The 576,716-nt window shown below is 43.7% G+C and overlaps 1 protein-coding gene and 2 long non-coding RNA genes across 8 annotated transcripts; 1 reads left to right on the top strand and 2 right to left on the bottom strand.

Moving 5' to 3' along the window:
- Window positions 1-144,968: 144,968 nt before the first annotated feature.
- LOC121289312 lies at window positions 144,969-186,933 on the bottom strand. 2 transcript variants are annotated; one of them, XR_005945535.1, is made up of 2 exons: window positions 186,684-186,933; window positions 144,969-145,222 (listed from the first exon to the last, which is right to left on the bottom strand). It is a non-coding gene; the product is annotated as an uncharacterized LOC121289312 (long non-coding RNA). The 2 variants fall into 2 exon arrangements; XR_005945534.1 differs by lacking the exon at window positions 186,684-186,933 and adding an exon at window positions 161,985-162,061.
- Window positions 186,934-194,618: 7,685 nt separating this feature from the next.
- On the bottom strand, window positions 194,619-208,545 carry LOC121289447. 2 transcript variants are annotated; one of them, XR_005945564.1, is made up of 3 exons: window positions 208,386-208,545; window positions 200,984-201,080; window positions 194,619-194,678 (listed from the first exon to the last, which is right to left on the bottom strand). It is a non-coding gene; the product is annotated as an uncharacterized LOC121289447 (long non-coding RNA). The 2 variants fall into 2 exon arrangements; XR_005945565.1 differs by lacking the exon at window positions 208,386-208,545 and adding an exon at window positions 207,451-207,564.
- Window positions 207,986-534,150, top strand: lhx4 (LIM homeobox 4). Of its 4 annotated transcripts, XM_041208942.1 has the most exons (16): window positions 207,986-208,304; window positions 237,139-237,239; window positions 241,454-241,508; window positions 246,850-246,955; window positions 257,382-257,472; window positions 267,311-267,456; window positions 277,998-278,129; window positions 279,173-279,302; window positions 288,022-288,144; window positions 294,738-294,877; window positions 315,735-315,748; window positions 452,548-452,719; window positions 512,427-512,629; window positions 526,954-527,111; window positions 530,376-530,547; window positions 533,759-534,150. In XM_041208942.1, the coding sequence occupies exons 1-16, from the start codon at window positions 208,058-208,060 to the stop codon at window positions 534,148-534,150; spliced, it is 2,382 nt and encodes a 793-aa protein (XP_041064876.1). In that variant the 5' UTR covers window positions 207,986-208,057. The 4 variants fall into 4 exon arrangements, with proteins under 4 accessions (XP_041064876.1, XP_041064875.1, XP_041064877.1 ...); XM_041208941.1 differs by lacking the exons at window positions 315,735-315,748; window positions 452,548-452,719; window positions 512,427-512,629; ... (1 more) ...; window positions 530,376-530,547; window positions 533,759-534,150 and adding exons at window positions 307,077-307,265; window positions 319,323-321,265 and having other exon boundaries at window positions 207,992-208,304; window positions 294,738-294,894; XM_041208943.1 differs by lacking the exons at window positions 315,735-315,748; window positions 452,548-452,719; window positions 512,427-512,629; ... (1 more) ...; window positions 530,376-530,547; window positions 533,759-534,150 and adding exons at window positions 307,077-307,265; window positions 319,323-321,265 and having other exon boundaries at window positions 208,171-208,304; window positions 237,106-237,239; window positions 294,738-294,894.
- The last annotated feature ends 42,566 nt before the right edge of the window (window positions 534,151-576,716 follow it).

Here is a 576,716-nt window from a genome sequence, read left to right as displayed (position 1 = left end):
TGGGGAGATCATCAAATCCTCTGCCCTCCCTTTGAGAATGCAGCAACACTGCCAAATCCAGCAACTCCCCACCACACCACCACTGCAACTCCCCACCACACCACCACTGCAACTCCCCACCACACCACCACTGCATCTCCCCACCACACCATCACTGCAATTACACTTCACAGTACTTCCAGAAACTTTACAATAAACTTTGTCCAAAACACCTTACCTATAGGATGGATGCCTGGCCCTATAAATAATGATGGTGGTGGGTCATTCCTACAGCTGTGCAAATGTTCTTTGGTGAGTGACAAATAAACACATTGAATGAACTTGTAATGTCCAATATGGAAATTGTTTGTCAAATCATCAGAACACATTGAAGGAAATAGGAGCAGGAGTAGGCCATTCAGCCCCTTAAGCCTGCTCCGCCATTTAATAAGATCATGGCTGATCTGATTAGTAGCCCCAATTCTATTTTCCTGCTTGCCCTCCATAACCCTTGACTCTCTTGTAGGTCAAAAGTCTGTCTAACTCAGCCTTGAATATATTCAATGAGCCAGCCTCCACTGCTCGCTGGGGAAGAGAATTCCATAGACCAACAACCTTCTGAGAGAAGAAATTGCTCCTCATCTTTTTCTAATATGGTTATATGGGAGAACCCTTATTCTGAAACTGTGCATGCTAGCCCAGTTTCCTCCAGGCATCTACCCTATCAAGCTCCATCAGAATTTTATATGTTTCAATAAGATCACCTCTCATTCTTCTAAATTCCAATGAGTATAGGTTCAACCTTACCTCATAAGACAACCCGGTCATCCCAGATATCAACTTAGTGAATCTTCTCGGAACTGCATCCGATGCAAGTAAATCCACCCTTAAATAAGGAGGCTAAAACTGTACACAATACTTAATGACCTGTAGAGTTGTAGCAAGATTTCCCTATTTTATACCTCATCCCTCCTGCAATAAAGAATAATATTCTAATTATCTTCCTAATTATTTGCTGTACCTACATGCTGACGTTTTGTGATTGATGAATGAGGTACCACAGTATTCTGCGGTCACTGCCCTTTAAATAATATTCTGCTTTTCTATCTTTCCTTCAAGAGTGGATAACTTCATATTTTCCTAAATTGTACTCCATTGGCCAAATTTTTGCCTGCTTAACCAATCTGTATCCCTTTGCAGACTATGTCCTGAATTTTAACCTTGACGGGCACATGCAATCAGCGGGCCCGGGACCATTTGGGAACAGGTCCCCGACCACGACCAGCCCACGACTGCAATTTCACGCTGGCTGGCTATTTAAGGCCCACCCAGCGTGAAACACATCTTCCCAATGGTTGGGAAGGGAAGGGTGGGGCCGGGGGCCTGTTGAGCTGAGCTCGGCAAGAGTGGGTACCATGTTGGCATGGATCAGTGTGATGAAGTGTTAAGGGCTGGCCGTCCGCCCCATGTAGCTCAGGGGTGTTAGAGTCTGAGTGCCAACTGCCAATGACACCAGAGATGGCCAAAGAAGTGAGCCCTGCTGCTTGGACTGAGTGCCTTGCAGCTCAAGGGCCACAACTCGGATGTGCCCGGCAAGGTGTTCCTCAGGTGGGGTGGGCCAGGTTGCAATGGCGCTGCAGGTAGGGGGTGGACTAATCAATGTTTCTCTGTCCTTTCAGGAGAAGTTGAGCCAAAACAACATTGAGAGATCACAGACAGGCGGAGGCCCCCCAAACCTCCTAACATTGACCAGATTTGAGCAGGATGCCTTGAAGCTGGAGAGGCGCCACACACCTCGATCAATTAGCTATGGAGAGGCTAGGCCATGGAAGATAAGAGTGCAGTGCACAGAGGTGAGAGTTTCAGATGGTGCAAAAATTCTTGAGTAGTCTCTTAATTGATAGGAGCCTCAAAACTGGATAATCCCCATTGATCATTGAAAGACAATGGCACCATGATGCAGATCTCCACTGATTCACCAGGGTGCCTGGCATGCACAGTGACAGTCTGATGCCTTAAACTAATGCCATGTTGTTATTCTCCCTTAGATTCACCAGCAGGCACTCATGCAAGGGACCCCGAAAATCCACCCCTGATGCCAGAGGACTGCCAGGCTTCAGCTGCACCTGCATCATACCCGGTCTCTGAGCCAGGCACCCGCACAGATACCAGTGCCTTGGTGAACGTTAGATCTTCGGCTAGAATGTTGGAGCACAGCGGTGATGCAGATGGAGCCAGAGAGTGTCCAGGGAGCCGGCAATCAGAGGACTGATGCTGAGTCGAAGGCAGATGATGAGCCTCTGGAGTCGTCCAGTAGGCGGCTGGATGTCCAATGGGGTGTACAAGAGAATCTAGTGCAGATCCATGAGGGTCCATGTGCCACAGTCTCTGTTGTGGAGGTGTCCATGTGGAGCATGAGCACTGTGTTGACCCTCATGGCCGAGGGCACAGCCTGCTCATTTGAGAAATTGGCGACTCTCATGGAGAGGCAGCTCCAGGGACAGAATCAAGGGTTCCTGGGGTTGCGCTCAGAGCTGCAAGCCCTCACACAGGTACTAACCTCAGGTGGCCAATGTCAGTGTTGGAGATGGATGAGGCACCCAGTATCCCAGCTAGGAGCCCTTCCATCAATGGCAAGTAGGGAGGTCCAGTGCAACCTAATGGTTGATGCTTGAGCTGCCTGTCATCTCTGTGGGCTCCTCTCAGGGTGCTCTGGATGACGCAGCAGCTCCTCTGCCCCTTCGCCCGTGACCATGGCATCTGTTGAGTCTGCGATGACTGGGGAGATGCCAGTGTGGCACTGGCTGCTTCCTCCCAGGTGGGGCCAGCACTGGCTCCACCGACCAGAGAATGACCGCCAAGGTCATCAAGGCCAACAAGACAGCAGGGTCTGCAGGCTATCTCCAATGCTGATGCCAGTGAGGGGGGAGCACCTAGACGTAGCACTTGTAAACGTAAGTTTAAGGCACCATGAGCACAAGGGGAGGGCTGGTTGCGGGTGATGATCTGTCCTGTAATGTTTACTAGTGTGGAAATGAACACCAGAGATGGTAATGTTAATTTGTTTTGATGGTGAAAATTATATAAATCTTGTTTTTGCCGTAATGGCCTGAGTATGCTCCACCTTTGTATTTTATGTTGCAGAGTACGCCATTATCTAATGCAAGACATGAGTGGCTCTAATCTTTATTGTACAGGCACCAAGTGAACTTTGGGTTCAACTGAAAGGGTCATTTCAGACATCCAGATGGAGGTGGCAGCCCTGGCATGAGGAGGAAGCAGGTCTTTGGCAGCCTAGCTGAAGGAGCGTTGGGTCAAGGCATCCTTGGTGGCCCTGCTTCCCTGAAGGATACAGAGGTCTGCCTCCTCGCCCTCAGCATTCTCCTCACCATGCTCCTCTTCTGACTCACTACTGGGTTCATCCTCTATGGTCTGTGGAGCTGTGTCAAGATCCTCTTCCTCCAGTGGGGCCCCCCCTTTGCCAGTGCCAGATTGTGGAGAGCACAGCATGCAACCACGATCAGTGACACCCACTCTGGGGGGTATTGTAGTGCTCCCCCTGAACGGTCCAGGCATCGGAAGTGAATCTTCAGAAGACCTATGGTCCTCTCTATCACTGCCCTTGTGGAGGCATGACTTCATTTCTCAGACCCTGTTCTTGGGTGATGGAGAGCCATCATGAGCCACCTTTTCAATGGATAGCCCTTGTCACCCAACAGCCATCTATCCATTCGGAAAATTCCAGCCAAACAGGGAGAAGTTAGAGTTTTTAGAGAAAATGAGCAAGAAATATAAGAGCAGGCAGTAAAAGCTTCTACCAGTATATCAAAAGGAAAAGAGTAGCTAAAGTGAGCATCACTGGTTGAGGATAAGACTGGGCAATTCATAATAGCCTGAAAGGAGCAAGCCGCTCCCGCTAGCGGGTTCTTCTCATCTCACTGATGTCAATGGAGATTTGAATGGCTCACCACATCTGCCACAGCAGGACCCACCATGCTGGAGCCAGGAAATCCCGGCCTTTATTTCTTTAGGTCATCCTTCGCTGGTTCCTAAAATTTTCCTCAACTTCTGGCATATCATTAATCTTTGCAGCATTGTACACTTTTTCTTTCAGTTTGATACCACCCTTGATTTCCTCAGTTCCAATAGCTGCGTGGCATCGCAATGTGACCGTTCCGGAACCTTCCAGGGCAGGCCCCCCCCCCCACCACCCGCCGCCGAGAGCCCTTCTGAGCAGGGAAGTGACCTCGTGGCTTCCATAGTGTCAGCTCCAACAATGTTACAAATCAAATTTCTGGGCCTAAATGTTTCCAAAGCTTATACAATCTCATCCTCATGAGGTAACATGCTTTCTCTGAAGCACCAGGCTGATTGTTCCATCAGGGAATTTGCAGGCCATGCTGAAACAAGCTGTTGGTGCATCTCGTCCCTCCAATGGAACATTACCAAGAACAGAAACCCCAAAGGAAGCCATCAAAAACATCAAGAGTTCGGAGCTGTTTTATTTAGAACAAGGTGAAGCATGAATTCCTCCTGAGGTGACATTGAAATAAAAAGCCTATATACTATTCATGAAGCTCTCCTGGCAACAGCCTTAGCAAGTACATTAAGAAAGCCAGGCAGAGCTGAGGTAGGAAACCAGGAAGAGTTGGGCACAAATAAATCTGAGAGGGACTTTATTGTTTTTGATGCATTGTAAATACTTCTGCCACCTGCCTGCCTTTTATTTACATCCATGTCAGAACTCAGAAGCAACCACTCTTCATAAAATACCGGAACAAATTCAGGGAAGATTGCACCGTTATTCAAGTTTAGAGGGAAGCTCGGAATAAAAGTCATGAACTCTGATATTTAATTTGTTAACTTTTGATACACCTTTGCAGAAATATTTGGCAACTATGAGAAAAATGCCAATTAATTTTATCGTTCACTAATTTTACACACTGGTTTCATTTTCTACAAAAACTCAAACTTTCAGCAGATGGGCAATAAAGCTAAATAGTTGCCACATACGAAAGGGTTGAGGTTGCTTTATATGTGCAAATGTGATATTTGAAAGAAAAGTTTTATTTATCCACTGAAAATGGGACTCTATGGATATCTCTTTCAGAGTTCTTTCCAAATAATGGAGATGTGCACTCATTCCTCAATCCCACGCATCCTAGTGCTCTACCTAGAGCCACAGCAGCATTGTAACCTCAACAGTCACTGGAAAAAGTGTCACTGATGATCTGTAGCTGGATCATTGATGTTTTCTAGGAATACTGATCCTTCCACTTATGGATCAGACAGTCTGGTCTTTGGTTGGCACATCTAGAAATTTCCAATGTGCCAAAAATATTGAAGGGAGATTGTGGAGGGGTGGGGTGGGGTGGATGAGTTTTAACCTTTACCTGCCGGGTGACAATGCAGCAAGCATACCAGTGAGATGAAATGGTTGTATTTGACGCTATGATCCCATCATACTCCGATTTCAAACCATTGCTTTTGGATGAGGACTTTGAACCTTCAGATGGGAGTCTCAAGCATGGATGATAATCACAATCTGAGGACTTCAATGGGACCCTGGTGCCATTTGAACTGGGACTGTGGTGAGCAATTGACTGAGGGCCCCCCCCAGCCCCCCCACCATGTCAGGATGGTGCAAGGCTGCAGCTGGTCGGACAGAACAACTGGTCCTTTGAGGTGCCTAGGAAGAGCAGGAGCGCTCCTCCATGAAATTGCCATCTTCACCTGGCACTGAATTCACACACCTTCCCACACCCTCCCACCCCTCTGCCCCCACCCCTACTTCCTTCCTGCAAGACTCTCCGGAACCATTATCTGGAAGTGGGTGGGAATGGCCAAAGGTCGCCTTACCTCCCACAACCTAGAGATGCTCTGCATCACTTCCAGATGGGGAATAGACCAAATGAGTCCCAGGTGTTAAAAATCCCGAGACCTGAAACTTTGGCCAACAAATGCCCTTCGAACTCACCCTTGTTAGCCAAAACCTCCCGGGATGATTATTTTATTTTAAATAGATTTCATTCTTCCCTTTCAGAACTGCCCCCACGCCCAACACCCTTGCCTCATGTGTTTTCAGTCATTTTTATCAATGGGAAAGTAAATAGAGAAAAATGAAAGACTTGCCTTTTTATAGCACTTTTAAAAACCAGTGGACATCTTAAAGTGCTTTACAGCCAATGAAGTATGTTTTGAAGTGTAGTCACTGTTGTAATATAGGAAAGGGAGCAGCCAGTTTGCACACAGCAAACTCCCACAAACAACAATGTGATAATGAACAGATAAGCTGTGTTTTTTGGTGATATTGATTGAATGATATTTATTTGCCAGGACACCAAGGATAATTCCTCAGCTTTTCTTCAAGATATGTGCCACAGGCTCTTTTACATCCACCTGAGTAGACAGCTGGGGCCTCAGTTTAACATCTTGTCTCCAACAAGAGAGAATCTAACCATAACCCCTTGACATTCAATGGCATTACCATCACTGAAACACCCATTTTCAACATCCTGGGAGTTACCATTGAATTGAACTGGACTAGTCATATAAATACTGTGGCTGCAAGAGTAGGTCAGAGGCTAAGAATCCTAGGACGAGTAACACATCTGACTCCCCAAAGCCTGCCCACCATCTAAAAGGTACAAGTCAGGAGTGTGATGGAATACTCCCCACTTGCCTGAATGAATGCAGCTGCAATAACACTCAAGAAGCTTGGAGCCATCCAGGACAAAACAGCCCATTTGATTGGCACCCCTTCCACAAACATTCATTTCCTCCACCACCAAGGCGCAGTAGCAGCAATGTGCACCATCTATAATATGCACTGCACAAACTCACCAAGGCTCCTTAGACAGCACCTTCCAAACCCACGACCACTATTATCTAGAAGGACAAGGGCAGCAGATAGATGGGAACACCACCACCTGGAAGTTCCCCTCCAAGCCACTCACAATCCTGTATTGGAAATATATCACCATCCTGTCACTGTCACTGGGTCAAAATCCTAGATCTCCCTCCCTAACAGCACTGTGGGTGTACCTACACCACATGGGCTGCAACAATTCAAGAAGGCAGCTCACCACCACCTTCTCAAGGGCAATTAGGGATGGGCAATAAATGCTGGTCTAGCCAGCAACTCCCACATCCCATGATAGAATTTTAAAAAACCTCATTTGAAAGTCAGCACTTCCAACAGTATAGCACTCTCTCAGCACTACACTGAAATTGTCAGCTTTGACTTTTGTATTTAAGCCCAACAGCAAGATTTGAGCCCAGAACTTTGTGACTCTGGGATAGCAGTGCTACCCACTGAGCCACAGCTGCCGGCTATGAGCTCCTTCAATGTCACCCCTGCCTCTATCTTGGAGCTGGCAAAAGCAGTGAACTCAAATTGCAATTCAAAGGGCAGGAGTGTTCTCACTGACCCCGAGCAGCGGAATAATTATCCAATTTACTGAGGTAGCAGAAAATCTCACCAATCTTCAGGAATGATTAATCAGGCTCTCAAACATGCAACAGTAACACAGCATTCCCCTTGCAAAGGCAATTGAAATCAGCAAAGTAAAGAAAATTATTATAAATTCCATTTTATCTTGTCGCACATATTAAAAAAAATTCCAGCACAGGTTCCCAAATGTAGGACTGAGCTGAAGGCAAAATGTATCATTTCTGCTTAACATATGGATGTACTTCCTAACACCTTTAATATGTGATGTTCGTAAAGCTCTGTTCAACATTCAAGAATTGAGCACGATTCAACATAACAGTTGAAACATGTATGTGAAGAATCATAGAATGGTTACAGTACAGAAGGAGGCCATTCTGCCTGTTGTGTCCATGCCAGCCCTCTGTAAGACCAACTCACCTAGTTCCACTACCCCATCTTTTCATGTAGCCTTGCAAATATTTTATCTTCAGATAATTATCCAATTCTATTCTAAAGACCTAGAAATGTCCTTTTATGTATTTGTAATCAAGGAGTTTTTTTTCCAAAATCTCAGAACAAGGATAATATATTTTAGGCTGCATATGGTCATGGCCAGAATGGAGAAAATAGGTTAAATCCCCCTTCAATTAGACCTGCAGACTGCCGTATATGACTAGAATTGATTTTATATCCACAATTTCGGGAGGTGATGGCGAAGTGGTGTTGTCACGGGATTAGTAATCTAGAGACCTCAGGTAATGCTCTGGGGGCCTGAGTAAAATCCCACCACAACTGGTGGTGGATTTTGAATTCAATAAAAATCAGAACTCAAAGTGTAATGATGCCCATGAATTGATTGTTGCCAAAAACCATCTGGTTCACTCTCTACTAGTCTGGCCTATGTGTGACTCCAAACCCACAGCTGGTAAACAGCCCAACTTGTCTGATCTATCCATGTAACTAAAGTTCCTCATGGCTCTTAAATTCCCCTTCCCATTGGGCAATGAGGGATGAGTAATAAATGCTGCCCTGGCCAGTGATGCCCGCATCCCATTAGCAAATAAAAAAAATGGTACTATGTAACTCTCCCCCACTGAGAAGAAGGAGGCCCTATCATAACTGAACTGGCTCTCTCTGAATAAGCAATTCACCTAGTGCCATTCCTTGCCTTCTACCCGAAGCCTTGTACATTTTATGTTTTCAGATAATAATACAATTCCCTCTTTAATGCCTTGATTGAACTTGCCTCTGCCACAGTCTCAGATGTACATTCCAAATCTTAACCACTCATTGTGTGAAAAAGTTTCCTCCTGTCTTCATTCCCTCTATTGCCAATTACCTTAAATCAATGCCCTCTGGTATCTTGATCCTTCCACCAATGCAAACAGTTTCTTCCTATCTACTCTATCCAGACCCCTCATGATTTTGAATACCTTTATCAAATGTCCACGCACCCTCCTCTTCTCCAACAGCTCAACTTGTCCGATCTATCCACATAACTGAAGTTCCTCATCCCTGGAATCATTTTGTAAATCTTTTCTATATCCTTTCTAATGCCTTCATATCCTTCCATCCTAATTTGTGGTGCTCAGAACTGGATGCAAAAGTCTAGTTGAAACCAAACTAGTATTGTATGCAAGTTTAACATAACCTCCTTGCTTTAGTATTATGTCCCTATTAATAAAGGCCTGGGTGCTGTATGCTTTATTAACCATGCTCTCAACCTGTTCTGCAACCTTCAATGATTTATCCGCATATAAATCCAGGTCCTCTGCTCCTGCACCCCCTTTAGAATTGTATCCTTCATTTTATATTGTCTCTCAGTGTTCGTTCTACCAAAATTAATCGTTTCACGTTTCTTTGCTTTAAATTTTATTGACCACTTGTCCACCCATTCCAACACCCTGTCTGTGTTCTTTTGGATTTCTGCACTATCCTCCTCACAGTTCACAACGCTTCCAAGTGTTGTATTGTCTGCAAATTTTGAAAATATGCCCTGACCACCAAGATCTAAGTCAGGAAGAGCAGGGGTCCTAACAATGACCCCTGGGAAACCCCACTACCTCTTAATCCCTACCTAATCTCTACTTCTTTTGTCATCCAGGGAGCTCTGGGTTTGTTTGCCCTATCTTGCCCCTTCACAGAAATATACCAACACTGTGCCTGAACCATGTCTAACTAAAGGGCAATTATGTGGGTATGAAAGCTGAGCTAGCTGAAATTAAAATTAACTGGGATACTAGGCTAGGGAATAGATCAATAGAGGAGCAGTAGCAGACATTTAAGGGGATATTTCAGAATACTCAAAATAAGTATATTCCTACTATAAAGAAACATTCTAAAGGGAGGATCCACCATCCGTGGTTAACTAAAGAAGCTAAGGAAAGCATCAAACTTGAGGAAAAAGCATATAACTGCACAAAGCTGAGTGGCAGGTCAGATGATTGGTCAGAATATAAAGAACAGCAGAGAATGACTATAAGGTTAATCAGAAGAAAGAAATTAGAGTATGAGAGAAAGCTAGCTAGAAATGCAAAAACGGATAGCAAGAGTTTCTACAGGTATTTAAACAGGAAGAGAGTAGGTAAAGTGAGTGTCGGTCCTCTAGAAGGTGAGAATTGGGAATTAATAGTAGATAATTAGGAAATGGCGGATGAAATGAACAAATATTTTGCTTCTGTCTTCGCAGTAGGGGTTACAAAAAACATTCCAGTAATAGCTGCAAATCAGGAGATGTAATGGAAAGGGGAACTTGGTGAAGTTACAATCACCAGGGAAGCAGTACTGAGCAAGCTGATGGAGCTGCTGGCTGATGAGTCTCCGGATCCTGGTGGACTTCATCCTGGAGTCTTAAAAGAGGTGTCTAATCAAGTAGTAGATGCGCTGGTGATAACTTTGCAAAATTTCCTAGATTCTGGAAAGATTCCATCAGACTGGAAAGTAACAAATATAATCCCTCTATTCAAGAAGGGAAGGGGGGGCAAAAAACAGGAAACTACAGGCCAGTTAGCTTGACATCTGTTGTGGAGAAGGTGTTAGGGTTGAGTGTTAAAGAGGTTATAGCTAAGCACTTAGAGAAACTCAAGGTAATTGGGAGGGTTCAGCATGGTTTTGTGAAAGGGAAATCGTGTTTGATCAATTTATTGGAGCTTTTTGAAGGAGTAACATGCGCTGTGCATAAAGGGGAACCTGTAGGCATGCTGTACTTAGACTTCCAGGAAGCATTTGATAAGGTGCCATCAAAGGCTATTGTAGAAAGCAAAAGCTCATGGTATAGGGGATAACATATTAGCATGGATAAAAGATTGGCTGGCTGGCAGAAAACAGAGAATACACATAAATGGGTCTTTGCCTGATTGGCAGGGTGTGATGAGTGGAATCTCGCATTTTATATCAGTGACTTAGATGAGGGGTGGGTGAAGGCATGGTAGCTAAATTTGCAGATGACACAGAGATAGGTAGAAAAGTATGATGTGAAGAGGACATAAGGAGGTTGCAGATGGATATAGATAGGTTGAGTGAGTGGGTAAAAATCTGGTAGATGGAGTATATTGTAGGAAAATGTGAAGTTGTTCACTTTGGCAAGAAGAATATAAATGTAGAGCACTACTTAAATGGAGAACGGCTGCAGAATTCTGAGGTTCAGAGGGATCTAGGTGTTCTAGTGTATGAGTCACAAAAAGTTAATATGCAGGTACAGCAAGAAATTAGGAAGGCTAATGGAATTATATCCTTTATTATGAGAGGAATTGAACTTAAAAGTCAGGATGTTATGCTTCAGGGCATTGGTGAAACCACACCTTGAATATCGTGTAAAATTTTGGTCTCCTTATTTAAGGAAGGATATAAATGCATGGGTGACTTGATTGAAGTATATAAGATCTGCATGGTATTGACAATGTGGACGGGAAAAGGATGTTTCCTCTTGCAGGGTGAGTCCGAATTTAGGGGGCACTGTTTTAAAATTAAAATTTAAAATTAGGGGTTGCCCTTATCAGACAGAGGTGAGGAGAATATTTTGCTCTCAGAGGGTTTTGCGAATTTGGAACTCTCTGCCACTGAAGGAGGTGGAGGTGGGGTCATTGAATATTTTTAAGGCAGAGGTAGATAGATTCTTGTCAGGCAAGGGAATAAAATGTTATCAGAAGTAGATCGGAAAGTAGAATTCGAAGCACAAACAGTTTCAGCTATGATCTTATTGAATGACGGAGCAGACTCAAGGGGCCGAATGGCCTACTTCTGCTCCTATTTTGTATGCTTGTATGTAAAGGCAGCCCATTGTTCAGTTACATTTTTGCTACCAAGTCTGATTCCAAGTTATCTGGCTCAGACCCATTCTTAGCCCATTGAAGTTGGCTTTTCCAAAATTAATTATTCTTACTCTGTATTAATCCTTGCCCTTTCCCATAGTCAACCTAAACCTTATGATACAAGGATCAGTGTCCCCTAAATGTTCCCCTATTGATAAGTGATCCACTTAGCCCACCTCATTCTCAAGAACCAGGTTTAGCAATGCTTCCTTTCTCATTGGACTGGAAACATACCACTGCAGAACATTTTCCTGAACACACTCTAAGAACTTTGCCCCTCTCTACCCTTTGCACTACTGCTATTCCAGTCTATATTAAGATAATTATAGCCCCCATATAATTCTTGCACTTCTCTGTAATTTGCCTTGAAAATTTGTTCCTGTATATCTTTCCCACTAGTTGATGGCCTATAAACTATGCTGAGAACTCCCACGTCCCATGAAAGAAATAAAAAAAATCGCACCTTTTTTGTTCCTTAGCTCTAGCCAAATAGATTCTGTCCTTGACCCTTCTGAGACATCCTCTCTCTCCAGCACTGCAATGTTCTCCTTAATCTATACTGCCACCCTTCCCCCTTTCCTTCCTCCCTTATCTTTCTTGTTCATGTTTTCACCAAGACTGTAATGAGTTCTGGAGCTGAGTGGTCTTTCTCCCTTTGTGGGGACGTGCTTCACCTTCTACATCCAAAAAAACCCAATAACACTCATTGTTACAGCTCATACACTTTAAGTTTGGTCAGTTGGGTGAAGGTTTTGAAACCTATAGAACCAAACCATTCATGAATTCACACCTTTAGAGTGGAGGGAGAGAAGGGGCAAACACTACGCTATAGAAATTTGACCCCTGGACTTCCACTGAGCTTAAACAAAATAGAAGTTATCCCACCAGCCATATTGACCCATCAGAAGCTACCACAAATTCTTGGTAACCCAAGCTAATGTTCCCTGATAAGGAGCCTATTCAGATGTACCTGTTCTACAGCGGTGCTGTCAGCCCTACTGTGCATTTGCAGCATTTTTTTTAATTCTTTCCTGGGATGTGGGTGTGGATGTCGTTGGCAAAGCCAGCATTTGTTGCCCGTCCCTAAATTGCCCTTCAACTTAGTGGCTTGCTAGGCCATTTCAGAGGCAGTTAAGAGTCAACCACATTGCTGTGAGTCTGGAGCCAAATGTAGGCCAGACTAGGCGCTGAATTTTTAGCTCGGTGGGTGGGCACACACCCAACTCGACCACGTGTAAAGTGATGTGCGATGAAGTCAGGCGAGCGTCCCAATGTCATCGCGCACTCGTGCGATATTTCAGTCAGCAGCACGCCCGCCGACAATTATAAGGCCTATTAAGGCCTTTAAAAAGGTAATTAGAAGACATTTTTCGCTGACCATACAACCTTACAGTTGGCGGGCAGGCGAAAAGGGCAAGCTGCCCTTGCATTTCTTTGGAAACCTGGTCCACGGGCAGGGTGAGGTTTCCAAAATCAAACAAAAATAAAACTAAAATTTTAAAATTCATTCAATAACATGTCTCTGCTCATGTGACAGAGTCACATGAGAGGACATGTTTTATAACATTTTTAACATCTTTGTTTTTTATTTTGAAAACTGTTCATTTCCGTGAGGCAGCTCTATGCCTCAGGGAGATTTTCAAGTTCACGCCTGCGCGCAAGCACAAAGTTTGCGCTAGCCTTCCTCCCCCTCCCCACAACAGGCAGCGCTGAAGCTCGCGTTTCACGCTGGGCGGGCCTTAATTGGCACAGCCCAGCCCCGATCATGGGCGGCTTCTAACTTCCCGGTTGCCCCGCCAAGCCCGCCCAACCAGGGCAAAATTCTGCCCTAGGTAGGGGTGGCAGATTTCCTTTCCTAAAGGAGGTTAGTGAACAAGGTGGGTTTTTAACAACAACCGATGGGAGTGTCATCATCACCATTGCTGAGATTATCTTTATATCCCAGACTTATTAGTTGAATTTAAATTCCACCAGATGCCGTGGTGGGATTTGAACCCAGTACCCCCAGAGCTTTAGCCTGGGCCTCTGGATTACTAGTCCAGTAACAGTAGCATTGTCACCCCCATTTTCCATTTGTATTTCAGACTTTAATATTTGTAGCTTTTATTTCTTGCTAAAAATAATGGGAATGGTTTTTGTTTGAGTTATATATTCCATCAGGAGTATGTGTCCGAAAAATCGCTGCGCCCTTTATTAGATTATAGCCTGGAGATTGTCCATCAAAGCCTGTTACTAGTTTTATCTTGCAATGAGGCTATTTCTTGGAACATTTCCCTCAGGGAGATTTTCAAGTGCACGCCTGCGCGCATGCACAAAGTTTGCGCTAGTCTTCCTCCCCCTCCCCACAACAGGCAGCGTTGAAGCTCGCGTTTCACGCTGGGCGGGCCTTAATTGGCAAAGTCCAGCCCCGATCATGGGCGGCTTCCGACTTCCCAGCTGCCCCACCAAGCCCGCCCGACAAGGGCAAAATTCTGCCCTAGGTAGGGGTGGCAGAATGTGGTTGACTCTTAACTGCCCTCTGAAATGGCCCAGCAAGCCACTAAGTTGAAGGGCAATTTAGGGAAGGGCAACAAATGCTGGCTTTGCCAGCGACATCCACACCCACATCCCATGAAAGAATTAAAAAAAATAGAACACTGTGTGCTTTATTAACCGCTCTCTCAACCTGTCCTGCCAACTTCAATGACTTATGCACATATACACCCATGTCCCTGTGCTCCTGCACCCCCTTTAGAATTATTGGAACATTTGTGATGCTGAGGAATCCAACTGTGGCTCATTAGCGTCATCCAACCAAAGAAGAGGGTCAGAGGGCATCAAAATAATTGTTGGCTTCTGAAGAGCTGAACTAAGGAGTACATTTTACTGGCTTTGTGCCCTCCCCTGAGTGCAGTGCAGTACAGCTTTACTACTGTGTGACTTACATAAGGTCTATATAAAGAGGGAGCTTGGCCTTTCTCTATGCCTGTTTAGTGATCATTCATCAACCAAGGTGCTCTCCTTGTACGGTAAGCAGAGGGCCCAGCCTTTTCTAAACTAGCACCTGTGTCTGCAGAAAAGACTTAAAGGGAATCAGTTGTACCCAGCAGGTTTTTTAGTGGGGTTTGGGGCAGGGGAGAGCTGTGGGGGAAGCAAATGCTCTGTCCTGATCAGCTTTTGTATTATAATAGAGCAGTAGATTATAAACACGTGGCTCTTTTACTACAACAATACTCTGCCCTCGATCATTCTCACCATTCCCTGGTTCCCCGCCCACCCTCAGTTCACTCCCCAGGGACAGTCATGGACACATCAAAGGCCTCGCTTGCACATTCACCTGCACATCCCCCCAACTCCAGACTCCTTCCCTGCCCGGACCTCTTCCCCTCTTGGAACCTCTTTCCACCTTGGAACCCCTTCCCCCCTTGAAACCCCTTCGCCCCACCCCAGACTCATCACCTCCCTTAGTCCTTACCTCCGGACCCCCTCCCCTCTCCACACTCCTTCTCCCCTCCAAAATCTTTCCCTTAAACCCACCTCCCCAGTTGTCATTTTCACACCCTACCCCCTCTCCCCGCTGTATTCCCGCCCCCACCCCTCCCAACTACACCGCCCCAGACACCTTCATTCCCCACCTACCAACCTCGACAGTACCTGACACCTTTGTCCCCCCCAACCTCACCTCCCCCGACAACTTTGTTCCACCTCTCCCTCACCTCCCTAACACCTTCATTCCCCCCTTCTCAACCTCAGCCCCCCCCAACATCTCTTCCTCTCCTAGTCGATCCTAGAACTTCCGCTCCCAAGCACACCCCCCCCCACCGCAGTACATCTTCCTCTCCCAAATACAGTTGGTCCTTCCTCTCCACCCCTTCAACCATCATCCATTGTGAGCATCAACGGTGACTTTTCAACTTGCGTGAGCTGCTTCGCAGCAGAGCCATGTCCGTGAGAGTCCACCCAGCATGCCATGGATGTTCCTGCACTTTGTCCCCCTCGGGTGTCCGCGATGTGAGCAAGGCCCTGGCGGTAAGTCCCAACTTCTGCACATCACATTTGTCAAGACATCTTCTGTACCAGCATATTTTCCCACTGACGTAGGCAGACCATCCAGCATGGATCGTGGGGTGGGGGGGTGGGGTGGGGGGGGTGGGAATGAGTCTGGCAGGCTAGCAATATAATGATATGCTTTTGTATTACAATGTGGTTCCCAACGTCCGATGGTGGGAAGTGTGGCCCGCTATTGACAGGGTGAGCGGACGATCGCAAACTGGTTTCACGATGTCGTGAAACTGATTTTTGGCCTTTTCGCTATATTGTCTGCTCATGGCCCTGATGCCAGCGAGCATGGAAAATTCTGCCCTGTGTCTTATACAAGTTCAACATAACCTCCTTGCCCTTGTACCCTATGCTATTATTAATAAAGCCTAGGATACTATGTGCTTTATTAACTGCTCTCTCAACCTGTCCTGCCAACTTCAATGACTTATGCACATATACACCCATGTCCCTGTGCTCCTGCACCCCCTTTAGAATTATGCCCTTTATTTAATATTGTCGCTCCACATTCTTCTTACCAAAATGAATCACTTCACATTTCTCCACATTAAATTTTATCTGACACCTAGGCACTCATGCTCCCAATTGTCTATGTCCTTTTGAAGTTTTACACTAACCTCCTCACAGTTCACAATGCTTCCAAGTTTCATATCATCTGTAAATTTTGAAATTGTACGCTGTACACCAAGATCTAGGTCATTAATATATATCAGGAAGAGCTAAGGATCCCAACACTGACCATGGGGAACTCCAATACAAACCTTACTCCAGCATGGAAATCAACCATTATCGATTACTCTGTTTCCTGTCACTCAGCCAATTCCATATCCATTTTTCTACTGTCCCTTTTATTCAATGAGCTATAACTTTGCTCAAAGTCTGTTGTGTGGCATGTATCAAACGCCTTTTGGGAAAATTATAAAATAAAATTTGAAATTGGCCACATAAGGAGATATTAAGCCAGATGGCCAAATGCCTGGTCAAAGAGTTAAGGATCCTCTGAATGGAAGAAAGAGGAAGCGAGAAGGAGAGGTTTAGAGAGGAAATTCCAGAGCCTAGGGCCTGGGTAGCTGAAGGCAATTCCATGTGGTCAAATGATGAAATAAATGAAATCTGAGTCCCTTCAAAGTCTAGAATTGCGAGTGCAGATAGCTCAGAGGGTTGTCGAGATGGGGGAGACTGCAGAGATAGGGAGGGGCAAAGCAATGGAGAGATTTGGAAACAAGGGTGAGAATTTTAAAATCTAGGCCAATGTGGGTCAGCAAATATAGGTGTGAAGGATGAACGGGATTTGGTGAGGGTTAGGACACAGGCACCAGACTTTTGGAAGACCTCAACTTTACGAAGGTTAGAATGTAGGAGGCCAGCCAGGAGTGCATTGGGGCTGTCATGTCTAAAGGCAACATAGGCATGATGAGAGTTTCAGCAGTAGATGAGATGAAGTGGGGAAAAGTCACTGTTACAGAGGTGGAATTAAGCACTCTTACAGATGGCACGGATATGTGGTTGGAAGCTCAGCTCAGGGTCAAACAATAGATCAATGTTGTAAATGGTCTGGTTTAGCAAACAGGTTGCCAGGGAGAAGGATGGAGTTGGTTGCTAGGGAACTGGGTTTGTGGTGGGGACTGAAGACAAGGGCTTCAGTCTTCCAAACATTTAGTTGGAGGGAATTTCTGCTCATCCCAGATTGGTTATTGGATAAGCAGTCTGCTATTTTAGCAACAGTGGAATTGTTGAGAGAGGAGATGGTGAGGTAAACTGAACGTCATCACTATACATGTGAAAATGATCACTGTTTTCACATGATGTCACCAAGGGGGAGCATGACAATTTGAATAGGAGGGGCCAAGGAGAGGTCTTTGAGGGACCAGAGGAGGAGAAGCTATTTCAAGTGATACTCTGGCTACGATTAGATAGATAAGAGTGGAGCCAGATGAGACAACAGTGGAAAGATATTGGAAGAGGGCATTGTGGTCAATCATGTCAAAGGTTGCAGACAAGTTGAAAAGAATGAGGAGAGAAAGTTTACATTTGTAACAGTAACATAGGATGTAATTTGTGACTTTGATAAAAGCCATTTCAACACTTTGGTGGGGCAGAAACCTGACTGGGAGGATTCAAACATGGAGCTCTAGGATAGATGGATGGGAGAGGTGACAACATGTTCAAGAACTCTGGAGAGGAAAGGGAAGTTAGAAATGGGATGGCGGTTTGCAAGGACGGTGGAGTTGAGTAGAGAGGTGATGCCAGCAGTTTTGAAGGGAAGGGTGACAGCACCTGAAGAGAGAGAAGAGTTAATAATATCAGCAAATAGTCTCTTGATAATGCAGATCTTGAGTATTGCTGAAAAAAGAGATATGTTGTCGAAGCTTTTCATCTTACACTGATCAGGACAGATGCAAGAATGCCAAATTTCACAGGGAGTAACAATTTATGTTGCATGAGAAAAGGGTGATGATTGGTTGGCAATTGGACTCTGATTGGTTGATGTGTTGCCATGGAGAATGCACCAGGGAAGTTATCCCCCAAGCTTTTGTTTAAATACAAAAAAGGCAAGTCAACTGATACATTAAATAAATGGAGGGCTACCTTTGCATGCCAGTTTGATCCTGGAATAGTGAGCAGTTTTAGCAGACAAAAGCAGGGCCCAACAGTGCCTTATTGGTCCAACCAGATCTAGCAGTGGATGGCTAAACAAGTTGTCCATCATTCAAGCCAGTGTCCTTTGGAATTAAATGAGCAGAGATAAGGCCCATACCAGGGGGGTTGACCAGGGTGAGTGGTAGTAATGATTTTATTGCGGCCAAGGGCATCAAAGTGAAGGTGAGGTTGTGGTTGAGTACGTTAGTAAATGCAAAAATGTTGTGGAGAACAGAGTGCCAAAGGTTAGGCAGTTGGGAATTTGAAGCGCAAGTGTAAGTGAATTGGGAATAGCTTTTTCCAGGGGCAAACTCAGAAGAATGTAAGGTTCAGATGTGGAAGAGGGGTGTGAGTGAAGAATAATACAAGGAAGTGGTTGGAGATTAGCTGTGATTGTTACAATGGAATTAATGAGGCCACATGAGATGGCAAGGTCAAAGGGTTTTAGCAATGTACGAATGTAGGTTGGGGAGGAGATTGGCGAGGTTAGCCACCAATAGGCACACTGGGTGGAAGTTTGGCAAGAGAGTAGGATGGTCCAACTGGGATTGCTACACCTAGTGGATCATCGAAGAATGGCTTTTTGAGCCCTTTGGAAGATGCCAAGAGAGCACAAAAAAAAGTTGTATCTAAAAGGGAGCCAAGCCTGGGATGATAGTCAGAAAGCTGAAAGATCAAGGAGTAGTGAAGGGTGGCGGTAATAATTTGGAAAGGCAGTGAGAGGGGAGAAGTGAAAGGAGATATGATGATAGGTGAGGGGTCTAGGAAGGGTAAAGAAAAAAAATTAAAAAGGTAGCAAAATGTGGAAATAGATTGGTTTAGGTCCAGAGTGTCAGCCAAACTGTGCTTGCAAATGGATACAGAGAAAACACAAGTTACATAAATCTGGTTCCATATCTATTATTAGCATACATTCAAAAACTGATAGCAAATGGAAAATAACTAGGAGCCAATTGCAGGGACATTTAAATGACTGATTGACCTTCTTTTGGCAGAATCGGAGACTGAAAGCTCTTGTGAATTGCCACTGGTTTTCCTGGCCCTGCTTCTGATTAACAGACTGGTAAACAGGGAAAATGCTCCCTTCAAACCTTGAGCAGCAACGTAAAAGCACCTTTACTTTGGAGCCATAGCGTGTAAAGCTTATATGGATTTCCAACTCACCACTCTCTCAGGTTGCTCGGGCCATTTTGCTTCTAAAAACTGAATGAATTGCTCAAGAACACAATGCAAGAGCAACCTAAGAATAGAAAAATGCTGAATCTTTAATTGTTTGCTCTTGGGAGCAATCCATTGCAAATATACTTAAAGGCATAGCCTCAAAATACCACCAATTCCATTTCACAACACTGCACGCATCGTATGCGACCAAGCAGGACATAGAACATAGAAATGCATTTAAATTTGTTCTATGGGGATTAATCATTGGGCTACCAACCTCATTGGCATAAGGTCTAAGCTGGATTTCAATGTCCTGACAATGTACGCCAAGTAGCCAGACAAACTGTTAACTGACATTTACTTCAGTGGAGAGAGTGGTTCCTGGAGGGGCTCACTGAATGATCATTAGTCTAATCAGGATCAGATTGAAGTTTAGTTCAACCCTTGGTGAAGGTGCCTACAAGTGACTAGTGAATTAGTTAGTTTTATGTTGCCCCCTCAGCAAGGATGATGTCAGACAATGATGTGAGGGTATTGGTTACAAACCCAGAATTTAAAATTAAATTTGGTTACGTGAACATTTTATAGATTATGGTTAATTAGTATAATGAGTAATAGGTTATATGTGATCTAGATTGTAACTCATTAATGGGTAGAATTATTGAACAAAATAACTAACTGTGGTTATTCAGGCAATTCAATACATTACTTTAAATTAGCATTAATGGACACTGATTATTAATTATAGCAGTGATATGAATCTGAGATTATTACTGTTGGTGAGGTTATTTTAGAAATTAGTCCCAAGTGGCTGATAAGTTATCAACAAATTGTATTTATGTAGCACCTTTAATGTAGAACATCCCAAGGTTGATAGCCAAGTCATTGGATAGATTATCCTGGTATTGGTGATTAGCAATGTTCAGAGCTTACACAATTTCATGAGCAATGTGGTTGAGTCAGTCTCCTTCCTTTCCTAAGATCCAGGCATAAAATTCTGGAGCATCAAGTCAATGAACCTCCTTGCAGCAGCAGAGTTATCTGTTCCCTTGGATCTTCAGTTGTGGGTGAATTCTTCCTCGAAATGAGTAACAATTTCTAAGTTGGCTTCACTCCTACCTTTCTCAGATCTCAGTTAGAAAGTCCAGTGACACCGTTCTCTACCTGCAATTGTCTGGTACAGCCTCACTAGCTGGATCAGTGTTTTCCTCCCTATCCTAATACACTGGACCTGTAAATGAATCTTTCTGAGTCTGTGAAGCAAACACTTTCACAGAACAAAGACGAAGTGACAGAGACACTGCTGCTACTACAAAAGCAAAGAACAAGCCTTGCTTTCTCTACCACTGAAGTAGTTCTGAAGATGATTGCTGCAGACCGGCTGCTCCTGTTGATTGTCATATATTGGAGGGGATAGCAGCTAATGGGAATTGTGTCCCAACCCCCCAGCACAACCACACATTTACCTAACCGATATGTGTCATCATCTTCTTTCAATCAAATCCGATAAATGTGGAGTCACATGGCCCTCATTGAGCCACAGAGACATGACACCTGGAGCAGGACAGGCATCGTTTCTCTGGTTTATGGTCTTTTCTCCAGCTTGCATTTCACAAGGACTTTTTTCATACAGATGGAAAGGTGTGACACATTTATTCACCCTTGGTGCTATTTTAAATGGTAAAACGCAAAAAAAATTATTACAGTAAGTAATGTCTCTTATATATACCGGCGTTTCTGAAGTCAATATTTGGGAACTATTTTAACCGGCACATGTGCTCCTCAGCTAAGCTCTGAGCAAAGCATATGTATAATAAAGATTGCCGCTTTCTTTTGGATTTCTGGCGAGTTTTTGTCTGCTGGTTCAGGCCCTCCTGGATGAGATATGTCTGTGGCATTCCTCTACAGATTCTGAGGAAAGGTTTGGTCTTCCTTCTGTAGCATGTATCTTGCCCCCACCCTATCATTCGCCGTGGACAGTTCAGCTTCACCAGCAGTCTCCTTGCCCTCCAGTGTCTCACCACAGCCTTCTGAAATGGCGATGGGTTTCTGGGAAAATGGAGAGGATTCAGGTTTGTGATAACTCTCCTGCAGAGGCAAAAAGGGCATGATGCAAAATCTGATCCCTGGGCATAAATTTGCAGAAACCCCATGTACAGCAAATATTGATACAATATTACTGGCTGTCTACCTGCAATCCCAATTCATACACAGTTATTGATTTACTGTATAGGGGGGTTTCTGCACATGTACAAGTGATTTTACCCAAAGCTATTGGTGTCTGCTTATAAAGGTTCTGTTCATACACACACGGCTTTCGACACCACCTCTTTACTTTTCAGGGCAATTGCATGGAATGAGAACCTTCACATTAAATGTGCCAGGTATCTGGGTCTGGCCTTTGAGATTTCTCCACTGGAGATTAATTTGAAGACCTCTGGTCAAGTTAATGTTATTTTTAGTGGGACTGAGCCTTGACAATGTGAACTTGACCTTCAAGTGTTTTTCTTGTCACTGCTGTTCCAGGCTGTTCATTTGTTTTCTGTAACCCTGGGCTATCCAGAAAAGTTTTTGCTGTTTTTTTGACTTTGTTTATGTGGCTCTCTCTTTATGTTGCCGCTGTGATGCAGCATCCATGACTAGACAAATGAAAGCTTGCCAAACCTGCAGAGCTGTTTAACAAAAATAAGTAATTTAGCTTCAGAAGAACACAGCTGTCTCCAGAGGCGAATTTCCAAGAGGGTTCTTCCCCTGGTCTCCCCCAACTTTAGCAGCAAGTTATTGCCATCACAAATGCACGGTCAGAAAGGGTGGTGGAAGCAGATTCAGTCATAACTTTGTTAAAAGAATTGGATAAATACTTGAAAAGGAAAACTTGCAGGGCTGTGAGGAAAAGCAGAGGTAAGGGGCAAACTGAGTGGCTCTTTCAAAGACATGCACAGGCATGTGGGCTGAATGGCCTCCCTCTGTCCTGTTTGATTTTATGATTCTACGTATCAGTTGGAGGTGGCTGGTGAAGGTTGACCTCCTGGCTAAGCTAACAGTGGAGCTGGTGAGAAACAACTCCTCCAGCTGAAAGCTGAAAATAAAGATGTGACTCAGCATCTTGGTCCCAAGGATAAATTTGGCCTGTACACAAACCCGAATGCCACAGCCAAACTTTTGCCAGACAGCTTTGTTATTCACACACATCTAAGATATTTTACCAATGTTAATGTACGCTCATGATTGTGATGTCTCATTTTACTGGTAGCAAATTTCCAAAAGGGAACCCAGATGGGGTGACTTCACAAAAAAATCTAAAACATGACCATTTGCTCCATCAGGTCAGTTTCAATCAGTCCTGCTATAACTAAGCAATATGACTCCCCTACATTTAAAAGAAACCTCTTCACCTCCTCTCTGTTCTTAATTAACACAGCATAAACAACACTATACCAAGCCTAAACAAAAACAGAATTACCTGGAAAAACTCAGCAGGTCTGGCAGCATCGGCGGAGAAGAAAACAGTTGACGTTTCGAGTCCTCGTGACCCTTCAAATCCCACACTATACCAAGCCTGTCCTTTACAATGAGCACTGTGGAGAAACTGGAGCTTTTACTCTGTGTCAAATTCTTGATTCCCTTTATCTGACTAATTTACACATACAGGGTAATGCGTTTCTGAAATAACTGGAATTAAGATGGGTGCTATCCCTTCTTAATAAACTACAAGGTGGAGGATAGAACTCTGTGCAAACCCATGTTGGCTCTCTAATCCACAGATTGGCTATATGTGGTCAAAGCATTAATAGATATGTGAAATGTGAAGTGCGTCTCGTCAAGTGATTCTATGCAAAGGATGCACCATTGAGCTTCTGAACTGGATTCATTGACAGGTATTGGGTTGAAGGCCTAACTGAACTGGGAATGCATTTTGCAGTTTTTTGTAAATATCTCTGATACATTTTCAGAACTCCATCCAGTGGGCAAGAATGATATTTCACCCTCGCGCAAGCACCACATAAGAAGGGTTTTAACTCCTGGCCTAGACGTTCTGCTGACAGATCAGGAGGCCTGATCCATTTTAAAGGTTAAGCCTCCTTGAGAAGCAGGAACCATGATACCCATCCACAAAAGGGCATCTGGAGGCAATCCATCAGCTTCTGGCTGCTGCATATGACCCCACAGCCAGGGTAAGTCATCAGGGAGGTGGATCAGGAGGGTACTTGGATAAAGGAAAAGAACAAGCCTGGTGTGTCATCGGCCCGAAAGGTCATCTCTGACTCCACAGAACTAAGTTTTGAACTTATCGTCGTTTCTTCTACTGGTTGATAAGCAGCTTCTACGGGGTTAATCGTGTGTGTAGCACTGTTAAAACGGCTTCAGGGTCTGGCTTAAGACTCTGCTTAAGACAAATCCATGAGGCTTTGGGAAGATACCTTAAAGCCTGTTTTATTGTAGTAACATGATGGAATCAGAGCAGGGTGTGTCGCACTTGGATGTTGAATATTCTGCCTGATTTCCACTAGGCACAGAAATTTAAAATCCCTTTACATTTGGTGATGCGCACAATAGACTCTTCTCCTCTAAAATGTTGCAGATTATTGGGCCTTGCAAATAATAAATTCTGAAGAAGATGTTTCAAAGCTCTGTGGACTGATTCAATCTTTATTGTTTTCTAAGCATTAGAGTCATTGGTATCTGACTGTGCCTTTTTGTGCTTCTGTATAATCTTCTCATTTCAACTTGGAGGCAACAATCTGGCAGTGTGGAATTTACTCCATTTTCAAGTAGCCCAATCGAGTAATCAGCAGCCGCTATGGTTAAGACACATTATTTTATAATCGAAGAGTTAATCGTTAGTGCTGTGATACAGTCTCCCATTGACAGAACACATGGGCAATTCTGCTTCATGGAGGCTCAATCTGCTTATGGAACCTGCCTCTTCTCTATGAGCATGAACCAACAATGTTCGCATAAAGTCCAATTGGTAATGCCTTTCCACACTCGGCCACAGGGGAAAGAAGAGGGGCCTGCGGTGGTGGGGATGAGGAGAGTTGCTAGGGATGCCAACCCTCCAGGATTGTCCTTCCTCAGAATAAAAGTCCAATCTTCAGGGCAAGGTTGTGAGCGACTCAGGAGAAAAATCACAGAGCATTAAAAAATAAAATTGTGTTTTTAACAAAACTGCCTCTGAACAATTTTGTTTATTAGTTTGAAAAATATCAGACATGGGAAAATACCTGTTCAACTGACAGTCCAAAATCACCCAACTGAGCGATAAAAAGTCTATTCATTTGCTGATTGGCTGTGGGGGTGGGGTGATGCATTGGGCGACCTACAACAGGAGTGTGGGGGCAGGGTCACTGGAATCAGGAGGTCATGTGATGTGACTCCTCCAGGACTTCGTCCAACTAGAGTCAGAAACCCTAGCTTTCCTTTACCATGCACGCTCTCTCCTTCAAAACCTGCTCCCTTTCCCTTACGCTAGTGAGGTTTCATGTGGAGAATAGCAAGCAGTCCCTGAGTCCTCAGACTGAAACCTGAGCTCATAAATAAATGTAAGTAGGCCCTTTCGCCACTCGAAACGCTTAGCCTGGAGCTGTTTTAATGAAATCCTGAAAGCTTCCTCATAAAATTCCACGAGCAGCTGATCAATTTTCAATTATGAAATTACCTCTGTTAGTCAAGGCAGAGAAAACCCCTAAACGATGACAAGGGTTACATTCCACGGTGGTGCTTTAATAAAGAGGTGCTGTTGTGATTTTGGAGCTGCACGCAGAAATAATTAATTGTAAATTAAAGGGCAATGGTTATTGCCAGAAGGTGTTCCAGTTCATGTACAAATACATTAATCAGTCGCTGGGGCTCCTGCATTTTCTCCTGAAAAATCCACAGCTCTACCTGGAATCCATGTGCTTTGCAAAGTTCATCCATTTTCCCCTTGTCACCATTAACTGTGTGATCCCCTTTGCAACGTATGTAAGAGGACTCTACTGGTTATAACATTGAGAAAACTAACTCCACCTGGCATGCTTTTCAACTGCAGCAAGAGAAACCAGTTAAATGCATTCCATATTACTGCTAATTCCTCTGCCACTTCCACCAGATAGCACTTATTATTATGTTTACGTGACAGAGTTTAAATGGCATCCATTTTACATGGTATAATAGAATTAAATTCTGAATGAAAGGCTATGTAAAAGCTGGTGAGGCTTCTTTGTACTGCTACAGCAGCTGAGACCATCTAGCTCAGGAATATTTGTGCCCTTAGTAAGACAATGTATCTGTCCTTCTTTGACGCTGCTGTCCCGCTCCTTTATCCCCAAATTTTGGACACTGTCCACTACCTTTTGGAATAATACTGTCTTCATGACTATCTTGCTCTTCTGAAGGTCAATCCATTCATGTGAGCGTAACTGTTCAGTGCCTCAGCTATTCTTTAGCTGAAAAACTAAACAAGTATGTGAGCAGGATGCTCAGTGGTGTCCGGCGTAAGGAGAGAAAGAAAGCGAGAGAATGGGGTTCAGGAGGACAGGGGATGGGGTATGAAGGGGGAAGGGTGGGTGAGGAGGATTAGGAGATGTGACGATTGAATGATACAATTGTGAAAGGGTGGAGAAGCTTTTGAAAGAGGAGGTGTAATTCATGGGATATCCACTTTCCTCAGTAACAAAGTGAAAGGGAGAAGGCTTATCCAATCTTCTGTGAACCATGGATACCAGCAGCACATCCAAGAGAAGAACCCTACATCTTGAGAATCTAGCCATAATCTTCTGACAACTCCTCATAAAGCTGGTCTCCTGAATACTTCTCAAAGGCCCTGACAAGATCAACATCACCCCTCACTGCTTCTCCCCTATAAGAAACCTTTGACTGAGGGTCTCAGGTGATGGGTCAAAGTCCATGGGCTGAACTTTACAGCTCCACCCCCCCCCCCCAGCCAGGATGTCAAGTGGGAGGGGAAGAGTAAAATTGAGCACCATGGCAGCAGCGCAGTGCCCATCGTCTGACCACCCCATGGGTATTTTGCCCAAGGCAGAGGAGGCGGCAGGCAACCACTCACCCATAGGCCAATTAAGGCCCTCAAGAGACCAATTCATGGGCACTTAAGGGCCTCCTCCTGCCAGCACTGGGGTTTTTCCCACAGTGGGGTAAGCCCTTGCCCAGGCCACCAGAAGAAACCTGGCAACCTTGTGGCCGTGTCAGAGGTGGGCTGTCTCCCTGTGTCCTGGAGGCACCCCCCCCAACCCCCAACCTTACTCAAACTTCCCCCCGCCACCTTTTCCCTATCCCCATGCCCTGTCCCCCTCTCCACCCGCTACCTAGGAGTTGCAGCCTGGCCGCGGGGACGCTTTGGGCTCACCTTGTTTCGGGCTCCATGAGCGTCTCATCCTCAGGATTGGCTGCAGTCCCAAGAGTAACATCCCTTCGCAGTGGTGGTGGCACTTTAACTGGAGTGGGTACAAGTCCCACTCTAGGCTTGAGCACCAAATCTAAGCTGACAACCCAATGCAGTACTGAGGGAATGCTGCACTGTCAGAGGTGCTGTCCTTTGCATGAAATATGAAACCAAGGTGTCCTCTGTTCTCTATAGGTGGGTGTAAAAGATCACATGGCAATATTCAAGTATGAGCTGGTGGCTTAGACATTGTCTATCCCTCAATCAGCATCAATAAAAAACTGATTATCTGATCAATACCACATTGCTGTTTGTGGGAGCTTGCTGTGCACTGATTGGCTGTCATGTTTCCTACATTACAACAGTGAATATGCTTCAAAAGTCCTTAATTGGCTGTAAAACACTTTGGAACATTGTGAGGTCATGAACGGCACTGTAAAAATGCAAATTCTTGCTTTCTCATACCTATGCTTAATATATGCTGCTGAACCCTGCCATAAATATAATCTGATCTGCATTTAATTTGCCCTGAGGATCACTGTGAGGAGGGGTTTTACAGAGCAGGTGCAGGGAGGAAAGTAGAAAGCAACATTTGGCCTTCGGCCTTCCAGAGTAATGAAAAGGCTGGTGCGGTTGAAGGAGGCAAGTCTGATTACCACACCAAGGAACATATAGATGAGCACATGGAAAGTGATGGAAGGTATCGTCGACAGTGCTATCAAGTGGCAATAACCTGCTCACTCATGTTCAGTTTGGGTTCCAGTAGGGCCACTCAGCTCCTAACCGCATTACAGCCTTGGTCCAAACATGGACAAAAAAGTTGAACTCCAGAGGTGAGGAGAGAGTAACTGCCCTTGGCATCAAGGAGCCATTTGACTGTGTGTGGCATCAAGGAGCAAAATGGAAGTCAACAGTCTCCGCTGTTTGGAGTCTCACCTAGCACAAAGGAAGATGGTTGTGGTTTTTGGAGGCCAATCACTCTCAGTTCCAGGACATCACTGCAGGAGTTCCTCAGGGTAGTACCCTAGGCCCAGCCATCTTCAGCTGCTTCATTAATGACCTGCTTTCTATCATAAGGTCAGAAGTGCGGATGTTCACTGATGATTGCACAATGTTCAGCGTCATTCGCAACTCTCGTGGGGGTGGGGTGAAATAAGACTAACAGGGCATAAAAGGTATAGATTTAAAAATAATGGAAATAGGTGGGAAAATAAATATCACCACCTTCAACATCTCTTTGTTCTTTTGTCTGTGACATCTTTTAATTATCTGCTCCTATCACTGCTTGCTTGTCCCTACAACCACCCCCCCCACTTCTCTCCCCCCACACCACACCACCACCCCCCCACCCCCCGCCTCCCACCTTAAACCAGCTTATATTTCACCCCTCTCCTATTTTTATTCAGTTCTGTTGAAGGATCATGAGGACTCGAAACGTCAACTCTTTTCTTCTCCGCCGATGCTGCCAGACCTGCTGAGTTTTTCCAGGTAATTCTGATTTTGTTTAGGGCTTGAAATAAGTTAGGATATGGGCAAAAGAGTTTTAGAACTCGAGATTACAGAGTGTGCAAGGTAAGTGGCTGGCCAGGAATGTATTTTATTAGTCAGCAGGAAGGTCTCCTATTGACAGGATTCAGGACTAAGGCAGCAGGTCTCTCTGAGATCCAAAACTCACGCTCCTTCATGTTAGCGATAGGACTGTAGGAAATTGCTGCTCAAGACTTTGAGGTTAATAGCCGTAGGCCCTGAATAGCATTCAGGCTGAAATGATGACTCAATGAGGCCTATGGGCCTCCATTTTAGTTTCTTTCTTAAAAGAATAATCAAACAACACAGTCTCATGCAGGGAGATAGATGTGGCTGGGATTTATGCCTATAAAATGAGTCTCCGTGCAATTGTTGCATCCTTTTATTACAAGACTTGGCAAAGTTACATACATTTACCTACAAGGTGTCCTTCACAGCTGTCAACCACCTGCTTCCTGAGTGAGCTATCAGTATTTTGGCACTCAAGTTTACAATGCTCACATGGCAGTTCCCATGCTCACAGTCTTGAGCATTTTAAAGTACATCCACTGCACTTTCTAAGCTACTGCTTCTGAGCAATAGGGGGCCAATGAGGTGGCTGCTTTGTCCTGGATAGTGTCGAACTTCTTGAGTGTTGTGGGAGCTGCACTCATCTAGGTAAGTGGAGAGTATTCCATCACACTCCTGACTTGTGCCTTGTAGGTGGTGGACAGGCTTTGGGGAGTCAGGAGGTGAATTACTCACTGAAGAAATCCTAGCCTCTGACCAACTCTTGCAGTCACAGTATTTATACGGTTGGCCAACAGTAACCACCAAGATGTTGATAGTGGGGGATTCAGCGATGGTAATGCCATTGAACGTCAAGGAGAGATGGTTAGATTCTCTCTTGTTGGAGATGGTCATTGCCTGGCACTTCTGTGGCGTGGATGTTACTTGCCACTTGTCAGCCCAGGCCTGGATATTGTCCCGGTCTTGCTGCATTTGGACATGGACTGCTTAAATTTGAGGAGTCATGAATGGTGCTGAACATTGTGCAATCATCAGCAAATATCCCCCCTTCTGACCTTATGATGGAAGGAAGTTCATTGATGAAGCAGCTGAAGATGGCTGGGCCTAGGGTACTACCCTGAGGAACTCCTGCAGTGATGTCCTGGAACTGAGAGTGATTGGCCTCCAAAAACCACAACCATCTTCCTTTGTGCTAGGTGAGACTCCAAACAGCGGAGACTGTTGACTTCCATTTTGCTCCTTGATGCCACACACAGTCAAATGGCTCCTTGATGCCAAGAGCAGTCACTCTCTCCTCACCTCTGAAGTTCAACTTTTTTGTCCATGTTTGGACCAAGGCTGTAATGCGGTTAGGAGCTGAGTGGCCCTACTGGAACCCAAACTGAACATGAGTGAGCAGGTTATTGCCACTTGATAGCACTGTCGACGATACCTTCCATCACTTTCCATGTGCTCATCTATATGTTCCTCAGTGTGGTAACCAGACTTGCCTCCTTCAACCGCACCAGCCTTTTCATTACTCTGGAAGGCCGAAGGCCAAATGTTGCTTTCTACTTTCCTCCCTGCACCTGCTCTGTAAAACCCCTCCTCACAGTGATCCTCAGGGCAAATTAAGTGCAGAGCAGATTGTACTTATAGCAGGGTTCAGCAGCATATATTAAGCATGGGTATGAGAAAGCAAGAATTTGCATTTTTATAGTGCCGTTCATGACCTCACAATGTTCCAAAGTGTTTTACAGCCAATTAAGGACTTTTGAAGCATATTCACTGTTGTAATGTAGGAAACATGACAGCCAATTAGTGCACAGCAAGCTCCCACAAACAGCAATGTGGTATTGATCAGATAATCAGTTTTTTAATGATGCTGATTGAGGGATAGATAATGTCTAAGCCACCAGCTCATACTTGAATATTGCCATGTGATCTTTTACACCCACCTATAGAGAACAGAGGACACCTTGGTTTCATATTTCATGCAAAGGACAGCACCTCTGACAGTGCAGCATTCCTTCAGTACTGCATTGGGTTGTCAGCTTAGATTTGGTGCTCAAGCCTAGTGTGGGACTTGTACCCACTCCAGTTAAAGGGCCACCACCTGGTATAATCAGAACCCAAACTCTGTCCTTCTCAGTGGGCGAGTTACATTGTTCTGAGCCAAGCTGGCAGTTAGGGACTCTCATGGCTCAATCGACTTTAATTGAGAATTAATTTATTGGACATTTGTCTCCACTTAGCTAAGTGTTCTTGGAGGGGGGTGGGGGGTAATTTTAAATCCTGCAGATGGTGTAAAGTAGGTGTTATCAGGTCGACTACGAGTTAGACACCGCTCCTGATTTCGCTGTCCAAGGAAGCCAATAATAAGTGGGTGGGATGTTGCAAGGGATGGACAATCCAGTATTGCTCATGTTACATCGTCACTCAAAATTAAACTAACCTCTTAATTCCAACTAGCTGATGTCAGGAGTTGATCAGGTTTACCTGCTCACTTTGCATTTCACTGAAACACTTCAATGTGTATAATCTGTCAAATCCCCAAATATTCACAAATCTCGCAAGTTAAAAGAACAGGCCACAGACAATGACAGCTTGGCAAACCAGAGCAAAGTAATACCAGGTTGTTCTGTATGAATCTAATTACTGCTTATCTCACAAGGCTTGTAATATCCTAAACTTCTGTGAATAATTCACCCTGCAGGACTTTAGGTTGCATAAAGTTATGAAATTACTTGCTGAGAACTTTGTAACAAATTCTAACAAATAAAAATGCCAAGTTCCACAGGCAGAAATGGGCACATTTTTTTGCTTCACTCTCGTAGTTCATGCAACTGCAGAGAGTGCAAAGGGAGCCATTCAGTTAACAGTTTCTGTGCTGGCTCTTTGAAAGGGCTACCAAGTTAGTCCATTTGTCCAATTAAAAACCCATCACATATCTACCTTCCTTCAGTTCCAGAGGAGAGTCATACTGGACTCGGAACGTTAGCTCTGCTCCTCATGCCACAGGTACTGTCACTTCCAGCTTTTATTTCAGAGTCCCAGCATCCGCTTAGTGTTCTGTTTATTTCCCCATGTCTCTGTAATTTATTCTCTTTTAAGTATTTCTCCAATTTCCTTTTGAAAGTTGTTATTTAAACTGTTTCTAACACCCTTTCAGGCAGTGCATTCCAAATCCAAACAACTCACTGCTTTAAAAAAAAGCTCCCCTTTTTTTTGCCTCATTATTTGCTGTTTTGTCAATTACCTTAATTCTGTGTCCTCTGGTTACTGAACCTCCTGCCACTGGAAACAGCTTCTCCCTTATTTACTCTATCAAAACCCTTCATGATTTTGAACACCTCTATTAAATCTCCCCTTTGCTTTCTAAGGTGAACCATTCCACTTCTACCAGTCGCTCCACATACCAGCCAAGTATATCTGCCCTGCCCCCTTACCAAGGCCTTGAGGCTTTTGATGCAGCCTCCTTGATATGTTATGAATTTGTACAGGTATCATTGACTACAAAACATGATTTGTATCATCCACTCGCGTGCTGTGAAAGGTGAGCATCAAAAGACAAAAATCCTTCTATTTATACAGTGTCTTTCATGACCCCACAACAGTCCAAGGCACTTGTCAGCCAATGAAGTATTTTTGCAATGTAGTCACTACTGCCATTCAGAGTCACTGCGTATCAACCTATCTTCTGAATCTTTTGCAGGGGTTGGGGTTTGGGGTTGGGGTTGGGGGTTGGGGTTGGGGGTTGGGGGTTGGGGGTTGGGGGTTGGGCTTGGGGTTGGGTGTTGGGTGTTGGGGTTGGGGGTTGAGGGTTGGGGATTGGGGTTGGGGTTGGGGGTTGAGGGTTGGGGGTTAGGGGTTGGGGTTGGGGTTTGGGTTTGGGGTTGGGGGTTGAGGGTTGAGTGTTGGGGTTGGGGTTGGGGTTGGGAGTTGGGGGTTGAGGGTTGGGGGTTGGGGGTTGGGGTTGGGGTTGGGGGTTGAGGGTTGGGGGTTGGGGGTTGGGGTTGAGGGTTGGGGGTTGGGGGTTGGGGGTTGGGCTTGGGGTTGGGTGTTGGGTGTTGGGGTTGGGGGTTGAGGGTTGGGGATTGGGGTTGGGGTTGAGGGTTGGGGGTTGAGGGTTGGGGTTGGGGGTTAGGGGTTGGGGTTGGGGTTTGGGATTGGGGTTGGGGGTTGAGGGTTGAGTGTTGGGGTTGGGGTTGGGAGTTGGGGGTTGAGTGTTGGGGGTTGGGGGTTGGGGTTGGGGGTTGAGGGTTGGGGGTTGGGGGTTGGGGTTGAGGGTTGGGGGTTGGGGTTGGGGGTTGGAGGTTGGGATTGGGGATTAGGATTGGGGATTGGGGTTGGGGTTGGGGGTTAGGGTTGAGGGTTGGGGGTTGGGGGTTGGGGTTGGGGTTGGGGGTTGGGGTTGGGGGGTGGGGGTTTGGGGTTGGGGTTGGGGGTTGCGGTTGGGGTTGGAGGTTGGGATTGGGGATTGGGGTTGGGGTTGGGGTTGGGGCTGGTGCTGGGGTGGGAAGAGGCCGTGGTGATGGTGTAGTGGTATTGTCACTGGTGAAGTAATCCAGAGACCCAGGGTAATGCCCCGGGGCCCTGGGTTTGAATCCTGTCATGGCAGATGGTGAAATTCGAATTTAATAAAAAATCTGGAATTAAAAATGTCTAATGATGACCACGAAACCATTGCCAATTTGTTGTTAAAAATCCATCTGGTTTGCTAATGCCCTTTAGTGAAGGAAATCTGCTGTCCTTACCTGGTCTGGCCTACATATGGCTCCAGACCCACAGCAATGTGACTCTGAAATGGCCTAGCAAGGTTCTCAAGGACAAATAGCGATGGGCAATAAATGCTGACTTAACCAACGATGCCCCCATCCCATGAATGAATAAAAAAAACACCTCCAGTTTTCTGGGAGTGGGTCCTGATTAGCTTAGATGGCTAATGTGGTTCAGAATAACACCAACAGCACAGGTGCAGCTCCCATTCTGGCTGAGGTGGACCTAGCTACCTCCTCACATGTCCCACCCTCAATATAGTGTGCTGCTCCTCAAACTACATAACCAGTTGATAAATAAAGGAAGATGCCTACAGTTCTTCATCGGACCCTGCCCAACCGGTTCCTGCAAATTGGCTAGGTATCATTTCGTGCCTTGCAATGGGTAATTAGGATACCACTCACTCCCACCGGCAGTCTTTTTAGCCTGTTTTGATGTAAAGTTACTGACCGTAGCAAATCTGTGATTTTAGAAATCTTTTAAAATTCAGAGGGAGTTTATTCTAATCCCTTGTGCTGTACTTTAGACGAAATGTTCTTTAGCATTACTAACAAAGGCATTGTTCAAAATCCAGCTGTGCAAATCCTGTCCCCTGGGACTTTCCTTGGTCTCTTCAGAATCTATTTGTAATTTTACTGCAGGGTAATTATTTGATTGAATCAGCATTAACGGGTTGTGTAAGGAGTTTACAAAGCCAAACATAGGCAAGATAGCTTTTGGCCATTTTAGATCCATTCGTCACTGTGAAAAACACAAATGCTGATGTGGAATATGGATCTTCACCCTGTCCTCACACGGAGACAGATTGTGAACTCCCAGGATGGTTTAGTGGGTCAGTGCACCAGCTGATGTGGTGTTGAGTCACACAAGCCAGAACGGTTGAGATTATATGCCTGTTGAGCTAATTGATCTCAGCCCCCCTGCACTGGTGGGGCTACTGTTCGACAAGGAAAGGGATCAGAATGAATCACTTCTAATTGTCCTCCAACCGCAGCCGCGGGCATCAGAGGACAGGGCCTGACTCAGTTGTGATGCCCTTCACAGTTGAATAGCCTGTCAACACTTAAGATCCGGGATCGCACATAAAGGATAACCATAAGAGAGAGGTAATGGAATTGCTTGTTGTACATCATTCCAGCAAGGAATTAGTATATTTAGGAAAAAGCAGAGAAAAATACATCACAATTGTCCTGGCCGTAGATCACACAGACAGCAGCACCCCCTGCTGTTTAATGACCATACATTAACATCTCACCTGCAATGCATTGTTCAGACTATAGCACCCCCTGCTGTTTAAAGATAATACTTCAACAATGCATCCCTCTGTTTGAAGGCAGCTTGTTTATATAACACAAAAGCAAAGTACCAAGATGCTGGAAATCTGAAGTAAATACAGAAAATGCTGGAAATATTCAGCAGGCCTGACAGCATCTGTGGCGAGAGAAACGGAGTTAACGTTTCGGGTTGATCACCTTTCATCGGAGCAGGGAGAAGTTAGAAATGTAATAGATTTTGAGCACGTGAACGTGGGGGGGGGGCGGGGGGATGAGAGGATGAACAAAAGGAAAGCTGTGTGATAGGCTAGAAGGCAGAAGAGGTTAAATGACAAAAGGTTGCATAGCGCAAGGTCAATGGGAGTGGTTACGGCACTGGTGAAAAACCAAAACCAAAAGATTTGCCTAAAAGATGAACCAGCAGAAATACACAAAGTCAATGGGGACAGAAGGTATGATCCAAAGTTGTTGAACTCAGTGTTGAGTCCAAAGGGCTGGAAAGTGCCAAGTTGGAATATGAGGCACTGTTCCTTTAAGTTGCATTGAGCTTCATTGGAATATTGCAGCAGGCCAAGGACTGAGAGGTCAGAATGGGAGCAAGGTGGAGAACTAAAAGGACTGGTGGCAGGAATCCCAGAGGTCAAGCTTGCGGACTGGACAGGCATGTTCCGCAAAGCGGTCACCCAGTCTGCTTTTGACCTTCCCGATGTAGAGGAGGCCACATCGTGAACAGCCAAGCACAGTCGACTATATTGAAAGAAGTACAATTAAATCACTGCTTCACTTGGCAGGGGTGTTTGGGCCTTGGATGGTGAGAGCGGATGAGGAGCCAGAGGCAGGAATCACCACCTGGTTGTCACTACCCAGAGAGGTACAGCACGGGCCAACAGGGAGATTGCAAGGCTGCCACTGCTCTTTATGAATCCTAGGGAGAGAGATCCTGTGGGAAGGAGAAAGAGGACAGTAGGAGTATATGTGTCTGTATGTCCTAGGCAGAGCCTGGTCTCCAGTCATCTCGGACTCCCTTGCTACTGAACCAAGGCCTTGATCTGTGAAGCCCGTGTGGGAGCTGGTGTGCAATGGCCACTCCAGGTTAAAATAACTCACGCGCAGGTATCTTCCACCCCCTTAAAATGAAGTTCAGGTTCAGAAATGCCTTGCGGCTTATCAGCTCCTGGTCGTTCTCATCAAACCAGACTTGGTGTTTCCTGTGCGAGTGAGTGAGCGCCTCTTCCCAGGTGCTGATGATGGAGACCTTGAGAGCAGACCAGGCGCTGTGCCTGGATTGAGGACGTTGCCATGAGACTTGGTACTTGTCTCTCTGATGGAACAAGGTGTTGGTTATGACGGGGCCTGGGACGTAAGGACCCTCTTGGACAACTCCAACAGTGACAGGCCGGAATGGTGTACTGCTATCATTGCCCGGGAGCTCAGAGGTTTCGACATTGACATTGCTACCCTAAGTGAGACCCGATGGGCAGGGGGAGGCCAGCTCAAGGAACAAGGTGGTGGTTACCCTTCTTCCGGAAAGATAAGCCAGTGGAAGATCGCCACCTCCATGGGGTTGGCCTTGCCATTAAAAACAAACTAGTTGGCCATTTCAAAGACACCGCTTGTGGGATAAAGGAGCGCCTCATGACTTATCGGCGCACCCTAGCCTAGAACCAACACGCTACTGTCTTCAGCACCTAGGTCCCAACATTGGATGCTACAGACAAGCCCAAAGAGGAATTTTAAACCAGCCTCGAACAATCCCTGGCCCGAGTCCCAGCAGACAATAAGCTGATCCTCCTTGGCAACATCAGCGCCAGAGGTGGGAAGGATACAGGCCTCTGGGTGGGTGTAATTGGCAGAGAGGGGTTAGGGAAATCCATCACCAACAGTACCCTGCTCCTGACAAAATGCCTAGAACACAGCCCCGTCATAACCAACACCTTGTTCCATCAGAGAGACAAGTACCAAGTCTCATGGCAACGTCCTCAATCCAAGCACAGCGCCTGGTCTGCTCTCAAGGTCTCCATCATCAGCACCTGGGAAGAGGCGCTCACTCACTCGAACAGGAAACACCAAGACTGGTTTGATGAGAACGACCAGGAGCTGATAAGCCGCAAGGCATTTCTGAACCTGAAACAGCATCCCAACTCAAGAGCGAGTAAGCAACTCTACAGACAGCTGAAGGCTGAAGTCCAGCAAAAACCCATGACCTAATGAACAGATGGTGGGTGGGGAAAGAGCAGGAAATCCAACAGTTAGCCGACAACCATGATGTGCAAGGTTTCTTTAGCGCAGTCAAGACTACCTGCCACCCAAGCACCCAAGGCCTCACTCCACTGCTGGTCAAGAATGGAGAGGTGCTCATCAAGGACAGAGAGGCAGTCAGCGTCTGCTGGAAGGAGCACTTCGAAGATCTTCTTCACAGAGACTCTGACTTCAACGGGAGTGTCCTCACTCCATCCCGCAGCATGCAACCCACCACCATCTCAGCACAACCCTAACCCGGCACGAGGTAGAACAGGCCATTCAACAGCTAAAGAGCAGCAAGGCATTAAGGGTAGATGGAATCCCGGCCGACGCACTAAACATGGTGGAGAAGCACTATTGGTGTGAATATATGGCCTCATCTCCCTTATCTGGAAAGAAGAGAGCATGCCAGCAGATCATCTTCAAGAAAGGTGACAAGTCTGAATGTGGAAACTATAGAGGAATCTCCCAGCTGTTGGCCACAGGGAAGGTCATCGCAAGAATCCTCCTCAATCACCTTCTCCCTGTGGCTGACGAGCTCCTCCCAGAGTCGCAATGTGGATCCCGCCCACTAAGTGGCACAATGGACATGATCTTCACTGTGCAGCAACTGCAAGAGAAATGCAGGGAACAGCACCAACCCTTGTACATGGCCTTATTTAACCTCACAAAAGCCCACGACACTGTCAACCATGAAGGATTATGGTGCATCCTCCTCCATTTCAGCTGTCCCAAAGCTTGTCACCACCCTCCGCCTGCACCATGATGACATACAAACCATGATCCTGAGCCACCGATCCACCACAGACACAATCCACATTCAGACCGGGATCAAGAAAGACTATGTCATCACAACGACACTCTTCACTTGGCACAATGCTCCATCCCACTCTCAGCAAGCTCCCCACTGGAACTAAACTACAGGACAAATAGGAACCTGTTCAACCTTCCCATCCTCTGTCATTAAACTACAGCATGCAGACAATCCTTACATCTGTGCACACTCTGAGTCTGAGCTCCAAGCCATCGTCAACACCTTCACCGAGGCGTATGAGAGCATGGGCCTTGCACTAAACATCCATAAGACAAAGGTCCTCTTCAACCTGCCCCCTCTACAGCCCACAGCCCCCCAGTTATCAAAATCCACAGTGAGGCCTTGGACAACGTGGACCGCTTTCCATACCTTGGAAGCCTACTGTCAACAAGGGGAGACATCGACGACGAGGTTCAACATCGCCTTCAGTGTGGCAGCGCAGCCTTCGGCTGCCTGATGAAGAGAGAGTTTGAGGACCAAGACCTCAAACCCAGCACCAAGCTCACGGTCTACAGAGCAGTAGTGATACCCACCCTCCTTAATGGCTCACAGATAAGGACTATATATAGCAGGCACCTCAAAACTCTGGAGAAGTATCACCAGTGCTGCCTCTGCAAGATCCTGCAAATCCATTTTTTTAATTCATTCACAGGATGTGGGCTTTGCTGGCTGGGCCAGCATTTATTGCCCATCACAAGTTGCCCTTGAGAAGGTGGTGGTGAGCTGCCTTCTTGAACCGCTGCAGTCCATGTGGTGTAGGTACACCCACAGTGCTGTTAGGGAGGGAGTTCCAGGATTTTGACCCAGTGAAGGAATAGCAATATAGTTCCAAGTCAGGATGGTGAGTGACTTGGATGGGAACTTCCAGGTGGTGGTGTTCCCATCTATCTGCTGCCTTTATCCTTCTAGGTGGTAGTGGTCGTGGGTTTGGAAGGTGCTGTCTAAGGAGCCTTGGTGAATTCCTGCAGTGCATCTTATAGATGGTACACACTGCTGCTATTGTGTGTCGGTGGTGGAGGGAGTAAATATTCATGCATGGAGTGCCAGTCAAGCAGACTGCTTTGTCCTGGATGGTGTCCAGCTTCTTCAGTGTTGCAGGAGCTGCACTCATCCAGGCAAGTGGGGAGAATTCCATCACATTCCTGCCTTGTGCCTTGTAGATGGTGGGCAGCCTTTGGGGAGTCAAGAGGTGAGTTACTCATCGCACAATGCCTAGCCTCTGACCTGCTCTTGGAGCCACAGTAATTATATGGCTAGTCCAGTTCAGTTTCTGGTCAATGGTAACCCCCCAGGATGTTGATAGTGGGGGATTCAGTGATGGTAATGCCATTGAATTTCAAGGGGTGATGGTTGGGTTCTCTCTTATTGGAGATGGTCATTGCCTGACACTTGTGTAGCGTGCATATTATTTGCTACTTATCAGCCCAAACCTGGATATTGTCCAGGTCTTGCTGCATTAGAGCATGGGTCGCTTCAGTATCTGAGGAATCACAAATGGTGCTGAACATTGTGCAATCTTCAGCAAACATCCCCACTTCTGACCTTATGACAGAAGGAAGATCATTGATGAAGCAGCTGAAGATGTTTTGGTCTAGGACACTACCCTGAGGAACTCCTGCAGTGAAGTCCTGGAACTGAGATGACTGACCTCCAACAACCACAACCATCTTCCTTTGTACTAGGTATGACTCCAACCAGGGGAATGTTTTCCCCCTGATTCCCATTGACTCCAGTTTTGCTAGTGCTCCTTGATGCCACACTCAGTCAAATGCTGCCTTGATGTCAAGGGCAGTCACTCTCACCTCACCTTGGGAGTTCAGCTCTTTTGTCCATGTTTGAACCAAGGCTGTAACGAGGTCAGGAGCTGAGTGGCCCTGGCAGAACCCAAACTGGGCATCAGTGAGCAGGTTATTGCTAAGCAAGTGCTGCTTGATAGCACTGTTGATGACCCCTTCCATTACTTGACTTATGATGGAGAGTAGACTGATAGGGCGGTATTGGCTGGGTTGGATTTGTCCTGCTTTTTGTGTACAGGACATACCTAGGCAATTTTCCACAAAGCCGGGTAGATGCCAGTGTTGTAGCTGTACTGGAACAGCTTGGCTAGGGGCGTGGCAAGTTCTGGAGCACAAGTCTTCAGTACTATTGCCGAAGTATTGTCAGGGTCCATAGCCTTTGCAGTATCCAGTGCTTTCAGCCGTTTCTTAATATCACATGGAGCGGATTGAGTTGGCTGAAGACTGGCATCTGTGCTGCTGGGGACCTCGAGAGGAGGCTGAGATAAATTTGGCAGGATGGGAACACCAATGTCAGTGGTCTCCCTCATGCCAACGTGCCCAGCATCGAAGCAATGGCCACGCTCGATCAGCTCCGCTGGGTGGGCCACATTATCCACATGCCTGACACGAAACACCTGAAACAAGCGCTCTACTCGGACCTTCGACACGGCAAGCAAGCCCCAGGAGGGCAGAGGAAACACTTCAAGGACACTCTCAAAGTCTCATTGAAAAAGTGCAACATCCCTACCCACATCTGGGAATCCCTGGCCCAAGACCGCCTGAAGTAGAGGGAAAGCATCCGGGAAGGAGCTGAACTCCTCGAGTCTCATCGCCAAGGGCAAGCTGTAGCCAAGTATTGACAGCGACAGGAGTGAGTGGAAACCCAGGCACCCACCCACCCATTCCCCCACCACTGTCTGCCCCACCTGTGACAGAGACTGTAGGTCGCTCATTGGACTCTTCAGTCACCTGAGAACTCATTTATAATGTGGAAGCAGGTCATCCTCAACCCCCAAGGGACAGCCTAAGAAGAAGAGAGAGATGAGAAGGGAGGAGGTAAAAGGACAATTGTTGCATTTTCTGCAGTTGCATGGAAAGGGAATGATTTGGGAGTGGCTCAGGAATATCAATGAGATTACTTAAGATACCAAAATAGTGCAGATGTTGGAAATCTGAAGTAAACAAACAGCAAATGCTGGAAACACTCAACAGGTCTAGCAGCATCTGTGGAGAGAAAAACAGAGTTAAAATTTCAAATCAATGGTTCTTCATGAGAATGTCTGATGAAGGGGTATTAACCTGAAGCCTTATCTCTGCTTCTCTCTCCACAGATTCTGCCTGATCTGCTGACTATTTCCAGAAATATTGTACTTGCTGGAAATCTCACAGAGAACAACACACGTATAGTTTAAAGACAACCTTTATTATTGTACCTGCAATAAATAATACAGGGCAAAGTACCTCCTACTGTACAAGGACAATGCACTAACATTATACTCACTGCAAATATTACAGGGCACAATGTGCAATGCTGTGTACTGACAATATATTAAAGTCAACCTATTAACAGGATTTACATCTCTAACCTTTGAACATCACTGAAGATGCACATACTAAAGATTCAAATGGTCTGGTGTGCTGTGATGCAAGTTCAAATCAAAATTTAGAATCTCTGCACTCACTAAAACTCCTACCCGTGAACCAGGGGAAGTTCAAATCCATAAGCTTTGTGATTTTATGCAAATTGTGACCTTGCAATTTGCTTATTAGTCCCTAGCTACCTTAAATGTTGCAGAGTGCATTCTCCTGTTGGAAAATTGGCTGTGCTAGAAATGGCCTTTCTTTTTAGCCTTGTGTTATAAAAGCAGGCCTTACAGTATAATTTATAGTATTTACTTTGAAAATCTCCACAAATTCATTAAAAGCACTTAGCTCTCAGTGTATGCTGTAAAAAAAAGTGAAATCTAAGTGGATATGCTTAGCATAGCCAATATTTGAGTGAAATTATTTCACACCCTTACCTTCTGTAAAGTAGCTATTCACTGCCACAGTTGTAGCTTGCAACTGTGTGTTGAACTTCATGTCAAAGGTGCTCTGAAAATAAACTTCAAATGCATCATGAAAGTACAGTTCAGTAGGTGATTACCCTCTAAAGAGAGGAATCAATCTGTCAGCTGCACCAAAGGCTGCAAAGTGTTCAATTCCCTTTGTTCAGAGTTACTGTGGAATTTAGTCCAGCAGTGTGGAACATATGGGACACAGCACTCCTGATTGGTGCAAAACTCTGTGTGAACACTAAACCTGTGGACATCAAGGTGTGATCTTCTGGTAAAACATACACCGACACTGGATGCATCGTGAATACCAATGGGATCAGTTATAGCGACATTCACTTCAATCCAGGGTTTGTACTGATCCAGAATTCTAACCCGTCCTCTGATCATCCTTTGAAGTAAAGAATTTTCAGGGACCAATCCTAAATTTTCTTTTTCGTTGTTTGAATTTTGCCCGTTGTCACATTGTCATAATTTAATTTAATGTAATATGTAGATTTGCATTTTCTTTTCTATTTACTGTCTTAGTTACCTCTATAAATTCACCTTCTTTCAAGGCCGGAAATCCCAAATATCCACTTTCTTCGTGTCTCAGTCCTCTCACAATCTGCTCTCAACTCTTCTCTGCGCATAAATTTGAGATTAGATGGTATCCTTGGGTCTGAGTTAGCAATGTGCTCACTGATTTCCATCCTTTAGTTGCTAAAATTTTGTACTAATTAGTTACTACCAAATACAAATAAATGACAACAGCAAAAAAATCTTGACAATTCCAAAGCATTCCCTAGTTGGTCTCCTACAATCTACCCTCCACAAATTTCAGATCATGCCCCTGTCTTAACTCACAGCGCCTGTTCCCCTATCACCCCTGTGCACTGTGACCTATATTGGCTCCTGGTCAAGCAACGTCTTGATTGTGACATTCTCATCCTTGTTTTCAAATCCCTCCACACAGCATTGCTCTTCTGTATCTCTGTATTCTCCTCCAGCTCCACAACCCGCCAAGATACCTGTGCTCCTCTAATTCTGGGCCTTTTTAGCAGCCCCGATTTCAATCGCTCCGCCATTGGAGGCCGTGCCTTTCGTTACTGAAGGTCCAAGTTCTGGAAATCCCTCCCTACACCTCTCTGTCTCTCTTCCTCTCTTTCCTCCTTTAAGACACTCCTTAAAACCTACCTCTTTGGCCAAGCTTTTCTTCTGACCTAGTAGCTCCTTATGTGATTCAGTGCCATATTTTGCTTTGTAATGCTTCAGTGAAACACCTTGAGACAAATTACCTTAAAAGCGCTATATAGAATATAAGTTGATGGCACAACATTTACATTCATTATAAAGACACATTCTACTTGCCCAAGCCCAGAGGGGCTTTGGCAGACACACTGTGTTGAAGATGATCCACACAGCGAAAACACACAGCTTCCCAACTAATAAATTTCCCATCGCTTGCCTGACCAGGAATACTCTGCCCTTTCAGGCACTTGCTTGTCAAGTTTTTTTGGAACTGGTTGGAAAGAATGCCAATTGCCAGTGGCATGCCAATCCCTCCAGGTTATGTTAGCCATCCCGGTGAGCTGGTCAATCATCACCAAGAACAACAGCTTGTATTTTTATAGCACTGTTAATGCAGTAAAATATCTTAAGACAGTTCAATTTGACACCAAACCACAGAAGACGATCTTAGGGGAGATGACCAAAAGCTTGGATAAAAAGGTCTTAAGGAGTGTCTTAAAAGGAAAGATAGATAGAAAGGAAGAAAGGTTTAGGGAGGGAATTCTGGAGCTTAGAGCCTTGGTAGCTGAAGGCATGGCCACTAGTAGTGGAGCAACTAAAATCAGGAATGCTCAAGAGGCTGCAAGTAGATGAGTACAGAGATCTCAGAGAGCTATGGACCTTGAGGAGATTACAGATGTGGAGGTGGATGAGGCCTCAATGGTACCCTGGAGTACAGGATTTAGGTAGCCATTCTGTCACACTAAGTTGTACTGGTTCAGAATGTTCATCAACAGGCAGCCGTTTAGTTCTATCTTAAACCCAAAAGCTGCCCTCCTCACCCCTTTACCTGCCTTCGCCCTCCTCCCACAAGGTGTGTAGTTCCTGGTCTAGACAACCGAGAGGCAGGAGATTGGACCCTCCCAAGGCAGATATCAGCTGTCTGGAAATCATAGGGACATGGTGAACTGTGCAACTCAATATCAAAGTGTGAGTGCATTGTCACCAGCATCTTGAACCACTTCCCAGACACACACTGTAGCCTATTGAGCAATGCTTCCACTAGCTAGAGATAAAAGTCTTCTCTGTACCACTCTTTAAACCCAACATTGGCTATCTAGGCACATGAAAGGGTGCTCCCACTCCCAACCCCAATCTTCAAGTCACCTCATCAGCTGCCTGACAGATAGTTGCCTCAGTATGACATGAAGGCTTCCAGTAGCTCACCATCAGAATTCTAGACACCCTGTTGCTCTAAATGCTCAGGTTCTCCCTTGAGCAGCAGATGGCCTGTTATCGGGGGAAAGTATGATCAAAGCCAAATAGGAGATTCAAAGCCAACATTGAGCCTTGCTGTCAATGTTGTGGCGACCCAATTTTAAACAGTGTCCTGTCCTCCCATACACTGTTCCCACCATCACCTTTTCACCTGACCTGTCGTGGAGGGTGGGAGGGATCTTCTGGGAATTATTTTGTATGAAAAGTTATGCTTTCTGGTTGACTTTTATGCTTCACAACTGATAGATTATAAATCTAAAATGAAATTAATATAAGTGCCTGAAGTTTAGGCTTTCAACCCCTCCTCCAGGTGCACAGGGGTGTGTGAAACCCTGACTGCTCCCATTCTAAGTTAACATTCCTCTCTTTCTCACCCCTTTGCTCATTTCAGCACATCCCCAGTTTTCTTTTCAGGATTCCACCCCAAGGCATGAAGCAATGTTCAATTGTGCCAGCAGCAGCTACAGAACATCACTAAGAGGCCGAGGACACTGAGAGGGGGGACACTAAGAGGGGAGACACTGAGAGGAGGGACACTGAGAGGGGGACACATGAGTAGGAGGTGAAGGGTGACACTCGGAGGGGGACACACGTGTAAGAGGTCAAGAGAGACATTGAGAGGGAGACACGTGTAGGAAGTCAGGAGGGACACTGAGAGGGGGGACAAATCAGGAACTGTGCGGCACAGGACAAGCCCATTCCATACTAATCTTCATTTGTGTGAGACATGTGGACCAGGCCCCGGAGAGCTTGCAATGCATACCCAAGGAAAGAGAATTAGTGGACACACATGTTTTACACCACAGGCTTTATCTGTCAGGGGCTTTTCAATCATTGCCCTTTGCCACTTCTCTGAGTGACTCCAAAGGACTGTATCCAGACTGATGCTCATATCAACCAAGGCCCCTTGTACCTATGTGATCACCAATCCAGATAGATAACCCAGCTAACTTTCAGTCCATATTTTCAGGACCCTCTTTCTCTCTATCATGCTGGTACAAAGCCACAACAAGGAAAATTAAAATGCAGGCTTTGTAGCTATGAGCCCTATGAAGCAATCCCAGCATCTCCTTCATGGATTGTAAATTAAATGTATTCCTCCCAGAATACGGAACAGAGAGGCAGGATTTCCGAATGCTGCATAAACTTGGCAATGGTAACTTCTAGCCTAAAGGCATCTGGCCTGGCAGACTGATACAGTAGCTTGGGTCATATGTACACAATCAGGTCATACCTCAAAATGTTCACCTCCTTCAAAATCTTTCAGACATGCTCCACAGAAGGAAGCTAACTATTGAATATCTTGAAGCTCGTCAAAGAGCTGTTGCAGATATTGCTGCTATCCCCATCTGCTGTTAGCCAAATATCTCCAGTTATTGTTAGTGAGATATCTCAAGTAAGAGGTTTAACAGCGCACAAGCTAAGAGAAAACTAGGGCAAATCAGCGTCAAATTATTTGGGAACTTTTTAATATAAATGTACAGGATAGCCAACTATTACACGAAAGTCACAGCCATTTGCTGCTGCTCAGCACCACAGACAGTGACCCTTGCATGAGTGGAGGCAGTTGTGGAGCCAGCAGTGTAACTCAGATCTGGCAATTTTCATTGTATCACTCATGGTTCTTTTTCTCTTTGCCAGGATCAAAACAGGACCTGCAGTATTGTTGCAGCTTTAATATATGTGTAAGAATCTATGAGCTGAGTGCAAAGAAATCAGAACATCACTGAGAAGATGTTACTTCTGCATCCAAACTGCTGCTATATTTCTCGTTAGCATTTTCTGCTTTTTAAACAATATCCCATTTTGGACACAAGAGGGAGCTTAGACAATGCACTGAGGTCGTGTTCACAAACCAGCACAGATAAATTTACCTTCCAATCTCCCCATGAAACAAGTACTTGTTTTAAAGTGATAAAAGAAAGCACAACCCATAGGTTTCTGGTCCAAAGGTTGATCTGACCTCCCTCACGCTCTCCTTCCAGTGACAAACCATTGCTCTCTCAAATTCCTCAAAATATCTTGTTCTACATATCCTTCCTACTCGCTGCGCTGTCACTCTGTGAAATCCAGATTCGTCACAGTGGGCTGGGTTGGGAAACTAGGAGTCGAGGATCAATCGCCTGATTTTCCTTCCAAATTAACTCAAGGTAAAAGACAAGGGTTACATAATGGGTGGCAAATCCACTACCAGCAGTTTTGCAAACCCACAAAAGCAGACAATTCCCACCACTGCTTCCCCATCAGATCATTATAGCAATCAGAAAGGCTAAAGGGGTATCAAGATTTCTCTAACAGGGACTGTAATATGGTCAGGTCTGGGCACCGCACCTCAGGATGGACTGCAGCATAGATTTAACAGGATGAAACCAGCGTTTAGAGGGTTAAGCATAGGTTGCATAGACTTGGCTTGAATTTCCTTCAGTTGAGAAGGCTGAGGTGTGGTCTAGACTGGTGTTTAAAAAGGTAATTGTATCGGGTCAAAATGATTTCCTCTGATCCAGAACAAAGAGGCACAATTGTAAAATTAGAGCTAAGCTATTCAGGATTGCAAGCAGGAAGCACAAAGTGCCATGGAAACCTGGAGCTCACTCAAACCAAAGGTTGTGGGGTCTTGGGTTAATTGAAGGTTTCAAGACTGAGAAGGTTTCTGAAGAAGGAGTCATACTGGACTAGAAATATTAACTCTGTTTCCCTCTTCACAGATGCTGCCAGACCTGCTGAGTTTTTCCAGCATTTTCTGTTTTCATATCAGAAGGTTTTTGTTGGCTGAGGATATAAATGGTTCTGGACAATATGTGAGTAAATGAAGCTGAGGTGCAGACTAGCTATGATCCAACTGAATGGCAGAAGAGACTCAAGGGGGCTCAATGGCCTACTCCAAGTCCTATATTCCTTTGCCAGGGCCTCAGAACTGTGGAAATCCTGATCATGCTCAGTGTCCCCCTGCCTTGCACTTTACAATTAACAAGATTGATGTCCACTAACCATATCTACATGATGTTCCTCATTCTCTCTACCCACTGCTTCTAACCTGGAGGCAACAAACTCTCTGAGACTTAATGCTTCACATCAACTTTTCAACTGAAAAAAAAATGATGTCCCTTTTTTTGACCTTCATATGGAGAAAATGCCAAATCTGAAATATAAACAGAAAATGCTGGAAATACTCAGAAGTTAATGTTTCAACTCTGTGCCCTTTCAATACAACTGGAATATGTTACAGGAGTAATGGTTTTAAACAAGTACAGAAGGCAGAATCAGGGAAAGGGCTGGAAAGAAAAGGGGGGAGCTCTGTGTTTCTTTACTTGGCCAATCACCAGTTCCTTTTACCTTGCCGCTTCATTACTTAAGTTATTTTACCTCTCCTGCTTTCCACCCTATCACCCTTCCCCATTGTTCTTCCCCAACTACCCCTCTGGTTCTAAATCCGCTTAAAAACTACTGCATCTCTAACTTTTTCCAGTTCTAGTAAAAGGTCATTGAACTGAAATGTTAACTTTGTTTCGGCCCCACAGATGCTGCCTGACCTGCTGAGTATTTCGATATTTTCGGTTTTTGTTCATTTATGAACACGAATATGATTGCATACTCAAATGTTAAAAATGTTTAAAATGAGATTGACCCCAATTAAAAATCTTACCCAGTTTCTGTCACTGAAATTTTTTTAACATCTTCTTGTGAGTTATAAAATTTCACTGTTTGTTGTGATGAGACACATGTTTTGTTTTTGTCTATAGCTTGGGGCTCTCCTTGTTTTAGTTACTGAAATGCTGAATTCCACATGACCATGGTTAGGTCTGGCTGGACCCTGAAACCTCACGCTGCGTGCAAATGTTTGCCTTTTCTCTGCAGCCTTCAGCTGTAAGTTCTTCTGCACCACGCACTGCTGGAAGTGAAAGCTGATAATGGCACGATGCGGATAATGGGGCATCTGGAACCTCAGTCAACAATGAGACCAACGGTTGTCCCCCTTGATCAATGAGATTTAAGGACTGAGAAATAAACAGAAGAATAACAGAGAAGTCAGACAAATTACCTTGACAAAGGTGCAGAAAGAGAAGTAGGATGGAAAGAATAGATTAGGGGAAAGAGAGAAAGGGGTCAGAAAGGAATTATAAGAGAAAAAAGGAGAACAAATAATATTTGACATTTTTTAAATCCCCACCTGCAAGAATGAGATTGAACACCAAATTGTTCCCGTTCGGGGATTATTGCATTAAGAATTATCATGTCGTTAAAAGGATACTTACGCTGTTAATTGCCAGACCTAACTTGCAAGTGGCGAGGTAAGCAAACCAATTAATGTGTGAATCCAGAAAGTTCTTAAAAATAACGGGGAGGCTTAAACACAGATTCTGTTTGTGTAAAGCCATGATTATTGACCCATAAGTTCTGGAGATGCACAACTTCTCCCGTATCTGTTAATTGTCTAAATTAGTTTCTGATTGTCACATTAATAACATTGTGCGTCGTTAACATGCCTTTATTATTCCAGCTAGATCAGGCCCAATATTCCTGGTCAATATGTAGGTGGACTTTGAGTCTAAACACTGACGCAAACAGTCATTGAACAATGTGAAGGCTGATGTTGTAACTTCAGCCTTCAAATGCCATGTGTGCTGCTGTGTGGTTTCTGTGCTGTGGAAATCAGCCTAGACCCCATGAGACAGCAGCTCTGGGAGTCGTGCTGGCTGCTGCAACTTCCTTTTCAGCAGAGGGAGCTAAGTTCATACCGTGCGTAGTTCAATCACAGCATTGTTTCTCCCCTCACATCGGGTTCTTACACAGTTTTCACTGTCAGAAAGGTGGGACAGCCAGGGGTGGATTTACAATGAGACACACCGCGCCATGGCACGGGGCCCCCAAATGACAGGGGAGCCCCAAAATGATGAATGAGTGGCAGGTGTCGATATTCTGCACGGACTTCAAGTCTACCCATATGTTGATGGAAAATCTGAGGATTTTCCTCATGCTGATACAATAACAATTTTTCCATCACGAACTTTGGCCATGACCCGCTAAGTTCACTACCGCTGCCTTGGCCTGCAGCTCTGGTGGCCGTGGTCTGACGTTGTGTGTATTTACTGCCAATGGCTCACTTTGCGGAGGCTCGGGAAGGCCTGGGGCTGGCAATGCTCGGGGTCAGACGTCTCTTGGACACCTCCCGACAAGGCCATCCTGACCCAAAATTGGTCAAACTGGCCAAAGTCTTCAGACACTTCATTTACCCCCATCAAATCATGCAAAAGAATTCCCTTGACCGTGGTGGAAATTGATGAATTGGGAAGGAAGAAGGGCCCGCTAGAGAACAGGTGCTCAAATACTTTATTCCATTCTCTTAAACAAAGAGAAGTCCTTTATTTTCCAATCTCCGCTTCAAAATTTTCAGTTAAGAATTGTATTTTGAAATTTCAAGTGACCATCTTGCTAAGTTTGCCCTCATACTTATTTCCACAAGGGTTAGTTGATTGCTTTCTACAAACATAACATAATTTTCCTTTCTGCCGACAACGGCCATATTTTAACACCGTCATGAACAGAGCAAGTCGCAGCTTTAGCAGCGCTTTGTTAAATAATAATAGTCGTTAGATATTTCATAAGGATTTATTCACCCGCTAGCGTATTAGTTACAACGTGTTATACACATGCCAGGGAAACATTTGAACACAAATACCAGTTTTAATAAAAGTAATTTGGAAGACTTTTGATTTGGAACAAAAGTCTTAGTTTTCGAACTTGACCAAAAATTAATCCTATGAGCAGTGTTTCACTCATTTGATCATGCTACTCTTGTTCCAAGTTACTTTGTGTGAGGCTTCACTGAGGGTGACTGCTAATATGGCCTATTCACCATCACTATTGTACTGAATAATATCCTTCACTCCAGTTACTAACCCTAGACTGAAAATGCCCCACATTAATATACCAAGTCAGGGCCTGTGCTCTCCCATGCATGCGCGCATGCATAGAGGTCCCTCGGAGAGATTAGTTTCAGTTTTAAACATCTAAATAAAGAAATTAAAAACTTTTAAAACATGTCCCCTTGTGTGACAGTGTCATGTTGAGAAAACAGTGTCACATGAGCTGGGACATGTCAATGAGTTTTTTTAAAACATTTATATTGAATTTTTAAACACTTCATGAAACCTCATCCCGCCCGTGGATGAGGTTCCATGAAAAAAGTGAAGGCCGCCTGGGCTCTTCGCCTGCCCACCCGCCAACCGTAAGGTTGGACGGGCAGCTCATTTTATTAGTTCAATTAGTTTTCAACAGGCCGTAACAGGTCTTTGACAGTTCGGCTGTGCGCCCGCCAAGCTGAAAGTCTAAATGATGCGCGATGATGTCGGGACGCCCACCTGATGTCACCGCACATCATTTTACACATCGGCGCATGGGCCCTTCCCCCGTTCACCGACCCAAAAATTCATCCCCAAGTATAGGCGAGTCCTGTCTGGCCTTCACAAAAGTGAAAGGAACATATATGGTGGAGAATCTATCTACATCAAATGAGCCTTCCACCGAAGCACAGTTCTAAATGAGTTTGATTCACATTATGAAGTAAAGGGTAAGGTTGTCCCTGGTGGCGGGTTTACAGTTATTGGAGCCCTGTGCTCAGCTTCATTTCTCCCCCCTCCCCCGACCCCTGGGATGCCCCTACCACCCCCCGGAAGGCTATAAAGTGCCTAGTCGGAAGATGAGGTGCTGTTCCTCCAGTTTGCGTTGGGCTTCACTGGAACAATGCAGCAAGCCAAGGACAGACATGTGGACTCTCCTCACCGTCCAAGGACCCAAACACTCCTTTCAAGTGAAGCAGCATTTCACTTGCATTTCCCCCAACTTAGTCTACTGCATTCGTTGCTCCCAATGCGGTCTCCTCTACATTGGAGAGACCAAACGTAAACTGGGCGACCGCTTTGCAGAACACCTGCGGTCTGTCCACAAGAATGACCCAAACCTCCCTGTCGCCTGCCATTTTAACACTCCACCCTGCTCTCTTGCCCACATGTCTGTCCTTGGCTTGCTGCATTGTTCCAGTGAAGCTCAATGCAAACTGGAGGAACAGCACCTCATATTCTGACTTGGCACTTTACAGCCTTCCGGACTGAATATTGAATTCAACAACTTTAGATCTTGAACTCCTTCCTCCATCCCCATCCCTTTTCCGTTTCTTCCCCCTTCCTTTTGTTTTTTTCCAATAATTTATATAGATTTTTCTTTTCCCACCTATTTCCATTATTTTTAAATCTTTTATGCCCCTCCACCCCCACTAGAGCTGTACTTTGTGTGCCCTACCATCCATTCTTAATTAGCACATTCGTTTAGATAATATCACCAACTTCAACACCTCTGTGTTCTTTTATCTGTGACATCTTTTGATTATCTGCTCCTATCACTGCTTGCTTGTCCCTACAACCACACCCCCACCCCCCCACTTCTCTCCCCCCACCCAAACGCACCACCACCCCCACCCCCCCCCCCCCCCCCGCCCCCCCCCCCCCGCCCCTGCCACCTTAAACCAGCTTATATTTCACCCCTCTCCTTGGATTCACCCAGTTCTGTTGAAGGGTCATGAGGACTCGAAACGTCAACTCTTTTCTTCTCCACTGATGCTGCCAGACCTGCTGAGCTTTTCCAGGTAATTCTGTTTTTATTAAAGTCTGTGGTTAAGCTCAATCTTATAAAACGGTTCATTTACACCCAAGTTCACCTCACAACTTATTTACTGCTTTTTAAAACATGTCAATATATGAAGTAGGCAATAGAATTCTCGAAGTGCATTAGGCAGCGTGGGCAGGAGTGGAGGGTGGTCATCATGTAATTTACAGACTAGCAGTCTCCAGGTTAATTTAACCTGTGACTCTCTTCAATCTTTCTCCCTATCTTTACGCTGGAGCTTTTAAAAGAAATACTGAAATGTAATAACACTTTGAGACACCCAGTGGTGATAAACAATGACAATACAGCCAATAAAGTACTGTTGAGCTGCAGTCACTGTTGCACACAGGAAGCTCCCACAAACAACACGTGACCTTTACCAGATAACCTGCTTTGGTGACGCTGGTTGATGGATAGCAGGACTGCAGGGAATGTTCCCCTGCTCTTCCAGAAAACAGTACCAAAATGCCAAATCAGCATTTTTACAAAATAACATAAACAGATTTGTAACTTTGATGATTATGATTCTTAAAAAAAATTACGTAATATACCTTTAACTTGCTAAATATTTTAGAAAATATTGTATCCAAGATAATCTGAAAATCATAACTTTTATTTAGCTTCATTGAGGGAGCTACAAGTTGCGTTTTAGGAAATAAAATAGATTTTGAATGGATAGTACTTTTGAGTTGGACGCTAGAACAAAACAGTTAGCATTCATACTGTACAGCCCGCAGGTGAAATTTTCAGCGATCGGATAATGCACTGATTAACTAAATTGTTACCTTGCATGTCTTGTCTTGTTTGCTTTGATATATTGCTGCAGATTCCACAGGTCATAAAATACTTAATTGACTGTTAAATGCTTTGAGATGTTCAGTGATCGAGAAAAGTACAATGTAGGTGCAAGTCTTTCTTTTTTTCAGTCACTACTACCCTGCTCCTTTCACAAAGTTGCTACACCTCTCCCTTCATTCAAAAGCCTCTTTGACATTGGTATATTTAATACGTATGCTTCCTTCATCTTTACTAAGTCCCTGCTTGCATATTGCGTGTCTATGTGCTTGTTCAACATTGTGAACCTATTCACCAATGTATCATTCAAGGAAGCCACAGACGTTTGCACCACGTCACCAAATCATGGCGATCTAGACATGCCGCCATTGTCTGAAACTTATGAACTCAGCAATTTGTGCAACTAAGTCAGTTTTAATGGCACTATTTATGCCCAAATAGATGGTGTTACTATGGGATCCCCTCTAGGCCCAGCTCTCACAAACATCTTTGCTGGTTTCCACAAGAAATGTGTCTTTGATGGAATGATGCCTAACCTCTTATCCCATGCATATTTCCGACATGCAGATGATATGTTTGCAATATTTGAGTCCGAAGCTGCATGTGAGAATTTCCTTGCATCTTTGAAATGGAGCAGTCAAATTAATTCCCCTTCCTCGATGTGCTAGTTGAGAAATCTGCCAATGGCTTCTTTACTGCAGTCTGCTGCAAGCTTACCTTCTCTGATCAATACACACGTAGGGATTCCTACAGTTTCACACGCTGTAAGTTTTGCCTTATTGGCAACCTTGTAAATAGGGCCCAAGCCATTTGCTCATTGTGCAAGCTAGCTGCTGGAGTCAAGCGTACCAAAGGCACCCTGCAGAATAAAAGCTATCCTGATCCGTTCACTGCTTGCTGTATATTGCGCAAAGTCAAGAACGGGCCTAAGACCACCACTTTCAGACCTGAAAAGTGCCCAGCCTACCTCGGATTATCCTGGAAGGGTAAGATGTCGCAAAAATTTGAGCAACCAATGAAGCTAGCCATTTCACGCTGCTAACAGGATGCCACTAACAGGATGCTGCCATCAAGCCAAAAAAAACATCCTGCCTATCACACAGTTGAGTAATGTGGTATATGAATTTCAGCGTCGGTGTGATGTCAGGTATATGGGCCATACGCCCCAAAGATTGCCAGGCCATGTCAAACAGCGCGCCCCTACAGCTGTTAGTAGCAGGCAAAGTACTGACTGTACCCAACCAGCCCGCACTTGTAAAACTCAAAACATAGTTCATAATTTTATGGGCCCTCCCACCGCTGGGATCTTCTATTCCTGCAAAAATCAATGGATTTATAAATGGCTCACCACATTTTAAGGCCCTGCCCCTGCCATGGTGGGGTGGTAAAATTCCACCATAGCGTCCAACATTAGATGAGATTCCGTGATTGGACAGTACTTACTAAACAGTCCTGATTGTGCTAAGAATTACACTAACAACCAATTTAAGATTATCAGTCAGGCTCGCAGTGTGGTTCACTTACCTGCTAGAAGCTACATATGTTCACACATGGGACCCTGTCCCTTGCTGACAGAAGGAGCATGTCCATGCATTGAGCCTTTTTCAACTGTACAATAGCTTAGAATACAGCCATTCACCCCAGCGGAATGCCTTGACCAATCAGATTCAACCTGCCCGGTTTGAATTTAGACAAAAGCTTGACAGTTAAATAATCGCTGGTGCATTCTCCATGACATTGCCTCTACCAATAAGAGTCCACTTGCCAACCAATCAGCACTCTCTTCTCATGCAGTATAAATTGTTGTTCTCTTTACTATTGGTATTCTAGTGAATCTGTCCTGATGAATGCAAGAAGAAAAGATTCAACAGCCTATCTCATTTATCAGCAATAAAGCCCTTTTATTTTTCTTAAGATTGTTTTGCATTTGTAACTAAAGTCGGTTGAGTGTTGAACAAAACATGCATAAGGCTGTAGACGGAGGGAGAGAGAGAGAGAGAGATAAGGCAGATTTTACAATTTAGAGCTATTTTCAGCAAGAGTGAATGTCAGACATTCACTCCCACCACTTAAATTACTATGCCAGAAGGATTTAATCATTAAATTGCTTACATATACATGTGGTCTATATATGTTATTGGAGATCACCGTCCCACAAAGTAAGAGCAGCAAAAAGTTTAAGTTACCTTACGTTAGAAGAATCAATCCCCTTCCCCAGAATTTGTTGCAGATTAGCCGATCAGTATTTCCAGTGAACCGGATCATCTCTTTGCGTGCTATTAGAAGCATATTTTATTAACAGGTGAGGCTTCCCAATTAACCTCTCATGCCCACACAGGCCCATCAACATCACTAAGAAAGGCTTGGGCATCGCCATATGTTTCTCAAGAGTGGCCGAATACCAGTTGGACAAGACAACCTGACAAACAGCAGACTAGGTATGCTCTCGTTGTCGCAGGCATGTGGGTTACATTTACTGATCTCAGCCAGGCATATCCCTGCCAATGCTTGGCTCTGTGAGAGGGTTGAGTCAAGTCCTGTGACACTAGACACACAAAGCAGGCATTGATTCTCATTTTTGACCAATCAAAGAGAAATGGTGCTGAACACATTTAACATTTGAGTAAACTGAAAAACTCTGGTGTGGATCTTTTCACTTCTACCCCCTTGTTTAACCTCTGTACATTTGAGCTGTCAACACAAAATACTTAAAGACTGATCAGGAAAAATATCAGTGAAATGACTAAGCTGGAGAACAATTCTCTACTTGAGTGTATTGTGTTTGAGAGGCACAATCCGATTTTTGGTTTAGGTTCTCTTGGGTTTGTTAGGATCCATCTAACCTGCAGGCTTCAGATGCCATGCAACTATTTGCCCTGAATTTTCAGAGCCAATCTATATTGTCCTCAATTTTTTACAGAACCCATCACTCCAAGTCTGATTCAGGTTGACCCTGGCACATACGATGCTCCATGTATCTCTTCAATGCTGAGTATTTTGTACAGAGGTAGCAGCAGGAATTACTGAGTAGAATGAGGATTTGGAAGCCAGAATTTCGGGTGCTCTAGAAGGGGTGCTCCTACCAAGCAGCTCCCTTACTTACTCTGAAAAGTCCAATAGATCAGTTAGGCCAGACCAGAAAAGCTACCTTCTCAAAACCACTAGCCCAAATCAACTTGTAAGGGATAAAATTACCATTGTCATCTGCGGCATGGTATCCTTGGCATGATTGCTGCCAGCTCACTTTGAGTTGTTTACGGCCATAATGAATTAATGCACCATGACTGAAGAAAGCTAGCTATTAAAGGGTAACTTGACTCAATCAACCAATTGTTTTCCACTTTCAGGTCTTTTACTTTACATGCGCTGTAAGTAAACTGAAATTCCCAATGGACCTTGACACCTTGGACCACATTGTTGAGTTTAGTGATAGCGCGGCAACTTTGTTCTCTGGCCTGTGATGATCTTAAAGAAAGTGATCAGGGCATTACAATTAGTCCCTACTTACACTAGAGGGAAAGTGGGTACAAACTAGTCACGCTCCTTCCTTCCTTCTAATTGGTATTCTTTGAAACTCTGGAAAGTACTTATCGGTAAATATGTAAGCTTGAATCTGGTATGCTCACTGCAAAGCCACCTGCCCGTGTTCACCTTTAAGGCTCACACTAAGCTTATTAAAATAATGAAGAGTGCCTGTGCCTATGAAACTGTTATCCTAGTATGAGAAGGGAAGAAAAGGGAAGAAAAGATGGACATTTCTTTAAATAATTGAGTAAATACTCTGTTTCCATCCCTAATGATTTACAGCAGCCAATGGAAAACAGAGGAAAATTCACATAAGTTTTAAATGATACTTTCTGGAGAGCTGGAACCTGGCGTTAATGGAGCAAAATTGTCAGGTCTGTTTCCACCTGAGCAAAGATAAAGCACATAGCAGGGTCATTCAGCCTTTCGAGTTTGTGCCTGCTCCCCGAGAGCTGCCAATGAAAGCCTACTCTTCCCAATGGCACAGCAACTTTTCCTTTTTAAGTATTTATCCAATTCACCATTGAATCTGCATTGACCACCCTTTCAGTTTGTGCATTCCAGGTCATAAAAAAAATCACAGTGTAAAATACATTTAGCCTCATTTGCCTTTGGGTCTTTTGCTAAATGTCTTCAATTTTTGTCCTTTAGTTATCAACTCTGCTGCCAGTTTTTCTTTATAGGCTGAATGGCCTACTCCTGATTGAAACTTCTTATCTATTCTATTCAGCCCATTCTAAACTTGAACACCTCTATTAAATTGCCCTTAACCTTTCTAGCTTTAAGAAGCACAATGTCAGTCTCTCCAATCATTGATCCCTGATATCTGTGCAAGGCCCTGACATCCTTTCTAACAGGCAGTACCCAGAATTGGAGACAAAACTCTAGCTGAGGTCTTAAGAGTTCACATAGCTGCCTAGCTTTTGTATTCTAATGGCCTGAATTTAACTCTGTGTAAGTAGGTGGGTTTTGAATGGGTTAAAATCACACCCCTCTATCTCTATTCCTAAAGGTCTTTAGGAGCTTTCCATCTTGTGAAATGATAGTTTGCAGCCAATTCTATATTAAGCATTGCCTCAGGAGGTCTATTCTGAAATGGCACTCTCTGCCACACTGCAGAGGAAGACATTAGGTTGAGAAGGGACAGGATTCAGTGGTCTTTATTTTCTCTTGGCCCTCTTCTCAGCCAACTGAGATTTCAGTTTCTCCTCACCTCTTCCAATTTTTCCCTTCCAAACTGTCAGCCTCCAGAGATCACGGCCGTCAGCAACTGTTTCCCCGTTGTAAGTGGCAATGTCCACCATCTTCGTAACTTGCTTGCAGCTGTCCATGTAGAGCGGTATGGGCACCCAGCAGGTCATAATACAGTGGCCAGTTCAGAAGCTCGTTGGCTATACAGCCGCCATGCATTTGATGAACATGGCTGAGCCAGTGCAGACATTGCTGTCTTGGTAATAAGTATATACTGATAGAATTGTCATGCTCCAGGGCCTCTGAGATGGTGACCTCGTCTTACCAAAAGATGTTGAGGATATGTCTGCTGAGACAGCGAAGATGGAAATTGTTCAGCCTTTTCTCCTGCTTAGTATATGTTGTTCAGGTCTCACTAATGAAGAGGAGCATGCTCAGGCGTAGGCGTGGTAAACTCGCAGTATGGGATTTTCCAGTCCTGCCCACCACAGCCCCAGAAATTCCCATCCAAAGTCAACAGACCTTTTGCTGGCCTGTCAAATTTTCTGTCTTACCCGCAACAATACCCGCAAAGGCAGGACCAGAAAATCCTGCCTGCAGTTTGCTGCTTTTGGTCAGGTTGCTGTTGTTCCACAGTCTCAAACTCAAAGTTATAAAGTCAAGAATTCCAAATATTGCTGAAAAAAGACATTTTGTCATCTTGCACTCATCAGGCAATCGCAAGAATATCAATGCCAGGGGAAGCAACAACTTTATACTGTATAGGAAGAGAGTGCTGATTGGTTGGCAAGTGGAGTCTGAGTGGTAGAGGCATTGTCATGGAGAATGCACCAGCTGATGATGACTGACAGTTAACTGCCAATTATTGTTTGAAATTTAAACCAGGCAGCTTGACCCTGATTGAGGAATGAACCAACAAATAGCAATCACTTATTTTCAAGCAATGTTTGGTAGTTAACTATCAGACACCATTAGTTGGTGCATTTTCCATGGCAACGCCTCTACCAATCAGTGTCCACTTTCCACCCAATCAGCACTCTCCTCTCATATAGTATAAATTGTTGTTTCCCCTGACATTGGTATTCTTACAATTGTCCTGATGAGTGCAAGACGAAAAGCTTTGACAAAATGTCTTTGTTCAGCAATACTCAAGTTCTGCATTACCATATGACTATTCCATCTGTGTTTAAATAATGATCCAGAATTATCCCCATTAATTGCATTGTGTGTAATTGTGGATACTACAGAAGCAATAAATTTCTGCACTATCTTCCAATTGGGAAGTGCTTCTGTTGGCAGCTCAAAGTTCATCTCCATCCAGTTGTGCTAAAATGAGGGTTTCCCCAGTTGGTCAATTTCCCCAGAATTAGGAGGCTGTAAATATCCATGGAGTGATACTTATAAGGATCATGGAAAAGATTCCAGAGGTACTGGGTATTATGGAGTGTATGCAATCGATACACTCATACACCTCACTTTGGCATGTAGTTATTCAAAATGAGGTTTTCTTTTGCAAAGGCACAGTGACCCGACACTTCTTTTCAACCCTTTTATTGTTAACTCTCCATTTTGAGCCAATTCACTTTGGGTCAATCTATATACTTTGGTTGGAAATCACAGATTCATTGGTTGATTTAGGGGTAAGCAGTAAGTGTTGCTTGAAATCTTGATTCATAGCACCACTTCATTGCCGTACTGTGGACCATATATCGGGCTTGAGTGGAGCATGGACACCAGCATGGACTGGTTGGCCTGAATGGCCTGTTGCTGTGCCATATACCCTATGTAACCCATACTGAGGGAGTGCCATCATTCAAATGAAATGTTAAATCAAGACGCCGTCTATCATCTCAGGCTGACATGCCTCCACCCTCTCAGAGACAAGCAGTGGAGTTCTGCCCAGTGTCCTGGACATTATTTATCCCTTAACCAACACCTCTTCAAACAAGTTAACTAACCATTATCACATTGCTCTTTGTGGGGCCTCATTGTGTGTAATTGGTTGTCATTACATTATAATAATGACCATACTTCAAAAGTACTTCATCGGCTGTAAAGTGCTTTGGAATGGACTGGTGATGCAAAAGTAATGAATGCAGGTCATCTCCCTTTATTTCTAGGCTGCATACTCTTGCAGTGTGTGTGTGCTTGTAAACCAAACCACATGTCTAACCACACAACCAGTTTCTGAAATGCTGAGCCTAAGACTCCAAGGTTTACACAGCCCCAACCACAAACAGCTCTGTCAGGTCTTCAACACATGGTGTATGCTCCACAACCTAGCAGTTCAGCAGCAAAGGATGGGTGGCCTGACTAGGCAGGGAGAAGAAGCTTAACAGCTTGACATGGTGCTGAGAGAAGCCGTCGAGAAACTTAATCCAGGGGCATTTTAATTGAAACATACATAGAAACATACATAGAAAATAGGAGCAGGAGTAGGCCATTCAGCCCTTCGAGACTGCTCTGCCATTCATTATGATCATGGCTGATCATCCAACTCAATAGCCTGCTCCCACTTTCTCCTCACATCCTTTGATCCCTGTAGCCCCAAGAGCTATTGAAGATTTGGGGCAGAATTTTCCAGCCCCATTGCAGCAGGGGCAGGGCAAGCTATTCAAAAGCCTTTGGCGGGACCAGAAAATCCCGCCAGCAGGAGGGGCCATAAAATTCCGCCCTTGGAAATACCAATGATTTTAAAGCCAGAAAGTGGCATAACAACCTGATGGGATAAAACCACCTTGGACACTATAGCAACAAATTTTCTTCCTTAATGGGATCATTCCCATAGGAACCATATCCTGGTTTCCAAAGCCTCGTGACCACTGATTACACATCACAACTGTTGTTTCTGCAAATATAATTTAAGTGAGTTGAACCCAGTACACACCAAGTAGTATAACAGTAAACAACACGTCATCACCGTGGTGACCCTGCTCAGTGGTTTGTGTTCCTAGTTTGTGAGGTACACTTACTGCTCCCCAGGGAGAACACACTTCATTGGGTTTATGCCTCTTACAATTTTCCAGAGGTTGGGCTGCCAATGATGCCAGTGCATAGCAGACACTGCTAACCCATTATATGAAATAAAATTAAAATAGAAAATGCTGAAAAACTTCAGAGCTCTGAAGAAGAGTCATGTGGACTTAAAGCCTTAACTTTCCTTCCCTTTCCGCAGAGGCTGCCAGACCTGCTGACTTTTTCCAGCATTTTCTGCTTTTATTTCAGATTTCCAGCATCCACAGTATTTTGCTTTTATTTGACCGCTAAGCCCTTCCCTGCTCTCTTCGCAAACCTCTCCTATCCAATTTAGAAGGGCTCATGTCGCTTCATTGGTTGAGGGCAACCATTTCCTGAATTGGGCATGTTGCCAAAATTTGCACGGTAATGTGCCAGAGGAACACCTTTATTTGCCAGACAAACCAGAATATCCTAATTCCCTGCATCTTAACCAAACACGGCTGTCAGAGTTTCTTATGTAGTGGTGCCGGGCAGCACTATCCTGCCAATTTCTGAGCTGCGAGGTGTATGTTAGGGTGCCCAGAAGCAGCAGGTAGTTAGTTCAGCTCAGTAGCAGCAGGTAGTTAGTTCAGCTCAGTAAAGGCCTATTAGAGGCCAAATGGAATTTCCCCTTCCATGCAAGTGGTATTTTCCATTAACTGGGTGGTACAGTCAGTCCAAAAAGATGTTTGCCAACCATACCGCTCAGCAGTGCTGTGTTTAAATTTCAGTGCTGGTGTAATGACAGGTACATAAGCTGGACATCCCAGTGATTGGCTGGTCAAATCAAACAGCATGTTTCTTCAGTTGTGCATAATAGGCAAAGTATGGACCATACAACCAGCCCATGCTTGCAAACCCAAAACAAAATATCTACCATTTAATTTGATTCCACAATTGGACAGCACTAGTTGAACATCCCTAAGTGTGCTAATAGCTACACTAAAGCTTGTAACCTGGCTCATTTACACTTGTTAGAAATGACATGCCTCCCTATGCAAATACCCAATCTTGCCAAGCAAAAGGAATATGCTCAAGCCTTGCACGCATTTTGAATTAACCAGGAGCTTGGGGAGCCTATAGTTCCTTGTTGCTTATGCTACCTCAGCCAATCAGAGTCGACTTGCCAACCAATCAGCACCCTTTTCTGATGCTTTGACATTTGGTATTCTTGTATTTATCCTGATGAGTGCAAGATGGAAGGCTTCGGCAACATGCCTTTCTTGTCATCAATAAGGGATTTTCTGAACTTAGTACAAATATTAACACTTCTTGTCTGTAGAGTTTCAAGCTTTGTGACATGGAAGGTGTTATCATACTGAGAACATAAGATCATTCTCATCAAGCAGTTGCAATGCTTCTTTGCAGAAAGGTGTATTCCTATGTTTTTGTAAATCTCTCTGCCTCTCTATCTCTCTCCCCTCCTTTAAAGTGCTCCTTCAAACCTTCCACTTTGACTAAGCTTTGAAGTAATCTGTCATAATAGCTCCTTCTTTGGCTTGGTGTCAACATTTTGTTCTAATTACGCTCATGCAAAGCACCTTGGAATGTTTTACACTGTTATGCAAGTTATTATTTGACCCTGCAGATAAACCTGGGAAATAGAGCAATGCAAAAGGAGCTGCCTGGTGCTCCACTGAACTCCCTCTCCCTGTTGGTTAAATTGATTGCTCTCCTCATTCCCTGACCCCACCTCTCCCCCAACCCCCCATCAACTCCATGACACCTGGAATTGCCAACTCTTGCTGTGGCATAGTTGAGACAGATTAAATAAAACAGATCTGAATATGAATTCCAGGTACACCCATTGACACCATAGGACTCAGGAAGCAAACCTCCTTTTGTGATGTGCCTTCAATTATTTAATGCATTCAGGAAAAGAGAGGTAGAGGAAATTTAGGAGGAAAAGAGGTTTGAAAATTTGACAACTTTCGCTGCATAACTACCAGGCAGGGAAATTCCAGTGGCCTTAACAAAACTTCTGCAATAACTTCCTGTTGCTTTTTGAATCTACAGTGAGCTTCCTCGTTCTGGTAATTTTCAGAAATTGAGTTCATCTCACTACAAGGCCCCATTTCCTGTTTTGTACTCAAGCTAGCTTTTTTGAGTAGAATTAAAAGAGAAATTCCTTCACCCTCCCCAGGCTCAGTTTCATCAAAAATACAGCCATCTGGCTTTATTTGCTTTCAATAACTCATACAGCAGTTCAAACAATTTTATCAAACTAAATTAATGTGCACAGCTGTACTTGATAGCAATTTTCCAATAATTGATTGAAAGAATTTAATAAAGTAGAAACATCCTGTGCCAAAAATAACTCTTCTGCTTTAAGAAAATCAGATTTTACTGGTGTTTTGCTTTCATGAATCCAAGAATAATAGCAAAAATTCAGAGTAAAAAGGCGCAGAAAAAGCTGACTCTCACTACCTCATTTAGTTGACCTGATTATTTTCTTACTAACATTGGAGTCAGTGCTGGGTTTTAAGTTTCCAGTACCCGGAATTTTCTTATGGGCTGATGAGAATGGTTATTGGCAGGCAGTAAATTTACCTCGTAACAGCACCTGTGTGTTACCTCGCACTGCCTTTGATTACCAGGGAGTAGCGTCTAAGAGCAGAAACATCCCAGATTTGCACTAAGTGCAGTAGTGGGCAGATAAAACGATGTCTTACCCACCCGCCGCAATGGCAGCTTCTCACGCCGCATCGACCCAAATCCGCCATTACGCTTTCCCGGGAAACACCTCATTTCCATGGCGCGTGGTCTCTCGTTCACCCATCGCGCCATCATCTCGCCGCTTTAGCATGCTGTGCGCCATATTTAAAGTGCAGCCGCATGTACACCTCTCAGTGCTTCCAGCCCTCGAGTGCTACAAAGAAGACATGGCCCCAAAAGGCAAAAAGACTGCAGCTCCCAGGTTCAATGATGCATCCCTCGAGCATCTTTTGGATACAGTGGAGGCTCTCCGTGATGTCCCCTACCCCTGATCTGGCCGCAGGATGGGCAGCAAACTCACTAATCTGGTTTGGGAGGGCGTGGCAGCTGTTGTCAGCGCCAACGCCCTTCAAAAGAGGGCAGCCATCCAATACCGCAAGAGCGCAAGAGGATGAATGATCTCCTCCATTCCATGAGGGTAAGTCACTCTTCTCATCACTCTCAATTCACATACAAACCCATCACACATCCACAGGGCCCTCACTCACTGCCAGTTCAAGGGATATCACCATTCACTCTCTCACACACATCTTCACTGTCCTCATCCCATCCATGGGATCAATCACCACCCACACATGCCAGGCATACTTATCATCTGGCCTGGCAGGCATCCTGCTTACACTCTCTCTATCTCTATTCATGCAGGACAAGCTGGCACACAACAAGAAGGAGTGGTCACAGACCGGCAGAGGAATGCCTGAAATCAAGGTCCTCATGGACTTTGAAAACAGAACCATACAGCTGGCCAGTGATAGTCTGGGCCGTTTCTGTGCTAACGGTGAGGTTGGTGGTGCTCTACCAAGTGAGGGTCCAGCAGTGCAACATCCATCAGACAACCACGCGTGAGTGATGTGTCCTCTTTCACAGGCCACTGCCGTGCACTGATTATCTCCCTCTGCTTCCACAGGCACATCTGGGAAGTAGCCAACGGAGCCCATGACCCCAGGTCTCCATCCAATCACCGAAGAAACCTCTGAAGAGGAAGCTGGAGATATCCTTTTTGAAATTCCATCTCACAGCTCACCCACACCCTTCACCAATGCAGAGACACACACCTCGGTGGGACCTAGCTTTACAGTATCCTCAGGATCACAAACTGGTGAGCACATCTCACTGTCTGATCTACATCAGTCGGAGGCAAGGATTTCCCAGGCGTCCGGCACTTAGAGGACAGCTGGAGGCCAGAAATTTGCTCAGTCCAAGTCAGGTGATGAACTTCTGGGCTCACTCGTGTCACAGTTGCTGGAGCTGCAAAGGCAAGCTCAGGAACATCAGGAAGGGATGTCCGCTGCACCCCTCAGATTGCAAGGCACGATGCAAGAGTCAGTACACCTTCAAGATGAGGTGGTAGTGCCAGCATGCCAACGCACTGAGGTCAACACTGGTAGGATGTTGGCCGCCATGGAGACCTTGGTCCAGGATGTTGCTCCTACACTGCTGCGTGGGCTGAACGCCATCACTGATGTCGTAGTTGGCCTCCAACAAAGGCAACGCGAGAGGGGTGCAGGGCAGATCGATCTCACTCTAGCTACCCTTTCTCTTCAAGGAGTCAGCCAGAGGCCCTTGGGCACCCATAGGGAGGAGGATCAGCAGGTGTGCTCCCGGGATCATTCATCCAGGTCACTCCAGGAGTGTTCGGCCCACCAGAATCCCGTCTTCCTCTGACCCCAGCTACTCCAACTCCACAGGCCGAGGACATTGCCATTAACACACATCAGGACCTCTGAAAGCAGGCTAAGGGCCTCAATGTCTCAGCCCTCCAGAGGATGCCCACCAAGGTCATCACAGACAAGGTGTTGCAGTCAGCAGGCTACCTCCACCTCCACTGTAGATGTCCGGGGGGCAGCAAGATGTAGTGGCAGGGTTAGGATAGTTAAGAAGATGTAATTACACAGCCTGGGATGGGTGTTGTTCACTTGTACATAATGTTCACTCTTGTCAATAAATTCCCAAGAATGTCTCTTTTATTCCTTGTTCTGATGAGCAGTGTTCATGTCACTCAGATGAGAAACTTTTCTACACAAGATAAAGGCAGGTGTCCCAGTCCAGGGCCTCTTCCCTGTGCTCTGTGCAGCCTTCAAACTAAAGTGATGGTGCAGCCTCACACTCACTGGAAACATTACTGATGCCTGCACCTTGACGGTGCTTGTTATTGCTGCCAGAATGTTGTTGGCAGGCGTCACAGAGTTCCATCATTCTCTCTGTGTGCTCTCAGCACCTTTAAGGTGGGGCTGGCCCCATCTCTTCAGCACCTGTGGCCAGTGCCGTTGTGCTCCTGAAGGGGTCAGGTGCTGAAGGCAGACGAAGGATCAGATGCTTTTCAAGTTTCATGGCTGCATCTCTGTGATTATGACCCTGATCACAGCACGCAAGTGAGCTGCCCTCAACCAGACAGTAGTCAGACAGTCACACATGCAATGTGAGGATCTATAGTGCCACCTCACTGCATGTCATCATCATCCTCCACAAATCTGGCAGCTATGAGGGGCTCCCGAGCACACCTGCCTCATCTGGCCAGTGCGAGGGCCTCATCCCCGTCATCGTTGTCTTCAAGGACTTCCTCACCCTCATCCCTGTCGGCGTCCTCCTCAATGGAGGAGACCTTCAGCTCCTCCATCTCCTCCTCAGCCAGCTATTCTCCCCCCGTTGCAGCGCCAGGTTGTAAAGGGCTCAGCAGACGATGACGATGCATGATGCCCTCTGCGGGCTATATTGCAGGGTCCCACCGGACAGGTCCAGGCACCGGAGCCTTATTTTCATGCTCTGCTCCACCATGTTGCGAGTTGCAGCATGAGCCTCATTATAACTTTGCTCTGCTGCAGTCTGAGGCCACCACACGGGTGTCATCAGCCACGGCCCCTGCAGGTAGCCCTTGTCCCCAAGGAGCCAACCCTGCAGCTTCAGTGGACCCTGGAAGACTTCAGGGATCTTTGACCGAATGAGATCATAGGAGTTATACACGGTCCTTGGAAACCATGCAGAGACCTGGAGTCAGCTGCGGACCCACCGAACTGTCAAAGGCCTATTAAAGCCATTTTAATATCAATTAAAATAATTAACTGAGCTGCCCGTCCAACCTTAAGGTTGACGGGCAGGCGAAGAGCCCAGGCGTCTTCGCATTTCTCATGAAACCTCATCCACGGGCAGGATGAGGTTTCATGAAGGTTTTTAAAGTTTAATAAAAATGTTTAATACAATTCATTGACATGTCCCAGCTCATGTAACACTATCACTGACACACATACAGGCACTGTCACATGAGGGGACATGTCTTAAAATGTATTTTTTCTTTATTAAAATTGTTAAAAATCACACTAACCTCCCTGAGGCAGCTCTGTGTCTCAGGGAGATTTCTGCGCTCTTTTGCGTGCATGTGCGAAAGAGCGCAGGCCCAACTCAGCCTACACACCCCCCCCACCCCACCCGCACAGGGAGTGCTTAGCGCTTCCGGGTGCACATCCCGCTGGGCAGGCCTTAATTGGCCCACCCACGTAAAACAGTGATGTGCAGCCAATCGCAGGCAGCAATTGGCTGTGTGCCCACTACCGTCCAACACCTCCCCCCACCCCCAAACGGACAGTGAGAAAATTCTCCCCAGTGTGTAGCTGACTGCCTTTGACTAACTCATCCAACTGGCTGTTTTACATATGTGTGCCTTGGTGATGAATGTTGTCAAAGGTGGGGAAGATCACTTTCATTATTCTCCCTCTCCAAACACACACACACACATGCACAGACACACAGACACACACATGCAACATGCAGGCACACAAACATATGCACACACACACACACATGCACACACACACACACACGCAGGCACACACACACACACACACACATATGCAGGTGCACACACACACACACACACACACACACACACAGAGGCAGGCACACACACACACACACACGCATGCACATGCAGGTGCACACACACACACACACACACACACACACCTGCACATGCAGGTGCACACACACACACATGCAAGCACACACAGACACACACAGACACACAGACACACACACACACACACACACACATACATATGCAGGTGCACACACAGACACACACACACACACACACACACACCTGCACATGCAGGTGCACACACACACACATGCAAGCACACACACACACGCACACGCACAGGCAGGTGCACACACAGACACACAGACACACACGCACACACACACACACACACACATACAACCACACAAGCACACATATATACACGCACACAATACTTGTTTGACTTCTTATTTTGGTGCCTAACCACAATGTAAGGCATTCAGACCAAGGCACAATACATGGAGTGATTGTGAGAACTTGGTGTTCACCCAACTATAACCTACCTTCTCACTGAGATATTTTCATCCTCCACTTTCTTTCCTCTATCTCTGCACCGAGCAACTTCTCATCCTCAGTAATTTCAACCTCCATCACAAATCTTCTTGCTCTCACTCTCTCCTCTGAGTTTCCTTTCCTCCCTAAATCTCCGCATCCATATAAACTCCCCTATCCACAGTCACAGCTATTGCTTCAACCTTGATTTCTTACACGTTTTTGTTACTCCCATGCAATTGTCACTGATAAGGCAATCTCTAGTGTTTTCCCTGTCTATCCCCATGCCTACCTCATTTGCCTTGCCCACCATTGAAAAAACTTTCCCTCAAGTCTCATAACATTGCGCTTTCAAATTCTAATGTTAGGCCTACAATTCATCATGAATAACAGATACTGATTTGATAAATCACACCCTCTTCACCATTTTTGCTTTTGTTCCCACAAAAACCATTGCAGTCTCCCATCCTAGTCGTTCCCTCTGATATACGCTCCATCAAACCGTTTTGTCATAGCTCCTTATGTAGCCCAATGTCGAATTTTATTTGATAACACTCCTGTAAAGAACCTTGGGTTGCTTTATAATTTTAAAGGTGCCATACAGATGTAAGTTAACGTATGGTTCAATACCACACCAGGCACAGCAGCTCCTTGTGGTATTCTAGCATTGTCTGCTGCTACAGTTCAGGCTCTATCCCAAACTTTCTGTTTCCCACAAATTTGAAATTTTCCATAAGTGGAATGAGTTTTCTATGAACTGAAGCAATAGCTGTGTGTATGCCATGAATGAGGCTGACAGCTTCCCTTTTAGTTTCCATTAGACAGTATGTGAGATGCATATCTGGCTATTTGTCTAAAAGGTAGTAAATATCACACTGTTAAGCTGTTATGTTAATGGCTAAAGATAATAGCCGGATTTCTTTGCAAGTTAATTACATGGATGCAGAAAACTTATGGAACACACCGATGAGAGAATGGCGTGGAAAACCATAAAGATTCAATCAACACACAACAATTGAAAAATTATGTTCACCAAAACTTATTTCCTGCACAGTATGATCATTTGCCAGCCTCTTGGAGAAGAGTATTTTGTAGGTCTGACCATACCCCCGTGGAGCTCAGGGGTGTTAGAGTCTGAGTGTCAACTGTCAGTGACACCGGAGTTGGCCAAGGGGGTGAGACGTTTCTGCTTGGACTGAGTACCTTGCAGCTCAAGGACTATGACTCGGATGTGCCCTGAAAGGTCCTCCTCAGGTGGGGTTGGCCAGGCTGCAATGGCGCTGCAGGTAGAGGGTGGACTAATCAATGCTCCTCTATCCTTTCAGGAGAAGACGGCCTATAGCAACATTGGTGGAGACTGGTGGAAGATCCCAAATCCTCCTAATTGCCATGAGGCACGAGCAGGATGCCTTGAAGATGGAGAGCCAGCACACACTTGGGTCAACCTGCCGCGGAGAGGCTAGGGTGTCAGACGAACTTAAGAGTTCAGAGCACAGAGCTGAGAGTTTTGGATGGTGCAAACATTCTTGTGCGGTCTCATTGACGGGAATCTCGGCTCCCTATTGATCATTGAAAGATATTGGCACCATGATGCAGATCCCCATTGTCTCACTAGGATGTCTGGCATGCATAGTGACAGTGTGATGGCTTGAACGAATGACATTTCGTTATTCTCCCTTAGATTTGCCACCATGCACCCAATCACAGGACCCCAAAGAGCCAACCCTGATGCCAAAGGACCACAAGGTTTAAGAAGCACCTGTGTCACACCTATTCTCTGAATCAGGCACCAGCGCAGATACCAACACCTCGGTGAGTGTTAGATCAGCGGCTAGAATGTTGGTGCACAGCAGTGAGAGCACATCACACTCGTTTGAGGTGCAGGTGGAGGCAGAGAGTGCTCAGAGGACTGCTGGAGACCAGGATGATGCTGAGTCGAAGGCAGATGATGAGTCTCTGGAGTCATCCATTAGGCAGCAGATACTGGATGTCCAGCAAGATGTGCGGGAGGATCTAACGGAGATCCATGAGGGTATGCGTGCTATGGTCTCCGTTATGGAGGAATCCATGCAGAACATCAGCACTGCGTTGACCCTCATGGCCAAGTGCACTGCCTCCTCCATTGAGAGAGTGGCGACTCTGATGGAGAGGCAGCTCTAGAGACAGAATCAGGGGTTCCTGGGGTTGCACTCAGACCTGCAAGCCCTCACACAGGCACTGATATCATGTGGTCAGTGCCAGCGTGGGAGATGGATGAGGCACCCATTATCCCAGCCAGGTGCCCGTCCATCAATGGCAAGCAGGGAGGTCCAGAGCGACCTCACGTTGGCACACGAGCTGCCTGTCGTCTCTGTGGGCTCCTCTCAGGATATTCTGGATGATGGCAGCAGCTTCGCCACCCCTCATCCAGTGACCATGGCATCTGATGAAGCTGCGATGACTGGGGAGATGCCAGCCATGGCATTGGTCGCTCCCTCCCAGACGGGGCCAGCACTGGCTCCACAGGCTGGAGGACGACCACCAAAGTCATCAAGGCCAAAAAGACAGCAGAGTCAGCAGGCTCTCTCCAATACCACTGTCAGCGAGAGGGGAGCACCTGGACGTTGCACTCACAAACATGAGTTTAAGGCACCATGAACACAATAGTGACTAGTCATGGGTGATCTTCTGTTGTGCATGTTTTGTTTATGTCTACTGGTGTGGGAATGAAGACCAGAGAAAGTTCTGTTAATTTGTTTGGGCTGTCAAAATAAGTTTTCTTTTGTCATAATGGCCTGAGTATGCTTTATCTTTTTTATTTAATGTGGTGCAGGGTATGCCAGTATGTAATGCTGGATGTGGGTAGCTCTAAATTTTATTGCACAGGAAATGAGTGGGCTTTGACATCAAAGGAAAGGGTCATTTCAGACATCTGGGATGGAGGCGACAGTCCTGGCATGAGGTGGTCGGGCTTATTTGGCAGCCTAGTTGAATGGGTGTTGAAGTAAGGCATCCCTGGGGTTCCTACCTCTCTGGGGGTTGCAGAAGTCTGCCTCCTCCTCACTGTACTCCTCTTCTGACTCACTACTGGATTAATCCTCTGTGGCCTGTGGAGCTGTGGAAGCATCCTCTTCCTCCAGTGGGTCCCCCCTTGCCAGTGTCAGATTGTGGAGATCGCAGCATGTAACCATTATCAGTGGCACCTGCTCTGAGGATATTGTAGTGCTCCCCCTGAATGGTCCAGGCATTGGAAGAGAATCTTCAGAAGACCTACGGTCCTAGGTATCACCATCCTTGTGGAGGCATGACTCCTGTTATAACGCTGCTCTGCCTCTGTTCTTAGGTGGCAGAGAGGTGTCATAAGCCACCTTTTCAATGGATAGCTCTTGTCATCCAGCAGCCATCCGTCAAGCCAGGCTGGAGCACTGAAGAGCCTCAGTACCTGGGAGTGCCTGAGGATGTCGGTGTCATGGGAGCTGCCTGGGTCCCTTGCACAGACTTACAGAATCTGCATCCTGTGATCACACACTATCTGCATATTCATGAAGTCGAATCCCTTCCTGTTGATGAAGGCACCCGGCTGACCCGCTGGCGCCTTGATGTGTGAAGTTTATAGCACCCTGGACACGGGGGAACCCAGTAATCTCTGAAAATCCTCTGGCTTGCTCAGCCTCACTGGCCTCGTCCATACGGAAATGAATGAAAGTCAATACCCGCCTGAGCAGAGCTTCTGTCACCAGCTTGATGCAACTGTGGACAGCTGATTGGGAGGCTCCACAAAGATGACCCCTGGAGGTATAGAAGTTGAGGTCCACTGTGACCTTCAGAGCCAGTGGCATGACATGTCTACCCACACAGTTGGAGCTGATCTCAGTCCCGATCATCTGGCAAATGGAGGTCACAGTCTCCCTGGAGAGGCGGAGCCTCCTTCAGCATTGCACCTCAGACATGTTGAGGTAGCTGCATCACCGCCTGTAAACCCTGGCAGCAGGATAGTGGCGTCTTCTGCAGCCCTTTACACCTGGACTACCTGCTGGTCCTGCGCCCCTTGTGTCTGCATCTCTCCTCCCACAGGTCCCTCACCTGGCAGCTGCATTAGGCCTCCTCTCCCTTCTGCCCCCCTCTTCCTCCTCAGAGGAGGTACCTCCAGCGGAGACCACAATCCCCATTACTGGGGCAACAGAAGGCTGTCTGATACCTGGAAGGGTTCACATGGCCTGAATCCTCCGGGGTCCTTGGAGACACCAAGAAAACCTGAAATGAAGCCTGGAAATACTAAGAATGAAGCCCTGATAAGAAATGAAGCTGCCAAGTACCAGTAACTCAACAGCAGCAAACTACCTACCAAATCCCTCACTATCACAATGGCAATGCTGTTGACCATTTTTATCCTGCCCTTGGATGAGGCTTTACAAATAGTCGGCTGACTGCCTGCCCTTTTTGCCTGTGTGATGAGCGCAAAATCGCACGGGAAACATAAAATCGGTGTCAATTGCCTTTTTAATGGCTTTAACTGGCCTCTTAATTAATGGCGTGTGCAGTTCCGGCACCCACGCGCACACGCCCACTGAAATATCACACATGCACGGGATTTTGTCAGGACGCTCGCTCGACATCACCTTCCCTATCCACTCTATCTAGGACCCTGATAAATTTTGTACACCTCAAATCAAATCGCCCCTCAGCCTCTTCTGTTCTAAAGAAAACAACCCTAACCTACCTAATCTTTCCTCACAGCTGCAATTTTCCAGCCCTGGCCTAACCAGGGTTTTATACAGTTCCAGCATCACATACCTTACGCAATAAAGGAAAGAATTCCACATGGCTTCTTTATCACCTGATCTACCTGCCCCAGCACCATCAGGGACCTGTGGACATGCATTTTAAGGTCTCTCACTTCCTCTACCCCTCTTAATATCCTCCTGTTTATTGAATATTTCATCGCTTTGTCCTCTCAAAATGCATTACCTCACACTTCTCCATTTGCCACTTTTCCGCCCAGTCAATCTGACCATTGGTATCATTCTGGAGTCCACATGATTGTTTTTTTGTGTTGAGGCCCCAGCACTGATCCCTGTGGCACACCACTCATTACATCTCGCTAAACAGAAAAAGACCCATTTATGGCCACCCTCTGTTTCCTGTTAGCTAGTTGATCATCTATCTGTGCCAGTATGTCACCCCCTATACCATGTGCTTTTATTTTCTGCAATAACTTTTGATGTGACACCTTATCAAATGCCTTCTGGGAATCTAAGTGCTGTGCATCTACTGGTTCCCAATTATCTGCAGCACATGTGACTCCTTCAAAGAGCCCCAATAAATCGGTTAAACATGATTTCCCTTTTACAAAACCATGTTGACTCTCCCAATTGTCTTGAATTTTTCTAAGTGCCCTGCTATAACACCTATAATAATAGCTTCCAACATTTTCCCTATGACGGATGTTAAGCTAACTGGTCTGTAGTTTCCTGCTTTCTGTCTCCCTAGCTTTCTGAATAAAGGAGCTACATTTGCTATTTTTAAATCTAATTGCACCTTCCTCGAATCCAGGAAATTTTGTAAAAGTAATATCAATGCATTAATATTCAAAGTACAGCCACATACAAACCTCTCAGTGCTTCCAGCCCAGGACTGCTGCAAATAAGACATGATCCCAAACACAAGAAGACTGCAGCCCCCAGGTTGAGTGGCACATCCCTTGAGCACCTTTTGGATGCCATGGAGGCTCGCCCTGATGTCCTCTATCACATTCTGACTGCAGGAGAGGCCACTCCAGCTTGGTAGGCGATGACAGTGGTGATCAGTGACAATGCAGCACAGAAGAGATTGGTTCTCCAATGCAGATAGAGGATGAATGTTCTCATCCATGCAACCAGGGTATGGCAACAAACTCATCGCTCTAAACTCACACACTCAAGCCCATCACACATTCACTGGCATCTCACTCACTGCCAGCTCAAGGGAGATCACCACTCACTCTCTCACACACACCGTCACATCTCCATCTGGCCTCATCTGTTCTGGAGGCAGCTTTCTCAGACCTCACCCTCTTAAGGCCACTTGCACAGATCAACCTGTGCCCCCACACACACTCTGGGATACCCAACTCCCCCAGTACAGCCCTCACCCTGCAGCCTCTTCCCTTGCCTGAGGCCACTTCTCCCCTTTCCCCAAAAAAGCCCTAGCCCTGCAGCTGTACCAAGCCACCACTATCTTATGGCTGATCTGGTAGGTAGAGATCTGGCGGTGAGACCCCCTAAAGTTGCTGTGGTGCTGTCTGTGAAGCCTGGCACTGATGACTGTGAGCACTGCCTGAAGCAAGGTCAGCAAACAAACTTCAGAGCCCCGAGCAAAGTGCAGCTCACCGGATGCATGTCGCTTATTTGTTGTTGTGAAACAGATTGGCATACGATCCAGCATTTGGGAATAAATCTAGTGGGCTAGCCTTATAATGATATGCGGATGTATCACAATGAGGTTCCCAATGTCCAATGGCAGGAAACACAGCCCACTCTTGACTGGCTGAGCAGATCGCAAATTGGTTTCACCATGCCATGAAATGGATTTTTGGCCTTCTCACCATGTTGTCCACTTACGCCACCAAACAAGCCCAATGCCAGCGGGAACGGAAAATTCCGCCCTCATTTTCTATTGGACCAAGACTCACTTTATTAACTCTTATTTAAATATCTAATCAAAGTCTTATCCTCCGTCTTTAGCTTCTAGTTAGTTTTCACTCCTACTCTAGTATTTCCCTCATTAATATTTTTGTCATTCTTCGCTGTTCCTTATATCATGTCAAATCTTCTGACCTGACACCTGGCTGTGTGCATTTATATGCTTTTTCTTTAAGTTTGATGTTATCTTTAATTATTTTAGTTAATCACGGATGGTGGGTCCTCCTCTTGGAATTTTTCTTATTTGTTGTAATGTATCTATTCTGCATATTCTGAAATATCCTTTTAAATGTCTGCCACTGCATCTCAATTGACCTATCCCTTATCCTCATTTCCCAGCTCACTTTAGCTAGCTCTGCTTTCATTCCCTCATAATTGCCCTTATTTAAGTTTAAAATGTTAGTTTGGACCCACTCTTCTCTCCCTCAAACTGAATGTAAAATTCAATCATCCGTTGATCATTACCTTTTGTTTCCTGTCACTGAACCAATTTTGGATCCAACATGCCACCTTCCCCTGTGTTCCATGGGCTTTTATTTTTCTGACCAGTCTGTCATGTGGAACCATGTCAAATGCTTTCGTGAAATCTATGTAGACCACATCCTCTGCACTACCCTCATGAATTATCCTTGTTACTTCCTCAAAAAATTCAATTAAGTTAGTAAGACACGACTTTCCTTTAATAAAACTAAGCTGACTATCCCTAATTAATCCAAGCTTTCTAAGTGGAAGTTTTCCTTGGCTCTCAGAATTGATTCTAATAACTTTCCCATCACCTAAGTCAGACTGGCCAGCTAATAATTTCTGGGCTATCCCCCACACCCTACTTAAACAATGGTACTACGTTTGTAGACCTCCAATCCTCTGGTACCTCAACCATATCTAGTGAGGGTTGAAAATGATCTTCAGGGCATCCGCTATTTCCTTCCTGGCTTCCTTTAACAGCCTGGTGTACAATCCATCTGGCCCTGGTGATATACCTACCTTCAAGATATCAGTCCCTCCAGTACTTTCTCTCTGCTTATTGTATCCAATATGTCACACTCCTCCTCATTAACTAGAATGTCTGCATCATCTCCCTCCTTTGTGAAGACAGATCCAAAATATTCATTAAGAACTCTGTCCACATCTTCTGCATCCACGTATAAGTTATCTTGTACATCCCTGATAGACCCTATCCTTTCCTTAGTTATCCTCTTGCTCTTAATGTACTGATGAAACATCCTTGGGTTTTCCTTAATTCTACCTACCAATCGGAGATGACTTGCCAACCACTAGGCAGCTTTTTCTCCTGTAGTACAAATTGTTGTGATCATTTGAAATTTGACATTCCTGGATTTGTCCTAATGAATGCAAGATGAAAAGCTTCAGCAACATGTCTCTTTTTTCAGCAACATTCGAGATCTGTACTGACAAGGAACAAGTTTCTTTTGATTCTATCCTTGCCACTATCACGAAGTGTTGCTGAGATATGGGAGCAATCCTGAGACTGGGCTCTGGTTACATGGACTTCTGGCTCCCTTGACCTCTGGATCATGAAGCACTGAGTTGAATAGGCAATGTAAAGCCTAATGGTTTCTATGGAGGAAGAGACACAAGGAGATGTAGAAGCTGAATTAGTGTAACAGTTGATGATTTATATCATTGTCGGTTATTATTTAATACACGCTAATTTGTGCATTTCACCATGTTTGGAGTTTGAATTGAGCTGCATATCCTGTTTTTTTAATTTGTTCATGGGATGTGGGGGGGGGAAGGGAAGGGTAAAACTCCAAGAAGTATGACTAATGGGAAACAAAGCAGCAGGTTAGCGTGTCGGGGGGTGGATTCAACTTCATGGAAAATCATGAAAAAACTGAAAAGAAAGGAAAGCCCAGGAGAGGCTATTAAAGTCTCCAGAACACAAAATATGACAGAGTGTTTGGAAAGGGCTAGGAATCTAACTTCAAGCACATCAGATAAAGAGTTGACAATGAGAAAGGAGACAGGAAATACAGGACTGAATGTGTTGTATCTGAAAGCACGCAATAAAAGAAATAAGGTAAATGAGCTTGTGGCGCAGATTGAAATTGGCAGGTATGATGTGGTGGGCATCACGGAGACATGGCTGCAAGGGGATCAGGACTGGGAGCGAAATATCCAAGGATATACGTCCTATCGAAAAGATAGGCAGGTTGGCAGAAGGGGTGGGGTTGCTTTGTTAGTAAGAAATGAAATTAAATCAAGAGCAAGAAATGATGTAGGGCCAGATGATGTAGAATCTTTGTGGGTAGAGTTGAGGAACCGCAAAGGTAAAAAAACAGTAATGGGAGTTATGTACAGGCCTCCGAACAGTAGTCAGGATGTGGGGCGCAAGATACACCAGGAGATAGAAAAGGTGTGTAAGAAAGGCAAGTTTACAGTGATCATGGAGGATTTCAATATGCAGGTAGACTGGGAAAATCAGGTTGGTAGTGGATCCCAAGAAAAGGAATTTGTGGAATGTCTACGAGATGGCTTTTTGGAGCAGCTTGTGGTGGAGCCCACTAGGGAACAGGCAATTCTAGATTAAGTGATGTGTAATGAGGCAGATTTGATAAGGGAGCTTAAGGTGAAAGAACCCTTAGGAAGAAGTGACCATAATATGATAGAATTTACCCTGCAATTTGAGAGGAAAAAGCTGGAATCAGATGTAACGGTAATACAGTTGAATAAAGGCACCTACAGAGGCATGAGGGAGGAGCTGGCCAAAATTGACTGGGAGATGAGCCTAGCTGGAAAGACAGTGCAACAGCAATGGCAGGAGTTTCTGGGAATAATTTGGGAGACACAGCAAAAATTCATCCCGAGGAAGAAGAAGCATACTAAAGGGAGAACGAGGCAACCATGACTGACAAGGGAAGTCAGGTACAGCATAAAAGCTAAAGAGAAAGCATACAATGTGGTGAAGAGCAGTGGGAAACCAGGGAATTGGGAAGCCTACAAAGACCAACAGAGGACAACTAAAAAAGAAATAAGGAGGGAGAAGATTAAATATGAGGGTAAACTAGCCAGTAATATAAAAGAAGATTACAAGAGTTTTTTTAGATATATGAAGGGTAAGAGTGTGGCAAAAGTGGATATTTGGCACATGGAAATTGACGCTGGAGAAGTAGTAGTGGGGAACAAAGAAATGGCAGAGGAACTAAATAGGTACTTTGCGTCAGTCTTCACGGTGGAAGACACAAGTAACATCCCCAAAGTTCAACAGAGTCGGGAGGCAGAGGTGAGTATGGTGGCCATTACCAAGGAGAAGGTGCTAGGAAAACTGAAAGGTCTGAAGGTGGATAAATCACCTGGACCAGATGGATTACACCCCAGAGTTCTGAAGGAGATAGCTGAAGAGATAATGGAGGCATTAGTGGTGATCTTTCAGGAATCACTGGAGTCAGGGAGAGTCCCAGAGGACTAGAAATTGCTAATGTAACCCCCCTGTTTAAGAAGGGAGTGAGGCAAAAGATTGGATATTACAGGCCGATTAGCCTGACCTCGATTGTTGGTAAGATTTTAGAGTCCATTATTAAGGATGAGATTTCAGTATAGTTGGAAGCGCATGGTAAAATAGGGCAAAGTCAGCATGGTTTCATCAAGGGGAGGTCATGTCTGACAAATCTGTTAGAATTCTTTGAGGAGATAACGAGTAGGTTAGACAAAGGAGAGCCAATGGATGTTATCTACTTGGACTTCCAGAAGGCCTTTGACAAAATGCCACACAGGAGGCTGCTCAGTAAGATAAGAGCCCATGGTGTTAGAGGCAAGGTATTAGCATGGATAGAAAATTGTCTGGCAGGAGGCAGAGTGGGGATAAGGGGGTCCTTCTCAGGATAGCGGCCGGTGTCTAGTGGAGTTCCACAGGGGTCAGTCTTGGGACCACAACTTTTCACTTTATACATTAATGATCTAGAAGAACAAACTGATGGCATTCTGGCTAAGTTTGCAGATTATACAAAGATAGGTGGAGGGGCAGGTAGTATTAAGGAGGCTGGGAGGCTGCTGGAGGATTTGGACAGGTTAGGAGAAAGGGCAAAGAAGTGGCAGATGGAATGCAATGTGGGGAAGTGTGAGGTCATGCACTTTGGTAGGAAGAATAGAAGCATAGACTATTTTCTAAATGGGGAGAGAATTCAGAAATCTGGAGTGCAAAGGGACTTGGGAGTCTTAGTCCAGGATTCTCTTAAGGTTAACTTGCAGGTTGAGCTGGTAGTTAGGAAGGCAAATGCAATGTTGGCATTTATTTCGAGAGGACTAGAATATAAAAGCAGGGATGTGCTGTTGAGGCTTTATAAGGCTCTGGTCAGACCACATTTAGAATATTGCGAGCAATTTTGGGCCCCGTATCTCAGGAAGGATGTGCTGGCCCTGGAGAGGGTCCAGAGGAGGTTCACGAGAATGATCCCAGGAATGAAAGGCTTAACATATGAGGAACGTTTGAGGACTCTGGGTCTACATCGATGGAGTTTAGAAGGATGAGGGGGGATCTGATTAAAACTTACAGAATACTGAAAGTCCTGGATAGAGTGGATGTGGGGAAGATGTTTCCATTAGTAGGAGAGACTAGGACCTGAGGGCACAGCCTCAGAGTAAAGGGAAGACCTTTTAGAACAGAGATGAGAAGAAACTTGTTTAGCCAGAGAGTGGTGAATTTATGGAATTCATTGCCACAGAAGGCTGTGGAGGCCAGGTCATTGAGTGTATTTAAGACTGAGATAGATAGGTTCTTGATTGGTAAGGGGATCAAAGGTTATGGGGAGAAGATGGGAGAATGGGGTTGAGAAACTTATCAGCCATGATTGAATGGGGGAGCAGACTCGATGGGCCAAATGGCCTAATTTCTGCTCCTATGTCTTATGGTCTTATGTAAGTGTCAATGGCAAGGTCAGTAATTATGACCCATCCCTAATTGCCATTGAGAAGATAATGGTGATCCGCCATTTTAAAAATACAATCCTTGTGATGAAGATACACTCATGGTGCTGTTCTGGGGGGAGTTCCAGGATTTTAACCCAGCAATAGTGTTGGAACAGTGATACAGTTCCAGGTCAGGATGGTGTGTGACTTGGAAAGCAACTTGCGGAATTATAAGCCTAATGATGACCATGAAACTATTGTCAATTATCATGAAAACCCATCTGGTTCACTAATGTCCTCGAGGGAAAGAAATCTGCCATCCTTGCCTGGTCTGGCCAACATGTGACTTCAGACTCACAGCAATGTGGTTGACTCTGAAATGCCCTCTGAACAAGAGCATTTAGGGATCAGCAATAAATGTTGGGCTAGCCAGTGATGCCCACATCCCATGAATGAATTTTAAAAAAGAAGACGGAGTTCCCAAAGTTCTCTGCCCTTGTTGTGCAAGTGCCACATCCAATGCCAGGAGCTTTGTCTGGTTTTATCCTAATAGTTTCTTGTAGCAGTTTGAGTCAACTGAATGGCATGTTAAGGCATTTCAGAGGACAGTTAAGAATCTGTGGGCTTAGAGTGACAGAATGGGTGAGGATGGTAGATCTCTTTCCCTAAAGGACTCTAGTGAACCAGATGGATTTTTCTGACCATCTAACAGATTCATGGGTACCATTTTTGAGACTAGCTTCTTAATCCCAGTTTTTATTTAATTAATTAAATTGCAATTCTGTCAGCTGCCATGGCTAGATTTGAACTCATGTCTCTGGATTATTAGCCTAGGCCTTTAGATTACAAATCCAGTAACATAACCAGTGTGATATCGTATCTGTCAGTGCTTTTGTGTGTTTTCACACAACACTGAATAGACAGCTCACTGTTGAGTTCTTACAGTGCTTTCTAAATACAAAATAATGATATGGTGAGAATAATAAGAATAGTTTTCCTTATTAATATCATCGAAGCATACCGCACAGGTTGCACATATATTGGTTCTCCCCAGTGCTACTCCCCAGAGGAATGAACTTCAGTTGACACAGTGGGTGCTCGAAGCAACACTACATGAACGAATTTCTCCGCCAAAAGAATCTTACAGCACAGAAGGAAGCCATTCAGCCCATCCTGCTTGTGGTCATTCCTCTTTGAAAGAGTTAACCAATTAGTACCATTTTGCTGCTCTTTCCCCATGGCCCTGCAACTTTTTCCTTTTCAAACATTTATTCAGTTTCCTTTTGTCAGATACAATTAACTTTGCTTCAATCACCCGTTCAGATGTTGCATGCCAGATCACGACGATTTACCATGTTAAAAACATTTCTTCACACCACCCCCCTGGCTCTTTTGTCAGTTAACTTCCATCTTTGCCCTCTGATTATCAACCTTCATGCCAATGGAAATTGTTTTTCCCTATCTGGGCTGAATGGCCTACTCTTGTTCCTATCTTCATATCTACTCTATCAAACCCTTTATAATTTTGAACACCTCTATTAAATCTCCTCTGTTCTGAGGAGAAAAACCCCAGCTTCTCCAGGCTTGTTACAAAACTGAAGTCCCTCACCCCGATGCCATTCTAGTAATGTCCACTGCATCCTCATAAAGGCCTCGCTGACATCAATGACCTTCAGTGGTGATTGAAGTCCCAACGCACCCTAGAACAGCAGTTTTTAAATAACTTGCGTAAGCAACATTTTCAAAGACAGAGTTGATTTGGTGACATCCTACTGTATAATATATGCAGCTGAGAAGGAGGAGAATGTTTAGAACAATTAGAAACAATGCTTAGATGACTCCCACAAAAGGGGCACAAGAGCTAATTGTGCCTTTGGCATGGCTCTTTTTGCTATGGTTTACTGAGCTGTTGTTATGCTGTATTATAAGCACCACCCCAGTGAAAACTAGGAAATAACAATACTGATGTGAACTGGTCTCGTATACCTTAAAATGGAACACCAGTAAACACTGGGAAATAAGAGTACTGGCCTGAACTGTTTTTTTCCCCTTCTGGGCAATTAGCACTTAAACCACAGAAAATATTTTATTCATTGTCCATTGGTCCTCGTCAAGATCCAGTGGTTCTTTTCAAGTTGACAACATTGAAAATGTAATTTAAATGTATCCACTGTATTTCCTCAAGGTTGCGACATAATTAACGCGTTTTTTTTAAGAGGAACATTGATGCCCATAGTAAACATCAGGGACATTTTGTGATTATTTAGGATGGGAGGTGTCATGTTGTAATCATTGCTGCAACATCCATTGAGCATAGCGATCCATAATATCATCGAAACACACAGCTGGAGCCTTGGAAACAATGGGCTACCATTTAGCTGTATGGGAAAATAAATGGGACCTTCAAAAATAGCAACAATTTGCGTTTATATAGCACTTTTCACATAACAAAACAACTTCACAGGAGTGTTGATAACGAAAATTTGACACCCAGCCACATAAGGGAATATTAGCATAGATGACCAAAGTTTTGTCAAGCAGGCAAGTGTTAAGAAACATCTCAAAGGTGGAGAGGTAGAGAGTTGGAGAGGCTGAAGGAGATAGTACCAAAACTTAGGGCCTTGGTAGCTCAAAGCCAATGGTGGAGTGATTAAAACTGGAGAAGTGAAAGTGGTCAGAATTGGAGGGGCACAGAGATTTTTGAGGGTTGCAGGGCTGGAGGAGTTTAGTGTTGAGGCCATTGGCGAGATTTGAAAACTTGGGTAGAAATTTTATAATCAAGACTTTGTGGGAGCGGCAGCAAATGTAGGTCATGGAACACCAGGTGCCAATGAAATAGGGTTTGGTTCAAGTTAGAAAATGGGCAGTAGAGATTCGGGTGATCTCAAGTTTACAAAGGGAGAAAGAAAGGAAGTTGGCTCAAAGAGTGGTGTGGGAAGAAGGGGTTTTGATTCATGGGCACCAGTGCTCAGGAAGGAGAGAGCTGTTCCATTGGAATGGGCTCCACCTCAGCCAGGCTGGGACCAGTGTCCTGGCGAATCATATAACAAAGCCTGTGAATAGGCCTTTAAGCTAAAGGTGGAGGACAGGGCGAGGGGTAAAGTTTGGGTGAGGGGAGATTTAAAAGCTGAGAGAGAAAAGCTGGCAACAGAACAGTGAAGGAATGCAGGTAAGGAGGAGGAGAGTGAGACAAGAAGGGACAGAGAGTTTAACACTAATTGTGCACCAGCAAGTAAGGTCCATGCAGGAAATTGTAGCAAAAATGAAACTAAAGGCTCTTTATCTGAATCTGCGAAGCATCCACAATAAGATGGATGAACTAGTGGCACAATTAGAGATAAATGGCTAGATCTAATCACCATTACAGAGATGTGGGTACATGGGCCAGGATTTTTCCTATGGCAGGCTGGGCAGGAGCGGGCGGGGGTGGAGGTGGAGCCGATAGGCTGCGCGCTGCCATTTTACGCAGGCAGGCCAATTAAGGCACGTACACAAAATAGCTCAGCAATCCCCCTGAGGCACGGAGTGGCCTCTGGGAGATTGAATAGATAATAAAACAGTTTAATAAATGATGTAAAAATGTATTTAAACATGTCCCCTCATGTGACACATGAGTCACATGAGACAGGGTCACATGAGTTGGGACATGTTTGTAAGGGTGGGAATTTTTAAAATTTATTTTATATAAGCTTCAGGAAGCCTCATCCCGCCTGTGGATGAGGGTTCCTGAAAAACACAAAGGCCGCTGGATCTTTTCGCCTGTCCGCCAGCCTTAAGGTAGGACGAGCAGATTTCTTACCTACTTTAATTAATCTCTCAATGGCCTTAATAGGCTGTTGATATTTTGGCGGGTGCACAGCCGACTCTGGTGCACCCGCCGAATGAAATGTTGCGAAGCCGTGTGATGACGTCGGGAAGCACGCCCGATGTCATCATGTGTCATTTTGTTGTTATAATGATATAAAGGCACAAATCACTCATAAAATATTGTGTAAACACGCTGTGGGTTCATTTATTTAAACTAGGCACATGCAAACATTTATAAATAGGTAGAAACTTTTAGGCACCGCAGCAGAGCTGTGTATGTGTTCTGCTCAAAAGCAAAAGTGAAGCTAAGAGTGGGTCACATGACACACTTTCCTTCTGATGATGTCATGCTGCTATCCCTTAAAGGCATATTACAACATCCCCCTTTCTTTTCAATGATACTTTCCCCTCCTTCCAAAGAAGTATAACTATTTATAACACATGTTCCTGTTTAGTTACCATTACATAATTGTATAGAACTGATGAATTGATTAGTCTCTAAAGCATAGAGGCAACCTGCTAGTACATTCAGATCTTGTATTGATAATGTTGCCTGGAGGTTTCTTTGATTACTCGCAGTGACCTGTGGGGTTGTCATTCTTGGGTGTTGTTCCTGGTTGCATTTGGAGTCTTATCCTCAATGCGTTAGGACTGTTTGGTGGTTGAGGAGTCGGAATGAAGCTGATTTGTCTTCAGTCACACTTCACCGGTGCATCTTTGTGTGTAATGACTTCATAGGACCTTGGTTCTGAACAAATCCTCATCACCTCAGCCACGTACCTTCTGCAGGATCTTGGGTGCAAATTTGTTGTCCCAACCATAAACTTGGCAATTCTGCACCTGCATTTTTATCATGCACATTGTTCTCTCCTCTTGCAGTTTTAACAGTTGCTCTCCAGTTTCTGACAGAGTAGAATGGGTAAGAGTTGGTAAATTGGTACGCACTGGTCTGCCAAACATGAGCTCTGCCAGTGATGAAACAGTTGCACTTAAAGGTCGTGGTCTCAGATGTAACATTGCAATGTGTAGATCTTGCTTGGTCTGTCTACATTTGAGAATTAGGGATTTCACTGTGCAAATAACTTGTTCAACTAAGCCATTAGATCTAAGCTCCTGCTCCTACCTCTTGTGTTTTTGTGAGTCAGACAATGTTAAGGAAGTGGCAGTGCCACCTTGATGAATGATAGATATATGGTCAGAAGCTGATCTCAGGGTCAAATACAACGCCGACCTTGTGGACAGTCTGTTTCTGAATCAGAGAGCTACCAGCGAGAGGGATGGAGTCGATGACTAGGGAACAGTATTTGTAGCAGGACTGAATACAATGGAATTGAACTTCCCCAATATTTATTGGATAAAATTTCTGCTCATACAGGACTGGATATCAGACTAGCAGTGTAACAAATCAGAGATAGTGGGAGCATCGAGAGAAATGTAATGCAGAAGAGCTGGGTGTCATCAGTGTACATGTGAAACTTGGTGTTAGGGTTTCAGATGATGTTGCCCAGGGGCAGTGTGTAAATAAGACATAACAGACATCCAAGGATAGATCCTTGAGGGGGGACAGAGGTAACTGCAGGAATAGGAAGAGAACCCATTGAAGATAATTCTCTGGCTACAACTAGATAGGTAAGAAAGGAACCAGGCGAATGCCGTCCCACCCAGCTGAAGTCCAGTGGGAAGGCATTGGAGAAGATCAGCTATGTGATAGGCTGCAGACAGGTCAAGAAGAATGAGGAGAGGAAGTTTCCCTTTGTCACAATCACACAGGATGTCATTTGTGGCTTTGATGGGAGCTGTTTCACAACTGAGGAGGAGGTGGAAATCTGATTGGAGAGATTCAAACATCAGAGTTCTGGGAAAGATAGGCACAGATTTAGGCACAGATTTGGGAGGTGACAACACATTCAAGGATGTTGGAGAGGAAAGGGAGATTGAAGATGAGACAGTGATTTTCAAGGGCAGAGTGATGAAGGGTGGGTTTTTGAGGAGAGGGATGATGATGACATATTTAAAGGGGAGGCTGACAATACCTGAGGAAAAGAAAACCTTCAGAAGATCAGCTAACAGGGGGTCAGGAAGGGGAGCTAGGTGCTCAATTGTTTTGTGAAAATAGGTTCAAGGGACGAGGAAGTGGGTCGGATGGACAACTTGAGTTCAAAGAGGGTGTGAGAGGAGATTGGGGAGAATGTAGAGAAAGATGTGAACTCAAAGCTAGGCCAAAGGGAAATATCAGGGGAAATTGGCCTAGTGAACTAGGAGAAGGGAAGGAAGTGACAGAGGCAGCTGATCAGGAGGTGTTAATTTTAGTGACCAAAAAAATTCAGTAGCCTGAATTTTTCGTTCGCCGGGCACGCGCAATCGGCGAGCATGGGAGCAGGTGGGTAACGGGCCCCCGACCACAATCGGCCCCCGATCGCGATTTCACGCCAATTAACAGCCAGCCAGCCAGCATGAAATGCGTGCTCAGAAAGGCTCAGCACTGGTGGCGGGGACAGGAAGAGGGCAGGCGCTGGCATTACCACAGGTGCTGGTGAGCATTCCCGGTGAGTTCCCCAAAGGCAGACAGCTGCCTCAGGGAGCTGCAGACCTCCACAGAATAAATGAAACAACGAAAATGCTGCAAAATATGTCCATGCAGCACCATGGAGCACCTGAAAGCCTAACTCATAAAAAACTGTCCCCAGATATCTCTTTTTATTTTATTTCCCCACGGAGATTTCATCCCACCCTGGGTGGAGATTTGAGCAAAAATGGAAAGACCGCCTGGCCGATTGGCCCACTTGCCAACCATAAAAGAGGAAGGTGCCATGAAAAATCGCTTTCACTTGCCTTCTTAATGGGCTTAATGGCCTACTTAATTGTCGGTGGGTGCGCACAGCAGTTGGAAATGTGCCTGCCAAGCAAGGCATCGCAGTGATGTCAGGACGTTCACCCATCATCTTGTCCATTGGTCATCTTGACCATTTCACGGCCAGATGGGTTGGGTGCGCGCCCAACCGCGGGACATAAAATTCTGGCCCATGAGCCCCTCCCACTTGTATTTTGGAGTGAGGATAGAGAAGACAGAAGAAAGATTTAAGAAGACAGTGAAAGTGGAGAAGAGAATTCAGGGGTTATCTTTACATTCCCAGATGACCCTGGAATAGTGAGAAGTTTTGGTTGATGAGAGCAATATTATGTGGTCCAGCCAGTTGTTCTAGTCTGTATTTCTAAGACTGAAGGAAGCAGAGATCAGGACCATTTGTGGAGATGGGCAAGTATGAGAGGGAGTAATGGTTTTAGTGGGGACAAGTGCATCAAAGGTGGAGCTGAGGGTATGATTGAGCAGATCAGCAGCTGCAGAAATGTTGTGGTGAATGGAAGGTCAAAGGTTGGACTGTTTGAATTTTGAACGTGCAGTGACTTGAGGGAGAGTTTTTTTTTTCCCCGGGGTGTGCACAGTGGGAAGCAGAGTTAGGGGAGGATTGTGGATGTGTATGGAGGGCAATATAAGGAATTGATCAGAAATGGCCCAATCTGTGATTGGCTCTTTAGGAATGGAACATCTCCAATTTACCTCATCACTGCCATTGAAGGAAATGGACAATCACACTTCCTGTTGTGTGAAGAAATGCTTCCTGATATCACTTCTGGTTAGCCTCGCTCTAATTTTAAGGCTATGTCCCCTTGTTCTAAAATCCTCCAATAGGGGAAATAATTTCTCTCTCTCTACCCTTTAATCTTCTTAAACAACTCGACTACAGCATCCCTTGATCTTTTGCACTCAAGGAAACAGTCTATGCATCCTGTCCTGAGCAGACACACAGTACCATCCAATAGTGCCGGGGTGGGGGACCTTCGGCCCCTGGGCCGGATCTGACCTGTTGCTCAATTTCACCCGGCCTGCAGCAAGATTTTTAAAATTTAAATTAGCTCAGATGTTTTGTCTCGACTCTGAATTCAGTACTAGATCTCTCTGTTGCGAAAAATGACTTTGTTTTTTTTTTGCCTCAGGCGCTATTTTTAGTGAGACCTGTACAAAACTTCAAGACAATAAGGCTGCTCATTTGTCTCTGTAACTGACCACGAAGGTGCATGAAAACAATTAAGTCCCAGATGAACTTTAGGACAGTATTAGACTTTTGGGCTGGGAAAAGTGCCATCTACTTTCAACAAAAGACTGACACCAGGAATGCTGAGGAACATTATTTTTGACTATGGTTGCTGTTCTGTGGGAAGAACTCAAATCAGCAGATCACAAGCTGACAATGCAGTTTTATCTACTAAAGCTCCACCCACAGTGTTGATTTATATGTCCGCAGCTAATTCCGTCAGTGTAAATAGGCCATGTTAAGAAAACGATTCCCCACCCCTGCATGTTTCCACTCATGAAGTACTACGGTTTGCTCAATTCACTTTGAACTAGAGGCAAAAATGCTACCAACTGGTCCCCAGAAAATGACATATCGTGCCTGTCATTTGCCTCAATTTGTTCTCTTTGTTTCTTATGCATTTGTCATTTATTTCAATGCTGGTTTGGGGCTTGAGTTGGTTCCCAGCTGACTGTTTCACAAGCCTTATCGCAGTTGCATTTTCCAGTTTAGCTGCTGCCACCCCACCCTATCTCCCCTATACCTGCACCCAACCCCCCCCACCCCCATTGCTACCTATTCCCCACCATTGAGATCAAAATCCCCTCTCTGACTTAGCTTGCTGCTGGCCAAGTCTTTCCTGGTCTCATCCCTGTCACCATGAGCGGGCAGGCTCATTAGTTGTTTTTATTGAAATCTTGATCAACCATATTATTGAAGTCCTGTTTATCAATCTGCCCTCCAGTTAAACTACAAGAGAAGCACGTTGCTCTCAGAGGCTGGCAAGGTGCAATTAATACAACAGCAGAATACTGAGAATGCTGGAAATCTGAAATAAAAGTAGAAAATGCTGGATATGCTCAGCAGATCTTGCAGCACCTGTTGAGAGAGAAAAACAGGTAAGGTTTCAGGCCTGTTACTTTTCATCAGTGTGGTTAATAAATGGCTGGGCTGGATCCCCAGTGAACGCCTGTACAGTAATGTGGGGCTGGATTTATGGGGAGCTGTGATCCCTGCCACCCCCACACCCCCCAGTGCCTGCCCAAGGGAAGAATCATAACCAATGGCCATGGAGGAGGGAATTCCACCCCTCAGGGGCAGGGAGTCCTGCATCAGGGAGCTGCCAATCAGAGGCTGGCACCTCCCGATGTATCGGTACCCCACTAGGAGAGCGGTGGCCATTGCTGGTACTGCACTCAGCCAATGAGGCAGCGAGCTGTAATGGATCAGAACTTTGTAGGTGTTATAGCGTTGTTGAGGGGTGGGGTCAGCAAGGAGGGGGGCATTAGCAAGGAGGCATGTCAACAAGGAGGTTCAGCAAGGGGGGAGCGGTCAGCAAGGGGGGGGTCAGCAAGTAGGTGGTCAACAAGGGGGGGTCAGAAAAGGAGGGGTCAGCAAGGGGGGAACAACAAGGGGGGGGCAGCAAGTAAGGGGTCAGGAAGGGGGGTGTTCACCAAGCATGGGATGCAGTGTTTGAGAGGCTTTTGGGGGGACAATCTGAGGGAAGGTTACACCTTGGGGGAGCCTCTGATGGTTCTAGGAGGCCAGTTAAGAAAGGTGTAACCCACCCACCACCAGCAAACCTTGTTTCTTGGCATTGGCTTCTCCCAGTGTCACTTAAATGCTGGTGGTGGCAGGATTAGTCTCTTAAGTGGCCTCTCCGGCACTGGTATAATTTCAGTGAGGGCGAGAGCATGCACTTACGTGGTAGGTGTGGAGGCGGTGGGCAGGATGTATTTTATGCTTCCTGGCCTTCAAACCCGCCAGCGGGGGACTGTAAAATCCAACCCATGATGTGTGTTTACACCAGTGGTTTCACCCAGCCAGTCAGTTCAAGCAAGAGAGCATCAAGAGAATGTTGAGTGCTTCTCTACACAAGTTCAGCAGGAGAACACAAGGGCAGGTCACCTCGTCCTGCTTTCTGAGATGAAGTATTTGTTTTCAGGGCAGTTTTGCTGGAGTGTGGAGGGTCGCACTCAAAATGTTCACTTGGTTTCTGGTGACCGAACTGTGGCAGAACTCTAGCATTTTCTGTTTTACTCTGAATTGCGCCATTGACTGTCCTCCATAGCAGGAGCAGCAACAGTGCTATTGGGGGGTGGAGGGAGAGCTGTGAGCTTGATCCACACAATGGACTAGTAGCTTATTGGCCCCATTTCAGCAATATTCAGCCAGATGTAAACAGCCTCATATTTCTTGCTCCTCTTTATACATCTGCACTAGTGGTCCAACTTGTAGGTCACACTGTCTGGGTTTAAATAATAAAGTGTGCTGAAATATCACTTTGTATAACCGTTTCTATTAAAACATCCTGTGTTGGTCCAGTAAAAGGGATCATAAAGCTCTCTTTGTCTATTCATACAAAGTCTAAGCCTTGTATAATTTTATTAGAATCTGACAGTTTGGTAGCTCTAGTGTGTTGGCCTCAAATAAAGTGCCATAAATTGGCGAAAAGTACTCTCATGTTTACACATACATTCACTCACGTGCACGCTCACTTGGATGTACACAGTCACTCGTACACACAGGCACACTAACACACACAGTCACACAAACACAGTCACACATACACACAGAACCATACAAACACACACACATACACACACAGTATCACACAAACACAAGCTCACACAATGGAAGATGAATTAAAACATCAATCATGCTAGACTCTGTACAGTTCTTAGAAGATGGTTCATTGTCACAGTGTGCCCTAGCAACAGACCAATCATCTTTGTCAAATATTGTAGCTTGCCATGGGAGGACTTAAAAGGAGATGGTGGATGCTAAAATAATATTTTTTCTTACGCAATCTGAAGAAAAAAATAAATTCAGTGCATTCCAAACCATAAATTGTCCTCAAACTAGCAAAGAATATCTTTAACGCTACATAACTGTGAGTTTGGGATTCTGGAATTTTAGTCTGTAATGCTCCCACTCACTTGGGCATTAGCTGACAACATACTCAGTATTGTGTTGATATTTAAATGAACAAATCTTCAGAAGATTGACTGTAGCATCAATACCCACACTCAGCTTGATTGAAACATAATTGTGACAATGTGTTTAGATGTGCCTTATTAATCATTATATATAAGATATTGAGTGGAACTTTATCAGCCGTGCTGAGGCAGGTTTGGAGGTAGGAAGGCAGGGAATTTTGGAAAGTTGTATGTACCTGGTGTAATCTTGCCGAAGACGGGGTCTGACAGATTCTGGCTACCCACCTGGCAGTGATGGGTAGTTCACTCACATCAATTAAATTCCCTCTTGGAGGCAGGTTGGTGATGCCAATGGGATGTTACCAGCAATAGAGAGCCCCCCCACCCCACCCCCTCACACAACCGCACTAAGGCTAAAGCCCAGTTGCAGGCTAGAGGGGTGGCAGTGAAACCGCTTTTAAATATCCCCCCATAACCTGGGAGCCACATTAACCAGAGGACAATTTGATCAATGACAGAGGCAAACATCCTCTGTGCATACAGGACCCAAAGAATGAAGGTGCAAATTGCTTGTTCAAAAATTCAAGATGTTTAGAACAGAGCACACAGTTATCTTGCAACACGGCCTCATCAATGTTTGCCAGTGCTAAGGGAAAAGGATCTGGGTGCAGAAGTGGTGATTGTTTTAGCTGACAAGTTATGAATGAAAACAAAAAAACTGCGGATGCTGGAAAAATGGCATTTCCTTGCACTCAATCAGCGGGAGGGAGTGTTTGGTGTGGTTGCCACCACATGAAGACTGGCATTAGGCAGACTGATAGAGGCTACATTTAATAACTGCTGGGTTGTGATCCTTTCTCTTATGAACCAATGGCTCGGAGCCAAAATTACAACTTTGCCAGGCGACAATCCCAAACCACTGCTCACAGCAAAATATTTTGTGGCATAGCAATGACTGCTAAACAGCTGTGGGAGTACAAGCAATAGGCACCTAAGAAGCTCCAGGCGTGCTCTCCCATTATGATTTTCATTTTAAAGTTTCATTTTGGTCTGATCTACTCCAAACTTGAGTTTGCTTTTTCTGTGTGACTCTGTGTGCATGTGGCATTATAATGCACAGTTTGTGAACTCAGACGAGTGAAACACAATCTCCCAGGCATAATCAGAATGTCCCAATAAACCACTGATGTAGAATCAATTCAGGTAGTTCTATGGGTGTTAGTCATGACTCCGTTGAGAGCTGTCTATGGCACATAATCTAGGTTGTCACTTTTGTATCGTAGTAAGGGTGTACAGCACTGTCTAAGGTACTGTCTTTGGTATAAGACATTAAGCCAAGCCCCTGTCTACCCTTTCACTATTCCAAATGGAACAAGGGCGTTCTCCCCACTGTCATGGCTTATATATAATACGTTTTTCTTTCTAATTTAATCAATATCCTCAAGCAAATTACAGAATTAGTGTTGCCGGCTTTTTTATATGTCTTCCGTATCTCAAAAGCACTATTGTATATGAAACAATCTGCATCACCCATTAGAGACTAAACACTGGCAGCTTTAGACTGAGATTTAATCCTAAATATTTTAAGGCACAGTCCATGTATTTGCAAATCCTTTTACAGCCAACTCCAGGCAGACCTAATCCAAGCACAAATTGCAACTAGCCACACCACATGCCTTTTGCCTTCACTGTTTAGAATTCTTCATCCAAGTTTAACATCCCAATGCCAACTGTTCCAGGCAGCAGGGCCTGAACCTTACCCTTGGTGGGCATGCGCGATCAGCGGGCATGTGGCTGGTCGGGATACGGGCCACCACCCGCAATCGGCCCCCGACCACAATTTCTCATTGGCTGACTAATTAAGGCCCACCCAATGGTCAGGAAGAACCGGGCAACAATGGGGACCCAGCAGCCAGTTTAAAAATCGCACAGGCAGCTCCTTAAAGGCTTCCAGGGAAGAACATATTTGAAGTATTCTGAAGACTGAAGTTATGGCCTCAAGCACGGCAGGAGATGCCAGGCAGGAGAGCAGGTCAGGTGGGCACTTGGCTCCCCGGTTTTCAGACGGGTGCCTTGCAGTGCTCCTGGAGGAGGTGGCTGCCAGGAGGGACATCCTCGTCCCCAGAGATGGAAGGCGGAGGCCACCGCACCTAACAAGTAGAGCTTGGGAGGAGGTGGCAGTCCTGGAAAGCAGCCACGATGGTATGCGGCGCACATGGGAGCAGTGCCACATAAGGTTTAATGATCTGCTGCGCTCCAGAAGAATGAGTGCCATGTTGGCATGGATCAGTGCGTTGAAGTTTAAGGTCTGGCCATCTCCCATGGAGCTCAGGAGTGTTAGAGCCTGAGTGCCAACTGTCACTGACACTGGCGCTGGTCAAGGGGGTCAGCCCTGGCTGCTTGGGCTGAGTGTCTTGCAGCTTGTGGGCCATGACTCAGATGTGCCCTGCGAGGTGTTCCTCAGGTGGGGTTGGCCAGGCTGCAATGGCGCTGCAGGTAGAGAGTGGACTATTCCATGTTCCTCTGTCCTTTCTGGAGAAGATGACATATAACAACATTGAAAGGCCAAGGACAGGCAGAGGCCCCCCAAACCTCCTAATCCTATCTAGATTCAAGTAGAATGCCTTGGAGTTGGAGAGGCACCATGCACCTCGGTCAACCGGCCGCAGAGGGTCTGGGTTGTCAGATGAAGGTAAGAGTGCAGCGCACAGAAGTGAGAATTTTGGATGGTGCAAACATTCTTATGTAGTCTCATCATTGATGGGAACCTAAAAACTGGATTCACATTGATCATTGAAAGATGATGGCACCATGATGCAGATCTCCATTTTCTCACCAGGGTGCCTGGCATGCACAGTGACAGTCTGATGGCTTAAACTAATGATATGTTGTTGTTCTCCCTTAGATTCACCAGAGCGCACTCAATCGCCGGACCCTGAAGAACCACCCCGATGCCAGAGGATCGCCTTACTTCACATGCACCTGCATCACAACCACTCTCTGAACCAGGCCTTAGATCTTTGGCAAGATTGTTGGAGCACAGCGGTGAGGACACTTCACATTCACTTGAGGAACAGGCAGAGGCAGAGAGTGCCCAGGGATCCGGCAGTAAGGGGACTGCTGGAGGCCCAGATGATGCTGAGTGGAAAGCAGGTGATGAGCCTCTGGAGTCATCCATTAGGCGGCAGATGCTGGATATCCAGCGGGATGTGCAGGAGGATCTCACAGAGATCCATGAGAGCATGTGTGCCATGGTCTCTGTTGTGGAGGAATCCATGCAGATCATGAGAACTGCATTGACACTCATTGCCGAGGGCACTGCCTCCTCCATTGAGAGAGTGGCGACTCTCATGGAGAGGCAGCACCAGGGACAAAATCAGGGGTCCTGGCGTTGCACTCGGACCAGCAAGCCCTCACACAGGCAATGATCTCAGATGTTCAGTGTTAGTGTGGGAGATGGATGAGGCACCTAGTACCCCAGCTAGGTGCCCGTCCATCAATGGTGAGCAGGGAAGTCCAGAGTGACCTCACATTGGCACACAAGCTGCTTGTCATCTCTGCAGGCTCCTCTCAGGGCGCACTGGATGATGCCAGCAGTTCCTCCGAACCCCTGCCAGTGACCGTGGCATCTGATAAGGCTGCAATGACTGGGGAAATGCCAGTCATAGCACTGGATGCTCCCTCCCAGGTGTGTCCAGCACAGGCTCCACTGGCCAGAGGACCGCCAAGGTCCTCAAGGCCAACAAGACAGCAGGGTCAGCAGGCTGTCTCCAATGCCACTGCCAATGAGAGGGTGAGGTGGGGGGGAGGGAGTGGGGAATCCAAGACATAGCACTTGCAAACGTAAGTTAAAGGCACCATAAGCACAAGACGGATTGTTCACGGGTGACCTTCTTTGTTTATGTTCACTGGACTGGGAATAAGGACCGGAGAAGGTTATGTTAATTGCTTTGGATTATCAAAAGGAGATAAATTTTGTTTTTGTCATAATGGCCTGAGTATGCTTTTTATCTGGTACAGGGTACGCCAGTATGTAATGCCGGACATGAGTGGCTCTAAACTTTATTGCGCGGGCCCTCAGTGGACTTTGGGTTCAAACAAAAGGGTCATTTCAGACGTCCGGGATGGAGGTGGCAGCCCTGGTGTGAGATGGAAGCAGATCTTTGGCAGCCTAGCTGAAGGAGCGTTGGATCAAGGCGTCCCTGGTGTCCCTGCCTCCCTGAAGGATACAGAGATCTGTCTGCACGCCTTCAGCATTATCCTCACTGTGCTCCTCTTCTGACTCACTGCTAGATTCATCCTCTGTAGCCTATGGAGCTGTGTCAAGATCCTCTTCCTCCAGTGGGTCCCTCCCTTGCCAGTGCCAGATTGTGGAGAGTGCAGCATGAAAACATGATCAGTGACACTACTCTGGAGGGTATTGTTGGCTCCCCTTGAACGGTCCAGGCGTCAGAAGCACATCTTCAGAAGACCTATGGTCCTCTCTATCACCACCCTTGTGGAGGCATGACTCCTAACGCTGCTCTGCCTCTGTTCTTGGGTGGCAGAGAGGTGTCAAAAGCCACATCTTCAACAATAGCCCTTGTCACCCAGCAGCCATCCATCCAGTTGGGCCATTGCACTGAATAGCCTCGGTACCTGGGAGTGTCTCAGGATATAAGTGTCATGGGAGCTGCCAGGGTACCTTGCACAGACTTGTAGAATCTGCATCCTGTGGTCACAAACTATCTGCACGTTCATCAAGTGAAACCCCTTCCTGTTGATGAAAGCACCCGCTGACCTGTAGATGCCTTGGTAACCACATGTGTGTAATCGATGGCACCCTGGACGCAGGGGAACCCAGCAATCGCTGCAAACCCTCTAGCGGGCTCAGCCTGGCTGGCCTTGTCTATACAGAAATGAATAAATGTCAATATCCACCTGAACAGAGCTTCTGTCACCAGCTTAACACAACTGTGGACAGCTGACTGGGAGACTCCACAAAGAACACCCAGTGACCCCTGGAAAGAGCCAGAGGCATAGAAGTTGAGGGCCACTGTGACCATCAGAGCCAATGGCATGAGATGTCCATCCACACAGTTGGAGCTGATCTCAGGTCCAATCATTTGACAAATGGAGGTCACTGTCTCCTTGGAGAGGTGGAGCCTTCTTTGGCATTGCTCCTCGGACATATTGAGGTAGCTGCATCACTGCCTGTAAACCCTGGCAGCAGGATAGTGACTTCTTCTGTGGCCCCCCTTCTGCCTTGAACTACCTGCTGGCCCTTGTGCCTGCTCCTCCTCTCCCACAGCTCGCTCCCCTGGAAGCTGCATTGGGACACCTAGCCTCCTCCCCCTTCTGCCCTTCTCTTCCTCCTCAGAGGAGGTGCCTCCAACGGAGAGCACAATCCCCATTACCAGGGTAAGGGAAGGCTGTTTGATACCTGGAGGGGTCCACATGGTCAAAATCTTCTGGGGGCTTTGGAGACACCAGTGAGTCCTGAAGTGCAGCTAGAAATGCTAAGAATGAAGCCCTGAGCAGAAATAAAGTTGCCATTTTCAAATAAGCACCCTGCAGCAACTATCTCCCAAACTCCTCACTACTCACAATGGCAACGCTGCTGATCCTTTTTATCCTGCCCTTGGATGAGGTTTTGCAAAATGTGGGCTGCCCGCCTGCCCGTTTTGCCTATGCGACGAGCACAAAATCGCACAGGCAAAGTAAAATCGGGGTCACGGGTTTTCTAATGGCCTTAAGTGGCCTCTTAATTGATGGCGGGGCAGGGTTCAGACATCCACACGCTCCCGGTGATCTGAAGATTGTGTGTGTGCGGGATGATGTCGGGACACTCGCCCGACCTCTTCTCGTGCTATTTTACGCCCGAACGGGTCAGGCACGCAACCACCCGCGAGGCGTAAAATTCTGCCCCAGGTCGTTCTTACTATTACATTTTTGATATTCAGCATATTAAATACAGATATATATCACTCAACAGGATGTAAAACTGATTATCTGGTGAGTATCTGTTGCTTTGACTGTGCACAAATTGACTACATTACAACAGTGACCATAATTCAAAAATGAAGCAATTCATTGGCTGGAAATTCTTTGAAACTCATGCTGTGTTCATGAAAGGTGCTATATAAATGCAATTCCCTCTGTCTTTCTTAAAGGGGATATTTACCTGGGAGCTAAAATAGATTGATATAGGTATGCTAAAAGTGCAGAGAATTGGGAATAAAAAGGAAGGGAGATTAGAAAACAGTGTTGAAAGTGGAAATTTGTTAGCCTGTGGAATGCTTTTCCACAGAGAGTAGTCAATGTTAAACCATTGCGCCTGTTAAAGGAAACATAAATAAACACCTCACGTAGAAGATTACAGTATGTAATGCAATGGGAAAAGAGCCGAGCAGTTACATTAGCTTTAGATTGCTCCAGCGAAGAACCAGAGCCAATATGATAGGAGGACAGCTGCTGACTAATTGGACTGAATGAGCTACTTTCACATCGTAACATCTACGTTTTTCTACGTAACCAGTACCCCTCTGAAACTAGCGAACCCTCCCCCAACCCGCGCTTCCACCCGCCCCCCCACCAGCCAAAAGAAGAGAATTCAAGCAAATGTTTCTTTAATGAAAGCACTCTCTATGAAAATGATTGACTACTTGCGCTGGGGATGCAATAATGCCAGAAACACAATTATAACTTACCAAAGAGATTATACTTCCTATGGGAGCCACGACAGTGAGTGTCAATGCATTACCTGGCTGTGGGAGGTGGAGGGCCATCAGAGATCAGCCGGGCCTAACATCGTCCAATATCCATGCATGCTTGCACACGCACACATGCACACACATGCACGTTACCACATATATGCATGTATACATACAGACACATACACATGCATACATGCACACATACGCAGGCACATACAAGCAGACAGATTTCAAAAAGTGGAGTATGGAGAGCAGCTGGCAGTTACCTTGGTTGATTTTTCGTCCCCTAATCCAAAAGCTAGGTGGTATCTATTAAATATGATTTGACAGCCTGAGGTTAATAGGCTGAATATCAAAAATGTAACAGTAAGAAAGACCTGCTGCTTCGAACAGTTGGCATTGGGATGTTAGACTTGGATGAAGAATTCTAAACAGTGAAGGCAAAAGGCATGTGGTGAGGTCAGTTGGAATTCGTGTTTGGATTAGGTCTGCCTGGAGTTGGCTGTAAAAGGGTTTGAAAATACATGGACTGTGCGTTAAAATACTCAGGATTAAATCTCAGTCTAAAGCTGCCAGTGTTTAGTATCTAACGGGTGAGGCAGATTGTTTCATATACAAAAGTGCTTTTGAGATACAGAGGACATATAAAAAAGCTGGCAGCACTAATTCTGTAATTTGCTTGAGGATATTGATTAAATTCGAAAGTAAAAAAACTATTATATGTTTTACATATGAAGCCTTATTACATTAAAACATCACAAGGTGCTGCAAAATATGGGCTTTGTACATGAAAGCAATTTTTCTTTCATTTGTATTATGATATTGCTACAGGGTTATGTGCAGTTTACAAAGGATTAATTCACAACAACAAAACATTTTGTTGGTTTTATCTGTAGATTCAAAGTTAATTAGGAATAATGGGAAATCAATTAATACATTCCAAGGCACCTAGTGCTAGAATGATTTTGATTCAATGGTCCCTGTAGGGAATGGAAGCTTAACAAATTAAAGGTAAATGTGCTTTTGTTTCCACTGTTAATTAACACTCCTTAAAGTTGTTGTCTCTTGTGAGGAATTAAAGTACTGAGGAAGCAAAACTGGATAGATCCCAAATTCGGGCGCAAGGATAGCAATAGGTGATTTTTTTCCACTTCCAAATGAAGTGATGCATGCAGCATGAAAATTTGGTGGGGCCTGTTAATTCCCATGATCGTGGTGTGCAGCTGCTGAGTGGTTGCTCACCTCTATAGGGGTGCAAGTTAGTGTGAGGTTAGCACAACTTAAATATAGCTTCCATAACTTAAATGTATTGTTCCATTCACCAGCACCAGCCAACTAACAAACTACATTAACCATGACTCAAACCTCACCTTCATGTTTCACCTCATTTTCACACATTTAGCATAGCTAGAAGCTGCACATCCACATGTCACAGCGTCCATATGCTGCCAGCTCTTCAACTGTGGCAGGCATATGATGCAAACACTTTGGAAAATACCCATTGACACACTTTCTTCTCTTGTACAGTGTAAGGAGGTCCATAATAAATAGTAGATTATAAGGCCATAAGAAATTCTTCCTCATCTCCATCTTAAATGGGACATCCCTTACATTAAACTGTGCCCCCTAGTTCTAGATTTCCCACAAGAGGAACCATTCTCCCAGCATCTACCCTTATATGTTTCAGTAAGGTCATGTCTCATCTTCGAATTTCTAATGAGTATAGGCCCAACCTACTCAAACTTTCTCATAAGGAAAGAGGAAAGACTCCTTCATCCCAGGAGTTAGCCTAGTGAACCTTCTTTGAATTGCTTCCAATGCAAGCATATCCCTCTGTAAGGAGATCAAAACTGTACATAGTACTCCAGGTGTGGTTTCACCAATGCCCTGTATAGTAGTAGCAAGACTCCCCTACTTATATATTCCATCCCCTTGCAATAAAAGCCAACATTCCATTTTCCTTCCTCATTACTTGCTATGCTAACTTTTGGAGATTATTTTCATTCTTTCACAGGATCTGGGCATCACTGGCTAGGTCAGCATTTATTGCCCTTCCCTAATTGCCATTGGGAAGGGGTGCTGAGCCACCTTCTTCAACCGCTGCAGAGCAGGTGGTGTAGGTACACCCACAGTGCTGTTAGAAAGGGAGTTCCAGGATTTTGATCCAGTGACAGTGAAGGAATGCCAATATAGTTCCAAGTCAGGATGATAGGTAGCTTGGAGGGGAACTTGCAGGTGGGGGTGGTGTTCCCCATGCACTTGCTGCCCTTATCTGTTTTGGTGGTAGGGGTCGCGGTTTGGAAGGTGCTGTTGAAGGAGCCTTGGTGCTTTGTTGCAGTGCATCTTGTAGATGTTACACACTGCTGCCACTGCGCATTGGTTGTGGAGGGAATGAATGTTGAAGGTGTTGGAAAGGATGCCATTTGTGGGCTGCTTTGCCCTGGATGGTGTCAAGCTTCTTGAGTGTTGTGGGAGCTGCACTCATCAAGGCAAGTGGAGTGCACTTCATCACACTCCTAACTTGTGCCTTGTGGCTTTGCAGTGTCAGGAGGTGGGTCACTCGCCACAAAATTCCCAGCCCCTGACCTGCTCTTGTAGCCACAGTTTTTAATTGGCTAATCCAGTTCAGTTTCTGGTCAATGGTAACCCCCAGGGTGTTGAAAGTGGGGGATTCAGCAACAGGAATGCCTTTGAATGTCAAGGGAAGATGGTTGAATTCTCTCTTGTTGCAGATAGTCATTGTTTGGTACTTCTGTGGCATGAATGTAATTTGCCACTTATTAGCATAAGCCTGGATATTGTCCAGGTCTTGCTATATTTGTACATGAACTGCTTCAGTATCTGAGGAGTCACAAATGTTGCTGAATATTGTACAATTATCAGCAAACATCCCCACTTCTGACCTTATGATGGAAGGAAGATCATTGATGAAGCAGCTGAAGACAGTTGGGCCTAGGACACTACTTTGAGGAACTCCTGCAGTGATGTCCTAGAACTGAGATGATTGACCTCCAACAGCCACAACCATCTCCCTTTGTGTTAGGTATGACTCCAACCATTGGAGGATTATCCCCTTGATTCCCATTGACTCCAGTTTTGCTAGGGCTCCTTGATGCCACACTCGGACAAATGCTGCCTTGATGTCAACGGCAGTCACTTTCTCCTCACCTCTTGAGTTCAGCTCTTCTGACCATGCTTGGACCAAGACTGTAATGAGGTCAGGAGCTGAGTGGCCCTGGTGGAACCTCAACTAAGCTCAGTGCCAATTTGACGATGTATTTATGATTTATGATTTCTGCATAAGTGCTGCTTGATAGGACACTTTGACATCCTTTTCCATCACTTTGTTGATGAGCAAGAGCAGACTGACATGTGGTAATTGGCTGGTTTGGATTTGTCCTGCTTTTTGCGTACAGGATATGCCTGAGCAACATTCCATATTGTCTGGTCAGTGCCAGTGTTGTAGCTGTACTGGAACAGCATGGCTAGGGGTGTGGCTAGTTCTGGATCACAAGCATTTAGTACAATTGCTGGAATGTTTTTGGGGCCCATAGCCTTTGCAATATCCAGTGCCCTCAGCTGTTTTGCATGGAATTGATCAAACTGGTGAAGATTGGCATCTGTGATGCTCAGGACATGTACGAGGACACCAAGATCTCTCTGTACTACAGTATCTTGCATCTCTCTCCATTTAAATAATATTCTGCTTTTCTATTATCCTTGCTAAAGCTGTCAACCTTACATTTTCTCACATTATACTCCATCTGCCAAATTTTTGCCCACTCATTTAAACTAACTATATCCCTTTGCAGGCTCTTTGTGTCCTCCTTCCAACTTGCTTCCCTACCTATCTTTGTATCATCAATAAATTTGGCTACAATACAGTCCGTCCCTCATTAATATAGATCATAAATAGTTGAGGTCCCAGGACTTATGCCTACTGCACTCCACTGGTTATAGTTTGAAAATGCCCCATTTATCCCAACTCTCTTTTTTGTTAGTTAGCCAATCCTCTATCCATGCTAATGTATCACCCCCAACACCATGAGCTCTTATTTTGAGCAAGAACATTTTATGTGGCACCTTATTGAATACCTTTTGGAAATCAAAACACTCATGCTACTTGAAAGGTTTCCTTCCTTAGTCTTCCACTAGGAAGTTTTCACAGATGATGCACAATGAGCGCAGTTGAAGGTCGCATTGATTAAAAAGGTTCAACAAATTTTTATTAAATGAATCCTTAGAGAGCACGGAGGTTAATCTTTGGGGGAGGTTGCTCCAGTCCTTAATTGTTCTACATCTGCTGGTTCCCTGTTTGTTGCAAAGAACTCTGAAAAATTTGTCAAACTTGATTTCCCTTTCACAAAACCATGTCAACCCTACATCATTGTATTGTGATTTTCTAAATGTCCTGCTACTACCTCCTTATAATGCACCTGAGCTTTTTCTCAATTACAGGTGTTAGACTCACTGACCTTGAGCTTCCAACTTTCTGTCTCTTTCCTTTCTTGATTAGTGGTATTACATTTGCAGATTTTGAATCGAGGGTATTTTGGAAGGTTACAGCCACTGCATCCATTATCTCTGCTGCCCCTTCCTTTGAAACTCTAAGATGCAGGCCATCAGGTCCAGGGGACTTGTCAGCTTTAAGTTCCATTAATTTTCTGAATACCTTTTCTCTAGTGATTGTGATTGTTTTAAGCTCCTCTCTCCCTTTTGCCTCTTGATTTTCTACTATCCTTGGGATGCGTTTAGTTTCTTCTGCTGTGAAGATAGATACAAAATACTTGCTCAAGGTGTCTGCCATTTCCTTGTTTCCCATTACTAATTCCCTAGTCTCAACCTCAAAAGGACCTATGCTTATTTTAGCTACTCATTTCCTTTTTGTATACTTGTAGAAGTTTTTACTGTTTTTATATTTCTTGCTAGTTTTCTCTCATATGCCATTTCCTCTCTCTCTATTTTTTAGTCATCCTTTGCTGCTTTCTCAAGTTTTCCCTACCTTCTGGTCTACCATGAACCTTTGTAGCATCGTACATCTTTTCTTTCAATTTGATACCATCTTTAACTTTCTGAGTTAGTCACGGATGGTGCATCCTTCTCCTAACATTTTTCTTTCTCAATAGGATACACCTTTGTTGGAAATTATGAAATATCTCCTTATATGTCTGTCACTGCTTCACTGCTGTCTTATCTTTTAACCTATTTTGCCCTTCCATTTTACCCAACATTGTCTTTACACCCTTGTACTTGCCATTATTTAAGTTTAAGATACTAGATTCAAACGCAAACTTCTCTTCCTCAAACTGAATGTGAAATTTGGTCATGTTTTAATCACTCTTACTTAGAGGGTCCTTTACTATGAAGTTATAAATTTATCCGGTTTCATTACACAGTATCAAGTGTAAAATAATCTGTTCCCTGCTTGGGTCCAGAAAGTTTTGTTCTAACAAATTGTCCTGGGTACATTCTATGAACTTATCCTTCAGGCTATTTTGCCAACGTGATTTGTTCAATCTATATGAAAATTAAAATCTCCTATGATTATTGCAGTAACTTTCTTAGAAGCTCCCTCTTATTTCTTTCTGTATATTCGGTCCTACAGTGTAGCCTTTGTCAGTGCCAATAAGCCACTCCTGAGTTGGTTCCAGGATGTATTGTTCTCAGAAAATGTCCCAAATGCACTATATAAACTCATGCTCCCAGCTGCTTCTGTCAGTTTGATTCATCCAATCTTTCTGGTTCTATATTCATCAAACCTTGCAGTACCTTTCTTAGAAACCCCCATTACTTCTTGATTTAAACTCTGTCCTATAGTGTAGCTGCTAACAAAGGGGGCTATAAACCATTCTCACCAGATACTTCCTTCCTCTGCTGTTTCTTCTCTCCACCCAAACTGAATCTACATTTTGATCCTCCAAATCATTTCTCACTACTGTACTGATCTCATCCTTTGTTATCAAAGCCAAAGCTCCATTTCATTTTTCCTGTCCTTCTGAAATGTCATATATCCTTGAATATTCAGACTCCATGCAAGATTGCTTTAGGCCATGGGTGGAATCTTGTGGAGGTCACTGGCATCATCAGCCATTGGTTGAAGAGCTGGAAAGAGTCCAGCACCACCTCTTTTTGCATCTTCTGCTTTCACACAAGCATTTGACAGGCCAGCGGTGGACTTTCCCCAGGATCAAGGACCCTCCCGGCGGAAGTCCTGCCTACGAGGAGCTGCCAGCCAATCAGAGGCCCGGAGCTGTAATGAATGGTAGTGCCACTGGGGAGGCGATAGCAGCTTCTGTTATGACATCTAGAATCATCAGCGGATTCTAGGCTAGAGTTGCGTGATGGCAGGAGGGGGTTTTACAGGAGAGGGGGGTAGGGGGGTCAGCTGTAAGGTCAGGGAGGTGGCTCTCAGTGGGCCCTCTCTTTACCAACTCGGGGCCTCTTGATCATGTACTGAGTCCCTTATTTCAATCAGACCTCATCATCCTCGGTGCTTCCACAGTCAGGCAACTAATGGCTCATGCAGGATACTGGGAATGTGTTTTCTCAAACTGGGATCCCTGGAACCCTGGGGTATGTAGAGATTTTCCAGTGGGGTCCTTAGCAAAATATGAAAGTGTTTACCAAACAAGGCCAGTCCTACTTGTTGACAATGTGTGCTACGTGTGCAATCACCAAGGGTGCTGTGGTCAAGAATAACTGAATGAGCAGCAGTTGGAAATGAGTTTGATGTGAGTTGAGAGGCAGGAGTAGAGTACAGCCACCACATGGCATCAAACCAAACATGGGGAAGAAAACCTCCTTCTGATTACCACTTAGCGCACCCCTGCAAGCCTCAGCTGATGAACCAGTACTCCTGCATGTTGAACACAACTTGGAAGAAGAACTGAGGGTGGTAAGGGCGCAGAGTATACTCTGGGAGGGGAATTCAATGTCCATCACCGAGTGGCTGGATAACAGCACTACTGACTGAGCTGGCTGAGTTCTAAAGGACATAGCTGCTAGACTGGGCAAGTGGCGGGTGGTGAGAGAACCAACAAGAGGGAGAAAACTATTTGATCTAGTCCTGACCAATCTACCTGTCACAGATGCAACTGCCCATGGTAGTGTTGGTAGGAATACCCACCGTACTGTCCTTTTGGAGACAATGTTCTGCCTTCACATTGAGGGTACTCTCCACCATGTTGTGTGGCACTACCACCTTACTAAGTGGGATGGATTTCAAACAGATCTAGCAATTCAAAACTGGACACCCATTAGGCGCTGTGGGCCATCAGCAGCAGCAGAACTGTACTCAAACAGAATCTGTAAATTCATGGTCTGGCATATCCCCCACTCTACCATTACCATCAAGCTGGGGGATCAACCCTGGTTCAATGAAGAGTGCAGGAGTGCATAACTAAAAATGAGGTGTCAACCTGGTGAAATTACAACACAGGAATGCTTGCACGCCAAACAGGCAAAGCTTCAGTGATCCTACAATCAATGGATCAGATCTAAGCTCTACAGTCCTGCCACATCCAGTCATGAATGGTGGTGAACAATCAAGCAACTAACTGGAGGAGGAGGATCCACAAATATCCCTATCCTCAATGATGGGGGAGCCCAGCATACCAGTGCAAAAGACAAGGCTGAAGCATTTGCAACCATCCTCAGTGAGAAATGCTGAGTGGATGATCCTCTGGAGGTCCCCTCATTACAGATGCCAATCTTCAGCCAATTCAATTCATTCCACGTGATGTCAAGAAATGGCTGAAGGCAGTGGATACTGCAAAGGCTATGGGCCCTGACAACATTCCGGTAATAATAGTGAAGACTTATGCCCCAAGCTGCACCCCTAGCCAAGCTACTTCAGTACAGCTACAACACCTGGCTATATGGAAAATTGCCTAGGTATGTCCTGTCCACAAAAAACTGGTCAAACACAATCTGGCCAATTACATCCCCATCAGTCTACTCTCCATCATCAGTAAAGTGATTGAAGGAGTCATCAACGTACTAACAAGCAGCACTGACTCACCAATAACCTGCTCACTAACAATCTGTTTGGTATCCACTGGGTCCACTGAACTCCTGACCTCGTTACAGCCTTGATCCAAACATGGACAAAATAGCTGAACTCCTGAGGTGAGATGCGAGTGACTGGCATCAAGGCAGAACTTGACCAAATGTGGCATCAAGGAGCCCTAGCAAAACTGGAGTCAATGGGAATCGGGGGAAAACTCTCCACTGGTTGGAGTCGTGCCTATCATTAAGCAAAATGGTTGTGGTTGTTGAGGTTAATCATTTCAGTTCCAGGACATCGCTGCAGAAGTTCCTCAGGATAGTGTCCTAGGTCCAACCAACTTCAGCTGCTTCATCAATGACCTTCCCACCATCATAAAATCAAAAAGGGGGATGTTAGTTGATAATTGCACAATGTTCAGCACCATTCATAACTCCTCAGATTCTGAAGCAGTCCATGCCCATATGCAGCAAGACCTGGACAATATTCAGCTTGGGTTGATAAGTGGCAAGTCACACTTGCAGCATAGAAGTGCCAGGCATCTCCAACAAGAGAGAATCTAACCATCACCCCTTGACATGCAATGGCATTACCATCGCTGAATCCCCCACTATCCACATCCTGGGTATTACCATTGAACAGAAACTGAACTGGACCAGCCATATAAATAATGTGGCTACAAGAGCAGGTCAGAATCTGGGAATTTTGGAGAGAGTAACTCACCTTTTGACTCCCCAAAGCCTGTCGATCATCTACAAGGCACAAGTCAGGAGTGTGATGGAATACTCTCCACTTGCAGATCCAACAACAATCAAGAAGCTCAACACCAGCCGAGACAAAGTAGCCTGTTTTATTGGCACTCCATCCATGTACATTCACTCCTTCCATTACTGATGTGCAGAGGCAGTGGTGTGCACCAGCTACAGGGTGCACTGCAACAACTCACCAAGGCTCCTTCGACAGCACCTTCCAAACTCATGATCTCTATCACCGAGAAGGACATGACAGGAGCAGCAGATGCATGGGAACACCACACCTGGAAGTTCCCCTCCAAGGCACACACCATCCTGACTTCACTGTTGTAGGGTCAAAATCCTGGAACTCCCTTCCTAACAACACTGTGGGTGTACTTACACCATAGGCACTGCAACGATTCAAGAATGCGGCTCACCACCATCTTCTCAAGGGCAATTAGGGATGGGCAATTAATGGTGGCCTAGCTAGTGACTCCCACACCCCATGAACAAATAAAGAAACATGTGCAGCATATAGGGCAGGATTATCCCCCCAATAGGGGCAAAGTTGAAGTGCGGGCCATTTTACACGAGCAGGCCAATTAAGGCCTACCCAGTATGATATCCACACGGAAGCGCTGAAACCTGAGAGTGCACTTTTCCGCGCATGCGCACAGAATAGCGCACTCACCTCCCTGAGACAAAGTGCTCCCTCAGGAAGTTCGCCTCTACTAGCAAAATTATTAAAATTAGAGAAAAAAAAAATCCCTGCTATGTCCCCTCATGTGACACTGTCACATGAGTTGGGACATGTTCATCATTTTTTTTAAAAAACTTTAATTAAATGTTTTAAAACCTACATGAAACCTCAATCCCGCCCGTGGATGAGGTTTCATGCTTATTCTAATTCCCGCCGAGGCTCCTGGCCTGGCCGCCAACATTAAGGTTGGACGGGCAGGTCCATTAATTAAGTTTAATGACTCTATCAATGGCTTCAATTGGCCATTGACAGGTGATTCTGCTGCACCCCCGCCTACCGGAAAATTTAAATGGGGCGCGGTGACGTCGGGAGTTCTGCCTGACATCACCGTGCATCATTTTACGCATCAGCAAGTGGGCCCCGCTCCCCCACTCGCCCCCCCACCCGCCGACGGGAAAATCCTACCCGTAGGCTGTGGCATCTTTTGATTCATAATACATAACACACTTCAAGAGCATTAGGAACAGGAGTAGGTTATTCAGCCCATCAGACCTGCTGTGTCCGGATTGTACAACAACTGACTGATAGAAAGGGTTCATCTATGTGCTGCATCACACTTCTTCACTGACAAGTTCTGCACGCTATTAAATATCAAAATTCATTGCACTGACCCTTCACCTTGGTTTGAGATATCTCTATTAGTATAGCCATTCAGAATTTGCTGTGTTACTCCTCTTATCTTTTGTTTTATCTATTCATTGGCATTGCATGACACACCCTGCGTGCGTGTGTTCATGGAACCCCAGCACATAATATTCATAGGAATGCGTTAAGTCCAAAGTTCATAAAAGTTACCAGAGAGTATCATATGTACAGCTGGATATTAAAGAAAAACAATCTGCACATAACAAATCATAAGGAGAAAAATAGTATTCAGGATCCGGGACAACACAGCTGGGTCAGGCAACCAAGATGGAATGACCCACACGCCCAAAGTGTCAACACATAATTCACGATATTTATAACCTTAAATAAACAAAACCTGACAGACTTTCCAATCGTTCTGATAAATTACATCAGCCCTGACCTTATCCATCCCCATGGTTGTTAAATTTTATTCCCTACGTGTTCAGCTGCTCATATATTCTTTCATAGTAATTTTCATTATCCCTAAATTAACTTACTGCCTGTTAAGTAGACTAGTTCACATACTATTAAAAACATACCTCATTATATTATAAACATAATCTAATCAAGGCTGACATTCCAATGCGGCACAAAGTGAGTGCCGCACTGTTGAAGGTGCCCTCTTTCAGATGAGCTGTTAAACTGAGGCCCCGCATGACCTCTCAGGTGAATGTGAAAGGATCCCAGGGCACTATTTTGAAGAAGAACAGTATAGTTCTCCCCAGTGTTCTACACAATATTTATCCCTCGACTGACACCAATAAAATAGATTATTTGGTCATTATCACATTGCTGTTGGTGGGATCTTGCTGTGTGCAAATTGGCTGCCTGCATCGGTTTCCTATATTACAACAGCGATTACACTTCCGAAGGTACTTCATTGGCTGTAAAGTCCTTTGGGACATCTTGAGGCTACGGAAGGTATGATAAAACTGCAAGATATTCAATTTTTTATATGTTTTTCTATTGTTCATTCCTGAATAAGCCCACATTGTGATTGACCATAAACTGTTTCATCTACATTCACTTCTGCTTACCCTCACTCTAACTATCTGGTTTGCTAAAGGATGTTCCCTCTCCTATCAGCACGTATATTTGCATTGCTGCATGACTGAGGGTACACAAACTAGCCCATCACCCTTTGTGAGACACTTAAGTTATCACAAGGTCTAACCCAACAAAAAAAAAGACTGAGAAAAATGGTGTTAAATATAGAGTATAAGACATTAGGCATAGAAAATATCAAACAGTGCTCTACAAAACTTGATGGAAATTATGATTAGGCAAATTGTGACCTGCTAGCTGTTACTTCCTTGACAATAAGTAGGCACGAAAATGATTTCCAGGTATAATTTTGCTTCCATATTTCTACAAATGCTGCATTCCACACATTAAGTGACATTACTCACTAGTTTCAAGTATTATAATTTTTAAAAATTTATTCTCGGGATATGGGCTTCGCTGGCTGGGCCAGCGTTTATTGCCCATCCCTAGCTGTCCTTGGTGGTGAGCTGCCTTCTTGAACTACTGCAGTCCATGTGACGTAGATACACCCACAGTGCTGTTAGTGGGGGAGTTCCAGGATTTTGACCCAGCAACAGTGAAGGAACGGCGATATATTCCCAAGTCAGGATGGTGAGTGACTTGGAGGGGAACGTGCATCTATCTGCTGCCCTTGTCCTTCTAGGTGGTAGTGTTTGTGGGTTTGGAAGGTGCTGTCGAAGAAGCCTTGGTGAATCCCTGCATTCCAAAGAATTCTGCACTTTTTCAGTTGGGAAACCAGGGCAAGTATTATAAATAGGATTTTGTCACATGAAGACAAAAATAGCTAACAGGAGCAGTAGTCTTTATGAACATTAATACATGTATAGATGAGTATTAAATCATTTGCTTTGGACTGCAGTCAAACTGAAGCCCTGTGGTGGATTCATTCCTCTCAATCCCATCAGTTAAGTTAAATCCAAGCAGAGGGCCCTAGTTATAATGCAAACTTTTCAGTATATTATCCTCCCTTTGTTAATGTAAAGCAGGAAGGCTTATTTGTCCACAAATTGACATTTTTGCTAACATTTGCAAGGGGAAGTCCATATATCACATTTTGACGATTCAATATGTCTGAGTTGCAATGCCGAAGGATGCATTGCCTCTCAAGGGAGACCGTGACTTCCATTTGTCAGACGATCAGGCCTGATATCAACTCTGACTATATGGGCGAACACCCCATGCCAGTGGTTCTGAAGGTCACAGTGGACCTCAACTTTCCAGGGCTCAGTGGGGGATCTGTGTGGAGTGTCCCAACTAGCCGTCCACAGATGCTTCAAGCTGGTGTCAGAAGCTCTGTTCAGGCAGGTAATGACATTTATTCTTTACTGTATGGATGAGGCCAGCCAAGCTGAGTGAGCCAGAGGCTTTGCTGCAATTACTGGGGTCCCCCACATCCAGGGTGCCATCGGCTGCACACATGGGGCCATCAAGGTGCCAGTGAGTCAACTGGGTGCCGAGGCTCTTCAGTGCTCCAGCCCAACTGGATGGAAGGCTGCTGGGTGACAAGGGCTATCTGCTGAAAAGGCGGCTTATGATGCCTCTCCAAAACCCAGGAACAGAGGCAGAGCAGAGCTACAATAGGAGTCATTCCTCCACAAGGGTGGTGGTAAAGAGGACATAGGTCTTCTCAAGATGCCCTTCGGGGAGACCACGACAATATCCCCCAGGGCAGGTGTCACTGATAATAGTTGCAAGCTGCATTCTCCACAATCTGGCACTGGCAAGGGAGGGCTCAGTGGAGGAAGAAGATCTTAACGCAACTGCACAGACCACAGATGATGAATCCAGTACTGAGTCCGAGGACAAGTACGGTGAGGAGAATGCTGAGGGTGTGGAGGCAGACCTCAGTAACCTCCAGGGAGGCAGGGATACCAGGGACACCTTTATCCAACACGCATTCAACTAGGCTGCCAAAGGTCTGCTTCCACCTCATGCCAGGGCTGCCATCCCCATACCAGATGTCTGAAATGATCTTTTCAATTGCACCCAAAGTCCACCCAATGCCTTTGCAATAAAGTATCAAGTCACCCACATCCAGCATTACATACTGGTGTACCATGCACCAGAAAGAAAAAGGGTGAGTCATACTCAGGCAGTCAGATTCAAAGCAAATTTAATGTTATTGTCACCTTGAAAGCATAATGACATTACAATTACTAGTGTTGATGTCCAAACCAGCAGACATATGAACCAAACATAAATGAACAGAAAATCACACATGAACCACCCCTCTTGTGCTCATGGTGCATTTAACTTACATTTGCGAATGTTAGGTCCTGATGCCCACCCCATCCTACAACCCCCCCCCCCCCCGCCCCGCCACTACGCCACTAATCCCACCTTGCTGGCACCAGCAATGGAGGCAACCTGCTGACTCTGCTGTCTTGTTGACCTTGACAGTCGTGCTCTGGCCAGTGGAGCCTGAGCTGGCATCACCTGGGAGGGAGCGGCCCATGCCACATCTGACATCTCCTCAGTCATCACAGCCTCATCAGATGCCAAGGTCATTGGCTGAGGGGCGGAGGAGCTGCTGCTATCATCCAGAGCGCCCTGAGAGGAGCCCGCAGAGATGACAAACAACTCATGCGCCAACGTGAGGTCGCTGTGGAACTCCCTGCACACCATTGATGGACAGGCACCAAACTGGGATACTGGGCACCTCATTCACCTCCCACACTGGCACTGACCACTTGAAGTCATTGCCTGTGTGAGGGCTTGCAGGTCCGAGCATAATGCCAGGAACCCCTGATTCTGCCCCTGGAACTGCCTCTCCAGGAGAGTCGCCATTCTCTCAATGGAGGAGGCAGTGAACTCAACCATGAGGGTCAATGCAGTGCTCCTGCTCCGCATGAACTCCTCCACAACGGAGACCTTGGCACGCAGACCCTCATGGATCTCTGCCAGATCCTCCTGCACAACCTGCTGGACATCCAGCATCTGCCACCCAAAAACAACTCCAGAGGTCATTATCTGCCTTCGACTGAGCAACGTCCTGACCCCCAGCAGCCCTCTGACTGCCGGCTCCCTGGGCACTCACTGCGTCTGCCTGCACCCCAAGCAAGTGTAAAGTGCCCTCACCAATGTGCACCGAGTTCCTGGCCATTGATGGAATGTCCACCAAGGTGCTGGTATCTGCGCTGGTACCTGGTTCAGAGAGCGGGTACGACGCAGGTGCAAATGAATTCTGGTTGTCCTCCGACGTCAGGGGTGGCCCTTTGGGGTCCAGAGAGTGAGTGCCTCGCTGGCGAATCTAAGGGGAACAAGGGCATGTCATTAAATAAAGTCATCACACTGTGCATGCCAGGCACCCCGGTGAGACAATGGAGATCTGCATCACGATGCCATTGTCTTTCAATGGTCAATGGGGACTCCAGGTTTGAGGCTCCCATCAATGATAAGACTACACTAGAATAGGTGCACAATCCAAAACTCTCACCTCTGTGCACTGCTCTCTTACCTTCGTCCGGCACCCCAACCTCTCTACGCTGTTGCACGTGAAGCAGGCCAGCTCTCTAGCTCTAGGGCGTCCCACTCGAATCTGGTGAGCAGCAGCAGGTTGGGTTGGTCTCTACCTGCATATGACCTCTATGATTAATTATGGCTTATCCTCTGAAAGGACAGGGGAGCATTGATGAGTCGCTCTCTACCCGCAGCGCCATTGCAGGCTGGCCAACTCCGCCTGAGGAACACCTCTCAGGGCACATCCGAGTCGAGGCCCTTGAGCCACAAGGCACTCAGTTTAAGCAGCCAGGGCTCACCCCCTTGGCCAGCTCCAGCATCAGTGACAGTTGGCACTCAGACTCTAGTGCCCCTGAGGCCCATGGTGGGGGTGGCCACATCTTAACACTTCTGCACACTGACAATGCCAACAGGGTACTCACCATTCCTGAGCACAGCTAGTCACTGAAGCGCTCCTGGCACTGCACCCAGGTGCACCGCACCACTTCATGGCTGCTAACCAGCGCAGCATCCTACTCCCATGCCCTCTTTGTGAGATGCCATGGCCGCTTCCTCCCATCTCTGGGGATAAGGGTGTCCCTCCCGGCAGCCACCTCTTCCAGGAGGATGGCAAGGCACTCATCCAAAAAGCGGGTAGCCAAGTGCCCACCTGAACTGCCCTCCTGCCTGCCATGTCCAGCCACACTCGACTCCATAACTTGAATATTGGAAACGCAGAGGAGACGTTCTTCTGTGGAAGCCTTCGAGGGGCTGCCTGTGCTGTTTTTAAATCAGCCACCGGGTCAACAGGCACCTGCCCCCACTCACCCCTTCCCGACTATTGAGGCGCCGCATTTCATGCAGGGCAGGCCTTATTTGGCCCCGCCAGCGTGAAATTGGGGCCCTGGGCCGATGGTGGGCAGTGGCCCATTTCCCGGCTGACCCTGAGCCTGCTGATCACGCCCACTCACCAACCTGAAAATTCTGCCCTGTGTTTCCAACATCTGCTTTGCACCACAACCTGATCACAAGATTTCAATACCTCAAAAAATTCATAAAAAGTACCAAGGTAGGGTGGGATAATAGGTAAGTAGACAAAAGGACAAGATTGAAGTCAATGGAAAAGACTCTTGAGAATCATGTGCAGTATAAAACGGGTTACTGAATCACTATGGGCCCATTAAGCACTCCTGTCCCCACCAAGCCCGCTCACAGTAAATTCTCATTAGAACAAACTAAACAGAGCTCCAGCCATGGTTCCATCCTCTATATCATCTAGCCTAGTTCATCACATGCATCCCAGAAGGACATGCGAACATACATATTAGGAACAGGAGTAGGCCTTTCGACTCCTCGAGCCTGCTTCGCCATTTGACAACATTGCCTACATTGTACCAGTGACTACAACTCGAAAGTACTTAACATGCTGTAAAGCAATTTGGGATATCATGAATGGTGCTGTATAAATGTAGTATTTGTCTTTCTTTCATTACACCAGCATGCAGTCGGCAGAGTGACTGTAACAATGGTGAAATTGGAGGCCCAATGCTGATTCTCTAAGGGTAATTAATCACTGATGTTAGCAAAGTGGCTACAAAGAAATCACTAGATTTATGAAACAATACAACTCTGCAGCTAACCTCCACTCGATGCCCCCCTTTAACCTCTCCTCTAACCCTCCAACACCCCCGCCAATCTTCCCCACAACTCCCCCTCCAACCTTCCCCAACGCTCCCCAATCTTCCTCCACCCCTCTCCAACATCCCCCCCAACCCACCTCCAACCTAGCCCCACCCCCCCTGCAACTTTCCCACTAACTCTCCAGCTAATCTTCCCTCAAACCCCCTCCAACCTTCCTTCAACCCCCCTCAAATCTGTCCCCCAACCCCTCTCCAACCTCCCCCCAACACCCCCCAAACTTTCCCCAAGCTTCCTCCAACTTCCCCAGCCCCACTCTAACCTTCCACTCACCATGCATTCTAAGCTTGCCCCCAACGCTCGCCCCAACCCCTCCAAACTTCCCCTCAACGTACCCTCCAAGCTTGCCCCAACTCTGCTGCAATCTTCCCCAACTCCCTCCAACCTTCTCCCAACCCCTCCTCCAAAGTTCCCCACACCCCCCTCAAAACATCTCCCCAGAACCCCTTCCAACCTTGCCCCCAATCCCCCTCCAAACTTCCCCCACCCCTCTCCATCCTTCCCTCCATAATCCCCTCCAACCTTTCCCGACCTCCCTCCAACCTTCCAAACAACCCCCTCCAGCCTTCCGCCAAACTCCCTCCAACCTTCTCCCAACTCTCCCAACCTTCTCCCCGACACCCTCCGACCTTCCCCATACCCCCCCCAACGTTCCAACCAACCCTCTCCAACCTTCCCCCAAACTCCCTCCAACCTTCCCTCTACTCCCTCCAAACTACCCCCAAATCCCCTCCAAACATCCCCCAACCTTCCATCTAACCGTCCCAACATCCCTCCAAACTTCCCCTCAGTGCACCCTCCAAGCTTGCCCCAATCCCACTGCAACCTTCCTCCAACCTTCCCCCAACTCCCCTTCCAATGTTCTCCCTACCCCCCCACAGTTCCCCAAAATCCCCTCCAACCTTCCCCCAAATCCCCCTCCAACCTTCCCCCACCTCCATTCAACCCTCCTCCAAATCCACTCTAACCTTCCCCAACCGCACCTCCAAACTTCTCACCAAATCCCCAATAACCTTCCCCAACTCACTCCCTTAAATGCCCCCCTCCAACCTTTTCTCCAATTGCCATACCCACCTCCCAACATCTCCCCCCCGCCCCCACACAGCATCCAATTGGTTTTAAAATTACAGCGATTTGACTGATCATTTTTCAATAGGAACACTCTCAGTTGCTGCTGTTGCTTCTCACTTTCAGATGGGTTCATGGCTTCCTGCCGGGTCTTTAAAAAAAATCGGAATCACAAAGCTGCCCAAAGGCCGGAAGCAGCAGCAATAACTAACGAAGTTGACCTGACATTGATAGACCAGCTTAAAAAATATCAAAACTCGCAGACTGGCTTTTTTTGAAAGCGGCCTTACAGGTCTGCAGCTCTGACTGCTCAGCATTGATGACGAAAAGCAGTTTGAAACACTGAGCCTGGGCCCTCACAGACCTTGGGCCCTGGGGTTTGGTACTGCATGTATCCCCCTCTCCCAGGCCCTGCATAGATCCCTTCATTACATGTACTGGGTACAACAATCTTGAACACGGTCTCATGTGTCTCTGTCCTTCTGGAAGACTGACAAAAAACCAAAAAAGCAGTTTATTTTACATGGGAAACATGAATAAACAAAGTTAATTTTCAAGTGAGATACATCTATTTTCTACTAAACCTCACAGCAAAAACTAACAAATCAAAATGAACACTGAGGAGTGATCTCTTTGCAAGTGTTAAGATTGTGAAAAGGGTTGATTGGTAAATGTGGATGTAGACACCGTGTTTTTATTTGTATAGGAGACCAGAACTCAATCAGGGCCAAAAATATAAGACAATCCATCAGGAAATTCAGGAGAAACTTCTTTACCCAGAGAGTAGCTAGAATGAGGAGCTCACTGTCGCAAGGAGTAGATGGCCTTGAGGATGACCTCGAGAAGCTCTGATCCTTGAGGACTCAACCTCGGACTGCAGCATCTCAGCATGGGCTACAACAGTCTGAGCTGGCTGGCTTATAGGCAACAGCAAGGGCAATGGCAGAGGGCATGAGTGCTGTCATCCTGAGAGAGAGCAGCAGATTGGTGCTCCATGGAGTCACTGCCACTCACTCGGGGTGTGCCTCAACAACACTAGTAATCCATTAGAGTTCAGATTGCAGCACTGCCATAAGAGCCTGCAAGCCCCATTTGAGCACTGACATCCAGAGCATGATATCAGCAGTCTAAGCATAGATGGCACCAAGCTGGGTTTGCACAGCAACAGGCATGGGTTTCCTGCCCTCACTCTGAGCTTCCACTGCAGCCATGAGCTGTTGTGTGGTTTCTGGCAGCGCTGCAGTGGAGACAGAGACACCAGCCCTCAAACGTCACAGCATGGTCCAATTCTTACATGTTCTCATGGAGTTGGCATCACTGCCACGCTGGAAAGGATGGGATCCAAGCTCTGCGTGAAGCCCTGTACCAAGCTGGAGCTGACCCTGCCACCCCACCCCCCTCCCAGGGTCCTTGATAGTGGCAGCAGTCTTTCTGGCAGCCCTGACAACCAGCCATCTCAGTGTGCATTCCCATCAGCATTCTCCTGTACGTCACCCCATCAAATTCTTCATCTGAGTCTTCTGCAACAAGACTCATCTGTGATCCCATCCTCCAGGGAGCAGACACACATGTTATCCTTTCCCCATGGCCTGGTTGAACACATTTATGCCTGGTGTCTCACAATGTGCAGATCCTAACTCTATACTGCCCTTTAAGATATGCCTAGTGGCAGCATCTGAGCTGGTGGCTGTGACTGTCAGATAAAGCAATAGTGCTTCTTCCTCGGAGGTCTGCTCTTCACCTGAGCCTTCGACCTCAGGCACCACCGGCCAGCCAGATGAAAGTCCTTGGGTCTCTGAAAGCAGAAATGCACAAGGGAGGGTTGCAGTGAGGGAAGGTGGAGTGGACACAAAGCAACGGTGCATGGTATGGGTAAAAAACAAGATATCCATGGTATGGTTACACCATCTGCAACTTGTACATCATATCAAATTGCAGACTGAGGATTAAAGTGTGATTTGAAATGGTGCATTAGGCAGGAACAGAATGTCAGCCTAGACGTTGTTATGACTGATGCAGTTGGTGAAGCAGAGTTACTTAAAAGCCCCAGGGGGAAACTTTAAACAACTTTCATAACCTATGATTTTAAGTGTGATGTTTGAGATGCGACCTCAAATTCAGGATTCAGACCATCAGTTCTCGAGGCATTACATTAAACTAATTAAAACATTTTATTAATTTACACAGGTTAAAATATATACACATGGCTACAAATTAATACTGTCATCACTTTTAACAAATTCCCAAACTAATCTCCATTAAGGCAACAGCAACCCATAGACTTAACCAAACACCAGGCAAAGTATTTTCACCTTATGAATTCAAAATGAGGTTCTTTTCTCTGTGGAGCCAGTTGGAGGCTTGCAGCTGCCTTTTGCTCTTATATTGCCTCTGTCTGCACACCCAAAAACTACTAAAGTTATGCCTACCAGCCCAACTGAAGGTTAATTCTCATTGTATCAACAACCTCTTTTAACTTCACCTTTTGACAATGAAACCCCTTTCATAGTATCAATTTTATTAGTAATATAAACATATTGCTTGGTAGCTGTTAGAAAGGCCTCAAGTTTTCACCCGCTTCTTGAATGATCTATTCAAAAAAATGCAGATGCACGCTATCTCTCTTCCATATCAAAACTAGTACCCATCAGAGCACCCAGACCATCTGGCTTTAATCCAAATAAGACATATCCACATAAACCTCTGATTTAAAAGAGAAATATTTTCCAAAATATTATATACATTAATAGCTTCATGACAATGGCTTCAGCAACACTGCTGGTCACAGCCTCAGTGATGGCTACTCCAATCAGGGGAGGTGATAGTCTAGTGGTATTGTTGCTGGACTGATAATCCAGAGTGTAAAGCTCTAGAGACCTGGGTTCAAATCCTGCGACAGCAATTGGTGGAACTTGTATTCAATAAAAATCTGGAATTAGAATTCTACTGATGATTGTGAAACCATTGTCAATTGTTGTAAAAACCCATCTGGTTTACTAATGTCCTTTAAGAAAGGAAATCTGCCTATATGTGACTACAAAACCACAGCAATATGGTTGACTCTTAAATACCCCCTGAACAAGGGCAATAAATGCTGGTCAACCAGTGATGCCCATGCCATCAAGGAATAATAAAAAATTGGCATTTTGAAAGAAAAGGATGAGGTCAGTACCAGTAGTGAGAAATCATCTTGGCTCAGAGCACTAAAATGTAGAATCAGTTTGGGTAAAGATAAGAAATAGCAAAGGAAAGAAGTCACTTCTTGGGAGTAGCTTATAGGACGCCTGACAGTAGCCATACAGTAGGACTGAGTATACAGGAAGAAATAATGGGGGCTTGTAAGAAAGGTACTGCAATAATCAGGGTGATTTTAATTTACATATGGATTGGACAAATCAAATTGGCAAAAGTAGCCTGGAGGATAAGTTCATAGAATGTATCCAGGTTAGTTTGTTAGAACGAAACGTTCTGGACCCAACCAGGGAACAGGCTATTTTAAATTTGGTAATGTGTAATGAGACAGAATTAATTAATGACCTTATAGTAAAGGATCCTCTAGGCAAGGGTGATCATTACATGATATAATTTCAGATTCAGTTTGAAGGTGAGAAGTTTGGGTTCCAATCTAGTGACTTAAACTTTAGTAAAGGCAATTGCCAGGGTATGAAGACAATTTAGTTAAAATGGATTGGGAAAATAGGTTAAAAGCTAAGACAGATAATAAAAGATAAGATAGATAAAAGATAAGATGGCATACAAATAAGGGGCTGAATTTTACTTCCCGCAGGCGGGCACACGCCCATCCTGATCAGGTGTAAAATTGTGCAAGAAGATGTCTGGCGGGCATCCTGACATCACCACATAGTTACGCAATATTTCACTCGGCGGACGCGCACAGAAGACAGAAGCACGCCCGCCGACAATTAGGAGAGCAATTAAGCCTATTAACAGCGCAATTGTCTCAGAGTTTTCATCCGTCCAACCTTACAGTTGGCTGACAGGCAAATCAGCCAGTCAGCCTTTGCATTTTCCATAAAACTTCATCCAAGGACAGGATGAAATTTCCGTTATGAAATAAAATAAAAATAAATGTCTGTGGACAGCATTTTTATCAGCTATGTTTTCAGGTGATTGATTGTGATGCATTGACATTTTTTTTACAGATTTTTAAACCTTTAGTTTAGCATTTTCAGGTCTACAGCTCCCTGAGGCAGCTGTCTGCCCCCTTCCCACCCCCCAACCCAGCAGCGCTGAGCATTTCACGCTGGCTGCCCATTAATTGGCCAGCCGGTGTGAAATCGCGGCTGAGTGCCAATCGTGGTTGGGGGCCTGTTACCCGACCACTCCCGGGCCTGCCAATCATGTGTGCTCACCAAAGGTAAAATTCAGGCCAAGGAGATGTTTCATAACTTTCAAAATAGATATATTCCATTGAGAAAGAAAGATGTTACAAGAAGGATGCACCATCCTGGTTAACTAAAAAAATTAAGGATGGTATTAAATTGAAAGAAAGGATGTACAATGCTGCAAAGATTAGTGGTAGCCCAGAAGATTGGGAAAATTTTAGAAACCAGCAAATGATGACTGAAAAAAATCATAGTGAGGGATCAATTAGAGTGTGAGAGAAAACTAGCAAGGAATATAAAAACTGGCAATAAAATCTTCTACAAGTATATAAAAAAAGAGTAGCTAAAATCAGTGCTGGTCCGTTAGAGGGCGGAAGACACTTTGAACAAGTATTTTGTCTCTGTCTTCACAGTAGAAGACACAAAAAGTATCCCAAGAATAGTAGAAAATCAAGAGGCAAAAGGGAGAAAGGAACTTAAAACAATCACAATCACTGGAGAAAACGTATTGGAAAAACTAATGGAACTAAAGGCTGACAAGTGTCCTGGACCTGGTGGCCTACATCCTAGGGTCTTAAAGGAAGTGGATGCAGAGATCAAGGATGCATCGATTGTAATTTTTCCAAAATTCTCAGGATTATGGAAATGTCCCAGAGGGTTTTGAAAACCGCAAATGTAACACTATTATTCAAGAAGGCAGGAGATAGAAAGCTGGAAACTATAAGCAAGTTAGTCTAACATCTATCATTGGGAAGAAGTTTGAATCAATTATTAAGGAGGTAGTAGCAGGACATTTAGAAAATCAGGAAGAGTCAAAATGGTTTTGTGAAAGGGAAATCAAGCTTGAAAAATGTATTAGAGTTCTTTGAGAATAAGCAGGATGCATGATGGAAACCAGTGGATGTGGTGTATTTGGATCTCCAAAAGGCATTTGATAAGGTGCCACTTTAAAGGTTACTGCACAAGATAAAAGCTCATGGTGTAAGGGGTAATATATTAGCATGGATAGAGGATTGGCTAACTAACAGGACACAGTGGCTGGGATTTTCCAGCCCCATCGTGGTTGGGACCCTCCGCAGGTAAGGCGGTGCCCCAGCAAGAAGTCCACTGACTTGCGGCAGGATTGGGAGATCCCGGCAGCGGGCGGATGCAGAAAATCCTGCCCAGGGAGTCGGGACAAATGGATAATTTTCAGATTGGCAAACTGTAACTAGTGGAGTGGCACAGGGATCAGTGCTGGGGCCTCAAATATTTATGATCTATGTTGATGGCTATGTTGAAGGGACAGATTGTAGCCAAATTTGCAATGATACAAAGATAGGTAGGAAAGCAAGTTGTGAGGAGGTTCAAAGAATCTGTAAAGGGACATAGATAGGTTCAGTGAATGGGCAATAATTTGGCAGATGGAGTATAATGTGGCAAAAGCTTGAGGTTGTCCGCTTTGGCAGGAAGAATAGAAATGTGGAATACTATTTAAATGGAGAGAAACTACAGAATGCTGCAGTATAGAGGGATCTGATTGTCTTTGTACATAAATCACAAAACATCAGCGTGCAGATACAGCAAGTAATGAGGAAGGCAAATTGAATTTTGGCTTTTAGGGCAAGGGGGTGGAGTATCAAAGTAGAGAAGACTTGCTACAGCTTGTGCAGGGCATTGCTGTGACCACACTTGGATTGCTGGTACAGTTGTACTGTGTACTTGAAGGGATATAATCGCATTGGAAGAAGTTCACAAGAGGTTCACTAGGCTGATTCCTGGGATAAAGAACTTGCCTTATGAGGTTGAGCAGGTTGGGCTTATACTCATTAGTGTCTAGAAGAATGAGAGGTGATCTTTTTGAAACATATAACATTCTGAGGGGGCTTGATGGGACACATGCTGAGAGAGTGTTTCCTCTCATGGGGAAATCTAGAACTAGGGGGCACATTCTATGATAAGGGCTCTCCTGTTTAGGATGGCGATGAGGAGGAACGTCTTTGCTCAGAGGGTCATTAGTCTTTGGAATTCTATTCCAGAGAGAGAGTGGAGACTTGGCCATTGAATATATTTACAGCTGAGTTCAATTTTTGATCTATAAGGGAGTCAAGGGTTATGGGGGGGCAGGCAGGGAAGTGGAGTTAAGGCCAATTCAGATCAGCCACGATCTTATTGAATGGTGGAAGAGGCTTGAGGGGCTGAATGACCTAGTCCTGTTCCTATTTTTTATTTCATATGAAGTGAAACTGTGGCTAACAAAAGGCTTTAAAAAGACTGGAATTTAATGTAGGGACACCACAGCAATGCCTAAAATGTCAACAACATGTAACAAGCAAGTATATATCAAAATAGAGACAGCGCAGCACATGGTATAACAGGCGACATCATGCAGCTGTGATGAAGCGCTCATAACTGAGTTTATTTGAGAATCATACCCACACCTAAGTGAAATATTTTGCCTTGCTTTGGGGAGGCCCACTGTTGTGCCTACTTGTGCAGATCTCTTTAAAGGAAAAGATAAGGAATGCTTATATTTATATCGTAACATTCGTGGCCACAGGAAATCCTAAAGTGTTTTAGCCAATGAGATAAAGGTGCATTAGAAGCAGTTCAGAGAAGGTTTGCCAGATTATTAGCTGGAATGGGTGGGTTATTTTATGAGGAAAGGTTGGACAGACTAGGCTTGTATCCATTGGAGTTTAGAAGACTGATGGACAACTTGGTTGAAACATATAAGATCCTAAGGTGGATGTGGAAAGGGTATTTCCTCTTGTGGGGGAATCTAGAACTTGGGGTCACTGTTTCAAAATAATGGGCTGCCCATTTAGGACCAAGATGAGGAAATTGTTTTTCTCTCAGAGGGTTGTGAGAATACAGAATAAGGGGACTCTCATTTAAAACTGAGACGTGAAGGAATTTCTTCTCTCAGAGGATAGTGAGTGTCTGGAATTCTCTACCTCAGAGAATTGTGGAGGTTAGATCACTAAAAGTATTTAAAGAGGAGGTAGATAGATTTTTAAAATATCAGGGGGTTGAGGGCTATGAGGAGCTGACACTAAAGGGGAGTTGATGCCTGGGGCAGATCAGCCATGATCACATTGAATGGCGGTGCAACCTTGAGGGGCCGAGTTGCCTAGTCCTGCTCCTAATTCATACGTTCATATATATTTTTGAAGTGGCCCTGCCAATGTACTGTAGGAGACATAGCAGCCAATTTGCACACAGCAAAGTCCAACAAACAGCAATGAGATAATCTGATGTTAGTATTGTTGGTTGAGGGGCAAATTTTGATCAGTATACCAGGGAGTACCTCACTGAATAGTGTCACAGGGCATTTTACCTTCACCTGTGAGGGTAGACGGAGCCTCAGTTTAACGTCCCATCTCTGACAGTGTTTCTGACAGTGCAGCAATCCCGTGGAATTGCACTGGAGGGTGTGTGAGCATTGATTTTGTAGTCAGCTATCTCAACTGGGCTTTAAACCTCAATCTTGTGATTCACCATAATGCCACGGCTGACACATATCTTTATTGCTACACAGCTGCCTCTTTCATTTGCAGCATTTTGATGCTGCATAACCACAGGGGCATTGTCAGGAAATCACTTGTACCGATTTGGCAGTTATGACACGAAGGATTAATGATCTGACCGGGTTAGGCCTGTGCTGTAAAATTGCTTGAGGCACAGAGGAGAACAAATCTCTTTCACTTCTTTGTACACTTTTGACTATGTTGTCATCTTTAAAGCACGTTAACCCACATCCTGTCAATTCCAGACATGGGTCATTACTGAGGGGGGATACAACATAGTGTTATTTTTCTCATGTTATGTAATGCCTCACTTCCATTCCATGTAAAATGATGGAACTGATTCTCAGGAGTAAATCTGAGGATCACCTGTACAACAGTAACCTTGTTAACAGCACCATAATAGTTTCAGAAGGGAAGATGCTCCCTGACCAATCTCTTCAGCCGGAGGACAAGTAAGCCCAATGCTTTAATGCATTTTTTTCTCCCAAAAGGCTTTTGGTGACTTTCCCCATGAAAGTCTATTAATCTTACTCAAAAATTTTGGAATTCAGAGTAAACTTTAGAAACTGATTGAGAGATAGACAATAACATTTGCTTAACAAAAACAGAATTACCTGGAAAAACTCAGCAGGTCTGGCAGCATCGGCGGAGAAGAAAAGAGTTGACGTTTCAAGTCCTCATGACCCTTCAACAGAACTTGAGTTCGAGTCCAGGAAAGAGCTGAAATATAAGCTGGTTTAAGGTGTGTGTGTGGGGGCGGAGAGATAGAGAGACAGAGAGGTGGAGGGGGGGCGGGTGTGGTTGTAGGGACAAACAAGCAGTGATAGAAGCAGATCATCAAAAGATGTCAACGACAATAGTACAATAGAACACATAGGTGTTAAAGTTAAAGTTGGTGATATTATCTAAACGAATGTGCTAATTAAGAATGGATGGTAGGGCACTCAAGGTATAGCTCTAGTGGGGTTTTTTTATAATGGAAATAGGTGGGAAAAGGAAAATCTTTATAATTTATTGGAAAAAAAAGGAAGGGGGAAACAGAAAGGGGGTGGGGATGGGGGAGGGAGCTCACGACCTAAAGTTGTTGAATTCAATATTCAGTCCGGAAGGCTGTAAAGTCCCTAGTCGGAAGATGAGGTGTTGTTCCTCCAGTTTGCGTTGGGCTTCACTGGAACAATGCAGCAAGCCAAGGACAGACACGTGGGCAAGAGAGCAGGGTGGAGTGTTAAAATGGCAAGCGACAGGGAGGTTTGGGTCATTCTTGCGGACAGACCGCAGGTGTTCTGCAAAGCGGTCGCCCAGTTTACGTTTGGTCTCTCCAATGTAGAGGAGACCACATTGGGAGCAACGAATGCAGTAGACTAAGTTGGGGGAAATGCAAGTGAAATGCTGCTTCACTTGAAAGGAGTGTTTGGGTCCTTGGACGGTGAAGAGAGAGGAAGTGAAGGGGCAGGTGTTGCATCTTTTGCGTGGGCATGGGGTTGTGCCATAGGAGGGGGTTGAGGAGTAGGGGGTGATGGAGGAGTGGACCAGGGTGTCCCGGAGGGAGCGATCCCTACGGAATGCCGATAAGGGGGGTGAAGGGAAGATGTGTTTGGTGGTGGCATCATGCTGGAGTTGGCGGAAATGGCGGAGGATGATCCTTTGAATGCGGAGGCTGGTGGGGTGATAAGTGAGGACAAGGGGGACCCTATCATGTTTCTGGGAGGGAGGAGAAGGCATGAGGGCGGATGCGCGGGAGATGGGCCGGACACGGTTGAGGGCCCTGTCAACCCCGAGCCCTCCTCACACCCCGCTTCCTGTAAGAACTCCATCCCATTCTCTCAGTTCCTTCGCCTCCGTTGCATCTGTTCCGATGATGCTACATTCAAAAACAGTTCCTCTGACATGTCCTCCTTCTTCCTTAACCGAGGTTTTCCACCCACGGTCGTTGACAGGGCCCTCAACCGTGTCCGGCCCATCTCCCGCGCATCCGCCCTCACGCCTTCTCCTCCCTCCCAGAAACATGATAGGGTCCCCCTTGTCCTCACTTATCACCCCACCAGCCTCCGCATTCAAAGGATCATCCTCCGCCATTTCCGCCAACTCCAGCATGATGCCACCACCAAACACATCTTCCCTTCACCCCCCTTATCGGCATTCCGTAGGGATCGCTCCCTCCGGGACACCCTGGTCCACTCCTCCATCACCGCCTACTCCTCAACCCCCTCCTATGGCACAACCCCATGCCCACGCAAAAGATGCAACACCTGCCCCTTCACTTCCTCTCTCCTCACCGTCCAAGGACCCAAACACTCCTTTCAAGTGAAGCAGCATTTCACTTGCATTTCCCCCAACTTAGTCTACTGCATTCGTTGCTCCCAATGTGGTCTCCTCTACATTGGAGAGACCAAACGTAAACTGGGCGACCGCTTCGCAGAACACCTGCGGTCTGTCCGCAAGAATGACCCAAACCTCCCTGTCGCTTGCCATTTTAACACTCCACCCTGCTCTCTTGCCCACATGTCTGTCCTTGGCTTGCTGCATTGTTCCAGTGAAGCCCAACGCAAACTGGAGGAACAACACCTCATCTTCCGACTAGGGACTTTACAGCCTTCCGGACTGAATATTGAATTCAACAACTTTAGGTCATGAGCTCCCTCCCCCATCCCCACCCCCTTTCTGTTTCCCCCTTCCTTTTTTTTCCAATAAATTATAAAGATTTTCCTTTTCCCACCTATTTCCATTATAAAAAAACCCCACTAGAGCTATACCTTGAGTGCCCTACCATCCATTCTTAATTAGCACATTCGTTTAGATAATATCACCAACTTTAACTTTAACACCTATGTGTTCTATTGTACTATTGTCATTGACATCTTTTGATGATCTGCTTCTATCACTGCTTGTTTGTCCCTACAACCACACCCCACCCCCCCCTCCACCTCTCTGTCTCTCTATCTCTCCGCCCCCCACACACACACCTTAAACCAGCTTATATTTCAGCTCTTTCCTGGACTCGAACTCAAGTTCTGTCGAAGGGTCATGAGGACTCGAAACGTCAACTCTTTTCTTCTCCGCCGATGCTGCCAGACCTGCTGAGTTTTTCCAGGTAATTCTGTTTTTGTTTTGGATTTCCAGCATCCGCAGTTTTTTTGTTTTTAATAACATTTGCTTAATGGGAATATTCATTGGGAAGGTAGGGCTGAGAAAGTCATGCTCAATTGCTGATTCCATGGAAGTAATGTAACGCATTCTCAAGACTGCACTATTTGAGCGTGCTCTCCTCATTAACCCATTAAAAAATGATGATTAGTCCCACAACCTGGAACTCATGCTGCAGTGGGTAGCATCCCTTCCTCTGAACTAGAAGTCCCACAACCGGGCCTGATGGCCATGGAAAGTGCATTTATAATGTGGACAAACAGGTGATTATCAGCCTGTAGAGCCTTCCAATACCATTGATGGCAGGTGGTGAGAGCAGGAGAGTCTCCTGGTCAGCCAGAGTGCAGAAGGCAATGGCAAACCACTGCAGTACTTTGCCAAGCATAATCATGAACCAACATAAAACAAAAATAGAAGTCCATGGTTGCCAACAGCCTCTTACAGCATGGCACTGGAGGAGACAGAGAGTCCCTCAGTGAAATCCCACAGGATTTTGCAGTATTGCTCCTCAGTCATTGAGCACCTAAACAGTAAAAAGTCTTGGAAGGGCTTCAGGTTCACATAAGGAAATAGTCCAGTCTGGAACCTGTGCATTCCATTCAACCCATTTAAGTGTTCCTAAAGACAAAATGGCTACAATGAGATCAACAATTAATGTGTGGTAAAGCTGCAGAGGCACCTCCTGATAGTTGTTGACTTTACATTGCAAATTATCCAGTTAGATGGAGGGAGTTTGAATTCGGATGCTAAATGGGTTTGTGTCTGGCATTGGTTTTAAGAGATACGCTGTACTTAAATGAAGCTTGCCTGCTTGAATACAGCATTGGTAATTGTTGACAAGTCTTGGTTTAAATTTACCAGCTGTGAACATTTCCTGCAAGTCTGAGGTTTAATTAACAGAAACCTTTTTTAAATTATGAAAGTGTACAATTTCCTGAACTACACACACCCAATCCCACCCTCCCACCTCCCCCCACCTCAATATAAGTTTTAACTCTTCTTCAAAAGCCAAGAATAGTCAAACAAGTGAGAGGTAGTTTCATCTCATCCCTGATACTTGAAATTACAGCAGGAAAGATAGATGTATGACAAAGGCAATATCTGATGTTCTTGTGTCCTGTTTCATCTCATAGATGAGATGGTATCTGTAGAAGTTCAATTTTAGCACTTTGTTTTAACCTCATCAGTGAATTCCTGTGAAGAATGCAATTGAAATGCTTTTTATTCATTTCTTCAAGAAAAATGATGAAATGGCAGTGACTTTAGATGCAGCCAGTTGTAGATGTTACCAATTCAGGTTGAAATTTGGTAAAGTGTCCGGGCATTCTGGGGAGAATTTTACAAATAGGAATTAGATTTAGGTAAAGATTTCCTACATTAATGGATAGCAAGAATTGTGGGGTTTTTTTTTTGTTACAGGTTGTTCTTCTACAGTTTAATTACCATGTAATCATTGGAGACCTTGAATCTTTCACATGGTGACTTAATGAGCTAGCTCACTGGTATCACCTGGGCCAGAATCTTCAGGTCGGGGTGCCGGGGGAGGCCTCGCTCGCCAATGCATAAAATGACGCACAGTGATTTCGGGCACATGTCCTGACATCACCACACGTCATTCCAATTTTCAGTTCAGCAGGCCAGAGTCAGCTGCATGCCTGCCAAACTGTCAAAGGCCTATTAAGGGTATTTAAATATCATTAAAATACTTACCGGAGCTGCCCGTCCAACCTTAAGGTTGTTGGGCAGGCGAAGAGCCCAGGCGGCTTTTGCATTTATCATGAAACCTCATCCACAGGAGGGATGAGGTTTCACCAAGTGTTTATAAATTGAATAAAACTTTTTATTAAAGTTCATTGACATGTCCCAGCTCTTGTCACCCTGTCACATGAGGGGACATGTCTTTAATTTTATTTTCTTTGTTAACATTTTTGACATTCAATCTAATCTCCCTGAGGCAGCTCTGTGCCTCAGGGAGATTTCTGCACTCTTTCATGCGCATGCACAAAAGAGCACAGGCCACAACTCAGCCTACTCACTCCCCACCCCTGCCGCCCGCCCGCACAGGAAGAGCACAGCGCAGGGGAAAACTCTCCCCCTGAGGTTTTCATATGAATATCCAGCTTTTGAATGGATGTCCACTGCATGGGGACATCTCCTCGCACTGTTTTAAACTGTGAAAATCACGGCTCTCCTCACACCATTTTAAACTGTAAAACTTTCGGCTCTCCTCTCACTGTTTTAAATTGTAAAACCCCCTCAGTCACCAATCTGCAACTGAAGATCTCCACTGCAGCCCAAAAACATCACTCCAGTGTAGACAAAGTGTTAACATGTTAACTAGAACTGAAAAGTCTTTTACAGTGAAATACAATTGACAAAGTTCAATTTCTGCAGTGTTGCAAAACAGCAAATTGAACTATAGCACATCAACAGAAGCACCAGTCAAGCAGAGAAACTCCCATAAGAGCACCTGATGTCCCTGAATGTTTGCAAGTTTTCCAAAGAAGACAGCTGTAGGGATGAAAGCAAAATATCAGGGATGCTGGAAACCTGAAATAAAAACAGAAAGTGCTGGAAAAACTCAGCAGGTCTGGCAGCACCTGTGGAGAGAGAAACAGAGTTAATGTTTTGAGTCCGTATGACTCTTTTTCTGACAGCTATAGTTATTCTCTTATAAACAAGGACAGGAGTGAGTTGTTCAACAATGCTGATCATATGAGGGACACCGTCCAAGATTCATCGGTTTGGCAGAAGCATAGCCCATTCCTACTTCATTTCTGGATTCTTGATCAGATGCCAGCCTCTCTGTTCTTTTTATATTTGTACTGTTATCTTTTTCTTGTGCCAGGACAGTTTGAAGTACCTTCCCAGAGTAAATTGCGAACATCATTGTTAACAAGTTTTTGAGGCAGGCTAAGGTTTTCCTAAGCTTTGGAATTCTTCAGAAATCTCTAGACAGCAGACTGGAGCCAAGGTATATTGGAAGGGTGCTATGTAACTTGGTGTAGTCAGTGCTACATTTCATTTCATGAAGGGCACAGATAGCAAGAGTGAACTGTTACGCTCTTAAAATAATTGACTTAGGGTCAAAGAGAGCGGTAATGGGACAAGTGAGGAAACAAAAGATGTGCCTAGAGGAGGTGTGAATGGCAGGATGATTAACAGCTGCTGTTGTAAGCAAAAACAAGAGAAAGAAACATTAAAGTTGAAACCTGCAAAGAAAAAGGAAATAAAATGGAGACAAATCTGAAATTGTTGAACTCAATGTTGGGCCCAGAAATCTGTGAAGTGATTAATGGAAAGATGATGTGCTGCTCCTCAGACCTACGCTGAGCTTGATTGGAGCACAGCAGGAGACCAAGGACTGGAAGATCAGCGTGAGAGCAAGGTGGAGAATAAAAATGACAGGTGACTGCAAGCTTGGGGTCATGCTTGAGAACTGAACGAAGTAACTTTGAGTGATTTGGTAAGTATTTAATTGAAGATGTGGCTATCTGTCAGTATGACTTCCACATGATGCTAAAACCACCATCAACACAATTTGTGAAGCTAGAATAGAGTAAGCATGTGTCACCTGCCCTTCAATATTCCTCTCATTTCAACCACTCGCATTCATGTGAGACTAATCCCGCAAAGTGGCTCTAAACAACCTCCTTGTATTAACATGAAAGCAAAATACTGAGGTTACTGGAAATCTGAAACAAAAACAAAAATTGCCAGAAATTGACAGCATCTGTGGAGAGGAAGACAGAGTTAACGTTTCGAGTCCGTATGACTCTTCATCACAACCGCCTTGTACTAACCCCTCGTTCGCAACATAGAAAATCCCCAGAGTGATAGCGAACTCCAGAGCAATTGGACGACTGGGCAAGCTTCAGGTGCGTGTTAGAATTGTGATGCTGGCAGGTTCACAGAAGAGAAGCCACAGGCCCCCCTCAAATAAATTAATTTCCTGACTAACATTTATCCTCATGTTTATTCCAAAGAGTGTAGTATTAGGGTGCAGTGAATGAGGATCCCCACGCCTGGGCAGAAAATAGCACCATCCAAGTGCCTGGCCAAAGCAATGTCATAGCAGTAAAGGGTGAGGGTGGAGGGGGCGGGGGTGGCATGGGACTGGTGTGGGATGCACCTTGAAATGCACTCTGTGATGGCCAGCATTTCAGGGGCTTATAGTTGATGACACTGGAAAAAAAGCCCTTGAACCCACATTCACTGATGAGTCATTGACAGAAAGAGGACCGCTAGAGATTAATGCTGACTCTTGTTGCAAAGAGGAGACCATCAGGAAGATGGAGCCTGGATTTGTTGCTGCTGCATAATCACATACAGGCAGGAGAGAGGAAGGAGAAGATTGCGATGGAGGCTCCTGGCTCACCAAAGTGGGGAGCAAAACACTCAAGACCAAGGGGCAGCAGAGCCCCTTCTGGATGCAGAGGATGAGGCTCACAGAGACGCAAGACTGAGGGTGTACAGAACTCGCATGTCTTATCTGCAGCTGAGCGAGAGACAGTGTCGCTGACACCTCCACATGTCCAGGGATCTGGTGACTCACATTTGTCACATGCTCCAGGAATTGGTGCCACGGGCACTGGGAGGGAATCCATTGCCAGTGGCTCTGGAAGTTACATCTGCACCCAACTTCTACACCAGTGGCTCCTTCCAGGGCTCCACTGGGGACGTCTGTGGGATCTCTCAGGTGTCCACACATAATTACATACATGAGATCATACACACCCTTTTTGCCAAGGCCCACAACTACATCAACTTTGACAGAGATTAAACAAGCCAGGACGCCAGAGCACTGGGCTTTACAGTGATCTCCAGACTCCCATAGGTGCAGGGTGTCATTGACTACACTCATGTGGCTACAAAAGCTCCCTGGCAACACGGACTGCAATACTTAAACAGGAGAGGCTACCACTCACTCAGTGCACAGCTGGTCTGTGACCATAAGAAACTGATCATGCAAGTTTATGCCAGATACCCAGGGACCGTCGACGACTCATACATCTTGAGTAGATCGCACATTGCAGATATCTTCAACCACACAGAATCCAGGGCTGGATCCTCGGTGACAAATGGGTACCTGCAAAGGATGTGGCCTATGCAGCGACCACAAAATCCTGCAGAGAGAAGGTACAAAGAAGCTCATGCCGCTATCCGAACATTGGGAGCACAACATAGGCATCTTAAAGATGCAATTCCGATGCCTGGACAGATCTGGTGCAGCACTCCAGTACATTCCCCAGAGGGTCACATGGATCATTGTGGCTTGGTGCACGCTGCAAAACCTGGCACTGCAAAGTGGGATAGTCTTACCAGGTGCCGACATGGAGGACCTGCACATCTCCTCCGATGAGGAGGACGTTGAAAGTGATGAGGGCGTTGAGTTTGAGGAAGCTGAGGCTATAGGGGAAGAGGCCTTAGCACGGGCCAGACAAGGCAGATGTGCACAAGGCCCTCATAGTCACCAGATTCCACGAGGAGAATGACAAGTTGTACTGAGTAGCCTTTTGGACAAGTGCCCTCCATCATGGGCCAGCATGAACTCCAGCGTTGCTATTCCTCTCATTTCGTCCATGCGCTTTACCATGGGAGTGAATAGTTACACATCAGGCTCACACTGCCCTGATCCTTTGAAGGATGATGAAGCCTCGGGAGCATGTGTCCTTGCTGAGATGAGGAACTAACTGGAGGAGCAAGTCCTGGCATCAGGCGTCAGAAGGTTCTGTCTCTTCAAGTATCTCTCCAACATCCCAGTCTCAACAATAGCCTACAAAAGCTAGGAGCTGTTCCACTATCCTCAGTGGGCTTTTAGCTGTACGCCTTCAGTGTGACAAAGCTCCTCAAGAAGATCCACCTCCATCATTGGGACAACACATTCTATGTAATGTTGATGGTGACACTTGGGCCAAGGCAGCCGAGGACATTCTGCAGGTGTGCTCTAAACAGAGATGGCTCCATCCTCCGTGTCACCTTTTTCTCTATCACATTCACACCCAGCACTCTCAGTTAGGGATTGCTGGTCTTCTTTTATCCTCACCTTACTCTGCATGTGGACCACCTGAAGATGATGCAGTTCAAACACTTGTGTGACAAACATTAAAATGCCTCCTCTTTAAGACACACATTGTGCCCTCATGGCCAGCCCTGGCACTTGAGAATTCCAAAATGCTCAGACACCATGAAGCCCTCAGGGAGACGAGTCATTACTAATAAAGAACAGACTTCACCTTCAGTCCATCCTCGCTTCTATCCCATTGCTCCCCTCGACATTGTCTAAAGCTATGATGTGCGCTTCCAGAACATGCTCAAAGGCTCTGCTGACCACCAAAAATCACCATTTACAATTAGCACCACACATCTCAGCGAGTGTTTAGATGAGGGGACGCACAGTGCTACTTCCCTACATTGTGACTAGAGCCTTGTAGCCACAATCCAGGCAATTACAGGTTGATAAATAGTCAAGGTTGTAGATTCAAGTGCCAGGACAATAATGTGGCTGAGAGGGGCAAAGCTTTGGCACCTTCAGGTGGCACGGTGCTGCCACTTATTGGGGAGTTCAACAGATGTACACTCGGAAAGTCAGAAACACGGTTGGCAGACAGGAGCGTACACGAGCTCTGAGTGTGGGCCCATAGCATGGAAACCCTGCTGAGAGACAGAGAGTACATGGAGTTGTACGATATATGACCCTTCCATGTGTAAACTCATCTCTCCTTGTTCACTACACCTTCACCTTTCAAGAATACAGACGAGATAGGAGAACACCTCTGCCTCAATCTTACACAGCCAAGAATAAACGTGACCTGACCTTGCATTGATGTCAAGAATGATCTGAACAAGGAGCACACACTGTGGTGATATAGAAGCACACTACATAGGCAAGAGGCCCATGATAGCGACCTCTGTGATAAGTTGGGGGGAGAGACGATGGTATCACACCTATTGTCAGCAACACAGCTCATCATAAAAAGGAGGCATACACAAGAGGAGATGTGAAATGGGTACAATTCTATTTACATTTGTGAACATTATTTACATGCTGTGAACATCCATGCCACCGTTGTGCTCCTAAGTTCTTTTTAACTTTCCTAACTCTACCACTACATCTGGATGCTTCCTCGACATCCACAATGGAGGTGGAGGCAGCCTGCTGACTGCTATGCTCTGTTTTTTGTGATGACTTTGGCAGGTGTCCTCTGGAGGGCCGAGACCTGCAGGGCCCCTGCCTGCCTTAGGTGACCTGCTGTGGGGCAGGTGCACCCTGCTCGGCCTGTGGAGCTGGAGCTGATGGGGTCACAGGAAGAGGGGATTGGGGTGGGCTGGACAGAGTCACCTGGGTGGATGGCCCTGAGGCCTCCAACTATTGGGCCTCCTCTCTATGTGTGCCTGAGGGTTCCTGGCTGACCCCTTGAGGAGAAGGGGCAGCTGGAGTAAGATCTAGGTGCTCTGGCCCCCTCTCACATAGCTACTGATGGCCACCAATGCCTACAGCGATGGAGTGCTGCTCCTACAGCATGCAGGACCAATGTCCTGACCCAAAGTCTTCATGGCAGCCGCCATCCTAAGAGGGTTGACCTTTGTGCATTGGCATACCGGTGCTATCACCTAAGGCTGAAGGCAGATGAACTCCTCTATCATCTTGTTGTAATGTGAGGAGGCAAGTGACATCCTTTCCTGACGTTCCTGTGATTGTCACTGCCGCTCCAGCAACTGATTTAGGACCAAATCCGGAAGCTCATCATCTGACTCAGAATCAGCAGATTCCTGGCCTACAACAGTGCTCTGAGTGTTGGTAACTTCAGGTGTTCCTGCCTCAACCTACTGTGGACCAGGTTGTGTGCTGTGCTCACCATGTTGTGACCCCGAGGCTGCTCTAAAACTCTCGACCCAATGCTGCTGGAGTGTGTGGGTGAGTGCTGTGATGGGTCTTCAATGGTGTTGACCCCTGGTTCCTCATCTGACATGTCATCAGGGCTTGAGCTGAGGGCCTGGCTGGTTGAGGGCCTTGGGCACTTCTCAGAGGTGCCTATGAAAGAAAGTAGAGATATTTAGTGCATATCAGGCAACTGTAAAACAGGACAATGCACTCACAGTGTTGTTGTCTGAGGAATGAGCTGGTGCACAATCCTCACATGGGTGGTTGCTGCTGACCACACCATAACCTTTCTGGCCAGCCCTATGGCCCTGTTCTCAAAGGCAGTGGGGACCTTGAGTTCCGGTATTCCATCACCGATCTGGGACATCTCCCTGTAATTGTGCAAGCTTGTCCTGCATAAAGACAGATGGAGAGTGTGAGCAGGATGCATGTCAGGGCAGATGATAAGGATGCCTGGCAGGTGTGGGTGGTGTGTGGAGCCATGGATGGGATGAGGACGCAAGCTCCAGAGGAGGTGAGCCCAGGTGGATATGTGAAGGTGTGTGTGAGAGAGTGAGTGGTGACGTACCTTGTGCTGGCAATGTGAGATGTGTGAGATGCCAGTGGATGTGTGATGGGCTGGTGAGTGTGCGAGCTGAGAGTGATGAAATGGTTGACTTACCCTAGCGGCACAAATGAGATCATTCATGCTCTTTCTGCACTGGATGGCTGACACCTTCTGTGCTGCGCTGGCACTGACCACCACTGCCACTGCCTGCCAAGCTAGAGTGGTGAGGTTGGTGGACCTCCTTTGGCCATCACAGGGTTTGATGACATCGCGGTGGGTCCCAACTGCACCCAGCAGGCATTCCAGTGAGGCGTCACTAAATTTCAGAGCAGCACACTTCTTCCCTTTGGGAGCCATGTCTTCCGTGGAGCAGTCCTGGGTTGCAGACATTAAAAAAGCTGCGTCTGGATGCCATTTAAATATGGCGCCCAGATTGAGGAAGCAGTGAGCTCACGGCAGGGCGGGCAAGTCAAAGCGGCCTGTCCACAATCCCATGTGTTTCCCATGCATGCATAATTAATGTGGCAGGAAGCAGACAATGCCCATCCAGGAATCTCACGAATGAAGATGATGGTGTGAAGTTATCTTTGGTGGCCGGGGATGCATGGCGAGATTGAAAATGTGGTAAAACATTGTGTGCAATGTCAACTGCTACAAAAGTTGCCAGTGGCAGCCCCATTACACCCATGGGAGTGGCTTGGTAGACCCTGGATGCGATTGCACATTGATTACATTGGTCCTTTCCTTGGAACCATGTTGCTACCGATTATAGATGCTCATTCCAAGTGGTTAGACGTTTATGATGTAAAGTCACTAACGTCAGGCGCTACTATAGAAAAACTAGGTCAGAGCTTCGCCATCCACGGATTGCCAGGGTTAATCATCTCAGATAATGGCACTGCATTTACAGCGTTGAGTTTCAGTGATTTCTCAGCCTCAATAGTATTAACCACATGAAGGCTGCACCGTACCATCCGTCATCTAACAGACTGGCGGAAAGGGCAGTACAAACTTTTAAGGCGGGGCTGAAAAAGTTAACATGTGAATTGTTGGAAACTAGACTTGCTTGTTTCCTATTTCACAACAGAACAACCCCACCACACAACAACAGGAGCAACACCTGCAGAGTTACTGATGAGGCCGCGTCTTCAAACAAGGCTAAGCCTGATACTTCCCAGTTTAGAGGGGAAGGTGGAGAAAACTCAAGGGAGCTAAAAAGCGATTCATGATTTGCATAGTCATGAGCAATAACTTACTGTTGGAGAAGCAGTAGAGAAATTCGGTGGAGGACCAAAGTGGTTACCTGGTAAAGTAAGCTCTGTGACCAAATCATTGCCATACCATGTGGAAGTGAAGGGCCGGATCACCTATAAGCATGTGGATCACTGAAGAAGAAGGGAGATACTCCAACAAAATGATGTTCCACCTGTAACCGTTGCTGAACCTGCAGTTCCTGTTGAAGTTGCTCAACCAAGGACAGGCATGCCCGATGTCTCTGTTGAAATGGAAGACACTGAACTGCTTGTGCCTAATGAGGTACCTGATGTTAATGCGGTTCCAGAGAATGTGGTTCCTGCCAAAGAATCGGAAGTCATGGAACTGCTAAGTTCCATACGGATCAGGAAAACACCTAAAAGACTGAACTTGTAATTTCATGACCTGTGTAAATATCGTAATGTCATCAGATAAATATCCTTGTAAATACAAAATGTACAAAAAAGTTAAAGGGAGAGGAATGTAGTAATTATAGTTTTGATAAACATAGGACTATAGCTTTAAGAATAATTCTGTATTGTCAGAACACATGATCTGAGTAAACCAATGAGTTAACAGCATTGGGAACCTCTAGTAGAGAGTTATTCTTTAGTTATAGAGTTTGATGCACACATATAGTTGCTGCTGCTGCCTTGTAAATAAAGTTATATGCGTCCACCAAGAAAAGTTGCCTGGTAAATCAACTCTATAACAGTAACCCTCATGAATGACAGGACTTTACTGTGTTGTCGTCAAAATGAAGGTTGAAAAGACCAGTTTTATGCTGCAATCTCTCCTACCTGGCCTCCCAAATAAGTCCACCTTCTGCCAAATCAGGCCTGGCAGTTTCTAAAGGTGGAGTTTTAAGGATCCTGCAGAAACGGATTAGGATGCAGGTGGGGTGGGGCATCAGCCAAAAGGATCAGGAGGGTGGGAGATGGTGTGCCCCCAGCAACGGGGAAGGTGGACGACATCCCTCCCCCCACTGAGGTCAGGGCTTTGAATGGGACCTTTACTACATGGGGAGACCATCTGGTGAACCCTGATGACTTCCCTGCAGGCTCACGTAGTGGAGTCTTCCTAACCTGGCACTCTGGCCCACAGAAGGCGCCCTCCGGCGACAATGGTTGCCCCCGGCTTTCTGGCCTATCATCGGGGCCACACCAGCCAGTCAAAATACAGCCCTAAATGTGCAGGACCGCTGCCTGAGACAGGTACTAGGTGCCTCACATATGCAAATTAGGATCCTAAAGCTGGTTTACGGACAATGATGCAAAATTTCTCAACTGGAGCCCAGTTCAGGATCATAAGCATTCTAACCTACAGTCCTTAAAGGGACCTCTTGCACCTGCCCATGAAAAGGAATGGAAAGATTTTTACAGTTTAACTTCTGGAGAGCTGGATAGAATGCTCCACCTGGCTCTACAAGAATACTGTGATTCATCTGGGTAACGAATAGGACTAAGTTCCTAATACCTTAACTGGTCATCCAGTCATTAGCTGGTGAGGGTTGGTTGGTTCAGTTGGTTAGATGACAGGCGTGTGACGTGTGAATGATGCCAACACCACAAGTTCAATACTTCTACCAGCTGTGATAGTTCATGGAAGCTTGCCTTACCCCATGCCTTATTTGGAGTGAGGTATCTATAATATAACCAATTCTCTTTCTAATGAAGGGTGATGCCTATGGTCCTTCATGGACTAATTAACAATTGGCCATCAAGCTCCATTAGCAGCCACAGCTCTCTGGGCTCATGCAGTTGAGTCACAATTTTGATCCGGGTGCATGCTGACAGTTTTGAGTGAATGGCATGATTATGACATGTTTTCTGTATAGGATTTTCTCTTCTATCTTGTCATTATTCCTTCTTTTAATACAGCCATGAGTTTTGTTATGATGCCTTGCCACGTGATCACCTTCCCAATGAGGGTGATTTGGGGGTAGAGTTTTAAACTGCTTCTTCAATTGTTTTCCAGAAGTCAAGAATAAAGAATAGGGAGCTTGAACTCCTGAATTCACAATGGATGATCCCAATGGGAGAAACTCTGCACCTGACCTGCCCACCACCGGTTAATTGTCCACATCAATGGGTGGGGAGTGGTAGCTGGCCAGTGAGTGTGGGAGCAGATGTTCAGACAACAGGAGGCCCAAGTCCATTCCTAAAGGAAGACATGCCAGCAAATTAAGTTGTGGGAAGGGGCGAGTAGGGGTAGGGATTTTGGGAGGCTCACAGGAGGGAAACAAGGGACAAACACCTCCTCCTTTTTGTCCCACAGGGGAAGTAATAAAAATCTTAGATGGCCAACTCTGGAGTCAAATCCATTTTCACTTGGTGATGAAACAGTATTGGCCTTTCCACTCAGGTCACAATTCAAACAGCAGCCATACAGAATTACAGCATCAGACCCTGATGTGCATGACCCTCGACCCTGCTGCCTTCATCAGGTGTCTTTGCCACATTGATGGTTAACATTGATGGTGGCGGGTTATTAATGGGTAAGTCACCTTGTGGATTTTTACTGCTCACTTGCCTGTCTCCCACTGGGAGGGTAGGGTTAAAGTCACCATATACTGTATTCTACATCGGTCTTGAATGTATTAAGTTGGCTTCAAAGGCCCACAATGCACCAAGATTCTGAACTTGAGTAAATTAAGAGGCAACTTGTAGAAGTACTACCAACAGATAGCCACAAGTTTACTAAATACCTCAAAGTTACTGCATGATGACAGGTGCTGGTATTAAAATACTAAAAATAGGAATGAGCATCTAGATGTGTTCTGCTTTTAACATTATTATGCTGCACAAAAAGAGTGAGTAGCATGAGTAGTTGGGTAGCTTTTTCAGAGACCCAGCACAGGCATGAATAGCCTCCTCCTCTACGATTCTATGAATCTACGAATTCTCTCCCCTTCCTGCATTCTCTCCACTCATCCCTAGCTGCCACAGAGACATGTTAGATTACAGTTTCGCAGACACTTGCAGTAGTTGGTTGTCCTCCAGCAGGCCGCTCTTCATGTGTGAGTCCAGGCAGCAACATTGGCAAGTTATTAAACCATTCTGAACATCCTGTCCTCAGCCGGCATCCACACAGTGAACTTAACCACCAGAAAGAACACCTAATAAGCAACGGGGAATGGGCATGCTGCCTGAGTTTTCCTCACCATGGACGCTGAAGCCAATGGCGGAACCCCAACTTGGGCACATGCTGATATCAGCTGACGAGGCACAAGCAATGAGTTGTAGCTTCCATCTTCCTAGTCTCTATGACTCTGCATCAAGCCAAAGATCATATTGACCTACTGATCCACCAGAGCAGTTGTGCTTGATTCTTTGAAGATGAGCTTGAAGAAGCTGCAAGATAAAGTGACACAGCAAGTGATGATACGTGCTGCAAAAATGAAATGGGAGGTTGATTTATGTTCTGGGAGCTTTGGAACATAAAAGGTAAAGAAGGAAATTTACATCCAATTTGGAGTAGTATATTCAGTTTTGAGCACTACACCTCAGGGTACATATATAAGCCCTGGAGGGGGTACAGTGCAAATTCATCAGGATGATACCATGGCTCAAAGATTCACAGAGTCACAGGTTTTTTTCAGCACAAAAGAAGCCAATTGGCCCACCTTGTCTGCATCAGCTCTCTCAAAGAGCAACTCAAATGGTTAAATTCTGAGGACAGGTGACTTAACATTGGCTTAAATTCCCTCGAGTTTAAGGGGCGGCCTATTCTAGGGCCCAAGTTTCCGCCACGACAGAGGGCCTCTCTGTCATCGAAAATCCTGGAAATGGACATATTTTCTAAGTCCTACCCGGGAACCCAGCATTTCCCATCTTTGCGGGGGTGGGACTGGAGTTGGGCCGCGGTTCATACCCGTGCGATTAGCAGAGGCAGCTGGCCATTTAAATCAACAGCTGCCTCCACTGCAGTGGGACCTTGGAAGAACAGGAGTGTGGAATCCATACTGTGCAGATTAGAACAGGGGAGAGGAGGTCTAAACTTGGTAGATTCTTATGGATAGCCAGGGTACCCTTTGGGAGAGTTAAGGCACCCTGTGAGTTGTTAGAAGTGAACATGATTATGCAATTTTTGCACACAAACTCTTTGGAACTGTCAAGGTGTTCAGCTGTCCAGGAACTGTCCAGCTATCCAGGAGAAACCCAGCTGTCCTGGAACTGCCCAGCTGTCCAGGAGATATCCAGCTGTCAAAGAGATTTTCCAACTGTCCGCGAGATGTCCAGCTGTCGAGGAGATATCCAGCTGTCCAGGAAATTCCCAGCTGTCCTGGAACTGTCCAGCTGTCCAGGAACTTTCCAGGTGTCCAGAAGATATCCAGCTGTCCTGGAATTGCCCAGCTGTCCAAGAAATGTCCAGTTGTCAAGGAGATTTTCCAGCTGTCCAGGAGATGCCCAGCTGTCAAGGAGATGTGCAGCTGTCCAGGAAATGCCCAGCTGTCCATGAGATGTTCAGCTTCCCAGGAGCTGTCCAGCTGGCCAGATGTCCAGCTGGCCTGGAACTGTCCAGCTGCCCAGTAACTGTCAAGCTATCCAGGAGATATCCATCCACCAAGGAGATGTTCAGCTGCCCAGGAACTGTCCAGCTGTCCAGAAAATGCCCAGCTGTCCAGAAAATGTTAAGGTGCTATTCAGCTTTCAAATCTGACAAAGCTATCCAAGAAATGTCAAACCTGTCAAGCCTGTCAAAGCTATTCAAGAATTGTCAAAATTGTCAAGTCTGTCAAAGCTATCTAGGAAGTATCATAGCTGTCAAGGAACTGTCCAAGGATACTAGGTAATTTGGCATGGAAGGGATAAGGGCGAAGGGTGGTGGGAGCTATGGGTTGGTATGAGTTGATACGAAGTTAGCAAAGGGGTATGGGGAAATGGGGTAGGTAGAGTGGCATTAAGTTGTCATAGAGGTGTGACTGGCTTGGGGGGGTGGATAGAGGGGCAGAAAGTTGGCATGAGACATGGTGACCATATGAGTGGGTGGGGGTCATGGGTTGGCATAGGTTGGTATGGATGAGGCATAGGGAATGTATGGGGGGGAATGGTGATGAGGTGAGGGTGAGGGCTGGAGGGATTTTTTTGTTTATTATTATTTATTTAAACACAGTGCCGGAGCACAGAGGCAGGCCTTGCGCCCAGCCCAGCTCTGTGCCCAGCAGCCTGTGGATTCATTCCAGGGTTGTCCACACCGACTCCTGTTTCAGCCCATTACCACAAACCCCGCCCCACCCGATGTCCACTCCCCCCCCGACCAAAAATCCCACCTGTGGGCAGCCATTTTTAAAGATTGGCTTTGTCGAGCCAGTGAACCTGACCAGGGGACAATAACCTATGCCTAGATGTTCAAAGTGATAAAGGGAATTCATAGGGTAATAGAAAAGCAGTTTCCTGCAGTAGGAATCCAGAGCAAGAGAACATAATATTAGGATTAGAGTGAAGCCATTTAAGAGTGAAATCAGGAAGGAATGTTTTGCACAAATAGTTGTGTAAATCTGGAACTCTCTTGCCCAACGGTCTGTGGATGCTGAGACAACTGAAATGATCAAGTTTGAGATATACAGATTTTTACTCAGTGAAGGTATCAAGGGATATGATCAAAGTCAGGTAAATAATTTGAGCTACAGATCAACCATGATCTAATTCAATGGTGGAACCATCCTATATTGAACTTCAGTGAGTATACACCATAAGTATTTCTCAATTATATAGAGATATCATTGCAGTCCCCTTTACTTATCCCGCTTACCATTTGTCCCCTTTCTCTCAAGCCCCATCTGCTAAATGATGAGTAACTCTTCTATATTAGACTAACGTATCAGAATATCTGGGTCTTTACAAAATCCCAAACATTTCTTCTCTGGAGGTATCCAAAGAGGAGATTATTCTAAAGATCTATCGTAAAGAGATGCTCCTAAACATATAGATATAATCAGTCAAGATCATCTGACCTGTCAAAGATTATTCGCTGTTCACTATATGCAAAATTTATCTATTACAACAGATGGCCAAGCAATACCTAGATTATTAGTCTGCAGTATGGAGATGTGAGTGTCACTTACAAGGCCAACAATTATTGTCCATTTCTGATGGCCCTTGTGAAGGTGTCAGTGAGCTACCTTTTTGAACCGCTGAAGTTCATCTGATGTAGGTACACCCACAGAGCAGTTAGGTAGGGGTATCCCAGCATTTTGACTCAGCGACAACGAAGGAACATCGATATCATTCCAAGTCAGGATGATTGTGACTTGGAGGGGAATTTGCAAGTGCTGGTGCTCCCATGAGTCTGCTGTCCTTGTTCAACTAAGTGGTAGAAGTTGTGGATTTGAAAGGTGCTGCCGAAGAAAGCTTGGTCAGTTGACACAGTGCTTCTTGCTGCTGCCACTGTGCATCAACGGTGAGGGAAGTGAATGTTTAAGGTGGTGGATGGGAGCCAATCAAAGACCTGCTTTGTGGCTGGATGGGGTTGAGCTTCTTGAGTTTTGTTAGAGTCGCACTCATCCAGGAAAGCGGAGAGTGTTCTACCACATTCCTGGCTTGTGTCATGTAGATGGTAGACAAGCTCTGGGGAGTCAGGAGGTGAGTTACTCATTGCTGAATAATCAACCCCTGACCTGCTTTTGTAGCCACAGTATTTATGTAGCTTGTGTAATTAAAATTCTGGCTATTAGTGACTCCCAGGTGGTGATAGTGAGGAATTCATGATGGTAACACTGCTGAATGTCAAGAGGAGGTGCTTAGATTCTCTCTTGCCCTAGTGAGATGGTTATTATCTAATGCTTGTGTGACGTGAATATTACTTGCCACTCCTCAGCCCCAAGTCTGAATGTTGTCCAGGTCTTGCTGCACATAGGTGTGATCTACTTCATTACCTGAGGGTATTCTGAATAGAATTAACCATTACCCAATCGGCAGCGAACATCACCACTTTTGATCCTTTGCTGGAGGGAAGGTCAGGATGAAGATGGTTGGACCTAGAATATTACTTGGAGGAACTCCTGCAACTACAACCCTCTTAGTTAAATTTCTTATTCGCAACATAAATAACTTCAGTAAATGATGCTGATGTGAAGCAACATTCAAAAGTCGCTCCTGCACAACGTGCTGAATTAATGAAGAGCATTTTCTGAGAACCAACATGCAGTGCCACAGTAAAAACTCTCAGATTTTATTCACAAGTCTTGTAGAGAATTGTGTGACTGTGAACCCAGGTTCTACACACCTAGTACTCAATAATAAGCAGCATCGAGTTAAATGGTCACACAGTGACAAAGCATACAGTTATACACCTATGTGCACTTGCCAAATTACCTGAGATCAATGTTTATACAAATCCCAAACTCCAAATTTGGCCACCTGGAATGTTCTATTGCAGAATGGAATATTACAAAGTGTGAGAGAGAGAGGGAGAGAGACTGGCCAAAAATATTTTGAAAGAGTAAATTCATCAATAGGCACTGAAGAACTTTATTTAATCTCAGCCTGGTTCCTGATGTCTGGTGGACACTGGTTGAGTTGGCATGGTAGGTGTAAGGGCAAAAGATGGTGGGTGGATGACCATGGGTTTGCATGAGTTGAAACAACGTTGGCAGAGGAGCTATATAGAGCTATGGGAAGGTGGGTACGGTGATAGGTTGGCAGAGGAGCTATAAAGAACTTTGAGGGGTACGTGAGGGCATGGATGGTATGAATGGCAATGGGGGGGTTGGGTTGGGAGCATGAGATGGCATAATTTGGCATAATTTGACATGGGTATTGTGGACAGAGGGTGAGAGGATGTGAGGGGTGCAGGGCTTGAGGGCTGGGTAAGTTGCCTTTTGTTCTATTCATTTGTTCGTATCTTTGACAAAATGATGGAGCCAGCCTTTCACCCAGCCCACCTCCGAACTCTTTTCGGGATTGGACGCCACGATTCCCATTTTTAGCCACACATGCCCCCGTTCCCCCCCACCACCAACCCCACCACCCCCCCACCCCTCCCACCCCACCCCAACCACCCCACCCGCTGCCCCCACCCCAGGCCAAAAATCCAAACTTCCCGGGCACTTTTTCCAGGGTTGGGTTTGCGGAGCTGGGAGTTGTCCCTGACTCTATGCTCCCAAACTGGGAGTGAAAGTTCAGGCCTTTGCATCCTCCTCACAACTTGCTTTCCTATCTATCGAAACAGGATCCCTCCACTTGCTCCGAATATCAGGACCCTGCAGACTGTGGGAAAATCCAGCCCAGGATGTCAAGGTTCACAGAAGGAATGGCTATTTAAGCAGGGCACTAGACACTCCCTATGGTGCTGGGCTCCAACAGGAATCAGCACCTTCAAGAGTGGGGGGGGGGGGGGCAAAAAAAGAAACAATCTGAACACAAAAGAACATTGTGAGCCATTTGTTCACCAAATGTTACTTTTCAGTTCTCAGTTCAGGGCAACTTACTGCATGTTCTGTGAAGCGGTGATTGACAAATAGCCTGACTGACAACAAAATGGAGGTACTTTAATAATTTTTTTTTTAAAAAGATACAAATTCGACAGTGGGTTTTATGTTCAATATGTCAAGATCATCAGTCCTGAGAAATTGATTTTTTTTTCCACATCTATTAAAATGGGCCCAGGCTAATTTCTACCTGCCTGTGAGTTAACCTCAACTCCATGGCTGTAGAAATAAAGGATTTGCAGGATGGCTGGGTAATTAGGTGAGCTAATAGTAATAGTCATAGTCCACAAAGGATCATAGGCATCTCTCCATCAGAGAGACACAGTTGGTTATATATAGCTTGAGAGGCAACACTTGTCAAGAGTTGGGCAAGGTGATGTTAACTAAATCTACCACCTCCAGCCAGCTATTGGTGGCAGGTCCATTAATTGTCAAATTACGCCTGCTGTGTCTCTTTATAAGTAATGCTTGAACAGTCTTAGCCCATTCCAGTAGACTGAAGACAATCTGATTGAAGTTATTTATTGTTAATCTCTCTGACAATGTATCAGATGAGTATGTATACCAGAGTGATGTATGTCAAGGCATTAAGTATGAATGCACATGAGTTGTACCCATATTCATGTGTATCATATTATTTGTAACAAATCTACTTTGACTCATACCATATTATACATAATAGGCACATTGGTTATGAATGCAAGTGGTACAAGTAAATTTTCGTCAAATTTGCATAGGTTTTCATGTCAGCTCTGGCTCAATTGGTAGCACTATTGCCTGTGAGTCAGAAGATTTTGGGTTTACATCTAATACCAGGATTTGACGCTCCAGTGCAAGACTGAGTGAGTGCTGTACTGCCAGAGATGCCGTCTTTCAGGTGAGATGTTAAACCAAGTCCCCATCTGCTCTCTCAGGTGGACCTACAAGATCCCAAGGGACTATTTCAAAGAGCCAAGGGAGTTATATTCGGGGTTCTTCAGTCAACAAATTATCTGGTCATTATCACATTGTAGAATCTTGCTGCATGCAAATTGGCTACCATGTTTCCTACAGTGACAGTAGTTCCAAAGAACTTCATTGGACATAAGGGGCTTTGAGACATCAGGTGGTCATGACAGGTGCTTTATGAATGCAAGTCTTTCTTTTTTAAAAACATCTAATTTATGAAAACATTAGCAATATATGTGAAGAGGACACTCAGTAGAGTGCATAACTCCGACATGCTGTGTTAACTCAATATTATTGCAATTACACAGCTCTTCCTTGAGGCTTTTCCCTGCCTAGTTGATGTGCTGTTATGACAAATCTGAAAAAGGAAATATTTTTTATTAAAAGCTTCCATCTTACAAGGGAGGTTTCAAGCTATTCCACATCCAATAACCTGCTCCAAAAACTCTGATCACATTTTGCCAGCTTTGACAAATTTCACCACAGCAGTTAAGACAACCTACAACATTCTAAAACAATCAACAACATTCTAAATGAAACAACTCATAACATTCAAAAACAAAACCAATTCCCCCTATCTCCCAATGGTAATGGATCTTTTAAAAGATTCCAGGATCTGGATTTAGATTCACATCTTCACCAAAAGCTACTCAGTTCTTACTTGATCTTCACTGGCAGAGGTAATTAGGACCCACAGGTTAATAAAGTGCACCACATATTACTAAATATTGCAGAAAACATGACCCTTGCACACAAAGCAGAAACAAGAGCCCAACTAAATGTTTTCACCCTATAAGAAATGGGATTGACCAACTGGCACGGCAGAGAACAGAGATAATGGGTGTTATAATTTCTGCAGGGAGGAAGGTCTGCCAAACTCCTGACCTAAATCTGTTTTTCCAGGTTTAACAGGAAATTAACTTCAACCCATCCCTGCCTGACAGGCTGAACAAATTCTATCCCAGTACTTGAGAAAAATAAACATCATCTACTTCAAGAAATATATCACAAGCAAATTAAATAACACTTGTGTTGCAGAAGGAGCAGACAAATCAGAGCAGTTATCTTCTCCAAAATCTCAGGTAATGCCTGTGAACGAAGGAATTGTGGGTGTGCAATTTGGATCAGCAAGGTTACTGAGACAACTGAAGGGGCTATTACTCCTGGGGCCACCCACTTTTGGCAAGGCATGTGCAGCACAACACATTGAAAAGGGCATTTGCGCAGGTCTGCCCTGAGAGCACCGAATGCACATGAGATCATGGCGTCATGTAGCTCAGCGAGTTAAAGTGATGTCCATTTACCAAATTGGGTTCAGGAAGGCCCATTAGAGGAATTTGCTTGTCACTTACAAAAGATCAATGTTCAACTACAAGAGGAGCATTGCACTAGTTTTATTTAAAGGGCCAGGCACAAATTGGAGGTAAGGTCATTTGGAAGAGCTCCTGAAATTGCTAGTTGAAAATATTGTGGCGTGTTTTTGGAGGGGTTGTGGTGAGTCGCTGGATTTGATGGAGAATGTTGTAGGATCCTCACTGAAAGAGCTGAGGAAGTCGTTGATCTGTCCACACAAAGTGGTGTGCAGTGGCAATGCCTCTGGATCTGCAGTACAATAGGATGATGGAGCAGAGGCTGTGGAGAGAACATAAGAACATAGGAATTATGAGCAGGAGTAGGTCATTCAGCCCTTTGAACCTGCTCCTCAATTGGATAACATCATGATTGATCTGGCTGTGGCCTCAACTTCACATTCCTGCCTGCCGTCCATAACCCTCATCTCTCTTGTCTATCAAAAATCTAACTCAGTCTTGAATAAATTTAATGACCCAGCCTCCACTGCTTTCCGGGGAAGAGAATTCCACAGGCTAATGATATTTTGAGAGACAAATATTTCCTTATCAGAATCTTAAAAGGGAGACCTAGTATTCTTAAACTATGTCCCCTAGTTTTAGTCTGCCCCACTAGAGGAAATATCCTGATGGTATCCAGCATATCAAGTCCCCTCAGGATCTTAAATATTTCAATCAAATCACCTCTCATTCTTCTAAACTCCAATGGGTACAGGTCCAACCTGTTCAACCTTTCTTCATAAGGTAAGCCCTTCATCCTAGGAATGAGTCAAGTGAATCTTCTCTGAACTGCTTCTAATACAATTGTATCCTTTTTTAAATAAAGAGACCAAAACTGCAAACTACTCCAGCTGTGATCTCACCAAGGTCCTGCACACTGCAGTAAAACTTCCCTACTTTTATATTCCGCTTGCAATAAATGCCAATATTCCATATCCCTTCCTAATCACTTGTTGTACCTGCATCTGTGATTCATGTACCAGGACACCCAGATCCCTCTGCACCACCAAGTTCTGCAATCTTTCTCCATATAAATAGTATACTGCTTTTCTATTCTTCCCGTCAAGTTGGACATGTTCATATTTTCCCCCCCTAAGTCCATCTGCCAAGTTTTTGCCCACTGGTTTAACCTATCTACATTCTTTTCCAGACTCTTTACCTGCTCTTGACAGCTTTATCTTAGTGTCATCGGCAAATTTAGCTACCATACATTCAGTCCCTTCATCCAAGCCATTGATATAGATTGTAAATAGTTGAAGCCGCAGCACTGATCCCTGTGGCACTCCATTAGTTACAGCTTACCAACCCAAAAAAGACCCATTACTCTCTACACTATGCTTCCTGTTAGCTAGCCAATCCTTTACCCATGCTAATCTGTTACCCCACCACCACCGTTGCCCTTCTCCCCACACCATCACCACACCATGAGCTTGTATCTAGTGTAGAACCTCTGATGTGGCACCTTATCAAATGCCTTTTTGAAATCCAAGTACCCTATATTCACAGGTTCCCCTTTATCCACCTTGTTTGTTACTTCCTCAAAGAACTGTAATAAATTAGTTGAACATGATTTCTTTTTCACAAAACCATGTTTGTCCTGTTATTATTTTCTAAGCATTAACTATCCTAATATAACCACCTTAATAATGGATTCTAGCAATTTTCCTATGAAAAATGTTAGGTTAACTGCCCTACAGTTTCTTGCTTTCTATCTCCTTCCTTTCTTGAGTAAAGGCACAACATTTGCTATTTTCTAATCTGCTGGGACCCTCCCAGAATCTAAGGAAATTTGGAAGATTATAACCAATGCCTCTACTATCTCTGCAGCCAATTAATTTAAGATGCTAGGATGCAGGCCATCTGTTTTCAAGGGCTTGTCAGCCTTTAGGTCTAATAGTTTTACCAACATCTTTCCCCTGGCGATGGTGATTGTTTTAAGTTCCTATGTTCTATTCACCTCTTGATTATAAAGTATTTTTGGGAAGTTTTCTAAGTCTTCTACAGTGAAGACATACACAAAATACCTGTTCAATGCCTCTGGCATTTCCTTGTTTTCCATTATCAATTCCCCAGACTCACTCTCTAGAAGACGGACAAGAGCTTGAGTTATTTCTTATTTCTATTTCTTATCCCCACCCAAACTGATTCAACATCATGCTTTTTTGAGCTAAGGTCATCTTTCACTGCTGTACTAATGACATCCTTAAATAACAGAGCTACCCAACCACATTTTCCTTGTTTCTTGTCTCTTTGAAATGTCAAATGCCCTTCAATATTCAGGTCCCAGCCCTGGTCATCTTGTAACCATATTTCTGTACTGGCTATCAGATCCTACATACTTATTTCTATTTGTGCTAACAATTCATCCATTTTCTTACAAATGCTACATGCATTCAGATACGGTGATAGGAGACTATTTGATTGGCCAGCCAATGCACCCAGAATCTCAGTGCGTATGCCATTCCGCTCTCTCCTATATGCCATTCCATTGTGCTCCTCATCTGAACTCTCAGCAGCAGTGCTTGTCCACCACCTTGCCTTCCGATGAGCTGGCACATGAACCATCCTTTACCCCCCCCAGCCTGGCTGCAGACCACTCATGCCCAGTGACTGATCACGTACTGATCCCAGCTCTATACTAGCATCTAAGGTACATGTTATGCTAGTATCTGAGCTGTTGGCTTCAAGAATCAGATCAAGTGACAAAGCGTCTTCATCAGTATTGCTTTCTCTCCCTCCTTCCTGGGTCTACTGTGCTCCCTGGGTCTCTGAAAGCAGGAAATCAGGGGAGGAATATTGGAGTGAGGGAAAGGCGGTGGGGGGGGGGGGGGGGGGGGGGGGGGGGGGGGGTGGGGATAGGGTGGGAAACAAGAGGTCCATGGTGATGCCATCTGCATTTTGCTCATCATGCCAGATAGCAGGGTAAGGGTTAGCTGGGAGAGGAGAAGGGTCTAAAAGCAGGAATAGACTGTAATCTTCAATGATCTCAATAGAACCAGATGCCACAGGTTCTATCGTAGGCTGGGAGAATGATGCATGGAGGAAGTGGAAGCAGCCTTGTCTCCTGCAGCCCCCATTGACCATTCCCCCCACTGCCCACCCAATCATCCCCCCACTGACCACCATCCCCAATGACCACCCAATTATCCTACCCACCCACCAACTGCTCCCCCCAGCCCACAACTACCCACACTGACCACCCCCCGACAAACCACCTGACACACCCCCCCACTCATCACTTGACCACTCACCACCCCACTGACCAAACCTCAATGACTATGCCCTCTGACCCCCATGTACTGCCCTGACCACCCCTGGCCACCACAGCCCCCTCACCCCAATCCTACCCACTTATCTTACAAAGTTACCTTCTTCTTGGCTTTTCAAAGTGCCCAGACCTTCAAACTTACCTGCTTAACATCAGCTAGTGCCATAAAAAGTGCTGTGTCTTCCTTATCTTTGACTCAGCTGCCCTCGACACAAGGCATTGGGAACCCACTGTTCTGCATTACTCTCACCTGACCCGAGTTGGAAGGTCAGGCAAGAAAGGTGCAGCTGCATTTCAGGATAAGTAACTAGGACTATCCAACTGTGATTGCCACTCCATGGAAGTTACAGGCCATAATTTCTCTCTCCTGTTCACCTCCACTATTTATGCCTCCAAGACTTGGAATCCCCTCTCAGCTCTGTTATTCTATTTTCGTTATTTAGGACTGTAACAATAGAATTCAGCAGTAGCCTCTTGTCATTCAGTACAGTTTCTCCTTCAGAGGGACAGGCCGCCTTTCAGAACAGAAGGCTGGTTGCACCATGTGTTATTAGTACAATGCTGCTTGGCTCCCCTCAGAGTGCAGAAGCAGCCAGCAATACAGGAGCCACTCAGCTCAATGCTCCTAGAGGTGGCAGCACAAAATTTGCATGCTAGCCACCTTCAACAGGACTGGCGCAGGCAGGCTGCCAATCGTAACCTCCTCCTCCAATAAATGGTGCAATCTAATTTTTATATCTCATTATATTAACCTTTATATGTGGTGTGTTCTTCACACTTGCAAGCGTCACACTTGTAAAGTATATACCTCATTTACACTTGATTGGCTCAAATATATTCATGGGACACCAAGTGAACAATTAATTTTGAGTGGTACTAAAAAATGAGAATGCTAAAAATCACTTCCTGCATTACTTATCCTAATGGATGAGTGGAGGATTTACAGCCATTCTAGAGAACAACAAAACTGATAAACTGTCCCCTTCTGCTTAGTCTTCACAAGGGTGACTGAATCACAGAATTGTTACAATGCAGAAGGAGGCCATTCCACCCATTGTGCCTGCACCTGCTCTCCAAATGACCAATTCACTTAGTGCCATTCCCCTGCCTTCTCCCCGTAACCTTACACATTCTTCCTCTTCAGATAAGTCTAATTCCCTTTTGAATGCTTCTGTTGAATTTGCCTCCACCACACTCTAAGGCAATGCATTCCAGACCTTAAACAATCGCTGCATGAAAAAGCTTTTCCTCAAGTCACTTTTGCTTCTTTTGCCCATTACTTTAAAGCTGTGACCTCTCGTTCTTGTTCCTTTCATGTGGGAGAACAATTTTTCCCTTTCTCTAGATTCCCCATGGATTTTTAACACCTCTATCAAATCTCCTCTCAGCCTTCCTTTCTCTGAGGAAAACAGTCCTAACTTCTCCAACTATCTTGCTGCTTCAGTGATTCATTTTAACTGATAAATTTTCCTCGGCAAGGGCTTTGTCACAAATTGATCCCAGGATGTGCCTACGGCAACATCTCTGGATAACTTAGGGACGATCAGTTTTGTACTCAGCAGACTGGTAAGAGCTGTATAAAACGTGATAACTGTGAAGCAGTAAACTCCGCAGCCCCCCAGGTGGGTTCAGTCAGCATTTCAAAGAGTAAAGAAAGCTTAACATTTGATGAGGTCCCTCAGCATGATCCTATTAGAAGTCTAAGCTGCTTGAAATCATCCCCAATGCTGTTGGTGACTGACACACAGGGTTCATCTTGTGAACAGCCACTTCAGAACAAAATTATTGAACTAAAAACAGAAGATGCTGGGAAACGTCAGCAGGTCTGGCAGCAACTGTGCAGAGGGAAACAGAGTTAATGTTTCGAGTGCATGTGACTGTTCTTCAAAGCTAAAGAGAAGTAGAAATGTGATGGATTTTATGCTGTTTGAGAGGGGGTGGAGCTGGTGGAGCAAGATAGAAGGCCAGGGATGGGTAGGAGCTAAGGAGATGTCATGGGCACAAGACAAAAGAGTGTTAACCATAGTGGTAAAGACTGAACAAGGTGCTAATAGTGACGTAAAGTAAGATAGCAGAATATGTTAATAGCGGAACAAGTGCAAACATTCTGTGAAAGCACAATATGGAACAAGTGACAGATGGCTCGGTAAGGGAGTGGGGGGGTGGGGTTGGTTGGGGAAAAAGGATTTTTTAAATAAATAAATAAATAATAGACAAGAAATAAAAATAAAAATAGATTTTAAAAATTGAATAAAAAGGGGTCAAGATGGAGGAAGGAGTTCATAGTCTGAAGTTGTTGAATTCAATATTCAGTCCGGAAGGCTGTAAGGTGCCTAGTCGGAAGATGAGGTGCTGTTCCTCCAGCTTGAGTTGGGCTTCACTGGAACAATGCAGCAGGCCAAGGATGGATATGTGGGCATGAGAGCAGGGTGGTGTGTTGAAATGACAAGCGACAGGGAGGTCTGGGTCATGCTTGCGAACAGACCGAAGGTGTTCTGCAAAATGGTCACTCAGCCTGCGTTTAGTCTCCTCAGTGTAGAGGAGACCGTATTGGGAGCAGTGAATACAGTAGACCAAATTGAAGGAGGTGCAAGTGAAGCGCTGAAAGGAGTGTTTGGGGCCTGGGACGGTGAGGGGGTAAAGTAGCAGGTGTTGCACCTTCTGCAATTGCATGGGAAGGTGCCATGGGAAGGGGATGAGGAGTTGGGGGTGATGGAAGAGTGGACCAGGGTGTCACAGAGGGAACAGAACCTACAGAATGCCAACAGGGTGCTGAACTATTGTTTCCCCAGCTTATCTGACTGGTGTCTGTCTATGGGTCTTCATTTGAAACACTTATCCAAATCAGTGTGACTCTTCATCACAATGAGACAATGCCTTGGCTGCAGAAGGGAGTCCCTGGACACTTTAGTTGTGATGTCAGGTGTTGATGATGCCATATTGCCAATGCCTCATGCTTGCACACTGAAAGACAGTCGAAACCAGTATTAGTAAGATCATAACTGATCTACATGGACACCGGACGCACGATTTAAGCATCAATGCCAGAGTGAGCAGCCTGTTCTCCTGTCACCTTGCCTTCTCAAACAGCAGAAGATAAAAGCAGTCTGTGGCAAGTTCAGGTGCTGAGGTCGTTGCCGATTCAAGCGATTTTGAATTTTCTGTCTCTTCTACACCTTTCCCAGCTCCCTTTTTCATAATAAAAACAGAAAATGATGGAAAAATTCAGCAGGTCTGATGGCAACTGTGGAGAGAGAAACAGAGTTAACGTTGCGAGTCTGTGTGACCCCATAAGGACTTGAAACGTTAACTCTGTTTCTCTCTCCACAGATGCTGTCAGACCTGCTGAGTTTTTCCAGCATTTTCTGTTTTTATTTCAGATTTCCAGCATCCACAGTATTTCGCTTTTATCCCTTTTCCATAAGTCAATTGAAGTGAAAATCAGGCATGTTTAAGATAAGTTGCAGGCTTACAATTGGCCTTTTACAAAACCACACAATTCTAATTTCACCCCCAATATTTTGGAATTCATACCAATCCTGTCTGGCTGACAATGAAATGCACTCACCACTGAACAGGTTCCTGAGACCTGCAAGTCAGGATATTTCTTCCCAAAGGGCACAGCAGTGTTATCTTATTAGGCCAGCAGCTCAAGGCATCAACAGTTTAAATCCCTGCATGCTAAGTAATGAAATGCAGTGAGTCTGGCAATTGATGAGTTAGTACCTGACAAATTGATCACCAAAACTGCCAGATTATGATAAAATCCCATAGGTTTCCTTACCACCTACAATGTTTAGTTGGCTCTCAGGGCCCTGTTAACAACAGCAGCAACAATTTGTATTTATAGCTCCTTTAGCACAATAAAATAAAGGTGCTTCATAAGGGAATTCTAAAACAAAATATGATACTGAGTCACGTAAGGAGATAATAAGGCAGATGACCAAAAGCTTGATCAAAGAGATAGATTGTATGGAATATTTTAATGGAGAAAAAAGAGACAGAGAGGCGGAGAGCTTTAGGAAGAGAATTCCAGGGTGTAGGGCCTTGGCAGCTAAAGGCATGGCCGCCCATGCTGGAGGGATTAAAATCTGAGATGCCCAAGAGACCAAAATTGGCTGAGTACAATTTTCTTAGAGGGTTGTGGGGTTGGAGGATATTACAGAGATAGAGAGAGATGAGACCATAGAGAGATTTGGAAACAAGGTTGAGAATTTTAAAATCGAGATGTAGCTATTTTGAAGCCAGAGTAGATCAGCGAGCACAGAGGTGATCGCTTAATGGAAGATGATCCGTGTAGCAAAGTGATTTGGTAAAGAGCTTTTTCCAGGTGTGGGCAGAGAATGAATGAAGGTTTAGAGCAGGAAATGGGATGAAGATGAAGAGCAATGCAAGGAAATGATCAGAGATGGCCATGTCTATGATTGATACTATGGGAGTAGAGACACCACATGAAATGGCAAAGTGAAGAGGCTGGCCTTGAATATGGGTTAGGGAATTTATAGGAATGGAAAGATTAAGAAAGCATAAGAGGGTAGTAAATTCTAAGCAGAGAAAATATGATGAAATCACCAAATATGAGAAGTCACTCAAAGCAGAAGCTGGAGGAGGAAAGCATGGAAGATAACTCTGAGAAAACAGGCCTGGTTTGTTTGGATGCACGATAGGGAATAAGGATTTTAAATGAAATGTGGCAGGGGTGGAACATGGTGAGATGCATAAAGGAGGAGAAAATAACAGAGGAGTAAGCAGACCAACCAAGGTATCATTTGACGATAAGAGCCACATCGCTACCACGGTAGGCTGGGTAGGGCATGTGTTGAAAGATATTGCCAAGCAGAGAGATTTCAGTCAGGAGAAAGGTGTCATCTCCCCTCAGCCAAGTTTCCTTCAAGGCCATGATGTTATGTGATCAAACACAGTAAACATGTAGATTTCAAGAGCCTTGTTCGCAAATGAATGAGAATTCTGAAGGGAGATGCAGCAAGGGGCGGTAAGAGCTGAGCCACTGGCAGAGTACACAGGATCAAAACTGGGAGGGGTGAGTTGGCAAGGGAGAAGATTAGCAAGATTAGCTCCCATCAGTGCACTGGATGGGAAGTTTGGTGATAGATTGGGATGGGGCAGCTCGAGGCAGCGACGAGTATCTCACTGGGCCCTTCAGAGGATGCCAAAAAAAGTACAGAGGGAAGCTGCAGGCTTATCTAAGAGCGTCAAGCCTGAGATGGCAGAAGGAGAGTAGGAAGATCAAGGAGTGCTGAAGGGTTGGGGGCAGCCATTTGGAGGACAGGAGAAATGAAAGGTGAAATGATGAGAGGAGAGAGGGTTCAAGGAGGGGTAAAGAGAAAAGGAGTAAAAACTGTGGTAAAAGAGAAGCGGAAATGGAAGTGAAGGGGCACGGGTTTGGAATGACAAACAAGATGTGCACGCAAATGGACATGGGGAAAACTGGAGTTACAGAGACCTGGATACATAGCAATTATTAGGACATATGTCCCGGTCACGAATGGGGAATAGAGGAAGGATAATAAAGAGAATCCAGAGTTAAAATCAGAAATCCCATGGAGGGATATAGCTGACATATGTAGAGTGGAATGAGCATGGAGCATTGACAAACTATTGTTGAAGTTCGGAGACTGGTGTAGCAGACAAGTGAAGTCCAGAAGCTATTTGAAAGGTAAATTATTGGAGAACACATTGTTGGATGTAGTTCCATTGGATTGAAGATCCAAGACGTGTGCGGAACTGGTTTCAGGGTAGAAAGATGATGGCCAAATTGGAGTTAACAATAATATCGTGACGTGGTGGAGAAATATATTGCACTTCAGGAGAGAAGGACTCTGGCCAGGAACGAGACTGTAGCTGAAGTTGATAAAGCTGTAGATCCGGTAGGGCAGGCTGTGGTTTATGGTGTAAACCAGTGTGAACCATTCCAAAAGCGTAGTCTTGGTGCTCAAAGACGTGCATAGAGAAGTCCAAGAATTTGAAGTCAAATTCAAAAATAATCCAGCACTCACCAAAGAAGGCAGAGGGCAGGTATGATGAGGGAATAGACAGTAGTTAACAAAATAAGGCTAAAATTCATCCATTATTAGAGTCAGAAGAACATAAACAGAAGAGAGGCACTGAGGGCAGAATAGGCAAAGAATGGCTGTAGATGGCCAAGAACAGAAGGAACCAACTGCCCAGGAGCCATCTCAAATAGAAGTTAAGTGGTAAAGCATTTGATACAGAGAACAACTATAGATAGATCTACATGATTTCACAACCAAGTGATCAGAGAAATGTTCTATGGCCGTTTTACATCCAGTTGAGAATGGTGATGGGGTAATCTGGTAAATAATGAAAAGAAATGGCTCAATGTAAATTCCTATCTTCACCTGTAGAGGAGTTCAGCACGTAGTGCAAGAGACAAGGCTGAAGTGCTTGTAAATGTAATCAGCAAAAAGTGTTAAATGGGCAATTTCACTAGCCTCCTCCTGAAGTATCCACTATAATGCATGCCAGTGTCCAGTCAATTCAGTTCACTTCACGTATTTAAGAAAAAGCTGAATGCATTGAATGCAATTAAGAATATGGACCTGAAAACAACACAGCTGTTGTGCTGAAGACCTGTACATGAGATAGAATTGTACCCATTAGTCAAGCTATTCCAATGCAACTGGGACACTGGCATCTCTCTGACAACGTGAAAAATCACACTCTATCCATGAAAGAAAGAGCAAATCTCACCTGGCCAATTAGCAACATATCAGTTTCTTTCCAATCGTCAGTAAAGTGATGGAAGGTGCAATTGACATTGACATCAAGCAACACCGACTCAACAATAATGCAATCTCAGATTTCATCAAACCTCATCCCAATTTTCTCTAGAAATGGAAATGAGCCGAGTGTCAGACCAGACCTGAGCATAACGAAGATGTGAGTTTAAAAAGTGTGACACAAAGGGCAGAATTTTTCCCTTGTCGGGTGGGCGCAGTGGGTGGGCCCAGAGTGGCCTCGAAACCAACCACCGCCTGCGATCGGGCCCTGACCGTGCTTTCACACTGGTGGGCCAATTAAGGCCCACCCAGCATGAAACGCGGCTCTGCACTGGCCAGGAAGGGCCGACCCAATGGTGACCTAACGGCCAGTTTAAAAATGGCCTAGCCAGCCCCAGAAATGCTGCCAGGGAAGGACGTCTGGCTGCCGTTGTACCAATGGAATCAAGTGCAGCTGCAAACGCCAGGCGGGAGGGCAGGTCGGTTAGGCACCCAACTCCCCACTTCTTTGGTGAGTGCCTCCCTGGTCTCCTGGAGGAGGTAACTGCCAGGAGGGACACCCTTATTCCCAGAGACGGGAGGAGGAGGCCAACGCAACTCACCAAAAGGGCATGGGAGGAGGTGGCAGCCCAGGCGAGCAGCCAAGACGTGGTGCAACGCACACAGCTACAGTGCCAGAAGCACTTCAGTGGCCCGCTGCACTCAGGAAGGGTGAGTACCATGTTAGCATGGATCAGTGTGCCTCAGTGTTAAGGTGTGGCCGTAACCCCATGGACCTCAGGGGTGCTAGAGTCTGAGTTCCAACTGTCAATCACGCCGGAGCTGGCCAAGGGGGTGAGCTCTGGCTGCTTGGGCTGAGTGCTTGCGACTCAAGGGCCACAAATTGGATGTGCCCTTGGAGGTGTTCCTCCGCTGGGGTTGGCCAGGCTGCAATGGCACTGAAGGTAGAGAGTGGTCTAATCAATGCTCCTCTGTCTTTTCTAGAGAAGACAAGCTGTATCCAAGCTGAGAGGGCATGTATAGGCAGAGGCCCGCCCAACCTGCTGCTGCTCACCAGGTTCGAACAGGACGCCCTAGAACTGGAGAGCCGGCACGCTCCCTGTGCAACCGGGCATGGAGAGGCGGGGGTGCCAGATGAAATTAAGAGCACAGTGCACAGAGGTGAGAGTTTCAGATTGTGCAACCATTCTAGTTTAGTCCCTTCATTGATGTGAGCCTCAAACCTGGAGTCCCCATTGATCTTTGAAAGGTGATGGCACTATGATGCAGATCACCATTGTCTCACCCGGGTACCTGGCATGCACAGTGACAGTCTGATGACTTTAACTAATGACATGTCCTTGTTCTCCCTTTTAGGTTCACCAGCAGGCATCCGATCTGCAGATCTCTAAAGGCCACCCCTGACAGTGAAGGACCACCGGCTGTCATTTTCACCTGTGTCACACCTGCTCTTTGAAGCAGGTACCAGCACAGATATCAGCGCCTCAGTGGTCATTAGAGCGGTGGCTAGTTTCTCGGTGCACATTGGTGAGGGCACTTCACACTCACTTGAGGTAAAAGCAGAGGCAGAGAGCGCCCAGGGTGCCGGCAGTCAAAGGACTGCTTGGGACCAGGACAATGCAGTTGAAGGCTGATGATGAGCCTCTGAAGTCATCCATTATGCGCCAGATGCTAAATGGCAAGGGAAATCTGGCGAAGATCCATGAAGGTCTGCGTGCCATGGTCTCTGTGATGGAGGAGTCCATGCAGAGCATGAGCACTGCGTTGACCGAGCACTGTAAGCAACCTGGGAGAAAAAAATCATAGGGGCATTAAAAATTAAATGTTTCCACACCAGAGCCCACAGCACCACCATCCCATCCCCCCACAGTCTCCTTCTCTATCAGCTAAACAGCCTTTACCTCACTTCCAACAATTTTACAGCTAATTAATGAGAGTGTTCAAAGAAATTGCTAAAACACATCATTATTAATGCCCCTATGATTTTTCTCCCAGGCAGCTTACAAATTGAAAATTCATCCTTAATTTCTTGACACTCTGGGAAAATCCTGGAGGCCTTTACAATTCTAGTGATCAGGTTCATATCCAATATACAAGCTAGCATGGCCCTAAGCTTCCAGCTTCCTGACCTTTTAATTCTCCACCCCATTCACTCTAATCTTTCTGTCCTCTGCCTCCTGCACTTTTCCAGTAAAGCTCAGTGTAGGCCCGAGGAACAGTGCCCATCTTTCATTTAGATTTTGCATAGCCCTCTGGACTAAACATTGAGCTCAACAATTTCAGATCAAAGCCTTTGACCCATTTTTTTGGACAGCAGCTGTTGGTGGTGATCCTGCCGTCCAATTTAAAACTCCTCTGAACACATTTTTGTCTCTACGTCCCATTGCTATCTCTTTTTGTCTTTCACTATCATCCCTTTTGTCATTTAATCTCTCCTGCCTTCCACCCCATCATAGATCTTCCCTTTTTCCTTCCTTCCATTTACTTTCCTGGCTTAACAACTGTTACCTCACTAAGCACTCCCAACTCTGATGAAGGGTCACCGGACCTGCTGAGTATTTCCAGAATTTTCTGTTTTTATGACCCAGGGAATGACTCATGGTGATTGCAGGCCAATCATTGCAGCTCTGGGATGTCACTGCTCTTGGTTGCCATGGCAGTACCGTCATCCCAACCATTTACAGCTGCTTCATCGATAACCTTCACTTCGTTATGACATCAGAAGTAGCGCTGTTTGCTGACAATTGCAAACTGTTCAGCTCCATCTATAAACCAAGAAGCCACCCAGGAAGTGGAGGAAATCTCGCAAGCAGAGCTAATTTATTTACATGTACAGGGTGCTGACCCAGGTCCACCTTTCCACCAGGATCTCATCCAAGGCCAAGAGTGTTATGAATTCCTTCACTGTCGACATTTTTGTGTGCATTGCCTCCGTGGTTTCATGCCTCATTCACTACAGCAAGTGCCACACCATCTTGGTCAGGGAGATCCAGAACGCCGTCCACCTCATGCTGCCAGGGGAACTGGCAAAACACGCCATCTCCGAAGGCATGAAAGTGGTCACCAAATGTACCAACTCCATTCAGGTCGATAATTTTAAAGATTATAACCCATCAAGAATGAAGCAGCCCACAGAAAGACCTGGGCAACATCTGGGCTCAAGATTTTTTTTCAATTCATTTATGAGATGTGGGCTTCGATGGCTAGGCCAGCATTTATTGCCCATCCCTAACTGCCCTTGAGAAGGTGGTGGTGAGCTGCCTTCTTGAACTGCTGCAGTCCATGTGATCTAGGTACACCCATAGTGCTGTAAGGGAGGGAGTTCCAGGATTTTGACCCAGCGACAGTGAAGGAATGGCGATATATTTCCAAGTTAGGATGTTGAGTGACTTGGAGGGAAACTTCCCAGTGGTGGTGTTCCCATGTATCTGCTGCCCTTGCCCATCTAGATGGTAATAGTTATGGGTTTGGAAGGTGCTGTCTTAGGTTAACAAATGGTAGGCCACATTTGCACCAATAAAGTGCCCTCAGCATCAATATTTTTTGGAGGTCACCTTTCACAAATAAATTAGACTAAATATATTGACACCATGGCTCTATTAGCAGGACCGAAGCTGAGAACTTTGTGAAGAGTGGTTTACCTACATACCTCACAAAGCTCACGGTAGGAGTGTAATCAAATACCCACCACTTGACTGAATGGGTGCAACTGCAAGAACATTCAATAAACTCAACACCATCTAGCACAGAAGTTTCTGCTACAGTGTACTCCCTGTAAATGATTTCAATATCCATCACTCCAGCACTGGCAAAGTGTAGCTGTAAAACTGTGACTAAATTGTGGCTCCACATGTACTGCATGTAGTGCAGAATACAGGATGTACTGTGACTGTTCACCAGCGCCATTCACAATATGACTTTGGACAAGAGCATTAGAAACTTCAGAGTACCGTCATCTCCAAATTCTTCACCCAGTCATACACCGTCCTGACTTAGAGACATGCAACATTTTGAATTTATGTGGCACCTTTAAGTGAGACATCTCAGCAACGTTATCAAATGCAGTTTATCTGTTTTCTTCTTTTCCATGAGACGTGATCATCACTGGCATCGCCAGAAATTGTCCCTCATCCCTAAGTGCCCTTGAGAAAGTGGAACAGCGAGGCTGGGGTAATGTTACTGGGTTAGTAATCCCGAGACGTGAACTAATGCTCCATACATGTTCAAATCCCATCAGGCCAGCTGGTAGAGTTTAAATTTAATTAATTAATCTGGAATTAAAAAGCTAATCTTAGTAAAATGGTAACCATGAAACCACTGGATTCGTGTGAAAACCCATCTGATTCATTCATGCCCTTTAGAGAAGAGAATCTGCCAACCTTACGCAGTCTGGCCTACATGTGACTCCAAACCCACAGCAATAGATTTGGCTCTTAACAGCCCTTTGAAATGGCCTAGCAAGAGCTCAGTAGTTCCACTGAAAATTCAATGCTGAGTTACATAAGGAGACATTGGATCAGATCAATAAAAGGGGAGTGAGGTCAAGTGCCAGAAAGGCTTAGGAAGAAGATTCCAGAGCTTAGGGCCTAGGCAGCTGAAGGCATGGCTGTCAATAGTGGAGCAGTGAAAATCAGGGATCAGCAAGGAACAAGAATTGGAGAAGCCAATTCTCGGGGTCTCGGAAATTTGTAGAGTTGGAGGGGGTTTCACGGATGACAGGAGCCAAGCCATGAGGGATTTGGAAACAATAAACATGGCATTAAAATTGAGGTGTTGCTGGACTGGAATGTAGGCCAATGAGCACAGGGATGATGGGTGAATGGAACTTGGTGTAAATCATTGCATAAGCAAAAGAGTTTTGCATGAGCTCAAATTTGAGCTGGGTTCAAAGTGGGAGGTTAGTCATGAGAGCATTGGAATAGTTGACTCTAGAGATAACAAAGGTGTGGGTGAAGATTTCAGCATCAAATGAGCTGAGGTGGAGCAGAGAGGGGCCATGTTATGAAGATGTAAGCAGCAGTCCTGGTGATAGAGATGATTTGAGGACAGAGAACGGATACCAAGTATGTGAACGGTTCAGACTGAGATATTGGCCAGAAAGAAAGGGAGTGTCAGTGGCTAGGGAACAGAGATGGTTGGTGGGGTGGGGCAGAGCGTGGTGACAGAAGACAATTGCCTTAATCTTTGCAATATATAATGGGAGAAAATTTCTGCCCACCGAATACTGGATGCTCAATAAGCATGTGACAAACAGAAGGCAGTGGAGGGGTTGAGAGAGGCGGTGATGAGGTAGAACGGGGTGTCATCAGGTTGCACATGGAATCTGACATTGTGTTCTGCAAGGGGCAGTACGCTGATGAGAAACAGGAGGAAGCTTAGGATAGATCCTTGGGGAACTCGAGAGGAACAATGTGGGAGCAGAATAGATAGAAATGAAACCAGGCAAGGGCAGTCAGCTGCAACGAGATCACCATTCCTTCATGGCTGGTGGGTCAAAATCCTTGCAATCCCTCAAAAAACCCATTACAAGAGCAGCAACCCAGCTTCAGCATTTGAGGAGAAACCCCAACATCCTTTTCTCAGGAATGGGCCTTGCCAGTTCTTCCCGCATGCTACAAAAAAGGAACACCAACAATCCCAAGGACAGCTGATTTCAGTAAAACAGATTATCTGATCCCTTATCTCGACGCTCTCTGTGGGACCTTACATATATTGGCAGCCATATTTTCTCACATTACAAACTGATTACATTGCAAAAGTATTTCATTAGCTGCAAAATGAAGATCTTGGAAAGTTACACAGGTACAAGCTCCATATAACAAGTTTAAAATATCATTCACTTATCACTCTGCTATTGTTTGTTGTTGCACTTTTTAGTTGGGAAGACTGAAAATCAAGTCAATCTGACAGATCCAAATACCTTGACTAACTTAAGGACTGACTGATTCTGTCTGCTCCATCTAAATTTAACAACATTTAGCTGCCATCTCTAGGGTTCTATGTCTGTAAAAATATTCATCGTGCCATCCTTATGGGACCTTTAGTCTAATGCTCATTAACCAGCTCTGACACTCTGTGCCAATAAGTTCTTTATGCCTAAAGTTCCATTTAATAAGTTTCACATTAAACTGTAGGACATTAGAAGTCAATTGATTTACATCTTATAAGGAACCTGTGACTTATTGGAATGTACAGTGCAGTGAAACAAATATTGCTGTGATTTAAATCATGTCACTCAGTCACAGAAAGCAGACTTCCATCATAACATCTTAACAACAGCACCATAAAATAAACAGCTCAAAAGTAGAATGAATCCATTGCTCATCTGCATATTATAGAATATTGCATCATCACAGGGAAGAGGTATTATGGTAATTGGCAATTTATCAAGAATTACTTTTGTGCATATTGACCTAGTATAAAAGAGACTAACATTTTAGTGCCTCTGAGGGCATAAGGTAAGTGGATCACCCGCTAGGAATCAGGAATAGGTCAGTATCGGGATCCACCAGGTAAATGTTGTGTTTCCTATATTACAACAGTGATTACACTTCAACGGTACTCCATTAATTGTAACGTGCTTTGGGACATCTTAGGTTTGTTACGAACATTATACAGATACAAGTTTTGCTATTGAAATTACAGCCCAAATTCTGGGGTGGGATGGCAAGGAATCCTCATCCATCTTCTGCACAGCACACATGCCTTGGATGTCATCCTTCTGGATAAGCATTAATTTTATGTCATTTTATGGTCTCCAGAAGCTTAGCCATGACTGATATTAAGCTAACTGGTCTATAATTCACCCTGTTTTGGCTTTGTTGTGCACAGGGGTTAAATTGGCAAGCCCCCAGACTTCCAAGACAGCTTCTATACCTGAGAATGTTTGAAAGGTTGGGACAGAGCCTTGGCTTTTTTTCCTCTGACATCCCGGAATGTTCTCCAATGCAAACCACCAGGGCCCAGGGCCTTTTCCACTTTGAGTTCCACTCATTTTTCCACTAGCACTTTCTTACCTCCATTTATCCTATCTGGCTGCCTCACCATCGCCTCTTGCGCCCTTTCATTACCACGACCACTCTTTTTTCTGAAAAATAAAGCTGATTATTCATTTGAATAGCCTCCTCCTGTGCTTTAATAACTTTACTGTCTGCCTTCAGTGTCTCTGCTATTTCTTCATCTTCTGTAGGATTTCCCTTTTCAACCCAAGTCAGCCCTTCCCTTTCTTTAACTACAAGTATTCTTGTATTTTTGTGGTACCTGCTGTTTCTTCTTGTGTTACCTGTCAATCTTATCCATTCTCTTCTTAGCTTTTCTAACCTTTTCTGCTTTCTCTCTATATTCTCTACATTTGGTTGATTCTCTCGTATTATTAACTCTAAAGAGAGAGTCTATGGAAGGGAGCAAAGTAAAGACTAGTGAAGTCCTTTGTTGTCGCCATAGAGCTGTGGCTCCAACATTAGTGCAGCAGCACATCACATAGTCTATCTCCTTCACAGTCTGTACGTCTCAGAACCGCACCATGATTTATAAAGTTTGATTCCCAATTTAGCTTGTTGCCCTGCTCTGCAAACTGGAGAGCCACTTTTCCACAATATATCAAGCGATTTGTTTCAGCTGTTAAACTGATTCACTTTCAGGATTTTCTCTTCAGTTCTGTTGCTTGAAACAACATATCACCAATGGTGTTACTGAACTCAAATATGTATTTGTTCATCAGTGCCAACTAAGTAGGGTTACACTGATTTGCTGTCTACCATTACATTGATTAATAGACTAAGTATTGCTGGGGCGGGGGGGGGTAACTATGTACAAATTGTTGAAAATGCTAAGGCAGGTTGAGGAAGTCACTAATAAGGCAAATGGGATCCTGGGATTTATAAATAAAGCCATAGGGTGGAATTTTACACCAGCCAAAGTTAATGGAGTTTGGAATAGCTCGCTGCATTTTCCAGCCCCATCCCTGCTGTGACAGGGCCCTAAAATTCTGGCCATAGAGTACAATGGTAAAAAGTTACGGTAAGCCTTTATAAAACACTGGTTCTGCCACAACTGGGGTAGTGTGTCCAGTGCTGGGAGCCACAATTTGGACAGGGTGTGAAGGCATTGGAGAGGCTGCAGAACAGATTTACAAGAATGGTTCTGGGGATGAGAGAGTTAGTTACATGGATAGATTGGAGAAGCTGCAATTGTTCTCCTCAGAGAAGAAAAGATTGAGAGGAAATGTAATAAAAGTGCTTAAGGTCATGAGGAGTCCAGTCAGAGTCATAGAGTCGTAGAATTATACAGCACAGAAACAGGCCCTTCGGTTCATCGTGTCCATGCTGGCCATCAAACACACATCTATTCTAATCCCATTTTCCAGCACTTGACCCATAGCCCCGTATGCCATGGCGTTTCAAGTGCTCACCCAAATGCTTCTTAAATGTTCTGAGGGCTCCTGCCTCTACCACCCCCTCAGGCAGTGTGTTCCAGATTCCAACCACCCTCTGGGTGAAAATTTTTCCTCAAATCCCCTCTTAACCCTCTGCCCTTTACCTTAAATCTATGCCACCTGGTTATTGACACCACCGCTAAGGGGAAACATTTCTTCCTATCTACCCTATATGCCCCTCATAATTTTGTAAACCTCTATCAGGTAACCACACCCATGCCCCTCCCCCTCAGCCTTCTCTGCTCTAAGGAAAACAACCCTAGGCCATCCAGTCTCTCTTCACAGCTGAAATGTTCCAGCCCAAGCAACATCATGGTGAATCTTCTCTGCACCCTCTCTAGTGCAAACTGTTCAATTAGCATAAGAGCTGAGAACCAGGAGACACTGATTTAAGGTGACTGGCAGAAGAAGCAGAGAAGACATGAGGAGAAACTTTTTTTATATATGCAGTCAGTGGTTAGGATCTGGAATGCACTGCCTGAGAGTGTGCTGGTAGCAGATTCAATCCTGGCTACCAAACAGGGATTGGAAGAAAAAAATTGCAGGCTGCAAGAGAAAGTGCTGGGGACCGGGCCTGAGTTGCTCTCACCGAGAGCTGGTAGGGACACGACGGATGAATGGCCTTCTTCCGTGCTGTAACCATTCTATGTTAATTTTCAATACCCTGACCTTCTTCCGTGCTGTAACCGTTCTATGTTAATTTTCAATACCCTTAATCTTTACAGCTTCAATCGAACTCTCTGTTGCACCTGGCATGCCTCATACCAGAAATCCGGGGTACGACCCCCGTGCCCTTCCCCGTCGTGAGCAACAGCACCCCACTCAATGAGAGAAACACTCCTCTGGAGGCCATTAGAAAGTGCATCAGAGGATGTATGCAACGCGGAAGATTCGGCAACAAGCAGGCACTCATTACTGAGAAAGATGCAAAATGTTCTATGGAAAACTATGCATTGGAAATAATAAAATCACAAACAGGAAAAAGCTATTGAAAAAAAACCTCAGGACTTTTTCATATGCTATAAACCCGGGTGCTTCAATGTTATGGAAACAAAATTTTGCAGAGGCAATTCTTGTCTCTACAACTCAACTCTAAAGTTTACATTGCAGCACTCGACTCCTCCACAGTGAATGTCCGGGTAGATTCACACTTCAAAACAAAGAGCCCTCGGGACGACATGTGACCCCGATTCACAGTCCAGCTGATCAAAAAAGGAAGAATGTGCTGGCATTTGCTCGGTGCTAAAAAGGGCCAAACAGCACGATTCAAAACGTACAATAGCCTGATGCTACTGTGTCAGTCGGCCAGAGTAAACATTTGGGGGAATCTTCCAAAATGTCACCGCCAAACCAGCTCAAGCCACGGTCATTTCGAACTGCCTGGGAAAATCGGAACTTGGTGCCATTGTCTTTGACCAATACACAAGCCAATCCAGCAGCATAGTCAGGCACAACATCTGGCATTAAACTCCCGGGGGGTGTACATTTCATTCAGAATATACATTCCCTTCTGCACAAAATCCTTCGCTCTAGTTCGCGAGAGGCAATTGTCAGCTTGCAAATATTTCCTCAAAAGGCGAAAATAAACGGAATCACAAGTGGCTGAGGGGTCAATCGAAATATAAAAAAAAAAATCCGAAATGAATAAAAAAGAACGACCCGAGGCTTACTTCAGAATCAATTTTCGCCAGGGGGATGTGGCCCGTCTATATTTTTCAGCACTTCGGATAGCTCTTATGCTTAATTCCAATCTACTCCAGTCTCAACCTGTTCCTATCCCGAGGGTTATGGTACTGGGTTTGTAACCCCAAGATCAAGAGTTCAAATCTCACAATGGCAAACTGTGAAACATGTAACTTCATCTGAAACAGATGGAAACAGGTTTGTACTCGAAAGAGTATCAAGAGTTCAAATCTCACAATGACAAACTATGAAACAATGTATATTATGGTACTGGGTTTGTAACCCCAAGATCAAGAGTTCAAATCTCACAATGGCAAACTGTAAAACAATGTAACTTCATCTGAAACAGATAGAAACGGGTTTGTACTTGAAAGAGTTACAACCCCTACAGCACTCCAGTTGTGAACACAGTAAAAATCCAATCCCACCCCCACCCTAATTCCCCTCAAACTCCAATTCCTTTCCCATCCGGTTCCGATTTCACTAACTCATGGTCCCAGTAACATTCCTTAAGGCAAATCCCAAACTTTTTTTTAATGGAAGATAGTCTATGCAGCACATTTCATGTTCACTTTAACTGCTCACTGTTGAAATAATAAACATGAATTTTAACTTCCAGCAGTGCTGCCACTTTGAGATACTTCTTTGCGGAGAAGCCCAGGAAGAAGCTGGCTGCACCCGCCTTACGAGTGTGACTGCGCCTATTGGGTGTAAAGAAGCAGCGTTCGGCTTCACGCCACTGATTGTTCGGGAGCTGAGTCACCCGTTGCTTGCCGTTGTCGTGTGATGGCTTTGTGCGTATGTTTCTGTATGTGGGGGGTGGTGGGTTCTGTGGCCTCCTCCCCCTTACTCTTCATCCATAAGTGCACAGACCCCATGCTCCAATGTTCTGCATCACTAACCAGGGTGCAGGCATGTACCTAAATCTCAGAAGGAAATATAAAAGTGCAGCCAGTTAGTACCCCAAATCATTCCCTACCACTTTGCAATCTCATCTGGAGAGAACAAGGCTGCAGGACTGACCAGAACCACCGAGTCGTCATTAAGGTTGAGGTATCTATTTCTTACCTATTCCCCCTTCCCTTGGGTAGCAGCTAACAAGCAGTCCTTTTTAAATTCAATTTGAAGTTTAATCTTATCCTGCCTTAATTTTACAGAACAGAGTTGATTACAGTAATCATTGTGTCATAAGGTTTAGGTTGTGAAAAAGGACAAAGAATAATCCAGATTGAGAATAATTTACTGTGGAAAACTAATTTCAATGGGCTACCCACACAGGCTCTAGTAATGCCTGTCTTTGGATGTGGAACATTCCTTATTACAGTCCTACTCAGGCACCTCCTATAGTGCTTTTTTCAGTACACTGACGACTGTATCGACGCCACTTCCTGCTCTTGCCCAGAATTTGAAAAAAATCAACTTCCAATTTTGACCCTATACCCCCCTTCATATGGCCCATTTCTGACACTTCCCTTCCCTGACTTCTCTGTCTCCATTTCTATGAATAGGCTGTCTACTAATATTCATTACAAGCCATGCTTTAGGAAAGATGTGAAAGCATTAGAGAAAGGATTCATAAGAATGGTTCCAGGGATGAGGAACTTCATTTAGGAAGACAGATTGGAGAAGTTGGAGGGTAGAATTTCGAAGAATGAAAAGCAATCTCATTGAAGCCTACAAAATTCTTAAAGGGCTAGTCAGGGTAGATACAGAAAGGATGTTTCCCTGGGTGAGGTTCTAAAACAAAGGGGACACAGTCGCAGAATAAGGGGCAGGCCATTTATGACTGAGATGAGGAGGGATTTCTTCACTCAGAAGGTGGTGAATCTTTGGAATTATTTACCCCGGAGGGCTGTAGAAGCTCAATCATTGAATTTGTTCAAGACAGAGATTGATAGATTTCTAGATACCAATGATATCAAGGGATATAGGGAAGTGCAGCAAAATGGCGTTGAGATGGACAATCAGCCATGATCTAGTTGAATAACTGGGCAGGCTCGACAGGCTGAATGGCCGACTCCTACATTCTTTTATTCCTATTCAACATCACGTGAAGTCAGGGGAGAGTTGACAGGCAGAAACAGTCCCCACTCGTGAAAGGATTGAGATGGGAGGGGACAGATTTTAAGTAATTGGCGAAAGAAGCAAAGTCAACACGAGGAAAAGCTTTTTCACATAGCAAGTAGTTAAAGTCTAGAACACACTGCCTATGAATGTGGTGGAGGCAGGTTCAATTGAGGCATTCAAAAGGGAATTCGACTGTTATCTGAAAAGGGAAGAATGTGCCTTTTACTGGGCGAAGGTGGGGAAATGGAAATAAGTGAGTTGCTCAAGCCAGTGCAGAAACGATGGACCAAATGGCCTCCTTCTGCACTGCAACAATTCTGAGATTACTACCCTGAAAAAATGAGTGTTATGTGGAGGAAATCTGTTGAAATAACTTGAAGGACGTATTCAATTAGAAATGGTGTATTTCCAGGATTTTCTGCTGTTATCTTTACCAGCATTCTGAGTATTTTGCTTTCTCTGAATACAATTTACGTTGTGTCGCCAAGATTGAAGAAGCCCACTGCAATTTCTAACAATTTACCGTGGATTACAGAGGTGATTGTGGTTCTGAATATGAAAAATAAAGAATATACTTTACAACTCCAAATGCAACTGCTCCAGATAATTTCTTAAGAAGGAACTTTTGATGTAAAGTCATGTGTGTTTGTGTGTGTGTGTGTTTGGGGGGGGCGGAGGGGGGAGTGTGTGTGTGTGATGCCTACTTCATGTGGTCTTTAAGTTTCCATGCATATAGCATTAAATGGAGATGCATCATCACTGGGAATTAATCCCTTTGAATTTGATATCAATAGTTTCATCTCCTGATATGATGGGAAAGAATTTTTAGTCCTGCGGGTTTGCGCCTGACCCAAAAGGAAGTAAAACAGTGTGCGATGATGTCAGGTAAGTGTCCCAACATCATCGCGCACTCGCACGATATTTCGCTCAGCGGGCAAATGCAGGTGCTGGAGCGGCGCCCGCCATTAATTAACAAGCCATCTAAGGTCCTTAACAGTTAAACTGCCTGTGACTTTTCCTTGCCTGTGCGATTTTCTGCTCATCGCACGGTCAAAACGGGGATGGAGCAGGTTGACATTTTCACAAACCTCATCCAAGGGCAGGATAAAAAGGGTCAGCAGCATTGCCAGTGTGCGTAGTGAGCAGTTTTGGAGATAGTTTGCAGTTGGTTGCTTATTGGTACTTGGCAGCTTAATCTCCACTCAGGGCTTCATTCTTAGCATTTCCAGGCTTCATTTCAGGACCCGTGTGGACCCTTCCAGGTGCCAGACAGTGGTAATGGGGATTGTGGTTGCCACTGGTGGTGCCTCCTCTTCTGAGGAAGAGAGGGGCAGAAGGGAGAGGAGGCGGGGTGTACCAATGCAGCTTCCAGGGGAGGGACATATCTATGGGAGGAGATGTGCAGGCACAAGGGGTGCAGGGCCAGCAGGTAGTCCAAGGTGGAAGGGGCTGCAGAAGATGCCACTATCCTGCTGCCAGGGTTCGCAGGCGGTGATGCAGCTACCTCAATATGTCTGAGGTGCAATGTCGAAGGAGGCTCCCCACCTCTCAAGAAAGACCATGACCCCCATTTGTCAGATGATTGGTCCTGAGATCAGCTCCGACTGTGTGGGTGGACACCCCATGCCAGTGGCTCTGAAGGTCACAGTGGCCTTCAACTTCTATGCCTCCAGCTCTTTCCAGCAGTCAGTGGGAGATCTGTGTGGAATCTCCTAATCAGTTGTCCACAGTTGTGTCAAGCTCTGTTCAGGCGGGTACTGGCCTTTATTCTTTATCATATGGATGAGGCCAGCCAGGCTGAGCAAACCAGAGGCTTTGCAGCGATTGTTGGTTCCTCTGCGTCCAGGGTGCTATAGACTGTACACATATGGCCATCAAGGCGCCAGCGGGTGAGTCAGGTGCCTTCATCAACAGGAAGGGATTCCACTCCATAAACATCCAGATAGTTTGTGATCACAGGATGCAGATTCCGCAAGTCTGTGCAAGGTACCCAGGCACCTCCCATGATACATCCTGAGACACTCCCAGGTCCTGACGCTCTTCAGTGCTCCAGCTTTACTGGATGGATGGCTGCTGGGGGCCAAGGATTATCTGTTGAAGAGGTGGCTCATGACACCTTTCCACTACCCAAGAGCAGAGGCAGAGCAGCATTACAATAGGAGCCATGCCTCCACAAGGGCAGTGGTAGAGAGGACCATAGGTCTTCTCAAGATGCGCTTCCGATGCCTAGACCATTCAGGGGGAACACTACAATACCCCCCAGAGCGGGTGTCACTGATCGTGTTTACATGCTGCACTGTCCACAATCTGGCACTGGCAAGGGGAGGCCCACTGGAGGAAGGGGATCTTGATGCAGTTGCACAGGCCAGAGTGGATGAATCCAGCGGTGAGTCCAAAGATGAACACAGTGAGGAGAATGCTGAGGGCGCAGAGCCAGACCTTGGTAACCTCCAGGGATGCCTTGATCCAACACTACTTCAGTTAGGCTGGGAAAGATCAACTTCAAATGCATGCCAGGGCTGCCTCCTTTAACCTGGATGTCTGAAAGGGTCTTTTCATTTGAACACAAAGAACACTTAGTGCCTGTGCAAAAAAGCTCAGAGCCACCTACCTCCAGCATTACTTACTGGCGTACCCTGCACTAATAAAATAAAAAGGTGAAGCATACTCAGGTCCTGACTAGAAAACAAAATTTATCTCATTTTGACAATTCCAAACTATTTACATAAACTTCTCTGGTCTTCATTCCCAGACCATATAGTTAAAGTAAACATAAGTGAACATAAAATCACCCATGACCTGTCCCTTTTGTACCCTTGGTGCCTTTAACTTATTTTTACAATTGCTTTGTCCAGGTGCTCCCCCCTCACTGGCACCAGCATTGGAGACAGCCTGCTGACTCTGCTGTCTTGTTGGCCTTGATGATCTTGGCAGTTGGCAGCCGGCCAGTGGAGCCTGTGCTGGCCCCGCCTGGGCTGGAGTGGCCAGTGCCACAGCCACCATCTCCCCAGTCGCCACAGCCTCATCAGATGACATGATCGCTGACAGAGAGGCAGAGGAGGTCAATACCTGTGTCAAGGCTTGCAGGTCTGAGCGCGACCCCAGAAACCCTTCATTCTGTCCCTGGAATTGCCTCTCCATGAGAGTTGCCATGCTCTCAATGGAGGAGGCAGTACGCTCGGCCATGACGGTTAACACAGTGCACAAGCACTGCATGGACTCCTCCATCAAGGAGACCATGGCACACAGACCCTCATGGATCTCCACTAGATCCTTTCACACATCCCACTGGACATCCAGCATCTGCCATCTAATGGCCGACTCCAGAGGCTCATCATCTGCCTTCGACTCAGCATTGTCCTGGACCCTCTGACTGCCATCGCCCTGGGCACTCCCTGCCTCTGCCTGCACCTCAAGCGAGTGTGAAGTGCCTTCACTAATGTGCAATGAGAAACTAGCCGCTGCTGTAATGCCCGCTGAGGTGCTGGTATCTGCTGGTATCTGCGGAGGTGCCTGCTTCAGAGAGTGGGTGCGACACAGTTGAAAATGACACCCGGTTGTCCTCCAGTGTCAGGGGTGGCCTTATTAATCATGCATTCCAGGAAACACACTGGATCACCGGCAGGGTGATCCCTCATTTGGCTGCCCCACCATCACCTCAGGCCTTCAGTAAACTGGGCGCCATATTTAAAGGCCATCCCAGCACAGAGCTGGCACTCTTCTAGGGTTCGGAGGCTGCTGGGAATTGATGGCTGCCAAAGTGAGAAAACATGTTGCCCCCAAATTTAGCGATGCCTCCCTTGGAGGGGTCTACTAGAAGCAGTGGAGGCCCACTGTGAAGTCTGCTACCCCCGCTCTGGGTGAAGACCAGCAAACAAGCTCATCAATCCAGCATGGGAGGCAGTGGCAGCTGTGGTCTGAGGCAACACTCTTCAAAACAGGACAGCCACCCAGTGCTGAAAGAGGATGAATGATCTCTGTTCCGCCGGGTAAGTCACTCTTCTCATCACTCTCACAAACCCATCATCCACCCACACGGATCTCACTCACTGTCAGTTCAAGAGACACCACCATTCACTCTCTCACACACACCTTCGTCTGCCCTGTGGATTGTCCTCATCACGTCCATGGCACCACTCACCACCCATACATGCCAGGCATCCTTATCATCTGGCCTGGCATGTGTACTGCTTACACACTCTCCTTCTGTATTCATGCAGGACAAGTTGGCACACAACGAAAAGGAGAGGTCGCAGACTGGTGGAGGAATGCCTGAAATCAAGGTCCTCACAGACTTTGAAAGCAGAGTCATCCAGCTGGCCGGCGAGGATCTGGACCATTCCTGTGCTGACGGTGAGGCCGGTGGTGCTCAACCAAGTGAGGACCCAGCAGTGCAACATCCATCAGACAACCATGCTGTGAGTCACTTCCCCTGTTCCCCAGTCCCCTATCATCATTAATTATCTCTCCTTGCTTTCGTAGGCTTATCCGGGAGACACCTCGGAAGAAGAATCTGATGACACTCTCATTGAAGACCCATCACAGCGCTCACACACACCCTCCATCAGCGCAGAGACACACATTTGCTGGGACCTAGTTCTAGGGCAGCCTTGGGGCCACAATCTGGTGAGCACATTGCACTTTCTGATCCACAGCAAGCGTCAGGGATTTCCCAGGTTTCCGCCATTCAGAGGACTGCTGGACGCCAGAAATTTGCTGAGTCCGAGTCAGGTGACAAGCCTCTGGACTCAGTCATACCTCAGTTACTGGGGCTGCAAAGACAAGCTTGGGAACATCAGGAAGGGATGTCCGCTGCACTCCTCAGGTTGCAAGGCACGATGGAGGAATCCGGCCGCCTTCAGTCTGAGGTGATAGCGCCGGCATGCCAACGCGCTGAGATCAACATTGCTAGGATGGCAGCTGCCATGGAGACCTTGGTCCAGGATGTCAGTCCTGCAATGCTGCTCGGGTTGAGCTCTATCACTGATGCCATATTGGCCTCCAGTAGTACACAAGAGGGGTGCTGGGCAGCTCGATCCCACTCCAACTTCCCCTTCTTCTCAAGAAGTTAGCCAGGGGCTCTCGGGCACCCATAGGGAGGAGAATCAGCAGAGGCAAAGCCCGGGACCATCCACTGAATCCCTCTTCCTGTGACCCCAGCAGCTCCAGCTCCAGTTCAGGCTGTGGAGGTTGCCACTGCCACACAGCAGGATCACAAAAGCAGGCCAAGGCCCTCCAGGTTTTGGCCCTCCAGAAGATGTTCATCAAGGTCATTGGAGACAGGGCATAGCAGTCAGCAGGCTGCCTCCACCTCGCCTGTGGATGTTGGAGGAGCACCAAGATGTAGCAGCAGGGTTAGGAAGGTTAAGAAGATGTGATACTTTTGTTGCAAAACAAATAAACTAAATTAACAAATCAAAGTAAAAGGCAGCCCCTTAAAGACAAAATGCAAAGGAAACTTACCAACATTAAATCAAAATGTGATTAAAGGTGTTGCTAAAACACACCAGTCCCCCATGATGCCCACTGACACGGAAGGCCTCGACGGTGCCAGCCCCTCTCCAGGGACACCCGGCCACAAATGTAGCCACAGAAGAGGGGCAGACAGTCGGGTCGGACAACCCCCTTGATCGCCCACTGCCTGGACCTGTTAATGGCCAACTTGGCCAGGCCCAGGAGCAGGTTCACGAGGAGGTCCTCCTCCCTCCAGGCCCCGCCTCCACACCAGATGCCCGTAGATCAGGAGCATGGGGTTGAAATGCAAACAAAAGTAAAAGGTTTCTCAAGAAACTAAAATGGGGTTGCAGCCTACAACAACCAACACGCTCGTGGTCCCCGGACTCCACAAAGCCACAAAAGACGCAGGCATCTTGCAAGTCTGTGAGCCGCCACATCCTACGATTATGGGGACTGCTGCATGCAATACCATCCATCTCAGGTTCCCAATGGAAAAGGGGAGGACACCTCCATAGAGGACCCCCCCCACTGGGGACCTCCACCACCGGACGGCAACAAGGCATGTCAGGGCGTGTCCAAGCAGCGGGCAAGGGCAAGAAAGTGAAGAGTGTGCAGCAGCAACCCATACCAGGAAGCCCCTCAGCACCATGCTAAAGGACACAAAGTGACTAAGATTGTGGGGCACCAGCACCAGAGGGAGGATTCAGAGCTTGGTGCCAATGTGGAATTCCGTCCAAACAGGGGGACGCTCAGGTGGAAGACCACCACGCACCTGTGCCACCTCGAGATCCAGAATGACATCGTGGCCAAACACGATCATCCTAAGGTCACGAATGGCATTGACCGCGAGCTGGATGTCCACCGATGCTCGTAGCGCCAATTCCTGAAGAATCATCCAGCCCACTCTTCCGCCACCCAGCACATCCCCAGTCCTGGTCACCCCAACAGCCACAGCCCTCCTCCCCACCAGCCACTGAAAAGGGTGGAGAGCTGCGTCGCGAGGCGACCATGTTCCAGACCGATCAGATCCTGGTAAAAGACGAGCAACACCTGCAAGGAGCCACAAAGGCCCCTCAGATTTATAAACAAGAGCTGCACCTCATAATTCAAGCTTTGCACCTGACGGAAGAAATACGTCGTCAGAGCACACCATCTCGGAGGGGGCTCAAGGTAAAGGTATCACTGCTGGGCACCTAACCGACCTCTCTTAGCAGGAGATTCAGAACCTCAGCAGTGATCCAGTGATTCCGGCCTCTTGTGCCAGAAGAAGTCGACAAGCATTCTCTGGATTTTTGTGACAGAATCCAGGGGAGGGGTAAAAGTGACCAGCCGGTACCACAGCATGGTGGCAATCAGCTGGTTTATGACCAGAACTCGACCCTGGTAAGACAGCACTCGGAGCAGTCCTGTCCAGCGCCACAAGTGAGTGGTAATTTTGGCCTCCAGCTCCTGCCAGTTCACCGGCCAGGGTTCCTCAGCAGGGCAGAGGTGGACCTCCATGTAAAGGAACCATGAGGGGGCTGCTGCTGTCCCCTGGTGGGCCAGATGGCATCTCGGGGGTACAAGGTGGGTCGGAGTGGGGCACCACTGCAAGGGCGATAACCTCACCAACTCCCGAGGGGCCCTGCTCAGGGAATTGCAGCCAGGGGTCAAGGCGGGCAGTGGGCAGAGCAAGGACATACGGGGCGGAGACACCACCACCTTTTCCTTGGGGGAGGGGACACTTCCGACCTCACAAGTGGTGAGGTCCTCCCCCTCCGAGGGATGGCACCCTCGCTGGGGGCTGGGGAGACCTCCATCTGCGAGGCCTCCGCCGCCTCCTCAGCCCACTCCAGACGCACTGCCCTCTGGGGTTTGGGCAGGTCCACCCTCTTTAGTAAGACCTCCGGCTCGGGGTCGTGCGCCCCATCGCTGCTGGACCCGGGAACTCGCGTGGGGACAATGCCGGGTCCAGCACTTGGCGCTGAGGCACCCACGGGTCCGGGAACACACGCTGCCACAACGCCGGGGCCGGATGGTGTTTTTCTCCCCCGGGTCGGTGTCTTCAGGGGTCTTTGGGATCGGGGCGTTTTTGGGGTTTTCGGGTGGGGGGAGGTGGGCGGTTACAGGGGGCCGTCTCCGGGTGGTGGGTCTTTCTCCGCGCCTTCTGCCGGCGTGGATTCTCTCCCCCCCCCCAAACATCGCAGGCAACCCGAGGTGGCATTGGCAGCGGGGGTTGGGGAAGTGCGGCAGTGCCAGCCACGGGCAGCTGGGCGGCGCTGGCGGCCTTGGAGGCGGGACAGCTCTTCCCAACATGCCCCACCTCCCCGCAGGCGCGGCACCGCACGCCGTCAGCCGTCCCAAATACGGGTAGGCGGCCCCCTCCGAAATGGCGTCAATCCGCCCCTCCGTGCACTCCTCCCGGGCCAGGCGAATGAAGACCTGGCACCCGGAAGGAGTACACGTGGCGGAGACCGGGCTCCCTGGGGCCGAGCGGGATCGGCACTGCCCCGGCCCTGACCTCCCCCAGTCGGTGAAGGTGGGGGAGGAGGAGCTGACCGGGAATGAAGGGTGGGGCATTGGATAACGCGAGCCTCTCTGCGGTGACCTCTAAAGGGTCAGCCGCTAGGTAGGCCCCACCCACGGTGGGCACCCTGGCCAGGGCCAGGTGAACTGCCCGCTCCGATCTCAGGAAGAACACTGCCTTCCCGTACATGCCTGAGGCCGCGATGATGGCCGAGGGGCCTACAACCCCGGCCAAAGCCTTCACGCTCGCCCCTATGCTCATCTCGAGGTGAATGTAGCTCTTCACACCCCCATGGCCCTGGCCAAGGGGCAGAACAGTGACAGGGCCGCGGAGGCCGTTGGAGCAGTCACACCCGCACAGGTCCTCTTGCTGATAGTGCCATCTCCACAGCAAGTACAGGTAGAGGGGGGAGGAAAGAGAGAGGGAAAAGGACAGGGAGACACAGGAGGGTAAGGGTAAAGGGTGCAGGCTGGGTGGGTGTCACTCGGTGGAGTGGAGCATGGGTGGGGGCCTCGAGGTTCTTCCTGTAGGCGGAGGGCAATGTCTTCACCAGGCAGCCGGTACTGCCCGGCACACAGGAGTCAGCACTGTCCCTCTTCACCGGGCAGCACCAGCTACCTGGACACAGACACGGGTGGAGTAAGGAGGGGCTGGCATCACACACACCCCTTCTCCCCAAGCCTCTGCAATGATCTTCACTCCTCCCCTCACAAAACACACGGTCACTTTCAGCCCCCACCGAACAAAAGTTCCCACACCCACTTCTAATGTTCTTTCAGCAAAAAAAATTCTTTGCCACCTGGCTTTCCCATCCACAGCACCTCCTCTCTCTCTCCCTCTCTCTCTCTTGTTCTCTCCTCCAAGACTTCAGGCTTCAGGCGCTGCAGGCTCCAGGCCTGTTGGGAGAATGAGATTGGAAGCTGTGGAAGGAGGAGATCTTCCTTCCACAGCTTCCAACCTCATAGACTCCCAACCTCAGACAGCCCGCTTCTACCTCCTAGCCAAAATCCACAAACAGGACTGTCCCGGCAGACTGATCGTGTCAGCCTGTTCCTGCCCCACAGACCTCATTTCTTGCTATCTTGACTCCATACTCTCTTCCCTTGTTCAGTCCCTTCACACATACATCCCTGATTCCTCTGACACCCTACATCATATCAACAATTTCCAGTTCCCTGGCCCCAACCGCCTCCTCCTCACCATGGACGTCCAATCCCTCTGCACCTCCATCCCCCACCAGGATGATCTGATGTCTCTCCGCTTCTTCCTCAAACAGAGGCCCAAACAATCTCCATACACCACTACTCTCCTCCGTCTGGCTGAACTTTTTCTCTCACTGAACAATTTCTCCTTAAACTCCTCTCATTTCCTCCAAATAAAAGGTGTGGCTATGGGTACCTGCATGGGTCCCAGCTATGCCTGTCTCTTTATGGGGTATGTGGAACATTCCTTGTTCCAGTCCTACTCCGGCCCCCTCCCACAACTCTTTCTCCGGTACATCAATGATTGCTTTGGTGCTGCTTCATGCTCTCGTCTGGACCTGGAAAAATGTATTAATTTTGCTTTCAATTTCCACCCCTCCATCATTTTCACATAGTCCATCTCTGACACTTCCCTTCCCTTCCTTGACCTCTCTGTCTCAATTTCTGGTGATATTCATTACAAGCCTACTGATTCCCACAGCTCCTCACACCCCGCTTCCTGTAAGGACTCCATCCCATTATCTCAGTTCCTTCGCCTCCGTCGCATCTGTTCTGATGATGCTACCTGCAAAAACAGTTCCTCTGACATGTCTTCCTTCTTCCTTAACCGAGATTTTCCATCCACTGTGGTTGACAGGGCCCTCAACCGTGTCCGGCCCATCTCCCGTGCATCCACCCTCACACCTTCCTCTCCCTCCCAGAACCATGATAGGGCCCCCCATGTCCTCACTTATCTCCCCACCAGCCTCCGCGTTCAAAGGATCATTCTCTGCCATTTCTGCCAACTCCAGCATGATGTTACCACCAAACACATCTTCCCTTCACCCCCCCCAGTGGCATTCCACAGGGATCGTTCCCTCCGGGACACCCTGGTCCACTCCTCCATCACCCCCTACACCTCAACCCCCTCCCACGGCACCTTCCCATGCAACCGCAGAAGATGCAACACCTGCCCCTTTACTTCCCCTTTCCTCACCGTCCAAGGGCCCAAACACTCCTTTCAAGTGAAGCAGCATTTCACTTGCACTTCCTTCAACTTAGTCTACTGCATTCGTTGCTCCCAATGCAGTTTCCTGTACATTGGAGAGACCAAACGCAGACTGGGTGACCGCTTTGCGGAACACCTTCAGTCTGTCCGCAAGCATGACCCAGACCTCCCTGTCTCTTGCCATTTCAACACTCCACCCTGCTCTCATGCTCACATGTCCATCCTTGGCCTGCTGCATTGTTCCAGTGAAGCTCAACGCAAACTGGAGGAACAGCACCTCATCTTCCGACTAGGCACTTTACAGCCTTCCGGACTGAATATTGAGTTAAACAATTTTAGACCTTGAACTCTCTCCTCCATCCCCACCCCCTTTCCATTCCCACCACGCACCCCACCCCCCCCACTTTTTTTCCAATAATTTATATAGATTTTTCTTTTCCCACCTAATTCCATTATTTTTAAATGTATTTCCATCCATTGTTTTATCTCTACCTTTTAGCCTATTTCGATCCCTACCACCCCGCCCCCCCCACCCCACCCCCCACTAGGACTATCTGTACCTTGCTCTTCCTGCTTTCTACCCTTAATGTCACCTATTATCACATTCCTTAGATAATATCACCACCATCAACACCTCTTTGTCCTTTTGTCTATGACATCTTTTGGTTATCTCCACCTATCAATGGCCCTCTATCTACCTGTCCCACCCACCTTTTAACCAGCTTATATTTCACCTCTTTTCTATTTTTACTTAGTTCTGTTGAAGAGTCATGCGGACTTGAAACATTAACTGTGTTCCTCTCTGCAGATGCTGCTAGACCTGCTGAGTTTTTCCAAATATTTTTGTTTTTGTTTTGGATTTCCAGCATCTGCAGTTTTTTGCTTTTATTCAAACATGTCAATGTGGCTGCGCCTGAACTGTCTCAGCTGTGGCAGAAGTGGCCGTTCCCCTCCCCACCCCATCCCACATGTGCTTGTGCACTACCATTAGACCACGCTGCCTTGCACTCCCCCCACCCACCCACCCACCGCGCCCCCCCCCCCCACCCACCCCCCACCCCCGCCTCTACATTGCCTCACCGCAGTGCAACCCTTACCCTGGCCCTGCACTGTCAGCCAGCCAGGAAGAAGCGACTTGCCGGTGCCGTCGCCTGAATGCGCAGCACCTCTTCCTTGAAGTCAAACAGGCGACCCTCACGGGCACTGTGCAACGTTAGTGTGCACTCACCTCCAAGTTCCCCTCAAAGTTCAGCTTGCTAGGTGCACATCTTTTCGGTGCAGTTGTGAAACACATCGGCATGCAATCACGCCAACATGCCCAGATGATCCAGCGTGGGGGGGGGGGGGGGGATGCTTCCAGTAAGGAAGGCTTATGATTAGATACAGATCCATTAAAATGATATTCCTGACATCCAGTGGTGGGAAAGGCAGCCCACAATTTACAGGTGGGGTGGACGATTGCAAACTGGTTTCACAACCACACAAAAACCAATTTTTAGCCTTCTCGCCATATTGTCCTCTCACACCCACCATGATGCCCGCTGCCAACAGGGCTGGAAAACTCCAGCCTCTGACTTACCTTTCCAGTGCCGACATCACATGGTATTTGTGCCCTTCAACAATTGGTTGCCAAATTACTATAAGAACTATTCAAACTAAGTGTTCTCTTAGTTACTCTTAATAGCTGCATAAATAATATAGATGGTAAGAATTTAGTGCAACTGTAATATCGTTTTGTCTTTCAGATTCCCAGCGACCTGCCGTGAAGATCCCCATGTTGCTTTACGCTGCTATCTTTCTGATTGCATTCCCCTCCCCCCTGTATTGACTGTCGAGCCATTGAGAGTTACGCGTCAAGTGAAAATGCCCCGGATTCACGGTCAGAACTCCAACAGCCCATTTTCCCAATTCGTTTTGGAGAGAAATACCTGGCACACCTGGATCGTTCTCCAGCCCTGCAGAAAATCCGAGCTTTGTCAGTGCAACTGACCCAGCTCCAAAGCCTTCTCCAAGACCAAGGTGGAGAGTTGGACGGAGCTGACAGTCAAAACCAGAATGAAATGCATCAAATATTTGAACAAGAAAAATGGCAACCGGACTTAATTCTCTCCTTTGATTAACCATTAAACGTTTTTGTAGGAAAGGTGAAGAATGCTCAAGAGGAATATCTTCGGAAAAAAGCTGCGGAGATCAAGCAAATAATCGATTGAGTGGGAAAATAGATAGCACTGAACAATTAAGGTGTGCATTTCAACTCAGTTAACAATGTATTTGACCATTGATTTATATTGTAGAGCTCTGGATAATAAACACATAGGTGCAAAATCATTATTTTTTTGTATAAGAGAATGTCTAATATTTAAATTTTTTAAATAAAAGCTGCAGGCTGTATGCTTTTTATGGAGGCAGCATGTGTTAAAGGAGGTTTTATGGCACAGTGAGTAACGCCCCTTCCTCTGGGCCAGAAGCTTCAGTTTCAAGTCTCACTCCTGAACATGATGGCCAAGGAAGGTGGGTTCATAATGCGGCCAAACAGATTCTCAACTTGTAAATCCTCCCAACATACCCCAATGGCAGGTGGTAAGAGCGGGAAAGATTCCTGGTCAGCCGTGCGATGGAAAGAAGTTGGAGCTTCTAGCATCGCTATCCATAGCTCCAGGCTACAACATACATGTAAAAGTGTATGTTGCCACAGCAATGGGGAGGAGGTGTGGGGGTACACCAGCCGTATGGATCAGATTGGTACCAGCAGCATAGGGTTCAATCTCCCTTCCCGCTGGTGTGGATTTCAGACTGGCTTCCTTGCCTTACTAATGTGAGGGTTTGCCTCTGATTGGACTAAAGTCACAATAAGATGCCGTAATGCATCCATTTATAAAATAGGAAAGCTCTTTGTTCCACCACTGCTTTGATTTGCAGTTTGCACTGGAGCAGAATTTTCAGGACCACTCTGCAAGGAAGAGGGAAACACAAAGTCGCTCCATTACCTTCAAACATGACCACTAAAAAACTCCCCTACTGCCTTGCAGCTTCCCTGCTCTTCTCCAACCACCATAAATCACAATCCCTTTGATCTGACAAACTAACTGCAGCTTCATTCCACATCAAACAGTGGCGTAATGCTGCTGGAGAGCACCTGTTCTGGCACATCCTTTAACCAGCAACAGCCCCACGACTCTCCATGAACAGCCCCACGACTCCCCCATGAACAGCCCAATGACTCCCCAGAACAGCCCCATAACTCCCCCCGGAACAGCCCCACCACTACCCCCAAACAGCCCAATGACTCCCCCATGAACAACCCAATGACTCCCCCCGAACAGCCCCGCAACTCCCCTTGAACAGCCCTACCACTACCCCCAAACAGCCCCATCATTCCCCCCAAACAGCCCAATGACTCCCCCAGAACAGCCCCACAACTGACCCCCAAACAGCCCAACAGCTTCTCCCCAAGCAGCCCCACGACTCCCCTCGAACAGACCCGCCACTACCCCCAAAACAGCCCCACCACTACACCCCCAAACAGCTCCACGACTACCCACGAACAGCCCCACGACTCCTCATGAACAGCCTCATGACTTTCCCATGAACAGTTGCACAACTCCTCCCCAAACAGCCCCATGAAGCCCCCACCGAACAGCCCCATGACTCCCCACCGAAGAAGCCCCACAACTCTCCCAGACAACCCATGACACCCCCCAAACAGCCCCATGACTCCCCCAAACAAGCCCTACAACTCCCCCAGACAGCCCATGACACCCCTCGAACAGCCCCATGGCACCCTGCCAAACAGACCCATGACTCCCCCCCGAACAGCCCCATGACTCACCTGAACAAGCCCCACAACTCCCCCAGACAGCCCATGACACCCTTGAGCAGCCCCATGACTCACCTGAACAAGCCCCACAACTCCCCCAGACAGCCCACGACACCCTCGAGCAGCCCCATGACTCCCCCCCGAACAGCCCCAAGACTACCCCCCAAACAGCCCCATGACTCCCCACCGAACAGCTCCGTGAATTCCCTTGGACACATCATGACTCCCCTCGAGCAGCCCTAGCTCCTCCCACCCAAAACAGCCCCATGACTGTCCTCTAACAGCCCCACAGCTTCCCCCTTGAACAGCCCCACGACTGCCCCCCAAACAGCCCCATAGCTCCCCAGCCAAGCCATGCGAAACTACAGGACAGGTGACCTGGGCAGGCACATCATTACAAAGGAGGTGGCCCAAAGAGCAGGACACAGCAAAGGGGCCAGGAGAAAGGTCCCAGAACTTCCAGAAGTAAAGTTAAAGTTAAGGAAAGCTCCAAGTTAAAGAAAGAGCTGCAAAGGAAGAAGAAAAGTGGGAAGGGCAAAGGCCCCAGGAGCTTCAAGGGTATTCGGATATTACCTGTTCACTATTATGCCAATAAGAGGGCCTAGGTAACCAGGCACGTGTGCACTGTCAGGTAGCTGGACTTGAAGAAAACCATGTAAAATCAATGTTGCTCCTGGACAATTGTTGAGCACATCAAAGAACAATGTTTTCGCTCTTTATTACCCCACCCCCACACCACCCACCACCAATGTAACATCATTAATTCAGCCAATGGGCCAAGGCAATTTTTGAATCATGAAATGTATATGATAAAAACAGAGATGACGAGGATGACATAGTGAATCCGGCAGAGAAACTGTCCATAGACAATATTATTAAAATGTTTGATGGGTTGATAGATGCAATCAAGCAATGTAGATCTATAAGTGAGCAAGAAATAATGTCAATCTGTAAAATAAAAAACAAACTTATGAAACAAAAACCAATGTTGATGAGACAGATGAAGCTGGAAGAATTATTCAAGAATTCCTCCCAGCAGAGGACATCGACACTCTCAGCCCTCTCCTACAAGCAGGATCGCAGATGGTGCCAGAGTGGGAACTTATTACAGGTATCCTGCATTTATTATTCAGTGATATAGCTTACTTTTCTAGCCATTTTATTGACTTTGGCTATAGCCAGCCTAGGCTTAGACTATTACAATGTAAGTAGGCCTAATCCAAATGCCGCATCCAAAAACCAGAATTATCCAAAATCCGAAATGTGATTGGCCCCGAGGAATTTGGATAACAGACACTTGACCTGTAAAATGTTGCGTAATGAAATTCTAACTACGCTAAAGGCTAATGATTCAAAATACCACACAGTTCAAAATAAAATGCCTACTGCCCACCAGCATTAATATTTTTCACTTAAATAACGTAGTTTACTGATGTTTGGGGACATATATGATTAATACATAGGAAAATGATGCAACAGTTGATTTAGAAATGATATCGCCAACACATTTTTTTAGAGCTCCTGCACCTCAAAATACAGGACTGGCATCAAGCATACCGGATACTTTTCATTGTGCAAAGGCACAGTAGGCATGGGAAGTTTTTGCCAGGCTTAACTTGTATGTATATCTATGCACCTGTTCTTGAGCAAAGAACACCTCATTTCTCTCAGGACTATACTCAACTTGTGCACATACCCAATGTTTGTGTGTCAAAAAGCAGACAGATCCAGAAATCCCTCTCATTAAAATTATACATTCAGTGACAAGCTGAACATCACTCACTTCAAAAATCCTACAGTTAAATCCCTGCCATGCTTTTCTTAGAAAAACAAAGGACTTAAATCATATTTTGTTTTCAATTCCTACTTCCACTTCTGCACACTTTTAAAATAATTAAGCATGTTCTCTGTAATCTGTGAAACCTCATAAGTAACAAAGCTAGAGATCATTTTCCCATGGTACATTCCACTTAGCAAACTGTGTGCATTTCTCTTCACATCTCTTGCTAACAGACATGCTCTAGTCAATAAACAGCTAATGCTTGCCGGCATCTTTGAAGGCTGAGGTCCTGGAAGCTGCATTTAAAAATCACGGGGATAGAAAATGACTTGATGCATATAACAGGGTGTGTTCTTGTGTTGTGTGTGGGTGTTCTGCTATCCATAGAATCACAAAATAGTTCAATACAGAAAGAGGCCATTTGGCCCATCATGTCTGTTGCATCTCTCTCATAGAGCAATCCAGTTAGTCACATTCCTCCCCTTTCTCTATATCCCTGCACTTTAATTCCCCGTTCAAGGCTATTATTGAATCTATACAGACCACAGTCTCAGTTATTGCATTCCAAATCCTAACCACCCACTGCGTAAAGAAGTTTTATCAGTCGCCTTAAATCTGTGTGCTATGGTTCATCTATTGGAAACAATTTATATTTATTTATCTTTATCTAATGCCTTCATGATTTTAAACAGCTCTATCAAATCTCCTCTTTGTCTTTGCTCTAAGGAGAACAACACCAGCTTCTCCAGTCTATCCCTCATCCACGGGGCCCTTCTGTACCCTCTCCAAAGCCTTCTCAACCTTCCTAAAGTGTGGCCAGAATTGGACACCGTATTTCAGCTGGGGCAAAACGCATCCTTCATACAGATTCAAATATTTCCTGTGTTTTGTATTCAACATGGGTTAAATTCAATAGCACCTAAAACAAGGTGGTGGGGGGGATTGTGATGCACAAATAGCCCATGCCTGTTGATTATTATGCAGGCAGCACACCAACTTTGTGCTTTTAGCATCCAGCCAGTGATAACAATGCCATTGATTGGCTGAACTCATCACCAGGGAACCAAACCAGCATCAATTAAAGCTGACATACCCCTCTTAAAGGGCAGGTGTGCTGTGACTGGGGTAGGTCCTGGATGTCATATAGAAAGTGAGGTGGAGAGAATGGGCTCTAAGGGCTTTGGATGCTGCACAGGGGCCTTGTTGTAGCAGGTGGAAAGGACAGGAGATGTCCTGCATCCACAGGTGACCAGCAGGACCTCCGGACACATGTTCAGAAGACAGTGGCAGTTGGGAGCCATGGGGTCCAATTTCAGGAATCAAGCCCTGAGGGCTTGCATGCAGCACCACAAAAATTTCAATGGCCTCACATGTGGCCAAGTTGGCCGAATTCAACTTCAAATGTCATACACCACCAACTGCACAACAATCTGACACTGCTGAATTCACCACACCCCCATCACTCATCTGCCAACAATCCTTATCCATCAAGACACATGTGTGGTATTCATATGTTCCACTGCACCCTCAGTTACTCAAGTGTCACATCAAAATCTCACAGTTTGTACACACTGTCAACTATTCAACCATGACAACATCAGCCAAACAGGTTGTATCACAGTCACTGACACACATTTCTCTGTCTCATGCAAGGCAAGCGTAGAAATCAAGGCAACCTGAGCTAACTGCGGGAATACGGGTGCAACTGCATGTTTGAAGCCCCATGGAGGAGGCAGTGCTGGCCAATATTGGAGTGGCTATTGCTGAGCCCCATCTGTGGGGCTGAAACCATCAAAAATGATGGTGTCCTCATACCTAATCCTCCCTCTCACATCCCACTCCCCCCACCACACCCCACCCATCCCCACCTCCCCCCCAACTACCCCGCCCCTCCCCACCACCCCCACCCCCCCACCTCATAGCACACTGCGTAACCTCTTACTTTTTCTCTTGCCATTCTTACCCTTGCACCTTTTCATTTCAGATATACAAGAAGACAACCTGGACAGGCAGTGGAGGAACAGCAAGAAGACAGTGATAATGACTCATCATCACTAGTTTCACATTTGCAGCCAGTAACTCTGCATGCAAGTTAGAGGATTGCGTAGAGCTGGGTTCTGCAAATGGTGAGACACCGAGCAAGAGAAGATTACAGAAAGGGCAAAGGGAAAAGGGCAAGGATAGCACCAGTGCCAGCTCACAGGACAGTGAGGTGGCACAGGAGTTCGGCTGCAGAGGACTCAATTGAAAGCTTCAAAGGCAAAGCCTCCTGAAGAATGCTGATGGTGTGCACAATAAAATGCTTGATGCATTAGGAAGTGCTAAGTCAGCCTGAGGTCAATTTGAAGGAGCATGGAGGAATTCAGCACCAACTGCTGAAAACTTGAAGCCCAACCTTTCCAGCTTCTATTTTTGCATTTTGAACAAGTGAAGGCTGTGATGGTCAGTGACAGGGAGAAGATGAAGTGTGGAACAATGGGTGAATATGAGCTTGGTCACTGCGTCGCACTCAGCTGAGTTATTCTCAAATAGCCCAGCCAGAAATGATTTGTACAAGTTGTTTCCTCACATACTCAGCTTCCTCCTTCTCCTGCTTCTCAGCTGCTCACCACATAGCTGGTGGCAAGGACCATTCCCCCATGATGGTGAGGTTGTGCAGAATGTAGCAGACCACTATGAAGCTTGATACCTGCTTCGCCAAGTACTGCAGACCTCCTCCAGTGTGATCTAGGCATTGGAAACATTGCTCCAACACATGAAAGGTCAACTCTATTAAATGTATTTTGACAGCATGGGCTTTCATTATGTGCATGCAACATACAAGTGCATGGGCTGTGCACCAGAGTCATGATCTATGTCATCAGTGAATTGCTTTAGTCATCTAACAGCCATGCATTGGTTTGCTACAGTAACATATATGTAGCTGGCACAATGGACTGTTGCAGAATGAAGGCATTATGACTGCTGCCAGGACACTGGGCGTTGACCCGCATGATTTGCTACCTATGGTTATGCACCAGTTGAACATTGAGGGTGTGGAATCCATTTTGCTTCCCCTGTACACACATGTGCATTCAATGGCACCCTGTAGCATGGGGAAACCTGCAATCACAGCAAAGCCATATGATCACTCCTCTGCTGCTCTCTGGCAAAAGAGAATGAGATGTAGCTAGCTCTCTTTGAATGCAGAAGTTCAGTGACTTCCTATATCGCAACAATAGATGGTCAACTATTAGATATTGCAAATATTGCCTGCTCTAGCCTGAAGGAGCCTGATGCTTAAAGATTCATCATTATGGTCACCTTCACAACCACTGGTAATGTAGCCCTGGTCTTGCTCTGAGGTTGTAGTTGTGGCTGCACTTGGTGGCAGATTTCAATAGGGGTGTCCTTACTATAGCCCAGGCATCTCACATTCTCACACATTGTCCCTCACTGAGATTAAGTTAAGATAATTACTCCCTGGACAACCTGGGCAGATATGGTCTTCAACTGTGAGCTCTGTTCTCCCTTCTGCCCCTCCCTCTTTCAACAATTTGTCCTAATCTGTGTGCCCTCTGTTCATTCTCCAAAGTAGGCTGTATTCTAAGGGGAAAGTCTATTAGTTCACACATGCCTGGCAGCAACTGGTTTGTGCAGAAGTTCTAAAGTTAACAAAAATTCCTTCAGTACCAACCACACTGTGCTCTGTAGATGTCTGCAACTTTAAACAACTATAAAAAGCAACAAACACCCGTAGAATTAAAGCAACTGCCAGAAAAAAAATCAACCAGTAATTAACCTGTAAGCAATTGATGATTCCTTTAAAAATGCTGATGAGGGGAACCCTTCCTGCTGTTGAACATATGCTCGGTCATGCAAGGTTGAGAGAAGACGTTCGCTAGAACGTTAAGCTCTAAAATGGTATCACTTGTTGTCATATCTGCATGACACATTGACAGATTACACAATCTGCCTGTTCTGCATGCTTCTGATAGTCACTCATTATGCATGTTAACACCCTTGTCGATACAGCATTCAACTAATTTGTCCAAAAAGTGCTCAGAGAAACCATTTTGGAACTCATAGCATCCAAAAAACATACACAAATTATCCCAATTTCTTGCCAAATGACTATATCTATAAAGCCCATTACATATGTTTTATTAAATACTTTATTAAACGGTCTTGCCGCTTTCAAAAAATTATATACAAACTTTGCAGATGTTGCTGTTACATACATATATACATATGAACATATGAATCAGGGGCAGGAGTAGGCCATTTGGCCCCTTGAGCTTGCTCCACCATTTGAGAAGATCATAGCTGATGTGATTGTGAACTCAACTCTACTGTCCTGTCTACCACCTGTAACCTTAGATTCTTGATTGACAAGGGAGTCAGTCTAACTCAGACTAAAACAAGTTCAATGACTCTGCCTCCACTGCGATCTGGGGAAGAGAATTCCACAGAATAACAACTCTCTGAGAGAAGAAATTCCTCCTCATCTCCATTTTAAATGGGAGACCCCTTATTTTTAAACTGTGTCCTCTAGTTCTAGTTTCTCCCATAGAGGGAAAACATCCTCTCAGCATTCTCCCTGTCAAATCCCCTTAGGATCTTATATGTTTCAATAAGATCACCTCTCATTCTTCTAATCTCAAATGACTACAGGCCCAAACTGTCCAAACTTTCCTCATAAGATAATCCTTTCATTCTAGGAATCAGTCTAGTGAACCTACTCTGAACTATTTCTAATACAATGATATCCTTTATTAAGTAAGGAGACCAAAACTGTAAACAGTACTCCAATTGTGATCTCACCAACACCCTGCACAATTGTAGCAAAACTTCCCAACATTTATATTCCACTCCCCTTGCAATAAACAACAATATTCCATTTGCCTTCCTAATCACTTGCTGTACCTGCATACTAATTTTTCATGATTCATATACGAGGACACCCAGAACCCTCTGTACCATAGCATTCTGCAGTCTCTCTCTAGTTAGATAATATTTTGCTTTTCTATTCCTCCTGCCAAAGTAGACAAGTACAATTTCCCATATTACACTCTTTCTGCCAATTTTTTGCCCACTCATTTAACCTATTTAGATCCCTTTGCAGACTTGTTATGCCCACTTCACTTACTCTCTTATCTATCTTTTTCATCAACAAATTTAGCAAATTCGGTCCCTTCATCTAAGTAATTGATTGAGATTGTAAATAGTTGAGGCCCCAGCACTGATCCCTGTGCATTCCATTCATTACAGCTTGCTAATCTGAAAATGCCCTACTCTCCATACTCTCTGCTTCTGGTTAGCTAATCAATCTTCTATCCATGCACATATGTTATCCCTTACACCATGAACTTACTTTTTTTGTAGCAACTTTTGATGTGGCACTTTATCAAATACCTTTTGGAACCACATCAATAGGTTCCCATTTATCCATGCTGCCTGTTACTTTCTCAAAGAACTCCAATAAATTAGTCAAATGCAATTTCCCTTTCACAAAACCATGTCGATTCTGCCTGATTGCATTAAGATTTTCTATGTGCTCTTCTGCTGTAATCTGCTTAGTAATAGATTCTGGCATGTTTCCTATGACCGATGTTTGGCTGTAATTTTCTGCTCTTTGTCTCCCTCCTTTCTTGAATAAATGAGTTAAATTTACTATTTTCTAGTCTGATCGGATCTTCCCAGAATTTTGGGAATTTTGGAAAATTGCAACCGAAGCATCTATTATCTCAGCAACCACTACTTGTAAGACCCTAGGACATAGGCTATCAGGTCCTGGTGATTTGGCAGCTTTTAGTTCTAATAGGTTACTCAGTACCTTTTCCTTGGCAATTTCACCACTTTATTTATAAGTATTTCTGGGATATTATTTGTGTCTTCTACAATGAAGACAGACACAGATTATCATCAATCCTTCTGCCATTTCCTTATTTCCTGTTATGAATTCCCCACACTCACTCTCTATAGGACAAATGTTCACTTTTATTACTTTTTTCCTTTTTAAATGTATAAACTCTTATTATCTGTTTTTTATATTTCTAGCTAGTTTTCTCTCATACTTCAATTTCTCCCTCCTCATTTTTAGTCATTCTTTGTTGGCTTTTAAATTCTGTCCAATGTTCTGCTCTACCACTAATCTTCACAGAATTGTATGTTTTTTCTTTTAATTTGATACAATCCTTAACTTCCTTAGCTAGCCACGGATGGTGCATCCTTCTCATAATTGCTGAGAGTTATGAAATATCTTTTTAAATGTCTGCAACTGAATTTCTACTGTTCTACCCTTTAACCCAATTTCACAGTTTACATTAATCAACTCTGACTCATGCCCTCATAATTACCCTTATTTAAGTTCAAAACACTAGTTTTAGACCCTTTCTTCTCTGGTTTAAACTGGATGTGGAATTCAATCGTATTTTGATCACTACTACCTGGGGGTGCCTTCACTATGAGGTCATTAATTAATCCTGTCTCACTGCATGTTACCAAGTCTAGTACAGCCTTCTCTCTGATTGGCTCTAGAACATATTGCTCTAAGGAACAATCCCAAAAAAACTCTATGAACTCATCATCCAGGCCAGCTTTGCCAGTCTAGTTCTTACAATCAATACGTAGATTGAAATCACCAATGATATTCACCATACTTTTCTCACAAGCTCCCATTCTTTCTTCCTGTATACCCCGGCCCATTGAATGATTACTGATCGGGGGCCGGTAAACCACTCCCACTTCTTACCTTTATTATTTCTCTACCCAAACCAATTCTACGTCTTGATCTCTAGAACTAAGGTCATCCCTCTTGATTGCACCAAAGAACATACTAGCTTCTTGTCTTTCCAGATGTCATGTACCCTTGAATACTCAGGTCCCAGTCTTTGTCATCTTGCAGCCCTGTCTCTGAATTGGCTATCAGATCATAGATATTTATTTTAATTTGTGCAATCATTTCACCTGATTTGTTACAAATGCTACATGCATTTAGACACAGTGCCTTAGTTCTGTCGTTTTAATATTTTTGTAACCCCTCGCCTTATCTGCTGGTGCACATTTAAGTTTGTTCATTCTGTTCCTTCCTGCCATGCTCCAATCATCATTTCCCTTATTCCTACCTTGCTCTCTTGGCTTCTCTTCCCTATTTCATTGATCACATCTCCCCAAACTTGATCCCCCACCCCCACTTTCATCCATACAAGCTGTTGGACAATTGCAAGGGCTGAGGCTCCTCCACTTCTACCTTCTTAATCCCCTTACCAGCCTCACCAGCAGTCACACCCTCCGGTCCCTGACCACTGACCAAATCAGAAGATCCTAAGGGGTGTGAGTGCCACCTGGAATAAAATGTCCAGGCAACTTTCTGCCTCCCTGGTGCATCATAGTCTCCAGCTCAGTGACTCTGAGCAGAAGATCCTCAAGCCTTACTGCAGATGTGTTTGTCTTGGATCAGTCTGGTATCCATGAGTTACCATGTTCCACAGCCTTCCACATCACCTGCTCTGCCATATTTATTAGGTGTTAATTAATTAATTTTATTAATTACTTTATAATTACTAAATTATACTACTCATGATAACCTTACTACTATATATACACCCTACTGATACAAATAAAACCTTGCAATTATAAATAAATTGCCAGTTTTGCAAGATAAACGAGCAAAATCAATGGATACGCATCAGCCAATCACCTACTTGCTTCCCTGTAATGTCATACATTGAGTTTTCTCTTAAAACACAGGTTCTGACTGGAAACTTGTTCCAGGATAGACCCTTCTGACTCTCGGAGTGAATCCCACTCTGCACTCTTAGCTCTCACTGTTCTCTTTGGCTCTCGGAGTGAATCCCGCTCTCTGCGCTCTTAGCTCTCACTGTTCTCTTTGGCTCTCGGAGTGAATCCCGCTCTCTGCGCTCTTAGCTCTCACTGTTCTCTTTGGCTCTCGGAGTGAATCCCGCTCTCTGCGCTCTTAGCCTCCGCTTTTCTTGCTGACCCTCAGAGCGAACTATTTACCATTATGCTATTTTGAAGGGAACATTCGTGATAAATATTTATTCCTTGTTGAGTCCCATTTTACCAAGAAAATCATTTTGGAAAATACTTGAATCTTATGTTTACACACCAAATCATGAGTTTCCTTTTTTTTCTCAGTTTCTACTGTATTGTCATGAGGCTATGCCCCTTTGTTTTTGAAAATATGATTTTTCAACTTTCAACTGACTGGAAATTTTGCAATTTCAAATGAGAGAGCAAACTGCTTACAAGTGCAAGGCCACCTTCCAATGTGGAGGTGAAAAACAAACAAATTGCCCTCAAAGGATTGCAAAGAGAGAGCCATTTCCTATTATAGTTATATTATAATTCAGACTCCCAATGGAACTCATCATTTTTATTAGGAAGAGACATTAAAATGCAAAGTGCTGGATATTGAAACAATGGCTGTCACAGACAGACACACCCAAAACACTTTGGACATGCTCAATGCTAGAAGTATTTCAGGGCAAGATTGCCAGCCAGAAAGAGAGATTACAAGAAAGTTTTCAGCAGATGAGAGAGGCTGAAAGGGTCTCTCTCTTTCTCTCTCTGTATTTCTCTTTTGGAACAAGTGTATTACCTGGTTCGGAAGCCGATTTTACTAGAAATCTACCAGCAAACTGAGATCTCATGATTGCAACACCATCTACATCTGACTGCATCCACGAAACCAGCTAATCCAAATTGGCCACAATATTTAACAATCTATACCTCAAGGACAATCAAAGGACACTTAACCATATAGTATTTTAACTTTCTTTTATTGGACTCTAACCTCCCCATATCTGTGTGTGTGTATGTGTGTGTGTGTGTTTGTGTGTGTGTTTGTTTGTGTGCGTGTGTGTTTGTGTGTGTGTCTTAGCATGAATGACTGCATAAGGGCTGAATGCTTCATGTTGTGTTTTTATTATTTTCTCAGGTTTAGTGCTTAATAACTTTCCTCTTTGTTCAACTCAAGAAAACCTTTGCTTGATTGGCTCCTTATTGCTCACAGCTTAAATTGTTAAACACATTTTGGATTTGGAAAAGGCATATCCTCGTGAAAAATAAAATTAAACCTTTGTTTTGAGCAACCGGGGAGGTTGAATAGAAGGGGAGTCAGTTCACCCCTTCTCACCTGGTCATAGCAAAATTGGGGGTTCATCTGCAAATTGCTTCCACAGGCAGCTGAAAGAATTGGAGTGGGAAAATAAATTGTTCCTTCAAAAATAATTTTAAAATGGCAAAAAGTTTTCTTGGGTCTGCAATACTAAAGTGCTAAAATGTCCACCTTCAATGTCAATGTTTTCATTAACAGGGTGAGATAAGTGGCAAGAAGTTAAGGGTGTTGTCCTTGGAAGAACCAATTGGTGTAGTTAAGCACTGAGAGGTGGAGTCCCACCCGAAAGCCAAAAAAACTGAAATTTTAAAATGGGTGGCAAGAGGTGGGAATTGAGGACATTGAAACAGATAAGTTAGAGGCAGAAAAATTAAGGTTGGATCAGTGGAAATTGGAACTGGGATTTCAGTAAGGGGAAAAAGAGAGAGAGAGAAACAAGAATGGAAGGAGAGAGGATTCCAAGAAAGGGAAAAAGGAAGGAGTTTAAATTAAAACAACTCGAATTGAGAAGGGAGGATCCCATTGTATCCATTGAAGACATCCCTACTTCAGACTTAAGGGCTTGTTAAGGAATATAGAGGCTGTTAGGTGAAATTTCTTTTATTATTCAATCCATGGGATGTGGGCTTCACTGACTGGGCCAGCATTTATTGCCCATCCCTAATTGCCCTTCAGTAGGTAGTGGTGAGCTGCCTTCTTGAACCGCTGCAATCCATGTGGTGTAGGTACACCCACAGCGCTGTTAAGGAAGGAGTTCCCGGATTTTGACACAGCAACAGTGAAGGAACGGCAATATATTTCCAAGTCAGGCTGGTGAGTGACTTGGAGGGGAACTTCCAGGTGGTGGTGTTCCCATCTATTTGCTGCCCTTGTCCTTCTAGGTGATAGTGGTCATGAGTTTAGAAGATGCTGTCTAATGAGCCTTGGTTAATTCCTCCAGTGCATCTTGTAGATGGTACACACTGCTACTACTGTGCGTCGGTGGTGGAGCGAGTGAATGTTTGTGGATGTGGTGCCAATCAAGCTTCTTGAGTGTTGTAGGAACTGCACTCATCCAGGCAAGTGGCGAGTATTCCATCATGCTCCTAACTTGTGCCTTGTATGATGGTGGGCAGGCTTTGGGGAGTCAAGAGGTGAGTTACTCATGAGTTATTCGTCACAATTCCTAGCCTCTGACTTGCTCTTGTAGCCACAGTATTTATATGGCTAGTCCAGTTCAATTTCTGATCAATGGTAACCTCCAGGATGTTGATATTAGGGGATTCAGTGATGGCAATGCCATTGAACCTCCAGGGGCAATGGTTGGATTCTCTCTTGTTGGAGATGGTCATTGCCTGACACTTGTGTGGCACGAATGTTACTTACCACTTGTCAGCCCAAGCTGGGATATTGCCCAGATCTTGCTGCATTTGGACATGGACTGCTTCAATATCTGAGGAGTTGTGAATGGTGCTGAACATTGTGCAATCATCAGCGAATATCCCCACTTCTGACTTCATGATGGAAGGAAGATCATTGATGGAGCAGCTGAAGATGATTGGGCCAAGGACACTACCCTGAGGAACTCCTGCAGTGATGCCCTAGAGCTGAGATGACTGATTTCTAACAACCACAACCATCTTCCTTTGTGCTAGGTATGACCCCAAGCAGTGGAGAGATTTCCCCCTAATTCCCATTGACTCCAGTTTTGCTATCAAATATTGATATAATTAGGTGGAAGATAGATAATTAGGTCAATTTCAGATATAATTAGGACATTACACTTTAGGAATAAAGATTCTCTGAATACAAATTAATTTAAGCAGAAAAGGGTTGAAAGTTTCACCCCCACAGGGACATCTCTGATCCTTGGCTTAAAAAATATGGGCATAACCTAATGTTCTTAGGATTTGTTGGTATTTCTTTAAGAGCTTTTGAACATAGAATAATGTGGCACACACGGAGGGAGACAGTGGTATAGTGGTATTTTTGCTGGATTAGTAATCCAGAGACCCAAGCTAATAATCTGGGGACATGGGTTCAAATCGCACCATGGCAGCTGGTGGAGCTTGAATTCAGTTAATAAATCTACGATATAAAGCTAGCTTCAAGTGATGGGGACCATGAAACTATCATTGATTGTCACAAAAACCCATCTGGTTCACTAATGTCCTTTAGGGAAGGGAATCTACCATCCTTAGCTGGTCTGGTTTACATGTAACTCCAGACTCACAGCAATGCAGTTGACTCTTAACTGCCCTCTGAAAGGACCTAGCAAGCCATTCAGTTAAAGGGCAACAAATGCTGGCCTTGCCAGCGATGCCCACATTCCATGAAAGAATAAAGAAAAAAAACACCATTACGGGAAAAACGGAATATGTAGGTTCTGTCTATTTCATAATTGGAATGATATAGCTTTTAGCAAAAGGAATGTGCAAATGGTATCGATATTCATTCATATCAGTTTTATCTGTAATTTGGCAACATCAATATTTTAACATTTGAAAAAAGATTTCATTTGAACCTAGTACTAGATATGACCAATATCTTGTAAACTATTATCAATCAATTTAAGATTATCAATAACAGAAATGGAACATCACGTATCATCCTTACAAGAGGACGTGTAATAGATCCTAGTTGAAGCATATGGAAATGTTTTAGCCTTTGGATGACCTATAGGAGAAAAAGATTAAGGAACTTATTTAACCATTCTTTTAAAAAATTTAAAAGTCTTTTTAAAAGATACAGATTATGAAACAAGTAAACTAATTATCAGGATTGTTACTCTTAAACATTACAAACATTTTTGACCAGATAAAAGCTCACAAATTCATAATGAGAGACTTTCCAACAATTAAATAATTTATCAATAATAGAGAATGATTATAGCCTTATAAAGATAACAAAAAAGCGTTGAACCTGCACAAAAAGGTAACATCCACATTTTCAAAAGACGATCTAATCAAATTAGGAACAATATAAAGACAGGATATTCACCATTGAAAACTCACAGTTTGAAATCCTCAATTCAATGCTCCTCACTGGAATAGGGCCTAACGCATAATTAAATACTTCTACCCTCAATTAAGAAGAGGTGTCTTGCTAAGCAGACCGCTTGCTACTTGGGGAATTTAAGGTAACACCTTACTTTAGATTTTGATCGATATTCCAAGATATTTTGACTGTAGCATTATAAAGGTTTAACTTTTAAATTTTATATTAGAACTAAGATTGTATGTGGAATTTTCCAGTCCCGGCTGTTGGCAGGATCTTCTGGTCCCACGGGAGTCAATGGGCTTTTGGCTGGCTCACCACAACAGCCGCAGCCGGAAAATCCTGCCCTATTTTTTCCTTTTTAGGAAAATCCTGCCCTATTTTATAATCTTTAATGTTGTGATGTACTTAGCCACTTAAAGTGTATTGCATGTTCAGTTCTTTAAGAAATTTTTAAATAAATTAGTAAAATATGAAGTCCCATCTTGTATTCTGTAGACAACTCCATAGAATCCCTCTAAGTGGGGAGGTACATTATTGAAGAGAGACTCCCAGATCGTTATAATATCCAGGAACCTTGAGGGAGAAATAGATCATCTCTTCAGTGTCAAACAAGTGTTTGTGAGGACTAACCTTAAGTGGAGGTAATTATCAGGGAAGTGGTCCTGATCTAGAATGACCACATAAGGGGTTCAAGATGGTGCTCAAAGTGTTCTCAGTTGTTCCAGACTCCTAAAATAATGTTTGTGTATTTTATATTTTTAAGTGTAGAAGGACTGTTTTACTGCCAGTGTTAATAAGATGCAGGTTTAAGTACCTAGAGATGGCAAACGCCTGATTACGGTTTGTAGAATTTAAATCAGGACCCCCTCGAATTAATATTGGGGTTTGGAAATTTCTTTTAAATTTCTGTTTAAATCCTAACCAAGATTAGGTCCTGGCATAATGGCAAATGGTGAGGGGGTTGGCTTAGTCTTTCAGTTGATCCCACAACTTGTTTCAGCAGAACAAATAATGTTATTCCAATATACCACCTCAGGATCAGGTGATTGTCTTTGCAATAGAAGGTTTTGATGCAGATGGTGCATGGTACTATTGTGGTTCATCCCCAGGGTGAGGGAATCAAATGGATCTGATGGGATAATCAGACTGATTCCCGGACCCACAAAATTTTTGAATGATAAAGTGCATGCCTGCACAAGTGGGTGACCTGATGGCTGGTGCACGACAGGGTGGGGGTGTTCATGGTAGGATCGTAGATCCAGGATGTCCCTATATTTGTGGCAGCCATGGGTTTCAAATGAGATGGCTCCCTTATAATTAAGTTTAGTGAACAAAATCTGCAGGAGAATTACAGACAGCTAATGATCCATTATATTCAATGCAGATATGCACTTGCTCAGTCTTATGTGAATGCTGCAGCAGCTGGACCTGCTGCAGCTGTGTGCCAGCCCTGCAGCCACAGATTACACCACTAGGCAATGTAAATCTTAACTCTATGCCATATGTGGTAAATCCAGGAACACCAACCAGGGCAAAGCAAATTGATAATTGATAAATGCGGGAGGTGGTGGTGCAGTGCTAGTGTCGCTGGACTAGTACTCCAGATGTTCAGGGTAATGCTCTGGGGACCTGGGTTCAAATCCTACCATCTGCCAATGGTAGTTTGAATTCAATAAAAAAAGCTGGAATTAAAAGTCTAATGATGACCACAAAACCATTGTTGATTGTTGTAAAAACCCATCTGGTTCATTAATGTCCTTCGGGGAAGGAAACCTGGTCAGTCCTACATGTGATTCCAGGCCCACAAGCAATATGGTTGACTCTTTAATGCCTGCTGAAATGGCCTAGCAAGCCTCAATTCTCAAGGGCAGTTAGGGATGGGCAATAAATGCTGGCCCAACCAGTGATGCCCACATCCCATGAATGAGTTTTTAAAAACTTGAAACCCCTATTTATCCGGTGCGACAACCGGATTCAAAGTTATGCTCATGTCCTTACAGCAACTCGGGGAGGGCACGTTATGGGGTCAATTTAGGAAGCCCTTCAAAGTACAGTCAGGCCAAATGGCTTAGTAGCTGCCTACCGAATAGGCAACATTCTTACACAGGACAATTGGGATAATGGTTACGGCTGTCTGGCCAACCAGTATGAGAATGCAGCCCTTAGACAGGCCTGTGAGGGTGCTCTGAGTGCTTATCCTAATGACCAACAGAGTTGGGATAATATTGAATGCATTATCCACTTAAATCATGAACTGTTAGACCTGTCCTAAATGAAGCCCATAGAGAATCTAGGCCCTAAAGATAAAAACACTGCGGACAATGTCTGTTGCCCAGTGACCAGGCCAGCATCAGCCCCGGGTTCCTACTCATTCCGGTCAATCATAGGCACGTGCTTTTGCACCTCCAGATGGGCGTCTTGGTCGGTCTGTGCCCCCAACTCACCAAGAATGCCTGCGGCACTCCTCTCCTATGAGATTGGGTAGGTATGAGAGCACACCTCGCAGGGACAGCAGAGACCACTGACATCTTTATGGGGGTGACTTTTACACTGGCCATGACTATCACAGGGCTATGAGGGGGTTCAAGGCAGATTGCGCCAGGGATCAAAAATGCTCCCGACAGGGCTGGCGTCCACCCCAAGGGGCTGATCAATGTGACTGTAAGCCTCTTGTTAGACCACCTCAAGGGTCAGAGAAGAATGAAACTCCTAAAAAGGGGCATGGCCTTTGAGTAAAGTGATCAGAACTGAGGAAAAATTTGACAACCAGGATTCTGCAGAATACAATTCTCAGGATTGAAGGGCTGGCACCTGGCCAGGGTTTTTTGAATTCTCTTTGCCCTGCAACCCTACCCAATGATGAGCAAGTAAAAACTCTGTTTCAAATGGAAGCCGATAATACCAGAATGGATCCTGCGCGTATATGTACTAAGTGGGCAGATTCGGTGAGCCCAATTTATCAGCTATCATTAGGGGGATTTGCTCAATGTCTAGAGGGGAGAGGTAAAGGTCTCCTAGAGCAGCTTATTAGTAAATACTACCCTTATTTACAAAACAAAAATAAAAATAAAAATCGAGTCTGTATGACTCTTCAACAGAACTAAGTAAAAATAGAAGAGAGGTGAAATATAAGCTGGTTTAAGGTGGGGTGGGACAAGTAGAGCTGGATAGAGGGCCAGTGATAGATGGAGATAGCCAAAAGACGTCATAGACAAAATACAAAGAGGTGTTGAAGGTAGTGATATTATCTAAGGAATGTGCTGATTAAGGGTAGAAAGCAGGACAAGCAAGGTACAGATAGTCCTAGTGAGGGGTGGGGTAAAGGAATCGAAATAGGTTAAAAGGTAGAGATAAAACAATGGATGGAAATACATTTAAAAATAATGGAAATAGGTGGGAAAAGAAAAATCTATATAAATTATTGGGAAAAAAGGGGCGGATTGGAAAGGGGGTGGGGATGGAGGAGAGAGTTCATGATCTAAAATTGTTGAACTCAATATTCAGTCCAGAAGGCTGTAAAGTCCCTAGTCAGAAGATGAGGTTCTGTTTCTCCAGTTTGCGTTGAGCTTCACTGGAGCAATGCAGCAAGCCAAGGACAGACATGTGGGCATGAGAGCAGGGTGGAGTGTTGAAATGGCAAGCGACAGGGAGGTCTGGGTCATGCTTGCTGACAGACCAAAGGTGTTCTGCAAAGCGGTCACCCAGTCTGCGTTTGGTTTCTCCAATGTAGAGGAAACCGCATTGGGCGCAACGAATGCACTAGACTAAATTGAGGGAAGTGCAAGTGAAATGCTGCTTCACTTGAGTGTTTGGGCCCTTGGACGGTGAGGAGAGGGGAAGTAAAGGGGCAGGTGTTGCACCTTCTGCGGCTGCATGGGAAGGTGCCATGGGAGGGGATTGAGGAGTAGGGGGTGATGGAGGAGTGGACCAGGGTGTAACGGAGGGAACGATGCCTACGGAATGCCACCGGGGGGGGGGTGAAGGGAAGATGTGTTTGGGGTGGCATCATGCTGGAGTTGGCGGAAATGGCGGAGGATTATCCTTTGAATGTGGAGGCTGGTGGGGGGATAAGTGAGGACAAGTGAGGACATGTTTCTGGGAGGGAGAGGAAGGTGTGAGGGCAGATGCACAGGAGTTGGCTGGACACGGTTGAGGGCCCTGTCAACCACCATGGGTGGAAAACCTTGGTTAAGGAAGAAGGAAGACATGTCAGAGGAACTGTTTTTGAAAGTGGCATCATCAGAACAGGTGCGACGGAGGCGAAAGTACTGAGAGAATGGGATGGAGTCCTTATAGGAAGTGGGGTGTGAGGAGCTGTAATCGAGGTAGTTGGTGGGCTTGTAATGGATATTGGTGGACAGTCTATCACCAGAAATTGAGACAGAGAGGTCAAGGAAGGGAAGGGAAGTGTCGAAGATGGACCATGTGAAAATGATGGAGGGGTGAAAATTGGAAGCAAAATTAATAAATTTTTCCAGGTCCAGATGAGAGCATGAAGCAGCACCAAAACTGTCACCAATGTACCAGAGAAAGAGTTGTGGGAGGGGGCCAGAGTAGGACTGGAACAAAGAATGTTCCACATATCCCATAAAGAGACAGGCATAACTGGGACCCATGCGGGTACCCATAGCCACACTTTTTATTTGGAGGAAGTGAGAGGAGTTTAAGGTAAAATTGTTCAGTGAGAACAAGTTCAGACAGACGGAGGAGAGTAGTGGTGGATGGGGATTGTTCGGGCCTCTGTTTGAGGAAGAAGTGGAGAGCCCTCAGACCATCCTGGTGGGGGATGGAGGTGTAAAGGGATTGGACGTCCATGGTGAAGAGGAGGCGGTTGGAGCCAGGGAACTGGAAATTGTTGATATGATGTAGGGTGTCAGAGGAATCACAAATGTAGGTGGGAAGGGACTGGACAAGGGGAGAGAGAAGGGAGTCAAGATAACGAGAAGTGAGTTCCGTGGGGCAGGAACAGGCTGACACGATCGGTCTGCCAGGACAGTCCTGTTTGTGGATTTTGGGTGGGAGGTAGAAGTGGGCTGTCCAACCTATCCATTACTTCCCACCTATTTCCATTATTTTTAAATGTATTTCCATGCATTGTTTTATTTCGATTCCTTCACCCAACCCCCACTAGGGCTATCTGTACCTCACTTGTCCTGCTTTCTACCCTTAATTAGCACATTCCTTAGATAATATCACCACCTTCAGTATCTTTGTTCTTTTGTCTATAACATCTTTTGGTTATCTCCACCTATCACTGGCCCTCTATCCAGCTCAACCTGTCCCAACCCCCCTTAAACCAGCTTATATTTCACCTCTCTTCTATTTTTGCTTAGTTCTGTTGAAGAGTCATACGGACTCGAAACATTAACTGTGTTCCTCTCCGCAGATGCTGCCAGACCTGCTGAGTTTTTCCACGTATTTTTATTTTTATTTTGGATTTCCAGCATCTGCAGTTTTTTGTTTCTACCCTTATTTACAATGTCATCCAAATCAACGTGGCAAGATAAGTATACAGCCTCGCTCTCTTGATACAGGTTGACACAAACCCAGCAAACAGTGGACCATTCAAGATATCAAAGGGAAATTGGATCTTCTCAATATTATTAGACATTTATAAGAACAAGATGCCCTAATCAAAATGCCTTCTAGAATAATTCACCTTTGTTTAGCGTCCCTAAACCTGATGGCAGGTGGAGATTAGTGGTTGATTAAACAGCCCTGTATAAAGTTCCAGCAACACACATTGCTCAACAACAGAATTCTAATGCCCTTCTCTCCAGTATAAAAAGAAAAGGACATAAATTCTGCATTGACTTCGCAAATTGCTTTTGGTCACACCCAAGAAACTATTTGGCAGAAAACAGCAATGGCTGCATCTGATGGCTCTGTATTGCTGGATCAGATTGCCCCAGGGATATCAAAATAGCTCTGTTCTTTTCTCTACACTTTATAGATATTTTAAAAGACTTGCCTAATGTTACCTCTAATTTGGACAACATCTATGTTTCACGCAATGATCTCCATGACCACTTGAACGTTGTTGACATGGCTTTATCCCAGCTCACTGCTGCTTGATATCTGAGCAACATAAATAAGAGTCAGTTCATCAGGGAGGAAGTAGATTTTCTTAGCCTCTGTATAACCGGGAATGGTAAGGGGTTAACTCATTCCTATGAAGAAGAAGTAGCCACAATACAACACCCAAGAACTCTGAAAAGTCTGCAGGCGAGATTAGGACTTCTTAACTTTGCTAGGTCTTTTACACCGCACTTTGCCGAGCTCTCAGTACCTCTGTTTGCTAGAGTGGGTGCAGCGACGAAAAGCCCATTCATTTCTTCCCCAGATGATTACTCAAAGTTACAGCAACTGTGCTGTGATGTTGGAGCGGACGGGTTTCCACAAGAAACAGATACACTTTATAACAGAGAGCTTTTCAGGTGCTCTCGTCAGGAAGCCCCACCCCCCGGATTGCCCGCGCTCAAGGCTCATTGGTCGGACCATCCCGGAAAATCATGTGACCCCTGATAGCCAGCAGGAGAGGCTATACCCAAAGTTACTACAGGCAGGATGTTACATCCCATGAAAGCAATAATCTTACAGATGGACAGGCAAAATGTGCAGCCTGTATGTCACCCCTCGAGAGGGGCCTGCCACTGCTGGTGCCATCACCAGGGCAGAAAGGGCAGCTAATGAGGAACTGATTCGGCTATTAGACCTGATAAAAGAGAATCCGATAGGTTATCCATCAAAGGGTATTGAAGGCGGGTACATGTTCCATCCCCTTATATCAGGTGCACCTGGAGTGCAAACTTGTGTCAGGACCGGTGACTGTGGGAGTCGTCCCCAGTTTGCCCATGGATTGATTCGACCTTCTTCTCAGCAATGATCAAAAGTGATAACCTCCCCAGTAATCTCAGAAATGATGACTGAGGTTAGGGAGGCAAAACAGCTGCAGGCGAAAGTGACTGGCATTTTCCCTGACTGTGTGGTATTCAGTCTATGGCCAGACAAACACTGTCAGAGCAGGCTTAATTGGCACTGTAGACAGGTGACCTTACTGCCTGGGTATCTGAGACCCTTCCTGGGAGTCTAGGGGACCCTGAGGAGGTAATAAGTAGATCTTCCTTGGTTGCAACTCAGTAAGTCAACCCATTGTTAAAAAAGTTAGCCCAGGCTGTCCAAACTGAAGCTAAGTCAGAGGCAATTCCTGAATGCTACTACATTAAAAATGAGGTACTGATGAGGAAGTGGAGACCTCCTCACAGACCTGCACATGAGGAGCGGACTGTGGTCCACCAGGTATGGTGCTGCCGAAGTACTGCGGGGAAATATTATGATTAGTACATAAAATCCTGATGGCTGGGCATGTTGGTATATGAAAGACCCAAGCCCAAATCAGCCAGCATTTTTACTGGCCACACATCCACAGGGATGTAGTAAGGTTTTGTAGAACCTGCCACACCTGCCAGGTTGTGGGGGAACCCCAGCCTGCAATAAAACCTGCACCTATGATTCCCGTGTCAGCTTTTGGGGAACCATTCAGCAAGGTGCTAGTGGGCTGTGTAGGGCCCCTGCCCAAACAAAAGGAGGCTACCAGTATACTCTTACCATCATGGATGTGGCTACCCATTTCCCAGAAGCCGTTCACCTGAGAACCATAGCTGCCAAAACAGTGGTGGGGGAATTAACACAATTCCTAACCAGGTTTGGTCTGCTCACTGAGATCCAGCTGGATCAAGGCTCAAACCTTATGTCCTGAATCTTCCAGGAAGTCATGGGCAACCTGGGCGTGACCCATCTGAAGTCCTCAGCCTATCAGACCCCCAGACCCTCAAATCAATGACCAGGGAATGCTGCCACGAGTGCCCCCATGACTGGCATAAAGGGCTAGGTTTTCTTCTGTTCACTACCAGGGACTCACCCTATGAGTCCACCAGTTTTACTCCGTTTGAATTAGTTTACAGCCACCAAGGTCCTCTGAAACTCCTCAAGGAGAGATTTTTAGAACAAAAGGAGGAAGTGTCCATGTTAGACTACGTAACAGCATTCTCTGAGCAACTCATGAGAGCCTGTGATGTGGCCTGAGAACATTTCAAGGTGCCCCAGACAGCTATGAAAAAACAGGCATACGTGTCAGGGCCCGAACCTTTCAGCCAGGAGACTGTGTTAGTGCTCCTACCGATGCTGGGTGAACACTTAAAAGTCCGGTTCATTGACCTGTACAGAGTAGCGAAGAAGCTTGAGGAAATAAACTATCTAATGGACATCCCAGATTGCAGCAAAAAGCAAAGGCTGTGTCATGTCAACATAAGATAATATCACAGCCAAGAAGGGGACAAGCAGGTAACAGACTGTCCAATAACAACAGGTCTGGAGAGGGAGAGGAACAGTGAGGATGAACTGGAGGGAGACGTGTGTGAAGCCCACATTGAACACCCTACTGTCCAACTAGCAAACACAGAAACTCTAGTAAATTTGGACCATATTCACCCACTTAAATGCAGAAAGGTGAAGAAAGCTGACAAGGCTGCTTACTGCACCTGTAGGGACAACCCAGAACGCACCACTTTAGCTGTGGCAGTGGGAGAGGCCCCTCCCATAAGGCAACATTCCTATCGTCTAGGCCCAGAAAAGCTGGCCTAGGTTCAGGAGGAGATTAATTACGTGCTGGAGCACCAAATAATAGAGCCTTGCAGCAGGAACTGGAGCTCCCTAGCTGTGCTCGTGCCCAAGCCAGAAGGCTCCACAAGGTTCTGCATTGACTATCAAAAGGATAATGCAGTGGCCAGAGCTGACTCCTACCTGCTAGCCGGAAGACTGCAAAGATAGGGTCAGTAATGCAGCCTACATTACAAAGACAGATTTACTCAAGGGATGCTGGCAAGTTCCCTTGACTGTCCACGTGAAGGAGATCTCCACCTTTGTGATTCTGGATGGGTTGTACCAGTGTCAAGCTATGCCACTTGGACTCCGAAATGCTCCAGCCACCTTCCAAAGACTGATGAACTCAGTAGTCGCAGGCTTATCCAATTGTATTGTGCTCCTAGGAGACCCCCCTAGTGTACAGTGGCACCTGGGAAATTCACTTAGAGCAAATGGAAGCCCTCTTCCAGAAATTAGTCAGCTATAGTCACAGTGATCGATCTCATACAGAACAAGCTCAATCAGGCTCAGGTGACCTACCCAAGACAGGTGGTGGGTCAAGGACAAGTACTTTTTACTACCCAGAGCTGCAAAGGTACAAGCAGTGGTGCAGTTTCCCATTCCCATAACAAAAAGGGAAGTCATGAGAATTTTAGGGATGTGTGGTTTCTACCACAAGCTCGTCCCAAACTTCAGCAGCCTGGCTGCCCCACTGAGAGGCCTCCTACAGAAAAAAGCAAAAGTAGTATGGACCGAGAAATGCCAACTTTTGAGAAACTGAAAGCCATTTAATAAACAAACCAGTGCTAGCAGCTCCAGATTTTAGGCAAGCATTTAAAGTAGCCATTGATGCTAGTGACTTCAGGGTAGGAGCTGTCCTCCTCCAGGAGGACGAATCAGAGATAAAGAGACCAATCAAGTACTTCTCCAAAAAATCAAACAAACATCAGAAACGGTATTTGACAGTAGAAAAAAAGCCCTAGGTTAAATAGTGGCTCTCAAACATGTTGAGATATATGTCCAAACTAGATATGGAGAGACCACAGCCTCTACTGATCACAGCTCTTTAACCTTTGTCGAGAAATTCAAAATTCAGAATGCAAGGTTATTTCATTAGAGTTTGTTTCTCCAACCATATCACGTAAAAATCACCCACATAGCAGGGAATTGAATATAATTATGTACACCCTGCCCAGAACGTAAAGAGACCTAGTTAGAACTGTTCGGATAATCCAGGCCAAAGCTAAGAGAATGAATAGGAGTGAATGTGTTTTTTATTTGTTTTATATTCTTTTCATACCTTGTAATCAAATGAGAGTGAACCAATTTCATTTTATTTTGTGTTGTAAAGGTGTCACAAGGCTATCCCTCTTTATTTATGAAATATGATTTTTCAACTTTCAACTGACTGGAAATTTTGCAATTTCAAATGGGACAGAACAAACACTTAAAAATGCAAGACCACCTTCCAAGGTGAAGGTGACATTCAAGCAAATCACTCTCAGGGGAGTGCAAAGAGAGAGACGTTTCCTATAATTCAGAGACCCATTGAAACTCATCACTGTCTAAGGAAGAGACAATAAAATGCAAAGTGCTGGATATTGAAACAATGGTTTCCGCCGGAAGACCCACCCAAAACCCCATGGAAATACACAATAGGTGAAGTATTTCAGGGCAAGACTGCTAGTCACAGCAGAGAGAGATTGCAAGAAAGTTTTCAGCAGAAGAGACAGTCTGAAAGGGGTTCTCTCTCTCTCAGAACAAGAGTATTACCCGGCTTGGAAGCCAACTTTACTAGAAATCTACTAGTGTGCTAAGATCTCATAACATCTGACTGCATCCACAAAACCAGCTAATCCAAGTTGCTCACAACATTTAACAATCTACACCTCAAGGTTAATCAAAGGACACCTCCCAATATATTCTTTTAACTTTTTTTTAGACTCTAACTTCCCTTATCTCTGATACCTGTGTGTGTGTCTACGTGTGTATGTTTGTGTGTGAGCACAAATGACTGTGAGGGCCGAATGCTTGACATCACGTTTTTATTACTTTTTTCTCAAGTTTAATGGCTGATAAATCTACTCTTTCTTTAACACCAGAAAACCTTGTTTTATTGGCTCCTTGTGACTCACAGCTTAAATAGTTAAGTACATTTTGGATTCGGAAAAGGCTTTTTCTCATAAAAAAGGAACTTAAACCTTTATTGCGACTAACCGAGGAGATTGAATAGAGAGGGAGCCAGTTCACCCCTTCTCACCTGGTCATAACCACACATCAACTAAATCTGTAAAATCTCAGTAAATAAAAATGCCTGTGATCTACAAAATGGCATCCATGACAAGAAGTGAATATATTATGGCCAAGGTCACAACTAGACCACTGTCTCATTGCTGAAATAAAATTAGTACAAAGTCCCATGGAGGCGCTAGCAACCTAATTCATTGATTGCAGTTCATTTATTAAATTGTCCTTAAAGAAATATATGTTGAAAAGAATTATGAGTAAAATGTCTATCTTGTTAAGTTAATATTTCTTTTTTTAATCCTGTTATTAGAAACATAGAAACTAGGAGCAGGAGTAGGCCATTTGGCCCTTCGAGCCTGCTCCACCATTCATTATGATCATGGCTGATCATCCAACACAATAGCCTGCTCCCACTTTCTCCCCATATCTTTTGATCCCTTTCACCACAAGAGCTATATCTATAGAAACATAGAAATTTTGTTATTAGCTCTTGTTAATGGGAATAAAATGCATGCATTCAGCAGAACAAATTCAAACAAAACAAATATGGTGTGGAATCAGTCATTGTGCCACCAGTTTTCTGTCATTGGATGCTCAGATGTTGTCTGAGTGATATGTTGCGGCCAAGTTGAGGGTTGCTAATTCTGGTTACACGTACTCTTGGAGATTTCGTCACAAAGCTTCCCACCTCTGACAGTTCCACCTCCATTGGCTGGCTCACACATCCATCATTGTGGCACATCTCCAATTAATTTTGTAACTAATACATAAAGGTATTCAATTAAAACCAAAAAAAGGCTTCATTTAATGACCCCTTCCCACTATCCCAATGGGCTGGCAACCTGAACCCAGCCTCCGCAGCATTATCCTGTGTACCCTGCTGGAAATTCCATTTATGTGGGTTTCAAGTGAGGGCAGATTGTCCTGGGCTGCAGTTCCCTCCATGGTGGAATAGGCTCCGAATACTGATGGACAGCATAAAAATACATGTTTATCAAATCCCACTTTTGTTGTGAAGAAATGCAGAAAGCAAATCACAGGGTTAGGATAGGACTAGGCCATGGTTCCCTTCATACCTACTTCACCATTCAACTAGATCATGGCTGATCTGTATGTCAGCTGTTTCTTTGCTCCATATTCCATTATATCCTTCCCCATCAGTCTTGAACATTTCAATTGACTCAAATGTCCAAACTTTTTGGAGAATAGATTTCCAGGTTCCCAATACTCTTTATGTGAAAAATTGCTTCCCGATTTCACTCCTCATTCTAATTTTATGGCTTTTGCCCCTGTCCTGGTTCCACCACTTGAGGGAGTAGATTCTCTCTGTCTACCTGAATCCCTTTATCATCTCAAATACCATCAAAACACATAATTCTGTCAGCCTGGGTGATGTTAAATTGCTGCATAGCTCCCATCCTATATCTCCTACACACACACAAAGAGGCTTGTCACTTTGTCACCTACTCTGACTAGACTGCCTTGCCTTCTGGGTGATCTGAATTGGTCAGTGAAGGTGGGTAGCAAGTGCCATAGACTTATATGGAAAGTACATCACCATTCGGCTCAAATGGTCCACAGCCGGTCTTTATGCTCCACACGAGCCTCTTCCCACTCAACTTCATCCACCCTAACTGGATAACCTTCTATTGCTTTCTCCCATGTGTGTTTAACCGACTTCCCCAGAGCATCTCAACTCCTTGTGGTAGTGAGTTCCTCGTCCTAATCACTCTTTGGGGGGGGGGGGGGGGGGGGGGTGAAGTTTGTCCTGAAATGTCATATTATCAATGAAATCCGAGAGCTTTAAAATCCAAGAAGCAACGAATAAACTTTTATGGAGAGCTTGTGTGTGTGAATGTGAAAAGATTGTATGGGGTCTCTGGAATTATAATTGTAAATATGTAATACACTTTAATGGGCTGCACACGATAACCGGAGGTGATCTTTGTACTGTCTGTACAGGGTCAGATGTAAATATATTACAGGGGAATAATTAAATGAGATACAAATGTGTTGATAAGATTATTTCCTCTGTGCACAAGATCTGACCTGGGGGATTTTTTTTTAAGTTAAAAACAAACCCCGCTCCTCCCTCTGACTTCCCGCACGTAGACAATGTTGTTTGGTGAGGGTTAGAGGTCGGTCTGTTGCCGGATTCCTCAGACATGGCGCAGCGCTGGGATGCGGTGTTCGTGTCTTTAGCGGCGATTTCCCTGTTGGGAATGCCGGTCGCAGTGACCGGAGCCGGGCTTTACTCTCCGGGCGACCAGGTCACCATCCTGGACACGGACAACTTCGACAGGATTCTATACAACTCCAGCAATGCCTGGCTGGTGGAGTTCTACGCCTCCTGGTGCGGACACTGCATCAACTTCGTTCCCGTGTGGAAAGCGCTGGCGAGCGATATCAAAGGTTTGGGCTGTGACTTGTATTCGTCTGCAGTGTGTGTGTGTGTGTGTGTTAGAGGCGGACAGGCAGCAACTTCAACCCTACCAGCTGTGGGAGCTGCTCCTGCAACGGACTGTGAACTGCAGCCTCGTGTTTTCCTGCATTGTAACCAGGTGGGGTTACTGAATACTCTCCCTCTAGCCCTCAGTCATCGTGCTTTTAGATACTGTTGTCCATTAAGTTGCTCCCAGTACTGTGGGGGAGGGGGAGGTGGATGAGATGGTCCCAGTGATACCAGTCCCAGCCCCCAGCTGCAGGACCCTGTCTCCAAAACCCCCGGGAAGTGATTGTGTCAACTCCCACCGCCCCCACCTGGTTATGGTCATATTGAGAATGTTGGGAAATATTCAACATTTTTGACTGCCCTCTGGCTACTTATTAGCAGAGCCCCACTAGAAACTATGTATGTGTAAAACTTAACAAACCAACCTAACTCAAACAAGAGCTTTGTCATTTGTGTCTGAAAATTGTTGGAATCCAAGGTTTCATATGTGGTCCTTTGCAGCGAACACAGAGCTTTCTGTGTCGGTTCTTTTTACAAGCATACGATGGTCCCTTGAAGTCATAAATCTGATTAAGAAAGGTTTCACACATCATGGCCAACTGTCCTGAATGTGTAAGACCACTTGTTTATTGGGATGGTACAGCCTGACACATACTGATGTGTCTTACTGACAGTTCCTGGAGTAATATCTGATGTCTGCCACAGTCTAAACACAGCAAAAGCTGCTCTACGCCAAATAATCCCTCCTTTCTACCAGCTACCCCCACGCCCCCCCGCCGCCAAAATAAATGTCCTGATTCCCAGCCTGCTGGACTGGGCTGCAAAACAGAGTATAGTGTCAGTCAAAGCAGGCATACACAACTGATCAGTCTGGAGGAGGCAATCACACAGTCATATAGAAAGACGGGGTGAAATAGGGCAGTGGGGCGAGTGTGAGAGAGGTAAATGGGAAGAGCTGGGGCAATGGGTATGATTGAGGGGCTGAGGGATCAAGGAGGGAAAAATGAGAGAAAAGCAAAAATAAAAGCAAAAAACTGCGGATGCTGGAAATCCAAAACAAAAACAAAAATACCTGGAAAAACTCAGCAGGTCTGGCAGCATCTGCAAGAGAGGAACACAGTTAACGTTTCGAGTCCGAATGACTCTTCATGAGAACTAAGGAAAAATAGAAAAGGGGTGAAATTTAAGCTGGTTTGGGGGTGGGGGGGGGAGGTGGGGATGGTGGTGTGGAACAGGTAGAGCTGGATAGAGGGACAGTGATAGGTGGAGATGTCATAGATAAAAGGACAAAGAGGTGTTGATGGTGGTGATATTATGTAAGGAATGTGCTAATGGTGACATTAAGGGTAGAAAGCAGAATGAGCAAGGTACAAATAGCCCTAGTGGGGGTGGGGTGGGGGGAAGGGATTGAAATAGGCTAAAAGGTAGAGATAAAACAATGGATGGAAATACATTTAAAAATAATGGAAATAGGTGGGAATGAGAGAATCTGCAACTTGGGTGGGAGAGTAGGGAGTAGCAGAAAGTGAGAAGGCTGCAGTGGGAAGGGGATGTCAGAGATGTATAAAAAAAGTGTCCACCGAAAATAATTATGCCGAATGATTCACGAGAAAGATAATGAAACAGCTGTACAAAGACCGGAGAAAAGATTCTCAGTTGGTGCCTGAGAAACATCTTAACGCTTCATATAAAGCACTTTTGAAGTGTAGTCACGATAGTTCATTGGCAGATGAAGCAACCTGTTTGTGCAATGAAAGAATCCACAAATGGTCATTGGACTAATAGCCAGTTAATCAGCTCTATTGGTAATGGCTGACGGAGAACTGTTGGCCACGACACAGGAGAACTTCTTATTCTTCCGTGGGATCCTGTTCATCTCAAAATGCAGACAGAACCTCAGTTTAACTTCTCAACCAAAGGATCACATGTCTGACATTGGAGCACTCACTTGGTGCTGCAGATGTGAAAACGCACACAAGTTAGACCTCAGCTGCTTTCCACCATTCAACGCTTCATCAGTATTTAAATTATAACTTTCCACATTAACTACCACCTTTTACTGACAATTAAAATAGTTCCATTGTGAGTACTGCCTTGGGTAATGCCAGTTATTTTGTACGCTTCCATGTTTGACTTCTCTCATTGAAAGAGGAGGAGGTGTCAGTTCTCAACCTTACCATGTTTACCATGTCTCACCATCAGTATATCCCCTTTTAAAGAGTGCATGTTATAAAGGGTGAGCACATACTGTGGTGCATAATGATGCAGTAGCAAGCACATGAAGGGTTAGGGTTAGGGTAGGGTAAACAATAGGAGCACAGTCATGGTTATGTGAACCATTCAATGTGCTGCTTTCCACAGAGAGAAAAGATTGAGCTGGTGATATTATAATGCATATATAATACTACTCTTGAATCTTAAGCATACTCACAAATATCACATGTAACACAATTTTACAAAGATTTTTTAAAAAAACTCAATGTTGTCGAAAGTCCTTTAAACAGCTGTGAGAATTTAAGTTTCCAAGAGCTGAGATTATTTGTAGAAAAGCTATTTGCCATCACTGTATGGTATTTGATAGTAATGTTGCTACATGTTGACAGCCTCATTAATCCCAGCTTGACGTCAGCTCCGCTCTTTCAGCTGGTAACAGTCAGTAGAGCTGAAAGTCTGGAGGCTGCTGTCACCCAATAACCACCGAAAACTGTCAGAATCTATTCCTGACTATGCTTTAACTTCTGCAAAAGTTGTTTTGTTTCTTGTAAAAAAAATTATTTCGCAATCCAAAATCAGGGATTGTGCCAGCTCCAGAAACATCAACTACTGTACTTTACCAACGGAACCAAACAGTGAGTTAGAAATAAGGGCACGGTTACAGCACTAGTGGTGGACTAGGCTCCCTTTGTCAGTCCCAATTGAAGAAGCTAAGAGTAAGAGGGAGAGGAGAAGGATCCCATACCTTTCTAAGTGTTTTGGAATAGAAGGACATGTTACAGTGCACACGGCTGCTTGGAGTTGGTCAAATGAAAGGCAACGAAGAAGCATTACATGTTTCAGTGGAAGATTTTGCAGTTTAACATAACCAGCTTGATTGTTTTGGAAGGATAGATTAACCTTGTAAGAAGTGCAGCACAGATTCAGCAGAATGTTACTTGGACTCCAAGAGTTAGATTATGAGTACAGGTCGTTATAAGTGCAGGAGTAGGGCAATATTCCCTGAAGCTTAAACATTAACAGATAATTTGATTGAGGCTTTTAGGGATTTTGAATGGATTTAATAGGGCAAATAGAAAGAAATATTTTCCTCCTGGTGGGAGTGTCTAGATCGAGGGAACATAACCTTAAATTTAGGAGAAAAGCTAGGAAACCTTTCTTCATGCAAAGCTTAGTTTCTAGGAACTTTCCCCCATTAAAAAGCTGTATATGCCAGCTCAATTAATAATTTTAAATCTGAGATTAATAGATTTTTGCTGGTCAAGGGTATTGAGGGCTATGGATAGGATATTGGTGACACTGTACCTAGAGTACAGTGTACATACGGTTTTGGTCTCCTTACTTAAAGATGGATATACATGCATTCGAAGCAGTTCAGAGAAGGTTCACTTGGCTGATTCCTGGGTTGAAGGGATTGTCTTATCAGGAAAAGTTGAACAGGCTGGGCCTAAACTCTTCTTGGAGTTTAGAAGAATGAGCGGTGATCTTATTGAAATGTATAAGATCATGTGTGGACTTGACAGGGTAGATACTGAGAGGATATTCCCTCATGGAGGAATCTAGAACTAGGGGGCATGATTTAAAAATAAGGAACTGAAGATGGAGATGAGGAGGATTTCTTCTCTGAGGGTTGTTAGTCTTTGGAATTCTCTTGCAGAGAGAGCAGTGGAAGCTGGGTCACTGGATATATTTAAGACTGAGTTAGAGATATTTTTAGTCTACAAGGGAGTCAAAGGTTATTGGGGGGCAGACAGAAAATTGGAGTTAGGTCACACTCAGATCAGCCATGATCTTATTGAATGGCACAGCAGACTCAATGGGGTGAATGGCCTACACCTGCTCTTATAATGATCTTAGGGGGGAAGGTTGGAAGTATCTTGCCCTGATGCTCTGGTTTGACAGAGGTTTCATGGAGCAACTGGTTTGTTCCTTGCTTGTTCATTTTTTATGTTTGTATGTAACTCACCTCAGGTTTTATCCAACCTTGACCTGAATCCAGAGATTCAGCATTACACCCTTGGCATTCAGATGACAAGTATAAAATAAGGAACTATTTTGACGTACATAATTAAGGGATATTTCTCTAGGTGGGACAATAGGATCCACCACCCCCATCCCCACCCACAAATCAGGCCATCAGTCTGTGCTCACTGGTCCAATTGACACTCGGTTTAAATCCTTGAAGGGTTCACAAAAGGACTGTTGGAAGGCAAAATAAAACATTGCCATCAAAAGCACCAAACCCTAGATAATAGCAATAAACAGCAGCATATAATTTCCTGCAATTGAGATTTAATTGAGTTTACCACATTAATCTGAATTACTAGTGATCTGAATTCTGAGGTATCATAAGCAAGGACTAAATTTGTAAGTAAATTGTTCAAATATAATGTCAAACCTTTGGCTGAAGGTTTGGAGTTACAATTCACCAGAGATTTTGACCAGTGGGATACCCGCTGTCAGAAGCCCTTATACCTACCTGTGTATTTTGGGGTAATAACCGCCTTGATCATGTGACATTGGAAACAAGGATACCTATTTGAGTCATTTGTTAATGGAACCCACTGAGTGATCTCAGTTTGCTGAATCTCTGACAGTTTAATAATCTGCAGTGCCTGATCTGTCACTGATTCAGACTCCAGTTTAGGAGGCTGGATGTAGCATTAACAGTCTTGGCTTTGTGTCAGCTAACTAGATTGGACCTCTTTTCAACAGCTCATTTGCGCACCAGGTCAGCAGCCTTCTTAACCTCTTCCAGTCCACGCTGTTGCCTAGTTTGTGTGGCCTGCAAAGGCTAATACTTTTCTGAGTCTGTATGAGACCTGCAGGTTGACTCCAATTAGATTAGTTTATGACTCAACCATAAGATTCTTCTTCACATGCTTTTTTTTTGGGGGGGTGAGATTCCATGGGCACCTCAATACTCTCCTGGAGCAAAGGTCTTTTTGAAATGGCTGTTCTGTACGGACTATATTTGGATGCTCTAGCTTTCTTGGGTTCTGTATTGCAATGTTAGAAATAGCAATTAGGTTTGTTTTTTTCCTTGCCATTTTGGTTCCTTCTACCCTGTCAGGTTCAGTTATTGCTTGGCATCGAATTATGATTCACCATTTTGTTGATTTGACTGTTGGCAGGACCACTTGAACATTGGAATGTGTACATGCTTGATTCAGGTTGGTTGTGATTTAAACTGGTGCAGGGAGGAGACCTGTTAATAATGAGATTAGGGGATGTGGATTTTTTTTTTCATTCACGGGATGTGGGCTTCACTGGCTGGGCCAGCATTTTTATTGCCCATCCCTACTTGCCCTTGAGAAGGTGGTGGTGAGCTGCCTTCTTCAACCGCTACAGTCCATGTAGTGTAGGTACACCCACAGTGCTGTTAGGGAGGGAGTTCCAGGATTTTGACCCAGCGACAGTGAAGGAACAGCGATATATTTCCAAGTCAGGTTGTTGAGTTACTTGGAGGAGATCCTTCAGGTGGTGGTGTTCTTATGTGTCTGCTGCCCTTGTCCTTCTAGGTGGTAGTGGTCGTGGGTTTGGAAGGTGCTGTCTAAGAAGCCTTGGTGAATTCCTGCAGTGCATCTTGTAGATGGTACACACTGCTGCTACTGTGCGTCAGTGGTGGAGGGAGTGAATGTTTGTGGATGTGGTGCCAGTCAAGTGGGCTACTTTGTCCTGGATGATGTCCAGCCTCTTGAGCATTGTGGGAGCTGCACTCATCCAGGCAACTGGGGAGTATTCTATCACACTCCTGACTTGTGCCTTGTTGATGGTGGACAGGCTTTGGGGAGTCAGGTGGTGAGTTACCTGTTGTAGGATTCCTAGCCTCTGACCTGCTCTTGTAGCCACAGTATTTATATGGCTAATCCAGTTCAGTTTCTGGTCAATGGTAACCCCCAGGATATTGATAGTGGGGTATTCAGTGAAGGTAATGCCATTGAACATCAAGGGGTGATGGTTGAATTGTCCAGGTCTTGCTGCATTTGGACATGGACTGCTTCAGTATCTGAGGAGTCGTGAATGGTGCTGAACCTTGTGCAATCATCAGCGAACATCCCCACTTCTGACCTTATGATAGAAGGAAGGTAATTAATGAAGCAGCTGAAGATGATTGGGCCTAAGACACTACCCTGAGGAACTCCTGCAGTGATGTCCTGGAGCTGAGATGACTGACCTCCAACAGCCACAACCATCTTCCTTTGTGCTAGGTATGACTCCAATCAGTGAAGAGTTTTCCCCCTGATTCCCATTGGCTCCACTTTCGCTAGGGCCCTTGATGCCGCACTCGGTCAAATGCTGCCTTGATATCAAGGGCAGTCAATCTCACCTCACCTCGGGAGTTCAGACGTTTTGTCCGTGTTTGAACCAAGGCTGTAATGAGGTCAGGAGCTGAGTGCGCTGGCAGAACCCAAACTGGGCGTCTGTGAGCAGGTTATTGCTAAGCAAGTGTCGCTTGATAGTACTGTCGATAACCCCTCCTATTATTTCACTGATGGTCGAGAGTAGACTGATGGAATGGTAATTGGCCAGGTTGGATCGGTCCTCCTTATTGTGCTCGGGACATACCTGGGCAATTTTCCACGTAGCCGGATAGATCCCAGTTTTGTAGCTGTAACTCTTTCGAGTACAAACACGTTTCCATCTGTTCCTATTCAGATGGAGTTACATTGTTTCATAGTTTGCCATTGAACTCTTGATCTTGGGGTTACAAGCCCAGTACTGTAACCACTTGGCTATTTAGGCCAAGCCAGTTTTGTAGCTGTACTGGAACAGCTTGGCCAGGGGCACGGCAAGATTTGGAGCACAAGTCTTCAGTATTATTGTCAGAATATTGTCAGGGCCCATAGCCTTTGCAGTATCCAGTGCCTTCAGTTTCTTGATATTACATGGAGTGAATTGAATTGGCTGAAGACTAGCATCTGTGATGCTGGGGACTTTGGAGGAGGCTGAGGTGGATCATCCACTCGGCATTTCTGGCTGAAAACTGTTGTGAATGCTTCAGACTTATCCTATGCACTGCTGTGCCGGGCCCCTCCATCATTAAGGATGGAGCCTCCTCCTCCAGTGAGTTGTTTAATTGTTCACCACCATTCATGCCTGGATGTGGTAGGACTACAGAGCTTAGATCTGATCAGTTGGTTGTGGGATCGCTTAGGCTCTGTCTATCATTTGCTGCTTATGCAGTTTGGCAAGCAAGTAGTCCTGTGTTACAGCTTCACCAGGTTGACACCTCATTTTTAGGTATGCCTGGAGCTGCTCCTGGCATGCCCTCCTGCACTCTTCATTGAACCAGGGTTGATCCCCTGGCTTGATGGTAATGGTAGAGTGGGGGATATGCCAGGCCATAAGGTTACAGATTGTGTTCATGTACAATTCTGCTGCTGCTGATGTGCCACAGCACCTCAAGGATGCCCAGTCTTGAGGTGCTAGATCTGTTCGAAAGCTATCCCATTTAGCATGGTGGTAGTGCCACACAACACGATGGAGGGTATCCTCAATGTGAAGGCAGGACTTGGTCTCTGCAGTGACTGTACAGTGGTCACTCCTACCAATACCTTCATGGACAGATGCATCTGCGGCAGGCAGGTTGGTGTGGATGAGGTCAAGTATGTTTTTCCTTCTTGTTAGGTCCCTCACCACCTGCTGCAGACCCAGTCTAGCAGCTATGTTATTTAGGAGTCAGCCAACTCAATCAGTAGTGGTGCTACCCAGCCACTTTTGGTGATGGACCTTGAAGTCCCCCACCCAGAGTATATCCTGCGCCCTTGCTACCCTCAGTGCTTCCTCCATGTGATGTTCAACATGGAGGACCACTGATTCATCAGCTGAGGGAGGGCGGTATGTAATAATCAGGAAGTTTCCTTGCCCACATTTTACCTGATGCCATGAGACTTCATGGGTTCTGGAGTCGATGTTCAGGACTCCCAGGACAACTCCCTCCTGACTGTATATCACTGTGCCACCACCTCTGCTGGGTTTGTCCTGACCCATATCCAGGGATGATGATGGTGGTGTCTGGGACATTATCTGTAAGATATGATTCCGCGAGGATGACTATGTCAGGCTGTTGTTTGACTAGTCTGTGTGACAGCTCTCCCAATTTTGGCACTAGCCCCCAGGTGTTAGTAAGGAGGACTTTGCAGGGTTGACAGGGCTGAGTTTGCCGTTGTCGTTTCCGATGCCTGGGTCAATGCCGGGTGGTCCGTTCGGTTTCATTGATACAAACAAGAGCACAACATCTACTCCAGTTCTAATGACTTGTACTAAGGGCTTCATTTTATCTTCTTTCATCCCTCTCTGCTGATGGCAGGTTCCTAATGATGAGAGTTGCATGTGTTAAAGCTTATGCAGGATCATTGCCTTGTCATGTTTGATCCAAGTCTGAAGTCCAAGCAACTACTGGATAGAACCTCTCACGATTTGGCTCTGCAATTTTTGTACTAATCAACACACCAGACTGAAGTACAAAAGCGGAAAGGGAAATATGAAGAGCCAACTCTAATGTAATCTAATGAGCCTCTGATGTAACACCCATCCCAAACAAGCACCATTTAACCCACTTCAGCAATACACTTAGTCCATTAATAAGCAAACATGCAATTAAAGCAATGAAGTGAAAACAGATCCATGGGAAAAAAAGGGGTGGAACATTGCATTGAAAAATGTTAAGGAGCAATTTGACCACTCACTGTGCAGCAAGTGCATAATTACAGGTGCCTCTAGTGAGCAATTTATTCTGATTAAACATTCTAGGCAAGCCCTTGACAACAGCTCCCTGCAGTGAATGCTGTGATTTGTTAGCTCAAACAGAAAAGGCGGAAGTCTGAGGGCTAATTTGCAGGTTTCATCACAATATTTCTTGCCTCCAACTGAACCATTATTTTTCCATGTCCAAAATCTCTATGCTTAATAAATGAAATTCTTAAAAGAAAATGAAAAAATACACAGGTAACTTTAGATTTTTCTTTGGGGTTGCTTTCTGCAGTGTTTTGGTGATTGTTCTTTAATTCCTGAAGACTCCAGGTCAGTTCTGGAGAGTTGGTAACCAGAAGTCATCCATCAAGTAAATGGATAAGAGGCAGGCACTGGGATTAGCGTCACATCTGGGGGTTACAATATGAAAGTTGAGTAACTGTGGAGCAACCATTTGCCACTTGCTCCCTGCCACAGACTGGCAGCTCAAAGGAGCAATATGGACACCAGGCCTGGATGTCCAGTTAAATCTCAGAGGAGGTGAAGCTTCTGGAACTGTATGCTCAAACTACAGTGTTTAATCTCTATGTATAAAGTTGCACTCCCCTCGCTATCTGTCTCCAGATGCTTCAACTAAAGACTCTACATTTCTTTTTTCATTGGTTTTGATTATAGGGAATAAGTTTTGGGGAATTCAAGTGCATTTTAAAGAGTTGGGATAGTAAGTTGGGGACAATCTCCAACCACCCTCAGCAGAGAGGACAAATGTCTTGTTCCCACGCTCTGTGAATCTTGTGCAGCTGCTGGCAAACACTTAAAAGCAACAGGCACTCATGGTCCTACTGCAGAGATCTGAGCACATCATCTAGCTTGTGCAGTGCAGTGCTGAGAGAACTGTACTGTCAGATGAGATGTTAAACTGAGGCCCCACTGCCCTCTCATGTCGATGTAAAAGATCCCATAGCACTATTCTGAAGACAAGCAGGGGAGTTCTCCCTGGTGCTCTGGTCAATATTTTTTCCTCAAACCAATATCACTATAGGCAGATTATCTGATCTATATTAAATTTTTTTTATCGGACCTCACAGTGCTCAAATTGGCTGCCATGTTTCCAAATTACAACAGTAACTGTGACATGCTTAATTGACTGGAAGGTGTTTTGGGGTGTCCTGCAGTTATGAAATGCAGTATATAAATACAAGTTCTTTCTTTCTGCTTGGTGCTCCCCCAAATCAGCACAGATTAGATTGGTTACTGGGGTACTGTGGTACTGCCATTTCCAGTACCAGAATGTCATATTATGAACTTTTAGGCAATACTTTGAAAAATCAGATACAAACAAGCTGTTGAAATGGCTGCCACAATTCAGGTGGCCTTTAGCATGTGGGCTACAGGCAGTATCAAGTCTTTGGTGAATACCTGGTTAAATATGAACGTGGATGACTGTGAGGTACCTTCATCTGTGGAATTCACACACCTCCTTGTTTAAGAATGGACCAATATAGTGGAGTTTCCAGTCTGCCTGCCTCCATGTTTCATACTGAACAAAAGGAAAGATCAAAACTCAATTTGTGGCAGATGGAAGTGAATAGCCATTATCAACCTCCCATTGTATCATGATGACCTCCCCCATCCAAACTAGATTTGGCGGGCTTCAGAAGTGTTAATGAATAACACTGGATGTGAAATCAGCAGGAACACCATACCTTATTTGGAAAAGACCTTGACCTTGTAAAAAGTCACATGGTGAGACAGTCATGTTTTCTTTGTCTGTTTTAAAAAATCAGCTAAGATTAGTTTGCAGATCAGATCTAGCAGAGCCACCAAGACCACCAGCTCAGCAAGTCTGTGAAGCAGACTCAGAAACTAGCTGCAAGACACCAAACAGCCAAGGTACATAGGAGGAGAGAACACTGACACTTCTGTGCTGAGGTTGTCGGTTGAGACCAAGTTATACTACGACTCAGATCTTGTGCTTACCCATTCGGCCTAGGAACTGTCAAGGGCAGGGAGACAGACATTTTAATTTAACCCACTCATCAGGAAAGTGACAAGATCAGAAGCAATGCTGGCTTTTCACCCATCTGAAGCTAATGGAGAGTCATATCTGACAGCATGTTCTAATTAATGCTGTGAATTTCTCACCCGAAGAGTTAGGTTGAAATTGCCACCAAAGTATCACCTTCACCTTTGTCCCAGTTGCCCCGAGCTTTTTCGTGCTGACTCATAAAGTCCAGGAAAGCCTCAGTCTGTTCTGTGTCTCAAAGTGGATTGAGAAATAGACTGGGACTGAGTTCCTGATGGATAAAGTGGTGCAAAATGAGCCAGGCTTCCCCCTGCTGATAAGCATCCAGTGACTCCTGCTGGAAGTTGCTTTTGGAGATGTTGGGTGAGGATAGGAACAGCGTGTGGCTTTGCTATCGTGGCCAACTTCCAGCCAACAATTGTGGTCTCGGCTCTTGTGTGGGAAAAGATGTGTGAGAAGCCAAGGGCCTGAAGCCAGCAACTAACAGAAGCCAGCTTTTTCAGCAGAGGGAGTTTGTAAGGCTGACAGGATAACCCTTTTAAAATTCAAAAAAGGATTTGACAGTGACAACTTCAGATGGTAAGACTGGCTAATACTGAAAGCCACAGTATAATTATGTTTACACAGGGTAAGCTTTGATGCTCTGTGTGGTGGCTTGAAAATATAAACAGCAGTTCCTCACACAGTCCTAGACATGGGCAGTGCCAACATATCAACACACAAGGGACAATATATCAACACACCATCCTGACCTGGAGATATATCACCATTCCTTCAATGTCATTGGGTCAAAATCCTGGAACTCCCTTCCTAACAGTACTGTGGGTGTATCTCCACCACGTGGACTGCAGCGGTTCAAGAAGGCAGCTCACCACCACCTTCTCAAGGGCAATTAGGGATGGGCAATAAATGCTGGCCTAGCCAGCGATGCCCATATCCCATGAATGAATTAAAAAAAATTCCTCTTCCTTGGTACATGCCAATGTAAAGTGTTCATTAAGTTCTTCAACCACACCTTCTGCCTGACAATAGATCTCCATGTGAGTTCCTAATTGATCCCACTGCTCCTCTGACAACCGTCTTACTGTCAAAATGGTTACAGATGACCTTTTGTTTCCCTTTAATTCAGGCACTGTCTCTTTGTTCCTCATATTCCCTTCCTTACTTCTCAGTTCTACTTATTCAGATTAATTCTCCCACGTATTATCAAGCTGACATCAGTCATATGTCCCTTTTTCTGCTTTATCTAACTCTTTCGTCATCTGGGGAGCTCTGACTTTGATTACCCTTCCTTTCTTATGTAAATGAATCTAGATTGCACCTGAACAATCTCCACTTTAAAGCCACCCATTGTTTGATTATATTTCTACCTGTCAGCTTTTGACTTCAGTTTACCCAGGCCAGATCCTTCATCAATTTGCTGAAACTACCTTCCTGCAGTTAAGAATTTTAATTCCATATTGCTCCTTGTCTTTCTCCATAACTAATCTAAACTTTATTATATGATGATCACTCTTTTCCGAGATGTTCCACCATTGTGACATTCTCCACTTGACCCATTTCATTTCCTAGGACTGGGTCCATCAATGCCTCCTTCCTCATTGGGCAGAAAACATAAAATCATGAAAGTTCTCCTATCCTTCACACAATCAATGCCCTGTTGGACACTGGGGTTGTTAAAGTCTTCCATTATGATTACTCTATAGGTCATGTACTCCTCAATAATTTCCCTGCAAGTCTACAAAGCTATCTGCTTCCCATTATCTGGGGCCTCTAAAATACACCATGTTGGTCCTTTGTTGTTTCTTAACCCCAACCAAATAGATTATGTCTCTGATCCCTCAGGGGCGTTCTTTCTTTCCAGCTCTGTAATATTTTACTTAATCAAAATGTCTATCCTTTTTTCTTCCCTATCTTTCCTGAATACCTTGTGGCCAGGAATATGAAGCATCTAATCCTTGCCTTTATTTGACCTACATTGCATCGTATTTCTATGTTCCCAAAGTTATTAACCGCACCTTGGGCAGAATTTCACATCCCCCCCCCCAAAAACAGCTGGCAGGTTTGTGGGTTGTAGGGTTGAGGTGGGTAGGGGGCAGTGGTGACCGTAAAATTTCTTGGATGGCCTTCCCACCGGGTTCCCACCCACCTCGATCTCTCTGCAACCCCAATGCAACTCTCTGGCAAGCCTAGATGAGCAAGCCCTATACCCACCCGCCCCTACATCAATTAAGTGGACAATTATTGGGATACTCTCCACTTGCCTGAATGAGTGCAGCACCAACAATGCACAACACTTTCCAGGACAAAGCAACCTGCTTGATTGATACCCCATCCACTACCTTAAACATTAGCTCTCTCCACTGTCAGTGTTCAGTGATAGCAGTGTGCGCCATCTACAAGATTCACTGCAGTAATTCGATAAGGTTCCTTCAAAAGCACTTTCCAAACCATGGCAGCCTCTAATATCTGGAAGGACAAGGGCAGCAGGTGCTTGGGAGCACTACCAGCTGCAAGCTCCTGAGTCACCCTGAAACTGTAGTGATTGACCTCCAAGTACTCCAACCATCTTTCTTTGTGCTAGGTATGACTCCAACCAGCAGAGAGCTTTCCCCCTGATTCCCATTGACTCCAGGCTTGCTAGGGTTCCTTGATGCCACACTTAGTCAAATGCTGCCTTGATCTCAAGGACAGGCACTCTCACTTCATCTCTGAAGTTCAGCTGTTTTATCCATATTTGAACCAAGGTTGTAATGAGGTCAGGAGCTGAGTGACCCTGGCAGAGCCCAAAACTGAGTGTCTGTGAGCTGGTTATTGTTAAGCAAGTGCCGCTTGATAGCCCTGTTGATGACCCCTTCCATCATGTTACTAATGATGGAGAGTAGACTGATGTGGTGGTAATTGGCCGGGTTGGATTTGTCCGGTTTTTTGTGGACAGGACATACCTAGGCAACTTTCCAGATAGCCAGGTAGATGCCAGTGTTGTAGCTGAAGTGGAACAGCTTGGCTAGTGGCACAGCAAGTTCTGGAGCACAAGTCTTCAGTACTATTGCCAGAATGTTGACAGGGCCTATGGGCTTTGCAGTATCCAGTGCCTTCAGCCATTTCTTGATATCTCATGGAGTGAATCGAATTGACTGAAGACTGGGATCTGTGATGCTGGGAACCTTTGGGGAAGAGCCAAAATTGATCATCCATTTGGCACTTCTGGCAGAAGATTGCATCAAATGCTTTAGCCTTATCATTTGCACTGATGTGCTGGGCTCCCCCATCATTGAAAATTAGGATATTTGTGGAGCCTCCTCCTCCTCCAGTGAGTTGTTTAATTGTCCTCTACCATTCACGACTGGATGTGGCAGGACTGCAGAGCTTATATCTGATCTGTTGGTTTTGGAATCATTTAGTTCTGTCTATCACTTGCTGCTTTTGCTGTTTGGCATGCAAGTAGTCCTGTGTTGTAGCTTCACCCGATTGGCACCTCATTTTTAGGTATGCCTGGTGCTGCTCCTGGCATACCCTCCTGCTCTCTTCGTTGAACCAGTATTGATCCCTGGCTTGGTGGTGATGGTAGGGTGTGGGATATGCCGGGCCATGAGGCTACAGACTGTGGTTGAGTACAATTCTGCTGATGGCCACAGCACCTCATGGTTGCCCAATCTTGAGTTGCTAAATCTGTTTGAATACTATCCCATTCAGCAGGGTGGCAGTGCCACACAACAATATGGACGGTCTCCTCGATGTGAAGACGGGACTTGGTCTCCACAAGGAATGTGTAGTGGGTCATTGGGATGGAGAGTTAAAGATGTGTTCGTTTTTTTAACTCCCTGCTTAAAGCTATGTCAGTGTCCATCTCAACATTCTTTGATGAAGACATCAGTGGTGCTGTACAGTTTTCTCTTAATGATTCTGAATCATGGGCTGAGTTGGATTGCTTGTACCCGAGGGTGAATAAGAGGCCCGAACTCAAGAGGTCCTGGATTTTGGACCAAAAGCCTGCTCCCAATATTAGCATTGGCATGAGCTGGAAGTTGGGTGGCAGGCTGCTGCCTACCACGATCCATTCCACATCGTTGCACACATCCTGGTCCTCTGTACGTGGCACATTTTCCCACTGCAGTTCCAAAATAATTCATCGGTTGTCAAATGCTTTGGGATATCCTGAAAACATGATAAAATACTACATGGCGTAAACTCTCTCTTAAGGCTGCAATACCCCTGTGTAAGGTGTGGTATGTATTACAGAGAAACTCTTTCTGTTTATATTTATATAATCATAACCTGTGAATTAATAGGGTACAATAACTTCTTTATTCTTACAAGACAAACCTAATATTTATTTGTTATGGGATCTGTATCATGTGATAAGAAGAGATGAGAAAACAAGATTATGGGATGATTAAAGGATCAAGTAACAGAAAGGGGAAGGATTACTGAGGGGCATTCAGATCTGTACCGCTGATTATCTGTACGGATTAGGGTACATTTAGCATGCCCTAGTTACCAGTATTTTCACTCCAGTAATGGTCCTCTCAAGCTTGATCTATGTCACATTCTAAAAGTGTAGCCCAGGTATTGTTCTATACAAGGCTGCTGCTGTTTCTGGGCTCCACATGTGTCAAAGAGTCTACCTCTGTGAACTGCAATAATCAAACCGCATAGATCAAAGTCTTCCAATAGAAGCAGGATTATTTCTCCAGCAAACAGTAAGTGGAGACTCTGTATAAAAGCCAAGACTTGTGGTGTTTCTCTATGCAGCTTGCTCTCTTTGTTGTTGGTGGATGTGATGCATAGTGACTGATGGCTGCGACTGAGTTGTGTGATCGAGACTGAGGTGCTGTTGGACTTTTCACTTTATACATTAATGATCTAGATGAAGGAACTGAGGGCATTCTGGCTAAGTTTGCAGATGATACAAAGATAGGTGAAGGGACAGGTAGTATTGAGAAGGTGGGGAGGCTGCATAAGGATTTGGACAGGTTAGGAGAATGGGCAAAGAAGTGGCAGATGGAATACAACGTGGGGCAGTGTGAGGTCATGCACTTTGATAGGAATAGAGGCATAGACTATTTTCTAAATGGGGAGAGAATTCAGAAATCTGGAGTGCAAAGGGACTTGGGAGTCCTAGTCCAGGATTCCCTTATGGTTAACTTGCAGGTTGAGTCGGTAGTTAGGAAGGCAAATGCAATGTTGGCATTTATTTCGAGGGGACTAGAATATAAAAAGAGGGATGTGCTGCTGAGGTTTTATAAGGCTCTGGTCAGACCATATTTAGAATATTGTGAGCAATTTTGGGCCCCGTATCTCAGGAAGGATGTGCTGGCCCTGGAGAGGGTCCAGAGAAGGTTCACAAGGGCGATCCCAGGAATGAAAGGCTTAACATATGAGGAACGTTTGAGGACTCTAGGTCTATACTCGATGGAGTTTAGAAGGATGGGGGGGATCTGATTGAAACTTACAGAATACTGAAAGGCCTAGATAGAGTGGACGCGGGGAAGATGTTTCCATTAGTAGGAGAGACTAGGACCCGAGGGCACAGCCTCAGAGTAAAGGGAAGACCTTTTAGAACAGAGATGAGGAGAAACTTCTTTAGCCAGAGAGTGGTGAATCTATGGAATTCACTGCCACAGAAGGCTATGGAGGCCAGGTCATTGAGTGTGTTTAAGACCGAGATAGATAGGTTCTTGATTGGTAAGGGGATCAAAGGTTACAGGGAGAAGGCAGGAGAATGGGGTTGAGAAACTTATCAGCCATGATTGAATGGCGGAACAGACTCAATGGGCCGAATAGCCTAATTTCTGCTCCTATGTCTTATGGTCTTATGGACCATGTGATCGCAGCCAAGGTACCTCTAGGTTCCAGTTCATGTCGGATTTCCTTGCCGGGTTTCCCTGGCTTCTTGGTTTCTGTCACTGCCTCAATCTCGACTGGAGCAAAAACTCATCAACAGACAGCCATCTCATTTCTCAGTCGTGTAATCTTTCCGCGCGCAAACATTTGTCCACTGCTGTTCAAATATAATTCATTGGTTGCCAAGCTCTTTGGGATGTCCTGAAGACATGATAAAATACGACATGGTGCAAATTCCTTCTAAAGGCTGCAATATGCCTGTGCATTGCATAGAGACTGTTTCTGTGCACATTTATATAATCATACCTTGTGTAAAACAGTTCTTTATTCTTACAAGACTACACATTTGAGGGATTTGGGCAGAACTATAAATGAAGCCACCTCCTTCCCATTCCTCCCATCTATCCGCTACGTAAGTACAATTGCAGAGTTCAAGTATTTTGGTAATTCCACCCATCATCAGAGGGGTGGTTTACCCGGTGCTGTCAGTGAGGACTGTGTGGAGACAAAACGCTGGATCACCAAGTCCACCCACCATCATCAATAGAGTGGTTTAACCGATGCTCTTAATGAGACTGTGTGGAAAGGCTGTTCTAGGTCAGTGAATCCACCCACCACAGTAGAATGGTTTAACTGGTGCTCTCCTTGAGGACTTCAGAGGCACAAATATGGCAAACCATTTAATAGTTGATTTTGCACAGTAGCTCTGCTTCTCCTTCTCAGGAAGACTTGAATTCTGTTCTGTATCCATAGGTAGCAAGTCAGCTATTGCATGGGCTGAATGCAGGTCAGAGTCAACTCACAATGCCAAACTTGTTATCAAAGAGCACCTCTACTCGCACTGACTTAGCAAGTCACCCTTCTTGCATCAGTGAAATTGCCCTACAATTAATGTTGTGGAAAGGTTTGTGGGCAAGACTCTCAAAGGTACTTCACTTGGCCTCCTTTCATTTCCATCTGAAAGAAGCCATGGCAGAGGAAACTGCCTATTTACACAACCCCCATTATAGGTGTGAGGGAAGGGTGAAAATCCATACAGTCCTCACCACATTAATGCCATTACAATGATGGTAGGTGGATATAGGCCAATATAGTTTGGACTGAGAGGCTGTTCCAGTAACGTAATGTCCAATAAACATTGAAGAACATCTTAACTTAGAAGGATAAATATTGGGAACCATCTGCCAGGAAGGATAGGAAAGACACAATATCAGGGATATTCTAGGTAGGTTGGATGATATAACAGGAGAACCTTTGTGCCAGAAGGATGTGTTTAATCGGCTAAATGGGCCTTTCATTCGGCCTTAAAAATCACATTATCTCTGTTTGTGCTGATGTTGGAGATGACCCTGCATTATGAAGAGGGCCTGGTCTACTTTCTGTTTTTGGTGAAAGAATTTTACTGTTCTTTCACCAGCAAGAGATGACATTTCCTGTCAGAATGGAATGCTGGTCACCAAAGTCAATGATCATCTCTCAATCTGGACAAATGGACCTTATTGACTGATATACAAGGACACAAGGATTAGGAGCAGGAGTGGGCCATTCAGCCCTTCAAGTTTCATAGTTTATTTCCTGAAAGCATTGTTTGTACTGTGTTTTAGGAATTGAGGTTTTAACCTCTTAATGTTGGAGGAACTGAGCACATTTAATATTAGAAGCTGGTGATGGTTACTCTCATAAATGCCGCACATTCAGACAACTTTTTGCATTGTGAAGGGATGAAGGCTCCTGTCTTCTGTCCCGTGCTATGGTACAGAATGTCCATAGATAAAACAACTTGCAATGTAGTTCATTAAGAGAGGCTATTGCCTTCTATTTATGTAATCTGGACTTGAATTTTTGACAGTTCTATTTTTAAAACTGTCAGATGACATTTTATTTCTTTCTCCTGCTATTTATGTGATAGTGTTATACGCAGTGATAACATAAAGGTTATGAGAGGCCTGGATGCTATCAGCAACACTTCCATCACATCCTGTTTATTAAGAAAACTTATGGAAGAGCCAAAGCCAACAGCCTAGGGCACCATGAAAGTTGAAAAGGGTAAGAAAGGAGAGAAGATAAATGTACCAGGCATCTGGATAGACGATACAAAATCTCTAGGTTGTAAGACATTGTCCATATACATGGGCAGTGTTTTCATTTTCAGGCAGGTACCAGTAATCCATATGTTTATTTTCTTTCCCAGTTATTCAACCTCCTTCATGCTTTTTTCTTGTTTTATTTCCCCCTGAAGTTTGAGTTGATGGGAACACTTCCCTCTGAGTTCATCCATAACTGAACTCTTTAAATGAAGCACCAGAGACCGACATTCAGTTACCAACTAAAGGTATAAGTAGTGGGGTAGAATTTCCACTTTGAGTGCAGTCAGGAAATTACAGACAAAATGTGTTTGAAATTGTGCTGGTTAGGTTAAAGGTTCAAGGCCTCTACATGTGAGTAACCTGGTTTAACATCACTGACTAAAGTATTTAATAGTTTAGTTGGTGTGCACTTGCTAGTTTCTTAGTAACTTAAATATTTTTGATAAGAAATAAAGCTTTTAAAATGTGCCTACTGAGGCCTGTGTGCCTAAGAGAATGAAGACAGTTTGAAAAGCCTACCTGAACCAGAGCAATTGGCAGAATCTTGCAATTTCAATGAGGACATAGCCAGTCTTGTGACGAGTTGAACAAACAAACATAAAAGATGCATAAGCCCCAATCGCAAATGGTTTTAGATGTAACTCATGTGTTTTAAATCCCCCAATTGTTTGCACTGCCATGGCTAATTCCACCTAAAATTCCATTCAGAGAACGAACAGGCATGAGACACTTTCTAGTTGGGCAGAGCACTTTAACAATCTCCTGAACGAAGAATCCACAGTATGTATGACACTATTGAATCACTTCCACAGCTGTGTGTTCTTGACCAGCTTGCCCTTGGTCTATCTCAAGCTGAAATCACCAAGGCCGTAAAGCAACTGTCTGTAGGTAAGTCTCTGGGTGCTGATGACATTCCACTTGAAGTATTCAAGTATGGAGGAACTCACATTGTTAGAAAACTCACTAACCTTATCTGCTTAATCTGGTACCTGAGCATTGTGCCCCAAGGTTACAAAGATACTTCTGTTCTTCAACTTTACAAACGGAACGGAAGCAAGTCCATCTGTGACGATCATCGTGCTATTTCATTTCTCTCCACAGCATGAAAAACTCTTGAAAGGGTTATTCTCAACAGGTTGTCACTCATCTTACAAACTCAGTGTACCTGCGATCACTTTGTGACCTTTGTGCTGGATGAGGGACAGTCAACAAATGAAAAACCTAGAACTAGGGGTCACTGTTTAAAAATAAGGGGTCACCCATTTAAACAGATGAGGTGAAATCTTATCACTCCAGAAGTTTGAGAGTCTTTGGAACTCTCTCCATGAAAAGGCAGAGTCTTTAAATATCTTTAAGGCAGGTGTAGATAGATGTGGTAAGCAAGGGAGTGAGTGATAGGTTATCAGGAGTAGGTGGGATGCAGATTGGAGGTTACTATTAGATCAGCCATGATCTTATTAAATAGTGGAGAAGGCTCAAGGGGCAGAATAGCCTACTCCTGTTCCTTGTTCGTATGTATCCATGTATGTATGTATATTCATTAAATTCAAGAAAATTCTTGCTAACTGCACAAAGACAGGGTGTTTATTGACCTGACAAAGGCCTTTGACACAGTGAACAATGAAAGTGCTGTACAAATATGGCTGATCTGAAAAGATGATCAGAGTCATCCACTTATTTCATGATGGCATGATGGCTAGTTTAATAGAGAAAGGTGCCTGATCAGTTGCCTTTCCTGTCACCAATGGCACGAAGCAAGGCTGCATAATAGCTGCGGTTCTGTTTACCATCTACTTTTCAGTCTTCCTCTCGTATGCATTCAAAGAGCTCGACATAGGAGCACATATTCCGTTTGGGACAGATGGAAACCTCTTCAATCTGTAAAGCTTCAAGACTCGCATAAAGATCACAGAATAACTACTAAGTGAACTCCTACTCCCCAACAACTGTGTTCTCAGTGCAGGCTCTGGAGGACATCCAGTTGCTTGTTCACTTTTTCAAGGCTCAGAATACTTCGGCCTTACAATAAGTCTGAAAAAGACAGTGATTTTGTACCAGCTTGTCCCTGGCCATAAACTCCAAGACCCCATTGTCAAATCAACTATACAGCCCTCAACTCAGTTTAGAAGTTCTTCTATCTTGGGGGTATCCTCTCCAACAACGCCATGTTGGATGACGACATCACCCATTGCGTTGCAAAAGTAAGCTCGGCATTCGGGAGGCTTTGGAAAGAGGTTGGAGTTTGTCTCCAAAGATCAAAGTCCATGAGGCAGGGGCTCCCATATCACTTCTTTATAGCTGTCTAGTTTGACGGCATCACATAACGTAACTGGATGCATTCCACCTTCGCTGCTATCTGCAACATCTATCTGCAACATTAAGTGGCAGAACAAAACCCCTAACAGCAAAGTTCTTGTAAAGGATCACACACCTGTCACTGAGGGGATAGTTATCGGAACTCAGCTTTGTAAGGTCAGCCATGTGGTTTACATGGAGCATTCATGCAAACCAAAGACAGTATTCTACAGCCAGCTGAGCACAGGAACCCACACCGTAGTACATCCCAAACTCAGATACAAGGACATTCTGAAAGCCAATCATAGAGCCTATAAGTTGGACTACTATTGGCTAAACCAACCTTCAACAACTCCAAATGGAGAAATCTCAACATTTGAGAAGAACAGAGTCAACTCTCTGCAGGACAAGCAAGCAAACTGTAAAGCCAGTGCCTTCCCTACCCCTTTAACAATGTCTTCATTTGTAGTATATGCAATCAGATCTACAAATCAAGATTTGAATTAACACCGCATATGAGATGGCACCAATCCAGTCAGTGAAGAGCTGGTCTCTTTGCTCCATCATTTTAATGGAAATGTTTTCAGCAATCTATATATTCAGAAACAGAATGCTTGAAGAAAAGTCAAGAGATAGCCAAATAAGAGGTGTATAGAGGCCATTGGAGGTGTGATCTGAAGGGCTGAATGGCCTTTTCTTTTTGCATGATTTCTTGGCAGAAGAGCAGACTTGGTGTAGTAGGAGAAAAATGATGTTTAACTGGGTGTGGATTACGTGACCACCATTGATCAGTGATTTGAATGATACTCGACCTAATTGTCATGACGTGAGCTGTACCTGATGGAATATGCCCTGGAATGTAAAAATGAAATTCCGCCTCAAGATTGGCTGTTGCAGTTGGGACTGTGGTCAAAATGCTACACTTGATGTGAACTTGGGATAGATTCTTGGTCACGGTCACTTCCCTGGTACTGACTGACCTTTCACATTTGCAAATGTGTCATCCTGGTTGGATCCTTCTGTTAGATCATCAGTTCCTAATGAGTGTGCCACGACACAAAGCTTACCTTGATAGTTTGAGTATATAGGATACCGGTCATTGTTAACTGCCATCCGGTTTCCCATACAATTATCTAGACCCCAGTTCTTTGGTCGTTGGATCACCGGAGCCGAACATATGACCCAAGATATGCATTGGGACTCCTCAGATGTTCCGACGCACAGCTTCCATGGAAATTTCCTGGGAAGTTTGAACTTCCGATGGGCAATTCCCCTGCTCCCCGGGACCCTCTGCAAAAGTGAGACTTCAGACGGTGCTGATGTAATAACCTGGATGCTTACCTGGGAAATGTTAAATAGAAAATACCTACTCTAACTCCCTGGGTAACTACACAACTGACCCCTGACTACTCCCAGCAGCCCCCCTCAACGACCAAACTACCACCCCTGATGACCCCCTGAGTAAACCCCTGATTTGACTAACCCCACAACCCACCTGCCACCTCACCGACCTACCTACCCACCCTACCACCTTACCCATTAACTCATTCATCCACTCATCCACTAACATTCACACTGGACATATAAACCTACCATACAGCAGCTAGTGCCATAAAAAAGGGCGTGTCACATCTCAACCCCCACCCACCTCAACTGACTCTGCAGTGCTGTGCCAGACTATCCCAATGGATACTGTGTTCTGCTTTTCTGGGAAAGCCAGGCTCAAAAGACCTGGCAACATATGTGGAGCAGCATTGAGGCAGGGAAAAGTTTGAGCGGAATGGTAATCCAACAATGATTGCTGCTCCTCAGAATATCCAGGTCTGAATTATTATTCACCACACTAAGTATCCTTGATTAAGGATGGTTGTGAGTAGAAAGGGAGGATTGAAGCTTTGTTCTGGACTTTGAGATCGAACTTGGATTGGCATTCATAGCTTTATCAGTCATACTTGAATTATGATTGACCACAGTTTGAACAACTTTACTATTGCTCCTTTGTTTAATGAAGACAACTTGGAATTGGCTTAAGTCCCATGGATGTCCAGGAGGAAGTAAGGTCCAGTTGAGTCACTTGGTCTGTTTTTGTATTGGTGCCAGTAAGCGGCAGGTCAAACCGTCGCTGGATAAAACGAAATACTGCAGATCGGGAGACCTGACACAAAAACAAAAAAATGCTGGAAAAGCTCAGCAGGTCTGGCAGCATCTGTGGAAAGAGAAGCCAAGATAATGTTCGAGCCCGTATGACTCTTCTTTGGAACTGAGAGCACTTTTGCCAGCACTTTCTGTTTTAAACCACAGTTGGACATAATTTCAAAACACAAGGACTGCTTCAAGGATGGTTTGTGCCAAACTAGTACCTGAGCAGGTTATAGCTGTTACCAGATTGGTCTTCAGGAAACACCACTTGCATTTAATCAGATAGCTGGAGTCTAAATTAGAGTTGAGATACAAATGGACAGTAAACTTGAACTTTCACCAGAGCCTGAGTTACTAAACATCTGGTGACAGCGAGTCTATGGGATTTGTTGACACAGCGATTAAACTGAGTACACAAGATAGAAACGGGCCATTTAATTGACTGAGTCTATACCAATGCCTATGCTCGACATCGGCTTCCACCCACCTACTTTATCAGCAAAACCTTCAGTCCTTATCTCCCTTGTCTTATGCAGCTTACCATTAATTCGCCTCAACTACTCCATGCAATTGCAAATTGTACATTCTCACTACCTCTGGTTATAGAAGTTTCTTCTGAATTCCTAATTGGATTTATTGGTGACTAGCTTATATACGTGGCCCAGAAAGAGTTGAAACATCTCTACATCTACCCTATCAATCCCCTGCTAAAATTTGAAGAACTCTCTCAGGACACCCCTTAATCTTCTCTTCTTGTGAGAAAAGAGCCCCAACCTATTCAGTCTTTCCTGATCGTTCTAATCTCTCAGACAACCTTGTAAATCTCCTTTTACATCTTGTATATTAGATAAAACAGTCCAAAAGTGCAAAGTTAGTCTCCTTCCTCTGCCAGTTTCCCTGCTTGAAGGATGAATGATAGGATCTGCAGGAATGCCATAAATGTAAGTTGTGATTGGCTATGTTGGAGCTACCTCTAACAAAGGCAAAGTGTTATTGTTTTTTGAGGTCTGTTTGGTTGTAAGTGTTAGCTGTGGCTCATGGGTCAGTAGGTTGTGGAGACAAGTCCCATTTCAGAAACACAAGCACAAAATCTCAGCTCCCATTCCATGGCAGCACTGAGGGAGTGCTGTCAGAGGTCCTCTCTTTTAGATGACATATTAGCAGAGTCTCTATCTGCAGTCTCAGCTGGTCATAAGGAGCACCATGGCACTACTTGAAGAGGAGGGGAGCTAAATCTGTGTCCTCACCAAATTTTATCCCTCAACTAACATTTATTTCATGTGTGTTTATGGAGCCCTGATGGAAGCAACTTTGAATGAATGGCATTACCATCACTGAATCTCCCCCACCATCATCATCCAGGGAGTTAACATTGACCAGAAAATTAACTAGACCACCCATTTAAATACCGTGGCTATAAAAGTAGCTCCGAGGCTGGCAATTCTGCAGCGAATAATTCAACTCCTGTCCACTGTCTACAAGACACAAGTCGGGAGGAGTGTGACCACTTGCTTGGGTGAGTGTCATACTGCTGAGCTGCTTGCACTTTGTTTGATTCATCTGGTTAACTTCCAAAACTTGTGATATTATTGCCACTACTTGTCCTTTCCTCAGTAAAATTGTCCAATTGGCCTTCCTTAAGAAATTTATCCATATTTTTAAATCAATTTCACAAAATAAGTTTGTTATAATATTAAAATCAATTTACACTGCCCACAAAAAGCAGCTTCTTTATTGACAGCCTTGCAGTGAACTGAAGGTCATGAGCTTAGTTGTAAGACTAAATAAGCCGACGCAATAGGTCAATAGCGTGTCTGAGATCAGAGACAATGTGGCCGAGTAGCGAGTACATATATGTGACATTGACATGTATTAGAATTCACTAACTTTTTTGCTAAAATTAAAACGATGCAAAATTAAACTATACTGTTAAATATCACATATTTGTAATGTACTGTTATAGATTGTAGATTGCTAGCATATCGTTATTATTTCATTTTAGTTTTTTGCGCAAAGTTTGAAAAAAATCTTCTGTATTTGGTGTAGTTTTCAAATGACCTAAAATGACGCAGAACCCCTTAGGGATGCATGTGTATCCCTTGGAGAACAAAAGGAGACTGATAACTTATTATGTAATAATTATTAATATTAATTACAGCTGATACCTGCTAACCCATTTTGCAAAACGTATTTCAAGGCACTGGTGAAGCGTTATGATAGATTTACAATGACGATACTAGGGCTGGGAGGTTATAGCTCACAGAAATGACTGAACAGGCTGGGCTCCTTTCTCTAGAAATGATAAGGGGTCTTTAAAAGTATGAAGGGGTTTGATAGGGAAGACATAGAAAGGGTGTTCCCACTTTTGGGGCAATTTAAAATTAAGGAGTCACCAATGTAAGATAGTCACTAATAAATTCAATAAAGAATTCAGGAGAAACTTATTTAGCCAGAGACTTATGAGAATGTGGAATTTGCAAAATTGAGGGGAGTAGCATGTACACATTTCAGGGAAGCTAGGTAAGTACAAGAGGGAGAAAGGAATAAAAGGATATGTTGATTGGGTTAGATAAAGTACCGTAAGAGGAGGTTCATGGAACATAAACACAGGTACGGGTGAATTGAGCTAAAGGGGCCTTATTCTGCACTGTAAATTCTATAGAATCCTATGTAAATCATTTATCAGAGAGCAAAAGTTGACAACTGCTGAGGAGACACAATGAGTGAACTCCCATTTGCTTAATTGTGCATCCATATGTTTTTATACAAGTTTGTGTTCTCCCTTTATCATTCTGCTGTGATCTATCAAGGTCAAAGAAGAACATTTCCTTTCTTCCAACCTTAGCACTTTTCGTTCAAGAGCCCACTCATATAAATATTTGGATTTAGCTCCTTGTAGCAAGCAACCAATGTGGTGCTTCCGTGTAACAAGGACAACAATGGGTGAGTTCTGCAAAATCAAGTGTCACATAGCATCCCATATGCAGCAAGACTTGAGGTGGAATTTTACAGCCTCACCTTGACGGGGGCAGGGCCATAAAATGTGGCCATTCAAAAGTCCATTGACTTTGGTGGGACTAGAAGATCCCACCACTGGGAGAGTCCATAAAATCCAGGCTTGGGTTGACAATTGGCAAGTAACATTTACGCCACACAAGTGCCAGGCAATGACCATCTCCAACAAGAGAGAATCCAACGATCTCCCCTTGACACTCAATGGCATTATTGTAGTTTAATCCCTTGCCATCAAAATCCTACGCATTACCATTGACCAGAGACTTAACTGGACCAGCCATATAAATACTGTGGCTACAAGAGGCTGGGAATTCTGCAGCAAGCAACTCACCTCCTGCCTTCCCAAAGCCTGTCCACCATCTACAAGGCACAAGTCAGCAGTATGGTGGAATCCTCTCCGCTTGCCTGGACGAGTGCAGCTCCAACAACACTCGAGAAGCTTAACACCATCCAGGACAAAGCAGCCCACTTGATTGGCACCACATCCACAAATATTTACTCCCTTCACCACTGACACATAATGGCGACAGTGTGGACCACCTACAAGTTGCACTGCAGTAATTCGTCAAGCCTCCTTTGAAAGCACCTTCCAAATATGGAACTTCTACCAGCTAGAAGGATGAGGGCAGTAGATGCATAAGGAACATCACTTGTAAGTTTCCCTCCAAACCACACACCATCCTGACTTGGAATTATATCTCCATTCCTTCACTGTCGCTGAGTCAAAATCCTGAAACTCCCTCCCTAATAGTACTGTGGGTGTACCTACGCCACAGGGACTCCAGCAGTTCAAGAAGGCAGCTCATCACCACCCTCTCAAGGGCAAATAGGGATGGGTGACAAATGCCGGCCTAGCATTTTATCCCGTGACAGGACAGGAAAAAAGAGGATAAACAGGATACCCTAGAAAGTCAGAGCAAGATGATGATGTTCCTTGGACGTGTGCTCTTTACATTAGAACTGGAAGATAAATTGCCACTTTTAGTAAAGAATAAAGTGGGAAAACAGAGAGCAAGTGAGAGAATCAGTGAGACGTTGGGAATTAATGGGCTCTTCTTTATTTTACCTGACAATATAAAAGCTTTCTCGCCGACCCTTATGGTGACAAACCCAGTGCCACAAGTGATGACATGCTTTCAAGCATGCGTGCAAGGTTTTACCAGCAGAGACCGAGTCAGTTTTAGGAAGGTGTCTGGTATCTTGGAAGGGCTGCTGTCTATGGAGTTCAAGAAGCTTCTTCCCTCACACCCCATATCCAAACTACCAAAATGTCTGCTGCTGCCGTAGCAACTGGAAGTTGACTTATAGACTTACACACCTACTTAAATGCTGACTTTTTTACCAAAGAGATGTGCTGTGGGGTAACATGATTTGATCTGCCCACCCACCTGACCCCTCACCACACCCCTCTCCCCTTACACCAACCCCTCCCCCCCCCCCCCACCACTGTGTTGTGGTTCTTGTCCTGACAAGTAACAGAATGATTCTATTGTACCTTCCCCCTCTCGGCATTTCTCTTTCAAACTGGTGGCCTCTAAGTCTCCATCTCAGGTCCTGTTCAGACTTTCCTATACACCATTCCTATACACTGACAGAAAAGAAAAATGAATACAGCCTTTTCCTTTCAATTTTCTGCATTGTTTTTCACTCCACCCCCCCCCCCCCCCCCCCCCCGAATGCCTTGACTCCATGCTGGCATATGGTTCCATTAGCAAAAGGCATTGAATGATGGTAGGCTATCTGACTTCAGTGGTAGCCTTGTTTTCTGGAACCTACAGCACATTGATACTGTGGATTTGGGCTGAATGAATTGCCCACAGACAACTGTACTCTCTGCTCCTCACTCCAAGAAACTAAATACTGAAGACAGCAGTAAAAGAGAAGAGCACCATCTTGTGGTTCTTTCCACTATAGAAATATTTTTCACTGGGCTATAACAGTGAATGGTAGGGTACGCAAGACAGGTGCAGCTGGACTCGTGCCTACTATGAACTGTGCTGAGCTCCACAAGTGCAAAGTAGCCCTTGGTCCAATGGTGGACCAGAACTTTTAGTAATAATTTATGATGGCCCTTACAGCTACATGTAGTCATTGGATAGTGTGACTTTTATCTGAATTAATTTTATACTTATCCGTCCCTGATGATTCAGATGGTATAAGAAAAGAGAAAAAGATTTTCTGGAGTCCTATTGGCACTGAAACGCTGCTTGCAATTGGTTCAGCCAGTACGTGTGAGGGTTAGGCCCTTAATGTGTCATATGTGCCTTCACCCTGTGAGTGAGAGAGAGAGAGAGACTCTTGTATTCACTGGCCCACAGAAATAAACTGGCTGCCATAAAGTTGCATTTTCCATTGGGCCGGAGCTGACAGTGGAATAATGGTCAAGAGTTTAACTCTTCAGTAATGCCATAACTGGAAGGAATCACAACTTGTGTTTTGCAGTGGGAATTAACTAATTCACATCACCTTTTCCAGAGTGGAAGCCTGCAGTGAGCCTGGCTGTCGTCAACTGTGCAAACTTGAAGAATGCAAAAATGTGTCGAAGTTTTGAAGTGAACGCCTATCCAACAATGAAGGTAGAGTGTTGGTGCATTGGTTCCTGAGAACACTGAAAGTGAATAAGGGATATGCTTAATCCAGTTCCAGAAATGTCCAGTTTGGATTTGAGAGCTCTTAAATGAAATTAAATTTATCAAATTCACCTGTAACCCTTGTATTAAGCAAGAACTAAATTGATGCTCCCTCAGCCTGCCTAGTGTGGGTTGAAACACAAGTTCAGTCATAGTTTGGATTGATACTGTGAGGCTCTCCTCATCCCTGTGCAGTGGCCCAGTGCTTTCTGTTTCATGAAGGATGCAAGGCATAAATAATGGCCTGAACTTGTTTGGCTGTTGGCTGCTTACGATGGATGCAACCAGTATGTATGAGGGTTAGGCACTTGCTCCTCAACATCAGCATTCATTCAAATGGGAAGGTATTGTACATGGAGGAGAGTGTCATCCTAACAAAAACAGATTTGCAACTGCTTTGAGAATCAAGACTGTATTTGGGATGAATTCACATACCCAACCCTCTCTCCTGAAGTGACAGTGAAAGAGTTTTCAAAACATCCAAACACATGTTTCAGGTAGCATGCCAGAGGCTCAATGTAGCTCATCATCTGTGGACAAACACTTCATAACGGTTCAATAAGTCACATTTTACAGTGGCTGTTAGAACTGTGCCAGACCATCATTGCTCAGCACAAGCTGGATTGTGGATGTGAAACTAAAGCCTGAGATTAACTCTGTTAAAGGGTGCTTGGTTGCTCTTCTGTGCTTCTCCCATTGGTATCTTGGCTTTGGGTTCAGACTAATCAGGATACTGACTGCTTTGCTATGTTACTTAAATCCAGCTGAGTAATGAACAACTGCTCTGACAGCTTCTGCAAAATGCCCCCGTTGAGCTGGAATGAGAAGTTGGCTGCAGCTCAGGAGTCTCACTGAGCCTCTCAGCTCCTATACTGTTGGTGAAATGCGTATTTGCAGATTTGGAAATTGGCAGTACAGGTTAGTGTTGGGACAAACAAGAGCACTGCCAATATTTAACCCAGTATTAACTTAGCAGTGAAAGAGCAGGAGTGAAAACAGGTGCACCTCAGATTGCTGGTGCAAACTCCAATTTTTTTTTTAATTCAATCACGGGATGTGGACTTCGCTGGCTGGGTCACCATTTGTTGCCCATCTGTAGTTGCCCTTGAGAATCTCTCAACTGTGCAGTTAGGCATAAGCTGATGTTTACCATTTAAAATACCTACTGGCTGGGTTTTATACGATAATTTTAATAAAAATACACACCATTCACATGCTCCCATTCTGATCCTAATGTATCATCTCGTTATTACCCGCCTCATCAATTGATTAGCTTAGTTTGTCAATCCCCCATTGGCTGCTATGTAACTAGCTGTGTATTCAACAGGTTAATGCATCTAGTGTATGGTGAAGAAAGTTAGTGTGCTTTCTACTTTTGTGTGCTAGTTTGTTTCTCATTTTCAGCCTACATTGCTGACTAGCAACAATGTGAAAAAGGAGCCAAATGGCATAAGTCTCTCCCTGTCAGTACACAGCCTCTCCATCGGCAACTCCTTAGCTGTGACTCCTCATGGCAACACACGGAAACTGGGTCCCTTACAGTCCCAGACTAAAGCTTCAAAGGAACTAGGAGGAGGTTTGGCCTCCAGGCATTAGAGTGTAGGCCCAGCAGCCTGCGGACATGCCCTGGCGCTCATGAACCAAACTCCCAGCCATGGGCAAAAAGCTCCACAGCCTTGTGGATATCTTGGGAGAGTTGAAAGCTAAGGGGGTAAACCTTGTCAAGAAATTTGGAGTAAACACATCATCAAAGATTTGACAACTCCTGCAACCGAGCCAATGTCAAACGTAGTGCTTTGCATTCCTTTGGACTCAACTGGTGAGATCGCAGGACAGACCTGATGTTTGGCCAGCTCAGGGTCTCCATAAATTAGGGGGGAGGTGAGGAAAAACTTTTTTACCCAGAGGGCGGTGATGGTCTGGAAAGCACTGCCTGGGAGGGTGGTGGAGACGGGGTTGCCTCACATCCTTTAAAAAGTACCTGGATGAGCATTTGGCACATCATAACATTCCAGGCTATGGGCCAAGTGCTGGTAAATGGGATTAGGTTGGTAGGTCAGGTGTTTCTCACGTGTCGGTGCAGACTCGATGGGCCGAAAGGCCTCTTCTGTACTGTGTGATTCTGTGAAATTTGCCCAGGCTCGTGCCCTGAAGAGGATGCTCCAGTTTCACTGCAGAGCAATAACACAACATGGAAGACAGCAGTTACGAGTGAGAAGCCTAACTCGATTTGCATAGACAGCGGGTGCTACACGCTGTCTGAGGTTAACAATAACCAAAGTCAGATTTAAAATTAAAGTTTGATCAAGGCTCATTTGGAAGAAGAGAATTTCACATTTCTACCACATTTGAACATAACAGTGTAAAAAGTAGGAGCAGGAGCAAGAGTAGGCCATACTCAAGCATGCTCCGCCAATCAATAAGATCACGGCTGATCTGATCATGGCCTCAACTCCACTTTCCTGCCTGCCCCCATAACGTTTGACCCCCCTGATAGCTCAAGAATCTGTTTATCTCGGGCTTGAATATATTCAGTGATTCAGCCTCCGCAGCCCTCTGAGTTCCAAAGGTTCACAACCCTAATAGAGAAGAAATTCCTCCTCATCTCTATCCTGAGAGGGTGATCCCTTATTCTGAAACTGTGTCCCTAGTTCTAGATCCCTCCACAAGGGGAAACACCCTCTCAACATCTACCCTGTCAAGCCCACTCAAAATGTTAACTTCCAATAAGATCACCTTTCATTCATCTAAACTCCAATGAGTACATGCCTAACCTACTCATTCTTCATAAGACACTCCCTTCATCCCAAGAATCAGCCTGTGAACCTTCTCTGAACCGCCTCCAAAGCAGATATAAATAAGGAGGCCAAAACTGTACACAATACACTAGGTTTGGTGTCACCAATGCCTTTACAGTTGTGTCAAGACTTGCTGGCTAACTTCCTGTGTTTTACATATGAGGACACCTAGATCCCTCTGTACCACAGCATTCTGTAGCCTCTTTTCATTTAAATGATAGTTTGCTATTCTATTCTTCCTGCCAGTGGATAACCTCGAATTTCCCACCTTAGAGGCCATCTGCCAAATTTTTGCTCACTCACTTAACCTAACTGTATCCCTTTGAGACTTTGTATCCTGCTCAGAACTTGCTTTCCCACATATTTTTGTAAAATTTGACTACAATAGACTTGGTCTTTTCATCCAGGTCATTATTGTAGATTGTAAACAGTTGAGGTGATATTACTGATCTTGAGGCACCTGATTTTTACAGTTTGGTAATCTAAAAAAAACCCATTTATTCTGACAGTATTTTCTGTTGGTTAGCCCATCCTCAATCCATGCTTACATATTACCCAAAACCTCCATCCCACCTCCCACTTATCTTGTGCCACCTTATCAAATTTTAGAAAATCAAATTAGAGTACACTACATTTACTCAAGCTCCTTCATCCACCTTGCTTGTTACATCCTCAAAGAAATATTTAGCAGATAAATTTAGCAAACACAATTTCCCTTTCCTAAGACCATGCTGACTTTGCTTGATTGTATTATGATTTTCTAAATGTCCTCCTCCACTCCCTTTATAATAGTTTCCAGCATTTTCCCAATGACAGATATTAGGTGACCTTGCCTGTAATTTCCTGCTTTCTGTCATCCTCCTTTCTTGAATGGGCCATTACATTTGTGGTCTGCCATCTGCACTTTCCAGAATTGAGGAAATTTTGTAAGATTACAGAGCCCCTTTATGTGTAGAAGTGTTTCCAAATTTCCCTCCTGTAGGGTCTGTCTCAAGCTTTTCGACTAGGCCTCTTAGATTGAGATTCCTCAGCCAGCGGAAATAAGGGAGTTAGAGAGGAACTAACCGTTGCCCTTAACATTTTTAAAAGTACAATCAAGTCACTCTTAAATCTCCTAATTCCAGGCAATATAACTCAACTTCCAGCAATGAAAGGCAAGTGGAGCCAATGTTTCATTTGGAATGTCATAATAGCTTTGAAATTGGCTTGAATTTCCAAACATTCTCTTGTGTTTATGGTAGGGCTCTGGGAAACATTCCTCATGATCCTGCGGTGCAACTTTAGAGTAGAAGATGTCACTGTGACTTTTGGAATATATCACTGGCTGCCTTAATAACAATTTTATTTTTATCTTTCCCTCAGTTCTTCAAAGCGTTTTCAAAACCATTCTTCAGGGGAAAGCCTCTTGATGATAAGGGTTAGTACATTTCTGACATAGCTTTTCTCCATCCTTCAGCACCACCATTTTGCTCATCGGTCATTCATGCTTTGCCATTTGCGCTTGGGAATTGGGCTGTACAGTGTCATTTCCCTTATTCTAGCCACTTTACAATTGAGCTTTTGCACCCACACTCCTTACACCGCCTTGAGGCAGTGGAGGGGAATCAGGAGGAGTTTCAAGGCTGTTGGGGAATCATGCACTCTAAAGCTCTTAAAGGCTTCAGTGAAACCCTTGACATGTGAGAGCTTGCATCCTAATCGGGTCCCAGAAATACGAGTCATTCACAGAGCTCATCCATTACCTTGTGACGCCAGAGTTGGAGCTGAAAGTCTTTTGCTGTAGCTTTCTATAAGGCCAGGGTAGGGCCTCGGGGGTAACCTGGAGGATTGGTTAGGTGCCAACAGATGAATTAGGGTGGAAATTCTGAGCCGCCATGACAGGCATGGGAAACTCACATGCGAATGACCCCCCATCTCCACCATTTGTGATGGTGCCAACATCCTTCGATGCAGCTGCCTCAGAGTTTTAGTCCACTGCAATTGTGCTGGGGGAATGGGGCCATTACATTTTGAGCCCGAAAACAGAGAGGAAGTAGAGCACATGTTAGGTGAAACTAATACATTGACTCCATTTGGAGATCTAGTTAAACAGCAAACAGAACAACAAGGACTGGGAAAGGACAAGAGGGCAACAGACACCAGAACAGACAAAACAATGACTGCAAACACCTATCTGGTTCATTCAGTTGGCTCCATCCAGACATGATGCAGCCTGAGTGACCATCATCCCACCTACACACCCCTCACTCAAGTTATCCAATCTCAACAAGTGTAAGGGGAGAAGGAAGAGGGGAAGCTAGATGCCTTTTGACCCCCCCGCCCCCCCAGCCTAGACGTTTTGGAGAGTCTTTAACCACAGCCAATCAAAAATCAGGAAACTGAAGCTCTATGGATAATGAGATGGCATTTCTGTGGTGTGGGTAGAAGGAGGGAGTAGATTTTCCCAATCAGCCACTGCATCATTGGCAGATCAACGGTTGAAATGGCAAAAACCTGGACAGATTTGAGATATCATGACTTTTTTAAAAAATGTGTTCGCTAGATGTGAATGTCGCTGACTAGACTAACATTTATTGCCCATCCCTGAGTTGCTCTTGGATTAAAAGGTGTAAAAGAGATGAGGTAAATCAGGAAGTGGTGATTGCAAGCTTAGCCTTTGAAAGCGTGAAAATTGTAGGAAGGAGGCTTTACAGCATTCTCTCCTCCTTGAGTTGGAAGGTTGTGGGTTCAAGTTCCACTGTAGAGATTTGAGCACAAAATCTAGGCTGACACTTTAGTGAAATACTGAGGGGGAGCTGCACTCTCAGTAAACATCAAAAATTCCATGGCACAATTTCAAGAAGAGCAAGGGCATTCTCCAGGTATCCTGGCCAACATCCAGCCCTCAACCAATATCAACCTAAACCAGATAAGCAAACCACTAACCTGGCACCTTGCTTTGCTCTGATTAGTTGCCACATTCCCTACATTACAACAATGACTACACTTCAGAAAAGTACTTCATTAGCTGTTAAATACTTTGAGGTGTCCCAAGGTTATGAGAAGTGTTGTATGAATGCAAATTGATTTGTTCCTTCTAGGAGGAGTGACTAATGATGGCAAGCTTAGCTTCTGAAAGTCTTAAGATTGTAGAAAAGGGAAAATGAAAGGAAAACTCCATAGTGTTGAAATTTGAGGAAGAAGTTAAAGGGGGAATCTGTGGCGAGTCTTAGAATAAATAGGATGGGGAAGGAGAAGAGTGACGAATGCAGCATGTGAGGAGCTTAATAGGAGCTTGAGAGGAAACTTCAGAACCATAATAACCAACATCCTGACAATATAATGGAGAAAGGTAAAGGGGCTGTGACGGCATGTTTGGGGGATAAAGATGAGATAGGGATCAACCACCATTTGACCAGTTTTGTCCTGCGATCTGTCAAGAGTGATAGAATAGCTGGAAGCTTTGCCAGATAATTGGGGTAGTATTAAAGTTTTCACTGACCCTGCATCTACCAAACAGTCAAGTGCTGCTACAAGTTCTGAGGAAGAGGGATCAAGGGTGGAACCATTAAAAGGAGGTGGAACTTTTGGTTAGATTAGATTTAGAAAGATGTGTTATCTGTAGGATGGGGTATTGACTCATGCTATCATTGGTGCAACCATTGGAAGAGTTCTCAATTTGGGGAAAACGGTAAAATATTTTATAATGCCGGTGATCCAAATTGCCAATAGTTTACCCAGTGAGCAGCTCAGCTGTATAGAGCATCTGGCTCTTTGCTAAGTTAGCTGATAGTGTCGTACTATGAACCTTTACTGATTGGTGTGGCCAAGCTTCTTGCTCCTGCTTTCTATGCAGTGATCTCTACTGGAGGTGGATGCACGTGTTTGGATGTTGAGTGAAGAAGGTAGGACTGAGGACAATTATGATGCTTCGCATGGTCAAAGAGCCTGCCACGTGGGGTGAGGTCCAGGAAGGGGGTTAGAGTTTGTACCGACTGAATTGTATACCAGCAGCCCCCTGAGGAGGGGAGTCAGGAAATGCATAAAAGAGAAGGTGAAGACAGTTATCCTCTTTCATGAGCCCAGATGTCCCAGCCATTCCCAGGAGAGCTTGTGAAGTACCAAATCTCCATGTGCGATAAAGTTGCCAGGGCACTTGACCTGGGGAGGATCTTGAACTTCTCTTGCTCACACCCACTGGTCCTTTATAGCAGAGATCACTAGATCAGGAATTAACTTCTTTCTTTCCTCACTCCTTTCTAACCCAGGGATACTGGAGGACCTGAGTTGAAAGCAAGTTTCACACAGTATGACACTCAAAAGTGTGCTCAGGAATTTGCCTATTTTGTGAGTAAGAGGTTCAAAGTTGACAGTTTGCATTGTGTTAGAAATCAGAACCCTTTTATCTGATCATGTGTAAATAATTAGTCCAAATTCTGAATTCCTTGTCCCTTGAATCTAATGTAGAGTGAGTGATTTGCAAGTTTCAAGAAGAATATATGCACAGACAGAGGATCAGATTCATTTTTTTTAAAAACCTGTGGGGTTTATTGTAGAGACACACGTCATTTGCATCAACAGAATACTGGCTTAAGTTCAATGTGAAGCCAGAACTAATCCTGCTGTGCCAGACAAAGTGGAGGCCTCACTCCACCAGGGCTCTGTAGATTGACGCACAAAGCAGTTGGGGATCTGCCAGAAGGTTTTATGCCCTAGAATTGCACACACACACAGCCACACACGCACACGCAGCCATGCTGGTACCATTCCATCCTGTTACAGCTGCAGCTTTAGTGAAGAACTCTCACTCGTCGTCGCATTTTGCCTTGATCAACCACATCCAACTTAGGGGCAAAGAATAAAGGAAGCTCCTGTTTAAATACTAATGGGAGTGTGCAGATGAGCTCTGCTTTAACACAGAGGGAGCTTCTCTTGTGGCAATTGCTGGCATCATTTTCTTAAAATCTTTTTCATCATTACATTGTGGCAGAGAGATCGGTCTGAAAGCAGATACTTTCCACTGTCTGAGGGCAGCCACTAGAGGTTGCCAGAGAGCACAGTGCACACAGGAACACTACATATTCCAGTTTATAGAACATTTTACATCCCTCTTTGGGAGAGTTTGAAGGAGGGAGAGTTTACACTGTTAAAAGCTGTTCTGCAGGGAACCCATATTTGCACAGGGCTTTGCCATTTTGTCAATTTTAACTAATAAGTTGCAAGCCCCTCCATGCTCTTATATTTCTGCCATTGGTCCAATGTCCAGCTGTTGCCTGCACAGGCCAATTATAGAGGGAACAGACTCTTTGACCCACTGGGTTAACCTTGAATGTTGGTGCAATAACATTTTTTCTCTGCTCCCGTGGCCCATCTTCAATAATTTTATAACTTTTAAGTATGTTCAAAGGATGAAGAAAATAAAAGTCTTTTTAAGGCCCCTGTGATCTTTTCCTTGGATATGCTAGCAGCAGTGACCTGGAGATTAATCTCCAATTGCTGAAGACAATGCTGGAAGGTTAGCAACCGTCACCTGGTGACAGAAATAACAAGGGCTGCTCTCTGCATTTGGAAAGGTCTGCTGTGAATCTTGAAGGAATTGTCATGGAAATCAAGGAGGAGACAACTTGGTTTGGACCTGGAACTCACCATCTAGCCTGAAAGAAGACTCAGGAACCTGAGTTGGATCCCATGGGTGTGCTTGTACCAGTACACTTTACAGCTTTTGGCCTTTATTGGAGGCTCTCATTGCCTACTGTGCTGAACTGACCAATTGAAGGATGAATTGAGGAAAGCACTGAACATTGATGGAAATATGCCCTAGTGGCAATGGGGAAAATGTTCCTAACTGAGCCATACACATCAGGTCCTCAATTCAATATCTGACCTGTGTTCACTTATTTGATCTCAGGTGGGTTAATTGGTCTCCCTGGGCTAGGAAGTGAGGAAAATGAGCTCTGCTGGTAAGTGCCTGAGCGTGGGGAATGGAGATTTCAGAGAACTGTCACAAACTAGACCCACTGAAGTTCAAATGGCATTTGGAACCTTTAAACAGTTGCAGAAGTGGCAAAGGACCTTTAACAAAGGAGCCAAAAAAATCACTATACTTAGGGTGGGGGTGTGGGTGTCTGTTACTACATTCCTAATGTCTGTAATTGTAAGCCCAGGGTCAGTCACTGCACTTACATGACCTGTAATTGTAATCCCAGGGTCCGTCACTACATTTACATGGCCTGTAGTTGTATACTCAGCGTCTGTAATTATATATCCGGGGCCTGTCAACAATTATCTGCAGTCTGTAATTGTGCACCAGGAGTCTGTAATTTATATCCAAGGTCTGTAAATACTCTGGGTCTGTATTTTTGCAGACTAATTTATTACTCTAGGTCCTCAATATTATTCCATGTTACCTAGGACTGTCAAAGGGGCAAAAATCCATAGAATAACTGAGCACAGTACAAATCCAGAAAATTCCTTCAGCCAAGTTTGTGTTGTGGACTCACTGCCTAACATAGGCTGGGGGTCCCCTTGCAGTGCATGCACAGCCTCATATCAGCGCCAGTGGACTGGAAAACAAAGCCAAGCATGTCTCTGTGGTACTGGTGTAAAGTATATGCCCTGTGAGAGGACCCTATTGGTTTATGCCTTTACATCTACCCCACTGGGATTTCTGCTACCTATATAACCCCCGAAATCCAAGTTTCTCTTCAATTGCCGATGTTAGTGTCCAGCCCACATTGCCAGCACTTAGCTGAATCCAGCCTGTGTTTAACTTGGTACAGATTCTAAGTCCACTGTGTCATCTCTACGCCATGCTATCATTGATCACCTGGAGCAACATGGAGAGGATGTGTGGCCCCCAGCCTGTCCCCCATTGGAACCAGCCAGGTAAGCACACATACATTCCTGCATGAGCTGTATAATCGCTCTTCTGTGTCTTTTTTAGGTAAGATCATTTCTGACTTGTTACCTCAAGGAATAAAACCTTCCAAAGAGGTTGTGTAGATGAAGCAATTTGATTATGGAGTATTCAGAATAACATAGAGAGGGCTTGTTGGGTGAAGTGGCCTTTCCTCACTCTCTCCTAATGATAGAAGATAGGAACAGCAGCAGATCATTCAGTCCCTCAAGCATTTCCTGCCATTGATTTCAAGCATGGTTGGTCTACAGCTTTGTTCCATCTACCCACCTTGGTTCCATAGGGCTTAATGCCTTTGCCTAACAAAAATCTGAACTGAAAGGTCATTGACCTGAAAGGTGGGGTGGAATTTTACATTTCCCTGATGGCCTTGCCACCAGGCTCCCGCCCGCCCCGACCTCTCCTCAGTTTTAGGGGTGAGGGCCTAGGCTAGCCTGCCCGCCCTCACCTCAGTTAAGGCCAGTAACTGACCAACTATTCACCCCTTAAGGGCCATTTCCTGCCCATCCTCAATATTCAGGCTGGCAGAAGGGAAACACGAAAAGTAACCTTGCATGGGTGGGGTGGGGGCGGATGGGGGTGGGGGGGGTGGGTGGTGGTGGTGGGGTTGGTGGTGGGGGTGGGTGGTGCCTCCACCAGTGGCCTCCTTTTAACATTGAGTGTTCCCCCAAAAGGTCTGGTGCTTGCAGCTGTTCACACCACTGCCCCCCCACTCCCCAACTTGCTTCTCCACCAACACCCCGACCCCCCAACCCCACCCCCAGCATCTCACCTCCCCTCTACACCTCGAGACTCCCACACTTACCTGGTTCTGGACTCCCAGGACTTGGAACTGCTTGCCCTTCCAGTACTGTCCACTGCAGCCCCTGCCATTGCTGGGACTACAGAGCTAGTGGCCAGTCGGATTGGCCGGCAGCTCTCTGAGTTAGGTGGGACTTCCTCCCAATGGAAGTCTCGTCTCCAGTCAATTAATGCTGTTTTTCTCTCCACGTATCTGCTTAGTACATCCAGCATTGTCTGTTTTTTATCCCAGATATACAGCATCTACAGTATTTTGCTTTTCTTTTTGTAACGAAAATCTTTTTTTATGAAACTACAATCTCACATGCATTTCTTCAGAATACAGCCATTTCCGCTGCAAAATTCTCATATTGTGCTTGTGTATTTTCTTGCAAGACAATTGATAAAGTAGAATGACTGAACATCACCTGTGCATTAAAAAAGTGAACTGGATGAAGGTGATGGGAACACGACCCACTTACAATGTGGGATTGAACATTCAGTCCGGTGCAGGATAAAACTCCCTCCAATTTGCCCTAACTATCCACAGCATCAGTAGAACACCAGCACGCCAATTCTCAAGCCAGCTATCCTTGTGTGCTAGCCCACCAACTCCAATGAGTGAGACTGGCTGTTGGTGCTCATTTATGGATAGCTTTGAACTGTGGAGATCCATCCATCACAAAAAGACCTGAAACCGATCCTCAGTTTGTTATATGTTGGAAGTAATGGCTGGGAGAGATGGAGACACCTTTCATCCCATCATGATTCATGGTCTGTATTCAGGAAGGACAATATACCAGCCCTCTACACTCTCCCTAACCAACTTACCTTTCATATTACTGATAGTTTTTTTGTTATAATGCCATGGACATATTTCTAGACTTTACCATACTTACCTCAAAAAACACCACCATCACTGAGTACCCTACCTTACATCTTGGGAATCAGCAATGATGATAGGCTTAACTAGACCAGCCATAGCAGTACTGCAGCTACAAGAAGCTGGGCACTCTTCGATTAGTGGCTCACCTCCTGATTCCCTCAATGTCTCATTACCATCTGCAAGGCTCAAGTCAGGAGTGTGATGGAATGCTAACACAAATGAGTGTGGTTGCAATGACACTCCAGGTGCTTAACTACCATCCAGATAGAGCAGTTCACTTTATCAGTGCCTCTGCCATAGGACTGAGTATCCACCTCCTCTAGGACAGGGACACTATACCTGTAGTATATGTTGTCTACAGGGTGTACTGCTACGATTTACCAAGATTACTTTGGCAGGTTTTCTTAGCTCTGCGATCTCTACCAGCAAGAGAGATGAGAATAACAACATGTGGAAACACTATCACCTGCAAGTGTTGCTCTATCACACACCATCCTGACTTGGATATGCACCAACATTCCTTTAATTGCTGCTGGATCAAAGTCCTGGAATTTGATACTTAACACCATGGTGGGAGCTTCACCACAAGACCAGTTCATATCTGTGCCCCCCCCCACCCCCGCCGAGCACCTTCTCTAGGCAAGTAGGGATGGTAAATAAATGCGGCTCTGCCACCATCACCCATGTTCCTTGTACAAATTTTATTTTTACTCTTTTGAATAGTTGAGATGGAATAATATTGAGCAGGTCTTCATTTTGAAACATTCCATTAGTGTGTTGTGATTATTGAGGTTGAGCTATCTCTGGAGGGTGCCTGGCTTTGAAATAAAGCTTTGGTTTCAGCAACTGATGCTTAGCAGGAAACTTGGATGCAGTGTAGCCAGTGTTGAAGTGATGACCTCAGCCGTGGCACCTGCATCCCAATAAGGTATCGCAGAGAAGATGGAAGGAAGCTGGAAATCTCAGCTTGTGAGAGACCGGCAAACGGACTTGTGTGTCATTCCGCATGGTGCCCACTGATCCAAGCAGCTATTTCCATTGTACCAGGCCTTCATCTCAGACAGTCCTAATTGCACAGAGTTCCTGATCAAAGTGCACTTGTCTAATTATCCAAGCTCCTAATGTTCATCTCATTAACCTCATTCAGTCTTGCACCACACCACAGGTTTGCCAGTTCTGTGTAGGTCCCCTCTCTCAGCATCCTGCTTACCAATTTACAACCGAATTAGAAGAAAGATTTTCCCAAATGTAGATTATCAACTTGAAATCAATGGGAATGAAAATCAGGAAGTATCTTAGAACATGTCAATCCAGAATGCCAAATTTATAGCCAAGCAGCAAGTTGAAAATCCAGCCCTAGTCTTTAACTGTCTCCACGGATCTGCTTCTACACTGTACACTAGGATTTTATTAAATAGTAGAGAGAGTAAGCTCCTGTAAGAATGGTGGCTGGATTTGAACATTAGGGAAAGTTAAGGTATATTAATGGTACAGAAAGACACACAGATGCCTAGGTTCTGTCAGCTAGGACAGAAATCTGATGTACACGGCCTATCCCCCTCCCAATCCCTGCAAACACCTCCAGCCTGACAATTCTCCAAGAACTCTGTTTCTTCAACTCCGCCCCTGCTTCACTAACCCACACCATTTGTGAACCTGCTTTCAGCTGTTCAAGCCCTGTACTCTGGAATTCCTTCCATAACCCTCTCTGCCCTTCCATCTTTCTCTTATTTTACAATCCTCCAGCCTCTTTTAACCAATGCTTTGATTATGTGCATTAATATTTCCTCCTTTAGTTCAATGTCCATTTTCGTTAGATTGCACTCTGATGAAGCACTCCTTGGGATGCTTTACTATATTAAAGGCACTATATAAATGCAAGTTGTTGTTGAATCACCTGCAATGGCTTCTCTTCCCTCTCCCACATTGTTACCTCTGGTGTCTCCTAAGGATCTATCCTTGGTACCCTCCTATTTCTGACCTACGTGTTACCCCTCAGTGATGTTATCCATGTCAGTTTTCACATTTCTATTGACAATACTCAGTTCTACCTCACCACCACCTCTCTTGACCTCACCACTGTCTCTAAATTGTCACTCTGCTTGTCTGACATCCTATACAGGATGAGCAGAAATTTCCCCCAATTAAATAATGGGAAGACCAAAATGATTGTGATCCCTGCAGCAAACTCTGTTCCCTAGCTACCGACTCTATCCCTCTACCTGGCAACTGTCTAAGGCTGAACCAGACAGTTCACAACTCTAGTGTTACATTTGCCTCAGAGATGATCTTCTGCCTATATACCCACTCCATCACTAACTCTGCCTATTTCCATGTTCTATCCCCTGTAACATTGTCCAACATCGCCCCTGACTCAGCTCATCTGCTGCTTCATTCATATCTTTACTAAATCTAGACTTGACTATCCTAACGCACTGGCCTCGTGTCTTCTATCTCCTGTCAGGCTGATGTCATCCAAACCTCTGCTGTCCATGTCCTAAGGTGCAGCAAATCCCATTCAGTCATCGTTCCCGTGCTTGCTGACCTACCCTGACTCCCAGTTAAGCAATGCCTTGATTTTAAAATCCTGAAACTTGTTTGTAAATCCCTCTATGGCCTTGCCCCTCCCTATCTCTGTAATCTCCTGCAGCCCCACACCCCTCTGAGATACCTGCACTCTTCCAGTTCTGGACTCTTGAGCAACCTTGATTTTAGTCTCCCCACCCACACCTCTCCAACTCTCGCCCTGTCTTTTATCCTTTAAAATGCTCCTTAAAACTTGCCTCTTTAACCAAGCTTTTGAAAATCTTCCCTACTATCTCCTTATGTGGCCCGATGTCATCCTTTATTTGATAACCCCCCCTATGAGGCACATTGGGACATTATATCATGTTAAAGGTGCTATATAAATACAAGTTGAAAGACTTGATACAACGGTTTTAAGTATAATACCAACAATCTCCATAGTGCAGGGCGACCTCTGGTGGACAGTGACAGATAATTCAGAGTCCCCAAACTTTCCAATGAAAAGAGAATATGCTGGAAACACTCAGCCATCAGGCAGCATCTATAAACTGGTTTGATTAAAGTTACTGACCTGAGTATTTACTGAATTTTTTTTGTTTTGTTTTTATTTTAACTTCCTCAGCGTTCTTTGCTTTCTGTTTCCTTAAACTTTGCTCTTGCGCATATGTCACATCGACACCACAATACATACAAGATCAGGAGCAAACACACTCCAAATAACATCAGTTGAACTTAATCATTCTTGGGCTGTGACTGGAGGAAAAAGCAAGCATTAAAGGGGTAAGCATTGGGATGTGGGTATGCAGAGTAGCAACTTCTCATTCAGAGCTATTTCTTATGTAAGGTCTGACAGGTATTTAGAAAAATGGTAAAGTACTTGTTAAATAAGATACTCCATTCTCACATTGCAAAGTAGTTCTCATCGTTTGGTGATAACCCAGTTCATAGTATCTTGTACTATTGTTTCAGGTTATTTCTATTACCTTTGATATGATAGTAGTTCTGTTATGCTTCAGTGCTGCAAGGGTTAAGTCATCTGTCACCACAATGGGAGTAAGTGAAGGCTTTTAGTAAAGGTCCTGTAGATCAGAGCAGGCTTATGACCTGCAATTTGTTAAGAGCAAGCATTTTTCATTGTCTTCTCCCGAACATATCTTTTCTTTTTCCCAAATGAGTTCAGCAGTGCAGGTATCACAGGGAGGCAGGCTGTTGGGACATTGGTAAAGCATTGTCAAATGATGGGATTATGGGGTTACACCCACAGGTGACCTCATGCCCCCAGCGCACCACTTCCTACCATCTCAAACATACCACAGCGAGGATGCAGAAGAGAGCGTTTTTGAGGGATAAATTTGATGGTTCTTTCAAACAGGCTTGGTGAAAATGACCTCTTTCTGTTCTGTTCTGAACAACTGTATGGTTAATTCCTTCTGGTTGCCAGCATTGAGTGAGTTTCTCATGCTCAACGTGAAAAAAGAACAAATGCCTTCACACCCTCGTAAGTTCACCCTGGTAGTAAATTCAGAAACGCCCACATTGATATATTCAGATCTGAGGTTATGTAATTTTCTCCTCTCCTAAGTCCTTCACTCCCTTGCCTACATGACCATAACTCATGGAGTAAGCCTGGGCTGTGAGTCCAGGGTGCCGCAGTCATACTTTGTACTGTCTACCTGTAAATGCACTTCCAACAGAAGGTCAGAACAGAGCACTTGAAGCTGGAAACTGTGGGGGATTCTTTAGCGATGTCATCTGCACTCCACCCTTCGGATAGGGGACAGCTGTGGGTAGCAAGAAGTCTTTCTGGAATCACAGAATCATACAGCATGAAAGGAGGCCATTCAGCCCGTCATGTCAATGCTGGATCTCTAAAATTGTACCAATTACCATAATCCCAAGCCTCTGCTTTCTACAGAATCATGCACGTTTTTCCTTTTTAAATGGAGATCCAATTTCCTATTGAAAGTTCCTATTGGATCTGTTTCCACTGCCCCTTTGGGCAATGCATGCCATGTTTGGCAGTTGTACTGAGGCAGGGATAGATTCGGACAATGTTATTGTGGAGCTTTATAATGGCTAGGATATGAGGTCAGAAACTCAGCTTGGGGTCAAATTTGACACTTAAGGATGCACAGTCTGGGTTGGTTTGAGATAGTGGCTGGAGGGAGAGATGGAGCTGTAGACAAGGATACGGAGTTTGGGGTGGGGGCCAAAGACAATGACTTCAGTGTTTAACTGGAGGAAACCGCGACTCATTTAAGACTGGATGTTGGTCCAACAGTTTGACAGCACAACGGCAGTTGAGAGGTCAAGAAAGGTTAAGCTTATATGTGGAATCTGACCCTTTGTCTGCAGTTAATCTCGTGAAGGGTAGCGAGACAAAGAAAGAAGGCCACAGAAAGGTTTTTGCCATGAAGACCCTACACTGAATGAGTTTGGGCAGGCTTTCACCCTGTTCTGAAGATGATCATACTAGGGCTGAAAGAAGAGCCATTACTTGGAATATTCAGGCTATGATCAGAGAGGTATAGGGTGTGGGGAGGCGCTGGGTATGATCGGAGAGGTATGGGGTGTGGGGGAGGCGCTGGGTATGGTCGGAGGGGTGTGGGGGAGGCGCTGGTTATGGTCGGAGAGGCATGGGGTGTGGGGGAGGCGCTGGGTATGATTGGAGAGGTATGGGGTGTGGGGGAGGTGCTGGGTATGGTCGGAGAGGTATGGGGTGTGGGGGAGGCCCTGGGTATGATCGGAGAGGTATGGGGTGTGGGGGAGGCGCTGGATATGATCGAAGAGGTATGGGGTGTGGGGGAGGTGCTGGGTATGATCGGAGAGGTATGGGGTATGGGAGAGGCTGGGGTATGATCGGTGGGGTGTGGGGGAGGCCCTGGGTATGATCGGAGAGGTATGGGGTGTGGGGGAGGTGCTGGGTATGATCGGAGAGGTATGGGGTATGGGGGAGGCTGGGGTATGATCGGAGAGCTATGGGGTGTGGGGGAGGCTGGGGTATGATTGGACAGGTATGGGGTGTGGCGGAGGAACTGGGTATGGTCGGAGAGTTATGGGGTGTGGGGGGGTTCTGAGGTATGATCGGAGAGATATGGGGTGTGGGGGAGGCGCAGGATATGATCGGATAGGTATGGGGTGTGGGGGAGACGGGTATGATCGGTGGGGTGTGGGGGAGGTGCTGGGTATGATCGGAGAGGTATGGGGTGTGGGGGAGGCTGGGGTATGATCAGAGAGGTTTGGGGTGTGGGGGAGGCGCTGGGTATGATCGGATAGGTATGGGGTGTGGGGGAGGCTGGGGTATGATTGGAGAGTTATGGGGTGTGGGGGAGGCCCTGGGTATGATCGGAGAGTTATGGGGTGTGGGGGAGGCGATGGGTATGATCGGAGAGATATGGGGTGTGGGGGAGGCGCTGGGTATGATTGGAGAGGTATGGGGTATGGGAGAGGCTGGGGTATGATCGGTGGGGTGTGGGGGAGGCCCTGGGTATGATCGGAGAGGTATGGGGTATGGGGGAGGCTGGGGTATGATCGGTGGGGTGTGGGGGAGGCCCTGGGTATGATTGGAGAGTTATGGGGTGTGGGGGAGGCGATGGGTATGATCGGAGAGATATGGGGTGTGGGGGAGGCGCTGGGTATGATCGGAGAGGTATGGGATGTGGGGGAGGCGCTGGTTATGGTCAGACAGATATGGAGGGTGGGGTAAGCGCTGGGTAAGTTCGGATAGGTATGGGGTGTGGGGGAGGCACTGGGTATGGTCGGTAGGGTGTGGGGGAGGCTGGGGTATGGTTGGAGAGGTATGGGATGTGGGGAAGACGGGTATGATCAGTGGGGTGTGGGGGAGGCGCTGGGTATGATCGGATCGGTATGGGTTGTGGGGGAGGCTGGGGTATGATTGGAGAGATGTGTGTGCGGGAGGCTGGGGGTGTGCTGAGCTTGGTGTGCAAGGGGACTGGAGAGAGGGAGCAGTCTCTATCTTGATGATAGAATTCCATGACTCCTCACACATTGATGATTGTGGAGAGGAGAGAGGTTTAAGGAGATGGTTGATCATGTCGAGCAGAAGCCAGGGCTTTTTCCTTGCATTTCAGGATGATCCTGGTGTGCCGGTCGGTTTTTGGTAGAGGAAAGTGAGGCCTTGAAGAGTGTGGGGCAAGTCTGGTTACTGATGGTTAGGCCAGCAATGTGCCAGATACAATCAAATGCCTATGTCTCTCCAACTTGATGAACTGAAGGGGAGGGTGGGGAGGATGCAGACCGACGAATGTGACCAGAAAGGGAAGCAATTAAGGGTCTATTAAGGACATTCCCACCAAAGATGTAAATGTAATAGTGTTTAAACAAATCAGTACAGACCATCTGAACCTTTAGAGGGGTTAAGATTAAACAGCAGTGTCCTTCAGTATCTGCTTCTACAGAACAAATACAGTTATTCAGTGACTTACCCCCTGCCCTCTCAACTGGGGAAATATGTGTAGCTGGGAGTGGGGATGGATCTTTTGCACAAAATTGTTTTAAAAAAGTAAGAAATTATAAAAATCATGGGAGAAATGATTTCAATCTGTAATTGTCCTGCTGATGTATTGGCTTAAAGGGCAAAGGTCAGCTGTGAAATTCTGAAAGGCCTTACATTTGCCTGGGCTTTCAAGGTGTTAAATGGGATTGCTGGAGGCGGAAGCAGAGGTTGATGTTTTAATAAATGGGGGTCGCCCCACGAGGGCCAAAGGTCATGGAAGTGTCAGACGGGGAATATGTCTTCTTGCTTAGGCAAAGTTTGACAGTTGTGTAGAATACATGTAGAAATCCGGTGGCGCAGAGGTTGCTGTTTCACCATCTGCCCTTCATCCCTTTGCCAAAGAGAGAATTCACAAGCAAGTTGGTGGCTGTGAAGGGGACTGCGATTATCATGTTTGAACAACTGGGAATACGCATGGGCCTTTTACTTCAGCGAGCTGAGTTTGAATCCAGACCAGGCAGTTCACTGTCGGCTAGCTCTGAAGATCCTACATTGAATGAGTTTGGCCAGACTTTCACCCTATTCTGAGCAGGTGTGGAGCCGGAGCAGTAACCTGACTCCATATGTTTAGAGTTCCCACTTGGAGAAGTCACAAAGATGGTTGGTGTGGGAAACGTGAATAGTAATACTATATTTGTGAAGTATGAGGGTGATCTATGTTTGGATTAAAGCATAGTACACTACATTTAACCTATCCTGTGCCTGGTCCGAGAGTGCTGACACTGGACACCAGAATTAGGAAAGTGCTCCAATTCTCAGCAACTGTAGAATTGAACAACAGCAATGTGTATTTATATTAGCATTTTTAACATAGTAAAATGTCCCAAAGTGCTTCACAGGAGCTTCATCGAACAAGATTTGACACCAAGCCACATAAGGATATCTCTTAGGAAAGGCAACCAAAAGCTTGGTCAAAGGAGCATCTTAGAAGGAAGAGGAGAGAGGTAGAGAAGCAAAGAGGATTAGGGAGGGAAATCTAGAGCCTAGGCAACCAAAGGCTTGGTCAGCAACGGTGGAGTGGTTAAAATCAGGGTTGCTCTCGATGCCAGAATTAGGTGAGCGCAGATATCTCAGAGAGTTGTGGGGCTAGAGAAGGTTACAGAGATAGGGAGGAACAAGGGTACAGAGAGATTTGAAAGAAAGGACAAGAATTTTAAAATTGAGAATTTGCCTGACTGGGAGTCAACGTAGGTCAGCAAGCACAGGAATGATGGGTGAATGGTTTGAGATAGGAAGCGGGCAGCACAGTTTTAAATGAGATCAGGTTTACGGAGGGTGCAAGGTAGGAGGCTGGCCAGGTGAGCATTGGAATTGTTGGGTCTTGAAGTAATAAATGCATGGATGAGCATTTCAGCAGCAGATGTGAAGAGCAAGAGCAGAAATGGGCAATGTCACAGAAGTGGAAATCCATGATCTTTGTCACCGTTAAGACAGCTAGTTAAATCTTGCCAAATTGACATGATACAGGTGCCACCTGTACTTTACCAATGTATCTCAGGATTGTTGCTATGTTCCATGCTTTGACCAGCCATATCTCAGCAACTGGTCGACTGGTATAGAGTCTGCTATTGACTTAAAATTCTGTTAATATGGGAAGGCTGGGAGACTCCTGTAAATATACAGGTATCCAAGGAATTGGATATATGTTTGAAAATTGTATATATAATTTTCCTTTCTTTAATTATAGCATGGCAGAGGTGCAGAACTTCTTTGTTGACAACAATGTTCAGTATTTGGCACTGATTGTCGAAGAAGGGAGCTCCTACCTGGGCCGAGAGGTAAGCTCTGTGTTCTTAGATTTCAATTGTTCCCGATGTTTCATTTAGTCAGATGTAACACTGATCTAATCCGGTTTGGTGGGGATGCCTGTTAATCTTCCCTTGGGTGTTTGCCCATCACTGATTGAAAAGGGTAGCTAGAAGCCCAAAGGCCTCTTATAATGCAGCTCAGTAACAAGCCTCCAAGTGTTGTGCAACATCACATGTAAAAACATACTCTTCAGTGCCCATTTCCCAGATCATGGACGGTGGTGACTAGTGACTTTGACTTCTCATCAAAGTGAGAATATCAGACTGAGAAAAATTGAATCATTTTCCTTGTTTCAAAAAGAAACTATATGCAACCAACAGGATACAATGCAGCTATTGAACAAGGTTATTTTAACCACATCTCCCTTTCAATAAGGATAAGGACAGCAATGTCATGGGAACTCCAACAGCTATAAGATCCCCTCCAAGTCACACCAACTTGCTTGGATGTGTGTTTATGTGTACGTGTGGGGTGTCTGCAAAGCCAATTTCAGTAATTCAGTAAAGCAATACTAGCCTTGTACACTATCTGACAGGTTAATAGCCGTGTTGGTGAGACCAGCTCCTGATAAGAGACTGTGTGAACTGAGCTCACCTACAAAGTTTCAACAGTTACTGGGAGGAGAGATAGGGAACAACTCCCTAGAAAAAGGGGACATGGTGATAATTTTAACTAATCTGACTAAAAGTGATTTCTCACACAAAGGATGGCCGGAATATGGACTGTGCTGTTTTAGAAGGTCATAGATAAAGAATAGTTGGGCTGTTTACAACACAGTTAGATACTTACTTGGGGTTATGGAATTTGGAAAGGGTATGGAATTTGAAAAGGGGTATTTACTCAGGGGATGGAATCTGGAAAGTGTTATCTACAGTTGGGGTAAGGAATTTGGAGAGGGGAGCAGCAAATTGGGATTGCATCAATTACCATGGCTAACAAAATGGTGGAATAAGCTTAATGGGCACAATGGTCCACTCCTGTTCCCAAAAACAGGCTGGGATTGAGGCTGACTGAGTAACAGCACAGATCTGAAGCTGAGCCATACAGACCAGGAAATGCTTAGTTTGCACTGAACTCGCAGATGAAGGGGCAAGTCATTGTAGGAATGCTCCTCAGTGCCTGGCCTCAGTGCCCTGGGATACTGAGTAGAAGAAAAGAAAACCCATCAGCTGAGTTTTCTGCTCCTAAGGAGCTGGTTGCTATGCCAATTTTATTTTTCAGGCAGCAAGATTTGTCATTTGAGGATCGGAAAGTAAACCATCTCGACACTGCTATTGAGAAGCATGGGCATGTGGCCAAGGACAGTCTGACTTGACTGTAAAGCCCCACATTGGAAGGGCCTGCCAATGCCCATTGACTGGGCTCATAGGTGAACAATGGTCACTTAACAGAGAGGCTGGCCCAGCCTGAGCCTCATGGGACTGTATCCAACTAGGGGTGGCTGCCCCTAGATAGATTTTTGGGTATTATGGGAATTAAGGAATGTGGCAATACTGTAGGAAGGTAGAGTTGAGGTAAAAGATCAGCCATGATCTTGCTGAATTCCAGAGCAGGTTCAAAGGGCCAATTGGCCTATTCCAGCCTCTCTTCCTTTTGTCCAGGGAGGGAGGACCAATATTGAGGGGCGCAGCTGGAGAATCAGATTTTTAACTGGCTTACTCCAGACATGGGGATATGTGTTCCTGTTTTTAATTCATTCACGGGATGTAGGTTTCACAGGCTGGGCCAGCATTTATTGCCCAAATCTCTCGCTGCCCTTGAGAAGGTGGTGGTGAGCTGCTTTCTTGAACCGCTGCTGTCCATGTGGCGTAGGTACACCCACAGTGCTGTCGGGGAGGGAGTTCCAGGATTTTGACCCAGCTGAGTGAGGGTGGGGGTTAGGGACACCTTTCTGTGTAGCATAGCCCTCATTACCTTGCTGGGCTGGAATGTTAACGTTTCATTCTCTGTGTGGGGAACCATTCTGGTGACCCCAGTCAGCAAGAAACTCAATAGAATTGCAGGGGAGGTAGCGTCTTTCTCGATCGTGGATTGTCATCAAATTCAGTAATCAGTCCAAACACACGTGCGCATTTGGCACCAAATTAACTTGCCGAAAAAAGGCTGACAGGATTAGGCATAGAAGGTAGAGCACAGAAATATTTGGCCCAACTAATCTGTGCGAGTGTTTGGACTCCATTTGAGATTCCTACCACTCTATTTCACCTATAACCACTCCCTAAGTAAAAATGTTTCTTCTGAGTTCCTTATTGGATTTAATGGTGATTCTTTCTCAATTCCTGCAGAGATTGTTAGGAGGAATATCATCTTAGCTTGTGTCAACAGGAGCCAAGCCAGCTGGTGAAGCCATAATCTAGACACAGAGCATTTCTTTGTTCAGAGAGTTGATTGACTTGTCCAGTCTCACAGCTCTTCTCCCACACAACCTTGTGTCCCAACTATCCCCTATGTCTAGACTCTTTTTAGAAACAAAATCAATAACTTAAACTAAAAATCAATAAAGGGGTACTGTAACTAAAACAAAAGCATGACAGGAAACTTACAAAACAAAATCAAAATGCCATTTCCGGTCTTGATGATGCACCCCAGTCCCCACAGTGCCTACCAATCACGGAAGGCTTCTAGTGTATCGGTGGACACGGCGTGCTCCCTCTCCAGGGCCATTTAGCCGCGGTAGAAGGGCAGAGAGTCAGGTCAGATGACCCTCTCGACTGCCCACTGCCTGGACCTGTTAATGGCCACTTTGGCCAGGCCTCCCCTATTTATATGTGCTCAAAAACAATTAATACCCATCATCTGTTTCTGTTAACCTTAACAATGTAATTGATAAGACATTGACAGCCTGCTGGGTATTTAAGTTCTAAATGGATGCATTTAGATGCTTCCAACCCAGTTCCATAACTTAAAGCTCTCCATAGCTCGGGACTAAATTCCCATTTGCACTCACAGGCTGGCTGGTGAAGTGTAATTGAGGTTGTCTGTCTGTAGGGCTGAGGATATGAAATATAGTCTAGAAAACTTTGCTCTGAAACCTCACTGCCCTGACTTGGAAGGTTTTGAAATGCTCAGTCTTCCCCACTGCTTTCCTTGCTCTCCTGATCTATCACTATTAGTTCCTTCCCATGCTTTCATATATCTGTCCTGATTGAGTGTTATCATTCGAAAGGGTGAGAAGGGACTGACACCATTTACGTGTGAAGATATCAAGAGTCAATCTTCCATTGGGGTTTGGATATGATCAGGAGTTCAGTGAAGTGGAGGGGAGATTAATGTGCCTCTTCAAATAAAATCTGTCGGCTTTGGGGAATTAATGCATCACTAAATGCGTCATTCATTCCTTTTTGTCGGAATTATGTCCTCATAGTTGAATGATGACTCCACACAGCAGGGGCCCATTTCCAAGCAATCTTTCTTGGAACACACAAGAGAGGCAATTGCACAATGCTGCAAAACAGACAATTCTGCTGGGAAACAATGATTAGAGGTTTTAACAAGCTGGCCGAATGCCTTACTCCAAAACATCCTGTAGATTTCCAGTGTCAGAAGGTTGGCCAAGTGGCTTATTTGGCATAATAATGCAAGCAGTGTTCTCACTGTAATCTCACTTACATTTATGTAGCACCTTTCATGACCTTAGGACGTCAATGAACTACTTTCTGAAGTATAGCCATTGCTGCAATGTAGGGAAGCAAGCAATTTTGATGTAACGGTAGGGTGTGGATTTTTGTACCACTCCGTCTGAGCTGTGGAAAATGCTCAGCAGAAAAAATTAGGTTATGTTGGGTACAGTTTCTGATCCAAAGGCTAACGTCAATGGATTAATGTCTGTGTAAAAATAGAGCTCTCGGGAATGCAGTATGAGTACAATAAGCATTTGTGCATTAACCTTACTCATCAAAGACTTCACCTTGGGGATTTTGCCAATCCAAACTTGGAGCCTGCCTGAAGAAGGCAATTGAGCTGGGCTGATGGACTGGTGGTTACTCCCCGGTTACTGGTGGTGGTTTGTGGCGGGTAATTTGAGGCATTAACAAAGACGACATTTGCTCGATGACATCCAAGGTGATTTAACTCAATGGAAACACTGGCTTAGTTTGTATCTTCTTTGCTGAGGACTGTTTTTGTGTTTTGCAATGATGAGTTTTAGTTCTACAAAAGTGGAACCTGGTTTTCACTAAGACATCCACATAAATGACAGAGGTATGGGTTAAGTATTTTTCTAACCTGTCATACAGCTAAAGCACATGACATCTTAGGGGTACTGGCTCTGGACCCAGTTATTTGATGTTGGATGCTACCAAAGGTTTAATTGCAACAGTGTCATAAAGATTTTTTTTTACATCTGGTACCCAAACCTCACAAACTACCTCAGATCCAGATGTAACACTGAACAATGGCTCTGCCTCTTGATTGGGAATTAGAGACTTGAGTGCAATTTGAATTAATATCAGTTTTGTGGTACCGAAGGCCTGTCAGACTTGTCTTAAATTAGCTCCCTATGAAAGATAGCTCTTGCACAACTGGAACTAGGACTTGATTTTGTTAATGAGTTAGCATAATTTCCTCAGTAAATTCAGGACCTGCTGGCTTTGTCTACAGAGAGCTCTCGTGAACCCATAATACGCATTATCTCACAGTATGTGCTAGAAACAGCCATACTAGACGCCGATCTGAGGAGAACCCCTTGATTCATTGTATATTGAGATTTTCCACAGGCTTTGAAATCTGGCTGCACTTGACTCTGACATTGTACCTATCAAGTCAGCCTCTGGGTACTGTCTTGTGGCATTGATTTCCTGTAATTCTCCTTCAGAATGAAGTTGATCAAAACCCATAGATCTAGAATGGGTAAAAAACTGCCTTCCTCTTGGAGGATGCAATTTGTCAACAGGCATTAGTGTGTGAATGCATTTAAGGGGGTGCTAGGTAGGCATATGGGGGAGAAAGGAACAAAAGGATTTATTGAAGGACTGAGATAAGTAAGGTGAGAGGATGCTTGTATGAAGCATAAATACCAGCATCGACATGTTCAACCAAATGGCCTGTTTCTGTGCTGTAACACTCTGTGCAGTGGAGAGTCAAACTGAGTTTTCAGGGCTTAAAGGAACAATTTATGTTCTGGGAAGGTAGGAGGCCATTCTCTAAAGAATCCAAGAATACATCCCATCATAAAGTAGGGGACAACATTAGGCATTTTGTAATGAACTGAGGTCCTACTGCTCTCAGTTGAATTTCCCACCTAGTTTCCTAACCAAGGCCAGAGTCTGCATGGTCAGTCACGGCAGTGCTTGGATAGTCAGTTAGCAACCTTCTTTTCTGGCCACTTTCAGCCCTCTTCACTTACAATTTTTTAAACTGCAGAAACTGCAGGGAACAAATGTGAGAAGATGTGGTCTAATCAAAGAGTAGAGACAACGTAAGAGAGGAAGGTATTCATTTGGAAAATAATAAACAAACCATGACAGGAAGGAACAGAGAGTACAAGTTTAAAAGTAAACCAACTGATAAGGCTAGAGGTTACAAAAATAATAAAAGGAGAACATTTAAGGCTCTGTACCTGAATGTACATAGCATTCAAAACAAAAGATGAACCGATAGTGCAAATAGAGATAACTAAATACAACCCATTAGCCATTACAGAGACATAGCTGCAGGATGGCATAGATTGGGACCTGAATATTGAAGGGTATGTGACTTTTAGGAAGGATAGGAAGTCAGGGAAAGGTGGAGGGGTGGCTCTGTTAATTAAAAACGACATTAGCACAATAGAGAGGGATGACCTAAGTTCAGGAAACCAGGATATAGAAGCAGTTTGGATAGAGATGAGGAATGATAAAGGCAAGAAGTCACTTGTGGGAGTGGTGTACAGGCCCCCTGCCAGTAATCGCATGAATTCACCAAGGCTCCTTCGAACAGCACCTTCCAAACCCATAACCACTACCATCTAGAAGGACAAGGGCAGCAGTTATATGAGAACGCTATCACCTGGAAGTTCCCCTCGAAGTCACTCCCATCCTGACTTGGAAATATATCGCCGTTCCTTCACTGTCGCTGGGTCAAAACCCTGGAACTACCCCCCTGCTAACAGCCCTGTGGGTGTACCTACACCACATGGACTGCAGCAGTTCAAGAAGGCAGCTCACCACCACTTTCTCAAGGGCAACTAGGGATGGGCAATAAATGCTGGCCCAGCCAGCGAAGTCCACATCCCAAGAATGAGTAAAAAAAAAGAATGGGGCATCAAAGAAGAAATAGACGGAGCTTGCCAGAAAAGCATGGCAATTATCACGGGGGACTTTAATCTACATATAGACTAGATGGGCAAAGGTAGCATAGATGATGAATTCATAGAAGTTTTTGGTTTAATTTGTTATATCAATGCATTCTGGGGTCAAGCAGGGAGTCAGCTTTACTAGACCTGCCATTGTGCAATAAAATAGGATTAATTAATGACCTAATAGTGAAGGTACCCCTAGGTAGCAGTGATCATAATATGATTGAATTTTACATTCAGTTTGAGGGAGAGAAGAGTGGGTCTAAGACTAGTATTTTAAACTTAAATAAGGGCAATTATGAGGGCATGAAAGCAGAGCTAGAGAAAGTGAACTGGCAATTAAGGGATGGGTCAATAGAGATTCAGTGACAGATATTTAAGGGGATATTTCCGAAAACACAGAATAGACACTCTCCAATGAGAAAGAAAAATTCCAACAGGAGGACCCACTGTCCATGGTTAACTAAGAAAGTTGAAGATAGTATAAAACTTAAAGAAAAAGCATATAATTGCACAAAGATGGGTGGTAGGTCTGAAGATTGGATAGAATATAAAAAACAGCAAAGAATGAATAAAAGATTGATACAGAGGGAAAAATTAGAGTACAAAAGCAAGCTAGCTAGAAATAAAAAGACGTAGTAAGAGTTTCTCTAGATATTTAAAAAAGAAAAGAGTTTAAAAAGTGAGCATTGGACCTACAGAAAGTGAGTCTGGGGAGTTAATGAAAAATAAGAAGATGGATATATGCAGATGAATTGAACAGGTATTTTGCATCGGTCTTCACTATAGAGGATATAAGCAGCATCGCAGAAATAGCTGAATATCAGGAATTGGAAGGGAGGGAGGAACTCAATAAAATTACAATCACCAGGGAGTGGTACTTAGCAAATTGTTGGAATTGTGAGTTGCCAAGTCCCTGGGTCAGGATGAATTTCATTCTAGGGTTTTAATGAGATCGTTGATGCGTTGGTTCTAATTTTCCAAAATTCATCAGATTCGGGAAGATTCCATTAGATTGGAAAACAGCTAATGTAACTCTTTTATTCAAATAGTGGGGGAGACAAAAAGCAGGAAACTATAGGCCAATTAGCTTAACATCTGTCATAGGGAAAATGTTACAAGCTATTATTAAGGACATTATAACAGGGCACTGAGATAAATTCAAGGTAATCAGGTAGAGTCAACAGGGTTTTGTGAAAAGTAAATCATGTTTAACCAAATTATTGAAGAAGTAAAAAGTGTTATGGATAAATAGGAACTGGTGGATGTACTGTACTTAAATGTTCAGAAGGCATTTGATAAGGTGCCACATCAAAATCTCTTATGAAAAATGAAAGCTTATGGTGTAGGGATAACATATTGGCCAAGATAGAAGATTGGCTAACTAACAGGAAACAGAGAGTTGTCATAAATGGGTCTTTTTCTGGTTGGCAGGGTGTGTTGAGTGGTGTGCCACAGGGATCAGTACTGGGACCTTAACTTTTTGCAATTTATATAAATGATTAGGATGAAGGTACAGATGGTATGGTTGCTAAATTTGCTGATGACACAAAGATAAGTAGGAAAGTAATTTGTGAAGAGGAAGAAGGAGGCTACAAAAGGATATTGATAGGTTAGGTTAGGGCAAAGATCTGGCAAATGGAGTATAATGTGGGAAAATGTGAGGTAGTCTATATTGGCAGGATGCATAAAAAAGAGACATATTATCTAAACGGTAATGGATTGCAGAGCTCTGAGATGCAGAGGGATCTGGGTGTCCTAGTGCATGAATCACAAAAGGTTAGTATGCAGGAAGTAATTAGCAAAGCAATTAAAATGTTATAATTTATTGTGATGGGAAATGAATAGAAGGGTAGGGAGATTATGCTTCATTTGTATAGGGCATTGGTGAGACCACATCTGGAGTGCTGTATGCAGTATTGATCTCCTTATTTAAGGAAAGATGTAAATGCTTTAGAAGCAGTTCAAAGAAGGTTTACTATATTAATACCTGGAATGGGCAGGTTGTTTTATGAGGAAAGGTTGAACAGGCTAGGCTTGTATCCGCCGGAGTTTAGAAGAGTAAGAGGTGACTTGATCGAAACCTTTAAGACCCTGGGGGACCTTGACAGGGTGAATGTGGAGAGGATGTTCCCTCTTGTGGGAGAATCTAGAACTCAAGGTCACTGTTTCAAAATAAGCGGTCCCCCATTTAGGACAGAGATGAGGGGGACTTTCGGAGGGCTGTGCAACTTTGGAATTCTCTTCCTCAAAAGGTAATTGTTGCAGAATCCTTGAGTATCTTTAAGGCAAAGGTAGATAGATTCTTGATAAGCATGGGGGTGGAAGGTTATCAGGGGTAGAAAGGAATGTGAAGCCGAGGTTAAAATTAGATCAGCCATGATCTTATTTTGGCGAAGCAGCCTCAAGGGGCCAAGTGGCCTGCTCCTGATTCCTGTGATTGTATGTTCATAACTATTCTCTGCTACAAAAGCAGCTCCATGTGTCACAGATGAGAGGCCTTCAAGCCATGCATGGGGCCAGACAATCTGTTTTTGTATTTATGACTTTCAGTTTACCAGAATTTCTAGGCATCAGGAGATGGATCTTTCTACCTGAAGAACTAAGTCATTACCATTTTGCTCACTTTTAGTGACATTCCTCTTAGCAATGGGTATCACTGCAACATTGGTCAAGGCAGTGTCTTCAAGCTAGGCATATGACGCTATATAGCAAAACCCAAAAAAAAAATGAATTAGAAAGAAAGACTTGCATTTATATAGCACTTTTCACCACCACCAGATGTCTCAAAGCACTTTACAACCAATGAAGTATTTCTGTAGTCACTGTTGTAATATGGGAAGCATGGCCACTTGCTTGCGCACAAGAAGATCCCACAACCAGAAATGTGATAATGACTAGATAATTTGTTCTTGTGATGTTGATTTGAGGGATAAATGTTGGCCAGGACACCAGAGATAACTTCCCTGCCCTTCTTCAAAACAGTGTCATGAGATCTTTTACATCCTCTCGAACTGATAGGATAGGGCCTCAGATTAACATCTCATCCAAAAGACAGCAGAATGATATACCTTGAAATGTTTTTTCCTTCATTTTAATGCTCTCAGTTTCCTGTAGTATAAACAGGATTGGCTGACTATTGGTATTCCAATGGGGAGCTCAGAATTTGCAGGTTGCACTGGAGTACTTAATTATAAATTAATCAGCATGTTACATCAATGTCACGTATAGGTGCACTCTCCATTATTGCTTTTCAGGAACCATTCCTGTCACTGTTAGAACCAACTGTCTCACTTTTTCAGTAAGTGGTTAGACCTCCTATGGTAAGATTCAAAGCAGGCAAACTCATCCTGTTGTTCATTATAGGGGGAGAACAAAGTGTTGTGAATATGAAATGGAATCCCAAAAGTGGGACTAAAATGATCACCAGAACGCACATCACCCATGTAGTTTGTTTCTCCTGTGGTGTTGTTTCACACGGTCTTTTGGTTGGTTTGAAGGAAGCTTCTGATTGGTGCCTGTTGTACTCACAGGTGATCCTGGATATGCTGCAGTACGAGAACATCGCTGTGCGCCGAGTTCTGAGCAGTGAAGAGAATCTCACAGTGACACTTGATGTTCAGGAGATCCCATCTTGTTACCTATACTTCTCTAACAGCACCCACAGGAAGGTCACAGTGTATGTACATTTCTCCAGTTACAAGTGTGTTGCATGCTTTGTGTGCCACAGGTCTTGTTGTCAGCTATTGCCACAAGTACAAGACCATTATAGCTATTAATACAGGACATGTTGTATACACCATTCGCGTTGAACTGAACATTGATGGCTATTTAATTGCTCTGAACTTTTTCTGAAACTTCATGTCTCTTAACATTGCACATTATGTTCAGTTTGGGCAACACTTTCATAACCTTCTGTCCCAACCAGGTAACCAGTTCAGGTGGCTTGAATCATGCTGCAACAGTTGCATCTTGAAGATGCCGGCTTTTTACTTAGATAACACTTTTCGGCTGTCTGCCACACACCTTCTGATTTAGAGACGCAAGAGCTACCAACTTGGCCACAGCTGATGTGCAATGTTATGATCACGTTACTGTAAAGTGTGTATTTGCTAAGAAAAAATGTTTTTCAAACCTTTATTTTGAACATTAGCAACTTTACAGAGAAGCAAACAACAGTGAAATTTTCTTTCAGAAAGCCCAATGAATGAGTTGGGGAAACCCGCTGTCCATCACCAGGATTAATTTAACAGGAGTGACGATGCAAATGGGGGTTGTATTCCCTGGAATCTAGAAGATTAAGGGATGACTTGATTGAAGTTTTCAAGTTATTAAGCGGGACAGATAGGGCAGATAGAGAGGAACTATTTGTGCCGACTGGGGAGTCTAGGATTAGGGCACATGGTCTAGAAATTAGAGCCAGGCTTTTCAGAAGTGAAGTTAGGAAACACTTCTACACGCACAGAATGGTAAAAGCTTGGAACGCTTTCCTGCATAGGGCAATTGACGATAGATCAAATTGTAAGTAATAAATTTGAATTTGATAAGTCTTTTGTTAACCAAAGTTTTTAAGGGATATAAGTCAAAGACATACACATGGAAGTGGGTCGCAAATCAGCCATTGCCTCATCCAATGATGGAACAGGATTAAGGGCTAAGTGGCCTACTCCTGTTCCTATTTTCCTCAGGATGATTATAACCTTGCTACAAAATAGCTGCTATTGTGTGCTACAAAGTGTAACACCTTTAACATTAAAAATATCCATACAGGAAAGCAGACTGTATTAATAATGAGCATTCAACGTAACGCACTCACCAATTTAATACATTTCAGGTATCAGCCTTTGCAAAGCCTGTTTTGGTAACAGAAAAGATGGGCAAGAAACCAAGTCTTTATCCATGAGAGAGTGTTCTCCCTTGCCCTTCAAAATGCACCATGGGAGTCTTTTACGTCCACTTGAAAGGGCAGACTCAGTCTAACATCTCATCCAAAAGACAGCACTTCCATCAGTGCAGCAGGGCTGCAGTACTGTGCTAGAGTGTCCAAAGTGGGACTTGGGCCTACAACCTTCTGACTTAGAGGCGAGCGTGTTTCCAATAGGACCATGGCTGGTGATGCCTCCTGACCTGCCTGACATTCTCCTTCTGAGCCTTTTCCCTCATAAAGCATCATTGACGGACGATTCTCATGGGTTATATTATACAAATATTAATATTATATTCTATTAATAATATAATTATTATTACTGATATTATGTATGTATTCTGTGTTAAACATCTTCAGACAGTATTATTTCTTGATGCTTAGTGATGCTAAACCTGAGAATGTTTGCGGAGGCCCCAAATTTCTAACAAGTCATTAATTATCTGAAAAACAGGAATTCTTCTGTTTGGTGTCAAACGAGAAAATTCATTCCTCTTGTTTCTTTGTGCCGAAGCTTTGATGCCAATATGCCTTTTTTATTGTGCCAAAGCTTTGATGCCAATATGCCTTTTTCATGTTCGGAATTCTTTACCTCAAAGGGCTGAGGCTGCACACTCGATGACTACATTAAAGACTGAGATCAATAGGGAATCGAGAGATATGAGAATAGGGCTGGAAAGTGCAATGAAGGTGGAAGATCAGTCATGATCTAATTGAATGGCAAAGGTAGGCTCGAGAGGCTGAATGGCCTACTTCTGCTCCTACTTCTCATGTTCTAATGTTACTGGTCAGAGCGTATGTATCAAAGGAGTGATACATTGAAGTAGAAATGTATAGACGTTAACCACATGAAACAAGCCATTCAGCCCAATCAATCTATACTGTCACTTACCCTCCATATGAGCAAATATTTCTAATCATAGTTACTCACATTGTTCCCCAAGTCCCTTCAACTCCTTCTCCTTGATCCACCTGTCGAATCTAATTTTGACATAGGTTTCTACCTCAGCCTGAAATTGTGGCATCATAAATCATTTGTCATCATATACAATGTACTATTCTCTCACCCCCTTCCTCCAAAAAGACACTGGTTTCGTAAACATTCTTGATTTCGAACAGCTTTTCTGTTACAATTTTTGTTATATACACTTCCCTGAAGTGCTGGGTGTCGGTGTGCATTGGTGCTATGGTGCAGGAGTTACTGATGTGCTGCAGCTTATAACCTGAAGAGCTGAGGACTAACTGCACAACCATACGGCAGTGCATTCCTAATGAAAGAAGTTGTGGAGTGTTCACATTTCAGGAGGTTCCTGGTATGTTTATGTTGTGTGTGCTCGTGCATTTCAGTGTTTGGCCACCCTGGGAGTGGCCACATTCTCAAAGTCCCAACCCTGAACTGGTGTTTCCCATCTTCACAGAGCGGGACTGGAGTCGGGACTGGGCTCACCAGGCACAATTCATGGAAGTAGCGGGCCATTTAAATCATCAGCTGGACTCCCCTGACTTTCTGAAATTGCACGCACGCAAGAGTGCACTCTGACAGTTGGGAATCCCTCCCCCCCTCCCGCACAGCCGTCGGGCAGCACGCTGGGCAGGCCTTAATTGGCCCGCCCAATCAAAATGGCGGTGGGGCCCGTTTCAGTGGCGGAGTTCAGCTGCCCGCCCACCGCCGAGCCGGTGGGGTCCGCCTGCCCATCAAGGGCAAAATTCTGCCCAGGATGTTTGAACTTGGTGGTGTCGTGATCTAAGCTGATCTTACTATTGGACAAGTCAGATCCCAGAGGGGTACCTTTCTTGATAGATCCTAACTTTATTTTTGAAACCGTGGAGGCAGGTTACTGAACAAAAACTTTTAGCACAAAGAATAAAACATTTATTCAACAAGAAAAATGAACCATGATACTCCAGACAGAAAGGTTGGAAAAATCTCAATATAAACACAAGAAAATGATTCAAATATTCACAATTTCTTCACCCCAGCTATATTTTTACAGACACATACAAATTTGGAAAGATAAAGCAATTTACCAGATCTATCTTATACTCTAATATTCAGGGTAAGTATACGGAACATGTGAACCAACTGGCAAACTGTGGTCAGACACACCACACTCCAAAGTAAATGACGGATGTGACTAAAGCTGATTCTATGATTTCTCAACAACCCACCTAGATGCTTGTCACACCGCGTGCCAACAAGTCTCACTGAAACTCTGTGTCTTTCTCACGAGAGTTTTCAATCTCCACGTTTGAAAGACTTGCCTGGGAATGTTCTCCTAATGTTGCTCCCGCTCGGATGGCTTCAACAAGGTCCCATCTCCAGGGTTTCAATCTCACCTTCCGAGATTCCTTTCCCCTGGCTCGCCAAGTATGTTCAAGCCTCATCTTCCAAGCGCAAATTTCAGATCTTCGGTCATGCCAAGCAGAACATCACTGCTCTAAGAGGACCTCAATAAGGAGTCACCAGCCTACGGCTGCCTCCTTGGATCTAAAGGCCTTCTCTCGAGCCCATTGTGCTCCTTGCAGCTCCGTCTTTAATTCAGAGCCTATTTCTCTGCCTCTTTCTTTTAACATACCTATCCTGATTAGTTTGTGAACTTGTCCCTTCCCTGGGAGATTCTGAGGCCGCTTTATGTCCCACTCCTTAGTTTGGTACCACCTTCTTGGTTTGGGACCTTCTCTCTGTCCCCCTCCCTGCGTCCTGCTCCCAAGGACACCTTCTCTCGAATGGCACTCCAGTTCAGGTCACCTGAGCTGCTTTTCACGCCATTTCACTTTTTTTCTCCTTCTGAGTCAGCACACAGGGCTGGTTCCTGACCTGAGGAACAAGAAAGCACCAACTTCGTGTGTGCAGCATCCCTGGCCAGGACATGTGCGAAAGGCCCGAGGCCCACTGGGGACCGTAGTTCCCAGAATGTGACTGCTGATTTAGGTAAGTATTTTTGGCTTCATCGCAGTGAATTCTTTGGATAGCCAGGGTGCCCCTTTGGAGAGGTAATGTACCCCTTTGGATAAGGTTCGGGGACACTTTTGGGAGAGGTAAGGCACCCTTTGGATCGTTAGAATTAAATATGCTTACGCACATGTTATGCAAAAACTCATTGGAACTGTCCAGCTGTCGAGGAACTGTCAAGCTATCAAGGAATTGTCAAGGAGCTGTACAGCTGCTAAGGAATTGTCAAGCTATCAAAGCTGCCTAGGAAGTGTCCATGAATACTAGGTGGGTGTGCATGGAGGGGCTAAAGGCAAAGGGTGATGTGTGTGTGTGGGGGGGTGGGTATGGTTTGCCATGAGTTGGCACTGAGTTGGCATTGGAAGTAAGAGGGACCATGGGGGGTGGGTACAGGGACATGTGTTGGCATAGGTTCACATGGATGGAGGTATATGGAGTGTGTGGGTGTGAGGGCTGGAGAGGTGCTTTTTTTTTTTGTTCTCTTTTTATTTATTTAAACACAGTGTCAGATCGCAGAGACAGGCCTTGTACCAGACCTGTACACCTCTGCTCCTGGCAGCTTCGACATTCGTCTGGGGCTCCTCACCCCGACTTCTATTTCAGCCCACACTGGGAAGTCTTGCGACTCATGGTCACCTGTCCCGGGGACGCAAACCTGGGTCTTTGTGTGTGCATGCATGTGAACGTGCGTGTATGTGTTTTTCTCTTCTCTTTTCCCAACTGTTTTCAGCAATGCATCATTGAAACAGACAGACAGAGCCACAAAAACTACACCTGATCCCTTTCTCATGCTGCTGTGAAGCCAGATGCCAGGAAACTCTTGACAACAGCTTACCTCCTCTTGAGAGGATCATGGGCAAGATTATTGCTCCATAATGTGTAACAAATTGTTGCTGTGTTGCTGCTACCCTGACGTTTTGCAAAATAAACTTCAACGATTAAACTATTTTGTGAATTGATGGTGATGCAAAGCAGGGTTGCTGGTATTCAGCCAGCTACCAGGGCTTCAGCGCCATCTATCAATCAGTGTGAGTAAGACAGGCAGGAAGAAGTAGCCTCTGAATTCGACCCAGTAGTAATAAATTAGTCACTTTATCTATTGTCCACATTAGGTGACTGAGATCGGCACTTGGCATGCTAATTAATGCTTTCCCCCTGGTGTCAGCGATGACTCAGTGGGTAACAACACTTCACCTTTGAGGCCATGAGTCCAAGATCCACTCCAGAGACTTGAGCACAAAGTTTAGGTGGACATTTGCTCTGCAGGTGCAATCTTTTGGTTGAGAGATCGAACTGAGGCCCTCTCTGCTCTCTCACTGGCAGATGTAAAAGACCCCATGGCACTACTCAAAGAAGAGCACAGGAGTCATCCCCTGTGTGTCCTGACCCAATGCCCATCCCTCAATCATCATCATCATCATCCTTCAAACAGACTATCTGGTCATTATCAAATTACTACTTGTGGGAGCTTGCTGTGCATAAACTGGCTGCCATGTTTCCTGCATTATGACAGTTAACCACACTTGGAAAATTAATTATTGGCTGGAGAGCACTTTGGGCCATCCTGAGACGGTGAAGATGCCACATAAGCAAACCCATGGGCCCTCACAGACACATCAGGACACCTTGGCACTGAGTATTAGCATGTAGGGCAGCACAGCCTAAGCACCCTGAAACCCTCAGTGTGGACACATTTCAGAGGGGGTGGGGTGGGGGTGCTGATCAGGAGCAGGAAACTTAACTGATATTCACCCCCCCCCCCTTCGTCTGCCACTTCCCCACCACCCCCCCCCCACCCCCGCTCCTGCTTTCCTCCATACTCCACTGCTTTACAGCCAATTGCAGTAAAGAAAAGCAGCTATTTCATTTTGATTTACTCCACATTACATTGAGGCAGAGAAAGATGAGGGGAGAGGACAAGGGTCACTGCATTGTCAACCTTGTGTTGGAATTGATCTGTGAGAGGTGGAGTGTGTAGTCACCGTGTTTGCAGCAAAATGCCTGTCAAACAAGACCCTGCTGAAATAATGAGGAAAGAACTTGGCATTTATATAGTGCCTTTCACAGCCTCAGGATGTCCCAACAGGCTTAGCAGCCAATTAAATACTTCCGAAGAGTCACTGTTGTAGTGTCGGAAACATGGGGGATACTTTATGCAGAGCAAGCTCTCTCACAGATGGCGGTGCGATAATGGCCCGATTATCTTTAGCAATGTGGGTTGAGGCAGGAGATCTCCCCTGCTCCCCTTCAAAATAATTAGTGCTGGAATGTAGGAACTGAGGCAGCCAAAATTGCACACGGGGAAGCTCCCACAAACAGCAACAAGGAAAGGGACAAGATAACCTTTAATGTATGTTGGTTGTGACTCAGGGCCGAGAGGGCTGCCCACTAAACCATGTCTTAAAAAGAATATTTAAGAGAGGGTTTTGGGGTTGGGGAGAAATACCTCACCTAGAGTACTGTGAGCACTTTGGGGCGTGAAGGATATATTGGCCTTAAAGGGAATTAAGTGTAGATTTACCAGAATGAGCCCTAAACTGCAAGGATTATATTCCAAGTAGAGATTACACAGACTCTGGTTGAATTTAGAAGGTAAGAGGGTGATTTAATTGAAGTTTTCAAGATATGTAAGGGAGCAGCTAGGGTAGATTGGGAAAATATGTTTTCACTGGTAGGGGAGTCTAGGACTAGGAGGCATAGTCTAAAAACTAGAGCCAGGCCTTTCAGCATTGAGATTCAGAAACATTTCTCCATGAGATCAATTGTTTATTTATAAATCTGATGTTGATAGATTTTTGTTAACCAAAGGTATGTAAGGAGTATGGGAGAAAGGCTGGTGTATGGAATTAGAGAGCAGCTCTGTCATGACCTCACTGAATGGTGGGACCAGGATCAAGGGGCTGAATGGCCTACTCCTGTTCCTATGTTCCTATAAACCTTCAATCAGGTGGCTGAATTTATTTTAAAAAAAACGGTAAACCAGCAACTAGAACATGTCAAACTTTTTGGGCTGAGGGGATAGGGCAATGAATGAGAATTGTACATACACTGCATTTCTCACTCTTTTTAAACAAAGAAGCCTTTCCACAGCTGCGTGATGAAGGGCCACAGCTAAAGTGAGAATCTGGCTTTCCCTACCCAGCTTGTTTCCTGGTGGTTTGGGTTTCTGAGTCCGAAACAGTTAATATCTCACTGCACGGAATATGCACAGGAGATTGTACGACTTTTGCACAATAGGAAGATGTTCCAAACTGTTGCATGAAAACAATAAGGTTTTTCTGGGTGACTGAACAGAGGCAACTGGAGCGATCAGCGAGTTAAGTGACAAGCAGATGGGACGTTCTCTCTGTGAATGGATGATTAATGCTGTGGAGCTGAGCGGTGGCACAGTGCGAGGAGCAATGGGGCAGCACACCACGTTTTGGTAAATGGGACTTGCCAGGGAGAATTTCATCAGAACCTGAGGGACAGATGTGGGAAGAAGCTAAAGTCAAGTGTAAGCCTGTCCCTGGCCACAGCATCCCTTTCCACTGTCTCCTGTGACAGACGCCGGGGATAATTGGATGGTGCTGATGACATTATCAAAGTGCCAGGCTTTCTTCAGAGCTAGTGGAGGGGAAAATTATTTGTGATCAAGTATGAGGCCTCCATCTGCTCATGGTTAAACAGATCCACAGCCCTGCATGTGTCTTTAAGAGGGGCTAAACAGAACAGTAAATATCAGGCAGCAAGGTCATGGAGAATTAATGGCAGGGGCATGTTGGGCACTGCCTCTTTCAAACTTTGAAGACCACCCAGTTACTTTACTCTACCTCCCATTGCTTCTTGCCTCTTTGCCCTCCCTTTTTTCTGTTTCTTTTTCTGCATCTTTTTCTCTTTCGTACTGTTCTCTTCTGTTTTTTCTCTGTACCTTTCTTTTCTCACCTTTACATCACTTTCTCTCTCTAGTCTGCCTGTCTCGGCTTTTCCCTTCTTTCCTTGCTTCACCTCACTTTTCCTCTTTCTGCCTCCTTTCTTTCTTTTTCTCGTTCCTTCTGTTTACTGTCACCAGTGTTGGACTTTCCACCGGCTAGTAACTCTTTTCAAACAAATATCTATTTGAGCATGTTTGTTTCCTTCTCTTTCCCCAACACCTGTGGAGGTCATTTTAACTTTGACCAATAGTGTAAAAGCAGACAATAATTGCATCGGCCACACTTTCTGCATCTGTCCCTCTTCATGTTTCCATTGAACATTGGAAAAGATGTATCTCAGGTGGCTGTCCCATTTTACACTGCCACCCATCATTGTTATTACCCTATGTGTCCTTCAGGGTCTTTTGGGGTGCATGTGGGCATTACTGGCAAGGTAGGATTTATTGCCCATACGTAGTTGCCCTGGAAAGGCTTGATATACTGAGTGACTTGCTGAACCACTTCAGAGGGCAGTTAAGCATCAAACACATTGGTGTAAAACTTTCTATAACATTTTCCAGGCGTGGGCTTTACTGGTAAGGCCAGCATTTATTGACCATCCCTTATTGCCCAGAAAAGGTGGGCTTAGGTTGCCTTTTAAACCTACAGCAGAGTATATACTTTGTAGTGAGTTTGAAAAACAGGCTTGCATTTATACTGTTCCTTTCATGGCCACAGGACATTCCAAAGTGTGTTACACCAATGAAGCACCTTTGAAACGCTATAAACGTAGGAAATATGGCAACCAATTTGTGCACAGCAAGCTCCCAAAGACAGTACCGTGATCTGTTTTCATAATGTTGATTGAGGGATAAATATTGGCCACTGACGCTAATTCCCCTGCTCTTCTTCAAAGTAGTGCCATAGGATGTGAGAGGGCAGAAGAGGCATCAGTGCAACATCTCGGCCAAAAGGTGGCAGCTCCAGTAGCGCAACATTCCCTCAGTACTGCAATGGAGTGTCAGCCTTGATTTCTGTGCTCAAGTTCTGGTGTGGGACTTGAACCCACAGCCTTCTGCCTTAGAGGTGAAAGTGCTACCAGCTGAGCCATGGCTGACACTATAATTGCATGACTTTCTAGACCACCTTAGAGTGTAGTATAGAGTCAACTATGTTGCTGCAGGTCTAGAGTAACATATAGACCAGACCAGGTAAGGGCGGCAAGTTTCCTTCTCTAAAGGATACAAATGAATTAGTTGGGTTTTTAATGGCAGTCTGAAAGCTTCAAGGTCACTTTTACTGTTGGCAACTTTATTTTATCTTCAGATTTTTTTGAAAACTGAATTTAAATTCTCAAACTGCCATGGTGGGATTTGAGCTTGTATTTATCTAGAATATTATTCTAGTAGCACAACCAATACATTCTATCAGGAAAGGCAGTGGGACACACAGGTATTGGTGGTGGCTCGTAATTAAGTGGAGCAAATGGAATGGGGCAAGCAACAGCAACTTGGATTTATATAGTGCCTTTATCATCGAAGGTACATCACAGAGAGATGATCAGAAATGAACTGACATAGAACCAAAGACATTTGCAATGGCGATCAAAAGCTTGGTCAGATAGATAGGTTTTACATAGGGTCATAGAGGAAGGAAGGGAGATGGAGAGTCCAACGTTTAGGAAACAAATTCTGTAGATTCTGAGCTGGGCAGCTGAAGGCTTGGTCACCAGTAGTGGGACAAACAGGAGGGATGCAAAAGAGGCTGGTCACTGAGGAATAGGGAGTTTGAAAACTGGACTAGGAGGGTGCCTGTGGTGGGGTATTGTCGAGCTAGAGGCACTGAGAGAGATAGAGTGGACAAAATCATTGATTGTTGTTGCTTCACCATTGGTGGCCTTGTCTTCAGCTGCCAAGACCCCTCAACACTGAAATTTCCTTCCTAAACCTATCCATCTCTCCAGTTTTCTCTCTCTTCCAGATCTTGCCTTATATCCCTTGGTGTAAGCTCTGTTTTCCCTCATGGGTCATATGCGGTGAGTATGCTAATGCATTACTGTCAATCTCCCAGTGTCCAACTGCAATGTGTAGGATGGGAGGGAGCATCTAACACAGGTCCTGGAACTCTTTTTTTTCCCCCCCCCCCCCCGGAAGAAAGTCAGGCTGAGCAGAAAATTTCTTTTTCAACCCCCAGACCGTCCCTTCTTCCAGACTTTCAGCTCAGATCTGGTGAAGTGCCCTCCCTTTGTCTCTTAACATGTGTTGCCGTCCATTAGCAAGCTGACTTTGCCAGTGACGGGCGCTGAGTGGCAACCCGGGGAATGGTGTATGCCGAGCATGAGTGATCCTGAAGTGAACCTGAAGTGAAACGTTTCTATTGCTAAAGGGTTAGGTTTGAAGGGAAACAATGAGCGTGCTCTGTGCTGAAACTGTTTGCTTCCCCATCCACAGGAAAATGCCAACACGTACTTTCTACACGTATCACTTGCGCCGGTTACCAGGGGTGACGCGTGGCGCTTACAAGCTGGCTGAACTGAACTCGACACATATGAGCACACCTCCACCATGGAGAGACTTTGACAGGTACGATGTTTTGTATGATTGGAGGGATGTGACATGACACAGCAATAGACCTCTCAGCCCTTCCCCTGCCTCCCCTCTAACCAGCATCCTGTTGAATTCCCACTTGGAGTTGAGGTGTTGATGTCTTTTAAAGGGTGAGGGAGGTGGGGGGGTGGCGGTGGGGGGGGTGGGGGGGGGGTGGGGGGGGTGTGGGGGTGGGTGGGGGGGAGTGTGTGTGTGTGTATATGTGTGTGTGTGGTTACAGCAGGGTGAAAATTTGAGCTTGCTGGTGGAAACTGAGTTGCAATGGCTATTATGCCTTGGTGGCCTTACAGGGAGCTGACCAGCACCCCCACCCCCCCCCACACACACACACACACACACACACACACACACGTTGTACTATCGTACAGAACCCTTGCATCATTCAGCCTGGCAAAGCTAGATTCATTGTCCATATATTAGCCTTGCCCAGATATGCTGCAAAATCTGTCTTTGTGGATGGATGCACAGGCTGGGTTCCAATGATGCCAAAGCTGAAAACATGGACTCCCATGCCAGGCGTATTCCTGAATTACAAGTGATCCCAGAAGCCTGCAGCCAGCTTGCCCATCTTTTCCACAGAACCCCCAGTGTTAGAACATGAAAGCGGTATAACTCTGATCCTTCTGGACTGCGTAGTGCGACACAGCTGCTACAGCATCAGCAAACCTCTCTGTGCTTGATTCAGGAAAAGAGTATAACACTCACAAGCTATTTTTATTTTTGAGATTGGGCCTAAAACTGGCACGAATTACTGGAAGTAACGATCTCTTAATTAACTATAAATGCTAAGCTTTTTACTTGACTGTGATCAATGACACTTTACAGCAAAGAGCTCAATCTTCAACTTTTGAGGTGTAACTGCATCCCTTTCGCTGTGTGGAGGTGTAACTGTACCTCTCTCTCTCTGTGGTGAGGTATAACCGCATCCCTCTAGCTGTGTCAAGGTGTGACTGCATCCACCTCTCTGTGTCAAGGTGTCGTAACTACCATTAATCTTTTGCCTGTGTTCCTGTTTGCAGTTCCAAAATATACATGGCTGACCTGGAATCGGCACTTTACTATTCTCTCAAAGTGGAGGTGGGATCACATCAGGAGCTGTCGGGAAAGGCCCTCACTGCTCTGAATCAGTTCATTGGTGTGCTCACAAAGGTCAGTTAGACAGTGAGTTTGGGCACGAGTCACCGGGATATGAATTATGTCAAATTCAACAGTGCTTCTGAATAAAGCAGTAAAAAGGTCTCACAAACTGTGGGCTGGGAAGGGAGATGTTTAAAAACTAGCTCTAGCGTGAATCTAATCACTTGAAAATACTTCACATTGCTTCCTTCTCTCTGGTTGCCACTTTTGAGAGTACTATTATGGTGGATCCATTATATCCTTTTAATTCTTGGAATGAGAAGTTACTCACAGATGAATTTGACTGCTGTTTTCATCACAATAGGATTTCATTGTGCTGTAGCACTTTGCAAAGGAATTGCTTTCAGCAGGGAATGTGCGGTGTTTCTCTTTGTTGCTCACCGCGTTCCTGTATGAGGTTCCCAATTGTTCAGCAGGGTAAGGGTTACTGTGTAAGTGTGGAGTTTACATTAATTCTATTTGGACTACTGACTGTGTAACAGTAATTTTCACAGAGAGGGAGCAAATATTGCAGAGTAAGACTGACAGAGCCCTACGCTGAGACTTTCAGTTCAATAGTAGAGTTCAATGTGAATGAATCTTTTCCCAATTTTTTTTTGTCCAAATAACTATGATACTTTTCATACTATTTATGTTGAATCTATATGATAAATTGATAAAATACCATTACTTCTTGTCTGTCACATCATACCTTCTTGTATCGCATGCACTTCCTTTAAGTTTCATTTTCCCAAAACACCAATAAAAGCAATAATTAGAAGCTAGCAAATGTGCAAGTCAAATGTAAGCAAATCGGCAACAAATCAAACATGAGGAGTAACCCAAATCTAGAAATGAAGCAAAAATGAAATTGCTCAAAACACCTTTGAGCAGACAGAAAAAAAACTGTTGATAATGTCCACGTCTTTCCCTGCCGTCTGCTGACGACCAACTCCAAATAAAGTTTCAAACAGAATGAAAACATCAACAAAGTTCCAACTCTCATGGTAGCCTAATTAAAGTGCCTTGAATATGATCCTTTGTATCCCTGATAGCCTTCACCCTTTGGCCAGTGCAAGTTTAAATTTGTCTTTGCTGCGGCCAGGAAATGGCCTCCCCACTCTCGTTTTACTTCAAATGATTTGAAAACGAGCTGAGCCGTGGATTCATAGAAATCTAAAACACGCATTTTTGGATATCGGCTGAGGAAGATTTGAGAAACATTTTTAACGAAAATAAAACTGACCATTGAGAGCTTGCCTTTCTTTTTGTTGCATCCCCAAATCATTGAAAATTTCTGACGGAATAACGATAAGAAACCATTTTTAGGTTTGAAGATTATTTTTTTGTACAGAAGTATGAAAACAGAGTAAACTTTTCCATTTTTGTGAGGGAATTTTTGTTCATCTGGTTTTATGTTTGTTGAAGCGGTCAGGGTTTGTTCCAGAGGAAGGACCTGCATATTTTTTTTAATGAGAACTGAGAAACAATTATTGTTCTTTATAAACCTGCGTGGAAGATGGAATTTGCATTTAGAAAGCAGCTTTTGCGTTCTTAGGATAGTCCAAAGCACTTTGCAGCCAGTGCGCTGCTTTGAGGTGAACTCATTGTTGTTATCGAGGCAAACCTGCAATGGTTAAGAGCGGCAATCAATCATTTTCCAGAATTCAATCGAATATTTTCACTCAACACACCATGCACTTTCTTCTTTACCTGAATAGCTTCCCCTTTCTAATGGGCAGTGCCACTGGAGGCTGTGTTGCAGTGATTAAGACAGGATTTTCTTGTTAAGATCATCACTGGGCTGTGCAATGATTCCAACCGCCTTTGAACTATTGTATGTTATATTCCATGATCTGAAGAAGCTAATGATTTTGGTACATCGCGTGATCACACTGCCAGGTGTGGCACAGCTGGATCTCAGAGGGCTCCACCACCACCTCTCTCCCCGGAAGTGCGAGACCGCAAGATAGCTGATCTTTTCAGAGGCTAACCTCAACCCCACTTTTTGTGTTCACTTTCTTTGCCACAAGGGTGGTGAACTGCTGCAGGCCAACATTCAAGATAACTTACTATGCCGCAACTATTCTGTACCAGTAGCATTAGTGATGAAACTTCAGTAATGAATACAAGGAGCCCCATAACATACAAGATAGTATCCAAGTGGCAGTAATGAGTCTTGTGGACTGAGAAGGAAGTTGATGACCAGCAGAACAGCATCTGTGCCACTAATTTAGTTTTCCACCACATAACCATTCCAGCCCAACCTATCTCCTGCCATAGTATATTGCAATGCAGAAGAAGGCCATTCAGCCTATCATGACTTGGAATCGAGAGTTAATGCAAATGATCTATTGCCCAATTTCACACAGGCTTCAGTAGTCCAGCCACAATGTGCGCAGTCAGTCTCACTGCCAAGTGGTTATGGAATTGCCTCAATATTGCTCGGTTCGGTAGTATAACTCCGAAGTCAACAGGACAGGCTGTGTTCTGAGTCGATGATGTTTGTCCAGGAGCAAATGCAGTTCCATCATGATGTCTGGAACCCCAACCTTTGAGTTAGGGTAAGGGATACCAGAGCTTCCAGCTGCTGACACTATCCTCATTTTATGGCTGAAGTTCTTGAATACCCGGGGTAATTGGTTCTTCCACCTCTGTGTGGCAATGATCAACTTTTGTCACTTATCCACTCACACATGACCTTTGCAGCCAGGCAGCTCTGCATCCTGGCAAGAGGCTATAGGGACACCAGCAGCGCTGCTAATGACCCCCAAGATGCCCATCCCCCACCAACCCCTCCAGCTGACCTGTCGAGTCAAGCCATTTATCAAGAATTGAACACCCGACCCCCTTGACGACCGGTAAGTGGTCACAGAATTGACGCCTTGACCTTTTCAGCCGCTGTCTGCAGGGTCGTTAGTCACATACAAAGGACATTAGCCGATAGCAATAGGTTTTGTCTGCTGGAAAAGTGAACAAGGAAGAAGATTCAGAAGGAAAAGAGAAAAGGAACCCAGCTCTTCAGGGAGGTCAGTCTGATCTCGGTAACAAGCCCTTCAAGTCTAGAGGGGAATGCTCTTTGATATGTCAACAAATAGAAAAGGATGTGACGCAGTTTTCGTTTCACACTTTCAATGCTAATATTTTGGTTTTTCTTGTCACAAAAAAATGTGTTTGTAGAAGAGGAAAAATATACAGAAACTACAAAGGGCAAGATTGCTAACAGCCCATTTAAAAGCCAACATGTCACTCAAATGTGAAGAACTGAATACCTTGCAGGCACCACCTCTCTTAATTCTAGCCCCTTGCACTTTGTCCCTGTGTGCTGGCTAGATTTCCTCTATTTCATCAACAACAACAACTTGCATTTGTATAGCATCTTTAACATAGTAAAATGTGCTTCACAGAAGTGTGGTCAAACCAAATTTGATACTGAAAAACATAGGGAGATATTAGCACTATTGATCTAAAGTTTAGTCAGAGGCAGGATTTCAAGTAGTGTTTTAAAGGAGGAGAGAGAGAGGTTTAGGGAGGGAATTCCAGGGCTTAGTGCCAAGACAGCTGAGGGCACAGCCACCAATGGAGGGTGAAGATGTACTGAAAGCTGATTCGTTTGCAGCATATGGTGAAATGGAGCAAACGCAAGCCCTGCCTCCTCTCAAAATTTGCCATTGCATTCACAAGAACTACCTCTTTACTTCCTTCTAAATTTATTGCCCCACTCCCTCCACCCCATCCAACCCTCGTCAGTTTCACTGACTGGCCTTAGTGTGTGTTCAGCCACTGAAGTTGAAGGGGGCAGTGAAGGGATATAGCCGTAGATATTGCCTCAACAAGCCAGTTCAACAATCGTGTTCACGCTGAAGGGATTAGGTAGATGGCAGTTACTCAGTCATGGCTGTGCAAACTTGGGATACTTCAGTAGTTCAGTAGCTGTTTGAAGTGTCTTTCTGCTGTCCCCAGCAGATTCTTGTTTGATCTTGACCTGAGCTTCAAGCCCAATTTCCTACAGAGGCCACTTGCTTTAACCTCCACAATATTCCCAAACATCACTGCTGCCCAACCCTTCATCCATGCTTTCATCACCTCTTGACTTGGCGCCTCAAATACTTCCTTTTCTATCTCTTAAATCTCCTGCTGTTGGCTTCTCCTTTATGAAGCACCCTGGGATGCTTATTTTCATTAAAGGCACTATATAAATGGAAGTTGTTGGTCCAACGGTACAAACAACTAGTGCTATTACAGAGTCGCACAGCTAATAGCTGATACTGGAATACACATTAGGGACTTCCTAACTTGCCACCTTTGAAAACATAGTCTTCATTGGTACACACTGCCCACTGTGGATATTGAACTGCACCGATGTGGAAGTCACTGTTTTAATGTTATGGTCTTGGCCAGGGCAACAGTAGCGGCGTTGGCCTCCACACCCTTTTACTAAGGGTTGGGGGTAAAATGGCCAGAGATGCTGATCCACATTGCATTATTTGGTAGCCTCCCATGGGAGGTGCGTGTGTCGGTGAAGGCTGTAGACAACTTTGGGCTTCCTGTGGTGCCCCCACCCCCTCCACTCCACTTTAAGTGAAAAAAAATAGCCAGTTGACATGAAGATTCACTTGAGGAGGTGCATTTGGCCTCTCTGGCACTGCAAGCTATTAAAAGGCAATGCCTTCAAGGGAGGGAGGGGAGGCAGATGGGAGAAGAAATGAAAGGAAAGTAGGGAGGGGTGGTTAGTGAAAGTGAATCAGTGAGCAACGGCAAACAAAATTATGTTAATGGGGAAAGTGTATTGTTTTCAGGGGGCTGACTGAGATAAGTTGGGAAAGTGACTGCAGGAGGCAGAAAGCCCAGGAAGAGGAAGCCAAATGGGACTGAGTAGCTTAGATTCAGCTTGTAGAACTGGCTGAGGTTTTGATCAGCTTTGGACAGAGCAGAACAGTTCCAGGACAAGGCGGCTGATCCTGCTTGCTGACATCTCTGAGGAAAACCTGGAAGGAAGCAGAGACAAAATGGTGGCATTTTGACTTTCCTTCAAGAAACATTGGCACATTCTCATAATTTCACACGCATTCATTTTGTCATTAAAGTGCACTCTTGGCTGGTCTCCCACATTCTACCCTCCATAACTTTGAGGCCATCCAAAACTCTGCTTCCCCTTTCATAACCTGCAACAAATCCCATTCCCCTATCACCCCTGTGCTCGGTGACCTACATTAGCTTTTTTTTTACATTAGCTCCCGCTCAAGCAACGTCTTGATTTTAAAATTCTCATAATTGTTTTCAAATGCCTCCATGACCATGCCGTCCCTATCTCTGTAATATCCGGCAGCTCAACAACTCCCCCAGATATCTGGATTCCTCTAATTATGGCCTCTTGTACACCCACAATTTTAGTCACCTGTCAGTTGGTGGCCATACCTTCAGTCACCTGGGCCCAACTCCACCCTTACTGTAGACACCTCTCTGTCCTCCCTTTCCTTCTTTAAGACACTTCTCGAAATCTACCTCTTTGACTAAGCTTTTGGTTATCTGACCTAATATATGTGGCTCAGTGTAATACTTAATTTTATACTTTGCCCCTGTCATTTTATTATGCTAAAGATGCTATATAAATATCAGGTGTGTGTGGTGTGTGTGTGTATGTGTGTGTGAGAGAGAGGGAGAGAGAGCATGTGCAAGTGTGTGCCTATGTATACGCATATGCAGGGTTTACCAGCAAGAAAACAGATGGAGTACAAGTTGCCCTGTGAGAGGTTTGCAAATCCTATTACTCAAGCAGCTCAGACTGAGACCACTGGTTCTGTCACAGGCTTAGGTGTAGGCCGCTGGAGGGGAAAGAGGCTGCTCAGTAAGCCGTGGTAATCTTGTTTTTACCCTCTTGTGGTGAGTGTTCTCAGATCCCGTGGTGTTTGTCTCTGTGCTGATACTAATTGAATTTTAGTTGCAGTTATTGAACAGAAGTAGATTTTCTGGGTCCTTGGAGGCCGTGGTTGTTGGATTGAAGCAGACGTGATTTTATCTCAGCCCAGAGCTGAGTGTTTAGCGTGGTCACTAGCAGAATACAAATAGGGAATAACGAGAACTTCCTTGGGGTGAGGGGGGAGAGATCCTGGAGCCGTAAAAAAAAAAAATCCAAAATGTTCTTTATTTAAAAAAATGTAGGCAGTTAAACATTAAAAGAAAATTTGCATCTCCCTTTGCCTCAAGTGGTTCTCTCTCGCTTCTCTTGATAAAAGGTGCAGCACACTGAAGCTGGCGTACTGTCAGTGAAGAAAGACGAGGCCTTCCCCTGTCCATACTTTGCAAGCTGCTGGTGGGAGGGATGCTGAGGGAGGCATGTACTGCTGGCTCTCACCTGAGATGCCTTTTATTTTTGTCATCTTGTGTGGTTTCAAGTGGACAGTAGCGTGTTGTCATCCGTGTGAAGTAGCTACCCAAGGCTGAGTGGCCCTTTCCTCTGCCAAATCATCTGAGTTTCCACTCTGTGTAACATTTTCTCACGACATGTGCTGTTGTTGCCAGGACCAATGGCCTTGTCATTACTTGTCAGCCAATCCATGTAGTCAGTGCCAAGGATTAAGAATCAGGGGGTAAAGTTTGCATTTTGGGCCCATTTGCCAATCTGCTTACAAATTGCGCTCAAAATAGCACTTCTTTTCTAAATCGGTTTTATGGTTCTAGTTTCTGCTTCAGTCATTCCCAAAGATCTAAAATCTGCCATGAACTGGTGCAACTGGGCAGAGTTTTTAGAATGCAATTTTTTATTTTGCAAATAAAAAATATTCCTTGGTATATTTAAGAGTGATAACTTGGTGCAGTTTTATTAATACAGAAAAAAGAGTTTTTAATAAGCATGCCTAGTCCACCACCTGTGAGTAGCCCGATTCAAAATAGCTGAAAATGACTTTTAAAAAAAACAGTTTTTAAAAAAAAAATTAACTAGTTTGCTGCTGGGCAATAGCCAGGTTCTTAGTAAATTAAATAGTTTTTTAATATCTACAAGTTTTTAAAATGTGCCTGTTACTGCTCTTGCAGCTAATAAAAAAAAACAGTTCTGAAGGTCTGAAATGGGCACACTTAGCACAGTTACCATGCGATTAATTTAATCTGGGAGCTTTGGGCAGGGCTGGCTTCCATTGCACTGTCTTTTCAAACAGTGTAAAAGATCACGGAAACACGATTTACGCTGGCCATTACTTACACTCAAAATTTTACAATCTTTTGCACCAGTCTGGCCCAATAAATTTCGCAAGTTACTTTGGAAATACCGGTGCAACAGAACAGAAACTCTGCCCTCGGATGTGAACAGAGTTCCTCTTAGCCCAAGGTGGTGCAGAGGCAGTAGTGTAACTCTGTGCTGCCATCTTGCTCATCTCTAAAATGGGTATCAGTAGCAAAGTATCTGGCTCTCTGGACTTGGGTAATTAGGGTGTGGCCCAATTGGGGGCAGGGCGTGTACAATCGATGACTGTCGAATGGAAACTCCATCTTAATTGGTCCTTTAACACAATTTGGAAACTCTTGTAATGGGCCTGGGCGTCTGTGTGCCCGAGAGCTGGCTGACAAGGCAAGAAAACATCCAGTGAGAGAAAGCAAAGGAATGTCAATAGGAGGTTTAACCATCCCCATAACCATACAGCCAATCAAGGGAATTCTGTTTAAATTATTGGACCTGTAGTTTAAATGGGACTATCAGTCTATCATTTTTTTTTTACTTATCTTCCCACTGTAGGGACATTCCCAACCTCCATTTGGTAATCTCTAAATCAAACATTTGAAAACAGGCATTCCCCAAATGGGGAATCCCAGGCACCAGCCCATCTGCATTCACTGTACACCATGTTGGGCATGCCTGAGAGTGAATCTCGAGCCATCTAAGGTTGAGATAGTGCCCTGTGACACAGAGTTGGTGAAAGACACCTTTCTCTATCTTTTAATACCTACCATGGGCCTGGTTCGACACAATGCTCTGTGTGTGGTTTCTTTATGCGTTATGTAGCATCCATACTTTACATTCATATCATGTGGACGCTTTTGGATAAACTTCAAAAATGTAATTTGCCCTGATGAGCTGAGGTGTATTTGTGTGAATGATTTAACAAACTGCACATTCTAACAGACTGTCAGCTTCCATTGTTCACAATCAGTTTTCAGCTGTTTCCTGACAGTGTAAAGGTTTCAATATGGAATTAACCCAATTTTCTAGTGGGCATGAGTCCACAACAGAACTGACCTATCATTCAGTTCACAACTGGCAGTGAATTCATTTGAGTTCAGAGGGCCTTAGGAAGACTGATATGGGAATTGGAAATGCCACGCTCGTGTCCTGTGGTGAAGGGACACTGGGTTCGGAGAAGGTAATACATTGAATCTGATATGGGACTGCTTGATTCCTACACTGGGTGTCTTTATGTCATTCACAAGTAGGTTGGATGCCATGATGAGGGCACTGTTGGCTTCTCCTTTTAGACAGTTGGGCCAGATAGGCTTAGTCATCAGTATTTACCTTGTGAAATGCATCAAAACTGTGAGTAGACTGAGATTGGGATTTTCCAGCCCCATGGTGACAGGACCTGCTCTGGGAGACTCGGTGGCCCAGCCAAATGCCATTGTCCATTGGCTTTTTCAGCGGGACCGATTGGCTCTGGTGGCAGGTGGGGCTAGAAAATCCCGCCCTTCGAATATGTGACCAAAGGAGAATGCTTTTTTTTTCTCTGAATAGTTGTTAAAGTATCTTTCTTTCTTTCTCTAGTTCTTTCCTGGGCGACCCTTTGTCATGAATTTGCTTCAGATCACTAACTCCTGGCTGGCAGAAGCTACCATGGCACCAATCTCCAACAATGCTTATATGGATGTGCTAAGCAACAAGAAGGGGGTAAGCTGCCTGCTGATGCATTGAGTGCATGAATCATGTTCCATTTTATAGTGCTGTTCTTTCTTTCTGGACCCTTAAATATAAGGTAGTTACTAATAAATTCAACAAGGAATACAGGAGAAACTTCTTTATCCAGGGAGTGGTTAGAATGTGGAACTCATTACCACAGGTGAATAGATAAGATGCATTTAAGGGGAAACCAGATAAGTACGTGAGGGAGAAATGAATAGAAGGACATGTAAATAGGGTTTGTTTCCAAGGAGTAGGAGGAGGCTTGTATGAAGCATGAACATTGGAATAGACTAGTTGGACCAAATGGCCTATTATTATGCTGTAAGTTCTTTCTCATGAGGCACACCCCAGGCAGAACAGAATATAGCTATTTTCTTTTTGCTCAACAATCCCTGCCACCACCAATTTGCTTGTGTTGACAAACCTGTTGGTTTTGTCATGATTTTATCAGGTGGCCCAGCTACTGGATGCACCCCTGAGTGCAGGACTGAGTTGTGCAGACCTGGAGAGTAGGTGTTGCATTAGCCGGGGAAACAGCTAGGAGTATTAGAATTGGTTAAAACACCACCCCTGCCCCCAGCACAGCACTGTGCTAAAAGCAGCCAAAGTTACAAACCCTTTTTGCTCTCTAGGATGTCCATCACTGGCAGAATCGACCCACCATGGGTCAACACTTTCTGGACAAGTGGGAAACTGAGATGGCAAAACTCAAGAGTTGGTTAAGAAAGAACCATGTAGACATTACACATTTACTCTTTCTATACTCTACAATCAGCATGCAAACGGAACTAGAAAGCCAGAAACAAAACAGTGATCACTGAGACACAAGACAGGTTTTCAAACAATGGAGCCAATTCAGAGAAAAGGCACAAGACTTGGCCTGAGAAACAGACAATCTCAAAAACTTGTGTCATTTCAGCCTCAAAATGAGGCACCTGAGGTGTGCCCTTATAAAGAAAAGGCGTGAATTAATATAGTACCTGATCATCCCTTCAGAAAGTCCCATACAATTTCTGAATCATAGTAGTCATTGTTGTTATGAAGGCAACAAACAGCTAACTTTTGCTCATCATTGTTCCACGAAGACAACATGAATGAGTGGTCAGGTATCTATTGATGGTTATGGGAGAAATATTGGCCAGGACACTGGAAAAAAACTCCCTGCTGTTTTTCAAATAGTATGACTTTTACACCCACACGAACAAGCAGATGGACCCTCGGTTTCATTTGAAAGCCAACACCTCCTTCACTACTGCTTTGGAGTGTCACCCTAGATTAAATACTCAAATCTTGGACTAGGGCTTAAACCCACAGCTTTTGAATTAGAGGCAAGAGCACTACCTGTCATGATAATAGTTGATTGCAGTAGTGGACTCCAGTATTAGATACTATGCAGATGCTGAATCAGATAGGGGGTCACCTGATCTGGGAGTTGAAGGTCAGATAGCACATGTTGGACAACAAAAACAGAATTACCTGGAAAAACTCAGCAGGTCTGGCAGCATCGGCGGAGAAGAAAAGAGTTGACGTTTCGAGTCCTCCTGACCCTTCGACAGAACTTGAGTTCGAGTCCAAGAAAGAGTTGAAATATAAGCTGGTTTAAGGTGTGTGTGTGGGGGGCGGAGAGATAGAGAGAGAGAGAGGTGGAGGGGGGTGGGTGTGGTTGTAGGGACAAACAAGCAGTGATAGAAGCAGATCATCAAAAGCTGTCAACAACAGTAGAACAAAAGAACACATAGGTGTTAAAGTTGGTGATATTATCTAAACGAATGTGCTAATTAAGAATGGATGGTAGGGCACTCAAGGTATAGCTCTAGTGGAGGTGGGGAGAGCATAAAAGATTTTAAAATATTTAAAATTAATGGAAATAGGTGGGAAAAGAAAAATCTATATAATTTATTGGAAAAAAAAGGAAGGGGGAAACAGAAAGGGGGTGGGGATGGGGGCGGGAGCTCAAGACCTAAAGTTGTTGAATTCAATATTCAGTCCGGAAGGCTGTAAAGTGCCTAGTCGGAAGATGAGGTGTTGTTCCTCCAGTTTGAGTTGGGCTTCACTGGAACAATGCAGCAAGCCAAGGACAGACATGTGGGCAAGAGAGCAGGGTGGAGTGTTAAAATAGCAAGCGACAGGGAGGTTTGGGTCATTCTTGCGGACAGACCGCAGGTGTTCTGCAAAGCGGTCACCCAGTTTACGTTTGGTCTCTCCAATGTAGAGGAGACCGCATTGGGAGCAACGAACGCAGTAGACTAAGTTGGGGGAAATGCAAGTGAAATGCTGCTTCACGAAAGGAGTGTTTGGGCCCTTGGACGGTGAGGAGAGAGGAAGTGAAGGGGCAGGTGTTGCATCTTTTGCGTGGGCATGGGGTGGTGCCATAGGAGGGGGTTGAGGAGTAAGTGGTGATGGAGGAGTGGACCAGGGTGTCCTGGAGGGAACGATCCCTACGGAATGCCAATAGGGGCGGTGAAGGGAAGATATGTTTGGTGGTGGCATCATGCTGGAGTTGGCGGAAATGGCGGAGGATGATCCTTTGAATGCGGAGGCTGGTGGGGTGATAAGTGAGGACAAGGGGGACCCTATCATGTTTCTGGGAGGGAGGAGAAGGCGTGAGGGCGGATGCACGGGAGATGGGCCGGACACGGTTGAGGGCCCTGTCAACGACCGTGGGTGGAAAACCTCGGTTAAGGAAGAAGGAGGACATGTCAGAGGAACTGTTTTTGAAGGTAGCATCATCGGAACAGATGCGACGGAGGCGAAGGAACTGAGAGAAAGGGATGGAGTCCTTACAGGAAACGGGGTGTGATTTTTGTTTTGGATTTCCAGCATCCACAGTTTTTTTGTTTTTATATTTTTAGCACATGTTGGAGCCTGTCTTGGTAGAACTCAGTTACTGCAGATGTGTGTTTAAGTTAGGAAAATGTGTTATCAATAAAGTTAGCTCAGCTACAATGTCGATAGCCTGCGCGCAGCATTGAAACAAAAAACAAGACACTACCAACGGAACCACATTGACACTCCTGGCTCATTAGATAGTAAAGGCGATGGAATAAGAAGATTTACACTACATCATCCATCAAACTCAACTGTGAATGTAGGACAAGGAGACTAGTAAAAGAAAAAATATTACTAATACCAGCAGGATTTTCTCATTTTAAAAAGTGATTAGTGAACCTGGAATGGATTCTTGGAGAGCATAGTGGAGCCAAAGCCATTGGAACCATTTAAGAAACAATTGAATGTTATGATGGGGTCTGGAAACTCTTTATGAATGACTATCCTGCTCTGTTATCTGATACAATATGAAAATAGTGTCATAGAACATTATTGGACTAGCAAGTCCAGGGATCATGAGCTCAAATTCCAAGTTGTGGAATTTAATTGAATTCACCTGATAATATATGTGGGCTATTACCAGAGAAAAATGACCATCAAAGCTGCTAGATTGTTGTAAACTTCAACTTGCTTAGTAATCCCCTTCAGAGAAAGGAACCTGCCATTCCTCCCTGTAAATAACACCATGTGGTTGACTCTCATTGTCAACATCTGGATGGCACATAAAAAGAGGTCATAATATTGGCAGCACAGCTCCACAGTCGTGCAGCAGTTATGTGGGTATGGTGTCTCAAAACCAGCTAACCAAAAACCGGACAATTTTCTCTCAGGCATCACTCTCAGAACAGAGTAAGCACGGGAAGAGGTCATTTATGGGTTGACCCCAAATTACAGAATCAGCAACAGTCGTGCATCACACCACTTTAAGATCTGCCTTCCCCCGGCCCTCCCTATTCTCTGGACACAAAGCTGCTTGTTCCACCAGTGGGAACATTCCCATTGCAATATTCCCAGCCACTTTCAGGTGAGAGGATCAGGAATCAGGTGTTTCTCTCCCTCCCCGTTATTGCCCTCCAAACAAATGTCCTTGTCTTGGAAGAATTGCTCCATTGTAAATTAATAGATTTTTTTTAAATTTGCCCAATCAAAGTTTTAAATCTTCAATGTTTCTGCCCATAAAGCTTATGAGGAATTGCCATACGCAAGCACTCCCTGTCCCGTGATCTACAATCTAGTTATTTTGTGACATTAATGATCAGTACAGAGTGTGCTACAGAGACAGCTTGTGTGAAGGAATTGGTTCCAAAATCCAGGAAAATCCAAAATCCAGAATGATGTAAGTCCCGAGGGGGCTGGCTTTGGGACACTGTACCTCTAGTATACAATACTCATAATATGAAAGTGCTGCATTTAAACTTGTAGCATTTTACTAATGCTTTTAAGAAAAAGCATTTTGCTGAAAAAATAGACATGTCAAAGCTTTTCATCTTGCACTTATCAGGACACTTCACAAGAACACCAATATAAGGGGAAAACAACAATTTATACTGTATGAGAAGAGACTTCTGTTTGGTTGGCACTTGCCCTTATATTGGTATTCTTGTGAAATTTCCTGATGAGTGTAAGACAAAAAGCTTCAACCTGTCTCTTTGTCCCAGCAATACTCATGTTCAGTACTAACAAAAAGCATTTTAAGAAAACTGGTATATCCTTACAGATAACAGATATACAGATTTCCCCCAAAGCTGTTTTTGTATTATGGATGGGGATGAAATAATTATTAATCAATAAATCATTGAAATCAGATCATTAAAAAGGTTTGCTTGATCAAGGAAAATACTTGATATGTACTGGTAACTTTTATAACCTGCCCAAACAATGTGCACTGTCACTGTAAACCATTTCAGTTAAATCTGAACCAGTGTTCAACACCAAGTTAGCAGAAACCAGGAGATAATCAGAGGGCTATTTACATTATGCATCTTTGTGCTGCTCTCGATGCTTCTCCATTTGCACTTTTATCCTTACATGTCAGCTGCACACTGCTCTCACCTCACAAAATGCCCACCTCCGGCCACCATTCCTTGGCTTTACCTGGGACCATTTTCTGTTGTCATTCATTAAAGAACATTCTATACAGATGAAAGGAGGTAATCTGTTAAAAGTGTGAGGTGTTACATTTTGGAAGGTCAAACCAAGGTAGGACATACACAGTAAATGGTAGGGCACTGAGGAGTGCGGAGGAACAAAGGGATCTGGGAGTTCAGATACATAGTTCCCTGAAAGTGGTGTCACAGAGAGACAAGGTTGTAAAGAAAGCTTTTGGCATACTGGCCTTCATAAATCATAGTATTGAATATATGAGTTGGGATGTTATGGTGAGGTTGTATAAGACATTGGTGAGGCCAACTTTGGAGTATTGTGTGCAGTTCTGGTCGCCTAACTACAGGAAGGATATCAGTAAGATTGAGAGAGTGCAGAGAAGATTTACTAGGATGTTGCTGTGTCTTAAGGAGTTGAGTTACAGGGAAAGATTAAACAGTTTAGGACTTTATTCCTTGGAGTGTAGAAGAATGAAGGGAGACATGATAGAAGTTTACAAAATTGTGAGGGATATAGACAGAGTAAATGCGAGTAGGCTCTTTCCACTTAGATTAGGAGAAATAAACACGAGAGGACATGGCTTTAGGGTGAAAGGGGAAAGGTTTAGGGGGAACATTAGGGAGAACTTCTTCACTCAGAGTGGTAAATGCGGGCTCACTCTTAAGTTTTAAGAATAAATTAGATAGATACATGGATGGGAGAGGTCTGGTGGGTTATGGACTAGGTGCAGGTCAATGGGACTAGCGGAATAATATTTTGGCACAGACAAGAAGGGCCGAATGGCCTGTTTTCTGTGCTGTAGTGTTCTATGGTTCTATGGTTCCCCTCTCAAACCTCCAATTCCTGCTCCTCAGAACATCTCCTGGATACCCTGTGTGATCTGGCAAGTCTCTATGGACACAATTGTAGCTCGAGGGCAGGATGAAAAGCTCTCAGAGGCCAGATGTGGCCCATGGGGCAAGGTTTGGCCGGCCCTGTAAAGATCAGTTGCTAGGGATTTACTTACAGTTTCCGTGTGACTTTGTGGCTGTATATTCACAGCATAGACTGGGTAAAAGAGAACAACTCATTCCCTGTATAGCTCTTGTGTGTCTCAGTGTCTCCATTCTGTAGACTGAGCGAATGGAACACACTCCTGTCCAGTATAGTATGGCTAGGTTGCAATCTGAGTTTTTATGTAGTACAATGAGTAGGAGGGAATTATTCCCTCCATTGGTACTGTGCCTGTGAGACTGTACAGTGCAAGGAAAGTATATGCCAACTTTCAGACTGCAACTATTATTTGATGCTAGATTGCATGTGTGCATCTTAATGTCAAATTTATTACGGAGCACAACTGGTAAAAGGAATAACTTACTCCTGTCTGGTGTAATATATTTAAGTTCATTCTAGCAAATCTGTAATATAGGTAAGAGTGAAAAATTTTCCCTAAGTGATGTGGAGTAAAGGTGGGTAAATGGAGCTGAGGTGCAAATCAGGCATGGGCTAATTGGATGGTGGAATAGGCCTGAGGGGCTGAAAGGCCTGCACATGTTCCCATTGATACTTGAATGTCAGCTTCTGAACATCTTTCTATGTAGAAAATGCACCACACATGTTCTAAAACTGTCAAAGTAACATCATTATTATTTTTCTTCTTTGTTCCCTAGACAACCGGGGCATTGCTACCTGAAGGAGTGAATTGGGTGGGTTGCCAGGGCAGCAGGCCTCACTTCCGAGGTTACCCATGCTCTGTCTGGACCCTGTTCCATCTCTTGACAGTGCAGGCAGCAAAATACAATGAATCAATGTCACACAAAGGAAAAAGTAAGTCTTCATCTTTCAATATTTTTATATGTCATTTATCTATTATCCTAAAGAAGAAGGATGGCTGTATGGATGGCTGAGATATAGGTAGTCACCCATAGGGATCCTCTAGATTGGATAAAAGAAAATACATTTTTGGTTCTAGTTTAGGAAAAGGCTTTATTCATAGGCCTTGTCTAAGGAGTCCTGTAAAACTCCTGTGAAACTTGTGAATTGAGGATACACATTTTATTAATACTAGGTATTAATACTAATACTTTGGGGAAGAAACCAGGACTCCAGGAGTTTGGAGCTGTAATAGACGTTTCACGGTTTAAAAGTTCTGAGGAATGCCAGTTGTGAGATTTAAAAGTGTGACATGCGAGATTCACCACCAGAGCACAGTGTTTACATTGGTTAGACTGTAGCAGGATCCCCAATTCCTTCACAGTGTTGTTAGTCACCCAAACCCTCCACGCATGCTCATTCAAATCCTCTGCCCTCACTCACCAAACCCTCCACCCTCACTCCTTCTGCCCTCACTCTCACAAATCCTCCACCCTCACTCACCCAAACTCCTCCACCCATACCCAAACCCTCTGACATCATTCACCCAAATCCTCCGCCCTCAATCACACAAATCCTCCACCCTCACTCACCCAAATCCTCTGCCATCACTCACCAAACCCTCCGCCCTCAATCACCCAAACTCTCCGCCCTCAATCACCCAAATTCCTCCACCCACTCTTGCCCTCATCCTCCCACATGAGTCACCTAAACCCCTCTACTCACAGTCAGTCACCCAAACCCATCCACCCATATTCACCCTAACCCCTGCACCCACTGTCATTTTAACCCACTTGCCTGACTTGATGATTGACAGCTATTCCACTCAATGGGATATCACTGCTTTAAAGAGCCACCTCCCCTTCCACAGGTAGCATGTCAGGTTGTTTCCTCTGCTCCCGACTGGTTGTGTATGAAGGTGGCACAAACAATGGAGGTCTCAGTCTCTCGCTGCTGAACCATGTTCCCTCAGTACCACTCACCAGATTTGCAGGGTCTGCTCCCACACTGTAACGTTTTAACTATGGGTCACTTTGCTTGCGAACCAGTTGTACGCTTATCTGTTGACAGGTGAGTCGATTACAATATACAGACGCAGAGACCAATATGAAATGAAGTACATACTATTTATTTACACAAACAACAGTGCATTAACATAATGTGTGCTTCTCCAGCCAGTCCCTACTCTAGACTAATTTTAACCTCGTAGCCCATGCTACACAGCTATTGGGTCTCACCGTCACGTGGTCAATCTGCTCACAGTCTATTAAAGGGTATTACACCTCAGATTACCACACCCCTCTCCCCCTTTACTTGAAAGTACATTTTACAATATATTAACTATTTACAAAAATGAACTGTTCACAAATTCAGTCTCAGGAGGCTTTTTCAAATGTGTCAACCATCGTAGTTGTATCTGAGACCTCCCTCTCAAGAATTATCAGTTCACTAGGCTCCCCAGTAGGAACCTGCAAGTTTGCCTCTTCGACTCTCTCAGGCTCAATGGGTTCCACAGATCCTTCCAAAACAAGAGGAGTTCCTTCTAACTGTGGTGTAGACTCCAACAGGAATGCTTGGCGCACTTTTCTTGTGGACCTGTTTCCCGTTTCCTGAGGTGATATATATGTCTCCTGATTATCTGATCTTCAACCGATATGTGGTAGGACAGAGGTCCTGTCACTGCACTGACTTCACTTGGTAGCCATTTGGGCCCATCTCCAAAGTTCTTCACGAAAACCTCTTTCTGTACAATGAAGCTTCTTTCACGACTGTGGTAATCACATGCGTTTTTCTGGGCCTCCTCACTTCTCTCTACTCTCCCTCCTAAATTTGGCCTCATGAGGCTTAACTGTGTGCTGAGACATAGCTTCATTAATAACTCTGATGGGGCAATACTGCTGGTTGTATGTGGCATGGTTCTATAGCTGAACTCCAAGCGTGATAATTTTGTTGCTATAGTGTTCCCCTCTGGTTTTTTCACTCCAGCCTTGAAGGCTCACTCAGCCAATCCATTGGATTCAGGGTAGCATGGGTAGGTCTTGACATGTATTGTGCCAATGAGAGTTATAAATCTTTGGAATTCCCCACTGGTGAATGCCATTCCATTACCAGACACTACTATCTCTGGTAACCCGTGTATCGCAAAACTCTGACGCAATCTGATGGCACCTGATATACATCATCCATTTGGAGTGGGAATCAATAAGTAAGAGGGACATTGTGCCCAAAAAAGACCCCGCGTAGTAAACATGGAGGCGGACCCATGGCATTCCTGGCCATTCCCACGGACACAGTGGAGCAGGAGGAGGCAATTTCTGTACCTATTGACACTGCATGCAGCTCTTGGCCATGTTTTCGATTTCAGTGTCCATCCCCGGCCACCACAAGTAGCTGCGCGCCAACATTTTCATTCAGGAAATGCCGGAGTGAGCACTATGCAATTCTATCAATAATGGTTGTTTTCCTCTGGGAGACACAATGACTCTCGTTCCCCACAGTAAGATGTCATCCTGGCAGGTGGGCTTGTACCTCCTGTTAAAATAGGGCTTCATTTCATCTGACTTTGGCTTGTTAGACCATCCTTGCAAGGCTTGTTCCCTGAAGTGAGACAAAATTGGATCGTGGCTGGTCCATTCTCTGATCTGTTTGGTGATGCACCCAGAATGTTTAAAAACAAAACAAGTTCTTGAAGAATGGGGACATTCACATTGCTGTCCTTCAGGGGTAATCAGCTCAGCGCATTGGCATTGGCAATCTGGCTTCCTGGCTGGTGGATAAAAGTATATTCGTAAGTAGCTAGAATCAGTGCCCACCTTTAGATGCAGGTCGAGGCGATGGGGCTATTGCCTTATCTTCCCCAAACAAGCCTACTAGTGGCTTGTGGTCGGATATGATGGTGAAGCAGTGACCATGGATTTATTGGTGGAGCACCAAATACAATGGATAAGCCTTCTTTTTCTATTTGTGGGTATCTTCATTCTGCCACACTGAGTGTTCTTGAGAGGTGGCCAATGGGCCGTTCGGAGCCATCTGTCATCCGATGGGAGAGTACTGCTCCTACTCCGTAAGGGGATGCATTACATGTTAAATTCAATTTTTTGGGGGGTCTAAATGTACCAACAGGGCTGCTTTAAAAGCCTGTTGTTATGGGACTTACGAAGTCCACCTGTGGTTTTTCTTGAGTAACTCGTATAGCGGAGCCAGTACTGTTGACATATTTGGGAGAAAACGACCATAGTGGTTAACCATTCCCAAAAAGGACTTGAGTTCTGTGGCATTTTTTGCGGCTGGCACCTCACAAATAGCTCTCACCTTGTCCTCTACTGGGTGAGGGTCCTGTGAGTCGACCCTATGACCCAGGTAATCACTTCTTTTGCTTGGAATATACATTTTTCCCTTTTCAAACGTACTTGTGAGAAACGCTTCAATACCTCTTCCAAGTTAGCAAGATGTTCTTCATTAGTTAGTCCAGTTTGTAGGACATCATCAAGATAAACCACCACAAGCGGTAGACCTTGGAGCACTATTTCCATAGTCTGTTGGAAAATGGCACAAGCTGATGAGACTCCAAAGGGTATAGTGGTATAACCCCCTATGTGTGTTGATAGTCACAAAATGCCGAGAGGCCTTTTCTAGCTCGACTTGCTGGTAAGCGTGGCTCATTTCGATTTTCGTATAGCGGTTCTCCTGCAAGCTTGGAGTACAATTCATCAATTTTCGGTATAGGATGCCTGTCAAGCCTGGCTACTTTGTTAATCTCTGCATATTCACACACTCTGGTCAGGTTTTAGTACTGGAGCGATGGGCTCTGCCCATTCGGAAAATTGTGCAGGTTGTAAGACTCCCAACCATTCCAGCCTATCCGATTCAATATCCACTTTTTCTCAAAATGCATAGGGGTCTGGCACCGCCTTCAAATATCTAGGGATTGCTCCAGGATCCAGGTGGATTTTAGTTTGCAGTCCCTGAATTTTCCCAAGCTCTTCCCTGAATACAGGGGCATAATTATTGTCAATCTTTCATTCTGAGTTGGAAAATCTCAGTCCACTCCAATTTTATTTCCTTAAGCCAGTTCCAACCAAGTAGAGTTGGACCCTCCCCTGCTAACACTAAGTTAGTAGATTGGCCTCCATATTGTACTGGACCTTGCATATACCTTTCCCTCATATGTTTTCACCAGTATATGTCTTTAGTGTGGCATCAGAATTTTCCAGCTTTAGTGAATGGCCTCCTCCTTTCAGATACTTAAACGTATGTTCCGCTATGACTATTGTGGATATGCCTGTATCCACCTCCATTCAAAGGAGTTTTCTGTTGACTTCTACTATCATGTAGCTTGGCTCTGTTTTACCCATTTTTAAATTGTGTAGCAACTAAATATCTGACTCTGTTTCTCCTGGCTCCCCTGTTATATAAATTTCATGACTTTTGCCTTTTTGTTTGAACTTTGGCCTCAATCTTTCATTACAATATCGCATAATGTGTCCATTGCGATGACAGTAGAAGCATTTGGTTCTTTTAAATTGTCCTTTTTTTTGTAGGCTGTCTGGTTCCAATTCTGCTGTTATGGATGTGGTTTTTATCTGTTGAGCCATTGCTTTTTCCTGGTCTGTAAATGGCGGCTGTTGCCCGCCTTTCCACGGAGCCCTGTGCTTCCCCACCATTTCTAGCCGGTGCCTCCCTCCTGCCGTGAAGTACGGCGCCATTTGGCGCTCCCTTGATTTCTTCTGAGTCGCTTTCCATTGTGAGCGCCAACTCCAGGGCTTTGCTGAAATCCAAATTTGTCTCAGACGGCAAAACTTTTTTGAATGGCATCTTCATTAATCCCACACACTATTCGGTCTCTTAACATGTCATTAATCGACGTCCCGAACTCTCAGTGCTCTGTCAATTGTTTTAAGGCTGCTACATAGCAAGTGACTGTCTCTCCTGGGACGCGACACCTTGAATTGAATTTAAAACTCTGCTTTGTTACTGAGGGTTTTGGTTGGAAATGGCCTTTCACTGGATTCACCAACACATCAAAGCTCTTGGAATCTGGGGCGCTGCATGCCGATAGACTACGAATTAAGCAAAACATTTTACTGCCACGTGTTGACAAGAGGATCACCCGCCTCTTCTCCCCCGATATGTCTATGGCCAAAAAGAAAAACGTGAGGCTGTGACCATATAATATAATGTGACCAGTCATCAGTGACCTGATCAAACAGTTCGATGAGGCCAAATTGTGGCCTCTTGGAGGGCAATGGCTTCGACGACTACGGTGAGATTTTACAATGTAATGTACTTACAATCGGCCTGCAGGCACGGTTCAGGATAGTTGAGTTTTCATGGCTTTCCTTGGTGTTGTCGACTGGCGGTATTTTTGCCTTTTTGCCAGTTGTTATATTTTAACTATGGGTCACTTTGCTCACGAAGTGGTTGCAAGCTTATCTGTTGCAAGGCGAGATTTTTTTTTTAATTCATTCATGGGTTGTGGGCTTTGCTGGCTGGACCAGCATTTATTGCCCATCCCTAGTTGCCCTTGAGAAGGTGGTGGTGAGCTGCCTTCTTGAATCGCTGCGGCCCCTGTGATATAGGTACACCCACAGTGCTGTTAAGGAGGGAGTTCCAGGATTTTGACCCAGCAACAGTGAAGAAACGGCGACATATTTCCAAGTCAGGATGGTGCGTGACTTGGAAAAATATCACTTACAGTATACAGCAGATGCAGAGACCAATATGAAATGAAGCACATACTGCTTATTTACACAAACAACAGAGCATTAATATGATGTATGGTTCCCCAGCCAGACCCTACTGTAAACTAGCATTAACCTGGTAGCCTGCATTACACAGCTATTGCGTCTTAGTCACATGGTCAATTTGCTCACAGTCTCTTAAAGGTGTATTACACCTCAGATTACCACACACCTCTTATAAGACCTCAACCTGCATCACAAGGTCACACAAGAGCTTGCTATATGATTGGACCTGAAAACACACAACTCTTAGGTAAGCTGCATTTTAAACCAATAGCACCACCCATTCCCTGTGCATGCTGGATAATAGAAATTAACTGTGTTCCGCATTAGTATGAATTAATGTTCTGCATTTATGAATAAATAAGATTTATTTTACAAGAAAACAAGGGAGAATATAATGATACTGATTGTACATTCTCTTTATTCTACACTTTTCACAGGATGCTATATGTATAATGCGCATTACTGTGTAATATGGCTCACATGACAAGATTCTGTACTTTGTGTTTCCCTGCAATAATGTTGATCAAGAGTTAATATTTAACTTTCTGTGCTTTCAGTTTAGCAAATGTAGAAATAAGTTCTGTCAGGTCAATTTTTTGTGCAATTTCATGTTCTATTGACTAGGTGGATAATCCAACAAGTCTTTCTTGCATCACTGAGGAACGAATGTATATTTTGGTAAACTTTAGTTTGGAAAAGGTACACCCACAGAAACAGGGAGAGTCAAGAGGATGTGGAAAGCAATAAATGCATTGAGGACACTACCTCTCAACTGATTTTTGCAAAGTTCAGTACACCGTGTGGTGATGCACATGGCTTACAATTCACTGCACAAATCTGAAGCATCAGTATCTTTGGTGTTCCCATGTTGTAAAGCTTAATGCCGCTTCAAGCAATGTTCCATAATCTGTTTTTTCGTGCTTTTTTTTATTCATTTGCGGGATGTGGGCATCACTGGCTAGGTCAGTGTTTATTGCCCATCCCTAAGTGCCCTTGAGAAGGTGGTGGTGAGCTGCCTTCTTGAACTGCTGCAGCCCCTGAGCTGTAGGTACACCCACAGTGCTGTTAGGGAGGGAGTTCCAGGATTTTAACCCAGCAACAGTGACGGAACGGCGATATATTTCAAAGTCATATCATAGAGGAATCCAAACACAGAACTGATTTGATGCATCTGTGTGAGTTTTTCTTCAATCTCTTGTGTTGCTGTCTCAAGGACTGCAAAATAAAAGTTCACTTTGAATTTTTCCATGTGGCTCCGAAGAAGCTAATCATCAGCTTCATATATGAACTGCTTCCTCTTTCTCCTAATAAGACCAGATCTGGTTCAAAGTGTGCCAGTATCTCCAAATCCTCAGCAGGTTCACGTGCATCTACCAGTGTTTCCTTAAACCCTTCATCACTCCTGCAGCCTACAAGAAACTTTGGTTTCTCTCAGTTGCTTAATGGCATCATTTATGTTAACTTCCTTTGCCTGAAGTTGTTTTCTAGTCATATTGATCTCAAAGAGGATGTCAGACCACACAGCCAAAGAAACCCCAGACTTGAAACTAGAAATGCCTTTTGTAAGAGCTTGTGCACCTACACATGAGGTATCAGAAGGTGATCCTGTTAGGGTCATGCCATCAGAGATTTCAATTAGTGCTTCATAGCTAGCTGATAGTGAAGAGGTTTCAAGGCATTAATTTGACTTTCCCACCTTGTTCCACTCAATGGTTTCACTGCAAGATTAGGTACACGATGCATTTGAACTCCCCAACAACATGTTGAAGCTGAGAAATACACAAATACATTGGACTATGAGAAAGAAAGCCCTTGCCTCCAAGTGACACTTGGCAGCATCATTAGCAATCAAATTCAAAGAACATGTACTGCAAGGAACAAACCAGGCGCCTGGGTTAACATCCAGAATTCATCATTGCACACAAAGTTCTTTCCCCTCCATAAAGCTTCCATTATCATAGACTTGCCCAAATAAGTTTTCAACAGGCAATGAAATCTCTTCTAACCGGTGAAAGATAGTGTCTATCATACCAGCACCACTTGTCCCCTTTAGTGGCCCAGATCCCAAGAAATGTTCCTTGATGCATACAAGATCACAATTATCAGTGTCTGAAGCTATGCCCAAAAAACGAATGATCAGTTGTTCAACATGGCCAGCGTCTGGTGTGCAATCTAGAAAGATTGACAAGTATTTGGCAGCATGAGAACACGTTAGGATTTTTTCTTTGGTATTGGGTAAAAGCTGAATCACCCTGTGTATCTTTCCCAAGGGAATGTACATGTTCTCATTGCTTTTTATATTAGGAAGATGCTCATCCAAAATTGGGTCACACAAAACTAGATATTTTACGAATATTAAGTTCTCATTACTAGAAGTTTGCAGTTTTTTGTTTGTTCCCCGAAAGGCCAGATTTTTGCATACCAAGAACTCTCACTGAAGCATTCAGTCATTCTAAAATTTGCTGCCAATACTTTTTTCTTGTTTAATGAGGCACAGATTATCTTCATCAATGGTTTTCTTGATTCTCAATCACAGTTCAAGTTTTTTCTAAATTTTTGAAAATTTTCTAAATGTCTACTGCTTCTTTTATGTGCTCCTAAATTTGTAGACATGTTTTTTCAATCTTTTGAAGCTTTATCAGAAAAGGTTCCACATGTTTAGCACCATTCGTAACTCCTCACATATTGAAGCAGTCCATGTGCAATATGACCTGGACGGACAACATTCAGGCTTGGGCTGATAATTGGCAAGTAACATTCGCACCACAGAAGTGCCAGGCAATGATCATCTCCAACAAGAGAGATTCTAACCAGTAAAATCGCTGAATATCCCACTATCAACCTCCTGGGGGGTTACCATTGACCAGAAACTGAACTGGACTAGCCATATAAATACTGTGGCTGCAAGAGCAGGTCAGAGGTTAGGAATCCTGTGGCAAGTAACTCACTTCCTGACTCCCCAAAGCCTGTCCACCATCTACAAGGCACAAATCAGGAGTATGATGGAATACTCTCCACTCGTCTGGGTGAGTGCAGCTTCAACAACACTCAAGAAACTCATCACCATCCAGAGCAAAGCAGCCCACTTGATTGGCACCCCATCCACAAACACTCACTCCCTCCATCACTGATGCACAATGGCAACATTTTGTACCATCTACAAGATGCACTTCAAGAGCTCCTTTGACAGCACCTTCCAAACCTATGACCTCTACCATCTAGAAGGACAAGGGCAGTAGACACATGGGAACACCACCACCTGCAAGTTCCCCTCCAAGCCACTCATCATCCTGACTTGGAACTATAAACTATATTGCTGTTCCTTCACTGCCACTGGGTCAAAATCTTGGAACTCCCTTCCTAACAGCACTGTGGGTGTATCTACACCACAGGGACTGCAGCTGTTCAAGAAGGCAGCTCACCACCACCTTCTCAAGGACAACTAGGGATGGGCAATAAATACTGGCCTAGCCAGCGAAGCCCACATCCCATGAACAAATCAATAAATAAGTAAAAAGAGATGATGCACCAATCATGTTACTGGTAAACAGCTAGCGACAGAAGCAAAACAGAAAGGCCTTTGACATGGAATACTGTAGATAATGACGGTGCATTTCTTCACCAATGGCAAGTATCCTTTCTCAATGATTTATTCATTATTTTCTTTGATTATGATCTCTTGGAAAATTGAACTGCTGATCTTGTTCTAGCCCATGTTCCACCAAGATTTGTTGCACATGATCATCACATTTGGGCCAAGTAGCAGGGTTGCCATAGTTCAAATTGGTGGCAGGCTCACGTCCTTTCAAACCTTGATCCTGGTGGGCTTCATTTGTTTCGTCGTCTTCTATGTTCAGATGTTCCTCAAACTCTGCTCCAACTTGTGAGACTGTAGGCAAAACTGTCATCCCAGCTTTGGCCTCAGGTTGGTCTGTTGAGCTACAGTTACCTTCACTTTCTCGATGTGGACAAAAATACTCCAGAAAAGGAACCTTCTTGCTTTGCTTGTTTTTCTTCCTTTCCAGCCTTCTGTTTATGATATTGCGCCCCGGGTAATGTTTCTCTATCTCTATCTGCCATGATGCCACGTGACCTTAAAAGCTCCCTGGATCTGGTCAGATTGAGGAAGCTCACTCTATACCCTCACTACCAATCCTTATCCCAGCATGTCGGAAAACCCCTGTGCTTTTCCATTTTCCTGCTCCACCTTGTATTAATCCTCAGCTCTCCAGAGGCTTCTACTTGACTTTGAGCTGCCTGTGAATGGGTCAAAGAATGCTGCAGGTGATCACTGAGTGAAGAAGGCGGTGGAAAATGGGCTGAAGGTCAGCCGGGAGCAGCTGACTTAAAACCGTCAACGAAAACGCCAATGAAAGCATGAGCGGTGATGGCAGAGAAGAGAACAAGTCATGGGATTGCGGGAAATGGGGGAAACAATTGGAAGATCAGTGAGCATGTGCTGGCAGGGTGCAAGGAAAGGGAAAGCAATTGGATGGTCTATTCTTGTGAGCACGTGCACACACAGCGCAACAGCCAGGAAGCTGTCATTCATGAACATGTTTGGGGGTGGGGGGGGAATGGGCGGAGCCAAGAAAGAACTGCTCACTGCTCTGTTACCTGCTTCAGAAAATTCCAGAGGGACTGGACTGACACCAGGTAGTGCCCCACCCCTGGGCACCTGTGAAAAGTTGCTCCTATCATTTTAAAGTTCCAGATAGTTCCATTCTTTTGCTGTGGTGCCAGTGGTGGTGTGTCACCTCCCTAAATCTTGCTGCCCCAGGCGACCACCTAGTTCACCTATTGGTTACCCCTGGCTTGCAGGAGCTGGGACAGATCAGCAGCTCTCTGTAACCTTTGTGAGGCTTTTGTGAACCTGTCAGTTGTTGAGTGTCCTGGTTTTGGAAGTATTTCAATTTCTTACCCAACACCAGATGAGTTCTTCATTTCCAAACAAAGCAGCTTTGAGAGGTGGTTATGGCAAGATCATGTTTATTGACCACTCCTCATTGCTCGAAGAAAGCAATAGTGGCTCCACTGACTGAACCATTGCATTCCTTATGGATCATGCTGTAACGATGGCTGGAATTTCAGGAAATTGACCCAGTATCAATGAAGGAGCGGTGATATGTGTCCAGTCAGAATAGTGTGTAACTTGCATGGGAACTTGAAGGTGATGACGTACCCATGACTATTCCTTCTCAGTGGTAGAATTGGCAGGGAAGGGGTCCTTCACAGGATGTATGTCTTTGAAGCTCCCCCAGTGCATTAGTCAGTAAAACTGCTTCCCAGTCAACACTGAAGATTAAACAGCATTAGGCTTCCACACTCAATCTCCAGGATATACCAAGCTAGGTATTCTCAGTCAGGGCAGCAATAGGGCAGTAGAGTTGGTTACAACACCCCTAGTAGGGTTGGGAAGTTTACCACGTCCTGAATTTCACACTCCCCCACCAGTGGGTGTTCAGGCGAGGGGGGCTGGGGGTGGGTGCAGCGTGAAATTGAAGGAATGGGATTCCCTCTGGGTTCCTGCCCGCGCCGACCATACCACTTTATGCAGGGGTGGACAAGGCCTCAGCCTGCCCTTATCCCACTTAAGACATTTCCCGCCCAGCCTCAATTTTTTACTTGGTGGGTGTAGGAGAAGCCAGAAAATGAATGGGCTTAGGCCTCGGGCAGGAAGGGGTGGGGGGAAATGCCTCCATCAAAAACCCCCTTCTGACTTCGGGTGCCTCCCCGCACTGCCACATCGCCTTAAGGCCCGGTGGCCGCTGGACCTCCTCCCCCAACCCAGCCTCTCCCCCAACACCCCGATCCCCCCATTTGTACCCCGTCCCCCAGGCTTTCCCCACCCTTCCCGCCCTGCGACCCTTAAACTTACCTTGTCCTCCTATCCTGGGACTTAGGCTTAGGCATCTTCCTGAAGTTCCTCTTCAGTCCACTGCAGCTGTTGTCACTGAAGGGACTGCAGAGCTTTCCCCCAAGTGAGGGGCACAAGTCCCGCCTGCAACCAACTGACGCTCATTAGAGCACGAAATGGCTGCGGGGCACTCAGAGCTGGCGAGGAACAGTCTTCAGATTGAGGGAAGGGAAATCCCGGCCATCCAAATTCAGGCCCATGGTTGTCTCCCAATGGCCACCCAGTCACCTACTGGAAGTGTATGTGGATGTTGGGAGGGCAAGGGTGCGTTTGGTTTTGAGCCAGGATTAGCCTCCTAGCACTGCCTGTCGAATCTCTTGTGTAACAAATGGGTAGTGAACCCCCGCAAAGGAGGGTGTTGACCGCTGGCCTCTCGGTGATGCCGGTGCCTGGCACAGTACAGTGGGTGATAAGAGGAACCATTGCTAGCCCTTTACTCTAAACTATTTTTCTCTTCCTCCGTTTTCCCTCAGCTGCTCAGACTGGCCCCCAGGAGGTTCTGTACACCTTGAGGCAATATGTCAAATACTTCTTTGGCTGTCGGGCGTGCGCCACCCATTTCGAAGCCATGGCGAAGGAATCCATGGATCATGTCGACAGCTTCGATAAGGCCACATTGTGGCTGTGGTCTCGGCACAACCGGGTCAACAACAGGCTGGCAGGTGAGAGCAAACTGCTGGATGGAGGCCAGAGGCTTATAGAGAAAATTGCTGCTATACCTTAAAGACATGACCTATCTGAATCCTCACATTCCCTGTCTGTGGATGTGCTTGTGTTTGTATGCTAACATTACAAAAGAAAGGCCTGCATTTATATAGAGCTTTCATAAAGGAACTTTCTCGACCTCAGATTGTCCCAAAATGCTTTGAAACTATGAAATACTTTTGTGGTGTAGTCACTGCTGTAATTTAAGAAACATGCCAGCCAATTGCCACACAGCAAGGTCCCTCCAACAGCAATTTGTTTTTAGGTGATCTTGGTTTAGGGATAAATATTGGCCAAGACACTGTGGGGAACTCACCTGCTCTTGTCAAAGATAATGCTATAGGATCTGTTACATTCACCTGAGAGGGCAGATAGGGCCTCCATTTAGCGTTGCATCTGAGAAACGGTGCTTCTGACTGTGCAGCACTCTCTGAGCACTGCATACGATGCCAGACTAGATTTTGTGCTCAAGCCTCTGGACTTGAATCCACAACCTTCTGGTTCAGAGAATGAGTACTACCAACTGAGCCACAACAGAAGAAACAGAACTTGGACAGGAAGCAGTTGTTTATCTTTAGATTGAATCCAATTGCCATATTAATAATTGTTGTCATTAAACATGCCCTGGAGTTGTTGATTCCACTCATTTGTGAGGAGTGATAGGCTGGAAAATGTTGACTGAAGGGGGGAATTTCCAGCCAAGTCTACTCCATGATATGAATGATAATGTGGTCACAGTCTCTGTGGAGCTGGATTCTGTCTGTATATGCAAGAAGATTAAGGCAAGGGCAGTTTTTGGTGAGTTTGTTTGGGTGTTGGAATATAGGCTTCTGTGGAAACAAGTACCAGCAATCATAATGGTGATGGGACAAAGGCTGGTGTCAGTCACAGTACCAACATGGCCTGGTGTTTCTCAACAGCACTTCCAGCATGAGCACAACAGTTCCTGTCAAAATCAGGCAGGCACCACCTTGAGTATGTCATGTGCCAATCTGCACATGCACAAGCCACATGCATGCACAGATCCCGGCAAAGGCAGCAGCAACAAGCACAGTGTTCTCAAACCCTTAAATTGACCATTTGGGAATGAGATTACAACTGGACAAAGCCCATGCAAATTGCATCTTCGTTCACTTTTCACACATGAGCATTTTAATCAGAAATATTTGCTCATTGCTGCTCAGTTCAGGTGATATTCAGGAATGTTACCGCTGCTGCATGCTACATTGATGGTTTAGGGTAATGCTCAGAGACTCTTACTGCCCCTGTTCACAGTGTTGTCAGGTTGGAGCAGTACTGGACTGTAACTGCCCCTGTACATAGTGTTGTCAGGTTAGGACAGCGCTGGGACTGTTACTGCCACTCTACACAGTGCTGTCAGGTTAGAGTAGTGCTCAGAGACTCTTACTATCCCTGTTCACAGTTTTGTTGGCTTGGGGCAGTGCTGGGACTGTTCATGCCCCTGTACATATTGTTGTCAGGTTAGGAGAGCGCTGGCAGTATTACTGCTCCTGTTCACAGTTTTGTTGGGTTAGAGCAGTGGTCAGAGACTGTTATTGACCCAGTTCACAGTGTTGTCAGGTTAGGCAGTGCTAGGACTGTCCCTACCCCTGTGCACAGTGTTGTTGGGTTAGGACAGTACTGGGACTGTTCTTGTCCCTGTCCCTGTGCACAGTGTTGTTGGGTTAGGGCAGTGCTGGGACAGTTACTGCTCCTGTACACAGTGTTGTCAGGTTAGGGCAGTGCCGAGACAGTTACTGCCCCTGTACACACTGTTGTCAGGTTAGGGCAGTGCTGGGACAGTCACTGCCCCTGTACATAGTGTTATTGAGTTAGGGCAGTGCTGGGACTGTAAATGCCCCTGTACACAGTGTTGTCGGGTTAGGGCAGTGCTGGGACTGTAAATGCCCCTGTACACTGTTGTTGGGTTAAGGCAGTGCTGGGACTGTAAATGCCCCTGTACACAGTGTTGTCAGGTTAGGGCAGTGCCCGGACAGTTACTGCCCCTGTACACACTGTTGTCAGGTTAGGGCAGTGCTGGGACTGTAAACGCTCCTGTACACAGTGTTGTCGGGTTAGGGCAGTGCCGGGACAGTCACTGCCCCGGTACACAGTGTTGTTGGGTTAGGGCAGTGCTGGGACTGTAAATGCCCCTGTACACAGTGTTGTCAGGTTAGGGCAGTGCTGGGACTGTAAATGCCCCTGTACACAGTGTTGTTGGGTTAGGGCAGTGCCAGGACAGTCACTGCCCCGGTACACAGTGTTGTTGGGTTAGGTCAGTGCTGGGACTGTAAATGCCCCTGTACACAGTGTTGTCAGGTTAGGGCAGTGCTGGGACTGTAAATGCCCCTGTACACAGTGTTGTCAGGTTAGGGCAGTGCTGGGACTGTAAATGCCCCTGTACACAGTGTTGTCAGGTTAGGGCAGTGCTGGGACTGTAAACGCTCCTGTACACAGTGTTGTCGGGTTAGGGCAGTGCCGGGACAGTCACTGCCCCGGTACACAGTGTTGTTGGGTTAGGGCAGTGCTGGGACTGTAAATGCCCCTGTACACAGTGTTGCTGGGTTAGGGCAGTGCTGGGACTGTAAATGCCCCTGTACACAGTGTTGTTGGGTTAGGGCAGTGCCGGGACAGTCACTGCCCCTGTACACAGTGTTGTCAGGTTAGTCAGTGCCAGGACAGTTACTGCCCCTATACGCAGTGTTGTCAGGTTGGGGCAGTGCTGGGACTGTAAATGCCCCTGTACACAGTGTTGTCGGATTAGGGCAGTGCCAGGACAGTCACTGCCCCTGTACACAGTGTTGTCAGGTTGGGGCAGTGCTGGGACTGTAAATGCCTCTGTACACAGTGTTGTCGGGTTAGGGCAGTGCCGGGACAGTCACTGCCCCTGTACACAGTGTTGTCAGGTTGGGGCAGTGCTGGGACTGTAAATGCCTCTGTACACAGTGTTGTCGGGTTAGGGCAGTGCCGGCACAGTCACTGCCCCTGTACACAGTGTTGTCAGGTTAGTCAGTGCCAGGACAGTTACTGCCCCTATACACAGTGTTGTCGGGTTAGGGCAGTGCCAGGACTATCACTGCCCCTGTATCCAATGCAGTATTTTCTCAGTAATGTGATAAAATGTTTGCTGTTACAGCATGCCATACAGTGTAATGTGACTGTCTGCCTTTGTGAAGAGCAGTATTGGAAGTGAATGGCTTGAGCTTCGTCGGATTACTGAAATGTTGTTGAGGCTGCTCTAGGGGCACAGGCTGCTGCGTAACTCCCGCAGCCTCCTTCAGCCTTGTGTGCGGAGGAGGGGAGAGGTGGCTGCTGAACGTGGCACGTGGAGCTGGCCTCTCCCTGGGGGAGTGTGTTTGAAGCGTGCCGTTTAACTCCAATCCTTCAGGGTCAATGAAGCATGAAATCCTACCATTTGTAAAGTGTCAGTACAATTAATTTGTCCCCCTCTTTTCAGAGTCACTAATGACAGTTGGGATCTTTGAGGGTTTTATTGGCCCGTAGAAGGTCCTGAGGGAGCTGTTCTCAATCCTTTCGTTTCAGGAACTAAATAGACAGCAGATTACATGGCGAATGAAACAATTTACATAGAGTTTACGTAAAACTCTTCCACTTGACTGACTGAGCTGTAATTCGAATCTTTTGCCAAAAGAACTTGTGCATCTGAAAAAGCATTCCCTCTTGTCATTCATACGCCATTCCAGAAAAGGAACATCTATTTCTTCCTGTATCAGCTGGGCACAGACAGTCAGCCCAGAATGATAACTGAACTCTGAGGGTTAAATCACCAGGGGAGATTACACAAACCGCCGTCGTGTTCCTGGGAATTCAGAAGATTAAGGGATGATGTGACTGAAGTTTTTAAGGTATCAAGATAGAGTAGATAAAGAGAAACTGTTTCTGCTGCTTAGGGAAGTGAGGGTTAGGGGGCATGGTCTAAAAATTGGAACCAGACCTTTCATGTGTGAAATTAGGGAACAATTCAACAAGGAAGAGCGGTTAAAGTTTGGAACTCTCTTCCGCAAACAACAATTGATGCAAGATCAATTGTAAATTTTAAAACTGAGATTGATAGTTTTTTTGTTAACCCTATGTGTTAAGGGATACAGGGCAAAGGCACAAATGTGGAATTGGGTCACAGATCAGCCCTGATCTCATTGAATGGAGAATGATACAAGGACAATACAAGGGGCTGTGTAACCTAGCGTGCTTCTGTGCTCCCCATTCTGATATTCAGCGAAGTTGGTCATATTCATGTTGTGTGCCCTCCACGAGGCATCCCCCAGCAATGGTCTTTCTCTCCAGTCTGCAACTCTAGATCAGGGCCGAATACAATCTATGGCCACCTGCCCACCACGCACCCCTCACCCGCTCAACCCCCCTCCCCCCTGACAAGAAAGGAGGACAAGAAAAAACTGCGACAAGACATAAGAAGGGGTGAATTTAAAGACCAAATGAACATGAAGTGCTAAGGAGAAACGGCAGCTGATTCCAATCAGGCCAGCCAGCCCCTTACTTGATGCCCTGAATGACCAACTGAAACCCCTTCAATATTTTTCCATGGCCATGTGCTGTTGCATTGCCCATCCTTTCCTTTCCTTCTGCTTGATATGCCTTCCATACCTGAGGCAACACTCAAATGTCAAAAGGCATGGGGTTGAGGGGATGGGAGGAACCAGCTAGGCCTATGACTCCCAATGCCTGCCATTGTAATGAGTCAACACTTCCGTACTGATCTCTAAAGCTAAAGTTATCCTGCTAAATCTTTGTCAGACATTTTACTTCTTCAGAGACGTCAGCTGGTAAATTAAATAAGTCAAAGATCCATGGAGAATGTTGTTCTTGTTCCTATCCAGCTCCATCAGGCAGCATGAGATGGGATCGAAAGTGACTGACATCTTTCACTGATGTGCTCAATTAGGGTCAAAGTACAGAATAGGTCAAGTACAGCAGAGCTTAATTAAATATTCCTGGTGTACTCTTATTTACCGAGGACACTAACTTGTCCAATCTCATTTGCAACATGTTAACAAAATAAAGGCTCTTGATGAGAGGCTGTTGCCGGTGCTGGGCTTTTATCGACTGGTGGGTGGTGCCACACATTTACCACCCTCTCTACTGTGATTTCAGCCAAAACTATTTCCTCTGTAGCAAATGAGTCCAGGACAAGGGGGGAGCATCATCTTCAAAGGTGAGCTAGGCCATTCAGGGGTGATGACTTGAAGCACTTCTTCACGCAAAGGCTGGTGATAATCTGGAACCCTCTTCCCCCAAATCTGGTTGTTGAGGCTTGGCGAGTTGTGGGGGTGGGGGGTGTGCAGTCAATTGAAAATTCCCTAATTAAGGTTGATAGTTGTTTATTAGGCAAGAATATTATAAGATACGGAACCAAGGCGGGTGCTTGGAGTTACAATGCAGATCAGATGTTATATAATTGGAGAACAGAACCGACTCAAGGGGCTGAATGGTCAATGTTCCTGTGTTCCTATAGGTGGAGGAAGTGGCAGGGAGGTGCTTTTATTCCATGGGAGGAAAAGCCTGATCGAGCAGCTATTGATCCCCACTCTCACCCCCACCATGCAATGGCAACCAGGATGGTGATGGCAGAGGCCTGGACATGAATTTCATTTTCTCTCTTATGACTGGAAGATGGGGCATCAGGAAGGCCTGTAGGGAGCAAAGCTGCTCACAGAGGAGGAAATCATGTCAAATTTTGTTTATTTATTTGTGCCTATGGGAGAGTTTTCCGCACATGCCCCCTCTTCTGAATGCAAAGAATCCAACATCACCTTCACCCTTCCAACTGTACTTCAAACAGGTGACCATCCTTAACATATCCATGTAAGATGGTCACCAAGAAATCCAATAGGGAATTCTCAGAGTGGTAAGAATGTGGAACTCACTACTACAAATGTATTAAGGGGAATCTAGACAAGCATATGAGGGAGAAGGGAATTGGTAGATTTAGATTGGAAAAGATGGCAGGAAGCTTTAGTGGAGCATAACTATCAGTATAGATTAGTTGGGCTGAATGGCCAAATATCCTATGTAATCCTTATATAATGTCAGACTGCGCTTTGGGTATTGGCTATTTGATGCTCACAGCAAAGCTCAGCACTGACCATATCCCAAAACACACACGTGCAGAATTTGATGCCGGCGAGATGTTACAGTGCCGCCGAAGCCAGTGGAGTTTTAACGGCTCGCTGCATGTTACAGCCCCGTCCCCGCGATACAGGGCTGTAAAATTCCACCCACAGACACGCAGAAAGTCACAGACACAAACTCAGACACACGCACACTCACGCGTGCATGCACACACATACACACGTGCGCACAGACATACATACACGTGCGAGTGCATACACATACATGCACATGCGCACTCACACACACACACACACACACACACACATGCACGCGCGCACACACACCCCTTCCAACAGGAATAACTGTGTGGACCTGGCCTAGACTTCAAAAAGTGCTGAGCACCACAGGCACTAAAAGCATACAGCAAGAGATGTCTCAGCTTCAGACGCAAGTCAGTCTTTCCAAGAATGTAGAAGGAGCTTTGCACAATCTCTGATGTTATTTTCAGGACTATGTGGACCTGATCCTGACATCAAAGAGAAACCTGGAAAAAAATGTTTCTAGCTTTTCTTGCACCAAAACCAGCTGTTTTTTTTTAGGTTTTTGTGAATTCAGGCTGAAGAGAGGGTCCTAATAATTTGTAGCCTATGCTGTACAGATCTGGGGTTTCATGGAACAATTGAACAGAGACCTAGAGCCTAAACCTCAGTGACCTTCAACTGGTAATCCTGGTGCCTCAACACGGAGTAAAACCAGTGCTCCTAACAGTTTCCCAATGAGCGGGTTAGGTTAAAATGATTCCCCCCACCCCCCGTCCCATCCCTTGTCTTCAAGGCCTGTCTAGCAGACACTAGCGCAAGGAGACTTAGTTACAAGATCCTGCGGGGAATAGAGAGGTCATGCCCTTGAGAAGGAAGCAATTGCCAAAAGAGATCATGAACTTTACTTTGAAGGTGACCTGTCAATGCAGCTGATGGGCTAAATGCAGTGGCTTGTAAGTCAGGGAAAAACCACAAGCCATTGCATTTGCATTGATTATCCAAATGCATCACTGGGACTTGCAGTCTCCTGGCTTTCAGACTCCAGCTGCAACAGCACCTTGCTCCAGCAATTCCAGTTGGGGCAGGTTGGCTGTGTCTATTATTCATTCCTGTTAAATGCAAAAGACTGGAGCTCGTGAAAGGGTTAGTTTGGCCAGGGACCAAGGGAGTGATACAAGGCTTCCAATGTTGTGAAGGGCGTATTAGACTCTGGAGAGAAGGGAACAGCTGTACCCTCGTCCCTTTGTAAGAGAAAAGGGCTGGATTAAGGGGGAATGGATATAGGACATCATGTGTGTTAGTAAATGGAATAGGACTGTTTATAGAGAGAGAGAGAGTGGAAATGTGTGTCCCACGGGGTAATGGATTTATTCATGAGCATTAGGAAAATTCATGAGGAAGTTATGACTGAATAACATGGGAATTGCATTGTTTTAAGAGGGATCTTTACACCTCTTGAGGGCCACAATAAATTTTCCATTTGTCTTTATTCCTGTTGCATGTTGTATAACACCCACACACACTTACATACACGTGCACACACACACACACAAAAAATACACATATGCGCACACATACACACACACACACACAAAACTCAGTAGTCAGTACAAGCTTGCTTTTTTTTTACATGTTAAGACACAGGCCATGAAAGGGTAAGTTATGGTAGGAGACCTACAGAAACCCGTGCAGAATTTCAGGGCCCCAATCTGTAATGAGAGAATTAATTTTTGTCTGATGGGACCAGGGATGAACTGCTGCAGGTAGTTCCAACCTGCCTCGAGGTGGATTGATGCAATTAAGTTTCCAAAGAAATTGTTTTGAAAAGTTACATTCATATGCCATTGACTTCAGCATGCCCCATTGTGCTCTAGAGCCAATGAAGTACTTTTAAAGTGTGGCCCCTGTGGTAATTTTGGAAAATACTGCAGCCAATTTTCACACAGCAAGCTTCTACTAGCAGCAATGTGATAGTGATTAGTTGATTTATTTTAGTGATGTTGGTGGTGTGATATACATTTGACCAAGACATCAGGGAGGGCTCCCCTACCTCCTTTGAAATAACGCAATTTTTAACATCTCGTCCAAAAGACTGTACTTTAGGCAGTCCTTACTCGTACACCACAGTGTCAGCCTGGATTTTGTCCTTCAGTCTCTGGAGTGTGACTTATACCCACAGCCTTCCAGTTAACAGGTGAGAACATTATCCATCGAGCCACAACCGTCATCCAAACAAGCACCCAATCTTAAATAGTGCCAGCTAAGGGATACCCTCCCTGCATGGGTGCTGCCAAGCCGAACGACACTCAGTGCACTAGGTGTCCAGGGAAATGAAAGGGGAATTTACTGCCAGGTTTGTGGTTGAGGCAGAAACCGTGCCAATTTTCAAGATTAGATTGAATAAGAGTGGAAAATGATATAAAGATACGGGAACAGCGTGAGTAAATGTGATTAGGAATATTTGCACACTTGGACAGTAAATGCCGACACAGAGTGGTTGGAACAAGTAGCCTGTCTCTGTTATAACATCTATTTATTTCTCTCGATGTGCATTTGCTCCACAAACAATAGAAGCTTTCACTGATAAGTCTTACTGACTAAGATATTGTTCCTTTAAATGCTGGGAGCTGCGGAAGATTTTATGCAATAGTTGGAAGTCGCACCGTCCTTTTATTGAAAGCCCAAAGTATCGTGGTGTTTTAAGCAGCAGATGGCTTTAGACGAACAAGCAATCAAGAAGCCTGTTTGATTGGAAACTCGTGTCTTGCTGCCCAGGCTGGTAACCCATTAATGAAGTGTCCAGTCAATCTGCCTTGTTAGCAGTAGAGCTTTTAACTGTTCAGCCATCCATCAAAGAGCTCAAAGCAGTTGAGCTTCAAAATCTCAGCAGACTCACTATCCCCGAGTCCATCACTACAGCTTGTTATCTGGTGGTGTCCCAAGTGCCACATTATAGTGAGGGTCAGCTGTCACTGTATTGTCTACTTGTCTCTCTGCCTACATCATCGGATATGATGGTAATCAGAATACATTGACTGACAAAGGGGTCGGTAAATTCCTAGAATTTTTAACTTTGGAATGGCGGCAGGACTCACTAGGGCCATTAACGCTGCTTTCCACAAAAGGTTTTGCAGTAAGGGAGACAATATTGTGCCACGGTGGTATATCCCGTTCCAGTGAGGAATCCATAAACCCCAGAAGACAACATGATATTAGGCACACTGCTTCGAGCCCGGTACCCACTTAGAATGGGCACACCACGAGATTGACCGCCAGCCCCTTGTCATCATTTCATTGGGCAAATCTGAGCTCAATGCCCAGATGTTTCAGAACTCCACTCAACAGCCTCCAAATACCAGGTCATTCCAACGTTGGCAAAGAGTTCTTGGCGTATTTGGCTCTCTGATATTAAATAGAAAATGTAAAAAGTTCACAGTTCACTCAGGAGAACTTTTAAATTCCATTTCACACTATTTCAGCCTATACTACAGGCTGTGACACTGGCTCCTTTAAATCCTGCTTCACATCAGTTCCAGTTATACTTTATGTCCATGCATTGGTGAAACCCTTTGTATTGATGCAAAGTGTGTGAAATTCCACTTTTAATAAAATTGCTTATTTTTGTCTGCTTTGAGGGCGTGCTAATAACATCACATTCTTGGAAACTATACCTTTCAAACCATCTTTTTCTGCACTTTTATTACTGGGTTGTTAACTTTCGGGATTAGACTGATATTTCACCATGTTTTATAGAGAGGTATTTTAGCGCAATTTGTGCTGTGCTGGCAACAATCAGGAGAGCCAAGTCTACCTGTGATACTGTATATAAAAAAAATACTTGCCCGAATTTGGAGCCAGAAGTGGCAGGAACGGTTCTCCCAGCTCAATTGCAGGTATACCAGCCCCAGATCACACCCACCCCTCTTTTCTCATCCTGCGATGTCAATATGGGAAAGTCTATCAATTTTTATGGTCAAACCACATTCAAATGTCAGCATGGCTCAATTGGTAGCACAGTTACCCCGAGTCTGAAGGTTGAGAGTTCAAATCCCACTCCAGAGTTATGAGTACAAAAAACCCGGCTGACATTATGGTGCAGTACAGAGGAGGTGCTGCTCTGTTAAAGGTATTTCAGATGTGACCCTAAACCGAGACCCCGTCCAGCCTCTCGGCTGGATATTTTGAAAGAGCAGGGGAGCTCCTCCAGTCTTAATCCTTCAGCCAACAAGAGATTATCTGGTCGTTGACACACTGCTGTTTGTGGGAGCTTGCTGTGCACAAAAAAGCTGCTATATTTCCTACATTCCAACAGTGATTACACTTCAGAAGTGTTTCATTGGCTATAAAACATTGCAGATTGTATTGGGGTTGTGAAAGGCACTGTATAAACTCAAGTTCGCTCTCTCTCTCCTTTCATTCAGCCAGCTGCCGACACTAATTGCTCTGGTTGTGAGCAAGTCACTCTTTCAGAGAGTGGGAAATTTGGCAGCACAGGCGTTGATCATGGACCTTGAGCAGGATATTAAAAGGGAAGGATGGATAGATTAGAGAAAGCGAGGATGATTCAACAGATCAGCTTATTTACTTTCATAGATATTGAAAGAGCGCACCCAGTAACAAGGAGTTGAAGTTAAGGAAACCTTATGGCTCAAAACCCCTGAAAAAGATGGGAAAATGAGTCACAGATCTTTTTCCTACTCTCCCTCACCACATCTAATGATCTTTTTAAGAGGCCACTTCATGCCCTGTACCAGCGTGGTTTGAAGAGCTATCATTGGAAGTGCGAATTAATATAAAAGATGCACCAGGTTCTTAAGTGTGTCATTTGAATCCTATTTACCGATATTAATTAGTGTCCTCACCACTGGCTGTTTCTGCAAGGATTGTGGTGACTTAAGTCAACACCGGCCCAACAATTATTACAGTGGGACCTCCAGCTATAAGTTGGTGATTTCCCCCTGTTGATTTTCTACTACTGTTTTTGTTTTATACCCAAAACCAGGCCACTAGTGGGACAGCAACGCTCAGGGGTGAAATTTTATAGCCCCATTGCAGCAGGAGCCAGGCCGTAAAATGCAGCGAGCCGTTCAAAAGCCTATTGACTTTGGTGGGACCGTAAAATTGCGCTGGCATAAAACTCTGCCCCAGCTTCCCACTGTTTGGACGGGTGAGACTGCAGCACATGTTGGACCCAGATTTCAGCAGTCTTGTGGGGTGAGGCTGAAGCTCACTTGGCACTGAACTGGGATTGATCAAAGTCATTTTACTCAGAGCATTTGTTAGCCATTGGAGGGAAACTGTTCACTCCGTCAACTTTGGGGCTAAATTTGAGGCCAGCCTTCGGGGAATCAGGAAGCCTCTTGAATAGAATTGCTCAAATCTACAGCATAGAAGCAGGCCATTTGGCCCAACTGGACCATACCTGTGTTTGCATTACACACTAGCCTGTTACCACTCTAATTATCTTGACCTAGCCTGCCCCTATATCCCTGTGGTTCTTTTTCCTCAGTGTGTGGAACAAGCGTCCCCTTATTCCATCAATGCTATTGGCTTTAACCACATTCTCGCCACTCTCTGTCTTAGAAAAAACACACTCTATTAAACCTGATCATAGTTTTGTAAACCTCTACTAGGTATTTTCTTAGCCTTTTCACTTCAGAGAGAAGAGTCTCAGGCTGTTCAGTGTTTCCTGACACGTTCAATCCTGGTAACATCGTTAAATATCCTTTTTTTTGCAGTACGGAGAGCAGAACGGCAAGCAACACTCAGTGTTGTCTAACCAAGGTGCCAGATATATTTAACAGTACTTCTCTGCAACAGTGTAGCCTCTGAATTTTACATTGTATATTCAATTGACTTTTCTTTCTCATTCTGTCCCTTAAGGTGCACTAAGTGAGGATCCAATATTCCCAAAGCTTCAATGGCCACCTCCAGACATGTGTGCAGAATGTCACAGTGAGGTCGAAGGAGAGCACCAGTGGATTACAGACGAGGTGCTGAAATTTCTCAATGTGTATTATTCTCCGTCGAACATTGACTACACTTACCTGGAGGGGGAGCAGGAGCTACTGAAGAAACAGAAAGTGAGGGAAGAAGTTCAGCAGGACCGAGAGAAGGATGGCCCAAAACAAGAGGAGGAAAAAGATGAAGGAGATGAAGAGGATGAGGAAGAAGAAAGAAGTGAGGAAACACCAGTAAGAAATGATAAGCAACAGGAGACCTCCAAAGCCATAACAGGTATAAGAAGGGATGGGAGTCAAAAGAGGACTTTCATTACGGGCAAGCGTATGCGCAGAGGACAAGATGACATTGTGGACTTAGACACTTTTGTGAATGAGCAATACAAAAGCCAAGCTTTGAAGGACAGGGCTGAATACAAGAGAGCCAGCCTAATGAACGAGGGGTTCCACAGACCACAACTGCACCTGCAGTCCATCGATGACTCCGAGTCACTTGACTATGCTGTGTTTCAGTCAAGGCTGCAGAAGCGAGAGATTGGGCAAGGGTACCTTGAAGCCATATCTGAGGTCAAGAAGCAGAATTGGCTGGGCCTGCTGGGGATGAGCCTCTCACGCACAGATATCAGCTTGTGCGTTCTGCTGTACTTCCTGACCTTTCTATGTCTGGTCTCCATGTATCTCTATTTCAGAATGAGGTTTCGTTGGTGGAAATGGAAAAATAGATTTGCATCTGCTTGATTTGGAGTGGAGCGTACCACAGAAAGAAACGATGGAATGAATACATTGACTGTGTAGGCCACAGGGAGTGCAATGATTTCACCACCCCCACCCCTCCCCTTTATTAATCCTTTATAGATGAAGAAGGCCTTGACTTAAAAACACTTAGTTACCTGTAGTTGAGATAAACACTATTTCTTATGGGTCACTTGCAAATATACAATTCTGGTCATGTTTGGTTTCAAATTAAGATGTATCAGCTTTAGCACATTGCAACTTGACTTCTCTTTCCTAACTAAAAAAAGACATGGTCCGTCTCTCCAATAATGTTCCATTGCTGTTTGAAGGCATTCCTGTTTGAGAAAGTATGTTAGTACACTAAGTCTAATGTAATGCTTAACCTTGATAAATATACCAGAATCAAAATTAGATAAACCTCTTGCACCTGCCTTAAAAAGGATGTATAAGGCCAGATTTTGCTGTTCCTGTGCTCGGGCATGTTGAATCACCCAGGTGAAGGTTGATGGGAAAGCTGGGGAAGGAGGGAAACTGGCCGAATTTTTTCCCAGAAACAGGTAAATATGCTCTTTGGTAGTCAGGCCCCCTCATTGGTGGCAGGGTAACTAGGGAACATCACTTCCAAAACTCTAGCAAGCTGTACTTTACAAGTGACTACTTCTGAAACATTTCCAAAGATCCAACCAAGACCCCTTCTTGGAAATAGCTTTGTTCAAAAGCATGGTGAACTGGATAGATATCCCCACATGCATAGCATGTTTGATGGCCCTGATTTTACATCACTGCATGCTTGCTTACCTTGGGAAGCACTTTCATAAGAGAATCTCAATTAAGAGCCCATCACAAACTCACCGGCTGCAGACTACTCAACCTGCACTCTGTGATACCTGGTAGATGTCAAGACTTCCAGGGCTATAGGGGAAGTGGGAGAATTTTCTCTCTTTTTGGAGGGAATGCTAGTTTGAGCTGAAAAGTATTAAGTAGAAGCTGGCACCAAGCTAAGGATGGAAAATATTTTGGGCCTTTAATAAGGCACTGTGTACAAAAGGATTTTTTCTTGTGTTATTGTTTGGTATTAATCTGGCTGAGATTGTCAGCTCATTCATATAAATAAAAAACTTGTCAACCAGATACACTGCCCTGAGCCAAGTGACAATAGTATTGTAGGAGGATGAGGGAGAACAGGTAATTCTTTTTTCATGTCCGTGTGACTGAAGTCAGCCATGGTGTAGTGGGTAGCACTCTCACCTCTTGAGTCAAAAGGTTGTAAGTTCGAGTGCTCATATTCCGGAGACTTGAACACTACATCCAAGCTGAAATTTCAGTGCAGTACTTGGAGAGTGCTGCGCTGTTGGAGGTCTTTTAATTGAGAGATCAAACTGCAGCCCGGCTTGCCCTCACAGGTGAATGCAACAGATCCCATTGCAATATTCAAGGAAGTGCAGTGGAGTTCTCCTCAACGGACATCACTAAAGCAGATTTTCTTCTCATTTTCATTCAGTCATTTTCTTATTGCTGTTTGTGGGATCTTGCAGTGCAGAAATTGGCTGCCTGCTTTCCTACATTAAAATAAAGACATTACTTTAAAAAGAACTTCATTGGCCATAAATGCATTGGTACACCCTGAGATTGTGAAAGGTATTCTAAAAAATTATAAGTCCTTCGTTCTGACAGAAGTAATGGTGCAGTCAAAAATACCGCTGCTGGACTTAGTGTCTCTCCAGTTCACAAAAGGAGTTTGCCAAATGCTTTTTGGGGCAGAGCGTGTCCAGTTCAGGGCACAAGACCAAGCTGTGGATTCTGCCCACAGCCTGCCTGCTGCCCCCTGCCACCCTCCCACAACATGTTCTGAGAACCACCTACAAGTTGACCGAGGCGACACAGCTCAAAGATTCTTTCCCTCCCATCGCAGCTTCGAGTAAAAGAGCTAACTTTGTGTAATGGAGTTCAGCATATCCCTGTTTGAATACTGGAGCTGCTTGAGCAGATATTGAGAATGAACAAAACTGCCAGTGCGTCTGTAAAATGAGGAGGGAGAGTTTCACCCACCAGAAGCTCCTGCTGACCTTCGAGCGATCGTTTATTGATTGCGCTATTACTTCTTTCATGATGTTCAATGAATCTGAAAACAGTCCTCACATCTACCTTTGCCCCCACTATCATTTCCTGGTGTCACTGATCTATCAAGGAAGCATGTCGAGCACTCTCACTGGCCTGCCTGAGAGATGTACAGTTTAAAGTTTTGTTTCTGTTATGTATTAAACACAAGTTATGGGTGGGTCGCAGGGGGAGGGGGGGCTAAATTAATGGATTAATATTTAAAATTAAAAATGGTTGAGTTGTTCCCCTGTGGACGACTCCTGCTATTTTTACCTCAACCCCCCCCCCTCCCCCCCCCCCCATTATGAAGTTGTTGGGGTGATTGGAGAAGTAGCTCCACAGCCAGATGTTAACCCCCCGGCTGAACAAAGACACTGGATGGAATTTTTCACTCCTGCCAGTGGCGGGAATCATGGCAGGCGGGGATACTGAATTTGGCGTGATGGAAAAAGTCAATTTCCCACCAGGAGGAAATTAGCTTGGAATTTTGTTCTCTTAATTTTGATGGGTGGGCATGGGGAGAGTAACGGGTGTTGGCTCTGAAGGGAGGGAAGGCATGTGGAGGTGGATCGTGATAAAGTGCCGGATAATGGGAGGAGAGTCGAGGGTGATGCAGGGGAGAGGATTGGTGATATTGGGTGGGTCTATGTTGATAGGGAGAAGTTTGTGGGTGACAGGGGGAAGGTAGAAGGTGATGGAGCGAGTTTGAAAAGTGATGCGCACCGTTTTTCCAAACCGACCTTGACCACACAGTGAGATCCCTCGAGATGGGAGGAGGCTCCTTTCAGGTGGGTGGAATTTAAGGTCAGCACAGGTGGCTGGCTAAAGGCACACACTAATAATCATGAGGCAACTGGATGTTAAAGATGCTCAGTGTGTTCTCCTCTCCGTGGTGAAGCCGCATTGCAGCAGGTTTGCTCCCTGACTCATGGGTCTCATAACACTGAGATCCCAGCAAGGTGTGGAGCTGCCGTTCATTCTGTGTAATTTGCCGTCTGCTGCAGTCAGAGGCAGGAATGAAGGGAGGGAGGGAGGTGGATGCCTCCAAGGGACACGGCTGGTGGAGGGCAGCCAACTCGCAACTCCAAGCCTCCATCCTCCTGGGTGAATACTCATGGCTGCTAAGAGTTCATGCAGTTAGTCTTTCTATGCTATGAAGTCAATGGTATCACTGTAACAGGCTTGAAGATAGTGGAAACAAGTGGAAAAGCGTCCGCGTGAGGCTTCTTGCACGTGGCTCTCATTTGCTGGTCAAAGAGCAATGTCTCCATATTCATTAATGAACAAATGGGAGGAACACCCATCTCTGGTCCTCCGGGATGTCCTTTACCTGGAAGTGGTGGGGTGGGGAAGCCATGTCTAGACAGAGGCAAGATGAAGGGCTTAGCACTGGCCAGCAGGCTTTGAGATGGAGGGAAACCTGTAAAGGACGAGCTCACTCAATGTATCACTTCAATTCATTCACACATCTGCCGAGGCATTGCAGATGCAGGCAACCCTGCCTTGGTAATGGCTTTCATCCAGATGAGGAGAAGGAGGGCCCATTGCCATTTGGCACAAGGCCAGGAGGAGTATGGGCCTGAGCAGCAAGAGCCAATGAGGCCTCTATAAAGTCAAGAGGCTGGCACACATGGTACACTGCAACGGCAAACATTGGCCTGATGACTGGTGTATCACCGGTGGTGCCCTTATCGAGCAATGAATGAAAGGTAATGCCAGAGGTGCCCTTGTCTGCCCCGAGATGTGGTTGCTCACATCCATTGGCTTCTCCAGTGCAAGATGCGGCCATACGGATTCTGGAGGAGTAGTGTGGAGCTCCTGGTCCGCAGCAAGTGAATGTGTTTCCAGGGTCCAGGACCTTCGATCCCATGAGAGAAAGGTGGGGTGGGCCACTCCCTGCCCACCCAGCCACGAGATTCACCGCGCTCCTTGCAGATGCATAATTAATGAGCTGCAAAGCAGAAAGTCACATGTGGTCACTTGCCCAGCAACCCACGCTAAATTTCCTGTCCACCACCAGACGCGGCCAGGATTCGCTGGCCCAGCCAAAAGCCCATTGACTTTCGGGGGGTGGGGACCAGACAATTCTGGCAATGGGTGGGGCTGGAAAATCCCGTCCTTAGTCTCCAGAGTGGAAAAAGCTGCCCGCTGGATCAAAAGATGCGTGCAACGCCATGATGTAGCCTTATACCCACTTAATGCTTCTTACATTACAACAGAGACTGTGCTTCAAAAAGTTACTTAATTGACTGTGAAGGCGCCTTGGGACACCCTGAGGTCATGATATAAATGGCTCTTATTTTTGATCTGCATAGACTGCAGGCCAGGTAAGTAATACATGTCCTGTAGCGATAATGCTGCCTTTCTACAGCAGATATGTGCCATTCACCTATTTGGTGATTTTACTTCGTTGCCTGCGAGTGAGTCATTACTTCTTAGCCGAACTATCAAAAGTCCAGCCGTTCAGTCTATTTATCAGATTCATTTAGATTCAAAGAGGCAAACACTCGATGCTGAAAGTGAACTGCAAACCAAGGGAGTGGGTCAGTTAATCTTTCAGGCGTGACCCTCCTTCCAAGCTCCGGCAGAGCGCTAACAGGACCTCCCTCTTTCAAACTTGCCCACTGCACATGCCAGCCTTCCCCCCCGTGTGCTCATTCCCATTCCGGTTGCCAACCCTCCTGGATTCTTCAACCCGAGCGAGAGTAAAATGGCGGGTGATGCCGTCGGGCAGTTGTCCCGGTGTCAGCTTGCACGGGCAGCGGGTGCACGCCAGAGTTGGCAGCGCACCCGCCGACAATTGAGGGGCCTATTAAAGCCCTTAATCAATTCATTGAATTGAATCTCTCGCTGCCCATCCAACCATACGGCTGGCGAAAAGACCAAGCAGCCTTTGCATTTTTTGCAAAACTTCATCCACGGGCAGGATGAGGCTTCGAGCATTGATTAAAAAAGCAATGAAAACTTTCAAACCTCACTTTTAACATGTCCCCTGCTCATGCGACAGAGTTCACGTGAGGGGACATGTTTCCCTTCATTTTAAAACCTTTATGTGTGAAGTTAAAAAGTCTTCAGCTCCCTGACGCAGGGCAGGTCTGAGCCTTCAGGGAGCTTTCTGTGAAAGCACCCGCACGCATGCGCTGACTTCCGCACTCACTCCCCCCTTCTCCCTCCCCCCACCCACCCAGGCAGCACTGAGCCTTTAAGCGGTCAGGGCCTGATCGTGGGTGGCAATCCGTTTCGCGGCCGCTCCCAGGCCCACCCGCTGTGCCCGCCCGACAAAAAGGGAAAAATCCTCCCCCCAGGAGTCTCCAGGAATTAAACGTTTCATCTGCTGAGCATGAGCGATCCAAAAGCATAATCCTAGGCGACATTTAAAAAGAAAGCGATTTCTTAAATTTTCTTCACCCATTTTTGTAATTTCAAGTTTTGTTTTTAAAGTAGGAGAGGCTATCCGACTAGATAGGGCAATGGGAGGTCATGTGACAAAACCACAAAGAATGCATTCAATCAGAATAGGCAAGCCTAGACCATGCCTCATAGTTTTAATTCGCTCATCTAGAGACTTTACAGTGACTATTTGGTTAAAGACTGAAAGGTTCTCTGTGGAAGTGACTGTCAAATTAATCCTATTTCCCTGCTCTTTCCTTTTCAAGCTCTTCAATCTCATTCTCTTTTGAAGGCTACCATTGGGTCTGTTCCCGCCACTCTTTCAGCCAGTACCATCCAAATCTTAGCAGTGCATTTTAGATCATGTCTTTTGCCGCTGCTAACCAGGGTTGCCAACTTTGATTCAATGGATTCCTGGAGGTTTCATCACATGACTTGCCCCCAGATTCCAGCCATTAATTGGCCGACACATCCATCATTGTGACGTACTGCCTTCCAACACCAATTGAAAAGCAAAAATACTCCACCCAATTGGATGATCTTTGACTGTCCGCCAAAACAGCCTTTTTTAACCCCCGTTTTCTATATTTTGGTAAAGAGAAATGTCCAAAGAAAATGACAAAAAAAACCCAATCTTTTTCAATGTCCCAATGATGTTTTTCCAGGATTGCGCGCAGCTGTGCCCGAAAGATCGATCTTAATTCCTGGAGACTCCAGGCCAATCCTGGAGGATTGGCAACCCTACTGCAAACTCTTTGCCTCCAGAAGCAAGGCAGTGAAATCTTTCGTGCAGATGAGTTTTGGTGCCTGCAGTGGTGGAGGTAGAACATGTTGTGAGCATCATCCCTGGGATTACTTGGATATGGCAAAAGCCCTAGAGACTCCTGCCCACCGATGACAGAACAAGAGGTGGAACTACAAGGAGGGTATACAGTAAATCTCCTGCTGCCACCTACAAGTGATTGCTTGTTCAGGCAAACCGTGTTTTTCTAGGGTAAAGTATGAGAGATTGCTGGAAGGGAGACTAGAGCCGTAGCCGCTTAATTTAGTTTTTGAAAGCAAAGGTGGAAGATTAGCTCAAATTCTGTCATGAAAGATGATTTGCAGGGCACAAAAGTGCTATTCCTCATTCCACATCCCACTCACTCGCTTGGACTGTAGCCTAGCAATGTCCTGACAGTACTTCTGCGTGCTCTAAATGCAGTTTCCCTAAAGCCTGACAATCAAGGGTACATTCCTACACTGTGTGCAGGATGCAAGGATGGAAGAAGAGAAGTTGCTATATCCCCCATAGGATTGGAAGCCGGGGAACCCCTGGATATTTACACTAGATATTCCATTTGTGGTTGGTCGTTCTAACCTTAAATCACCTCTCACATCCAGTTGAGTTCATCCAAGCAGATGTGAATTGCTGCAGTACCTCATACTGTAAGTTTTTTTTAATCCCAAATTTTCCACAACCATAACGCTGTTAGATCATAATAGCAAGTAAGATGGGTGACAGCAGATCAGCTGCCATCATACCACTCCCCTGCCCCCGCTCCCAGCCACAATGTTGCTTTCCATTGATTTTAGTGGAATGAGAAACCAGGCAGGGTGTGTAACGGGTAATTTGATCTGTTTAGCGTCAGCTCTTCACCAAGTTAAAATCGACACCTCAAGTCTTAGCTGCTGCATCGAAATTTTGGCAATTCATTACTGAGCAGCAAGTTGGTGAACATGGCAAAAGTGTCCTGCAGGACACTGAGACATGACAGCAGGATTCCTTTAACAAGACAGCTGGAGTCATCTGTGTGCTGTGCAGTAAGGGTAATGATTAGCCGTGGAGCCTGGTCCTCTGGGAGCTGCAGTGACACTGCTCCAAACTAATTTAATTAAAGGCTCTTGACAGCCATACAACAGGACACTCTCAGCTCTTCTTCAAGAACTGCCTGATGCCACTATTAGAATTCATTAATGGATCACTTTAAAGAACACAACAGTTAATAACAATGCCTTGCCTTAAAGCTCACATGGTATGTATCATGGTAGCTGTCTCAGCGCTTGTAGCCCTGGTGTGGCCAAGGTAAAGAGGGATAATGCATGCTCTATTCTCATGTGGCTTCCTGGTATCATAAATGAGACTGCCCCTCTTAATTATCACAGTATCTAGCGTGATAACCCTAACAACTTCACTAAGTGCTTAATAAAATATACATTTTGGAGAGTGAATGATGTTCCAATTTTTCAAACTATATATTTTGCTTTATCCCTCCAACAATTTCCCGATAAAAGAGTTAATATTTCAATACGCAATTCACAGCAAAGGAGTAAAGTGAATGATAGCGGATCGGCTAACAATACATCGTAAGAAACGGGAACAGGAATCAGCCTTTTGGCCCCTCGAGACTGCTCCGCCATTCAATTAGATCGTGGTCGATCAACGTGGCCTTAACCCCACTTTGCTGCCTCTTCCCCAAAACTCTTGATTTCCTTGTCAATCAAAAATCTGGCTAACTCAGCCTTGAGTATAATGAGAATGTAAGAATATAATACAACGGTGAAACTCCCGTGCTTGACGTTTGCCTCTTGCTATAGCCAGTAAGTTATGTTGTGCGTAGTTGCCAACAGTACAAGCTGCTGTTTCAGGTCATTGTCCTAAAGCTCTGAGAAGGTTCATTTCCTCTGGTAGCTCACAGTTCAACACTGCAATAGAATTCCTTTTCTGAACTATTTTAACATGGCTGTTAACCTGCAAGCCTCTGGGAAATGGAGCCACATGTGAGGCTCTGACTGGAGAAACAAAATTCCCTCCAAGTCAAATACATTCAATTTATAACTGTGACCTCAAACCCAGGGTGAGGTTAGCGTGTGTACACATCTCAATGTTGTGTGATGACCAGTTTAATCCAGTGTAGGTGATGAGTGATGGACAAAAATGTCATTGAGATTTTTCAAAGTGTATTCATTTTATCCTGCTTGCCATCCCAATTCTAGTATCTGGGTGGCATTGTGATACTCACTAATACTGTTAATCTCAGAAAGCCCAGCCCCAAGGTCAGGAGTTCACTTCACTAAATCCCACCGCCTGCTCCCAAATGGGGGCATTTCACATTTACTGGCATAACCTGTTTTTAGCACGTCATATAGAGTTGCCAACTCTGATTCAGCGTGTTCCTGAAGATTCCATAAGATGATTCCAGCCTGCAACTGTCCCACCCCCATGATCCCACCATTGATCTCCTGACACATATACCTTCTCAGTCCATTACCCTCTCATATCACTTGGAAAGAATAGATTCTTCATTAGCTGATTGGATGGTTCTTGACTGTCAGTCTGACAGCCTTTAATTCATCTCAAATTTTTTTTTATTAAACAAGTGTCTCAAAGAAAATGGAATAAAAAATACAATTGTTTGAGGGCCCTTTGATGTTTCTCCTCGATCCGTTATAGTAGTGTCCTGGAGATTAGTCTTTCATTCCTGGAGAATCCAATACAATCCTGGAAGGTTGGCAACTCCATTCGCAAAACGTGTGTGAACTTAACCAATCATGGGAAGATTATTCCAGAAAAAAAAATTGAGAAAATTGCTGGATAGCAATAAAAACATGCACCTAAGCTTTGCAAACTGTTGGTGGGGGACTCCCAGTCTGCCTGGGATTTTTAAATCATTGCTTGAAGAGGAAGGCACCAGTAAGCTGTCACCATAATTCTGATTCAGTGATGGGGTTGCTCCAGTCTAACTTTAAGAGTGTTCAACTCCCAACAAGCAGATCCGAGGTGGAATCCCAGCTCTGGCTGACAATATTACTGTTTGGATTTGCACCACTCCCACTCAATCATTTAGAGAGATTTTGAATAACAAGGTTCCATGCACGGCGCAGTATTTAATAGAGGGGATAGGGGACGCGCCCTCTGGCTGGAGAGTTAGGGAGAGCCCCATGTGGCCTCTTTTAGGGAAGGCCCACCATGTTAAGTGCCACTCGGGCATTTAACTGGACAGCAGCCAGGGCCTTCCCCGAGACCAAGGACCCCAAAAATGGACATGCCACCTGCCGAGAGCGACTGGCCAATCAGAGGCTAGCAGCTCCATTGAATGGCAGCACCACCGGGGAGGCGGTGGCTGCTGCTGGTAAGACACTCACCCGAGCCCAGTATCATTACTGGGTCCAAGGCCAACAAGTGAGTAATGGCAGACAGGGTTCGGCAGCAAGGACCTCCCCACCCGCCTCCTGCCACTTTCCTCAATCAGGCACTGAGTGTCTTTGAACAAGACCCCCCCCCACCCCAGCAGTCACATGGGTTTGCTTGTCATGGTCTCCACATGATGAGCCCACCGACCCCCCACCCACCACTGAGTTAATACCAACAGTCTCGGGATGAGGCCCCAAAGTGGGCCTCACCCCTCCTCCCGCCTGATTAAATGACTCCCCTCCCTGCTGCCAACTCATAATGGGGGACAGCATTAAATTCCACACCTACTGTTTAAGGGTACACCAGAGGGCTGGCCGTCAATTGGATGTGGGGGTGATGGAAAGATACATGGCATTAAGGAAGAAAATATAATGGAGAAATTAGGTGGCAAGAGTTAAGATGGCACTTACTGAGTGGGTGAAGTTAGTTGCAGTTCCAGATAAAGAAGTGGTGCAATCAGAGGTTTTCTGTAACATTGTGATTATGAATGTATTGATGGTAACAGACTATCAAGCAAGTCACATCCTCTTCCTCAGAGGATCTGATTTTCTTTGTAGGGTTCCAGAGCTTTAAACATGCAAACATACGAATTAGGAGCAGGGGTAGGCCACTCGGCCCCTCGAGCCCTCCCCACCATCCAATAAGATCATGGTTGATCTGAATGTAACCTCAACCTCACATTCCTGCCTATCTCCAATAACCTTTCACCCCCTTGTTATTCAAGAGTTTATCTAGCACCACCTTAAAAATATCCAAAGACTCTGCTTCCACTGCTTTTTGAGGAAGAGAGTTCAAAGACTCACAACTGCTGTGAGAGAAAAAAACTCCCCTCAAATCTCTCTTAAATGAGTGACCCCTTACTTTTAAACAGTTTTAGTGCAAATACCCAGTGACATTTGAAGTAACAGGAGTTGCATTGAAGTGGAGATTTTACTTTTCCTGCAATCCTGTCAGCGATCAGGTTAGTGAAGAGATTGTTTTTGCTTTTGCTGTACACAATGAAGGTGTAAAATGGCCACAAAAATCAAAGGATTTCTCTGATCTGTAAGCAGATATCACAGGAATTCCAATTCTTTCAAAGATCAGGGTGGTGGATAAACAAGGTTCAAGGCCATTTGCCCCGTAAACCTGTCTCCAGATGTTCCTGTCACCCATGAGTTACTAATTGGCTTGTAAGCAGAGCAGACCTGTGGGGGATAATTACATGCGTTTTGGTGTGTTAATTAATCGTACAATTGAAACACTTACTTTCTCTCCATCCATTTGCTTTGAACTCTACATCCAGTGTCCAGTTTCCAGCCTTTCACAAATACCACTCAGAAACCAGTTCTAGAACGATCTTGGGAGGATTGCCCATCTGATTGGTTCCTGACTTCAAGAAGGCTTCACAGGGCTGGGAATTCAGCATGTGGCAATTGGAAACACAGCCCCTGAGCCTACCACACCAGGCAGCAGCACAGTGGCCCCATTCTGTTATCCTAAATATGGGTGTATGCTGGGAATAATAGTCATGCAGCAGGCACTACAAGTAAATTATTTTTATTCCTTGCCCTCTGCTATTTTTTCCCCCTTTGACGAACTTGCCTTGTTCCACTCAGCTGCAGGAACAAGGCGAGTTTAACTATAAAGATTCCCACAAGGCAAAAACACATCAATACAATTTCAGAAATTGTACCATCAAGAGCGTAGCTCAAGCAGCTTTTAAACATCACGTGAACCCAGAGACACGTAAACTAACGAGAACCCACTGCATATCATGAGCAGCTAGCGTTTATTTTGGGCCAGTGCTTCACTCTTGTTCCTGACAAGTGATTGAAAGCTGAAGTCCAGGTTCCTGGGATTCAGTGAAATCAAATGTCATTGTATCGCTTGGTGTGAACTGTAATTGTTGCATTGGCTTTGTTTCTGTTAAGGGACAGAACATGTTGTATGTGTTTCATCAAAATCTACTCCATCTCCCTCTCTCTTGCCCACATCACATACCTATATATGATATACAGTATTCAGCACATCAGCTGCATAAAAAGAATGTTACGGACAGGAGAGAGCTTAATTTAAACAGCCCCGATTTCTCCACTCTTTCCCCTTTTGTAAGTGGTGGTGTATTTTCCCCAACCTCTCAGTTTTGGAGTGATTCAACTCTCTACCAGTAACCCCACAGCAAAGCAAGATATGGTAAAAAATTAGAGGGTTAATTTATTTCACATGCACGCAAAATGCAGGAAGGGGATTCATAACTTCTGCCTCTTTTTCACATTCATATAATAAAAGAGAGATAAGAGAAAGAAAGGGGTTCAGAACAAAGACCACAAACAAAATAAGAATTATGATTTTACATGAGTCCCAAACCAAAAAGTCCAATGGTGTACTCCTTCAGTGGTTATCAGGCCGAAACTGTTGCAGGGTGATCTGCTTTTCCAGAAGCGGTGACTTCCACAATGGAAGAAGGCACAAAGAGATAAATTAGTTTTGTAGGCACAGATACAGAAGTTCAGATTTTCCAGTAGTACCAGTGTAGACAAGGGCCAGGTAATTTAAAACCTGGACACCGCCCTGGTTCTGTTGCTGCTCTGTCGAAGGGAAATGGCAGACTGCCTGGGTTCAGTGCAATATTACAGGTTCTAGCAGGTGGGGGAGGCCATGTGACACACCTCCCAGTTCTTCCCCTGGGATTTGGACAAAGAATGTATTTTCCAGGTCTGGAATCTTGAGATGTTTAATAGAGGTGTTCAGAGTCCATTTGTCCTTGCAGACACCCCATCTCCGGTGGTAAGAATTCTGTTTTGGAAATGTAAAGAGTCTTTATGCAGTTCTGGCGGGGGGTGGGGAGGGGGGGCATTAGTGCCTTATTTGAGATAACGAGTCTCTGCTGTTGACTGAAGGCTAGAAATTCCTCTGGTATGAGTCAGGCATGTCAGGGTAAAGCATTTGTCCATCTAAAAAACTAATTTAAAGCATAGTCAGGCTGACATAAATATATTTTTTTCCTTCCTATTTTCTGGATGGCGCAAGAAGAAAATAGGCTTTTAAAATCCTATGAAACATATATTATATAGAATAAGTAGTTGGCAGGGAGCTTAATGCTAACATTCAGTTTTAGCAGTCCAATGTTTGTAAACTGCCTGAGAAGCTGATATTGTTGCAAGTGTTGTTCTGTAGCTCTCCTAACCAACCATAATGTGCCATCATGCTGAATCGTGGAGGCCCATATAGCACACCTGCTTCAAAGTAATTGCTATGATGTTCATAAATGAGCCAGTTTAAAGTAACTCCACCTTCATATAAAAATGTGTGGCAAACCCCTTTGAAGACCTTTGAAGTAGGGACGTCCATTTCATCACTTGGAAGCGCGCCTTTATGATAGAGATCAAATGTACTGTATTTCTTCCAGTTCCTCCCCAAACATTTTCTCATAAAGGTGATGTCCCTTCATGAAGAGTTTTGTTAGTCTGTACAATCCTCAAATCACCAGGCCATTAAAATCGATAAACATAGGTTTGTACTCAAAAATTTCCAATCCAGACATATGATTACCAGTTGTGGCAGGTGGAATTCAGTGGGACCAGCTTGGAAATGTCCTCCAAATTATTCCTGAGAATGGAGCTTATATATTGTTTCTGCGTGTTTACCTGAGCCTTGCTGTCATTCAGTACTGGCACTTCCACATCCAAAAAATAAAATTGCTTTAATGGGTCCGATTTAAGTGGCTTCAGTGAGTTATTTTTGGTACAAAACATATTGTTCCCTATTTGTATCCAGTGTACCTGAATGTGTGTTATCAAGTAATTGTGTATATCTGTCTACAGGATCTGTGTACACATGTAAAATGGATGATTTATTGAAATTACTATAGATTAAAAAATCTTACACCTGCATGTATTTCCTGTTTCTAAAACAGTTCCCTATTTTCACATAGTTACCACACTTTTAAGCTAGCTTTTTTTCCATTATAAATGCCAGATATCGGAGTGATCAAACAGGGCAAAAGTGAGGGATTCTAAGTGCATGTGTATAAATGCATGTCGCATGGTAAGTAACGTTGGTGAGCTGTAGGCACAAGTTGCCACAGGGGACTTTGATATAATAGCAATAACAGAGACCTGTTTCAGTGGAGGGGAGAATCAGAAACCTAATATTCCTGGCTACAGGTATTCATGAGAGAAATGGAAGGAATAAAAGGACAGAATGGGCAGCATTGATCAAAGACTTTATTGCAGCACTGGAAAGTGGTGATATAGTTAAGGAGTCAAAGAAAGTGCTGGATTTTATGTTTTTCGGCGGGGTGAGGGAGGCAGAACAGAAAGTGTGTGGCCCATTCCCTCCCCCCCCACCCCCCACAACAGTCTCAGCTCGGCCAATTAAGTGACAGATGAGCAATTAGCAGCCACCCAGTGGGAAAACGGACAATTAGTGCTGCAAGGGGGGTGGGTTCCGTGCTCAATCTAGAATCCAGGCCGAGACATCATACAGCAGAGTGGGGTCATGCCATGAACAGGAAGTCGTGTCACGGTTACAAATTTAAAGGACCCTTGTCCCCAGAATCTGTCTTTATTTCTGATGGAAGACTCAAGAAGGTGAATAAATGAAATCAACAATCATACAGACACTGTCATTTTCCACAGCAGAATGTGCTGGTGCATTGAGACATAGTCCCAGTGGCAGGCCTTTTCTTTACCCTTTTGCCACCTGGTCTTAGCTGCGGTAAACCACTCCCAAACTATTCCCTGTCCAATGCCTGAAAAGTGAAACGGGCAACAGACGAGTTGCAAACAATTGAATATTTAACAAGCTCAATAGCTTGTAAATTGATCATTTCAAAGTGGCGGGCAGGCTTCCGATTTCTGCACCCACTCACCTTCCATACTTTCAGAGACCGACATGATGATGTTGCATTGCCAACCTGACATCGTCATGCTATATTTTACGTTTGCTTGTGGGAAGGTGGCCTGCCCAATTTGCAGCTGGCCAGAAGAGGAGCTGCCTAAGACTAAATCCTAGGATCCAGAGACCCAGGTAAGTGTCAGGGATCCCAGGGCAGGGAGGGCGGGGAGGGTAGGGAAGGCCTGGGGATGTTGCGAGAAGGGTGATTGGGGTCTCAGGGGATAGGCTGGTGGGGGTGTGGTGAGGGAGGTCCAGGGGTCAGAATGGGGGTACCCCCAGTCAGAATGTTTAGAGAATATGTATATGCAGGAGCAATATATATTGTATTTTATTGTGTTGACAAGCGAATATAGATAACAAAAACATTATGATACAATCAACAAACACCAGCAAAAGCAGGTTTTGAGATTATTCTTCCCCTTGCTGTTTGTGAGACTTGATGAGCGTGAATTGGCTGTTGCGTTTTCCTACACTATAACACTGGCTGCATATCAAAATTATTTCATTGTCTATGTGGGACCGCCTGAGGACATGAAATGCACTATTATAAATGAAAGTTATTTTTTTCACCTGTCCATGTGAGTTTGACTTGCTGTGCCACAAGAATGATGCACAGGCAAAGAACTCTTGGCCTCAGGCTAAATTGTCTTTAGTCACACTGTTGCTGAAAAAATAGTTATCTAAGGAAGTGCCCACGTTCAAATGGGATTGGTTGCAGGTTGGTGAGCCGCTTTGCAATGTGGTAAATGAATATTAAATTTTTTGTAAATAGAAGTGGAGCCAGTAAGAATATAAGTGATCTAATGGCTAATGCCCCTTTATTCCTCAATCAAAATCCTAATGGACAGTATGATTGTTAACTCTGTACTGTGGTTTTCCCATCCATCTTATCATCAGTTTCTAATATTATGAAGATGTGCTTAAATCAAATATTGATTGTGATCCATCGGCTGGAAACATGAAATTGGACTTTTAAAAGACAGATTTTGTTGAAACAGAGACTTTAACTCACAGCAATATGGCCGATATTAATTTACATTACTATATATTCCACATTCCAACACCATAGAGAGGACACAGCAAGGGTACGAAAACCATCACAGGCAATAGCACCCCCCTAGGGTTTGAGAGTGACCTTCCTCCCTACCCTATCAACAAGATCTATGGAGGCCATCTACAGTATTCAACACCTGAAGACAAACCACTCTAATGTTAATTGCTTGGACAAAAAGACCCTGATTTTTAAGATAGCACTCCAGATGAGCTAATCGAGTTATAATTGGAATACACAATTATGTTTGAATTACTGGCAGCTGGAGAGAGATCACACTACTAGCCTATATCATTTGTGTAGTTTAAGCACATTGATATCTTGAGCAAAGCTGCTGCTCCGTGTAGCCCCATGCCTCCACTCTTAAGCTGCCAACTCTGATATGTTGCAGGAACTGGGATATATATATATATATATATATATAAAATGAGTGAGAGAGACAGGTTTCAGCAAGATGATCCTCAAAGACAGTTTCAGAGAGCACCTGCATATTGCATTATTGACAGGGATGTGCTTTGGGATGCCAAGACATTCACAATTCTATAGCTGCAAAGAAAGCAACAATTCAGGATCAATAACACACACAAATCCAAACCAATGGCACCTTGTGGTAACATGAATGATACTGGACTTAAAGATTTAGAAGCCTCGAACCTAAATGCTGCATCAGATATCCCATCTAATTCCTTCTCCCCCTGCTTTGCGCTCATGGTCAGTAATTAACAAAGATTTAGACAGGCTGTACCCAGCCATCTGGTCACTCTCAGCCAGCTAAATCCTGACAAATTCATTGGAATTATAGTGGCCCGATAATCCAGACTTCCCTTTGAACTGAAAGGGATTTAAAAGGATTTAAGACTACACGATAATAAAGTTTATTAGGACACAATCCTCTTTGTGGGTCGCTCCCTCAGATTGCAGCAGAGGGATGAAAGAAAAAAATAAAAGTAGGAGACACCTTTGCTTCCAGTTTTTAGGGGAAAGTGGGCCACCGATCTACTCAACAAAGCTTTTGGTCTCCCCTCCTAATACTTCACTCCTGGTTTTGGTGTCCATTTTCTTCATGCTCATTTGTGAAGCAACTTGACACCTAACACTGTCGATGTTCTTTGAATTAAAGATGAAAGTTGCTGTTCAACAGAAAGCAGGATATTACTGCGATTTATTTGCAGAGGGAAGCATTCATCCTGTGACCTCCCCCCACCGAATCAGGGTTTTTATTTCAATTGCTACCATTAGAACATAAGAAATAAGAGCTGGAGTAGGACATTTGGCCCTTCGAGCACGCTTCACCATGCAACAAACTTCTATTGCTTCACATTAGAGAAAATACATTTCAATCAAAATTGGAAGTAAACTTTAAAGAAGCATCAGTTTTAAACATACATTATGTAATGAATATCATATACAAGCATATGGTGGTACAATATGCAATGGAGCTTAGTAGTTTATGGAAAAAGAAGATGGTATCGGGTATGAGAGTTGGAACGTGAGTGAATTCATAAGGTACATTTGGATGGAGAAGACTGTTGGACTAATCTTGCATCCAGGAAGATCCTACAGTTTCCCCCACTCTTCCTGACACTTCATACCATGTGTGTATCACTCTTTGTGAGAATAACCACCTGTCATCAATCCTAAATTAATCTTTTATTAATTTGAACAGTCGCCTTGCTCTACAGTGAGTTTGAAGTAATGCTCAATCTTCCAGTTTTCCAGTGAATCTACCTTTGCCACACCATTTACTATTTATACTTTATATATCTTTTATACCATTGTTAGGTTACTCCCCAGTCATCTACTTTTAATGCTCAAAACTTCCAGTTCTCCTGTCTCTCCTTGTACTTCAGTTCTCTGACTTTATGAATCAGTCTTGTCACAAAACTCTGAAGTCTGCCTTGTGTCTCAGTAACCAGAACTGGGCACAGCATTATATATTATTAATCATCATGACTTTTTCTGACTTGCTTTCTACTGTTTTATCCATATAGGTCAGCAATCTACCTACTCTGTTACTGCTACACCCTGGTTGGACATGTAAAGCAGTGTGTCTATTAATAGCCTGAATCTCTTTCAACTTCACCTTATCTGTTATGAGAACAGAAACAAAGGCTAAAATATAACTGCAAACATTTTTTTAAAAGAATGGTAGTACAGTCCTGAAAGGGTTAAATTTTAGACTCCCATATCACAGGTGTTTCCTATATAATTAACTGAGCAAAAAGGTCATGACAGAATCAGCTTATACAACAAGGAAAGGCCCATTACCCTAGTTTAATGAGCTTTGCAAAAGGCTTCAGCCAAACTGACAGACCCCAACTTCTCGAATTATTTCCCTGTGCATGCCAAATATAGCAATAACATATTTTGAATTAGTGTCCAACTGTTTTTAATACATCTAATGCTCAGGCAGAAAAAAGAAAGCCTGCAAATGCTCTCCAAATACGAAGTCAAATAACGACTGCATTTTCTAGTCAGGCTACAGTCATTAATGGGGTGGGAAGTGGTCCAGCATAGCAGACCCATTGACAAAGACCCAAGACTAAACCTCATCAATATGTCTTTTGTTTCTCAAGTGCAAAGGCAGCAGTGGAGGAGACAAAGTCAACTGAAATTAGGTTGTCTAGGTACTAGCTACATAGTTTAATGAGAATTACACATCGAGAGACAAGCAGTACGCTTTGAATTTCCAAAAGCTATAGGTGCATTCATTTCTTTTAACAGTTTAAAATTCACTTGGTTAAGAGAAGGCAGATTGGTGGCGATGTTCATGGTAATGTGGGGGTTTAGCTGATTTCTTTGGAAAGGCTGCTTAGCATGTGATGCAGAGCATAACGTTCTGCTGCAAAGACAAATCTGGTTAACCAGACTGTCCCCATAAAGCTATAAGTTCTGATTCCTGTAAATGGCAGCATCTTGAGTTCTACATGGTACTCCAGGTGTGGTCTCACAAGGTACAATATAATTGCAGTAAGCTTTCTTTGCTCTTGTGCTTAACCTCTTTGGAATAAAGGCCAACATGCTGTTTTCTTTGCTAATTGCTTGCTGCACCTACATATTAACTTCCTGTGATTCATGTGCAATGATAATGAGGTCCCTCTAAATGCAAACATTTCCCAGTCTCTCACCATTTAAAAAATATTCTGCTTTGCTATTTTCCTACCATCGTGGATAATTTTACATTATATTATATCTGCCCCTCACTTGCCTACACACTTAACCTATCTACCTCATTTTGCAGCCGCTTTCCATCCTCTTCACTGCATACTTTCCCACCTAATTTTGTACCATCAGTAAAGCTGAATACATTAGAGGTGGTCCCATCACTGAACTCAGATTGGACTGGAAACATTAACTCTGTTTCTCCCTCCTCAGATGCACCTGGCCTGTTGAGTTTTTCCAGCACTTTGCTTTTCCTCACATCTCTCTTACCCCAACTCCCCTTTTTCCCTGTTTCATTTTCCTCTTCTTTTTCTATCTCCATTTTCTCCCTATTTCTTTCTCTCTTTCCTCTCTCCATTCCTGCTATTTCTCTCCCTCTCATTTCTCATACTCCTTGTTTTGTCCCAATTTGTCTTCCCTCTAAGTTTCCTAGATTGAGTAGGGGTGCCTCTTTTAAGTCCATATGTGGAATGCAGTGAAAAAGAAAAATTATTATTTGCTTATGTGATCAAAGTGCTACAGAGCCGAAAGTTAACATTTAAACAGCAATTGCTCTTGTCAGCAGTTAAAGTGTTGCAGAAGGTGAAAGTGTCCTTACATTCTACTGGGAAACATAAGCCTGCCTTGAACAGGGTGCACCTGTTCATTTGGTGCAGCAAGGTGAGAAACATTCTAAATAATTAAACACTTTAAAACATTAATGCTCCCTTTGTGCCGCTACATAGCATGTGTGAAGCTCAACTAAGGGGTAGCTGAATGTTGGCTGAAGATAAGCTGGTGCTACAGGTGGCATACAGACTGTTAGGTTTTAAGTCAAAGGTCCAGCCTACTCCCATCTCATCATTCTATTAAGCTCTCTCCAGAAGTTTCTAGTCCTGAATCAAGTCTACTTTTGAATTAGTCCACTAGGATAGCAACTCCTTTCCTCCTATCCAATGAGGGAGTAACAATCTCCTTAGCCAGCTTTCCTTTCATTATCCGAGTTCATCTCCCATCCACCACCACCATCCCCCTCCTTCCCACCCCCTCTTCTGTAGCATGGCCAAGCTCAGTGAACAAGATCACGACCCTGGGAATTGTGCGAGGGAAACGGTGAAGAGCTCCCCTACATTTCAGTTTGACAAAGCAGCTATAGCAAAAACCATTAACCTGTCTTTACTCACTACAGATGTTGAGAGGTCTGCAGGGGCTTTCCCTGGGTTTATTTTAGATTTCTAGAACTGTTATAAAGTTGATCTTCAGACAACTTTTCTTAGTGGAAACATTTAATTTTATTTACAAGACAACAACAGCAACTACACATGTGCATCAAATTCCATAACTAAAGAAGAATTCTCCTATAAAGGTTCCCCGTGCTGAGAACAAATTGGTTTACACAGATCATGTGATCTTACAACACAGGGTTATTCTTAAAGCCACAGTCCTACATTTTCCAAAACTATAATTACTACATTCCTCCTCCTTTAACTTTTCTGGACATTTTGTATTTACAAAGATATTTATCTCATGACATTACAATATTTACACAGGTCATGAAATTACCAATTCAGTCTTTCAGGTGGTTTCCCGATCCATGTGGAATGTCACATCTCCACGACTTAAGATTCTTTTGTAGGAACCACGTTCTCTGGAACCACATTAATATCAGGTACCTCATTAGACACATGCAGTTCAGTGTCTTCCACTCCAACAGGGACATCGGGCATGTCTGTCCTTGGTTGAGCAACTTGAACAGGAACCACAGGTTCAGTAATGGTTACAGGTTGAGCATCATTTTGTTGGGGTATCGCCCTTTTTCTTAAATAATCCATATGCTTACCAATGATCTAATCCTCCACTTCCACGTGGTATGACAATGGTCCAGTCACAGAACTAACTTTACCAGGTGCCCACTTTGGTCATCCACCATGCAAATCATGGTCCCCTTGACTTTTCTCCAGCTTCCCCTCCAAATTGGGAAGTATTAGGCTTAGTCTTGTCCAAACAGAGAACCTTGGTAAAAAGATAGAGGCATTTTCAGAACTTATGGAGAAGCAAATGGTGCTAATTAGTACTTGTATCACTGGATTGACTTGTACTTGACCAACATTTGTGTATGAAAATTCCGATAGTTGCAAGTGAACAAAGGGCACAGTCATGGGTTGCCTTTGATCCAGATTTCCAGAATGATTCACAAAATCAGGATGTTGAGCAATTCTGAATTCACACAGTATGATTGTTTTTTAAAGTCAGTGCCTTATCAGTAATTCTTCGTCCTCTTTCTACGTGTCATCTTATTTTTACCACAGAATTTAGTCCCGGCTTTCTTTTTGACCTCACTGTCGGCCATACTTCTCTCAGATGCAATCTTAACTTGTTTTAGTTCAGTAGCTGAGCTATCCATGACTTCATTATCTACTCATATCTTGGAAAGTTCAACGACTTTTGCTTTCAAAGCTTCTTTAGCTTCATTTAGCTGATTCTTCAGCTCTTCTTTCTCCTTCTCATATCTGTTGGCTTCCTCCTGGAAACTTGAACATTGCTGTGTCTTCTCTGCCGACTGGTTCTTGTTCAGAGAGGTGTTAAATTCTTCCTGCTTCTCTTCTTAACTTTTTAGAGGCACAAACTTTGACTGGAGGAATCCTTGTAATGTGTGAAGGCCTTTCAACAAGCTTTCCTTTTTTTGGGAAGCTAGCTCACTTCATCTTGAACTCTATCATTCAGCAGAGTCTCTTTGGGTTTCTTCTGCTGTTCTTCCATGACGTTGTTTAAGACAGTCTTCATGTCTTCAAGTTACTGAATGTTTATACGCTCCTTTATCATCCTGTTGCAGTCCTTGGACTCTCCAGGCTCTTTTTGAAGTACATTGCCTTGATCCTTTCTCAAGGCCGGAAATCTTCCAGCTTTCTTTTGAAATCTCACTAACCAAGGTTAATTTCCCTTAAACAATGAAGGCTTGAAGGCTTGATTCTCTACCTTCTAATACCATTACTGGTAGCTGAACCAATTGGCCTGATGCATCACTACCAGTGTATTATGAACAGTTGCTCTGGTGATTTATTCACCTGTGTACGTTTCCAACTTGGCAGATGTTTGTTCCAAATTTAATTGTTGATCACCTTTATTTAAATATCTGAAAGTGTGTTCTCCTATTACAGTGGTAGAAGCACCCGTGTCTACATCCATTTTTTAAGTGTTTATCATTCACTTACACTGTAACAAGTATTGGCTCTGTCTTCCCAGCTTTCATGTTGAATAATGAATAAATGTCAGAATTGGTTGTTTCTGGCTCTTCTACACTATAGACTTCATTGGACTTCCTTTGCTGTTTGGAAGCCTGTTTTAATCTCACTTTGCACTCTCTCATTATGTGTCCACTTCTGTGACAAAAATAACATTCCACTTTTACATATTGCTAATAACTAGAAGCCTGTTTGTTTCCATGTCGACTAAAGTTATTTTTTGATTTAGTTGCTAAGCTGTTTCCTGCGGAGTCCCAGCTTTTCGTGGCACTTTCAGCTGACTGTTCCCTCCTGACTAGGAGAACGGCACCATTTTGTGCCCCTTGAATCACTTGTGAGTCCCTTACAGTGCATCCCATTGCCAGCGCTATTTCTAACACTTTCTTAAAATCAAGATTCACTTCGGCCAGCAATCTTCACTGAATAGTGTCTTCCTGCACGCCACATACTAAATGATCTCAGAGCATGTCATTCAGGGTTTCACCGAAATCACAATGTACCATTAGTTGCTTTAACTTCACCACGTAGGTAGCAATTGTTTCCCCGGGACTCTATTCTGTGAATTGAACCTGAACCTTTGCATTGTGACTGAGGGCTTAGGTTGAAATTGTCCCTTAACGAGGTCTACTAATTCACTGAAAGTCTTCAAATCTGGGGCACTGGGGGCCATCAAGCTTTGAATTAAACTGTAGGCCTTGCTCCCACAAATATTCTGGAGAATCGCTCTCCTCTTTTCCTCCTCCCATGATTTCATTTGCTTGAAAGAAGAATGCAAGACATTCTATATATTGAGACGAATCATCTGTAGCTAGTTCAAAGAGATCAATTCTGCCAAACTGTGGCATTTCGGATGAGTATATCTTCCTTTATTTTTAGCGAACTTAGATACTCACAATCACGGAGCAAGGTACAGCATCGAATCTGATCCCATCCTTATCGCCAGTTTGTTATAGAGTTGATCTTCAGACAACTTTTCTTGGTGGAAACATTTAACTTTATTTACAAGACAGCAGCAGCAACTACAAGTGTGCATCAAAATCCATAACTAAAGAAGAACTCTCCTGTAGAGGTTCCTTGTGCTGTGAACACATTGGTTTACACAGGTCATGTGATCTTGCAACACAGGATTACTCTTAGAGCTACAGTCCTACATTTCCCCAAACTATAATTACTACAAGTACTTAAAGCTTCTTCTTCATTCCACCAGTCAGTGCATTGAGGCATCAGTGCAGAATGTTACTAGGTTTATACATAGCTTGTTACAAGTGTAAAATAACCAGGATAATAACCACCTTTGAGTATGTAGTATGGCCATAAGATAAACAAAGGGCCTTGAGCGATATAGTCTATGAATGAAAGCTTCTAGGAAATTGTGTAGTTTTCTGATCCCATCTGCAATTTAAGATAACTGGTGGACCTGTTTGGGGCCAGTTAGGTGGCCAACATGTGGATCAGATTAATGCCAACAGCACATTTTATTTGAAGTGGTGTGAGAGGGCATGTCATAGCTGCATCTCCAAGAATAGTTGTTCCAGAATGTGACTGAATAGAATTGTATTTTGGTTAAATGCTTAGGGGAAAATGATTGGTGAAAAACAAAAATGGCAAATAATCAGTTGGAAAGAGAAAAACTTAGAAACTTAAGCAATGGGGACAATTACAATAACTCATTCAAAGAAAATGGATGACTATTGACAACAAACTCCTTACCATTCTGCTTTCTTACCTTTATGCCACTAACAGCTCCTTTTTCAGCCCTTAACACTCCCTTTGTCCTTTTGTTCTTGACATCATTGTCAATCTCTCCTTTGCATCCACCTATCACTGGCCTTCTATCCAGCTTCACCTGCTCCAATCCCCTTAAGTAGTATAAATCTCATCACATTTCTACTTCTCTGTAGCTCTGAAGAAGAGTAGATGGATTTGAATCATCAGCTCTGTTTTTCTCTCCACAGATGCCAGACATCGTGGTAGAAATTATAGTTGTCCATGCCATCATACAATCACTTAAACTGCTCACAGCAAATTCCTCTCCCAATTATTTAATTTTCAATGATTCATGCTTAAGTTCAAATGGTGAAGAGAGAAATTTGATATGATAGCATTTAGCATTTGTCCAATGACATAGTTCACTCTTATTTCGACCCCAACTGTGCCCTCAAAGGACGGAGGTGTATTTTGGTTTCTATCACTCTTGATTCAATTATTCTGCATTAATAAAACACATAACAAAGAGCCCATAATCCACAAAGGAGAACAAGAACAAGACAACAGATATCAATAATGTGAAAGCCTTATGGAAGACACAGAGAGTTTTATTAGAATGCTTCCAGGGATGAAGAACTTCAGTTATGTGGATAGATTGAAGAAGTTGGGGTTGTTCTTCTTACAGAAAAGAAGGTTGAGAGGGAATTTGATGGAGGTGTTCAAAATCATGAGGGGTCTAGACAGATTAGATAGAAATTTTTCCCATTGGGGAAAGGGTCAAGATCCAAAGCACACAGATTTAATGTGATGGCAAAAGACGCAATCCTGCATGAAGCAAAACTTTTTAACACAGTGAGTGGTTACAATCCGGAATGAATTAGTTGAAAGTTTTGATGGAGGCAGATTCAATTGTGGCTTTCAAAATGAAATTGGAAAAGGTCATGCAGGGAAAAGAAATGCAGAGCTACAGGGAAAAGGTGAGGGAGTTAGACTACCTGAATTGCTCTGAATTGCAGTGAGCAGACACAAATTTGATGGGCTGTATGGCCTCCTTCCATGCTATTATCTATTCTATATTTCTATTCTATAAGTGACAGACTGCACAGTTGGTTGGTTCAAATGCATGCAATATGTCAAGTTGTGAATTTCTTTCTAATTGAGAAATTTAGGCCTAAACTTCATGCTTGATGTACACACCAAATCAGTGGGAGTGGAAGCGGACGTGGAACGTGCTCCCATCTGTGGTCATGTTGCAAATGCAATTTCACACTGGATGGCCAATTAAGGTCCACCCAGCATGAGACACATTTTCTGAATGGTCAGAAGGGCCGGTGGGGATGGGAGCCTGTTGGGCTGTTTCCAATACCACTGCCAGTAAATGGGGGAGGGGGGGGCACCAAGACACAGCACATGTAAACATAAGTTTAAGGCAACATGAGCACAAGAGGAACTGTCCATGGGTTATCTTCTGTGCTGCCTTGTTTTGTTAATGGTGTGGCCATTAACATCATATATAGTTCTGTTCATTTAGTGAGTGTCAACATGATATAAATTTTGCTTTTGTCTTAATGACCTGAGTACGCTTCACTTGTTTTGTAGGTGCAGGGCACGCCAGTATCTAATACTGGACATGAGTGGCTCTAAACTTTATTGCACAGGCACTGAGTGGACTTTGGGTTCAAAGGAAAGGATCGTTTCAGACATCCGGGATGGAGGTGGCAGCCTTGGCATGAAGTGGAAGCAGATCTTTGGCAGCCTAGCTGAAGGATCATTGGATCAAGACATCCCTGGTGTCCCTGCCTCCCTGAAGGATACAGAGGTCTGTCTCCACGCCCTCAGCGTTATCCTCACTGGGGACACTCTACTGAATTCTTCCTCTGTGGCCTGTGGAGCTGCATCAACATCCTCTTCCTCCAGTGGGTACCCCCTTACCGGTGCCAGGTTGTGGCACCCGCTCTGGAATATATTGTAGTGCTGCCCCTGAACGGTCCAGGCATCAGAAGCACATCTTCAGAAGACCTATGGCCTTCTCTATCACCACCCTTGTGGAGGCATGACTACTATTATATTGCTGCTCTGAGTCTGTTCTTGGGTGGCAGAGAGGCACCATAAGCTATCTTTTCAACGGATAGCTCTTGTCACCCAGCAGCCATCCGACCAGTCGGGCCGGAGCACTAAAGAGCCTCAGCACCTGGGAGTGTCTCAGGATATAAACGTCATGGGAGCTGCCAGGGTACCTTGCACAGACTTGTAGAATCTGCATCCTGTGGACACAAACTATGTGGACATTCATGGAGTGGAATCCCTTCCTGTTGATGAAGGCTCCTGGCTGACCCTTGATGGCCACATGTGTGCAGCCGATGGGAACCCAGCAATCGCTGCAAACCCTCTGGCTCGCTCAGCCTCGCTGACCTCGTCCATGCGAAAATGAATAAATGTCATTAACCATCTGAACAAAGCGTCTGTCACCAGCTTGACACAATTGGTGTCGGCTGATTGGGACACTCCACAAAGATCCCCCACAGATCCCTGGAAAGAACCTGAGGCATAGAAGTTGAGGGCCACTGTGACCTTCAGAACCATTGGCATGAGGTGTCCACCCACAGTTGGAGGTGATCTCAGGCCCGATCATCTGACAAATGGAGGCCACAGTCTCCCTGGAGAGATGAAGCCTCCTTCGGCATTGCACCTTGGACATGTTGAGGTAGAGGCGCTGCTGCCTGTAAACCATGGCAGCAGGATAGAGGCATCTTCTGCGGCCCCTTACGCCTTGGACTACCTTCTGGCCCTGCACCACTTGGGCCTGCGTCTCTCCTCTCACAGGTCCCTCCCCTGGAATCTGCACTGGGACACCTGTCCTCCTCCTCCCTTCTTCCCCCCTCTTCCTTAAGCAGAGAGCACAATCCCCATTACCAGGATTACAGAAGGCTGTCTGATACCTGGAAGGGTCCACACAGTCCTCTGAGTGCTTTGGAGACACCAGTGAGTCCCGAAATGAAGCCTAGAAATGCTAAGAATGAAGCTCAACACAGAGATGAAGCTGTCAAGTTCAAACAAGCAACCAGCAGCAAATTCTGTCCTAAACTCCTCACTATTCACAATGGCAATGCAACTGACCCTTTTTATCCTGCCCTTGAATGAGGTTTCGCTAAAAATCGTGAACAATTGTCTTTTTAATGGCCTTAAATGGCCCTTTAATTGTTGGCAGGCGCAGCTCTGACACCCACAAGCGCCCACTGACCTGAAGACTGCTGCGTGTGGGATGACATCGGACGCTCGCCTGATGTCATCTCGTGCTGTTTCATGTCCGTTTGGGTCGGGCGCTCAATTCCCTGCCCGCAAGGTGTAAAATTGTGCCCTTAGAGTGTGATTAAAGGCCACAGCATCAAGATTCTGAACAGTAGGAGAGAGGTTAAATAAAGTCAAGAAATAGTGGTTAAGTGACACTGATTATGAGTGCCACAGTCTTGAATTTCTGGGAAAGATTTAGCCTGGAACTCCCTCCCTAACAGCACTGTGGGTGTTCCTACACCACAGGGACTGCAGTGGCTCAAGAAGGCAGCTCACCCCCACCTTCTCAAGGACAACTAGGGATGGGCAATTAATGCTGGCCTAGCCAGCGAAGCCCACATCCCCTGAATGAATTTTTAAAAAACAATGTAATAAGTCTTTTTTTATGATTCAGGGATGTAGAAGGTATGGAGCAAAGTATTGGAACTTAGAAGGAAAGAAGAAAGGGGAATACAGTGTAGAAATGATTCTATGTTGAAGCCAAGACTTATTTTGAAACCCTGACCCACACATAAAGGGGACAGAGGAAATCAATGATCACAGCTTTGAAATATGGGAAAACACAAACGTAGTATCCAATGACGTTGTCCATTTAAGTGATCCTTTTCTTTTCAGTTGTGAAAGCCAGTTGTTCACACAATACAGTATTTAAACATTTAGCATAACAGATGATCAGATCAGTCACAAAATGTTAATTAAATATTAACAACAATAATAAATGTTGCATAACTACTGTCATACATACCAATGTGAAAACCATCCATATTTAATATTGATTGAAAAGCTGTTGTACTGTATTGATGCTGCTTTATATTGTGCAATAGAATGGTAGAGCACCAATTCTGACCTGCCTTTCCAGATTCATCAAATATCTAAACATGGTTGTTGTTACAGCCGGTCCCCAGGCCAGGTTCCCCCAATTTAACTTCCCGACCGGGACCCCAATTTTGTTACACTCCTGGGTGAGAAGGAGTGAGCTGGCTACCCTCTGCTGGTTGCAGCAAGATAAATTTAAAAAGGAGCCCTTCCCCTGTGGATATCTTTTCCCAGTCCAAATGTATTTTTTTTTTAGAAGGAGCCAATTTAACCAGGCTTTCTTGAGTCAAAGAAAGAGTAAGTTTATTAATTACTAAAAACTCAAGAAAAATAATAAAACACAACACACATACACACAGATCAGAAATGAGAAGTTGGAGATTCCAAATAAAAGCTAAAAAAGGATATACGAATCAGTCTTTGGCTTGCATGTGAGGTATAGATGATGATATGTTGTGGCCGTTAAATTTGGTGATTCTGGTAGAGCTGATTTTGGGTAGTTTCACAGTTGGTTTGGAGACACTTGGTTCTGCAGGATAACTGAAGAAGCTGTCTTGTTTCCTTTTTGATTGTGACTTTGCTGAGCCTTGCCTCGAGCAACACAGAGAGAAAGAGACTTCACCTTCAACTGCAGGGGTGACAAGTTAGTCTTCTTGTGCTGTCACTCTCACAGCAAACTAGCACACACTGCACTGCTCTGCAGATTGATTTTTAACCCATTTTTACCTGTGTATTCCTGTAAAGGGCGGGGGGGGGGGGGGGAGCGGGGGGAAAGCATGTCTTGCACCCAGGGTCTGTTTTCTTTCATCTCTGACCATTTTACACATTCAGAGATATAAATCAACAGAAGATTGATTTTAGATGACTGCTGAGATATGGTAATCAGTCTTTGGGCAGAATTTTGCCCTTGGTAGGCGAGCGGGCAGGGTCTTTAACAAGGTTAATTAGCCTGTCAATGGCCTTAATTGGCCATTGACAGGTCGGCAGGTGGGCAGCTGACCGCCTGCCTTCCTGAAGATTTAAATGGACTGGGATGACGTCAGAGGTTCCTCCCGACGTCATCCCATGTCATTTTTGCCTCAGCGAGTGGGCCCTGCCCCCAAATCACTAAGGGGAAAATCTTGGCCTTTGTCTCTACAACCACAGGAGATTAAAGTTCAGTCTTTTGCATCTTTCCTATTCCCCTTTCAAATGTCTCTGCTTGAAGATGGCCATTGCAGCTTTTCAGATGAGTCATTCCATGTTCTCTCAGGGCAGGCCTGCCAATATAATACACAGAGGAATTTTCCAGAAAGTGGACCTTTTATATTATCAGCTATCATTTGCTTAGTGTCCTTGCTTATATTTCTTTAAAAACACACGTCTTCCTTGAAAAGTTAATTATGCCCATAAGTGATTTGTGGCTGTAATCAGCTTTTCATGACACTGTGTTGTCTGAATGCAGGCCTATGTGATGCTCTGTTGCTGTTCTCATTCTGACAAGGGGGGAAACCTGACCAAGCATCCTTTGGCTGCCCCCTACCATCCAGTTGGAATGTGTTATTGGCATTGATCTGGGAATAAGAAAGGAAGACTTACATCAAATAGCACATTTCACAACTTCAGGACATTCCAAAGTGCTTTACAGTCAATGAGTTACTATTGAAGTGCAGTCACTACTGTAATGTTGGAAACACAGCAGCCAATTTGCACACAGCAAGCTCTCACAAACAGTAATGTAATAATGACCAGATATTCTGTTTTTGTGATGTATTTGGGTGATGAATATTGGTCAGGATACTAGCAATAACTTCTCTCCTCTTCTTTGCAGTAGTGCCATGGGATTTTTATGTCCACCTGTGAGGGCAAACTGGACCTTGGATTAACATCTCATCAAAAAGGCGGCACCTCCAACAGCATAACACTCCCTCACTAAATCACTGGTTTATCAGCCTAGATTTTTCTGCTCAAGACTGGAATGGCACTTGAACCCACAACTTTCTGACTCAGAAGCAAGAGTGCTTCCAACTGAGCAACAGCACAACATAGGCTTGTGCCCTCTCACTCAGGAAAAGGAGAAAAAACCAAATGGGAGGGGAGGAAATGAATAAAACTACTGTAAATAAAGAGTTTCAACTCACTGCATTCTTTGGCATTGGGTATTCAGAGCCTGCTCCTGATCTGGGGTTCATAGTAGCTCTCATTTATTGTTTTCCAATTAGGCAAAGCATTAGGAATGAAGGGCTAGACCTGTGTCCACAGAACAAATAATAGAACCCCATTGGAACAAACTATTCAATAGAATCCGAAAGCTGGGAAGAAGTTGATTTGGTCTATTGAGCTTATACCCGCTCTTTGAAAGAGTTGTCTGATTAGTCTCACTCCCCACTCCTTTCCTGTAACCCTGCATTTTTTTTTTCCTTTTGTAGTATTTACTCAATTCCCATTTGAAAGTTACTATTGAATATGTTGCCATTATCTTTTTAGGATCATAAAAACTCCGTGCATAAGATAAATCCTCATCTTCCTTCCAGTTCTTTTGTCAATAACCTTATATTTCTGTCCTCTGGTTAACAAACCACCTACCAGTGGAAACAATTTCTCTTTGTTTACTCTATTAATACTTCTGTCATCCCCTCTTATACTGCAATCTGACCCTCATGCAGTAACTTTCCATGACAAAATTAAAAGCACAACCTTTGGGAACAATGGACAGAGATCAATGTTGCTCCACTCCATGTAGAATACCATTGAGAGTGGCCTTCAAGAAAGGCACTATTCTCTGAAAAACTTTGGTGAACAACACTGATGTAAGGTTGGCAAGGCTGTGCAAAGGTGCCTAACCAGTGTTTTTGCATTATCTGTAGTCCAGTTTTGTTTGAAAACCCTTCACAGCCTATCCCTATGGCTGATAGGACAAACTCCTCCAGTTAATGTGCAAGGGTAAGGATGGTGCTCATGCATTGTTGAAGATGTTGCCACTAAAAAGACATAAACTGCCAGTCACTGTTTGCTACTGTTATAATTTTGGGACCTGTTTCATTTTTCTTTGTGAATTCCAGATGCGGACTCACGCTGAGCTATGGTTTCAGAAGCGTAAACTTATTTCACAAATTTTCCAACTGGCCATCCCTCGAGAGTTAACCTAATCACAGAGTGCCGCAGGAAATTTATGCCAGGTATCATTCCTAAAATCAACCCTATCTAAACAAATACACTTGCATACTTAGATACATTCATGTCACAGCAAGACTCACAAATTACAAGCACTCTGATGTTTTCCCATTCTATTCTAACCGAGAAATGCAAAGGGGAATTGTATCCCTGCCTTCCCTTCACTACTGACACTCCAGCTAATGGTATATGGGCTGAGAATCAAAGTTGGTCTGTATGGATCAGTGTCATCTCTGGTGTTGCATATCCTTAATAAGCTATCCAGAAACCTGATGTCTGAATTTCACAATAAAACAAAACACTACAGGTTGAAAATAATATTGCTCAAAATATCATTTAATGGGAATCATTCTATATTTGGAGGACAGGGTCTCTTTTTTTATAGCTTGGGGAAGGAACATTTTCATGTTTATCTCATGGTGAGAAAATGAGAGATGGATGCATGATCTCAGTTCGCTGATGCAAACATTTGCTGTGCTATTTTCTCATCCACTGTCCCTGTCTAATCAGCTGCTGCTTTAAGCTCAACATCCTCCATTTTCCCTCCATTTATCTCATTTGCTCTCACTTGGCTCAGCATCAACCAAAAGGGCACATTGGCATCTTTTGTAGTGCTCCCAGTTTTACACTAACAGTGCTTTCAACCAGCCCCTGGGAGCAGCTAATGGAACATCCCTAGAAAGTCTCTTCCCTTGGCTTGTCCATCTTTACAGGGCAGCTGCTGCCCTCCATTCAACACAGTGACCTGACCAAGATACGGTGCTTAGTCACACAGGAAAGAGTGCAATGCCTCCAGCCTCTTCACCACTTCCATTACTCACCTCTTGCCTCAGGCATTAATTGGATTGTGAGGGAACAGTCATTATTACCTATGCCTGGCAGGCTTGGAGAACATGACAATTGAATCTGCATGGAAGAATAACATTTCAGTCAATTCGCATTCTTCAAACTTGAAAGATGTCACAGATGTAGATTATAATCATCAAACATCCAGTAAATATTTATATATTTTATAAATAAAACTGCATGCCCTGTAGCAAAACTTGGAAAATCTTCCAAAAACTTGTAACACACTTCATCAGTTCTGATGTCATAAGAAATCCAGTTTGAGACCAGGCATGTTGGAATAAGGATGTGTTAGCACAAAGAGTATATTCCAACCTTTCCAGATTAGCACAGTAGCCTCAGTAAAATCTTAAAGCAAATGAAGGAATACATTTGGTGGCAAACACATTGATTTATAGCAACATCAGCATGAATTACAAAAATAATCAGTGTTGATAGAACATAATTAAAAACAATACAAAATGAACACTATGAGAGACTGGGTGAATAAATATATCAATGTAAGCAATTAACCTGATCTGTATCCTGGAGATGTTTATAGAGATACTTCTGTTTTATATTATGTAACTTTTATTAAATATATTTATGCTAACACACTGTATGTTTTATATTCTATAAGGTTTAATGAAGACATTCACATTTATAACAAAATGTTGCACTTTACCGAAAGCAAAGATTGCAAAAACAAATTAAGCTTAATTAAATATAATGGGACAAGACTAATGTTTAAGAAATTACATAAGTATTACCTAGAAAATTGTCAAGTAGATTCACATTGCTTTAAGAAAGATTGCTTTCCTCAGGCAGCCTAAACATTGGGATCTGATGGGTAAGTGGGGGTGGAGCGTGGAGTTGGAGTCAACATTCCCCCGCAACCCACCCCCCTCCTCAGATAGCCTGCTACCTGCTGGACACTTTCCTGCCAAATTGTCCATTGATTTTAAATTCATCAGTAGCTGCATAGCTAGCACTAGGCTTAATTTCCCAAGATACCATTTAGGTTAAAGGCATCCTGTCAATAAAGTACAAATCTGAAAACCCTTGCCAGCTCACTCACATTCAGTGCGTGCAACAGGGATTCCTCTCTGCGCCTCCCCTCTTCACCACCCACCCCGGCTCTGAAACGCAGACTGACTGGTAGCATCTCTAATCATCTCCCACTGCATTGTCCTTCCTGTGAAACCTGCCTGGTGACTAGAAGATAGATTGATATGAACAGTTCGCCTCAGTCCCGCACCCCTTCATAAAACACCTCTCGATTCCACTTTCCGTTCGATAATTACTCAATGAGAGAGACTATGATGAATTTCATACATGAAATATGTCCTTCTCCCTTCGTCGCCGTATATTATCCAGCCCGAGGGGCCGCCGAGCCCCAGCCCTGTAGCGTTTCCCCTCTGTCCTTAACACCTTTACTTCAAAGGTCCCAGCGATTATAAAAGAAATGATAAAGCAGCAGGCCATTCACCCTGGTCAGCCAACAGACTGCATCCCAGCCCATCACCTGAGAGAAGTGTTCAGACTGTATAAATTGTATAGTGATCAGGTTATATAAAGTTTGATTTCCAGTATGATCAGATAAATTAATATTGTTACAATCTGTGCATATCATACCACTGAATATATTCCATATTTTAAATAACGTGTTTTTAAATCCCATTAACCATTTGTAGGAAGGGTCCTGTCTGTCCATTTTTCACAGCGAAATCCAAATCACCTATGTATGAGAGAGCGTTTGCCATTTCGCTACGAATAGCAAGCGGTTGCCAGAAGTGTCAATAATTTGCAGGCAGTCTATTTACCGCCTAGTGCTCATGGACTGGACGGATGTCTCTCCATTCTCAGCCCTGTATCGGCATCGAAATGCTGAACGAAATTCCTCTTTCGCATTCCGTTTGATCGAATTTACCTCTGCTCCAGTGCCGCCTTGACTATTATTGTGAGGCCATAAGTAGGGATTGATTTGAATAGATGGCTGGGTAAAGCAAAACGCTTCATGCACTGGAAGTTAAAAGTAAGAGCAGAAAATGCTGGAGATACTCCCGCGGGTCAGCCAGCGTCTGCTGCGAGAGAGAGGAACAAGGTCAACAGACTAACAAAAGGTCTCAACAGGCAGAACTGAAACAATTCTGTTTCCCTCGCCACAGATGCTGCCTGGCTTTCTGGGCCGTTTGTATTTTGTTTTCTGCATTCTATAGAATATTTGCATGTGTGTGTGTGTATGTGTGAAATTGTTTAACTGGCAGCGTAGGGCTGCTGTTGACATAAGTGAATATATTGGATATATATATATATAGACTAGGGCAGGTGCACGGTCAGACAGCCGGTGAATGGCCTGTGCACACGTTACCTCCCGTTACCACAGAAGTCACATTGGCTGGCAGGATTCACGGTGGGGGTTAGGCCTGGAATCAGAAGTTACTTGTTGGGCAGGAGAAGATAACAGAAGAGGAGATTTAAAAGAGAAAATAAGTTATTTTTTTATATGGTCGGGGTGTAGGGGTGGCGGGAAGGGTGGGGGGTCGGTGATTTTTTTTCTTTGAAGTGACAGAACCTGACAGGTCCACGCCGAGTGTCCAGAGAGACCTCAGCCATGGACAACAGGAGGGAGCAGAACCAACGGGAACAGGAGACAGAGAACCTGAACAAAGATCTACTGCTGACACTACTGGCTCAAAACCAACAACTTCGAAACGGTGAGAGAGAGAGAGAGACTGTAACAAGGCAGCGCTACACTGAGGTTCTGACATGAATGTTCCTTTCACGATCCTGAGCGCTCTGACTTGCAGTTCCAGTTTGTTTTCAAAATAGACAATGTTCAGTGAATTTATAGGGCTTTCCTCGGAGGAAAGATACAGAAATACCCTCCTCACGACCTAAAATAAAAATGAAGAATTGCAAACAAGGTTTCATCAAGCGAATCTAGTCCTCGTTAATTTGACCCTTAATAACTCGCCGTCGGGTTTAAACCCCTGTCTCGGCTGTGAGCTGAATCCTGAACTGAGTGAGTGGGTTACACTGATTTCTAGGTGTGCTCTGTGCACATTGCCAGACACGATCTGATCGGATGCAATTTATACAGCACTTAAAATAAACGAAAGCGCTGTTTCCCCTCAGATAAATTCCTACATGCTGCGCGTTTGTATTGCTTGGTGGATATGCAAGTTTAAACAAGCAGGGCACAGTTATGCAGTCAATTATTCCAGAGGCAGACTTGTCAGGAGACAGCTATTCCCTAATAGCATTTGTGCTAAAGTGCAATTTAATTTTCTCTCTCTTATCAATAGCTTTCCTTCCCATCTGAGGACCGGCTTGGCAGGGGGGTGGGGGAGAGCTGCCTTTTTCTGTGTTCGGTTTTTGTGTTGTGTTCCACCAGAAAACAGGCATCTTATTTTTTTTTCCCTCCCTGGGTCGAATTTTTACCATCATTATCGCGAATTTATGTAACTTCCTAAAGTTCGCCCGGGATCTCGACTCTTGGCTAAAAGGACAACCGGTCTGGCTCGGGTTTTGAGATCAAGTTACCCTGGTAGGTTGTGAAGCGTTTGCCCCCTCGGTCGCTCGCAATAAGGACACGTCTGAGGGGAATGTTCTGAAATAAGCATTTTAGTATATATGTGTGTGCGTTAGCGCAGAGGACTCGATCTATTTCGTAACCGCAGAGTATACGACAACAGGCCCACTGTTTTTAAACTGCAGAATTTATTCGCAGGATCAGCCAGAGAAGGAAAACAGTGTCGTCGAAATGCTTTCAATGTACAAGTTTAAGTTTAAACAGGCAGAGTAGAGTTATTTGGTCAATTGTACCAGCGGTAGACATGTTGTTAGGTCAGACCCTAATAATAGTATAAATGAAAATGTCTCCTTTACATCGTTCAAACAGAACTGTCAGTAACACGCGACTGCACTGAAAACGCTCTTGACCCTAGGTGCAAACTCACTCCCCTGAACACATCCGGCGAGTGACATTTATTATATTTCGCGGGTGTGAGCAGTTGCTCTGAGCTGTTTGGTATTTACGCTAAATAAGGGTGGGAGCTGCTTTTTGTAAGTAACCTGCAGATAACACAGAACTTACCGCGTCCCAGCTCAGTCACTGGGCTCGCCTTTATTCTGCTTAGTATTTGATTACTGCCCCGCTCTGACCTCAGTGAGAGGTTCAAACCCCACAAGACTGAATCCTCAACGCCAAGGCCCGCAGCCTCCCGCATACTGCTGCAGGAAGTCAGAGAGGAGGGGGGCTCTTCCATTAACGGGGGCTAATAGTTTGTCGTGACGCATTTTGCACTGGGTCAGCCCCAGGTCCACTCACCGTAACTCGGGATTCAGCAATCTTTGCAAATGTATTTCGTGTGTGCATTGGGTGGGGCTTCTACGAATTTCAGCAAATATATATTTTATGGATGTTACTTTGCGGCTCGTACAGATAGTTGAATTGCTTCCTGTGATAAATCACGTTATGTTGACCTTTTGGATAATCACCCTTGCCTGTGATATTACAGTAGTTTCTGCAACATATCACACTTTTGTTTCTGGTATGTTTTATGTATGATATGTGATGTGTTTTCTAAGCTCAGAAACTAACTTTATGGGGTCAGACATTTATGATGTGGCTGGAAATGGCGAACAGAGGAAGCCTTACTCCTATATTTACCAAGCAGCTGCTAAATAACGGACAAAGTGATCGCCCATGCATGCTCTTCTGAATAGTTAGACTAGTTTTAGGATTTATCTTTATTGGGATGAGCCAAAGAGGGTCACTGAAGGCCTCCCCTGAATTCCCCCGTTTCTAAGCTGTTGAGAATAGATCTCTATGCTGTCCCTCTTGTTCAACAGTTTCCACTTGCATAACGCCCTGAAACAAATAAAACGTCACAGGTTGCTTTGAGGTAGCCTTATCAAAACACAAGTTGACACTTAGCCACATAAGAGGATCTTAGACCAAAAGCTTGGCCAAAGAGGTAGGTTTTAAGGAGCGACTTAAAGGGAGCGAGAGAGGTGGAGAGACCGAAAGGTTAAGGGAAGGAATTCCTGAGGTTAGGGTTGCAGGAGCTAATGGCTCAACGGTGGAACAGCTATTAAACCGGGGATATGCACAGACCAGGCATCGGAGGAGAGTAGAGGTCTCGGAGGCTTGTGCAGGACTGGAGGGAGATTGCACAGATTTTTGCCTCTCAATCCCTGTTTTTTCTATATTTTCTCTGTCTTTTTCTCCCTGTCTCTCACTGTGCACATGTATCCACAGTGTGGCCCAGACTGACGTGATTGTCCTCCCTCGCCCTGTTCTCTCCCTCCCCTTCATAATCTACTTACATTGTCCCAGCTGTTCAGAGGGCTCAATCCAGCCCTCAGTAACATCACTGTACTGCACACCAGCTTTCGCAGAGACCAAGAGAAGCCACATGTTCAGGACAGCACCGATTCTCCCTCCACTTCTTTGGATGAACGATTTTTTGAAGATTTTTTTTTCCTCAGAAGAATGTAGGAGTTTAAGCGTAGTACAAAATCCTTTGAAACGAATCTACGGGCGCTGGCGCTTTTGTGTTTTTGAAAGGCAGCGGGTTTTACACTTGGATGGACGGAGGGTTTGGATAGGCAGACCATGAATTACATTTTAGATAGGTCGTGTAATCAAAGCCGTCGCTGCACCAGCCCTGTAGGCTGTAATACTGAATGGATGTCCAAGAATAAATATAATAGTTACAATTTTTAGCTGCAGACACGATGTTGATACTAATAAACGCGCTGAATGGAATTGCATCAATGTTTGTGTTAAGATATTTATTTCGAGACATGGCGCTCGAGAAAGCTTCAGCGAAATTAGAACTGTCGGAGAATACCGACAATTTCCATCAGTCCGAAGGTGTTCCCCCTTCATAAATGAAGCTCGTTCGTTTTGACTTCCCTGCACAGCGTGTTAAAGAAAATCGTTATACATTTTACTGTTTATTGCTGTGTTCATATCTGTATATACAGATGGCAATCTTATTTAGGCTTTTAGGAGTCAGTTAGGAATCTCGCCCCTTCTTCTCGGCACCAATGTTTAAGGATATAATGTTTTAAAACAATCCCGGTGAATATTGTAGACCGGGAATAAAATTACGTGTCAGGATTTGTTTTCTTTGGTTATTGGGTTCATTCATGGCTGGACCAGTTTGAATTATGTGACTTAGCAGCGCTAGAAACTACTGACAACAGTACAAGGGTAATGTTAATTTAATCGAGATACACGGAAACCACTGCCAGCAACACATTGTATTCAGATTTCTTATCAACAAAACACACATTATGTACAGATCTCTCATAAATATAACACGCATTGTATACAGACGCCTCATATATATCAAGCATCTGCAGCCCTTGTCCTTCTGGATGGCAGAGGTTTGTAAGCTGCTGTTGAAGGCGGCTTGGAGAGTTGCTGCAGTGAATCTTGGATATGGTCCAGCATATATATATTATATATATATATAATATATGCTGAAAATTTCATTAGGTATATCGTATTATTACCACAATATTTGTTATCTATATATATATCAATTTTTGTGTTGAATTTTATATATATAATTTTTGTGTTGAATTTTAGTATGTAACATATTACCATATAAATCTATATTATGTAACATGCAAGACAGTCTATACATCTCAAAACTATTCATACATAACGATGTATGATGTATACAGATTTCTCAAATATATATAAAATAGACAATCCAGAACATTCAAATACAACTCATAAAATACACTTATAACCCTCTGCATATGTATTTCTCTAAAATAAACATAATGAACATGCAATGTTATATCTGACACACTACATAGATCTCTAATATAACACAGAACTGTCCATTTTTGTAATTCATAGCAAACACTTCCTAATTGTAATATTAACACCATTTGCAAGTTCCCCTCCAAGCCACACACCATTCTGACTTGGAACTATACTGCCATTCCTTCACAATCGGTGGGTCAAAATCCTGCAACTCCCTTCATAACAGAACTATTGGTGGACTTACACCACATGGACTACAGTGGTTCAAGAAGACAGCTCACCACCGCCTTCTCAATGGCAATTAGGAATTGGTAACAAGTGCTGGCCTAACCAGCAAAACCCACATCCCATGAAAGAATGTATACTGATATCTCAATTATACATCACAAAGCAGTGTATATAGATTTTTCTGTGTATAACAAATACTGTTTGAAATCCTCATAAATACATAACACAGAATACTTGCTAAACACAGGCTCTAAGAGGTCCTCTTATCGATATATGCTAAGACATTATTCACAACACTTCAGGACAACATTGTTCTCTTCAGATGTCCATACAGGGATGGTGGGGTCAGAATATTCAATGAAGCACCTGAGAGTTCACATATTGGACTGTAGCCTCTAGTTTTTGTAATCTACAAAAAGCAGCAAACAGTGCATAATATTTATAGTCCAAGTTTTAAATGAAGCGTGCTGAAAATTTCATTAGGTGTATCAAATATTATTACCACAATATTTGTTTTTTATATATATATCAATTTTTGTGTTGAATTTTAGTATGTAACATATTACCATACAGATCTATATTATATAACATCCAAGATAGTCTATACATCTCAAAACTATTCATACATAATGAGTATGATGTATACAGATCTCTCAAATATATATAAAATATACAGTCCAGATCATTCAAATACAACTCATAAAATACACTTATAACCCTCTGCTTATGTATTTCTCTAAAATAAACATAATGGATATGCAATGTTATATCTGACACACTACATAGATCTCTAATATAACACAGAACTGTCCATTTTTGTAATTCATAGCACACACTTCCTAACTGTAATATTAACAGACAACACTGAATATATAGATTTCTGCAATAGATAATACAACATACTATAGGTTTCTGATCTAGAATGTAGAACTGCCTCTCATAAATGTATAATACACAATATGAATATGGATACCACATAAATATTTAATATACATTATATGACCTATAAATAGCACATAATATACAACCTCCTATGAATACAGAACACACTGCATAACACCCATCAGATATTTAGCACACAGTTGTACTGAGTCCATCCAATATATAAGTGTATACAGATCTCTCATAATTATACTACTGTGTACACTGATCTTTCATACATGACAGATACCATATACAGATAGCTCAATTTCTAACATATAGATTGCTCTTTAGTAAATATGACAGGAGATGTACTTTAACCCTGTCAATACCAAATAACAAACCATATAGTTTCTTTTAAATAACCAGATATATCCAACTTCTAATAAATGTATAACAAACTATTATATAATTGCTCATAAATATATTACACCATGTAGGGCTTTTCATAAATATATAGCACACAAAGCCTTCAAACTACTTGAACATGTGGACTGGAATTTCCTGGAAAGTTTTGGTGTAACTTTGGCATTTGGGTGGTGTTGCTCCATTTTTCTGAGGAAATGCATGCATTTCCAGTATTTTTAGCCAGCGACATCATTACGTGCAAATTTCCTCAGTTGTTTTCACCGCTTCGGTGCTAGGTCAGTCATTTAAGTAATCGATAGCAATTTTCTTTACTTTTTTTTTAATGTTCCTTATAAGACATGCACTATACTTAACAAAAGGAGTGTCAACCTTAGTGTGTTTATTTTTTTCTGCATTTCTTTCACCGCCTCTCCCCAGCTCACGCATTCAGGAAGACTAAGGAGCTCTCATGGGCCTTCCCCATGGTCATATACCCCTGCTCTGCAAAACAAGAAGCATGAGACTCAGAATGAGGCATCATAGAAGAATACACAGCCCACTTGTCATTATCCCCATCAGTGGCATTTGCACTTTTCTTTACATAAGTTTTTGCATTCCGCCATAAGCAAAAGAGTGAGATAAATTTCAATGTAAGTGTGATCAGGACCATATTGTTCATTGCAACAAAAAATATATTTGAAGGAGGCAGATACAAGAGATCATTCGTAAATGTTGTACATGTACACAGGCACGCCCTCTTATGTACACAGATATACACTTGCATGCATACAGATACACACGCCTAGAGGTACACATACTCAGAAGCACACAGAAGTACACAAAAATGTACACAGACACACACCCCCAGATGAGAATACAGGCACTTATAAAGCAGCACATATACATGTGCACACACAACAGGCAGCACACACATGCACAGCCACACATGCGTGCACACAATATACCCATAGATATACTCAGATATAATTCAGATCATGCACTGGATCCTGTCTACAGGATTTATTCCATGGTCTCATGGCTTCTATACTTAATGATGACTTTCTCAAATGTGACCTTGTTCTCTTCAAGTCGATTTGTGTCAATGAGGTTCAACCCAGAAATAAACAGAGAATTCCATGTTGCCGGCGAGCAATCAGCCTGCGCAAGAGGGTAGAATCCTACAGTTAGAAATGTCACAGCAATAATTACAGAAGAGTTATTAAGCAGCTAAAGCTTTAACTGAGTGTGATCTAATTTCAACTGTGCACTTATATTATATTAAACAGCATACACTGCGCAAGGGGGTTTTTTCATTATAAATGAGGTAGGTGTTTCCCAAATGGAGACAGGTTACAGCGGCTTTAATAGATAGACCGTCACTGACAGTCATAAAATGAAATGAAAAGTAAGGATTCACATTGTAATTACTGCTACGAGAGCAACACTTAGGGTTAGCAAATTAAATGCTGCAGAACCTTGACCCCTTTATTCACTCAGTCACTGTTGTAGATCAATCTCAGTAAGAAGGGATTTTTTACAAAGAATTTTATCAAAGAATCTGCCACAGCTCAGCCAATTGACAAATTCAAAAGCGCCTCCAATGCTTTGAAGTGGTCGTTTGGTATCAATTAACTGTTTATGGCTGTTTTGGTTGTAATCTTAATGTAAAATGTTGCTTCTTTATGGGGACCTGTAAATGGAAGGGTGCTTTTCTGTTTTTAACCAGACTTGGCATTTTTACTCCTTACTCCTTGTCACTGAACTGTTAATTGTCACTTCATAATTGTCCAGCGATTGTGTCACATCCATTACTCTTGTGGTGTGGATGTCAGTTCAATGTCTTCTGGAAGAGGTGGGATATAAGTAAATCTCAAGGTGAGTAAAATGCTCCTCGGAAATACTACAGGAGTGAGGTAAGGAGTGAGGATATTACAAAGGCCCTCCCAATACTCATAAATACAATCCAACCCCTTGATGAGACAACTGGTGTGATTTATGGTGGTAAATTCTTTTGCAATTGTGAAGAGCAAGTTGTCATTCTCTCCAAGGAGCTGTTGGTTGATATTGTAGAAACCTGGATAGTCTTCATTTCCACATTTAAAGCTGTAAAGTGAAGATTGGTGAATGCACCTTCCGTAAGTAATAATATGTCTACAGAAATGAACATAAAACGTTGCAGTGAAATCATTCCATACCCTTCAACCAAATCAATCAAAAAGGACTAATTGAAAAGCAAAATACAGCAGATGCTGGACATCTGAAATAAAAACAAAAAATACTGGAGGGAAGCTCAGCAGCTTAGGCAGCATCTGTGTAGTGAGAGAAACAGAGCTAACATTTCAGGTCTGTGACTTTTCATCAAAATTAGGAAAAGTTAGTGATGTAATTGGATTTGAGCAAGGGACAAAAGGAAGCTCTGTGATAGGGTGGAAAACAGGAGAGGTTGAGTTCCGGGGCCAAGCAGGGTGGACAATTAAAATGACAAGCTATTGGAAACTCGGGGTCATGCTTGCGAACAGAAAGGAGGTTTTATTTCTTTCAAAAAGGACTTCAGTCTTGACATCTTTGCAGAAATGCAATAGATAGAATGGCAGCTCTAGAATTATCTAAAAAGTTCATCATCTTCGAGTGAATGCTTGCCTCGTAAGCTAGTAAAGGATCAGGTTAAGTCCTTTCTCTTAAATGTGGAAGTAATAAAAACCCAAGTTATGTTACTACCAGAAACTTCAAACTCCAAGTGTGGAATTGCTGGGATGTTCACAAAGGGAAACAGACTGCTGGGTCTTCAAAGAAACGTGAAAATGTCAATGTCCATCTCATCAAACCCATGTGACAGTGGATACTTTTGTTACACACAAGGAATGGCAATTGTACAGAAGTGGCCATCTTTGTGGTCATCTTGCGTTGGCAGGAGACACAGTGTTCTTTAACACTGTGCATAAATTCCACATTTTAAAAACAGCATAGGGCAATTACAAAGAAAATAATCTAATTCCATGGCTATACTGACACGCAGATTGGGCTTTGCTCTGGTAATTAATGGTCTGATCCAGCCCACTTGACTTTTCTTATAGTGGTCCTGTAAGAGTGTATCACACCTAGGACAGAGTTCAAATTCAGTCCAGGCTGTTAGGATTAAAGTCTATCTACTGGCTGCAAGAAAATACATGAAATGAGTTAAGTTTTTTTTAACACAGCACCAAGTTAGCACAACTGCCTCTAATTCAGCATTCATTTGGTAACCTTGCTTAGAAAGTCCATAGGCAGCTTGAATGAATAATGGAAAGATGTATTGAGTTTTAGGCCAGGCTGAGGCCGAGACACATTGATGTGGCATTGGTAAAGAGAGCAGCATCTCACGCGACAATACTTGATGTTGATGCTGGATATACAAAATGGAAATTGTTCCATCCCTCAGCAGTGACATCCCTCATAACACTGCACACAAAATTCATAAAAGAGAAGGTAAAACTAAATAATACTCTAGTGACCTAACAAACCTTTTATTTGGGATATTACTCCAGAGCTCTGTACCAAACACCCATTGCCACACCACCTTTTGAAAACAATGTCACAAATGCAATTTGTCCTCTTCTCCCTGAAATTAACTCATGCACTTACCTAGTATAATGAAATGCTCCATTTTTTTGGCATCTTTACAAGTTAGCAATCATCCATGGCAGCATCCTTGGTCTATTCCTTTTTTTGTGCCAGCTTGGCTCAGTGGGTAACAGTCTCTCCCTGGGTCAGGTCCTTCAGTTCAAGTTCCACATTGAGGTTAGAGTTCATAGTCTGGTCTGACACTCCAGTGCAGTATTGAGCAAGTGTTGCTCCGTTGGCAATGTTGCCCCTCAAGAAACTGAAATCATGTCCACTTATTCTGCCTGTCCAGGTAGACATTAAATATGAAAGCAAAATACTGTGGATACTGGAAACCTGAAGCAAAAACAAAAATTGCTGGAAAAACTCAGCAGGTCTGACAGCATCTTTGGAGAGGAAGACAGAGTTAACGTTTCGAGTCTGTATGACTCTTCTTCAGAACATCAATATTTTAGACATTAAGTATCTCCTCTTGCAGAACCCCCAGTGCCCTGCTCTTAATTCCTTTCTCAACCAGCAACACCAGATAATCCACATGTAGATGATGATAACTATAGAGTTTCTGCCACATTTGCCTAGATAACTTTTGCATACCAATTATTGGAGATTGTTTGCTATGATTAGTCAGCAGCTTCATTATCATTGTACCATGTGACTACCAGATGAGCCAGATGGATGTTGGTCTTTTTTCGCCTCGGAAATCCAATACCCCTTTAACAAAAACAAAATCATGGTGGGAAATAAACAAGGCCCTTCAATGTGCAGTGTAAATGATAAGGTAATATTAAATAAAGTATTTTAGATAGAAAAAAGCTCCTAATGTTTATTTAAGGGATACTGTTTATAGATGTGGTATTTGTTAAAAGCATCAGTAAGTTATTAACAACCCCTGGGGTTCAGAGTCTGTAGCTCTTCTGCTGCCAATCCTTGTTATATTGTGAAGCACTGGCAAGAGAAAGTGAAGTGTTACACTTCTGTAACACGATGTGACTCTTCTCAGTTATAAAATCAGAAGCAATGTTGTATTATCATATAAATCCTCTTTTGCATCACATTTTAATCTGACCATATTAAATAATCTTTTCTACAGGGTTTAATGTAATCACATTATCGTACTGTACTGTGGAAAACATTATCCATCCCACAAGGACCATTTAGATTAGATGTCAAACCATCCACTTTCCAGGCACCACTGCATTAATCAGATGCAAAAAAAAACCCTCCTGTGTTTATTTCACAAGCTGATTAACTTCTCCTGCACACCAGTCTTTTTATTTGGGAAAAAACACATATATAAGTTCCAGGGTACAGTCAGCATTGTAAGGGTGAGAACCTGCACTGTGCAACTTTGAGGATCCATTCCCTACACGGTACAGCACTGTCAAGAGTGAGACTCTGCACTGTATAACTCTCTCAGCCTGAGGCTTTGTACTGTACAGCACTGTCAGAGTGAGGCTCTGTACTGTACAACTCTGTCAGAGTAAGGCTTTGTACTGTACAGCTCTGTCAGGGTAAGGCTCTACTGTACAAGTCTGTAAGGGTAAAGCTTTGTCCCGTACAGCTCTGTCAGGGTAAGGCTCTGTATGTGCAGTTCTGTCAGGGTGTGACTACTGTACAGCTCTGTCAGGGTGTGCCTGAACTGTAAAGCTCTATCAGCGTGAGTCTCTGTGCTGTACATCGCTGTCAGGGTAAGGCTCTATACTGTACAACTCCGTCAGGTTCAGGTTCTGAGCTGTAAAACTCCATCAGGGCAGCACTTATACCACTTGTCTCAGTCAATGCTTTCTAGAATTGAACTGAAGTTGCATGAACTTCAAGTCACGAGCAAGACACCCACACTTATCCAATCTCTGCCATCCCTATGAGAAGACCCAGCAGGAGCACTGTATCTCATAAGGTTTAAACTAGTAGTGTTCCAACTGCAGTCCCACATAATGGCCTGAATTTTATGGGCACGTGTGATTGGTCCCCAACCGTGATTTCTCACTGGCTGGCCAATTAACGGCCAGCCAGCACGAAACGGGCGCTGTAAAGCTGAGCGCTGCCGGGGTGAGGGGCTGGCAAGAGGGCAGGCGTTGGCGTTTCCATGGGTGCGGGTGAGTGCTGCGAGAAAGCTCCCTGAAAGCAGAAAGCTGCCTCTGGGAGCTGCAGACCTGAAAATGCCCAAATAAAGGTTTTAAAAGCTGAAAAAACATGCCCATGCACTAATATCAATCACCTGAAAACATAGCTGATAAAAAATGCTGCCCACAGATATTTATTTCTATTTTATTTCATAACGGAAATCTCATCCCACCCTTGGATGAGGTATGATGAAAAACGTAAAGGCCACCCAGCCGATTCACCCATCCACCAACCGTAAGGTTCGACAGGCAATGAAGAATTGCAGACAATTGTGCTGTTAATGGGCTTAGTTGCCCTCTTAATTGTCAGCAGGCGTGCTTCCGAATCTTGCGCACGCCAGCCAAGCCAAGTATCGCGTGAGAGCGCAATGATGTCAGGACGCTCGCCCGACATCTTCTCGCGTGATTTTAGGCCCAATTGGGTCAGGCGCACACCCACCCGTGTGTCGTAAAATCTGCCCAATATTACCAAGTCAGCTCGCACTGAAATCAGTGACAAGACTTTCTGGATAGCTCACTTTTATATTCGTAGAAAACTAGCAGGAGTGACCACTCTGGCTGCTTTGAAAGCAGCCAAAGACAAGACTCTGAAGTTCTCATCTTGTACAATGGACCACATGAGCACTTTTATAATGTAGATTCACACCCGACAGGAATTATAATGCTCCTAGTGTACATTAAAGAGACATAAGGTAACCCACAAGTGGAAATTTCACAAGTTTTGGCCTTACTGAGAATTTATTGTATAATTCCCAAGTTACATTTTGTACTGATGGTCAATGGCACCTTCTTTCTATCAAGGTGATACAACAGCAGTTCTAATGTGCTGGAATGGATAACAAGATTAAATTTGTAGGAAATTACAATGGAAAAATTGTAAATTACTGTTCAGGCTTCGTCCTAACACTCTTCTTCCATGCTCACAGCTAAAGTTCCTATTGGCCAGTTTCCCATATCTCATATGACCTGAAGCTGGCAAACCTTTGTGCATTGTGAATGGAAATGTGAGTCACGTTGTCACTTCTTTGTCATAGTTTGAACTACTGGGGATTACATGTTCTCTTGTCTACTTCAAAAGCTACAAACTACCACATAGTCAAACCATTGCATTCAGGCTAAAATAATCCTAAAATTTATTTACAATCAGGTTAATTACAAAAAAGCAGAAACAACTAAGAAGCTGCAAATGAAATACTTGACTTTTACTGCATAAAATGTTTCAAAACAGTTAAAAATTAAGTGGTGAATCATTAGTAGTCCAATAAAGTTTGAACTGAGTGTCTGATAAAATGTGTATTATGTACAACTGATCCATCCCTACAGTGGAATGACCAGAAACAGATTCCTGAGAAAATCCTACCACTTCTACAAAGTTCTCAGGGATGTTGGACTGCAGATTCTTTTTTGAAATCAAACAAATTAATATTTGATGTCAGGTTATTAGCCTTATAAATCATTTCTACCGTTCAACGCATAAGATGTGAAAGGCAGATTCTGGATTCTTCGTTGAGTCAGTTGCACTTGACACTGATTTCCAAAGAAACTGAGATACATTGAGAAAACTGATGTGAGGCTGCAAGTTTGCATATCTTTACATTTCTAAGACATTAGAAGCATGAAATTTGGACAGGTAATGCCTGTTGTATGGGTGATATGGGTGCCAACTGAGATCAAAAATGGCATCCAAGGTGAACACGCACACTTCTGGACTGAGTTGTTCCTGACCCCGTGTTGGTGAAGGCATTAGCACATGCACAGTGAACGCCTGTCAGAAGTACGCAGAGTAGACATCAGCACTACCATTTTGGAGCTCAATGCTCCAACTAACATCATCCCATAATCGTGCATGAATTCACATTCAGCAACAGCCCCCAAACTACGATCAGTGCTACTTAATGAGATCATCAACAACTTAAAGGTTAGTTGCTAGTTGATACCTTTAGGCTGTTGCAATGACCCTACAAGTATCTGGTGTTTTCAACCGTTGTTTCAGGATGCAGAAGTCTACAAGGAGTGGTTTGACAGACACTGAAGGACTTGGCGAATGAGCAGAAGGTATGCAGAGCAGTATAAGCTGCTAAAGAGGGAGGCGAACGAGGAAGAGAAGGGCTCTCAGCAGGATTCTATATCAGCCCAGTGTGCTCAGGAAATAATTCTCCTACCTGAACTTCAGCAAAGAACTGTGTGTCAGACATTTCTGCTTCATTAAGGATGTCCTCAATACCCTTTTAACAAAAACAAAACCATGCAATCACAACTACAACCTCAAAGCAGGACAATGACAGCACTCTGGCATTGTCAAGGTGACTGTGGTGATCATTTATGGATCCTGCTCCTTCCAGGTTGAAGCTGGAGATATTTGCACTCTTTGCAGTTTTTCCATCCACTGTTTGCATAAGGGTGGCCACTGACACACTATTAAGTTAAATACATTTCATTCTCTCTTACTAGAGATAAGCAACTTGGTTGAGCACACAGCTTTGCTGGGTTTGCAAGCTTTCTACTGACATCATTGACTGCACACACATTACTACTGTGACTGGAAGATATTGCAGATGGTCTTGGAGGATGACCTCAAGCAGCTCTTGGCTGAGAAGGCCCGGATGTAGACCGTACTATCTTGATGTGGGAGGCAGCACTGTGGGCTGCCTGGCTGGCTGACAGACAACAGCAAGGGCATTGGCAGAGAGGCAGTAGCAGGAGGATAAATGCTGTCACACTGAAAGACGACAGTCGGTTAATGCTCCACGTAGCCATTAGTAGTCAGTCCTGTGGGTTGGGACCTCAACAGTCCTAGTGCTCTGCTGCAGGACAAGTTGCTGGACTACTGTGACACTATGTAAGCCCTTTTGCAAGGTGTAACCTATAGCCACGATGACAGCAGGTCTGAACTTGGATGGCAGCAAGCTAGCCTTGCGTGACTTCATGCCGAGCTACAACTACAGCACTGAGACATTGGGTGGCTGCTCTTTGTGCAATCTGTGTGGTGTAGCATCCATGTGCTGTTAGGGAAAGTTCCAGAATTTTGATTTAGTGATATTGAAGGAACGGCGATATAGTTCCAAGTCAGGACGGTGTATGGTTTGAAGGGGAACTTAAAGGTAGCGGTGTTGCCGTGCAGCTGCTGCTCTTATACTTTGGGTGTTAGAGGTCACGAGCTTGGAAGGTGCTGTTGAAGATGTCTTAGCAAGTTGCTACAGTGCATCTTGCAGATGATACACACTGCTACCACTGTGCATCAGTGGTGGAGGAAGTGAATGTTTAAGGTGATGAAAAGGATGCTAAAAAAGCAATTTAAGTTGGATGAACTAGTTTCAGTTATTAGTTTAGTATATGCAATTCCGATTTTATATTATATATTTTGTTCATGCCAATTCTCATTGGAAGAGAAGTCAGGACTGAGAGCAATATGGAGAAAGATGTATAGTAGACAGCCCCCGCCCCTCCAGTTAAGCTTTTAATAAGGATCATGGTTTGGTTTTATGCTGAGCTTTAGTGCAGGAGACATTATATTCTATATGATGAGGAAGATTACATAAATTCTATACATCATGTAAATCTGCTGTCTCTTTTTGCTACTATTCGTCAATATATCTGTTTGTTAATTTATTGTTGAAAACAGTCTGAGAGAATATCTATACCAAAGACAAGGGGATCACATAAGAGAATGTCAATACCCAGTTACTTGCATGATTTGCAGGCTTTCTGTTTGACCCCTGGGGCCCACTGATGCCTGATATCTAGGCATTTCTAGAAGATTACTCCAGTTCACAGGGAGCAATGTTTCATTTATGGGAATGGGCAATAGCTTGATGGAGCTTCCAAGAGCTTTGGATGGGACAAAGGACACAATACTACACTATGGACGGAATTTTATGCTGGCAGGATTCTAAGGTCCCATCAAAGTCAATGGACTTCTGGATGGCTTGCCACATTTTACAGCCCCGCCCCCAGTGTGACAGGGCCATAAAATTCCACCCTTTGGCCTTACCAAGTGGGACAGCAAACACCACTCCTTTGGGCCGCAATATAATCTTGGTAATGGGCACGTTAATTAGCAATAGAATTGAAAATACAGCATTTCTCTTACCTCTACCCTTGTCCATGAAAGTTCAGGTGCTTATCTGGAAGGGATATCCTTTACTTTGTGTAGGCTACCTGTCTTCTTTACATATAATAAAGGTTGTGTCAAACCTCACTCTTCATCTAGCTCGTAGAGATACCTTTCCTATGTTCTTTTTGTCTCGCTGAGAAATCGAGAGGAATATGTAGGACAGCACTAAGTTTGATTGAAATAGGAGAGAAGGTGAAGTAAGTTAAGGCATACTGGTTTCAGCGATGCCATGTTTGGGTTTTAAAATCCTGCCAATTGTAGGAGGAAGCTAAGACCAGTGAAGTTGGGGAACTCCTCTGTTTTGAAGTGTTGGGAAAGAATGGGTGTGAGGAGAAGCCAATGCGACAATTTCAACAAGGTGTGGATGTAGAAAAGTGAAGAGCTGTGGGGTTGTGTATGTTGAGTGTGCAAGGTACAACAGGGGAAGGTTCAGATGGACAGTCACCGCCCAGGGTATCAATAAGATGGCTAACTTCTTTTTTTTACCTGCAAACTCTCACAGATAAAAGGAGAAAATCCTATCTCAGCACCCCTCACACCCCCCCACCACATCAGTTCCTAATTCTATTGGAAGAAACTTCTAAGGAAACAGGTAGCTGTCTGAATGGGTAGATTATAGCCCAGTAAACTTTGTGTTATCCAGCACTCTGCCTACTGGAATTCTCTACTAACCAGAATTTCTGAGGTTCCCAATACGAATCATAACTTTACCAACCAGAAACAATTACAAAATTTTCTAGAAGCCGTACCTTTATACTGTAATATTTTATACTTTAATTTACGGTTTAATATACTGTTGAAGATTAGAAGTAAAAATAATATTGTTATTGTCCCTGAGTACTTGCATATTCATGTTGCAAGTATTGTGCTGCATTCATTGGTAAATGGAACTCTCCATTAACCAGCATTTTTGATTAACTGGCACCACCCAGTCCAGATAATAAAGATTTTACTGTACAGACATAAAAGCAATACTGTTACCTGGAGTCAGGTCACCTTGAGAGATGCAGTTAACCCAATGAGCCAGTTACATTGTACTTGTGCATTACTGCAAGGCTGTGTCAGCATCTTGCTTTGGAAGGATGAAGAGCACGCCACACATGTCTCTCTGCAACTCACCAGGGGTCGCTAGGATAGAAAAGGTGAAAGTCTGCATTACACTGTCATTCCCATTGAGTAAGCACAAACGGAGAACGAGGTGTCAATGTTTCCTTGAAACAGACATACCCATTAAGCAGGTCCCATCAACTAGAGTGTATTTGTTCTGAAAGGTGCAGAATGTCAGCACCCACTCACTCTGCAAATCACAATTTGGGCACTTAATGTCCATTGTATAACTGAGGTGTGCATGTTCCTGGATCCTGAATGATAGATGTCAATCAAGAGACAGAGTTATTTTTCACCAACCATGTTAGAACTTCAGAAGATTGCAGTGACAATTATAAGCAACAATCATTCTCTCAGTACAGGGAGCTGGTTCCATGTCTTTCTGTACAGGTCACACTATATGGGCCTCTGTTCACACATACTGGTTAGAGGTCACTCTGTCAAAGTTACTCTGCCTAATTATCTATCGTGTAATCCTATTGGGATCAGGCAAAATCCAAAATCATGGAATTATTAAAAGCAAATTGTGTTTAACTAACTTGGCTGAGATTATTGATGAGGTAAAAGAAAGGGTTGATGAGGGGGATGTGGTTGATGAACTGTATATGCACTTTCAAAAGGAGTTTGATAAAGCATAAGAAGCCTGTAAGGAAAGCTAAGGCCCATGGATTAAAAGGGACAGTATTGGCATCAATACAAAATTGGCAGAGTAACAGGAAGTGGAGAGCAGTGGTAAACAATTGTAACCATTCTTTGATCCTATAACTTTAGGGAAGTCATTTTGTTTGTCACAGTTTCATGGATTTACATTTGTATTTAATCTTTCTCGCCGTGTAAAAATGAAGTTGGTGTGTGTTATTATTATATACCTATTCCTTTTCCCCTCATGTACTGTCTAGTTTCTTTTTGAAAGCATCTGAACTATTTGCCTCAGTTACTTCCTATAATAAAAAGATCCACACATTCTGACCACTCTTTGAGGAAAGAAATTTCTCCTTATTTCAATGCTGGATTCATTAGTAAACATCTTGTATTTCTGGGCCTTGTTTTGAATTCATCTGCAAGTGGAAACATTCTCTTTGCATCTACCTGTTCAACCCATCCATAATTTTAAAGACTTCCATCAGGTCTTCTGCAAGTCTTCTCTCTCTTGAAGAAAAATCTCCAACCTGTTCAAAGTTACCCGTTAGCCATAATACCTCAGCTCTGATACCACCCTAGTAAGTCTTTGCACTTGCCCCAGTGCTTCTGTGTCCTTTATATAGCATGGAGACCAGAACGATATACAATACTTTAGGTATGACCTGACCAAGGTCCTATACAAGCTTAATATAACCACTACTTTTGAATTCTTTAACCCTTTACAGAAATCCCAATGCTTTGTTAGCATTTTGTTTAGTATAGATTCAAGGTGTCTTTTCTATCACTAATTTTAAGACGACTGCCCTGTAGTTCCCTGTATTTATTCTATCCACCTTTTTGTATATAGAAACACCATTAGTTGTCCACTAGTCCTCTGACACTATCCCCTCTTCAGTGGAACTTTTACATTTATAAACTAGTGCCTCTACTATCTCTTCCCTAGTTTCCTTAAGGAAATTGGAGTGCATACCATCTGGACCTAGGGTTAATCCCCCCTTATTAGTTTGTTAATTATTTTCACCTATTCTATCACAATCACATTAATATTCATTTCAAGCTCACCCTCTAGTGAAGTGTCAATTTGACTATCTTGTTCAGTAAAAACTGGAGCAAAGTTCTTGTTCAATGCTTCTGCAACTTTCCTGTCATTACCTTTGAATTTAATTTACTCATCCCTTATTGGCGAATTCCCTACTTTAATTTCCCTTTAGTTATTTCTGTACCTATCAGACACTTTTTTTGTATATTCCTTGGTAATTTTGATTTCGCAATTTCTCTTTGCCTTCCTGGTGGTCTGATTTAACCTTCCCCTCACACACACCCCACCAGCGCCCCCCCCCCACCACCCCCCCTCCACCCCACCAGCCCTCAACCAAATTCTTCATAGGAGTCCTTGTCTCCTATATGGTGGAATCGTCCCAGTCCTATGGAAGCGGGGTTGAAGGCAAGGCTATGAAGAAATTTAGATATAAGGGCATTGGGTCAGTGGTCCAACACGTTCCTGTCTTCAGGTGGTCTTGCCATAGGCAGGTCATTAAAGGCAGTGGCTACCTCCAGTGGCACTTTGTGGCTGATTAAGTGCCCAATTGTGGACAGATTGGGGCGGTGCTGAAAAGGAACCCGCCCCTGCTAAGGCCAAAGAACAGCAAGTGCCTGGAGGCAACTTGCCAACAGATGGCTGGGCAGCTGGTCAGGCCTCAATCAATGCCCTCACACCCCTATCCCACCAATTGGAGGCATGGAGATCATCGACCACAGCTATTACTCCTCCACATCCTGCAGCAGCAGCAACATTTCTGCTGGTGGAGTATCCTTCAAAGACAGCGGGTCATCTGATGGGGCCTGCAGCCTCAGGAACCTGATTTGGATGGCAGATGAGGAGGTTGGCAATTAGAAGACCAATGCCAGAAGACAGCACCAGTGGGTCCTGGAATTGGTTCCACTCTGGGATTTTTCTTAAAAAGCTTAAGATTTTGTGCTTAGTATCTCAGTATTTTTCTTTAGATTCAATTTTCTCTTTAGCTTTTTAGTCATCCACAGTACCCCATTAACTTGCTTATTTTTGTTTTTAGTGGAATCCATTTCTCTTGAGCATCATTAATTACCCTTGTAAAAGACAGCCTACTGTTTCACTGTCTATTTTTTAAGATGTTCTCCCAGTTTACCTTCTTTAGTTACACCCTCATTTCCACATAATTTTCTCTTTTCCAATCTATTATTTTAATCTTCGCCCCATTTATTGCACTCCTGATTCTAATCTTGAACCTTACTATGTTGTGATCACTACTACTGAAATGCTCTCCTGCTTTTACTTCACCCAGCTGCTTGGTTTCATTGCCCATTACAAGATCCAGCTGATATTCTTTTCTTTTGGATGTCTTATGCATTGAGTGAGAAAGGAGTCTTGATATATGCTGTCAAAACTCAATTCCCTTTTCTCCTCTCACTATCTCTTCCTTCCAGTTTACTTGAGGATGGAGGTTGCAGCTAAACTCTCCCATGATTATTATTCTATGTCTGCTATTCACCTCACAGGGCAAAATATCCCCCTTGTCGGGCTGAGGTGGGCGGGGGTGGTCGGGAAGCCAACCACCGCCTGCAATTGAGGCTGGGAGGCGATTTCATGCTGGTGGACCAATTAAGGCCCACCGAGCATGATTCACAATTGGCAGTGCTCAGCGCTGCCTGTGCGAGCAGGGGGGAGGGCAAGCGGGGCGAGCGCAACTTCACACATGCGCGTGAGTGCACACTTCATAATCTCCCTGAGGCACAGAACTGCCTCAGGGAGATGAAGCATTTTTTTAAAATAAGTAAATAATAAGTAATGTAATAAAACATGTCCCCTCATGTGACTCTGTCACATGAATAGGGACATGCTTTTACTTGAAGTTAAAAAATTTTATTTCATTTTTATTTTCTTCAAAAACCTTCAACCCCCCTGTGGATGAGGTTTCCTAAAAAGTGCAAAGGCCGCTTGGCCTTTTTGCCTGCCCACCAAACATAAGGATGGACAGCCAGTGAAAAATTCCATTCAATTGATCCTTTAATGGCCTTTTAATTGTTGGTGGGCACGCAGTCAACTCCAGCGTGTGCCCACCAAACAAAATATTGCGTGACTGCGTGTTGATTTCGGGATGCTCACCCAACATCAGCGCGTGTTATTTTATGCGCGCCTGCCCGCCGAGCTAAAAATTTTGTCAATAGAATTGCCTGCATATTTCTTCCTCTAATTCCCTTACACCATTTAGTGGACTATACCATACCCCTATTAGAATGATGGATCCCTTCTTCTTTTTCAACTCAATGCACATGGATTATCTATTTATTTGAATGGTAGTTATTTACCCTGTTTTTCTATTGCCATCATGTTATCTTTAACTAGGACACCTGCTATCCTTCCTTCCCTTTCCACCCTAATTCCTTTAACAGGACCCTCTTCCCTGATCTTTCCCATGTTGTTGGCTCCAACACAGAGCACATCAATTGGATCTCCACCACCCTTTTCCACCATCTCAAGATTCCCTTTATCCTGATAACACACCCTTCAACACTTTTGTTCCAATTATCAATGCTTAGGTGATACCCAACTGCAATATTTTGTTGTCTCTGTATGGCTATGTTTCAATCATCCCTATAATTTCTGATCGTCTCTGCAACTTAGTAATTCCAGTTCCTCCATTTTGTTTTGAAGACCATGTACATTGCTGTGCCAATAGTTTAAATGTATTGTTTATTATTCTTCTCTGATTTTAGTAGTTATTCTACCGTTATGCTTGATGATTTTATCCGGTCTCTAGCCATTCCTGTTATGCTTATTCCGTCATTTGGTTTGTTCCTTTTTCTCTCTTCCTGACTCTTTTGTTAGTTTTTTTTCATAATTTCCTGCAGTTCCCTCCCCCTCTGTTATTAGTTTAATGTTTAATTTACAATCCTGGTCGTCCTCTCCATTAGGGCCTTGGTCTCAGCCTGGTTCAGGTGTAGCCCATTCCAATGGTACGGCTCCTTTATCTCCCCAAGCACTGGTGCCATTGTGCAAGGTAATGGAAGCAATCCTTCCCACATCACTCAGTCAAGTATTGACTTTACTAATTTGTTTTTTTTTCCCTATGGCAATATGCAAGTGACTCTTGCATGCCCTTGCATGTTTTTCAATTTGGCTGCTAATTCCTGGAACTCCCTTATCAGGACCCTCTTCCCTAATCTATCCTATGTTGTTGGTTCCAACATGGAGCACAACAACTGGAACTCCACCTCCTGTTCCAGATTCCTTTTCAGCCATTTCAAAATGTCCCTTATCCTAGGAACAAGCCCTTCAGCACTCTTGATCCAGGCTACAAAGAGTATAACCTTCCCCCCACCCCCACTACCCATTCCCACCCCCACCCCCCACTAAATATAGAGCCCTATAACTACAACCTTTCCACTCTGCAATCCCTGCCTTTTGCCAGCCTCCTGTTCCATTGTGCACTTGAAGGCATTCTGGCAGTCGCTTCCCACAGCCTCTCACCTTGTCCTCGCAGCTATTGGGTATTTTGTACTTTTTGGACAAGAACAGTATCTGCTGGGCTTCCTTCATTACCTATCCTTTGTTTTCCTTATCCAGGTGACCGACAGTCACTCTCTCCCCTTCCTGCACATTTGTACTGTAGTGTGAAGTAAATTATCCAGCAATTCTTCCTCCTCTTTTATGAACTGGAGTGCCTCTAACTCAGACTCCATGTTAATAATTCTCAGCCAAGTGTCTCAAGGCAGACATTTCTTGCGGATGTGGCAGTCTGGGATAGTCTTGTTGCTCACAAACTCCCACCTACTTTAATCCTAACACATTGTTACTCTCCAAAAAACCCAATGGTGAAGGATAAAGCAGGATACTTCTGCAGACACTTCTGTAAGTGTTTATTCACAGAGGTACACCAACAAACAGGTATCTTCTAAACTCAAACCCCAGTTCCAGTCTGATCCTATTTATAGGAGTCCAAGTGAATCCGTCCTTAATGCCCACAACCTGCATGGAGATAAACCTCAACTAATATACAACTAACAATATTGTCATGCCTTTATTGTTTTATTATTTATCTTAGCAAAATTAAAATACTGTGAACGCTGGAATCTGAAATGAAAACAGAAAATGCTGGAAGTACTCACAAGGTCTGATTGCATCTGAAGCGAGAAAAAGAGCTAACATTTCAGATCTATGATCTTTCATCAGAACTAGGAAAGTTTAGAATGGATTCTGCCATTCACCAGACATGTCTTTTGTTTCTTTACTTGCCCCACTTCCACTTTCTTTGGGCCTTGCACCACAAAGCCCTTAGTTTTAATTTATACTGAAAATTGACTCCAGCCTGGTAGTATCTTGTATTCTGCTGGCTATCACCAACTTAAAGACTCAGGATAAAAGCATACAAGGAGCTTATCTATTAGATGCTTTCATCTTTGATGAGGATGACTATTTTACAAGATGTAAAGTCAGCAGTATACAGCAGGCTTTAACAATTGCAGGTTATTTACCTCCACTACCCTATCTAAATGTTAATCAGTCATGGAGGTAACTTTAACTTTTCTCACTTGGCAGAAAATGATTGACAGCCCAGGTCAGACCCAGCTTATTAACAGTAATAGTGAATCAACAGCCTGTGGGAGACCCACCTTACTAACAGGTAATGGAGAATTGACAGCTCCCTTCACACACACACCTTATTAACAGGCAAAAGTGAATCAACAACCCCTTTCGGCGCATTTGTGGAAGAGTATTTAAGAAAAGCACTTTACAATTTATTTTTATATAGCGCATTTAACATAATGAAACATCCCAAAGCGCTTCACAGGAGCATTATAAAATCAAGTAAGATGCTGCACCACATAAAAAGATAACCAAAAGCTTGGTCAAAGAGGTAAGTTTTAAGAAGTGTCTTAAAGGGGGCAAGTGATATAGAGAGGTAGAGAGGGTAGGGAGAGATTTCCAGAGCTTGAGGACAGGCAACTGAAAGTGCGCCCACCAATGATGTAGCGCTTATAATTGGGAATGCACAAGAGGCCAGAATTAGAGGAGTGCAGATATCTCAGAGGATTGTGGGGTTGGAGGAGATTGAAGGGATGGGGAGGGGCAAGGCCATGGAAGGCTTTGAAAACAAGGATGTGAATTTTATAGTCAAGATTTTGCTTGAATAGGAGCCAAGCTAGATCAATACGCACAGGGGTGATAGGGGAGTGGGTCTTGCTGTGAGTTAAGGCATGGGCAGCAGAGTGTTGGATGACCTCAAGTTTACAGAAGGTAGAATGTGGGAGACCAGCCAGGTGTGATAGTGAATTGACAGCCTCTTTCATACCCACCTTATTAACAGGTAAAAGTGAATTGTTTCAAAGTCACGCTCATTTATTATTGCATTGGCACAAAGATTGTTCAATACAAGTTACAAACTTCCCTGGAATTCTTTACGAGACATTTGGATGCCGTGATGGGACAATTGTTGTAAGGCCTTGATACCGAGATGATGTAAGTTAGCTTTAATGGCCTTCCTCATCTCCATCTATCCCATGGAATGGTTTTGTCAATCTCTTTCACCCATGTATGTCTGCTTCACTGCAATTAATAACTTTGCAGACTCTGCCACTGATGTTCTGTTCCTTATGGTCTGTGACACAAAGTCAGAATACTGCACTCTAACAAATATACTTGAAATTGCTTGACCATATATGCTAAAAATTACTCTTTGAAATTTGCATAAAAATTCTTGTTGGTCGTATCTGTTAAATTACTCCACCTAACATACAGTGAAGTTATATGTAGTCATGAAAAAGATTTCCCTTGGTGGCATAATCTGACATTACTCTTGGCAATACCAGAAATTACTCTTAGAAATATTGAAATTACACATGGCAGTTACACACTGAAGCTAGTTTTGGTCATATACGCTTAAATTATTCCAGGGCCAGGATTTTTCAATTGGTCGGGCAGGCTGCGACGGGAGCCAATGGGGACGGTCGCTGAGCCAACTGCCGTCCGTGATCGGCTCCGCATCGCGATTTCAAGGCCCGCCCAGCATGGGATGCGAGTGGTAACACGTTACCTGAGCGGGCGCCGGGGGTGGGGAGGAGGGAGAGTCGGGTCCAGCACGCAGCTGGCGCATGTGTGCGAAAGAGTGCTTCAATCTCACATGGAGCTGCCTTAGGGAGATTGAAGCGATTGTTAAAAAAAATAAATAAGTGCAGTAAAAATTTAATGAAACATGTCCCCCTCATGTGACCGTGTCATGTGTTTTCATTTTTCAAAGAAAGTTCTTATTCAAGCTGTAATAGCTTTAGGAAATCTCATTCTGCTGGTGGATGAGGTTTCCTCAAAAATGTAGAGGCCGCTCAGCCTTTTCGCCTGCCTGACAACCGTTAGGTTGGACGGGCAGAGTAAATGTGAAATTAATTAGTTTGTTAATGGCCTTAATAGGCCTTTCAACTATCGGTGGGTGCACAGCCGACTCTGGCCCGCCAAATGAAATATCGTGAGGCAGTGCGATGACTTCAGGACACACGCCCAACGTCATCGCGTGTCATTTTACATTCCAGCATGTCGAGTCTGCCCCCGCACGCCGAATGTAAAATTCTGCCCCAGATAACATAGCACTAGAATGACATATACACTAAAATTATACTAGGATAGAATAAAATTACTCTTGGCAAGATGGGTTGAAATTACTCATGGTAATGTACATAGAAATTAATTTTGGGATAGTACATTGAAATTATTCTTGGTAACTTATGCTGAAGTTACTCTTGGTGACATAAATTGAGATTACTTTTGGTAATGCATCCTGATTTGGTCATTTTTCAAGCCTGGCCCTCCAGTGTAGAACCTCATTTGCTGACAATAGCTGTTGGAAATCACAGGTAGCAGACCTGCAGCTTCCCAATGTTCACTGCTTCAGGTGAGGTTGCTTGTCAGTTGTGTGAACCTAGAAAATTATTCCAACATGCTCCTGGTTGGTTGCCTGCATTCTACCTTCTGTAAACTTGAAGTCATACAACACTCTGCTGCCCATGTCTTAACTCACAGCAAGATCCATTCCCCTATCACCCCTGTGCTTGTTGATCTAGTTTGGCCCCTGGTCTATCAAAATCTTGACTATAAAATTCTCATCCTTGTTTTCAAATCCCTCCATGGCATTGCCCCTCCCCATCCCTTTAATCTCCTCCAACCCCACAGTCTCTGAGATATCTGCGCTCCTCTCATTCTGGCCTCTTGTGCATTCCCAATTATAATCACTACACCATTGGCGGATGCACCTTCAGTTGCCTGTCCTCAAGTTCTGGAAATCTCTCCCTACACCTCTCTACCTCTTTATCTCACTTGCCCCCTTCAAGGCACTTTTTAAAACTTCCCACTTCGACCAAACTTTTGGCCTAATATCTTTTTACATGGCGCAGTGTCTTACATGATATTATAATGCTCCTGTGAAGCACCTTGGGGCATTTCATTACATTAAATGTGCTGTATAAATATAAGTTGTAAAGTGCTTTTCTAAAATATTCTTCCACAAATGCACTGGAATTATGCTTGGTGACATTTAAGGGGTGACTTTACTATCCGGTACTTTCAGTACAGAATAGCGATCACACACAGCACCCTGTGGGAACCCAGCCAATGATTCTCCACCCAAAAAGATGAATGGACTGTAAAGCAGAGCCTGAGTGTTCACACCTTTCTCAAATGGACCCTCAGCAAGTATGGTCTTTGCTGGGAGCAATGACTTGCAGACTTGTCCTTTTAAAGTACACTTGATAACTTACAGCAACGTTATTTTTAACAACATGGCAACATAAAATGAAATAATTCTTGGAAAGATACATTAAAATTACTCTTGGTACTGTACCATAAAAGAGTCTCTGTAATACGCACTAAAATTACTCTAATTCATATGCAAACACTACTTGCTGATATACAATCTAATTTCTGTTTAAAATATTTGCAATTAAATTATTTTTGGCATAAAATATTAAATAACCATTTGTAGTACAGTGTAAAATTACTCGTATTAGCATACACTGGGCAGTATTGTCTATCAGAGGAGTATGGATGATCATTAGTGAATTCAAAAGAAGATAGGGCAAGCTTGAACTGGCATTTGCAAGAGACAGGACAGAAGAGGGGCAGGTGCTGAGTTCAGAGATGGGTCTATTGGAGTGTTTTTTTTTAAACAAATAGTCTTTTATCTGATGTACGTAGTTTTAGCTGTTCTATTAAGTGGTTTGCAGTTTATTTAACTCATTAACTTCTCTGTGACAGCAGTCGCTGTTATTTTGCTCTTTGGTTTTTGACCTTTCCTATCCTACAAGGGGGCTTGTTTAACCTTCGTTTTACAATTCTAAAGAAGGGTCTTACACCTGAAACATTAAGCCTGCCTTTTCATTTTACACCTGCCCGCTGACCTGCCGTGTAGTTCCACTATTTACTGGCTTTATTTCCGATTTGTAGTATTTGCAGGATTTTTGTGTTTTTAAGAACACTTTTTAAAAATGGATACTGCATTTCCTCTTGGTAATACACACCGAAGTTACTCTTGGTGATGCACACTAGATTCACAATTGGTAATAAACAATAGACTCACCCTATGCAATATACACTATTTCTACCAGTAAAAATTTAATGAAACGGGTTAAAAGGAGAATACGTTGAAGTTTTAAAAATGATGAAGCATTACCATAGCGAATAAGGAAAGACCATTTCTTCTAATGGGAGTTAGTGAGAAGGGGCTTTCAATGTAAAGATATTACTGAAGTCAGGAGAGATGCGGGGAGAATTTTTTTAAAGCATAGAATTATTGAACCACAGAATGTTTTGCAACTGGGAGTCGTTGAGACAGAGAAACATTACATCTCATTATCGGAAATTGGACAAATATTCGAAGCTGAAAATACAGAGCTGTGGGAAGAGGAGCCGTGGGATACGTTTTAGAGTACCCTTGTAAAGAATTAGCACCGGCAAATCAAATTACGATCTTTTATGCTGTACTCATTTTTGGTTAATAAATTATTTTTGGTAATTTACACTAAAATAACCATTGGTAATAGACTGAAATAATCATCAGTAGTAAATATTGAAATTACTATCGGTAATGTACTCTAAAATAATGAGTGTAACGCACTGAAATATAAGATTTCTATTGGTAATATACACTGAAATTGTTTCAGGTAATAATCACAAATTACTATTGGTAAAAGACAGAAAAAAAATTACTCGTGATATACGCAAATTAGTTCAGGTAAGCAACGGTAAAATTACTATTGATAATCTACACAAATTATGCTACGTAATAAACAGAAATTACTATTTGTAATATACACTAAAACAAACGTATGCTTGTTCAAATACAATATTATTGTTGGCATACAACGAATGCAACCTTAGTGAAGTACGCAACATGAAAAGTGACATTGCAGAGAAAATTAATTGGCACCGCATAGAAAAATTGCCGTGACGTACATTTGACATAGAATCTATTTTCGTAAAGTTAGATGCAAACACCAAATTTAATCCCAAATGCTATTAATTGTGTGTGTGTGTGTGTGTGTGTTGGGGGTGGGCAGCTGAGAGATTTGGGACGCACAACAGCGATGATTCTGCGATGCGTTTCTTTCTCAAATTGCTGTCTCCCTTTCCTGACTAAAGTCCCAGAATTCGTTCAGGTAGACAAGCTTGTCATTGACATGGCTTCAACATAGTAGCGGTTGTCGGCATGTTAGCGGTCGGGCGAGCAGTTGGGTGTTAAATTCGAGTTGCAGATCACTGACCGCCTTCAGACACAAGGGGCACAATGTTACAAAAATCCTACCAACCTGATTTCAAGGAAAGCTTCTCAGAAACAAACAGCCAAAAAGTTGTTCAGCACGTCAGATGTTTAACGTGTCTGTGTTCTGAATGAGTTTGCTGTGTGTGTGTCTATGATTCTGTACGTCTGCTTATCGGCTTGAGCTTCAGTGTGTTTTGCCGAGCTGCCTGCATTTACGTTTTACGTCAGTGGCAGTGTATGTATATTGGTTTTAGTGTTTTTGTGTATTTATGTCAGTGTTTCTGTGGTTGTGTCCGTTTTCTGTGTGTATGTGTCAGTTTTCCTGTGTGTTTATGTCATTCTGTGTTTCTGTGTTTTTGTCAGTGTTCCTATATGTTTGTGACAGTTTATCAGCGTATCTGTGTCCGTGTTTCTGTATACTTATGTCAGTGTTTGTGTGTTTGTGTTAGTTTTTCTGTGTTTGTGTCAGTTTCCTGTGTATATGTGTCAGTGTTTTTGTGTTTGTGTGTGTTTCAGTGTGTTGTGTTAGTGCTTCCGTATATCCGTATCAGTGTTTCTGTGTGTTGTGATGGTGTATCTGTATCAGTGTTTGTGTGTTGTGATGGTGTTCCTGTGTCAGTGTTTCTGTGCATTTGTTTCATTGTCCTTGTGAGTTTGTGTTGGTGTCTCTGTTCGTGTCAATGTCTCTCTCTCTGTATTTGTGTCAGTGTTTCTATATATCTGTGCTGGTGTTTCTGTGTATTTGTTTCATCGTTTCTGTGGGTTTATGTTGGTGTTTCTGTTTGTGTCAGCATCTCCCTGTATCTGTGTAAGTGTTTCTGTGTGTTTATTTCTTTGTTTCTGTGGGTTTGTATTGGTGTTTCTGTTTATGTTGGTGTCTCTCTTCATATTTGTCTCAGTGTTTCTGTGTATTTGTATCGGTTTTCTGTGTATTTGTGTTGGTGTTTCTCTGTGATTGTGTTTCTGTTTCTGTGTACCTGTGCTAGTGTCCCTTTGTATCTGTGTTGGTGTTTTCTTGTTTTTTATCAGTGTTTCTGTGTAACTCAGTAGAAGAAAATATAAATCAAAAAATAATGGGGGTTCATAAGAAACTTACTGCAATAATTGTGGGTAACTTTAATCTTCATGTAGATTGGACAAATCATAATGGCAAAGGTAGTCTTCAGATGAGTTCAGTTGGGACAGTTTCTCAGAAAAAAACATGTTGTGGAATCAACCAGTTAACAAGCTATTTTGGTCCTGTAATGAATAATGAGACAGGATTGATCAATGTTCTCATAGTGAAGGATAATGTAGGGAGGAGTGATCATAACAGGCTAGGATTTCATGTTCAGTTTGAGGGTCTGGAACTTGGGACAGAATTTTGCCCTTGGTAGGTGGGCTTGGCGGGGGTGGGCAGGGGCACTGCCCATGATCAGCACTGCACTGTGATTTCACACTGGTGGGCAAATTAAGGTCCACCCAGCATGAAACACAAGCGGCAGCGCTGAGTGCTGCCTGTGCAGAAGCGGGGTGGAATATGAGTGAGCTCGCTCGCTGAGCGCAAGTGAGTGCTGCCTATTCTCCCTGAGGCACAGAGCTGCCTCGGGGAGATGGAGATTTTTTTTTTAATTGTTTTAATGCAATAAAACATATCCCCTCATGTGACTCTGTCACATGATCAGGGACATGTTATTAGTGAAAAATTGAAGTTTTCATTTTATTTTTAAATAGTGTTGAAAACCTCATCCCACCCATGGATGAGGTTTCCAAAAAAAATTCAAAGGCCACTTGGCCTTTTCACCTGCCCGCCAACCACTAGGTTGGACAGGCAATGAAAACTTTATGTTAACGGATAACTTAATGGCTTAACAGGCCTTTAATTGTCGGTGAGTGCGCTACCAGCTCTGGTGCATGCCTGCCAACTGAACTATTGCACGATGGCATCAGCACGCTCAGCCTATGTCAACACGCGTCATTTCACGCTTGAGCGGGTCAGGCGAACGTCCGCCCGCTGAGTAAAAATTTCTGCTCTTGGGTCTGAAACCAGTGTCTTAAACTGAAATAATGTCAAGTTCTAAGGTATGAAGGCAGGATTGTCTAAAGTGGACTATAACAATAGATTAAGGTGTAAGTTGGTAGATAAGCAGTGGCAGACATTCAAGGAGATATTTCAGAATTCTCAACAAAGGTATATTCCATTGAGAAAGATGGGCTCTACATCAAGGATGCATCATCCATGTGAATTAAGGAATTTAGGGATGGTATCAAACTGAAAGAACAGGCATACAACATTGAGAAGATGAGTGGTAGGTCAGAAAATTGGAGACATTTTAGAAACAAGCTAAGCATGACAAAAAGATGATTAAGGGAAAGAATATAGGTTATGAGAGTAAATTAATAAGGAAAATAAAAACAAACAGTAAGAGCTTCTTACTGTATATAAAAATAGAGTAGCTAAAGTAAAACTTGATCCCTTGGAGGATGAGAATGGGGAGCAAATAATAGGAAACTAGGAAATGACAGTCTTTGACCAAGTAATCCGTATCAGTCTTCATGGTGGAAGATACTAAAAGCATCCCAAGAATAGTAGAAAATCAAGAGGCAAAAAGGAGTGAGGAATGTAAAGTAGTCATTATCACTCACAAAAGAGAAAAAAGTACTATCAAACCAATGAGACTCAAGGGTGGTAATCCCTTGAGTCTGAGGGCCTGCATCCTAGGGTTGCAGAGATATTGGTTGCAATGGTTGTAATCTTACAAATTTCCCTAAATTTTGGGAAACGCTCCAGCAGACTGGAAAATTGCAAATGTAACATCTCCTTTTAAAATAGGAGAGAGGCAGAGAGCAGAAAACATAGCCCAACATCTGTCCTTGGGAAAATGCTGGAATCCATTATTAAGGAAGTAATAGCAGGACATTTAGAAAACCAGCCTGAGGCAGCATTATCGAATGAAAAGGAAATCATGTTTGACAAATTTATTAGAGTTCTTTGAGGATGTAATAAGCAGGGTGGATAAAGCGGAGTCAGTAAATGTAGTGCATTTGGATTTCCAAAAGTCATTTGATAAGATTCCACATGAAAGGTTCCTGTGCAAGATAAGAGAAAATAGGGGTAATATATTAGCATGGATAGAGGATTGGCTAACAGAAAAGGGAGAGTCAGAATTAATGGTCATTTTCAGGTTGGCAAATTGTCACTAGTTGTCAAAGGGATCATTGCTGGGGCTTCAACTATTTGCAATCCATATTAATGACTTGAATGAAGGGACAGTGTATTGTAGCCAAATTAGTTGATGATACAAAGAGAGATGGGAAAGCAAATTGTGAGGAGGGCACAAAGAGCCTGAAAAGCGAATGGCCAAAAATTTTGCAGATGGCGTATAATGTGGGGAAAAGTGAGGCTATCCACTTTGGTAGCAAGAGAAGAAAACTTAAATATTTTTTTAAATGGTGAGAGACAATAGAATGCTGAGGTACAGAGGCATCTGGGTGCCCTTGTACAGAAAAAGTTAGTGTGCAGGTACAGCAAGTAATTAGGAAGGGAAATGGGATATTGGCCATTATTGCATAGGGGATAGAGTAAGGAAATCTTGCTGCAAATTTAAAGGGCACTGGTAAGACCACATTTTAGAGTACTGCAGACTCTGCCTCTTTATTTAAGGAGATATATTTGCATTGGAGGCATTCAGGGAAGATCAAGTAGTTTGATCCCTGGGAGAAAGGTGTCTTAAGAGGAAAGATTGAGTAAGTTGGGGACATACTCAATGAAGTTTAGAAGATCGTGACATGATTTTATTGAATGATACAAGATTTAGAGGGAGCTTGAAAAGGTAGATGCTGAGACGATGCTTTCCCTCAAGTTGCAATCTAGAACTACTGAGCATAGTTTCAGAATAAATGGTTGACTTTTAAGGCAGATTCTGTGTATTTGTGTCAGTGATTCAGTGTATTTGTGTTGGAGATTCTATCTGTTTGTGTCAGTGATCCTGTGTATTTGTGTTAGTGATTCTATGTGTTTGTGTCAGTGATTCAATGTATTTGTGTCAGTGATTCTGAGTATTTTTATGGAAGATTCTATGTATTTGTGTCAGTGATTCTGTGTATTTGTGATGAAGATTCTGAGTATTTGTGTCAGTGATTCAGTGTGCTATGACCGATGTAGTTGGTAAAGCTGAGTTATTTAAAAATCCCAGAGGGAAACTTCAAATAACTGTCATAACCTATAATTTTAAGATGTTTGAGATGTGACTCTAAATTCAGGAATCAGACCACCAGTTCTCGAGGTTTTACATTAAACTAAATTAAACATTTTATTAACTTATAACACATTAAACACAGATACATGGCTACAAAGTATGGCTATGATTACTTTTAACTAATTCCCAAACTAATCTCCATTAAGCCAACAGCAACCCATAGACTTAACCAAACACCAGGCAAAGCATTTTCACCTTACAAATTCAAAATGAGGTTCTTTTCACTGTGGAGCCATTTGGAGGCTTACAGCTGCCTTTGATCTCATATTGCCTCTGCCTGCACACACAAAACGGCTGAAGTTATACCTAGCACCCTCATTGAATGTAAATTCTCAATGTACCAACCTCTGAACTAAATCTCTCTAACAATAAAGCCCCTTTCATAGTTCCAATTTTATTAGTAATATAAACACATTGTTTGGTATCTGCTAGCTAGGTGATAGTTTTCACCCTGCTTCTTGAATGCTCTATTCAAAAAATGCAAATGCATGCTATCTCTCTTCCATCTCAAAACTAGTACACATCGAAGCACCCAGACTAGCTGGCTTTAATCCAATTAAGACACACCCACAGACTAAACCTCCATTTCAAAAGAAAAATATTTTCCAATAATATTATATACATTAATAGCTTCATGACATAGTGTATTTTTGTTGGTGATTCTGTGTATTTGTATCATTGATTCTGTGTATTTGTGCCGATGATTCTGTGTGTTTGTGTTGGTGATTCTGTGCACTGGTGTCATTGATTCTGTGTGTTTGTGTTGGTGATTATCTGTATTTCTGTTGGTGATTCTGTGCTTTGGTGTCATTGATTCTGTGTATTTGTGCCGATGCTTCTGTGCGTTTGTGTTGGTAATTATCTGTATTTCTGTTGATGATTCTGTGCATTGGTGTCATTGATTCTGTGTGTTTGTGTTGGTGATTATCTGTATTTCTGTTGGTGATTCTGTGCATTGGTGTCATTGATTTTGTGTATTTGTGTTGGTGATTCAATGTATTAGTGTCAGTGATTCTGTGTATATGGCCAGGATTTTTCATTGAGTGGGCAGGCATGTGCCGGACCTGCTCAAGTATAAAATGATACATGCTGATGTCAGGTGAGCATCCCAATGTCATCACACAATCGCACGATATTTCGGTCGGCAGGCGGGCACAGGAGTCGGCAGCGCGCCCGCCAACAACTAACAGGCTCATTAAGGCCCCAATTGAGTTAATTTTTTCAATGCCCATCCAACCATACCCTTGGCGGGCAGGCAAAAAGGCCAAGCGGCCTTTGGATTTTTTAGGAACCCTCATCCGTGGGCGGGATGAGGTTTCCAACCGCTATTAAAAATTAAATAAAAATTTAAACATTTAATTAATAACATGTCCCTGCTCATGTGACAGAGTCACAGGAGGGGACGTGTTTTTTTAAAAATTTAAAATTCTTTATTTTTAATTCTTAAACTCTTGATCTCCCTGAGGCCAACACTGTGCATGTGTGCGAAGTTCCTCACTTTCCCTCCTGCCCCAACCATACAGGCAGCACTGAGCGCTGCAGCACACGTTTCACACTTGGCGGGCCTTAATTGGCCCATCAGCATGAAATCACGGTCAGCTTCCCAACCACTTCCGCCCACTCGACGAGGGCAAAATCCTGGCCTGTGTGTTTGTGTCAGTGATTCTGTGTGTTTATGTCAGTGATTCTGTGTGTTTGTGTCAGTGATTCTGTGTGTTTATGTCAGTGATTCTGTGTGTTTGTGTCAGTGGTTCTGTGTATTTGTGTCAGTGATTCTGTGTGTTTGTGTCAGTGATTCTGTGTGTTTGTGTCAGTGATTCTGTGTATTTGTGTCAGTGATTCTGTGTGTTTATGTCAGTGATTTTGTGTATTTGTGTCAGTGATTCTGTGTGTTTGTGTCAGTGATTCTGTGTATTTATGTCAGTGATTCTGTATATTTGTGTCAGTGATTCTGTGTGTTTATGTCAGTGATTCTGTGTGTTTGTGTCAGTGATTATGTGTATTTGTGTCAGTGATTCTGTGTATTTGTGTTAGTGATTCTGTGTATTTGTGTCTGTGATTCTGTGTATTTGTGTCTGTGATTCTGTGTATTTGTGTTAGTGATTCTGTGTGTTTGTGTCAGTGATTCTGTGTGTTTGTGTCAGGGATTCTGTGTATTTGTGTCAGGGATTCTGTGTATTTGTGTCAGTGATTCTGTGTATTTGTGTCAGTGATTCTGTGTATTTGTATTAGTGATTCTGTGTGTTTGTGGCTGTGATTCTGTGTCTTTGTGTTAGCGATTCTACATATTTGTTTATTTCTTTATTCGCGGGATGTGGGCTTCGCTGGCTGGGCCAGTATTTATTGACCATCCAAAGTTGCCTTGAGAAGGTAGTGGTGAGCTGCCTTCTAGAACTGCTGCAGTCCATGTGGTGTAGGTACACCCACAGTGCTTTTAGGGAGGGTGTTTCAGCATTTTGACCCAGCGGCAGTGAAGTAATGGCGATTTATTCCCAAGTGCATTGAATCTGTGTATTTGTGTCAGTGATTCCGTGTATTTGTGTCTGTGATTCTGTGTATTTGTGTCAGTGATTCTGTGTATTTGTGTCATTGTTTCTGTGTATTTATGTCAGTGATCCTATGTATTTGTGTCAGTGATTCTGTATATTTGTGTCAGTAATTCTGTTTATTTGTGTCAGTGATTCTGTGTGTTTGTGTCAGTGATTCAGTGTATTTCTGTCAGTGATTAGAACCATAGAACCATAGAAAAGTTGCAGCACAGAAGGAAGCCATTCAGCCCATCTTGTCCATGCCAGCCCGAGGATACCCAGGTGCCCTTTCTAATCCCACCTTCCTGCACCCAGCCCATAGCCCTGCAGCTTACAGCACTTTAGGTGCAGATCCAGGTACTTATTAAAAGAGTTTAGAGTTTCTGCCTCTACCACCAACTTGTGCAGTGAATTCCAGACACCCACTATCCTCTGCGTAAAAAAGTTCTTCCACATATCCCCCCTACACCCTCTGCCACTTATCTTGAAACTATATCCCCTGGTTCTAGAATTCTCCACCAAGGGAAACAATTTTATCCTGTCCATTCTATCTATTCCCCTCATAATTTTGTACACCTCAATCAAGTCACCTCTCAGCCTTCTTTGTTTTAAGGAAAATAGCCCCAACCTATCCAATCTCTCCTCGTAGCTACACTTTTCTAACCTTGGCAACATTCTTGTAAACTTCCTCTGCACTCTCTCCAGAGGTATTACGTCCTTCCTGTAATGTGGTGACCAGAGCTGCACACAATACTCCAGTTGTGGCCTCACCAGTGTTTTATACAACTCCAACATTATTTCCTTACTTTTATACTCTATATCTCTGCCAACGAAGGAGAGCATTCCATATGCTTTCTTTACAACCTTGTCTACTTGAACTGCTGCCTTCAGGGACCTGTGTACTTGTATGCCAAGATCTCTCACTTCATCTACCCCTCTTAGTATATTCCCATTTATTTTGTAATCCCTGCAACTGTTTGACCTCCCTAAATGTATGACCTCACACTTCTCTATGTTAAAATCCATCTGCCACCTTACCACCCACTCCACCAACCCATCTATATCGTTTTGGAGATTGTGGCTACACTATACACTACTCGGCCAATCTTTGTGTCATCTGAAAATTTCCCAATCGTGCCCCCCAAGTTCATGTCCAAATCGTTAATATATAACACAAATAGCAAGGGTCCCAACACCGAGCCCTGTGGAACACCACTTGAGACAACTTTCCAATCACAAGGGCATCCATTGACCATTACCCTTTGTTTCCTATTACAAAGCCAATCTTTTATCCAGTTTACCACTTTACCCTGAATCCCATGGGCTTTTACTTTCCTGACCAATCTGCCATGTGGGACCTTGTCAAATGCTTTGCTAGAATCCATGTACACAACATCCACTGCACTACCTTCATCAACCCTTCTTGTCACTTCCTCAAAGAATTCAATCAAATTTGTGAGGCAAGACCTTCCTTTAACAAATCCATGCTGACCATCCCTGACTAGTTCATGCCTTTCCACATGACAGTTAATCCTATCTCTTAGGATTGATTCTACTAATTTGCTCACCACCGATGTAGGACTAACTGGCCTATTTTGGCATTTCCTTTGATTCCTTTTTAAACATTGGAACTATGTTTGCATTTCTCCAGTCCTCCAGTACCTCCCCTGTATCTAGTGAAGATTGGAAAATCATCCTCAGAGCATCTGCTATCTCCTCCCTGACTTCCTTCAGCAGCCTTGGAAACAATCCATCTGGCCCTGGTGGTTTATCAACTTTCAAGGATTTCAACCCTTTGAGTACTTCCTCTCTATGATTATCCCATCCAATATCACGCAGTGTTCCCCCTGAACTATTATATCTGCATCCTCCCTTTTCTCTGTAAACACGAAGACAAAATATTTAGTCAAAACCCTTCCCACAGCCTCTGCATCTATTCACAAGTTTCCATCTTCTGATAGGTGCCACTTTTTCCTTAACTAACCTTTTAGCATTAATGTATTGGTAAAACATCTTTGGGTTATCTTTAACTTTATTTGCTAATCTTTTTTCAAGCCCTCTCTTTGATTTCCTTATTTCCTTTTTTACTTCATCCCTGCACTTCCTATATTCATCTAGGCTATCTGCAGTGTTTTGTTCTTTGTGCCTATCGTAAGCTTTCTTTTTCTATTTGATCTTCCCCTGTATTCCTCTAGACAACCAAGGGGGTCTAGATTTGGCAGTACCATTCTTATTTTTGCAGGGGACATGTCTACTTTGTATTATTAGGATCTCACTTTTTAGTGCTTCCCACTGATTTTCCATTGTTTTACCCTCCAGCGGTGCTGTCCAGTCCACCTCAGCCAAGTGCCTTCTCATTTCTGCAAAATTTGCCTTCCCCCAGTTCAAGACTTTTACTCCGGCCTTATCTCTGTCCTTTTCCATGGTAATGCTAAATCTAACTGAATTGTGATCACTGTCCCTGATATGGTCGCTAACTGTCACTTCACCCACTTGCCCTTCTTCATTCCCCAAGACTAGGTCTCGAACTGCATCTCCTCTCATTGGGTTTGTCACTAATTGGTTGAAAACAATTTCCTGGAAACACTGCATGAATTTTTCTCCCTCAGTGTCCCTCATGTTGTTTGAATCCCAGTTGATATTAGGATAGTTGAAGTCTCCTACTATTATTGTCCTCTTGTTCTTAAAAGCAGAAATTTGCCTACATATTTGTTCTTCTGTCTCCCTTTCACTATTTGGGGCTCTGTAGTATACTCCCAGTAGTGTGACTGCCCCTTTTTTATTTCTAAGCTCAATCCATAAAACCTCGTTTGTTGACCTATTTAGTATATCATCTCACAACTGGAATTGATTCTTTAACCATCAGTGCTACCGTCCCCTCCTTTTTTATCTCCTACTCTATCGTGTCTGAAGACTCTATAACCAGGGATATTAAGCAGCCAGTTTTGTCTCTTCTTTCGCCAGGTCTCCACTTTATCAATGACATCCTGCTGTCATGTGCCTACCTGTGTCTTTAACTCATCTACCTTGTTTGTAATACTCCTTGCATTGAAGTATAAAAAGTTTAACCCCGTCAATTTCCCTTGCTGGACACTTTTAAAACTTTGCTTCTCCTGTAACTCCATGTCTATCACAACGTCCCTAGCTAATGTTCTACCTCCATGTTTCTGACCTGAATCTGACCTATCTGATCCTACTCCTGGGATCCCATCCCCCTGCCACACTAGTTTAAATACCCCCCAACAGAACAAGCAAAAGCCCCCACAAGGACACTGGTCCCAGCCCTGCCTGGGTGCAGACCGTCCAGTTTGTACAGGTCCCACCTTCCCCAGAACCGTTCCCAGTGCCTCAAGAATCTGAATCCCTCCCGGCTAAACCATCTCTCCAGCCACGTGTTCATTTGGTCTATCCTCTTATTCCTGCTCTCGCTAGCACGTGGAACTGGGACTAATCCTGAGATGACTACATTTGATGTCCTGCATTTTAATGTATCTCCTAACTCCCTGTACTGAGCTTGCAGGTCCTCATCCCTTAGTTTACCTATGTTGTTGGTACCAATGTGTACCACAACCACTGGCTGCTTACAATCCCTCCCCAGAATGTCCTGCAGCCGTTCCGTGACATCCTGGATCCTGGCACCAGGGAGGCAACATACCATCTTTGATTCACGTTGGCGGCCACAGAACCGTCTGTCTGTGCCCCTAACTATTGAATCCTCTCTCACTATAGCCCTGCCACTTGTTTTCCTCCCACCCCTCTGAGCAGCAGAGCCACCCACGGTGCCGTGAACTTAACTGTTGCTGCTTTCTCCTGAGAGGCCATTCCCCCCAACAGTATCCAAAGCGGTACATCTGTTAGAGAGGGAGATGACCACAGGGGACTCCTGCACTACCTTCCTGAGTCTTTTATTGTTCCTCATAGTCACCCATTCCCTTTCTGCCTGTGTAATCTTCACCTGCGGTGTGACCACCTCGCTAAACTTGCTATCCATGACTTGTTCAGCATTGCGGATGCTCCACAATGAGTCCACCCGCAGCTCCAGCTCCGAAATCCTAGAAGCTGTGTTTGAACACACCTTCCTCGCACATGGTCACCAGCATCCCTCATTTCCCACATCCTGCAGAGGAGCCTATCACGGGTCTGAGTTCTCCTGCCATGACTCCCTCTCGATTAAGCTAATTACTCCCTTAAAAAATACGCTGGCTCGGGGCCTTATTTATGTTAGCTAGGAACCCTATTTCTTGACTAATTATACTTGTACAGCACTTTTTGTTTTAGTTCTTACCTCAGTATTAAGCAATGAATTACTTTAATAAATTGAAAAAAAAACTCACCAGGATTTACTCACCAATCAGCTGCTTTTTTTAAAATCCACTTTCAGAAGAGTGTCCCTCGCAGGTCTGGTGCAGTCCTGAAGGTACTGCCTCTCCCTCTCGCTCTATTTTTTTTTTGGTTTGAGGAGGAGGGAGGGATGGAAACAGTACAGCAATGTAACGCTTGGGGCTATTCTGTTCTTTGACAGTGTGGCCTCCTCAATACCCTTCTGAGTTGCGGTTTACTTGTGCTCATGAATCCTTGTAGGTTTTTTAGTGATTTTTCGTATTTATGTTAGTGATTTTCTGTATTTGTGTCTGTGTTTCTGTGCATTTGTGTCAGGGATTCTGCGCAGATGTGTCTGTTTTTCTGTGTATTTGAGGCAATGATTCTGTGTATTTTTCTCAGTGATTCAGTGTATTTGTGTTGGTGATTCTATGTTTTAGTCTCATTGATTCAGTCCAACTGTGTCAGAGATTCCGTGAAATTGCGTCAGTGATTCTTTCTATTTGTGTCAGTGATTCTGTGTATTTGTGTCGATGATTCAATGTACTTGTATTCATGATTCTGCGCTTTTGTGTCAGTGATTCTGTGTATTAGTGTTTGTGATTCTGAATTTTGTGTTGGTGATTCTTTGCATTTGTGTCAGTGATTCTGTGTAGATGGGTCACTGATTCTGTGTATTTTTGTCAGTGATTCTGTGTATTTGTCTCATTGATTCTGTGTTTTTGTGTCAGTGTTGTCTGTATTTGTGTTAGTGATTCTATGTATTTGTGTCGGTGATTCAGTGTATGTGTGCTCAGGAGTCCGTGTGTTTGTGTCAGTGATTCTCTATATTTATGTCAGTGATTCTTGCATTTGTGTCACTGAATCTGTGTATTTGTTTTGGTCATACTGTGTATTTATGTCAGTGTTCTGTGTATTTGTGTCAGTGATTCTGTGTATTTGTGTCAGTGATTCTGTGCATTTGTGTCAGTGATTCTGTGTATTTGTGTCAGTGATTCTGTGTATTTGTGTCAGTGATTCTATGTATTTATGTCAGTGATTCTATGTATTTATGTCAGTGATTCTGTGTATTTGTGTCAGTGATTCTGTGTATTTGTGCCATTGATTCTGTGTAATTGTGTCAGTGATTCTGTGTATTTATGTCAGTGATTCTGTGTATTTGTGTCAGTGATTCTGTGCATTTGTGTCTGTGATTCTATGTATTTGTGTCAGTGATTCTGTGTATTTGTGTCAGTGATTCTGTGTATTTGTGTCAGTGATTCTATGTATTTGTGTCAGTGATTCTATGTATTTATGTCAGTGATTCTGTGTATTTGTGTCAGTGATTCTGTGTATTTGTGCCATTGATTCTGTGTAATTGAGTCAGTGATTCTATGTATTTATGTCAGTGATTCTGTGTATTTGTGTCAGCGATTCTGTGCATTTGAGGCAATGATTCTGTGTATTTTTCTCAGTGATTCAGTGTATTTGTGTTGGTGATTCTATGTTTTACTCTCATTGATTCAGTCCAACTGTGTCAGAGGTTCCGTGAAATTGCGTCAGTGATTCTTTCTATTTGTGTCAGTGATTCTGTGTATTTGTGTCGATGATTCAATGTATTTGTATTCATGATTCTGCGCTTTTGTGTTAGTGATTCTGTGTATTAGTATTTGTGATTCTGAGTTTTGTGTTGGTGATTCTTTGCATTTGTATCATTGATTCTGTGTAGATGGGTCACTGATTCTGTGTATTTTTGTCAGTGATTCTGTGTATTTGTCTCATTGATTCTGTGTTTTTGTGTCAGTGTTGTCTGTATTTGTGTTAGTGATTCTATGTATTTGTGTCGGTGATTCTGTGTATGTGTGCTCAGGAGTCCACGTGTTTGTGTCAGTGATTCTCTATATTTATGTCAGTGATTCTTGCATTTGTGTCACTGATTCTGTGTATTTGTTTTGGTCATACTGTGTATTTGTGTCAGTGATTCTATGTATTTGTGTCAGTGATTCTGTGTATTTGTGTCAGTGATTCTGTGCATTTGTGTCAGTGATTCTATGTATTTGTGTTGGTGATTCTGTGTATTTATGCCATTGATTCTATGTAATTGTGTCAGTGATTCTATGTATTTATGTCAGTGTTTTGTGTATTTGTGTCAGTGATTCTGTGTATTTGTGTCAGTGATTCGGTGCATTTGTGTCAGTGATTCTGTGTATTTGTGTCAGTGATTCTGTGTATTTGTGTCAGTGATTCTATGTATTTATGTCAGTGATTCTGTGTATTTGTGTCAGTGATTCTGTGTATTTGTGTCAGTGATTCTATGTATTTGTGTCAGTGATTCTATGTATTTATGTCAGTGATTCTGTGTATTTGTGTCAGTGATTCTGTGTATTTGTGCCATTGATTCTGTATAATTGTGTCAGTGATTCTGTGTATTTATGTCAGTGATTCTGTGTATTTATGTCAGTGATTCTGTGCATTTGTGTTAGTGATTCTATGTATTTGTGTCAGTGATTCTGTGTATTTGTGTCAGTGATTCTGTTTATTTGTGTCAGTGATTCTATGTATTTGTGTCAGTGATTCTATGTATTTATGTCAGTGATTCTGTGTATTTGTGTCAGTGATTCTGTGTATTTGTGCCATTGATTCTGTGTAATTGTGTCAGTGATTCTGTGTATTTATGTCAGTGATTCTGTGTATTTGTGTCAGTGATTCTGTGCATTTGTGTCAGTGATTCTATGTATTTGTGTCAGTGATTCTGTGTATTTGTGTCAGTGATTCTGTGTATTTGTGCCATTGATTCCGTATAATTGTGTCAGTGATTCTGTGTATTTATGTCAGTGATTCTGTGTATTTGTGTCAGTGATTCTGTGCATTTGTGTCAGTGATTCTATGTATTTGTGTCAGTGATTCTGTGTATTTGTGTCAGTGATTCTGTGTATTTGTGTCAGTGATTCTATGTATTTGTGTCAGTGATTCTATGTATTTATGTCAGTGATTCTGTGTATTTGTGTCAGTGATTCTGTGTATTTGTGCCATTGATTCTGTGTAATTGTGTCAGTGATTCTGTGTATTTATGTCAGTGATTCTGTGTATTTGTGTCAGTGATTCTGTGCATTTGTGTCAGTGATTCTCTGTATTTGTGTCAGTGATTCTGTGTATTTGTGTCAGTGATTCTGTGTATTTGTGTCAGTGATTCTATGTATTTATGTCAGTGAGTCTGTGTATTTGTGTCAGTGATTCTGTGTATTTGTGCCATTGATTCTGTGTAATTGTGTCAGTGAGCCTATGTATTTATGTCAGTGATTCTGTGTATTTGTGTCAGTGATTCTGTATATTTGTGCCATTGATTCTGTGTAATTGTGTCAGTGATTCTGTGTGTTTGTGACAGTGATTTTGTTTATTTGTGCCATTGATTCTGTGTGTTTGTGACAGTGATTCTGTGTATTTGTGTCGATGATTCTGTGTATTAGTGTCAATAATTAGTGTCAACTCTTTTTGTGTCAATGATTCTGTGTATTTGTGTCAGTGATTCAATATATTTGTGTCAGCGATTTGGTGTATTTTTGTCAGTGATTCTGTGCATTTGTGACACTGATTCTGTGTAGATGGGCCACTGATTCTGTGTATTTGAATCAGTGATTCTGTGTATTTGTGTCAATTAATCTGTGTTTTGTGTCAGTGTTGTCTGTATTCATGTGAGTGATTCTGTGTATTTGTGTTAGTGATTTTCTGTACTTGTGTCTGTGTTTCTGTGCATTTGTGTCAGAGATTCTGTGCAGATGTGTCAGTGCTTCTGTGTATTTGTGTCCATGATTCCATGTATTTGTGTCACTGATTCTGTGTATTTGAGGCAGTGATTCTGTGTATTTTTCTCAGTTATTCCGTATACTTGTGTCATTGATTCTGTGTATTTGTGCGAGTAATTCTGTATATTTGTGTCAGAGGCTCTGTGTATACATGTCAGTGATTCAGTGTATTTGTGTTGGTGATTCTATGTTTTAGTCTCATTGATTCAGTCCAACTGTGTCAGTGATTCTGTGAATTTGCGTCAGTGATTCTTTCTATTTGTGTCAGTGATTCTGTGTATTTGTGTCGATGATTCAATGTATTTGTGTTCATGATTCTGCGCTTTTGTGTCAGTGATTCTGTGTATTTATGTCAGTGATTTTTGCATTTGTGTCACTGATTCTGTGCATTTGTTTTGGTCATACTGTGTATTTGTGTCTGTGATTCTGTGTATTTGTGTCAGTGATTCTGTGTATTTTTGCTCAGGAGTCCACGTGTTTGTGTCAGTGATTCTCTATATTTATGTCAGTGATTCTTGCATTTGTGTCACTGATTCTGTGTATTTGTTTTGGTCATACTGTGTATTTGTGTCAGTGATTCTATGTATTTGTGTCAGTGATTCTGTGTATTTGTGTCAGCGATTCTGTGCATTTGTGTCAGTGATTCTATGTATTTGTGTTGGTGATTCTGTGTATGTGTGCTCAGGAGTCCACGTGTTTGTGTCAGTGATTCTCTATATTTATGTCAGTGATTCTTGCATTTGTGTCACTGATTCTGTGTATTTGTTTTGGTCATACTGTGTATTTGTGTCAGTGATTCTATGTATTTGTGTCAGTGATTCTGTGTATTTGTGTCAGTGATTCTATGTATTTATGTCAGTGAGTCTGTGTATTTGTGTCAGTGATTCTGTGTATTTGCGCCATTGATTCTGTATAATTGTGTCAGTGATTCTGTGTATTTATGTCAGTGATCCTGTGTATTTGTGTCAGTGATTCTGTGTATTTGTGTCAGTGATTCTATGTATTTGTGTCAGTGATTCTGTGTATTTGTGTCAGTGATTATGTGTATTTGTGTCAGTGATTCTATGTATTTGTGTCAGTGATTCTATGTATTTATGTCAGTGATTCTGTGTATTTGTGTCAGTGATTCTGTGTATTTGTGCCATTGATTCTGTGTAATTGTGTCAGTGATTCTGTGTATTTATGTCAGTGATTCTGTGTATTTGTGTCAGTGATTCTGTGCATTTGTGTCAGTGATTCTATGTATTTGTGTCAGTGATTCTGTGTATTTGTGTCAGTGATTCTGTGTATTTGTGTCAGTGATTCTATGTATTTATGTCAGTGAGTCTGTGTATTTGTGTCAGTGATTCTGTGTATTTGTGCTATTGATTCTGTGTAATTGTGTCAGTGAGCCTATGTATTTATGTCAGTGATTCTGTGTATTTGTGTCAGTGATTCTGTGTATTTGTGCCATTGATTCTGTGTAATTGTGTCAGTGATTCTGTGTGTTTGTGACAGTGATTTTGTTTATTTGTGCCATTGATTCTGTGTGTTTGTGACAGTGATTCTGTGTATTTGTGTCGATGATTCAATGTATTTGTGTACGTGATTCTGTGTATTTGTGTCAATGATTCTGTGTATTAGTGTCAATAATTAGTGTCAACTCTTTTTGTGTCAATGATTCTGTGTATTTGTGTCAGTGATTCAATATATTTGTGTCAACGATTTGGTGTATTTTTGTCAGTGATTCTGTACATTTGTGACACTGATTCTGTGTAGATGGGCCGCTGATTCTGTGTATTTGAATCAGTGATTCTGTGTATTTGTGTCAATTAATCTGTGTTTTGTGTCAGTGTTGTCTGTATTCATGTGAGTGATTCTGTGTATTTGTGTTAGTGATTTTCTGTACTTGTGTCTGTGTTTCTGTGCATTTGTGTCAGAGATTCTGTGCAGATGTGTCAGTGTTTCTGTGTATTTGTGTCCATGATTCCATGTATTTGTGTCACTGATTCTGTGTATTTGAGGCAGTGATTCTGTGTATTTTTCTCAGTTATTCCGTATACTTGTGTCATTGATTCTGTGTATTTGTGCGAGTAATTCTGTATATTTGTGTCAGAGGCTCTGTGTATACATGTCAGGGATTCAGTGTATTTGTGTTGGTGATTCTATGTTTTAGTCTCATTGATTCAGTCCAACTGTGTCAGTGATTCTGTGAATTTGCGCCAGTGATTCTTTCTATTTGTGTCAGTGATTCTGTGTATTTGTGTCGATGATTCAATGTATTTGTGTTCATGATTCTGCGCTTTTGTGTCAGTGATTCTGTGTATTTATGTCAGTGATTTTTGCATTTGTGTCACTGATTCTGTGCATTTGTTTTGGTCATACTGTGTATTTGTGTCTGTGATTCTGTGTATTTGTGTCAGTGATTCTGTGTATTTTTGCTCAGGAGTCCACGTGTTTGTGTCAGTGATTCTCTATATTTATGTCAGTGATTCTTGCATTTGTGTCACTGATTCTGTGTATTTGTTTTGGTCATACTGTGTATTTGTGTCAGTGATTCTATGTATTTGTGTCAGTGATTCTGTGTATTTGTGTCAGTGATTCTGTGCATTTGTGTCAGTGATTCTATGTATTTGTGTTGGTGATTCTGTGTATGTGTGCTCAGGAGTCCACGTGTTTGTGTCAGTGATTCTCTATATTTATGTCAGTGATTCTTGCATTTGTGTCACTGATTCTGTGTATTTGTTTTGGTCATACTGTGTATTTGTGTCAGTGATTCTATGTATTTGTGTCAGTGATTCTGTGTATTTGTGTCAGTGATTCTATGTATTTATGTCAGTGAGTCTGTGTATTTGTGTCAGTGATTCTGTGTATTTGCACCATTGATTCTGTATAATTGTGTCAGTGATTCTGTGTATTTATGTCAGTGATCCTGTGTATTTGTGTCAGTGATTCTGTGCATTTGTGTCAGTGATTCTATGTATTTGTGTCAGTGATTCTGTGTATTTGTGTCAGTGATTCTGTGTATTTGTGTCAGTGATTCTATGTATTTGTGTCAGTGATTCTGTGTATTTGTGTCAGTGATTCTGTGTATTTGTGCCATTGATTCTGTGTAATTGTGTCAGTGATTCTGTGTATTTATGTCAGTGATTCTGTGTATTTGTGTCAGTGATTCTGTGCATTTGTGTCAGTGATTCTATGTATTTGTGTCAGTGATTCTGTGTATTTGTGTCAGTGATTCTGTGTATTTGTGTCAGTGATTCTATGTATTTATGTCAGTGAGTCTGTGTATTTGTGTCAGTGATTCTGCGTATTTGTGCTATTGATTCTGTGTAATTGTGTCAGTGAGCCTATGTATTTATGTCAGTGATTCTGTGTATTTGTGTCAGTGATTCTGTGTATTTGTGCCATTGATTCTGTGTAATTGTGTCAGTGATTCTGTGTGTTTGTGACAGTGATTTTGTTTATTTGTGCCATTGATTCTGTGTGTTTGTGACAGTGATTCTGTGTATTTGTGTCGATGATTCAATGTATTTGTGTACGTGATTCTGTGTATTTGTGTCAATGATTCTGTGTATTAGTGTCAATAATTAGTGTCAACTCTTTTTGTGTCAATGATTCTGTGTATTTGTGTCAGTGATTCAATATATTTGTGTCAGCGATTTGGTGTATTTTTGTCAGTGATTCTGTGCATTTGTGACACTGATTCTGTGTAGATGGGCCGCTGATTCTGTGTATTTGAATCAGTGATTCTGTGTATTTGTGTCAATTAATCTGTGTTTTGTGTCAGTGTTGTCTGTATTCATGTGAGTGATTCTGTGTATTTGTGTTAGTGATTTTCTGTACTTGTGTCTGTGTTTCTGTGCATTTGTGTCAGAGATTCTGTGCAGATGTGTCAGTGTTTCTGTGTATTTGTGTCCATGATTCCATGTATTTGTGTCCCTGATTCTGTGTATTTGAGGCAGTGATTCTGTGTATTTTTCTCAGTTATTCCGTATACTTGTGTCATTGATTCTGTGTATTTGTGCGAGTAATTCTGTATATTTGTGTCAGAGGCTCTGTGTATACATGTCAGTGATTCAGTGTATTTGTGTTGGTGATTCTATGTTTTAGTCTCATTGATTCAGTCCAACTGTGTCAGTGATTCTGTGAATTTGCGTCAGTGATTCTTTCTATTTGTGTCAGTGATTCTGTGTATTTGTGTCGATGATTCAATGTATTTGTGTTCATGATTCTGTGCTTTTGTGTCAGTGATTCTGTGTATTTGTGTCAGTGATTCTTGCATTTGTTTTGGTCATACTGTGTATTTGTGTCTGTGATTCTGTGTATTTGTGCCATTGATTCTGTGTAATTGTGTCAGTGAGTCTGTGTGTTTGCGACAGTGATTCTCTGTATTTATGTCAGTGATTCTTGCATTTGTATCATTGATTCTGTCCATTTGTGTTGGTGATCCTGTGTGTTTTTGTCAATGATTTAGTGCGTTTGTGTAAGTGATTCTGTGTATTTTTGTCAATGATTCTTTCATTTGTGTTGCTGATTCTCTGTATTAGTGATGGTGATTTTGTGTATTTGTGGCAGCAATTCTGTGTATTTGTGCCATTGATTCTGTGTATTTGTGTCAGCAATTCTGTGTATTTGTGCCATTGATTCTGTGTAGTTGTGCCAGCAATTCTGTTTATTTGTGTTCGTGAATCCTTGTAGTTTTTTCGGTGATTATTCGTATTTATTTTAGTGATTTTCTGTATTTGTGTCTGTGTTTCTGTGCATTTGTGTCAGGGATTCTGTGCAGATGTGTCAGTGTTTCTGTGTATTTGTGTCGGTGATTCCATGTATTTGTGTCACTTATTCTGTGTATTTGAGGCAGTGATTCTATGTATTTTTCTCAGTGATTCCGTATACTTGTGTCATTGATTCTGTGTATTTGTGTCAGAGACTCTATGTATACATGTTGGCGATTCAATGTATTTGTATTGGTGATTCTATGTTTTAATCTCATTGATTCAGTTTAACTGTGTCAGTGATTCTGTGCAGTTGCCTCAGTGATTCTTTCTATTTGATTCGGTGATTCAGTGTATTTGTGTCAGAGATTCTGTGTATTTGTGTCAATGATTCTTTGTATTTGTGTTGGTGATTCTGTGTACTTGTGTCAGAGATTCTGTGTATTTGTGTCAGAGATTCTGTGCATTTGTGTCAGAGATTCTGTGTACTTTTGTCGATGATTCTGTGTATTTGTTTCAGTGACAGGGTGTATTTGTTTTGGTGATTCTATATGTCAGTGATTCTGTGTATTTGTGTCAGTGATTCTGTGTATTTGTGATGATGATTCTGTGTATTTGTTTCAGTGACACGGTGTATTTGTTTTGGTGATTCTATATGTCAGTGATTCTGTGTATTTGTGTCAATGATTCAATGGACAGAATTTCCTGCCCGACACAATCTCCGGCGGGCAGGAAGCCGATCCCCACCGGAGAAGCGGGCAAAGCCGCCATTTCACATGGGCGGGACAATTAAGCGCCGCCCTGCGTGACGCCTGATGGGAAGAACAATGCGCTTCCTATGAGGGTGGGGGCTGATTCCCCAAAAGCGAGAGTGCGCCCTTTCACGCATGCGCACGAAAGAGTGCACATCTCCCTGAGGCTAAGTGCTGCCTCAGGGAGATGACTGACAGCTTTAAAAACATTGAAAATAGAGGGAAAAAAATCCTTACCATGTCCCCCTCATGTGACAATGTCACATGTGATGGGACCTGTTCATAAATTTCACTAAAACTTTATTAAACTTTTTAAATCACTACATGAAACCTCATCCCGCCAGTGGATGAGCTTTCATGCTTTTTCTAGTTCTGGCCGGGTCTCCTGGCCTGCCCATCAACATTAAGGTTGGACGGGCAGGTCCTTTAATTGTTTAACTGATCCTGTCAATGGTCTCAATTGGCCATTGACAGGTCGGTGGGGCCGCAGCTGATTTTGCTGCACCCCCGCCTTCCTGAAAATTTAACTGGGGCGGGGTGACATTGGGGGTTCCGCCCGATGTCATCCCGTGTCATTTTACACATCAGCAAGCGGGCCCCGCCCCCTGCTCACCGACAGCACAATTCAGCATAATATATTTGTGTCAGTGATTTGGTGTATTTGTCTCAGTGATTCTGTGTAGATGGGTTGCTGATTCTGTGTATTTGTGTCCTTGATTCTGTGTTTTTGTGTCAGTGATTGTCTGTACTTGTGTCAGTGATTCTGTGTATTTATGTTGGTGATACTGTGTATTTGTGTTGGTGAGTCTGTGCGTTTGTGTCAGTGATACGGTGTAAATGTTTTGCTGATTCTATGTTTTTTGTCCCAGCAATTCTGTATATTTGTGCCAGCGATTCTGTGTATTTGTGTTCATGATTTTTTGTAGTTTCTTCAGTGATTTGCATATTTGTGTTATTGATGCTGTGTATTTTTGTCTGTGCTTCTGTGCATTTGTGTCAGTGATTCTGTGCAGACATGTCAGCGATTGTGTTTATTTGTTTTCGTGATTCTATGTATTTGTGTCAGTGTCTCATGTATTTATGGCAGTGATTGCATGTATTGGTCTCAGTGATTCTGTGTATTTGTGCTGGTGATCGTGTGTATTTGATTCCATATATTTATGGCAGTGATTCTGTGTATTTGTATCAGTGATTCTGTTATTTATGTTAGTGATTCTATGTATTCCTGTTGGTGATTCTCTGTGTTCCTGTCAGTGATTCTGTGTATTTGTGTCAGTGATTCTGTGTTTTTGTGTCAGTGATTCTCTGCACTTGTGTCAGTGATTCTATGGTTTTGTGTCAGTGATCCTGTGCATTCATGTCAATGATTCTGTGTACTTGTGTCATTGATTCTGTGTATTCATGTCAGTGATTCTGTGTATTTGTGTCAGTGATTCTGTGTACTACTGTTGGGGATTCTGCATGATTGTTTCAGTGATTCTGTGTATTAATGGCAGTGATTCTCTATATTTGTGTCAGTGATTTTCTGTATTAATTTCAGTGGTTTGGGGCATTTGGGTCAGTGATTTGCTGTATTTGTGTCAGTTATTCTGTGTATCTGTGCCAGTGATTTTTTGTTTTTCTGTTGGGGCTTCTGTGTATTTGTGTCAGTAATTCTGTGTATATGTGAGATCAATTCTGTGTATTTCTATTGCAATTCTGTGTATATATGTGGGTGACTCTGTGTAATTGAGTCAGTTATTCTGTGTATTTGTGTCAATGATTCCATGTATTTGTGTGAGTAATTCTGTATATTTGTGTCAGAGACTCTTTGTACACGTTGATTCATTGCATTTGTGTTGGTGATTCTGTGTTTTAGTGTCATTGATTCTGTGTATTTCTGTCAGTGATTCTGTGTATTTGTGTTGGGGATTGTGTGTATTTGTGTCAGTGATTCCATGTATTAATGGCAGTGACTCTGTGTATTGGTGTCAGTGATTCAGTGTATTTGTGCTGGTGATTCTGTGTATTTGTGTTGGTGATTCTGTGTATTTGTGTTGGTGATTCTGTATATTAGTGTCATTGATTCTGTGTATTTCTGTCAGTGATTCTGTGTATTTGTGTTGGGGATTGTGTGTATTTGTGTCAGTGATTCCATGTATTAATGGCAGTGACTCTGTGTATTGGTGTCAGTGATTCAGTGTATTTGTGCCGGTGATTCTGTGTATTTGTGTTGGTGATTCTGTGTATTTGTGTTGGTGATTCTGTATATTAGTGTCATTGAGTCATTGTTTGTGTCAGTGATTCCACATGTTTGTGTCAGTGATTCTCTGCATTTGTGTCAGTCATTTTTGCATTTGTGTCACTGATTCTGTGTATATGCTTTAGTGATATTGTGTATTCGTGTTGTTGATTCTGTGTATTTGTGCCAGCGATTCTCTTTATTTTTGTTCGTGATTCTTTGTTGTTTTTTCAGTGATTTTGCATATTTGCGTTTGTAATTCTGTGTAATTGTATCTGTGCATCTGTGTATTTGAGTCACAGATTCTGTGCAGATGTGTTGGTGATTCTGTCTATTTATGTGAATGATTCAGTGCATTTGTGTTGGTGATTTGGTGTATTTGTGTCAGTGATTCTGTGTATTTGTGCCATTGATTCTGTATAATTGTGTCAGTGATTCTGTGTATTTATGTCAGTGATTCTGTGTATTTGTGTCAGTGATTCTGTGCATTTGTGTCAGTGATTCTATGTATTTGTGTCAGTGATTCTGTGTATTTGTGTCAGTGATTCTGTGTATTTGTGTCAGTGATTCTATGTATTTGTGTCAGTGATTCTATGTATTTATGTCAGTGATTCTGTGTATTTGTGTCAGTGATTCTGTGTATTTGTGCCATTGATTCTGTGTAATTGTGTCAGTGATTCTGTGTATTTATGTCAGTGATTCTGTGTATTTGTGTCAGTGATTCTGTGCATTTGTGTCAGTGATTCTATGTATTTGTGTCAGTGATTCTGTGTATTTGTGTCAGTGATTCTGTGTATTTGTGTCAGTGATTCTATGTATTTATGTCAGTGAGTCTGTGTATTTGTGTCAGTGATTCTGTGTATTTGTGCCATTGATTCTGTGTAATTGTGTCAGTGAGCCTATGTATTTATGTCAGTGATTCTGTGTATTTGTGTCAGTGATTCTGTGTATTTGTGCCATTGATTCTGTGTAATTGTGTCAGTGATTCTGTGTGTTTGTGACAGTGATTTTGTTTATTTGTGCCATTGATTCTGTGTGTTTGTGACAGTGATTCTGTGTATTTGTGTCGATGATTCAATGTATTTGTGTACGTGATTCTGTGTATTTGTGTCAATGATTCTGTGTATTAGTGTCAATAATTAGTGTCAACTCTTTTTGTGTCAATGATTCTGTGTATTTGTGTCAGTGATTCAATATATTTGTGTCAGCGATTTGGTGTATTTTTGTCAGTGATTCTGTGCACTTGTGACACTGATTCTGTGTAGATGGGCCGCTGATTCTGTGTATTTGAATCAGTGATTCTGTGTATTTGTGTCAATTAATCTGTGTTTTGTGTCAGTGTTGTCTGTATTCATGTGAGTGATTCTGTGTATTTGTGTTAGTGATTTTCTGTACTTGTGTCTGTGTTTCTGTGCATTTGTGTCAGAGATTCTGTGCAGATGTGTCAGTGTTTCTGTGTATTTGTGTCCATGATTCCATGTATTTGTGTCACTGATTCTGTGTATTTGAGGCAGTGATTCTGTGTATTTTTCTCAGTTATTCCGTATACTTGTGTCATTGATTCTGTGTATTTGTGCGAGTAATTCTGTATATTTGTGTCAGAGGCTCTGTGTATACATGTCAGTGATTCAGTGTATTTGTGTTGGTGATTCTATGTTTTAGTCTCATTGATTCAGTCCAACTGTGTCAGTGATTCTGTGAATTTGCGTCAGTGATTCTTTCTATTTGTGTCAGTGATTCTGTGTATTTGTGTCGATGATTCAATGTATTTGTGTTCATGATTCTGCGCTTTTGTGTCAGTGATTCTGTGTATTTATGTCAGTGATTTTTGCATTTGTGTCACTGATTCTGTGCATTTGTTTTGGTCATACTGTGTATTTGTGTCTGTGATTCTGTGTATTTGTGTCAGTGATTCTGTGTATTTTTGCTCAGGAGTCCACGTGTTTGTGTCAGTGATTCTCTATATTTATGTCAGTGATTCTTGCATTTGTGTCACTGATTCTGTGTATTTGTTTTGGTCATACTGTGTATTTGTGTCAGTGATTCTATGTATTTGTGTCAGTGATTCTGTGTATTTGTGTCAGTGATTCTGTGCATTTGTGTCAGTGATTCTATGTATTTGTGTTGGTGATTCTGTGTATGTGTGCTCAGGAGTCCACGTGTTTGTGTCAGTGATTCTCTATATTTATGTCAGTGATTCTTGCATTTGTGTCACTGATTCTGTGTATTTGTTTTGGTCATACTGTGTATTTGTGTCAGTGATTCTATGTATTTGTGTCAGTGATTCTGTGTATTTGTGTCAGTGATTCTATGTATTTATGTCAGTGAGTCTGTGTATTTGTGTCAGTGATTCTGTGTATTTGCGCCATTGATTCTGTATAATTGTGTCAGTGATTCTGTGTATTTATGTCAGTGATCCTGTGTATTTGTGTCAGTGATTCTGTGCATTTGTGTCAGTGATTCTATGTATTTGTGTCAGTGATTCTGTGTATTTGTGTCAGTGATTCTGTGTATTTGTGTCAGTGATTCTATGTATTTGTGTCAGTGATTCTATGTATTTATGTCAGTGATTCTGTGTATTTGTGTCAGTGATTCTGTGTATTTGTGCCATTGATTCTGTGTAATTGTGTCAGTGATTCTGTGTATTTATGTCAGTGATTCTGTGTATTTGTGTCAGTGATTCTGTGCATTTGTGTCAGTGATTCTATGTATTTGTGTCAGTGATTCTGTGTATTTGTGTCAGTGATTCTGTGTATTTGTGTCAGTGATTCTATGTATTTATGTCAGTGAGTCTGTGTATTTGTGTCAGTGATTCTGTGTATTTGTGCCATTAATTCTGTGTAATTGTGTCAGTGAGCCTATGTATTTATGTCAGTGATTCTGTGTATTTGTGTCAGTGATTCTGTGTATTTGTGCCATTGATTCTGTGTAATTGTGTCAGTGATTCTGTGTGTTTGTGACAGTGATTTTGTTTATTTGTGCCATTGATTCTGTGTGTTTGTGACAGTGATTCTGTGTATTTGTGTCGATGATTCAATGTATTTGTGTACGTGATTCTGTGTATTTGTGTCAATGATTCTGTGTATTAGTGTCAATAATTAGTGTCAACTCTTTTTGTGTCAATGATTCTGTGTATTTGTGTCAGTGATTCAATATATTTGTGTCAGCGATTTGGTGTATTTTTGTCAGTGATTCTGTGCACTTGTGACACTGATTCTGTGTAGATGGGCCGCTGATTCTGTGTATTTGAATCAGTGATTCTGTGTATTTGTGTCAATTAATCTGTGTTTTGTGTCAGTGTTGTCTGTATTCATGTGAGTGATTCTGTGTATTTGTGTTAGTGATTTTCTGTACTTGTGTCTGTGTTTCTGTGCATTTGTGTCAGAGATTCTGTGCAGATGTGTCAGTGTTTCTGTGTATTTGTGTCCATGATTCCATGTATTTGTGTCACTGATTCTGTGTATTTGAGGCAGTGATTCTGTGTATTTTTCTCAGTTATTCCGTATACTTGTGTCATTGATTCTGTGTATTTGTGCGAGTAATTCTGTATATTTGTGTCAGAGGCTCTGTGTATACATGTCAGTGATTCAGTGTATTTGTGTTGGTGATTCTATGTTTTAGTCTCATTGATTCAGTCCAACTGTGTCAGTGATTCTGTGAATTTGCGTCAGTGATTCTTTCTATTTGTGTCAGTGATTCTGTGTATTTGTGTCGATGATTCAATGTATTTGTGTTCATGATTCTGCGCTTTTGTGTCAGTGATTCTGTGTATTTATGTCAGTGATTTTTGCATTTGTGTCACTGATTCTGTGCATTTGTTTTGGTCATACTGTGTATTTGTGTCTGTGATTCTGTGTATTTGTGTCAGTGATTCTGTGTATTTTTGCTCAGGAGTCCACGTGTTTGTGTCAGTGATTCTCTATATTTATGTCAGTGATTCTTGCATTTGTGTCACTGATTCTGTGTATTTGTTTTGGTCATACTGTGTATTTGTGTCAGTGATTCTATGTATTTGTGTCAGTGATTCTGTGTATTTGTGTCAGTGATTCTGTGCATTTGTGTCAGTGATTCTATGTATTTGTGTTGGTGATTCTGTGTATGTGTGCTCAGGAGTCCACGTGTTTGTGTCAGTGATTCTCTATATTTATGTCAGTGATTCTTGCATTTGTGTCACTGATTCTGTGTATTTGTTTTGGTCATACTGTGTATTTGTGTCAGTGATTCTATGTATTTGTGTCAGTGATTCTGTGTATTTGTGTCAGTGATTCTATGTATTTATGTCAGTGAGTCTGTGTATTTGTGTCAGTGATTCTGTGTATTTGCGCCATTGATTCTGTATAATTGTGTCAGTGATTCTGTGTATTTATGTCAGTGATCCTGTGTATTTGTGTCAGTGATTCTGTGCATTTGTGTCAGTGATTCTATGTATTTGTGTCAGTGATTCTGTGTATTTGTGTCAGTGATTCAGTGTATTTGTGTCAGTGATTCTATGTATTTGTGTCAGTGATTCTATGTATTTATGTCAGTGATTCTGTGTATTTGTGTCAGTGATTCTGTGTATTTGTGCCATTGATTCTGTGTAATTGTGTCAGTGATTCTGTGTATTTATGTCAGTGATTCTGTGTATTTGTGTCAGTGATTCTGTGCATTTGTGTCAGTGATTCTATGTATTTGTGTCAGTGATTCTGTGTATTTGTGTCAGTGATTCTGTTTATTTGTGTCAGTGATTCTATGTATTTATGTCAGTGAGTCTGTGTATTTATGTCAGTGAGTCTGTGTATTTGTGTCAGTGATTCTGTGTATTTGTGCCATTGATTCTGTGTAATTGTGTCAGTGAGCCTATGTATTTATGTCAGTGATTCTGTGTATTTGTGTCAGTGATTCTGTGTATTTGTGCCATTGATTCTGTGTAATTGTGTCAGTGATTCTGTGTGTTTGTGACAGTGATTTTGTTTATTTGTGCCATTGATTCTGTGTGTTTGTGACAGTGATTCTGTGTATTTGTGTCGATGATTCAATGTATTTGTGTACGTGATTCTGTGTATTTGTGTCAATGATTCTGTGTATTAGTGTCAATAATTAGTGTCAACTCTTTTTGTGTCAATGATTCTGTGTATTTGTGTCAGTGATTCAATATATTTGTGTCAGCGATTTGGTGTATTTTTGTCAGTGATTCTGTGCACTTGTGACACTGATTCTGTGTAGATGGGCCGCTGATTCTGTGTATTTGAATCAGTGATTCTGTGTATTTGTGTCAATTAATCTGTGTTTTGTGTCAGTGTTGTCTGTATTCATGTGAGTGATTCTGTGTATTTGTGTTAGTGATTTTCTGTACTTGTGTCTGTGTTTCTGTGCATTTGTGTCAGAGATTCTGTGCAGATGTGTCAGTGTTTCTGTGTATTTGTGTCCATGATTCCATGTATTTGTGTCACTGATTCTGTGTATTTGAGGCAGTGATTCTGTGTATTTTTCTCAGTTATTCCGTATACTTGTGTCATTGATTCTGTGTATTTGTGCGAGTAATTCTGTATATTTGTGTCAGAGGCTCTGTGTATACATGTCAGTGATTCAGTGTATTTGTGTTGGTGATTCTATGTTTTAGTCTCATTGATTCAGTCCAACTGTGTCAGTGATTCTGTGAATTTGCGTCAGTGATTCTTTCTATTTGTGTCAGTGATTCTGTGTATTTGTGTCGATGATTCAATGTATTTGTGTTCATGATTCTGCGCTTTTGTGTCAGTGATTCTGTGTATTTATGTCAGTGATTTTTGCATTTGTGTCACTGATTCTGTGCATTTGTTTTGGTCATACTGTGTATTTGTGTCTGTGATTCTGTGTATTTGTGTCAGTGATTCTGTGTATTTTTGCTCAGGAGTCCACGTGTTTGTGTCAGTGATTCTCTATATTTATGTCAGTGATTCTTGCATTTGTGTCACTGATTCTGTGTATTTGTTTTGGTCATACTGTGTATTTGTGTCAGTGATTCTATGTATTTGTGTCAGTGATTCTGTGTATTTGTGTCAGTGATTCTGTGCATTTGTGTCAGTGATTCTATGTATTTGTGTTGGTGATTCTGTGTATGTGTGCTCAGGAGTCCACGTGTTTGTGTCAGTGATTCTCTATATTTATGTCAGTGATTCTTGCATTTGTGTCACTGATTCTGTGTATTTGTTTTGGTCATACTGTGTATTTGTGTCAGTGATTCTATGTATTTGTGTCAGTGATTCTGTGTATTTGTGTCAGTGATTCTATGTATTTATGTCAGTGAGTCTGTGTATTTGTGTCAGTGATTCTGTGTATTTGCGCCATTGATTCTGTATAATTGTGTCAGTGATTCTGTGTATTTATGTCAGTGATCCTGTGTATTTGTGTCAGTGATTCTGTGCATTTGTGTCAGTGATTCTATGTATTTGTGTCAGTGATTCTGTGTATTTGTGTCAGTGATTCTGTGTATTTGTGTCAGTGATTCTATGTATTTGTGTCAGTGATTCTATGTATTTATGTCAGTGATTCTGTGTATTTGTGTCAGTGATTCTGTGTATTTGTGACATTGATTCTGTGTAATTGTGTCAGTGATTCTGTGTATTTATGTCAGTGATTCTGTGTATTTGTGTCAGTGATTCTGTGCATTTGTGTCAGTGATTCTATGTATTTGTGTCAGTGATTCTGTGTATTTGTGTCAGTGATTCTGTTTATTTGTGTCAGTGATTCTATGTATTTATGTCAGTGAGTCTGTGTATTTATGTCAGTGAGTCTGTGTATTTGTGTCAGTGATTCTGTGTATTTGTGCCATTGATTCTGTGTAATTGTGTCAGTGAGCCTATGTATTTATGTCAGTGATTCTGTGTATTTGTGTCAGTGATTCTGTGTATTTGTGCCATTGATTCTGTGTAATTGTGTCAGTGATTCTGTGTGTTTGTGACAGTGATTTTGTTTATTTGTGCCATTGATTCTGTGTGTTTGTGACAGTGATTCTGTGTATTTGTGTCGATGATTCAATGTATTTGTGTACGTGATTCTGTGTATTTGTGTCAATGATTCTGTGTATTAGTGTCAATAATTAGTGTCAACTCTTTTTGTGTCAATGATTCTGTGTATTTGTGTCAGTGATTCAATATATTTGTGTCAGCGATTTGGTGTATTTTTGTCAGTGATTCTGTGCATTTGTGACACTGATTCTGTGTAGATGGGCCGCTGATTCTGTGTATTTGAATCAGTGATTCTGTGTATTTGTGTCAATTAATCTGTGTTTTGTGTCAGTGTTGTCTGTATTCATGTGAGTGATTCTGTGTATTTGTGTTAGTGATTTTCTGTACTTGTGTCTGTGTTTCTGTGCATTTGTGTCAGAGATTCTGTGCAGATGTGTCAGTGTTTCTGTGTATTTGTGTCCATGATTCCATGTATTTGTGTCACTGATTCTGTGTATTTGAGGCAGTGATTCTGTGTATTTTTCTCAGTTATTCCGTATACTTGTGTCATTGATTCTGTGTATTTGTGCGAGTAATTCTGTATATTTGTGTCAGAGGCTCTGTGTATACATGTCAGTGATTCAGTGTATTTGTGTTGGTGATTCTATGTTTTAGTCTCATTGATTCAGTCCAACTGTGTCAGTGATTCTGTGAATTTGTGCCAGTGATTCTTTCTATTTGTGTCAGTGATTCTGTGTATTTGTGTCGATGATTCAATGTATTTGTGTTCATGATTCTGCGCTTTTGTGTCAGTGATTCTGTGTATTTATGTCAGTGATTTTTGCATTTGTGTCACTGATTCTGTGCATTTGTTTTGGTCATACTGTGTATTTGTGTCTGTGATTCTGTGTATTTGTGTCAGTGATTCTGTGTATTTTTGCTCAGGAGTCCACGTGTTTGTGTCAGTGATTCTCTATATTTATGTCAGTGATTCTTGCATTTGTGTCACTGATTCTGTGTATTTGTTTTGGTCATACTGTGTATTTGTGTCAGTGATTCTATGTATTTGTGTCAGTGATTCTGTGTATTTGTGTCAGTGATTCTGTGCATTTGTGTCAGTGATTCTATGTATTTGTGTTGGTGATTCTGTGTATGTGTGCTCAGGAGTCCACGTGTTTGTGTCAGTGATTCTCTATATTTATGTCAGTGATTCTTGCATTTGTGTCACTGATTCTGTGTATTTGTTTTGGTCATACTGTGTATTTGTGTCAGTGATTCTATGTATTTGTGTCAGTGATTCTGTGTATTTGTGTCAGTGATTCTATGTATTTATGTCAGTGAGTCTGTGTATTTGTGTCAGTGATTCTGTGTATTTGCACCATTGATTCTGTATAATTGTGTCAGTGATTCTGTGTATTTATGTCAGTGATCCTGTGTATTTGTGTCAGTGATTCTGTGCATTTGTGTCAGTGATTCTATGTATTTGTGTCAGTGATTCTGTGTATTTGTGTCAGTGATTCTGTGTATTTGTGTCAGTGATTCTATGTATTTGTGTCAGTGATTCTGTGTATTTGTGTCAGTGATTCTGTGTATTTGTGCCATTGATTCTGTGTAATTGTGTCAGTGATTCTGTGTATTTATGTCAGTGATTCTGTGTATTTATGTCAGTGATTCTGTGCATTTGTGTCAGTGATTCTATGTATTTGTGTCAGTGATTCTGTGTATTTGTGTCAGTGATTCTGTGTATTTGTGTCAGTGATTCTATGTATTTATGTCAGTGAGTCTGTGTATTTGTGTCAGTGATTCTGCGTATTTGTGCTATTGATTCTGTGTAATTGTGTCAGTGAGCCTATGTATTTATGTCAGTGATTCTGTGTATTTGTGTCAGTGATTCTGTGTATTTGTGCCATTGATTCTGTGTAATTGTGTCAGTGATTCTGTGTGTTTGTGACAGTGATTTTGTTTATTTGTGCCATTGATTCTGTGTGTTTGTGACAGTGATTCTGTGTATTTGTGTCGATGATTCAATGTATTTGTGTACGTGATTCTGTGTATTTGTGTCAATGATTCTGTGTATTAGTGTCAATAATTAGTGTCAACTCTTTTTGTGTCAATGATTCTGTGTATTTGTGTCAGTGATTCAATATATTTGTGTCAGCGATTTGGTGTATTTTTGTCAGTGATTCTGTGCACTTGTGACACTGATTCTGTGTAGATGGGCCGCTGATTCTGTGTATTTGAATCAGTGATTCTGTGTATTTGTGTCAATTAATCTGTGTTTTGTGTCAGTGTTGTCTGTATTCATGTGAGTGATTCTGTGTATTTGTGTTAGTGATTTTCTGTACTTGTGTCTGTGTTTCTGTGCATTTGTGTCAGAGATTCTGTGCAGATGTGTCAGTGTTTCTGTGTATTTGTGTCCATGATTCCATGTATTTGTGTCACTGATTCTGTGTATTTGAGGCAGTGATTCTGTGTATTTTTCTCAGTTATTCCGTATACTTGTGTCATTGATTCTGTGTATTTGTGCGAGTAATTCTGTATATTTGTGTCAGAGGCTCTGTGTATACATGTCAGTGATTCAGTGTATTTGTGTTGGTGATTCTATGTTTTAGTCTCATTGATTCAGTCCAACTGTGTCAGTGATTCTGTGAATTTGCGTCAGTGATTCTTTCTATTTGTGTCAGTGATTCTGTGTATTTGTGTCGATGATTCAATGTATTTGTGTTCATGATTCTGCGCTTTTGTGTCAGTGATTCTGTGTATTTATGTCAGTGATTTTTGCATTTGTGTCACTGATTCTGTGCATTTGTTTTGGTCATACTGTGTATTTGTGTCTGTGATTCTGTGTATTTGTGTCAGTGATTCTGTGTATTTTTGCTCAGGAGTCCACGTGTTTGTGTCAGTGATTCTCTATATTTATGTCAGTGATTCTTGCATTTGTGTCACTGATTCTGTGTATTTGTTTTGGTCATACTGTGTATTTGTGTCAGTGATTCTATGTATTTGTGTCAGTGATTCTGTGTATTTGTGTCAGTGATTCTGTGCATTTGTGTCAGTGATTCTATGTATTTGTGTTGGTGATTCTGTGTATGTGTGCTCAGGAGTCCACGTGTTTGTGTCAGTGATTCTCTATATTTATGTCAGTGATTCTTGCATTTGTGTCACTGATTCTGTGTATTTGTTTTGGTCATACTGTGTATTTGTGTCAGTGATTCTATGTATTTGTGTCAGTGATTCTGTGTATTTGTGTCAGTGATTCTATGTATTTATGTCAGTGAGTCTGTGTATTTGTGTCAGTGATTCTGTGTATTTGCGCCATTGATTCTGTATAATTGTGTCAGTGATTCTGTGTATTTATGTCAGTGATCCTGTGTATTTGTGTCAGTGATTCTGTGCATTTGTGTCAGTGATTCTATGTATTTGTGTCAGTGATTCTGTGTATTTGTGTCAGTGATTCAGTGTATTTGTGTCAGTGATTCTATGTATTTGTGTCAGTGATTCTATGTATTTATGTCAGTGATTCTGTGTATTTGTGTCAGTGATTCTGTGTATTTGTGCCATTGATTCTGTGTAATTGTGTCAGTGATTCTGTGTATTTATGTCAGTGATTCTGTGTATTTGTGTCAGTGATTCTGTGCATTTGTGTCAGTGATTCTATGTATTTGTGTCAGTGATTCTGTGTATTTGTGTCAGTGATTCTGTTTATTTGTGTCAGTGATTCTATGTATTTATGTCAGTGAGTCTGTGTATTTATGTCAGTGAGTCTGTGTATTTGTGTCAGTGATTCTGTGTATTTGTGCCATTGATTCTGTGTAATTGTGTCAGTGAGCCTATGTATTTATGTCAGTGATTCTGTGTATTTGTGTCAGTGATTCTGTGTATTTGTGCCATTGATTCTGTGTAATTGTGTCAGTGATTCTGTGTGTTTGTGACAGTGATTTTGTTTATTTGTGCCATTGATTCTGTGTGTTTGTGACAGTGATTCTGTGTATTTGTGTCGATGATTCAATGTATTTGTGTACGTGATTCTGTGTATTTGTGTCAATGATTCTGTGTATTAGTGTCAATAATTAGTGTCAACTCTTTTTGTGTCAATGATTCTGTGTATTTGTGTCAGTGATTCAATATATTTGTGTCAGCGATTTGGTGTATTTTTGTCAGTGATTCTGTGCATTTGTGACACTGATTCTGTGTAGATGGGCCGCTGATTCTGTGTATTTGAATCAGTGATTCTGTGTATTTGTGTCAATTAATCTGTGTTTTGTGTCAGTGTTGTCTGTATTCATGTGAGTGATTCTGTGTATTTGTGTTAGTGATTTTCTGTACTTGTGTCTGTGTTTCTGTGCATTTGTGTCAGAGATTCTGTGCAGATGTGTCAGTGTTTCTGTGTATTTGTGTCCATGATTCCATGTATTTGTGTCACTGATTCTGTGTATTTGAGGCAGTGATTCTGTGTATTTTTCTCAGTTATTCCGTATACTTGTGTCATTGATTCTGTGTATTTGTGCGAGTAATTCTGTATATTTGTGTCAGAGGCTCTGTGTATACATGTCAGTGATTCAGTGTATTTGTGTTGGTGATTCTATGTTTTAGTCTCATTGATTCAGTCCAACTGTGTCAGTGATTCTGTGAATTTGTGCCAGTGATTCTTTCTATTTGTGTCAGTGATTCTGTGTATTTGTGTCGATGATTCAATGTATTTGTGTTCATGATTCTGCGCTTTTGTGTCAGTGATTCTGTGTATTTATGTCAGTGATTTTTGCATTTGTGTCACTGATTCTGTGCATTTGTTTTGGTCATACTGTGTATTTGTGTCTGTGATTCTGTGTATTTGTGTCAGTGATTCTGTGTATTTTTGCTCAGGAGTCCACGTGTTTGTGTCAGTGATTCTCTATATTTATGTCAGTGATTCTTGCATTTGTGTCACTGATTCTGTGTATTTGTTTTGGTCATACTGTGTATTTGTGTCAGTGATTCTATGTATTTGTGTCAGTGATTCTGTGTATTTGTGTCAGTGATTCTGTGCATTTGTGTCAGTGATTCTATGTATTTGTGTTGGTGATTCTGTGTATGTGTGCTCAGGAGTCCACGTGTTTGTGTCAGTGATTCTCTATATTTATGTCAGTGATTCTTGCATTTGTGTCACTGATTCTGTGTATTTGTTTTGGTCATACTGTGTATTTGTGTCAGTGATTCTATGTATTTGTGTCAGTGATTCTGTGTATTTGTGTCAGTGATTCTATGTATTTATGTCAGTGAGTCTGTGTATTTGTGTCAGTGATTCTGTGTATTTGCACCATTGATTCTGTATAATTGTGTCAGTGATTCTGTGTATTTATGTCAGTGATCCTGTGTATTTGTGTCAGTGATTCTGTGCATTTGTGTCAGTGATTCTATGTATTTGTGTCAGTGATTCTGTGTATTTGTGTCAGTGATTCTGTGTATTTGTGTCAGTGATTCTATGTATTTGTGTCAGTGATTCTGTGTATTTGTGTCAGTGATTCTGTGTATTTGTGCCATTGATTCTGTGTAATTGTGTCAGTGATTCTGTGTATTTATGTCAGTGATTCTGTGTATTTATGTCAGTGATTCTGTGCATTTGTGTCAGTGATTCTATGTATTTGTGTCAGTGATTCTGTGTATTTGTGTCAGTGATTCTGTGTATTTGTGTCAGTGATTCTATGTATTTATGTCAGTGAGTCTGTGTATTTGTGTCAGTGATTCTGCGTATTTGTGCTATTGATTCTGTGTAATTGTGTCAGTGAGCCTATGTATTTATGTCAGTGATTCTGTGTATTTGTGTCAGTGATTCTGTGTATTTGTGCCATTGATTCTGTGTAATTGTGTCAGTGATTCTGTGTGTTTGTGACAGTGATTTTGTTTATTTGTGCCATTGATTCTGTGTGTTTGTGACAGTGATTCTGTGTATTTGTGTCGATGATTCAATGTATTTGTGTACGTGATTCTGTGTATTTGTGTCAATGATTCTGTGTATTAGTGTCAATAATTAGTGTCAACTCTTTTTGTGTCAATGATTCTGTGTATTTGTGTCAGTGATTCAATATATTTGTGTCAGCGATTTGGTGTATTTTTGTCAGTGATTCTGTGCACTTGTGACACTGATTCTGTGTAGATGGGCCGCTGATTCTGTGTATTTGAATCAGTGATTCTGTGTATTTGTGTCAATTAATCTGTGTTTTGTGTCAGTGTTGTCTGTATTCATGTGAGTGATTCTGTGTATTTGTGTTAGTGATTTTCTGTACTTGTGTCTGTGTTTCTGTGCATTTGTGTCAGAGATTCTGTGCAGATGTGTCAGTGTTTCTGTGTATTTGTGTCCATGATTCCATGTATTTGTGTCACTGATTCTGTGTATTTGAGGCAGTGATTCTGTGTATTTTTCTCAGTTATTCCGTATACTTGTGTCATTGATTCTGTGTATTTGTGCGAGTAATTCTGTATATTTGTGTCAGAGGCTCTGTGTATACATGTCAGTGATTCAGTGTATTTGTGTTGGTGATTCTATGTTTTAGTCTCATTGATTCAGTCCAACTGTGTCAGTGATTCTGTGAATTTGCGTCAGTGATTCTTTCTATTTGTGTCAGTGATTCTGTGTATTTGTGTCGATGATTCAATGTATTTGTGTTCATGATTCTGCGCTTTTGTGTCAGTGATTCTGTGTATTTATGTCAGTGATTCTTGCATTTGTATCATTGATTCTGTCCATTTGTGTTGGTGATCCTGTGTGTTTTTGTCAATGATTTAGTGCGTTTGTGTAAGTGATTCTGTGTATTTTTGTCAATGATTCTTTCATTTGTGTTGCTGATTCTCTGTATTAGTGATGGTGATTTTGTGTATTTGTGGCAGCAATTCTGTGTATTTGTGCCATTGATTCTGTGTATTTGTGTCAGCAATTCTGTGTATTTGTGCCATTGATTCTGTGTAGTTGTGCCAGCAATTCTGTTTATTTGTGTTCGTGAATCCTTGTAGTTTTTTCGGTGATTATTCGTATTTATTTTAGTGATTTTCTGTATTTGTGTCTGTGTTTCTGTGCATTTGTGTCAGGGATTCTGTGCAGATGTGTCAGTGTTTCTGTGTATTTGTGTCGGTGATTCCATGTATTTGTGTCACTTATTCTGTGTATTTGAGGCAGTGATTCTATGTATTTTTCTCAGTGATTCCGTATACTTGTGTCATTGATTCTGTGTATTTGTGTCAGAGACTCTATGTATACATGTTGGCGATTCAATGTATTTGTATTGGTGATTCTATGTTTTAATCTCATTGATTCAGTTTAACTGTGTCAGTGATTCTGTGCAGTTGCCTCAGTGATTCTTTCTATTTGATTCGGTGATTCAGTGTATTTGTGTCAGAGATTCTGTGTATTTGTGTCAATGATTCTTTGTATTTGTGTTGGTGATTCTGTGTACTTGTGTCAGAGATTCTGTGTATTTGTGTCAGAGATTCTGTGCATTTGTGTCAGAGATTCTGTGTACTTTTGTCGATGATTCTGTGTATTTGTTTCAGTGACAGGGTGTATTTGTTTTGGTGATTCTATATGTCAGTGATTCTGTGTATTTGTGTCAGTGATTCTGTGTATTTGTGATGATGATTCTGTGTATTTGTTTCAGTGACACGGTGTATTTGTTTTGGTGATTCTATATGTCAGTGATTCTGTGTATTTGTGTCAATGATTCAATGGACAGAATTTCCTGCCCGACACAATCTCCGGCGGGCAGGAAGCCGATCCCCACCGGAGAAGCGGGCAAAGCCGCCATTTCACATGGGCGGAACAATTAAGCGCCGCCCTGTGTGACGCCTGATGGGAAGAACAATGCGCTTCCTATGAGGGTGGGGGCTGATTCCCCAAAAGCGAGAGTGCGCCCTTTCACGCATGCGCACGAAAGAGTGCACATCTCCCTGAGGCTAAGTGCTGCCTCAGGGAGATGACTGACAGCTTTAAAAACATTGAAAATAGAGGGAAAAAAATCCTTACCATGTCCCCCTCATGTGACAATGTCACATGTGATGGGACCTGTTCATAAATTTCACTAAAACTTTATTAAACTTTTTAAATCACTACATGAAACCTCATCCCGCCAGTGGATGAGCTTTCATGCTTTTTCTAGTTCTGGCCGGGTCTCCTGGCCTGCCCATCAACATTAAGGTTGGACGGGCAGGTCCTTTAATTGTTTAACTGATCCTGTCAATGGTCTCAATTGGCCATTGACAGGTCGGTGGGGCCGCAGCTGATTTTGCTGCACCCCCGCCTTCCTGAAAATTTAACTGGGGCGGGGTGACATTGGGGGTTCCGCCCGATGTCATCCCGTGTCATTTTACACATCAGCAAGCGGGCCCCGCCCCCTGCTCACCGACAGCACAATTCAGCATAATATATTTGTGTCAGTGATTTGGTGTATTTGTCTCAGTGATTCTGTGTAGATGGGTTGCTGATTCTGTGTATTTGTGTCCTTGATTCTGTGTTTTTGTGTCAGTGATTGTCTGTACTTGTGTCAGTGATTCTGTGTATTTGTGTTGGTGATACTGTGTATTTGTGTTGGTGAGTCTGTGCGTTTGTGTCAGTGATACGGTGTAATTGTTTTGCTGATTCTATGTTTTTTGTCCCAGCAATTCTGTATATTTGTGCCAGCGATTCTATGTATTTGTGTTCATGATTTTTTGTAGTTTCTTCAGTGATTTGCATATTTGTGTTATTGATGCTGTGTATTTTTGTCTGTGCTTCTGTGCATTTGTGTCAGTGATTCTGTGCAGACATGTCAGCGATTGTGTTTATTTGTTTTCGTGATTCTATGTATTTGTGTCAGTGTCTCATGTATTTATGGCAGTGATTGCATGTATTGGTCTCAGTGATTCTGTGTATTTGTGCTGGTGATCGTGTGTATTTGATTCCATATATTTATGGCAGTGATTCTGTGTATTTGTATCAGTGATTCTGTTATTTATGTTAGTGATTCTATGTATTCCTGTTGGTGATTCTCTGTGTTCCTGTCAGTGATTCTGTGTATTTGTGTCAGTGATTCTGTGTTTTTGTGTCAGTGATCCTGTGCATTCATGTCAATGATTCTGTGTATTTGTGTCATTGATTCTGTGTATTCATGTCAGTGATTCTGTGTATTTGTGTCAGTGATTCTGTGTACTACTGTTGGGGATTCTGCATGATTGTTTCAGTGATTCTGTGTATTAATGGCAGTGATTCTCTATATTTGTGTCAGTGATTTTCTGTATTAATTTCAGTGGTTTGGGGCATTTGGGTCAGTGATTTGCTGTATTTGTGTCAGTTATTCTGTGTATCTGTGCCAGTGATTTTTTGTTTTTCTGTTGGGGCTTCTGTGTATTTGTGTCAGTAATTCTGTGTATATGTGAGATCAATTCTGTGTATTTCTATTGCAATTCTGTGTATATATGTGGGTGACTCTGTGTAATTGAGTCAGTTATTCTGTGTATTTGTGTCAATGATTCCATGTATTTGTGTGAGTAATTCTGTATATTTGTGTCAGAGACTCTTTGTACACGTTGATTCATTGCATTTGTGTTGGTGATTCTGTGTTTTAGTGTCATTGATTCTGTGTATTTCTGTCAGTGATCCTGTGTATTTGTGTTGGGGATTGTGTGTATTTGTGTCAGTGATTCCATGTATTAATGGCAGTGACTCTGTGTATTGGTGTCAGTGATTCAGTGTATTTGTGCTGGTGATTCTGTGTATTTGTGTTGGTGATTCTGTGTATTTGTGTTGGTGATTCTGTATATTAGTGTCATTGATTCTGTGTATTTCTGTCAGTGATTCTGTGTATTTGTGTTGGGGATTGTGTGTATTTGTGTCAGTGATTCCATGTATTAATGGCAGTGACTCTGTGTATTGGTGTCAGTGATTCAGTGTATTTGTGCCGGTGATTCTGTGTATTTGTGTTGGTGATTCTGTGTATTTGTGTTGGTGATTCTGTATATTAGTGTCATTGAGTCATTGTTTGTGTCAGTGATTCCACATGTTTGTGTCAGTGATTCTCTGCATTTGTGTCAGTCATTTTTGCATTTGTGTCACTGATTCTGTGTATATGCTTTAGTGATATTGTGTATTCGTGTTGTTGATTCTGTGTATTTGTGCCAGCGATTCTCTTTATTTTTGTTCGTGATTCTTTGTTGTTTTTTCAGTGATTTTGCATATTTGCGTTTGTAATTCTGTGTAATTGTATCTGTGCATCTGTGTATTTGAGTCACAGATTCTGTGCAGATGTGTTGGTGATTCTGTCTATTTATGTGAATGATTCAGTGCATTTGTGTTGGTGATTTGGTGTATTTGTGTCAGTGATTCTGTGTATTTGTTTCAGTTTTTCTTTCTATTTGTGTCAGTGATCTGTTTTTTCAGTGATTTTATTTATTTATGTCAGAGTTTCTGTGTATTTGTGTCAGTGATTCTGTGTATTTGTGCTGGTGATTGTGTGTATTTGTGTCAGTGATTCAGTGTATTTGTGCTGGCAATTCTGTGTATTTGTATCTTTGATTCTGTGTATTTCTGTCAGTAGTTCTGTGCTTTTGTTTTGGTGATTCTGTGTATTTGTGTCAATGATTCAGTGTATTTGTTTCAGTTTTTCTTTCTATTTATGTCAGTGACCTGTGTTTCTATCAGTGATTCTGTTTCTTTATGTCAGTGATTCTGTCTGCTTTTGTCAGTGATTCCGCGTAGACATGTCAGTGTTTCTGTGTATTTGCATTAGTAATTCTGTGCTTCTTGTGTTGGTGATCCTGTGTATTTGTGTCAATGATTCTGAGTATTTGTGTCAGTGTTTCTGTATATGTGTGTCGGTGACTCAGTTTATTTATGGCAGTGATTCTGTGCACTTGTGTCAGTGATTCTGTGTATTTGTGTCAATTATTTTGTGTATTTGTGTCTGTGATTCTGTCTATTTGTGTCAGTAATTCTGTGTATTTATATCAGTGATTCTGTGCACCTCTGCCAAAGACTCTGTTAGTGCCAGAGATTCTGTATATTTGTGTCAGTGATACAATGCATTTGTTTCAAGGTCTCTGTGTAATTGTGTAGGTGTTCCTCTGTTTTTGTATCCGTGGTTCTGTACATTTCTGGCAGTGATCCTGTGTATTTGTTTTGGCGATTCTGGGTATTTATGTCAGTGACTCTGTGTATTTGTGTCACGAATTCTGTGTATTTGTGTCAGTGATTCTGTGTATTTGTGTCAGGGATTCTTTGTAATTGTGTCAGTGATTCTGTGTATTTGTGTCAGGGATTCTTTGTATTTGTGTTGGTGATTCTGTGTATTTGTGTCAGGGATTCTGTGTATTTGTGTCAGTGATTCTGTGTATTTGTGTCAGTGATTTTTTGTATTTGTGTTGGTGATTCTGTGTATTTGTGTCATGGATTCTGTGTATTTGTGTCACGGATTCTGTGTATTTGTGTCAGTGATTCTGTGTATTTGTGTTGGTGATTCTGTGTATTTGTGTCACGAATTCTGTGTATTTGTGTCAATGATTCTGTGTATTTCTATCAGGGATTCTTTGTATTTGTGTCAGTGATTCTGTGTATTTGTGTCAGTGATTCTGTGTATTTGTGTCAGTGATTCTGTGTATTTGTGTCAGGGATTCTGTGTATTTGTGTCAGGGATTCTTTGTATTTGTGTTGCTGATTCTGTATATTTGTGTTGGTGATTCTGTGTATTTGTGTCAGGGATTCTTTGTATTTGTGTTGCTGATTCTGTGTATTTGTGTTGGTGATTCTGCGTATTTGTGTCATGAATTCTGTGTATTTGTGTCAGTGATTCTGTGTATTTGTATCAGGGATTCTTTGTATTTGTGCGGTGACTCTGTGTATTTGTGTCATGAATTCTATGTAATTGTGTCAGTGACTCTGTATATTTGTATCAGGGATTCTTTGTATTTGTGTTGGTGATTCTGTGTATTTGTGTCAGGGATTCTTTGTATTTGTGTCAGTGATTCTGTGTGTTTGTGTCAGTGATTCTGTGTATTTGTGTCAGTGATTCTGTGTATTTGTGTCAGTGATTCTTTGTATTTGTGTTGGTGATTCTGTGTATTTGTGTCATGGATTCTGTGTATTTGTGTCACGGATTTTGTGTATTTGTGTCGGTGATTCTGTGTATTTGTGTTAGTGATTCTGTGTATTTGTGTCACAAATTCTGTGCATTTGTGTCAGTGATTCTGTGTATTTGTGTCACGAATTCTGTGTATTTGTGTCAGTGATTCTGTGTATTTCTGTCAGGGATTCTTTGTATTTGTGTTGGTGATTCTGTGTATTTGTGTCACAAATTCTGTGCATTTGTGTCAGTGATTCTGTGTATTTGTGTTGGTGTTTCTATGTATTTGTGTCAGTGATTCTGTGTATTTGTGTCAGGGATTCTTTGTATTTGTGTTGGTGATTCTGTGTATTTGTGTCACGACTTCTGTGTATTTATGTCAGTGATTCTGTGTATTTCTATCAGGGATTCTTTGTATTTGTGTTGGTGATTCTGTGTACTTGTGTCACGAATTCTGTGTATTTGTGTCAGTGATTCTGTGTATTTGTGTCACGGATTCTGTGTATTTGTGTCAGGGATTCTTTGTATTTGTGTCAGGGATTCTTTGTATTTGTGTCAGTGATTCTTTGTATTTGTGTTGGTGATTCTATGTATTTGTGTCAGGGATTCTGTGTATTTGTGTCAGGGATTCTGTGTACTTGTGTCAGTGATTCTGTGTATTTGTGTCAGCGATTATGTGTATTTGTGTTGGTGATTCTGTGTATTTGTGTCAGTGATTCTGTGCATTTGTGTCAGTGATTCTGTGTATTTGTGTCATTGATTCTTTGTATTTGTGTCAGGGATTCTTTGTATTTGTGTTGGTGATTCTGTGTATTTGTGTCAGTGATTCTGTGTACTTGTGTCAGTGATTCTGTGTATTTGTGTCACGAATTCTGTGTATTTGTGTTGGTGATTCTGTGTATTTGTGTCAGTGATTCTGTGCATTTGTGTCAGTGATTCTGTGTATTTGTGTCAGGGATTCTTTGTATTTGTGTCAGGGATTCTTTGTATTTGTGTTGGTGATTCTGTGTATTTGTGTCATGGATTCTGTGTACTTGTGTCAGTGATTCTGTGTATTTGTGTCAGTGATTCTGTGTATTTGTGTCACGGATTCTGTGTACTTGTGTCAGTGATTCTGTGTACTTGTGTCAGTGATTCTGTGTATTTGTGTCAGTGATTCTGTATATTTGTGTCAGTGATTCTGTGTATTTGTGTCACGGATTCTGTGTATTTGTGTCAGTGATTCTGTGTATTTGTGTCACGGATTCTGTGTACTTTTGTCACGGATTCTGTGTACTTGTGTCACGGATTCTGTGTATTTGTGTCAGTGATTCTGTGTATTTGTGTCACGGATTCTGTGTATTTGTGTCACGGATTCTGTGGGCAGAATTTTGCTTCAGAGTGTGAGGGTGGGCCTGTAAAGCTGAAGCATAAAATGACACGTGATGGCATTGGTCGTGCGTCCCAATGTCACCATGCCCCATCACGCTATTTCAGAGGTCGGGTGGGCTATGACTTCGGAGGCATGCCCGCTATTAATTAACAGGCCAGTTAAGGCCTTTGAAGCAATAATTGACTGTGATTTCCAGGAGCCCCTGTGGTTTTCAGTGCATCTCATGGGCGCAATGGGCAGGCGGGTAGGCCACATTTTTAAAAACCTCATCCACGGGTGGGATAAGAGGAGTCAGTGGGCTCTTGAATGCGAGTTGTTAGTAATTTACTTTTTAAACTTACTGCTACTTGCTCATGTGAACAGAAGAACTTCAATTCTCTTCAGAGCTGCTTTGGCACAAATAACAGGCTTCAGGTCAGGACTCTGGAGGAAGCATAACACTTGGGGCCTTCCAGGTATCAGACAGCCTTCCCTTACCCTGCGAATTGAGATTGTGCTCTCCGCTGGAGGCACCTCCTCTGAGGAGGAAGAGAGGTCCAGAAAGGGAAGGAGGCCTGGATTCCATATGCCTCCACAAGGGCTGTGGTGGAGAGAACCATCGTTCTCAAGATGTGTTTCCAATGCCTGGACTGTCCAGTGGGCGCGCTCCAATACCCCCCAGATCGTGTGTCATGATAGTGGTTGCGTGCTACGCTCTCCACAATCTGGCGCTGGAAAGGGGGGATGCAGTGGATGAAGAAGATGTAGATGCTCTGGCAGCAGACAATGGGTCCAGTAATGAGTCCGAGGATGAGCACTCACAGGAGAATGCTGAGGGGATAGACTCTGACCCGGGCAACCTCCAGGGAGGCAGGGACACCCAGGTGGCTTTGATCCAACATTTCTTCAGCTAGCCTACCAAAGATGAACCTCCAACACATGCCTGGGCTGCAGGCTCCATCCTCGATGCTTGAGAGCAAAATCTGCCTGGGTAGGAACATTAACTATGTGCCTTGTCAATAAAGCTCAAAGACAAACAAGCTACTCATAACATAATGGGTTCCCTTTCACTAGCAGAAGGAATGATGCTCCCAGAGGCTTAATGAGCACCAAAACATTTAATGGTTACATACTTGCATACAGAAATGAAAGTACGTTAGAAGGTATTGAGCTGCACACTTAATGAAAAATGAGTGAAAGCTGGGATGCAAAGGAAAACCACCAGTGATAAGCCCGTGGGGTGCCTAAGGTGACTTACGTTGACGTTTGGGGGTGCTACGTCTAGGTGCTCCCCCCTCGCTGGTATCTGCATTTAAGACAGCCTGCTCACCTTGCTGTCCTGTCGGCCTTGATGACCCTGGTGGGTGTCCTCTGACCTACGGAGCCTGAGCTGGCCCCGACTGGGAGGGAGAGGTCAGTGGCACGGCTGACAGCCCCCCAGTCACTGCAGCCTCATCAGATGGCACGGTCACTGGCAGAGGGGCGGAGGAGCTGCTGCCCTCATCCAGAGCGCCCTGAGAGGAGCCCCATAGAGATGACAGGCAGCTTGTGCGCCAATGTGAGGTTGCTTCAGACCTCCCTGCTCACCATTCAGCATTTAGCTGGGATACTGGGTGCCCAACCCATCTCTCACACTGACACTGACCAGCTGAGGTCAATGCTGCTTTGAGGGTTTGCAGGTCTGAGCATAACCCCAGGAATCACTGATTGTTCACCTGGAGGAGCCTCTCCATGAGAGTCGCCACTCTCTCCATGGAGGAGGCAGTGCACTCGGCCATGAGGGTCATTGCATTCCTCATGCACCGCATGGACTCCTCCATCACAGAGACCATGGCACGCATTCCCTCATGTATCTCCGCCAGATCCTCCCGCACACCCTGCTGGACTTCCAGCATCTGCTGCCTCAGGGATGACTCCAGAGGCCCATCATCAGCCACTGACTGAGCATGTTCCTGGTCCCCAGCATTCCTCTGACTGCCGGCGCCCTGGGCACTCTCTCTCTCCAGCTGCATCTCAAGCGAGTGTGAAGTGCATTCACTGCCGTGCACCAAGATACTAGCCAATGATCTTAACCGCACCGAGGCACTGGTATCTGCGCTGGTGCCTGCCTGGCTGAGAGGGTGTGATGCTGGTGAGTTTATATCTTCTGGGCCCTCAGGTGTCAGTGGGGGCCCCTCTGCCTCCTGAGTCAGGGCGTGCTCTGGTGAGACTGAAAGGAAGAACAAGGACATTTGGTTAGTACAAGGCATGACACTGTTAATGTGCAAGCCTGGCACCCGGATCAGGATGCACTCCTCATTCCATTATCAATGGGCAACCCGTGTTGGATGCTGAAATCAATAAACAGTCAACAGTGCAATGTTTGAGGTGACAAACATTGTGACCTCAGGGTGCTGCACTCTTACCTCCTAGTGGCACCCCAACCTCACCGCGGCCGGTTCCCTGGGCACATGGCACCTCTCCATCATTTGTGGGGGGGGTCCTCCTCCTCCCATCCCTTAGAACAAGGATGTTGCACCGTGCTGCCACCTCCTCGACGAGGGCAGGGAGGCACTCATCCAAAAATCTCGGGGCACTATGCCCCGCTGACCTGCTCTCCCACCTGTCCTGCTCTCCGACAGCGCTGTCCGACATTCTGCTTTGCGACATCGACGGCAGGCTCTGGGAGGCTGCCTGCTCCATTTCTGAATGGGCCGCCAGGTCACTATTGACTCCCGTCGCCACCCGCCCCTTCCCGCTGATCTCGGGAGCCACGATTCACGCAGGGCCGGCCTTAATTGGCCCACCAGCGTAAAATGGCACCGCGGAGCCAATCGCGGGTGACAATCGGCTCCACGCCCACCTGCGCCCGCTCCCAAACAACCCACCCACCATGAGTTAAATCCTGCCCCATGTATTTATGTCAGTGATTCTGTGTTTGTGTTGGTTATTCTGTCTGTTTGTGTAGGTGATTGTGTATATTTGTGTCAGTGATTTTTAGTATTCGTGTTGGTAATTCTGTGCATTTTGTCAGTGATTCTGTGTTTGTCTTGGTTATTCTGTCTGTTTGTGTAGGTGATTGTGTATATTTGTGTCAGTGATTCTTTGTATTTGTGTCAGTAATTCCTGCATTCGTGTCGGTTATTCTGTATATGTGTATCCATGATACTGTGCGTTTGCGTGTGTCAGTGATTCAATGTATTTGTGTATCTGATTCTTCTTATTTATGTCAGTGACTCTGCATTTGCTTCAGAGATTCTGTCTATTTTTGTCTGTGATTCTGTTAGCTATGTTAGCTATTCTTTGTATTTGTTTCAGCAATTCTGTATATTTTTCTTGGTGATTCTGCATATTTGTATTGGTAATTCTGTGTATTTGTGTCAAAAATTCTTTGTATTTGTGTTGGTGATTCTGTGTATTTATCAGTGATTCTGTGTATTTGTGTCAGTGATTCTGTGTAGTTATGTCAGTGATTCCATCTATTTGCGTAAGTAATTCTGTGCATTATGTCAGTGATTCTGTTTTTGTGTCAGTGATTTTTGGTGTGTCAGTGAATCTGTGTATTTATATAGGTGGTTCTTGCTTTCATGTAAGTTATTCTCTGTATTTTTTCACTGGTTCTGGGTACTTGTGTTGGTGTTTCTGTGTACATGTGCCATTGATTCTGTGCATTTGAGTCAGTGATTCTGTGAATTTATGTCGCTGATTCTGTGTATTTGTGTCAGTGATTCTTTCTGTTTATGTCAGTCAGTCAGTCAGTCATTTTGTCAGTGACTCTATGTTTGTGTCAGTGGTTCTGTGTGTTTGTGTCCATAAGTCTGTATATTTATGTCAGTGATTCCTGCATTTGTGTTGCTCATTGTGATTATTTGTGTCAGTGATTCTGAGTATTTCTGTTGCCATTTCTATGTATTTACATCCGTGATTCTGTGTAATTGTGTTTGTGTTTCTCTGTGTGTGTGACGGTGATTCTATTTTTTAATGTCAGTGATTCCTGCATTCATGTGAGTGATATTCTGTATATTTCTGTAGGTGATAATGTATTTTTGTGTCAGTGATTCTGTGCATTTGTTTCACTGATTCTGTGGATTTGTGTCAGTGAATCTGTGTATTTTTGTCAGCGATTCTTTGTATTTGCATCAGCGATTCTGTGTACTGGTCTTGGTAATCCTATGTATTGCTGATTCTGTAGATGTGTGTCAGTATTTCTCTGTGTTTGTATGAGAAATTCTTTGTATTGTGTCAGTGATTCTGTGTATTTTGTCAGTGATTCCGTGTATTTGTGTTGGTGAACCTGTGTATTTATGTTAGTGATTCTGTGTATTTGTGTCAATGATTCCCTCTATTTGTGTCAGCTATTCTGCGTATATGCATCAGTGATTCTGTGTATTTATGTCAGTGATTCTGTGCATTTGTGTCGGTGATTCCAGTTATTTGTGTCAGTGATTCTATCTTCATATGTCAGTGATTCTCTGTATTTGTACCAGTCCTTCTGTGTAATTGAGTCAGTGATTTTGTGTATTTGTATCAGTGATTCGGTGTATTTATGTCAGTGATTCTGTGCATTTGCATCAGTAATTCAGTGTATTTATGTCAGTGATTTCTGCATTCGTGAACATCATTCTGTTTATTTGTTCCAGTGATTCTGTGTTTTTGGTTTGGTGGATTCTGTGTATTTGTACCCGTGAATCTGTGTATTTGTGTCGGTATTTCTGTGTATGCGTGTCAGTGATTCTACAGGCTGCATCTTCTGGTCGGCGAGTGGGGGCGGGGCCTGTTAACCAACGTGTAAAATGACCCGAGGGGTCATCAGACAGGCATCCCGAAATCACCCTGCGTCAGTTAGATTTTCAGCCAATTAAGGCCTTTAAAAAAGTAATAGAGTAATTAATGGACCTGCCCATCCAACCTTAAGGTTGGTGGGCAAGCAAGGAGGCCAGGCGGCCTTTAGAAAAAACATGAAACCTCATCCACGGGTGGGATGAGGTTTCATGAGGAATTTAAAAATTCCAGAATATGTTAAAATAAAATTTAGGGACATGTCCCAACTTATGTGACATTGTCACATGAGGGGACATGGCAGCGAAATTTTTATCTCATCTTTATTTACTGTTTCAATTCTGAGCCGATCTCCCTGAGGCAGCAACCACAGCTGAGGGAATCCCCCCTCCACCACCCACACCGGGAGTGCATAGCGCTTCCTGGTGGAGGTCACGCTGGGCGGGCCTTAATTGCCCCGCCCATGTAAAATAGCGGCGCGGCCCGATCGGGGGTGCCGATCGGGAACACACCCGCCCGCTCCTGCACATCCCACCCGTCGTGGGGAAAATGTCGCCCTATGTGTTCATTTCAGTGATACTTGCTGTCATGTTGCTCATTTTGTGTATTTCTATCAGTAATTCTGTGTATTTTTGTCAGTTATTTTGCATATTTGTCTCAGTGATTCTGTGTATTTCTTTCAGTGATTCTGTGTATTTGTGTTGGTGATTCTGCCCATTTGTGTAATTAATTCTGTGCACTTTGTGATTCTGTGTTTGTGTGATAGATTCTGTGCATTTGTGTCAGTGAAAATGTGTGTTTATGTAACTGATTCTTGCTTTTGTATAGTTCATTCTTTATATTTGTGTCAGTGATTCTATTTGTGTAAGTAATACAGTGATTCTGTGTTTGCGTGAGTGAACTTATGTATTTGTGCCAGTGAAACTGTGTATTTATGTAAGTGATTCTCGTATTCATGTAAGTCATTATGTATATTTGTTCCAGTAATTCTGTGTATTTGTGTTGGTGATTCTGTGTATTTGTATCCGTGATTCTGTGTATTTATGTCAGTGATTCTTGCAAGTGTGTTGTTCATTTTGTGTATTTCTGACAGTGATTCTATGCATTTTTGACATTGATTCCATGTATTTGTGTCATTGATTTAGTATATATGTAATAGTGATTCTATGTATTTCTGTCAGAGATTCTGTGTATTTATGTCAGTGATTCCTGCATTCATTTAGGTCATTCTGTTTATTTGTTCCAGTGATTCTGTGCATTTGGGTTGGTACTTCTGCCTATTTGTGTCAAGTATTTGTGTCAGTTATTTTGTGCATTTAGTGATTCTGTGTATTTGTATCAGCAATTCTTTGTATTTGAGTCAGTGATTCTGTGTATTCATATCTGTGAATTTGTGTATTTTTGTCAATGATTCTGTGTATTTGTCCCAGTTAATCTGTGTATTTGTGTCAGTGATTCTGTGTATTTCTGTCAGTGATTCTGTGTATTTCTGTCAGTGATTCTTGCATTCGCGTTGGTCATCCTGTGTATTTGTGTCACTGATTCTGTATATTTATGTCAATGATTCTGTATATTTTTGTCAGTGATACTGTATATTTATTTTGGAGATTCTGTGCATTTGTTTCATTGTTTCTGTGGATATGTCAGTGAATCTGTGTATTTGTGTCAGTGATTCGGAGAATTTATGTCAATGATTCTGTGTATTTATGTCAGTGATTCCTGCATTCATGGTCATTCTGTTTATTTGTTCCAGTGATTCTGTGCATTTGGGTTGGTGATTTTGTGTATTTGTATATGTGAATCTGTGTATTTGTGTCAGTGTTTCTGTGTATGTGTGTCAGTGATTCTATGTATTGATATCAGTGATTCTTGCTATCGTGTTGCTCATTTTGTGTATTTCTGACAGTGATTCTGTGTACTTTTGTTAGTTGACCTGTGTATTTGTCTCAGTAATTCTGTGTATTTGTGTCACTGCTTCTGTCTATTTGTGTCAGTGATTCTGTACACTTGTATCAGTGATTCTGTGTATTTAGTGTCACTGAAACTGTGTATTTATGTAAGAGATTCTTGCTTTCATGTAGGTCACCCTGTGTATTTGTTCCAGTGATTCTGTGTATTTGTATCCATGATTCTGTGTATTTGTGTCAGCGACTCTTTATATTTGTTTCTGCAATTCTGTGTATTTGTCACATTGATTTTGCTTTTGTGTTGGTGATTCTGTGTTTGTGTCAGTAATTCTCTGTATTTATGTCGGAAATTCTGTGTATTTGTTACAGTGAGTCTGTGCAGTTGTGTCAGTTATTCTGTTGATTTGTGTCAATGGGCCAGCCCTGCATGCCGACACGTAAAGTGAGGCAAGGTGACGTCAGGCGAGTATCCCAATGTCACCGCATGTCATTCTGATCCTCCGTTCAGTGGGCGTGCACTGGAGTCAGATGCACGCATGCAGAACTGTCAAAGAACTGTCAATAAAACAATTAACCCAATTGAGAAAGCTGCCCGTCCATCCCAGGGACGGGATAAGGTTTCGTGTAGGAATTATTAATGAAATAATTTCTTAAATCAAAATTCATAAATATTTCCAACCTCATGTGACACTATCACATGAGGGGACATGCCTGAATAATTTTCTTTTTTCTTTTTTTTCACAACTTTCCAGCCACACTTAATCTCCCTGAGGCAAGGAGCAGGCCCCGAGTCTCCCTCCTCCCCCCACCCCCACAGGTAGCGCTGAGCACTACCGGCCGTGTGTCATGCTGGGCGGGCCTTAATTGGCCCACCCATGTAAAATGGCAGCACGCAGCCGATCGCAGATGGTGATTGGCTGCACGCCCACCCGCACCCACTCCCAACCAGCCTGCCTGACGGGGAGAAGATTCTCCCCAGTGATTCTGTGTATTTGTGTCAGTGATTCTGTGTATTTGTGTCAGTGATTCGGTGTATTCATGTCTGTGAATCTGTCTATTTTTGTCAATGATTCGGTGTATCTGTCCCAGTTAATCTGTGTATTTCTGTCAGTGATTCTGTGTATTTTGTCAGTGATTCTGTGTATTTTATCAGTGATTCTCTGTTTTTGTGTCAATGGTTCTGATTCTGTGTATTTGTGTCAGTGATTCTGTGTATTTGTGTCAGTGATTCTGTGTATTTATGTCAGTGATTCTGTGTATTTGTGTCAATGATTCCGTGTATTTGTGTTGGTGATTCTATGTATTTGTCTCAGTGATTGTGTAAATATGTGTCAGTGCTTCTGTGTATTTGTTTCTGTGATTCTGTTGTTTTTTGACAGTCATTCTATCTATTTGTGTCAGTGACTGTGTTTTCATGTCAGTGATTCTGTATATTTGTGTCAGTGATTCAGTATATTTGTGACAGTGATTCTGTGTATTTGTGTCTGGAGAATTTTCTCCCTGTCGGGCAGGCCGGTTAGGTGTGGGCGCAGGCGGGCATAGAGCCAATCGCAGCCCACGATTGTCTGCGCGCTGCCAATTTGTGTGGGCGGGCCGATTAAGGCCACCCAGCATGTCACACGGTCGGTAGTGCTTACCTTTGCAGACAGGGGGAAGAGGGATAGGTGGGGCCTGAGCTTTTTTGCACATGCACGCAAAAGAGAGCAGAAATGTCCCTGAGACACAGGGCTGCCTCAGGGAGATTATGTTCAATTTCAAAGTTTAAAATAAACAAAGTTAAAACTCATTCACACATGTCCCCTCAGGTGACACCATCACATGAGCTGGGACATGTTTATGAAAAGTTTAAAAAATATTTATTATTTTATTAAACCGTCCATGAAACCTCATCCCACCCGTGGATGAGTGAGCTTTCATAAAAAATGCGAAGGCCGCCTGAGCTTTTCGCCTGCCTGATCATAAGGTTGGACGGACAGCCCTGACAAGTACCTTCATTAGTTCAATCAAGGCCTTTACAGGCCTTTGACAGTTCGGCATGTGCGCAGCCGACTCCCGCGCATGTGGGACACACACCCGACGTCACCTTGCATCATTTTACGCGTTGGTGTGTGGGGCGCGCCCCCACATGCTGAACAGAAAATGCTGCCCAATCATTCTGTGTATTTGTGTCAGTGATTCTGTGTATTTGTGTCAGAGTTTCTGTGTATTTATGTCAGTGATTCTCTGTATATGTGTCGGAAGTTCTTTGTATTGTGTCAGTGATTCTGTGTTTTTGTCAGAGATTCTGTATATTTGTATCGGTGATTCTGTGTATTTATGTCAGTGATTCATGCTTTCATGTAGCTCATTCTGTGTATTTGTGTCAGTGATTCTGCATATATCTGTTGTTGATTCTGTGTATTTGTATCCATGATTCTGTGTATTTGTATCCATGATTCTGTGTATTTGTATCCATGATTCTGTGTATTTGTGTCGGTGGTTCTGTATATTAGCGCCAGTGATTCTGTTATTTATGTCAGTGTTTATTTGTATTTATGTCAGTAATTCTGTGCATTTATGTCACTGAGTTTGGGGAGGCTTTTCTGGTTGACATGCAGGCGTCGGGCTCCACACATCAGTGTGTAAAATGGTCCCGCACATCACCACGCGCCATCGCCATATTTCCAACAATTAATTAGTGGATAAAAACAAAAAAATATTAATTAGTGCACTTGTTAAGGCCCATAACCCAGCAATCGACACCAATTTTCAGGCACCCATGCGATTTTCAGCTCAGCGCACAGGTGCAACGGGCAGGCGGGTAAACGACTTTTTAATAAAACTCATCTGCGGGCAGGATAAGAGGGCTCAGTGGGGTTGTCAATCTGGTCTGTGAGTGTTTATTGCTGAAAGTGTTTTAAACTGGCCTGTGTGATCTGCAGCAGTTCAGAACGTATTCCAGCAGCTTTCTCTGTCCTTTGAAGCTTCAGCTCAGTCAGGAGTCTTTATCGGGCCTACAGCTTCCCGGAGGCCTCCCTTCAGCCTGGGTATGGGTTCTGACATGTCCACTGGAGGCAGCTCCTCTGAGGAGGAAGGGAGGGCTAAAATGAGGAGGAGGCCAGGAGCGCACATTCAGCCTCTAGGGGAGCTACCTTTGGGAGACCAGGCGCAGGCACAAGGGGCGCTGGACCAAGAAATTGTCCAAGGTGGAAGGGGCTGCAGAAGATGCCACTATCCTGCTGCCAGGATATACAGGCGGTGAAGCAGTTACCTCAATATGACTGAGGTGCAGTGCTAAAGGAGGCTCCGACTGTCAAGAGAGACAGTCAACTATATCTGTCAGGTGATTGGCCCCGAGATCTCCCCTAACTGTGTGGGCGGACACCCCATGCCAGTGACTCTGAAGCTCACAGTTGCCCTCCACTTCTACACCTCTGGCTCCTTCCAGGGCTCGGTGGGTGATCTTTGTGGTGTCTCTCAATCAGCTGTCCACACTTGTGTCAATCAGGTCACAGACGCTCTGTTCAGATGGGCATTGACTTTCATCCACTTCCACTGCGACCAGGCCAGTCAGGCACAGCGAGCCAGAGGCTTCACGGCCATTGCTGGCTTCCCCCGTGTCCACGGTGCTATAGACTGTACACATGTGGCCATCAAGGCACCAGCAGGTGAACCCGGTGCCTTCGTCAACAGAAAGGGCTTCCACTCCATGAAAATGCAGATAGTGTGTGATCACAGGATGCTGATTCTACAAGTCTGTGCAAGGTACCCAGGCAGCTCCACAATGCCTACATCCTCAGACACCCCCAGGTGCCGGGGCTCTTCAGTGCTCTGGCCCGGCTTGATGGGTGGCTGCTGGGTGACAAGGGCTATCCCCTCAGAAGGTGGCTCATGACGCCTCTCCGCCATCCAAGAACAGAAGCTGAGCAGCGGTACAATAGGAGCCAAGACTCCATTAGGGCTATGATGGAGAGAGACATTGATCTTTCAAGGTGCAATCCCGATGCCTGGACCGCTCAGGGGGTGCACTCCAGTATCCCCCAGATCGTGTCTAGTGATAGTTGTAGCATGTTGCGCTCTCCACAATCTTGCGCTGGAAAGTGGGGACGCAGTGGACGATGAAGACGTTGATGCAGTGGATGCGGCTGCACATGATGAGTCCAGCACTGATTCAGAGGATGAGGAAGCACAGGGCAATGATGAGGGGCTGAAAGCTGACCCGGCACGACACCAAGGAGGCCGGGACACCCGGGAGACTTTAATCCAACGAACCTTCAGCTAGCTCCACACAGATGGATCAGGAGGACCAGCCTTGCCTGGCACTTCCACACTCGGCACTGAAGTGCTACATCTGCCACTTCATCAGTTGCAACTAAGGGCTTTGGACATAAACCTCAATGTCCACTCAAACACTCATGACACGTCTGTAAAACATACAAATGCAGCACAAAGGAGCCACCCTCAGTCATGGTAAAGCATCTGGATTTAATTTCATCCATTATATGGTGCAACAAAGTGAAAGCAAAATGTTTTCACAACAGCAAAAAATAATAATTCCCTAATCCAGGGCCAACACAAAAGCACCAGTGAGAAACTCTTGGTGTGCCTAAGGTACCTTATGCTTATGTTTATGGGTGCTATGTCTTGGTGCTGCCCCATCGCTCGGAGTGATTTCTGAGACAGCCTGCTGACTCTGCTGTCCTGGTGGCCTCGATGACCTTGGTGGACGTCCTCTGGTCCGTGGAGCCTGTGCTGGCCCTGGCTGGGAGGGAGCTGCCAGTTCCACAGCTGCCATCTATCCAGTCATCGCGGCCTCACTGGATGCAACGGTCACTGGCAGAGGGGCGGAGATGAGCCCGCAGAGATGACAGGCAGCCGCTGCGCCGATGTCAGGTTGCTTCAGGCCTCCCTGCCCACCGTAGGTGGATGGTGACCGAGCTGGGTAACTTGGTGCCCAGACCATCTCCCACATTGGCAATGACCAGCTGTGGCCACTGGCTCTGTGAGGGCTTGCAGGTCCGAACGTATCCCCAGGAGAAGCTGCTTGTTCTCCTGCAAGCCCCTCTCCACGAGAGTCGCCACTCTCTCCATGGAGGAAACGTGACGCTCTGACATGAGGCTCATGGCATCACTCATGCTCCACGTGGACTCCTCCACCACGGACACCAAGTGAAGCATGGTCTCATGCAACACTCCCAGATGCTACTGCACACCCGGCCGCATTTCCTGCAGTTGCTGCATCTTGAACTACTCCAGAGGCACATCATCACGCGCCGACTCAGCATGTGTCTGGTCCCCTGCAGTCCTCTGGCTGCTGGCGCCATCGGCACTCTCTGTCTTTGCCATATCCTCCAGCAATTGTGGAGTGCCCTCTCCGCTGTGCCCCGGGACACCAGCCAATGTTACAATTCCCCCGATGTGCTAGTATCTGCGCTGGTGCCTGCCTTGCAGAAATGGTGTGACACAGGTGACAGATCATGGCCCTCAGGTGTGAGGACGGGTATCTGCAAGGATCCTGGTCGCCAGCCTCTGATGATGCTGAAATAACAACAAGGACAGTGGATCAGTTAGCGTCCACACAGTGACACACTTCATCCCTTTCCCCCAGGCTCATTATGCACTCAACCTTCCAGAACCTATGGAGACGAGTATTAGTGGGATGGCAAATAATCAGTAGGAGGATCAAACATTACAGGCGGATACAGATGGGCTGGTCAGATGGCCTAAGGAATGCCAAATGGAATGATATGTGGATAGGTGTGAGGTGATGTACTTGGGCAGGACAAACAAGGTACGGGAATACACGAGGAATGGTAGGACCGTGGAAAGTAAAGAGGATCAGAGGGACCTTGCTGGGCATGTCGACAGGCCATTAAGGTAGCCGGGCAGGTACATGAGGCATTTAAGGAGGTAAATGCCATACTTGCCTTTATTAGCTGAAGATTAGAATGTAGGAACAGGGAAGTCATGTTGCAAGTGCAGAAAACGCTGCCAAGGCCACAGCTATACTTCTGCGTGCAGTTGTGATCAGCGCTTCACGGGAGGGATGTTATTGGAGTGGAGAGAGTGCAGAGGTAGCTGACCAGGGTGCATGCTGGGCTGGAGAGTTGCAGTTATGAAGACTCATAGCATAGACTCGGGATATTTGCCATGGAGCACAAGAGTTTGAGGGGTGACATTATTGAGCTTCATAACATTATGAGAAGCATAGGCAGGATGGACAGAAAGGAACCTTTCCCCTTGGCAGAGTGATGAGTAACCTGGTGGCATTTATTTAAAGTAAGGGGCATAAGGTTAACAGGTGAGGTGATGAGGAACTTTTGCACACAGTAATGTGAGATGCACTGGCTGAAAGGGTGGTGGACCCAGAAATCCTCCTAACATGTAATAAGTATTTGGATGTGCAGCTACGAAGCCATGGCATACAAGGCCATGGGGATAGTGGTCGGAAATGGGATAAGGCAACTTTGGAAGGTGCTGCAAACGTGCATCTTCGAAGGACCAAGGGACCTTTGTCTATGACCCACACCTCTGACTCTATCAGTCTGTGAGTGAGCAGAGTTGCTACAGTAACGATTTGAACAATCATCAGTGCTTTGGATGGTGGGAAGACAGAGTGGATGTCACTGTGGACCTCACATACCTGGCCGCTCCACCCCAGCCTCACCAACACCTGTGGACCTGGGCGCATGGCGCCTTTCAAGCTCCAGAATCTCCTGCTCAACATGGCTCAAAATCTCTAACTGGGACTGGCTGCCTTCAGTCCGCAAATGCTCAGAGGCATTGTGCACATTTTTCTCCTGCAAAACAGAAAAGACCATTCAATGGGGCTAATCGCACATGTACTCTGCATGCGCACGCCGCACCCCAACCACAATGGCCCATTTCAAGCCTCCAGTGCCTCCTCTCCACGCTACTGCTGATTGGTCACAAAAATATAGTACAACTGCTCCCAACAATGCCCCCCCTCCCCCAACGGCCACCTTGGACACATTCTGTGTCCATCACTTTCAGAAACACATGGTCTTAGCTCCCAAGGCAAGGAGGCACAACTAGGTGTGGTGCCGAGGGCAGCAGATGGCTCTTGGCCATGAAACCTTGAGGCTTCCCTTCCACAATCTCATCACCGTGAATAAGACATGTGTTGGAGTTCTGAGTATGTGCCCAGCTGCACCTCCTGCAGGCTGCCTCCAGACTAGTCATGTGCAGCTAAGAGCAACACATGGTGCAGGGAAGAACCCATCTCCTCTTGAACCACTGAGGCTGATGTAAGCATGGTCACTACCTGCTTGCCCACCCAGTGTACGAGAAATGCTCAACACGATTCAATGCAGTCAAGACAGTAAGACTTGGGCGGTGTGGCCCAGGAGCAGGGCAGGCTCCTGGGCCACACCCTGCAGCCTGTCCTGTTCCTGGGGCAGACCCTGCAGCCTGTCCTGCTCCTGGGCCACACCCTGCAGCCTGCCCTGCTCCTGGGCCACACCCTGCAACCTACCCTGCTCCTGGGGCAGACCCTGCAGCCTGTCCTGCTCCTGGGACAGACCCTGCAGCCTGCCCTGCTTCTGGGACAGACCCTGCAGCCTGTCCTGCTCCTGGGACAGACCCTGCAGCCTGTCCTGCTCCTGGGCCACACCCTGCAGCCTGTCCTGTTCCTGGGGCAGACCCTGCAGCCTGCCCTGCTTCTGGGACAGACCCTGCAGCCTGTCCTGCTCCTGGGGCAGACCCTGCAGCCTGCCCTGCTTCTGGGACAGACCCTGCAGCCTGCCCTGCTTCTGGGACAGACCCTGCAGCCTGTCCTGCTCCTGGGACAGACCCTGCAGCCTGTCCTGCTCCTGGGCCACACCCTGCAGCCTGTCCTGTTCCTGGGGCAGACCCTGCAGCCTGTCCTGTTCCTCTGTCTTTCCCTCCAGATTGCCTTGCTGAGCAGCCCTCCTGCAGTAGGATCTGCAGCTGGCCATAGTGAACAGCCTACAGGAGGCTGCCAGTCCTTCTTTTAAACAGACGGCTGGGTCTCCATTGGACCCGACGGTCTGTGCACACCCACCACAACCTCCACACTCCCGCTCTCCACAGGAGTCGGAAGTGTGCTGGGTGGGCCTTAATTGGCCGCCCACACAAAATGGCATCGCGGCCCAGATCGCGGGCGGTGATTGGGTCCACGCTCGCCCACGTCAGCACCTGCTCCACCCGCCCGCCAAACGCAAGATTTTAGCCTTTGTATATTTATGTCAGTGATTCTGCTATTTGCATAAGTAATTCTATGCATTTTGTCAGTTATTCTGTGTTTGCTTCAGTGATTCTGTGTATTTGTGTCGGTGATTCTTGCATTCATGCCTGTGATTTGGTATATTTATATAGGTGATTCTGTCTATTTGTTTGGGTGATTCTGTATATTTGTTTAACTGATTCTGTAGATTTGTGGCATTGATTCAGTGTATTTATGTCAGTAATTCTGTGCATTTGTGTCAGTAATTCTGTGTATTTGTGTCAGTGATTCTGTGTATTTGTGTCGGTGATTCTTGCATTCATGTCTGTGATTTGGTATATTTATATAGGTGATTCTGTATATTTGTTTGGGTGATTCTGTATATTTGTTTAACTGATTCTGTAGATTTGTGGCATTGATTCAGTGTATTTATGTCAGTAATTCTGTGCATTTGTGTTGGTGATTCTGTGTATTTGTGTCAGTGATTCTGTCTATTTGTATTGGTCATTCTCCATATTTGAGTCAGTGATTCTGTGTATTTATGTCAGTAATTTGGTGCATTTGTTCAGTGATTCTGTGTTTGTGTCAGTGATCCTGCGTGTTTGTGTCAGTGAAGCTGTGTATTTATGTCAGTGATTCATGCTTTTGTGTACGTTATTCTGTGTACTCGTGTCAGTGTTTCTCTGTATTTGCTTTGGTGATTCTATGTATTTATCTTGGTGATTCTGTGTATTTGTGTTGGAGTTTCTGTGTATGTGTGTCACTGATTCTGTGTATTTATGTCAGTGATTCTTGCATTCGTGTCAATGATTCTGTATATTTGTGTCAATGATTCTGTGCATTTGTTTCACTAATTCTGTGTATTTGCATCAGTTATTCTGTGTATTTATGTCAGTGAATTTGTATATTTGTGTCAGTGATTCTGTGTATTTGTGTCAGTGAATCTGCGTATTTGTGACAGTGAACCTGTGTATTGTGTCAGTGATTCTGTGTATTTGTGTCAGTGATTCTGTGTATTTGTGTCAGTGAACCTGTGTATTGTGTCAGTGATTCTGTGTATTTGTGTCAGTGATTCTGTCTATTTGTGTCAGTGAACCTGTGTATTGTGTCAGTGATTCTGTGTAATTGTGTCAGTGATTCTGTGTATTTGTGTCAGTGATTCTGTGTATTTGTGTCAGTGAACCTGTGTATTGTGTCAGTGATTCTGTGTATTTGTGTCAATGATTCTGTGCATTTGTTTCACTAATTCTGTGTATTTGCATCAGTTATTCTGTGTATTTATGTCAGTGAATCTGTATATTTGTGTCAGTGATTCTGTGTATTTGTGTCAGTGAATCTGCGTATTTGTGACAGTGAACCTGTGTATTGTGTCAGTGATTCTGTGTATTTGTGTCAGTGAACCTGTGTATTGTGTCAGTGATTCTGTGTATTTGTGTCAGTGAATCTGCGTATTTGTGACAGTGAACCTGTGTATTGTGTCAGTGATTCTGTGTATTTGTGTCAGTGATTCTGTGTATTTATGTCAGTGAACCTGTGTATTGTGTCAGTGATTCTGTGTATTTGTGTCAGTGATTCTGTCTATTTGTGTCAGTGAACCTGTGTATTGTGTCAGTGATTCTATGTATTTGTGTCAGTGATTCTGTGTATTTGTGTCAGTGATTCTGTGTATTTGTGTCAGTGAACCTGTGTATTGTGTCAGTGATTCTGTGTATTTCTGTCAGTGAATCTGTGTATTTGTGTCAGTGAACCTGTGTATTGTGTCAGTGAATCTGTGTATTTGTGTCAGTGATTCTGTGTATTTGTGTCAGTGAACCTGTGTATTGTGTCAGTGAGTCTGTGTATTTGTGTCAGTGAACCTGTGTATTGTATCAGTGATTCTGTGTATATGTGTCAGTTATTCTGTGCATTTGTGTCTGTGATTCTGTATATTTGTTTCAGCGATTCTTTGTATTTATGTCAGTGATTCTTGCATTCCTGTTGGTCATTCTGTGTATTTGCGTCAGTGATTCTGATTATTTGTGTCACTGATTTTGTGTATTTACATCAGTGATATTTGCATTTGTGTCATTGATTCTGTAAAGTTGTGTATGTGGTTCCGCATATATGCGTCAGTAATTCTGATTATTTGTGTCACTGATTCAATGTATTTATGTCAGTGATTCTTCCATTTGTGTTAGTGATTCTGTAAATTTGTGTACCTGATTCTGTATATTTGTGTAGGTGATTCTGTGCATTTGTGTCAGTGATTCTGTGTATTTGTTTCAACGATTCTGTGCATTTGTCTTGGTGATTCTTTGCATTTGTGTCAATGCTTCTGTGTATTTGTGTCATTGAATCTGTATACTTGCGTCAGCATTCTGTGTCTTTGTACCAGTGATTCTGTGTATTTGTGTCAGTGGCTCTTTGTATTTGTGTCAGTGAGTCTGTGTACTTGTGTCAGTATTTCTGCATATTTGTGTCAGTGATTCAGTGTATTTGTTTCATTGATTCTGTCTATTTCTGTCAGTGATTCAGTGTATTTGTGTCAGTGTTTCTGTGTATTTGTCTTGGTGCTAGTTTTTCTATGCTTGTTTATGTTATGATTTCTCTCTTCTGGTATTCATGTCCCTGTGCATTTTGATGATGGTTTGGTTTAAGAGTATTGATGATAGTCATTCTGTATATTTGTGTTGGTGTTACTTTTTCTTTGTATTATTGTTCCTGTCACGTTTTGTGTGTGTTATTGTGAACATGTGTGTGTTTGTGTTGCTGTTTCTGTATGAGTGTGCTGATAATTTTGTTGGTTTAAAGTTTTGTTTAAGTGTTTGTACTCATTTTGGGTGCTAATAACTGCTAGAGTTATCATCAGGTGTTTCTGAGAAGCCTAGGGCCTGAAGTGAAGTTTTATTTTAGAAATTATTTGTTGTCTTAATTTATACTTTTGCTCGGACTGCTGATGAAAGCCCATCATGTGCTTAGCAGCGAGGACATTTGTGATCGACTTCTTGTCAATTTCACTCTGCGATTTCCATTTTATAATCCAGCAATTTGTTGAAATTGTGCCGGAGAGTGACTGAAACTTGCTGAAGGAATTCTAGGTGGGGATTACTGCAAAGTGTATAGGTGCAATATCAGGGAACAATCCTGTCCTATCTGTCCAGCGCTTCCATCTGCCTGCAATAATTTCTACATTCCTCAAAGTCTATTCAGCTGAATATTTCCATTTCCATTTGACCCCATCTTCCCAAAAATACGAAACCCAGTGTCTTCCCGTCACGACATCTAAACATGATAATACTTTCGGGACATGCCTCCCAACATGTTCATGCTAAGGTGATGACCATTGCACCAAGGAGAGTGCAAAGAAGGACTGAGAAGTTTATTCTTGCATCAGGATTGGACACTAGCTTGAGAATGGTCTCCCTGTAATGCCACGGGGAAAGGATTGTGATGTATGGGGATTCATGGGTGTTGGTTGAATTTCATGTTGACTCACTCCCTCAAAGCACTGTGGGTGTACCTTCACCACATGGACTGCAGTGGTTCAAGAAGGCACCACCTTCTCAAGGGCAATTATGGATGGACAATAAATGTTGACCTAGCCAGTGACACCCACATCCCATAAATGAATAAGAAACTTTGATTGCAGTCCCCTTTGGACACATGTATGCTTGAGTGGCAGTCTCTGTGTTAGAGATGCCCTTTGTTTGTTTGCAAGGTGTTACAGTGATGATGCCCTCTGTCTCCTTAGATGCTGGAGCACAGGCAAAACACTCTCTGCTGCCAATGCCATGCTTTGAGATGCACTGCAATTCTCAGATTGATTACCCCATGATATGTTTTAAAATTAATCTTTGCTAGATACCACATTGATTGTGTTCCACTTTGAGGGGTGATCAATAAAGTCATTGTGAATCAATTCATTCGCTGATTAATACACGGGGCAGACAATCCAGTGAGACATTCCCTCGGGGCTCACTTGATTATTATTCCGACCTATTTGGGGGAAGAGAGACTTTTATAAACACACAGGCGCATACACATACACACACTGGCCCCGCGCCGTGTTAATTTAGCAATCGGAAACTAGATGGTGTATTGCTCTCTCGGTGCGAGTAGTGTATACCCTTGATCTGGCTGCACTGAACTGCAGCGCCCAGAGACAACTGTGGGACGAGCTGAAAAGCTGGATGCTGTGCCGCGGTTAATTCTCAAGAACTGTTATTTAAGCTGCTAGGTGGTTTCAAATTCAGATGTTTTGCGTTCTAATCTCGGGGAGGAGTGTTTACTTTATAAGGTCTCACTTTCTCACACACGAACCCAATGAAACCTATGGTGTTAGACTGCGTTGTTACTGATGCAGGAGCACGCGATATAAGTCCTCACGACCCACCACAGCTGCAATACTGAAAATTATGAAGAGAGCGGTGTAATAGACCCGGAGGCAGGTGCTCTGATGCCGTTACCTTCTTCACGACTTATCAGACATATAGGTGGCATAAGACTCTGCTCTACAGGAAGGAAGTTGTTACAAACCTGGCTGTGTTGAGAAATAAGAGTTCCCAATCCCGAATTCTGTAGAATCTATACAGTAAGGAATGTGCACATCGGAATAATTTTAGCGATGGAATCCGATTTAAGATAGCATTTGCGAGGATGGAAGTGAAAAAAAAAAAGCTGAAAGGCGCCAATGGGCAATCTGGTCCTACACGGCAGAAACTGCGGGCTGACAAAATAGGTAATGGCGGTCAGCTTTGAAACGTGAATAATTGCCGAAGGAACTTTTATATGTTATATATGCTACATATATAACATATGTCACAATGGACTGGCGGGCTGTGTGTGTACAGACAAGTCAGTGGGAAAGTGGGAGATGATGCGTACCAGGGAAGGAGTTGAGGTCTGACTTTTTATTACCTGGCGCCCCTATGTTCACTAGGTATGGATGGCAGGGCACGTCGATTAACTATTATGAGGCTGCTGTGTTTTTCACGATAGCACGGGACGGGGTGGGGAGGGGGTGGGCAATGCCTGTGGGTGGGGAGGGCGTACTATGTTCAAGAGGTGTGCATTTGCTTCGTGGACTCTTTAGCTGGGACATTGGGTTCGGTTCTGGGCACCGCGCTTTACGGAGAATGTTAAAGTCTTAGAGAGGGTACAGAGAGATTTAATGGCATAGCAACGCGGATTAGGGACTTCAGCTCTGTGGAGAAGCTGGGGTTGGTCTTCTTGGATCAGAGAAGGTTATGGGCAGATTTGAAAAAAGTTGTTCAACATCATGAAGTGTTTTGATGGAGTAAGGCCACAGGGACTGTTTCTAATGGCGGAAGAGAGGGCGGCGATTTAATGTCATTGGCATAGGAACCAGCGGCATCAGGAGGGAACTCTTTTCTGGTTCTGGCCAGGAATGAAAGGATGGCGGAAGCACGTTCATTAGGACCTTTCAAAAGGGAATTGGAGAAATTCTTGAAGGGAAAACATTGGCAGAGCTATGGGGGAAAGAGGGAGGAAGTAGTGGGTCTAATCTGATAGTCCCGGAAAGAGCCGACCCAACTACATGTTCCCAGAAAAAGGCTCCAGTACAGCGAACTGAATCAAACGAATGGGAATTGGAGAGGTAGTCTCCTGATAAAGACACTGCACTCTGTGCTCCATAGCAAAGTGTCTTCAAGATCAGACACTTATGGAGTCAGTTACAATCACTCAAACCCGTTTTGAGAAAAGAAGCAATCATACTCCGACAAAGTATTCTGATCCAATAGTTTCCATTTTATTAAACTATTCCTTCTTTCACCTGCATTCCTTGTTAGCTTTGGTCTCTCCCCGCCCGTTGATTTTCATTCCATAAAACGCACTCCTGCAGAATCCAAACTAACTCTTGCCTCCCGAGGGTCTGTCTTCGGCAGAGCTGACAGCTTTCATGAGCTGATCTCTAACTTGCACCTGTCCCCCACCCGATTAAACGTTTGACTTACTAAACCTTCGACATACACACTGAATAACACAGCTGGGAAGCAATATCCTTGTGGCATTCCAACTCCAAACATTCCTGCATGTTACTCTCCCTCGATCAGCCGCACACTTGCATTTTGTCCCCAGTGTCGAATCTTTACCCGGTCCCCATCTCTCCGACACACGTGGATGTTCTTCGGTATCCCCACTTGTTCAGTCTGTGTTACTGAAGCGCTTTGCGAAATCTACAAGGGGAATGCACATTCTCCATGATGTCCTTTACTCCTCTCGTGCAGAACTCGCGCGTTACCCTTACTACCCCATATGTTTATTGCCAAGATATTGCTCCACTTGGTGCCGACGGATTTTCACTACCACCTTTTCAAGGCCAATTAAGGGATGGGCAATAAACCCTAGCCAAGCCAGCGAAGCGCACATCCCTTGAATGAATAAATAAATAAATATTTAAATGACCTGAGAGATTTGACGATTGAAGGTGGCGCGTGTGTAAAGGAGGCGAGGTCTGGGGTTAAAATGGGCTAAATTGCGCTTCATTGAAGGAAGAGGACACTGACTGAAGAACTGAATAGGGAGCTTAGAGACAAGATTAGTGGAGAGTTTGACATGGGGTATGGTGAAAGCTGAGAAAGGAGGTGATGGTAGGGCTTCCAGAGAGCTTTGAGATGTGGGGGTGGAGACGCCATGAAAAATTAAAGTAGATAAGAGAATCATGAGAAGCTGTTGGCAATGATACAAGTAGATTGTAGATTGATTAATGTTATCACAATGAATTGGATTGGAGCATGTGTTGAGAGGAGATGGGATGCTTAAAGAAACGATAGAGGGGCGGGTGGAAGGAAAGGACCAAGAGAAAGGAAGCGAAATAAATGCTGGGAAAACTCGGCAGCCCTGGCAGCACCTGTGGAGAGAGAAACAGCTAACGTTTCAGGTCATTGATCTTTCATCAGTTCAGACCTGAAACATCAACTCTGTTTCTCTCTCCATTGATGCTGCCAGACCTGCTGTGCATTTCCAGCGTTTCCTGTTTTAGTTTCAGATTTCCAGCATTCGCGTTTTTCCCCCCTTTTTTTGTGATATTAGGAGAAAAAGAAGGAAGCTTTTGGAGCGCTTGGAGCGCGGGAGTTTTTGTGGAGAATTACAGGGGGGAGCACAAGCCAGAATGGGACAGACAGTGGAGAATTGACCCAGAATCTGCCTTAAGCAGACAATTGGTGATGGCCGTGATGATAAGACATTCAGAACAGAAATAAAATCTGTTCCATCAAAACTGTGTGATTATTAACACAACAAGAGCTGCCGGAAGTTATCCATTTTCACCTTGTAACTTTGGATGCATTGAAAGTCTAGACCTACGTTTTGCTGTGACAGCCATCCTACTGATGACTGTCTTATTGCTAGTGCTATTAATAATTGCATTACTAATCGGACTGTGACTGAGAAACCGAAAAATCCTTCCCAAGGTGTACATGTCTGGCACATATCGAAGTATATTATCTGTTTGTGGATGGTATATCTCCATTGTGTCTGCATGTGTCGACCATGTCTGATTAGTATATATGGAATGTCTGTATGTGCTCATAGTAAATGTCCAGATATGCCTACATGTATATATTAGATATGGTTAACAGTTTATGGTACACACCCAAGTATGTCTGTATGTATCTAGTATGTGAATGTATTTATTTTATGGAGCTGCTGCTGACCAGTCACAAATGAACAACACTATTATTTAAATTAAAATCCAATCCGGTTTAAAATTTTTGATTCAAGTCTGAGCTAGTGTAAGTTTTTATTTGACAAATAACAAATCAACAACCAATTACTGTTTCAACTGAACAACAACATCTTGCATTTATTTACTCCTTTTATGATGTAGAGTTTCACATTATGCTTCACAGCAGTAATGCCAAAAATGAGCAGCCAGTCAAAGAATGAGATATTAGTCCAGGTGGGCAAAGGTTTGGCCAGACAGGTGGGGAGATCGAGGGGGAGGCCCCTTCCAGAGCGTGGGACCTAGCAGACCTGAAGACATGGCCTCCAATGGTGGGTGAAGATGACAGAGTGGAGGCTTGGGGGAGCTTATAGAAATTGTGAGTGTCAAGACCATGAAGGGATTTAAGCACAAGGGCGAGAATTTTAAGTTGGAGGTGTTGTGGGCTGGGAGACCATTGAGAAGAGTGATGGGTGAATGGAATTTGGTAGAATAGGATACAGGGTATAGAGATAGCTTTGATTTTTCCAAAAGTTAAGCTAGAGGAAATTGTGGTTCTTCTAAAACTGTTCACCTGACTCACAGCACAAAGGCATTGGATACGTGAAGAGAGATACTGAAGAGGCAGAGATGGGTGATGTCAGGGCACATGGGGAAGCGAACTCATGTCTTCAGATGATGTCAACAAGGAATACCAACAACAACTTGCATTTATATACCATTTTAACGTTGTAAAATTCCCAAAGTCTTCATGGGAGTGTAACCAATCAAAAAAAAATCACAGCCAGTCAATGAAGGAGACATTACGACAGGCGACAAAACGTTTGGTCAATGGGGTGGGTTTTAGGGAGACTCTTAAAGGACAGAGAGGGAAAAGGTTTGATGAGGCAATTCCACAATTGGGGGCCCAGGCGGCCGAAGGTGCGGCACCAAGGGTGGGGCAAAGTATGTGGGGGATGCACCAAGAGGTCAGAGTTGGAGGAAGAGAAATGTGCCAAGGATAGATCCTTGGGGTGTGTGTGTGTGCGGTGGGGGGTGCTCCTGAGGTAAGAGACTGATTGAAGAAGCCATTGGCAGAAATGCTCTGGCTATGATTGGATACATGGCAGTGTTTCCTGCCAGGGGGCGGAGGGGGGGGGGGGCGGGTGGCGGTGGGGGGCGTGCAGGGCATGTTCACTAAGTCAATCTTTCAACCACACCAAATGGCATTGAGACCGATTGACTGGGAATAATAGGATTAATGCGATACTTGTGTAACTATCCGAACATGGACGTCTGATTGATTTCACCCCGAATCAGGAATCTATCGGCAAAAGGGAGCGAGCCATTTGCCTTCGGTGCCAAATTTTGGCAGAGCAGTTGGGAGTGCGTGCAAAGTCTGCTGCGGCTTTAATGAGTCCCATGAAGTGAAAAGAGACAAGAATGGGTGGTGCATTGATTCTAATGAAGCCCCAATTAATGGAGATCCCGCCCAGCCAGAGCCAATGATCTCCTCTTATGGTAAAGTCGCGCCCCTGGAGGGGGCACCCTCGGCCATGATTGGCAGGTGGGAGCCGATGATGTCATGATGTGTTTGGCTGACTGGATGATAGAGATGTGGATGGATCAGTGAGGGAGGGAATCCCGCATCAACACAGGCACTGGGGCAGTGGATTTATTTATTGATATCTGGACGGATCCGTTTGGAAGACAGGCCGGATTTACACTGTACATAGATACATAGCCATTTTCTGTTTTGTCTTGTTGGGGGAAGGGGGAGGACTCCGTTTTGAAAATGATGCAAAGTGCAGCCATGGCCACAGAGAGTCCTGGGAAAGGAGTTCGGGAGCTGTTGGGAGTCACGGTACAACGTAAGGACCTTTCAGTACAGGGACGTGAAAAGCCGCGGAAAGCCTTTTTTTAAAAATATATATATATATATTTGCTGCCAATCCACCTGTCAATTGCATACTCTCTCAGAACCAAGCGACCAGGGCAGCTGATCCAGGAGCAGGGTGGTGGGTAGCCTGCATTTCGTTGTGGAGGGGAGGGGAGGGGAGGGCGGTGGTGGGGGTGGGGGGGGGGGGGGTGGCTGCATGGTGTAGAGAGGCTGGCAGAAAGATGTATCAGATGGGAACTCGGATGGGCTGCTGACTGCAGGAATTCGAACAAGCAATTAAAATGATTTTTTTTAGGCTGCAGTATTAGTAAGGCCCAGATACAGGACGACGGTGACAGTTTGTTATCGGTGGTGATGTATTCCCCGTGTTGGGTCAGGGCGTGAGTGTTGCAACTTTATCATTAGGAACGCTAGCTACGGTAGGAGGTTATTTTATTTTTATATATATATATACCTATCACTGTGGCTTTCAGTTACATAAATCACCTGTTATCAAGTGCCCGAGAATAAGAGAGCGCTCCTGTTGCAATGAGAATATTCCAGCATTCACGAAGCTCGACTGAGATATCCCTCACTGCTCGGTTGCCCATCCACTGTGCAATGATGGAGAAAAGTCCCAGCCAACTTCAGTCCTCTAACGCTGCAGAAAGACTGCTGAGATGACTGATGGACTTGACCAAGAAAGCAATGTATATCGGATCGGCAGAATCAGCTGGGGAGGGGGGTGGTGGGGAGGTGCGGGGAGGGCATCCGATGTAAGCCGGCAACAGGGGGGGAATGTGTTCATCTAATGTGGTAGTGAGGTGCTGGATAGCCGGCTGAAGCGTGTAACCGTGATACCGTTCAGAGTGAGGATACTGTGTCCATTCCACACGGTACAGGACGCTGCATTTGTTGGGGGAGGGGGGGGGGTGCATTCAAAATAAGCCCGCTCGATACAAAGATTTAGGGACCATGGTAAATGATCTTAACAGTTGTTATGTGCAGACGATCTGTCAGTTTTAATCGCGTATACACAAGGCCTATTAATAGCCCGGAGCATGTTATTAATCTCTCTCTTGCTGAAAAGAGTAAATATATCTATGTATCAATACCAAAATTAAACAGGGTTCCAAACCTGTATTAAAACTCGCTGGTAAATAGGTAAAAGTGTAAACATTGATATGCTGAAAGCAGCAAGGTCGGGATACTTGTATCTAGACTGGGAACAGCCGCTTGGGAGATTTCATAACGGAGAAAAGTGGATAGAAATATCTATTTACTCACTACTTGCAGCTAAAGCGCTATCCGTTTAGGGTAGCGCTGCTCAGTCAGCAGATAGGAGCGGCAACATTTAGTGAGTTGCTTCAAGCGAGCTGCTAACGAACAGCCGCAACAAAGTGTCCCGTGAAAAAAATTGGCAGGAGAACGGTATAGAACCCCTCTCAGGAGACGGCCATTTTGGAGGGACTGTACCTGAGCCGCTGTCTGACACCCCTACTTCAATACTGAAACACTGCTCCATTTCGATGCAACTTCATTTGTTTGATTCCCTATTCCTCTGCTTTCACATGCACAAGACGTTCGGCTGTCAGTGCCTTTTGCACTGGAATACGAAGCAAATTTATTCCGCACCGATACAACACTACAAGAGAATTCCTGGTCACCACACTCACCTTCCTATAGATAATCCCTCATTTTCATCAGCGCAAAACTTGGTTATTTTTTGAATTATTTGAAAAAACCACATCTGGGAGAACCAAAACACTTTCTCCCTAAACACGGCCAAATTCAAGGGTTTGTGGAAGGAATAGGATTGGGTACTTGGACATCGGAATTACCTTTAGTCTTTTATTTAGATTCAATGGGCCGTTCTGCCCACGTTTTATAATTTTAAACAGTGTCTTTCTCCATTCATTAATCTCCCCCCTCTTTCGTTTATCTCTAGGTCAATATAGCTCTCGGTTACGATTGAAAAGAGTGTATTTTTTTTTGTTTGCCTCCCACTATATTTGAAATGCTGTTCCCATGTTGTGGTTAAAAGTATTTAAATCATAAATCCTTAAACTCCTAAGCAGGTCAATCTGCCGACAATCTGTCGGTTGAATTACAGAGTAGTTTCAACGTCAAACTACACTAGGTCTATTCACTGCTTGTCCCCTGGTTTCCCAAAAATGGAATGCAAGTCTACCGCAGCTCATATTCCATAGGATCCGCGCTGACAGTTTGTGAAATAATTCCACACTTTCCTAGCAAGTGTGAATTCGGATAGCCTTGCGCTCGCCTGGAACAGGTACCATTCCCGGTTGAAGGTGGAAAATGATTAAATATAAATGGGACATCTGAAAAGTTTAAAATTTGAACGGAAGTAATATTCTCATTGCAACAACAGTCCTGTTAAACCAAGCCAGCTATGGTTTATTGATCTGGGTAACATCCTTCAACAGATATCACCTTTATTTGTTCTTGTGTTCTCTTCTCGCTTGTTTACTGTTTGGTATTCACATTCTATCTATATAAGTTCTCGTGCAAATGCTTCTTTTTTAACCACCTTCATTACTTTTTTTCTGAGATTTATTACTCCCTTTTCATATCCTGCTTTTGTGTTTGATTCTTGCTCTCCTCCAGTTCCCTCACACAGGTATAATTCTTCTCCCCCGCCCCCAGTTATCGAGTTACTGTATCTCTGTAGGCTTTTTGTCCCGTCCCCCCCCCCCCCCATTATTTATTATTAACTTCTCTCCCTCTCCTCTTGCAGAGATCCCGCTGTGCGCAGGCTGCAACCAGCACATCCTGGATAAGTTCATCCTGAAGGTACTGGACCGCTCTTGGCACAGCAAGTGCCTGAAATGCGCTGACTGCCAGGCGCAGCTGACAGACAAATGTTTCTCCAGGGCCGGGAGCGTTTACTGCAAGGAAGACTTTTTCAAGTGAGTCACTTCGGGTTGCATGTGGCAACGGTCAAAGGGCAGCGTGGCCCAAGAAAAACACGTGCACAGGTTGGGAGGTGGGGGGGGTTAGGGGGGTGGTTGTGGGGGGAGGGGGAGTGGTTGCAGAGAAGCACCATCCCCACTCACTATCCATTCCCAGCACATCCACTGCACTGACCCTCCAGAGGGAACGTTGGCCTTCCATGATCCCGTGGCTGAAAGGGGTAAATTGATATGCACAATGTTATGATTTGATAATTATTTTTCACTGTCGCTGCGTTAAGTACAGTTAAAGTCTATTATATAGGTACTTGCCCCGGGGCACTTGCCATAATATGTTACCTTCCCTCCTTTCTAAGTGGCCCAGTTTCACCCCTGCAGACTGACAAATTGCAGATTGCATCACGTAAATCGCCAGGTAGAAATCCGGGCCGATATATCTATAACCCAGCCGGCAACCTCGTTTCAAATACAATTTTCATACGGACTTTCCATCTTAACACTGGCGTGTAAAATATCACGAATTGTTCATGTTTGATGCTGTTTAATGTTTGATGTACTGTTCTAGATTTGTGTTGTTGTAAGAATGCAGATGAATCCTGTGACTTGTATATGTCCAGAGTGAGGGAGATCGCTGTAAATAAAAGCCATATCAACACTGTCCCTTCCATACTTCCCGCCCATTCAGCAGCAATCCGCATTAGTCTGGATGTACAGCTGGTGTGCTACATTGAGTGCTTTGTTGCCCTCATTTTGTGTCTTATTAGGTTTGCTCCATTTGAAATCCAAGACAAAACGCACAGGTCAGATCAGAAAAAAACAGTTAAAGAGGGGCGGGTCTGTTTAAATAACAAGTCACAACAGAGAGGGGCGGAATATTTCCTGTCAGAGGGAGAGGATAAACGTGCTTACACTGTTTAGAGCGAGTTACTTGAACAGGTTGGACTGAAATGAGGTAATTGACCAAATCGTGTCTGATAGATAGCAAGCGGAGTACACACATTGGGCTGCGCTCCACAGGTGGGCGGCTGTTGAGTAACTGGTACTTTCTGTGGAATTAAGATGGCTGTATCAATATTATAGGCGACTATGGGATGGTTCGTGTCAACATTACGAAACCTGCTGCATTAAGATTGTGCATCAATAGTTTGCGGTTTCCGTCCTGAGAATTTTATACAATTAACAATTAATTCCATGCAGTTTGCCAATTTGAGAACCTCATCTGCTAAAAGAATCGGTCTGCCCAAGTCTGGGATTTTGCTGACCTTTATTTATTAATAATGGGACGCTGTTGAGCGAAACTATATTCCGCGGTTTGGCCCTACAGTGTAGGCCTGTTATTTAAGTATTTAAAACAAGTCATGGGGCGGGGGGGGTGCGGATTCACACCACCAATTCTTCACCTTTTGAGAAAGCGCTGGCCTCAGGGAAAGGGCATTGAGAAAGGAAACGGGGGGTTATTCTGGGAAGAATGGTCTCCGACCTAACCCTGAATGCTCCAGCCTTGACCAGAGTTACACAGCAAAAATATAATTATCAAATTCAAACTGTGAGAAAGTAAATGATTCGAAATAAACCGAGATATGTACCTAAAGAGCGAGCTAAACGTATATATAGTTTATATATGCAATATTCTTATATATACATATTGAGAGCGATAGCTATCTGATAGATCGAATTGTAGATATTCTTATAGTCATATAGATAAAGATACAGGCAGATTACAATTTCACATGCTCTTGCTTCATCAGCTGCCTGCTGCATAATCAGTGCAAGCCGCCTAGTTACCACAGGACAAGGAGGAAGCCGACTTGATTTGCAGGCTTCATAGCTGACAGCTGGTATATTGGCACTGCGAGAGAGAACGAGTGGTCGGCTAGATTTGCAAAGGCTTTTGTGGAACTAAAGATGGGGGAGGTTGGAGTGGGGAGGGGGCGGGGTGGCTGGAGGTGGGAGGGCGAACGAAAATAAAAAAATATTGTACAGCGCATAAAGAAAGATGTTGGTTTTAAACTGGAGTCTGCTTTCGTTGCCCTGTTTTGGGACAGACTCGTTCTTTTCGTGTCAGTTATTATTCTTAATTCCAAATGCACACATGTGGATAAAACGTAGTGTTTCAGAAACCCTGTGTTGTATTTGGCATTTTCAGCGCAGGTTTGATTTTATGCTCTCTCTCTCTCTCTCTCTATCTGCTCTCGTCTTTCTGTGTTTTTCACCCCCCCCTCTCCCTCTGATTTATCCCCTTGACCCAAATGCTGAAGATTAACTTCTGCGGGTTTCCCACTGAATTACACTGAAAATCCGAACATTTAATCACCTCGCCAAACAACATCTGTCTCCTCTAAAAAAAAATGCCGTTTGTTTCCTGGTTTGAGTTGAAGGCATTAATATCTATTGAAATTAAGGTCATGTCTTTAGGGGGAAAAATGCAGAATGTCAACAAATGCACCTTTTGCCCCTGTGAAGTCAAAGTTGGCTCTTCACAGTTTAAAGTGGGATGGGGCAAGAGTCGGGATGGAGTTGGATCTTTGTTAAAAAGGTAAATCGTGCAGCTTCTGTGAAACCGGGACTGTTCTGTTCCTGGCGTTGGGATCAGTACTGACATTGGAGTGATCTTTATTTGGGAATAGTATACCATCACTATTTAAATAAGGCAGGTCGTCAAGCGTGGTCACTGCTTAAATTTGGGAAGGTTATTTAACCGGGTAATTTTAAGGTAATTCTCGAAATGATGCCGGTGTTTAAACTCCCCTCACCCTAATCTCTACAAGGGGACATTGTCCGGGCATTGTTTAAACGCGACCGGTTTGATAAGCGGAATATTGTGTGATCTTTGGTTACATCTGAGTGATCTTTAAGGCGGAATATTGCGGATTTTTGAATAGTGCATCTGTTTGGCGGCAGGGTTAGATCTGACGCATTTGTATTAGGAATTTAACATTAGGAAGTTTTTTTTAAAAAAAACATCTTCAACCGGTTTAGAAACCAGGACTCAGAGGCTGTTTTGAGGTGTAATTTCTATAAAATTCCTTCGCTGTCTTGTGCGGGGCTGTGTGCCTCCATTAACCCTTCACTGAACCGGCGGATGGTATTTCACAAGAGGAATTGACGGTCATTGTGCGATACTCCATAACCCAGGTAGCAATTCAGCGGGGGGAATTCCTATTCCCCTCCAAACACGCTTCACATGTATCAGCAATAATACCCTTTGGCGAACACGCAAGAACATAAACACGATTTAAGACTTTTGTGTTAATTGCTAAAAATAGGAAAACGAAGTGTATTTAAACGAACGCCAGTTGGAATTTCCTATTCCATAATCATGCCTGCCCCGTTTTAGCAGTTTCAAACTGAAATCGGAGCCCACGGGACGTTGGGATAAAGGAAAGCCTGCGAATTTATACGTTGTGCACCGTTCGGGACCAGGCAGAAACGCGCGAAGCTCCGATGATACTTTTATCCCTTCGATTTCAAACGGAATAAAAATCTGAGGCTCTGTTATGCGAAACAAATATGTCTGAGAATATGAACAAGAGCTTCCTATTTAACGGTGCTCAACGCAAACGAACATTGGCAAAAGTAACTTTATAACCGTAGGATTGTGAGGGACGGGCAGCCAGAAACAAACCCAGTTCACAGGCAGGAGATAGAAATATAATCAATTCTAATAAGGAAATAGAACCTGGAACAAAAGGATCAGTAAGAAAGTGCTTAGGATTCCAGGGCTGAATGTGACAGAATATGAAGAACAAACGGGGCTGATGAACGTCAGCCAGATTAGAGGGTGAAGTGTGATCTGGATTAGAGGGTGAAGTGTGATCTGGATTAGAGGGTGAAGTGTGATCCGGATTAGAGGGTGAAGTGTGATCTGGATTAGAGGGTGAAGTGTGATCCGGATTAGAGGGTGAAGTGTGATCTGGATTAGAGGGTGAAGTGTGATCTGGATTAGAGGGTGAAGTGTGATCCGGGTTAGAGGGTGAAGTGTGATCCGGATTAGAGGGTGAAGTGTGATCTGGATTAGAGGGTGAAGTGTGATCCGGGTTAGAGGGTGAAGTGTGATCCGGATTAGAGGGTGAAGTGTGATCTGGATTAGAGGGTGAAGTGTGATCCGGGTTAGAGGGTGAAGTGTGATCCGGATTAGAGGGTGAAGTGTGATCCGGATTAGAGGGTGAAGTGTGATCCGGGTTAGAGGGTGAATTGTGATCCAGATTAGAGGGTGAAGTGTGATCCGGATTAGAGGGTGAAGTGTGATCTGGGTTAGAGGGTGAATTGTGATCCAGATTAGAGGGTGAAGTGTGATCCGGGTTAGAGGGTGAAGTGTGATCCGGATTAGAGGGTGAAGTGTGATCTGGATTAGAGGGTGAAGTGTGATCCGGGTTAGAGGGTGAAGTGTGATCCGGGTTAGAGGGTGAAGTGTGATCCGGATTAGAGGGTGAAGTGTGATCCGGATTAGAGGGTGAAATGTGATCCGGGTTAGAGGGTGAATTGTGATCCAGGTTAGAGGGTGAATTGTGATCCGGATTAGAGGGTGAAGTGTGATCCGGGTTAGAGGGTGAAGTGTGATCCGGATTAGTGGGTGAAGTGTGAGCCGGTTAAAGGGTGAAATGTGATCCTGATTGGAGGGTGAATTGTAACGCAGATTAAAGGGCGAAGTGTGATCCAGATTATGGGGCGAAGTGTTATCTGGATTAGAGCGTGAAGTGTGATCCGGGTTAGAGGGTGAAGTATTATCTGGGTTAGGGGGTGAGGTGTGATCCAGATTAGTGTGTGAAGTGTGATCCGGATTAGAGGGTGAAGTCTGATCCAGATTGGAAGGTGAAGTCTCACTGGCTGGTGAAGTGTGCACTGAATTTTAGAGTGAGTTTCACGGGGACTCCTTCTGTTCTTTCCACCTGAGCTATCCCACATTGGAAATTCCTTTCCTTGCTGTGAGCGACTATAGTCCGGCCAAGCAACTCAGATCAGACCTGGAGACTGAACATTGCTTTATATCACGGGGTAGTTCGGCCGCTTCTGACGATCAGAACAGTAAAGAAAACTTTCATAAAACCTGTGAACTCTTTGTTCTCCCTTATCTTTCCATTAAAAGATCTGGACTCCAGACTTGCTCAGTAACTCACGGTCGAAATGTTCCAGGCTTGTTTTCTTTCTTGCTTATCAGTGTAGAGGATTTCAAAAACAGCTCCCCGTGTAATCATTCCCCATCGAAAAATGAAATATATCGGTTGCAAACATGCTTTAATGATACATTGATGTGAACCTCTGAGCCTCACAGCAGGATTTGGTTAACTTGGTGTGTGTAACTAAGACTTGTCCATAATTAATAGTGAAATTCCTTGGCGCAATAACTCATTTAGTGATCACTTGATGTGTGTGAGACCTCCTTGTATTACGGGAACAGCCAGAGAGGATAGATACTGTTTCCAGCGAAGCTGAGGAAGCAGTGAATGGTTCGTTCTCTGCTGACTTTACCTGTGGCGAGTTTACCTTTGGTTTAATTTTACTGAAACAATTCACTCCTATTTACTCCTAAATTTGTGTGTGTGTGTGTGCTGTGTGTGTGCGTATTTGTGTGTGTATGTGTACTTGTGTGTGTGTGGGGGGGGGGGGGTATTTGTGTGTGCGCGTATTTGTGTGTATATTCGTGTTGGTTTGTGTATTTGTGTGTGCGTATATTTGTGTGTGTGTATTTTGTGTATCTGTGTGTATATTTGTGTGTGTATTTGTTTGTGTATATGTTTGTGTGAATTTGTGTGTGTATTTGCGTGTGCATTTGCGTGTATTTGTATGTGTGTATTTGTATATTTGTGTGTGTGTATTTTGTGTATTTGTGTGTATATTTTGTATTTTTGTGTATATTTATGTGTGTATATTTGTTTGCGCGCGTGTATTTTATGTATTTGTGTGTGTCTTTTGTGGACTTGTTTGTGTGTATTTTATCTATTTGTGTGTGTGTATATATTTGTTCGTGTGTGTGTGCGTGTACTCAATCCAGGGGCTGCTGACAACCGAGACACGGAACTCGATTCCCCCTCACACACACACCCAATTCCCCATTCTAATGGGATGCTTTACAAGCCTGCGATGTAACCTGATGGTTTTATTGTTGTTGCGGAACGTCACAATGAGGAAACCATGAAATCTGAAGGTCAGGGTAGATCAGCAGCCTTGGAAACTGAGCAAAAGCTATGGGTGAATCACTTCTTGCAGATAGGCTCGCCGTGAAACTTGCGGGCCTCTGCGACTTCCCTACCGGAGGCTGGGACTCCCGAGTTCACTTCCCATCTCGGAATGAAGCCATCCTTCCCTTAAATTTCACATCCTTCCCCGAGGCTGGGCTTCCACAGCATCTGTAGACTCGCTGCAAAGCCTTTACTCGTATTTTTACTGTAAGCTACGAGTCAGGACCCTAACCGTCTCCACTGACAAATTTGCATTACACTCATTGGATTATGCCACATTGGGATGAATTACATTTTTTTTTAAAGATCAGTTAGTTAAACTAGGGCAAGACAAAAGCGCCAGGATCCGAAAGGATACACTGCAAAATACCGAAGAAGCTGAGGGAGGGAATTGCATTAAGGCCTGAGGAATTACATTTCCGGGTGAATATTGAGCGGGGCTGCCCGCCGGTAGACTGGAGGGTGCTCAGATAGACCCCGGGATATATTTTGATCATTAATTTAGGTGAAAATTACCAAGTACCTAAATAAAGAGAAACTCGTGATGTCGCACAATCTTCAGTTCTGTGGCCACTTCTGCTCATTGTGTGCAGCAATGATAAACCAGGAAAAAGTCGTCTCTGAATTTGTAGATGAAAGCAAAATAGGCAAAATAGGAAGTACTTGGAGGAATATTGGTAAGGTGGCGGGTGGGGAATGGCCTTAAAAGTTGCAAATGAAATTCAATGACAGTAAGTGTGAACTGATGCATTTTGGTAAAAAAAAAATAAACGGCAGCAATTATACTTAGATGTAGGCTCAGTGTTGCGAAAGAGCTGCAGCATTTGAGGTTATAGGATCACATGATATTAAAGGCAACATCTCAGGTTGATAAAAGCGTAAAACAAAACGTTGAAATTGCATAGAATGTACAACACAGAAACAGGCATTCGGCCCAATCAGCCCATGCCAGCTTTTATATTCCTCTCGAGCCTCCTCCCATTCTTACCTCACTCTGTCATCATAACCCTGTAGAGAGTTCCATATTCCCACAGCACAGCCGGTAAAGAAGTTTTATCTGAATTCCCTATTTGATTGCTTGGTGACTATCTCATATTGATGCTTTCCAGTTTTGCTCTTTCCTACAAGTGGAAATATTCTCTGTGTCTCTACTCTCTCAAACCTTTGATCATTTTAAGGACGTCACTCTCCAGCCTTCAGGAGAAAGGAGACCCAGCCTGTTCATCCTTTCCTGATAGGTATAACTTCACAGGCAGTTCTGGCACCATCTTTGAAAGTCTTATTTTTCACCCTCTCCAACATGGCTGTATCATCTTTATAATATAATATGGTGACCAGAACTGCACACAGTACTCAAAATGTGGTTCAACCAATTTTTAAAAAAGTTTATGATAACATTTCAATTCTCTCCCTCCAGAAACAAACTCTAATGTTTGGCTTGCTTTTGTTATGGCCTTATTAACCTGTGGCACAATTTTTAATGATTTGTGTATTTATACTCTCAATGTTCCCTTTAAAATTTAGTTGTCGAGAACAACCCATTGATTTCAGCACATGGTCCCTTTTAATTTTTTAGCAGTGCTGCATACATTCATTACTTGTCACAGAACAAGGCTTATGTGATATATTTCAGAGTGCTGCAAAGCCATGTACCCATTCAGCTTTGTGGAAACCCAATCCCTCTTTTTCCTCCACATTTCTGGTAATATGTGGTCTTCTTGTTTCTTTTCCCAAAATGTAATATCTCACACATATCTAGGCTGAAATTCATTTGCCAACATTATGTCCAATTCTGCAAGTTTGTTAATGTCTGCTTATAATTTGTTGCAGTCCCTCTCAGTATTGACTATCCCTCTCACTTTAGTGTTGTCCGCACATTTAGAAATTGTATTTTTGATATCAAAGTCCTTGGGGGACCCTGCTTCCCATCTTTTGATACTCTGAATGGTTACCTTTAACACCTATTCTCTGCTTCCTGTCACTCAGCCAGCCAGCTATCTTTACTGCAATTTGTCCATGTGCTGACTTTATTGATTAATCTATTAGATGGTATCTCATCAAAGTTCTTTTGGAAGTCTAGTTATATTATATCTAGTGCATTACCCTGGTCTACCCTCTGTTACTTTCTCAAATGATTTGCTCAACTAAATGCTTTCCCTTTTGAAAGCTCTGTGACTATTCATTATTATATTTTTGGTTCCTAGCTGTTTTTCTATTTTCTTCTTTGGCAGGGTTTTCATTATTTTTCCTAATATCCATGTTAAGCCAACTGGTCTATAAATCTTTAGACATGTTCTATCTGCCATATTAAATATAGGTGTAGCATTAAGTGCCTGCCAGTCCTCTGGCACTTTACCTTTCCTAATGAATTATTAAATATGAGAAATAGTGCCACTGCTCTGTCTTTCCTAGATTCTTTTAAAATGCGTGGTTTCATTCCGTCCAGACTAGGTGTTTTGTCTCTGAGTCAGGGTCTGATCTGACTGTATGGCAAAGTGCACCCCTTTGCATAGAATTGCACAGTATAGAATTCTGGGTTTTATCTCACTATAGGACATAAAGGTCAATATGTAATGATGAGCCTATATGATACCTTTAGAAGGCATCAAGGATATTGTGTACTGTATTGACTCCACATTATAGGAAAAATATCGAGGCTTTAGAGGGACTGTACTGCAAATACACAAGGATAATGTGAGCAAATACACTCGGATAATGCGAGCAAATACACTAGGACAATGTGAGCAAATACACTAGGATAATGTGAGCAAATACACCAGGATAATGCGAACAAATACACTAGGATAATGCGAGCAAATACACTAGGATAATGTGAGCAAATACACTAGGATAATGTGAGCAAATAAATTAGGATAATGTGAGCAAATACACTAGGATAATGTGAGCAGATACACTTGGATAATGTGAGCAAATACACCAGGATAATGCGAGCAAATACACTAGGATAATGCAAGCAAATACACCAGGATAATGTGAGCCAATACACCAGGATAATGCGAGCAAATACACTAGGATAATGCGAGCAAATACACTAGGATAATGCAAGCAAATACACTAGGATAATGCAAGCAAATACACTAGGATAATGTGAGCAAATACAACTAGGATAATGTGAGTAAATACACTAGGATAATGTGAGCAAATACACTAGGATAATGTGAGCAAATACACCAGGATAATGCAAGCAAATACACTAGGATAATGCGAGCAAATACACTAGGATAATGCGAGCAAATACACTAGGATAATGTGAGCAAATACGCTAGGATAATGTGAGCAAATACAGTAGGATAATGTGAGCAAATACACTCAGATAATGTGAGCAAATACACCAGGATAATGTGAGCAAATAGACTAGGATAATGTGAGCAAATACACTAGGATAATGCGAGCAAATACACCAGGATAATGCGAGCAAATACACTAGGATAATGTGAGCAAATACACTAGGATAATGCGAGCAAATACACCAGGATAATGTGAGCAAATACACTTGGATAATGTGAGCAAATACACTAGGATAATGCGAGCAAATACACTAGGATAATGTGAGCAAATACACTAGGATAATGTGAGCAAATACACTAGGATAATGCGAGCAAATACACTAGGATAATGTGAGCAAATACGCTAGGATAATGTGAGCAAATACAGTAGGATAATGTGAGCAAATACACTCGGATAATGTGAGCAAATACACCAGGATAATGTGAGCAAATAGACTAGGATAATGTGAGCAAATACACTAGGATAATGCGAGCAAATACACCAGGATAATGCGAGCAAATACACTAGGATAATGTGAGCAAATACACTAGGATAATGCGAGCAAATACACCAGGATAATGCGAGCAAATACACTTGGATAATGTGAGCAAATACACTAGGATAATGCGAGCAAATACACTAGGACAATGTGAGCAAATACACTCGGATAATGTGAGCAAATACACTAGGATAATGCGAGCAAATACACTAGGATAATGTGAGCAAATACACTAGGATAATGTGAGCAAATACACTCGGATAATGTGAGCAAATACAAATATTAAGAAAGTTTTGAAAAATTGGCTCATTTTTCACTACAGCAATGCAGATTATGGAAAGATATGTTAGTATTTTAAATGATATAAGGGACAATGTAGATAGAAACAAATTGTTTTCAATAGTTATGGGGCCAAGAATAAGGGGCTGTATATGCAAGATAAATTTAGGAGATTTAGAGCAGAGGATAGGAGAAATTTCTTCACCTGGAAGGTTGTGAGTCTACAATTTACTTCCAGGTTTCATGGCTGAGGACCAAACCATATCAACATTCACGATTCCATTGAACAGATGGACAAAAGGAAAGGGGTTGAATTAATATAGGGACGGTGTGATTAGAAATATTTCCTTGTATGGATGATAAAAGTCAGTATGGACTGGTAAGGTCTGAAAGGCTTATTTTCATCATGTAAGTTCTTTGCATTTAAATGTATAGATTTGTGCTTCAGAGTCAGATTGTCCTTGACTCTTGAATTACCCCTCAGATTCTAATTATTTATTCTCAGGATATTGGTCTTGCAAGGCCACATTTATTATCTGTCACCAGTTGCCATGAGTAGGCCATGGTGAGCCTTGTCCTTGAAATGCTGCAGTCCTAGTGCTGATCAAGCTCCTGCAATAGTGTGAGTGGGAAATTCTAAGATATTGATCCAATGATGATGAAAGAATGGCAATACATGCCCAAGTCAGATGGTTTGTGATTTGGAGGAGTTGATGGTGATGGTGTAGCTTATCCTTAATTAGTTAAAATAAGTTTTGCACTAACATTTGAACTGGTAGAGAATTTAAATTGCATTGTTTTGAATTAAGATTGCACTGTAATGTAAAGGCAGCCTAGAGATAAATCAGTTTTATTCTCTCCTTCCATCTGGCTTGAATTTAACTAACTATGTCAGGTGCCACCAAATTTTACAATGCAGTTGTGCGAATACTTCCACCATGGCACTTTTATATAAAGTTAAAAAAATCCTGTTTCTTGGAAGCAATTTTCATATTGGGCTTTTCCCCCTTTATTGCTTAATGTTGGGAGTGTGTTTGTCTGGCTCCTCATTAAGTGTGTGCCTGGCTGAAATAGATGGCCATGATTCAGTGACAGAACTTGGGTTTCACTTGCCTGCGGTTGGATTCCTGAAGTGCATATCCCTAAATGTTCTTTCTCCACATTTGGCAACCAGACCATCGGTTTGCCTTGGCCCTCGACCTTGGAAATCACACCTCCCCCCCCCCTCGCCCCCCACCCCCCACTCCCTCCCTGAAATCTCCTTGCCCCTCTATCTCTCTCGCCTCTTTTAAAATGGCCCTCCAAAAAATACCTCTTTAACTAAACTTTTGGTCACTGTCCTAATATCTCCTTATATGGCTCAGTGCCAAACTTTGTCTGATTGCTGCTTCTCTGAAGTGCCTTGGGATATTTCACAACATTGAGGTGCCATATAAATGCAAGCTGTTGTTGAATGTTGAACCATTTACATTATGGAGTGCAGGCAAACTAGGGAGAACTGTATGCCTGGCATTGGCAGCAATCAATTTGAATATCTCAGCACCATTTATTTACTATAATTTCATTATCAATCTTTGGCATGAGCTGAATTTAATGTTATATGCAGCTTGCTATGAAACTGTTAATGGTTAAGAAACTGCAACAAACTGGTATTGAATGAAATGCAGATACTGCACTGCTGCAGAAGCAGAATCACTGCTCTTTACAGAGTGTGACAGGTCTACAATGCAGCAGTGCAGGCAGTAGTGAGATCTGAGAATTATTCTCACCATTGTTGAATCCTGCTCAGATTTGTCGCTTGCATAAAGCAGAGTGTTACATGAGCATTGTTCTACTTTCACTGGCATGAGTAACCAGTACCAGAATCAATGAATTATGAACATTGCTCACAATACCAGGGCAAAAGACTGGAGTAGTGGGTTGCTGACTATTGATGAAATAGAAATAGGTTTTTAAAAAGGTAGAATCTACACAACAATGCAATTTGCCTATCTATGTCTCTTTCTCCATCTCAGGTGGCCCAGAATGTTCTGGACCGGGACATCTCGCAATGCGTCTAGTTAGTTAAACATTTTCCTGTACCTTTCACCGTAAAGATTTTTTTTGCCATCTAAGTTGCTGGAGGTGCAAGTTGATTATGGTGCTTGAGGGCAACAGGACATGTAATACCTTAGTGAACAATAGTACCTACAGTGTATCTCCTTAACCAATAAGATTTAAGGAATGAGAAATAAATTAAAGAAACACTGAAAAAGGAAAGTTAATTAGAACTAAATAAAGTACAGAAAGAAAAATAGAGGGAAAGAAAGACTGAATTTAGAGAAAGAGAAAGAAGAGACTTAAAGGAAAGAGAAGAAAGCATTTAAATTTAAGTTTGGCATTTTTAAAAACTCCCAAAAACAATTCACTACCTGAAGGAATGAGACTCCAGCTTTTTAGTTGTCCACGTTCTGGGATGGAGAGATTGATTGACAGTTATTAACAATGATTATAATGGTAAAATGGTACTATTAATTACAATGCAGATTTTGCTGCAAAAATAACAGCATCTGAATGACATTATTATTAATATGCAATTCAGCCAACAACTTTATTGCGGGGAAGAGATACCCATGAATTGTGAATTGCCACATGTTGCTGCTCCACCATTACCTACACAAAAAGAGCATCTAATGCTTAACTTGCCCCTGGTTTTCATTAAGTTGCTGAATTAGTTGGTCATTAAGCTCACCACACAAAAATAATTCTAGTAATTATCAGCATAAGTACCTTTGTAATGACATGATAAAGTTAATCAACCTGGCTGACCTAGAAACTAAATAATTATAAATGTGGAGTTTTGTTTCATTCAGGTTGTGAATTATTTTAGGAGATTTTCAAAATATTAAATGTTATATTTAACCTTTTTCTTACTTTTCCATTGTGTTTGTTGTTTGCCTCTCTCTTACTCCAATCCTTCTTTCCCTCCCTATTTATTTTCCTATAGCTGATTTGGCATTGAATTCCTCCACTCTACTTTACCCTCCTTCTCAGTCCTTCCTCTGTTTATTTCTTAATCCTTTAATCTCATCAATTCAGGACAGACTCATTTTGTCCCACTACTTGCTGAAGTCAGAGAAGCCTTATTGCTTTCATCATGCCATTATCAATTCATACTTCCAGGCAAAATGTTTTAAAACCTTAATGCGCATTTATAAGTCTAAATAATGGGGCATGCTACAACATATGCCCATGGTATATATATATAAGAGTATAAGACTATAAGAACTATAAAAAATAGGAGCAGATTCAGTAGGACTATGACTGACCCTTGACCTCATGTCCACTTTTCTACCTGATCCCCCCTATCCCTTGATTCCCAAAAATCTATTGATCTCAGCCTTGGATATATTCAATAGTTGAATCTCCACAGCCCTCTGGGGTAGAGAATTTCAAAAATTCATAACTACTTGAGTGAAGAAATTTCTCCTCATCTGAATCCAAAATGACTTTCCCCGATCCTGAGACAATGCCCCCTAGTTCTAGACTCTCCAGCCAGGAGAAACATCCTCTCATCAACTATCTGTCAAGCCCTCTCAGCCTCTTATGCTTTCAATGAGACGACCTCTCATTCTTCTAAACTCCAGAGACTATAGGCCCATTCTACTTCATCTCTCCTCATAAAACAAGCTTCTCATCCCAGAAATCAATTTAATGAACTTTTGTTGCATCGCCTATAAGGCAAGTATAACCTTCCTTAGGTATGGAGACCAAAACTTGCACAGTTCTCCAGGTGCAGTCTCATAAAGCCATGTATAACTGCAGCAAGACTTATTTACTTTTGTACTTCAAACCCCTTGCAATACAGGCCAGCATACCACTTAACTTGCATATTGCTTGTTTTATCTGCTTGTTAATTTTCTGTGTTTCATGTACAAGGACACCCTCTGGACACCAACATTGAACAGTTTCTCATCATTTACCGAAGTGAATAACCTCACATTTCCCCATATTCTGCTCCACCTGCCATCTTCTTGCCTACTCACGTAACCTGCCTATATCCCTTTGTAGATTCATTGTGTCTCCTCACAGCATACTGCTCCTAGCTTTGAATTATCAGCAAACTTAGATGCATTACATTTGGTCCCTTCATCCAAGTCATTCATATAGATTATAAATAGATAAGGCCCCAATACTCATCTTGCAGGACCCCACTAGTAACAGTTTGCCAACTTACGAATGACCCATTTATTCCTACTGTCTGTTTCCTGTTCTTTAACCAATTATCTATCCATGCTAATATTTTATCCCCCAACACCATAACCCCATATTTGGCAATATCCTTTATAGTGGAATCTGACTAAATGCCTTCTGAAAATCCAAATGTACTGCCTCCATTGGTTCCTTTTTTGAATGATGTCTTATCAAATATTTGCTCCTGTAATTTTGAGCACTATTCCTTCCTGGGATTTGCCTTAATTGTGATCATTCAGGACACATTAATCTGAATTTCTTTATTTGTGCAATTATGCCCAGATGTGGCAGCTGAGCCCTGTAATACATTAGTACTTTATGAGAGTGTGCCAGCATAGAGCAAGCCATGTAGCACATTAATGCCACACAGCCCTCATACCACAAACTGTTAGCTAGGCCACTTTGCATATTGGAACATTGCATGACTGAATGCTGTCTAGCCTGAAAGTACATTAGCATATTATTTTGGTAGAGTGTTAGGTCTGTCCAAAAGAAAAACAATCATATCTAGTGCCAGATATTCCCTGTAATACTTTAGTCTATACTATGACACGGTGCTCAATTCTCCCCATGGGCAAAATTTCATGATTCTCTGTCAGCGGGTTTGCAGGTGGAGGGGGGTGCACAAAATTTCCTGGGTGGCTTTCCCACTGCCCTTCCACTGACCCTGACTTCTCCACAATTTTACAACGGGACAGGTGAGGCCCAGGCCTGCCTGCCTAATTGAAGCCTTTAAGTGGGCAATTAATAGCTGCCTAAGAAGCATTTCTGCCTGGCCTAAATTTTGAAGCAGGCAGGAGGAGTTCAGGAGCAGGGGTAGGCCCAGAAACCCACCTTGCCCAGGAAGCAGAGGGTGGGGTGCCTCCATCAATACCCACACGCACCCCCCCCACCCCGCCAACCACCCCCCCCCCCCCCCCACCCACAACCCCTACCCTGGCTTAATAAGATCTGCCCCTGCAGGTGCTCCCTCCCCACCCCGTCCTCTCCAACAACACCCCACACTCCCTCTGCCCATGCTCCCCGGACCTCACCTCCTCTCCTCACCTTGAGTGCCCCATCTTTACCTGGTCTTGGACTTTGAATCTCAATCTGTTTATAATCCTGGCAATGGCCACTACTGCTCCTGGCATTGCTGAGACCACAGAGCTGCTGGCCAATGAGATTGACTGGCAGTTCTCTGAGGCATGACCTGAGTGAAAGGCAGAAGTCCCATCTCCAGCCAATTAAAGCACGTTGGAGTATTAAGTGGCTGCAGGGCATCCAAAAAATCTTGGCCTATAGTACATGAATATATTGTGTCATGGAATGCTTGCTACCCAATGGTACATTCGGGTACTGTGTCATGGAGAGCTTAATTTTCCATGATATATTCATATACCCATGACAATAGGAGATTAGGAGATGATCTAATTGAGCTGTTTGATATAGGCAAAGGATTTGACAAGGTCAATAGAGAGAAATTGTTACCTGCAGTGCGACAGTCCAGAGAAAGGTTGCATAACTTTAAAATTCGAGCTTGACAGTTCAGGGATGATGCCAGAAAACACTTAGTCGCAGAATTGGTGATGGAAATCTGAAACTCTCTATCCCAAAAAAATGTCGAGGATATGTCACGTGAAAATTTACTGTGTCATGGAATGCTGAATGTTTCTAATGCCCATAAATTTACTGGATCATGGATTGTGGATGCACCTGTGGTACACGAATATGCTGTATCATGGAGCTCCTATTCCTCTGTTCCCATGTTGCTCCAATGCTCAACTTCTCCATAGCACATTAATATATTGCGTCATAAATATTTAATATCCATATAGAACAATAATATCCTGGGGCATACAATACTTGATATCCCTATTATACATAAACGTATGGTGCCATGGAGTGCCTAGTATTCCATGTGAAAATACAGTGTCATGGAGAATGGGATGCTCCAAAAACACATTATTATTGTTTTCAGTATAGAAAGTTAGGGGGCTATCTAACTGACAGGTTTAAGCTGATTAAAGGATTTGTTGGGCTCTGGTGAGGTTGTCAAGAACAAAGGGACATAACCAAAAATTTAGAGCTAGGCTGTTCAGGGGTGATGCCAGGAATATTTCCTCACACAAATGATAATAAAAATCTGGAACTCTTTCCCTCAAAAAGCTCTTGAGCCGGGGTCAATTGAAAATTTTACCAACTGAGATTGATAAGTATTTGCTTGGTGATGGTATTAAGTGTTAAGGAATCAAGGTGGGTCAATGGAGTTACAATGCAGATTTTAATTTAATGGCAGAATGGGCTCAAGGGACTGAATGGCCTACTGCTGTTCCTATGTTGTTCCAATGCTCGGTGAGTTTCTCATACAGTAATATACTGGCCCATTATTTGCTTAATGTTCCTATGCTACATTAATATACCATGTTATTAAATGCTCAATGTCCTTGTAGCACATTAATATACTTTGGGAAGCATATTGTCTTAAGATAGGTGGAGTGCAGATTCACCAGAATGATACTTAAAATGGTTAAATTTTGAGACAAGCTGCGTAGTATAGGCTTGCATTCCTTTGAGTATAAAATATATGCAAAAGGCTGTTGTAACTGAGGTGTTTAAATTGATTAAAAATTTTATTAGGTGAGATAACGAGAAACTATTCCATCTGGTTGGAGAATCCAAAGCAAGGGGACATAACCTTAAATGTAGATTTCAACCCTAATGGGGTGATCTCATAAGGCATTTCTTCAATAATTGAAAGAAACCTGGAACTCTCTACTCCAGAAATGTATTGAGGATACATCAACTGCAAACTTCATAACTGACATTGATGGATTTTTATTTGGCAAAACTATTAAGGGACATGGGAACCAAGACATGGAGCTAAGATATTGATAATGCATGATCTAATTGGCAGAAAAGGTTTGCAGGGGCTGAATGGCCACTCCCATTCCTCTGTTCCTAGGTTGATCTTATATCTTGGAATGCTCAACTTCCTCATCGCACATTAATATACTCTGTCATGGATCACTCAATGACCCTCTTGAATGTTAATATTCCCCTGAGTATAGAAGTTTTAAAGGATGATCTAATTGAGGTGTTTAAGCTGATTAAAGGATTTGATAAAGGTGAATAGAGATAAACTATTTCTGCTGGTGGTAGAGTCCAGAACAAGGGGGCATAACCCTAAAATTAGAGCTAAGTCTTTCAGGGGTGATGTCAGAAATCACTTCCTCAGAGAAGGAATATTTCATGACTGCGATTGATAGACTTTGTTTGATAAGGCTATTAAGGAAACAAGGCAGGAAGATAGAACAAAGATATAGATCAGAACTGATCTAACTGAAAGGTGGAAGAGGCTCAAGGGGTTGAATGGTCTACTCAGGTTCCTATGTGCCAGTACAAAAGCAACATACTGGCTGACCATCAATCTTCTGACACTTTCTCCTACCTCCCCTGGACCATGACCCCACCACTGATCATCAAGCCAGTTCTGATGAAATGACTTGAAACAATAACTCTGCGGATGCTGCCAGACCTGCTGAGTATTTCCAGCATGTTCTGTTTTTATTCCTATTCCATTGTTGCTCCTTTGTCTTATCCCTTATCATTGCTCAGTGTTCATATAATACATTAATGAATTACTATCCTTCTAGCCCATTAACATACCACATCATGGAATGCTCCATGCACCTATAGCACATTATAGTATGTCATGATGCGCCCAGTGTTCCTCTAGTACATTAACATTCTATGTGGTGGAATGTTCAGTGTCCCTATAGTATATTACTATGCTGCATCATGAAGCAGTCAGTGTTCCTCTGGTGCAATAATATATGATGCCATGGAGTACTCGATTTCTCTACAATATGTTTTTATACTTTGTCATGGAATATTTGATGTTCCTATGGTATATTAATATGTAAAGTTGAGGAGTGCTCAATGACTCCATAATTGCTTAAAATACACTGGCATGGGACATTCAATTTCCTTGTATTGCAGTTTTATACTGTGCCATTGATAACTCAATGTACTATAATTTATTGATATACTTTGTCAAAAAATGCTTGTTAATCCTCTAGTTCAGTAATGTGCTGTGTTATTGAAGTGGATAAGAATCCTAGCCCCCTTCTGGGACAATTCCGGATCAGGCATACTCCTGGGATGATCACTTTCATTTAAGGTTGTGAAAGACAGGCCCCATAGATACTTAAATGGGTCTGGAGAACTGGCCCAACTCTCCCCGAAGGAAAGGAACCACTAGGGAATATTACTATTCTCATAATAGCCTTTTTAACAAGTTTTAGCTAGATTATGACAACCTGGATATTATAAGGGTCTGGGAATCTCTCTTCAATGATATATCTCTCCACTGAAGAGTGTAGGGAGATGGGCTTTCAAGTTTGGATACAGAAGCCTATATGGGACAATATGTTTTCTAAGTTATATAAGAGTTTATTAAAAAACCTAACATGCAATTCACTTTTGATGGTAATTCAATCACAACATTGACGGTTCTAGGAAAAGTAAGTATAATCTTGTTTCTAATAGAGAATCCAAGACTTATTAATGTTACAGAGAATTATTTAAGATATCCACCAATATTTAAAATAGTAATTACCTTAAATCCCCAAGTAGAAAGCTACCGAGTCTAACAGGATACCTCTACCTCAATTAAGGGGAGAGCTATCATCACAACAGTACAACAATTACCCTTGCCTGAGAGACACTGGAGTGAATCTAATGAATCTAAAAATCCTCCTGTGTAATTCTACTATTTATACCATAAAAGAACTAAAACTGCAGGAAGCATGGGCAACATCATGCTTTCATCAAAATCTTTCAGTCCACTAGGACACTGAGAGGTGCAGACAATGGCCACTTCCTTGCAACACCCAGTTTCCAGGATTCAGCTAGCAAGTTGTTTAGGATCATCCTTAAGGTTATCCATTGTTAGATTGTAGTATCTTACAATTTACCAATGCCTTACTAAGGTGATGTAAAGGCCTGTTTCTGTTTTTTTTTTTTCAGAGCTGCCTGATGTTGTTGTCCTTGAGCACACAATTATGCCCAGACACGTTCATAAACTTTTAAACCTTTGTCCAGCAGATGAACTCTGCTTTCAATTTTTAATCCCTACTTCAAAGGGGAATCATTCTTTTTAATCTTATAACTCCATATTTACAGTGGCATTCCTTCACATTAAGGAATGCTCAATATCCCTAAGGCACATTAACATACTATTCCAAGTAATGCGGTATGACTATATTGCATATTACTATATTGTATCATGAAATTCTCAATGTCCCTATAGCATATAAATTTGCAGCGCTATGGAGTAGTCACAGTTCCTGTCACACATTAATATGTTCATGGTGCGCTCAATGCCTCTAAGCGCCTTAGTATACTGAGTCAAGGAGCAGTCAATGTCATTATAATATATTAATATATTGTGGTAAAGAGAGTTCAAAGGCTTAAAATACATTAATGTGTTGTTTCATAGAGTTCTCGATATTCCTAAAGTACATTAATCTACCTTGATATGGAGTGTTCAATGTCCCTATAAGTCAATAATATACTGTGCCATGGAGATCTCAATTTTCCTACACATGGAATGCTCGATGTCCCTACAGTATATTAATATAATTTGTGATTAGATGTCATTGTCCCTATAGTACATTAATATACCATGCCTATAATGTTCAGTGTCCATATAGCACTTTGATATTCTGTATTAGGGAAAAAATCCCAATTGCACATCAATATATTGTGCCTCGTAGTGATTGATGTCCATATATATTCATATGTATTGTAGAAGCAATATGCTCTAGACAGAGGTAAACATAAGGTAATAGATCAGATCAAAGCTCTGCAGTACTCCCAAAACCAGTATTGAATGGTGCTGGGCAATTAAACAGGAGCAGGAAGAACCATTAATATCCCGACCCATAATGATGGTGGAGTCCAGCACATTAATCCAAAGACAAGGCTGAAGTTCTTAAAACCAACTTCAGTCAGAAGTGCCAAGAGGATTATCTATCGCAACCTCCTCCATCACCTGGTCTCCAACATTAGAGGAGCCAGTCTTTAGCCAATATGATTCATTCTACGGGACATTAAGAAATGGCTGAGCACATGAAATACAGAAAAGGCTATGGTTTCCAACAAACTCCTGGTTTTTGTTCCAGAACTAGCTAGACTGTTATCCCAGTTGATTCAGTGCAGCTTCAACTTTGGTGTCTCCCCAACAAAATGGAAAATTACCCAGGTATGTTACACCTCGGTCCATCTTGGCCTCCTCCGGAGGTCCCCAGCATCACAGATACCAGTCTTCAGTCAATTCGATTCATCCCACATGATATCAAGAAATGGCTGAAGACACTGGATGCTGCAAAGGCCATGGGCCCTGACAATATTCCGGCAATTGTACTGAAGACTTGTGCGCCAGAACTTACCACATCCCTAGCCAAGCTGTTCCAGTACAGCTACAACACTGGCATCTATCCAGCTATGTGGAAAATTGCTCAGATATGTCCTGTACACATAAAGTAGGACAAATCCAATGCTGCCAATTACCATCCCATCAGTCTACTCTCGATCATCAGCAAAGTAATGGAAAGGGCTATCAACAGTGCTATCAAGAGGCACTTGCTTAGCAATAGCCTGCTCACTGACACCCAGTTTGGGTTCCGCCAGGGTCACTCAGCTCCTGATCTCATTACAGCCTTGATTCAAACATGGACAAAAGAGCTGAATTCCAGAGGTGAGGTGAGAGTGACTGCCCTTGACATTAAGGCCACATTTGACCAAGTGTGGCATCAAGGAGCCCTAGGAAAACTGAAGTCAATGGGAATCAGGGAGAAAACTCTTCAGTGGTTGGAGCCACACCTAGCACAAAGGAAGATGATTGTGGTTGTTGAAGGTCAGTCATCTCAGCTCCAGGACATCATCGCAGGATTCCTCAGGGTAGTGTCCTCAGCCCAACCATCTTCAGTTGCTTCACAAATGCCCTTCCTTCCATCATAAGCTTAGAAGTGGGGATGTTCGCTAATGATTGCACAATGTTCAGCACCATTCGCGACTCCTCAGACACTGAAGCAGTCCATGTCCAAATGCAGCAAGACCTGAACAATACCCAGGCTTGGGCTGACAAGTGGCAAATAACATTTGCACACACAAGTACCAGCCAATGACCGTCTCCAACAAGAGAGAATCCAACCATTGCCCCTTGATGTTCAGTGGCATTACCATCACTGAATCCCCCACGATCAACATCCTGGGGGTTACCATTGACCAGAAACTGAACTCAACTGGCCATATAAATACTGTGGCTACAAGAGCAGGTCAGAGGCTAGGAATCATGTGATGAGTAACTCACCTCCTGACTCCCCAAAGCCTGTCCACCATCTACAAGGCACAAGGCAGGAGTGTGATGGAATACTTCCCACTTGCCTGGATGAGTGCAGCTCCCACAACACTAAGGAAGCTTGACACTGTCCAGGACGAAGCAGCCCACTTGATTGGCACCACATCCACAAATGTTCACTCCCTCCACCACTGAGGCACAATAGCAGCAGTGTGTACCATCTACAAGGCGCACTGCAGGAATTCAACAAGGATCCTTCAACAGCACCTTCCAAATCCATGACCACTACCATCCGGAAGGACAAAGGCAGCAGATGGATGGGAACACCACCACCTGGAAGTTCCCCTCCAAACCATTCACCATCCTGACTTGAGAAATATATAACACAACAAAAACAAAAACAGAATTACCTGGAAAAACTCAGCAAGTCTGGCAGCATCGGCGGAGAAGAAAAGAGTTGACGATTCGGGTCCTCATGACCCTTCGACAGAACTTGAGTTCGAGTCCAAGAAAGAGTTGAAATATAAGCTGGTTTAAGGTGTGTGTGTGGGGGGCGGAGAGAGAGCCCCCTCTCTCTCTCTCTCTCTCTGCCCCCCACACACACACCTTAAACCAGCTTATATTTCAACTCTTTCTTGGACTCGAACTCAAGTTCTGTCGAAGGGTCATGAGGACTCGAAATGTCAACTCTTTTCTTCTCCGCCGATGCTGCCAGACCTGCTGAGTTTTTCCAGGTAATTCTGTTTTTGTTTTTGTTTTGGATTTCCAGCATCCGCAGTTTTTTTGTTTTTATCTCTGTGTTGAGAAATATATCTCCATTCCTTCACTGTCGCTGGGTTAAAATCCTGGAACTCCCTCCCTAACAACACTGTGTGTGAATTTACACCACGTGGACTGCATCGGTTCAAGAAGGTAGCTCACCGCCACCTTCTCAAGGGCAACTAGGGATGGGCAATAAATGCTGGCACGGCCAGCGAAGCCCACATCCCATGAATGAATAAAAAAATCCTACAAAAGCAGGACAAATCCAATCCGTCCAATTACCGCCCATCAGTTTACTCTCAATCACCAGCAATATCATAAAAGGTGTCATTAATAGTGCTATCAAATGGCAGTTGCTCACCAATTATTTCTCACCGATGCTCAGTTTGGCTTCCACCAGGTCCACCTTGTTAAAGATCTTTTTATAACCTTGTTCCAAAAATTGTCAAAAGAGCTGAATTCCAGAGGTGAGGTGAATGTGACTGCCCTTGACATCAAGGCAGCATTTTACTGAGTGTGGCATAATGAAACCCAAGCAAAACTGAAATCAATGGGAATTGGAAGAAACTCTCCACTAGTTGAAGTCATGCCAAGGAAGGTGGTTGTGTTTTAACCAACCATCTCAGCCTCAAGACATTGCTGCATTAATTCCTCAGGGTAGTGACCTGGGCCCAACCACCTTCAGCTGCTTTATCAATGACCCTCCCTCCAAGAGGATGTTCGCTGATGATTGCACAGTATTTATTTCCTTTCACAACTCCTCAGATTTCCATGTCCACATACAGCAAGTGCTAAACAACATTCAGACAGGCTAGGGCTGAAAAGCGGCAAGTCACATTCATGCCACACAAGTGCCAAGCAATGGCCATTTCAAACAAGGGAGTGTTTAACACCTCCCCTTCACATGGCATTACCATCTTTAATTACCCCACCAATGGCCAGATGCCTAACTGGACCAACCATATAAATACTGTGGTTGGGGTTGCAAGAGCAGGACAAAGGCTGGAAATTCTGTAGCAAGTAATTGACCTCCTGATTCCCCAAAGCCTGTCCACCATCCACAAGGCACAAGCCAAGAGTGTGATGTAAGACTTATCCTCTTGCCTGGATGAGTAGCAGTCCCAAGAATACTCAAAACATTCAACACTATCCTGGACAAAACAGCTCACATGATTGGCAATCTTCCACCTTAAACATTCACTCCCTCCATCACTGACACACCATGGCTTCCGTATGTACCATCTACAAGATGCACTGAAGCAACTTGACAAGGTTTCTTTGACAGCACTTTCGAACCCAGCGACCTGTACCACATAGAAGTGTAAGACGCCTGGGAACACCATCAATTCCAAGTTACCCTCCAGTCTTATTATTCCTGACTTTGAAATATATCACCAATTTTTTACTGTTGCGAGGGCCAAATTCTGGAACTCTATATAACAACACTCTCAGTGCACTGCAGTAGTTCAAGAAGGTGATTCACCACTGCATTCTCAGCAGTAATTAGGGATGGGCAAAAAGTGTTTGCCTTGACAATAATGCCCACATCTCATGAACAAACGAAAAAATGTACAGTCTCATCGAATGTTTGGTGTCCCAATAGTACATTTACATATTGTGTGATGGAAGGCTCAATATCTTGATAAGTATAATGTTGTCATGTGGTATGGAACAGTAAATGTTCTAATATGCATTCATATTCTGTGACATGGAGCACTCAGTGCCCCTATAATATATTAATTTACCCCATTATAAAATATTTGATGCTCCTATTGTACCTTGATGTCCTGTCTCATGTGGAACCTGAAGTCCTGAACACCTTGAAAATATTCAGCTCATCAGAGAGAGCCGGCATAGATTTGTAAAGGTCATGCCTGATGAACTTGATAGAGTATCAAGAGGTGACTGAAGTAGTGGACAGGGGAATGTGCATGAATGGTACTTGTATGGACTTTCAGAAGGCTTTTGATAAAGTCCCTCATAAGAGACTGTTAGCTAAAGTTGAAACCCATGGTGAAGAGAGATTATTGACCCAAGGAGGAAATTAGCTGAGCGGCAGGAGATCAAGAGTAGGAATAATGGGCAGTTGTCTAATTGGTAGGATGTGACTAGTGGTATTGCACAAGGGCCAGTGCTGGGGCTTCAACTATTCATCCTATTTGTTACTGACTCAGATGATGAATAGAAAGCCGGATATCCAAATTGGCCACAAGGAACTGCAGCATTGTAAATGGATAGAAGCATAAAATTACCAAGAGATATTAACAGATTAAGTAGATGGGCAAAACTGTGGCAAATGGATTTTAATGTAAGAAAATATGAAGTCACCCACTTTAGATCTAAAAAGAATAAAAAAGGGTGAAAAGATGGAAACAGTGGTTGTCCAAAGAGATTTAGGGCTCCAGGCACATAGATTGGTAAAAAGTCATGAACAGAAAACAATCAGAAATGCTAATGGAATGCTAGCATTTATATTCCCTAAAATTTAGAAGGTTAAAGGGTGATTTAATTGAAGTTTTCAAGATATTAAGCAGAACAGATAGAGTAGATGGAGAGAAACTATATTTCTTTGGTTGGGCAGCCTAGGACTAGGGGGCATAGTCTAAAAATTAGAGCCAAATCTTTCAGCAGTGAGATTAGAAATCAATTCTGCACACAAAAGTTTGTAAAAATTTGGAACTCTCTTCTACAAATTGTATTTGATGCTAAACAAAAACAGAATTACCTGGAAAAACTCAGCAGGTCTGGCAGCATTGGCGGAGAAGAAAAGAGTTGACGTTTCGAGTCCTCATGACCCTTCGACAGAACTTGCGTTCGAGTCCTTTCTTGGACTCGAACGCAAGTTCTGTCGAAGGGTCATGAGGACTCGAAACGTCAACTCTTTTCTTCTCCGCCGATGCTGCCAGACCTGCTGAGTTTTTCCAGGTAATTCTGTTTTTGTTTTGGATTTCCAGCATCCGCAGTTTTTTTGTTTTTATCTCTGTATTTGATGCTAGGTCAGTTGTAAATTTTCAATCTGAGATTAGTAGAAATCTGTTATCCAAAAGTAGTAAGGCACACAGCCAGGTTGCAAATCAGCCAATTTCTCATTGAATGGTGGAGCAGGCTGAAGGGGCTGAATGACCTGCTCCTGTTCCTATATCCTATGGCATATTAAGATACCATGGCATGGAGTGCTCTGTGGAACACTAATGCTCTGCGATATGGCTGACTTCCCTACAATACATGGTTGTTTGATTTCCCTGCAGTATGCTAATGTACCATTGTGTGGAATGTTTGATGCTTCTGTAGGACATTAACATACTGTGTCTTGAAATGCTCAATGAATCTACGGTGCTTTAATGCAGGAGGTTATAAATCTTTTTGCTTTTGAGACCCCTCCCAGGTTATGAAGTTTATGAAGTAACACAAATTTCTTTTTCTGTACAAAAATTTGTCATATGATTAAACATATATTTATCATTATTATTATTATTGTTTAACTTATACCTTAACTGCCATCCTCCAGTCTTTCCCTTTCTTAGGCTAAGATTCTCTCTTTTCTCCATTATCCGACTGACCAGAAATACCTCACATAATTATCCTTCTAATTTGCAATCTTTTGTACTTCAAGCAAGCATTTTTTTTTTAAATTGAGCGTACTGTATAAATGTGCAATTGCACTGGATCCAATTGTAATTCCCAATGGCACAGAATTTCTTGGGGAGGGGATAGGGGGAGAGTGAAATTACATGCCCGAGGTGGAGAAATCAGAAGTGCAAAGAATATATGGGCACACGGAAAATTTTGTCAACTAATTTGATGCATAACCATACTCAATGACACTAGGGAAACAAGAGATGAATCTTTAAATCATGGTCTCTCTTTTTCTGGCAAGATTATCTATTCTGTTTACCGAGCAAGGATTCAGCATCTCATCTCCTTGCTGTCCACTCCTTCCTTCTGAGATCTCCATCTGCATGCTGTGTCCAATTGCTGCCGTTGCCTTGTGTGTGGACTGGCCTGATTTTTCCACTCACTTTTTTACACTTCAACCAAAACCTGAGCAAAAACATAGACCTCCAACTCTGATTCGCTCGCATTTGATGTTATCACTTGAAGCATTCTCAGCCATGCCTTGTCCCAACTCTAACTCTTTTTGCTCCATTACGACGTTTTATTGTATTCATTGTCTGGTCACTTATGGTGGAGACTTGAAATGATCTCGCAGACTCATAAGGGACCACAGACCTCCAGTTTACAATCCCTGCTTTAATATATTATGTCATGTAGTGCTCCATGTTACTTTAGTACATTAATATGTTGTGTCATGGAATGCTTAATGTACACATTGTACATGAATATATAGTATCGGGGAGTGGCTTAAGTGGAATATCATGAGGAATAGATTAGTAATGGAGAAAAATAAATAATAATCTAAAGCACAACTTCTAAATTGGAAGAGGGCTGACTTCAGGGGGATAAATGGGGATCTAGGCAGAGTAAAATGGAACCAAAGACTGACAGGAAAAACTGTAATGGAACAATGGGTGATCTTTAAGATGGAGATGCTTCAGGTACATGCTAGGTGCATTCCAACATGGGCAAAATGTAGGGGAACCGAGGCCAGATTTCTTTGGATGACAAGGGAGGTAGAGAATTTAATGGGCAGAATTTTATGGCAGCAGGATTTTACGTTCCCATTGAAGTCAATGGCGTTTATAACGGCTCGCCACATTTTACAGCCTCATCCCCGCCGAAATGGGGCTGTAAAGTTCTGCCCAATGACACCATAAAAGAAGAGGTGTATGACGCTCGTGAGTTGAATTCTTCAAACCAGAACCAGACCAAATATATTAGGTTGAGTGGAGAAGTGAAAAAGAAAGTAGACTTGCAAAGTGAGAATATGAGAATAGATGACAGTTAACATAAAACATAAGGGGCTTTGCAAAGAAATGAAACCTGCCTAAACATAAACAAAGTGGGAAAGGAGAACATAAGGCAATCTAAACTAAAGGAGGACATAAATGGCCAAGGAATAAATAGATATAGAGCAGCAGCATAAAAAGATGGTTAAAATAAATTGAAAGGAACTGCTATGATAAATGAGCTAAACTGTCTGTACAGTGATGCACATAATGTCTGTAAAAGAATAGGGGAACTGAAGAAACTAATACATTGCAAGGAATCAGATAATATAGGGATTACTGAAACATGGTTTCAGAATAATCAAGTCAGAGAATTAAATACAGAGAATAACATATTTTGAAAAGAGAGAGATGGAAAACAGTAGGAGTCACTATATTTATTAGAGATAACAATGGCAGCAAAAAAAGTGTTGTAACCATCAAGACAGAAAAAGAATTCCTGTAGATCGAGACAAAAGATAATAAAGTATCAATCACTACAATAGGGGTATCTATGGATCACCTAATAGAGGGATTGAGATGGAGGAAGAAAAACATAAACAAATTTGAGAAATGAGTAAAAACCATAGAAAAATAAGCATGAGGTTTTTCAGCTACCCTGATATTAATTGACCAGAGTGGGAGTGGTGCTAAACTCCTCATTATTCAATATGTCCAAGCTGTAAGTGAATTAATCACCTTCCATGACTGAAGAGTCTGAAACGGACAGTATGGACTTCCACAGGACTGGCAGTTCATATTGCCATTATTGTTGCTTGGCTTCCCATCTTCTCAAACAAAAATAGCCCAGTCATGCAAGTCTTCTAGGAGCCCCATAGTCAGCAACCAAGCACCAAGAATATAAAATTGCTAAACACAAGCTCCAGTGTGCTTTAAGTGAAATGCTGAATGACTGGTGAAATGTGAAAGCTGATGAACTGCAGTATCTAGCTGAGAGGCATGATCGGTGTTTTTACAATGTGCTGAAACCTATATATATCACAACTTTGCTCCTATCCTAACAGCTGATGGAAATGAATTAATTGAACATGAGATGGGTAAAGAGGATAATGGGATGGAGTTCCTACAGTGTGTATAGGACTTCTAATCCAGTATATAAGAAGCCTGGGATGGATTTACAACTGGATTTAGTATTGGGGAATGAAACACAACAAATAAGGTAAGTAAATATAGGAGAACACCTAGAAAGTAGTGACCAGAATATAATCCAGTTAAATATAATAATTTTGAAGGACATGGGTAATAAATTGAAGAAAAACATATTTTGGCTGGCTAGGAATAGAGATGGGAAAAATAAAATATACAGCAATATTGGCAAATAATGATGTTGAACAGCAATGGAAAACATTTAAAACAGTGTTCAACAGAGTCCAAAAAAAATTTCCTTTAAAAACAAGAAAGAGCTAAATACAAATGAGACTCCATAAATTAAAGACGTAAGGGGGGAAAATGATTAGAGGTGTACACTAAGTATTTGGACATCAATGGAGAATATGTCAAGGGAGAACTTGATTTAGATAGAACTCAAAAACAGTTAGTAAGGCAAAGAGAAACTGTGTAATTAAATTATTAAGGAATATAAAGCAAAAGATTAAAATATTCAACAAGCACATAAATGAAAAAGCAAAATTGGAATGGGGATAGGACCCCAAGGTATGGACAGGTTAAAACCACAGGCAGCAATAACAAGAAGGTAGAAATATGAAATAATTATTTTGCATCAGCACTTATCAGGGAGATAGATCAAGTGCACATGGCATCAGAAAATGAGATTAGAAATTATATAACCATATTTAATATAAACAGAGGAGAAATATTAAATAAAGTAATAAAACTCAAAGGATAAAACTCTTGGTCCAGAAGAATTGCTTCCACACATTCTAAAAGACTCTAAGGAAGAGATAGCAGAAGTACTATTAGACATATTTAATAATTCGTTAGAAAACAGCATTGTACCAGGGATGTAGAATATATCCAGGGAATCAAATGTAATTCAGCTTCTCATTGATAGTAGGAAAAATAATGGAATCCCTGCTAAAGGAGGAAATAGGAATTTCAAAAGGGAAAGTCTTGCTTGTCCAACTTCATTGAATTATTTGAAGGTTTGATAGAGAGACAAGACAAGGGTAATTCAGTAAATGTACTGTATCTAGATTTCCAAAAGACCTCCGATAAGGTACCATATAATAGACTAATGAATAATGTAAGAGCATGAGGATTCAGAGGACAGGTAGCAAAATCGACAGCTAGATGGCTGAGAGACAGAAAGCAGAGAGTAGGGTTAAAGAGAGCTATTCAGAGTGGCAAGTGATAGTAAGTGGGATCCTACAAGTTTCAGTGCTGGACCATTGTTGATCACATTTATATCGCTCCAGTGCAGGAGAGTGGCAACAACAACTGTGCTATGCACTAGGACTTTTGTTAGATGCCTCACTATATCCTCTGGATTCAATGGGGGGACCATCAAATAAACACTGCCGACCTTCTTGAAGCCAGCTTCACAACCATTCAGGCGAAAGTCCTGCAAAATCAACTTTGATGGACTAGACACTGTGTCTGGATGGCCAAAAAGCATGGCCCCTGCCAGGTCCACTTTTCTCAACTTTTAAATGGCCAAAGTTTCAAGGGAGGACAAAGAAATGCTCCAAAGACATTCTAAAGCTCTTCTCAACATGCGACAGCATTGCCATTATAACTAAGAGGAGCTTGTTTACCAATCATTCAAAATGGTGATAGCTTGTTCATCAAACTGTATCACATAGTCATAGCATCTTAATGATGAGGCAGAGCAGCAGCAAAGAAGGAAAGGAAAGAAAGCAATGCCAGATCCCACATGATGATCCATGTGCCCAAAGATCTTTGGCTCAAGAATCAGGCTATTCAGTCACATGAAGACCCCTGGCAGAAACTCAGGACCCTGAGTAGGCATCATTCTTGAATCGAGGGACGGCCAATGATGACTAATGATTCAGTCAATGGAATCAAAAAGACAATTCTAAATTTGCAGATGAAACCAAATCAGAGGGGACAGTCAACATTGAGGAGGACTGCAACAAATTACGAGAACCCATTAGTAAACTTGCAGAATGGACATATAATTGGCAAATGGATTTCAGCATGGATGTGTGTGAGGTACTGTATTACATTTTGGGAAGAAAATAGAGAGGTCATAGGTTGCTTGGAAAATAATAATCTAACTGGGATGGAGGAGCAAAAGGATCTGGGAATACAAATACACAAATCATTTATAGTGTTATAAGACAATAATATATGTATAAAAAAACAAGAACTGGGTTTTATTTGTAGAGGGAGAATTGAAAAGTACAGAAGCTACGCTAAACTTGTATTGAACCTTGGTAAGACCTCACATGGAATACAGTGTGCTGTTCTATATCATAACAATGATACAGAGGCACCTGAGAAGGAGAAAAAAGATTTATGTGGATGATACCAGAACAGCGAAGTTATACAGGCTGGGTCTCTGCTCTTGTAAAGAGAAGGCTAAGGGGTAATTTATGGATGTATTTAAAACTATGAAGGTTTTTACAGAGTCAATACCAGAGAGAGTGGGCTAAATTTAATGGCAATGGTGGCCCCCACCATGGATTGGAAAGCTGGGAACAATTCAGCTGCAGCCACTTGCGGAGGCCCCAACACAGTTCATTGCCCATCAGGCAATTCATTGCCCAGCGTTGAGACTTCCATCCATTTAAAGGTGAAGATCCCATCTCCAAGAGTTGCTGGTCAGGACCAGCAACTATGGAGGAGTCCCCTGAACCCAAGTAACTGAATCAGGCTCATTGGAGCCAGTCAGGCAAGTTCCAGTGAGGGGCAGGGGTTGTTGCTGAATGCAAGGGGGGTGTTTCAGAAAGGTGCCTGATCAAGAGGGCCACCTGAGCCAGAAAGGATACCACCAGCTTTTTGTGTGTCAGACCCCACCACTGCTGCTGGTAGAATGCTAGTGGTGGCTAAATGAAATAGAAACTGAACTGACCATATAAGTACTGTGTCCACAAAAGCAGGTCAAAGGCTGGGAATTCTGAGTTAAATAACTCACTTCCTGACTCCTTAAAGCCTATCCTCCATCTACAAGGCACAAGTCAGGAGAGTGATGGAACTCTCTCCACTTGGCTGGATGAGTGAAGCTCTAACATCACTTAAGAAGCTTGCCAACATCCAGGACAAAGCAGCCCGCTTTATTAGCATCCCATCCACCACCTTAAACATTCAATCCTTCCACCACTGATGCATTGTTGCAGCAGTGTACACCATCTACAAGATGTACTGCAGCAACTCACCCAGACTTCTTTGACAGCACTTTCCAAACCCATGATGTTTACCACCTAAAAGGACAAGGACAACAAATACATGGGAATACCATCGCTTGAAATTTCCCCTCCAAGGTGGGCGAGAGGAGGACTGGGAGGCAGTCAGCAACACACATATATATACCTTTCTCAGCCTCCAGTATTTGGTATTAACTTCAGTACAGGGGAAGAAGCTGATTGGTGAGTAACTGGCAAGTTATTCCACTTATAATAGTTTGTAAGTTATGGCAGGGCATCTCGGCTAAGTGGAATGCGCATCCTGTGGTTTGTGGGGCATCATGGATGCACCATGTGTCCTAGACAAATACATCTGCAGGAACTGTCATCAGGTGCAGAAGCTTGAGCTCTGTGTTTTGGAACTTGAATGGTGGTTGGAGTCATTGTGGTGCATCCATGAGGCAGAGAAGTATGTGGATAGCTCGCTTAGGAAAGTGGTCACACCGCAGGTCGGGAGCATGAAAGCAGAGAGGGAATGGGTGACTGTTAGACAGTCTAAAAGAATCATGCAGGTAGTACAGGAGTTCCCTGAGTCGATCTTGCTTGCAAGCAGGTTTTCCATTTTGGTCACTGGCGAGTGTGATGTTTCCTCAGAGGAGTGCAGCAAGAGCCAAGTCTGTGGCACCATGCATGGCTTAGTTGCCCAGGAGGGGATAAAGAAGAGTGGAAGAGCAAAAGAGATAGAAGATTCATTAGTTAGGGGAACAGACGGGTGCTTCTGCAGCTGTAGACCTGCCTCCAGGATGGTAAACTGCCTTCCTGGTTCTAGGGTCGAGGAAGCCAGATAGCAGCTGCAGGACATTTTTCTGGGGAAGGGTGAATAGCCAGAAGTCATGGTCCACATTGATGCCAATGCATAGATAGAAAGGGTGATGTGGTCCTGAAAGCAGATATTAGGGAATTAGGGAAGAAATTAAACAGCACGACCTCAATAGCAGTAATCTCAGGATTAATCTCAGCACCACTTGCTGATGAGCATAGGAATAGGAGGATTGAGTGATTGAATTGGTGTAGGACGGTGCGGGGTGGGGGAGGCTGAGGATTTGGGACTGGTTCTGGGGCAGGTGGGACCTATATAAAAGAGATATGGTTGGACCGGGACTAACGTCCTCAAAAGGAGATTTACTTGAACTGTTGGGGAGGGTTTAAAGTAGATTGGCAAGGGATAGGAACTTAAGAGGGAGCTCAGATTGGAGGGAAGCAAAACTGGTAACAGGAACTAGAAAAACAGTAAGTAAAATTAGAAACAAAAACAGAATTACCTGGAAAAACTCAGCAGGTCTGGCAGCATCGGCGGAGAAGAAAAGAGTTGACGTTTCGAGTCCTCATGACCCTTCGACAGAACTTGAGTTCGAGTCCAGGAAAGAGCTGAAATATAAGCTGGTTTAAGGTGTGTGTGTGGGGGGCGGAGAGATAGAGAGACAGAGAGGTGGAGGGGGTTGGTGTGGTTGTAGCGACAAACAAGCAGTGATAGAAGCAGATCATCAAAAGATGTCAACAACAATAGTACAATAGAACACATAGGTGTTAAAGTTAAAGTTGGTGATATTATCTAAACGAATGTGCTAATTAAGAATGGATGGTAGGGCACTCAAGGTATAGCTCTAGTGGGTTTTTTTTTTATTTTATATAATGGAAATAGGTGGGAAAAGGAAAATCTTTATAATTTATTGGGAAAAAAAAAGGGGGGAAACAGAAAGGGGGTGGGGATGGGGGAGGGGACTCACGACCTAAAGTTGTTGAATTCAATATTCAGTCCGGAAGGCTGTAAAGTCCCTAGTCGGAAGATGAGGTGTTGTTCCTCCAGTTTGCGTTGGGCTTCACTGGAACAATGCAGCAAGCCAAGGACAGACATGTGGGCAAGAGAGCAGGGTGGAGTGTTAAAATGGCAAGCGACAGGGAGGTTTGGGTCATTCTTGCGGACAGACCGCAGGTGTTCTGCAAAGCGGTCGCCCAGTTTACGTTTGGTCTCTCCAATGTAGAGGAGACCACATTGGGAGCAACGAATGCAGTAGACTAAGTTGGGGGAAATGCAAGTGAAATGCTGCTTCACTTGAAAGGAGTGTTTGGGTCCTTGGACGGTGAGGAGAGAGGAAGTGAAGGGGCAGGTGTTGCATCTTTTGCGTGGGCAAGGGGTTGTGCCATAGGAGGGGGTTGAGGAGTAGGGGGTGATGGAGGAGTGGACCAGGGTGTCCCGGAGGGAGCGATCCCTACGGAATGCCGATAAGGGGGGTGAAGGGAAGATGTGTTTGGTAGTGGCATCATGCTGGAGTTGGCGGAAATGGCGGAGGATGATCCTTTGAATGCGGAGGCTGGTGGGGTGATAAGTGAGGACAAGGGGGACCCTATCATGTTTCTGGGAGGGAGGAGAAGGAGTGAGGGCGGATGCGCGGGAGATGGGCCGGACACGGTTGAGGGCCCTAAAATTAGAAGGTAGACAAAGCGAAAGCAGTAATCAAGTAGGATCAGAATGCAGACTAATGGTGAAAAAGCAAAGTTAAGGGGGCTCAATCTGAATGCACACAGCATTCACAACAAGGTAGGTGGTTTGAAGGCACAAATAGAATTAAATTGGTATGATTTATTTGCCATTACAGAAAAGTAGTTATAAGGTGACCATGATTGGGAACTGAATATTCAAGGATATTCATCATTTAAGAAGGTTGGGTGAAAAAGAAAAATGTGGGATAGCAATGTCAATAAGGGGCACGATCAGTACATTAGCGAGAGAGGATCTTAGATTGAAAGATCAAGATATATAATCAGTTTGGGTGGAGCTAAGAAACAGCAAGGGCCACAAACATTAGTGAGAGTTGTTTATAGGCTTCCAAACTGTAGCGCTGTTTGTAGGTAACGCTGGGCATGGTATAAACCAGGAAATTAGAGCTGCATGTAGCATGGGTAATACAGTAATAATGATCAACTTCAATTTACATATAGACTGGGTAAACCTAATTAACATAATGCTGTGGAGGATGAATTCCTGCAGAGTGTATGAGATGGATTTCTGGACCAGCATTTGAAGAACCAAATAGGGATTGGACTATTTTAGATTTAGTATTATATAATGAGAAAGGGCTAATTAATAACATTGCTGTAAAGGAGCCTTTAGGAAATAGTGACCATAATATGATGGAATTTTACATTAAGTTTGAAAGTGATATCGTTCATTCTGAAACTAGGGTCTTAAATCTAAACAAAGAAAACTATGAAAGTATGAGGGGCAAGTTAGCTACGGTGGAGTGGGAAAATACATTAAAAGATTTGATGGTAGATATGCAATGGCTAGTATTTAAAGAAGTATTACATGCTCTACAACAAAATATATATTTGCCTAAGACACTTAAACCCAACAGGAAAGGTAAAACAACTGTGGCTAACAGAAGAAGTTAAAGATTGCATTAGATCAAAGGAAGTGGCTTATAAGGTTGCTAAAATGTGGTAAACCCGAGGATTGGGGCAATTTAGAATTCCGCAAAGGAGAACCAAAAAACTGATAAAGAAAGGGAAAGGAAAATAGGAATGCGAGCTAGTGAGATATATATAAATGCAAACTGTAAAAGCTTCTTTATGTATGTGAAAAGGAGATTAGCAAGGATAAATGTGGGTCCATTACAGGCGGAGACAGGAGAATTCATGATGGGGAATAGGGAAATGGCGGAGAAACTAAACAATTACTTTGTGCCTGTCTTCAGAGGAAGATACAGGAAATCTCCCAGAAACAATAAGGAACCAGTGGGCTTGTGAAAATAAGGAACTGAAAGAAATTAGTAGTAATAAAGAAGTAGTCGAAATATTATTTGGATTGATGGTTGATAAATCCCCTGGATCAGATGAATTATATCCCAGAGTGCTATCGAGAGAATGGATTAATTGGTGATTATGTTTCAAAATTCTATAGATTCTGGAGTGGTTCCTACAGACTGGAAAGAAGTAAATGTAATCCCACTATTTAAGAAGGGAAGGAGGGAGAAACAGAGAACTACAAACCTGTTTGTTTGATGTCAGTGACTGGGAAAATGTTAGAATCTATTATAAAGGAAGTGAGAACTGGACATTCAGAAAATAATGATATGATTGGGCTGAGTCAACATGGATTTATGAAAGGAAAATTATGTTTGACAAGCCTGGATGTGGATGTGGTGTATTTGGATTTTCAGAGGCTTTTGATAAGGCCCCACACAGGAGGCTAGTAAACAAAATTAGAGTCCATGGGATTGGGGGTTATATACTGGAAGGGTTGAGAATTGGTTAATGGACAGAAAACAAAGACCAGGATTTTCCTCTCGTCAGGCGGGCTCGGCCGGAGCGGGCGGGAGCAGTCAGGAAGCCGATTGCTGTCCGCATTCAGGGCTGGACCACAATTTGATGCTGGCAGGTCAATTAAGGCCTGCCCAGCATGAAACATGTGCTTCAGCACTCCGCTGAGTGGGCAGAGGAGGACAAGCACACAACTTCACACATATGCGCAGGTGCGCGCTGGGAAAGCTCCCTGCGGCACAGAGCTGCCTCAGGGAGTTGAAGAGTTTAAGAATTAAAATTAAACAACTTTAAATTGTTAAAAAAAAACGTCCCCTCATGTGACTCTCTCACATTGGCTTAAATTTTGACATTTCATTAAGAACATGTCCTTGCTCATGTGACTCTGTCACATGAGCAAGGACATGTTCTTAATGAAATGTCAAAATTTATATTTTATTTTTAATTGCTGTTGGAAACCTCACCCTGCCCGTGGATGAGGTTTCCCAAAAAGTGCAAAGGCCACTTGGCCTTTTCGCCTGCCCGCCAACCGTAAGGTTGGGCAAGCAGCAAAAAATTTTAACCAATTACATTGTTAATGGCCTTAATAGGCCTTTTAATTGTTGGCGGGGGAGCTGCCGCTTCCCGTGTGCGCCTGCTAACCGAAATATCGCATGAGTGCGCAATAATGTTGGGACGTTCGCCCAATGTCACCATGCGACATTTTGCGCTCAAGTGGATGCCTGTCCGCTCAGCCAAAAATCCTGCCCAGAGAGTAGGAATAAACGGGTCATTTCCAGGATGGCAGGCTGTTACTGGAGGGGTACTGCTAGGATCAGTGTTGGGGCCACAGCTGTTCACACTCTATATAAAAGATTTGGATGTGGGGACCAATTGTAATATTTCCAAATTTGTTGATGACACAAAACTAGGTGGGAATGTATGTTGTAAGGAGGATGCAAGGAGGTTTCAAGGGGATTTGGGCAGGCTGTGAGTGGGCAAGAACATGGCAATGGAACATTACGTGAATAAATGTGAAGTTACCCAAGTTACTGTTTTCGGTAGAAAAACAGAAATACAGAGTATTTCTTAAACACTGAGAGGTTGGGAAGTGTTGATGTCCAAGTGACCCTAGTGTCCTTGTTCATGAGTCACTAAAAGCTAGCAAGCAGGTGCAGCAATCAATTAGGAAGGCAATTGTCATGTTGGCCTTCATCACAAGGGAATTTGAGTACAGGAATAAAGATGCCTTGCTACAATTGTATCGAGCTTTGGTAAGAACACACCTAGAGTATTATGGATAATTTTGGTCTCCTTATGTAAGGAAGGATATACTTGCCATAGAGAGAATGCAATGGAGGCTCACCAGACTAATCCCTGGGATAGTGGGATTGTCTTGTGAGGAGTGATTGAGGAAACTAGGCCTGTATTTCCTAGAGTTTTGAAGAATGGGAGGTGATCTCATTGAAACTTACAAAATTCTTACAGGGTTTGGCAGGGTACATATGGATAGGATGTTCCACCTGGCTGAGTTCAGAACCAGGGGACACAGTCTCAGAATAAGGGGCAGGTCATTTATGACTGAGATGAAGAAGAATTTCTTCACTCAGAGGATAGTGAATCTGGAAACCAGATTCCAAAACATGTGTAAGTTCAATCACTGAGCATGTTCATGACAGAAATTGATATATATCTGTATGCTAATGGCCCTTAAGTGACTCATACCTCGCCGCTTAAGGGCCTCAATTGGCCTCTTAATGGAAAGGCTTTCCTCAATGCACCCCACCCAAGCCAAAAAGGGGACAGGGGGTTATGCTGTTAGAGTTAGATGAGGAAAGATAGGAGGAAGCTAAACACCAGCATGGACTGGTTGGACAGAAGGTTCTATCTCCGTGTTGTATATTCTATGTAATTCTGCATAATATACTTTGCCGTAGAGTTCTCAATATCCATAAAGTAAGTTAATATATTGTGCCATGTAATGCTCCATGTCACTGTAGTATATTAACAAACGGTTACATGGGAGGGATTGGTGTCCCCATAGTACATTAATGTACCGTGTCATGGATTTCTCAATTTCCCTGTACTACATTAAGAAACTGACCTTTGAACTCTCAATACCCCTGTAGTGGAGTGTTCCTCAAACTTGAATCTGTGGCTCCTGGAGTTCCGTAGAGACACCTTAGATGGTTAGCAAAATAGTCAAGCAGTACACAAATGAGTTCCAGATGGAGGTGAGCTTGATGTGATCCAGGAGGTGCAAAAGGAGAGCAACCATCACATGTACAGTGCAGAGCGGGCTGGCTTTCTCACATCCGAGGGCAACATATATGGAGGAGGGCTGTGAGCATCAGCAAGGTAGTCCCACAATTACCAAGGCTGGTGATGACTGTCAGATGAGTTCAGCCTTGTTCAAAGATGAGAGTTATTTTTTAAATATTTAAGTACTACAATTAAATTCAAAGGGGACCAAAATACAAATTCTGTCTTATATTATGACTATTATACAATAGTGTAATATATTTGGGGGTTTGTGATTACTGATCTATTTGTAAAGGGGTCCTTCAAACACGAAGGTTTGAGAACAAGTGCTAGAGTACATTAATATATTATGTCACTGTGCACAATTTTCCTTTAGAACATTAATGTACTGTGTGATGGAGCACTTTACATCTCTACAGTAAGTTAATATACTGTTTCATGGAATATCAATGTCACTATGGTAAGCATATGATATATGCATGATATCTCCACAGTACATTAATATACCATGATGTGGAATGCGCAATGTCTCCATAATGAAATAATATATTGTGTCATGGTGTGCTCAATGTTTCTATAGAGTGTCAATATACTATACACCAGAATGATCAATATCCCTATAGTACATTAATATAGGAGGCTGTGGATTGCTCAATGATTCTACAGTGCATTCATATCCTGTGTTATGGAACACTCAATGTCTCTACATTAAGTTAATATACTGTAACATGGAATGCTAAATATACTTTAATGTACTGTGTCATGGTATATTCAATTTCTCTTTAACACACTAATTTTTTTGCCATAGAATGCTTTATTAATACACTGTACCATGAAATGGTCAAAATCGCTATGGTAAATTACACATGACACTTTGTCTTGAAAAATACTTAATGTCAATATAGTGTGTTAATATACTGTTGCTTGGGGAAATTAATGTGCTCATGGTACTGTGGCACTGAGTCTGCAATTTCTCTTTCATACTTTAATATATAGTGCAATGTAACACTCAATACTTCTTAATGCATTAATATTCTGTGTGATAGGGTGCTTGATGTCTCTATAGTACATTAATATACTATGTCTTCGAATGCTCAGTTCTCATTAACATACTCTGGCATTGAATTGTCGGAATCCATATGTTATATTAATATTCGATGTCATAGAGTTCTTGATGCCCATATAGTATGTTAACATAATGTGTCACAGAATGCTTCATGACCTGGTTTACATGAATATTCTTAAGTCATGGATGCTTGACATTCTCACAGTACATTAATATACTGTGTCATGAAGTGCTCGATGGCTCTACAGTGCACTAATGTACTGTGTCCTTGAACACACAATGGTCTAATACTGCATTAATGTACTCTGCCATAGAATGCTTGATTTTCCAGTTTATAAATTAATATACTGTGTGCCGTCGTGCTTGATGTCCCTAAAGTATTGTAACAGAGTGAAAGAGGGTTGAAATGTAAGCCATAGGATATTGTGAACTCTGCATCCGAGAAAGTCATCTCACCTTAATATGTTACATAAAGGTAGTATGGCTTTAAGAAATTATTCTCCTTAGTTGTCATTAAGCATATATGTTTCTAGTCTTTAAGAATAAAAGGGATGGGAATGGATCAGCTGTTGAATGGAATTTGATGAGGAAGAAACTCATACCATTTATCAATAAACGGTAGGCTGAAGACTATCCACCTATGACAGTCTAGTTCCTCCCTGTCAGTAAAGACACAACATGGGGAATAAACCTCATTTATTTTAAGGTCTAGTTTATGTGTCCAGTTGGTCACTGGGCCCTGAACTTGCATCAGCTTCTTAAAAGTACATTAATGTACAATGCCATGAAATGCTTGATGTGACTACAATACATTAACACACCATGTCATGGATTTCTCAATTTTCAAAATTTCACTTATGGGATGTGGGTGTCGCTGGCTAGGCCAGCATTTGTTACACATCCCTAACTGCCATTGAGCCATCATCTTGAACTGTTGTTGTCCATGTGATGTCAGTTCACCCACAGTGCTGTTAGGAAGGGAGTCCCAGGATTTTGACCCTGTGACAGTGGTGATATAATTCCAAGTCAGGATGGTGTGTGTCTTGGGGGAGGATACACCTATAATGCATTAATATACTGTGTCAAGGAGCACTCCAGTGTCCCTATGGTACATTAATATACTTTTTTTGGAATGCTTTATATACCGTACTACATTAATATACTGTTTCATGGAGTGTTTTATGTCCCTTTAGCTTGCATAATAGAATGCTTTATGTCCTGTGGTATATTAATATACTATAACATGGAATGTGTTTGGTATCCCCATCATAGAAGAGGCTGCATTGTGAGCAGTAAAGTTAGTATACTAAACTGAAAGAAGTGCAAGTAAATCCTTATTTCACAGGAGTTTTTGTTGCCCTGGGCAGTTGAAAGGAAAGAGATGAAAAGTCATGTGTTGCATCTATTGTGCTTGTCTAAGAAGGTGCCATGGGAATAAGGGCAGGTCTTGGCAGTGATAGAAGAGTGAATCAGGATATCACAGAGGGACTAATCACTTTGAAATGCTGAAGGGGGTGTGCAGAGGAATATATGTTTGGTGGTGGCATTGTACAGGAGATGGCAGAAGGTAATCCATTGAATGTCGAGGCTAGTGAGGTGGAAGGTGAGGACAAGGGGCATTCTATTGTGGTTCTGGAAGGGAGGGGAAGGAGTGAGAGCAGAAGTGTGAGAAATGGGATCAGCACAATCAAAGGCCCTCTCAACCTCTAATCCTAAATTGAGATATGAAGAAAATACATTGGAGGCATTGGCATGCAAGTTAGCATCAATAGAACACATACACCAGAGACAGAGAAACTGGGAGAGAGTGGACTAGAGTCTTTAAATGAAGCAGAGTGGGAGGAAGTGAAATCAAGGTAACCATGAGAGACAGCCAGGTGGAGGAGGGTGGTAGTAGTGTAAGTTTGTTGAATTGGAAGAACAGACCCTCCTGGTGAGGGATGGAGGTGTAGAGGGATTGAATATCCATGGTGAAAAGAAGCCATTTAGGGCCAGGAAACCGGAAATTGAAAAAGTGACAGAAGACATCGGAAGATTCAGAGATGATGGTCACAAGAGACTTGCAAAGGGGAGAAACTATAAAGTCCCCAGAAAAAGCAGTCAGTTCCATGGGACAAGAACAGGCTGAAATGATGGATCCACCAGTGCAATTCTCTTTGTAGATCTTGGGAAGGTGGTAGAGGCAGGCTGTTCAGGATTGGGGCACTATGAGTTTGGTGGCCTAGAAAGGATGGTCTCCAGGGGAGGCGAGATCAGTGATGTTCTGGGAAATGATGGTGTTTGATCATGGGGTCATAGTCTAGAGGAAGGTAGGAGGAGGTGTTGGAGAGTTGGCATTCAGCCTCCATAAGGTAAACATGAGCTTGCCAAACAACAAAAGCAGACAGAAAGAACATGTACACACATTGCGCCTGGTTCTGCTAAACAAAATAAGTGACAGCCATTTGCTGGTTCGTTCTTCAGGGCAATGCCTTGACCAATCAGAGTAAGGCTGCCTGGTTTAAATTTCAAACTATGCTTGGCAGTTAACTATCAGTCACCATCAACTGGTGCATTCTTCATGGCAGCGCCTCTATCAATCAGAGTGTACTTGCCAACCAATCAGTACTCTCTTCTCATACAGTATAAATTTGCTGTCTCCCTTGGATTTGTATTTTTGAGAAATGTCCTGATGTATGCAAGACGAAAAGCTTTGACAAAAATGTCTCTTTTTTCAGCAATGCTCAAGCTCTGTACTACCAAAAAGCACCACCCTTGTCAGCAGGTTTAATGACAATACTAGGGCTGCACCTGAGAGAACAGAGTGCTATAAATTCAAAGGGAGATAAGTTTGAATGAGTGAGTGAAGTAGAAAAATTGAGATAGCCATGTCACGTTGGCAGTTCCCAATAAAAATATCCAGTGAAGCTAAGAGGCCAGAGGGAGGGGTCAGGGAATATAAGATTTCTGAAGTTGGGAGAAAGGGTCACTGTTCGAGGGGAAGACTCCTGGGCGAAGAAGTGTACACTAAAGAAAAGGAAAAGGAAGAATAGCTGAACTTTGTGTTAAAATCTAGTATGCATGCCACCCTAGGCCTGTGCCAGCTTATTTCAAGTGCATTAGTATACTCTAGCATGGAGGATTCAATGATCCTGTAGTACAATAAAATTCTATGTCATGGAATGCTCGATGTCCCTATACTACTATATTCATATACTGTGTCACAGTATTCCTATGGTACATTAATATATTGTGTTATGGAAAGCTTGATTTTCCTATGATACATTAATATGCTGTTTCATGGAGTGCCTGCTATCCTTTTAGCGTGTTAATATACTGTGCCTTGAAATATTGTTGCGACTGTAATACATTAATATATTATGTCATGAAGTGCTTCCAAACATATTACCAAGACCACCTATTGCCACCTGTGTAACATTGCCTTCCTGCAGCCCTGCCTCAGCTCATTTGTTGCTGAAGCCTTCATCCTTGTCTTTGTTACTCCTAGACTTGACTATTCCAATGATCTCCTGACTGACCTCTCATTATCCACCCTACATAAACTCATTTCAAACATAGCCGCCTATATTCTAACTCGCATCAAGTCCTGTTCAACCAACTTCTCTGTGCTCACTGGCCTACACTGGCTCCCAGTTAAGCTGCATCATGATTTTAAATTCTTGTCTTTGTTTTCAAATCCCGCCCCGACTTAGCCCCTTCCTATTTTTGTAACTTCCTCCAGCCTCACAATGCTCCGAGATCTCTGCATTCCTCTAATTCTGGTCTCTTGTACACCCCTGATTTTAATCGCTGCATCATTTGTAGTCATGCCTTCAGCTGCCTGGACCTTAAACTCTGGAATTCCCTCCCTAAATTTCTAACTTTCTACCTCTGTCCTCCATATGGTACACCTTAAAAACTAACTCATTGTCCAAGCTGTTGGGTAGCTTTCTGGATCTCTTTTTTTTAATGTTCATTCATGGAATGTGAGTGTCACTGGTAAGGCCAGCATTCACTACTCATTCCTAATTGCCCTTGAGAAGGTGGTGGTAGGCTATCTCCTTGAACCACTGCAGTCTGTGTGGTGAAGGAACACCCACAATTCTGATAGGTGGAAGGGGGCAGTTCCAGGAATTTGACCCAGTGACAGTCATGGAACTGTGATATAGTTCCAAATCAGGATGGTGTGCAACTTGGAGAGGAAAATGTGGGTGGTGGTGCTCCCATGTGTGTGCTGCCCTGACTTCTAGGTGGTGGAAGATGCAGCTTTGGGAGGTGTGATCAAAGCAGTCTTGGAGAGTTACTGCAGTACATCATGTAGATGGTACACACTGCAGACACATTGTGCCAGTGGTAGAGGCAGTGAATGTTGAATGTGGATAGAGTGCTAATCAAGCGGCTGCTTTGTTCAGAATAGTGTCAAGCTTCTTAAGTGTTGTTGGAGCTGCACTAATCCAGGTAAGTGGGGAATATTCCACCACACTCCTGACTTGTAGTTGGTGGAAAGGTAGTTGGGGAGTCAGGAGGTGAGTCACTCGCCACTAAATTCCCAGCTTCTGACCTGCTACTGTAGCCACAGCATTCATGGAGCACTCACTATGCACTCATATTAGTATATGATCCCATAGAACGCTCAATGACCCTATAGTATATTAATATCCTGTGTCATGGAATACTCAGTTTCCCTATGTACATTACTATACTGTGCAGTTGAACACTTGATCCTATACTGCACTGATGTACTGTGTTATGGAGTGCACAGCAATATATTGCATCTATACAGCTCATTCATTTACTGTTTCACAGAATACTTAATTTTCCCTTTTGTACATCCATATACAATGCCAGTGAGCGTTTGACACTTTTACTGTATGTTAATGTCAAAGAATGCTCGATTTTGGTAAATTACATTCATTTTCCACATTAGTCAATGCTTGGGTCCCTATAGTACATAAATATATCATGCCATGGGGTGTAGTGTTAAGCAGAAGAGGTAGTGCCTCTGACTGGGGACATGCCGCATCCCTTGGATGGTCCGCAATCTTTGGTCCTCTCTGCTTACACAACTCTCACCTATGGCTCCAAGTAGTCGCTTGTGCACAGCGACGGCCACACCCCGGCAAACTGCGTCGGCTCGCAGGCTAAACTAGGTGAGGGTAGCCCGTGGATCTGTATCCCGGGTGAGAGAGAGACACCCATCTCCACAGTGCACAAGGACAGCTGTGGCAAATTCGTCCAACTGGGCAGATATTCTGACTTCTCCAATTAAGAAGGTGGTAGCAAGCCTTTGTGGAAAGCTCGGGTTGTTAGTATGGATAGTCATGGATTGTAGGTATTGCCAGCCATCATCTCTCCTGTCTCCAGATATCACAACTCATTTTGAGGTGAGGTGGTTTGGGGGGGGTGGTGGCAAAGAGAGTCAGGTAAACTCAGCACCAAGTTCCCTCATTTAAACCAACCTCACACATGAGTACCATTACATAGAATTATACAGCACAGGAACAGGCCATTCAGCCCAACAATTATTTATGGTCCACATCGCCCTCCTCCCTTCCTCACTTCATCTAACCCTATCAGCACATTCTTCTATCCCATTTCCCTCATTCCCTGCAACTGTGTTATTTGTCTCAACTATTCCATTTTGGCAGTGAAATCCCCATTCTTATCACCCACTGAGTAAAGAAGTGTCTCCTAAATTCCTCATTGGATTTGTTAATAGCTAGCTTATACTTATAGCCCCTAGTTTTGGACTGTGGGGAACATCTAATCCACATCTACCCTGTCAAACACCTTCATAGTTTCATGTCACATCTCAGTCTGCTCTTCACTAGAGAAAAATGTCCCAGCCTGTTCAGACTTTCCTGCTAGTTGCACTCACTCAGTTCTGGCATCATGCTTGTAATTCTTTGTTGTGTATTGTCCAGTGCTTGTGTGTCTTTTTTTTAAATATGTGGACCCAACCTATACACTGTGCTCTCAGTGTGGTATAAGCAAGATGCTATATAAGTATAACACAACTTCTCTATTCTACTTTCCTTAGCATGAACTCCAATGTTGTGGTTGCATTGTTAAGGCCTTCTTAACCTATGTTGCTACTTTTAATGAATTGTGAATTTGTACCCTCGAATTCTTTTGCGCCGTTGTTCCTTCTGGACTCTTATTTTCCAGGGAGTGGGTGGGCTCCATATTCCTTCAATCAAAATGTAACACTTCACACTTATCTGCAATGAAAGCCATTTACTATTTAAATACACATTCTGCAAGTTTATTAATGCCTTCTTGCATTTTGTCACAGTCTTCCTCAACCTTAACCATAGCCCCAATTTGTTGTCACCAATTTTGATTTCGCATTCCTGATGCCTGAGTCCAAATGATTTATGTAAATGATGAGCAGCGGTCCCAGTGCCAATCCCTGCTGAACAGCACTTCCTGTTTTCAACCAGTCTGAGTCACTGCCACTATTCCTTACTCTCTGTTCTCTGTTTTATAGCCAGTGTGTCATTTATTCATAGAATCACTGAGTCATAGATTTAACCTCACTAACTCTCTCTATTGCTTCATCAAAAACTCAGTCAAATTAGTTAAACATGATTTGCCCTTAATAAATCTTGTGCCTCATTTTCCTTCATCATTGCCTTCAAAATTTTCATTCCACGAGCGCTATGATGACTGAGCAGAAAAGTAGGTGAGGTTACACTGGTAGCTGTAGTTGGATAGCTGCACACAGGTAGTCAGAGCTTCGAGTTGTTCCTCAGTGAATGATGTGGCATTGCAGTTCCAGCAGTCCCTGAGTGATGGAACAGCCATTTCTAGAACAGCATTGCTCAACTACAACAACAACTTGCATTGGTATAACACCTGTTAACCTAGTAAGACATTCCAAAGCACTTCACTGGAGTGTTATCAAACAGAAACAAAAGTTAATACCATGCCACAGATGGAAATATTGGGGAAGTAGTCAAAAACACGGTCAAAGAGATAGGTTCTAAATAGCACCTTAAAAGAGGAGCAAGAAGGATGGAGCGATTTAGGGAGGGATATCCAGAGCTTAGTGCCTAGGCAGCCACAGGCATGGCCCCGATGATGCAGCAGCAATGAGTGCTAATGTGATAGAGATTAGAATTGGAGGAATGTAGAGATTTCTGAGGGTTGTAAGGCTGGAAAGATTACAGATGTGAAGGGGAAAGGCCATACAGGGATTTGAAAATAGAGATGAGAATTTTAAAATTGACGCATTAATGGAGTGAGAACCAAGATAGGTGAAGGGTTTTGGTTCAAAGGGACTTGGTGTGAGTTAGGATATGGGTGACAGAGTTTTGGATGAGTTTACGTTTACCATGGTTGCAAGATGAGAGGCAGCCTGAAAATCATTGGAATGGTCGAATCTTGAGGTAACAACAGCATGGATGAGGAGTTTGGTAGCAGATGACTGAAGCAGGGTGGAAGAAGGCAATTTTGGTGATGGAGGGGATATGGGAGCTTAAGCTGAAAGTCAAATAGGACGCCAAGGTTCCGAACCATCAAGGTTCAACCTCAGACTGTGACCACGAGAGGATTGCATTTGAGGCAAAAACCTAAGAGAATGCCTTCAATCACCCTAGTATTTAATTGGAGGAAATCTCTGCTCATCAAAGACTGGGTGTCAGGTGAACGGTGATAAATCCAAGGCAGTGAAAAGATTGACAGACGCTGGTGAGGTAGAGCTGAGTGTCATTAGTGTGTATATGGAACTTGATGCTTTATTTTCAGATGATGTCATCAAGAGGAGCACACAGATGAGAAATTGGGGTGGATTAAAGATAGAACCTTTGCAAAAACCAGGGGCAGTGGTGTGGGAGCAGAAAGAAAAGTCACTGCAGTTGATTCTCTGGCTATGACTGGATATAGAAATGGAATCAAGCAAGGGCAGTCCCAGAACTCTGGACAAGAGCGGGGAGATATTGAAAGAGAATGGTGTGGTCAGCCATGTCAAAGGCTGCAGACAGGTTGAGAAGGATGAGGAGGGATTGGTTCTGGTATTACCAGTTGCATAGGATGTCATTTGTGACTTTGAAAAGGGCTGTTTCTGTGCAGTGGCAAGTGCATAAACTTGATTAGATGGGTTCAGAAATGGAGTGCCAGGAAAGTCAGGATTTTGGAGTGACGATATACTCACGGGGAGGTTGATGATGGGGTGGTAATTTGCAAAGACAGAAGCGTAAAGGGTAAGGTTTTAAAAGGTGGAGGATGGAGTGAAGACAGCAGATTTGAATGAGGAAAGCATTAGAAAAGGTGCCCTGAAATTTACCCACTTCTCTGTTCCCTGGTCAGCATGTCACAGTCGATGGGAAAACCACTCAGCATTGCTGCTGGAATGTCTGAACCTTCATGGAATGTAATTCCAATGATCAACACTGCCAAAGATATAAAATAGTAATTTAAGCACTATGTTATACTTGAAGTGCTGACTTCACTTTCTTTGGGATGGTTGGCCTGAAGGTGAAAGTCACGAGGGTAGCGTTGGTTTTTCTGTTCAATCCAATATTGCAAATAAATCAGAGACCTTTTGGCAAAGATATTAAAGATCAGATGATACTAAAGTTGCCACTTGCTGGGAAATCTTAGGCCAGCATCATCAATGCCAATGCACTGACCAGGAGCAAATCCAAACAAAATAAAAATCAAATTCTATGAAGATCTAACTTGCACTATCTCTCTAGTACCTCTGAATGACAGACTCATTTATCAATAATCATAAATAATGCTGGTATTTTATCAGACAATCCAACCTGGCAGGGTGTCAAAAATGACAACAGCAATGGCTAAGGAAATGGGTTGAACACAGTCTGATGATTACCAATAGCTTCCTCTGACTGCCACATAAAAACAAGATATCCTGGGTGTATCCTTGTTCCAAACAGTGCCATTTGATTGATTACCACTTAGTCAGGAGGAAGGACAACAACAACGATATCAAGAACAACAAAGCGATGAGAGATGATAAGTGTTAGACAGACTATTGCCTCCCTTATTGCTAATCCTCCTCCAAGGTCCTGGGGAAAAAAAAAGCACTCAAGCGGTTGACTGTTAGTAAACTCAAATTAATTTGCTCAAGACAAGGGGCTGAATTCTCGAGGCGCAATGGTGATGGCTGGGATGTGCGGGGCTGGTAAGATGATGGAGGAAGACATGGGAAGGAAAGCTGATGCCTCCTCACCGCCATGGCATATCACTGATAGCAGGAACCTCAGTGGTGTGGCGATCCACCAGGTGGCCATCTGAGCCACTTAGAGGTCCACTTTCCTTCTCTCAGACATCTTACCTATACCGGGAGGGTCTGCCGCCCACATGGGGAGACTGCCAGGTAAATCTACATGGCCTCCCAGTGGTTTCCCAGGGCGGAGGCCCCTCCTTAATAGGTACTTTATGGCCCGCGAAGGGAACTAACCATCCTAGCCCCACCCCACCGGCAATGGATGTCCCCTCCCCAAGGCTTTGCCACCACAACAACCAACGCCCACCCCTGATTGTTGAAGTCTGACTGTCCAGCCCTGACTCCCCAAAAAACTCACTGGTCTTCGAGAGGGCCTTGGCATTGAGGTGCCCTCTTTCTTAAGGCACCTTCAGCACTGGCCACCACTGGTGGTGGCGTTGCCAAGACCGGTGAGCTACTGACTATCTGATTGGGTGGGGTGGGCCACTGTCTTCAACTGGATGGCAGCCCTGGTAGCAGCCTGTTCATTGGCTGCCACTGGCAAGATGCTATCCCAGGGATCCACCACCCTGGGCAAAGAGGCTTCATCCACCTTCAAAAAATTCAGCCCCAGAACTTTGCACAGCTACCCAAAACCATTGGCATGGGTATACATACCAGAGAAGGACGAACAGACTGGGTTACTTTTCTCTTGAAAAAAGAAGGCTGAAGGGTGAGCTAATAGAGGTCTTTAAAATTATAAAATGATTTGATAGACTGGATACCCAAAGAACATTTCCTCTTGTGGGGAAGAGTATAACTTGAAGCCATCAATATAAGATAGTCACCAAGAAATCCAGTAGGGAATTCAGGAAAGAACAAAGGAGTGGTGAGAATGTGAAACTCGCTACCACAGGGAGTGGTTGAAGCAAACAATATTGATGCGTTAGACAAACTAGACAAACTAATGAGGGAGAAGGGAATAGATGGTCACAATGGTAAATTTAGATAGGAATGATGAGAGGAGGCTTGAGTGGAGTGTAAACAGCAGCATGGACTGATTCTGCCGAATGGCCTCTTTCTGTGCCATATATCCGAGGTAATGTAAATACAGCTTCTGGTGTCAGTGAAGCTGACTGGAGCTGATTGAGAGACACAATCCACAAGTGCAGCTTTCAAATACTTGGGCTACACTGTCAGTAAATATCAGGAATGGTTTGCTGAAAATGATAATGTCTTAGAAAGGTTACTTATTAAGAAACTCCATCTGCACTTATCAGGGATTAAGGACAAGTTATTCATGAAGAAGCAAGCTCATGACAGCATTAGTAAACAAGGCCAAATACCAAAACTTTAAGAATTATTTGTGACACATGATAGAGCAAAAAAAAAACAGATCAATGGCAGTCCTTTAGTTTAGTAATATATTGTGCCATGGAGAGTTAACTGTGCCTGTCGTACATTTGTCTTCTGTGTCATGGACTGCTCAATGTCCTTACAGTACATTAATATTCCAGCAGAAAATGCTGGAAGTATTCAGCACATCTGGCAGCACCTGTGGAGAGAGAAACAGAATTAACATTTCAGGGCGATGACCTTTCATCAGAGCTTCTTCTGCACCATGAATATTGTTCAGCCATGTTAACATTAAACATAGTTGCATTGTATAACGAGGTAGCTAGGTCTGTTGGCTAATAGTGCATTATATCACTGCACATGAATAAAGCCAGGCCTGTAGTACCCCAATGTGTGGTGATACTTAGCGGAAGTCCACATCTATGGTAAATGATATTAGTACTGCTAACAAAGAGATAGGATTTTAATTAAAGTTATGTTATCCAGCATAGTTTGAATTCTATTGCAATTGGATTTCATTGCACTTCATGTCACAAGTAATAGCATGCCTGTACCTGTATGTAGATAAAATCACCTCCTAGTTCCTATACATTGCATGTAGAATGGCATGACTGTGAGTGCGTGACAAACCAATATTGCAGTTAGGAGACATCACAAACTGTGATAGCAAGACCTAAGCAATTTATCTACTTCATCTGAACATTGAGGTTTGTAAATATTAACAAAGATGCACTTCTCTGCATTACTCATTGAAAGGTTGCAAGTGCCTCCCATCAACTACCCACTCAATCTTGCTGACAATCTTGGCACAAAGCAAAACATGAATTTATATAGCATCCCTCCGATAACAGAATACTTGAGAACAGAAAGGCTGACACCAAGCAGGAGAGGAAGCAAAGTGGTGGTGAGGTGTGGGTGGCATGGGAAGGGAGAGCAGGATCAAAGAGGTGAAAGCTATGTTCAAAGTGATTTTTTTTTAAATGGAACTTCCATATATTAATCATCCCAAGGTTAGCATTTTTTTAATGCAACATAAATCATATGCATTAATTATCATCTATCAGCAAATAGCAACAATTAAACTTCCAGGAACCAAGTACCCCTGACTCATCAGTCATCAACAGATCTTTTGTCACCACATTTAACTCCCTCACCTCAGCCACATCCCATTATTGCTCCAGGTTTATCCTGCGGGGGCGGCGGCAGGGGGGGGTTGGGGGGGGGGGGGGGGGGGGGGGGGGGGGCTGGCAAGGATAACCCAGAGCTCTTTGCCTCCAAGGAGAACCATATCTCCAAACTCCCTTCCCCATTCCCACCATTCTTATTTCAAACGCCAAATGCAAAGAACTCAGCGATCTCTTAGATTGAGATCATTGAGATTGAGATCATTGTTACAGTTACGACTTCCCAGATAGCCCTCACTCAATCTGTGAAGGTGCCTTGTCACTCTATAGCATCACATTTCTCCCTACCCTCTCTGCTCATCTCTTCCATAAGACCTATTCCTGCTCCCTTGACCATCTGCCCCCCAAACCACCGCCACAAATTATTTCTGAAACACTCAGTTATCTTTCCTCTTCTCCCCATCCACACAGCACTTAATGGTCCCATTTGTTTCAGGCATGTTCTACCTCTCTCTCCCTTCTTTATAAAACTACCCTCATCAACCCCTCCTTGAAGTATCCATCATTCACTTATATAACTTCTCTAAATCCTACCCCTTTTGCAACATCCCATATCCATGCATCTTAAGTATGCTGTCGCCTGTCAGTGTCATCTTTGAAATGTATCTGTGGCTTCTGCCATCTCATTGCCTTTGAGACCACCCATGCCAATTACAAAAGGCACATCCCCTCCGACCATAACTGTAATATGCTAACATACATTGCCCTCCTTAACCCATCCATGACATTCAACACAGTTGAAAGAAAGAAAGAATTTAAACTTATGCATCACCTTGCATAACTTCAGGGTGTACCACAGTGCTTTCCATCCCATTCAGTATTTTTGAAGTGTAGTCACTGTTGTGATGTTGCTAGCATCATGTTTTTGGAAACAATATATATTCTCGTTCAGTCGTGTTTAGTATTAACAACCATGAGCTGCAAAATCCCAGCTTTGAAGGACTGCCCACATTGTTCTGCTCCTTCCTGTTCTCATCTTGCTCCCACATCCCCCTTTCCCACCTTTCCCACACACCTCCTACCAAGCTTCGCCTGACCACCAAAATCCTTACCTGCATTTTTGCCTAGACAAGACTAGGTTTCTATACTCTCCCCCTTACTGGCCTTCCATCCACCTTCATCCATAAAATCCACTTGTTCAAATCTTGGCTGTCTATATCCCACTAGCCCATCATGCCTCTTCTTGCTAATCTAACTTACTGTCACCTGCCCTAGTACATTAAAACAGTCAGCTTCCAAGTCCTCCATGACTTCAACCTATCCACCATGTAGCAATTGCCATACTTCCTGCTCAGATTCTTTGATTCTCTAACTCTGTGCATTCCCCTCCCCTTACCCCAGAGCTAGTAGCAGACCCCTCAGCTCACTCTCTCAAACTCCATCCCAAAGCCTCTACAATGTCCTTCTTTACCTTTCAAAGCTTCGAGTCCATGTCTTGACTCAGATTTTGAAATTCTTCCATGAAGGCATTGAATAAAATGAGGGAATGAATGGGGAAAAATTTATCTGCTTGCTGGAAAATTGGGTGGCTGCAGTAAAATTTATATGTTTTAAGGACTAGCATGGGGGATGACAGGTTTATAGAAATTTGAAAAAATTAAAGCAGGAGCTAAATGTCACTGGGGAATTACCATTACTACTGGAACCCAATTTAGCCAATTCTCAAGTGAACATCTTTTAAGGATGGTTGATGTACGCTTTGTTAGCTCCTGTGTATACAGTGGATATATGCAGTCCACCTAGGACAGGGGCAGGACCAGTCTGTAGGGGCAGGACTGGCTACATGTTGGGATGGGGAAGAGAAAAAAAGTAAATGATGGTTGTGTTATTTTAAGAAAGTAGGAATTTGTGTTAGTAGCTCTAATGTCTTCAGTCGTGTATATATTCCATACCACCCAATGTAGCCACCATATTGCAATATTGACTGCTGTGACAGAGATGCCTGTGGCACTGACTGATGCACCCGTTCACTCTAGATGATTGTGATTGCTTAATTAGTACCTGAAAATGGTAGCGACAAATATGGCTTGAACTTGGAGCTAATAGTGATTTGCCTTGTGTTGGGCATCTTTAATTCAGCATCCAGTCCACTCTGAATTGCTAGCGTCAGTTCAAGTCGGCCCTATTGGTCCCGTTCTGTCCCATAAATTAGAGCAGTAGCTTCCTTTGGCCAATAAATAACCATGGCTACTCAAGTGGACCACAGAGACACATGGAGGCAAATCTTCATAGCTAGAAAATGCAGTGTAAAAGAAGAATAACCCTTAGTGCACAGGAGATATCTGGTCATTTTCCACCACCCTTGTCTCCTGAAGGTGTGGGCTCATTCTTGGGGTGTGGTTCCACATGTACTAGCAGCCTTCTGGTACCTCAGCCGACATCCATTCATTTTGTAAGCCTAGATGGTGAGAGTTTGCAGGTTAGTCAGCCTTGAGTGGGCATAACCTGTCCCTCGCCCAATATTCACATATGCTACTTTCCTGCTGCACCCACTGGATACTGGCAAGAGCAAGAACCTCCTGATTTTTCCCTGCTTCCCAGACCAAGTTGCCAAGGTCTAAGATGAACAAATTAGCATGATGAAATAATTGAGCCTGTTACCCCTCCTCATTTTTATGACCCAGTGCCATTGAGATTTTCAGCACTCTGCCATTGACAGCCTCACCTTTAGCTGCCTAGGTCCTAAACTGTGGAATTCTCTCTCTAAACCTCTGCATGCCTCTATTTCCCTCTTTCTTTACAATGCTGCTTGATATTCATCCCTTTGACCAAGCTTTCAGTCACCTGTCCTAACGTCTCTCCATGCAGCATGGTGTCAAATTTTGTTTGATAATCATTTACGTGAGACATGTTGGGATATTTTAGTACATTACTGCTGCTAAATTGTTGCTTGGTGGTGCATTTAGTAATTGAACCACAGGGCACCCATGATCTTGAGAGAGGTAAGAGATCTTATAGAGTAATAATTGTCAATCTTATATAATTCTCAATCTTATTGTTTCTTTTAACTTGACTTTAGAAGACCACCTCCTACTGCCTCAAAACTACAGTTTCATTCCCACCTGTAACCCTGACAACCTTTCTGTATTTGGCTATTAATTTGTGCTGAATTGGGGGTTGTTTTTTATTGTGGACTCACACCCCATGTAAAGTGCATTTGGACTGTTCCGCCATCATAGGAGCCTCAAGAAAAATCTTTGGAATTTTTATTAATGGGGAGGGAAGTAATTGGACCCAACAGGCCTGTACATTTCAGGGGCCACTCCCACACAACAGCCCAACATTGTCAACTTATCCCTGAATCTCTTCTCCCTCCAGAAACACATCTAGTTTCCCCTGGAACCGCACGTGTAAGATCTGCTTCAATGACCTTTGCCAGTAGCTATTGACATTTGAACACTTGAACACAACATTCTATCCGCATCAATTCGATCACTTCCTGCAGGGGCGTCAGGAGCTGAAGTTTTGGTTCCGTCATTTGGACTTGGATTCAAATCCAGCTCTGGTGGTGGAAGGACCACATATGAACAAACATGGGCACCCAGTCCCTTTATGAAAAGCTTGGCTTCTTAGATTGTCTATCGCCTGAGCCACGAGCAGGTGGCTCAACTTAGCAGCAGCCCATGCAATCTCACTCCCTTTATCACTGCACTCACAGCAGCAAGTCAGCAGAAACATGGTCAAAGCAAGTTGCAGTCTGCAATCCAGTGCCAGCTTCCTTAAATTAGTGGTTTATGAATTGTTCCTTTGGCACTGAAGGGCTAAATGCCGCACTGATAGGGTTTGCTGCTGTAACATTCTGCCTGTGTTTTTTTTTGCTGGATCATTTTGGATGTGATGGGCCTGATTATCTACTGGGTCAGTCGCTTTTCTTTCTTGCAGATGTTTTGTGGGGTGTCTGCTCCTTTTTGAAAATTAATATGAGCTAGGATACCAAAAGCAGATATGCTGGGTTAAATCTTTGTTTTCATCCTATTCTGGTGAAGGGGAACAACTCCATGCTCAGCATTGCAAGCATCTGGTGGAGGTTTAAGATCCTTTCACAGTGCTTGACCCAGCATTCCCAGTCAGGTAGATGTAGAGTTAAGCAACCTCCAGAGTGCCCCAGAAAGCACTCTTCAGTCAGAAATAGCCTGGAGATAAAGTAGATTTGTGGAATGAAAATCAAGTGGGTTCTACAATGAAATAAATCTCTCTCTGCAGTGCCCTGCCCTCCCAAGCTCCTCCCAGCCTAAGAGGGTTTGACTCCCAGTCTGTGTGGAGTTGTCCAATCTCAGGCAGCATGATGGTAAGATGCTGCAGTTGACCTCAGAAACCCTGGGTTTGGATGAAAGGGGCTTTAAACCTCGGCTGTAGTTCCCACTCGTGATTGTTATCCGATGATTCCTGATTGAAGGAGCGTGCCTATGTGTGTATATATTGGGTGAGAGGACTGGGCTTACTTGTAATGCCTTCCATGGTCAAATTTCCTGTCACACTTAATGTCTGAGGAATGACAACTTTGACAAAAGACTGCAGAGTTGAATACATTCTACATCCTACATATATTTGTGTGTGTTATATATATATATTATATGAATGTGTGCGTGTGTGTGTTTGTGTGTGTGATTTTGTATGTATAATTAGTCTCATCAGTCAGGGGAAATATAGACATGCATTAATACACAGTTGCTGGGTCAGTGGAAGGCTGAGTGAAGCTGACCTATTATGCTACGTCAGTTGAAAACTGGAAAATGGTTGCTCAGTGTATGGGGCAGTAGACATACAGGTGATGGTGGCACAGTAGTATTGGCAGTGGAAGACTGTGACATGGCAGCACCATGGCTATAAGGAAGTCTGCCTATGTTTTAAATCATAAAGGGTATATTCAAGCTTTAACTATAGAGTTAGTATGAGATGCTTTTGACTCACACCAATGCTGCAGTTATAATGTAAATTAAGAAACTAGAATTGGGTCTGTATTATATTAGGAAATGGGCACTGAGGCCTGGCGCAATGGATGTAAAGGTCTTTTCTGAAAGTTAGGAGGAATTTCCCAAAGTTTTCCTGAAACTAGTTGCAGATTTTTGTTGCAGTTCCCTTGGAGTTGGCCAGATGAGCAGTTGGGAAGGTGGATGCACAGGTTGCACTGCTGAATGGACAAGGTGAACGTTAATGGACCTGCTGGTTTTTGTTCTTCTTTTCAAAAGTTGCATGTATGTTGGTGTTTGTGCTTGAGTATCTGTAGTCAGCCTGTTCTTTTCTGTTCCCTGCTGCCCATAGCAATACAAAAGAAAATTACTTCAGGCAATTCCCATCCTATCCTTTTCAGGATAATTTTGAAAGACAGGCACTCCAATTTGACAGAGATTGTTGCCTATTTGTGGCCTCACTCGGAACAACCATGATGATGACTAATGCTCAAAAGAGAAATGTCATGTGATAACAATGATGCTGTTCTGAGGTTAGAAATGAAGCAATTGTTTGAGACAGAGCAAAAACATCACTCTGGACATGACCTGACACTTGAATATTTGATCAGACGCTGTCTAGTGGATGGTTAACCTGGCATCTAATTCCTGACCTGAGATTCCTAACTGTAGGTACAAGCAGTGGAAAGTATTCCACACCCGAGCATTAACATCCGACATCTTGGAAAATTTAAATTTCTAACAAAGAATATTTTGATAGAGAGGAGACCAAAGGCTTGGTACCCTTGGCATTCTTGTAAGTTGTTCAGGGAGGGGGATTGTTCTCAACTGGGCCCCTCAGGAAAAGTGTTAGTTAAAAAAAAACTAACTCTTATCAGCCCCAGCTCCTTGTTTTGCTCAGTGAACCCTAGTGAGAAAGTCATAGCCGTTTGCTTCCCCACTCTGGTAAGAAACACCCTAGGGAAAGAGTTATCACTTCCCGACCTCCTAGCATGGGATTGGTGGCCATTGAATCACTGAGAAGCAGTATACCAGTGCACTAAAAGGTCCACATGGGCTTACTTGGGGGAGTTAGAGGGGGGTGATGGAAGTGGGGGACAGAGCAGCATAATGGTCTGAGAAACTGGAAACAAAGTAAATTGCACCATTTACATTTTTAATTCAGCCCCCTTTACAAACAACTATCCCCGGGGTGCTCCTTCATTCTTTGTGGGCTGGAGGACAATGTGCAGCTGGCACTTGTTATCCCCTCTGCAAACAGTAATAGTCATTGGATGTGCTAATGAGTTGAGGCAGTTGGGCACCTGAGTGGTACTTACTGGAGTATGGGTGCCCTGCAATCAACTCGCAAAATGGGAACCTCCCCCAACACAGGAGATTCCTCCAGGGTCATTGACAGAGGATCCTAGTATGTACAAACTTGGTGCAATCGCTCAGATTACAGTTTATCAAGGCTCCTGTATTCACTCTGCTCCTGAAGCATGTTAGCCCACTGTACAGATAAGCACAGCTACGGCATGTGTGTTGACATTTGACACCCCTGAAACATCTGAATGAAACATTAATAAAAACAAAAAAACTGCGGATGCTGGAAATCCAAAACAAAAACAGAATTACCTGGAAAAACGCAGCAGGTCTGGCAGCATCGGCGGAGAAGAAAAGAGTTGACGTTTCGAGTCCTCATGACCCTTCAACAGTTCTGCTGAAGGGTCATGAGGACTCGAAACGTCAACTCTTTTCTTCTCCGCCGAGGTTGCCAGACCTGCTGAGTTTTTCCAGGTAATTCTGTTTTTGTTTTGAATGAAACGTTAATCTATTCCCTGATTGTGAATTTTTCATTGTGTTTGCTAATTTTTGTGTTTTGATTTGTAATTGTCAGTTACTTGAAATAATAAGAACATTTTAAAAAGCATCTGATTTATAGCAATGAATCAGATTTAATATACCCTGGCAGGAGGGATGGGGGGAAAGCTGGTATTTTTTAAAGAAGATAATATTGCTATTCTTGCCATTTCATTATTCTAACACAAAGCCACTTTGTCGCCTAACGTAATTTGATTTGACTGAAATAACTTTATGGTACCAATTTTGTCAATGGCATAAAAAGAAAGAGAAAAAGGAAGCATTCTAAATAAAACACAACTGAAAGAAAGAGTTTTATCACATTCTCAGCATGTCTCTAAGGGCTAAAAACAAAAAAACTGCGGATGCTGGAAATCCAAAACAAAAACAGAACTCCCTGGAAAAACTCAGCAGGTCCGGCAGCGTCGGCGGAGAAGAAAAGAATTGACGTTTCGAGTCCTCATAACCCTTCGACAGAACTTGCAGAACAAGTTCTGTCGAAGGGTTATGAGGACTCGAAACGTCAACTCTTTTCTTCTCCGCCGATGCTGCCGGACCTGCTGAGTTTTTCCAGGTAATTCTGTTTTTGTCTCTAAGGGCTGTTTGTTGCGTAAGGAACCATTTTATTCCTGGTATCCTGTCTAACATTCCCATCCAGTTGAGGGCACCAGGAGAATTCCCTAAATTTTTAACACTTTCATCACATCAAATCAGTACAGCTGAATAAAGCCTCACAGCTGTGTTAACATCAGAACAGCAGCACCTCTGACAGTGTAGCACCCCCTCTGTGCTGCACTTCAACAATGGCCTCGCTGCCATGATGGATACTTAGGGCAGGCTTTTCCAGCCTCGCCTGCCGCTGGGATCGTCCAGTCCCACAGAAGGTCAGTGGGCTTTTGGCTGGGCTGCCGAATCTCCTACAGCAAGTACTGCCATGACGGGGCCCAAAAATCCCAGCCTAAAAATGTGGCTTGAGCCACAGCCAGCTGAAACGAGTGAGAAAGCTACCCACGGAGTCACAGCTGACACCGAGAATGTCGGCTTTTAAGGCCAGCTTGATTTTAATAAGAAGCAGTTGGAATATGAGAAAGGAGGTTTCGTGATTGATGATGGATTTGCTTGAATGTGGTCCTTTCAGTGACTTGGCCCTGGTGTGCTGAAATCTATAATGCTGTGCACTGTTTTTTCATTATGGGTATCTGTCTCACCAGTCAACCTTCAGCCATTCACTCAGAAATATTATAATCATTTTTCAAAGTTGAAACGATGATGTGATGAGTAAACACATTTGCAGATGGCGAGCAGCCAAAGATATCCAGCGCTAAGAGAGGGACTGGCCTGCATTCAGTGATCGCTTTTCAAGTCCTGCTGACACCCTGGCACCAGTTCAGTTCATTGAAGATCCACCCCACCACCCTCCCCACCCGAATAAAAACTGCACTTACGCCCATTAGCATCAGTCGTGGCTCAATGGACAGCGCTTCTGTCTCTGAGAAGGCAGGTCATGGCTTGGAGTCCCGCTCCAGAGATTTGAGTACATAATCTAGACTGGCATGTCAGTGCAGTACCGAGCTCATGCTGCACTACTGCAGGTACTGCTCTTCAAACGCAAATTGACCAATATTGCTGTTTGTGAGAGCGCACCGTATGCAAATTGGCTGCTGCATGTCCCAAATTATAATAGTGACTGCAGTTCACAAGTACATCTTTGGCTGTTAAGTGTTTTGGGAGGACCTGAGGGCGTGAAAGGTGTTATATAAATACAAGTCTGCCTTCTTTAAGATCAATGATGATTAAAAACCAAATCGCAGCATTCTTGAGGGACAAACTAGGAATATAAAATTACCTTGTCTTTTTTTTCCTCTGGTTAATTACAGGCGCTTTGGGACAAAATGTGCAGCCTGCCAGCAGGGTATCCCCCCAACCCAGGTGGTGAGGAAAGCTCAGGACTTTGTCTATCATCTTCACTGCTTTTCCTGCATCATGTGTAACCGGCAGCTGGCTACAGGGGATGAATTCTATCTGATGGAGGATAGCCGGCTGGTGTGTAAGGAGGACTATGAGACAGCCAAACAGAACGGTAGGCACCATATTGGCAAGGGTATGTCATGCAACATTGTGAAAAGATAACTGTATTGCATTTGCTTTACCCATCTTGGTATTTGTACAGTGAGGTGTCATTCATGCTGACCCTGAGATGTAGGAACAAATTAAACATTCAAAAAAATACCCATCAATTTCTGTTTCACCTTTTCACACCAAAATGTGCTTCATGATCTTTTAAGTTCTACAACGGTTTTTGTGTCACAAACTTTAATGTTGAAAAGTACAGCGCATCTTACTGGCCTGTGGCACACCTGCTGCATATCTCGGTTGAGGTGTGTTAGGATCACAAAGGCCACCGTGCTTAAAAATCAACTGGATTCCCACAGCTGGCAAGACAGGTATCCTGTACTGCAGGTGGCAGAGGTCTACACAAGGGGGCATAGCCCTACAAATTAGGGCTCCGCTGTTCAGGGATGATGTTCTTCAGACAAGATCTGGAACTCTCTCCCCCAAAAGCAGTGGGTCATTTGAAAATTCCAACACTGACATCGATAAATTTTTGGCAAGGCAATTGGGCACATAATGGAACCAAGATGGGTATGCGCACTTAAGCTACAGATCAGCCATTATCTAATTGAATGGTGGAACAGGCTCAAGGGGCTGAATGGCCACTTCCTATGTGGTTCCTGGAGCAGCCTGTTCCAGACAATGGACCCTATTTTAAAATTCCCTAAGACGTTTGAGCTGGCTCTTTACATGAGCAGGGTTCGATCCATGTCCTGTCTGCTGATTTTACAGCAGAGGTGATGGTGATCAACAAAGGAGTCTGCCAACTCAGGGACACCCTGTTCTTGACTTAAAGGGAAATTGCCTCGAATTTATCACCTTCTGCAGGAGGAAAGTCTAATTTCAAAAGTAAGACGAGGTGCTAGGAATATGACCAAAAGACACTGCAGGCCGGTTAAATGTTGTGGTCATTATATTAAAAAGTGGTGATTCTCTGACAGCTGCCTCCTTGCTGAAATTTTCAGATCTAATGTCTTTCGCTGACCTGCAGTCCACCGATTGACTAATATTAATGAGATTAATGACAATTACTAATAACCTGTTGTACAGATAGTTATTAATAGGTCCCTGGAGCAAGTGTTGTGCACTGAGTAATATCACAACACAAAATACAAATGTGCATTACATCACCTGCGCCAATCATTCAGCTTGCGAGGAAGGCACGATTTATGGTCACTGAGCAATCCTGCCTGTCAACCGCATAATGAATTAACTCCTTCAGTCCTGTCATGGAATGGTGGCAAGAACCTTAGGAACACAGCCACCACGCCAGCAGCCTGTTTTGAGCAGATAGTCTGCCTGCTGTAGATTCCACCCAGCTTGCCATTCTGTTAAAAGGAGACCGCATTGGAAATCTGGACACGTGCAGCTCTCCATTCTCCAACCATTCATTTTAAGTGGTCGGAAGATCAGTGCATGAGCTTCTCACCAGTGCTGCAATGCTGGATAATTTATTCACCCTGTGTCTCTTAATCTAAAATTTTCATTAGTTGAAAAGAGATAGAGTGAAACTGCTTTCAGTAAACTGCCAACTGAAAGAAATTTGTTAGTGTGCGTAAGAATAAAAACTAGCCACTCCATTTGAAAGTACCACACTGTCAAATTGCATTAGGAATTCTCTCCTGGCTCTGAAAACATCTGATTGATCCAGTAATAGTTAAACTCCGCTGATCAATTTATGGATACTCCATTGATCAGTAAGTGGCTTAGCTTCTTTTCGGATATGAATGGAGGCATAGTACCAAGCTACTTGTATTGGTTAACAAGTACTAGCAGATGAAAAGCATGCACAAGGTATGGAAATTATTCATATGGAGCTGGGCTGTCAATTGCCTTTACATTTTACATTTGCAATTGCTCTAAGCCACAGAAAGGTTAAATGTGGACATACCTACAGCAACATATCAGTGTTTGGACTGACGACCTTGCCATGCACTCCAGGGTAGCCTCTTGCCGTTTTTCTTTGTCCTGAAGGCAAATGATTGCTTGAGACCAGAACTTAAAAAGGAACATAGGAAGTGCTAGGTTAAAAAAGGCCAAGATCTATCTAGCTTATCTTCTCCAATCCTGGTAGTCGCATGTTATAATGATAATGGAGTTATTGCCTCATCATTGCAAACAATATTTACCAATTAGCCTGCAACAGGCCAACACATAGGGTGAGGGAAACCCCTGTGCTGGAAAACTTTGGGAACCAAAGGCCTAAAGCCATCTGTACTTCCCATGGTGTCCCTTATCATGTTTCAAATTACTCACATCCTAAAACATTATTTCCTGAAATAAGTCCATCTTCTTTTCACTTTAATCAATTTTGGCAGTTCTGTAGCCAGAAGTTACTTAAAGTGGAAATTAATCTGATAATATTTCACCAGCTCTTCACTCATCTAACACAATTCTATCTTATGTATAGGTTGCTGCAATGAAACAGGACTTCATGAAAGCAATGGTGTGCACTTAGTAAGAAGCTCAACCAAGGGTTGTTGCTGTTCTGGTATCAGAATGATTTTAAAAGTACCAATGAGAAATTAAGTAGTGTGTTTCTATTTTCCTCTGATGATGCCCTTTTAACCGTTGTATTAATTTATTGCTTCAAAAACAATAGCTGAATTTTCCTGTGGGTGTCAAGAACCCAATACTGGGAACATTTGCAATCCCAAGCTTGCATTTGTCATCAAGGCACCCACCAGCACAACACGGCATGAGGCGAGCCCCTGATTACTCACCTCCAGGTTTGCCATCCAGTTATGGAAGGCAAACGGATTCCCAAGGTGGGAGGCCCAATGAGGGGGGTCTGCAGCACCAGATGGCTGGCAAACCCACTCAGAGAGGTGGGTGCTCGCTGAGACAGAAAGGCAAGTGCAAGGGTGCCTGAAAATGCAGGTGCTTTCGGAAGCCTGCTGAAAATTTAAAATTAAAAAGGGTCCACAGTTACCAGGGTCATCAGTGTGAAGAGGATGTCCCTCCACGGGGATGGTTTTGTTCACAGCTGTGGGCTTTCCATACCTGTTGCAAACTCATTGGGCCATTGAGGGGAGGCACGGATGGGCTCCTCGGCCTGCCAGGTGGAGGACACCTCCAAGTCACTGCCAGCCTCCAGGCTTAGTTAGGGAACAGTCCGACACTGGGAAAATGCCAGTAGCATCTAAAAATGGCCCCTGTGTGGTCTTAATTGGCCTAATTGTCTGACCACCTCCATAGGCCAGGTTGCCAAGTCCCGTAGCAGCCCCGCATTGGGAAACTCTCCCAGAGGTGGGACAACATCAGGGAATGACAACATCAAGGTTTTATGCTTATTTGCTGGCCCCACCTTCATGGGACCAGGAAAATTCAACCCAATGTATTTAGCCTGAATGATATGGTCCGCAAACATGCTGTTTTTCCATCAAGCTGGACAGATGTGCATCATGAGGTTGGTAGAATATTAAACTCCAGTGCATATCTCACCCAGAATCATCAATTCCAGATATTTCACAGATATCTGTGGTTGATAGAAAGCACAAGCTAGCCTATGGAAGCTGAATTTTGTGGGGAACATGGATTAAATATCAGGGAAGTCGCCAGGATTGAAGGAAGTAGTGGTATTGAAGTTGAGTTAAACAGCTCAAAGCGTTGGCCTCTGCCTCTGTATGGCCACTTGGGTGTGTAGAGGAGAGCACTCCGCACTCTTGGAACAGTTGCTCAGCATGTGTTACAGCATTTAAGAAAAGAGAATAGGAAACTCAGGAAGTAAAATGTGCACAGTTATTTTCACACAATATAAAAGATATTGGGGATAAAACTAGTCTTCGATGGTAGCACAATATAGGATCACAGTAAATTGGAGGTGCATTTTGCACCATGTCTGATATTCTTCTGCATTAAAACCAAAGATCAGTTTCAGCCTCTATATTTCTTACAGTTGTACTATGTGTTTTAGCTTTATCCCTCACACCTTTTTATTTATGTTCAGAGACAGACTATGTTTCTTATAAACTAAGCTGCTCCTTTTGTACCCTGCTATGAATGGATATATTGACTTCTGATCATATGCTGATCATAAGTAACTTTGCATCATTTCAGAATGTAGAAAATGGCATGTGTCCAAAAATTAAACTAGTATGTAGAAACAGCCACATCCAACCATACCTGAAGAGCAATGACCAACCTTGGACAATATACCTAGGCTGGATATTCTACCCATTGACCATGAAACTACAGAGCTGGTTTACCCATTTGAAACTAAAAAAAAGGAGGTCCTGAAATCCATGTAGCTTTTTCAGAAAATTCCTGAAACATGAGGGAAGAAATTTGTCCACACAGCACTTCATTCACAGACTATGTTGATTCTCTGGGTGCAGACAGTGCTGGCAGCCCGGTCTCTGTTCAGTCCACAACTGACCCTTGCCTCAGGTCATGTGTCACTTTACATCACACTGTGGACAATGCTGTTTCTCAGTCCCATATTAATCCTTGCCATGCCAGATACCCTTCTACTACACTTACCCCAAGTCTTTACCCAACCCATTACAATCGTGCTACCCCTCCTCCCCACCTCAAGGCTCTGGCTTTATAAATTCAGACAGTCTAGGGGCTTGACAATTCGGCTGGCTCTCATTCTGCTCGCAGTTAGAAGAATGGTAGGCTTTACTGATTCGGACAAACTTTGTTGATTCAGAGTTTGAGTTGTAGTCAGTGTTTCTGATATGCTTTTTTCCACTCCTTGGAGTCAATCATCTCTTTGTCAACTCCCCGTCTGCTCTGCTCGGGGACCACCGGCTTGTCCCGCTTTATCCGGAGAGAGTGTTCACTCTGTTCATTCATGGTACGAGCCTGGTCTTTCTTTTGCCATGTGATCTGTTGTGATCTTTGCAGAATTGAAGATGTCTCTCCCTGTCATTTGGATGTTCCTCAGTAGTGGACCCACCTTGCAGTTTGGCGTTTATCATGACACAGTGTTCTAACGTGTGTCTCCGTGCCTCACTGAGCTGTGCTCTGGCGAGTGATGATCGCTAGTTCCTTACTCCACCATCATCTTACAGCTTTGTGCATTGGCTGGAGGTTGCAGTTTCTGTGCCGAGGCATTTACAGGTAGTGTGACAGCAACCCTGTGTGTCTTCCTGTGTGCTTTCCACTCGAGTTACAATGGTGATTATCTTAAGGTTTGGCTGGTCTGACCAAAGAGGAGCTTCTGCTGCCTGCAAAGAAACTGGGCATGCCAGCCTTGCAAAGCGTGAAGACATTTCAGAGCTAAAGTCCCAGTCGAGAGTCTCTTTCCTGGTGGGCCCCTAGGGAACTTGCAGCCCTGTGCAGTTGACAGCAAAGGTTGTCTTGATGTCTTCTGCTGTTTTAAGAAGATTAAGGCAACACAGATATCTCTGCTCAAGAGAGAAGAAGACTGGATGATGGATATGACTTTGAATATCTGCTTGTTGCCATTTCTTAGTGGTTCGAGGATCATGCCTATGACCAGAAGTCGGATTCCTCCAGACCTGCAGAGTGTTGTGTCTGTTGTTCATAGCCAGATGTCTCTTGGCCAACGTTCTTATCCAAGAGGACCATAACACTGTGTCCAGTTTGAAGTTGGTGAAGTGACCGTTTACTGAAATGTCCACAATCCAAAAAAGAATGCAAGATCCTTGACCTCGTCCAAGGAGCAGGGTTGGATCTCTTCCTCGTGTAGTACCTCAATCTCATGGATTGTCTTGGGATCCTTGGCCCATCTAGGTATCATAGCTTTCCGAAGTGTCCCAGGCGACTGCAGTTCAGACACTGCATTGAGATTGCTAGACAGTGCTCTTGCCTGTGAGGTCATTTGGGTCCAGAGCGTTGACATGGTCCCTCACCAGAGAGGCAAAGATTCCCAGTGACAAAAAGAATGGAGGCAGCAGAACATGACAGGTAGAAAATGAAACCAAAGTGTTGCCAAGCACTGGAGGCTGTGATTAGAAACTGCTGTAAACTCCAGATTCCAGAATGTTGATCTCTGCATGGAAGCAGTGTGATTGCAGACAGTCCCAATGTGGAGACAATATTAAAATAGTGCACTTGCACTGCTACCAGCTTTTTATTTCCAGATTTTTTATTTCAACTGAACTCAAATTCTAAGGCTGCCTTAATGCGATTTGTACTGACAATCTTTAGTAACAAGCCACTACCCTCCTATAAAATAAAAGCACCAGGGCTATCAATCTGAAATTAAAAAGAAACAGATCCAGCAACCCAGAGAGAGCTGATAATAGACGGGTTAGGCTTGGGTATTGCCTTCATTGGCCTGGATTCTCTTTACCCCTTTGTTGTTTCATGAGCTGGACAACTGGCTTACTTTTGCCATGCAAAATGGATCGGTGTTGTTTGGTGGATTTCAGGCTGTCTGGCTATTTGGATGGCCTTTTCTAGTGTCAGATCTTCCTTATACTGTAGTATAACTGAAAGGGCATTGCCAGGCATTCTGGCAATAACTCTGCCCCACTATGAGTTCTGACTTAAGGTCGCCATAGTCACAGCCTTCAACCCAATCTGTATAATTTGTTTATAAAAGAGCCTTTTTGTCCTTTTACTTAACCCTGAAGCTATCACGTATCTCAAGAATCTTTTCCATCAATGTCCCAGGTTTTGTGCCTGGTCTGGCCCTCGTCAGTCCCAGTTGGTCTGGTAATGGTGATTTGTTGTCCATGGTTCCTTTAAAGTTCAGGTGAGTGCAGTTCTAAATGCTGTGCAGGTTTTAAAGATGTTGCCGCAATAACTGTTTTTTCAAGAGTCTTCTCACACTTGTCACATTTTGGCAGGCTCCCACGTGATGGCAGTCCCAAGCTCTTTGTCTGTAGTTTTGTGCAATCAACTATTCTGGGCCGTCCCTGCGATATCAGAAGATTTTCCAGCATTTTTGCATTGATTGCCGGCTTTGGCTGAGGTTTTTAAACCTTCCGTTTTCTTTCTCAATGGGAGCTTGGTCGCCATGTGATATGGCACTGATTCTGAACTCAGTGCTTTCAGAAATGGGCTGCTCTGACCTTGTTACAGCACTGAAGCTTTTTAAGCTTAGAGCTGAATTTTGTGCTCACCCCTGCTATATCCTTTGACTTTGCACTCTGTGGGTATTCACATTGGACCCCACGAGATCTTGTGGAGCCCTTGGCTGCACAGTGGGGTTTTCCCTTTTGCCTCCATTTCTGAATTGGAGCTTCTTTCAGGCAATCTCCCTCTGTGTCCTAACTTCAGGTGCTTTCAGTCAGATCAGACTGCTGCTCCTTCAATTTTCCAGTTTTTGAATTGCTGCTCCAACTCCTGTGAGGTTCTGGGTTTTTGCATTAGCTACCACCATTTTGTACGTTGTATATTCAGTAGATCTCACAAAGAGGTTGAGTCTTGTTTGGTTGAACATTTGGGGCAGAATTTTACCCTTGGCATGCGGGCGAATGCCCCAACATGCCTGTGCGTGAAATTAAGTTGCGTTGATGCTGGATGAGCATCCCAACAAGAAACTTGAGCCCCACACTAGTATTCTGGAGTTAAACAAAGGTAACTACATAGGCATGAGAGCAGATTTGGCCCTGGTGGACTGGGCAGGAAGACTACAAAAGAGGACAGTTGATGAACAGTGGCAGATATTTAAGGAGATATTCAATTCCTCCCAAGTAGAATATATTCCAAACAGGAAGAAAGATGGTAAGAGGGGGAAAAAGCATCCAGAGCTAAGCAAGGAAATTAAAGATAAAATAAAGGCAAAAACTAAGGCATACCAATTTGCAAAGGTCAGTGGCAGGCTGGAAGATTGGGAAACTTTTAAAGATGAACAAAGGGTTGCTAAATAAATTTTAAAAAGAGCAAAGGTAAATTATGAAAGAAAGCTAGCACAAAATGCAAAATGCAAAAACTGATAGCAAAAGTTTCTACAAGTTTTTAAAAGGAGAGTAGCTAAAGTCTCTTGGAGGATGAGACTGGGGAGTTAACAGTGAGGAACGCAGAAATGGCAGAGATGCTTAATCAATATTTTGCCTCAGTTTTTACGGTGGAGGACACTAGTACCACCCCAATAGTAACAGGTAGTGCCGAGGGCATAGAGAAGGAGGAACGTAGAACAATCACCAACACTAGAGAAAACTACTGAGCAAACTATTGTGATTAAAGGGTGACAAGTCCCCAGGACCTGATGGTCTACATCCCAGGGTCTTAAAGGATGTGGCAGCGGAGACAGTGGATGCATTGGCTAAAATATTCCAAAATTCCCTGGGTTCCGGAAAGGTTCCAGTGGATTGGAAAAATGCTAATAAATAAATGCCTTAGTCAAAAAGTGTGGTGGGGGGGGGGAGCAGAAAGTAGGAAACTATAGATCAGTTAGTTTAATGTCTGTCATTGGGAAATTGTTGGAATCCATTATTAAGGAAGTAGTAATGGGGCATTTGGAAGGTCAAAATGCAATCCATCAGAGTCAGCATGGTTTTATGAAGAGTGAATCATGTTTGACTGATTTGCTAGAGTTCTTTGAAGATGTGACAAGTAAAGCGGATAATGGGGATCCTGTAGATGTAGTATATCTGGGCTTCCAGAAAGCTTTTGATATGGCGCCACACTAAAGATTAATACACAAGATAAGATCACATGGAATTAGGGGTAATATATTAGCTTGGATCTGCTAACCAACAGAAAGTAGAGAGTTGGGATAAATGGGTCTTTTTCTGGATGGCGAGCTGTAACTAGTGGGGTGCCACAGGGTTCGGTCCTCGTGTCCCAACTATTTACAATCTATATTAATGACTTGGATTCGGGGATAGAATGTACTATGGCTAAATTTGCAGATGACACCAAAATAGGTGGGAAAGTAAGTTGCAATGAAGAAATAAGAAATTTACAAATGAATAGGTTAGGTGAATGGGCCAAAATTTGGCAGATGGAGTTTAACGTGGATAAGTGTGAGATTATCCATTTTGGCCAGAAGAATATTTTTAAATGAAGAATGCTTCAGTGCAGAGGGATCTGGGTGTCCTCGTGCATGAATTGCTGAAAGCTAGTATACAGGTACAGTAGGTAATAAGGAAGGCAAATGGAATTTTGGCATTTATTGCTAAAGGAATAGAATATAAAAATAGGCAAGTGTTGTTGCAACTGTACAAGGCATTGGTGAGACTGCACCTGGAGTACTGTGCACAGTTTTGGTTTCCTTACTTGAGGAAGGATGTAGTTGCATTGGAGGCGGTTCAGAGGAGGTTCCAGAGATGTGGGCCTTGTCTTATGAGGAGAGATTGAGCAGTTTAGGCCTATACTTGCTAGAGTTTAGAAGGATGAGAGGAGATCTAATTGAGGTATATAAGATGCTAAAGGGGATAGACAAAGTAGACGTGGAGCGGATGTTTCCCCTTGTGGGGCATTCTAGAATGAGAGGCCATAGTTTTAGGCTAAGGGCTGGTAGATTTAAATCAGAGATGAGGGGGAATTACTTTTCTCAAAGGGTTGTGAATCTGTGGAATTCACTACCTCAGAGTGCAGTGGATGCTGGAAAGCTGAATAAATTTAGGGAGGAGATCGACAGATTTTTAGTTCGCAATGGGTTGAAAGGTTATAGGGAGAGGGCGGGAAATTGGAGTTGAGGCTGAAATGAGATCAGCCATGAACGTAATGAATGGTGGGGCAGGCTCGAGGGGCTGAATTGCCTGCTCCTGCTCCTAGTTCTTATGTTCTTATGTTCTCTCATGGGGAGGCTCCTCCACAGAATCAGATGTTCCAAGGGATGCGCTCGGACCTGCAAGCCCTCACACCGGCAATGACCTCAGGAGGTCAGTGTCACTGTGGGAGATGGATTGGGCACCCAATATCCCAGCTAGGTACCCGTCCATCGATGGTGAGCAGGGGGGTCCAGAGCAACCTGAGCTGCCTGTCGAACCTGCGGGCTCCTCTCAGGGCACTCAGGATGATGGCGGCAGCTCCTCCACCCCTCTGCCAGTGACCGTGGCATCTGATGAGGCTGCAGCAACTGGGGAGATGCCAGGCGGGGCCAGCACAGACTCCACTGGTCAGAGGACGACTGCCGAGGTCATCAAGGCCAACAGGACAGCAGAGTCAGCAGGCTGCCTCCAATGCCAGTGCCAGCGAGGGGGGGAGCACCAAGACAGAGCACCTGCAAACAAAACCTTAAAGCATCTTAAGCACAACACGGCCTATTCACGGGTGATATTTGTTTTCCTTATTTTTTAGTGGTGTGATGGGAAACACCGGTGAATGTTACTTTCTGTTATGTTTGTCACTCAGAAGTAAATGAGATGTTTCCTTTGCAACTGGCCTCTGGATGCTTCATTTGTTCTGTAGGTGCGGGGTAAACCATGATGTTATGATGGGCGTGTGACTCCTTAAACTTTATTGCAAAGGCACATAGTTTATGTTGTTGACCAAGGAATTGGTCCTGTCAGAGATTGAGTATGGAGCCTGCAGCCCTGGCATGTGGTGGTGGTTTTTATTTGGTGGGCTAGCTGAAGGATCATAGGTTCAAAGCTTCCCGCATGTCCCTGCCTCCCTGGAGGTTACCCAGGTCTATGCCCTCAGCATTCTCCTGAGTGTGCTCATCCTCTGGCTCACTACTGGACTCATTGTCTGTTGCCTGTGCAGCTGCATCAAGATCTTCTTCCTCCACTGCGTCCCCTCCTTTCCAGCACCAGATTGTGGAGAGCGCAGCATACAGCCACTATTAGTGACACATAATCTGGGGGGTACTGGAGTGCGCCCCCTGAACGGTCCAGGCATTGGAAGTGTATCTTGAGCAGACCGATGGTTCTCTCTACCACCACGCTTGTGGAGCCATGGCTCCTGTTGTACCATTGCTCAGCCTGCTCTTGGGTGGTGGAGAGGCATCATAAGCCACCTTTTGAGTGGATAGCCCTTGTTACCCAGCAGTCATCCATCTAGTTGGGCTGGGGCACTGAAGAGCCTTGGCACCTGGGAGTGTCTCAGGATGTAAGCTTCTCGGGAGCTGCCAAGGTACCTTGCACAGACTTGCAGAATCTGCATCCTGTGGTCACACACTATCTGCACGTTCATGGAGTGGAATCCCTTCCTGTTGACAATAGCTCCTGCCTCACCCGCTGGCACCTTGGCGGCCACATGCGTGCAGTCGATTACACTCTGGATGAGGGGGAACCCAGCAATCGCTGCAAAGCCTCTGGCTCACTGTGTCTGGCTGGCCTTGTCCTTACAGTAATGAATGAAAGTCACTGCACACCTGAACAAAGCGTCTGTCAGAAGTTTGATTCAACTAATTGGAAGATTCCACACAGATCCCCCACTGATGCCCATTGATCAATTCACTCTCTACCGGCAGCGCCATTACATTCTTCCCAACCCCACCTGAGGAACACCTCACAGGGCTCAGCCGATTTGTGACCCTGGAGCCACAAGACACTTAGTCCAAGCAACCAGGGCTCACCGCCTTGGCCAGATTCTGCCTCAGTGACATTTGCCACTCACACATTATAACACCTCTGAGGTCCACGGGGGGATGGGCAGCTCTTACCTGTTCTGCAAAGTGACCCATGCCAACACGGTTCTCACCCTCCCCAATCACAGCAGATTGTTAAAGCCCCTCTGGCACTGGACCCATGTGCGCTTCACCACGTCTGGGTGGTGACCCTGGATGCCACCTCCTCCCAGGCCCTTTTGGTGAAGTGAGGGGGCCTCCTCCTCTCGTTCCCGGGGACGTGTTTCCCTTCTCACTGCCACCTCTTTCAGGAGGGCAGTGAGATGCTCGTCCAATAAACGCGGGGCTGACTGCCCCACCCACCTGCCCTCCCACCTGCCGTGTCCACCCGCTGCATCATCCGTTCTGTCGACTTCCGCGTCCTTCAGTCGCAGCCTTCCAGGCGCTGCCGAAGCCGCATTTGAATCGGCCGCCGGTTCACCATTGGACCCGCTGGACGTTAAGCCTCCGCCCCCGCCCCCGCCTGCCCCTTCGCGCACATTGAAAGGCCGCGACTCATGCTGGGCAGGCCAAATCGCGGCGCGCTGCCGATTGCGGGCGGCGGTCGACTGCCCCTGCTGAGCCAGCACGCCAAGGGTAAAATTCTGCCCTGATGGTCAGGGTTTCACAGCCCCTCCCACCTGGTGGGATAGTATTGTCCCACTGAACTAAATGGAGATTTAAATGCCTCACCACATTCATTGGGGGATGCACCATGTAGGGCCGTAAAATCATGGCCTAAGTGTTTATTGATAACACCTAACTATGTACATATATACAAGGTATACGCCAAGCTATGAGCTAACTCCATGCTAGCATCTACACAGGTCTCTGTCCAGCACACAGCTGACTCTAGGCTCAGTTCATGTGTCTCTTTACATCACAGTGTGGGCAGTACTATTTCTCAGTCCCACATTAATCCTTACTATGCCATATACCTTTATACTACAGTGGTCTTCGGTGCTGATTTTACGCCAGGATCATTAATTCTTCATAGAGTTTCTATTCCACAAACTTTGTAAAAGGAATGGAACAGAGGATCACGGACTACCAGACATCCTGTCAGTTACATAAACAGGAGTAGGACATTTAGCCTCTGGAGCCTGTTCTGGCATTCAATCAGATCATGCCTGATCCGTATTTTAACCCCATCTGCCTGGGTTGGTTCTGATGTGTGTTATACAAGTGTTGTCTCTTTGAAGTTAAAAGTACCCCTTTTCAAGGTGTGTACTTAATAAACACATAACACATCAAAAGATGCATGTATGGCTCATGAACAATGGAGGTTGAACTACCATTGAGTTCATCCCCATGACTACTGGAAATGAATGAAAAACTGGAAAAGCTACTCCATTTTCCTGGGCTTCTGCGGTTTTTCTGGTGAAGCTATACCAGATGAGTAAAAGATCTCCCAGCAGAAATTCACATCCAGGTCTCTTGTTATCCACACTTTGACAATAAATGAGTAAATAACATTCTGCACCTGCTAAACGATACACATCCACATGCTTCCATAGAAGCAGGAGTAGGTAATTCAGCCCTTCGAACCTGCTCCACAATTCAATATGATCATAGCTGATCCTCTAGCTCAACGCTATACTCCCGTTCTCTCCTCATACCCCTTGACATCTTCAGTGTCTAGAAATCTATCTATTTCCTTCTTAAGTATATTCCGTCTCCTGGCCTCCGCAGTCCTCTGCGGTAGAGAATTCCACAGGTTCACCACCCGCTAAGTGAAGAAGTTTCTCTACATTTCAGTCCTTAATGGCCTATCCTGTATCCTGAGGTTGTGACCCCTTGTTCTAGACCCCCCAGCCTCACGAAACATCATCCCTGCATCCAGTCTGTCTAGCCCTGTCAGAATTTTATACCTTTCAATGAGATCCCTTCTTGTTCTTCTAAACTCCAGTGAATACAGGCCGAGTTAGTCCAATCTCTCCTCATACAACAACCCTGCCGTCCCAGGAATCACTGTGCGTGCATAAAAGTAATTTTATCTTAGAATGTTTTTCAAACTGAAGGCATTAGTATTATTTTACATATCAGTTACAAATTTGTTTTCCTTTGTGGCTGGTGCAGCATATAAAATATGACTTCTTCAATGACATGTATTTAAATTACTTCAAGATCAAAAATGGACTGTATCCTTTGACCGACTTTACATTTTTGCAAGGAAGTACTTGGACACAATTATAAGCTGTACAACACTAATATTATGCATTGTACATTTGGCTAGACTTGTTTATTCTAATACACTCTTGGTCAAACTCCCTAGTTCGACATTCCAGAAATTTAAGGTCATCAAAATTTGTGTCCTATCTCATACTAAATCCTGCTCATCCATCTCCTCTGTGCTTGCTAGCCTACGTTGACTCCCTGTTATGCAATCCCTTGATTTTAAAATTCTCATCCTTTGTTTCAACTCTCTCCATGGCCTCATCCCTCCCTACCTATGTAATCTCCTCCAGCCCCATAGCCCCTTGAAATTTCTGCCCGAGCAAACTGTGCTCTCTTGGACATTCCCAATTTATTCGCTCCACCACTGTGGCCATGCCTTCATTTGCCAAGGCTCTAACCTTAGGAATACCCTTCCTAAACCTCTCCATCTATCTATCTCTCTTTCCTCCTTTGTGACACTGCTTAAAACCTATCTCTTTGACCAAGCTTTTTTCATCTGACCTATTATCTCCTTACGTAGCTCAGTATCAAATTTTGTTTGCATACAATCCTGTGAAGCACTCCTGGAATGTTTTACCATGTTAAGTGTGCTATACAGATGTATGTAATGACTGTAACATAATCCAGAACACTGGCTCTATTGTGTGTTTGCATCTGTAATTTAAGATTTGGTAAGAACTTGTTGTCTAACACAGATGCTGATGCAGAAGCTGGAGCAAAGAGACCGCGTACTACTATTACAGCCAAACAATTGGAAACACTGAAGAATGCATACAAAACCTCTCCAAAACCAGCTCGCCATGTGAGGGAACAGCTCTCCTCAGAGACAGGGCTTGACATGAGGGTTGTACAGGTAAAAAAATATATCCTTGTGGGAAGTAATTTTCCTTGTTTAAATTTTATTAACAATTTAACTTTAGAAAATACCACTTGTTATTGTTCACCTAGTCCCTTGATCTCAGTAGAAGCAGCTTAAATGCAATTGCAGTGAGCAGTGATATCACAATGGTGTGGAGTGCTGACAACATAATGGCAGTGAGATGAAAACAAAAAACTGTGGATGCTGGAAATCCAAAACAAAAACAGAATTACCTGGAAAAACTCAGCAGGTCTGGCAGCATCGGCGGAGAAGAAAAGAGTTGACGTTTCGAGTCCTCATGACCCTTCGACAGAACTAGGTGAATCCAAGGAGAGGGGTGAAATATAAACGGACGTGCTGACATTAGAATGACGGGGGTGCTGACATCACAATGGCAGTGAGTGCTAAGATCACAATGTAATGGGTGGTAACATCACAACGGTGGTGAGTGCTGACATCACAATGGCAACGAGTCGTGATGTCACAATGGCCAGCTTATATTTCACCCCTCTCCTTGGATTCACCTAGTTCTGTTGAAGGGTCATGAGGACTCGAAACGTCAACTCTTTTCTTCTCCGCCTATGCTGCCAGACCTGCTGAGTTTTTCCAGGTAATTCTGTTTTTGTAATGGCAGTGAGTGCTGACATCACAATGGCAGAAGTGCTGACATCACAAAGGCAGTGCGTGCTGACATCATAATGTCAGTGAGTCACAATGGCAGTGAATGCTGACATTAGAATGGCGGGGGTGCTAAGATCACAATGTAATGGGTGGTAACATCACAATGGCGGTGAGTGCCGACATCACAATGGCAACGAGTCGTGATGTCACAATAGCAAGTATTGTGATTGAGCAATGCCACATGGTGAATCAGTTAACTTTCAGTCCTAAGGTAAATGTTTGTTGTTTTTAGGGTAGAATAGGATAAGGATGCAGGCACTGGAAAATAGGCCATTTTATTCACATGTACTTTTACTCTTGACGACTAGTGTTAGTGGTAAAAAATAACCCTCATTTGCTAAAAGTTGTCTACTAAAATATTGCATTGAGTATTAAAAGAACTGAGCAAAACTATCCAAATAAATTCAGAAATAGTGACTTTGAACACAACCGTTTAATAGCCTCCTAGTTGTGCGTGTATGGATGTAATGTGCTTGAATTCTTACAATTTAGATACACCCATACTCTAAATATCAACTGTAGAAATTATTCAGTCTGTAACTGGATCTAAACTAGAACAATAATGGCCCAGATCAGACACATTCTTTGGGTGTCACAGTAAAAGTTTCTTGTTCTATGGTACATGATTCACATTATGATTTCCTGTCAATGCTGCCTGTCATTGTACCCCCGCCATGAATGCTGTTAGAGCTTATTGACTCTTCCTCTACAGCACAGCTATTACTGAAGTACTTTACTAATATTTATAATTTAAAATTGAGTTTTGTATATATAGGATCAAGATTAACTGAGTGGGATTGGGGAGAGGAGGGGGACATGGACTGTAGCAACCCTAATGGCTCTGTTGAGAAAGACACTGTCCAGTGCTGAAGTCATGCATATAAAATGGTAGTATCCTAGGCTTGATCTGTGCTATCCGATTTGAGCTGCAGTGGTTATAATGGTGCCACAGCTGGACTTTGCACTCCTGGATTACAGAAGGTTAAATTCAACCACAGTTTTCAAAACAGATCACTCACCAGTGCCTCCTGTTAGAGTGTGGATTTTGAGTGAGCACATTGATTGCAACCCCCCCATCCCCACCAGTTGTAAAACTGGATGCTAAAACTCATTGTTCAGTCTCCTGCATGAAGGGCAGTCACTTTGGTGAGGTACTTTATCCCAGCACAAGCCAGGAAAATAAATGAGAAAATTGAGGAAAGAATCTGCAAAAAAAAAGTCATATTTAATTTAGGTGTTATGAAGAACTGAAGGGAATAGTGGTACTATCCTTTAAAAATCCAACATATTGCACCTGACATTGATAAAACGTTGGCTGCTTGTGATAAGTCCTCCATCTTAACCAGACTATGAAGAAAATGATCAAAGCTTCTGCAAAGGAAAGGGAGGGTAAATTGGAGAGTGAACAATCTCAGTCTTGGATAGGAAATGATGCATAGACCCTGAGCCCTGGAATAGGAAGGAGCCCTCAATAGGCCTCCATGCTGCCATATCCAAACAATAATCACTGTCTCTTCCCCTTCAGCCCTTCAATCCTGCTATTTTTCTTCTTTCGGTTTGGAAGCCGGGGTGGTCTGAGGTGCGGTCTTCAACACAGATTAAATGCTGCAGCTCAGTAACTTATCCTATCACTAGCTTCCTCTCCTGAAGTGAAGCACCTAACGCCCTGGCTGAGAACCAGTTAACGTCCTTTCAATGGAGCAGTTGCTAAAAAGAAAACTGCATATCTAATGCTTGAATGTGAATTCAATTTACTTTCTGTCCCTTGATCATCTTCTTGGTGTGTTGCCACGCCTTCCCCTGCCATTTTTCCATGCAAGATCCGGTTCAAGAGTTGGTGGTAGAGGACATTATAGGAGATGCTTCATTGTTCGGGTTGCCTCTCCTCAGTCACAGTCAACAGATTTTGTTTGGCTGTAGCCCCAGTCTGCATAAAAGCCTTGCAGTGTCCAACACTAATGCTGAGGCAATCGAGCCACAGACAATTAGGCTATGTTTCACTGGTTCCTGGTGGAAGAGATTCCTCTGGATCATTAAACAACTTATGTGACTTCATCTGTAGAGGTATTGAGCAGTCAGCAAGGTGGCATCTGTCAGGGTTACAGTCTAGGGGCTAGACAGTTGGTAAGAAATGGCCCCTTGACTTGAGCCCTTGATAAGGGGAGACTGGGGTTTCAGTGAATTTTTACCAACAGCGATTCACATCTCAGACTTGAGCCCAGATCCAGGACTTGCCCCATGTCTATTTTACAGGCTCTGAACATTGATAAAGGTGCTAAGCACAAATTACCGATGATAACTGTTAATTAAGGATGCCTTTTTGAACATCCAAATACAATTTCAAAATGCTGTATTCAGCCCCCAAAAGTACCAGATTGTGCAAAATTCATAGTGCAGTACACCTTATATTCAACTAACCATTGGAACCAGCTAGATAAAATCTATCAACAGGCTATAAAACAAAGCACAGTTAAAGGTTTATATATGGACCACTGTATTTTGTCCAAGATAATGTTAAAACATTCTAGCTAGAGTTGAACAGGTACTAATAAATGAAAATACTTAAACTTCTTTCAGGTTTGGTTCCAGAACAGGAGAGCCAAGGAGAAGCGGTTGAAGAAGGATGCAGGCAGGCACAGATGGGGACAGTATTACAAGAACGTGAAGAGAAGCCGTGGAGGGGCAAAGAATGGGAAAGAAAGCTCAGTGGAGGAGGGGGGTCTCAGTGACAGTGAGCTGAGTTTCAGAGGTGAGTAAGCCCTAGTGAGGCCATTGTATTTGAATGGTTTTGTAACCTTTTGGGGATTCCACCATTCCAGCCCTAGTGGTTGATTGAGGATCGAGAGCAATCCCTTGCAGTCGTGGCTTATGACTTCAGGAAGAGCTCTGTAGATATGGGGCGGGGGGGGGGGGGGGGGGGGGGGGGGGCGCAATTGATACAATGAAGTCCACATTATTGCTGGGGTTGTCATTGAGAAGACTAGGAATTCTCAAGTCCTGTTTTAGGCTCCTGGAAAAACCCAGTGAAGCCAGAAGGAATCTCAAGTGTAACTGGCTCACTTTCAAACTTGTAAAATCTTCTCTACCACATAAGAGGCAAAAGTTGAGAGTGTAATGGGATATTCTCCACTTACCTGCATGGGTAAGCGGCAACAGATTAAGAAGCTCAACACTATCCAGCGCAAAGCAGTTTGCTTGATCAGTACCTCTTTCGCCAGCTTATTCATTTCCTCCACCATCAATGTACTGTGACTGCACTACCTATTGAAGTGCCTAGCCAAGACTTCTTTGTAAGCACCTCCCAAAACCAATGCCTCAACCACCTGGAAGGGCAGGGCTGGCAGGTGCTTGGGAACACTATTACCTCCAAGTTCCTCTCAAAGTCACACAGCATGCTGACTTGGACAAGTATCCTCCATCATTTCTGAATCAAAATCTTGGTTTGTTCTGGATGGTGTCAAGCTTCTGGAGTATTATTGGCATGCAGCCATCTAGTATCTAATTCATAGGGCAGCATTTTCCCCCCGTCAGGGGGGATTGTGCAGGAGCGGGCGTGAGCCCAGCATGGCATGGCCAGGAGGCACTGTGCGCTCCCTGTGCAGGCGGGCTGGGGGGGGATTCCCTGAGCTGGGAGTGCACTCTTTCATGCATGCCGGCGAGAGAGTGCACAGATCTCCCTGAGGCAAAGTGCTGCCTCAGGGAGATCGGCTCAAGATTCAAAAGTTAAAGGCAGAAAAAAATATTCCTGACATGTCCCATCATGTGACACTGTCACATGAGCTGGGACATGTCAATTTCTTTTATTTCAACATTTTATACAAATTTTAAATCCCTCATGAAGCCTCATCCCGCCCGAGGATGAGGTTTTATGTTTTTTCTGAAGGCCGCCTGGGCTCTTTGCCTGCCCGCCAACCTTCAGCTTGAACGGGCAGGTCCATTAATCATTTCGATTACTTTGTTAATGGCTTTAATAGGCCATTGACAGGTTGGAGGGTGCGGAGCTGAGTTGGCTGCACGTCCGTCGAACTGAGAATCTAAATGACGCAGGATGAAGTCGGGACGCATGTCTGACATCACCCTGCATCATTTTATGCATCGGTGAACAGAAAAGGCTGCTCATAATTATATTACTCTCTTCCTAATTTATAGCACCCCTAGCTATGTTTTGAAATAATGCATGTTGTATTACAGTGGTTAAACAGCCCAATGGAATATATAATATTGCAACCAGTTTCACAAGAGTGAAACATTCTCAGTGTATAACGCTGAGTCCTTAGTTACACAGTGATAACAATCCTGAATATTAAATGTTAATACACAGTGTTACACAGAAATATAATACATCTGTTTGTACTATTTGAGCTTTTCTTATATAATACATTGGGGATTATTTTGGACAAAAGGTGAGAACATATGCCAAATGGGTGTAGTGCTAAGAAGACAAACCTGTTTAACCATCTGGATTTAGCATTCAATTTTGGTTCCAATTGCTGATTAACATAATTTGAACTTGTCTGGAGTGGCTAGAGTAGGAACCTGCAGGTTTCGCACTCAAGTGCTGATTAGATGCAATTTTTGTGGAGCAGAATGTTTGGGCTTCTCTACTTTCACTGAAGGTGTGGAGGATACTGGCTGGCACATTGCAGGATGGCTCAGGGAACAATGGAGAGCACGCAGGTTTTCTGATGTGGCACTGGAAGTTGAGGGATGTCCTGTACCTGCAGTGGGAAAAGGACATCACCCGACTCTTCTGTTCCTCTCTCCTGCCTGGCCTCATTTTCTCCTTCCAGTCTTAATCCAGACCAAGAAGGACCCGAAGCAAAAAGCCAATGACCAAGCACTCCATTTCTCCTGGTGACTCCTGTAAGGTGTCCATTAAGGTAGAGTAGCATAGTACTCACTCTTTTTAGGTGACTTGGACCTAGAAGCCTCCTGCATCTAGTGATGCATGTGACAGACAAAGCATGTGCTTATGTCTGTTCCTGTAGCTAGTTTTTCCTGGAACAGGTCGCCAACTTGTTGCCAGAGGCATCAAGCAAGGCTGACCAGGAGTGGCTCTTGCCGTTGATGTATTGAAATGATTTACAGGTTGATATTCAACCTGTTGACCATGTTAAGAATGCAGCTCCTTAGCCATCAAGTCCTGGAGTGGGATTTGAACCCAGACCTTCTGGTTCAGGGGTAGGCATGCTACCCACTGTGCCACAAAATCTTCAGATTAAAATTTGCAGACAATTTCCGGAATGCATATTGCTCAAGTGCTGGTGAAGTCTTGGCAGAGTGTCCCAATGTATTTCAGAGATCTTCTTCACAGCTTCAGCACCAATAAACATGAGCTGGAGAGTATTCCTTTAGGTAGTGCTTGAAAGTGGCACCAGTGCCACATTTACTGGGCACTGTCTGGAGAGGGTGTTAGGACAAGTGCTAGTAACCAAAACATTGTGCAGCCTCTTCAATGAGAGCCAGCAGGCATTTTAAGTGTCAAACAGCTACTTAATGAGCCTCTGGGTGACTGTTCCCAGCGTGGGCTTTGACTCCTTTCCAAGGATGGTGTCTTGCAATAAGTGCAGGCTAGACTGGAATTGCAGCTTAGGCCCCATCTTCGCCACCTTGGAGGCTCTTTTCAGTCTGATGTATTTGGTGAAAGATGCCCCCGTTATGTGGTTGTAGGGCATAACCCTTAAATTAGAATTGAGCTATAACCCTCTTGTTTAAATTAGCTAATCTGCTATGCAAATTTCTGATTATTTTATGTAATGTATATTGTGTGTTAAAGGATTATCATTTAACATTTTTGAATATACAATAATTAAAGGAAGATACAATTACAATGATAGCCTTCAGCAGTTAATCTGCCTTTCAGCACATGTAATAAAATTGCCTTCTAAAGGCAGTATTTTGTTTTTGCAAGTGCAATATTAGCCAAAAGCATTAATTATTTTGTTTGTCCTGTATTCCAGATGATCAGATCCTCTCTGAACTGGGCCACACTAATGGAATTTACAGTGGTGTGAGTGACATGGCTGGCAGACAGTTATTGAACGGCAGTTTCACTGTCGATGGCGTAGGGCAGCAGTACCACGACCTGAGAGCTAGCAGCCCCTACGGAATCCCTCAGTCCCCATCGTCTATAGCCTCTGCTCCTGCACACACCCCCTTAATGAACAGCCTTGGCTATATTGACAATAACTTGGGGATTATAGCACAAGGAGGACAGGGAATGAGCCATGCCCTGAGAATGATGACAGGCGGTCCTACTTCTGATATCTCGACAGGTAGCAGTGCTGGTTACCCAGACTTTCCAACAAGTCCTGCTTCATGGCTTGATGACATGGACCATCCTCAGTTTTAACACACCATACCACTAGTCTGAGATCCAATGAAGACGTCTAGAAAAGGACTAGTAGCCACAGCAGCTGCAGGACTTTTGAAGACAAGCAATGTATGTGTTTACAGCTTTGGTTTCCTCATTCTGCGGAAGTGAATCCAGCTCAAATACAGCACAGAGATCAATGGACCAAACTACTGGTCTGGGACAAGCACCCATCTAGATGGACCTTCCTGCTGAACTAATGCTTGCAAGTGAAGGCAAAAGTATGCACGTTGGTGGCATTTTATTGACTGAAATGCCAAATCTGATGGAGACAAGTAGGTGGGTCGAGGAGGAGGCAACTGCGTTCTTACCCTAATTATAAAAGAGACAACAGACCTTGAGATGACCTGACTGTAGGCTGTATTTCACTATCATTAAAATTCAAATCTACAAGTAAAATGACAAGAGGTAGAGTTGGTTGAGACAGTCAGTGTAAAGTAAGTTGTAGATACAAAAGTTCTCTCGCACAACTCGGTTTTACTTAAAAAAAAAATAACTTATTTTACCGAGAATATGGATGTAACCCAAAAGCAAGGTTCCCACAAAACGTCCTTCGTTAGATTTAGATGGAACATCCAGTGTCCGGAGTCGCTAGTTACAGATACAAACATTGTGTGTGCTGGGAAGGTGATGTTGACAAGGAGAGGAGATCATTCTAACCTTGCTATTCTGCATGCACTGTTAGGTTTACATCTCCTTGTATGTCTTTCACCCATCATAGGAATAAAGGTAGGCCATTCAGCTCCTCAAGCTATCTAGCTGCTCAGGTTCCATAATCCTTAATAACCTTGCCTAACAAGGGCATTAAGGGAATTGGATTCTGCTCCAGCCTGATAGTGAATTGTGTGGCCTATGAAGCACATTGTGTGTAAATCACAACTGATACACACTGGGGCATCATGTTCCTGCCTGGGGAAGCCCAGGTGATCTGGAATTTTCCCATCGATCTTTTGAGATTGGGGGACTCTTAATTGTTTGGCAAGCAAGTTCAAATGGCTGTTCACAGAAATGTTGTGTCTGCAGATCCTTATAAATTTCCAAGTGCAGAAGAAACCTTAAATTAACAAACAGCTGTCGCAGGCTGGTGTGGATTCAGAAGACCTGAACTGCTCAAAGCTTCCCTTTTGCCTCCAATCTCCCAAAAGTCACTTACTTAAATCTGCATTGCTAAGCTGCACAGTGCTGGTCTGAAAAGTGCCCTTCAGCTTTGGTAGGTCGGGTTTAAATCTAGCTGCAAGGACAGTCTGTCTAAGGCTTTCCATTCCTTTTTGCTCTCTGGTGTATATCATTTTTTTTCTGGTATAAAGAAAGCTTTGTAAAATACTGAACTTTACTGTACTCAATTTATATCCTCCAAATGTAGATGGTGCTGTTGGAAAAGTTTTTCCCCTACGTTTGTGTCATTTTAGGCCATCGAGATGGAGAGTGTAGCTGAATGCCATCTGCATTCCACACATAATGGAGATCTCCCTTGTTGGTCAACTCAGATATGGTACAGTCTTATAACTTTCTTTCTGGGACAATTTTTAAAAATCATTTCACTGATAGAAGAACTTGTGATGACATTAAGACAATCCTCTCTGGCTCTGATGCAACTTGTAGTGAATGCTTTTGCAACCATACAGCTATAGATGATATGGGGGAAAAAAATTGTAAAAGGTGAGTTATTCCTGCATTGTGGTCAATTCCTGATAAATATAAACTAGTTTGCTATGAAACACTCTGGATCAGGAATTTTATTAGCTCCCTTTTTGTTTGAAAAAGCCAGTTTGCAAATCTTGCCATGTAATCATTAATCCAACAGCACACTTGAAACAAAAAAAGCAGTTTAATTAAAATGTTTTGCAACATGACTTCTAAGCTATGCTAACACTGTAGAAAAACTAGTACAGTGTTTAGCATAAAAGGTGGATAATTGATGAACATTTAACCATTTTGCATTTAAACATTCTACTGAGGAAATCATTCAGGGGGAGCAAATGGGAAGTGTTTGATATGCACAGGAACACACTCTAAATCATAAGCAAATGATAAAAGATTTGATTCCCTGGAAAGTAACACAGACAAGGTGGATGGAAAATAGTTTGGCTCATTGGAATTTTACATGGTGAATGTGAATGGGAAGTGGTTTGGCATTTTGAAATGTAATACAATGGGAGTGAATGCAGTGCATTGGAAATCTATACAATGGGAGTGAACAGTGTTTAAAGTGGCTGGATGTTCTGAATGTTCTTCCGGCTCTGAAGCAAGAGCAGTCTTGAAGTCCATGCCATCCTCTCACCTACGTTAACTCCTGGATACAAATGCAAAGTTTGTTTAGTTGGTTGCTATTCTATCCAAGGGAGTGAATGAGGGGACTCTATTGGAATCCTATGCAATGGTAATGAATGGGAAGTGTCTTTAGCCCATTGCACTTTTAAATAATGCGAGCGAAAGGAAAGCCCAATGAAATTCTTTGCGTGGTTTACAGTTACGCTGGCACAAGGTGTGCAGAGCTGACTGCAGGAAGATTCCACTCATCTGAGACAATTTTGAGACTATAGCATGGTCCTGGCCCTAGAGCACCTTCACTGTTCTATGGTAACAATGATCTGGAGTGTGAAACAAGAAGCAAATTCACCATGTCTGTGAGCAAAATATATATTCTATCTGGGTTCTACCTGACTAGTGAAATACTGTAAGTAGCTAGCCTCTAATTTATCAGCCTATTTATTCAGGGTATGTTTCACGTTAACCAGACAAGTTAAATGGAGTCAATGTGAAACATAAAACTTTTGGCTGCCTTCTCATGCCCACATATTGGGTTATTTACCCCCAGGTGTAACCCTATCAGTAAAATGAAGGGAAGTACATAGTGTCCAGCATATTCAACAGTCAAGTCATGAGGGATAACAAGACCATGATCAAAGTTACCCAAGGACAACTTCTGAAGCTAAGTTTCCCAATTTCAGATTAGCTGAGAATTTGCAATGTGTTTGGCCTATGTTAACCCAGCTGTGGGTCACTTTCCCTCATTCCTCCCTTACTAGCACCTTTCCGTTCCATTCAGACTATGAACTTCCACCCCTGGTTATAGCACATTTTTTTATTCGTTCATGGGATGTAGGCGTTGCTGACTAGGCCAGCATTTATGTCCAGATTTCTATTGAATTCAAATCTCACCATCTGCCATGGTGGGATTCGAACCCGGGTCCCCAGTTCTCTGGGGACTGACGTTCGAATCCCACCATGGCAGATGGTGAAATTTGTATTAAATAAAAATCTGGAATTAAAAGTCTGATGATGACCATGAAACCATTGTCAATTGTCATAAAAACCCATCTGATTCACTAATGGGATGGAAATAGGGAAGGAAATCTGCCAAACTTACTTGGTCTGGCCTACATGTAACTCCGGACCCACAGCGATGTGGTTGACTTTTAAATGCCCTCTGAACAAGGGCGATTTGGGATGGGCAATAAATGCTGGTCTAGCCAGAAATGCCTACATCCCATGAACAAATAAAAAAAACTTATAACCAGAGAACAACTGGAATGACGTGGGGAAAATGTTTCCATTAGTAGCAGAGACGAGGACCCGAAGGCACAGCCTCAGAGTAAAGGGAAGACTTTTTAGAATAGAGATGAGGAGAAACTTCTTTAGCCAGGGAGTGGTGAATCTATGGAATTCATTGCCACAGAAGGCTGTGGAGGCCAGGTCATTGAATGTATTTAAGTCCGAGATAGATAGATTCTTGATTGGTAAGGGGGGTCAAAGGTTACAGGGAGAAGGTGGGAGAATGGGGTTGAGAAACTTATCAGCCATGATTGAATGGCAGAGCAGACTCGATAGGCCGAATGGCCTAATTTGTGCTCCTATATCTTATGTTCTTATGTCTTATGGAATACTCAGCCTGTGACAATACCACTATGCTACCACCTCCCCCATGACAGTTGGCTTCTATGAGGTTAATACCAATCAGTTTTAGGAGCTTGCTTCTTAAGCTTTAATCAGTATTCTGGAACTTTGATAACTATTTTTCTGGGCGAGGTTATGGATGGTCAATGAGTCCATAGGATTAACATGAAAAATGATGCGGGAAAAATGCCTCTGCTGATTTAACCCCTCATTCTGTAACTGAAGCTAAATTAGGAAATAAAGAGCAACTTACTGTTAATAAAACTAAAAGAAAAAGTTAGACTGGTTTTATATATTCTGCTACCTGTTTATTTTAGGTGGGTTTCATGCCTGTGTTGTAATGCAGAGAGAATGTGAATGTAAGTCTATTTAGCATCATCCAGAAACAGGGGTTACAATGGAAATGAGGAACTGGTTTTCCATTAGTCAAAAGTGTTTTAGCTGGTCAGCTCAAAGTCTTAAGTGATTCAATGGTCAGGTACCAACAGGTGCACAATTTGAAATGCCAACCATCAATGTATGTGTGCGATGTATTCTTTCATGTATTTTTTTTAGATTAAATGAATAAACAACAGAATTATTGCACTAGGGTAGAATTATATTTACATTGCTGTTTGTGTCACTGTCAAATTGTTTGATGTTCCATCTCGGTTTATTGGAACCAGCCTAAAAACAATTTGTACTAGGGGCTAGAAAATGGGCATGGGCTCCAAGCAAGTCAGCAAAGCATTCGAGGGGCCCACTACCTGATCCAAGCAGGCTACCCTCCCAGTCAGATGGTTTGTTTTTGGAGGGGGTGTGGGTTGGTCAAGGCATCTTTGTCCCAAATTGATCCCCTGGACACTGACTTAATGGAGTCAACAGAGGGTAACATGATGGAATATCAAATAGAGCACCTACTGATTACAACATGGTAGGCAAGGCCCTCACCGGTCCTATAAGAGTAGAGAGTTGTCCAGAGGCTGTAGAGGCATTCAGGTCACTCTGGATAAACTGAGTACAAGTCAAGATTACCTTTTGTTGAGCATGGTTAATATCATGGGCTGGCTAGGATAAGGGTAAGATAGAAAATACCTTTGACTAAGGGGTCTCACCTCTAAATCAATGTTGAAGTTGACAGTTTGAATTACAGTTGGAAAGGCTGTAGCCCAAATTATTAAAGCATTAAGATACATAAAAGCCATGGGGTAAAATGTTGCTTTCTCAAATTTGGGAGCTTTTCTCAATACACATAATACATGTATGTACAAGCCTATTTTAGAAACTGAGAGAGTAACTTAAAATGTATAATTCTTCCCCACCGTGTCCCATAGAGCTCATTTACCTGGCAGATCTGAGTGTTAGACAGCACTAACGTTGAATCTTACAACCACTTCCAACTGGAAGAAAATGAAAATCACCTCAAACAAAAAAAATTAGCCACCCACATTGTTCGCTTCCTAACTGCTCAACGTAGACTTGTGACCTCCTGCTTTCTGTTTTAATAAAAGCAATGAAACCAAAGTAAAAAGTTAACACTAGATTTACTCCTGACTTTTGCTTTCCCATTCTCTGCACTGTATTTTTTAATTCTCAATCTATAGGTGGGAAAAAATTGAGCTTTGTATGCAGCTCATAAATCTGCTGGTCAATAGTTAGGATCTGCCCCTCTCAGCATTCCCCCCATGCCATTCATTCATCCTTAGCCTTATGAGTTCTTAGTTGACAGGCTGACTGGCAGAACAACGCACATTGCACAGAGAGGAGGAAATAATCTGACAAGTCCTGAACCACAGGGATACATCTCCTGTAGGATGACCATTGAGCAGCTCTGACAGAGGTTGAGGAGTCTACAGCCATAGCAGGAAGAGTTGTGATGTGTTGTCTTTTAAAAACAGGAAGTGAACTGGTAATAATATAGCTCTGTCATCATTTATGTGCCATTTAATCACTTATCCTTAAGTACAAAATAATGTATCTGGTGCCACAGCCATACTGGGAGTGCTGATGCCCTGCATCATGAAGAATTAGACCTGAAGAGGAGCCAAGGGGAACCTAGATACATTTTCACAGAAGGAGAGGGAGAAGGAAAGGAAGAAGATTCCCTGGGCCATTTCTGTGAATTACAGTTGGTTTCTTGGTGGCACTGGAAACAGGTTTCTCACAGGGAAAGCAGAGGTAGGAAGAAACCATATTGGGGAGGTACAATTAGAAAATAGCTCACCCTAAGAATAAAGGATGTATGCAAGCCTCCCAAAGAGATGTATTTTAATGCCCAAACTTGAAACTAATGCAGACAAACAATTAGAATGAGAGAAGTCTGTAGGAAAATGCCCAACTAAAAACACGCTTTATGTTTATTTAACCTAAACAAAAGTATATTCCATAGGCAGGATTATATTAGAGGTTTTCGTAACAAATTGGGATTCAGAATCTTATTGCCTAAGTAACAATCACTGAACTTTACTGTATGTAAAGTGCTTTAAGATGTTTTGGAGAAAGGTGATAGCTGTGTTGCCAATGCAAGTCCTATTGTCATTCCCATCACATCATTGCTGGGATGTAATGAGAATTGTACTCAAGAATCTAGATTCTCTATAATAATGTGGCTCCTACCAGATTCAGTTTGACCATTGGCAGTTTTGAGTCTCCCCAAGCACTTTTGAAGGATGGAAGCAGCACCAACTTTAATTATTGTCTTACATATTTTCAGAATTGGCCGTGTGAGGATGTTTGTGTGGATGTAGGTGTGTGTGTGTTTGCCCACCCATATGGCTGCATTGGAAAACATCCTCAGCTGCACATCTCGATGGTTCCTAAATTTGCTCATTTGTCTTGTAGTCATTGTTTCAGATTAACATTTGTAAATTTTGTACAGCTTAACAGTGCAGTAACGGTTGCAAATTTTGTTTCACTGTAACTATTTATTGCCATGTGTCTTTGCAAAAAAAGTGGTGATTTAATTTGTATATGCCTCCTGTGAATTTGGCATGAAACCTGTACGAAGAAACCTGCATAAAATAAACTTCAAAAGGGTTTATGACTTGGTATGGCATTCTTTGTTTATAATGACCTGGTTTCATTCAATACAAGTAATATCCAGTAAATAAACATCTAGAGTCATTATTGCGACTCTGTTATCCAGCACTGTGCTGGGATATTTGTTATTATATAATTGTAGATTTTAATTGCTAAGTATTTCCTTTGGCCAAACACAGTTGTACAGCGATTTCCTTCTATTCATTCAAAGATACTTAGACACATAGTACTTCTAATGTGTAGATTATGGGTTTCTTGTCCACACAAGTTCATTCTCTTATAAAGTCAAACCAGTCCACAACTTTATGTTTGTCTTTATAGCCTTTTCAAACAGCTAGCTGAACAGAAGTATCTCCTTAATAACGTTTTCTCAAGTATTTTGAGAAATGGTAATATTTTTTCTCAACATTCATCTTGGATGTGTGCCACGTTACTGAACATATTTAAACAACCTTAATACCAAGTCTGACTAGTCAGTTAATTTGGTTGCCTGAATTTGCTGTAAATTTTTGATTGGCCATCCCAGAACAGGAAGTGCTTCTGAAAAGAAGACTCTACACAAATGATAACAAAATTCTGACACATTAATAGAATAATCTGATGCAATAGGGTAGTAATGAGGAATTTGATGATTGATCCTAAGAAGAACCAAGTGCTTAACATGGGTAATTTTTAAACATTTGTCCATGGAATGTGAGCATTGCAGGCAAGGCCAGCATTTGTTCTCCATCCCTAATTTCTCTTATTATCTTGTTGGATCCAGTGCCCTTTGGTTTGTAAGGGCTAAAGGATCCGGTTGCATCCTTGTTTCGGGGTGACTGAGTTGGTACAGAGATAGAGAACATCAGGAGATCATTGTTAGAATAAACACATGCTGTTTATTTACAAACTAAACTCAGCAACTACACTTGTGTGCTCACTATTCAAAACTCTGTCTTCACTCTTCAGTGTCTAACTCAAGACTCTCCCACAGAGGTAGCCCACGATACTCTGCTATTGGGTATAAAGATCATGTAATCCTACATTACAACACTTGTCTTAAAGGTATATTACATCTCAGATTATTACATCCCTCTCCCTTTCCTAAATAATACATTTTACAATTTTTTTCAATATATCAAGTTAATTACATAGATTAATTATTTACAAAGTCAGTCTCTCTGGGGGTTTCCTTATGTGCATAGAACTTCTTCGCTCTACAGCTTCTGAAATTTGACTCCTTTACTGGAGTCATCTGAGCATCTGGTTCCTCACTAGATGCCTGTAAATCTGTTTATTCGACTCTTTCAGATATAGTCAGCCTTCAAATACATTTGTACTTGGTTGAGTTCTTTCAACAGGAAATGTCGATTCAGTCTCGAACACTGGTTGAATCATCTCAGGGTTTTTGGTTTCTCCTCTACTTATGTGATCCGCATGTCTCCTAATTACTTATTCGACTTTCAAGTGGTGAGAAAGAGGTCCCATCACTAGACTTATTACACCGAACAACCATGCCGGTCCTTCTCTAAAATTTTTCACAGAAGCTTTCTTTCCTACGTTAAATGTTCTGTCCCAGCTGTGACAATCATGTCCCATTTTCCGACTTTGCCTTCTTTCTACCTTCCCCCTTCAGGTTTGGCATAATTAGGCTCAGTCTTGATCGGAGACAGTGCTTCATCAACAATACCGCTGGTGTGATACCTGTTGTTGAATGAGGGGTGGTTCTACGATGGAAAAGAGAACATGCTAATTTAGTCACTATCGAATCTCCAGGCACTTTCTTCATACCATATTTGAATGTCTAAACTGCCCTCTTGGTGAGTCCATTTGAAGAAGGGTGGTATGGAGATGTTTTCACATCGACAATACCATCACGGCTTGTAAATCGGTTAAATTCAGCACTTGTGAATACTGTTCCATTATCTGATACTAGCACTTCAGGTAGTCCATTAATTGTGAAATTTTGTCGTAGCTTCTCTGTTGTCACTGAAGATGTGGTGACCTCACTTCGTATATGCCAATCCATTTTGAATGAGCGTCTATGATAAGTAGAAACATCGTTTCCATTAAAGGTCCCACATAGTCAATGTGTACTTGTACCCATGGCCTTCCTGGCCACTCCCTGGGTGTAACAGCACTGTTGCAGGTAATTTTTGCATTTGTTGACACTGCATACAGCTTCTCACCAAGTTTTCTATTTTTCCATCTATTCCCAGCCACCACCTAGAGCTACATGCCATTACCTTCACTTTGGAAATTCTGGGATGTGCACTGTGAAGTTCGGCTAACAAAGGCTTTCGTCCTTTTGGAGGAGCAATCACTCGAGTTCCCCACAGTAAAATACCTTCCTGGCTGGTTATCTCATATCTCCTCTAGAAATATGTTCTCACTTCATCAGGTTTTTGTTTTTGTGACCAACCGTGAAGAACTTGATTTCCCACTTTGGATAAGACTGGGTCTCGGTTTTTTTCCAATCATTAATTTGTTTTGCACATCTTGGTGATGAGTCCAGGAAGTTCAATAACAAAACTAATTCCTGAGGAATTGGAACATCCTCATCTTTTACTTGCAAGGGTAAAGGATTGAGTGAGTCTGCATTTGCAATTTGACTTCTGGGTCTATGAACAAAAGTATATTCATACGCTGACAAGATCCATGCCCACCTTTGTACTCTTGCTGAGGCTATAGCAGGTATAGCCTTGTCACCCACAGACAGTCCTAATAACAGCTTGTGGTCTGTTATAATAGTAAAATGACGACCATGTACAGATTGATTAAACTTTTTAACACCGAAAACGATCGCCAGGCTGCCTTTTCAATTTGAGAGTACTTTTTCTCCGCAGTACTGAGTGTTCTTGACACATATCCTATAGGTCAATCTGATCCATCATCCATTCAATGGGAAAGCACTGATCCCACTCCATAGGGTGATGCGTTAATATCAACTCTTTTTGGGGTCAAAATGTACTAGCAGTGTAGATGACTGTAGCAACTGTTTCACTTTTGTGAAATCTTCTTGTGGTGTTTGCCATGGACCATCTTTGGTTTTTCTTGAGCAAACAATACAGGGGTGCCACTTCTGTCGACAAATTAGTCAAGAAGCGTCCATAGAAATTGATCATCCCCAAGAATGATTTCAGTTCAGATGTATTCTTTGGCTCTGGTGCTTTTTTAATGGCTTCCACTTTGTCTTCAACTGGATGTAGGCCTTATGAATCTACCTTGTGACCTAGGTAAGTTCCCTCTTTTGCCTGGAATGTGCACTTTTCCTTTTTCCATCTCACTCCCACCTGCGAAAAACACTTCAGAACTTCTTCCAAGTTCTTCAAATGTTCCTTTTCAGTGAGTCCAGTCATGAGAACATCATCCAAATAAACTACAATATGGGGCAGTCCCTGTAGTAAACTTTCCATTGTTCTTTAGAATATGGCACAAGCAGAAGATACGCCAAATGGTAAATGGGTGTATTGATACAATCCCTTGTGTGTATTTATGGTGGCAAACTTTCAGGATGCCTTCTCCAATTCCAACTGTTGGCAGGCGTGACTCATATCTAACTTCATGTAAGCCTTTCCACCCGCCAGTTTAGAGATTTAAAAATTTAGATTTAAAAATCTTCTTTTTTCAGTATGGGATGTCGATCCAATTTTGACACTTTGTTAACCGTTAATTTATAGTCCCCACATATTCTAATACTTTGGTCAGGTTTGAGAACAGGTATAATTGGTGCTGCCCACTCTGAAAATTTTACTGGTTGTATCACTCCCAGTTTTTCTAATCTGTCTAGTTCGGTGTCTATCTTATCTCGCATTGCATAATGGTCTTGTCTTCATGAATCTTGGTGTTGCCTCTGGATCTACATTGATTTTTATTTGTAGCCCCTCAATTTTTCCAAGGTCTTCCTTGAAAACTGAGGCATATTTTTGTAATAACTGATAGCCCATTAGTTTTCAGTTAGAAGATTTCCGTCCATTCCAATTTAATTTCTTTCAGCCAGTTTCGTCCAAGGAGACTAGGTCCGTCTCCTGCTACTACCATCAAGGGTAATTTCACTGTTTGAGATTTGTAATGTACTGTGACTTTACATACGCCCTTGACTTGTATGTCTTCTCCTGCGTAGGTTCTTAATTTGTCATCAGTTTCTTCTAACTTCAGTTTACATTCTCCATGATTCAGGTATTTGAAAGTGTGCTCACTGATCACCATAGTGGCTGCACCAGTATCCACCTCCATTATGATAGGCTTCTCATTCTCTCTCATGGTTACATAGATAGGCTCTGTTCTTCGTACCTTTAAATTATAAAACAAATAGATATCAGGATCTATTACTTCAGGCTTTTCAATGCTGTTTATCTCATTAGGTTTTTGCTTATGTCTGCAAGTCTGCCTGACTCTATCTTAATAATGTCTCATAAGACCTTAAGACCATAAGGCGTAGGAGCAGAACTAGGCCATTCAGCCCATAGAGTCTGTTCCGCCATTCAATGAGATCATAGCTGATCTGATAATCCTCAACTCCGCTTTCCTGCCTTTTCCCCATAACCCTCGATTCTCTTACTGATTAAAAATCTGTCTGTCTCAGCCTTGAATATACTTAATGACCCAGCCTATACAGCCCTCTGCAGTAAAGAATTCCACAAATTGACTACCCTCTGAGAGAAGAAATTCCTCCTCATCTCTGTTTTAAATGGGTGACCCCTTACTATGAGATTATGCCCTCAGATCCTAGACGCTCCCACAAGGGGAAACAACCTCTCAGCATCCACCCTGTCAAGCCCCCTAAGAATCTTATATGATTCAATAAGGCATGAGGTGCCCATGTTGATGGCAGAAGAAATATTCAATCTTTTTAAATTGAGGTTCATTACAAAGTTGTCTGTTTCCATCTCTGTTACTATCATGCCACATTTTTGCTGCTAACTTATATCTTTTAATCTTTCTGCTAGCAGTGGCTGCTTCCCGCTTCTAAGTACTGCACTCTTGCATTCTTTTTGGTTGAGGCTTCCCACCCAACATGGAGGATGGTGCTATTTTGTGCTCCTTGTATGGCTTCTGAGTCTCACACTGCACCTTCCATTGTCAGAGCGATTTCCAATGCCTTCTGAAAATCTAAATTTGTTTCAGCCAGTAATCTCTTGTGAAACGCATTTTCGTTTATACCGCACACCAAACAATCTCTAAGCATTTAATTTATAGATGTACCGAACTCGCAATATTCAGTTAATTGCTTCAGACTTACCACATAACAAGCCACTGTCTCCCCCACAGCTCTAATTCTTGAGTTAAATCTAAACCGTTGCATCGTCACTGACGGCTTGGGCTGTAATGATTCATTATGAGGTTCACTAAGTCATCAAAACTTTTTGATTCTGGGGTGCTGAGCGCCAATAGATTTTGAAATAATCCATATGTCTTACTCCCACACTTGGACAGAAAGATCACATGCCTCTTCTCTTCCCCCACAATGTTGTTTGCCTGGAAGAAGAGCATTGGGCGTTCAACATAGTGAGACCAGATGTCCAAGGTCAGGTCAAAAGGCTCCACTCTTCCAAATTGTGACATGCTCTGAGAGGATTATTTTGATGATCAAGAAGGAAATTTTTTTTCACTGACAAGTACCGTGCGAGATATGGCCTGATTTCACTCTTCTTCTGGTTTTCTTTGTTCTTCCTCGCTTTTTACCTTGTTCTTTCCATGATTTTTTGTGCTTTTACTCTTGTCGCCAGTTTGTTGGATCCAGTGCCCTTGGTTTGTAGGGGCTAGAGGATCCAGGTTGCACGCTTGTTTCGGGGTGTCCGAGCTGGTACAGAGACGGAGAACATCCAGAGATCATTTTTAGAATAAACATATGCTGTTTATTTACAAACTAAACTCAGCAACTACACTTATGTGCTCACTACTCAAAACTCTGTCTTCACTCTACAGTGTCTGACTCAAGACTCCCACAGAGATAGCCCATGCTACACTGCTATTCGGTATTAAGATCATGTGATCTTACATTGCAACACCTGTCTTAAGGTATATTACATATCAGATTACAACATATGTACAGGTTTCCAGCCATCTTGAATTGGTTTATTTCTTGATATTTTACATCGTACAATTCCCTGTTGTATTTATGCATTTTAGTAAAAATAATTTATTTCTTCAATTCTGTTTTTAAGGCCTTTGATGCTTATGATGCTGATTGATCCCAGGCTTAAAATAAAAACAGAACATGCTGGAAATATTCAGCAGGTCTGTCAACATCTTGTGGAGAGAGAAACAGTGTTAACGTTTCAAGGCAATGACCCCTCACCAGGACATCAGAGCAGATCCCAGGCCTATCTTAATATTACCCTGTAACTAGCTACTAAGAAAGGTGAGCCAAACGTTGAAAATCTTTCTCTCCTTCTCTGTACATCAGGAAGTGGCTTGAAAGCTCCCCATGCCTCTTCCGGAAGTGTGTTGGAACTTTCAAGGACCTGCAATGCCACATGATCTTTGTGGCTCTTTTTATCCAAAATCGAACAGCCATTATCAGGATAGTGGCTTGGCAGTTAAGATGCTTTTCTTTAAACCTTTACAGTGATGGATTTGAGTTTCAATGCAAACTGACAGCATATAAATAAAGAATCTCATCCAGATAAATAGTCACAATAAACTATGGAAGTTTAGCGTCTCACCTCAGAATTAGGGAAACTAGAACGTTATTCCCTGCAGCACGGTAATTATTTACAGCTCATCTCATTTTATGTGTTTTTCATTAGGGTAATATCAATGCAGGAGGGAGTGGAAGAGTCTGGGGGATGCTCTTGTGCCTCAACCACTCTGGGAAAGGTTGAATGTATAGCATAGATCGCATTCCCAAAGTGAGAAGTTAATCTCTGCGACATGCTTGTTCAAGGTTTAAAATAAAAATAAATATTTCAGCGTTTGGCCAATTTGAAGCTCACATACTGGCGACAGTTCTTCATGGGTCTGCCATGCAGCAGCTGATGATGTTTTCCATCAGATATATTGATAGGTTTGCTGAGAATATAGAGCCAAAGAACCATAGGACGGTTACAGCACAGGAAGAGGGCATTCGGCCCATTGAGCCCATGCCAGAACTTTGAAAGAGCAGTTTAGTTGGTCCTACTCCCCCGACCTTTCCCCACAGCCATACATTTTTCTTCCCTTTAGGGTAATTGAGAAAATACTCCCCTACCTGTGGGAAAAGAGATGGAACAATATGAAGGGTGGAAAATGTGGTAAAAGACCAGGTGGCTGGGTGGTTAGCCAAGCATATCGGATTGTATCAGTAACTTGTTGTCTATATGACTGTACCGACAGGAAGAAACCACTGAGCCTGCCCCATCACCAACATGGTGCAAGCCACCATTCCCACTGGTCCCCACAACCCAACAACTGCAGCCGCGCAATCTCCTGAAAGAGGCAGCAAAATGGATTAAAAATGCCTTGGGTTGATTTAGGAAATGATTTCCTGATCCCTAAGCGAACCAAGGGAGCTCCAGGAGATCAAAGTGGTCCAGGGGACACCTACCTGCAAGGGCCCACCTACCTTCCACATGCAGAGATGTTCGTCATGTTCAGGAACTTGTACAGCTCCTTTTTGAATGCTTGCAGTGAAACTGAACTAACTGCACGCATGCAACGTATTCCAGAGCCTGCCAACTCCCTGCAAAAAGAGGTACTTCTAAGCACCTGGCACTATGCTTTTGCACCCTATACTTATGGCCCCTGTGTGCACACTGCCCCCACCTCCCTGAAAGCTATCCCACTCAAACTAGGTGAACATAGTCTAATCCTTTCAAAATTTTATAAAGATCTATATCATAATAGCGGGGAGGATTTTCCCCTTGTTGCGTGGACACAGCAGGCAGGCCCAGGATCAGGTCACAACCACGATTTCACGCTGGCTGACCACTCAACACGCTGAAACACTCAGTACCACCTGGGTGGTGGGATGGGGAGGGCAAGTGTTGAAGTCAGCACATGTGTGCAGGTGCGCTCAGTGAAAGCCCCCTGAAGGCACAGAACTGCATCAGGGCACTGAAGATTTTTGACTTTGCAAATAAAGATTTCAAAAATCAGGAAAACATGTCCCATCAGACAGAGTCACATGAGCAGAGATATGTTAAAAATGTGCTTTAAAAAGTTTTTATTGTTTTTTTTCAATCAGTGGATGAGGTTTCGCAAAAAATGCAAAGGCCACTTGGCCTTTTCGCCCACCCGCTAACGTAAAGTTGGACGGGCAGCGAAATATTCAATTCAATTCATTGATTAAGGGCCTTAATAGGCCGCTTAATTGTCAGCGGGCGCAATGTCGCCTCTCCCACGCACCCGCTGACCGAAATATCGCGCAAGAATGTGATGGCATCGGGACGCTCGCCCAACGGGGTAAAAATCTGCTCAGTGTTTCCAAATTTAAAAAGCCACGGTTCTCTAAGTCTGCTCTGATGACCAAAGGCTCTTAAATTTGGTATTCATTTAGTGGCAATCCACTGAAATGTTTCCAGCTCTTTGCTGCTCTGGAACCAATCCTTCTCCCCTGTGGATTTTATTTATCTTGTAAGTCGGAGTTCCTTGAGGGCCTCTGGAGGTCAGCCTTGTGAGTTGACTGGGTTAACGTTGAGTGCCAGTATACCTGCAACAATGAGGTCTTATGACGCAGTTGTCCCTGTGCTGTTGTCCTGAACATCTTGAACATATATATTTTTTCAAATCTTTTAAAACTTAAAACTCCAAAAGTACAAAATAAAATGGTCCACAGTTTCCTCCACATTTGGGTCCAGAGATACCTTTAATCTGGATGCAAATCAGCTTCAAAGGTTGTGGAAGTTTGGGTGTAAGTGAGCTACCAATGTTCAATACAGTCAAGTCTCCCAGCCTTTTACATCTGTCCATCAAACCCTCTATTTGCATTGATTCTCCAGCCATAAAGCTGGCCATATCCACCACCCTCATTTGCAAGTATCCTCCAATTGCACCTGTTTGATAGTCTCTCCACAATGTAACCAGATAGCAGGAAACAAAGTTACCATAGATTGAGGCATATATGTCGATTCAGTGTATAAGCTGACCACACATTTTCAACCCCAAAAATCATAATTTTGCATATACTCGGGTGGATAAGTCAACGCCCCTTTTCAGGGTGATGCTATATTCACATCAGTAGTCAGCCTCAATTTTTCACTCCAGAAATGCATGCTTTACTTAGATGATACTGTAATTCGGTGCATGGGATCAGGCAGGCATTGCAAAAGGAGACGTGTGGGAGTTTAAGTCACACTCAAATATGGCAGGTGATGAACAGAAATGTTTCCTCCAGCATAAAGAATGGAGTACGAAGCTGCTTTCAAGTGAGAAGTTGTAACAATTGCTGACTCCTCAAATCACTGTGCTGCAGCAAGGGATTTTGGAGTTAATGAAAAGCCGGTGCGAGAATTGCAGAAGAAAATCCACCCTGAAGAAGATGCCCAAGTCCAAATGCGCCATGCAAACAGGGACAAGCCACTGGCCTGATCTTGAGAAGCATGTAACAGAATAGGTCCTTGAAAATCATCAGAATAGTTACATTGGGCGAATCGTCCCAGATTTGCATTAAGTGTGGTAGCGGGTGGGTAATACAACATATTTTTTATGCATTCCCAGGAAACATGCCATTTCCATGGCGGGCGGACTCTGATTCGCCTGCCACACCGTCACCTCGTCGCTTAATCACGCCGCACTCAGTGCTTCCAGCCCAGGACTGCAGCAAAGACATGGCCCCGAAAGGCAAGAAGACTGCAGCCCTCGAGTGCCTTTTGGGTGCCATGGAGGCCCACTCTGATGTCCTCTACCCCAAGGTCTGGCCACAGGAGGGGCAGCTACATTACCACTCTGGCCTGCTAGGCGATGGCAGTAGTGATCAGCGCCAATGCTGCACAGAAGAGGTGGGCCATCCAATACAGATAGAGGATGAATGATCTCATCTGTGCAGCCAGAGTAAGGCAACCACCTCATCACTCTAAACTCACACACTCAAGCCCATCACACTTTCACTGGCATCTCACTCACTGCCAGCTCAAGGGACATCATCACCTGTTCTTACACCTTACATGTCCATCTGGCCTCATCTCCTCTGGGGACTGCCTCCTCAACCCTCACCACTTGTACAGATCAACATGTGCCCCCACACATACCCTACAATACCCGCCTTCCCCAGTAAAGCCCTTGCCCTGCAGCCTCTTCCCTTGTCTGAGGCCACTTCTCTCCCTTCCCCAAGCAAGGCCTTGCCCTGCAGCCATTGAAAAGCCACCTACATATGGCTGATCTGGGAGGTAGAGACCCACCCGTGAGCCCCTCTAAAAGTGATGTGGTGCTGTCTGTGAAGCCTGGCATTGATGACCGCGAGTGCTGACTGAAACAAGGTAGGCAAACAAACCTTGAAGCCCCGAGGGAAGTGCAGCCCGCCAAGTGCACACCTTATATATATTGTGAAACACGTCGGCGGGGTGGGGGGACAATCCAGCTGGGGGAGGGGTGGCAAGGATGAGTCCGCCAGGCTGGCCTTATAATGACATGCAGATGCATTACAATGAGGTTCCCGATGTCCAATGGTGGGGAATGCAGCCTGCCATTGGCGAGCTGAGCGGACGATCACAAACTGGTTTCACAATGTTGTGAAACTGATTTCTGGCCTTCTCGCCATATCGTGTGCTCACGCCACCAAACACACCCGATGCCAGCGGGCATGGAAAATCCTGGCCATTGTCACCATAAATGCAATGCATATATATGCGCTAAGTAGACCAAATCAAACCCTGAGTCCAGCAAAGGTTTCAGACGAACAGTCAGTTGGTGTAGCCACTTTGTGGAACAAAACAGTGTAGTGTTCCAGCAGAAGACCAAAATTACTCAGAGACTACCAAAAGACCTTGATTCAAAAATTACCAGTTTCCAGCAATTCATCATCAGACGTTGCAAAAACATGAGTACCCATTACGTCACATCACCAACATGGGTGAAAAGCTCATGATTTTCGATATGCCCAGCAACTGAACTGTGTTGTGGAAAGGTTCAAAAATAGATCTAGTGAAAATGACGGGACATAAGAAGACATGGTGGTATGAGACTGCATGGTCCACAGAGCAAAATTAAAGCCTATGATCATCTTCAAATGTAAAATCGCATCAAAAATCAAGTTCCCTGCAGGAGTTTTTGTATTTGTCCGTGATAATTGTCAGATGGATGAGGATGGAGTGAAGTTATGGACTGATAATATGTGGAATATATGTCATGGTGGTCCATGTAAAGAACGCAGCTTGTAAGTGTGGGACGTGTTGAGATCACACGTAACTGATGAGATCAAGAGGTGCCTGTGGAGAGATAACATCCAAATTGCAGTTATTCCAGGGTGTCTAACAGCTCAAACTTTGTATATGTGCTTCAGCAAGCTGGTTCAAGGATCATGTTCATGCCGAATGATTTAGGTGGATGATTGACAGAAAATCAACCTTCACAAGGAGTGGAAATACACATGCTGCCCCACTGGAGGTTTTGTGAAATTTCATTATTAGTGCACAGTGTCATCATATCATTCAAAAAATATGGAATATCCAATTCAATTGCTCGAGAGGCAGATGATTTGATGTAGAGAGATGATTATGAAACAAAAAACACCACATCTGATCTAGAGTAGGATCCTTACGATGATGCCATAGCCAAAGTGGCTCAGATTGAATTCAATGAAATATTTTGATCAGATGCCGAAGACAATGAATTTGATAGTTTTAAAACAATTTGATTGTGATTAAAGGTTTCTTTGTAGAATTGATTCATTCAACAAATTGTGCCACATTAATCTATGATGAATTACTGGTCTTATGTTTTTTTTAATCACATTTCAAAACGGCGACCAACCACACTCATGGTTCACATTGTATACTCGGTGTATAAGTTGATCCCCATTTTGGAAGGATTTTGGGAGGTTTCAAAGGTCGACTCATATGCTACGATCTATGGTGCTGTCCTAGGGCTTAACTGCAATTTTTTTTAGTTTGAATCATTTGTCCTCAATGAGACTTACTCTATATCTTCTGTTATTTTAATGCATTTTTTTTGCCATAAATATGTCAAATTAACAATTGGAAAGTTTCCCCAGTTTCAGCTTTTTAGGCCAGAGACTTACATGTGTCGGGCAGGCTGGACAGGAGCGGGCAGGGGCAGGCGCGGAGCTGAACGCCACCCGGGATTGGCTGTGCGCCGCCATTTAACGTGGGCAGGCCAATTAAGGCCTGCCCAGCGTGACGCACGGCCGGCAGCAGTCAGCACTACCTGTGTGGGCAGGGGGAGAAGGGAGAGTCAGGGCCTGTGCTCTTTTGCACATGTGGGCGCAAAAGTGTGCAAGAATCTCCCTGAGGTAGCTCCATGCCTCAGGGAGATTAAATTGATCGCTCAAATTTTTAATAAATGAACTGAAAAATTATTTAAACATGCCCCCTCATGTGACAGTATCACATAAGCTGGGACATGTCTGTGCATCTCGCAAATTTTATTTCATTATTTTATTAAACTTTCAGGAAACCTTATCCCGCCCGTGGGTGAGGTTTCCTGAAAAACGTGAATGCCGCTTGGGCCTTAAGGTTGGACGGGCAGTGCTGTTAATCAGCTGAATTAGTTTCCTAATGGCCTTAATAGGCCGAATGAAATATCTAAATGACGCGTGATGATGTCAGGCCACATGCCTGATGTCATCGCTTGTCATTTTGCACAATGACAATATTCTGGCCTTAAATACTCTATGCCTGATGTGCATGAAAGATCGCTAAATGGTTTAAAACGTTCGACTTAAGACTCTAAGAGGTAGAAGTATGGCTTACTTAGGTCCCAATTGCTTACGCTGATCTCAACCTATTTTAACCTCTGGTGGGTTCTAATGAATTTGGGGTGGGTCCTCGGGTGCAACTTGACAAAAACAAGTTGGACACATAGTCGGAATTAATGAGAAAACCCTGGCCCAATAGTTTTGTCACATTTGAATTCATTCTGCTTCTTTTTAATGAGGAGGAAACTAGATGCCACTTTAAATAAACCAAAAACCTATGGTGTGAGGTGTGGCTCTACCTTCAGTTTCTGGAATGTTCTGAACACATGGGGCATCTTAACGTAGAAGGTAGCTCACTGTGCGCCAGGTAACTTGTTGCATTTTATTTTTAGTTTTCATCTAGATAATTGTTAATACCATTATAAATATCTTTCAAATGTAAAACAGTATTCCGAAAACTGCACCATTATGAATCTTAATAACTCCCTATGGTTATATGAATCACAGTAGGTTAATACTTAGCTGAAATGATATGGCAGATTTATAGCAAAATTGAACAGATCAGGAAAAGTTTACCACTACTTCAATTTATTTTTATATTTGTTCATATAATGTGGATGACACAGGCAAAGCTATATTTATTGCTGGTCCTTAATCACCCAGAGATGGTGGTGGTTGACCTATTACTTGAACCCACTGCAGTTTTTATGGTGATGATGCCTTTTTAGGTGGTGAATCCCAGGGTTTTAATTCGCAAAGCTGAAGGAATGGTGGTATAAATTGGGATGGCGATTAACTTGGATGGCAACTTGGAGGTGATGGTATTCCCATGAGATTTTTTGCCCTTGTCCTTCTGCGTGGTTGGTGCTAACTGTGGCTCAGTGGTAGTGCTATTGTCACTGAGTTAGAGGGTTGTGGGTTCAAGCTTCACTCCAGGAACTTAAGCATAAAATTTAGGCTGACAATCTAGTACAGCACTGAGGGAGCACTTCACTGTCAGATGTGATTCCTTTTGAATAAGATGCAAAACGAGGTTCCATCTTTTCTCTCGGATGCACCTACAAGATCCATGGCACTTTATCAAAGAAGAGCAGGGGACTCCTCCTCCCTGGCTTTCTGGCCAGTATTTATCCCTCAACGAACATTGTTACCTTGCCATTTTCTCATTGCTGTTTATGGGATCTGGCTGTGCATAAAGTGGCTGCCATGTTTCCTGCATTACAACAGTGAGTAGACCTCAAAAGTACTTCATTGGTTATAAAGAACTTTGTGAGGTCTGATGGTTGTGAAAGGCCATACATAAATGTAAGTTTTTTTTATGTCTTAGAAGTTGGAGGGCTGAGTTGTGGTGTCAAACTAAACTTGCTGATTTGCTATAGTGCATCATATGATAACTTATTCCACAGCCATAGTGCACTACTGGGGGCAGACAGATATTGAGTCCAGTAGCAGAAGTCCGGATCAAGCAGACTGCTTTGTCCTGAATGGTGCCAAACTTCTTGAATGTTTTTATGGCTGAAAATATCCTGATGGGTGGTGAATATTCCATCACACTCCTGACTTGAGCCATGTCGGAGGTGGATAGGCATTTGAGGGCTTAGGTTTTGAGACTCTTTGTCACTGGACAATGAGGATTTACTCTACTTTTGTTGTCACATGTTGATGGGACTGGTCCAGTTAAGCTCCTATCATTGGTGACTTCTAGGTCTTGATGGTGGAAGATTTGGCAATGGTAGTGCTGTTGAAGGTCAAAAAAAACTGATTGGATGTTTTCCTTATGGAGATAGTCACTACTTTGCACTAATGTAGAGCGGCTTGGTAGCCCAAGCCTGCGTATATGCTGGCAAATGTAAGCTGGAACACATAGTGGATATAAAAATATGGGAAGTGGCAGTTTGGAATATTTTAATTAGAATGATCCTTGAACAATTGGCTTAGTATTGTGGCCATTGAGAGAGCGAGAAAAACTGTGCGAGAATGAGAGAGATAGAGAGAGATAGAGAAAGAACAAAAGAGAGAGAGTGTGAGAGAGAAAAAGAAAGTGAGAAAGAAAGAGAGTGGGAGAGTGAGAGAGAGAAAGAGAGAATTAAAGAGGGAAAGAGAGAGAAAGAAAAAGGAGAGAAAAAAGAAAGCGAGAAAGAGAGAAAGAAAAACAGGCAGACTTGGATATATATAATATCTTTTGTGACCACCAAAAGTCTCAAAGTGCTTTAAAGCTAATTAATTATTTTTGAAGTGTAGTCACTGTTGTATTGAGTGGTAATGGTTGAGACCAGTGTTGAATCCAAAGTGAAAAATGCAGGCATGTGGTAATTATGCTAAAGGTAGCGTTAATGGAACTTTATTACTGAGTGTACAGGATGGTTCCAAGTGCTACATCAGAGGAAAGCACATTTGCCAGGAATACCGACCCTTTGTTTTGCTGGTACCGTACACCAGCAAAGCTCCTGGAACATAATGTCACTGGAAGAAATGAAAATCAGGGTGAAAGAGGAGTCGAAATGATGAATACACATTTCCTTTTTCAATCAAGATTTTGAAAAAAAGTCACAATTAGCAGGGCAAGGACCAGAATTCATCGGCATATGGACATGTACAGATCAAGAGATGACACAGCCAGTGTTATCTCATTTTCAAGGTTTTTACAGCATTTAATACGTCAGCATTAAGAGATTTCAGTGAGTGGATTGTGGCAGCTTTTGCTTTGCTGTATTTAACAAATATGCATCAAGCACTTTACCCATCTCTAGTTAAGGATCAAAGTAATGTTTAAACATTATTTAGTGGGGTTGTTTAGACAGGTTTTTGGAAAATAAAGCAGATTAAAAGATTTACAAGTGTTTTAGGCTGTGAGCCAGCTCTTCGAAATGGCCAAAAAAGCTGTAACACATCCTGGAGTGCTCTTAGACACTGGCACAAACCAGTTAATCAGAATTGGCTTGGGGGCAGTTTAGGTTGACATTTTTCTCTACTATAATTCAAATGAATATCATAGATGACTACCCCCTCCCCCCTCTCCAAAAGTTGTCAGTTGCTGTGGTATTGTGTTCCTCTCTTTACATAGACCATATTCTATGTTGGTTCTGCCACTTCCCTAATTTAATCAACTCACGCCAGAAGGTCAATTTTCATAACTTCTGGTGTTGGGGTGGGGGGGTGGGGGGCGGGTGCGGGGTGCTGGTTGTGGGGGGGTGGGTGGTGGGTGTGGTGGGGGGGGGAGCGGGGTGCAGATTATATTTTGTGCTAATTTTCTCACAAAATAGACTTGTCCTTTTTGCACTTGCATTGAATTTAATAAAGTAAGATTACTGACAGTAAGAATGCTGTGGCATTATGTTCCTTAGTCATGGATAAAGGGAGAAAGTATAGGAAGAAAATGCTTTAGAGATGACTATTCCCTTAAGTGTGTCCTCCCAGGCCCCCCCATGTGAACCTTTTCTGTCATGGGGCAACAATGGAGGTTTTGTCTACTGCACAAGGGCATTGGCAAGACACTTGACAATTTTCACTGGTTAGGTGTCTCATTAACTGTTTGAGAGCTGCTAAGCAAGCATTATTACAAAAATTGTGATTCGTTGGCTGTGGTGCTGGTTCTACCTAATCGATGCCCAGGCCTTTACATGGCTCTGGCTTCTTCATTGCTGGATTAGGTAGGCAGTAATGTACAAAAAAGCTCAAATTAACCAGGGGTCACTTTTCTTCTGGACAAACAACATAAAACCACAGTGATGATATACATTAAGAATTCATGTACATTTTGACTCCTACCCAATTTTGAAATTGCATTACCATTTACGCCCTTCTTTCTGAGAAGCATATTTAGATTTTGAAAAGTCTTTGATGATCAGAAGCCCATTGTCTTATGGAAGCTTGCAAAACTATAAAAAATACTACTTTATTCCCTTGCCTGAGGAAATCAGTGGGTTTGATTTTTTTTTATTATTCATTCATGGGATGTGGGGGGTCACTGGCTAGGCCAGCATTTATTGCCCAGCATTAATTGCCCCTGAGAATATGGTGGTGAGCTGCCTTCTTGAACCGCTGCAGTCATACTGAGAGCTACTTTAATAAAAAGGCTCACACTACATTAATATAGCAAACATCAAGGGCTGAATTTTCCCCCTGTTGGGGGGGATGTTGATGGGCGGGCACGTACGGGTGCGCTTCCAATCGGCACCCCCGATCGGAGGTGCGGTGCCATTTTATGTGGGCGGGCCAATTAAGCGCAGGGAAGTGCTATGTGCTCCCTGTGCAGGCGAGGGGATTCCTAAAATTGAGAGTATGCTCTTTCGCGCATGCGCACAAAAGAGCTCACTCATCTCCCTGAGGCTAAGTGCAGCCTCAGGGAGATCGGCTCTAAATGTGAAAAAGCTCAAAATAGAAGAATAAAATTTCCCTAACATGTCCCCTCATGTGACAATATCACATGAGTTGGGCATGTTCATAATTTCCAAAAGGACTTTATTAAAATTTTTAAAACCCTACATGAAATGTCATCCCGCCTGTGGATGAGGTTTCATGTTTTTTCTAATTCCTGCCGGGGATCCTGGCCTGTCCGTCAACCTTAAGGTCGGACGGGCAGGTCCACTAATTACTTTAATTGATCTGTCAATGACTTCAATTGGCCATTGACAGGTTGGCGGGTGCACAGCTGATTTTGCTGCGCCCCCACCTTCCTGAAAATTTAAATGGGGCGCGGTGACATCAGGAGTTCTGCCCGACATCACCCGCGTGTCATTTTGCTCGTTGGCGAGCGGGTCCCACCTCCGCTCGCCGACAGTAAAATCCAGCCCCGAGTGTATCAACTGGAGTATTAAATTTAGCACAAAGTGTGAGTTAAACCCCAGTGTTGCCACTGAGCTGTAGAGATATGCCCCCCTACCCCAAAAGCCAGCATTCATAATCTTTTTTTACAAAGGATGATTAGAACAGAACCAGGTCTCTCAGTGGTTCTTGGAAATGAAATCTTCGAATAATGATAAAAAGGACAATTTTTGTCCAGGGGCAGAACAGACAGTGGAAGGAAATAGTGCCTTTTGTACCTACAACAAGAAACAGCATCAGAAGCATGCCTGGCAACAGTTGTGGGATAGGCAGTGTACCTAGTTTAAGGGACATAGCCGTAGGTAGGTTGGCATTGCAAACTGGTGAGAGGAAGAACCTTCAGATAGCCGTTGGTGTCATACAGAAAGTTAGGGAATGGGCTTGGCATGAGGTCACACCAGCACCTGCCTACAACGCTGAATGAGTTTCAATGGCCCCACCAGATCCACTAAGGTTGGAAACTCCTACTTGCCCCTCTCTTTGTTTCAACTCTGCAAAGCATGCCCCAATCCTTAACTCTCCGCAGTCTTTCCTTCTTCCTGTGGTTGCTGGTGATGCACAGGAAAGATTTTACTGTGCATCCTTTCTGTTTTTCCTCACACTCCAAAAAACGATTCCTTCTCGCAATAGCTTCTAACTAAACCTGAGCCTTCTTCCCGTCATTATGCACATTATTCTCAGCAGGCATTCAACATGGCAAAGATTGAGCGTCATTTTGCTAATATGATGGTATCGGGATCTGGGAAATGGGAGCAAAACATGGCAGATAGCCTACCAGGTTCAAAGCACGTGTAATCTCTGCGTGTTCAACACAATTGGAGCAGGTGAATACTGGGATACTTCCCTAATACTCAGTAGCTTATTTGAATAATTTACATAAGGAGTCACTTCAGCAGAGGCAAGCAATATGTTTTGTTTTAACCAAAGCCTCAAAAATCTTTTGCTGTGTTGTTTTGTCTCACCCTCCCCAACTACTCTCCAATAAAAGAAGGTAGCTGCGATTTATTTTTGGTGAAATATAATGGTGTTAGTTTTAAAGGAGGAGCTTCAGAAAGTTGCACTGAAGGGACATTTGGATTGGAGCTACAGGGTGAGGACTGGAATTGAGAACTCGTTCTTTCAATAATTAATGCTTGTCTAAATTGATGCAGCAGAGCTTCATTCTTGTGAGAGTTTGTGAGAGTTCAGATTTTACTGATCCACATTTTAGCCAGGTGGACACAGAGGGGTGGCAATGCAAGGAACCTTGCAACATGCGTGAAGTGCACATAGACGGTTAGCACTTGCATTAAGCGTTGGAAAACTGAGCATGTGGAACAAATTATCTCTGTGCTTAAGGAGGAATTGGCCACTTGACAATATTGGAGAGGATTTGGAATTTCTGGATCAGATTCGGCAGAAGATGGTCAGCCGGCTTGACATATCAGAACACAAGGATAGTGCAGAGAAAGAGAAGTAGGTGACCATCACAGGAATGGTAGAGGGAGACAGGAGCCGAAAGTGAAGGAACCTGGCCTTGGGTACACAAGGCTGAATTTTAAAGTTTGCTGGTGTCACAACACTTAGAAATATAGGGCAGGATTTTCCCGTCGGTGAGTGGGGGGGCGGGGCCCACTTGCAGACACGTTAAATGACATGTGGTGACATCGGGCGGAACTCCCGACATTGCCACACCCCATTTAAATCTTCAGGTAGGCGGGGGCTCAGAAAAATCAGTTAACGTTTCAAGCCCGTATGACTCTTCAACAGAACAGTTCTGTTGAAGAGTCATACGGACTCGAAACGTTAACTGTGTTCCTCTCCGCAGATGCTGTCAGACCCGCTGAGTTTTTCCAGGTATTTTTGTTTTCGTTTTGGATTTCCAGCATCCGCAGTTTTTTGCTTTTCACTCAGAAAAATCAGCTGTGCGCCCGCCAACCAATTGAAGCCATTGATAGAGTCATTTAGCTAATTAATGAACCTGCCCACCCAACCTTAAGGTTGGCGGGCAGGCTAGGAGCCCTGGCGGGCCTTAGAAAAAGCACGAAACCTCGTCCAGTGGCGAGATGAGTTTTCAGGTAAATTTTTAAAAATTTAATTAAAATTTTTTTTTTTAAATTATGGGCATCTTTCAACTCATGCGACAGTATCACATGAGGGGACATGTCAGGAATTATTTTTTTCTATTTTGAATATTTTTGACAGTAGAGGCGATCGCCCTGAGGCAGCACTTAGCCTCAGGCAGGTGAGTGCGCTCTGTCGTGTGCATGCGCAAAAAAGCGCACTCTCAGAGTTAGGGATTCCACCCGCCCGCACAGGGAGCGCATAGAGCTTCCATGCAGATGTCATGTTGGGCGGACCTTAATTGGCCCGCCCATGTAAAATGGCGGCGCCCCCCCCCCCCCCCCCCCCACCCCCGCCCCGATCGAGGGTGCCAATCGGAGGCACGCCTGTGCGCACCCGCACTTCAACTTCGGCTCCGATGTGGGGGAAGGTCCTGCTCATATTAAACAGTGATGGGAAAAGTAAACAAATTCATGAGGACAGGCTGATGAAATGGTGAAACGGGCAGATAAAATTTAACACGTGAAATGATTCATTTTGCTAGGAAGAATGAGAAAAAATATTAGCTAAATGCTACAATTTTAAAGGGGTCCTGTAAGAACACATGTCTGTGAAGACAGCTGGATAAATTAAAAAGTATGTTAAAAAGGCTTAGGAGATTGTTGGCCTTATAAATAGAGACGTAGGGCTGAATTTTACTAGCCTTGTGGCGATGGGGCTAATGGAGGACCAAGTCGGAGCACATTGCTAAGACCTTATCACCACCGGGAAAACTTCCCAGAGGCAATTGGGCAGCAGGATTGGGAACACACAGGGCAGCAGGTGGAAGGAAATTGAGGGTATTAAGTAGCCACTTGAGAATGATTTTACAGTGCTTCTTAAATTTTCCATGGGTTGCACAGGTTCCACGGAACATCAGCTGCTTGCCTGCTCAAAGGATGTGAGTGCACAGTGGCAGATTGCCTGGGAGCCATTGAGTAAAGCTGTGTTGTTAACCAGCCAGGCTGGGATGCAGATAAATGAAGGCTTGAACATTTGGAGGGATTGCAGAGTGTGAGGCAATGGTGGAGGGCATGGCTGGTTTCCCTCAGGTGCAGGGGTGTAATTCATTGCACACATGTGGCCATCAAGGCTCCCTCAGAGCAGCCAGGAGCCTTCGTGAACAGGTTAAGCCTTCTGAGTACTGAATGTCCTTTGAAACTTGCACATTTGTTAACTGGTAAAAAGGCCCTGCAATCAAATTCTCATGATGGACCTCAGGTGTCCTTGGTGGAACTGTTCCAAAGCTTTTTTTTTCCAAAACTCTTTTACACCGCAAGTGGTAATGACCTGGAACTTGTTGACAATTATGATAGCGGAAATGGAGAAGATGAATGATTTCAAAAGGAAATTGGATGGGTACTTGAAAGACATGAACTTACAGGGCTACAGGGATAGGGCAGGGCAATGGCACTGATTGGATTGTTCTACAGTGAGTCGCCATGGATTCAATGGACTCAATGGCCTCCTTCTATGCCAGAATGACTCTATGATGTGGCATCTATAGCAGACTCAGGATTCTGCACTATACAGCAGGGTTGTAAAGACAATAACCTGGTCATGTTTGATTTTAGTCTTCAGCTTAATGCCTTGTTGCTTCCAGACTTGATCATGTATTTGACCATAGGCAGATCTTGCTTTCTGGATTTGTGCAGGGATATCTTCATCAAAAGTGGCATCATTAGAGAGCACACTGCCAAGGTATGAGAATGTTTCTACCAGCCTTGAGACTGGTGCCATCAACAATCATATCTGGTGCTTCATCGTGTGTGTCTGGTGCTGGCTGAAACATAACCTTGGCCTGGGAGACAATGATTTGGAGACTGAAGATTTTGGCAGTGCTCGAGAATTTGTTTGTCATAGCCTTAATGTCTTCCTTGCTGATGGAAGCTGGGACACAATCATCTGCATACATAAGGTCTCTGATTACTGCCTCTGTAACTCTGGGGGAAGCACACATAAGACCATAAGACGTAGGAGCAGAAGTCGGCCATTCGGCCCATCAAGTCTGCTCCGCCATTCAATGAGCTCATGGCTGATCTGATAAACCTCAACTCCACTTTCCTGCCTTTTCCCCATAAGCCTTGATTCCCTTACTGATTAAAAATCTGTCTGTCTGAGCCTTGAATATATTTAACAACCTAGCCGCTACAGCTCTCTGTGGCAAAGAATTCCACAGATTGGCTACCCTTAGAGAAGAAATTCCTCCTCATCTCTGTTTTAAATGGGCACCCCCTTACTCTGAGATTATGCCCTCTGGTCCCAGGCTCTCCCACAAGGGGAAACAACCTCTCAGCATCTACCCTGTCAAGCCCCTTAAGAATCTTATATGTTTCAATAAGGTCACCTCTCATTCTTCTAAATTCCAATGAGTACAGGCCCAACCCACTCAACCTCTCCTCATTAGAAAATCCCTCCATCCCTGGGATCAACCTAGTGAACCTTGGCTGGACTGCGTCCGATGCCAGTATATCTTTCTTTAGACAAGGGAACCAAAATTGTTCACAGTATTCCAGGTGTGGTCTAACTAGTGCCTTGTATAGTTTTAGCAAGACTTCCCTATTTTTATTCCCTTTGAAATAAAGGCCAACATTCCATATGCCTTCCCTATTACTTGTTGAACTTGTATGTTAGCTTTTTGTGATTCATGCACAAGGACTCCCAAATCCCTCTGTGCTGCAGCTTTCTGCAGTCCTTCACCATTTAAATAATATTCAGCTCCTCTATTCTTCCTGCCAAAGTGCATAACCTCACATTTCCCCACATTATATTCCATCTGCCAAGTTTTTGCCCACTCACTTAACCTGTCTTTATCCCTCTGTAGACTCTGTGTCATCCTCACCACTTGCCTTCCCACCTATTTTTGTGTCATCCGCAAACTTGGCAATAGTACAATCACTTCCCTCACCTAAGTCATTAATACATATCATAAATAATTGAGGCCCCAGCACTGATCCCTGTGGCACTCCACTAGTTACAGGTTGCCATCCCAAAAATGCCCGTCTTGTCCCAACATTCAGTCTTCTATTATTTAGCCAGTCTTTTATCCATGCTTTACCCTCAAAACCATGGGCTCTTATCTTATTAAATAGCATATGTGTGGTGCCTTATCAAATGCCTTTTGAAAATCCAAATATATTACATCTACTGGTTCCCCTATCTTGCTTGTTACCTCCTCAAAGAATTCAAATAAATTTGTCAGGCATGATTTCCTCTTCATGAAGCCATGCTGACTCTGCTTGATTAGATTATGTATTTCTAAAAGCTCTGCTATTACACTCCTTATAATAGACTCCAACATTTTCCCAATGACAGATGTTAAGCTAACTGGCCTATAGCTCCCTGTTATTTTGTCTCCCTCCCTTTTTGAATAAGGGTGTTACATTGACCATTCTCCAATCCTCTGGTACTTTTCCAGAATCTAAGCATTCTTGGAAGATTACTACCAGTGTATCCACTATCTCTGTGGCTACCTCCTTTAATATCCTAGGATGCAACCCATCAGGTCCAGGGGACTTAGCGGCCTTTAGCCCTACTCGTTTCCCTAGTACTTTCTCTCTAGTGATAGTTATTGTATTTATATCCTCCCCCACTTTTGCCGCTTGATTACTTAGTATTTTTGGAATGCTATTAGTAACTTCTACCATGAAGACTGAAGCAAAGTACTTATTTAACTCCTCTGCCATTTCCTGGTTCCCCATTATTATTTCCCCAGTCTCATTTTTTAAGGAGCCTAAGTTCACCTTGGCATCTCTCTTCCTTTTTATATACTTAAAGAATCTTTTATTGTCCATTTTTATATTACTTGCTGGTTTACCCTCAAAGTTTATTTTCTCCCTTTTTTTAATTTTTTTTGGTCATCTTTTGTTGGTTTTAAAAACATTCCCAATCCTCTGGATTACCATTTATCTTTGCCACATTGTATGTTTTTTCTTTCAGTTTGATACTGTGCTTAACTTCCTTGGTTAACCATGTTGGTTTATCCCCTTCCTTGAATCCTTCTTTCTCACTAGGATATATCTTTGTTGAGATCATGAACTATTTTCTTAAAAGTTCATCAACAATCTTTTCTGCTAAACTCCTTTCCCAGTCCACTCCAGCCAACTCTGCCCTCATTCCTTTGTAATTATCCTTATTTGAGTTTAGCACAGTGGTTTCTGACCCAATTTTCTCACTCTCAAATGGAATGCTAAGTTCTACCAATATTATGGTCACTGTTTCCTAGGAGATCCTTTACTCTGAGATCATTTATTAAACCTGCCTCATTGCACATTACCAGATCCAAAATAGCCTGATCTGTGGTTGGATTCACAACATATTGTTCTAAGAAACTGTCCCGAATATACTCTATGAATTCTTGCTTGTGTCTACCTCTGTCAATTTGATTTTCCCAATCTACGTGAAGATTAAAGTCACCCATGATTAATGTACTGCCTTTTTTACATGCCATCATTATCTCCTGATTTATTCTCTGTCTGACGGTATAGATACTGTCAGAGGGCCTATAGACCACTCCCACTTCTTCCCCTCGAGCAGGATTTTTCTTATGGTGGGTGGGCTTGGCGGGAGCGGGTGCGGAGCTGATAGCCGCCTGCGATCTGCTCCGCGCTGCCATTTTACGTGGACCGGCCAACTAAGGTCCATCCAGTGTACTACACGGCCAGTAATGCTCAGTGTGCTACCTGTGTGGGTGGAGGGGAGGAGGGAGAGTCAGGGCCAGCGCTCTTTCGCGCATGCGCACAAAGGAGCACAGCAAACTTCCTGAGGCACACAACTGAATGGATATTAAAATAATTAAATAAATGATTTAAAATTTAATTTAAACAGGTCCCCTCCTGTAACTGTGTCACATGAATTGGGGCATTTTTTTGTATTTATGAAAATTTATTTATTTATGTAATAAAAAGCTTCAGGAAGCCTCACCTCACTCGTGGATGAGGTTACCTGAAAATCTTGAAGCCAGCTTGGGCTTTTTGCCTGCCTGTCAACCTTAAGGTTGGATGGGCAGCGTTCACAAGTGCTTCGATTAATTTCTTAGCGGCCTTAATAGGCTATTTGCATTTCGGTGGACGCGCAGCCAACTCTGGCGCACGCTCTCCGAACAAAATATCGCGATGGCAGGCAGTGATGTCAGGATGCACATCCGGCGCCATCGTGCATCATTTTACATGTTGGCATGTCGGGTGCCCCCCAGCATACCGATGGAAAAATCCTGCCCTTGTTATTTCTTACCTCCACCCATCTGGATTCTACATCTTCCGATCCATGATCCTTTCTTGCTATTGTACTTATTCCATCTCGTACTAACAAAGCTACCCCACCACCCTCTCCTTCCTGCCTGTCCTTTCGAAAAGTCACATACCCCTGAATATTTAATTTGCAGCTTTGATCTCCTTGTAACCATGTCTCTGTAATGGCTATAAAATCATTCCCCTTAACCTCTATTTGTGCCATTAATTCATTTATTTTGTTCAGAATGCTACGTGCATTTAAGAAAAAAGGCCATTAATTTTGCCTTTTTATCATTTTTTCCCTCTTTGACCCTTTTTGCTGCTTTTTTTTATGTTTGTACACCCTGTCCGTTCCTGTCACCCTCTGGGTGTCATTACATAAATAGCTGCCCTGCAAGGCTGCCATGTCCTTTTGCTTTGTAAGAATACATATCCCCTTTCAGAACCCTCCCCCTTCTATTTAGTTTAAAGTCCACTCTATAGCCCTAGTTATTTGCTTTGCCAGGACACTGGTCCCAGCACGTTTCAAGTGAAGCCTGTCTCACCGGAATAGTCCCCTTCTACCCCAGTACTGGTGCCAGTGCCCCATGAACTGAAACCCATTCCTCCAACACCAATTTCTGAGCCACACATTTAACTCCGTGACTTTATTTACCCTATTCCAGTTTACCTGTGGCTCAGGTAGCAATCCCGAGATTATTACCTTGGAGGTTCGGCTTTTTAAACTAGCTCCTAACTGTTCAAATTCTTTCAGCAGAACCTCCTTTCTAGTCCCATCAACGTTCTTGGTACCAACGTGGACGACAACAACTGGATCCCTCCCCTCCAACTCCAAGTTCCTCTCCAGCCCTGAGGAGATGTCCCTGGCATCGGTCAGGGAACACAGCCTTTGGGACTCACGCTCACAGCTGCAGAGAACAGTGTCTATCCCCCTAATTATACTGTCCCCCACCACTATTAAGCTCCCATGTCCACCTCACCCCTCCCGCCACTTGAATGACTCCCTGTACCATTGTGTCACGGTCAGTTTGCTCATCCTCCCTGCAGTCCCCACTCTCATCCACACAGCTTGCAAGAACCTTGTAACTGTTGGACAGTTGCAGGGGCTGAAGCTCCTTCAACGCTATCCCCTCAGTCCCCAAACCTGCTTCACCTGCAGTCACATCTTCCTATCCCTGATCACAGACCAAATTTGAATTGCCTAATCTGAGGGGTGTGACTCCTGGAGCAAAGTGTCCAGATAACTTCCCTCCTCCCTGATGTGGCGCAATATCTGCAGCTCAGACTCCGGCTCCTTAACTCAGATCCGATGCTCCTTGAGCTGCAAACACTTGGTACAGATGTGTTCGCTCTGGATCACCTTGATGTCCAGCAGCTCCCACATGCGGCAGCAGCAACATATCACCCATCCTGCAATCACTATCGTATTTTATTCAATTTATTAATTAATTACTCTAATATTCCCACTCTTTACATTTTATTATAATTATTTTTCATACACACCAGTATCGATCTTGTACTTAATAAACTATCTTTAAGAAAAAGAGAAAAAAAAGACTTGAGATCTAAACACAAACTAAAGACCTTACTTTTACTTTGAAGACTAGAAATACTCACCAATCCTACTTACCAATCAGCTGCTCTCCCCGCTCTTTCCCCTCTTGTGCTCTCTAATGGTCTCACACTCTTCTCTCACTCTCTCACTTTTCAAGGCCCTGCTCCTCTCGCACTCGCTCCCTGTAAATGACCACACTTTCTCTCACACTCTCACCCCATAAATGACCACGCTGTTTCTCTCACACTCTCACCCATAAGTGACCCTGCTGTTTCTTTTACTCTCTTGCTGTAAATGACCACACTGTTTCTCTCACACTCTCACCTGTAAGTGACCCTGCCATTTCTTTCACACGCTCTAGCTGTAAATGACCACGCTGTTTCCCTCACACTCTCTCACCGTAAATGGCCCCGCTTCTCTCACACTCTCTTCTTGTAAATGACCACGCTGTTTCTCTCGCACTCTCTCACTGTAATTGACCACACTACTTCTCTCACACTCTCTCACTGTAAATGGCCCTGCTTCTCTCACACTCTCTCACTGTAATTGACCACGCTGTTTCTCTCACACTCTCTCGCTGTAAATGACCACATTGTTTATCTCACACTCTCTCGCTGTAAATGATCACATTGTTTCTCTCACACTCTCTTGCTGTAAATGACCACGCTGTTTCTCTCACACTCTCTAGCTGTAAATGACCACGCTGTTTCTCTCACACGCTCTCGCTGTAAATGACCACACTGTTTCCCTCACACTCTCTCACTGTAAATGGCCCCGCTTCTCTCACACTCTCTTCCTGTAAATGACCACACTGTTTCTCTCACATTCTCTCACTGTAAATGACCACACTGCTTCTCTCACACTCTCTCACTATAAATGGCCCTGTTTCGCTCACACTCTCTCGCTGTAAATGCGCACATAAGAGCACACTCATCTCCCTGAGGCTAAGTGCTGCCTCAGGGAGATCAGCTCTTCTGTGACAAATATTAAAAATAGGGGAAAAAAAGTTCCTGACATGTTCCCTCATGTGACACTGTCACATGAGTTGGGACATGTCCATAATTTTGCCAAAAGCTTTAATAAAATTTTCAAAAACCTACATGAAACCTCATCCCACCCGTGGATGACGTTTCATGCTTCTCTAATTCCCGCCGGGACTCTTGCCCCGCCCGCCAATCTTAAGGTTGGATGGGCAGGTCCACTACTCAGTTTAATGACTCTGTCAATGGCTTCAATTGCCCATTGACAGGTCGGCGGGCGCACAGCTGATTTTGCTGCCCCCCCCGCCTACCTGAAAATTTAAATGGGGCGGGGTGACGTCGGGAGTTCCGCCTGATGTCATCCCGTGTCATCGAGCGGGCCCCGCCCCCCAACGGGAAAATCCTGCCCTATAAAAGGAGACCTAATAAAGCCTGCTACTTACATTGCTGTCCAACATACTGCATCTGGGAGTGACTCAATCACAGAATCTCACAATGCAGAAGAGGCCCTTTGGCCCATCGAGTCTGCACCGACACCTGAGAAACACCTGACCTACCTACCTAATCCCATTCACCAGCACTTGGCCCATAGCCTTGAATGTTAGGATGTGCCAAGTGCTCATCCAGGTACTTCTTAAAGGATGTGAGGCAGCCTGCCTCCACCACCCTCCCAGGCAGTGCATTCCAGACCGTCACCACCCTCTGGGTAAAAAGGTTTTACATCACAGCCCCCCAAACCTCCTGCTGCTCAGCTTGAACTTATGCCCCCTTGTGATTGACCCTTCAACTAAGGGGAACAGCTGCTCCCTATCTACCCTGTCCATGCCCCTCATAATCTTGTACACCTCGATCAGGTCGCCCCTCAGTCTTCTCTGCTCCAACGAAAACAACCCAAGTCTATCCAACCTCTCTTCATAATTTAATGTTTCATCTCTGGCAACATCCTGGTGAATCTCCTCTGCACTCCCTCCAGTGCAATCACATCCTTCCTATAATGTGGCGACCAGAACTGCACACAGTACTCCAGCTGTGGCCTCACCAAGGTTCTATACAACTCCAACATGACCTCCCTACTTTTGTAATCTATGCCTATCCCATTTGCCTTTTTCACCACCCCACTAACATGCCCCTCCGCCTTCAGAGATCTATGGACACATATGCCAAGGTCCCTTTGTTCCTCATGCCATTCATTGAATACTTCCTTATCAAATTACTGCTTCCAAAGTGTATCACCTCACAATTTTCTGGGTTAAATTCCATCTGCCACTTATTTGTCCATTTGACCATCCCGCCTATATCTTCCTGTAGTCCAAGACACTCAACCTCACTGTTAACCACCCGGCCAATCTTTGCATCATCCACAAACTGACTAATCCTACCCCCCACATAGTCATTTATGTCGTTTATATAAATGACGAATAATAGGGGACCCAGCACAGATCCCTGTGGTACGCCACAAGACACTGGCTTCCAGTCACTAAAGCATCCTTCTTTCCTCACTGTAGGTGTTCTGTCTCCTACAACTAAGCCAATTTTGAATCCACCTTATCAAATTACCCTGTATCCCATGTGCCTTTGCCTTCTTTATAAGTCTCCCATGTGGGACCTTGTCAAAGGCTTTGCTGAAATTCATATAAACTACATCAACTGCACTACCCTCATCTACACACCTGGTCACCTCCTCAAAAAATTCCATCAAATTTGTTAGGCATGACCTCCTTCTGACAAAGCCATGCTGACTATCCTTGATCAAACCTTGCCTCTCCAAGTGGAGATAGATTCTCTCCTTCAGTTTCCCTACCACTGACGTGAGACTCACTGGCCTGTAGTTCCCTGGCTTATCTCTACAACCCTTCTTAAATAGCAGAACCACATTAGCTGTTCTCCAGTCCTCTGGCACCTCCCCCGTGGCCAGACAGGAATTAAAAATTTGGGCCAGAGCCCCTGCGATCTCATCCCTTGCCTCCCTCAGCAGTCTGGGACACAAATCATCCAGACCTGGAGATTTGTCCACTTTTAAGCCTGCCAACTCCTCCAATACCTTGTCACTCCCTATATTAATTTGCTCAAGAACTTCGCAGTCTCTCTCCCCGATTTCGATACCTTCATCCTCATTCTCTTGGGTGAAGACGGACATGAAGTATTCTTTCAACATTCTACCGATGTCCTCTGGCTCCATCCATAGATTGCTCCCTTAGTCCCTAATGGGCCCTACTTTTTCGCTGGTTATCTTCTTCCCATTGATATACTTAAAGAATATCTTGGGATTTTCCCTACTTTTACCAGCCAGTGCTTTCTCATATCCCCTCTTTGCTCTCCTAATTGCTTTCTTAAGCTCCACCCTGCACTTTCTGTCCTCCACTAATGCCTCTGCTGATTTGCTTCCCTTGTACCTGCTAAAAGCCTCTCTTTTCCTTCTCATCGTATCCTGAATATCTCTGGTCATCCATGGTTCTCTGGGCTTGTTACTCCTTCCTTTCACCCTAGACGGAACATGTTAAGTCTGTACCTTCCCCATTTCCTTTTTGAATGACTCCCATTGCTCCTATGTAGATTTCCCCACAAGTAGCTGTTCCCAGTCTACCTTGGCCAGAGCCTGCCTTATTTTACTAAAATCCGCTCTCCCCCAATCCAGCAACAAGAAACTGCAGAAGAAAACAAAGACAATGCAAAGTCACCAAACATGGCAGTGGCATGCTGGGATGTCCGCACCCTACTTGATCATCAAATCAGCAGTAGACCTGAATGCTGTTCAACTCCAGCAGCTGGGGAATTTAGCTGGTATGGTGCAAACATAGCTGCCCTTAGTGAAACAAAACTAGTAGGCGAAGATCAGCTTGAAGAATTAGGAGCAGTGCAGACGTTCTTTTGGAGTGGTCTATCCCCTACTGAACGTAGAGGAGCAGGGGCTGCTTTTACCATCAGGGAGAGAGATTACAAAGGGACTGGAAAACCTTCCTAAAGATGACAAAATTATCCTTATGGACAATTTCAATGCCAGAGTCAGACATGACCACATTACATAGACAGGTATCTTCAATCAACATGGAGCTGGAAAGGAAAACTCAAATGGAATTCTGCTACTTTCATTATGTGCTAAGCATAGCCTTGTCATATCCAATATTGTGCTCCCGGAAAGGAAAATACAACCACAAAGCTCCAACGTAGCGGCATTTGGCAAATAAATATCACCCACTGAAACCCCTCTGGGTGTTCCTACCTTGTGCTCTCCCCTTGCCATCTACTGTTTTTTCTGCTCTGGGTGTGAGATGGGCACAGAGGATACCCTCTGGGTGCCAGAGCCCTCGCGGGGTCCAGCACATTCGGTGCAACTTGCATTTATGCAGGAGCTGCCTCTGTCATTAGGACCATCAAAAAAGATTAACGATCCACTGTCAATACAAGGGCCACTTTGGAGTCTCCATAGGCTTCAAGCAGCCATTCTTTACACTTTCTAAGTCCAACTGGACTTCCTTGCTTACCTCAAATGGTTCAACACCTGGGCAATGGCTCCATGCATCTCATGGCCATCTCATCCACCCATCACTCAACACAGTTCATGGCTGAGCCAATACGTTGGGATTTGGTGCGTGCCTCCTGCGTCCATTGGGTGGAATGCTGCATGTGGGTCCCCGTGTGGATTGCCACTCTCTCACTGGAGGAAGCCCTGTGCTCACATGTCAGAGACATGATGCCACTCATGGTTTGGATGGACTTCTCCATCATATGCACAAGGGAGCAAACAGCCTCTAGAAACTCTGACAGATGCCCACACATTTCACGTCATTGCTTCAGCATCTGCCGCCATGCCAATGATTCTTGAGGCTTGGCATCCAAAGAAGATGAACACTGCTGAGCCTTTCCTCGGTCCTCCCATGGAGAGTGGATACAGCTGCCACGGCCTCCATCACCTGCTCATGCACACTGGAGCAGTGTTCGCCAGCCGGTACCACCTTTTCTAATGTCAATGCCCATTGATGTGAGAGTATCTGTGCTGCTGGAAGGTGTGCTGGATTGATGTGATGCTGTCTTGTCAGATGGCACTGATCTTTCTCCGAGGTCTCATGTCACTTTCGACCAACTCCTGCTGTCTGTCCTTGATCTGAATTTCTTGTGTTCACCAAGGCTCACAGAGGTGCCATTGCTAGTCCTTGTCAGAAGGTTTGATGCTTGATTCCATTGTTCCACTCACTTTCTATGGACTACATACTCATTTTCTCCACAGCAACAGACTGCTTAGCTGTAACCTCTTCTAACCCCATTCCATTCTTCTCCATCAGTGTCCCTACAGCAATACAGCAATGAATGTCACACCAGCTCCTCTCTCCTCCACTCCCTAGCATAGGTGAGTGAGCTTCTCTGACAATCACAAGCATGCACGGTGTCACTCTTGTCTCATAGTCCAGCTATGCTTGTCAACTTGTGCTACTTTCCACGTCTATCATTGTGCCACTGGGAAGCCTGCTACAAATGACCATTCAACCTTAGAGCCATAAGACATAGGAGCAGAAATTAGGCCATTCGGCCCATCGAGTCTGCTCCGCCATTCAATCATGGCTGATAAGTTTCTCAACCCCATTCTCTCGCCTTCTCCCTGTAACCTTTGATTAACCTTGTCAATGCAGCGAACACCCCTGACTGACCATAGGCCTCTGGTGGGAGGCAACTCTGCATCTCACTGTGGATCCTGGTCCCTGGTCATGTCACAAGCATGTGTCAGCCACCAGGCCTCACATCTCACCGGCACCATTTAAGGCATGTGGGGCATCAAGTTAGCAAAGGTGAATGCCACTCACAAACTGGACCAGGTCATTGAACCGCTTCCGGCACTGTTCCCATGTTTGTGGGAACACCCCACATCTGCCAAATTCCTTGATCACCCTCCAATCACATCCTTTCTGTGAGGCTTTCTGGCCTTCTCCTGCCATCTACTGGGAAGAGCACCTCTCTCCATTCCCTCACTGCCTGCAGAGACAGCTCCAGGAAGATATCACTGAACTGTGGAGCCAGCTTTCCTCTAGTCTCCAGCCATTCCTGCACATGCTCCCTTGTTCTGCACCCCTTTTAATGTCCTCTTTTTGTGCAACCTGCTTTTTAAAAGTTGGGGCCTTCTATTGAGCTGCCGGCACTATCCGTAGACAGGTTTTTGCTCTCTCAGGGAATCAAAGAAAATGGCGATCAGACAGGAAAGTGGAGCTAAAACCTAAGTTCAGGTATGTTTGTATTGAATGGTGGAGCAGGCTCGACAGGCCTTGTTGTGTTGTTCTTGTGCCTGCCCCTGCCACTATTATTGACTGGGTCCCCTGCCTGATCCCAATTGGTTACAGGTGGGAAGTCCCGCCACCCGCCCTGTGGCCAGGTGAACCACAGATGACCCCAGCATCAAAACTTCCATTCATCTGTCAAAATTAGACCATGGAGAAAGAAAGCCAGGAAGTTTTACTTAACCTTTAATGGAACACTGGTTAGGTCCCAGCTGGAGTACTGTGGGCAATTCTGGACACCACACTTTAGGAAGGATGTCAAGGTCTTGGAAATGGCACAGAGGAGATTTACTAGAATGGTACCTGGAATGAAGGACTTCAGTTACATGGATTGACTGGAGAAGCTGGGGGGTTTTCTCCTTAAAAAGCAGAGAAGGCAAAGGAAAGATTTGATAGAGGTGTTCAAAATCATGAGGGGTTCTTGATGGTGTAAGTAAGGAGAAACTGTTTCTACTGGCAGAAGAATTGGTAACTAGAGAAAGATTTGAGGTAATTGGCAAAGGAACCAGAACAAGTTGTTATGATCGGGAATAAGCTGCCTGAGAGTGGTTGTGGGGGGTGGGGGGGGGGGGGGGGGGATGCATAAGCAGATTCGATAACAACTCTCAAAAGGGAATTGGATAAATAGTCAAAGAAAAAACATTTTCCGGGCTATGGAGAAAGAGCAGAGGAATGAGACTAGTTGGATAAATCTTTCAAAGAGCCAGCAAAGGCACAATGGCCTCCCTCTGTGCTATATAATTCTATGGAACTCTGGTCTATTGAAATTGTGTTTGCACAATACATGAGGTAGACATTGACAGTGATTGAGAAGACAATGATCCAAAGACACATTGTGACACAAGGGACTATTGAAGGAATGAGGGACATGTGGACCACAAGAATAAGGGTGTGGTCCTCGAAGGAGATTCTATAGCCAGAAAAGTCAGCCTTTCTTGCAGTTTGAATTGGAACTCCTGAATAGTATGATCCCTCTCTGATATAAGAATGAAGGACATCATGAAATAAATAGAAACCTTCAACAAAGAGAGAAAAGCCATAAGTCATGGTTGCTGTTATAATCAATGCCATCAAGTACACTCAAGGGCATGTAGAGCAGGTTTAGGAGTTGTGCTCTTTGAGAACATACATACAAACATATGAATTAGGAGCAGAAGCAAGCTATTTGGTCCCTCAAGCCTGCTCCGTCATTTGATAAGATCATGTCTGATCTGACCATGGCCTCAACTCAACTTGTCTGTCCACACCCTATAACCTTTGACTCCCTTATTAATCAAGAATCTATCTAACGCAGCCTTAAAAATATTCAATGACCCTGACTCTGCTGCTCTCTGGGGAAGAGAATTCCACCTCAGACCCTCAGAGACAAAAATTCTCCTTATCTCCATCATAAATGGGGGACCCCTAATTTTTAAGCTGTGTCCCCTGGTTCATGTCCCTCCCACAAACAGAAACATTGGGTAAAATTCCGAGTCAGGTGCACAGCTTTGGGAAAATTCCCAATTCCCCAAATCTGACTCAGGAGAAGCTTCTCTGGAAAAACTCATTAATTTTGCTTCCAATTTCCACCCCTCCATCATTTTTACATGGTCCATCGCTGACACTTCCTTTCCCTTCCTTGATCTCTCTGTCTCAATTTCTGGTGACAGACTGCCACCAATATCCATTACAAGCCTACCGACTCCCACAGTTACCTCGACTACAACTCCTCATACCCTGCTTCCTGTAAGGACTCCGTGCCATTCTCTCAGTTCCTTTGCCTCCATTGCAACTGTTCCGATGATGCCACTTTCCAAAACAGTGCTTCTGACATATCTTCCTTCTTTCTTAACCGAGGTTTCCCACCCACAGTGGTTGACAGGGCCCTCAACTGTGACTGACCCATCTCTCGCGCATCCGCCCTCACACCCTCCTCTCCCTTCCAGAACCATGATAGGGTCCCCCTTGTCCTCATTTTTCACCCCACCAGCCTCCGCATTCAAAGGATCATCCTCCGCCATTTCTGCCAACTCCAGCATGATGCCACCACCAAACATATCTTCCCTTCAAACCCCCTGTCGGCATTCCGTAGGGACTGTTCCCTCCGAGACACCCTGGTCCACTCTTCCATCACCCCCAACACCTCAACCCCCTCCCACAGCACCATCCCATGCAACCACAAAAGGTGCTACACCTGCCCCTTTACTTCCCCCCTCCTCAATGTCCAAGGGCCCAAACACTCCTTTCAGGTGAAGCAATGCTTCACTTGCACTTCCCTCAATTTGGTCAACTGCATTCGCTGCTCCCAATGCAGTCTCCTCAACACTGGAGAGACCAAACGCAGACTCTGGGTGACCGCTTTGCGGAACACCTTCGGTCCATCTGCAAGCATGACCCAGGCCTTCCTGTCACTTGCCATTTCAACACACCACCCTGCTCTCAACCCACATGTCTGTCCTTGGCCTGCTGCAATGTTCCAGTGAAGCCCAACACAAACTGGAGGAACAGCACCTCATTTTTCAGTTAGGCACTTTACAGCCTTCTGGACTTAACAGTGAGTTCAACAACCTCAGACAATGAACTCTCTCCTCCATCCTCAACACTTTCTGATCCCCCCCCCTTTTTTCTTATTCATCTTCATTTTAATTTATTTCTTTTCCCATTTATTTTAATAATAATTATTTTTTAATGTATTTCTATTTGTACTCCTTGTTTTATCCCCAGCTTTTAGCCTTTTCGATCTTTTTTCCCACCACCGTCCCATCCCCCCACCCACCCCCACTAAGGCCATCTGTAACTTTCCAGAGTGCTTACCCTGGTCCTGCCATCATCATATTCTGCTTTCCACTCATAATGTCACAATTAGCACCTCCTTTAGCTAGTACCACCACAACCCTTTCACCTTTTGTTTATGACATCTTTCGCAATCTCTCCTTTGCTTCC

This window comes from Carcharodon carcharias, chromosome 16 (assembly GCF_017639515.1).
Source record: "Carcharodon carcharias isolate sCarCar2 chromosome 16, sCarCar2.pri, whole genome shotgun sequence".
Classification (NCBI taxonomy): domain Eukaryota; kingdom Metazoa; phylum Chordata; class Chondrichthyes; order Lamniformes; family Lamnidae; genus Carcharodon; species Carcharodon carcharias.
The sequence above is the reverse complement of the archived record's forward strand: the minus strand, read 5'-3'. Positions and strand labels throughout refer to the sequence as shown.

What these genes read in the sequence shown, in the direction of transcription:
- lhx4 (XM_041208942.1), top strand. Translation starts at nt 208,058, where the DNA reads ATGGCGCAGCGCTGGGATGCGGTGTTCGTGTCTTTAGCGGCGATTTCC. An exon ending in CCCCCATTGGAACCAGCCAG is followed by an intron (nt 246,956 to 257,381) that starts GTAAGCACACAT and finishes CTTTAATTATAG; the next exon opens with CATGGCAGAGGTGCAGAACT. An exon ending in TGCTAAGCAACAAGAAGGGG is followed by an intron (nt 288,145 to 294,737) that starts GTAAGCTGCCTG and finishes TTTGTTCCCTAG; the next exon opens with ACAACCGGGGCATTGCTACC.